Source organism: Oncorhynchus mykiss, chromosome 3 (genome assembly GCF_057628025.1).
Source record: "Oncorhynchus mykiss isolate SJ-2025 chromosome 3, ASM5762802v1, whole genome shotgun sequence".
NCBI classification, from domain to species: Eukaryota; Metazoa; Chordata; class Actinopteri; order Salmoniformes; family Salmonidae; genus Oncorhynchus; species Oncorhynchus mykiss.
The window spans coordinates 21,227,336-21,801,837 of record NC_143024.1 but is presented as its reverse complement, the minus strand read 5'-3'; the positions used below and the strand labels follow the sequence as shown (position 1 = coordinate 21,801,837).

The following is a 574,502-nucleotide window of genomic DNA, read 5'->3' as shown; positions in this document are numbered from 1 at the left end:
GGAAACACACCTCTCAGGGATGGATAACTCTGGAGATCATGTCGATCTCCACTGAGTTAGGTAAATCTGCTTTTAGGTTTTTTGCAATTTTAAGGCTTTCTGAAGTTGGATGATTTGGTGCCTCTAGGTCAATTCCAAAAGCTGATTGAGGACATTTTTACTTTATTTTAAGAATGTGTTTGTTTTCTATGATTGTGTTTTGCATCTCGTGTATTGATGTGAATATTGATGTGTATAGTGATGTGTATTGATGTGTATGCAGGGCTCATCTGTGAAAGAGACCATGGTCTCAGCATAACTCCTTGTTCAAATAAAGGTAAAATAAAAACATTTAAATAAGCAGATAGAGCGCCACCTAGGGGAGAAGACCTGGAGGAAGTGAGAGACAGACAGACCCACTTTTCTGGGTTTTGGGGGGACTGATTAAATCTGAGACGTAGGAGCTGAGAGAGGAACGTCAGAACCCCAAAGTGTTTTTCAAACTGTAAAATCTACGATCTGAACACTAGAGGTGGAGGCTGATGAACCTGTGAAGTTTGTTACATGTTACCTTCCACAAAGATTCACACACACTGACTAACACACACATACAAGTGATGACATCTCTTGATCCAGTAACTCCTTCAGCGTATGTACACACTCTCACACACACTGACTAACACACATACACGAAAGTCCAAGTGATGATGACCTGCCTTCAACAAAATGATACTCTCACACTGACCAATAGCGATGGGGGAAAACATTGATACTAACATGTTGGGATATTCTTTTTGGACGATATATCGTATTGTTTTGACAATAAGTATCGTGATAATATTGTATCATGAGGTCCCTGGCAATTCCCAGCCCTACAGGATAACACATACAAACGCACATACACATACGTCTATTTCTCACAGCCAACGTCCAAGAGGTGATGACTGGCCTTCATGAGGTCAGAGCAGCCAGCAGGAGCAGCCAGCAGGAGATAGAGCTGAGGTGAGATCCACCCTCATCTGTGTCCTCAGGGGCTCCAGGTCTGCCGGTCGTTGAAGGAGCTGTCATGGACTTGACTGGACCGTCCTGCTGTGCATTTCTCACACCCCATCAATGTGATGAGAATTAGCTACTGCTACTGCTACTGCTACTGCTACTGCCACAGTCCCTTTGATAGGGAGGGGACAAGAGGAAACACAAAGATAATGACATGACAGTGTCCTGATCAACACTTTGCATTCAGCCATCATCCTTCCCATTGTCTTTACTCTGCCTTTTCTTCCCCTCCTTTATTCTGCCTGTTCTTCCCCTCCTTTATTCTGCCTGTTCTTCCCTTCCTTTATTCTGCCTGTTCTTCCCCTCCTTTATTCTGCCTGTTCTTCCCATCCTTTATTCTGCCTGTTCTTCCCCTCCTTTATTCTGCCTGTTCTTCCCCTCCTTTATTCTGCCTGTTCTTCCCCTCCTTTATTCTGCCTGTTCTTCCCCTCCTTTATTCTGCCTGTTCTTCCCCTCCTTTATTCTGCCTGTTCTTCCCCTCCTTTACTCTGCCTGTTCTTCCCCTCCTTTACTCTGCCTGTTCTTCCCCTCCTTTATTCTGTCTGTTCTTCCCCTCCTTTATTCTGCCTGTTCTTCCCCTCCTTTATTCTGCCTGTTCTTCCCCTCCTTTATTCTGCCTGTTCTTCACCACCTTTACTCTGCCTGTTCTTCCCCTCCTTTACTCTGCCTGTTCTTCCCCTCCTTTATTCTGCCTGTTCTTCCCCTCCTTTATTCTGCCTGTTCTTCCCCTCCTTTACTCTGCCTGTTCTTCCCCTCCTTTACTCTGCCTGTTCTTCCCCTCCTTTACTCTGCCTGTTCTTCCCCTCCTTTACTCTGCCTGTTCTTCCCCTCCTTTACTCTGCCTGTTCTTCCCCTCCTTTATTCTGCCTGTTCTTCCCCTCCTTTATTCTGCCTGTTCTTCCCCTCCTTTATTCTGCCTGTTCTTCCCCTCCTTTATTCTGCCTGTTCTTCCCCTCCTTTACTCTGCCTGTTCTTCCCCTCCTTTATTCTGCCTGTTCTTCCCCTCCTTTATTCTGCCTGTTCTTCCCCTCCTTTACTCTGCCTGTTCTTCCCCTCCTTTATTCTGCCTGTTCTTCCCCTCCTTTATTCTGCCTGTTCTTCCCCTCCTGTATTCTGCCTGTTCTTCCCCTCCTTTATTCTGCCTGTTCTTCCCCTCCTTTATTCTGCCTGTTCTTCCCATCCTTTATTCTGCCTGTTCTTCCCCTCCTTTATTCTGCCTGTTCTTCCCCTCCTTTACTCTGCCTGTTCTTCTTCCTTTTGTCGTTCATTCACTCTGGAAAAGGAGAAGGTGCTCTTTGTTCTGGGGAAAATAACACTATAGTATGTATGGATTTGGATTATTAAGCATTTGCACCTGTTTGTGACAGAGAGAATTCAACACGGTCGTTAGAACCACGAGGTTCTGAGAAGGACGAGGTCATCAGGGTAAGTGTAAATGAAGATTTGTTGGTGTTTTATCCCCCTTTCAGTCTGGGTTACAAACTTTACAACTGGTTCAAATACTGAGCAAATATTTCCACAAGACTGATAAATGACAGTGACTATTCTCACTGGCCCCTGGTTCTAGCTTCACTGAATCTGAATATGGGGTTGATCACAAAGATTGCTGCCACTCAGTCCACTGCATTTCCATTGTCGAGCCCCGAGGCATGGAGCCAGTAGTGAGGGTTTAGTGAAAGTGGCCAGAGATCCTGGCCCTGGGAGTGTGTCTGAGCTGGAGCAATGACACAGTGGAGGGTGACACACGGCACGGGCTGCAGACACAGGGTAACATCGCTTTTAGAAATGACTCCATTTCCTCTTTTTAATAACCACTTATGCTGTCATTTCCTGCCCCATCCATCATCATGAGAGACCACACCACACTGCTGCAAAACTCTGCACCGCACAAAACATGCAGTCATGTGCAGCCATGCTTGAGGTCAACTCTCAACACCAAAACACACCTGGTGTGTGTGTGTGTGTGTGTGTGTGTGTGTGTGTGTGTGTGTGTGTGTGTGTGTGTGTGCGTGCGTGCGTGCGTGCGTGCGTGCGTGCGTGCGTGCGGGCGTGCGTGTGCGTGTCTATGTACTCTGTTTAGCCTTGTGCGGCTGTGTGCTCTGTCTACACGTCTGTCGGTCTGTATTGTGTATGTGGTGTCCATCCATCCTGGCTCCTTGTTTGTCCTTGCATGTATCTGTCAGTGTGTATGAACCGTGCAGCCAGCCCAACCGTGTACTACAGTACAGTACAATACAGTAGAGTACAGTATAGCCTCCCTCTCCCTGTGTGCTATCCCTGGCCCAGACCTACCACTGTGGGCTAAAGTCAATTAGAATGCTGTTTATCAATAGCGGCCAAGCCAATCCACAAGAGAGCATGGGGAGAGGGGAGTACTGCAATCGCTCCAAAACACCAGTCTCTGATCTCGTTAAAGACTAATTGATGTTCTATGTTAACGAGCTTTACCTTAATTAATGGTATTAAAAAGAACAGGGAGTGGAATGTTGGGTGGTTTGGGTGGGTGGGATTTGGGTTAGTCTCTCTAATATTGTATAAAAGGGATGAATCAAAGGAAAAGAGAAAGAGGGGAAGGTGTGATGTGGGATTAGGAAGAAGAAATGGAAGGGATTGCAGGGAGAAGAAACAGGGGGATTGGATGAAGAAAAGAGAAAGAGGGGAAGGTGTGATGTGGGATTAGGAAGAAGAAATGGAAGGGATTGCAGGGAGAAGAAACAGGGGGATTGGATGAAGAAAAGAGAAAGAGGGGAAGGTGTGATGTGGGGTGAGGAAGAAGAAATGGAAGGGATTGCAGGGAGAAGAAACAGGGGGATTGGAGGAAGAAAAGAGAGACGCAAAGGAAAGGATAGAGAAGAGCTGTAAGGTGTTCTGTGAAAAAGTAGGAGAATCAATGAGGTGAAATTGATGAAGAGCGGAGAGGGAGAAAAAAGCAGACAAATGTTGACTCGATTCCTCTCATCTCTCCTCTCGCCCCCTCCAACTATGTCCCCTCTTGGATATTCATTTCCAGCTGACCCCTCCCCCTCTGACTCTCCTCCTCTACCTTCTCTTCCCCTCTCCCTCTCTCTGTTGTCTTTTCCCATCTTCACCTCCACCTTTATTTACACCTCCTGTCTCTCTCTCTCCTCACTTCACCTCTCTTCCCCAATCCTCTCTCCCTCTCTCCTCCTCCCCCTGTTCCCATATTCACAGCTGATACAGTAGAGCTCTCTGTGGGCAACAGTATGATAGAATGGTAGAGAGGGCGATGTATTGACACTGAAGGCAACGCATTACCACAACACATGCATTCCTCTGCTGCTGCAGTGTGTCTGTGCATGGTTGTGTGTGTGGAGGGGGGATTGGGCTCTTTCCTCTGTGTGTGTGTGTGTGTGTGTGTGTGTGTGTGTGTGTGTGTGTGTGTGTGTGTGTGTGTGTGTGTGTGTGTGTGTGTGTGTGTGTGTGTGTGTGTGTGTGTGTTTGTGTGTTGTGCAGATGAGCATGTACACCAAGTTTAAGTTGCACAAACATAACATAAAGGAATAATGATAACATAGTCCATGGGAATGGATACCAGCTTGACAATCTAAATAAGTGGAAACTGCTCTTATCAGAACCAACATCTAGACTACTACAAATACACACACGTGAATGTAGGCCTATAGTGAAAACGCTGTTTTCCATCAACATAATGCAACACTTGGACAGCGCATCCCAATGAGTTTGAGTTTGATATGGCAACCAGAAACACTGCAGCACATCTGTGATATGCAACACCATCTCTCATACAGGTCAGATACTCTCTCGCCACTCTGGCTACAGAGCTCCAGCTCTAGTTTCCGGTTCTGGCCTTAAATTTGGGCCTTAATTTATGTTTACCTTAGCTATAGTCCATTAATAAAGTCATGCTAGGAACAAAAGTTATTTATGGAGCAAAAAGGATAGAAACACGAGGATGTAAATTTACAAATCTACCAAGACAACAACTGAACTCACACTCAGCTAAAAAACGTAATATTTCCACTGCCGTTGGTAATTTAGTCAAGTAACAGTGTTTGAGTACAAATACATTGGTGAAAATAAGGAGAATGACAGGCGTTGTACCACTACTGTACCTCAACATGCAGTGGTCTTAACGTATTCTCCATCCTAGCGTGTTGTACCTCGACATGCAGTGGTCTTAACGTATTCTCCATCCTAGCGTGCTGTACCTCGGCATGCAGTGGTCTTAACGTATTCTCCATCCTAGCGTGTTGTACCTCGGCATGCAGTGGTCTTAACGTATTCTCCATCCTAGCGTGCTGTACCTCGACATGCAGTGGTCTTAACGTATTCTCCATCCTAGCGTGCTGTACCTCGGTATGCAGCGGTCTTAACGTATTCTCCATCCTAGCGTGCTGTACCTCGACATGCAGTGGTCTTAACGTATTCTCCATCCTAGCGTGCTGTACCTCGGCATGCAGTGGTCTTAACGTATTCCCCATCCTAGCATGCCGTGCAGAGATATAAATAGATTGAGTGAAGATTGATCGACAATCTTACTGAAAGCTGTAGCTAAGATAAAGACGGTGGGTAGACACACACACACACACACACAAAAACAACAAACATACACAGTAGCCTAAGCATACCTTGCAAAATGAACATCAATAGATATGACCACTTCAATTGATGAATCTGCAGGCATTCGTGCAAGTACCAGAAAACTGCTGAACAAGTATGTGTGTGTGCGTGTGTCTGAATGTGGAGGTTTTTCAAAAGGTATCTATATAACCTACGAATATGCAAGATAGACTATGCGTTGAGGGGTATAAGAGCTCGTGAGTGTTCACGCGCAGCAATGACAGAGGGGTCAAAGCTCCGCGTGCCGGCCGTTTCCACCTCTCCATCCATCTTTCCATTATAAGCGGTTCTACAGATGCCGACACCCGCACCCCCTATTCCCGTCTCAATGACGCGTAGCAGGCTTTCGCTTCCCTAACCACAATGAATCTAACTAGGAGAAAAAACTAACAAAATACCTCCGCACGTCGAATTCATAAAAATACATGCACTTACTGTTTTTCATGAGCCTTTCCCCCCTCGCTCCCTTCGTCCCTCCATTCTTTTCACATCCTTCCCTTTTGAGGTATCCGTTTGCGTGTTTCCCCCCTGAAAATATATATCTAAATATATATTCTACATGTATTCAATTTTTAGATCTCTCTCTCTACCTCTCTCCCTCCCTCTCTCCCCTCTCTCTCTTTCTCTCTCTCTCTCTTTCCCTGTTCTTTTGTTAAAATTCAGTATATGCGCCTGGTCACCTAGCAACCATCAACCTCTCTCTCTATCCCTCCCTCACTCTCTCTCTCCATCACTGGCGACACGTGTTGAATGCTAAACTTAGCGGTGTGGAATAATATTAATAAAGGGGTGGTCGCTCTATAACTCTCCCTCTCTGCCTCTCTCTCTTTCACTCTCACGCTTTGGCTATCATAATGCAATATAAATATTTACTAGAACCACTCAACCCTCTTATTGCACCCCCTCCCTCCGCATTTCTCCCCTCCCTCCCCCTCTCTCCCTCTCTCTCCTCCCCTCCGGTCCTGCCATTCTCCTGGCTCCTATCGCTTTCTGCTTCTCCAAGCAAAACGGAGGCGCACCTCGCCACTGTCTGCGAAAGAGCACATGTGAGTGTCATTCTGTTCCGTGGATGGAAAGACCTGACATGAGTGTGTGTGTGTGTGTGTGTGAGAGAGAGAGAGAGAGAGAGAGAGAGAGAGAGGGGGGATGGGGGGAATGTGTGTTTTACTGTGTATGGTTGTATGCAATCTTGCCTAATTTGGACGAATGTGCTGCGTTAGTGCATAGTCTACGTGTGAGATGATAGCATAGCATAGTGAATCAGTTTGCACCCTGGTAGATGGAAACAGTGGAAGCTGCTGAGGCTGGTAATAATGGCTGGAATGGAATAAATGGAATGGCATCAAACACATGGTAAACTTTTGTTTAATGTTGTTAATACCTTTCCACCTATTCAGCTCCAGCCATTCCACAAGCCCATCCTCCCCAATTAAGGTGCCGCCAACCTCATGTGGATGAAAGACCGGGTCAACAAAAATCACTCAAATTAGTATGATATGTTTTGTTTAGTGTGTCCATTATCCATTTTGAATGATATGTTATGAATTACAATTCATAATTTTTGTTCACCTTTATTTAAACCAGGTAGGCTAGTTGAGAACAAGTTCTCATTTGCAACTGCGACCTGGACATAGGATAGGATATGTTATAGGATATGTTATCATAGGATATGTTAGCTAAGTAGGTGGCTAACGCTAATGTTAACTTTAGCTAGGTGGCTAACATTAGCTTGGCTAGGGATTAGGGGTTAGGAGTTAAGGTTAGGGGAAGGGTTAGCTAACATGCTAAGTAGTTGCAAAGTAGTGAAAAAGTAGTAATTAGTTGCAAAGTTGTTAATTAGTTAAAATGCTAAAGTTGTCTGTGATGAGAGTAAAACACGCAGCATTTGGGTTGCTAGACCCATCCACCCTGACCAACCAACCTCCTTTTGTTTTTGCATTTAGTAACCTTCCATCTTATGTACTGTAACCATGCCAAACTAAACATATGCTGTACTAATTTGAGTGTCCCAGATTTTCATCCACTATGTTACGTCTAGTCTAAAATCAAATCAAATCAGATTTTATTGGTCACATGCAGATGTTATTGTGAGTGTAGCAAAATGCTTGTGCTTCTAGTTCCAACAGTGCAGCAATATTAACAAGTAATCGAACAATTCCACAACAACTACCTAATACACACAAATCTAAGCCTAGTGGTTAGAGCGTTTGACTAGTAACCAAAAGGTTGCAAGTTCAAATCCCCGAGCTGACAACGTACAAATCTGTTGTTCTGCCCCTGAACAAGGCAGTTAACCCACTGTTCCTAGGCTGTCATTGAAAATAAGAATTTGTTCTTAACTGACTTGCCGAGTTAAATAAAGGTAAAATAAATAAATAAGAATATGTACATATAAATATATGGATGAGCAATGACCGAGTGGCATTGATGCAAATTATATTATAAAATACAGTATATACATATGAGATGAGTAATGCATATAATGTAAACATCATTATTAAAGTGGCATTAATAAAGTGACTAGTGATCCATTTGTTAGAGTGGCCAATGATGTCAAGTCTGTATGTAGGCAGCAGCCTCTCTGTGTTAGTGATGGCTATTTAACACAGTCTGATTGCCTTGAGATAGAAGCAGTTTTGTAGTCTCTCGGTCCCAGCTTTGATGCACCTGTACTGACCTCACCTTCTGGATGGTAGCGGGGTGAAAAGGCAGTGGCGTGGGTGGTTGTTGTCCTTGATGATCTTTTTGGCCTTCCTGTGGCATCGGGTGCTGTAGGTGTCCTAGATGGCAGGTAGTTTAACCCCAGTGATGCGTTGTGCACACCGCACCACCCTCTGGAGCGCCCTGTGGTTGTGGGCGGTGCAGTTGCCGTACCAGGCGGTGATACAGCCCGACAGGATACTCTCAATTGTGCATATGTAAAGGTTTGTGAGGGTTTTAGATGACAAGCCAAATTTCTTTAGCCTCCTGAGGTTGAAGAGGCGCTGTTGCATCTTTTTCACCACACTGTCAGTTTGTCCATGATGTGTACGCTGAGGAATTTAAAACTTTCCACCTTCTCCACTGCTGTCCCGTGGATGTGGATAGGGGGGTGCTCCCTCTGCTGTTTGCTGAAGTCCACAATCATCTCCTTTGTTTTGTTGACTTTGAGGGAGAGGTTGTTTTCCTGACAAAACACTCTGAGTGCCCTCACCTCCTCTCTATAGGCTGTCTCGTCGTTGTTGGTGATCAAGCCACCTACTGTTGTGTCGTCTGCAAACTTGATGATCGAGTTTGAGGCGTGCTTGGCCACGCAGTCATGGGTGAATAGGGACTACAGGAGGGGGCTGAGCACGCACCCTTGTGGGGCACCAGTGTTGAGGATCAGCGAAGTTGTTTCCTACCTTCACCACCTGGGGCGGCCCGTCAGGAAGTCCAGGACGCAATCGCACAGTGCGGGGTTGAGATTCAGGGCCTCAAGATTAATGGTGAGCTTGGAGGGTACTATGGTGTTGAATGCTGAGCTGTAGTCAATGAACAGCATTCTTACATAGATATTCCTCCTGTCCAGATGGGAAAGAGCAGTGTGCAGTGTGATGGTGATTGCATCGTCTGTAGACCTATTGGGGCGGTATGCAAATTGCAGTGGGTCTAGAGTGGCAGGTAAGGTGGAGATGATATGATCCATGACTAGTCTCTCAAAGCACTTCATGAAGTGAGTTCTTCGGGGCGATAGTCATTCAGGTCAGTTACCTTTGCCTTCTTGGGTACAGGAATAATGGTGGCCATCTTGAAGCAGGTGGGGACAGCAGACTGGGATAGGGAGAGATTGAATATGTCCATAAACACACCAGCCAGCTGGTCTGCGCATGCTCTGAGGACGTGGTTAGGGATGCCGTCTGGGTGGGCAGCATTGTGAGGGTTAACACGTTTAAATGTCTTACGTCGGCCACGGAGAAGGAGAGCCCACAGTCCTTGGTAGCGGGCCCTGTCGTTGGCACTGTATTATCCTCAAAGCAGGCAAAGAAGGTGTTTCGTTTCGAAAGCAAGATGTCGGTGTCCGGGCTGGGGTATCCAGTAGACGACCAATCTGGCCGCTGTCCGGGCTGGGGTAGCCAGTAGAAAGACCAGTCTGGTCGGTGTCCGGGCTGGGTTATCCAGTAGAAAGACCAGTCTGGTCGCTGTCCGGGCTGGGGTATCCAGTAGAAAGACCAGTCTGGTCGTTGTCCGGGCTGGGGTATCCAGTAGAGAGACCAGTCTGGTCATTGTCCGGGCTGGGGTATCCAGTAGAGAGACCAGTCTGGTCATTGTCCGGGCTGAGGTATCCAGTAGAGAGACCAGTCTGGTCGTTATCTGGGCTGAGGTATCCAGTAGAAAGACCAGTCTGGTCATTATCTGGGCTGGGGTATCCAGTAGAAAGACCAGTCTGGTCGTTGTCCGGGCTGGGGTATCCAGTAGAGAGACCAGTCTGGTCATTGTCCGGGCTGAGGTATCCAGTAGAGAGACCAGTCTGGTCATTGTCCGGGCTGGGGTATCCAGTAGAAAGACCAGTCTGGTCATTGTCCGGGCTGGGGTATCCAGTAGAAAGACCAGTCTGGTCTTTGCATCTTTTATCAATTATTCTGGAAATGATCTGTATTGTTTAAAAATACCATTCATACATATTTTTTAAATACATTTTTCAGATTAAATAACAAAAATATTTTCTACATTAGTTCTCTCTCACACACACACACACACACACACACACACACACACACACACACACACACACACACACACACACACACACACAAACTACAAACACACACACACAGCAAAGTGTTAGCTAATGTTTATAATGATGTTTATTTGACTGAGATAGAGGAAGTGGAGTTTGAGATTGGGAGTGTTCCTCTTCTTCTCTTTCACTATCCCTCTCTTCCTCCTTTCCTCCATGCTTATCTTTGTTGGTGTGTAAACTCTGCTCGGCTCTTCTTGAACTGCACTGTTGGTTAAAACCTCTAGTGACTCCCCATCCCGCATGAGGGAGCGTAATCATCGACTGACACTAATTAGCATAACGCAACGAATATAAATATTGCTAGAAAATATTCCTATTCATGAAAATCACAAGTGAAATATATTGAGACACAGCTTAGCCTTTTGTTAATCACCCTGTCATCTCAGATTTTCAAAATATGCTTTACATCCAAAGCTAGACAAGCATTTGTGTAAGTTTATCAATAGCCTAGCATAGCATTTTGTCCAGCTAGCAGCAGGTAACTTGGTCACGGAAATCCGAAAAGCAATCAAATTAAATCGTTTACCTTTGATGAGCTTCGGATGTTTTCACTCACGAGACTCCCAGTTAGATAGCCAATGTTCCTTTTTTCCCAAAATATTATTTTTGTAGGCGAAATAGCTCCGTTTGTTCTTCACGTTTGGCTGAGAAATCGCCCAGAAATTGCAGTCACAAAAATGCTGAAAAATATTCCAAATTAGCTCCATAATATCTACAGAAAGATGGCAAACGTTGTTTATAATCAATCCTCAAGGTGTTTTTCAAATATCTATTCGATAATATATCCACCGGGACAATTGGTTTTTCAGTAGGACGGATTGGAATAATGGCTACCTCTGTATTTTATGCGAGAATCACTCTGGGAGCATCAGGTGACCACATGCCCAATGTAGCCGCTTACGGGTATTCTTCAACATAAATGCATAAAACTACGTCACAATGCTGTAGACCCCTTGGGGAATACGGAGAAAAAGTAATCTGGTTGATAGCCCATTCACTGCTCAATAGGGACTCATTGGAACGCAGCGCTTTCAAAACATGAGGCACTTCCGGATTGGATTTTTCTCAGGCTTTCGCCTGCAATTTCAGTTCTGTTATAGTCACAGACAATATTTTTACAGTTTTGGAAACTTTAGAGTGTTTTCTATCCTAAGCTGTCAATTATATGCATATTCTAGCATCTTGTCCTGACAAAATATCCCGTTTAGTACGGGAACGTTATTTTTCCAAAAATGAAAATACTGCCCCCTAGTCACTTTAGGGCTTGCAAGTAAGCATTTCACTGTAAAGTCTACCCTTGTTGTATTCGGCGCATGTGACAAATAAAGTTTGATTTGATCAATAAATCCATACATGACCATGGATCATTAGTGAGGCCTGCACCACGCTACTATGTAAATTATCATATGATTGGAGTTAACATTGAGGAGCGCTCCAGATTGATTTACATAAAAAACACACACACACACACATACACACCAGCCAGGTCACACCAGATCGACTTCAGTATTCAACGTTGTCCAGGTCCCCAGGATGTTGGGAGATGCCTTCAACACCATCCACTAGGGTCAACGTGAGCGCCTATTAGCATCTAGCTAGCAACTTGCTAGGGTGTTGTGGATGGGGATAGAGGATGGGTTTAAACCGTGTGCTCTGGCTTCGAGGATTGTGGGTTCAATCCCAGTTCTAAGCACTTGTTTTTATTTTTTCTGTTTTAACCCTATCACAAACGTTAACCCTTACCTTAACACTAGAACAGCTGGGCCTCGAGGGACCCCCTTTGAGCTGATGAGCAGTCATTCTGACTGTAACAACAGTGTAATTAATACCTTTCATATATGCTATCGCAAAAATAATGTGGGATTAGGTTACATTAGAATACAAAAAAATATATATTTCAACTAACACAATAGCATTTTCATTAGTTTATGTTACTGTAGGCTATTTGTTAAAAAAAATAAAACACTGAAAACACAAAAATTAAAGTTGTTATGACAACTAGGAAACAGAATGCGGTGACGGATTCTTTTTAGAATGACCAAAAAATCTATATATACCCCAACCACCAAGACGCACGTTCAGCAAGACGCGTGGTCAAATACTGAAAACAACAGTAGCCTAAACATCATAAGCGCAAAGTGTGCTGGATAAATAGTGAAGATCAGCACAAAAACAATAATGGCATTATAAAGAAGATGTGTTAATTAATATGACAGCAGTCAAAAATAGTTGATTATTGTCAGCTCGTGCTTACGTGGTGTGTGTCTTCACACAGTGGTATCAACTGGAGCATGTCCATGTCACATGTGTTGCCGATGTTGGTTCTGCTAGAGATGTAGGGCCCGCTCTCTCAGTGATGACATTTTGGGCTTATAATCGGCCAGTAGCATTGTCACTGGCTTGTTTTATCCAGATGTTGCCTTCCCTTCCTCTCTCCTCTCTTTGTTTCATTTGGTGGCTGCACGGGCACCTGCTCACTGCGCACCGATCTGGCTTTTTTGCGCTTAGGCCTCAGGGATGTAGGTTCAGGCTGAGGCTCAGAATCAGAAGATTCATTTTTTCCACACCATCTGAGTCGTTTCCACTCAGATTTTGTAGCAACGCTAACGTAGCATGTGCATCGATTAGTTTTGGTCTTCTTACAATAGTAAATTACGCACGCTCTCACTGTGTACTAGGTCAGAGAAGACTGATAAGACTGCTTGGATTCGGTGGACTCAAATAGGGTACATACCATTTTGAGATTATAATTAGAGTAGATCAATACAATAGAATGGCCAGTATAGTTTAGGCTCAGTTTCGAAGCAATTATGTGGGGGATTATCAACTGCACGGCACCTTCCACTGTAAGGGAGCAGGCCCGACTGTCGGGACAAGGAGGGGAGCAGGCCCTACTGTCGGGACAAGGAGGGGAGCAGGCCTTACTGTCCGGACAAGGAGGGGAGCATGTCCTACTGTCGGGACAAGGAGGGGAGCAGGCCCTACTGTCGGGACAAGGAGGGGAGCAGGCCCTACTGTCGGGACAAGGAGGGGAGCAGGCCTTACTGTCAGGACAAGGAGGGGAGCATGTCCTACTGTCGGGACAAGGAGGGGAGCAGGCCCTACTGTCGGGACAAGGGGGGGAGCAGGCCCTACTGTCGGGACAAGGAGGGGAGCAGGCCCTACTGTCGGGACAAGGAGGGGAGCAGGCCTTACTGTCAGGACAAGGAGGGGAGCATGTCCTACTGTCGGGACAAGGAGGGGAGCAGGCCCTACTGTCGGGACAAGGGGGGCAGCAGGCCCTACTGTCAGGACAAGGAGGGGAGCATGCCCTACTGTCGGGACGAGGAGGGGAGCAGGCCCTACTGTTGGGACAAGGGGGGCAGCAGGCCCTACTGTCGGAACAAGGAGAGGAGCAGGCCCTACTGTCAGGAGAAGGAGAGGAGCAGGCCCTACTCTCAGGAGAAGGAGAGGAGCAGGCCCTACTCTCAGGAGAAGGAGGGGAGCAGGCCCTACTGCCAGGAGAAAGAGGGGAGCAGGCCTTCCTGTCAGAAGAAGGAGGGGAGCAGGCCCTATGTTCGGGACAATTAGGGGCAATGGGGGGAAACCATTCAAAAAATGACATGCACTCCTAAAACTGGTTATATCTCCAGTTCTGTTTGTGATATTAAGATTCTAACAACAACAGTGTGTTATAAAGACTTATTTAGGAAAAGTCAAGTACGGAGGGGGCAGGACTTTAAAAAACAGAGGAGTAATACTTTTTTTAAAATTGAATAGGAGTCCAAATGACTGTTTGAGCGGTTCTAGTGTTAATCAGCCACAATTAATGCCTAAACTTAGCCGTAAAAATGTGACGTTTATACACACAAGTTTGATGGACATGTAGATGTCTCTGTTCTTTCTCATTTAACATTCATCAATATCTGTGTGTGTGTGTTTGTGTGTGTGTGTGTGTGTGTGTAACCATTTGGGGTGGACACACAGCAGACCTTAGGGCAACTAGTGGAAGTTATTTTTCTCTCCTGTACCAATCCCAGCCATTAGGACTGTAGGAGAAAGTCACCCCTAGACACTGTTCTAAGCTCAGTTGCATTTACCCTCCCTAGTGCCATATGGTTAGGATTTGGAACGGTAACTGATCCTAGATCTGTGCCTACAGGCAGCTCACATCCCAGTCATTAGCAGGACGATGAAGTCACCCCTATACACTGGTATATGGTCAGTCGTACATTTCCTTCCCTAATGGTTAAAGGTTACGATAAGGTTATGGCAAGCTGATCCTAGATATGTGCCTAGAGGCTCTGTGCAGTCATTATTCCCCAGATGGCAGAGACAGATAGACAGTGAGGACCCATTGTTTCTGAGGTATATGATGTGGGATGAGGATCCATATCAGGCTCAGTGGTGTGTTGCGAGACAGTGCTACTATAGTGGTATTAATAATAGACCAGATACATATCAGCCCCTGGTTTCTCTCATACAGTACAGGTGAACCTCCTCAACCAGAGAACTTGTCACATTCCTCCTGTTATCTTATGAACCAGAGAACTTGTCACGTTCCTCCTGTTATCTTATGAACCTACTCAACCAGAGAACTTGTCACATTCCTCCTGTTATCTTATGAACCTCCTCAACCAGAGAACTTGTCACATTCCTCCTGTTATCTTATGAACCTCCTCAACCAGAGAACTTGTCACATTCCTCCTGTTATCTTATGAACCTCCTCAACCAGAGAACTTGTCACATTCCTCCTGTTATCTTATGAACCAGATAACTTGTCACATTCCTCCTGTTATCTTATGAACCTCCTCAACCAGAGAACTTGTCACATTCCTCCTGTTATCTTATGAACCTCCTCAACTAGAGAACTTGTCACGTTCCTCCTGTTATCTTATGAACCAGAGAACTTGTCACATTCCTCCTGTTATCTTATGAACCAGAAAACTTGTCACATTCCTCTTGTTATCTTGTGAACCTCCTCAACCAGAGAACTTGTCACATTCCTCCTGTTATCTTATGAACCTCCTCAACCAGAGAACTTGTCACATTCCTCCTGTTATCTTATGAACCTCCTCAACCAGAGAACTTGTCCCGTTCCTCCTGTTATCTTATGAACCACCTCAACCAGAGAACTTGTCACATTCCTCCTGTTATCTTATGAATCTCCTCAACCAGAGAACTTGTCACATTCCTCCTGTTATCTTATGAACCAGAGAACTTGTCACATTCCTCCTGTTATCTTATGAACCTCCTCAACTAGAGAACTTGTCACGTTCCTCCTGTTATCTTATGAACCAGAGAACTTGTCACATTCCTCCTGTTATCTTATGAACCTCCTCAACCAGAGAACTTGTCACATTCCTCCTGTTATCTTATGAACCTCCTCAACCAGAGAACTTGTCACATTCCTCCTGTTATCTTATGAACCTCCTCAACCAGAGAACTTGTCACATTCCTCCTGTTATCTTATGAACCAGATAACTTGTCACATTCCTCCTGTTATCTTATGAACCTCCTCAACCAGAGAACTTGTCACATTCCTCCTGTTATCTTATGAACCTCCTCAACTAGAGAACTTGTCACGTTCCTCCTGTTATCTTATGAACCAGAGAACTTGTCACATTCCTCCTGTTATCTTATGAACCAGAAAACTTGTCACATTCCTCTTGTTATCTTGTGAACCTCCTCAACCAGAGAACTTGTCACATTCCTCCTGTTATCTTATGAACCTCCTCAACCAGAGAAGTTGTCACATTCCTCCTGTTATCTTATGAACCTCCTCAACCAGAGAACTTGTCCCGTTCCTCCTGTTATCTTATGAACCACCTCAACCAGAGAACTTGTCACATTCCTCCTGTTATCTTATGAACCTCCTCAACTAGAGAACTTGTCACGTTCCTCCTGTTATCTTATGAACCAGAGAACTTGTCACATTCCTCCTGTTATCTTATGAACCAGAAAACTTGTCACATTCCTCTTGTTATCTTGTGAACCTCCTCAACCAGAGAACTTGTCACATTCCTCCTGTTATCTTATGAACCTCCTCAACCAGAGAACCTGTCACATTCCTCCTGTTATCTTATGAACCAGAGAACTTGTCACATTCCTCCTGTTATCTTATGAACCTCCTCAACCAGAGAACTTGTCACGTTCCTCCTGTTATCTTATGAACCTCCTCAACCAGAGAACTTGTCACGTTCCTCCTGTTATCTTATGAACCTTCTCAACCAGAGAACTTGTCACGTTCCTCCTGTTATCTTATGAACCTCCTCAACCAGAGAACCTGTCACATTCCTCCTGTTATCTTATGAACCAGAGAACTTGTCACATTCCTCCTGTTATCTTATGAACCTCCTCAACCAGAGAACTTGTCACGTTCCTCCTGTTATCTTATGAACCTCCTCAACCAGAGAACTTGTCACGTTCCTCCTGTTATCTTATGAACCTCCTCAACCAGAGAACTTGTCACGTTCCTCCTGTTATCTTATGAACCTCCTCAACCAGAGAACTTGTCCCGTTCCTCCTGTTATCTTATGAACCTCCTCAACCAGAGAACTTGTCACGTTCCTCCTGTTATCTTATGAACCTCCTCAACCAGAGAACTTGTCACGTTCCTCCTGTTATCTTATGAACCCCTCTCTCTCTCTTATGCCCTCTGAGATGTTTATGAGGCATGTGGTGGTGTGCATTCTACCATTTATTATTAGTGGCAGCATGTGTAGTATAGCCTTTTGTGTATTGTACAGTATAGGCTATAAGTACCGTATGAATGTTAATCTGGAGAAGTACTATATGTGTTCCTATGCAGGGTTGTGGGTGTGCATTTGTGACAGGATTATGTTTGCATGTGCACATTACACATACTGTACATTATTTTGCTGAGTGTGTGTGTGTGTGTGTGTTTGTGTGTGTGTGTGTGTGTGTGTGTGTGTGTGTGTGTGTGTGTGTGTGTGTGTGTGTGTGTGTGTGTGTGTGTGTGTGTGTGTGTGTGTGTGTGTGTGTGTGTGTGTGTCTGGGAGGGTAGATCTTTGGTGTCTGTCCTAATCTGATGTGACTGGGTTCCCCCCTATCTCTGTTTACGCATCTGTTTAGCTCTGAGCTAATAATCAAACACCAGGCTACACACACACACACACACACACACACACACACACACACACACACACATACACACACCAGATTTGATTCGATTTTGATATAACCAGTTTTTTATTTCTTCTGAAAACAATCATTTAAAAGTCTGTTAATTACATAGCTGTAATAAGAGAGAGAGATGGTTCATAATTTCAGATTTGTCTGCTTGACTGGGTCCTTGCAATGTCAGGAGGGTCTTCCGGAATAGGTTTCTTTACAGTGTGAGAGAAAGACAGACAGACAGACAGAGGGAGACAGAGACGTTGGAGAGAGGGAAATGGATAGTTGGTCCTCAGTGGAGTGGTGTTAAAGACACAAGCCCTCCGGATAATTCTCTGAGCCTGACTAGCCTGTCTGGCATTAACTGAAGTCATGGGGCCCTGGCACAGAGAGAGAGAGAGAGAGAGAGAGAGAGAGAAAGTGGAAGGGTCATAGAGAAAGAGATAAAAAGGAGTGAGTGAGTGAGTGAGTGAGTGAGTGAGTGAGTGAGTGAGTGATCTAAAGAAGACCATCAGGACTTGGCATGGAGAGAGAGGGAGAGAGAGAGGGAAAGAGGGTGAGGAGTGCTGTGATTGAGAGAGAGAGAGCATAGGAAGGGAGAAAAGGAGGGCAATGAGTGGGTGATCTAGAGAGGACCATGGGGATTGGCATGGAGGGAGAGAGAGAGAGAGAGAGGGTGGGTGGGTGGGTGGGTGGGTGGGAGGGAGGGAGGATAGAGGAGGCAAGGGGTGATTGAGAGAGGGAGAGAAGAGGAAGGTGCAGAGGAAGGGGGAAAGAAGGGCAGTGAGTGGGTGATCTGGAGAAGACCATGGGGTCATGGCATGAGGAATGTGAATGTGAGTGAGGGAGGAAGAGAGAGAGAGAGAAGAAAGAGAGAGAGAATGATAGGGCCATGGGGTCTTGGCATAGTTAGACAGAGGGCTAAGGAGAACGTGTGGGAAGCGTATTCAAACCTATCTCCAACCGACGCTGACTTCACACACACACAAACACACATACACGGCAGAGGGAAGAGGCAATTTAATTTCCCTCTATGGAATGTGAAAGAGGAAATATCCTGCTCCTCTGTGCTATAGTGCAATAGCTCCCAATGACCTGCTGTGCTGAAAGGAACTCTAATCCATTTCAGTGGCCCTCCAGTCCTCGTGCTACTGTGTGCAAATCCCCTCCATTGCTCTTCTTGAATAAATTAGATTTTTTTTTTATGGCCGTGGTGAGGCTCAACTTTTATACCCCTGGAGAACCCTGATGAATGTGTGGAACTCAAACACTCGGGAACACACACACACACACACACACACACACACACACACACACACACACACACACACACACACTGGCTCAAGTAGACATTGGCTCAAACAGGAATACAGTAGCCTACAGTCTAGATGTTGATCTCTTTCTCTGTAAAACACACACTACTTTGTGGATGAAAGCCTGAAACATGTTCTGATTAATAATGATATTAAAGAACATTGAACAATTTAAAAGCCCATGTATTATTTATCTGGGAACAGAAGAACAACAATGTAATGAAATGCACTTTATATCATCTTAGCTCATGAATATGTAAAACCTGCAAATGAATAATTCTTTATTATGAGGAAACGAGAGAATCTCAGGACTTGATAATGAGAGAGCGAGAGAGAGAGAGGGAGTGTGTGTGTGTGTACTTGCATGTGTGTGTAGAGTGTGAAGTGCCCATGTAGCATCTGCGCACGTTTGTGTTTGAGTGCATGCCTGCAAACTTGTGTGCGTGTGTGTGTTTAAGATTCCGTTATTCCTGCCTATGTCCTGGGAACCAATCAAAACTGTTCTGTCTCTGCTTGAACCAATCAAGACTGTTCTGTCTCTGCTTGGACCAGTTAAGACTGTTCTGTCTCTGCTTGGACCAATCAAGACTGTTATGTCTCTGCTTGAACCAATCAAAACTGTTCTGTCTCTGCTTGGACCAATCAAGACTGTTATGTCTCTGCTTGGACCAATCAAGACTGTTCTGTCTCTGCTTGGACCAATCAAGACTGTTCTGTCTCTGCTTAGAACCAATCAAGACTGTTCTGTCTCTGCTTGAATCAATCAAGACTGTTATGTCTCTGCTTGGACCAATCAAGACTGTTATGTCTCTGCTTAGAACCAATCAAGACTGTTCTGTCTCTGCTTGGACCAATCAAGACTGTTCTGTCTCTGCTTGAACCAATCAAAACTGTTCTGTCTCTGCTTGGACCAATCAAGACTGTTCTGTCTCTGCTTAGAACCAATCAAGACTGTTATGTCTCTGCTTAGAACCAATCAAGACTGTTATGTCTCTGCTTAGAACCAATCAAGACTGTTCTGTCTCTGCTTGGACCAATCAAGACTGTTATGTCTCTGCTTGGACCAATCAAGACTGTTATGTCTCTGCTTAGAACCAATCAAGACTGTTCTGTCTCTGCTTAGAACCAATCAAGACTGTTATGTCTCTGCTTAGAACCAATCAAGACTGTTCTGTCTCTGCTTGGACCAAATCACAGCTATCATGCTGAATTTGAGTCTAGTAGTCTGGTTTACCTCCTCTGAGTGGCCGGCACAGTCTGCAACGCCATCCAGAGCGCCTAACGATGTCTCACTGGAGAATGTGTCTCCTGAGGGAATACTGCCTGACAACGGGGGATCAGGATTCCATAAGGAGAAGTGAGCGCTCTGTTTCATCCAGCTCACTGGGGAATTCACATCCCCCTAATCACACAAACACATACAGTGACTTGCAAAAGTATTCGGCCCCCTTGAACTTTGCGACCTTTTGCCACATTTCAGGCTTCAAACATAAAGATATAAAACTGTATTTTTTTGTGAAGAATCAACAACAAGTGGGACACAATCATGAAGTGGAACGACATTTATTGGATATTTCAAACTGTTTTAACAAATCAAAAACTGAAAAATTGGGCGTGCAAAATTATTCAGCCCCCTTAAGTTAATACTTTGTAGCGCCACCTTTTGCTGCGATTACAGCTGTAAGTCGCTTGGGGTATGTCTCTATCAGTTTTGCACATCGAGAGACCGACATTTTTTCCCAATCCTCCTTGAAAAACAGCTCGAGCTCAGTGAGGTTGGATGGAGAGCATTTGTGAACAGCAGTTTTCAGTTCTTTCCACAGATTCTCGATTGGATTCAGGTCTGGACTTTGACTTGGCCATTCTAACACCTGGATATGTTTATTTTTGAACCATTCCATTGTAGATTTTGCTTTATGTTTTGGATCATTGTCTTGTTGGAAGACAAATCTCCGTCCCAGTCTCAGGTCTTTTGCAGACTCCATCAGGTTTTCTTCCAGAATAGTCCTGTATTTGGCTCCATCCATCTTCCCATCAATTTTAACCATCTTCCCTGTCCCTGCTGAAGAAAAGCAGGCCCAAACCATGATGCTGCCACCACCATGTTTGACAGTGGGGATGGTGTGGTCAGGGTGATGGGCTGTGTTGCTTTTACGCCAAACATAACGTTTTGCATTGTTGCCAAAAAGTTCAATTTTTGTTTCATCTGACCAGAGCACCTTCTTCCACATGTTTGGTGTGTCTCCCAGGTGGCTTGTGGCAAACTTTAAACAACACTTTTTATGGATATCTTTAAGAAATGGCTTTCTTCTTGCCACTCTTCCATAAAGGCCAGATTTGTGCAATATACGACTGATTGTTGTCCTATGGACAGAGTCTCCCACCTCAGCTGTAGATCTCTGCAGTTCATCCAGAGTGATCATGGGCCTCTTGGCTGCATCTCTGATCAGTCTTCTCCTTGTATGAGCTGAAAGTTTAGAGGGACGGCCAGGTCTTGGTAGATTTGCAGTGGTCTGATACTCCTTCCATTTCAATATTATCGCTTGCACAGTGCTCCTTGGGATGTTTAAAGCTTGGGAAATCTTTTTGTATCCAAATCCGGCTTTAAACTTCTTCACAACAGTATCTCGGACCTGCCTGGTGTGTTCCTTGTTCTTCATGATGCTCTCTGCGCTTTTAACGGACCTCTGAGACTATCACAGTGCAGGTGCATTTATACGGAGACTTGATTACACACAGGTGGATTGTATTTATCATCATTAGTCATTTAGGTCAACATTGGATCATTCAGAGATCCTCACTGAACTTCTGGAGAGAGTTTGCTGCACTAAAAGTAAAGGGGCTGAATCATTTTGCACGCCCAATTTTTCAGTTTTTGATTTGTTAAAAAAGTTTGAAATATCCAATAAATGTCGTTCCACTTCATGATTGTGTCCCACTTGTTGTTGATTCTTCACACAAAAATACAGTTTTATATCTTTATGTTTGAAGCCTGAAATGTGGCAAAAGGTCGCAAAGTTCAAGGGGGCCGAATACTTTCGCAAGGCACTGTATATGTGTAGGTGTATGCATGCATGTATATATATATATATATATTTACCAAATAATGCAGACAATTACATTGATGGAATCAACCTTTCTTTCTGCAATATTAAGCTGATCCAGCCCTAAACAAAATTCAATAAAAAACACACACACAAAGACACCCACATGCAACCACACACATACACTCCCCCTCCCTCCCTTTCTCCCTCCTTCCTGCCACTACACCCCTGACGGCAGTCATCTGGTGGTATCAATAAGAAAGCAGGTCCAATCAATGGCTCAGTGTCTCACCATCCCATCAGTCTGTGATCCTCCCCTACACACCAGATTACACAGCCTAAACCTCCCTCCCATCACAACCCACAGGAGCCTCTCTCCCCGCTTTATTCATAGACAGACACACAGAGACATACATACACCTTGTTGCAGGCTAAATAACCATGTAGCTCTTTATGTATTGCAATGACTTCTGACAGCTGTTGTGCTGCTGTGAGACTGTGAGAGAAATACATCCTTGATGGAGGAGAAAGTTTAAGTCTAAAATCCCTGACTATTACTTTCTGTGTTTTCTCCGAGCTAGGCGGAGGTGTGACCCAAATCCTTCAGGTTTTCTGATGATTGGACTGAACGTTAGATCAGAGGAGTCCAGTGGGGTGGTGGGGGGAGATGGGGAAGGGAAGAGGAGGAGGAGGGTCAACACTATCTATCTGGCCATGGTAGAGAGGACGAAGGGGGTGCTGTGCTTTCAAAACACAAATGCACTTTTCAAACGCAAATCATAATCTTACTGTAACTTTCACCCTAAACTTAACCTGTTAACAAAAATGCCAACCCAAGCCAAACCTTAAAGCAAAAATGTACAATTGCTATATCCATTTTGGTACTTGTAAATGAATGATATATAGCTATTGATTCTTAAAGAATATTACTTGGAAATGCCTCATGTGCTTAGTTTAACTGTAACCACAACAGGACCCGAAAATATAAGCTTGTTTTACTCCACTGTTTGTGAACAATGTCATTGTAAACAAACACGGTATAGCTTCAAAACATGGTAAAAACTAGAGAGTGGGCTAGGATGGGTCCATCATTTACCTCTCTGAGTGGACATTTCCCTGACCTGTGACCCCGGCACATGACATTTAAGAGGTGGTATGATGCTGCTGGCATCCTGTCCACTGTTTAATGATCTAAAACTGCCTTCTCATTTTAATATCCGGCTCACTCCTCTCTACACCTCTTCCACTTGTTTTGTCTCTGTATGCCAGCACTTTGGATTTGAAATGAAACAAAGACTATGAGGCTAAAGTTCCGACTGTCAGATTTAATTAGAGGGTATTTTCATCCATATCGGGTGAACCGTTTTGTACATAGTCCTCCTATTTTAGGGGACCACAAGTATTGGGATAAATTAATTTATGTGTATTAAAGTTGTCAAAAATTTAGTATTTGGTCCCATATTCCTAGCATGCAATGATTACATCAAGCTTGTAACTGTACAAACTTGTTGGATGCATTTGCTGTTTGTTTTGGTTGTGTTTCTGATCATTTTGTGCCCAAATGAAATGAATGCTAAATAATGTATTGTGTCAATTTTGGAGTCACTTTTATTGTAAATAGGAATATAATATGTTTCTAAACAATTATACATTACTGTGGAGGCTACCATGATTATGGATAGTTCTGAATTAGTCTTGAATAATGAGGGAGAAAGTTACAGAGGCATAAACATCATAGCCCTACCAAAAATGCTAACCTCCCATGTTATTGTAATGGTGAGAGGTTAGCATGTCTTGGGGGAATGATATTTGTGCATCTGTATTGTGCATTCTCACTCATCATTATTCATGATTCATTCAGGACTATCCGTAATCATGGTAGCAAGTTGACGTAGATGCATAATGCAAACAGTAGTAGTGGGTGATTTTCCACTACAGCCAGGTGCGTTGAAGGGCAAGGCTAAACTTCACCGCTGTTTTGGTCCTGTAGCTACGAAGATGTAGCAGCATGAAGCCAACCTGTGCACATGCGCAGATACTCTGTGTGACTGTGTGAGAGCAGTCTTGCACCACTCCCATCTCATTGGGTGTGTTTGAATAGTAAGGCTAACGAAGCCGACTGTAGACAAAAGTCAAGGAGTGCAGCCGGAGAAGTGCATCGGCGAAAGCCGACAGTTGGACACTGTAGTGGTTTTTCAACAGCAAGGCTCAGATCAACATGGCAGTGTCAACATACTGTGACTTTGGAAAGTATTCAGACCCCTAGACTTTTTCTACATTTTGTTACGTTAAGAAGTTTGGAGCCACCAAGACCCTTCCTAGAGCTGGCTGCCCAGCCAAACTGAGCAATTGGAGTAGAAGGGCCTTGGTCAGGTAGATGACCAACAACCTGATGGTCACTCTGACAGAGCTCTAGAGTTCCTCTGTGGAGATGGGAGAACCTTCCAGAAGGACAACCATCTCTGCAGCACACCACCAATCAGGCCTTTATGGTAGAGTGGCCAGACGGAAGCCACTCCTCAGTAAAAGGCACATGACAGCCCACTTGGAGTTTGCAAAAAAGGCACTTATAGACTCTCAGACCGTGAGAAACAAGATTATCTGGTCTGATGAAACCAAGATTGAACTCTTTGGCCTGAATGCCAAGCGTCAAGTCTGGAGGAAACTTTGCACCATTCCTACGGTGAAGCATGGTGGTGGCAGCATCATGCTTTGGAGATGTTTTTCAGTGGCAGGGACTGGGAGACTGGTCAGAATACAGAGTACAGCGAGATCCTTGATTGCTCCAGAGTGCTCAGGACCTCAGACTGGGGGCGAAGGTTCACCTTCCAACAGGAGAATGACCCTAAGAGCACAGCCAAGACAACGCAGGAGTGACAAGTCTCTGAATGTCCTTGAGTGACCCAGCCAGAGCCCAGACTTGAACCCGATCGAACATCTCTGGAGAGACCTGATAGAGCTTGAGAGGAGCTGCATAGAAGAAGAAACTCCCCAAATACAGGTGTGCCAAGCTTGTAGCATCATACCCAAGAAAACTCGATGCTGTCATCGCTGCCAAAGGTGCTTCAACAAAGTACAGATTAAAGGGTCTGAATACTTATGTAACATTTCAGTTTTTTAACAGCAAAAATGTCCCAAAATCTTTTTGCTTCGTAATTATGGGGATTGTTTGTACATTGATGAGGGGGAAAAAACCTTTAGAATAAGTCTGTAACAACAAATGTGTAAAAAGTCAAGGGGTCTGAATACTTTCCGAAGGCACTGTAGCTGCTATTGTTTATCAAAGTTTTTCTTTATAAAAGTAAAAATAAACTTTTCTAAGTCCCATATCAAACACAAACTGAAAACATAACGTCTGTACAATGAATTGGTGAGAGAGAGGTCTCAAATATCTCTTTCATTTTGTTCTGCCTGTAGCTTTAGAATCGCTGCAAAGTTGGTTCTGGTTTCAGTCATGTCTTTGGTCACGTTCACGTGGGTCCACCAAAAACACCCTAATGATGGGTTGACAAATAGTGTCTCCCACTAGCCAGGAGTTGGCTGCATGGTGCAGTTGGTGAGAAACAACTGCAGCGACTTGAAGATGACTTCATAAAAAACTCCATGACATTTGATCACATGTAGGCTGCAACATACTTTGAAAGGCGGTGACCATCGTTGATCTTGACTAGACAAAATGTATTCGCTCGAACACGCTCAATATTTGCTGTGCTGCTGTTGGCAATGTCATCTTGCTTGCATTGTTGTTCACCTTTAAAAGTGTGTTGCATTATGAGGATAAACATTTTCCTTCTTGCGCCTACATGTTGACTGCATGAACTTTACAAAAATTATGTGATCAAAGGTTGTGAAAGTTTTACTGCAGTTAATGGAAAGTTTGTGCAGTTGCTCTTCACCAACTTCCTCCAGCAACCATGGCCTGCACTGTGGGAGCCTCTATTGTCAACCAATCATTATTCTTGACATAACTGAAACAGGAACTAACTTTGCTGCTATTCTCCCAACACCCTGTGCACTAGTAGAGATCGGAGAGGATTTGACAGGTGTAAGCAATATGGTAATAGATTCACCTTGTCCTCTGATAGGCTATGTGGAAATTTCACCATTTTGCTTATACCATTCATATCCTCTCAGATCTCCACTAGAGGTTGACATGGGAACAGGACTCCCGGGGGTCTTGCGGAATTCTTGCATGAATGGGAGTCAACTGTGTAGGCCTAATATAGTTTACTTAATAATATATATTTATGTTAATTTCCCCCCTCCCCCTTCTGTTGGCTCACTCTCGCGCCTCCCTCCAGTTGTAGCCACTCCCTACTTTACCTCAGATGAGGTCGGAGACGTACACTGTTACACATGTCCATATCCATGAGTTCATCCAATTCTGGGTAAGTAAGTGCAAGGGCTGCCTTCATTGCCACATCTCGTAATGTGGTTGTTATCAGCTGTGTACAGGCAACTGTCTCGTGAGCTCTGAGCAGCAGCCAAACAGAGCAGTTGCTATGGCTACTCACACGCAGAGCAGGGACAGACAGACGAGCATCTAAACATTTGACAGGACAAGATGAACACTCCCATGTCAATCTGCATAAAGAGTAAGGTTTAGGGGTGCATTTTGGGATTGGCCCTGGATTGTACGATGTGCACACATGATACATGTTGAGTGTGTGATATGGGGGGTTAGAGACAGAGAGAATGGAAAACCGTGTTGATCTGAGCCTTGCTGTTGAAAAACCACATTAGTGTTCAACTTTTGGCTAGCACAGTTGCAACTTGCCCAACTTTACTCCTTGACTTTGAGCCCAATCTCAATGTGACCCACCAGATTCCGAAACTTACACCCCACTAGGAGAAAAATCTTGAAAACCCCTTTAGATTTTTGCCAAACATTTTGATTTTAAAAAACTGAGCGTAACTATTTTTTTAATTTAGTTTGAGAAAGTTAACGGTTTCATTATAGTTTTACTTTTAAAGGTTTGTTAATTTTATTTCCGTTTACACGTTTTTTCATGATTAGTTTTTATTTTAGTTAGTTTACTATAATAACCTTGCATCACAAACACACAAGATACACACGAATAATAATGATTAAATGCTATGCCAAAACAGTAATAAAGAGCATTTTATCATTTAACTTCACTGATCTGAGAGGGTTTGATGGCTGAAACCTGTCTTTTCACCGACCTGGTGAATCCCTCTATCAGTGAAAGATGAGGGAAAGGAGATGAGATGACGGTTTGGAAAGAACTGGGATGCAGAAACAGTATTTGTGACATTTGTTGAATCAATCAATCATTGATCAATAATTGAATTAACTCACGAGTCATCCAACAGTCTCAAATCATTGGAACACAAAGTTTGGAGACAAAAATCCCTGCTGACCAATTAATAATGAATTCAGTAACTTAATCAACCGGTAAACCTTTCCCTCAGTCAGTCAGTCTAAATGATCTCTATTTTAAGTTGCCACTGCTCTGGCCTTCTCTGGAGGAGCTCATATGTATAGATCTGCAAGGAAGGGAGAGATAAATCAACTTTGATCTGGTATAAGCAAGATGGAGAAAACCCAATCCAGTGAGAGGACATAGTGAAGCTATTACCACAATGCTTATCCAATCATTTCAGATCTATGGAGTACTCATGGATACGGGTTAGGGGTCAATGTGGGACTTGGATAAAACTATTCAAACAGGATCAAAAACCCTACGACCCTGTTCCTGGAGAGCTACCCTCTTGTGGGTTTTTGATTCAACCCCAGTTGTAACTAACCTGATTCAGCTTAACAACCAGCTAATTATTAGAATCAGGTGCTCTAGATTAGGGTTGGTGTGAATATCTACAGGACGGTAGCTGTCCAGGAACAGGGCTGGAGAGCCCTGCTCTATAGAGACCTTAGGGAAGCGATATTCATCTCTTACCCAACGAAGTCCGGAGCCTGCTGGTTTCTACCTGGTAATTAATTAGACACACCTGGTGTCCCAGGTCTTAATCAGTCCCTGATTGGAGGGGAACAATTAAAAAATTAAAAAGCAATGGCACTGGCTTCGAGGTCCAGAGTTGAGTTTGAGAGGCTTATGGGATTCTATAGCTTAGACCCAGTATAACAGGGGTGTCAAACTCATTCCATGGAGGGCTGAGTGTTTGCAGGTTTTTGGTTTTATCAATTGAGACCTAGACAACCATGTGTGGATGAGTTCCTTACTAATCAGTGCCTTAAGTCATCAAGTACAAGGGAGGAGTGAAATCCCACATACACTTGGCCCACCGTAGAATGAGTTTGACACATGTGCAGTATAGCTTCGCCCCTGTGTTATGACCCATATAAACGCAAGCATCTGTTCCTCCTTTGTCACGTTTGATAGTGGGGCAACAATACAACTCAAGCTTGGCATTCATCATGACCACCACCAATGTTGTTCACTTCTCTTCCAGGGAAACAAACCCAGAAAGAAACCCAGTACTCAAGGACACACGCAGGCAATAGATACAATTATGACTGCTCACATCTCTGTACTCATTGACTAAACATGGATTCAATTAAACTCAGTTCAAGGTCATGGTAATACAATATAAACGCTGGGGCTGTGCTTAATAGAAGCACTCATGGCTCTCTGCTAATATTTAATCCAACCCACCACTTGACTACTGCTCAGTGCTAGCCATTCATATCAGCTGAGAGCTGTCAAAACGTTGGCTGTGTGTGTGTGTGTGAGAGAGAGAGCAGAAACAGGTACGTAGGTAAAGTAAGGTGGGCGTGAGAAGATGGGGAGGGAGAGAAGGCGGGAGTGAAGGAATTTGTGAGGAACTGAAAGCAGGGGAGGGAGGCGACGGGGAGAGGGAGGAGTGCCGAGCAGAGAGCGAGGTTACACATGAGAGCAGTCCAGAGAACGAAAGTAAGAGAGACAGAGGCGAGAGAGAGAATAGCAGGACAGGTACGATAGTGTGGATTATGGAGTTGAGAAGGTTTCAGTCTTACCTCACAAGTTAATTACCTGTTGCTCACTGGAGGAGAACAAAGAAAAGTGGAGAAAAAAGAAAGAGTAAACAATAAGGGCAACGGAGAAAGAGAGAGAGGCAGAGGGGAAAACCAGGGGTAGAGAGAGGGCGGGAGATAGGGAGAGGGGGGAACAAGGGGTAGAGAGAAAGGGAAGGACAACAGTTGAATGTTGAGGATATTAATCGGGAGATGAACAAAAAGGAGAGGGCAAAAAGAGAAAGTGTATAGAAAAACGAATAGATTCACATTGACAGAGTGGACTGGACTTCAATGAAGCATCAGCAAAATAAAGGGTGAGAGAAAGAGAAAGGTCACTGCAGTAGTTGCTGTGCACTATAGTTCCTTAAGCACGCTTACTATGCAACAGGAGAGTTAGGACACGCAAAGACAGACAGACGTTCACTACACGATTGAACCATGTTGATGAAGGAGTATAGAATATGCATGCCACTAACTGTGGAAGAGGTAAGTGTGTGTTTGTCTGTGAACATGTATGTGTGTGTGTTTGTGGCTGGGGGGGGGGGGGGTCTCTGTGTGATTGAATGTATGTATACTGTAGACCACTGTTGTAAAAATAAGGTGATAGCTTTTAATGTGATCTTGAAAATGTTAAATTTGCTAGCATACAGATGTAGAATATTCATTTGATCGCCCTGTTGCAGGACAGCTTGTCGTGAATTTAAGGGATTAATTTACGATAAATGTATCACCCCCGACAAACATGTCCATTCATTATAATCCTTATAATAATTTAGATTTCCTGTTGCGGGATTATTTTCCTGCTGTAGCAAACTGGCTCAAATGAAGATCCTACATCTGTAACAACATTAAGCACAGGCATCCTGTAGTGTTGTTCATGTGGCTGGCACTCTGTATGGTTCTGCATGTACCTAACCTCAGCTGTTTCTCTCTCTCTCTCTCTCTCTCTCTCTCTCTCTCTCTCTCTCTCTCTCTCTCTCTCTCTCTCTCTCTCTCTCTCTCTCTCTCTCTCTCTCTCTCTCTCTCTCTCTTTCGCTTTATTTATTATGATTATTTTTTACCACAAACAAGTTGGACTGGTTGAGGCTTACAAACGTCAATGAAGGCATTTGGCCTGGAGGTTAAAAACAACAGATTCTGCCAGGGAGTAAGAAGTGGTGGGTGGAAAAGGGTTTGGGGGGAAGGTGCTCTAGAGTGCCCTCAAAGGGAAGGTCCTCATTCCCTCCAACCACCAGAACAAAGCATTTCTCCCCGTCATAGTGTTTAAGTCTGAGCTATCTGTCTGGAACAGTGTTATGTAGTTGGTTATTATTACAACATGCCGTGCCGGAAACTTCCATTGATACTTCACTCTAAAACCAACTTTGGTCGGTTTTGTGGTCTGGAAACATGTGACAAACGTTAGAGTGAACTTTAAGATTACTAATGTTTTAGTGTTTGTAGAAGCTTTAGCTAGAAGGATCACAGGGTTTTTATGGATCAAACTGGGGCTTAGGCGGTGGGCCTGGCCAATGGCCGACCGAAAATGTTTGAGGCCTTCCTGTTGACCGCCGTTTTAAAGTAAATTTCCTGCAGTTCTGCCATGAGGCTGAGAGAGAAATGTGCAGTTTAAAGATCAATTGCTGCCATTCTAAACATGTTGCCATGGCTTATGCTATGTGAATGACTCTCAAATTATAACAAAGTCAATGGAAACTGAATGTATAATCTTTGGAATTTTAGATTGTCCTGGACTTTCTATCTTTTATTTTGGTGACTTTTGGTCCTCAAAGATGATTGTATAAAAATATATAGGTCCGTTATCTTTTCTACATACTTTATATCTGGTTTGAGTCGTTGAGGTTTACACTGACAACGTCTTTCCATCCTTATTATTATTTTTTTTTTTTTTTACTGTTTGGACATATGCAGCTCGAAAAAACACTTCGGAGGCCCGCCCAAGACTTTTCTTTGCCGAAAAAAACCTGGATCAGTGTCTTGTGTGTATCTATCTGAAAATAGTCTGTAAAATCACACAGAAACAAATCCTAAGGTGAGATCCATTCCACGTGTGGAACTCTGACTGGTCTGATGGGGAAGCGCATTAAGATTCCTATGCAGCTTTAGTGGGATCAGCTTATAGTTCCACATTCAAACCATAGCACTGTTTATGCAATGTTTGCACACACACACACATACACACACACACACACACACACACTTCTAATTCTGAGGGGAGTGTAGCTGGTTGTACTAGTAGGTTGGTGGATTAAGACACAGGTATGTGTTAGTTTCGTATTTAGTCAAAAGGTGGGGGACAAATTAATACCGGTATGTGTTAGTTTCGTATTTAGTCAAAAGGTGGGGGACAAATTAAGACCGGTATGTGTTAGTTTCGTATTTAGTCAAAAGGTGGGGGACAAATTAAGACCGGTATGTGTTAGTTTCGTATTTAGTCAAAAGGTGGGGGACAAATTAAGACCGGTATGTGTTAGTTTCGTATTTAGTCAAAAGGTGGGGGACAAATTAAGATGTTTTGTTTTTAGTCAAAGGGTGGAGCACATTCACATAATATAGTTGCTGTCTTACTGCACTGTATGTTTCAGTCTTCATCAGTACAACACATTAACCACAAAACTGTCACAGGGGTCTGAAGTCAAAGAGAAACATAACACTGTGTGGGTTTGTGTTGTTAGTCAAAGGGTGGGTGGCACATTCACATAGAGTGGCCAGACCAGAGACATAGATATCTATTCACATACAGAGTGACCAGACCAGAGACCTGGATAACTATTAACATAGAGAGTGGCCAGACCAGAGACATAGATATCTATTCACATACAGAGTGACCAGACCAGAAACCTGGATATCCATTAACATAGAGAGTGGCCAGACCAGAGACATAGATATCTATTAACATAGAGAGTGGCCAGACCAGAGACCTGGATATCCATTAACATAGAGAGTGGCCAGACCAGAGACATAGATATCTATTCACATAGAGAATGGCCAGACCAGAGACATAGATATCCATTAACATAGAGAGTGGCCAGACCAGAGACATATATATATATATTCACATACAGAGTGACCAGACCAGAAACCTGGATATCCATTAACATAGAGAGTGGCCAGACCAGATACATAGATATCTATTCACATACAGAGTGACCAGACCAGAGACCTGGATAACTATTAACATAGAGAGTGGCCAGACCAGAGACATAGATATCTATTCACATACAGAGTGACCAGACCAGAAACCTGGATATCCATTAACATAGAGAGTGGCCAGACCAGAGACATAGATATCTATTAACATAGAGAGTGGCCAGACCAGAGACCTGGATATCCATTAACATAGAGAGTGGCCAGACCAGAGACATAGATATCTATTCACATAGAGAGTGGCCAGACCAGAGACATAGATATCTATTCACATACAGAGTGACCAGACCAGAAACCTGGATATCCATTAACATAGAGAGTGGCCAGACCAGATACATAGATATCTATTCACATACAGAGTGACCAGACCAGAAACCTGGATATCCATTAACATAGAGAGTGGCCAGACCAGATACATAGATATCTATTCACATACAGAGTGACCAGACCAGAAACCTGGATAGCCATTAACATAGAGAGTGGCCAGACCAGAGACATAGATATCTATTCACATACAGAGTGACCAGACCAGAGACCTGGATATCCATTAACATAGAGAGTGGCCAGACCAGAGACATATATATCCATTCACATAGAGAATGGCCAGAGACATATATATCCATTCACATAGAGAGTGGCCAGACCAGAGACATATATATCCATTCACATAGAGAATGGCCAGACCAGAGACATTGATAGACATTCACATAGAGAATGGCCAGAACAGAGACATAGATATCCATTCACATAGAGAATGGCCAGAACAGAGACATTGATAGACATTCACATAGAGAATGGCCAGAACAGAGACATTGATAGACATTCACATAGAGAATGGCCAGACCAGAGACATTGATAGACATTCACATAGAGAATGGCCAGAACAGAGACATAGATATCCATTCACATAGAGAATGGCCAGAACAGAGACATAGATATCCATTCACATAGAGAATGGCCAGAACAGAGACATAGATATCCATTCACATAGAGAATGGCCAGAACAGAGACATTGATAGACATTCACATAGAGAATGGCCAGAACAGAGACATTGATAGACATTCACATAGAGAATGGCCAGAACAGAGACATTGATATCCATTCACATAGAGAATGGCCAGAACAGAGACATAGATATCCATTCACATAGAGAATGGCCAGAACAGAGACATTGATAGACATTCACATAGAGAATGGCCAGAACAGAGACATTGATAGACATTCGGTACTCCGTGATCTTAACATCTGTCTATAGGACAGGACTAGGTAAACGCTGTCAATGACTGGTTCTGGGTTTCCCAGCCCAAGTCTTATCACTGCCTTAAGGACTTGGGCAAGTAACAGCTAGATACTACTGTTCTAAGGTCAGAGTTCAGGTGGGGTTCCATGCTTCAACAAACAAAGGAAAGGAGCGTGCTTTATAACAATTACAAAAATATTTGAAATACATTTTAAAATGTACATTTAACCTTTATTTAACTAGGCAAGTCAGTTATAAGAACAAATTCTTATTTACAATGAAGTCATACCCCGGCAAAACCCTGGATGACGCTGGGCCAATTGTGCGCCGCCCTATGGGACTCCCAATCATGGCCGGATGTACAGTAATGCAGCCTGGATTTGAACCAGGTACTGCAGTGACACCTCTTGCACTGAGATGCAGTGCCCTCGACCACTGTGCCACTCGGGAGCCCAAATAAAGGGCGTACCAAGGAAAAACTTCCAAAATGACACATTTGAGGCAGAGCATTTGAGGCAGAACATTTGAGGCAGCTCTCAACAAAAACGTCAGAAATGTATTTTTTTTTAGCTTTAATCCATTCAGTATACAGGGGACTGGCGTTTCCACGTCAAGCTGATGGTCAGGGCACACACAGGAAGAAGGCAGCCTTTTCACTGATCTAAGGTTAGTTGTTCATTGTTTTCCTAATGGATAAGGTTAGGGGTTTGGAGGAGGGTGAGCTGACCTTAGATATGTTCCCAAGAAAAGCTCACAGTGAGCAGTCTGCGTCCGGTTTAATGAATGAACTGACTGCTATGTATGTAAATATGTAATGTGTACGATCTACATTAATTGCAAGAAGGATGTGGTATTAAGACAGGACTGTGTGAATTGTCCCCCCCCCCCCCCCCCCCCCCCCCAGTATAAGATTGGCAGCTGTACATGATCAGTAAACACAGTAATGAGCAGAGTGGAGGAGGGGAGGGAGTGGAGGTGGTGAGGAACCAACCAGACACACATCCCCAACATGGCCTGGGACAGCTCACTGAGAAACGCATCTACCTCAATAGGTAACACACCCACATTAACACTGTACCTCAAATCAAACTTTGTCACAAGCGCCGAATCCAAGTGCAGACCTTACAGTGAAATGCTTTACATACAAACCCTTAACAAACAGTGCAGTTCAACAAAGAGTTAAGAAAATATTTAATAATAAACTAAAGTTAAACAATTATAAAAAGTAACACAACAACGAGGCTATATACAGGGGGTACCGGTACCGAGTCAGTGTGCGGGGGTGCAGGTTAGAGGTGACTTGTACATGTAGGTTGGGGTGAAGTGACTATCCATAGATAATAAACAGGCAGTAGCAGCAGTGTACAAAACAAATGGAGGGGGGGGGGGGGTCAATGTAAGTCGTCCTGTGGCCATTTGATGAATTGTTCAGCAGTCTTATGGCTTGGGGGTAGAAGCTGTTAAGGAGACTTTTGGTCCCAGACAGCTTGCCGTGCATTAGCAGAGAAAACAGTCTATGACTTGAGTGACTGGAGTCTCTGACAATTTTTAGGGCCTTCCTCTGACACCGCCTATTATATAGTTCCTGGATTGCAGGAAGCTTGGCTCCAGTGATGTACTGGGCTGTACGCACTACCCTCCGTAGCGCCTTACTGTTAGATGCCGAGAAGTTGCCATACCAGGCGGTGATGCAACCGGTCAGGATGCTCTCGATGATGCAGCTATACCTCACATACACATACATACACACACACACACACACACACTGAACCTCACACACTGTACCTCGCACACACCTAGCACTGCTCAACTAAGAAATGATACCAGCACACGCACACACACACACATATCTACTATCCCACACCCACCCCTATGGCCTAGCCCTAGATCATACTGCACACATACATCTACCTCAGCGACAATAACAGTACATTCCTCCCCTCTGTCTGTCTCTCTCTCTGACAGTAAACTGCCATCCTGGGTGAGTGTGTTTGTCCCCAGGGTCTTCTATGTGACAGAGAAGGCCTGGAACTTCTACCCTTACACCATCACAGGTCTGACAATACTATTCTTTCCACCACATACACAGCCGTTTCACCTGCTACCAACCTGTTCTTCCTATAGGGTCAACATAGAACGTAGGACGTAGGTCTGCACTTAGATTTAAACACAATCTGCTTATCTAGACCCGATTTACTTTAAACATCTTTCGTTCCACATATTTAGAAATATGTGTGTGTGGTGTGTCACTAATGATGTTCCTCTCTATCTGTATGGAACTTCTGCGGTGGTGCTTCAGAGTACTCGGTAAGTATTCACACATCATCTGCATGAGGCATGCAGTAGAGCTCATCCCTCTCAAAATGTCTGTGTACATAACCTCATCTGTCTACTCCTCTCTCTGCCCTCCTTCCTTCTCTCTGCCCTCCTTCCTTTTCTCCCCTTCTCTCCCCCTCCCTCCTTTTCTCCCTCCCCCCCCGCCTCCATCCCTCCTTTTCTCCGTCTCCCTCCGTCTCTTCCTCCTTCTCCTTCTCCTTCTCTCCCTCCTCTCCATTCACATCCATCCGTCATCTACTGTAGGTCTCCTTCCTTCCCAAGTTCAGCATCCGTATTGAGACCAGGTTTGAGAACAACAATGGTGACAACAATAATGTGAGTATGACTGAAGGAGAGAGAGAAGGGGAGGGGATAAGAGACTGGGGGGGGGGGGGTGAGAGACTGAAAGAAGGGTGGGAGAGGGGGAGAGAGAGAAGGGGGGGTGAGAGACTGAAAGAAGGGTGGGAGAGGGAGAGAGAGAGAGAAGGGGGGTGAGAGACTGAAAGAAGGGTGGGAGAGGGAGAGAGAGAGAGAAGGGGGGGTGAGAGACTGAACGAAGGGTGGGAGAGGGAGAGAGAGAGAGAAGGGGGGGTGAGAGACTGAACGAAGGGTGGGAGAGGGAGAGAGAGAGAAGGGGGGGTGAGAGACTGAAAGAAGGGTGGGAGAGGGAGAGAGAGAGAGAAGGGGGGGTGAGAGACTGAAAGAAGGGTGGGAGAGGGAGAGAGAGAGAAGGGGGGGTGAGAGACTGAAAGAAGGGTGGGAGAGGGAGAGAGAGAGAGAAGGGGGGGTGAGAGACTGAAAGAAGGGTGGGAGAGGGAGAGAGAGAGAGAAGGGGGGGATGAGAGACTGAAATAAGGGTGGGAGAGGGGGGAGAGAGAGAGAGAGAGAGAGAGAGAAGGGGGGGTGAGAGACTGAAAGAAGGGTGGGAGAGGGTTTAGAGAGAGAGAGAGAAGGGGGTGAGAGACTGAAGGAAGGGTGGGAGAGGGAGGGAGAGAAGAGGGGGTGAGAGACTGAAGGAAGGGTGGGAGAGGGGGAGAGAGAGAGAGAGAAGGGGGTGAGAGACTGAAGGAAGGGTGGGAGAGGGAGGGAGAGAAGAGGGGGTGAGAGACTGAAAGAAGGGTGGGAGAAGGAGAGAGAGAGAAGGGGGGTGAGAGACTGAAAGAAGGGTGGGAGAGGGGGAGAGAGAGAGAGAGAAGGGGGTGAGAGACTGAAGGAAGGGTGGGAGAGGGAGGGAGAGAAGAGGGGGTGAGAGACTGAAAGAAGGGTGGGAGAAGGAGAGAGAGAGAAGGGGGGTGAGAGACTGAAGGAAGGGTGGGAGAGGGAAGGGAGGGAAATTGCAATCTTCTCTGCAGTGTAAGGAGAATGCTCATCAAATTGATGTGGCCATTATAAGGAAAACAAGCAAAGGCCAGAATACAATAGCGTCAGATCTATTAGCCATCTACTGTGTTTGTGTGAGAGGGAGAAAGAAGGGTACATGCTTGTATTACAGGCTTGTTTCACCACCTTTGCTGGCCTTGTCACAGAATTCTGACACACAAACACAATTCTGAGCTGGTTTGTCCCTACAGCGTGCCCCTGTCATTTTGGGTAGAAACCTGGGAACAAGACTGAACTCATCTGGCTGTTGGCTGTTAGTGTGTGTATCCAGAAATGTGGCGAAGCTTGTTTCAACCTTCTCCCAGCTACAGGTTACATGTGTTCATTTTAGCAGAAATGCACACGCGCACACACACACACACACACACACACACATTAATGCACACATACCACACCGATACACACACCTCTATTACAACACACAATAGAGGACATCTAAAAAGCACAACAGGTTTAAAGGATGAGGTAAAACAATGCTTTTGACATGGAAAAATGGGAACTATGACAAGTGTCAACAGTCAGACAGTCAGACAGATGGACAAGACATACCTTCTATGAGAGAACAGGTTCTTAAACACAAGAGACACAGGGCATAATAGGATCTGAAACACAGCTGATTATCTGGCTGTGGGTTTGTCTCCCTGCTCTGCTCTTTGTTAAATACCAGCAGAGGAATGAACATCTTCAAAAGAGACATTACTCTCTCTTTCGCTTTCTTTCAGGACAAGGGGACAGAACAGAAAGAACTGTGACTTTTATCTCTCTTTCTTTGATAAGTGTCTCATTCTCTCTCTCCTCTTTCACTCCCGCTTGTCCATCCTCGCCTGCTCCCTCTCTGCTTCTCTCTCTCTTTCTCTGTGATTTAGTGTGCTCCCTCTCTCGATCTCCCTTACCCCTTCTCTCTCCCTCTCTCTCTGTCTGTCTGTCTGTGTGTGGTGTTTTGCTGTAGTGTAATGATTTGTTCAAAGCCTGAGGGTGGAGTATTATGATGGGTGATACGTTGTGTGGCCCTAGGCCCTGGCTCCAGTGTGTGTGTGTCAGTCTATTTCCTCATCTACTAGGCCCTGGCTCCAGTGTGTGTGTGTCAGTCTATTTCCTCATCTACTAGGCCCTGGCTCCAGTGTGTGTGTGTCAGTCTATTTCCTCATCTACTAGGCCCTGGCTCCAGTGTGTGTGTGTGTGTGTGTCAGTCTATTTCTGAGTGACCTCCCCCTCTGCTCGGTTGCAGGTATTTGGAGACAGGCCCACCCCTGCAGAGAGCGTGAGCCACCTGGATATCCTCATTGACCCCATCCCTGACAAACACTACAAGGAGACAGAGGTACTAGCGTGTACACACACATTTCCTCCTCCTGACTTCCGCAGTTCCAGTAACTTCAGAAACAAAGGTCAATCAGCAAGACACATAGCTGAAAACACACACACACTCACTATCTCACGCAGAGACAGAGGAAGACGTACTGTAGATAAACACAAACATAAATACAGAGACACTTGTACAATCTATGCATCTTGGGCCCCAGATGCCTATCATGTTGAATCATTCATAGATTATATGTGAGGTATTGAGCAACAGCCTGCTCACACAGGCCTGCACACACACACACACACACTCCCACACCCACACACTCGCCCTCCCTCCTACACACCGGCCAGGGATTTAGCTGTCAGCGGGTAATGTGTACTTTGTCTCTGTAGGACCTGAGTCGCTGGGTGTCTGAGAAGACGGGCCGAGGCCCCCTGGTGGAAGGGTGGCGTAAGGACAGCACCCCCATCATGTGTTCCTATAAGAGGGTGCAGTGCAGTTTCGAAGTCTATGGCTTCCAGGGCAAGACTGAGGACTTCATACACAGGGTGAGAGGAAACTACATTTAACTACATTTACCATCATGCATCAGGTGAGAACCTGATAAAGACCTAAGGGTCAAAATGTTGTTTAAGGAAACACATTTGACAGAATAGATTGCGTGTGGGGGAATATTTTCTTTTGCCTCAACATATACACTGATCTCCAGCAGCACCTGCTGAAAGCCTTTGGGTGTGTTTCTTTGAGGTAAGAAATGTATTTTCTCTGGTGTGTATGATCTGACAGAACATCCAGGACATCCTACTGGTGGGGCACAGACAGGCTGTGGCCTGGACAGACGAATGGCACGGTCAGTAGAGGACATGCTTATAATTCCTTATAACATATAGCACATGATTATAATAGGACATGGTTGTAATGCTTCATGTTATAATGCATCATAAAGTATAGGACATGATTAGAATAGGGCAAGGTTATAATGCTTCATAACATATAGAACATGTTTATGATAGGGCATGGTTATAATGCTTTATAACATATAGAACATTATTATAATAATAGGACATGGTTATAATGCATTATACTACGCTGTAATTAATGCATTTCAATGTGCTGTTGACTGTTGCTGTATGTTTTTGTTCGGACATGCTTATAATGCATTATGATGCACATGTTACATGTTATAATGCATTATGATACACACGTTACATAGATATAATGATGTATTATAATCTCATCCGTCTGTGCTTTTCCCTACAGGGATGAGTTTGGAGGATGTGAGAGAGTATGAGCGACAGATACAGGAACAGACCAACAGCAAACTCAAATCAACCCAGAACAACAACACAGGTAATTATTAGAGCTGGGACCATAAACAGAAAATGACTTATCCAAGGCATTTTGCTGATATCATTCATTATGATAAGTACTCTAGAAAAATGTGAAGTTTGCGTTTGCAAATATGGCCGATTGTTAATTGGATTATTGATGTCTTCAACCACAACTAGTATTTTAAAGGATAATAATAAAAACTGTGCAGTTCACATTAATGTTAGAAACTTATCGTTCTATTTATCATTATCATTTTGTGAAACATGCCTCATTTATACATCACCACAAACTCATTTCAATGATTGCAGTCTCGGACTGAAGTATGTAGCTAACATAGAGCAGAAACGAATGTCCATGAGCAGGGCACAGTTCACACTGTGCAGTTCTATTTATCATTATCGTATCTGTACAGGCAATTTATCGCTATGGGGTTTGTGTCCATATCACCCAGCTGTAGTAACTACTAGTCTACTACTGTACTACTCTATATCGTATTTTAATAGAGGGAGGAGAAAAAGAGGGGGGGGGAGAGAAGGTAAAGTGGAGAAAAAGGAGAGAGTGATAGAAGGAAGAATGGGTGGATGGAAGAGGGGGAGAAGAGGAAGAGGAGAGAGCGTAGGGGAACATGGAGAAAGTGGGTGAGAAGGGGAGGGAGAAAGTGCAAGGATGGGTGGATGGAAGAGGGGGAGAAGAGGAAGAGGAGAGAGCATTGGGGAACATGGAGAAAGTGGGTGAGAAGGGGAGGGAGAAAGTGCAAGGATGGGTGAAAAGTGAGAGAGTGGAAGAAGGGAAGAGCGTGGAGAGAAAGACAGAAAGATAATTGATCAGAGGAGAGTGAGCCCAACATTGTCTGGAGACTCAAACTGAATTCCTCCGCTGCTCTATGTTAGCTACATACTTCAGTCTGAGACTGCAATCATTGAAATTAGTTTGTGGTGATGTATAAATGAGGCATGTTTCACAAAACAGCCCTCATTACAAGTAATCAGCGATGGGATAGTCTCTAACCAATCAGAGTATCAAAGCCAATGACGATTTTTCTAAACGCTGATTTACCCACCTGTGCTCTGGCCCAACCCATTGGTTTCTGGGACCAATCAGAACTTTTAGAATATGTTTGCGCTCTCTAGAAATCGTCGGGTAGGTACTCAGGTCCAGACTCATTGCAGAGAAGAAACTAATGTCCGTGGGCAGGGCATATCATTTGGCTGGAACAAGGAGTTTGGTTAGCTATTGCAGCACTCACTGCATATGTCAGCCCTAGTAGGTGGGGTTGTGTGTGTGTGTGTGTGTGTGTGTGTGTGTGTGTGTGTGTGTGTGTGTGTGTGTGTGTGTGTGTGTGTGTGTGTGTGTGGGGGGCCACTCTGCCCCCTGCTGGTGAGTCATGAGAAGTTTGGCCGGCTGTTGCAGCTGAATGATATCAGAGGCAGCAGCCACAGTATGGCCCGTGGTATGCTGCAACTCGCTGCGCTGTCCTGACCACCTACAGGCCAGAACATGCTACTGCAGGCGCCTAACAGATTTTACACAAAATCATTACATGCCATTCATCTCTTTTCGAAAACAAAAGGTGTATTCGAAATTTTATTATGGGTGTGTGAACTGTGAAGAGATGTGTATTTGAATAATTTAACCCCTCAACTCCTCCCTTCCCCCTTCGTTCCCTTCATTCCCCCTGCCTCTCTTTCTCATCTGCAGCAGCCCCTCGTCCGGCATACTCGCGCTCTATGTCCGTCACAGATGAGCGCTCTCTGAAGAAGATGGGAGTGAAGACTATGGCCATGTCAGACCCCTCCACCTCCACACTGCCTCATAGCACTGTCCGCCTTAACTCCACCCCCGAGTAACACACACACGTTCATACTGATGCATCAATTCCTGCCTGCTTAAACCCCTCCGTGACAGTAACTACACTGCAGCAGTTCCTTTTTGTTTTACGGCCATCCACCACAGACACATTTAACCAATAACGCTACACTGTCCACAGAAGCAGCACTTAGACCACTCAGGTCCTACCCCTTTCTCCAGCTGTAACTATATAACCCAACCCCCTGTCCTACCCCTTTCTCCAGCTGTAACTATATAACCCAACCCCCTGTCCTACCCCTTTCTCCAGCTGTAACTATATAACCCAACCCCCTGTCCTACCCCTTTCTCCAGCTGTAACTATATAACCCAACCCCCTGTCCTACCCCTTTCTCCAGCTGTAACTATATAACCCAACCCCCTGTCCTACCCCTTTCTCCAGCTGTAACTATATAACACAACCCCCAGTCCTACCCCTTTCTCCAGCTGTAACTATATAACCCAACCCCCTGTCCTACCCCTTTCTCCAGCTGTAACTATATAACCCAACCACCTGTCCTACCCCTTTCTCCAGCTGTAACTATATAACCCAACCCCCTGTCCTACCCCTTTCTCCAGCTGTAACTATATAACCCAACCACCTGTCCTACCCCTTTCTCCAGCTGTAACTATATAACCCAACCCCCTGTCCTACCCCTTTCTCCAGCTGTAACTATATAACCCAACCCCCTGTCCTACCCCTTTCTCCAGCTGTAACTATATAACCCAACCCCCTGTCCTACCCCTTTCTCCAGCTGTAACTATATAACCCAACCCCCAGTCCTACCCCTTTCTCCAGCTGTAACTATATAACCCAACCCCCAGTCCTACCCCTTTCTCCAGCTGTAACTATATAACCCAACCCCCAGTCCTACCCCTTTCTCCAGCTGTAACTATATAACCCAACCCCCTGTCCTACCCCTTTCTCCAGCTGTAACTATATAACCCAACCCCCAGTCCTACCCCTTTCTCCAGCTGTAACTATATAACCCAACCCCCTGTCCTACCCCTTTCTCCAGCTGTAACTATATAACCCAACCCCCTGTCCTACCCCTTTCTCCAGCTGTAACTATATAACCCAACCCCCTGTCCTACCCCTTTCTCCAGCTGTAACTATATAACCCAACCCCCTGTCCTACCCCTTTCTCCAGCTGTAACTATATAACCCAACCCCCAGTCCTACCCCTTTCTCCAGCTGTAACTATATAACCCAACCCCCTGTCCTACCCCTTTCTCCAGCTGTAACTATATAACCCAACCCCCTGTCCTACCCCTTTCTCCAGCTGTAACTATATAACCCAACCCCCTGTCCTACCCCTTTCTCCAGCTGTAACTATATAACCCAACCCCCTGTCCTACCCCTTTCTCCAGCTGTAACTATATAACCCAACCCCCTGTCCTACCCCTTTCTCCAGCTGTAACTGAGTTTGCATCCCAATATTACACTTTATATACATCAAAATAGACTGAAATATTTCAAACTGTTTGACATAGAAACACAGAATTTCCGTCAGGTAAAAAAACAATGAAATGATGAATAACATTCCACCCATGAGGCCTCTAGGTAATTTGACTGCAGGAAAGGGCTACTAGAGTGGATATAATGGTAGGGGAGTGCCGTGGATCCACAGAGCCAACCCCCCCAGTGTATCGAGGCGCTGCTGCAAATGGCTGAAACAGGGCTAACCTTCACTGATGAGTCAATAGGATGGCTGTTTTAAACATGATTAACTTCTGATCTATGGTAATAGCTGCAAAATGACCTCTGTACAGGCTGTGGAATAATATGACATAGAGGATGAATATCATTTATAACTAGGTTTATATTGACACATTATACATATACTGTATATTTGGCTTTTTAGTCTATTGTAATGGAAGTCTATTGTCAGCTATGTACCTCTTGTATGAATGAATAAAAGCCTTTTTCTCCTGTATATCTTGTTAAGATCATTAGTCATGATTAAGTGACTGCAGGAGATAAGTGAAACAATAGAGCAACAGAGCTTATTATTCTAGACCATGTTAACCTTGTGTTACCCTGCTAGTGAGAGAGTAATAGTTCACAACTAGTTGACAGGTAATGTGATGTAGGGCTTACTCAGTACACTTCGTAGGGCTTACTCAGTACACTGCGTAGGGCTTACTCAGTGCGCTGCCTAGGGCTTACTCAGTACACTGCGTAGGGCTTACTCAGTGCGCTGCCTAGGGCTTACTCAGTACACTGCGTAGGGCTTACTCAGTACACTTCGTAGGGCTTACTCAGTACACTGCGTAGGGCTTACTCAGTGCACTGCGTAGGGCTTACTCAGTACACTGTGTAGGGCTTACTCAGTACACTGCGTAGGGCTTACTCAGTGCCCTGCGTAGGGCTTACTCAGTACACTGCGTAGGGCTTACTCAGTACACTGCGTAGGGCTTGCTCAGTGCACTGCGTAGGGCTTACTCAGTACACTGCGTAGGGCTTACTCAGTACACTGCGTAGGGCTTACTCAGTGCACTGCGTAGGGCTTACTCAGTGCACTGCGTAGGGCTTACTCAGTACACTGCGTAGGGCTTACTCAGTACACTGCGTAGGGCTTACTCAGTGCACTGCGTAGGGCTTACGCAGTGCACTGCGTAGGGCTTACTCAGTGCACTGCGTAGGGCTTACGCAGTGCACTGCGTAGGGCTTACTCAGTACACTGCGTAGGGCTTACTCAGTGCACTGCGTAGGGCTTACTCAGTACACTGCGTAGGGCTTACTCAGTGCACTGCGTAGGGCTTACTCTGTACACTGTGGGACAGGAGGTTTGATAAATTAGACTGTTGAGAGGGTGTTTGAGCCTGTCATGAGGGAATGTGAATTACCACAGATGACTAGTTGAGACAATGGGACAATGCAGTAGGGGAAGGAGAGATGGAGAGATAAAGGAGAGGGGGGAGAAAGAAAGAAGCAGACACAGCCAGAAGTGTTGACACGTGCTGCAGTGGGACCTGAAGACTGTAGGCTATACTATAAGAACATTCTCTCTCTTCCGCTCTCTCTCCCCTTTTGCTTTACTACCCCTTTCGCTGCCTCCCTCTGTTCCTGCACTTCTTTCCTCAGGAGGGCCTCTGTTCCTGCACTTCTTTCCTCAGGAGGGCCTCTCTGTTCCTGCACTCCTTTCCTCAGGAGCGCCTCTCTCTGTTATGGCATTCCTTTCCTCAGGAGAGTACATCTTCTGTGGAGAGGCCGTGTTCATTATATAGAAATGTTCCCCTGGTAGATGCTAATAGATCCTGACCATGTAGTGCTGAATCTTACTGTTACTGTTCTGTTTTACTGCTGTGTTGAGAGAGAGATTGAAGAGAGATTAAAAACGGAAGAGAAAAAGACTGACATCCTCCCCTTCATCTCTACCTCTTTGGCCTAACCCCACTGATGTACCAGCTTTACTGAACATATCGATACACACCGCTCTGTAATGCAAACGCCCCATTCATGTCTACACACCAGGGTCACAACACTGATTCACGAAGGCCTGTGCATGTGTGTGTGTGTGTAGGTGCGTGTGTGTGCGCTCACCCATCAAATCACATTTATTTATATAGCCCTTCGTACATCAGCTGATATCTCAAAGTGCTGTACAGAAACCCAGCCTAAAACCCCAAACAGCAAGCAATGCAGGTGTAGAAGTACTCTGGCTAGGAAAAAACCTAGGGAGGAACCAGGCTATGAGGGGTGGCCAGTCCTCTTCTGGCTGTGTCGGGTGGAGATTATAACAGAACATGGCCAAGATGTTCAAATGTTCATAAATTACCAGCATGGTCAAATAATAATAATCACAGGCAGAACAGTTGAAACTGGAGCAGCAGCACGGCCAGGTGGGGGACAGCAAGGGGGACACCAAGGAGTCATCATGCCAGGTAGTCCTGAGGCATGGTCCTAGGGCTCAGGTCCTCCGAGAGAAAGAAAGAAAGAGAGAATTAGAGAGAGCATACTTAAATTCACACAGGACACCGGATAAAACAGGAGAAGTACTCCAGATATAACAGACTGACCCTAGCCCCCCGACACATAAACTACTGCAACATAAATACTGGAGGCTGACACAGGACGGGTCAGGAGACACTGTGACCCCATCCGATGATACCCCGGGACAGGGCCAATCAGGAAGGATATAACCCCACCCACTTTGCCAAAGCACAGCCCCCACAACACTAGAGGGATATCTTCAACCACCAACTTACAATCCTGAGACAAGGCCGAGTATAGCCCCCAAAGATCTCCGACCACGGCACAACCCAAGGGGAGGGGGGGCGCCAACCCAGACAGGAAGTTCACATCAGTGACTCAACCCACTCAAGTGACGCACCCCTCCTAGGGACGGCATGGAAGAGCACCAGTAAGCCAATGACTCAGCCCCTGTAATAGGGTTAGAGGCAGAGAATCCCAGTGGAAAGAGGGGAACCGGCCAGGCAGAGACAGCAAGGGCAGTTCGTTGCTCCAGAGCCTTTCCGTTCACCTTCACACTCCTGGGCCAGACTACACTCAATCATATGACCCACTGAAGAGATGAGTCTTCAGTAAAGACTTAAAGGTTGAGACCGAGTTTGCGTCTCTCACATGGGTAGGCAGACCATTCCATAAAAATGGAGCTCTATAGGAGAAAGCCCTGCCTCCAGCCGTTTGCTTAGAAATTCTAGGGACAATTAGGAGGCCTGCATCTTGTGACCATAGTGTACGTGTAGGTATGTACAGCAGGACCAAATCAGAGAGATAGGTAGGAGCAAGCCCATGTAATGCTTTGTAGGTTTGCAGTAAAACCTTGAAATCAGCCCTTGCCTTGACAGGAAGCCAGTGTAGGGAGGCTAGCACTGGAGTAATATGATCAAATGTTTTGGTTCTAGTCAAGATTCTAGCAGCCGTATTTAGCACTAACTAAAGTTTATTTAGTGCTTTATCCGGGTAGCCGGAAAGTAGAGCATTGCAGTAGTCTAACCTAGAAGTAACAAAAGCATGGATTAGTTTTTCTGCATCATTTTTGGACAGAACGTTTCTGATTTTTGCAATGTTACGTAGATGGAAAAAAAGCTGTCCTTGAAACAGTCTTGGTATGTTCCTCAAAAGAGAGATCAGGGTCCAGAGTAACGCCAAGGTCCTTCACAATTTTATTTGAGACGACTGTACAACCATTGAGATTAATTGTCAGATTCAACAGAAGATCTCTTTGTTTCTTGGGACCTAGAACAAGCATCTCTGTTTTGTCCGAGTTTAAAAGTAGAACGTTTGCAGCCATCCACTTCCTTATGTCTGAAACGCAGGCTTCTAGCGAGGGCAATTTTGGGGCTTCACCATGTCATCCGCATAGCAGTAAAAGTTAACATTATGTTTTCGAATGACATCCCCAAGAGGTAAAATATATAGTGAAAACAGTAGTGGTCCTAAAACGGGACCTTGAGGAACACCGACATTTACAGTTGATTTGTCAGAGGACAAACCATTCACAGAGACAAACTGATATCTTTCCGACAGATAATTCTTCCTAGTTTCTGTCTGGGCTATGAGTCAACAGCCAGCCTGCACCCTAAGTATGTTATTCATTCTGGTGTCAGCATTACTGGCATTAGGCCTCTCAATCATGTAAATAGCTCTAAATCCATTGTGAATTAAACTCCACTGTGGGGAACACAATTGTTAACCTCTGCCCAGGAGTAACTGGAGTGGACTTTATCTGTGGACAGGCAGACTTTTACATACATACAGTATCCCTGATAACTAATTGTACCAATTAAGGGGCTGAATATGGCTTGCAATGGGAATCTGCATCCATCCTTCCCCTGTGGAATAGACTTAAAGACTGCTGGCTCTACACATTAATCATTTCTATTGAAAACGGTTGAGGACCGCCTCTCTCTGTACAGTTACCCGCCCGCAGTCAGTTAGCGCGGTATTAATGCCGAACTGTTTAATGCTGTGAAATCCTCAGCAAATGATTCCAGCGAAGCTATTCTGGTAATGCTGGAATTAATTGCTTATGGGTAACAGAAAATTCAAGGATAATTGCTAAATTGTTGTGGTTTTGTGTTAGACACTCTACATAAACACACACACACACACAGAAAAGCAAGAAGAAAAAGGGAAACCCACCCCTCACACACACCCACACATTTCTCTCTCTGGCTCTTTTACACCAATAAACAAACTCAGAGACACAGAGAAAAAGCAAGGGGCCCAGGGTATGGGCAGACATTCATTGAAATTCATGCTTTAAATATCTTAATCAGCAGGCTCATAAAGCCTCCCTGTTTTAATTGCCCCACCATGCCTATTAATTACACAACAACCATAGCAGAGAGCTGCCATATGTTTGTTCATGTGAGAGAATAGATTAGAATAGAGTGTGTGGAATACATTAGAATACAATGGGCTTTGATCTGCAAAATGTGGAATTACATTTCCCGCTGCCACGGCCATAGAAGTGGTGGTATGTACCTCCCTGTAAGGACATACACAGAGAGAGAGGGAGAGAGGACATAGAAGTGGTGGTATGTACCTCCCTGTAAGGACCTACACAGAGAGAGAGAGGACATAGAAGTGGTGGTATTTACCTCCCTGTAAGGACCTACACACAGAGAGGACATAGAAGTGGTGGTATGTACCTCCCTGTAAGGACATACACAGAGAGAGAGAGGACATAGAAGTGGTGGTATTTACCTCCCTGTAAGGACCTACACAGAGAGAGAGAGGACATAGAAGTGGTGGTATGTACCTCCCTGTAAGGACCTACACAGAGAGAGGACATAGAAGTGGTGGTATGTACCTCCCTGTAAGGACCTACACAGAGAGAGAGAGGACATAGAAGTGGTGGTATGTACCTCCCTGTAAGGACCTACACAGAGAGAGAGAGAGGACATATAAGTGGTGGTATGTACCTCCCTGTAAGGACCTACACAGAGAGAGGACATAGAAGTGGTGGTATGTACCTCCCTGTAAGGACATACACAGAGAGAGAGAGAGAGGACATAGAAGTGGTGGTATGTACCTCCCTGTAAGGACCTACACAGAGAGAGAGAGGGGACATAGAAGTGGTGGTATGTACCTCCCTGTAAGGACCTACACAGAGAGAGAGAGAGGACATAGAAGTGGTGGTATGTACCTCCCTGTAAGGACATACACAGAGAGCGAGAGAGAGGACATAGAAGTGGTGGTATGTACCTCCCTGTAAGGACCTACACAGAGAGAGGACATAGAAGTGGTGGTATGTACCTCCCTGTAAGGACCTACACATAGAGAGAGGACATAGAAGTGGTGGTATGTACCTCCCTGTAAGGACCTACACAGAGAGAGGACATAGAAGTGGTGGTATGTACCTCCCTGTAAGGACCTACACAGAGAGAGAGGACATAGAAGTGGTGGTATGTACCTCCCTGTAAGGACCTACACAGAGAGAGGACATAGAAGTGGTGGTATGTACCTCCCTGTAAGGACCTACACAGAGAGAGGACATAGAAGTGGTGGTATGTACCTCCCTGTAAGGACCTACACAGAGAGAGAGAGGGGACATAGAAGTGGCGGTATGTACCTCCCTGTAAGGACCTACACAGAGAGAGGACATAGAAGTGGTGGTATGTACCTCCCTGTAAGGACCTACACAGAGAGAGAGAGGACATAGAAGTGGTGGTATGTACCTCCCTGTAAGGACCTACACAGAGAGAGAGAGAGGACATAGAAGTGGTGGTATGTACCTCCCTGTAAGGACCTACACAGAGAGAGAGAGAGGACATAGAAAGCGTGCAAACACACACACACACACACACACACTGAGAGGGATGCGTCACAGACTGTAGTGTGTATTGTTGGGTAAATACTGTTCAAATGGTAAGGAGGGACAACATACTTCACTGGACAAGGGCAAACACATGATAGGCACAATATAACCACACGTGGTATAAGGAAGACACACAATATTGTTAGAAGAATATATTCAACATATGGTATGAAGGGAGTACACCAAGAGGTTATTCTAAGATGGACATTGAGGTCCGCAGAACAGAGAGGTTATTCTAAGATGGACATTGAGGTCCGCAGAACAGAGAGGTTAGTCTAAGATGGACATTGAGGTCCGCAGAACAGGGAGGTTATTCTAAGATGGACATTAAGGTCCGCAGAACAGAGAGGTTAGTCTAAGATGGACATTGAGGTCCGCAGAACAGAGAGGTTATTCTAAGATGGACATTGAGGTCAGCAGAATAGAGAGGTTATTCTAAAATGGACATTGAGGTCCGCAGAACAGAGAGATTATTCTAAGATGGACATTGAGGTCCGCAGAATAGAGAGGTTATTCTAAGATGGACATTTAGGTCCGCAGAACAGAGAGATTATTGTAAGATGGACATTGAAGTCAGTGGGTGTGTGTATGTTTGTGTGTATGTGTGTGTACCGTATGTGTGTGTGTACTGTATGTGTGTGTACCGTATGTATATCTGTTTGTACTGAATGTGTCTGTATGTGTGTACTGTGTGTGTGTGTGTGTGTGTACTGTATGTGTGTGTATGTGTTTGTACTGAATGTGTGTGTGTATGTGTGTGTACTGTATGTGTGTGTGTATGTATGTGTGTGTACTGTATGTGTGTATGCATGTGTGTGTACTGTATGTGTGTGTATGTGTGTGTACTGTATGTGTGTACTGTGTGTGTGTACTGTATGTGTGTATGTATGTGTGTGTACTGTATGTGTGTGTGTACTGTGTGTGTATTGTATGTGTGTGTGTACTGTGTGTGTGTACTGTATGTGTGTGTGTGTACTGTATGTGTGTATGTGTGTGTACTGTATGTGTGTGTATGTATCTGTTTGTACTGAATGTGTATGTATGTGTGTACTGTATGTGTGTGTATGTGTTTGTACTGAATGTGTGTGTGTGTGTGTGTACTGTATGTGTGTGTGTGTGTGTGTGTGTGTGTGTGTGTGTGTGTGTGTGTGTGTGTGTGTGTGTGTGTATGCATGTGTGTGTGTACTCTGTGTGTATGTGTGCGTACTGTATGTATGTCTGTACTGTATGTGTGTGTACTGTATGGGTGTATGTATGTGTGTGTAATGTCTGTGTGTGTGTACTGTGTATGTGTGTATGTGTGTGTACTGTATGTGTGTGTGTGTCTGTGTACTGTGTGTGTATGTGTGTGTGCTGTATGTGTGTGTGTGTGTGTGTGTGTGTGTACTGTGTGTGTGTGTGTGTACTGTATGTGTGTGTACTGTATGTGTGTACTGTATGTGTGTGTGTGTGTGTGTGTGTGTGTACCGTGTGTATGTGTGTGTGTGAACTGTGTGTGTGTGTACTGTATGTGTGTATGTATGTGTGTGCACTGTGTGTGTGTATGTGTGTGTACTGTATGTGTGTGTCTGTGTACTGTGTGCTGTATGTGTACTGTATGTGTGTATGTGTGTGTGTATGTGTGTGTACTGTATGTGTGTATGTGTGTGTACTGTATGTGTGTGTCTGTGTACTGTGTGCTGTATGTGTACTGTATGTGTACTGTATGTGTGTGTGTGTGTGTGTGTGTGTGTGTGTGTGTGTGTGTACTGTATGTGTGTGTGTGTGTGTGTGTACTGTATGTGTGTGTCCTGTATGTGTGTCCTGTATGTGTGTGTGTGTGTGTGTGTGTGTGTGTGTGTGTGTGTGTGTGTGTGTGTGTGTGCGTGCGTGCGTGCTTGCGTGCGTGCGTGCTTGTGTGTGTGTGTGTGTGTGTGTGTGTGTGTGTGTGTATGCATGTGTGTGTGTACTCTGTGTGTATGTGTGCGTACTGTATGTGTGTATACTGTATGTGTGTATGTCTGTACTGTATGTGTGTGTACTGTATGGGTGTATGTATGTGTGTGTAATGTCTGTGTGTGTGTACTGTGTATGTGTGTATGTGTGTGTACTGTATGTGTGTGTGTGTCTGTGTACTGTGTGTGTATGTGTGTGTGCTGTATGTGTGTGTGTGTGTGTGTGTGTGTACTGTGTGTGTGTGTGTGTACTGTATGTGTGTGTACTGTATGTGTGTACTGTATGTGTGTGTGTGTGTGTGTGTGTGTGTACCGTGTGTATGTGTGTGTGTGAACTGTGTGTGTGCGTACTGTATGTGTGTATGTATGTGTGTGCACTGTGTGTGTGTACTGTATGTGTGTATGTGTGTGTGTATGTGTGTGTACTGTATGTGTGTATGTGTGTGTACTGTATGTGTGTGTCTGTGTACTGTGTGCTGTATGTGTACTGTATGTGTACTGTATGTGTGTGTGTGTGTGTGTGTGTGTGTGTGTGTGTGTGTGTACTGTATGTGTGTGTGTGTGTGTGTGTGTACTGTATGTGTGTGTCCTATATGTGTGTCCTGTATGTGTGTGTGTGTGTGTGTGTGTGTGTGTGTGTGCGTGCGTGCGTGCTTGCGTGCGTGCGTGTGTGTGTGTGTGTGTGTGTGTGTGTGTGCCTATAGAACGTCTACACCCCCTTTAACTTTTTTAGAATGTGCTGTTTTAAAATGATATCTAAAATGGGATTACATATCCCCCGAACAGATCTACACAATCTAGTCCACATTTTAAAGTAAAGGAAAGTTTTTCAGACATTTTTTATTTTTTATTAATCAACATTTTCTCAATTTAAATATCATAATTGGATAAGTCTACACTGAGTTAATACTTGCTGGAAGCATCTTTGGCAGCCATTACAGCTGTGAATAATTTTCAATAAGATTCTACCAACTCTTAGGACAACATATATCCATTAAGTTGCTCAGGCTCAGTAAATTTGTTTGGGGATCATTGACTGACAGCAATATTTCAACCTTGCCTATGAATTTTTAAGCAGAGTTAAGTCAGGACTGAGACTAAACCACTCAGAAACACCCAACACCTCTTGGAAAGCCATTCTGGTGTGTTTTTTGCATTAAAATGTGTGTAATTGTCTTGCTGAAAAATAAAACACGGGTTAGGCATTTAGAAGACTGAGGTGGGTTTTCCACAATACTTGAAAATACAAAGGGATCAACAACATTGCATTCACTCCATATTACTGGCCTATATGACAAAGTGAAAAGAAAGCCGGTGTTAAAAGGCTGTTCAGTAATACTGTAAGACAGCACAGCAAATAAATACACTTTTTGGCCTAAATTAAAAACTACAGGGTTGGGTCAAATCCAATATACATGTAATACAGAGTGAAACCCTCTATTTTCAAATATTGTGGTAACAGGATCATGTTAGGGGTATGCTTGTCATCAGCAGGGATTGGAGAGTTTGTCAGGATCAAAATAAATATGAAAGCAGCAAAGCCCAGGTAAAAGCCAGCCTCAGTCTTCTGAATACTTAAACCTGGGATAGAGTTGTATTTTTCAGCAAGTCAATTACACACATTATAATGCCAAAGACAAACCAGAATGGCTTTCCAAGAGGTATTGCGTGTTCCTGAGTGGTCTAGTCTGTCTTGACTTGATGAAACCAGAGACAAGGTTTGAATATTGCTCTCCATCAATGATTCCCAATCAAATAATTTGCTTGAGCAATTTAGACAAAAACAATGGATATATGTTGCCTTAAGAGCTGTGAAAAATCTTATTCCAAATGATTCTCAGCTGTAACAGCTGTTATGGCTGCCAAAGGCGCCTCCACCAAGTATTAACTCAGGGGGGTGGGGACTGATCCAATTATTCGTTTTTTATCTTAATTAGGAACATTTTCTATAACTTTCTTTCACTTTGAAAATGTGGAGGTTGTGCAGATCTGTAGGTTAAACATCAAATGCAATCCCTATTTAGATTTAATTTTAAGGCAGCAAACAGTTCAAGGGGGTGTAGACATTCTATAGGCATATATGTATGTATATTATATATATGTATGTATGTCTGTATATAATATATATGGATTAAGGATCCATTTGGGAAACAACCAATGTGTGTCCAGATCACAAACAGAGGACTGTATATTGTGTCCCCTTGTGACAGTAAAGCATAACTGAGTATCTCCTCGTTCTATTTTGGATGGTATATTTCAACAATACATTCTGTAGTTCTGCCCGTGCAAATAAGGCCTATCTGAATATCTCCGGTTCTATTTTGAGGAGATGTAAGTAAACCCTGTGATGAATAGTTTAAAAAGACCCTAGCAGGGAGAATGGTAATGACTACACAGTCTTGATTCTGTAAAACAGATCACATTCTTTTCATCCTTCTCCAGCTCAGAGAGCGTCTATTACGACGTCCCATATAGCTCCAGGCCAGTCTTCTCTCTCTCTCTCTCTCTCTCTCTCTCTCTCTCTCTCTCTCTCTCTCTCTCTCTCTCTCTCTCCCCACCTTCCATGTCTCTACCTCTCAGCTCTCTCGCTCTTTCACTCTCCTGACTCTCTCTCTCTCTCTCTCTCTCTCTCTCTCCCCACCTTCCATGTCTCTACCTCTCAGCTCTCTCGCTCTTTCACTCTCCTGACTCTCTCTCTCTCGTCTGCATTCGTTTACACCTTTACCATCTCCCTTTATTTTATTTCCAAATGAAAGTGATGAAATCCGACCACAGAGGTAATTTGCAAGATTGTGGAAATTAAGGAGAGACAAAAAGGAGGAGAGGAGAAAACGACAATACTGTCCTCCCCTACTTGGAAGAGAGAGGGAAGATGAGAAACAGGAGGTGGTAGAGAGAGGCGAGAAAGAGGAGTGAAATTGGGCCGGAGAGGAGAATAGAGGAGAGGAGAGGAGAATAGAGGAGAGGAGAGGAGAGGAGAGGAGAGGAGAGGAGAGGAGAGGAGAGGAGAGGAGAGGAGAGGAGAGAAATGAGAACAGAGGAGAGCAGAGAGCAGAGGAGAAAATATGTATTTATGTGTGTGTACTTTCCTCCTTTCTAGAGAATAACAGATAGGCCCAGCCACACAGCGAAATGCTATAAAAGGTTGGTAATGCATAAGGACATCAGGTGTGCTGGTGTGGTGTGAGCAGCTGCTATCTGGCTGTGTGTACCTGGTACAGCCCTATTATGGAGACATCAGAGGAGCAACACAGCTCTGACAGAGACAAACAGGTCACCTTAACCTGGGCTAGAGGATAAATGATTGCCCCCCTCCGCTCCATCGCAGACCACACCCCTCCTATTCTGCTATCCTCTACATCCCTCCATCCCCCTTTCCCTCTAAACGTCCATTCCTCCATCCCCTCCACTCCCTCTAAACTTCCATCCCCACCCTCTCCCTCCTTCCCCCTCATCTCCCTCTAAACTTCCATCCCCACCCTCTCCCTCCTTCCCCCTAATCTCCCTCTATACTTCCATCCCCACCCTCTCCCTCCTTCCCCCTCATCTCCCTCTAAACGTCCATCCCCACCCTCTCCTCCCTTCCCCTCATCTCCCTATAAACTTCCATCCCCACCCTCTCCCTCCTTCCCCCTCATCTCCCTCTAAACTTCCATCCCCACTCTCTCCCTCATTCCCCCTCATCTCCCTCTAAACTTCCATCCCCACCCTCTCCCTCCTTCCCCCTCACTTCCCTATAAACTTCCATCCCCACTCTCTCCCTCCTTCCCCCTCACCTCCCTCTAAACGTCCATCCCTCCATCCCCTCTCTCTAAACTTCCATCTCCACCCTCTCCCTCCTTCCCACTCCTCTCCTTCTAAACTTCCATCCCTCACCTGTCCCTCTAACCCTCCATCCCTCTCATCTCTCATCCCTACCCCTCCTCTCCCTCCATCCACTGCTGTCCCCATCCCTCTCCCCTCTATACTGTGTGTACTGGTAGGGACTGGGGAGACAAGGTGTTGAGAAGAGAACATAGCATACTGTGACCTTACTTACAGATCTTATAGTGCATGCACGTCCGTGTTCCCACATGCTTGAATTGACACATGCACACACACAGTCACACACACAGATGTGTAGTTTGGCACAAACATACAGTGATAGTACAGCAGCAAAGTGTAGCACTGAACTTGTTGCCGCAGACACAGAAACGTCCAGTATGAAACGACACAGCCTTTTTAACTCGGACTAGACAACGTTTCCAGGCTGACAAGAAGAAGGATATCCTTTCCCCATGGTCTGGTCTGACACATGGTTCTCCCTTAACTATCATAGAGAGGGACAACTGATGTCTGATCTGACACCTTCCTGGTTCTCCCTTAACTGGCATAGAGAGGGACAACTGATGTCTGGTCTGACACCTTCCTGGTTCTCCCTTAACTATCATAAAGAGGGACAACTGATGTCAAACTCTGTTGCCACTGCTTCAAGGCTCCTCGTCACATGTCCTCTGAAAAAGACCCGAAGTATCAGCATTTAATAACATTCAGATGAGACAGGTGTCTTCACACACTCAGCTGTGTGTCATCTCATCAAGCGTCCGCGTTGAGCGTGTGTGTGTGGTGTATGTGTGTGTGTGTGTGTGTGTGTGTGTGTGTGTGTGTGTGTGTGTGTGTGTGTGTGTGTGTGTGTGTGTGTGTGTGTGTGTGTGTGTGTGTGTGTGTGTGTGTGTGTGTGTGTGTGTGTGTGTGTGTGTGCGTGCGTGCGTTTATGTATAAGCATGTGCCATCTCATCCAGTGGAAAGTGTGTGTTATTGTGTGTGTGCTGTGATGGCGTAAATCATTAGAGATGAGTGGAAGGCTGGTGCTGCTCTCTCCATCTGTCTCTGTCTGCGGGGGTGAGGTATTTTACACTGGCGAAGGGTAGAGGGAGGAGGGAGAAAGTGAAGTCATGCCTTTAGCTGCGCGGGACGGGTGGAGGGAGGGAGGGAGGGAGTCTCTGAAAGATGAATGCTGTAGTATCAGTGGGCAGGAGCAGCATACTATTAGTACTAATGAGAACATAGTCTTTACCTCGTAGATTTATCCAGATCTAGATATGCAAATAAACAATGCCCCCTTGGCAACAGGCAGCCCACTCCGCCCCCATCATCTTCCCCCTCCCCTACTATGTAACATTAATGAATATGAATTGGGAGATGTGGTGTGATTTGGGTGGAAGCCAGCAGAGGAAGGAGATGTTTGGGGCCCTCAAGGCTCCATGCAGGAAAAGCTATAACTAACTCCTGTCCTCCAGAGCAGTAGTGTCTGCTGGTTTCAGTTCTCATCTCCAGGCCAGGGACACCAGGTGGGAGCTCCCTCTGAGCAATTAGTGACATTAACAGACCAATTAAGAGCCAGAAGGAGCTGAGAAAACCAGCAGACCCTGCAGCTCCCCAGGACTTCCCTCGTTCCCTAATGCCTTCCCCAGACATGTGATAGGTGATCCATCTCTTCTCTAATTTACCTTCACTTCAAATCAGAGCATGTAATATGTGATTGGACAACCAGCAGAATCAGAAGCAGTGAAATCTGAGGTAAGCTGGTTGCAGCTATAGTCTCAAACAGTAGCCCACCCTGAGACCCACAGTACTGGACTGGACCTCATCCACTACCAATGTGTAGCACCCAGCTAGGTCACTGACACCATTCTGCAGCAGAAAGCAGTTCACCACATCACCATGGAGTGTGAGCAAAGAATCATACCAATTGACAAGCAGGGGAGAATTCCGCAACATTTGCCCCCCCCAAACCACAAAGGCTGAGAAAAACAATTAAAAAGTTGAATCCCGACCCACGTCTTGTTTTCAACAAAGCAATAAGGATTATGGAGTATCTCAGGGACTGAATGGGAATGAAAGAGTCTTCTTTGGTCTGTCTTGCATGGCTTGGTTCTTTGATAAGGTTGCCTTAGCATGGCGACTCTCCACGGAACTATTCCAGAACAGAACTTAGAATGACTGAGGAACAGAGGAACAGAACAGCGGAACGGGTGGGTAGAACCCTGCTAGAAGTCAACATCACAAATATCTTAATGAGCCGGAAAGAGTTACATTTAGCAAATACAAAACATTCCCAATGATCTCGGTACACATCGGGCAACACGGGGAAAAGAGACCGTCGGGACCATGTCATGATACATTATTACTACAAAGGCTCTGTTCAACATCTCCATCTCTCTCGTCTGTGTAGGATCGATGTAGGATGTATTTCCCTGCAGTCTCTCCAGTACAGTGATGTGTAGACAGATTCCTCAGAGCCTCTATCTAATCTGCTTGATCCTAACATCTGAACCTCTCAGCTCAGTCTGCTGTGAAGGCTGTGTGCTTCCTAGGAGGCCAAGCTCTCTAAATATACATGCTGCAGGCATGAAAGAAACATGGCGGCGAGATTATTCCCCTCTCTATCGCTGTGTCTATACTGATGTCTGTACTACGCAGTATGTTCTACTGATGTATAGGAACAGTGATCATAGAGTCATACAATAAGGATGTAAATTAAATGTCCTGTGTCTATATTGATGGATTTACAACCCTATGAGACTCAAGGCCTAAGGTCCGGTTTGCTCCTAGCAGAACTCGGCTACGGGAAGCGAATGTCTGTTCCTGGCAATACTCCCTTAAAAAGCAGGAATATTGCTGTTTGTTCCTCTTGAGATGGGGCGGCAGGTAGCCTAGTGGTTAGAGCGTTGGACTAGTAACCGAAAGGTTGCAAGATCGAATGCCTGAGCTGACACTAAAAATCTGTCATTCTGCCCACAAGGCAGTTAACCCACTGTTCCTAGGCCATCATTGAATGTAAGAATTTGTTCTGAACTTAACTGAATAAAGGTTAAAAAAAATGTTTTGTTTTTTTAATGCCGTAGCAACAACATAGCCAGTATACGTCTTCAAAATAGTCTGAATTAATCTACGATAAATCAAGAAATCTGTAATTGTTTTTGACATTTTCGCTGAGGAGGTCTAACTAAGATGTTTGGTGCAATGTTTCTCAAGTGCATGGGAACTAGTAGTTTCTCGTTGAATGACAACAAACCCTTCATTGAAGAATCCCATCCATATTTCCCATTCCTACTAGGGGTAGTACTGTTGACCAATCACCAATAAAGAGGCGTAGACTTCGGCAGCTGAACTTCAACTTGCCTCAAGAAAATAATCTGCAGAACGACTGCAGAACAACAAAACAAACAAAAGCGGAACAAAATGTGATGATAATATATGTTGGAACTGTTTCGACTAGGAAGCATGCGACAGACACAACACTTTCACCTCATGTACAGTGAGGGAAAAAAGTATTTGATTCCCTGCTGATTTTGTATGTTTGCAAACTGACAAAGAAATGATCAGTCTATAATTTTAATGGTAGGTTTATTTGAACAATGAGAGACAGAATAACAACAAGAAAATCCGAAAAAACGCATGTCAAAAATGTTCTAACTTGATTTGCATTTTAATGAGGGAAATAAGTATTCTTATTAAGACTGTCCCTCTGGTCCCAAGTCCTAGGATATCATGTAACAATACAAATAAACTGTTGATGACTTCAACAAACCATGTCTTTGTTGATTAAAGTAATCAAATGACATAAAGCTGTCTTACTTTCCCTCTGTTCTCTGTCTTCAGCTCCTCCACCTGGCTCTCACTGGCTGTCCATCTGCCATCTAGTGCTAAAATGTAATGTAAAGAAAATGCAAATTAAGTGTTGATGAATTTAAACAAACAGCTTCTTTCTACATCAAAGTAATAAGGCTAGAGGTAACTTCTGGGCTTTACCTGTCTTCTCTCTCCAGTTCCTCCACCTTGTTCTTGGAAGTGCAGTTCAGTCTTAGTGAGTCAGTTCCACTCTCTGGTTCACCACCTTTCTGCAGCTCCTCCACCTCTCCTTTCAGCTCCTTCACCTCTTCTTTCAGCTCCTCCACCTCTCCTTTCAGCTCCTTCACCTCTCCTTTCAGCTCCTTCCCCTCTTCTTTCAGCTCCTCCACCTCTCCTTTCAGCTCCTTCACCTCTTCTTTCAGCTCCTCCACCTCTTCTTTCAGCTCCTCCACCTCTCCTTTCAGCTCCTTCACCTCTTCTTTCAGCTCCTTCACCTGGCTCTCACTGGCGCTCAGTATAGCCCCCATGGCTGATAGTTCAGCTGCGTGGACTGGAATTACAGGAAATGCTCTTTCATGTTCAGATACCAACACTTATATGGACCAGGTGAGAAAAATAAAATACCTTTACGCAGTAATTTAGTACAGCAACCTCACCTGCATACTCTCTCTTCAACCTCTCCATCTCTCCTTTCAATTTGTCCACCTGGCTGTCACTAGCTGTCACTCTGGCAACCATGTTCCTCAGCTCCTCTCTCTGGTCCACCACCATGTTCCTCAGCTCCACTCTCTGTTTCACCACCATGTTCCTCAGCTCCACTCTCTGTTTCACCACCATGTTCCTCAGCTCCACTCTCTGTTTCACCATCATGTTCCTCAGCTCCACTCCCTGGTCCACCACCATGTTCCTCAGCTCCACTCTATGTTCCACCACCATGTTCCTCAGCTCCACTCTCTGTTTCACCACCATGTTCCTCAGCTCCACTCTCTGTTTCACCACCATGTTCCTCAGCTCCACTCTCTGTTTCACCACCATGTTCCTCAGCTCCACTCTCTGTTTCACCATCATGTTCCTCAGCTCCACTCCCTGGTCCACCACCATGTTCCTCAGCTCCACTCTATGTTCCACCACCATGTTCCTCAGCTCCACTCTCTGTTTCACCACCATGTTCCTCAGCTCCACTCTCTGTTTCACCATCAAGTTCCTCAGCTCCACTATCTGTTCCACCACCATGTTCCTCAGCTCCACTCTCTGTTCCACCACCATGTTCCTCAGCTCCTCTCTCTGTCCCACCACCATGTTCCTCAGCTCCACTCTCTGTTTCACCATCATGTTCCTCAGCTCCACTCTCTGTTTCACCATCATGTTCCTCAGCTCCACTCCCTGGTCCACCACCATGTTCCTCAGCTCCACTCTATGTTCCACCACCATGTTCCTCAGCTCCACTCTCTGTTTCACCACCATGTTCCTCAGCTCCACTCTCTGTTCCACCACCATGTTCCTCAGCTCCTCTCTCTGTCCCACCACCATGTTCCTCAGCTCCACTCTCTGTTTCACCATCATGTTCCTCAGCTCCTCTCTCTGTCCCACCACCATGTTCCTCAGCTCCACTCTCTGTTTCACCATTATGTTCCTCAGCTCCACTCCATGGTCCACCACCATGTTCCTCAGCTCCACTCTTTGGTCCACCACCATGTTCCTCAGCTCCACTCTCTGTTCCACCACCATGTTCCTCAGCTCCTCTCTCTGTCCCACCACCATGTTCCTCAGCTCCACTCTCTGTTTCACCATCATGTTCCTCAGCTCCACTCTCTGTTTCACCATCATGTTCCTCAGCTCCACTCCCTGGTCCACCACCATGTTCCTCAGCTCCACTCTATGTTCCACCACCATGTTCCTCAGCTCCACTCTCTGTTTCACCACCATGTTCCTCAGCTCCACTCTCTGTTCCACCACCATGTTCCTCAGCTCCTCTCTCTGTCCCACCACCATGTTCCTCAGCTCCACTCTCTGTTTCACCATCATGTTCCTCAGCTCCTCTCTCTGTCCCACCACCATGTTCCTCAGCTCCACTCTCTGTTTCACCATCATGTTCCTCAGCTCCACTCCATGGTCCACCACCATGTTCCTCAGCTCCACTCTTTGGTCCACCACCATGTTCCTCAGCTCCACTCTCTGTTTCACCATCATGTTCCTCAGCTCCACTCCCTGGTCCACCACCATGTTCCTCAGCTCCACTCCCTGGTCCACCACCATGTTCCTCAGCTCCACTCTATGTTCCACCACCATGTTCCTCAGCTCCACTCTCTGGCCCACCACCATGTTCCTCAGCTCCACTCTTTGGTCCACCACCATGTTCCTCAGCTCCACTCTCTGTTCCACCACCATGTTCCTCAGCTCCTCTCTCTGTTCCACCAGCTCCACTCTCTGGTTCACCACCATGTTCCTCAGCTCCACTCTCTGGTTCACCACCATGTTCCTCAGCTCCACTCTCTGGTTCACCACCATGTTCCTCAGCTCCACTCTCTGGTTCACCACCATGTTCCTCAGCTCCACTCTCTGTTCCACCACCATGTTCCTCAGCTCCTCTCTCTGTTCCACCACCATGTTCCTCAGCTCCACTCTCTGTTCCACCACCATGTTCCTCAGCTCCTCTCTCTGTTCCACCACCATGTTCCTCAGCTCCACTCTCTGTTCCACCACCATGTTCCTCAGCTCCTCTCTCTGTTCCACCACCATGTTCCTCAGCTCCACTCTCTGTTCCACCACCATGTTCCTCAGCTCCTCTCTCTGTTCCACCACCATGTTCCTCAGCTCCACTCTCTGTTCCACCACCATGTTCCTCAGCTCCTCTCTCTGTTCCACCAACATGTTCCTCAGCTCCACTCTCTGTTCCACCACCATGTTCCTCAGCTCCACTCTCTGGTCCACCACCATGTTCCTCAGCTCCACTCTCTGGTCCACCACCATGTTCCTCAGCTCCACTCTGTTACGCCACCATGTTCCTCAGCTCCACTCTCTGGTCCACCACCATGTTCCTCAGCTCCACTCTGTTCCACCACCATGTCTCTCAGCACCTTCAGTTCAGTGCAGATGTCAGGCTAGGTGGTCAACTGTTCAGCATCAGTCTTTCATCCGTCTCTGTGACCCTGTTCAGTGATATCCTTCTCTCTGTCCCCTCTACTCTCTCCATGAGCCCATGTCCCAGACAGACAGTGCAGCAACACCAGCAGAGCTACAACACCCCTCATTCTGAAACAATGTCTCTTCAGATCTAATGTAGTCTACTGGGCTCAGTCCCCTTCTTTATACACACTGGTGTTGTTGAACCAATACATGGAAATTTAACAGGTGTCCTCGTGTAATATTTTGAGAACATAGCCAAGGATTGTGTGATGTAACAGAACAAAGGTAAAAGATTACTCCACGCAAAGCCATTCAAATGAGGCCTGGGGTTGTTTAAGGTGATGGGAGAATCTAACCTGTTACTCAGTTCAATAGTGGGATGGCGGATCCAGCAGCATAGTTCTTTGGGTTTTGGGCACACAGTTGGACAGTAGATGGTTTGATTTACAGTGTTATACTGTATGCCCACAGTGCAACAGTGATGATATTTACAAATGTACAGTCCAGTAATTCAAAGGTAAAGAATAGTTGTACTTCAAAGAGGTTTCTATTGAAAAAACAGCATCACCCAAACACCCCCAAAAATGAAAGACTGGCACAGTTTTGGCTAATACATGAGAGGTTCATGAACAGCACACTGTCTACACACCACCTGGCCTCCTGATTTAGGAGCAAACTTCCTGAAACCGGAAATGGTCCCATACCCTTGACAGGTAGAACTCAATGGGATCCACACATTATACAAAAATAGCCTACACCTTAAAATCAGATACAATACACATTTATTTGAAACTAACACATTTCATGGTAATTGGAAATATTATAATTTAAATTTGAATTAGCACAAAACGTAATATTATGTCACTGGCATTTTAGAATGGATTGTCCCAAACAATGTTTGGGGGGGGGTTAAGCAACATAATGACTCGGTCTAAGAATGAATTTAAAGAAGCACAATTGCTAACACATAGTCCTACAAATGCAAGCTCTCATCTGAGCATGAATAAATAGGCAACTTTAATTACATGCTAAACAAACAATATGCCTGGGCCTACGGGGAAATGCTCACGTCGGCATTCCTCATAACATTTCCTCATAGAAATCTGTCTGTATTGGCTATACTGGATGTAGACTTTTAGTAAGTGGATTGGTTGGTTTACTGTAAGTAATACTGTGTAGGTTATATTTCTCAGTCAGGACAAGAGCCAGCCTACCTCATCAGGTAGCCCACCTCACCACCAACACCCTCACACTAGTAATGAAGTAACCTTGCCTCCAGCTGAATGCTTGATAATAAGGAAAAATAGATGCTGTGTGTGTGTGCGTGTGCGTGCGTGCGTGTGCGTGTGCGTGTGTGTGCGTGTGTGTGTGTGTGCGCGCGCCCCTGGCCCTGCTTCAGCCCTTGAAGTCAGAAGTTTACACACACCTTAGCCAAATACATTTAAACTCAGTTTTTCACAATTCCTGACATTTAATCCAAATAAAAATTCCCTGTCTTAGGTCAGGTAGGATCATCACTTTATTTTAAGAATGTGAAATGTCAGAATAATAGTGGAGATAATGATTTATTTCAGCTTGTATTTCTTTCATCACATTCCCAGTGGGTCAGAAGCTTACATACAATCAATTGGTAGCATTGCCTTTAAATTGTTTAACTTGGGCCAAACGTTTCGGGTAGCCTTCCACAAACTTCCCACAATAGGTTAGGTGAATTTTGGCCCATTCCTCCTGACAGAGCTGGTGTAACGGAGTCAGGTTTGTAGGCCTCCTTGCTCGCACATGCTTTTTCAGTTCTTCCCACAAATTTTATATAGGATTGAGATCAGGGCCTTGTGATGGCCACTCCAATACCTCGACTTCGTTGTCCTTAAGCCATTTTGCCACAACTTTGGAAGTATGCTTGGGGTCATTGTCCATTTGGAAGACCCATTTGTGACCAAGCTCTAACTTCCTGACAATGTCTTGAGAAGTTGCTTCAATATATCCACATATTTTTCCTCTTTAATGATGCCATCTATTTTGTGAAGTGCACCAGTCCCTCCTGCAGCAACGCACCACCACAACATGATGCTGCCGCCCCCCTGCTCCACGGATGGGATGGTGTTCTTCGTCTTGCAAGCGTCCCCCTTTTTCCTCCCAACATAACAATGGCCATTATGGCCAAACAGTTCTAATTTTTTTTTCATTAGACCAGAGGCAATTTCTCCAAAAAGTACAATCTTTGTTCCCATGTGCAGTTGCAAACCGTAGTCCAGCTTTTTAATGGCGGTTTTGGAGCAGTGGCTTCTTCCTTGCTGAGCCTCCTTTCAGGTTATGTCGACATAGGACTTATTTTACTGTGGATATAGATACTTTTGTACCCGTTTCCTCCAACATCTTTACAACGTCCTTTGCTGTTGTTCTGGGATTGATTTGCACTTTTCGCACCAAAGTATGTTCAAATCAAATCAAATGTATTTTATAGCCCTTCTTACATCAGCTGATATCTCAAAGTGCTGTACAGAAACCCAGCCTAAAACCCCAAACAGCAAGCAATGCAGGTGTAGAAGCACGGTGGCTAGGAAAATCTCCCTAGAAAGGCCAAAACTTAGGAAGAAACCTAGAGAGAAACCAGGCTATGAGGGGGGGTCAGTCCTCTTCTGGCTGTGCCGGGTGGAGATTATAACAACATGGCCAAGATGTTCAAATGTTCATAAATGACCAGCATGGTCAAATAATAATAATCACAGTAGTTGTCGAGGGTGCAACAAGTCAGCACCTCAGGAGTAAATGTCAGTTGGCTTTTCATAGCTGATCATTAAGAGTATCTCTACCACTCCTGGTGTCTCTAGAGAGTTGAAAACAGCAGGTCTGGGACAGGTAGCACATCAATTGAAAAGGTCAGGATTCCATAGCCGCAGGCAGAACAGTTGAAACTGGAGCAGCAGCACGGCCAGGTGGACTGGGGACAGCAAGGAGTCATCCTGCCAGGTAGTCCTGAGGCATGGTCCTAGGGCTCAGGTCCTCTGAGAGAAAGAGAGAAAGAGAGAATTAGAGAGAGCATACTTAGTTGCTAATAGTTGAACAGTTTTGAACTATTTTATTTCTTCCAAAATGAAGGAGAAGCAAGAGGGAGAGAGAGAGATTTCATTATTTTTTTTCACTTTGAGTTTCACTTACTTTAACTAGAAAATTTAGCTAGCTAGTTTAGCCTACTTGCTCAAACAGAGAGATGCTATGTTAGCTAGCTGTCTATGACTATCCAACCCAACACTAGAACTCTTCCAAGTCAAGGTAAGCTTTTGGTTTTACAAATGTATTGCCACCGGGGCTCACCGGTGTAAGTGCTAAACTCCTTACTGACTGTACACTGTAACTTTACTGCATGACTGAAGTGGGTTTACTAACGCATTAGCGTTATATTAGCTATGTTGACGATGACATTACTTTGCCTAATATGGTGACAACGATGTAGGCTTTGTGTAGCGGTTATGATATGGTTTGGCTTGGAAAGGTTTTTCGCCTAGTTACATACAGCTGATGTGTTGTGCAATGAAGTCCACAAGCGAAGGGAAAAGGTGAGAGGAGGAGAGCGCATAGATGCGAGAAGGAATACAACGTGGCTGCTATGAAAGTGAACTGTTGTTTCAGGAGTGTATGTATTGTGCCCATTCTGTTGAAAAACGTTTCTTAAACGGAAGCAAACGGAACAAAACGGGGATAAACATACCTGAATTTGTTCAATAGAAACTCTCATTTGCAACTGTTGGACTAGTGACTACACCCTATATCAGTTAGATACAATGCGGTATTGAATGTGTCACTGTCTGTCACCTCAAATGTTCTTGACCTGTGTGCACCTACGTTGTAAACTTTAATTTATAGGCTGGGTTGTAGCAACCTCATGACGGGTATAGGGAACATTTGAGTACCATGTAGTGGCCCAAACCTGTCGCTATTACTTTGAACTGTGGGAATGGAATATGAATGACATACATCCAATATGCTGTAATAGAAATAAGAAAAAAAGTATCTTCCCTCATCTTAAATGGCACTGACTGCAACTACAACTCAACCATACCCTAGAAGCATCTAGAAAAAAGACCTATGGAAAAATACATCAAATTAAACAACACCTAATCTACCCAGGGGTAAAAGTGTGTGTGTGTGTGTGTGTGTGTGCACGTGCACGTGCAAGCGTGTGAGAGTGTGTGTGTATTCACATGGGTAAGACCAAAGCTGTGACCAGGGTGTAATGAAAGATATTGAAGGATCTTGATTATGGCCTCTCTCCTCTTTGCTCTCCCTCTGGGCATCCTGCGATAACCGTTTCCTGTCCTGGGAATTAAAAAGAGAAAGGTGCCTCATATGTAAAGCAGCCAGCGCTGTCGAGATGGGAGATGAACTATGTGGATTCCTTCCCTTACTCTGTCTTCTCTTCTCTCTTCGTTATCTCTTTCCTTCTCTTCGGGGACTGGTAAGATGTGGGCTCAGGCTTTGATCATTGGCGGAAGGCCGCTGCGGTTCGATTTCTGTGGCGCTCCAGCGAGAGGGTTGCTGTGCTATTATAACCCCTGGAGGAGAAGCAGGAGGTAGGCTAATTGCTCAAAGCCACAGTCGTACTAGTCTGTATCTTACAGCCAGCCAACATCAATACTCTTTACTCTATAGGGTAGAGAATGGCAGATCAGTAGCTGAGTAGCCTGTATCATATGGCCTTATGGAATACAAACAGTCCACATCAATACTCTTTAACTCACAGAATGGTGGTTCACTACTACAGTAGCATAAGCATGTGTCTTATGATCTAATGGACCAGATCCTCTCTTGTTGCTATACTATGGCTTCTAGTCCATATGGAACCATTCAAGACTAATATTGATTACTCTTCAGGGCTCCGAATGACGTTCCTGACCCCTAGTTTGTACATGGTACAGGCTTAGACATACTGAAAAACACATACTGTATCATTGTGGTGGTGGTGGTGGGAAACAGCTGTTCTGAGGGGAGAGTTGTCTTTGGAATGTCTGTCTGACCCCTGACCTTCTGCTTGCCCTGACCAGCTGTGGCAGAGGAGGAAAATGCTGAGCTGACTGAAAGAACAGAGACAGAGGTAGCTCACCCTCCCCTGGCTCCAGCTGACTGGGATATCACACTGCAGCGCTGTCCCCTCATTTTAAGAAACGATCCAATGTACCAATTTCACATGCTGTGTAGATAGGTCAATGTAAAAAAGAAGGCTCTAGCCTGTCTGTAAAACAGTCTGTGTATGAGTCTGTGACCAGAGGGCTCCAGGTCTCCAGCTCTGCCCTTGAGTATCTAACTAGCCTCAGGTTATCTATACTTAAACATGAGTTATGTATGAGATACAAGTAGGGCACTCTGTGGGATGCTCTTTGTGTAAATGTGGCAAAGATGCAAAGGCTAATTAGGCTAATTAGCGATGTTCCCTCTAAGCTGCGTGTGTGCGCGGCCGCGCACTTCCTCCAGGACTGCAGCACAGAAGAAATGCCATGCTGCGCAGAGATGCAAGACGTTGAACTTCACTGAGTTCGCCCCATTAGTTTGCACTATATAGATCAACGTTTTTTCTGTGATCGAATCAACATTACATCGGGCCCTTTTCAACGCAACAAAGAAAAACAAATCTAACTTTTTAAGATTGAGGCTGTGATTTTGTTGTAGGCAGAATCAGAGGGCAACTGAGTATAATTCTAGTCTTTCAATCACCAGCGAGTGAATGCGCTTTTCAGATCAGTGCACAGATCCGAGCATGTGCATATTTGTTGATATTCTTGGCTAGTTAGCGAGTTATTAACCCAGTTATAGATAAGTAATGAGTCATGTTATGGGATTTGCTCCATTGGTTTGGTTGGTAGGTCTACATTATGCTCAAATAGCCACACTAGCCTATTGGCTACTGTCTAAAGCTGTAAGGGTACAGCCTCAGTGTTCACTGTAAAATTCTCACAATGTTCAGGTTTCCGCTCACCAGACCTAAAATTTGCTCAGTGCCCCAAAAGGGATCATTGCTAATGAAATATAGATGACTTATTGAGCCATGATACTGTGTGAGATACTGTGTTTTCAGCCACTCTTGGAGGACAATGGAGGTTACATAGAAAATGCCTCTTTGTTATTATAAACCAACGTGTGTCCTTATTGCAGTATATTAGGGTATTTTCTGCTCTGTCATTCAATCTTTATTGAATGAATTCCCATGAACACTGAATAAATAAACTGTTCTGTTGTGTGATTCCGTCAGAGGGAAGACTGTTTGGGTTTGTTCACACACAATCAGCAGGCTAAGTGAAATGGATATCTATGCCTGTATAAATCGCTCACACACACGCATGCACACACGCACACACACACACACACACACACACACACACACACACACACACACACACACACACACACACACACACACACACACACACACACACACACACACACACACACACACACACACACAGGCACACAGGCACACAGGCAGGCAGGAGAGGACACTGCAGTCACAGATCGTATAGAGTGTGTGCTATGAATCTCAATCAGCTGAAGTTGGTACCTATAGGGACAGTAAGGGGTTAAATTGATCAGAATCACATTAGGGGAAAGATGGATCTTCAAGCAATTGAATATGATAAAACTGCCAATTTAAATCGGCATTAGAATCTCAAGCGTATTCGAAGGCCGCTTCAACAACCTGCATCCCAGTTCAACCTAGGTTGTATACATTTACTTCTAATGAAAAGCTGTTAGATTATGTTCATCCCAGTGGACTAGTTTAACAGGAAATCATTATTTGAAAAATGGTTATAAAACACAAGTTAGGCCTACTCAAAAAAAGGTGTCATGATATATCATTTTAAAGTATGCCATAACAAATGTTTGGCAATTTGGATATAAATGTTGGGGAAAATGTAAAGTTTCAGCTTTCTGTAGTTCTAACAGCTGGCCAATCACAAAAATCTGAAGTTTGTCAGTGCCAGAACTCCCCATACTACTGTCTGTGCTATAGCTCCTCTTTCTTTTATCATGTCCCTGAGTGAAACAGAGTCATAGGCTGCTTACTATCCATTTAACAGCCAGAACAAACAAGGAGGAAGGGTGATGAGACATTCATTTCCCCCGAAGGCAAACTTGGCAGGGGACAGCTGCATGTCCAGCGCATGACTTCGGATTGTCCGAATGCTTCAATGCAGCTTGCTACAGGTGATTCTATTCCCCTCGGTTCTCTCCATCTGTCTACCTCTCTGTTAGTTCACAACAGGTGGTTACAGTCTTGGCAGCTCCACTCACACTTACACTCATGTTTAACTCACATTTAGTCACTGTTGTTACAAGAGCCCACGAGTGAAATCACACACCCTACAGACCAACATTTACAGGTTTTTATTGTCAAAGGCCCCTCAGTTGTAGGTGTTGGAGAACAGATGTTCCCTGTGCCTGCATTAAATGGGGTGAAAGGGGGGTCGGACCTTCCTTTCACGGAGTAGCTTACGCCCTACCACAAGGTAAAAACTAAACTCTCTCTTCCCGTTTTACCACTCTGAGTGTCAAAAGACTGACACTCTCAGCCAATCATCATTCCTGACTCACGTGTTACGGGGGATTATCAGCAAGTCTTCCAGGCGCCAGAGTTTATCGGCTATTCAAAATGAGAATATAGTCAAATTGACTGGATTATATTGTTGATATAGTAATTAATGGTATAACGTTTAAACACTACTACTGATAGAGTTCATTCAAGGGTTTCTCTACATCCAACCCTTAATAATGGTGCCCCTCTAATATTAATTTGGATAGGATAACCAAATGAATCAGATCAATTAACCATTCCAGTAATTAATCAATACATTATCTTGAATATTAATTAGCCAAAAGTCACAACATAACTGTGTATTATGGTGTGTGTGTTGTATATAGGCCTACTGTATGTTGTTACTGAATGAGCATCTGTCAGTGGTGGTTTTCATAAGGTTGTCTAAGTTAAACCATAGTGCTACAGAGCGAATGTTACTAAGCTTTACGGCAGAGGAGGCTGGTGGGGGGAGCTATAGGAGGAAGGGCTCCTTGTAATGGCTGAAATGGTACAGTATTAATGGAACGGTAGCAAACACGTCAAACATATGGAAACAACACGACTTTGTTCCATTCATTCCATTCCAGCGTGCCCATCCTCCTCTAGCTGCTCCCAGCAGCCTCCTCTGTATTATGGTAAATAGAAACATTTCAGAGCGTTGTGATCTTGAATGTAGCCCAGGCCTGTGTGTGTGTCATGGTGCAGCTGCTCCCCACAGAGGAACAGAGCTACATCTGAAGGACACAGCTGAGCTCTTACAAATCTACCTCCTTCCTCTCTCTCTCTCTCTCTCTCTCTCTCTCTCTCTTTCTTTCTTTCCATCTTTTTTCTTTTTTTCTCTCTCTTTCTTCAAAAGCGCTAACTCAAAATCTCCTTCCCTCACTTACTCAACACCATTCATCAGATGTGTAGAATTTAAAAAATGTGCAGATCTTTTTCTAAACGAAATTCATCACTGAGAGTAAATGACACAAAAATACTTGTATTTTTTTATACAGAAACAATTAGATCTCAGAGTACCCCATGTCCAGGCATCATTTTGCATCATTACATAGGGAAGACCAATGAAGATGTTGTGTTTTTTTGAGTCATCATGTAATCTGTAAGTAGAGAAGAGGCGCGGTAGACCAAATACACCTCCTCCAGCTCTAAAGTTACTGCACTGGATACAGTGGATGGCTGCAAACTTTCTACTTTTAAACTCAGACAAAACAGAGATGCTTGTTCTAGGTCCCAAGAAACAAAGAGATCTTCTGTTGAATCTGACAATTAATCAGTCGTCTCAAATAAAACTGAAGAACCTCGGCGTTACTCTGGACCCTGATCTCTGTTTTGACGAACATATCAAGACTGTTTCAAGGACAGCTTTTTACCATCTACGTAACATTGCAAAAATCTGAAACTTTCTGTCAGAAAATGATGCAGGAAAATGAATCGATGCTTCCAGGTTGGACTACTGCAATGCTCTACTTTCCGGCTACCCGTATTTAGCACTAAATAAACTTCAGTTAGTGCTAAATACGGCTGCTAGAATCCTGACTAGAACCAAAAAATCTGATCACACTACTCCAGTGCTAGCCTCGGTACACTGGCTTCCTGTCAAGGCAAGGGCTGATTTCAAGGTTTTACTGCAAACCTACAAAGCATTACATGGGCTTGCTCCTACCTATCTTTCCGACTTGGTCCTGTCGTACATACCTACACGTACACTACGGTCACAAGACGCAGGCCTCCTAATTGTCCCTAGAATTTCTAAGCAAACGGCTGGAGGCAGGGCTTTTTCCTATAGAGCTCCATTTTTATGGAATGATCTGCCTACCCATGTGAGAGACGCAGACTCGGTCTCAACCTTTAAGTCTTTGCTGAAGACTAATCTCTTCAGTAGGTCATATGATTGAGTGTAGTCTGGCCCAGGACTGTGAAGGTGAACGGAAAGGCTCTGGAGCAACGAACAGCCCTTGCTGTCTCTGCCTGGCCGGTTCCCCTCTTTCCACTGGGATTCTCTGCCTCTAACCCTATTACAGGGGCTGAGTCATTGGCTTACTGGTGCTCTTCCATGCCGTCCCTAGGAGGGGTGCGTCACTTGAGTGGGTTGAGTCACTGACGTGATCTTCCTGTCTGGGTTGGCGCCCCCCTTGGGTTGTGCCGTGGCAGAGATCTTTGTGAGCTATACTCGGACTTGTCTCAGGATGGTAAGTTGGTGGTTGAAGATATCCCTATAGTGGTGTGGGGACTGTGCTTTGGCAAAGTGGGTGGGGTTATATGGGTGGGGTTATATCCTGCCTGTTTGGCCCTGTCCGGGGGTATCATCGGATGGGGCCACAGTGTCTCCTGACCTCTCCTGTCTCAGCCTCCAGTATTTATACTGCAGTAGTTTGTGTCGGGGGGCTAGGGTCAGTCTGTTATATCTGGAGTATTTCTCCTGTCTTATCCGGTGTCCTGTGTGAATTTAAGTATGCGCTCTCTAATTCTCTCTCTCTCTCTTGGAGGACCGGAGCCCTAGGACCATGCCTCAGGACTACCTGGCATGATGACTCCTTATTGTCCCCAGTCCACCTGGCCGTGCTGCTGCTCCAGGTTCAACTGTTCTGCCTGCGGCTATGGAAACCTGACCTGTTCACTGTGATTACTATTATTTGACCATGCTGGTCATTTATGAACATTTGAACATCTTGGCCATGTTCTGTTATAATCTCCACCCGGCACAGCCAGAAGAGGACTGGCCACCCCTCATAGCCTGGTACCTCTCTAGGTTTCTTCCTAGGTTTTGGCCTTTCTAGGGAGTTTTTCTTAGCCACCGTGCTTCTACACCTTCATTGCTTGCTGTTTGGGGTTTTAGGCAGAGTTTCTGTACATCACTTTGATATATCAGCTGATGTAACAAGGGCTATATAAATACATTTGATTTGATCATCATGGATCAATTTGACAATCTACTGGCAAATCCTCTTTAATCCTTGTCATATGAAGATAAATAATTAGATAAAAAGGTATCGGTACTCATCATAAACATTACACAACAAGTTGGAAATCGCAAATTCAACGAGTGGTTTGGAAGGAATCCGTGACAGTGGCTGTGTGGTCCCAAATATGGGGTTAAGGGTCTCTTTTCCAAGTTTAAAATGATAAACATTCAACATTGACCGTGCTGTCAATGAAAAATGATTTGTGCCACGCACAAAACAACTATTAATTTGACTTCAGTGAGTTCAAAACAACTGGGAAGTCGGGAATAAACGAGCTCCGACTGGGAAAATACGTTTTGAACGGTCATCTAACTCGGAATTGTAAATCCTGCCTCCAGTTGTTGTGAAAGCACCATAAATCTAGAGAGGTGGGTCCAAAAGTGTATTGTATGTGCCAGGGAGATATGTATACTGTAGCCAATACAGTAACAGTAAGTGTATTGTATGTGCCAGGGAGATATGTTTACTGTAGCGAAGACAGTAACAGTAAGTGTATTGTATGTGCCAGGGAGATATGTATACTGTAGCCAAGACAGTAACAGTAAGTGTATTGTATGTGCCAGGGAGATATGTTTACTGTAGCCAAGACAGTAACAGTAAGTGTATTGTATGTGCCAGGGAGATATGTATACTTTAGCCAATACAGTAACAGTAAGTGTATTGTATGTGCCAGGGAGATTTGTTTACTTTAGCCAAGACAGTAACAGTAACTGTATTGTATGTGCCAGGGAGATATGTATACTTTAGCCAATACAGTAACAGTAAGTGTATTGTATGTGCCAGGGAGATATGTTTACTGTAGCCAAGACAGTAACAGTAAGTGTATTGTATGTGCCAGGGAGATATGTATACTGTAGCCAATACAGTAACAGTAAGTGTATTGTATGTGCCAGGGAGATATGTTTACTGTAGCCAAGACAGTAACAGTAAGTGTATTGTATGTGCCAGGGAGATATGTATACTGTAGCCATTACAGTAACAGTAAGTGTATTGTATGTGCTAGGGAGATATGTATACTGTAGCCAATACAGTAACAGTAAGTGTATTGTATGTGCCAGGGAGATATGTTTACTTTAGCCAAGACAGTAACAGTAAGTGTATTGCATGAGCCAGGGAGATACAGTGGGGCAAAAAAGTATTTAGTCAGCCACCAATTACGCAAGTTCTCCCACTTAAAAAGATGAGAGAGGCCTGTAATTTTCATCATAGGTACACTTCAACTATGACAGACAACATTGTCTGGTGGTGTCTCCTGACCCCTCCTGTCTCAGCCTCCAGTATTTATGCTGCAGTAGTTTATGTGTCGGGGGGCTAGGGTCAGTTTGTTATATCTGGAGTACTTCTCCTGTCCTATTTGGTGTCCTGTGTGAATCTAAGTGTGCGTTCTCTAATTCTCTCCTTCTCTCTTTCTCTCTCTCGGAGGACCTGAGCCCTAGGACCATGCCCCAGGACTACCTGACATGATGACTCCTTGCTGTCCCCAGTCCACCTGGCTGTGCTGCTACTCCAGTTTCAACTGTTCTGCCTTATTATTATTCGACCATGCTGGTCATTTATGAACATTTGAACATCTTGGCCATGTTCTGTTATAATCTCCACCCGGCACAGCCAGAAGAGGACTGGCCATGCCACATATGCTCTCTCTAATTCTCTCTTTCTTTCTCTCTCTCGGAGGACCTGAGCCCTAGGACTATGCCCCAGGAATACCTGACATGATGACTCCTTGCTGTCCCCAGTCCACCTGACTGTGCTGCTGCTCCAGTTTCAACTATTCTGCCTTATTATTATTCGACCATGCTGGTCATTTATGAACATTTGAACATCTTGACCATGTTTTGTTATAATCTCCACCTGGCACAGCCAGAAGAGGACTGGCCACCCCACATAGCCTGCCTGGTTCCTCTCTAGGTTTCTTCCTAGGTTTTGGCCTTTCTAGGAAGTTTTTGTTACGGTGCGTGAATGAGGACCCAAAAGCGAATTAACGTAAACAGAGCTTCTTTAATAACAAAACAAACGTAGGCTCAGATGGGCCGGCAGATTCCGACAGGACAGGACAAGGTTGCAGCAAACATGACGATAGTCTGGTTCAGGCATGAATAACACAAACAAGAATCCGACAAAGACAGGAACAAAAACAGAGAGAGATATAGAGGACTAATCAGAGGGAAAAAGGGAACAGGTGGGAAAAGGGGTGACGAGGTAGTTAGGAGGAGACAAGGAACAGCTGGGGGAAAGAGGGGGAGAAAAGGTAACCTAATAACGACCAGCAGAGGGAGACAGGGTGAAGGGAAAGGACAGAAACAAGACACAACATGACAATACATGACAGTACCCCCCCACTCACCGAGCGCCTCCTGGCGCACTCGAGGAGGAAACCTGGCGGCAACGGAGGAAATCATCGATCAGCGCACGGTCCAGCACGTCCCGAGAGGGAACCCAACTCCTCTCCTCAGGACCGTACCCCTCCCAATCTACTAGGTACTGATGACCACGGCCCCGAGGACGCATGTCCAAAATCCTACGGACCCTGTAGATGGGTGCGCCCTCGACAAGGATGGGGGGGGGGGGGGAGACGAGCGGGGGCGCGAAGAACGGGCTTGACACAGGAGACATGGAAGACCGGGTGGACGCGACGAAGATATCGCGGAAGAAGAAGTCGAACTGCGACAGGATTAATGATCTGGGAAATACGGAACGGACCAATGAACCGCGGGGTCAACTTGCGAGAAGCGGTCTTAAGGGGAAGGTTCTGAGTGGAGAGCCAAACTCTCTGACCGCGACAATATCTAGGACTCTTAGTTCTACGCTTATTAGCAGCCCTCACAGTCTGCGCCCTATAACGGCAAAGTGCAGACCTGACCCTCTTCCAGGTGCGCTCGCAACGTTGGACAAAAGCCTGAGCGGAGGGGACGCTGGACTCGGCGAACTGAGATGAGAACAGCGGAGGCTGGTACCCGAGGCTACTCTGAAAAGGAGATAGCCCGGTCGCAGACGAAGGAAGCGAGTTGTGGGCGTATTCTGCCCAGGGGAGCTGTTCTGACCAAGACGCAGGGTTGCGAAAAGAAAGACTGCGTAAGATGCGACCAATAGTCTGATTGGCCCGTTCTGCTTGACCGTTAGACTGGGGGTGAAAGCCGGAAGAGAGACTGACGGAAGCCCCAATCAAACGGCAAAACTCCCTCCAAAATTGAGACGTGAATTGCGGACCTCTGTCCGAAACGACGTCTGACGGAAGGCCATGAATTCTGAAAACATTCTCGATGATGATTTGTGCCGTCTCTTTAGCAGAAGGAAGCTTAGCAAGGGGAATAAAATGAGCCGCCTTAGAGAACCTGTCGACAACCGTAAGAATAACAGTCTTCCCCGCTGACGAAGGCAGTCCGGTGACAAAATCTAAGGCGATGTGAGACCACGGTCGAGAGGGAATGGGAAGCGGCCTGAGACGGCCGGCATGAGGAGAGTTACCGGACTTAGTCTGCGCGCAGACCGAACAAGCAGCCACGAAGCGACGCGTGTCATGCTCCCGGGTGGGCCACCAAAAACGCTGGCGAATGGAAGCAAGCGTACCCCGAACGCCAGGGTGGCCGGCTAACTTGGCAGAGTGAGCCCACTGAAGAACGGCCAGACGAGAAGGAACGGGAACGAAAAGAAGGTTCCTGGGACAAGCGCGCGGCGACGGAGTTTGAGTGAGTGCTTGCTTTACCTGCCTCTCAATTCCCCAGACAGTCAACCCGACAACACGCCCCTCAGGGAGAATCCCCTCGGGGTCAGTGGAGGCTACTGAAGAACTGAAGAGACGAGATAAAGCATCAGGCTTGGTGTTCTTAGAGCCCGGACGATAAGAAATCACGAACTCGAAACGAGCGAAAAACAGCGCCCAGCGCGCCTGACGCGCATTAAGTCGTTTGGCAGAACGGATGTACTCAAGATTCCTATGGTCAGTCCAAACGACAAAAGGAACGGTCGCCCCCTCCAACCACTGTCGCCATTCGCCTAGGGCTAAGCGGATGGCGAGCAGTTCGCGGTTTCCCACATCATAGTTACGTTCCGACGGCGACAGGCGATGAGAAAAATACGCGCAAGGGTGGACCTTGTCGTCAGAGAGGGAGCGCTGAGAAAGAATGGCTCCCACGCCCACCTCTGATGCGTCAACCTCGACAACGAACTGTCTAGAGACGTCAGGTGTAACAAGGATAGGAGCGGATGTAAAACGATTCTTGAGGAGATCAAAAGCTCCCTGGGCGGAAACGGACCACTTAAAGCACGTCTTGACAGAAGTAAGGGCTGTGAGAGGAGCTGCCACCTGACCGAAATTACGGATGAAACGACGATAGAAGTTCGCGAAGCCGAGAAAGCGCTGCAGCTCGACGCGTGACTTAGGGACGGGCCAATCAATGACAGCTTGGACCTTAGCGGGATCCATCTTAATGCCTTCAGCGGAAATAACAGAACCGAGAAATGTGACGGAGGAGGCATGAAAAGTGCACTTCTCAGCCTTCACAAAAAGACAATTCTCTAAAAGGCGCTGGAGGACACGTCGAACGTGCTGAACATGAATCTGGAGTGACGGTGAAAAAAATCAGGATATCGTCAAGGTAAACGAAAACAAAGATGTTCAGCATGTCTCTCAGGACATCATTGACTAATGCCTGAAAGACAGCTGGAGCGTTAGCGAGGCCGAAAGGAAGAACCCGGTATTCAAAGTGCCCTAACGGAGTGTTAAACGCCGTCTTCCACTCGTCCCCCTCCCTGATGCGCACGAGATGGTAAGCGTTACGAAGGTCCAACTTAGTGAAAAACCTGGCTCCCTGCAGGATCTCGAAGGCTGAAGACATAAGAGGAAGCGGATAACGATTCTTCACTGTTATGTCATTCAGCCCTCGATAATCTATGCAGGGGCGCAGGGACCCGTCCTTCTTCTTAACAAAAAAAAACCCCGCTCCGGCGGGAGAGGAGGAGGGGACTATGGTACCGGCGGCAAGAGCTACAGACAAATAATCCTCGAGAGCCTTACGTTCGGGAGCCGACAGAGAGTATAGTCTACCCCGGGGGGGAGTGGTTCCCGGAAGGAGATCAATACTACAATCATACGACCGGTGTGGAGGAAGAGAGGTGGCCCTGGAACGACTGAACACCGTGCGCAGATCGTGATATTCCTCCGGCACCCCTGTCAAATCACCAGGCTCCTCCTGTGAAGAAGAGACAGAGGAAACAGGAGGGATAGCAGACATTAAACATTTCACATGACAAGAGACGTTCCAGGAGAGGATAGAATTACTAGACCAATTAATGGAAGGATTATGACAAACTAGCCAGGGATGGCCCAAAACAACAGGTGTAAAAGGTGAACGAAAAATTAAAAAAGAAATGGTTTCGCTATGATTACCAGAAACAGTGAGGGTTAAAGGTAGCGTCTCACGCTGAATCCTGGGGAGAGGACTACCATCCAAGGCGAACAAGGCCGTGGACTCCCTTAACTGTCTGAGAGGAATGTCATGTTCCCGAGCCCAGGTCTCGTCCATAAAACAGCCCTCCGCCCCAGAGTCTATCAAGGCACTGCAGGAAGCTGACGAACCGGTCCAGCGTAGACCGACAAGGTAGTGCAGGATCTTGAAGGAGAGACAGGAGTAGTAGCTCTCACCAGTAGCCCTCCGCTTACTGATGAGCTCTGGCTTTTACTGGACATGAAGTGACAAAATGACCAGCGGAACCGCAATAGAGACAGAGGCGGTTGGTGATTCTCCGTTCCCTCTCTTTAGTCGAGATGCGGATACCTCCCAGCTGCATAGGCTCAGCACCCGAGCCGGCAGAGGAAGATGGTAGTGATGCGGAGAGGGGGGCAACGGAGAACGCGAGCTCCTTTCCACGAGCTCGGTGACGAAGATCAACCCGTCGCTCAATGCGAATAGCGAGTTCAATCAAGGAATCCACGCTGGAAGGAACCTCCCGGGAGAGAATCTCATCCTTTACCTCTGCGCGGAGACCCTCCAGAAAACGAGCGAGCAAAGCCGGCTCGTTCCAGCCACTGGAGGCAGCAAGAGTGCGAAACTCAATAGAGTAGTCTGTTATGGATTGATTACCTTGACATAGAGAAGACAGGACCCTGGAAGCCTCCTCCCCAAAAACAGATTGATCAAAAACCCGTATCATCTCCTCCTTAAAGTCCTGATACTGGTTAGTACACTCAGCCCTTGCCTCCCAGATTGCCGTGCCCCACTCACGAGCCCGTCCAGTAAGGAGAGATATGACGTAGGCGATACGAGCAGTGCTCCTGGAGTAAGTGTTGGGCTGGAGAGAAAACACAATATCACACTGGGTGAGGAACGAGCGGCATTCAGTGGGCTCCCCAGAGTAACACGGCGGGTTATTGATTCTGGGCTCCGGAGATTCGAAAGCCCTGGAAGTGGCCGGTGGATCGAGGCGGAGATGGTGAACCTGTTCTGTGAGGTTGGAGACTTGGGTGGCCAGGGTCTCAACGGCATGTCGAGCAGCAGACAATTCCTGCTCGTGTCTGCCTAGCATCGCTCCCTGGATCTCGACGGCTGAGTGGAGAGGATCCGAAGTCGCTGGGTCCATTCTTGGTCGTATTCTTCTGTTACGGTGCGTGAATGAGGACCCAAAAGCGAATTAACGTAAACAGAGCTTCTTTAATAACAAAACAAACGTAGGCTCAGATGGGCCGGCAGATTCCGACAGGACAGGACAAGGTTGCAGCAAACATGACGATAGTCTGGTTCAGGCATGAATAACACAAACAAGAATCCGACAAAGACAGGAACAAAAACAGAGAGAGATATAGAGGACTAATCAGAGGGAAAAAGGGAACAGGTGGGAAAAGGGGTGACGAGGTAGTTAGGAGGAGACAAGGAACAGCTGGGGGAAAGAGGGGGAGAAAAGGTAACCTAATAACGACCAGCAGAGGGAGACAGGGTGAAGGGAAAGGACAGAAACAAGACACAACATGACAATACATGACAGTTTTTCCTAGCCACCGTGCTTCAACACCTGCATTGCTTGCTGTTTGGGGTTTTAGGCTGGGTTTCTGTACAGCACTTTGAGATATCAGCTGATGTACGAAGGGCTATATAAATACATTTGATTTGATTTGATTTGATTAGAAAAAAATCCTGAAAATCACATTGTAGGATTTTTTATGAATTTATTTGCAAATTATGGTAGAAAATAAGTATTTGGTCAAGAACAAAAGTTTGCTTGCACATGCTTTTTCAGTTCTGCCCACACATTTTTTATAGGATTGAGGTCAGAGCTTTGTGATGGCCACTCCAATACCTTGACTTTGTTGTCCTTAAGCCATTTTGCCACAACTTTGGAAGTATGCTTGGGGTCATTGTCCATTTGGAAGACACATTTGCAACCAAGCTTTAACTTCCTGACTGAGGTATTGAGATGATGCTTCGATATATCCACATAATTTTCCTTCCTCATGATGCCATTTATTTTGTGAATTGCACCACCAGTCCATCCTGCAGCAAATCACCCCCACAACATGATGCTGCCACCCCTGTGCTTCACGGTTGGAATGGTGTTCTTCGGCTTGCAAGCATCCCTTTTTTTCCCCCAAACATAACGATGGTCATTATGGCCAAACAGTTCTATTTTTTTTCATCAGATCAGAGGACATATCTCCAAAAAGTACGATCTTGTCCCCACGTGCAGTTGCAATCCGTAGTCTGGCTTTATTATGGTTTTGGAGCAGTGGCTTCTTCCTTGCTGAGCGGCCTTTCAGGTCATGTTGATATAGGACTCGTTTTACTGTGGATATAGATACTTTTGTACCTGTTTCCTCTAGCATCTTCACTAGGTCCTTTGCTGGTGTTCTGGGTGTCACACCCTGACCTTAGTTATCTTTGTTTTCTTTATTATTTTGGTTAGGTCAGGGTGTGACGCGAGGGTGATATGTGTTTTTGCCCTGTTTAGGTGTTTTTATGTCTATGGTTGCCTAGATTGGTTCTCAATCAGAGGCAGCTGTTTATCGTTGTCTCTGATTGGGGACCATATTTAGGTAGCCATATGCCTTGGATAGTTTGTGGGTTATTTTCTATGTGTAGTTGCCTGTGTATGCACTCGTTGTGCGTAGCGGCACGGTGGTTTTGTTTAGTGTTCTTCCTTCATTAAAAGAAGAATGTATTCTCATCACGCTGCACTTTGGTCTCCTCTTTACGACGAACGTGACACTGGGATTGATTTGCACTTTTCGCACCAAAGTACGTTCATCTCTAGGAGACAGAACACGTCTCCTTCCTGAGCGGTATGATGGCTGCGTGGTCCCATGGTGTTTATACTTGGGTACTATTGTTTGTATAGATGAACATGGTACCTTCAGGCATTTAGAAATTGCACCCAAGGATGAACCAGACTTGTGGAGGTCTACAATGTTTTTTTCTGGGGTCTTGGCTGATTTCTTTTGATTTTCCAATGATGTCAAGCAAAGAGGCAATGAGTTTGAACGTAGGCCTTGAAATACATCCACCGTACACCTCCAATTGACTCAAATTGTCAATTAGCCTATCAGAAGCTTCTAAAGACATGACATAATTTTCTGGAATTTTCCAAGCTGTTTAAAGGCACAGTCAACTTAGTCTATGTAAACTTCTGACCCACTGGAATTGTGATACAGTGAAATCTGTCTGTAAACAATTGTTGGAAAAATGACTTGTCTTGCACAAAGTAGATGTCCTAACCGACTTGCCAAAAATATAGTTTGTTAACAAGAAATTTGTGGAGTGGTTGAAAAATGACTTTTAATGATTCCAACCTAAGTGTATGTGAACTTCCAACTTCAACTGTACGTTCACATGACTAACTGATGACTGAACATTCTGGATCGCAATCAAGCTGTGTGGAAGTCATACATTTTTCATGGCTTTTTAAATATAATTTATTAGTGGGCCTATCAATAAAACAAAAATAAATCCTCTGTTTGGCTTCAACCTCACGATCAACTCTAAATTTAGATGATCTACTTACCTGGGTGAGTTGTAATCTGAGTTTTGTGTGTGTGTGTGGAAGCTTCATTAAAATGCCCAGAAATATTATTAACTTTGTATTACCAGTCACATTGCGACTAATGGAGAATGAGCAAATGATTACGTTAATATTCCCTTCTCCTGAGCAATGTAGCTTCCATTGGTTACAATTCATGATCCCTTTTTCTTATCAATAATTTGCCATCAATCACCTCCAGTAAGGACATTTACTGGGACATCCTGATCAGACACAAGACAATGAGACAGTGGATGGGAAATCTATTAAGACTTTTCATTTCTTCATGTTTTTTACAATACAATTTGAACACGTATTGATAACATTTTGCCTGAATAAGTTACATATTAATTAAATAAATACAATTAAATACTGATTTATTTTTGCCATTGGGTCATCCCCACACTATCTGGTTACAGTACTAGGATGAGATGAAGAAAGATTAGACAGTGATGTTATCAATCTGAAGATTATTCAGGAAGTTATCAGCATTGGAAGACATATTGAACTCCCAATGAATGGAGCTGACTGAAACAATGGCAACAGTTGTTTCTGATACTTCCTGATCTTGATTATGACAATGTCTCAGTCTCATCCCTCTTTGTCTCATTCTGGTTACAGAAAGCCTCAAGGGGGAAAGAAATACCTTCACAACACAGACAGACAGGAAGGGGGAAGGATCAGGCATTTGCAGCATAGCTTCACCTAGTCTCCTGTTGCTTTTCCTGGAATAACCTAGCATAGACAGTTCTCCCAACCAACCCACCAACCTCTCCAATGATTCTGAAAGTGATACACTCCTAACATAAGTCAGGTGATATCAGCACAGATGTAGGGGAAGAGAATGATTCAGATGAAAACCAGCATACACAGTGGTTGTCCAGGACCAGACAGAGTACAGTAGGCCTAAAGCATCTCCATTCACAAGAGGTAGCATGTTACTCTCCCGCGTTTCTCTCTCTTATCATCCTAAATGCAGCAGACAGAGAACGTGTTTGACCACCGGTTGTCCAGGACCAGACAGAGTACAGTAGGCCTAAAGCATCTCCATTCACAAGAGGTAGCATGTTACTCTCCCGCGTTTCTCTCTCTTATCATCCTAAATGCAGCAGACAGAGAACGTGTTTGACCACCGGTTGTCCAGGACCAGACAGAGTACAGTAGGCCTAAAGCATCTCCATTCACAAGAGGTAGCATGTTACTCTCCCGCGTTTCTCTCTCTCTCGCAGCCGACAGAGAACATGTTTGACCACTGTGATTATCACGGTCGTCAGTCTGTCCGATTGTCACCATTCAACATGGTTTTCTACAGTTCTACGGTGAAAGCTGCTCGTGAAATGCTTCAACATGAAAGCTTGGCAGATGATTGGTAACTCTGCTTAGAAGCACCTGCTGCTAACTTGTTGTTCCCTACAAGTGCTGTTTTGAATTCAAATACATTTGTACCTACACACTGAAGAAGGCTGTGAAGCTGAAACGTCTGTGTATGCTATCCCTGATGCAGTGAAAACCGTCAAATGAACTAAGCTTTATGCAACATCTTGTTGAGTGAGGACCCATTACACCATTTTGTTTAGAGTAACGACAAGACAGAGATATGGGGGCCTGGTATTTCCCAATGGCTGTGCCCTTCACGTACAGCATATTGCACTTAGCGCAGTGGTTATTATGCAGAGACTGGGTGGGGAACATCAGAACCATATATATATAAATAAATGTCTCTGGGGAACATTAGTAAGATCACAGTTTGTTGTTAATGGTCTTTAAGAAGGGTGTCGAGTCAGCTAGGAGGTTAGGAAAGCACACTATGTGTTGTATTCTCCCAATGAACATAACACAGGCCTGGTCCAAAAACAACCCCTAGCCCCTACACCCCTTTGGTTTTCTAATCTACATGAACCAGATAGGCAGAAGAAATATGGCAGAAGTTCCCCTAAGCCCATTGGAAGGCTAGGTGGAGCCGTCACCATACTGCTAACCGAGGCTGTGGGTTGCTCTCAGGCCAGGCCATAATCAGTGCTCACATACTTCACTAATTGACAGGCCATGCAACTAATCTGAATCACAACAGCTGAATTAAGTCTGTCATGACCTCAGAACCATTGGATCTGGTAGAACATCATGTGGAATAGAGAATAATATCTGCTCTGTAAATACTGAACGTTCTGACCCTGAGAATAAGCCCTTGGACTGCCTTGTCAATCACTGATAGCACGGAAACACAGACAACTTCATCATGATCCATGTTAGGGAGAAGTACAGTATTCACCTCCTCAGATCTTTTCTGATGGGACACCCCTGGTGGTCATTTAAAATGAATATGGCCAATCCCATGCGGACCCCTAGCCTCTAGCCCCTCGTACCAGGGCACAACTTCTAGTAGGCTGGATAGCTGTGAGCGATATGGGGAAAGTTCCACATAGCCTATCAGGGGAATGGTAGAGCTATTACCATATTGATTATATCTATCCAGTTCTATCCTCCTCATGTGCCTAGGGGGTAGGGGTTAGAGGTTGATTTGGAACTGGCCAAGAGAGAGATTGTGGTCTCAGGGAACACCTGTGTCATTTCCTGCAATCAGAACAGCCTCCCTTTGGGACAGATTTATTTCCTGATTCTACCTGTTTTTACAGTATGGGATAAAGCACTGAAAAAATCTTAAGCTAAAATCATGAAATTGTTTCATGAAATTAATTGCCATTGTTATCCTGCGCATAACCTTTATTTGACCTTTTTATCTCCATAACAACAGGTGTAAACAGTGACTGTGGCCCTTACAGTGTGTAGAGCACCAAGCTGTTTCCTCCAAACACTGTGGGAGGTCCTCATAAAACAGTGGCCACCTGTTCTCATACGCTGATGAGAACATACACTCTGGTAATATGGTCGTGTTGCAGGCTCTGAAGCCTCTCAGAGTGATTGCTATTTATCTCTTGGCTTAATAGGATGTTTACAGTTTTTTTTTCTCTCTTAAATAAAAAAAAGACTAGCATTGAATTGAACATAGTGGTTCATTAGGTTTTAGTGACCCCCTCACAGTGTTATATATTACAGCAACAGACTAGTGTTGAGACCACAATTAAAATAGGCACGAAATGTGGAAGCGGCTTTGCTCTCTCTCTTCTCTCTCTCGCTCTCTCTCTCTCTCTCTCTCTCTCTCTCGCTCTCTCTCTCTCTCTCTCTCTCTCTCTCTCTCTCTCTCTCTCGCTCTCTCGCTCTCTCTCTCTCTCTCTCTCTCTCTCTCTCTCTCTCTCTCTCTCTCTCTCTCTCTCGCTCTCTCTCTCTCTCTCTCTCGCTCTCTCTCTCTCTCTCTCTCTCTCTCTCTCGCTCTCTCTCTCTCTTCTCTCTCTCTCTCTCGCTCTCTCTCTCTCTCTCTCTCTCTCTCTCTCTCTCTCTCTCTCTCTCTCTCTCTCTCTCTCTCTCTCTCGCTCTCTCTCTCTCTCTCTCGCTCTCTCTCTCTCTCTCTCTCTCTCTCTCTCTCTCTCTCTCTCTCTCTCTCTCTCTCTCTCTCTCTCTCTCTCTCTCTCTCTCTCTCTCTCTCTCTCTCTCTCTCTCTCTCTCTCTCTCTCTCTCTCTCTCTCTCTCTCTCTCTCTCTCTCTCTCTCTCTCTCTCTCTCTCTCTCTCTCTCTCTCTCTCTCTCTCTCTCTCTCTCTCTCTCTCTCTCTCTCTCTCTCTCTCTCTCTCTCTCGCTCTCTCTCTCTCTCTCTCTCTCTCTCTCTTCTCTCTCTCTTCTCTCTCTCTCTCGCTCTCTCTCTCTCTCTCTCTCTCTCTCTCTCTCTCTCTCTCTCTCTCTCTCTCTCTCTCTCTCTCTCTCTCTCTCTCTCTCTCTCTCTCTCTCTCTCTCTCTCTCTCTCTCTCTCTCTCTCTCTCTCTCTCTCTCTCTCTCTCTCTCTCTCTCTCGCTCTCTCTCTCTCTCTCTCTCTCTCTCTCTCTCTCTCTCTCTCTCTCTCTCTCTCTCGCTCTCTCTCTCTCTCTCTCTCTCTCTCTCTCGCTCTCTCTCTCTCTCTCTCTCTCTCTCTCTCTCTCACAGATCAACTGTACAAAATCAACACTCAGAGACATTGCACACTTAGTCTACACAAAGTAGGAGCTCCAAGTATATTTGCAACAATTCAGATAAATATACAATGTGTGTGTGTATTAACACACACACACACATTGTATATTTATCTGAATTGTTGCCAATATACTTGTATTAACACACACACACCTACACAAACAGAAGCAGCCAGGCATGCACATACCACACAACCCTTACAGGGAAGTGTGTCTGCCAGCTCTCTCTCTCCACATGCCGACTGTGTGTCTGGCACTAGGGGAAAGGTCTGGAGACATGTACAAGCTGTGTGCCCTGTCTGTCTGCCCAGTCTGGCTTTAATGGCCTTTATGAATGACTCGGACTCAATGACTGTGGCTGGGGGAACAGTAGGGGCCCTGTTCAACTGGGTTTCTTTGTTTACAGTGGGAAACAATGTGTTGGATTGTGTGTGTGACTCCAAATATGCATTGTTCATTTGTTGTATTTGGCCATTTTTTATTTAACAGGACAACCCAAGGTTTGTGTGTGTGTGATTCCCTCTGCCAGTTATTGTTCCACCAATGCAACTCTATCTTTTTTCATCTCTTCCAATGCAGCAGCATCTGTCTCTCGACATTGCGTGGGGTACAGACCTGCAGTCACCTCTCTCAGACTACTCACTCACAGAGTGGACAGAGGGGATGGATGGATAGACTGATGGATGGACATTCACAAATCTGTTCCCATTGTTTGGGAGGTGTATGTTTAAGTCCGACTAACACACACACACACACACACACATACAAACACACCTAAGACCTTCACCACTGCTCCACCATGAGATCCAACGCTCGGTTGACGTTCAGATCCGAATTGAGGCCAAAGTCGGTCTCAACGAATGGGGCAGATGGAGGACTGAGAGGGCGGAGTCCAGAGGCTAGCGACCCCAACCAATCAGCAGGGTCAAAGGTTGCCTGAACCCGCCTCTTCCGTGAGGTCACAGTGGGAGGCAGGGGAGAAGTACAGATGGGGAGAGGGGGTGGGGCGGCTTGGCGGGGAACCATCGTCGAAGGCGACGGCGGGAGCTCCAGCAATAAGGAGGAGCAGAGAGGAGAGGATAGGAAGTTGTCATCCTTTGAATGACAACGGAAAGGCTGGGACTGGTCTGTTTGGGGAGGAGAGGAGGGGCTGGGGAGGATAGTGACAGGGGATTGGAGGTCTGAGACAGAGGAGGAGTGGGAGTCTAGAAGAAAGGGGTAGGGCAATACAAACAAACAAACAAACAAACAAAAGCTTGTAATTATCCATGACCAGTCTTGGTGACTACAGAACTATACATTGTCATTGAGAGGCCAGAGAGCTATCCACTCACCCACACAGGTGGTAGGTTCCTCCAGAATGTCCTCTATTGACTGACTGGGGTCCATCTAAGGAGGGCAGAACAGAGACAGGGAAATCACCCAAGGGTTTACTTGATAGGGTCACCATTTACAAAACACAATGAATGTCAGCAGTGACTCTGATTCTCACACACACACACACACGCACGCACGCACGCACGCACGCACGCACGCACGCACGCACGCACGCACGCACGCACGCACGCACGCACGCACGCACGCACGCACGCACGCACGCACGCACGCACGCACGCACGCACGCACGCACACACACACACACACACACACACACACACACACACACACACACACACACACACACACACACACACACACACACACACACACACACACACACACACACACACACACACACACACAACTTTGCAGACAGAGTTCAGTGTGTCAAATCGGAGGGCATGTTGTCCGGAGGGCATGTTGCTCTTGCTGCGGGCGATTCCCTGATCTACCTCTACGCCGACGACACCATTCGGTATACTTCTGGCCCTTCCTTGGACACTGTGCTAACTAACCTCCAAACGAGCTTCAATGCCATACAACACTCCTTCCATGGCCTCCAACTGCTCTTAAACGATAGTGAAACCAAATGCATGCTTTTCAACCGTTCGCTACCCACACCCGCTCGCCCGACTAACATCACCACCCTGGACGGTTCCGACCTAAAATATGTGGACAACTATAAATACCTAGGTGTCTGGCTAGACTGTAAACTCTCCTTCCAGACTCATATTAAACATCTCCAATCCAAAATCAAATCTAGAATCGGCTTTATATTTCGCAACAAAGCCTCCTTCACTCACGCCGCCAAACTTACCCTAGTAAAACTGACTATCATACCGATCCTCGACTTCGGCGATGTCATCTACAAAATAGCTTCCAACACTCTACTCAGCAAACTGGATGCAGTCTATCACAGTGCCATCCGTTTTGTTACCAAATCACCTTATACCACCCACCACTGTGACCTGTATGCTCTAGTCGGCTGGCCCTTGCTGCATATTCGTCACCAGACCCACTGGCTCCATTTCATCTACAAGTCTATGCTAGGTAAAGTTCCGCCTTATCTCAGTTCACTGGTCATGATAACAACACCCACCCGTAGCATACGTTCCAGCAGGTATATCTCACTGATTATCCCCAAAGCCAACACCTCATTTGGCCACCTTTCCTTCCAGTTCTCTGCTGCCAGTGACTGGAACGAATTGCAAAAATCGCTGAAGTCTGAGACTTATTTCCCTCACTAACTTTAAACATCAGCTATCTGAGCAGCTAACCGATCGCTGCAGCTGTACATAGTCCATCTGTAAATAGCCCACCCAATCTATCTACCTCATCCCCATACTGTTTTTATTTTATTTACTTTTCTGCTCTTTTGCACACCAGTATCTCTACTTGCACATCATCATCTGCTCATTTATCACTCCAGTGTTAATCTGCTAAATTGTAACTATTCGATCCTATGGACTGTTTATTGCCTACCTCCTCATGCCTTTTGCACACAATGTATATAGACTTTCTTTTGTCTACTGTGTCATTGATTTGTTTATTGTGTTATTGGCTTGTTTATTGTTTACTCCATGTGTAACTCTGTGTTGTTGTCTGTGTCACACTGCTCTGCTTTATCTTGGCCAGGTCGCAGTTGCAAATGAGAACTTGTTCTCAACTAGCCTACCTGGTTAAATAAAAACATAAACACACACATACACACTGACCAGTACTCTGTTAATGGCCTCCTGCAGCTCCTCCTCCAGACTGCGGACGCTGGGTGGGGCTTGAATGGGACTGGCTGTGATCTGCATAGGCAGCTCAAAGTCCTGGCCAATCATGTCCCACGGCTGGCAGCAGAACACCTGATTGGACAGTGGAGGAGGTTAAATTGTACATACTGTATGAAGCTATACAGTATTTAACGGTGAATATTGTAAATGGTAAGATACAATCACAGTGATGTGTTGCACTGTTTCAGCTAAATCTTGTGGATGATATGGTTGTGTACCTGTGTGAAGTTTGTTGGGGAGAGATGAGTCAAGTATAGGAGAGACCATAGTGTATCTGTCTGTCTGAGTCAGGTATAGGAGAGACTATGGTGTATCTGTCTGACGGAGTCAGATACAGGAGAGACTGGTGTATCTGTCTGTCTGTCTGAGTCAGATATAGGAGAGAATATGGTGTATCTGTCTGTCTGATTCAGGTATAGGAGAGACCATGGTGTATCTGTCTGACTGAGTCAGGTATAGGAGAGACTATGGTGTATCTGTCTGACTGAGTCAGGTATAGGAGAGACTATGGTGTATCTGTCTGACTGAGTCAGGTATAGGAGTGACTATGGTGTATCTGTCTGACTGAGTCAGGTATAGGAGTGACTATGGTGTATCTGTCTGACTGAGTCAGGTATATGAGAGACTATGGTGTATCTGTCTGACTGAGTCAGGTATAGGAGTGACTATGGTGTATCTGTCTGACTGAGTCAGGTATAGGAGAGACTATGGTGTATCTGTTTGACTGAGTCAGGTATAGGAGTGACTGATGTGTCTGTCAGGTATAGGAGAGACCATGGTGTATCTGTCTGTCTGTCAGGTATATGAGAGACTATGGTGTATCTGTCTGTCTGAGTCAGGTATAGGAGTGATTGATGTGTCTGTCAGGTATAGGAGTGACTGATGTGTCTGTCAGGTATAGGAGTGACTGATGTGTCTGTCAGGTATAGGAGTGACTGATGTGTCTGTCAGGTATAGGAGTGACTGATGTGTCTGTCAGATATAGGAGAGACCATGGTGTATCTGTCTGTCTGAGTCAGATACAGGAGAGACTGGTGTATCTTTCTGTCTGTCAGGTATAGGAGAGACTAGTCTGTCTGTCTGAGTCAAGTGTGTTAGTTTACCTGTGTGAACAGGATCTCTGTCTGTCCTTCCCTCTCTGGTGTCCCTCTGGGCCATCCTGGATCCTGTTGCAGGAAGGGATGGAGGGAACCCCCACAGGATAGAGACAGAGGAGGAGATAGCCTCTCCCTGGGCCTGCTCCTCATCCTCTCCCTCATCCCCAGCTCCAGGCTCAGCTCCTGCTGCTCCTGCTCCGACCGCCAGGGGGCGCCAGTCGACAGTGGCAAAGAGGAGCATGGGGGGAGACCGGGGCTGGGTGTCGACGATGGGGTTAACGCAGCGGCCAGGAAGCCACACTGCTCCCCCACCACACTGACCCCTATTCCATTAGATTTACCATTCGGAATGCCATTAACAATTCCGTTTGGGACCCCGCTCAGAATTCCAGTGGACTGGATGTAGACCTGAGGGTTAGGGCTGTTGGTGGGGGAGTCAGTTCCAGAGCTGGGGCTGGAGCTGGGGTAGTGGCTGGGGGTGAGCAAGGAGGTGGGGGTAAGGGGTTCCTGGCTGGTACCCAGCTGGCAGAGGGGCACAGGGGTCAAGCACAGGTGGGGCAGCTGGAAAGGGCGGAGCCTCTGGAGAAGGGCGGGCTTGGTGCCGGAGACAGGAAGACCTCGCTCACGCAGCTGCTGTCGCAACTCAGACACCTGGGAGAGAAGGAGGACGAGGTGTGACAGAGGAGAGTGTCAGGGACAGCAAATAGAGAGGGATGAGAGAAAGAGGTCAGAGAATGAAGAGAAGCAAGCAAGGACAAAAGAAGGAAGAGAAGGTACAGATTAATAGGAAGTGAGAAGTGCTATAAACATTCAAATGTTCAAGTGATTGTCCTGCCCATATTACCGTGAGGTCGACCAGGTTAGGTGGGTGGAGCTCAGACTTGTTGGAGGGACTTGTGTCCACAGAGGTGTGGTTTGTTACCATGGATACAGGCTGAGGGTTTTGGTGCATGGCTCCAGAGAACCTCACCATTTGGTTGGTGTCTCCACTTTGATAAAAACAAAACATTCATGCTAGTTGCCAGCGCTCATGTAATGGTTAACCAACTTTAAATGGTCTGATGAACAGTACAACATCTGAATGAAACCACAGTTCTTGTGAGAAGGCCCAGGGGGAGGGAGGTTTGGTGTATGTAGTGCTACCTACCTGGGTGTGACGGTGAGCTGCTGCTGGTCCTGTTGCTGCTGGTTCTGCTGTTGTTGTTGTTGTTTCTGAAGGATCTGCAGCTGGAGGAACACCTGCTGTTGCTGCAGGAGGCTGGAGTAGGCGGGGTCTAAGAGCTGGGCTGGGGTGGGACTCCTCTGACTGGCCCCTCCCCCTGAGCACAATGTTAATAATTATCGACTTCCCTGCTATTTAGTGGACTCATTTTGACAACATTTGTCATGTAAAGCACATTGGGCTGCAAGTATTGTATGAAAGATAATATATACATAAAAGATAATCATGATTTTTAAAGTATAAAGACTATTACCGGCAGTCCCGGCCGTCCCTCTCTGGTCGGGGGGAATGTACTGATGGTATTTGAGTTTCCTCATCTTGGGCTGTGAATCCCGTGGTTTCCGCGGGCGGGGGGGGCGAGAGGAAGTCAGGGAGGGAGTAAGGGAAGAGGAGTCGGAGGGAGGTGTGAGCGACCGGGCTGTCTGAGAAAGGAAGAGGGGGGAGAATGAATCAAAGTAATATTTCTCATATCCCATATTTTTATTAGAAATGTATTATTCAAGCATTGTCAAAATACATAAACAGTATAACCTGAGAGAGGTCAGATCAGTTCTGATTAGTACAGCCAGTTCTAAAATTACTACCATGTTATGAGTTCCTAAGGCAAAGTTAACAGCAGGATGTATACAATATGTCATGTAACATATGTGCTCCTTTCAGGTTGAACAGTCAGTATCCTATAGCTGAATCCTGGCATTAAACGCATGTGTGAAAGCGTGACAACTGACAGTGTGTCCAGTCAGCTGTGACATCTAGCAGGTGTGTGTGTGTGTGTGTGTGTGTGTGGGGGGGGGGGTGCCTAAATCCATAGGGCATAGTTCCGTTGGTAGTGACTGTCGACACTAATAAATGCGTAACACCAGAGTGAGTGTGTACATTATGCTATGTGGTTGAATACCTATCAGACACCGGGAGAAGAAGAGACTGATATACTGTATCTGTCCCTCACAGTCGAACGTCTGTCTCTCTATGCAGACAATGCATTAACATCTGTAATACCGTATATGCATGGGATTATTTTTAATTGACTTTACCACCAATCAATCAATAAATCAATCAATTCATTGTTAATGCTTCAATCAATTCATTCTTAGTTTCTTGAATGCTTTTTACAGATGCATTTACACATTGTTCTGGATGTGTGTTTGGTCTATTTCTGAGTAGCCCTGTTCCAATACCTTTGGCAGCAGGGGCGTGGCATGGGAGGTCAGATACATCCCCTTTGGTCTCCCGGTCATTGCCATGGAGTTGGAGTCGCCCACGGTCATGCTCATTGGCTGGCTGATGCCCTCGGTTGCTGGGAGCAAAGCCAAGATAGACTGGAGGAAAGCAGGACAGAAATATAAACAGGTAATAGCAAAGGATCTGATCCAAACATGACTTGCAGTTCTAAAGTCAGTTTTGTGTTTCCCGTGTTGATGGTTGAGGTTAGGTTTTAGGGAAAGGTAATCTCACTTGATGGTTGAGGTTAGGATTAGGGGAAGGTAATCTCACCTGATGGTTAGGTTTTAGGGGAAGGTAATCTCACCTGATGGTTAGGTTTTAGGGGAAGGTAATCTCACCTGATGGTTAGGTTTTAGGGGAAGGTAATCTCACCTGATGGTTAGGTTTTAGGGGAAGGTAATCTCACCTGATGGTTAGGTTTTAGGGGAAGGTAATCTCACTTGATGGTTGAGGTTAGGTTTTAGGGAAAGGTAATCTCACTTGATGGTTGAGGTTAGGTTTTAGGGGAAGGTAATCTCACCTGATGGTTAGGTTTTAGGGGAAGGTAATCTCACCTGATGGTTAGGTTTTAGGGGAAGGTAATCTCACCTGATGGTTAGGTTTTAGGGGAAGGTAATCTCACCTGATGGTTAGGTTTTAGGGGAAGGTAATCTCACCTGATGGTTAGGTTTTAGGGGAAGGTAATCTCACCTGATGGTTAGGTTTTAGGGGAAGGTAATCTCACCTGATGGTTAGGTTTTAGGGGAAGGTAATCTCACCTGATGGTTAGGATTTAGGGGAAGGTAATCTCACCTGATGGTTAGGTTTTAGGGGAAGGTAATCTCACCTGATGGTTAGGATTTAGGGGAAGGTAATCTCACCTGATGGTTAGGTTTTAGGGGAAGGTAATCTCACCTGATGGTTAGGTTTTAGGGGAAGGTAATCTCACCTGATGGTTAGGATTTAGGGGAAGGTAATCTCACCTGATGGTTAGGATTAGGGGAAGGTAATCTCACCTGATGGTTAGGTTTTAGGGGAAGGTAATCTCACCTGAACATGGACGGGACTGTGGTTAAGGGGCAAGACCCCAGGGGACAGGTCACTCAGCGATTGGTCGTCTAAGAACCCCAGCGATGAGGAGAGGGCTGGTGATTGGAGGACCCCGAGTTGCTCGGGAGACAAGGAGGAAGAGCAGGAAGAGATGTCATCTTGGAAAACATCTGAGGAGAGAGGGAAGGAGACTGGGCCTAAGGGAAGAGGGGGAGGAGGAATAGGTTAATTAGTAATGACATCTGGACTGTTTCATAACATCTATAGTTACTTCATGCGTGTGTGAGTTAACTCACGGTTCTCCGGAGGCAGTATGTGTTTGTGTATTAGGTCCAGAGGTCCGGGCCGATGCTGGACCTTCTCTCCAAGGTTGTTAGCCAGCCGAGCCTTCTTCTGCCTTCCGGTCCCACATACACTCCTGTCTAGAGAGAGAAGCAACACACTCCTGTTTGTTAGAGAGAAAAGCAACACACTCCTGTCTATTAGAGAGAGAAGCGACACACTCCTTTCTGTTAGAGAGACTATAACTGTGTTGACGTGGACACTCAATCCCAGTTCAACCCAGCAGGGTTACCCAAAACTTCTGCCTTAAAGGAACCACATACCCCTGGAGACACATAAATAACAACACAACCAGAAATGCAACAATAATAGTGGTATTTTAATCACAATGGACAATGAGAAGAATAGGGGGAGAGGATAGAGAGTAGAAGAGAGAGGAGGACAGGATAGAGAGTAGAAGAGAAAGGAGGAAAGGATAGAATAAGAGAGACGAGGAGATGATAGAGAGTAGGAGAGGAGAGGATAGAGATAAGAAAAGAGAAGAGAGGATAGAGAGTAGAAGAGAGGTGGAGAAGAGAGAAAAAAAGAGAGGATGAGAAGAGAGAGGAGAAGAGAGAAGCTGACAGGAGAGGAGGAGAGGATAGAGGGTACTAGAGAGAGGAGGAGAGGAGGAGAGTAGAAGAGAGAGGAGGAGAGGAGAAGAGAGAAGGGGCGAGAGGATAGAGAGTAGAAGAGAGAGGAGAAGAGAGAAGAGGATAAAGAAGAGGAGAGGATAAAAAAGAGGAGGAGAAGAGAGATGCTGACAGGAGAAGAGAGAGGAGGAGAAGATAGAGAGTATAAAAGAGAGGAGGAGAGGATAGAGTAGAAGAGAGAAGAAAAGAGAGGATGAGAGGAGAAGAGAGAAGCTGACAGGAGAAGAGAGGGGAGGAGAGCATAGAGAGTAGAAGAGAGAGGAGGAGAGGATACAGATGAGAGGAGAGGATAGAGAGTATAATTAGAGAGGAGGAGAAAGATAGGATGAGAGGATAGAAAGGAGAAGAGGATAGAGAGTAGAAGAGAGAGGAGGAGAGGATAAAGATGAGAAGAGAGGAGGAGAGGATAGAGAGTAGAAGAGAGAGGAGGAGAAAGAGGGGATGAGAGGATAGAAAGGAGAAGAGGATAGAGAGTAGAAGAGAGAGGAGGAGAGGATACAGATGAGAGGAGAGGATAGAGCGTAGAAGAGAGAGGAGGAGAGGATAGAGAGGAGGAGAGGATAGAGAGTAGAAGAGAGAGGAGGAGAGGATAGAGAGTAGAAGAGAGAGGAGGACATGAAAAAAGAGAGGAGGATCTGTCCATCATTGCTTGGCTTGACAGGTTGTATCCAATGAAACCTGCCTGTAATGGAGAGCAACATGGTTCATATATATGTGTGATTGACAGCCAATGGAATACCAATTCCATCATAGGGCTCTGAAATCAATCATTTCCAGGCCCAGGGACATGTACTAGTCTGTGGCGACCTAAATGCCAGAACCGGACAAGAACCTGACACCCTCAGCACACAGGGGGACAAACACCTGCCTGGAGGTGACAGCATTCCCTCCCAAATGTGCCCCCCTAGGCACAACTATGACAACATAACCAACAAAAACGGGTCACAACTCCTGCAGCTCTGTCGCACGCTGGGTATGTACATAGTCAATGGTAGGCTTCGAGGGGACTCCTATGGTAGGTACACATATAGCTCATCTCTTGTACTGTAGACTACTTTATCACTGACCTCAACCCAGAGTCTCTCAGAGCGTTCACAGTCAGCCCACTGACACCCCTATCAGACCACAGCAAAATCACAGTCTACTTAAACAGAGCAATACTCAATCATGAGGCATCAAAGCCAAAGGAACTGAGTAACATTAAGAAATGCTATAGATGGAAGGAATGCAGTTTGGAAACCTACCAAAAAACAATTAGGCAACAACAAATTCAATCCCTTTTAGACAAAAATCTAAGAAAGAAATTGAGAAACCTGTACAACCAAAAACATAGAGACCCGGAAAACCTGAGTCTACGCCTTCACTATGGTGAATCACTAAAACAATACAGAAATACACTACGGAAAAAGAAGGAACAGCATGTCAGAAATCAGCTCAATGTAATTGAAGAATCCATAGACTCTAACCACTTCTGGGAAAATTGGAAAACACTAAACAAACAACAACACGAATAATTATCTATCCAAAATGGAGCTGTGTGGGCAAACCACTTCTCCAATCTTTTTGGCTCTATAACAAAGAATAAAGAGCAAAAATATATGCATGATCAAATACAGATCTTTGAATCAACTATTAAAGACTACCAGAACCCACTGGATTCTCCAATTACATTGAATGAGTTACAGGACAAAATAAAAACCCTCCAACCCAAAAGGCCTGTGGTGTTGATGGTATCCTCAATGAAATGATCAAATATACAGACAACAAATTCCAATTGGCTATACTAAAACTCTTTAACATCATCCTTAGCTCTGGCATCTTCCCCAATATTTGGAACCAAGGACTGATCACCCCAATCCACAAAAGTGGAGACAAATTTGACCCCAATAACTACCGTGGAATATGCGTCAACAGTAACCTTGGGAAAATCCTCTGCATTATCATTAACAGCAGACTCGTACATTTCCTCAATGAAAACAATGTACTGAGCAAATGCCAAATTGGCTTTTTACCAAATTACCGTACAACAGATCATGTATTCACCCTGCACACCCTAATTGACAACCAAACAAACCAAAACAAAGGCAAAGTCTTCTCATTCTTTGTTGATTTCAAAAAAGCCTTTGACTCAATTTGGCATGAGGGTCTGCTATACAAACTGATGGAAATTGGTGTTGGGGGTAAAACATACGACATTATAAAATCCATGTACACAAACAACAAGTGTGCGGTTAAAATTGGCAAAAAACACACACATTTCTTCACACAGGGTTGTGGGGTGAGACAGGGATGCAGCTTAAGCCCCACCCTCTTCAACATATATATCAACGAATTGGTGCGGGCAATAGAAAAGTCTGCAGCACCTGGCCTCACCCTACTAGAATCCGAAGTCAAATGTCTACTGTTTGCGGATGATCTGGTGCTTCTGTCACCAACCAAGAAGGGCCTACAGCAGCACCTAGATCTTATGCACAGATTCTGTCAGACCTGGGCCCTGACAGTAAATCTCAGTAAGACCAAAATAATGGTGTTCCAAAAAAGGTCCAGTCACCAGGACCACAAATACTAATTCCATCTAGACACTGTTGCCCTAGAGTACACAAAAAACTATACATACCTTGGCCTAAACATCAGTGCCACAGGTAACTTCCACAAAGCTGTGAACGATCTGAGAGACAAGGCAAGAAGGGCATTCTATGCCATCAAAAGGAACATAAATTTCAACATACCAATTAGGATTTGGCTAAAAAATACTTGAATCAGTCATAGAGCCCATTGCCCTTTATGGTTGTGAGGTCTGGGGTCCGCTCACCAACCAAGACTTCACAAAATGGGACAAACACCAAATTGAGACTCTGCACGCAGAATTCTGCAAAAATATCCTCTGTGTACAACGTAGAACACCAAATAATGCTTGCAGAGCAGATTAGGCCGATACCCACTAATTATCCAAATCCAGAAAAGAGCCGTTAAATTCCATAACCACCTAAAAGGAAGCGATTCCCAAACCTTCCATAACAAAGCCATCACCTACAGAGAGATGAACCTGGAGAAGAGTCCCCTAAGCAAGCTGGTCCTGGGTCTCTGTTCACAAACACAAACACACCCTACAGAGCCCCAGGACAGCAGCACAATTAGACCCAACCAAATCATGAGAAAACAAAAAGATAATTACTTGACACATTGGAAAGAATTAACAAAAAAACAGAGCAAACTAGAATGCTATTTGGCCCTAAACAGAAAGTACACAGCGGCAGAATACCTGACAACTGTGACTGACCCAAAATTAAGGAAAGCTTTGACTATGTACAGACTCAGTGAGCATAGCCTTGCTATTGAGAAAGGCCGCCGTAGGCAGACATGGCTCTCAAGAGAAGACAGGCTATGTGCTCACTGCCCACAAAATGAGGTGGAAACTGAGCTGCACTTCCTAACCTCCTGCCCAATGTATGGCCATATTAGAGAGATATATTTCCCTCAGATTACACAGATCCACAAAGAATTCGAAAACAAACCCAATTTTGATAAACTCCCATATCTACTGGGTGCCATCACAGCAGCAAGATTTGTGACCTGTTGCCACAAGAAAAGGGCAACCAGTGAAGAACACACACCATTGTAAATACAAACCATATTTATGCTTATTTATTTTATCTCGTGTCCTTTAACCATTTGTACATTAAAACACTGTATATATATAATATGACATTTGTAATGTCTTTATTGTTTTGAAACTTCTGTATGTGTAATGTTTACTGTTAATTTGTATTGTTTATTTCACTTTATATATTCACTTTATATATTATCTACCTCACTTGCTTTGGCAATGTTAACACATGTTTCCCATGCCAATAAAGCCCTTGAATTGAATTGAATTGAATTGAGAGAGAGAGAGAGAGAGAAAATGTACCCAATTGTCATACTTGAGTAGAGGGAGATACCTTAATAGAAAATGACTCAAGTAAAAGTAACCCAGTAAAATACTATTTGAGTAAAAGTATTTGGTTTATTAAATATTCTTACGTATTAAAAGTCAATGACATACATCATTTCAAATTCCTTATTAGACAGCACAGTTTTCTTTTCTTTTTTTACGGATAGCCAGGGGCACAACGCAATGCACTCAGACATCATTTACAAACAAAGCATGTGTTTAGTGAGTCCGCCAGATCAGAGGCAGGGATGATGACCACGTATTTCCTTGGTAAGTGTGGCATTGGACCATTTTCCTGTCCTGCTAAGCACTCAAAATGTAACAAGTTTTGGGTTTCATAGAAAATGTATGATAGTAAAAAGTACTAGAGAGAGAGAGCGAGAGAGAAAGGGGAAGAGAAGACAGAGGTAGGTGATGAGGAGTATTATGCTTTGCTGGGAGCATACTAAATGAGTCAGACAACAGACAGCAGGAATACAGTGGACAGACAGACGGGGCATCATCACCTTGTGCAGTTTTAATGTTCAGACCACACAGGGGCGACTTCTGAGTGGTGCCATCGTCAGTTAGACGCTGCATTGGGAGATAGCAGGTCAAACCAGAAAGCCAGTTTTGGGGTCAGTTTCAATTCATTTAAATGACATGGCCTAAATTATCATTATTTCTTTATGCAAATAGATTTTGATTACATAGGGTTTTCTTTTGTCATTGTAACAATCTGTATTGTTACTATTTGCATTTACTGTAGCCTACGGTAACAGTGGGACAACAAGTCTCTTCTTTAGTTTGAGAGAAACAGTGAGCTACTTACCAAAGCTTTACTCTGGTCTTTCTCTCCTTTGTGAGAGGAACAGGCAGTTTTCAACCCTAGAGAGGGAGAGGGAGAGAGAGAGAGAGGGAGAGTCAGTCTCATTAGAAGGTAGTGTAAAGAAGAGAGAACACCCAACCCTGTCAGTAAACATTAACAGTAACTCCACTCACCAGAGTCGATTTCATTTTGCCTTCGGTTCTGAATCCTCAACTGCAAGACTGAAAGACAAGCAGTAGACAGGTGGTGAGTTAGATGTATGAGAATACCTGGAATAACCTGCAAGGTAACTCTGGGTAAAAGGTACTGTCCTATGTTCTGTAGTACAATATCCTTCTGTAACATGTGACTGAGCAATCTCTGCACAAAGACACCCACTCCATCCACACACCTTCACACTAAGAGGTTAATTGGGGGAGGGGCAAATAGGTTTGGCGATGTTTCCCACAATGCATTCCAGTGCTGAGTTTTGAGATCTGAGAGAAATGGAGGGAGGGATGGGGGGAGGGGACAGCAGTATGAGAAGGGTTTGGGGGGTGGCTGTAACTATTTATCCGTCAGTACGTCTATTTCTGTCACCCCCATCCCCCCTTCAGCTGTCCCTCTCTCTCCAGAACTCTCTACCTCCCTCCCTTCATCACGGTCATGCACGCTAAGTCAATTCTTCTTCCCCTATTTTCTGTCAGCCGACCGCCACTCGAAAAGAGACCCCATTACATTACTTCAGTAAAAACACCACTTACTAGAGTAAACAGCTACCTCTTAGCCTGGAAACACCTACCTCTTAGCCTGGTTACTGCACCTCTTAGCCTGGTTACTGCACCTCTTAGCCTGGAAACACCTACCTCTTAGCCTGGTTCTACAGTAAACAGCTACCTCTTAGCCTGGAAACATCTACCTCTTAGCCTGATTACTGCACCTCTTAGCCTGGTAACAGCTACCTCTTAGCCTGGTAACTGCACCTCTTAGCCTGGAAACACCTACCTCTTAGCCTGATTACTGCACCTCTTAGCCTGGAAACACCTACCTCTTAGCCTGGTTACTGCACCTCTTAGCCTGGAAACACCTACCTCTTAGCCTGGTTCTACAGTAAACAGCTACCCCTTAGCCTGGAAACACCTACCTCTTCACCTGATTCTACAGTAAACAGCTACCTCTTAGCCTGGAAACACCTACCTCTTAGCCTGGTTACTGCACCTCTTAGCCTGGTAACAGCTACCTCTTAGCCTGGTAACTGCACCTCTTAGCCTGGTAACAGCTACCTCTTAGCCTGGTAACAGCTACCTCTTAGCCTGGTAACTGCACCTCTTAGCCTGGTAACACCTACCTCTTAGCCTGGTAACTGCCACCTCTTAGCCTGGTAACTGCACCTCTTAGCCTGGTAACAGCTACCTCTTTGCCTGGTAACAGCTACCTCTTAGCCTGGTAACTGCCACCTCTTAGCCTGGTAACAGCTACCTCTTAGCCTGGTAACTGCACCTCTTAGCCTGGTAACAGCTACCTCTTAGCCTGGTAACAGCTACCTCTTAGCCTGGTAACACATACCTCTTAGCCTGGTAACTGCCACCTCTTAGCCTGGAAACGCCTACCTCTTAGCCTGGAAACACCTACCTCTTAGCCTGGTAACAGCTACCTCTTAGCCTGGAAACACCTACCTCTCAGCCTGGTAACTGCCACCTCTTATCCTGGTAACAGCTACCTCTTAGCCTGGAAACACCTACCTCTTAGCCTGGTAACTGCCACCTCTTGGTAACTGCCACCACCAGCTAACTCTTAGTACCGTATTGGACTGGGTACTCTGACTCACATAGGCCTCCATGCTGACTCGGTCATGGTACTGTATGTGTTATCGGTTGTGAGGTGGAATAATTGATTGGACTCTCAGAGGTGAAATTTGACCAGATTTGTGTACCGGACCCAACTAAAGTTACAGACATAGGCCCTGGCCCGCTCCAGGGAAATAACACATGCAATCATCACTTAAAAGGTACCCAGAAGAGTTGATTGACTACTTATAAACCATTTATAAGCCCTGTACAGATGGTAAGTCAATTTAGTTTACCGTTAACATTTAACCATCTGTAACTGAGTGGAAACAAATGAAGCCAGAATATTGATGACAGATAAGAGCAGGAAGGTGACTGTGTAAACTACTGAAGTTGTGCATGGATTTAGCTCAGTGAGATTATCTTCCCGCTTTGGGCAAGCATTCATGGACAGAGAGAAATAACAGAGATTGGATTGAGGTTATAATCGGCTCCTCAACCGTCTATAATGTGAAGTAAGCTCATAGTGAACCTTATAGGTTATCAATGATCATTGAGTTGTATTCAAGGTTTAAAAAGGCTTCTAAAGTTAGTAATTTTCCCTTTAAAATGTATCAACCCCTACAAAAATGTCACATTTTTACCGTCCAATAGCACACATTTCCTGTTAGTGCAGGATTTTTTTCCTGCCATGAGAAACTGATCTAATAAAATGGTTGGCTATCACCACGACTGTCCACAGGCACAGTACACCTACCGCTTTTCAGCTTTGACCACAGTCATGGTAGCATACTCAGGGTATAGTAGTACATCTTCCTCAATACAAGTTACACAACCCATATTGCCATCCTTCCATCCATAGGCGATTAATTCAACATCAACCAATCAGACAGCATTTACCTATTGACAAAAGTATTGATTGGTCCTTCATAGCCTTCAACTATTTCCTCCATAGCTGAAGAGATAGTGGGCTCGAAGCAGCAGGACAGCTGATACTTAGTTAGCCAGTCTAACTCATTTAAATGTCTCTTCTAATGAATCCAATCTGGAAACCTCAAGACACTTCCTGGTATTTAAATAAATAAATACACTCATCAAATCTAATCTGAACCTCCAGCTGCCCAAGACAGGCCTGGTAATGAACAGCTGTTGGAACAAACAGCAGGAATGTCTCTATGACCTCATTTCCTGTCCCTACCAAGCCTCTTTATGACAGCAGCAGACTGATAACAACAGCGGCGGCCATTTTTAAGGGGCACGTTCCAATTCTAGAACACAACTGCTGCTAGTTAAAGGACAGTAACCTATGGCTGATGGACCTAACACAAAACATAAAGCCCCACTCCAACAGGCCTGGCCCGATGCAGCCCCACCCCAACCGGCCTGGCCCGATGCAGCCCCACCCCAACCGGCCTGGCCCGATGCAGCCCCACCCCAACCGGCCTGGCCCGATGCAGCCCCACCCCAACTGGCCTGGCCCGATGCAGCCCCACCCCAACCGGCCAGGCCCGATGCAGCCCCACCCCAACCGGCCTGGCCCGATGCAGCCCCACTCCAATAAGCCTGGCCCGATTCAGTCCCACCCCAACCGGCCAGGCCCGATGCAGCCCCACCCCAACCGGCCAGGCCCGATGCAGCCCCACCCCAACCGGCCAGGCCCGATGCAGCCCCACTCCAATAAGCCTGGCCCGATTCAGTCCCACCCCAACCGGCCTGGCCTGATGCAGTCCCACCCCAACCGGCCTGATGCAGCCCCACCCCAACCGGCCTGATGCAGCCACACCCCAACCGACCTGATGCAGCCCCACCCCAACCGGCCTGATGCAGCCCCACCCCAACCGGCCTGGCCTGATGCAGCCCCACCCCAACCGGCTTGGCCTGATGCAGCTCCACCCCAACCGGCCTGGCCTGATGCAGCCCCACCCCAACCGGCTTGGCCTGATGCAGCCCCACCCCAACCGGCCTGATGCAGCCCCACCCCAACCGGCCTGATCCAGCCCCACCCCAACCGGCCTGGCCTGATGCAGCTCCACCCCAACCGGCCTGGCCTGATGCAGCCCCACCCCAACCGGCCCAGCCAGATCCTCACCTGAGCGGAATTTGTTCCGGATGAGAAGCGACCTCTCAGAGGCCAGCAACGTCATGATGAAGAGGAGGAGGGGAAGGAGGGATGAGAGGAGGAACAGAAAGAAAGAGTGGAATCCTGTTTTTATTCCCACTTGGGTGGGAATCAGGAGGAATGGACTCTTCTGATTCTGTCTCTCTCTGTGTGGAAAGCAGAGAACAGATAGAGGGAGAGATGGAACAGAGAGAGGGAGGTCAATGCTTTTGTTTATCCCTTGAGAAAAATATATTGACACTGAGTACAAGACACAGACCAGAGCAGTAGACAGAAGAGAGTTATGGAGTGGAAAGAAGTAGAGAGACACACCATCTGACACACACAGGATAGAGTGGACAGTAGTAGAGACACACCATCTGACACACACAGGATAGAGTGGACAGTAGTATAGACACACCATCTGACACACACAGGATAGAGTGGACAGTAGTATAGACACCATCTGACACACACAGGATAGAGTGGACAGTAGAAGAGAGACAACATCGACATTGACTAGACCACGACTCTCACGGCAGACTTCCACAATCACAGAAAGAGAGGAGAGACACACATACCGTAGATAAAACTAGAAAGAAAGAGGAAGAGACAGTAGGAAGCATTTAGAATGACAGAGGAAAAGGAGGAGAGGCGAGGAGAAGAGAGAGACAGGGTGAGTTAGGCCATATGAGTGACCGAGACAGAGGCAGTGACAGATACCCAGATGCCAAACAGTGAGTGCACAGGGGACACTTATTATAATGGACACATAAAAAGCCACACCTATCACAGAGGACACAACTATGCAGAGGAACGTGCTCCGATGGCTGGATGCACAGATTTAAAAGCGAAAGAAAGCGAAAACTGCCACAGAGAAATGTATGCTTTTATCTACACACAGAGAACCATGGGAGAGAGACAGAGGTTATTACCACTAATTCACATATACTTCATTAATGCACACACACCATTTATTGACTATATTGACTATGCCGCTGGCCACCCATAAGACAAATTGGGAAAGCCTGAACAGCATGAAAGTGGACACACACAGAGTGACTGAGATTATTTACACAAGATCACTGATCTGGTGTTCATTAACACACAATCACACACACAGTTATTTACAAACTAGATTAGAGCACTACCCATACAGTAGGGTATTGATGAGTCCTCATATCACACAGTGGGGCACTGAGAGAGAGAGAGAGAGAGAGAGCGAGAGAAAGAGAGAGAGAGAGAGAGAGAGAGAGAGAGAGAGAGAGAGAGAGAGAGAGAGAAAAAAAAAATAAGGTAGAATGAAAGATAATACTTACTGAAATAGAGAGAGAAGTCCCTTGGGGGAACTTGGAGTGGGTTTAAGATTAAATTAGAGAGAGGTGCAAGAAGGAAGAGATAACTTCAAGTGCGTTTAATGACGATTTCTTTCATGTTCCTTTTCTTGTCATATTGTCTCTCTCTCTCTCTCTCTCTCCACACTCGTTAATCCCCTGGAAAAGAGTTCTAAAGGTGGACTTGGGGAGGAAAGGATCTGATGTTCCTTCCTTATCATAGAACTAACCTTATCCTTCTCTCGCTCTTTCTCTCTGGACCTCTCCCTAAAGCGTCCTGGTCACTCCCCCTCTCCCCTGTCTCTCTCTCTACCCCTCTCTCACCCCTCTCCCCCTCCTTCACCCGTCCCAGCAACATACATCTGCTGACTGATTGGCTGATTGATGGAGAGATCGAGTGACGATAAGTGGTTGTGTGTTTGTGTCTTTGTCAAAAGTATTCACAAAATGGATGACTCATGTAAACATGCACTTGACATTGTTACAAACTTTGACCAGATACCCTACACTAGTCTGAGGCCTATACTTTTTCCTCCCTTATCTATTTAAAAGCAAATAATGATTAGGGATACTGGATATTGCGGAGGTGTGAAATGGTGTGGTAGGTATGTGTAGAGTTCCATCTGATAAGGTTCTATATAAATCAAGGAAGCAGCGTCCATGTCTAAATACCTACGTCATCCTCTTACACATGATGTATTCTGTGTGTCCGTGCTTCAGTTTACGTCAGTGTATATATCTGAATATGAGGTGATACTGTACCTGACTGTATCCAATGCATTTTATCAACTGGCACTGCTAGCAGTAAAACTGTGTGTGTGTGTGTGTGTGTGTGTGTGTGTGTGTGTGTGTGTGTGTGTGTGTGTGTGTGTGTGTGTGTGTGTGTGTGTGTGTGTGTGTGTGTGTGTGTGTGTGCGTGTGTGCGTGTGTGCGCGCGTGTGTGCGTGCGTGCGTGCGTGCGTGCGTGTGTGTGTGTGTGTGTGTGTGTGTGTGTGTGTGTGTGTGTGTGTGTGTCAGTAGGCTTAGCAGGGGGAGAGGGGGACATGTGGGACGGGAAGGGTGGTCTTTGCAGGAGCACCTGTTCTGTTAGTTTGACAGACAGGCTGGTGTGTGCTGGTTCAGCAGTGTAGTGCAAGGGGGGGGGGGGGGGGGGGGGGGTAGTGAGAGGGAGCGAGATGGAGTGGTGGGGAGGCAGGGAAGTAATGGGAGAGTGAGGTAGAAGGAGAGAGAGGTAAGGAGTCAGGACTAGAGGAAGAGAGGAATGGAGGAGAGGAGAGGAAGAGAGGAGAGGAAGGGAAGACAGGAAAAGAAGTTACAGCTAATTAATTATGTTCTCTGGAGAGAAGCACATATTGATCCATAGCCTGGTTACACTGAGCACAGCTAGGAGAGACTTACTGCAGCAGACAATCCATTGGTACAGACACCATCCAGATAACCACCAGTCACAGCCACAGTCAGTGCCACTGTATGGTAAATTGTGGTTGTATAGATTTAGATGACAATAAATTATGAGGTTTACTCCTAAATCCAAACTTGGCAGACGTTCTACAGTGGTCTAATGTGAGAGGAGTCCCTTTCCACACCATATGTTGTGTAATGTAGATCCACCTCTAAGCTATATGTCTCACTCCCTTTAATTATTTTATTCATTGGCAAGATTAGCAAATTTAGCCATGACATGCCAGCAACAAATTCTGGACCGACACATACACGCATAACTGACCAAATTATGAGAGACAAGCATTGTCATTTTGAATTCCGTAAAACGAGTGTGGAAGAGGTCATATTTGTATTGTTGTCTATCAACAATGACAAACCACCTAGGACTGACAACTTGGATGGAAAATTACTGAGGATGATAGCGGATGATATTGCCACTCTTATTTGCCATCTCTTCGATCTAAGCCTACTCTAAAGTGTTTGCCCTCAGGCCTGGAGGGAAGAAAAAGTCATTCTGCTACCCAGGAATAGTAAAGCACCTTTTAAAGGCTCAAACAGCTGACAAATCAGCCTGTTACAAACCCTTAGTAAACTTTTGGACCAGATACAATGCTATTTCACAGTAAACAAATGAACAACAGGCTTTCAGCATGCTTATAGGGAAGGGCATTAAACATGCACGGCACTTACACAAAATACTAATGATTGACTGAGAGAAATTGATACTAAAAAGATCGTGGGAGCTGTTTGGTTAGTCTTCAGTGCAGCTTTTAACATTATTGATCATAATGTTTTGCTGAAAAAACATCTGTGTTATTGTCACGTTCTGACCTTTATTTCCGTTGTTTTGTATTTATTTAGTATGGTCAGGGCGTGAGTTGGGTGGGCAGTCTATGTTTGTTTTTCTATGTTTTGGGGCATTTCTATGTTTTCGGCCTAGTATGGTTCTCAATCAGAGGCAGGTGTCATTAGTTGTCTCTGATTGAGAATCATACTTAGGTAGCATGGGTTGCACTGTTTGTTTGTGGGTGATTGTCTATGTTGATGGCTTGTTTCAGCACAGGTCTCATTTTGTAGCTTCACGGTCGAATTTGGTTTATTGTTTTTGTTACTCGTTTGTATAGTGTTCAGTCTTTCTTGATTAAAGATTTGCCATGGACACTTACCACGCCGCGTATTGGTCCTCGGATCCATCTCGTCTCTCCTCTTCAGATGAAGAGGAGGACGGCCGTGACAGAATCACCCACCAACCAAGGACCAAGCGGCGTGGTAGAAAACAGCGACGACAGCAGCAGCAGCAGCAACAACAGCGGCCGGTATCACAGGACTCCTGGACATGGGAGGAGATACTGAACGGAGAGGGACCCTGGGCACAGGCTGGGGAATATCGCCGCCCCAAAGCAGAGCTGGAGGCAGCGAAAGCTGAGCGGCGGCGATATGAGGAGGCAGCACGGCAGTGCGACAGGTACGAGAGACAGCCCCAAATTTTTTTGGGGGGGGGCACACGAGGGGTGGAGCTAAGCCAGGTAGCAGACCTGCGCTCACTCCTCGTGCTTATTATAAGCAGCGAGATACTGGGCAGGCACCGTGTTATGCGGTTAAGCGCACGGTGTCGCCAGTACGTGCCCATAGCCCGGTGCGCTATGGGACAGCCCCCCGAGAGTGTCATGCGAGTGCGGGCATCGAGCCAGGGCGTATGGTGCCTGCTCAGCGGGTCTGGTCGCCGGTACGCAGTTTTGGCCCAGGGTATCCTGCGCCGGCTCTGCGTGCTGTGTCTCCGGGGCGCTGGGAGGGTGCAGTGCGTCCTCTGCCCGCGCTCCGCTCGTGCCGGGCGAATGTGGGAATGGAGCCGAAGGGAGAGGTGCGTGTAGTAAGCACTAGATCTCCCGTGCTTACCCACAGCCCGGTTCAACCTGTGCCTGCACTCTGGACGGTCCGGGCTAGAGTGGTTATCCAGCCTGGGGAAGTGGTGCCAAGGTTGCGCACCAGAGCTCCAGTGCTCCCCCACAGCCCGGTCTTTCAGGTGCCTCCTCTTAACCCCAAGCCTCCTGAAGGTCTTCCCAGCCTGGTGGTTCCTGTGGCAGCCCCACGCACCAGGCTGTCTCTCTGTCTCCTCCCTGCAGGTGGTCCTGTCTGTCCGGCGCCGCTGCCGGAGTCTCCCGCCTGTCCGGCGCCTCTGCCGGAGTCTCCCGCCTGTCCGGCGCCTCTGCCGGAGTCTCCCGCCTGTCCGGCGCCTCTGCCGGAGTCTCCCGCCTGTCCGGCGCCTCTGCCGGAGCCTCCCGCCTGTCCGGCGCCTCTGCCGGAGCCTCCCGCCTGTCCGGCGCCTCTGCCGGAGCCTCCCGCCTGTCCGGCGCCTCTGCCGGAGCCTCCCGCCTGTCCGGCGCCTCTGCCGGAGCCTCCCGCCTGTCCGGCGCCTCTCCCGGAGCCTCCCGCCTGTCCGGCGCCTCTGCCGGAGCCTCCCGCCTGTCCGGCTCTTCTGCCGGAGCCTCCCGCCTGTCCGGCTCTTCTGCCGGAGCCTCCCGCCTGTCCGGCTCTTCTGCCGGAGCCTCCCGCCTGTCCGGCTCTTCTGCCGGAGCCTCCCGCCTGTCCGGCTCTTCTGCCGGAGCCTCCCGCCTGTCCGGCGCCTCTGCCGGAGCCTCCCGCCTGTCCGGCGCCTCTGCCGGAGCCTCCCGCCTGTCCGGCGCCGCTGCCGGAGCCTCCCGCCTGTCCGGCGCCGCTGCCGGAGCCTCCTGCCTGTCCGGCGCCGCTGCCGGAGCCTCCCGCCTGTCCGGCGCCGCTGCCGGAGCCTCCCGCCTGCCCGGCGCCGCTGCCGGAGCCTCCCGCCTGCCCGGCGCCGCTGCCGGAGCCTCCCGCCTGCCCGGCGCCGCTGCCGGAGCCCCCCGCCTGCCCGGCGCCGCTGCCGGAGCCCCCCGCCTGCCCGGCGCCGCTGCCGGGGCCCCCCGCCTGCCCGGCGCCGCTGCCGGAGCCCCCCGCCTGTCCGGCGCCGCTGCCGGAGCCCCTCTGCCCAGAGCAGCTGCCTCTCTGTCCCGAGCAGCTGCCTCTCTGTCCCGAGCAGCTGCCTCTCTGTCCCGAGCAGCTGCCTCTCTGTCCCGAGCAGCTGCCTCTCTGTCCCGAGCAGCTGCCTCTCTGTCCCGAGCAGCTGTCTCTCTGTCCCGAGCAGCTGTCTCTCTGTCCCGAGCAGCTGTCTCTCTGTCCCGAGCAGCTGTCTCTCTGTCCCGAGCAGCTGTCCCTCTGTCCAGTGGGGTCATTGAGAGGGGTGGTCATGCTGAGAAAGCTACGGAGGCGGACAATAAGGCGGACTAAGACAATGATGAGGTGGGGTCCGCGTCCCGCGCCAGAGCCGCCACCGCGGACAGACGCCCACCCAGACCCTCCCCTATAGGTCAAGGTTTTGCGGCCGGAGTCCGCACCTTTGGGGGGGGGTACTGTCACGTTCTGACCTTTATTTCCGTTGTTTTGTATTTATTTAGTATGGTCAGGGCGTGAGTTGGGTGGGCAGTCTATGTTTGTTTTTCTATGTTTTGGGGCATTTCTATGTTTTCGGCCTAGTATGGTTCTTAATCAGAGGCAGGTGTCATTAGTTGTCTCTGATTGAGAATCATACTTAGGTAGCATGGGTTGCACTGTTTGTTTGTGGGTGATTGTCTATGTTGATGGCTTGTTTCAGCACAGGTCTCATTTTGTAGCTTCACGGTCGAATTTGGTTTATTGTTTTTGTTACTCGTTTGTATAGTGTTCAGTCTTTCTTGATTAAAGATTTGCCATGGACACTTACCACGCCGCGTATTGGTCCTCGGATCCATCTCGTCTCTCCTCTTCAGATGAAGAGGAGGACGGCCGTGACAGTTATGGCTTTACACCCCCTGCTATACTGTGGATTAGAGGTACCTGTCTAACAGAACACCGAGGGTGTTCTTTAATGGAAGACTCTCCAACATAATCCAGGTAGAGTCAGGCATTCCCCAGGGCAGCCATCTAGGCCCCTTACTTTTTTCAATCTTTATTAGTGACCTGCCACTGGCTCTGAGTAAAGCCAGTGTGTCTATGTATGCGGATGATTCAACACTATGCATGTCAGCTACTTCAGCGAGTGGAACACACACACTGATGGCATTGGAAGAAAGATGATGTAATCGTTGTTTCTTCTGGTTGCCCCCTCCCCCCGTCTAGGACTCCCTTTCTGATTAGCACCTGTTACCCTCCTCCTTTCTCTCGCTCCCTCTCTCTCTCTCACTCTGAGTGTTAATCCTATACTGTCTGGTGCAGCCTTGGTGCAGGGACGTAACCTTTCTCTGTTACTGGTGAACGGCTTCTCTCACACACACTGACACCACATACTGACACCACATACTGACACCACACACTGACACCGCACACTGACACCACACAGACACCACACAAACACACAGACACACACAGACACCACACAGACACCACACAGACACAATCAGAATCAGACACACTTCCGGCGCCGACAGAGATGGCCGCCTCGCTTCGCGTTCCTAGGAAACTATGCAGTGTTTTGTTTTTTTACGTGTTATTTCTTACATTAGTACCCCAGGTACTAACTCGGTGTGCGAGTTCATTAGAACGTGCGTTGAAGATGTCGTTCCCATAGCAACGATTAAAACATTCCCTAACCAGAAACCGTGGATTGATGGCAGCATTCGCGTGAAACTGAAAGCGTGAACCATTGCTTTTAATCAGGGCAAGGTGACTGGTAACATGACCGAATACAAACAGTGCAGCTATTCCCTCCGCAAGGCTATCAAACAAGCTAAGCGTCAGTACAGAGACAAAGTAGAATCTCAATTCAACGGCTCAGACACAAGAGGTGTGGCACATGTGGCAGGGTCTACAGTCAATCACGGACTACAATAAGAAATCCAGCCCAGTCACGGACCAGGATGTCCTGCTCCCAGGCAGACTAAATAACTTTTTTGCCCGCTTTGAGGACAATACAGTGCCACTGACACGGCCTGCAACGAAAACATGCGGACTCTCCTTCACTGCAGCCGAGGTGAGTAAGACATTTAAACGTGTTAACCCTCGCAAGGCTGCAGGCCCAGACGGCATCCCCAGCCGCGCCCTCAGAGCATGCGCAGACCAGCTGGCCGGTGTGTTTACGGACATATTCAATCAATCCCTATACCAGTCTGCTGTTCCCACATGCTTCAAGAGGGCCACCATTGTTCCTGTTCCCAAGAAAGCTAAGGTAACTGAGCTAAACGACTACCGCCCCGCAGCACTCACTTCCGTCATCATGAAGTGCTTTAAGAGACTAGTCAAGGACCATATGACCTCCACCCTACCCGACACCCTAGACCCACTCCAATTTGCTTACCGCCCAAATAGGTCCACAGACGATGCAATCTCAACCACACTGCACACTGCCCTAACCCATCTGGACAAGAGGAATACCTATGTGAGAATGCTGTTCATCGACTACAGCTCGGTATTCAACACCATAGTACCCTCCAAGCTCGTCATCAAGCTCGAGACCCTGGGTCTCGACCCCGCCCTGTGCAACTGGGTACTGGACTTCCTGACGGGCCGCCCCCAGGTGGTGAGGGTAGGCAACAACATCTCCACCCCGCTGATCCTCAACACTGGGGCCCCACAAGGGTGCGTTCTGAGCCCTCTCCTGTACTCCCTGTTCACCCACGACTGCGTGGCCACGCACGCCTCCAACTCAATCATCAAGTTTGCGGACGACACAACAGTGGTAGGCTTGATTACCAACAACGACGAGACGGCCTACAGGGAGGAGGTGAGGGCCCTCGGAGTGTGGTGTCAGGAAAATAACCTCACACTCAACGTCAACAAAACTAAGGAGATGATTGTGGACTTCAGGAAACAGCAGAGGGAACACCCCCCTATCCACATCGATGGAACAGTAGTGGAGAGGGTAGCAAGTTTTAAGTTCCTCGGCATACACATCACAGACAAACTGAATTGGTCCACTCACACAGACAGCATCGTGAAGAAGGCGCAGCAGCGCCTCTTCAACCTCAGGAGGCTGAAGAAATTTGGTTTGTCACCAAAAGCACTCACAAACTTTTACATATGCACAATCGAGAGCATCCTGGCGGGCTGTATCACCGCCTGGTACGGCAACTGCTCCGCCCACAACCGTAAGGCTCTCCAGAGGGTAGTGAGGTCTGCACAACGCATCACCGGGGGCAAACTACCTGCCCTCCAGGACACCTACACCACCCGATGTTACAGGAAGGCCATAAAGATCATCAAGGACATCAACCACCCGAGCCACTGCCTGTTCACCCCGCTATCATCCAGAAGGCGAGGTCAGTACAGGTGCATCAAAGCTGGGACCGAGAGACTGAAAAACAGCTTCTATCTCAAGGCCATCAGACTGTTAAACAGCCACCACTAACATTGAGTGGCTGCTGCCAACACACTGACACAACTCCAGCCACTTGAATAATGGGAATTGATGGGAAATGATGTAAATTTATCACTAGCCACTTTAAACAATGCTACCTTATATAATGTTACTTACCCTACATTATTCATCTCATATGCATATGTATATACTGTACTCTATATCATCAACTGCATCCTTATGTAATACATGTATCACTAGCCACTTTAACTATGCCACTTTGTTTACATACTCATCTCATGTATATACTGTACTCGATACCATCTACTGTATCCTGCCTATGCTGCTCTGTACCATCACTCATTCACATATCCTTATGTACATATTCTTTATCCCCTTACACTGTGTATAAGACAGTAGTTTTGGAATTGTTAGTTAGATTACTTGTTGGTTATTACTGCATTGTCGGAACTAGAAGCACAAGCATTTCGCTACACTCGCATTAACATCTGCTAACCATGTGTATGTTACAAATAAAATTTGATTTGATTTGATTTGATTTAATCAGACACATACACAAATACATGCATGTGCACACACACATTGCAGACCTAATTGTGCACTGTAGTGACCTTGTTATGCTTCTGCATACAGAAAGGCCTTCACATCTCTTTCTCATTTCTCTTTCTCACATCTCTCTCTCTCTCTCTTTCACACACACACACACACACACACACACACACACACACACACACACACACACACACACACACACACACACACACACACACACACACAAACACACACACATACACACACACTTACACACACACACACACACACACAGTCTGCAGATGTAAACGAATCCTGTCCTGAAGCCCTCGCTGGCCTTAGCAGAGTAATGCATAATGTGGGTACAGCAAAGTGTATTATCAGAATAAGTGTGCCCACAAGTGGCCACAGTCTGCAATGACAGGTTTTAACGATATACTATCACCATGGCAACCTAGACCAATTCTGCAGGCACTGAGTAGAAGAGACTCAGCTAAACCTTGGCCATTCTAACCTCAACCACGTGTGTGTTAGTGGACTTTAATACAAGGTAACAGACAACCTTATATCCTGTGAGTTCTATCCATAGAGCCTGATCTTTCTGTTCACATTTAATGTGGAACAAGATGAAGTAACAGTCAGAGGAGGTTGGTGGGATGAGCTATAGTAGAACAGGCTCATTGTAATGGCTGGAATGGAATAAATGGAACGGAGTCATAAACTTTGATGTGTTTGGTACCATTCCATTCTAGCCATTACAATGAGGCTTCCTCATAGCTCCTCCCACCAGCCCCTTCTGGTAACAGTGTATGTGCTGCTGCTAAATCTTTTAAATGTTATTTTGTTTGAGTTTGTGTGTGGTAACATAAAGAGCTTTAAAATTCAACTCTGTCATTGAAAGTTTATTGGAATCTGTGTGGGTAACTGGACGGTTAGGATGAGGTAATTCAGCAATAAGGTTCCATAGGAATTCAATATGAAGCAGAATGGAGTCATTTAGGATCATAACCATTCATCATAATCATGAGGAGGATAATACATATATATCGATCAGTTATTCAATCTATAATCTCCATCAGTTTGACATCAGAATTTATCAGTTCAGCAAACAATAATTACGTTTCATATTTCATCCTTTCAGGTTTGTCTTCATATGTACATTTAATTACATATTAACCATATATCAATGGCATAATTGGCCTGTGATGATCTGTAGGGCCATGATCATTGTCTACAGTGCCTTGCGAAAGTATTCGGCCCCCTTGAACTTTGCGACCTTTTGCCACATTTCAGGCTTCCAACATGAAGATATAAAACTGTATTTTTTTGTGAAGAATTAACAACAAGTGGGACACAATCATGAAGTGGAACGACATTTATTGGATATTTAAAACTTTTTTAACAAATCAAAAACTGAACAATTGGGCGTGCAAAATTATTCAGCCCCCTTAAGTTAATACTTTGTAGCGCCACCTTTTGCTGCGATTACAGCTGTAAGTCGCTTGGGGTATGTCTCTATCAGTTTTGCACATCGAGAGACTGAAATTTTTTCCCATTCCTACTTGCAAAACAGCTCGAGCTCAGTGAGGTTGGATGGAGAGCATTTGTGAACAGCAGTTTTCAGTTCTTTCCACAGATTCTCGATTGGATTCAGGTCTGGACTTTGACTTGGCCATTCTAACACCTGGATATGTTTATTTTTGAACCATTCCATTGTAGATTTTGCTTTATGTTTTGGATCATTGTCTTGTTGGAAGACAAATCTCCGTCTCAGTCTCAGGTCTTTTGCAGACTCCATCAGGTTTTCTTCCAGAATGGTCCTGTATTTGGCTCCATCCATCTTCCCATCAATTTTAACCATCTTCCCTGTCCCTGCTGAAGAAAAGCAGGCCCAAACCATGATGCTGCCACCACCATGTTTGACAGTGGGGATGGTGTGTTCAGCTGTGTTGCTTTTACGCCAAACATAACTTTTTGCATTGTTGCCAAAAAGTTCAATTTTGGTTTCATCTGACCAGAGCACCTTCTTCCACATGTTTGGTGTGTCTCCCAGGTGGCTTGTGGCAAACTTTAAACGACACTTTTTATGGATATCTTTAAGAAATGGCTTTCTTCTTGCCACTCTTCCATAAAGGCCAGATTTGTGCAATATACGACTGATTGTTGTCCTATGGACAGAGTCTCCCACCTCAGCTGTAGATCTCTGCAGTTCATCCAGAGTGATCATGGGCCTGTTGGCTGCATCTCTGATCAGTCTTCTCCTTGTATGAGCTGAAAGTTTAGAGGGACGGCCAGGTCTTGGTAGATTTGCAGTGGTCTGATACTCCTTCCATTTCAATATTATCGCTTGCACAGTGCTCCTTGGGATGTTTAAAACTTGGGAAATCTTTTTGTATCCAAATCCGGCTTTAAACTTCTTCACAACAGTATCTCGGACCTGCCTGGTGTGTTCCTTGTTCTTCATGATGCTCTCTGCGCTTTTAACGGACCTCTGAGACTATCACAGTGCAGGTGCATTTATACGGAGACTTGATTACACACAGGTGGATTGTATTTATCATCATTAGTCATTTAGGTCAACATTGGATCATTCAGAAATCCTCACTGAACTTCTGGAGAGAGTTTGCTGCACTGAAAGTAAAGGGGCTGAATAATTATTCACGCCCAATTTTTCCGTTTTTGATTTGTTAAAAAAGTTTGAAATATCCAATAAATGTCATTCCACTTCATGATTGTGTCCCACTTGTTGTTGATTCTTCACAAAAAAATACAGTTTTATATCTTTATGTTTGAAGCCTGAAATGTGGCAAAAGGTCGCAAAGTTCAAGGGGGCCGAATACTTTCGCAAGGCACTGTATCGATCGCAACAGAAAGTTCAGATGAAAGGTAACAGATTCGGTTGATTTACGTTGATTCATGGACGCACAGAATGTCTGGATTAGACGGAGTTGAGGAAAGAAAGCAGTGATGTCGAAATGTCGAACATTTCCACCTGACCTAATTAAAGCGCCCTGGGCCCAGCTGAGCAAGTGGCCATGATTCCACCAACTCCATGGGCCTTTCTACAGTCATCCTCCTCTGCTGCCATGTGTATCTCTTCAATCGCTTGGCTTTGAACCCTGGGCCCTTCAGAGGCCACAGCCTGTCACCTCTCTCTCTCTCTCTCTCTCTCTCTCTCTCTCACTCACTCACTCACTCACTCACTCACTCACTCACTCACTCACTCACTCACTCACTCACTCACTCACTCACTCACTCACTCACTCACTCACTCACTCACTCACTCACTCACTCACTCACTCACTCACTCACTCACTCACTCACTCACTCACTCACTCACTCACTCACACACTCACTCACTCACTCACTCACACACACACACACACACACACACACACACACACACACACACACACACACACACACACACACACACACACACACACACACACACACACACACACACACACACACACACACACACACACACACACACACACACACACACACACACACACACACACACACACACACACACACACACACACACACACACACCACAGCTCTCTGTGTCATCTGTCTGTCTATCACTTCTCTTTGAAGCGCCATCCAAACTGGATGAGAACCAGACGCGCACAGACGCACGCACCTGCACACAGCTGTACTGAGGCTTTCACACACCTACACACAGCTGCACTGAGGCTTTCACACACCTACACGAAAAAATGCATCTTCATCATCAGACTTTACAAACTGTCTGATTCATTCACAACAGCCCAGTGGCGTCAACAAAGTGAGAGACTCTTCTGAATTAATTAGTCCTTTTTATGGTAGAGTCACATTGAATTAATGACGACATATGACCTCAGTTTCTGTACCTCACAGAGGCCTAACATCAGAGAAACTGCAGTACAGCGTGTCTCCGAAATGGAGGGTCTGGATGCATCATGGGCTTATACAGGGTCAAGATTTGAAAAAAATTGATTCTGTACTTTATACATTTGGTGAATCACCAGAAAAGTTCAGGTGGATTGTAATAATCTAGAGTAACACAGTATTGGAGAACTACGCTGTAGTGTAATAATCTAGAGTAACACAGTATTGGAGAACAGTGCTGTAGTGTAATAATCTAGACTAACACAGTATTGGAGAACAGTGCTGTACTGTAATAATCTAGACTAACACAGTTTTGGAGAACAGTGCTGTACTGTAATAATCTAGAGTAACACAGTATTGGAGAACAGTGCTGTAGTGTAATAATCTAGACTAACGCAGTATTGGAGAACAGTACTGTAGTGTAATAATCTAGAGTAACACAGTATTGGAGAACAGTGCTGTAGTGTAATAATCTAGAGTAACACAGTATTGGAGAACAGTGCTGCACTGTAATAATCTAGACTAACACAGCATTGGAGAACAGTGCTGTACTGTAATAATCTAGAGTAAAACAGTGTTGGAGAACAGTGCTGTAGTGTAATAATCTAGAGTAAAACAGTGTTGGAGAACAGTGCTGTAGTGTAAAAATCTAGAGTAACACAGTATTGGAGAACAGTGCTGTATTGTAATAATCTACAGTAATACAGTATTGGAGAACAGAGCTGTAGCATAATAATCTAAAGTAACACAGTATTGGAGAACAGTGCTGTATTGCAATAATCTAGAGAAATACAGTATTGGAGAACAGCGCTGCAGTGTAATAATCTAGAGTTACACAGTATTGGTGAACAGCTCTGTAGTGGAATAATCTATCAGTAGCACAGTATTGGAGAACAGTGCTGTATTGTAATAATCTAGATTAACATAGTATTGGAGAACAGTGCTGTAGCATAATAATCTAGAGTAACACAGTATTGGAGAACAGTGATGTATTGCAATAATATAGAGAAATACAGTATTGGAGAACAGCGCTGCAGTGTAATAATCTAGAGTTACACAGTATTGGTGAACAGCTCTGTAGTGGAATAATCTATCAGTAACACAGTATTGGAGAACAGTGCTGTAGTGTAATAATCTAGAGTAACACAGTATTAGAGAACAGTGCTGTAGTGTAATAATCTAGAGCAACACAGTATTGGAGAACAGCGCTGTAGTGTAATAATCTAGAGTAACACAGTATTGGAGAACAGTGCTGTAGTGTAATAATCTAGAGTAACACAGTATTAGAGAACAGTGCTGTAGTGTAATAATCTAGAGTAACACAGTATTGGAGAACAGTGCTGTAGTGTAATAATCTAGAGTAAAACAGTGTTGGAGAACAGTGCTGTAGTGTAAAAATCTAGAGTAACACAGTATTAGACAACAGTGCTGTAGTGAAATAATCTATCAGTAATACAGTATTGGAGAACAGAGCTGTTGTGTAATAATCTAGAGTGAAACAGTATTGGAGAACAGCGCTGTACTGTAATAATCTATCAGTAATACAGTATTGGAGAACAGAGCTGTTGTGTAACAATTTAGAAAAAACAGTATTGGAGAACAGTGATGTAGTGTAATAATCTAGAGTAACACAGTATTGGAGAACAGTGCTGTATTGTAATAATCTAGAGTAACACAGTATTGGAGAACAGTGCTGTAGTGTAATAATCTTGACTAACACAGTATTGGAGAACAGTGCTGTACTGTAATAATCTAGACTAACACAGTTTTGGAGAACAGTGCTGTACTGTAATAATCTAGAGTAACACAGTATTGGAGAACAGTGCTGTAGTGTAATAATCTAGACTAATGCAGTATTGGAGAACAGTGCTGTAGTGTAATAATCTAGAGTAACACAGTATTGGAGAACAGTGCTGTAGTGTAATAATCTAGAGTAACACAGTATTGGAGAACAGTGCTGTACTGTAATAATCTAGTCTAACACAGTATTGGAGAACAGTGCTGTAGCATAATAATCTAGAGTAACACAGTATTGGAGAACAGTGCTGTATTGCAATAATACAGAGAAATACAGCATTGGAGAACAGCGCTGCAGTGTAATAATCTAGAGTTACACAGTATTGGTGAACAGCTCTGTAGTGGAATAATCTATCAGTAACACAGTATTGGAGAACAGTGCTGTAGTGTAATAATCTAGAGTAACACAGTATTAGAGAACAGTGCTGTAGTGTAATAATCTAGAGTAACACAGTATTGGAGAACAGTGCTGTAGTGTAATAATCTAGACTAACACAGTATTGGAGAACAGTGCTGTACTGTAATAATCTAGACTAACACAGTTTTGGAGAACAGTGCTGTACTGTAATAATCTAGAGTAACACAGTATTGGAGAACAGTGCTGTAGTGTAATAATCTAGACTAACGCAGTATTGGAGAACAGTGCTGTAGTGTAATAATCTAGAGTAACACAGTATTGGAGAACAGTGCTGTAGTGTAATAATCTAGAGTAACACAGTATTGGAGAACAGTGCTGTACTGTAATAATCTAGACTAACACAGTATTGGAGAACAGTGCTGTACTGTAATAATCTAGAGTAAAACAGTGTTGGAGAACAGTGCTGTAGTGTAATAATCTAGAGTAAAACAGTGTTGGAGAACAGTGCTGTAGTGTAAGAATCTAGAGTAACACAGTATTGGAGAACAGTGCTGTATTGTAATAATCTACAGTAATACAGTATTGGAGAACAGAGCAGTAGCATAATAATCTAGAGTAACACAGTATTGGAGAACAGTGCTGTATTGCAATAATCTAGAGAAATACAGTATTGGAGAACAGCGCTGCAGTGTAATAATCTAGAGTTACACAGTATTGGTGAACAGCTCTGTAGTGGAATAATCTATCAGTAGCACAGTATTGGAGAACAGTGCTGTATTGTAATAATCTAGATTAACATAGTATTGGAGAACAGTGCTGTAGTGTAATAATCTAGAGTAACATAGTATTGGAGAACAGTGCTGTAGTGTAATAATCTAGAGTAACACAGTATTAGGAGAACAGTGCTGTAGTGTAATAATCTAGAGTAACACAGTATTGGAGAACAGTGCTGTAGTGTAATAATCTAGGGCAACACAGTATTGGAGAACAGCGCTGTAGTGTAATAATCTAGAGTAACACAGTATTGGAGAACAGTGCTGTAGTGTAATAATCTAGAGTAACAAAGTATTGGAGAACAGTAATGTAGTGTAATAATCTAGATTCAGTTGATTCAGTTAATCACGCAATTAGAAACCTTTAATCATTCGATGAGCAACACTCGTCACATTAACTAATACAACGTCACAACAACAGTATGGGAGAACAGCACTGTAGTGTAATAATCTAGAGTAACACAGTATGGGAGAACAGTGCTGTAGTGTAATAATCTAGAGTAACACAGTACTGGAGAACAGTGCTGTAGTGTAATAATCTAGAGTAACACAGTATTGGAGAACAGTGCTGTAGTGTTATAATCTAGACTAACACAGTATTGGAGAACAGTGCTGTACTGTAATAATCTAGACTAACACAGTATTGGAGAACAGTGCTGTACTGTAATAATCTAGACTAACACAGTATTGGAGAACAGTGCTGTAGCATAATAATCTAGAGTAACACAGTATTGGAGAACAGTGATGTATTGCAATAATATAGAGAAATACAGTATTGGAGAACAGCGCTGCAGTGTAATAATCTAGAGTTACACAGTATTGGTGAACAGCTCTGTAGTGGAATAATCTATCAGTAACACAGTATTGGAGAACAGTGCTGTAGTGTAATAATCTAGAGTAACACAGTATTAGAGAACAGTGCTGTAGTGTAATAATCTAGAGCAACACAGTATTGGAGAACAGCGCTGTAGTGTAATAATCTAGAGTAACACAGTATTGGAGAACAGTGCTGTAGTGTAATAATCTAGAGTAACACAGTATTAGAGAACAGTGCTGTAGTGTAATAATCTAGAGTAACACAGTATTGGAGAACAGTGCTGTAGTGTAATAATCTAGAGTAAAACAGTGTTGGAGAACAGTGCTGTAGTGTAAAAATCTAGAGTAACACAGTATTAGACAACAGTGCTGTAGTGAAATAATCTATCAGTAATACAGTATTGGAGAACAGAGCTGTTGTGTAATAATCTAGAGTGAAACAGTATTGGAGAACAGCGCTGTACTGTAATAATCTATCAGTAATACAGTATTGGAGAACAGAGCTGTTGTGTAACAATTTAGAAAAAACAGTATTGGAGAACAGTGATGTAGTGTAATAATCTAGAGTAACACAGTATTGGAGAACAGTGCTGTATTGTAATAATCTAGAGTAACACAGTATTGGAGAACAGTGCTGTAGTGTAATAATCTTGACTAACACAGTATTGGAGAACAGTGCTGTACTGTAATAATCTAGACTAACACAGTTTTGGAGAACAGTGCTGTACTGTAATAATCTAGAGTAACACAGTATTGGAGAACAGTGCTGTAGTGTAATAATCTAGACTAATGCAGTATTGGAGAACAGTGCTGTAGCATAATAATCTAGAGTAACACAGTATTGGAGAACAGTGCTGTATTGTAATAATCTACAGTAATACAGTATTGGAGAACAGAGCAGTAGCATAATAATCTAGAGTAACACAGTATTGGAGAACAGTGCTGTATTGCAATAATCTAGAGAAATACAGTATTGGAGAACAGCGCTGCAGTGTAATAATCTAGAGTTACACAGTATTGGTGAACAGCTCTGTAGTGGAATAATCTATCAGTAGCACAGTATTGGAGAACAGTGCTGTATTGTAATAATCTAGATTAACATAGTATTGGAGAACAGTGCTGTAGTGTAATAATCTAGAGTAACATAGTATTGGAGAACAGTGCTGTAGTGTAATAATCTAGAGTAACACAGTATTAGGAGAACAGTGCTGTAGTGTAATAATCTAGAGTAACACAGTATTGGAGAACAGTGCTGTAGTGTAATAATCTAGGGCAACACAGTATTGGAGAACAGCGCTGTAGTGTAATAATCTAGAGTAACACAGTATTGGAGAACAGTGCTGTAGTGTAATAATCTAGAGTAACAAAGTATTGGAGAACAGTAATGTAGTGTAATAATCTAGATTCAGTTGATTCAGTTAATCACGCAATTAGAAACCTTTAATCATTCGATGAGCAACACTCGTCACATTAACTAATACAACGTCACAACAACAGTATGGGAGAACAGCACTGTAGTGTAATAATCTAGAGTAACACAGTATGGGAGAACAGTGCTGTAGTGTAATAATCTAGAGTAACACAGTACTGGAGAACAGTGCTGTAGTGTAATAATCTAGAGTAACACAGTATTGGAGAACAGTGCTGTAGTGTTATAATCTAGACTAACACAGTATTGGAGAACAGTGCTGTACTGTAATAATCTAGACTAACACAGTATTGGAGAACAGTGCTGTACTGTAATAATCTAGACTAACACAGTATTGGAGAACAGTGCTGTAGCATAATAATCTAGAGTAACACAGTATTGGAGAACAGTGCTGTATTGTAATAATCTAGAGTAACACAGTATTGGAGAACAGTGCTGTAGTGTAATAATCTTGACTAACACAGTATTGGAGAACAGTGCTGTACTGTAATAATCTAGACTAACACAGTTTTGGAGAACAGTGCTGTACTGTAATAATCTAGAGTAACACAGTATTGGAGAACAGTGCTGTAGTGTAATAATCTAGACTAATGCAGTATTGGAGAACAGTGCTGTAGCATAATAATCTAGAGTAACACAGTATTGGAGAACAGTGCTGTATTGTAATAATCTACAGTAATACAGTATTGGAGAACAGAGCAGTAGCATAATAATCTAGAGTAACACAGTATTGGAGAACAGTGCTGTATTGCAATAATCTAGAGAAATACAGTATTGGAGAACAGCGCTGCAGTGTAATAATCTAGAGTTACACAGTATTGGTGAACAGCTCTGTAGTGGAATAATCTATCAGTAGCACAGTATTGGAGAACAGTGCTGTATTGTAATAATCTAGATTAACATAGTATTGGAGAACAGTGCTGTAGTGTAATAATCTAGAGTAACATAGTATTGGAGAACAGTGCTGTAGTGTAATAATCTAGAGTAACACAGTATTAGGAGAACAGTGCTGTAGTGTAATAATCTAGAGTAACACAGTATTGGAGAACAGTGCTGTAGTGTAATAATCTAGGGCAACACAGTATTGGAGAACAGCGCTGTAGTGTAATAATCTAGAGTAACACAGTATTGGAGAACAGTGCTGTAGTGTAATAATCTAGAGTAACAAAGTATTGGAGAACAGTAATGTAGTGTAATAATCTAGATTCAGTTGATTCAGTTAATCACGCAATTAGAAACCTTTAATCATTCGATGAGCAACACTCGTCACATTAACTAATACAACGTCACAACAACAGTATGGGAGAACAGCACTGTAGTGTAATAATCTAGAGTAACACAGTATGGGAGAACAGTGCTGTAGTGTAATAATCTAGAGTAACACAGTACTGGAGAACAGTGCTGTAGTGTAATAATCTAGAGTAACACAGTATTGGAGAACAGTGCTGTAGTGTTATAATCTAGACTAACACAGTATTGGAGAACAGTGCTGTACTGTAATAATCTAGACTAACACAGTATTGGAGAACAGTGCTGTACTGTAATAATCTAGACTAACACAGTATTGGAGAACAGTGCTGTAGCATAATAATCTAGAGTAACACAGTATTGGAGAACAGTGATGTATTGCAATAATATAGAGAAATACAGTATTGGAGAACAGCGCTGCAGTGTAATAATCTAGAGTTACACAGTATTGGTGAACAGCTCTGTAGTGGAATAATCTATCAGTAACACAGTATTGGAGAACAGTGCTGTAGTGTAATAATCTAGAGTAACACAGTATTAGAGAACAGTGCTGTAGTGTAATAATCTAGAGCAACACAGTATTGGAGAACAGCGCTGTAGTGTAATAATCTAGAGTAACACAGTATTGGAGAACAGTGCTGTAGTGTAATAATCTAGAGTAACACAGTATTAGAGAACAGTGCTGTAGTGTAATAATCTAGAGTAACACAGTATTGGAGAACAGTGCTGTAGTGTAATAATCTAGAGTAAAACAGTGTTGGAGAACAGTGCTGTAGTGTAAAAATCTAGAGTAACACAGTATTAGACAACAGTGCTGTAGTGAAATAATCTATCAGTAATACAGTATTGGAGAACAGAGCTGTTGTGTAATAATCTAGAGTGAAACAGTATTGGAGAACAGCGCTGTACTGTAATAATCTATCAGTAATACAGTATTGGAGAACAGAGCTGTTGTGTAACAATTTAGAAAAAACAGTATTGGAGAACAGTGATGTAGTGTAATAATCTAGAGTAACACAGTATTGGAGAACAGTGCTGTATTGTAATAATCTAGAGTAACACAGTATTGGAGAACAGTGCTGTAGTGTAATAATCTTGACTAACACAGTATTGGAGAACAGTGCTGTACTGTAATAATCTAGACTAACACAGTTTTGGAGAACAGTGCTGTACTGTAATAATCTAGAGTAACACAGTATTGGAGAACAGTGCTGTAGTGTAATAATCTAGACTAATGCAGTATTGGAGAACAGTGCTGTAGTGTAATAATCTAGAGTAACACAGTATTGGAGAACAGTGCTGTAGTGTAATAATCTAGAGTAACACAGTATTGGAGAACAGTGCTGTACTGTAATAATCTAGACTAACACAGTATTGGAGAACAGTGCTGTAGCATAATAATCTAGAGTAACACAGTATTGGAGAACAGTGCTGTATTGCAATAATACAGAGAAATACAGCATTGGAGAACAGCGCTGCAGTGTAATAATCTAGAGTTACACAGTATTGGTGAACAGCTCTGTAGTGGAATAATCTATCAGTAACACAGTATTGGAGAACAGTGCTGTAGTGTAATAATCTAGAGTAACACAGTATTAGAGAACAGTGCTGTAGTGTAATAATCTAGAGTAACACAGTATTGGAGAACAGTGCTGTAGTGTAATAATCTAGACTAACACAGTATTGGAGAACAGTGCTGTACTGTAATAATCTAGACTAACACAGTTTTGGAGAACAGTGCTGTACTGTAATAATCTAGAGTAACACAGTATTGGAGGACAGTGCTGTAGTGTAATAATCTAGACTAACGCAGTATTGGAGAACAGTGCTGTAGTGTAATAATCTAGAGTAACACAGTATTGGAGAACAGTGCTGTAGTGTAATAATCTAGAGTAACACAGTATTGGAGAACAGTGCTGTACTGTAATAATCTAGACTAACACAGTATTGGAGAACAGTGCTGTACTGTAATAATCTAGAGTAAAACAGTGTTGGAGAACAGTGCTGTAGTGTAATAATCTAGAGTAAAACAGTGTTGGAGAACAGTGCTGTAGTGTAAGAATCTAGAGTAACACAGTATTGGAGAACAGTGCTGTATTGTAATAATCTACAGTAATACAGTATTGGAGAACAGAGCAGTAGCATAATAATCTAGAGTAACACAGTATTGGAGAACAGTGCTGTATTGCAATAATCTAGAGAAATACAGTATTGGAGAACAGCGCTGCAGTGTAATAATCTAGAGTTACACAGTATTGGTGAACAGCTCTGTAGTGGAATAATCTATCAGTAGCACAGTATTGGAGAACAGTGCTGTATTGTAATAATCTAGATTAACATAGTATTGGAGAACAGTGCTGTAGTGTAATAATCTAGAGTAACATAGTATTGGAGAACAGTGCTGTAGTGTAATAATCTAGAGTAACACAGTATTAGGAGAACAGTGCTGTAGTGTAATAATCTAGAGTAACACAGTATTGGAGAACAGTGCTGTAGTGTAATAATCTAGGGCAACACAGTATTGGAGAACAGCGCTGTAGTGTAATAATCTAGAGTAACACAGTATTGGAGAACAGTGCTGTAGTGTAATAATCTAGAGTAACAAAGTATTGGAGAACAGTAATGTAGTGTAATAATCTAGATTCAGTTGATTCAGTTAATCACGCAATTAGAAACCTTTAATCATTCGATGAGCAACACTCGTCACATTAACTAATACAACGTCACAACAACAGTATGGGAGAACAGCACTGTAGTGTAATAATCTAGAGTAACACAGTATGGGAGAACAGTGCTGTAGTGTAATAATCTAGAGTAACACAGTACTGGAGAACAGTGCTGTAGTGTAATAATCTAGAGTAACACAGTATTGGAGAACAGTGCTGTAGTGTTATAATCTAGACTAACACAGTATTGGAGAACAGTGCTGTACTGTAATAATCTAGACTAACACAGTATTGGAGAACAGTGCTGTACTGTAATAATCTAGACTAACACAGTATTGGAGAACAGTGCTGTAGCATAATAATCTAGAGTAACACAGTATTGGAGAACAGTGATGTATTGCAATAATATAGAGAAATACAGTATTGGAGAACAGCGCTGCAGTGTAATAATCTAGAGTTACACAGTATTGGTGAACAGCTCTGTAGTGGAATAATCTATCAGTAACACAGTATTGGAGAACAGTGCTGTAGTGTAATAATCTAGAGTAACACAGTATTAGAGAACAGTGCTGTAGTGTAATAATCTAGAGCAACACAGTATTGGAGAACAGCGCTGTAGTGTAATAATCTAGAGTAACACAGTATTGGAGAACAGTGCTGTAGTGTAATAATCTAGAGTAACACAGTATTAGAGAACAGTGCTGTAGTGTAATAATCTAGAGTAACACAGTATTGGAGAACAGTGCTGTAGTGTAATAATCTAGAGTAAAACAGTGTTGGAGAACAGTGCTGTAGTGTAAAAATCTAGAGTAACACAGTATTAGACAACAGTGCTGTAGTGAAATAATCTATCAGTAATACAGTATTGGAGAACAGAGCTGTTGTGTAATAATCTAGAGTGAAACAGTATTGGAGAACAGCGCTGTACTGTAATAATCTATCAGTAATACAGTATTGGAGAACAGAGCTGTTGTGTAACAATTTAGAAAAAACAGTATTGGAGAACAGTGATGTAGTGTAATAATCTAGAGTAACACAGTATTGGAGAACAGTGCTGTATTGTAATAATCTAGAGTAACACAGTATTGGAGAACAGTGCTGTAGTGTAATAATCTTGACTAACACAGTATTGGAGAACAGTGCTGTACTGTAATAATCTAGACTAACACAGTTTTGGAGAACAGTGCTGTACTGTAATAATCTAGAGTAACACAGTATTGGAGAACAGTGCTGTAGTGTAATAATCTAGACTAATGCAGTATTGGAGAACAGTGCTGTAGTGTAATAATCTAGAGTAACACAGTATTGGAGAACAGTGCTGTAGTGTAATAATCTAGAGTAACACAGTATTGGAGAACAGTGCTGTACTATAATAATCTAGACTAACACAGTATTGGAGAACAGTGCTGTAGCATAATAATCTAGAGTAACACAGTATTGGAGAACAGTGCTGTATTGCAATAATACAGAGAAATACAGCATTGGAGAACAGCGCTGCAGTGTAATAATCTAGAGTTACACAGTATTGGTGAACAGCTCTGTAGTGGAATAATCTATCAGTAACACAGTATTGGAGAACAGTGCTGTAGTGTAATAATCTAGAGTAACACAGTATTAGAGAACAGTGCTGTAGTGTAATAATCTAGAGTAACACAGTATTGGAGAACAGTGCTGTAGTGTAATAATCTAGACTAACACAGTATTGGAGAACAGTGCTGTACTGTAATAATCTAGACTAACACAGTTTTGGAGAACAGTGCTGTACTGTAATAATCTAGAGTAACACAGTATTGGAGAACAGTGCTGTAGTGTAATAATCTAGACTAACGCAGTATTGGAGAACAGTGCTGTAGTGTAATAATCTAGAGTAACACAGTATTGGAGAACAGTGCTGTAGTGTAATAATCTAGAGTAACACAGTATTGGAGAACAGTGCTGTACTGTAATAATCTAGACTAACACAGTATTGGAGAACAGTGCTGTACTGTAATAATCTAGAGTAAAACAGTGTTGGAGAACAGTGCTGTAGTGTAATAATCTAGAGTAAAACAGTGTTGGAGAACAGTGCTGTAGTGTAAGAATCTAGAGTAACACAGTATTGGAGAACAGTGCTGTATTGTAATAATCTACAGTAATACAGTATTGGAGAACAGAGCAGTAGCATAATAATCTAGAGTAACACAGTATTGGAGAACAGTGCTGTATTGCAATAATCTAGAGAAATACAGTATTGGAGAACAGCGCTGCAGTGTAATAATCTAGAGTTACACAGTATTGGTGAACAGCTCTGTAGTGGAATAATCTATCAGTAGCACAGTATTGGAGAACAGTGCTGTATTGTAATAATCTAGATTAACATAGTATTGGAGAACAGTGCTGTAGTGTAATAATCTAGAGTAACATAGTATTGGAGAACAGTGCTGTAGTGTAATAATCTAGAGTAACACAGTATTAGGAGAACAGTGCTGTAGTGTAATAATCTAGAGTAACACAGTATTGGAGAACAGTGCTGTAGTGTAATAATCTAGGGCAACACAGTATTGGAGAACAGCGCTGTAGTGTAATAATCTAGAGTAACACAGTATTGGAGAACAGTGCTGTACTGTAATAATCTAGAGTAACAAAGTATTGGAGAACAGTAATGTAGTGTAATAATCTAGATTCAGTTGATTCAGTTAATCACGCAATTAGAAACCTTTAATCATTCGATGAGCAACACTCGTCACATTAACTAATACAACGTCACAACAACAGTATGGGAGAACAGCACTGTAGTGTAATAATCTAGAGTAACACAGTATGGGAGAACAGTGCTGTAGTGTAATAATCTAGAGTAACACAGTACTGGAGAACAGTGCTGTAGTGTAATAATCTAGAGTAACACAGTATTGGAGAACAGTGCTGTAGTGTTATAATCTAGACTAACACAGTATTGGAGAACAGTGCTGTACTGTAATAATCTAGACTAACACAGTATTGGAGAACAGTGCTGTACTGTAATAATCTAGACTAACACAGTATTGGAGAACAGTGCTGTAGCATAATAATCTAGAGTAACACAGTATTGGAGAACAGTGATGTATTGCAATAATATAGAGAAATACAGTATTGGAGAACAGCGCTGCAGTGTAATAATCTAGAGTTACACAGTATTGGTGAACAGCTCTGTAGTGGAATAATCTATCAGTAACACAGTATTGGAGAACAGTGCTGTAGTGTAATAATCTAGAGTAACACAGTATTAGAGAACAGTGCTGTAGTGTAATAATATAGAGCAACACAGTATTGGAGAACAGCGCTGTAGTGTAATAATCTAGAGTAACACAGTATTGGAGAACAGTGCTGTAGTGTAATAATCTAGAGTAACACAGTATTAGAGAACAGTGCTGTAGTGTAATAATCTAGAGTAACACAGTATTGGAGAACAGTGCTGTAGTGTAATAATCTAGACTAACACAGTATTGGAGAACAGTGCTGTACTGTAATAATCTAGACTAACACAGTTTTGGAGAACAGTGCTGTACTGTAATAATCTAGAGTAACACAGTATTGGAGAACAGTGCTGTAGTGTAATAATCTAGACTAATGCAGTATTGGAGAACAGTGCTGTAGTGTAATAATCTAGAGTAACACAGTATTGGAGAACAGTGCTGTAGTGTAATAATCTAGAGTAACACAGTATTGGAGAACAGTGCTGTACTGTAATAATCTAGACTAACACAGTATTGGAGAACAGTGCTGTAGCATAATAATCTAGAGTAACACAGTATTGGAGAACAGTGCTGTATTGCAATAATACAGAGAAATACAGCATTGGAGAACAGCGCTGCAGTGTAATAATCTAGAGTTACACAGTATTGGTGAACAGCTCTGTAGTGGAATAATCTATCAGTAACACAGTATTGGAGAACAGTGCTGTAGTGTAATAATCTAGAGTAACACAGTATTAGAGAACAGTGCTGTAGTGTAATAATCTAGAGCAACACAGTATTGGAGAACAGCGCTGTAGTGTAATAATCTAGAGTAACACAGTATTAGAGAACAGTGCTGTAGTGTAATAATCTAGAGTACCACAGTATTGGAGAACAGTGCTGTAGTGTAATAATCTAGACTAACACAGTATTGGGGAACAGTGCTGTACTGTATTAATCTAGACTAACACAGTTTTGGAGAACAGTGCAGTACTGTAATAATCTAGAGTAACACAGTATTGGAGAACAGTGCTGTAGTGTAATAATCTAGACTAACACAGTATTGGAGAACAGTGCTGTAGTGTAATAATCTAGAGTAACACAGTATTGGAGAACAGTGCTGTAGTGTAATAATCTAGAGTAACACAGTATTGGAGAACAGTGCTGTACTGTAATAATCTAGACTAACACAGTATTGGAGAACAGTGCTGTACTGTAATAATCTAGAGTAAAACAGTGTTGGAGAACAGTGCTGTAGTGTAAAAATCTAGAGTAACACAGTATTATACAACAGTGCTGTAATGAAATAATCTATCAGTAATACAGTATTGGAGAACAGAGCTGTAGTGTAATAATCTAGAGTGAAACAGTATTGGAGAACAGCGCTGTAGTGTAATAATCTAGAGTAACACAGTATTGGAGAACAGTGCTGTACTGTAATAATCTAGACTAACACAGTATTGGAGAACAGTGCTGTACTGTAATAATCTAGAGTAAAACAGTGTTGGAGAACAGTGCTGTATTGTAATAATCTAGAGTAACACAGTATTGGACAACAGAGCTGTAGTGGAATAATCTATCAGTAACACAGTATTGGAGAACAGTGCTGTAGTGAAATAATCTAGAGTAACACGGTTTTGGAGAACAGCGCTGTACTGTAAACATCTAGAGTAAAAGAGTGTTGGAGAACAGTGCCTTCATTAAATAATCTAGCAGTAACACAGCATTGGAGAACAGTGCTGTATTGTAATAATCTAGAGAAATACAGTATTGGAGAACAGTGCTGTACTGTAATAATCTAGACTAACACAGTATTGGAGAACAGTGCTGTACTGTAATAATCTAGAGTAACACAGTATTGGAGAACAGTGCTGTAGCATAATAATCTAGAGCAACACATTATTGGAGAACTGTTCAGTAGTGAAAGAAACTAGAGTAATACAATATTGGAGAACAGTGCTGTAGTGTAATAATCTTACAGAAATACAGCACAGGAGAACAGCGCTGTAGTGTAATAATCTAGTAACACAGTATATGAGAACAGTGCTGTAGTGTAATAATCTAGTAACACAGTATTGGAGAACAGAGCTGTACTGTAATAATCTAGTAACACAGTATTGGAGAACAGCGCTGTAGTGTAATAATCTAGTAACACAGTATTGGAGAACAGAGCTGTACTGTAATAATCTAGTAACACAGTATTGGAGAACAGAGCTGTACTGTAATAATCTAGTAACACAGTATTGGAGAACAGAGCTGTACTGTAATAATCTAGTAACACAGTATTGGAGAACAGCGCTGTAGTGTAATAATCTAGTAACACAGTATTAGAGAACAGTGCTGTAGTGTAATAATCTAGACTAACACAGTTTTGGAGAACAGCGCTGTAGTGTAATAATCTAGTAACACAGTATTGGAGAACAGTGCTGTAGTGTAATAATCTAGTAACACAGTATTGGAGAACAGTGCTGTAGTGTAATAATCTAGTAACACAGTATCGGAGAACAGCGCTGTAGTGTAATAATCTAGTAACACAGTATTGGAGAACAGTGCTGTAGTGTAATAATCTAGTAACACAGTATTGGAGAACAGCTCTGTAGTGTAATAATCTAGTAACACAGTATTGGAGAACAGTGCTGTAGTGTAATAATCTAGTAACACAGTATTGGAGAACAGCGCTGTAGTGTAATAATCTAGTAACACAGTATTGGAGAACAGCGCTGTAGTGTAATAATCTTACAGAAATACAGTACAGGAGAACAGTGCTGTCGCGTAAAAATCTATCAGTAATACAGTATTGGAGAACAGCGCTGTAGTGTAAAAATCTATCAGTAGCACAGTATTGGAGAACAGAGCTGTACTGTAATAATATAGAGTAATACAGTATTGGAGAACAAATCAAATCAAATCAAATCAAATTGTATTTGTCACATACACATGGTTAGCAGATGTTAATGTGAGTGAAGCGAAATGCTTGTGCTTCTAGTTCCGACAATGCAGTAATATAACGAGTAATCTAACTAACAATTCCAAAACTACTACCTTATTCACACAAGTGTAAGGGGATAAAGAATATGTACATAAAGATATGTGAATGAGTGATGGTACAGAACGGCATAGGCAAGAGAACAGTGCTGTAGTGTAATAATCTAGAGTAACACAGTATTAGAGAACAGTGCTGTAGTGTAATAATCTAGAGCAACACAGTATTGGAGAACAGTGCTGTAGTGTAATAATCTAGAGTAACACAGTATTAGAGAACAGTGCTGTAGTGTAATAATCTAGAGTACCACAGTATTGGAGAACAGGGCTGTAGTGTAATAATCTAGAGTAACACAGTATTGGAGAACAGTGCTGTACTGTAATAATCTAGACTAACACAGTATTGGAGAACAGTGCTGTACTGTAATAATCTAGAGTAAAACAGTGTTGGAGAACAGTGCTGTAGTGTAATAATCTAGAGTAAAACAGTGTTGGAGAACAGTGCTGTAGTGTAAGAATATAGAGTAATACAGTATTGGAGAACAAATCAAATCAAATCAAATCGAATTGTATTTGTCACATACACATGGTTAGCAGATGTTAATGTGAGTGTAGCGAAATGCTTGTGCTTCTAGTTCCGACAATGCAGTAATATAACGAGTAATCTAACAATTCCAAAACTACTACCTTATAGACACAAGTGTAAGGGGATAAAGAATATGTACATAAAGATATGTGAATGAGTGATGGTACAGAACGGCATAGGCAAGATACAGTAGATGATATCGAGTACAGTATATACATATGAGATGAGTATGTAAACAAAGTGGCATAGTTTAAAGTGGCTAGTGATACATGTATTACATAAAGATGCATTAGATGATATAGAGTACAGTATATACGCAGACATATGAGATGAATAATGTAGGGTATGTAAACATTATATTAGGTAGCATTGTTTAAAGTGGCTAGTGATATATTTTACATCATTTCCCATCAATTCCCATTATTAAAGTGGCTGGAGTTGAGTCAGTGTGTTGGCAGCAGCCACTCAATGTTAGTGGTGGCTGTTTAACAGTCTGATGGCCTTGAGATAGAAGCTGTTTTTCAGTCTCTCGGTCCCAGCTTTGATGCACCTGTACTGACCTCGCCTTCTGGATGATAGCGGGGTGAACAGGCAGTGGCTCGGGTGGTTGTTGTCCTTGATGATCTTTATGGCCTTCCTGTGATTTCGGGTGGTGTAGGTGTCCTGGAGGGCAGGTAGTTTGCCCCCGGTGATGCGTTGTGCGGACCTCACTACCCTCTGGAGAGCCTTACGGTTGTGGGCGGAGCAGTTGCCGTACCAGGCGGTGATACAGCCCGACAGGATGCTCTCGATTGTGCATCTGTAGAAGTTTGTGAGTGCTTTTGGTGACAAGCCAAATTTCTTCAGTCTCCTGAGGTTGAAGAGGCGCTGCTGCGCCTTCTTCACGATGCTGTCTGTGTGGGTGGACCAATTCAGTTTGTCTGTGATGTGTACGCCGAGGAACTTAAAACTTACTACCCTCTCCACTACTGTTCCATCGATGTGGATAGGGGGGTGTTCCCTCTGCTGTTTCCTGAAGTCCACAATCATCTCCTTAGTTTTGTTGACGTTGAGTGTGGGCTGTAGTGTAATAATCTAGAGTAACACAGTATTGGAGAACAGTGCTGCAGTGTAATAATCTAGAATAATACAGTATTGGTATTTAATATTGAACCAGTAGCTAGCACTGGAACTTTTTACCAATGGCATTCACATGGTAGGTTCCATATGCACATACAGGACTCTGGCCTCTGGCCTCTCCTCCTTCTCCCTTCCTTCTCCTGCACAAGAGTGTTAGGGAGATCAGTGAGATCAGCCTAGAGATGAGTGGTGGTGGGCATACCCTGGGCCTTGAAGGCCTCCTTGTGTGAAGGTTTTTGTTCCAGCCAAGCTCTAACTTACATGTTAGTGCTGTGCTGAATCAAAACCCTGCACACTGCAACCCTCCAGGATTGAGATTGCTAGCCCTTGCTACAGAGCAATGCATTATACATCCAGAGCCTGTCAGACTGTCATATGATATCCAGGAACACCGTGGTATGTCTGGTCAGCAGTAATGGTATGGTCTCGGTCAATAGAAATGGTATTGTCCTGTTCAGAAATAATGGTACGGTCCAGGTCAATAGAAATTGTATGGTCCTAGTCAGTAGTAATTGTATGGTCCTGGTCAATTCAAATCGTATGGTCCTGGTCAGTAGTAATGGAATGGTCCTGGTCAGTAGTAATGGTATGGTCCTGGTCAGTAGTAATGGTATGGTCCTGGTCAGTAGTAATGGAATGGTCCTGGTCAGTAGTAATGGTATGGTCCTGGTCAGTAGTAATGGAATGGTCCTGGTCAGTAGTAATGGTATGGTCCTGGTCAGTAGTAATGGTATGGTCCTGGTCAGTAGTAAAAGTATGGTCTCTGTCAGTATGGTCTCTGTCCCCCTAGGAGGGGTGCATCACTTGAGTGGGTTGAGTCACTGATGTGATCTTCCTGTCTGGGTTGGCGCCCCCCCTTCGGTTGTGCCGTGGCGGAGATCTTTGTGGGCTATACTCAGCCTTGTCTCAGGATGGTAAGTTGGTTGGTAAGTTGGTGGTTGAAGATATCCCTCTAGTGGTGTGGGGGCTGTGCTTTGGCAAAGTGGGTGGGGTTATATCCTTCCTGTTTGGCCCTGTCCGGGGGTGTCCTCAGATGGGGCCACAGTGTCTCCTGACCTCTCCTGTCTCAGCCTCCAGTATTTATGCTGCAGTAGTTTATGTGTCGGGGGGCTAGGGTCAGTTTGTTATATCTGGAGTACTTCTCCGGTCCTATCCGGTGTCCTGTGTGAATTTAAGTATGCTCTCTCTAATTCTCTCTTTATTTCTCTCTCTCGGAGGACCTGAGCCCTAGGACCATGCCTCAGGACTACCTGACATGATGACTCCTTGCTGTCCCCAGTCCACCTGGCCGTGCTGCTGCTCCAGTTTCAACTGTCTGCCTGTGATTATTGCTGGTCATTTATGAACATTTGAACATCTTGGCCATGTTCTGTTATAATCTCCACCCGGCACAGCCAGAAGAGGACTGGCCACCCCACATAGCCTGGTTCCTCTCTAGGTTTCTTCCTAGGTTTTTGCCTTTCTAGGGAGTTTTTCCTAACCACCGTGCTTCTACACCTGCATTGCTTGCTGTTTGTGTTACGGTTTTCTTCCTGGGAAGGAGAGGAGGACCAAAATGCAGCGTGGTTAGGGTTGAACATCTTAAATAAAGATGATAACGTGAACAATATACATAAACAAAACAAGAAACCGTGGAAAAACCAAAACAGTCCTAACTGGTGCAAAACACAGAGACAGGAAACAATCACCCACGAAATACTCAAAGAATATGGCTGCCTAAATATGGTTCCCAATCAGAGACAACGATGAACACCTGCCTCTGATTGAGAACCACTCTAGGCAACCATAGACTTACCTAGAATACTACACTGAACACAACCCCATCAATCTACAAAACCCCTAGACAAGACAAACACATAATCACCCATGTCACACCCCGGCCTAACCACAATAATAAAGAAAACACAAAATACTAAGGCCAGGGCGTGACAGTTTGGGGTTTTAGGCTGGGTTTCTGTACAGCACTTTGAGATATCAGCTGATGTACGAAGGGCTATATAAATACATTTGATTTGATTTGATTTTGATTATCAATGGTATGGTCCTGGTCATTAGAAATGGTATATGGTCCTGGTCAGTAGTAGTGGCATGGTCCTGGTTAATTGTAATGGTATGGTCTGGGTCAGCAGTATTGGTGTGGTCCGGGTCAGCAGTAATGGTATGGTCCTGGTCAGCAGTAATGGTATGGTCTTAGTCAGTACTAATGGAATGGTTTTGGTCAATAGTAATGATATTGTCCTGTTCAGTAGTAATGGTATGGTCCTGGCCAGTAGTAGTGGCATGGTCCTGGTTAATTGTAATGGTATGGTCTGGGTCAGCAGTATTGGTGTGGTCCAGGTCAGCAGTAATGGTATGGTCCTGGTCAGCAGTAATGGTATGGTCTTAGTCAGTACTAATGGAATGGTTTTGGTCAATAGTAATGATATTGTCCTGTTCAGTAGTAATGGTATGGTCCTGGCCAGTAGTAATGGTATGGTCCTGGTCAGGAAGAATGGTATGGTCCTGGTTAGTATTAATGGTATTGTCCAGGTCAATAGAAATGGTATGGTCCTGGTCAGTAGTAATGGTATGGTCCTGGTCAGTAGTAATGGTATGGTCCTGGTCAGGAAGAATGGTATGGTCCTGGTTAGTATTAATGGTATTGTCCAGGTCAATAGAAATGGTATGGTCCTGGTCAGTAGTAATGGTATGGTCCTGGTCAGCAGTGATGGAATAGTCCTGGTCGATAGTAATGGTATGGTCAGGGTCCTCAGTAATAATGGTATGGTCCTGGTCAGTTGTAATGGTATGGTCCTGGCCAGTAGTAATGGTATGTTCCTGTTTAGTAGGAATAGTATGGGCCTGGTTAGTATTAATGGTATGGTCCTGGTCAGTAGTAATGTTATGGTTCTGGTCATTATTAACAGTATGGTCCTGTTTAGCATTAATGGAGATAGAGATAGGAGATACCATTTAATGATGTATTGTCAGAGAGGATCTATTAGCCTAAAGAAGGCTTATTGGAACAGAAAAGTGTGGGAAGGAGGAGAAAAAAACAGAATCCTGCCTTACAAACCCAATTAGCCCCTGGAAACATCCCAACTCCACAGGTCACAAACCTAGCACATATATCAGCTACCACAGAGACCAGGACAGAAAGACCTGAGTGAATTTCACTGTGAATGATGTCAACGTCATAAAAAAATAAAATTCATTATCTTAATAGATCGACATTTGGCCCACAATGAAGTTAATCACGTTTTAAACTTGTATTTAACTTGATTCACTTTATGCTCTTGTTTCCATTTCTCCATGACTACTGATCTGACAGGATTTGAAGATTGGTCCTGAAGGAAAGGAAACTTGTGAAGGATGCCAGAAGGATGCCAGGAACACCATGTACAAATCTTGTAATATACAATGTAGGTACAGTGCATTCAGGAAGTATTCACACCCTTTGACTTTTTCCACATTTTGTTGTGTTACAGCCTGAACTTAAAATCGATTAAATTTAGATTTTGTGTCACTGGCCTACACACAATACCCCATAATGTCAAAGTGGAATTGTGTTTTAAATAAAATATTAAAAGCTGAAATATCTTGAGTCAATAAGTATTCAATGCCTTTGTTAAGGCAAGCCTAAATAAGTTCAGGAATGAAACATTTGCTTAGCATAGTCACGTAATAAGTTGCATGGACTTACTCTATGTGCAATAATAGTGTTTAACATGATTTTTGAAGGACTACCTCATCTCTGTACCCCACACATACAATTAACTGTAAGGTCACTGAGACGAGCAGTGAATTTCAAGCACAGATTCAACCACAAAAGACCATGGAGGTTTTCCAATGCCTCGCAAAGGTCTGGGTAAAAAAAACAGACATTGAATATACTTTGAGCATGGTGAAGTTATTAATTACAATTTGGATGGTGTATTAATACACCCTTGTCACTACAAGGATACATGCGTCCTTCCTAACTAATTTGCCTGAGAGGAAGGAAACTGCTCAGGGATTTCGCCATGAGGCCAATGGTGACTTTAAAACAGTTAGAGTTTAATGTCTGTGATAGGAGAAATCTGAGGATGGCTCAATAACCTTATAGTTACTCAGACTGGTCTCATAGACTAGACGTAACATAGTAAGTGTAAATCCGGGATACTCAAATTAGTATGATATGTTACGTTTGTTTTTTATTTTTCATTTTTTATTTATTTTCTTAACCTTTATTTAACCAGGAAGGGCTTTGAGATTAAAATCTATTTTTCAAGAGCGCCCTGGCCAAGATAGGCAGCACCAAGTCATTACAAAAAAATTACATGAAAAATGTCATGTAATCTAGTAAAAACCATTGAATTCACAAGAGTACAAAACAGCAAATTAAAAACATTGACAGGTCAGGGAATCAGCCTCAAAATCCTTCATCAGTGATTTAAAAACACCAATCGGGACAAGTTCTTCCAATTTAAAAGTATTTTGTAAGGTGTTCCAAGACGATGGCGCAGAGTACATAAAAGCCCTTTTACCAAATTCAGTTCGGACATTTGGAACAGTTAGCAGGATGAAGTCCAGTGAACGAAGAGAGTATCCACCACATTTCTGAACAATAAAAATGCACAAATAAAAAGGTAGTAAACCCAAAATAGCTTTGTAAATAAAAGTATACCAGTGACTGAGCCTACGAGTGACTAGAGAAGGCCAGCCAACCCTGGTATACAAAGTGCAGTGGTGCGTAAGAGTTTTGCAGTTTAAAATAAATCTCAAAGTGCCATGGTAAAGAGTGTCAATTGATCTCAAACACTGAGCGGAAGCATTCATATATAAAATATCCCCATAGTCTAGTAAAGGCATAAATGTAGCTGATACTAGCCTCCTGGCTTCAAAAGAAAAACAGGCCTTATTCCTAAAATAAAATCCCAATTTCAGTTTCAATTTTTTTGTAAATTGTTGAATATGCAATTTAAAAGAGAGGCCGTCATCAATTAAAATTCCATATATTTATATGAGGTTACAACCTCAATCTCCTTGCCCTGACAGGTAGGTGAAAGGTTCAGAGGTCTATTTCTTGCATTAGAAAACACCATTAGTTTAGTTTTGTCAGTATTGAGGATAAGCTTCAATTGACACAAGGTATGTTGAACAGTATGAAAAGCAGTTTGCGTGTTCTGGAAAGCTTTTGTAAAAGACGAGGCACAACAGTAAATAACAGTATCATCAGGATAAAAATGAAGTTGTGCATTTTGGACATTTTTGTCTAAATCATTTATTTAAATAGTGAATAAGAGAGGACCAAGTACAGAGCCTTGGGGCACACCATTCAAGACAGACAATTTAACAGACATAAACCCATCAAATTGAGTGCACTGAGTTCCATCAGACAGATAGTTAGCAAACCATGCAACTGCATGCAATCTCTGCCTTGGTATATAATGATCAACTGTATCAAAAGCCTTAGAGAGATAAAAAAAAAGTGAGACACAGTGCTGTTTTTTGTTAATGGCTTCAGTGATATCATTTAAAACCTTCATGGCTGCTGTGATTGTGCTATGCTTCTTTCTGAAGCCCGATTGGTACATTGATAAAATAGAGTTAATAAATAACACCTCTTAGCTGTTCACTTACAAGCTGTTAGCTGTTCACTTACAAGGGTTTCAAGTATTTTCACCAGGGGTGACAGCTTTGAGATTGGCCTATAATTATTTAAAAGAGTTGGATCTCCCCCTTTTAAAAGTGGTAGGACAAATGCTGATTTCCAGATCTTTGTAATTTCATTGCATTCCAAGGTTAGATTGAACAGAGATGTAAGTGGTTCAGCTATGAAATCAGCTGCCAGATTTAAAAAGCAGGGATCCAAAAGATCAGGACCTGCAGGCTTTCTCTGATCTAAGGATTTCAGGGCTTTATGTACCACATGCACTGAGAATGGCAAAAAGCAAAAAGTTTGACCAGCTCTCACTGGTTCATCCACACAGGGTTGTACAGAGACAGAGGACACTGAATCAAACAGCCTACCAGATAATACAAAGTGCTCATTGAAACAATTCAGCATTTCAGTTTTGTCATATATAGCAATAGAGTCCTTCAAAACACATGACGGTAATTCATTAACATTATTCTTACCAGGCATAGACTTGGTTACATAAGACAGAAGGTTACTGAAGGCAAAACCAAAAGGAGAGTGATTGGTCAGGGTGGATGGGTAGGCATACAACGCGAACGTCTAGCAACCCAAACGTTTCGTGTTAAATCTCATCACGGACAACTTTAGCATTTTAGCAACTTTTCAACTACTTAATACTTTTTAGCTACTTTGCAACAACTTAGCATGTTAGCTAACTGTTCTCCTAACCCTAACCCTAACTCTTTAACCTAACTCCTAAACTGAATCCTAACCCTAACCTAACCCCTAGCCTAGCTAATGTTAGCCAGCTAGCTAATGTTAGCATTAGCCCCCTGGCTAACGTTAACCACAACAAATTAGAATTTGTAACATATCATGAGTTTTGCAAATTAGTAACATATTGTACGTTTTGGAAATTCATAACACATTATACAAATTTTCATTCATAACATATCAAACGAAATGGATGATGGACATCCACAAATGTATACATACCATACGAAACGTAACATATGATATTAAATGGAGCATTGCGGATTTACCTACAGAATAATATGAAATGCTCTGAGACCAGGTTGTCTAAATGACAGAGTGAAAAAAAGGAAGCCTGTTTGCAATAAGGCATTTAAAAAAAAGCATTTTAAAAAATGTGGCAAAGAAATTAACTCTATTCCGTTCATTTTTATCCTAAAACACTCCCTAGCCTTTGCCGATGACAAGCATACCCATACCATGATGCAGCCACCACTATGCTTAAAAATATGAAGAGTGGTACTCTGATGTATTGTGTTCGATTTGCCCCAAACATAACACTTTTTTTAGTCAGGACATAAAGTTAAGCACAGGCAAAATCCTAGAGGAAAACCTGGTTCAGTCTGCTTTCCAGTTTTGACTTAAATCGTCTTGAAAATCTATGGCAAGACTTGAAAATGTGTATCTAGTAATGATCAACAACCAACTTGACAAAGCTTAAAGAACTGTAAAAATAATAATGTGCAAATTATGTAGAATCCAGGTGTGCAAAGCTCTTAGAGACCCAGAAAGACTCACAGCTGTAATCACTGCTAAAGGTGATTCCAACATGTATTGACTCAGGTGTGTGAACACTTATGTAAATTAGATATTTATGTTTTTGTCAAAGGAATTCAACAATTTCTATATGTGTTCATTAACCAATTCAATTTAAATCACTCACTGTCTGTTTCTCAGAATTTGTAAGATCCTTATTTGCATAAAATGGACAGAGCCCAGTCTACCAAAATTAGCCAATAGCATTTATTCTCGAGAGCGCTGATCCTAGTAACATGTACATCAGTTTATATATTACATATGACGTCATAGGTTTTAAAATGTCCTTCCTCCTCTCCGACCAGGACAAAGCAGCTTCAAAAGTTCATTCCAACTCACAAGCGCACATACCTGACACACTATATCTGGATTTACTCCTGAAGTCTCACCATAGTTTATTACCACTTAGCAGACAGTTCCAGATAAGGAAAACCTGGAGGGGCTCTCGCTGTCTTATTTTATCACCACAGAGTTATAGCTGAGTCGGTTCAAACATAGGTTAATGATCCTCTTTGCTTACTTTAGACACACACATACATTCCTTCTTCCACAATGGTTATCATTTCCAATACCCCTTGTCCATGCTACATAACCTCTTTCTTATGAACTAACATTATTAATCAGATATAATAAAACAGATATTGTAATTAGTTATAGTTCTATTTTAAATGTACACATTGTTTAGTCATTATTCATAAAATTCCTAACAGTTTTTCATTTTCAATACATTTGCAAACATTTCTCAAAACATGTTTTCACTTTTTCATTATGGGGCATTGTGTGTATGAGAAAGTAATATTTTTAATACATTGTTTTATTCAGGCTGTAACACAACAAAATGTGAAATAACTCAAGGTGTATGAACACTTTCTGAAGGCACTGTACACACACAGGGAGGTTTAACTGAAATAACTTAACATGATTAGCATTTATCATAAGCTTCAATTGCATCAGTGGTGCATTTAGCAACAACAAAAAATTGGTCAGAATTCTGTTCTATGCATTTAACAAAATAGGGCACCTTGTTTTGAAGGCATAGGCAGCAGAAATCACAATGTAAAAAGCATGTCAGAAGGACAAATTGGAGGCTATTGTTCTCAAATTTGAACACAAAATCCAATTTTCAAAAGTGCAAACAACAGTGTCTTTAATAGTAAGAAAGTTTAATAATCTCACTCAATAGTAAGTACAGCTCCCACAAGAGAAGAAAAAAATATAGTAATAAAGAACAATTTTACAATAAAACATTGTGACAGCGCTTTTTACAACATAATTGTTTGTACTTTGGTAGTGCAAATGTATTGTTATAGCAGGATGTCAAAGTGTCACCTTTTTAGAATGTCCATTAACATTTTCTGCCCTATAGTTGTGGAAACAACGAAAATCGAGGGAATACTTGATGGGAAATGATTCATGAGATCAGTGATCATTTTCAGACCCTGTAAGGGAATGGAAATAAAATACATTCAAAAGAAATTAATAAATAAATATAACCAATGTTCTCATTGGAAAGTACCGTTCTGATACTTATCATTCAAAAGTCATTTTCAATCCCTTTCAGTGTCAGAGTTGTCCAAATTGAACACAGTGAAGCTACACCACCTTTGCTCTCCTCCTCCTCCTCCTCCTCCTCCTCCTCCTCCTCCTTCTCCTTCTCCTCCTCCTCCTCCTCCTCCTCCTCCTCCTCCTTTCCTTTATTCAAGAGGATCAGCCTCAGGAAGTGACCTCAGAATCTGGTTCAGAGTCAGAGTTGTCCAAGTTGGACACTGTGAAGCTACACCACCTTTGCTCTCCTCCTCCTCCTCCTCCTCCTCCTCCTCCTCCTCCTCCTCCTCCTTTCCTTTATTCAAGAGGATCAGCCTCAGGAAGTGACCTCAGAATCTGGTTCAGAGTCAGAGTTGTCCAAGTTGGACACTGTGGAACTATACCACTCTTCTGTGCCCTCATCTTCATCCCATCCTTCTCTTCCTCCTCCCCCTGCTCCTCTCTCGGACAGCATCTCCATAGCTGCCTGGTGGTAAGGGTGTTTGCGTCTAGTGTGTCGACGCATGGTGTTGCGCTCTGCGAAGCGTGTGTGGCACAGCGGGCACTGGTAGGGCTTCTCTCCTGTGTGTACCCTCTGATGGCGCTGCAGCTCGCCTGCCTCCCTGAAACGCTTGGAGCAGATGGGGCACACAAAGTTCCTCTCGCCCGTGTGAATGTGCTTGTGTCTCTGTTCAGGGTCAAAGAACAAGGGTCACGTTTGTTAGATAATACTATACATTCATGTTCATATATTATGATATGTTTATACCTACTTATTACATAGCAGTCATTACAAGATGAAATCTGAAATCGGACCTAGTTCCACTTCAAACACAATCAAAACAGGTAACCTGCCTAAATGACTACCAACCCGTAGAACTCACATCTGTAGCTATGAAGTGCTTTGAAAGGCTGGTCATGGCTTTCCCACCTGGACAAAAGGCATACCTATTTGAGAATGCTATTCATTGACTACAGCTCAGCGTTCAACACCATAGTGCCCTCAAGCTCATCACTATGCTAAGGACACTGGGACTAAACACCTCCCTCTGCAACTGGATCCTGGACTTCCTGACGGGCCGCCCCCAGGTGGTAAGAGTAGGTAACAACACAGCCGCCACAATGATCCTCAACACAGGTGCCCCTCAGGGGTGCGTGCTCAGTCCCCTCCTGTACTCCCTGTTCACTCATGACTGCACGGCCAGGCACAACTCCAACACCATCATTAAGTTTGATGATGACACAACAGTGGTAGGCCTGATCACCAACAACGACGAGACAGCCTATAGGGAGGAGGTCAGAGACCTGGCCGTGTGGTGCCAAGACAATAACCTCTCCCTCAACGTGATCAAGTCAAAGGAGCCTAGCGTCGTCCGACACATTGGTGCGGCTGGCTTCCGGGTTGGATGCGCGCTGTGTTAAGAAGCAGTGTGGCTTGGTTGGGTTGTGTATCGGAGGATGCATGACTTTCAACCTTCGTCTCTCCCGTTGTAGCTAAAACAATTGGATACCACAAAATTGGGGAGAAAAAGGGGTACAACTCAAAAACAAACAAAAAAAACTATCATGGTACAAACACCAAGACAGTCGTGAAGAGGGCACGACAATGCTTATTCTCCCTCAGGAAACTGAAAAGATTTGGCATGGGTCCTCAGATCCTCAAAAGGTTCTACAGCTGCACCATTGAGAGCATCCTGACTGGTTGCATCACTGCCTATGGTATGCAAGGCGTCGGAGCGTTCAGCTCAGTACATCACTGGGGCCAAGCTTCCTGCCATCCAGGACCTCTATACGGGGCAGTGTCAAAATTGTCAAAGACTCCAGCCACCCTAATCATAGACTGTTCTCTCTGCTACCACATGGCAAGCGGTACTGGAGCACCAAGTCTAGGTCCAAGAGAAAGTGGGAGAGCGCCCTGCGGGCTCAAACAACCAATCACAAACTAAACAGTTTTTACCCCCAAGCCTGAACATCTAATCACATGGCTACCCAGACGATTTGCATTGCTGCTACTCTCTGTTATTATCTATGCATAGTCACTTTACTTTCTTCCTACATGAACATATTACCTCAGTTACCTCTGTACCGGTACCCCCTTATTTTACTGCTGGTCTTTAATTTAATTATTTGTTACTTTTACTTCTTATTTGTATTATATTTTTAAACTGCATTGTTGGTTAGGGGCTTGTAAGTAAGCATTTCACTGTAAGGTCCTGTTGTATTCAGTGCATGTGACAAATAACATTTGATTTGATTTGAAAACAATATGTCATCATGAGCCCACCAAATCTCCACACCACAATTCAAACATTTATGAACAACTAAGCTCACCTGCAAATGGCTGGAGCGTTTGAAGGCCTTGCCACACTGCAGGCAGACATGGGGTTTGTTCTGAGAGTGGGTGATGGAATGACGCTCCAGGTCAGACAGGTAGTAGAAGATCCTGGGGCAGAGAGGGCAGTAGAGGACCCTTCGTGGCCCAGAGGAGGGAGAGGAGGCTGGGGACAGGGGGTCCAGAGGGTCCAGGGGGTTCAGGTTCCTGGGTTCGCTGGAGGGGAAGATGGGGGCAAGGGGAGGGGAGGGAGGAGCGGTGGCAGAGGAGAAGTAGAGATGGTCGTCCCATGGGAGGGAGGTGTGCTTTGACTCTGGGGCTTTTGATTGGTCGGATGCCTCCAAACTGAAGTCAAAGGACAGAGAAGGGGATTGCGGATGTGTAAAGGGAGGGGCTTTAGTAGGGGATGACCCATTTGGGACAGACTCCATTTGGGTTTCTTCAGTAGATAGTGACTGATGATCGGTGTTGGGGTCACAACAGTTTGGTTCAGTGTGTTTGTGAGGAGGTGAGCTGAGTAGAACTGCTTTAGAACTGCCATCAGCACTGGGCTGCTTGGAGGGAGGGGAGGAGACCACAGAGGGGGAGGTCAGGGGGGCGGGAAGGTTAACGCTGGAACTCTCTCTTGGTAGGATGGTAGGGGAGTTGTTGGGTGTCGTTCTAATAACTGGGTGAGAGGGATTGGCCGGGAGGGATGACACTGATGTGGCGAGCTGACCAGAAGAGAGAGAGAGAGAAAGAGGGGATGAAGAGGAGGCAGTGATTTGGGAGAGCTGACCGGTGGAGGGGTCAATGAGAGCAATGGGGGTGGAGGTAGAGAAAGACTGACCGGAGGAAGAGGTGGTGGAGGAGGAGAGGAGAAGGAACATAGAGGTAGAGGCACTGGGAGTGTTCTGGGTGAGGGAGAGGGGGAGAGAGAAGGCCAGGAGGCCTGGGTTGGCATCAGTCTTGGTTAAGGGAATGGAGGAGAGCTGGGGGGAGGAGGGGAAGAGGAGGATGGGGGTGTTGGAGGAGGGGTTAGTCAGGATCTGGATGGGCTGAGGGGGTTGGAGGTGTACAGCAGAACCAGAGGGTTGGGAAACAGCAGCACTAGCCTCACTAACAGATTTCACATCTGAATCTAGAACCTTAGGGGGTTCCGCATTCTGTGAGAGTTCTGGGTTCTTTGAGTGTTCTGTATTTTTTAGAAGTTCTGACTTTTGTGAGGGTTTCATAGACGTAACAGGAGTGGGACATGTGTTTTCCTTGTGTGTGTGTGGAGTTTTTACTAAACCTCGGCTGAGGTAAGTGACCCATGCTGTGGTTATATGAGACGACCTGTCATCCTCTACCTCCAATGAGCTGGACTGCACCTTTGGCTGGCTTGGGGGGGGGTTGTCTGGCCTGGAAGAGTCCATTTGGGGCACTTTGTGCCCCTCAGGGGTGAGTGTGTATGGAATACCCTGGTCATCTATCAGGAGAAGACCTTCACTTTCAGAGTCTATGGAAGAGAGGGAGGTGAAAACGGAGGTAGAGAAGAACAAGGGAGACAAGAGAGGTGCCCCCAAAATGTCAGCTCCATCCATTCTCAATATAGAATCCTCTTCATCATCGCCATCATCTTCCTCTACTATGTCCCTATCTCCATCCCCCTCTACCTCATCTACCTCCATAAGCAGTGAGCTCTCATGCCAAAGGCTCCTCTCCTTAATCTCTCTCTTTTTAGGGAAGCTCAGATCCAATACTTCTCCCTCCTCTTCCTCTCTTCTCCCCCAAACTCCTTTCCCTGCCTCTGCTCTCTCTCCTCTATCCTCTCCTGGTCTCTCTTTTCCACCATGGCATCGACTAGGGGGTAGGAAAAGAGGGATCACTCTCTCATCCTCTCTATCTTTCCTTTCTTTCTCCCCCCTTATCCCTCCATCCCTCTCTGCCTTGGCTGTGTCGGAGATGAGAGGCGTTTCAGGGACAATGGGACTACCGTTCCTGTCTTGTGTAACATCCTTCTCTCTATCTCTCCTCTCATCCCTCTCTTCTGTCTCCATCCTGTAGAGAGGCTCCTCAGTGTGTTCTATCTCTTCAACACACACATCCTCCATCTGACCCGTAGCAGTCACAGTAGTGGAGGTCAGGGCATTTCAACTGGTCCCAGACCAAACAGCTCTGGCTTCTAAACCTACTCCCTTTAGAATCAGAGGGAGGCACGTCTTTGGTAGAGCTGAGAGCTGCAGAGTCTGTTGCATAATCCAGGAACGTCTGATTTGACTCTGATTGGTTGATCGCACACACCAGGAAGTCCAGTCTTGACTGTGATTGGTTGTTTGAGCCCGCAGGGCGCTCTCTCAGCCCCTCCTCGTTTGGCCTAAAAAGGTTTTGATTGGACACCTGTACTGGAGTACACCTGTATAAGGGAGAACTATTGGAGGTTACCTGGTGGGTAGGATAAGATCAAGGAGTCCACTGACTCCTCATGGATCTCTGGCACAGTCCCCGATCTCTTCAAGGATTGGCAGACACTCCTGTTATCTGAGCCACCATTGGTCAGAACCCCTGTCTGTTGAGAATCCATTTTGGAACATGCCTAAATCTGTAAAATGGGGATTCAATATTTTATCATCTTAACAAGATATGAATTAATACAATCAAATAATAAAAGGACTTGTCAATCAAATGACTATAGGCTTCATTGATAAGGAAGATGTCCTGAGGTGGCCAGGTGTCTTTATGCTGTTTCACAGGATATCAGAGCAGCAAAATGAGGAAGTTGATTAAATGAGTATCATGTTGTTAGAATATCTTACATGTTCTTTCATTGTGCATACTGAAATATGCCTAGACTCAAACTATTCACATAGACTAAATAGGCTATTATGAATTTCTTAAACTCCTATTCTTGTTTTACTACAGGGCCTTCAGAAAGTATTCACACCCTTTGACTTTTTCCACATTTTGTTGTGTTAAAACCTGAATTGAAAATGGGTTAAATGTAGATATTTTTGTCACCGGCCTACCACACAATACCCCATAATGTCCAAGTGGAATTATCTATTTCAGTTTTACAAATTCATTAAAAATGAAAAGCTGAAATGTCTTGAGTCAATAAGTATTCAATCCCTTGGTTATGGCAAGTCTAAATAAGTCCAGGAGTAAAACATTGCTTAACAGGTCACATAAAAAATTGCAATAATAGTTTTTAACATGAATGATTACCTCATCTCTGTGCCCCAATTATCTCTAAGGTCCCTCAGTCGAGCAGTGAATTTCAAACACAGATTTAACCACAAATACCAGGGAAGTTTTCCAATGCCTCGCAAAGAAGGGCATCTATTGGTAAATGGGTAAAAAAAAGTCAATTTGAGCATGGTGAAGTTATTAATTACACTTTGGATGGTGTATCAATACACCCAGTCACTACAAAGATACAGGCGTCCTTCCTAACTCAGTTGCCAGAGTTTTCACCATGAGGCCAATGGTGACTTTAAAACAGTTACAGGGTTGAATGGTTGTGATAGGAGAAAAGTGAGGATGGATCAACAACATTGTAGCTACTCAACAATCCTAACCTAAATGACAGAGTGAAAAGAAGGAAGCCTGTCCAGAATACAAATATTCCAAAACATGAATCCTGTTTGCAACAAGGCACTAAGGTAATACTGCAAAAAATGTGCAATTCACTTTTTGTCTTGGATACCAAGTGTTTTGTTTGGGGCAAATCCAATACAACACACATTACTGAGTACCACTCTCCATATTTTCAAGCATAGTGGTGGCTGCATCATGTTATGGGTATGCTTGTAATCGTTAAGGACTGCTGAGTTTTTCAGGATAAAAAAGCTACGGAATAGAACTAAGACAAAATACTAGAGGAAAACCTGGTTCAGTCTGCTTTCCACCAGACACTGGGAATTGAATTCACCTTTCAACAGGACAATAACCTAAAACACAAGGCCAAATCTACACGGGAGTTGCTTACCAAGAAGACAGTGAATGTTCCTGAGTGTCCGAGTTACAGTGTTGACTTAAATATGCTTGAAAATCTATGGCAAGCTCTGAAAATGGTTCTCTAGCAATGATCAACAACCAATTTGACAGAGTTAAAAGAATTTTGAAAAGAATAATGGGAAAATGTTGCACAATCCAGGTGTGGAAAGCTCTTAAGAGATGTACCCAGAAAGTCTCACAGCTGTAATTGCTGCCAAAGGTGATTTTAACAAAGGTGATTTTGACTCAGGGGGTTGAATACTTTTTAATTGAGATATTTTAGTGTTTTATTTTTCATTAATTTGTTTAAAAATATATTTAAAAACATGTTTGAATTTTTCTTCCACTTTGACATTACAGAGTATTTTGTGTAGATTGTTGGGGGGGAAACTGGCAATTAAAACCATCTTAATCGCACTTTGTAACACAACAAAATGTGTCAAAAGTCCAGGGGTGTGAATACTTTCTGAAGGTACTTTAGGTTAAATCATCCCCATCACCTAGATAACATCCCCACCACCACCTTCCACCTCATCATCGTTGTCATCACCATTACATTGTCATCATCATCAATGATCTTCATCATCATCATCAATAACATTATCATCATTCAAACCGGTTCCAATTCCTGCTATTATCTCAATAACTTGAGGCGATTTTTGTTTTAAAGGCTACAGCGTGTGGTCTCATGTTCTACAATAATTGATTACCTTATATGCTTAATTGCTATGATTGTCAATCTTAAAAATGTAACGCAACATGCGTAAATTACGCACATGTTTGCATTACATTTGCTGTTATTATGGACTTCACTGGTTTTATATAATTTGCTTAACCGGGCTCTAAACAAAGTCGCCAATATACTACATAGCATGAACGCGACAGTCTGCAGTGGAGGGTTCAAGAGAGCATGATGTCAGCGAAATCATACTATCCGGGGGTAAAGCCCATTTTTTCTTTCGATTTCAGAATTTCATTTGTCTGCCATAGTCTATTACAAAATAAGACATTCGTTAAATATCTGGCAACGGGTTTGGGTCGACATCATATTTGTTTTCCTCCATTCGAACCCTTATCCATCCTTGTACTGTATTTATGTTGGAATAAAAAGTGTCGCTGTTCATGGGAGACGCCATTGCGCGCAGTCCGAGGTCCGAATAGCCAAACCCTGTTTCATATCTGTGGATGTACTGCGCATCAATGGACACGACACTCGAACCTGGGACAATGTTTGCTAACTGCATTTAATGTAATATATTCTGATCACTTATTTTAAATGACGCCGCGGTATTTGTCTAAATTATGTTGATATTTTTGCCGTAATTAACTGCCCTTGCTGTCTATGCACCCACAACCAGCCATTTTACAAGTCGAGGGTTCGAGCCCTGTAGGGAGCGCAGCCCGACAGCTGGCAGAAAGGGCGATGTAGGAAACTTTACCGGCATATTGTAATTTATTTCACTAACTTAATTGTCTGGACATACACTTGTCAATATAACAGGTGTGGGATGCGCCCGGTATACTGCCCATACATTTAAAACTGGATAATAAACTACATACTCCACCCATAAGTCACTCTCTGCATAGACACTGGCTTACCCGAGCTGTGGATACTTCCGGAAGACCAAATATGAATGAGAGGCGGACTAGTTAGGAGTGGAGATTCTGCGCGCTGCCTGCTCCGGGAGCAGAGAGAGGTGGGAGCTCATGGCGTCGCAGCATTCGGCTTCGGTTAATTCTATCTGGGATCCTTGGGCCGTCCTAACTTTAACCCCTACCCATACCTTAATTAACCCTTAACCAAATGTAAACTTTAATGGGGTAGAGACGTCCCAAGGATCCCAGATAGCAAGGACCATTCTGGGTCCGACTAGACTCAATCCATGTTGAGTAAACAGTGGGCAGCTACTGCATATGGTACGAGATCAGATCATATCACCATTTAATCCAAGGGCATGTAACCTTAGAAAATGCAAAAGATGGATCTCCGTGTGTGTGTGTGTGTGTGTGTGTGTGTGTGTGTGTGTGTGTGTGTGTGTGTGTGTGTGTGTGTGTGTGTGTGTGTGTGTGTGTGCATGCTCGTGTGGGAGCGAGAGAGAGAGTTATCAGGGTGTCCTAATTGTTGTGAGAATCAAGTGTTCATCTCTATACAAATAAAGAAGAAAGGTCAATATTCTACCTACACTCTCTCTGTCTCTCCCACACACACACACACACACACACACACACACACACACACACACACACACACACACACACACACACACACACAGTGGGCCCTGGGTGTATCAGTTAGGACTCACCTCTTCAGTAGGTCACTGCACTCCAGGTGCTGTTGGGCTGGCAGGTGACCCGGTTGGGTCCATCCAGCAGGTGGTTCTTCTTACAGAGGTAATAGATGGCATCACCCACATCGTACTCAGTCCTCTGTACCGCCACCAGGTACCCCTGGTTCACCTCCTGGGGGGGGCGGGCACCACACCCCTGGAACAGGAGAGAGAGGGTCACTGTATATCAATTGGCAAGAGATGTTATTCTCTGTTTAGGCCAAAAGGTGGCAGTAAAGCACTATGAAACATAACAACCGACATTACAGTCTCTCTCACACATAAAAAGACACACACACACAAAGTAGAACGATTTCAAGTGCAGAGTACAATAACCTCCTCCGCAAAATACACAAATACACACACTCACACTCAAAAGGCCCAATCCATCCACCCACACGCCAACCATCAAATTCCATGGCTCTGATGCTCTCCCTCTGCTTGCTCTCTCTCTATCAAACACTATATATTATAAAACACACACACGTACTTTGACAGATGGGGTGAGGGTACTGCCAGGTCTGATCAATATTACAGAGATTCTCACTGTTTCCCACCAGCTCCCTGGGGAGAAAATGGGGGGAGGGGGAGCGGGAGAGAGACAGAGTGAGAGGGGGTGGTTATTATTTGCCAGCAGCATACCACCCTGCACACCACTGCTGGCTTGCTTCTGAAGCTAAGCAGGGTTGGTCCTGGTCAGTTCCTGGATGGGAGACCAGATGCTGCTGGAAGTGGTGTTGGAGGGCCAGTAGCAGGCACTCTTTCCTCTGGTCTAAAAAAATATCCCAATGCCCCAGGGCAGTGATACTGTCCTGTGTAGGGTGCCGTCTTTCGGGTGGGAAGTTAAACTGCTGTGTCCTGACTCTCTGAGGTCATTAAAGATCCCATGGCACTTATCGTTAAGAGTAGGGGTGTCAACCCCAGTGTCCTGGCTAAATTTCCAATCTGGTCACCTAATAATCCCCAGTTTACAATTGCCTCATTCATGCCCTGTAACTATTCCCCAGGTTGTTGCTGCAAATGAGAACATGTTCTCAGTCAACTTACCTGGTAAAGTAACAGATTAAAAATAGATATGTCTAATTGACTGGTAATACACTAAGCGGTGAAGCAGGGGTTAAATGTTTCAGAAAGTGTGTATTTTGCATACAATACATGATTCCAACTGACATATGCATTGGGATGTGATACATTATTAGATGTGAGTCAGTAAAAAGCATATTAATGGCCTAGTTAACAACAGTAATGCAGACAGCCCAGTCTCTACATAATGAAGTTACTCCACTTCCACCCCTTACCATCCATCTCTCTCTATCCTTTGTCTGCCATCCTGTCTCTCGCTCTCCCACCCTGCCTCTTCTAACCTCTCTAGCTTGCATCCCTAACTTCTCCCTCTCTCACCCTCCCTCCCTCTCTCTCTCTCTCTCTCTCTCTCTCTCTCACCCTCTCTCTCCCTCTCTCTCCCTCCCTCCCTCCCTCCCTCTCTCTCTCTCTCTCTCTCTCTCTCTCTCTCTCTCTCTCTCTCTCTCTCTCTCTCTCTCTCTCTCTCTCCCTCCCTCCCTCTCTCTCTCTCTCTCTCTCTCTCTCCCTCCCTCTCTTACCCTCCCTCCCCCTCCCTCTCCCTCTCTCTCTCTCTCTCTCCCTCCCACTCTCTCCCTCCCTCTCTCACCCAGACAGACAGGTGTAGCGAATGGTTGTTCCAGCGACTGTGGATCCATCGATGCTGAAGGTGTTGGTCAACTCCTCAGGTAAAGGACATGAGACCTGGGGGAGGTGGGGGCTACAGAGGGGGCAGACGTAGACGCACTTGAGGGAGGGAGGAGGGAAGAGAAGGGTGGAAGAGCGAGGGAGTAGAGAGGGACAGAGAGAGGGAGGAGGGAGAGGGTGAGGGAAAGGGAGAGTGAGAAGCACATCTGTAACAAAAGACATTTGTACATTCTGTTCAACTGATTCACACACACACACACACACACACACACACACACACACACACACACACACACAGGGTGCTGATGATATTTTGCAGTGCCTTCAGAAAGTATTCACACTCCTTGACTTATTCCATATGTTGTTGTGTTACAACCTGAAATTAAAATGGATTCAATTTAGATTTTGTGTCATTGATCTACACACAATTTCCCATCATGTGGAATTATGTTTTTATACATTTTTGCTAATTAATGAAAAATTCAAAGCTGAAAGGTCTTAAGTCAATAAGTATTCAACCCCTTTGTTATAGCAAGCCTAAATAAGTTCAGGAGTAAACATTTGCTTAACAAGTCACATAATAAGTTGCATGGAATAACTCTGTGTGGAATAATGGTGATAATTAACATGATTTTTGAAGGACTACCTCATCTCTGTACCCCACACATACAATTATCTATAAGGTCCCTCAGTCGAGCAGTGAATTTCAAACACAGATTCAACCACAAAAACCATTGAGGTTTTCCAATGCCTTGCAAGGGTCTGGGTAAAAAAAAAGCAGATATTGAATATCCCTTTGAGCATGGTGAAGTTATTAACTACACTTCAGATGGCGTATAAACACAATCAGTCACTAAAAAGATTCAGGCGTCATTCCTCAGTTGCCAGAGAGGAAGGAAACCGCTCAGGGATGTCAACATGATGCCAATGGTGACTTTAAAACAGTTTGTCACACCCTGATCAGCTTCACCTGTCCTCTTTATTGTCTCCACCCCCTCCAGGTGTCGCTTGTTTTCCCTAGTGTATTTATCCCTGTGTTTCCTGTCTCTCTGTACCAGTGTATTTATCCCTGTGTTTCCTGTCTCTCTGTACCAGTGTATTTATCCCTGTGTTTCCTGTCTCTCTGTACCAGTGTATTTATCCCTGTGTTTCCTGTCTCTCTGTACCAGTGTATTTATCCCTGTGTTTCCTGTCTCTCTGTACCAGTGTATTTATCCCTGTGTTTCCTGTCTCTCTGTGCCAGTGTATTTATCCCTGTGTTTCCTGTCTCTCTGTGCCAGTGTATTTATCCCTGTGTTTCCTGTCTCTCTGTGCCAGTGTATTTATCCCTGTGTTTCCTGTCTCTCTGTGCCAGTGTATTTATCCCTGTGTTTCCTGTCTCTTTGTGCCAGTGTATTTATCCCTGTGTTTCCTGTCTCTCTGTACCAGTGTATTTATCCCTGTGTTTCCTGTCTCTCTGTGCCAGTGTATTTATCCCTGTGTTTCCTGTCTCTCTGTACCAGTGTATTTATCCCTGTGTTTCCTGTCTCTCTGTGCCAGTGTATTTATCCCTGTGTTTCCTGTCTCTCTGTGCCAGTGTATTTATCCCTGTGTTTCCTGTCTCTCTGTGCCAGTGTATTTATCCCTGTGTTTCCTGTCTCTCTGTGCCAGTGTATTTATCCCTGTGTTTCCTGTCTCTCTGTGCCAGTGTATTTATCCCTGTGTTTCCTGTCTCTCTGTACCAGTGTATTTATCCCTGTGTTTCCTGTCTCTCTGTACCAGTGTATTTATCCCTGTGTTTCCTGTCTCTCTGTACCAGTGTATTTATCCCTGTGTTTCCTGTCTCTCTGTGCCAGTGTATTTATCCCTGTGTTTCCTGTCTCTCTGTACCAGTGTATTTATCCCTGTGTTTCCTGTCTCTCTGTGCCAGGGTATTTATCCCTGTGTTTCCTGTCTCTCTGTACCAGTGTATTTATCCCTGTGTTTCCTGTCTCTCTGTACCAGTGTATTTATCCCTGTGTTTCCTGTCTCTCTGTACCAGTGTATTTATCCCTGTGTTTCCTGTCTCTCTGTGCCAGTGTATTTATCCCTGTGTTTCCTGTCTCTCTGTGCCAGTGTATTTATCCCTGTGTTTCCTGTCTCTCTGTACCAGTGTATTTATCCCTGTGTTTCCTGTCTCTCTGTACCAGTGTATTTATCCCTGTGTTTCCTGTCTCTCTGTACCAGTGTATTTATCCCTGTGTTTCCTGTCTCTCTGTGCCAGTGTATTTATCCCTGTGTTTCCTGTCTCTCTGTGCCAGTGTATTTATCCCTGTGTTTCCTGTCTCTCTGTGCCAGTTCGTCTTGTATGTTCCAAGTCAACCAGCGGTTTTCCCGTACTCCTGCCTTTTCTATTCTCTTTTTCTAGTCCTCCCGGTTTTGACCCTTGCCTGTTCTGGACTCTGTACCCGCCTGCCTGACCATTCTGCCTGCCTTGACCACGAACCTGTCTGCCACTCTGTACCTCCTGGACTCTGATCTGGTTTTGACCTTTTGCCTGTCTACAACCATTCTCTTGCCTACTCCTTTTGTATTATTAAACATTGTATGACTCCCACCATCTGCCTCCTGTGTCAGCATCTGGGTCTCACCTTGTGTCATGATACAGTTAGAGTGTAATGGCTGTGATAGGAGCAAACTGAGGATGGATCAACAACATTGTAGTTACTCGACAAAACTAATCTAAATGACAGAGTGAAACAAAGGAAGTCTGTACAGGATGAAAATATTCCAAACATGCACCCTGTTTGCAATAAGACACTGAATTAATACTGTATTATATGTTTGGGGCAAATCCAACACAAACACATCACTGAGCACCAGTCTTCATATTTTCAAGCATAGTGGTGGCTGCATCATGTTATGAGTATACTTGTCATCGGCAAAGACTAGGGAGGTTTTTTGAATAAAAAGAAAATGAATAGAGCTAATCACAGGCAAAGTAAAAAGAGAACCTGTTTCAGTCTGCTTTCCAACAGATACTGGGAGACAAATCGCCTTTCAGCAGGACAATAAACTAAACTGCAAGGCCACTGGAGTTACTTACTAAGATAAGATGACGTTGAATCTAAGTAACCTAGTTACAGTTTTGACTTAAATCGGCTTGAAAAATGTCTAGCAATGATCAACAATGAACTTGACAAAGCTTGAAGAATTTAAAAAAGAATAATCGGCAAATATTGTACAATCAAGGTTTGCAAAGCTATTAGTCTCACAGCTCACAGCTGTAGTTGCTGCCAAAGGTGATCTAACATGTATTGACTATATTTCTCTAATCAAAATATAGTATTTTTCATTAATAAAAAAAAAACATGTTTCTTCCACTGAGACATTACTCTGTGTAGTATTTTGTGTAGATTGTTGGCAAAAAAAATCTATTAAATCTATTTTAATCCCGCTTTGTAACACAACAAAATGTGGAAAAAGACAAGGGGTGTGTGAACTTTCTGAAGGCCCTGTATGTCATTCACTGGTGGTGCCTATGTGCTGTTGAGCATAATACCATTCATAGCCTACACACATACAGAAACACACATTGTTGAAAGACACACATATCAGCATGTAACTAATGTGCATGATAGGGTTCATAGAAAATACAGGAACACAACATGCAAATACACACACAGACAAACACACACACAGAGCAGTGTTTAGCTAATGTGAATAATGGGATTGAGAGAAAGTTAACAGCTGGAGTGCATTCGGAAAGTACTCAGATGCCTTTCTCCACATTTTGTTACATTAGTTTTATTTTAAAATATATATATTTTAAATGTGTTCCTCATCAATCTACACCCATAATGACAAAATGAAAACAGGTTTTTAGACATTTTAGATATTTTATTAAAAGTAAAAAACAGAAATACCTTATTTACATAAGTATTCAAACCCTTTGCTATGAGACTCGAACTTTAGCTCAGGTGCATCCTGTTTCCATTAATCATCCTTGAGATGTTTCTACAACTTCACTGGAGGCCACCTGTGGTAAATTCAATTGATTGGACATTATTAGGAAAGGCACACACCTGTCTATATAAGGTTCCACAGTTGACAGTGCATGTCAGAGCATAAACCAAACCATGAGGTCAAAGGAATTGTCCATAGAGCTCTGAGACAGGATTATGTCGAGGCACAGATCTGGGAAGGGTACCAAAACATTTATTTAGCATTGAAGGTCCTCAAGAACCCAGTGGTGTAAGAAGTTTGGAACCACCAAGACTCTTCCTAGAGCTGGCCGCCAAGCCAAACTGAACAATGGGGGGGAGAAGGGCCATGGTCAGGGAGGTGACCAAGAACACGAGGGTCACACTGACAGAGCTCCAGAGTTCCTCTGTGGAGATGGGAGGACCTTCCAGAAGGACAACCATCTCTGCAACACTCCACCAATCATGCATTTATGATAGAGTGGCCAGACAGGAGTCACTCCTCAGTAAAAGGTACATGACAGCCGACTTGGAGTTTGACAAAAGGCACATGAATACTCTCAGACCATGAGAAACAAGATTCTCTGGTCTGATGAAACCAAGATTGAACTCTTTGGCCTGAATGCCAGGAGTCACATCTGGAGGAAACCTGGCACCAACCCTACGGTGAAGCATGGTGGTGGCAGCATCATGCTATGGAGATGTTTTTCAGAGGCAGGGACTGAGAGACTAGTCAGGATCGAGGCAAAGATGAACGGAGCAAAGTACAGTGAGATCCTTGATGAAAACCTGCTCTAGAGCTCTCAGGACCTCAGACTGAGGAGAATGTTCACCTTCCAACAGGACAACAACCCTAAGCACACAGCCAAGACAACGCAGGAGTGGCTTCGGGACAAGTGACGGAAGGACCTTGAGTGGCCCGGCAAGAGCCCGGAATTTAACCCAATCAAACATCTCTGGAGAGACCTGAAAATAGCTGTGCAGCAACACTCCCCATCCAACCTGACAGAGCTTGAGAGGATATGCAGAGAAGAATGGGAGAAACTCCCCAAATACAGGTGTGCCAAGCTTGTTGCGTCATACCCAAGAAGAGTTGAGGCTGTAATCGTGCTTCATCAAAGTACTGAGTAAAGGGTCTGAATACTTACGGAAATGTCATATTTCAGTGGGGGGGGGTTCTAAATTTGCCTAAACGTCTAAAAAAACTTTTTTTGCTTTGTCATTATGGGGTATTGTGTGTAGACTGATGAAGGGGAAAAAAACAATGTAATCCATTTTAGAATAAGCCTGTAACCTAACAAAATGTGTAAAACGTTAAGGGGTCTAAATACTTTCTGAATGTACTGTAGGTGTGAGATGACAAAGCAGACAGGGAGAAGTGGAATGGGGGGGACTCCTCTTCAGGATACATAGCGGTCAACACCTCGCATGTCCCTATAACTGGCCAGGTGACTCATATAACAATAACCTTTGTAGGTTAAAGGTGTTGCAGGTAGTCATAGCTATGAGTCAGGAAAATGAATATCCTCTGTGAAAACAGGAATCTGAAAATAGATTATGGTAACTAGCTGATAAGCATGCATACTGCTGCAGAGAGAGAGAGAGTGACAGAGTGACAGCGAGAGAGAGTGACAGAGTGACAGAGAGAGAGCAAGAGTGTTATAGAGTGACAGAGTGACAGAGAGAGAGAGACAGTAGCAGAGAGAGAGAGAGAGATTGACAGAGTGAGAGAGAGATTCACTTTATATATTATCTACCTTACTTGCTTTGGCAATGTTAACACATGTTTCCCATGCCAATAAAGCCCTTGAATTGAGAATTGAGAATTGAGAGACTGAGAAAGAGAGAAAGAGATGCGGCATTAGTTGTGTAATCGCATGGATGGCTCATTCCTGGAAGTATGAGAGCCTCTCGTTCGTGGAAATATAAATATCAAGAGAGGCTCTTTGTAGGGGAGTTGAAGTGGCCTCAGATTTATAGGGAGGGATGTTCGATGGGTATTGTGATATGCAGAGTAACGACAGCAGGTAGAGAGAAGCTCTCTTCTGTGTAAAACTCTCCCATAGACACACATAAGCAACATCAAAAGGGGTCAGTTCACTGAGTGTCTTTGAAATATATCTAATCCTATACGTAGCTATATAAATTCAGAATGGGCAGGGTGAGTGAGTTGAGTGTGTGGCTGTATGGGGAGTGAGTGTGAGTGCCTGGAGCTGGGTTGATTCAGTGTTCTAACTGTGGCCCTCCTCTCTCTGTGTGCTCTCCAGCCTCCCTCCCTCCCTGCCTGCCTCCCACACAGCCAGGGCCCAGTGTGAAACTACTGTTGGCTGACAGGTAGCTCTGTCTTAAAGGAGTGATAGTGAAAGCAGAGAGATGTCCATAGATGACCAGGTGGTCAAAGCTGTGCACCTCTTTCTCGGTCAAGTCCACCCCATGCGCGCACACACACACACACACACACACACACACACACACACACACACACACACACACACACACACACACACACACACACACACACACACACACACACACACACACACACACAGCCCAGTTCTGCTTCAACAAACAAACACACTAAATAGCCCAGAGCTGCTTGCTTGTCCTTGGCTCTGTCTGGGGGGAGAGACCTTATCAGGGGCCTCTCAGATGGAAAGGAATGAGAGGAGAAGAGGATGAGAGTAAGAGAGGATGAGAGAGGAGAGGAGAAGAGGGAACAGCATGGCCCAAAGCTGCATGAGCAAGAGAGCTCTCTGACTGTGATCCGTCGCCCACACACACACACACACACACACACACACAGCTCTTTGACACTTTATCTGTGATCCACCTCCCACACACATTCAATATATACACAAAATCTCTTCCTTTCTCTCGCCCCCCTCTCTCTTCCCCCCTCTCTCGCTCTCTCTCTCTCTCTCTCTCTCCCCCCTCTCCCCCCTCTCTCTCGCCCCCCCTCTCTCTCCTCACCCTTTCTCTCCCCCCCCCCCACTCTCTGTCTCTCTCTCTTTCTTAAACTCACACACATACACACATCTATTTGACACCCTGACAGTGATCTACCGCCCACTGCCTCTCAATAAGCACGATGTAGCACAGCTCGAATACACACAGGAAGACACTCAGCCAACCTACTGCCTGTCTCTGTGAAGGAGCTCTGTGAGACTGGGACATGGACACACACACACACACATGCACACACACATACACACATACACACACACACAAACATATCACACTATGAGTACACACACACACAAACACAAACATATAACACTATGAGTACACACACACACACAAAAATGCACAGAGGACACGAATGCATGCAGACCTTCATACTCTTAAAATACACACTTGACTCACACACTGAAACACACAACAGTTAAATAAAGGTTAAAAGAACCCAGCCAGGAGGAGATGAAGACTAGAACATGCTCGTTCACCCTATCTGGCACAGACACTGTGAACTAATCAAGCCCTGCCTCTCTCTGGACTGCAGTCCTAGTATCAACAGCTGATAGTTCCGTTGCTAAGGCAATTTAGAGAATGGGCCCTGGTTACACAATGTCTCAGTCTATGCAAACAGACAAACTGCCAACAAAATAACACCATCACAGAGGGCCTCATTCCTGAGGTACACACACACACACACACACACACACACACACACACACACACACACACACACACACACACACACACACACACACAGAGAGAGAGTGAGAGACACCTAGAACCTAAAAGGGTTCTCCTATGGGGGCAGCTGAAGAACCCTGGAGAAAATAACCCTTTTTGAAAAACTACTTCTGGGAAAAAAGATAAATAGAATAGAATATGATGTAACACATAGAAATGGACTGAATAGACCAGAGGGAGTGAATTATGTTTTATTCCATTCACTGTGCAGTATTTGCTTTCCATTCCATTCTTTGGGTGCGGCAGGTAGCCTAGCGGTTAAGAGTGTTGAGCCAGTAACTCCCTTGAGCAAGGCAGATAATCCCCCAACAACACCTGCTCCCCGGGTGCCAATGACATGGCACCCTGATTCAGAGTGGTTGGGTTAAATGAGGAAGACACATTTCAGTTGAATTCATTCAGTTATGTTACTAACTAGGTACCCCCTTCCTTTCCCCTTCCCTATTTCCAGGGTACTTCTAATGAGCAGATATAATGTTATCTAAATTGCATCCAGAACATATCTGCCTCTCTGCTCTGTTCTTGTACCCACCTGTGCAGTTGGGATCATCACTGCTCCATTGTCGGTCGCCTTGGCAACGACGGATGGCTGCATCCAAGCCATTGGGCAACATGTAGCCTGTGTCACAACGCACCTTGAGGAGGGCAGAGAAGGAGGGAGTGGGAGAGAGGAGGGAAGCAACAAACTGAAAAGGCACTTCCAGATGGGGCATCACTGGTAATGATGTAAAGCCATGTTGAGTGCCCTCATTTCCTCATTTGGAACACACATGAATATGTGCAATGGTTAAAATAATTATCCCTCGCAGCTAAGGCTCAACTGACAAACCAGAACACACACGTACCTGGAGCCACACAGCTGAGGTCCAACAGACAAACCAGAACACACACACGTACCTGGAGCCACACAGCTGAGGTCCAACAGACAAACCAGAACACACACACGTACCTGGAGCCACACAGCTGAGGCCACACTGACAAACCAGAACACACACACGTACCTGGAGCCACACAGCTGAGGCCACACTGACAAACCAGAACACACACACGTACCTGGAGCCACACAGCTGAGGACACACTGACAAACCAGAACACACACACGTACCTTGAGCCACACAGCTGAGGCCACACTGGCCGTCACAGACACTGGCGCTTGTTGCCACAGTCCTTGTCCTGTGTACAGGGTTTTGGACACGTCCTTCTCCGCTCGTTACCCAGCAGCCTCTCTGGACACGCATCAGATGCCTGGACTAGGAGAGAGACAGAGGTGGAGAGATGTGGCCCTCTAGCTCAGTTGGTAGAGCATGGTGAATGCAACGTAAGCATGGTGGGTTTGATATCCGGAACCACCCAAATGAGAAAACGTTTTTTATGTCTGCAAGTCACTTTGGATAGAAGTGTCTACTAAATGGCATATATTATTATATTATGTCAGAGGTCGTCAACCTTTTCTTGCCCAGGGACCCCCTCCCAGGCAAACCGGCCCCCCAGGGACCCCCTCCCAGGCAAACCGGACACCCAGGGAACCCCTCCCAGGCAAACCGGCCACCCAGGGAACCCCTCCCAGGTAAACCGGCCACCCAGGGACCCCCTCCCAGGCAAACCGGCCACCCAGGGACCCCCTCCCAGGCAAACCGGCCACCCAGGGACCCCCTCCCAGGCAAACCGGCCACCCAGGGACCCCCTCCCAGGCAAACCGGCCACCTAGGGACCCCCTCCCAGGCAAACCAGCCACCCAGGGAACCCCTCCCAGGCAAACTGGCCACACAGGACCCCCTCCCAGGTAAACCGGCCACCCAGGGACCCCTCCCAGGCAAACCGGCCACCCAGGGAACCCCTCCCAGGCAAACCGGCCACCCAGGGAACCCCTCCCAGGCAAACTGGCCCCCCAGGGAACCCCTCCCAGGCAAACTGACCACCCAGGGAACCCCTCCCAGGCAAACTGGCCACACAGGACCCCCTCCCAGGTAAACCGTCCACCCAGGGTCCCCCTCCCAGGCAAACCGTCCACCCAGGGACCCCCATCATACGTTAGCCCCCCAAATAAATTGCATGTCTTGTCTTATCATCAGGTGAATGACAATGGCAAGGAGAAGTAATCAGTATTTTAAAATTAATAGATCTGATAGACTGTTTTTCATTATGTTGACCTCTCCACATTGTAACGGGAAGAGGAAGTGTAAACTCTATCATAGCCTTTTAGCTAGAAAGGTCACTCCAAACACATTTTCACTAATAGCTGCTGTTTAGCTGGTTATACAAAGTTTAGCCCTGTGTTGGGAGAAATGTATGTCCAAGACAAGTCAAGAAAGCTTACTTTCTTAATTGGCTCCAATAAGTGTAATTTTCTCAATATTAGGAGTTGAGAAATAAAGTTGGCATCATTAGATAGAAGATATTCTCCTATTTTCTACTGTTGATATGTAATTCAAAATTCCTACCAGAAAACCTACCAGCATTTTTACACTTGCTCCTGTCTGTTCTAGTTCTAGCCTGCCCTAACCCTGAGCCTGCCTACCATTCTGTACCTTGTCACACCATACTGTATTATTGACTCCTGCCTGCTCTGACCCTGAGCCTGCCTGCCGTTCTGGGCCTTTCACACCCTATCTGGATTACTGACCTCTGCCTGCCCTTGACCTGTCGTTTTGCCTGTCCCTGTCCTAGTAATAAACTTTTGTTACATCGACACTGTCTGCATCTGGGTCTTACCTGAAACGTGCCATGTACAGAATATAAATATTCCCAAAATGCATCCTGTTTGCAACAAGGCACTAAAGTAAAACTGCAAAACAATCGGCAAACTAATTCACTTTTTCCTGAATACAAAGCGTATTTTGGGGCGTGGTGCAGTGGTCTAAGACACTACATCTCAGTGCAAGAGCCGTCAATGCAGTACCTGTTTCGAATCCAGGCTGCATCACATCCGGCCGTGATTGGGCGGCGCACAATTGGCCCAGCGCCGCCCAGATTAGGCTGGGGTAGGCTGTCATTGTAAATAACAATTTGTTCTTAACTGGCTTGCCTAGTTAAATAAAAATAAATTGTACAATCCAGGTGTGCAAAGCTCTTAGAGACTTACCCAGAAAGATCCACAGCTATAAGGTGATTTGAATGTATTAACTCAGGGGTGTGAATACTTAAGTAAATTAGATATTTCATTTTCAATAAATTTGCATTTTCAACATTTCTAGAAAAGTGTAATAGTCCAGGAGTATGAATACCCACTGGAGGCACTGTAGATAGATGAATCAAACCTGGAATGGAGTACCTTGCCCAGGAGAGTGAAATGGAGAGGTCGGAACATGAAATCATGGTTGAAATGTGAACTGAAGTTGAAGTTGGAATCAGATGGGGCCTTTTTTCTATCAAACCTGGTACCCAGGTTTTCAAAGAGGACAATTTTCTTCTAGAACATTTGTAGGGATTCATGTACTCAGGTAAGCAAAGGTTACTGTGATGTGTAGAATGTAAACCTGGTTATAGTTTGATAGAATAGGGGCCTAAATCTGATTCCAATTGGGCATCTAGTTCTGTGATTTCATCTCTTCCTAGGAATCCATTGTATTTTTCTTCCATGTGTTTAACATAAAACACATCATTAATTCATATCCGCAAAACAGCATGGACTGTAGCCCAGCACGCACACACACACAAACACACACACAGAGAGAGACACGCCCTTAATGTACAGCACATCTGGAACAGAAAAAGAGGGGTCCCCCAACTCGTGTTCTCTCATGCTGACAACTGCACATGTGTGACCAATTAACAACATATATTCATATACTGTACACACAGGTGGACACAGGGGGACACACATACTACATACACACAACTGTGCAAACACACATACACAGACATTGTCTCTCATACAGCTGCAGTACACTGCCCTACCATAGCTGCAAGTAGGGGTGCTGAGGGTGCTGCAGTACACTGCCCTACCATAGCTGCAAGTAGGGGTGCTGAGGGTGCTGCAGTACACTGCCCTACCATAGCTGCAAGTAGGGGTGCTGAGGGTGCTGCAGTACACTACCCTACCATAGCCGCAAGTAGGGGTGCTGAGGGTGCTGCAGTACACTGCCCTACCATAGCTGCAAGTAGGGGTGCTGAGGGTGCTGCAGTACACTGCCCTACCATAGCTGCAAGTAGGGGTGCTGAGGGTGCTGCAGTACACTACCCTACCATAGCTGCAAGTAGGGGTGCTGAGGGTGCTGCAGTACACTGCCCTACCATAGCTGCAAGTAGGGGTGCTGAGGGTGCTGCAGTACACTGCCCTACCATAGCTGCAAGTAGGGGTGCTGAGGGTGCTGCAGCACCCCCTGAAAAATATAAATGTAAAAAATAAATGCAAAATTGGTGAACTGGGCCTTTATTACTCCTGTATAAGTGGGGAAATTCACTTACAAATGCAAATGCATTCAATAAGTTTGCAGTCAGGAGTGTATCCGCATGCCCCAACCATAACACACAACCAAAACCACAGCCTATGTCAATACAACAAAGACAGGAACAAATATTCAATATACTCGTCTCCATATCTCTATGGTCACCCCCAAAACCAATTCTTCCTTTGGCCGCCTCTACTTCCAGTTCTCTTCTGCCAATGACTGGAACCAACTACAAAAATCTCTGAAACTGGAAACACTTATCTCACTCACTAGTTTTAAGCACCAGCTGTCAGAGCAGCTCACATATTACTGCACCTGCACATAGCCTATCTATAATTTAGCCCAAACAACTGCCTCGTTCCCTACTGTACTTATTTATTTTGCTACTTTGCACCCCATTATTTCTATCTCTACTTTGCACATTCTTCCACTGTAAATCTACCATTCCAGTGTTTTACTTGCTATATTGTATTTACTTCGCCACCATGGCCTTTTTTGCCATGGTCCCTTATCTCACCTCATTTGCTCACATTGTATATAGACTTATTTTTCTACTGTATTATTGACTGTGTTTGTTTTACTCCATGTGTAACTCTGTGTTGTTGTATGTGTTGAACTCCTTTGCTTTATCTTGGCCAGGTCGCAGTTGTAAATGAGAACTTGTTCTAAACTTGCCTACCTGGTTAAATAAAGGTGAAATAAAAAATCAAATAAATCGCAGCGCTAGCTGTGACACCAGAGATTCTGGGTTCGAGCCCAAGCTCTATCGTAGCCATGGGGCGACACACAAATGGCCCAGCGTTGTCCGGGTTAGGGAGGGTTTGGCCGGCAGGGATGTCCTTGTCTCATCGTACAGTGAAAGTATTTCCTAACAGTGCAGTAATATCATTAATAATAATATTGTAAAAAAACACAAGAAGTAAGTTGAAACACGAGAATGCAAATATATATATATACACAGTCAGTGCAAGCACCTTATTCAGTGTGCAGGGGTACTGTTGAGGTGGGTTTAAACTTAAAAAGTGACTGCTAGCAGGATATACATGTAAACATGGCTGAAAAGTGGCTGCTAGCAGGATATACATGTAAACATGGCTGAAAAGTGACTGGTAGCAGGATATACATGTAAACAGCGCTGAAAAGTGACTGGTAGCAGGATATACATGTAAACAGCGCTGAAAAGTGACTGGTAGCAGAATATACATGTTAACAGGGCTGAAAAGTGACTGGTAGCAGGATATACATGTAAACAGGGCTGAAAAGTGACTGGTAGCAGGATATACATGTAAACAGGGCTGAAAAGTGACTGGTAGCAGGATATACATGTTAACAGGGCTGAAAAGTGACTGGTAGCAGGATATACATGTTAACAGGGCTGAAAAGTGACTGGTAGCAGGATATACATGTTAACAGGGCTGAAAAGTGACTGGTAGCAGGATATACATGTAAACAGGGCTGAAAAGTGACTGGTAGCAGGATATACATGTAAACAGGGCTGAAAAGTGACTGGTAGCAGGATATACATGTAAACATGGCTGAAAAGTGACTGGTAGCAGGATATACATGTAAACAGGGCTGAAAAGTGACTGCTAGCAGGATATACATGTAAACAGGGCTGAAAAGTGACTGGTAGCAGGATATACATGTAAACAGGGCTGAAAAGTGACTGGTAGCAGGATATACATGTAAACATGGCTGAAAAGTGACTGGTAGCAGGATATACATGTAAACAGGGTTGAAAAGTGACTGGTAGCAGGATATACATGTAAACAGGGCTGAAAAGTGACTGGTAGCAGGATATACATGTTAACAGGGCTGAAAAGTGACTGGTAGCAGGATATACATGTAAACAGGGCTGAAAAGTGACTGGTAGCAGGATATACATGTAAACATGGTTGAAAAGTGACTGGTAGCAGGATATACATGTAAACATGGCTGAAAAGTGACTGGTAGCAGGATATACATGTAAACAGGGCTGAAAAGTGACTGCTAGCAGGATATACATGTAAACAGGGCTGAAAAGTGACTGGTAGCAGGATATACATGTAAACAGGGCTGAAAAGTGACTGGTAGCAGGATATACATGTAAACATGGCTGAAAAGTGACTGGTAGCAGGATATACATGTAAACAGGGTTGAAAAGTGACTGGCAGCAGGATATACATGTAAACAGGGCTGAAAAGTGACTTGTAGCAGGATATACATGTAAACAGGGCTGAAAAGTGACTGGTAGCAGGATATACATGTAAACAGGGCTGAAAAGTGACTGGTAGCAGGATATACATGTTAACAGGGCTGAAAAGTGACTGGTAGCAGGATATACATGTAAACAGGGCTGAAAAGTGACTGGTAGCAGGATATACATGTAAACAGGGCTGAAAAGTGACTGGTAGCAGGATATACATGTTAACAGGGCTGAAAAGTGACTGGTAGCAGGATATACATGTTAACAGGGCTGAATGTGACTGGTAGCAGGATATACATGTAAACAGGGCTGGAAAGTGACCGGTAGCAGGATATACATGTAAACAGGGCTGAAAAGTGACTGGTAGCAGGATATACATGTAAACAGGGCTGAAAAGTGACTGGTAGCAGGATATACATGTTAACAGGGCTGAAAAGTGACTGGTAGCAGGATATACATGTAAACAGGGCTGAAAAGTGACTGCTAGCAGGATATACATGTAAACAGGGTTGAAAAGTGACTGGTAGCAGGATATACATGTAAACAGGGCTGAAAAGTGACTGGTAGCAGGATATACATGTAAACAGGGCTGAAAAGTGACTGGTAGCAGAATATACATGTAAACAGGGCTGAAAAGTGACTGGTAGCAGGATATACATGTAAACAGGGCTGAAAAGTGACTGGTAGCAGGATATACATGTAAACAGGGCTGAAAAGTGACTGGTAGCAGGATATACATGTAAACAGGGCTGAAAAGTGACTGGTAGCAGGATATACATGTTAACAGGGCTGAAAAGTGACTGGTAGCAGGATATACATGTAAACAGGGCTGAAAAGTGACTGGTAGCAGGATATACATGTAAACAGGGCTGAAAAGTGACTGGTAGCAGGATATACATGTAAACAGGGCTGAAAAGTGACTGGTAGCAGGATATACATGTTAACAGGGCTGAAAAGTGACTGGTAGCAGGATATACATGTAAACAGGGCTGAAAAGTGACTGGTAGCAGGATATACATGTTAACAGGGCTGAAAAGTGACTGGTAGCAGGATATACATGTAAACAGGGCTGAAAAGTGACTGGTAGCAGGATATACATGTAAACAGGGCTGAAAAGTGACTGGTAGCAGGATATACATGTTAACAGGGCTGAAAAGTGACTGGTAGCAGGATATACATGTAAACAGGGCTGAAAAGTGACTGGTAGCAGGATATACATGTTAACAGGGCTGAAAAGTGACTGGTAGCAGGATATACATGTAAACAGGGCTGAAAAGTGACTGGTAGCAGGATATACATGTAAACAGGGCTGAAAAGTGACTGGTAGCAGGATATACATGTTAACAGGGCTGAAAAGTGACTGGTAGCAGGATATACATGTAAACAGGGCTGAAAAGTGACTGGTAGCAGAATATACATGTAAACAGGGCTGAAAAGTGACTGGTAGCAGGATATACATGTAAACAGGGCTGAAAAGTGACTGGTAGCAGGATATACATGTAAACAGGGCTGAAAAGTGACTGGTAGCAGGATATACATGTTAACAGGGCTGAAAATGACTGGTAGCAGAATAAATAGATAAATACTAATGTTAATGGCAATCAATAACCAATGAACAGCAGTGTAAGGGTGGTAATACATCTAATCAATAATCATTTTAGCAGCAGTGTAGGTGTGTAGTTGTTAGCCATTTAACAGTCTCATGGCCAGGGGGTAGAAGCTGTTTAGGAGTCTGTTGGTCTGGGCCTTGATGCACTGGTACCGTCTGCCAGACGTGAGCATGGAGAACAGCCCATGTCTCGGGTGGCTGGAGTCTTATACCATTTTTGGGGATTTTCTCAGACAGATAGTGTAATTCCTGGATGGCTGGGAGTTCGCCCCCAGTTACGTGTTGGGCCGTCTGCACCACCTTCTGTAGGGCCTTCCGGTTGAGGGCGGTGTAGTTGCCATACCAGACGGTTCTACAACCAGTTAGAATGCTCTCGATTGTGCAGCTGTAAAAGTTCCTTGTGATCTGAGGGGCCATGCCAAATCCTTCTTCACAACTGTGCTGGTGTGAAGGGAGCATGTTAAGTCCTCAGTGATGTGGACAAAGGAACGTGAAGCTCTTGACCCTGTCCACTACAGCCCTGTTGATGTGGGTGGCCCCCCTGTTTCCTATAGTCCACGAACAACTCCTTGGTCTTGCTGATGTTGAGGGAGAGGTTGTGTCTTGCCTAGTGTAACGGCCGTTGTTGGTGGAAGAAGGTGAGGACCAAGGTGCAGCGTGGTATGTGTCCATATTTATTAAAATGAACACAGAAATAACAAAAAATACCAAAGAGAAACGACCGAAAACAGTTCTGGCTGGTGTAGACACACAACAGAAAACAGTCACCCACGAAACACAATAGAAAACAGGCTCCCTAAATATGGTTCTCAATCAGGGACAACGATTGACAGCTGCCTCTGGTTGAGAACCATACCAGGCCGAACACAGAAATAGCAAATCATATAAAAACTAACATAGACAACCCACCCAACTCACGCCCTGACCATAATAAAACAAAGACATAACAAAAGAACTAAGGTCAGAACGTGACACCTAGTTAAAAAAAAGGTTCAATAAATAAATACAAAAATAGTGCACAGGGGCAGGAAAGGGCCTTCCCCAAACTGTTGCCACAAAGTTGGAAGTCTAGAATGTCATAGTATGCTGTAGCGTTAAGACTTCCCTTCAATGGAACTAAGGGGTCTAGCCCGAAACATGAAAAACAGCCCAGACCATTTTTCCTCCAAACCCAGATTTGTCCGTCGGACTGCCAGATGGTGAAGCGCGATTCATCACTCCAGAGAAGACGTTTCCACTGCTCCAGAGTCCAATGGCGGTGAGCTTTACACCACTCCAACCGATGCTTGGCATTGTGCATGGTGATCTTAGGTTTGTGTGCGGCTGCTCTGCCTTGGAAACCCATTGAAGCTCCTGGCGAAGTTGTTGCGCTGAAATAGCTTCCAGAGGCAGTTTGGAACTCGGTAGTGTGTTGCAAACGAGGACAGACAATTTTTACGTGTTACATGCTTCAGCACTTGGCAGTCCCATTCTGTGAGCTTGTGCAGCCTCGGCCTACCACTTTGCGGCTGAGCTGTTGTTGCTCCTAGACGTTTCCACTTCACAGCAACAGCACTTACAGTTGACCGTGGCAGCTCTAGCAGGGCAGAAATTTGATGAACTGACTTGTTGGACGGTGCCACGTTGAAAGTCACTGAGCTCTTCAGTAACGCCATTCTACTGCCAGTGTTTGTCTATGGAGATTTCATGGCTGTGTGCTTAATTTTATACACCTGTCAGCAACGGTGTGGCTGAAATAGCCAAATCCACTCATTTGAATGGATGTCCACATACTTTTGTATATATAGTTTATCTTAGATGAATAAGAGCGTCTGCTAAATAACAAAAATGTAAATGTAAAACGTGAGTAAATATAAAGAAAACAGAGAAGCAGTAAGTAAGAACAATCTTTTATTTGTGTTTTCGGGAAAGTTCAACGACATCCCCATTGCCAGCACTGAGTGGGCTGGAACAGTGGACACCACCGGTGCAGATGGGTAGCTGTAGTTCAAGAAAAGTCACTATAAGAGTTATCATCATCCACGTCAGGGAGACCAGGAACAACATCCAGTTGGGAGAGCATACATACAGTCACTGAGGTGAAAATAGGCTGCAGAAAACCAAGAGGAAAACTGTGGCTAGCGTGCATAGTCCATACACAACTAGAGAACTGAACAGACGTGTACAGTCAGAAGTGCATGGGATTCCACCGCTGTCGTTCTCCAGGTATGAGATGAGCCAGCGAGATTGTGGAATCCATGATCAACAGAGAAACCAAGATGGCCGCCATCCTCTGGGAACTGTATTTCAGAGAAGTCCGGATATAAACTGTCCATAGGGGTTATGAACAAACCAGCGGCCCTCGAGGGACCAAAACAGGATGTACATGGTGCAGGGCAGGAAGTGACATAAAAACAAGGATGCATGTCTGAATAGTCTCTCTGTGAGGATAGCTTGAGATCAAAGATGCTTCAACACGAAACAAATCATGTTCATCCAAAGAAATAAAATCATTCAATTATATATAACAGCAACAATAAAGGGGGGTAACAATCATCATAATCATAATAATAGTAATGGTAGTTATTTATAACATGGTCGTTGAGGAAAAGAAGCACTATGACTGGGTTGACTGGGCCCTTTCTCTCCCCTGGGTTTAGTGAGTCGGTAGGGAAACACGACACTATGTGGATACTAAGACGATGCTCAACAACACAGAAATGCCGGAGAACTGACAGAAAGTATCAACAACCTTAATAAATCAACATTTTACATTTTGGCTTTTTTATTAGTCCCAGAAATCTGAGAATTTAACACCATTCCGATCGATGGGGAGAGTAATAATAGCATCATCTCGAATGATAACCTATTCCCTGGGTATATGGGAGAATAGGGTCACATTTGTTTGATAAGACACCCTACCACAAACCCCATCTCCTGGAATATAATTTGCATATACGCAGTCATACACGCATCTTATCTCTGCAACATTCACACTTAGCATATACCTATGTAAAATACACAAACTGGTATATTCAATATAGACAATATTTATCTTCTACCAATAATAAGAATGCTAGCTAAAATTATTAATATTGTACAGTAACACAAGTGTGCTTTTTCCTGGGTAGTTGGTGGACTATTTAGGAGGGTGTGAAGACATTGTGGTATTATGTATACAATCTAGAACCACAGAGACCGGTTGTTAGGATTGGTTAAAGGTAAAAATAGCCTTTTCGTGATTGGTTGTAAGCGACATTAACCGTGTTGGGATTGGATCAATTCGATATCAAAAACATAGGAAGGAAAAAAACATCACAATGCAGAGAGAAGATCAAAACGGTCCACTGTAACCAGAACAACTCAAAAATCCTACCAACCCAGCTTGGGCAAGATATTCTATATCAGTTAGAACTGACAGCAATCTAAAAGGACAGAAATTGACAGAAAGAGAGCGAGAGAGAGAGATGGCCAAGGGCTCATCAATATGAGTTCATAGTATACATAATAAAAACTAACAGTCGCCCCATCCATTAGCTGTAGTGTGATTGAATGCCCTGCTAGTCTTGGGGTCACATAATACAATTCTCTATATGACAGAGGAGATAGTGCAGCTATAATCAAATGTAAGAGCTGTAAGAGCTGCACCAAAGCCCAGACATCTAGACAACTACTAAACAGTCCAAACTGTTAAAGGTTGCAAAAGTTGTAACAATATGAAGGACTTGTTATTTACAAACACTGTGCAAGTGCTGAAGATTGTGCTGGGTTAATAGTGTTTCTCCCATTTCTCTCTCGCTCTCTCTCTCTTTCACTTTCCTACCATTTCAGCCCAAACCCCATCAGTTAGAAACACAACAAAGAAAACAAATTAAGTGCTTGAGTAAAATCCACAAAGAAATGTTGAACTGTACAATTTTAAAATCATTTTGCTCGCTATTTTACAGTTTAAAATGGCTGCCTTGCCTCCTAGTCCCGGACTCTGAATCCTGTCTAAAAATCCCTGTCTAACACCTCTAAAATAGCATCTCCTTTATCAATCTACTGTAAAAAGATATTTTGTCATAGCCCTCCATCTCTCTATATCTTACATCTTTCCCATTCATATAGAAAATATACAAAAATTATTTCCAAAATTTGCTCCCCCTCTAGTCTTAATATAAAAATATACAATTCTCCGATATCAAAATCCTCAAAGTGACGTTTTCTTCTTTCATCTAAAGGGGCAACAGTCCTCCAGGTTATGTAATCTCTCTGTCCCTAACCTTTAACCCTGTCCACTCTGACATCATCAAAACGTGACACCTGAGCTTCTTTATATCACCCTTCTCATCGTCTCATACATTCATCATCATCATCGTTATCATCATCATGTCACCCCATTCCACCCATCAGTTCCATCTCTTTCTCCTCCTCTTGTCTCACTGGTCTCCATGGCGATTCTCATATTTGTTGAGAATGTTGCGGCAGCGACCGAGCTCCTTCCTCATGTCAGCCACTTCCTGTCTGAGTGCCTGGTTCTCTCTCTCCAGGAAGGCGGCGCGGACCGAGATCTGGTTTTCCTTCAAGCGCCGCGCGTCACGAGAACGCTTGGCTGCCTCGTTGTTCTTACACCGCCGGGACCAGTACTTATCATCCTGAAAGAGGGAGACACCGTTAGATACAGAGCTACTGACATTACCTTGTAGAAAATCATCTGACCCTGGACCAGAGGTTAGGGACAACTTCTACCAACTCTTAATACTTCTACCTACTCTCTGACTACCAACCTTGAGGTCTGCTGGCACCAGCATCTTGCGGGCCTTCTTGATCATGGGCTGTGGTTTGAGTTCGTCCTCGCTGAAGCGGTGTCTGCGGGGGTCGAAGGCGTCCTGGCCGGGCACACTGGACAGAGCCACGTCGGCCGCGTCGGGTTCAAAGCCACCCATCACGTCTGGACCGTTGGATGTGGGCGTCATGAGAGGAGTGCAGGACGAAGAGGAGACAGAGGAACCAGGCGAGCCGCAGTCGTCGTTCATGCTCGATTGACTGCCTCCTGAAAGAGAGAGAATCGGTTGTTATTTTCTTATTAAACCTTTATATGAACCAAGAGATTCAATGTAGATACATTATGACTCACTGACCCCTCAGGTCCATCAGAAAGCAATAACACACAGCATTTATCTGCAAGTCAAAATCTGTAAAGTAAAAGAGCTGTAGAGCTGATAGGCTGCAGTTACAGACCATGTCCACCAGGTGGTGGAAGGGAGCTACTTTCTGCTCTGAGAAACTAATAAACAGGAACGTTTTTCTCCCTGCTTTCAAGTGTGATTTCTACAGCCCAACGTCTTTCCAACTATCGTGAACGTGCGTTTCACTTCAATATGAATCAATTATCATGGAGAAATGTAACTCAAATGGGAACTTCACATGTGCAAGAGCACTTTTCTCAACTTATCTTGTGTATAAAAATTAAATATCACCCTTTTAGTCAGAGTATATATTTCAATCCTGGTTTAATATTATTATCAACATGCCCAGACTGACTACCTATAAGGCTGGTTTTAACAGTTTTCTTGAAATGTTTCTAAAACTGTTATACAACCGTCATCCCACCCCTTGAAATCAGTTCCCTATGTTCTATAAAGCTCACTCACCCCCTTTAGGGCCTAATGCACATAACACCTTGACATTCCTATCATAAAGACTCCAACCAGCCTTTTCCTTTTCCTATTCCTCCTTTACGAGAACACAATCAGAACACAGCCTACACTACACCCACCTCCAGTTAAGTCAATGGTCAGGTGTCTGAATGAAAACTCAAATCAGATCATTACAAATACGTTCTCCTGTCTTGCCTCATAATTTGTGTTACATTGTAACGACTATGTAGCAAACACATCATCCAACCCGCAATATCACATTCGGCTTCATCAATGCTTCTTTTACATTAATATCCGATTTGTCTTGTAAATGTGAAAGTGTGGTATTTAACTCTAATGTCTAAACTGTCTAAAGTGTATTATTGTGACATGTGACATTGGAATACAACTGAAATGCAGCTAAAAAACAACCAGTTTATGAAGGGTTAAATACAATGGCTACTGACATTCCCCATCTACTGTACAGCACCACATCTTAATCATTACTATCTCTGTAAATCTCTCTCTTCTGCATTCAAACATTCCATTTGAACTTCAGTATCAGCAGGCAATGGGAACCTCTTCCTCCCCCCTCCCTCCCTCGCTCTCCCTCCCACCCTCGTGCCTCTCCGCTCCTCCCAGTCCTCCGGTTGGCCCTGCCTCTCGTTCTCCTGCTCCAGTGCTCACAGCCTCTGCACGTGAAGGGACGCTGCACGTGCACATTGCTGTAGCGTGTGAGGTGAGGAGAGATTTAAAGACACGCGATCACAAACACTCACTACACACACCTACTTCCTCTCCCTCCCCTCCTTATCTCTGTCTTGATCTCCCTATGTACAGTAAGACCTTAGTGTTCAGTAAATGGCTGTTTGGACCTGAATTGAACATAAAACCGACCAAACCAAACCCCTTTGTCAGCGCTGTGAGATTCATTTGTTAAATGTCTCCTCTGTCTCTTTCTCTCAGGCAGCCTAAATGGTAAACCTAGCTCAGTGTGAAGGGTAGTTCGTAGCCTACAGGAAATTCCTGTCGTTGCTTTCTCCACCCCTCCTTGTTGTTCCCTCTCTGTCAAGTTAACTCAGCGTTAAGGGATTCCATTTGGCTTCACAGAAAATGATGCTTGGTCACCATAGGAGAGGAGTTCAATATGAGTACTGAGGACAACTTAAAGAGCTGAATCACATGAAGACTTTGTGCAGACTTTACTACAGCCTTCTCTCTAAGGACATAACCATCCTGTATACAGGGTCACCATGGTAACTGCCATGTCACTGATCCTCCATTTTAGTCCTTCATCTAGTTGCCACTTCACAAGGCCAAAACAACATGGCACCATAATCCTTGCTTCATTTGGCCAAACTGGACCACTGAATACATTGTCGATACCATGTCAACTACGATACATTCACCAATCACCCACCACCCCTACAATCCCTTTCCATAGAATCAGCATTAACCATCTCATCTCCACCCCTCTCCCCATGTTCCTACTGAAGATGTGTACAATAAACAGATGTACACTGTTCCGTATTGTATCCATGGGATAAAATCATCATAGAAATCCCTGTATGTTGCCCTCCCCTCCTCCGACAACCGGTTCGGGTTACTCACCATAGTCAAGTCCTCCCTGCATGTTGGACTGGGCCACCTCCAGGCCGATGAGCGACGGGGAAGATGAGGATGACGAGGAGGAGGCTGAAGAGCAGGGTGGAGGCGATGAGGGGGGACACTGGGAACTCTGATTGGGCACCGCCGACTGGGAACTCTGGGATGGGATCTGGGCTGTACTGGAACTGTTCTGGCCGTGGACTCCGCCCATGCCGTTCTCTGTGAGGAATTCCTCCAGGTCCATGTACTGCAGCTGGAAGAGGCCTCCTTCCACTGGCAGGGTCCTCTCCCACAGGAGGGGTCCCAGGAACGCAGACTGGTTAAATCCTCCAGCTCCTCCTCCGCTGGCGTTACTGTTGCTGCTGCTCACCCCGCTGCTGCCGCTACGCATGTTGCAGCCGCCGTTCCCGCCACCCAAGGAGTCCTCATCCATGTCTGTGATGGTTCTGTCTTTGTCTGGGATGGTGGGAGAGAGACAAAATGGAGGTTATTGGTTAGTAAAGGATGGACAGGGGTTGGAACTCTCAAGAGTTGTTGTCACATCAAATGTTTGACCCTTGGTGCTGTCAGAGGTGATTTGGGGATTATAAAAAAAGAAATAAAAAGTGTCATGGTATCCCACTATATACACTCCCTCAAGTCTGGTTCCTCACAAGGTTTCTTCCATATACACTCTTTGCTTTTCAGTTTTGGGGGGGGAACTACTTAGGGTCATATGACAGGATATCTTATGTCCAAAGCTGTAGGTGTTCTTGTAAACCTATTCAATTTAGTTCAATGAGACAAGAGGGTGCTATGGCCCAGGCCTCATAGCTGTTGAGGTCCAGAGGCACAATTATCCTATAGATGTGTCAACTCTACAGATACTGAGAGATAGATGATATCTGTGGAATGGTGTGACCGTTGGATGCATCAGCTGCACTGCTCTGCGCACAAACACCACTGAATGCTTCAGTCAGACCGTAACAGATGGTCATACAAGAAACTGCACAAGAATCCAAATCAGAATGCTGGATGAAAAGCAATATGATTTTTACTACATGTCTGCATGTCTATGTCTATACTTGGTGAGACAAATGAATGTGGTAATATAGGCATCCATACCACAGGCCTCGCTGGTACTGTTTAGCAAGGCAGATAATATACCAGAAGATGTGGTCTTAATCTGCATGCTAATCTAAAACTATGCCAGGGGATTGGAGGGGCGGAGATTATAATCCATATGAGAACATCATGCTCAGCTCACAGCAGAGTGCAACATGGGATGGCACCATCATTCTACTGGACATTTGGGGGTCATAATTGGACAGTGAGTGACCTTTGTGTTTGGATAAAAGTGTTTGTTATGCCTAATGACCATGTAATAACGTGTTACAGGGATAATGGCATATTGGTTTCCTTACCCTGTAAACTGTCTATGGATAAGGTATGACAGTAGTTTCTGGCACGGTTTCCACATGCTAACGTTTTAGCATTTGTGGCACAAATCCTATTCAAGTCATGGGACCGATATTAGCATGTCCAAATCATCCAAAAGTATCTCAAGTTGACTGTGAAGCTCAACAAAGTCACTTATAGATGATTTGAACATGATTACTATCCCATAATATGCTTTCTGGTTTACTGCTCTATACTATAGGAGTGGTTGGATTCGATTAACATTTTCCAACAAGCATTTGATCCTACACTCTTAGAAGCAAGGGTTCCAAAAAGGTTATTTGGCTGTCCCCGTAGGAGAACCCATTTTGGTTCCAGGTAGATCCCTTGTTGGTTGCAGGTAGAACCATTTTGGGTTCCATGCAGAACCCTCTACATTGAACCCAAAAGGGTTCTACCTGGAACCAAAAATAGTTATTCAAAGGGTTCTCCTATGGGGACAGCCGAGGTACCCTTTTAGGGTCTAGATAGCACCTTTTTTTCAAGAGTATAAGTTCTATTCTGATACAAAGTTTCCCTATTCTGGTCCTGACCTGTATTATCAGTAGTAAAAATACAAACTGACCATGAATCAGTTCTAAAGGACAACTTCCACCACCATGTATATACTATGGTGTGTGTTGGTTGCAGAATGTCAATCATGAATCATCATTCAGAGCTGAGCTCTGTACTGAAGAACCACACCAGTATACCTTATCTGTTTTGTTTCCAAACAACAAGTCTGACTGTGGTGCATGTGTCATGTCATGTGCATGTGTGACAATGGCAGGGCCAGATATTAAGTTATGCTGGTGAGCACAGCTGTCTTCACTGTACTGTACTCAATTGAGTCAGGCAGACAATGGAGACTGGTAGATATGATTTCATTGAATGTCAGTTACAAAATATGCTAAATAACAGAAAAACAACATAAGCTAACAGACACTGCATGCCTAAGTGCAGAAAACTCCATCAGCAACATTGTTGCAGTGTAGAGCTGCATGATAACAATGTAACAATCAAATTAAATCAAAGTTATCTTCTCACCTTTAACGTCGCAGCAGTCTTTGAGAATTGCACGGTCTCCCTTCATCGGATGCTGCAGGAGGGATTTCAAACTAGCCATGGAGTTGAGGTGTCCACCGCTGATGGAGCCACCAGACTGGTTGCAATTCCCGAACTGCGGGCTAGCGCCGGCTGGGAGGTCCGGGGTCAGGAGCTGGGTGAGCTGCCTGGACATAGTTGGCCGGACCTGGTTGTTGATTAGGATCCTGGAGCGCAGGCGGAGTCGAAATGACTGGCAGATTGATCACCGCTATTCAATTAACGAGAATATTGAATTAACATGTATTATAGTTAGAATTGGGTGCAATGAACCAGGTGCAATGAATAGTCTATTTGAGATGACATTACAAACTTGTTGAAGTAATATAAAACGCATATGTGAGTGCATATCTCGACAAGATATGAGAACATGTAAGTTTGACTCCCAGGCTCAGTATACCAGTGTAGCCTAATAATAACAAGCAATAGTTGCAAAACGTGTCCCTTTGATTTGTTTAGAATGTCAATAAACATGTTCTTACCTTTCCCTCTATTTAGGCTATGAAGTGTTCTTATATCCACTGTTGTATCATTATAATAGACAGTATTCCAGTAGATATGGTGCAACACTATATTATTTTAAATCCCCGGTGCAGATCAAGATGTTATTCTCCAATAGAGACTAGTTGTAAAACGTCAAACTAATGACTGGTGCCCATGGTCAATTCAAAGGTGGACAAAATAAAATCCGAGCTGGAAAATAATAAGTTGTTGTCGAAAAATATCCTGAGTTGATCAACACCCCAAACAAATGACGATTAAAAAATGATCAAAAATGAAACTCGAAGCAAGGAAAAATAATGTCCTACTCCACAATGCCAAATGAACAAATAATGAAGAGCGAAAAGCGGAGAAGGCTCTGAGTACGCGCGCTATTTGTCGGTGACAAGCTGTATTACTTTTTTCTTTAAGCTTTCCTGTCGCTCTATCGTTCTTTCGGGAGGGGGGGTTCTTCTTTTCCCCCGCGTACTTTGTGTAGCCAATGTACTGAAGCACGGGCTTGGATTTGGGCTGCGCGACGGCTGTCCTCTCAGCTGGAACGAACACGGGCAGTTCACGTGACGTCACAACTCATAGGGCAAGGCGCGAGAGAAGGCATGATTGGCTTATTTGTTCAATATGCATGACAAACACACAACCCCCCTCGTGCCACACCTCGAGGGGGCACGCCAAGCACTTGTTGTTTGTATGCTCATGGACAGACGGACGAAAACAAATGGACAGTTAGCAATCACCCGTCACCGTTATCATTATGACTTTGAATTAACGTCTTTAAATGACACTAGCAACTGAGGGGACCTTGATACATATCCTCTATAGAACGTTCATCTAGGCATACAGATTATTGCCCAAATAGATTGCCAACATGATTATGTCATTATACTAGCAATGGGCCCTGCACCATTCTATGAGCAAGCAACTGTGTAGTGTAGACTACAGTTTTCCCAGTCCGCTTGTAATCCAGAGAAAACGTGAGTGGCTGCCGGGTTTTCAGGCGAAAGGAACACAGCAGCACGTTGCTTCCTAAAAGCAGAATAGCTGTAATATAGCGCACATGGCCCAGTCACGAGGAGGTGCAACCCTTATGCATGTTGCTCTAGTTTCGATTGGTTGGAGAAAATAATGTCTCCTCCCCTAGTGAGCGCTTATTGGAAAGAACTAGGCCACCCGCCCCGCCCTACGGATTCCCCCCATGCTACGGCCGCGTGAGACCGATTCAAAGCAGAACAGCGCGAGGTGTCTGCAGTACTGTATTTTAACCCACAGTCAAAGAGCCACAGGAAATTGTTTCCTTTTTGTTGACTGCTAGTCGGACATGGAAAAACAATATTTAGACAGATCCCAGGAACAATATACATCCTTCTGAGGATATTACTGTGTGTACCAGACACTTGTTTTCTTTACAAATAGACATATGCCAACAGCATGAGTATAATTAATGGGGAAACAATTGATACATTGATTGATGATAAACTATCCTACATGTGTGTTTACTGCAGAAGTTTACTGCAAAACGAACATTGCATGCCTTTATGATAATTCATCTGTTAGAACAATTTGAGAAGGTTTGAGAGAGTATAGAACAGGACTACAGAGGTAGTTAGAATATAGAAAAGACTGACAATGACCTTAAATTACATTCACATTGTCTAAAAATTGTTTTCTATTTTAAATCATAATCAATTTTGCTTTAAGCTATAGTAGGCTATATATTTTGTCTGTATACTCGTTATTGTGGCAGCACCATCTCACCAGGTCAAATTCCTGTTACATGTAAATGTACTTAGCGAACAAAGGTGACTCTGATTTGATAGGTAGGCTATAATATGCTTCTTCGGCTGTAGTCCTACATGACATGTGGAGAATGCACTAACACACGAACAGACCATGGTATCTAGAAATTAAAATGATAGTTAGCATTTCATGTTTCTTTTTGTATTTAGACATGAATTAGTGATGTTTAGTAGTATTTGGTGTTGAAACAGCGGGAATAAGCATAATGAAGCTAAATGTGCATATCCCTCTATAGCAGTTAGTGTGACAGTGCTGCTGCCACCTAAAAAATACTTAAGTCAAACCAGAACAACAGACCACAGCTGTCATATTTCATTAAGGTGAACTCTAATACTGTAGTCTACATTACAATAGCCTATATTCACACAAACTAACAGAACTAGGTCAGTAGGGCAGCCATTACTGCCTTGCAATTCTGTATGAAGACTATGTATGTATGCATTTATGTTGATGTTCTATCTGTGTCGTACACAAATAGATTTATCTCACACTCGCATGCAAGCATGAGTCTGCAAACACACACACACATTTGTACACACTCGGTCACTCAGTCACTCACATGCACGCACGGCTCAGACGTGCGCACTCACTGACACACACAGCTCAGACATGGACACTGCACGTTCCGACTCTTGAATCCACCCCCTATCGGTGTAAAATCCATGTGACTGCCACACTCTAAAACACAGGGGCCAGAGTACAGTGAGCAGAAATGAGTTGCCTAATGCCATCTAGTGGATTTAACATAATACTGTAGGCTGTAGATGTCCATTATTTATTTATTTTGGGTGGTTGTGAGTTGTGGCCATTTCAAATTGGGGTCATAGAAAGCAAAGCAAAAAAAATAAGCATTTCTGGTTGAGTATACAACATTAATTGAATTGACCTGCCAATAAGTTGGATAACCATAGTTGTGCTAAGTTGAAATGCATTTGTATTTCCATGATGACATCCTGAAATCCATCAGGCCCACAGCTATTTAACTATATCTGGGACAAAACTATTATACTGATTTTGGTATTTGTAAAATTGTTCTCATTATAGAGTCAATACCCAGATGATTAGTTATCAGTAACTATGCCGTTCTTCATTATTAGCCTTACATGATACATGGAGAAAAAGCACAGCAGAGAACACTTATGTTTTATTCAATGCTGAAGTATAATCAACAACTATCTTTGTTTTAAGTAAATAAAGTGATAGAAATGTACTTAGAACTATTCTTTTTCTTTAGAAGATAAAACAAGGCCTGACAGGGTTATGAACATGATTGCAACTCAGCAAAAAATAAGAGAAGAGGACAGGATAGAATCCAGGTTTGGCAGGTAGACAGATAGAGTTAAACACACATTAATACATGTAATCATAACTGCTTTTGCTACTATGAAGGAACAGTGAAAGCTAAATAAAGTACTTTGTGAAAAGAGAAAAACAGCAGTGATAAGATATTAACACAATATACGTTACAGTGAGCTGTGTTCATCCTGTCTTGATCTCAATATCTTGGTATAAAAGCTACAATTGTTTCCACAGGCATGAAAATTAAATCAAGTCATGATTAGCAAGGCTTTTTGTAAGATACACTTTTTTTTGTCTGGAAGTGGTATTCACTTCAATCTATTAAGATTCTCAAATGTATTTTTAAAGACGTGATTAAATCACTGGGGACATTTTTCAGGACTTTGTTAACTTACGGTTAAAACACGTCCTTTTTAATCGTCACATAGTGAGTTCACAACCTCCGCAACAAACTGACCAAAAAACACACATGCACCGACAAACAGACTGCCTCTCTACCAACCAGAAGTCTGTGTCCCACCCTCTCCCTACTCCTACTAAATGCACTTTTTACATTAAAAAATCCCCAAAGGGGCTCTAGGTGAACATCAACAAGACATAGTACACAGCAGAGACAGAGTTATCATACAGCTAGGGGTATAGAAGGGATGCTAGTAAGGCTGAGGGGGTAGAGTTAAATTAGCAGGTCAAATCACCTAAACATGTCTAATAACTGCACAGTGTCAGCCAAGCATAGTGTCAATGCACTTAAGGGTTAATGATCATATGAAAACAGTCATGTCTTTCAACATCCTCCCATACAGTTGGATGGAAGAATTCAGGGTGATCCTTGGTTGATCTACAGTAGTTCATGTTGTTAAAACACTTGTTCTAACAGTCAGTGAGTTGAGTTGATGAGGTCCAGACAGACACCAGACCAATTCAATCGCCCCCCCCAAAGGCTTTTGTTTTTTAAAGTCCATCTTCTTCTATGTATAGTCCAAAACTGATAACCTCTCCCTTTCCTATCAATGACAATCTAAACCACTACCTTAGAAGTCAGCAAGCTCAGTATCTGTACAATGTAAGCAGGGAGTGCGACATCTCCCCCTGCTCCTCTCTGCTCTTCCTCTCCCCCGCCCTCTTGGACAACTTCAGGTGGATAGCGCCACCTCGTGGAAGTCCCTTGGCCCGATGTCGGCAGGTCACCTTGTGCCTGCGGAGGAGGGGGGCGTTCCAGAAGCGAGCAGAGCAGCGTCTGCAGGAGAAGGACCCTCGGGCGCGATGAGTCGCCCGGTGGATGAATGCTTCCAGGAGCCTGTGAGACTGCTTCCCACACACACCGCAGCACAGACGCTCCTGGGGGGACAGGACTCTCTGGGTGTGTTTAGCTGCCCTGTGGGCTAGCAGGCCGGCCTGGCGGGCGAACATGGCGTGGGGACAGATGGAGCAGGCAAAACGTTTCACTGGGACTTTGAGAGATGACAGGATTTGTATCTTCATCCCTCTTGTTGTGACCAGCTCATATCCTCCCCCTCCTGCTTCCCCCCCTCGTCTAATCTTCAACAGAAGCTTTTTCTTCCTCAGCTGTTTTTGCAAAACAGACCTCCTCTTCCTCTGGTCTTTCCTCTCCTCGTCTCTGACGAAGCCTGAGGACTCCCCCCACATGTCCCCCCTTCCCTCCCTCCTGTCGGACTTTCTCTTCTTCTTGTGCCTCCTTATGTCATCGTGTGATTGGATGTTCCTGTGATGTGGTTGCTGGGACTGTGGCTCTGAACGGTGGTGGTGATGTGAAGAATGGTGGTGGTGGTGGTTGTGGTGGTGATGGTGGTCGGATGGTAGCTCCGTGAGGGGCTGGAATGGAGCTGTGGTGTGAAGGGTGTGACTACTAGACCCAGCTGGGTAAATGTGCTCCCCTTTCACCCTTGCTGGGGAATGCTGGTGCTGAGGGGGCATGATTGTGGAGTTGGGTGGCAGGGGCTGAGAGTAGGGAGGGACGCTGGAGGCTGAGGAGTGGGCCGTACCAGCATCATAGAAAAGGGGGGAGTAGCCAGCTGGGGGCTGAGGTGGCTGTTGTTGATGACTGTGGGTGACAACACTGTGACTCTGCTGCCCCCCGTGGCCCTCAGTGGAAGGTGCCATCTGAAGAAGGGCGTTGGTGGCTGCCTCGCTCTCTGACGCAGTCCCACTCACTCCACCACCAGCTGCACTGTTTACCCCTGAACCACTGCCGTCCCCTTGTGCGTTGTCAGGGCCGGTGCGGGCCAGGCCGTGCTGCGACAGCCTGTGTCGAGTGAGGCTGTTGGAGTAGGCAAAGGCCTTCCCACACACCTCGCAGCTGAACAGCTTCTCACCTCCGTTCTCATGGACCGTCTGGTGATGAGCCGTCAGGTGGAAGTGATGACGGAAAGACTTCCAGCATATGGCACAGGTGTAGAGCCTGGGCGGGGGCTGGCTGTTGGAGCCTTGAGGCTTGACATCTTGGGGGTATGAATAATAGGAGGAGGAGCTGTTTCCTTGGTTCTGTTCCCTGTCTTGGCCCATCCCACATGACGGGTTTGTGTTGAAGTTGTTGAGGTTCTCCCCTCCTGGTGTTGTGGGGACCTCTTCCACCTCCCCTTTCTGATGGAGTTTCCCGTGCCTCTTGAGGCTCTGGGAGTAACCAAACTCTTTCCCACACAGGCTGCACTTGTAGTTCTTCTCCCCAGAGTGAACGGTGTGGTGCTTGGTGAGGTGGAAGGCCTCTCTGAAGTGCTTCCCACATGTACTGCAGCGGTGGGGCTTCTCCCCAGTATGGACACGGTCGTGCCTACGCAGGGTCTCGCGGCGTGCAAACCCCCTGCCGCAAACACTGCACAGATATGGCCGCGGGATGTTGCTCAACTCTCTGGGAGCTCTGGGGGTGTACTGCCTGCGTTTGGGGGGAGCGTTGGGGTCTTTGGGCTTTCTGGGTTTACGGGGACGTTTTGGTTTGGCAGCAGGGTTCTGTGGATCATTCCCCTGCTGTTGGTTGTGGTTCATATTACCACTCATACCATCCTGGTTCCCTGCTCCTCTATAGGTCTTATCCATCCCAGATGTTGATGAAGGGGACCCCAAGGGGCCTAAGTCCAGCCCACCCAACAGTCCTCCGATGATATCTCTCCTATCGTCGCCTCTGTTCCCACTGTTCATATCACAGTTGGCGGCAGCTGCAGCGGCAATGGCTGAGATGGCGTTGTTGACAGAGCTGGTGACGTCGTCTTCAGAGTCATCCAGGAGAGAGGACAGGGGGAGGTGCTGCTGGTGGTGATGTTGGGTTTGACTCTGAGGGTGGGGGTGCAGCGTCGGGGCCAATGGTGCCTTCCTCAGCGCCGGGCCCGCCATCCCACTGCCACAGGGGGAGGCTCCAGAGTAACACGGAGACGGGTTACCTTGAGAACGGTGGTCGTCATGGTAGCCTGTGTAACGATTCCGAGAGTAATCAGTGGGGTATTTACCATCTGGCCTGTCCCTGCTGTTAGCATTCCCTCCCCTCTCTGACTGAAACAGACCACCATCACACCCTAGCCTTGACTTCTGACCTCCCTCACCTCCCAAGATCACACCCTCTTCATCTTCCTCAGTTTTCCCATAAATCACCCCTCTACTACCCTGGTAATCCCCACCTCCTCCACCTTCTCCTCCGCCCCCTCCTCCCATTCTGCCCTCCCCTACAGCTCCTTCCTTGCTGCTGCCCTGTGGTTTTGATGCCCTACCTGGCTTGCCGCATGTGCCAGAGGCAGCATGGTTGAGTAGAGAGGTACTCTCACGGAAGCATCGACCGCAGGCTGGACAGCGGAAGGGCTTGTCCTGGTGAATCTTCTCGTGTCGCGTCAGCGACTCACGGCGGTTGAAAGCCCGGGAGCAGATGCTGCAGCCATACGGGCGAGCCTCTGAGTGGATGACGCCATGCTGGAGGAGGTGCCCCTTTTTCTTGAAGTGCTTGCCACAATCTGAGCAATTGAAGGTCTTGTCAGGGCTGGGGCAGGAAGATGAGGCCTGGACTGAGTTGGAGGATTGTTGGGAGGACAGCGAGTTAGATTGAGAGTTCAGATCCTGGGTGGAGTGTTCCTGGGTGGAGTGTGGGAGAGTGGGGTCAGTTAGTGGTTGGATATGAGTCGGGTTTGGGTTAATGCTGACATTATTGCTAGTACCTGCTGCCGTAGACTCATGCATACGCAGGTGCCTGCGAAGGCTGGAGAGGTGAGTGAAGGTTTTGCCACACTCACCACAGTTATAGAGGGGCTCAGTGTCAGCCTGTGTAGATGCAGATGGCATGGAGCCCATGTTATCAGGTTTGGATAGGTGAGAACCATTAGTAACCAGAACTGATGCTGCAGTGGAGGGGCCAGAGGAAGAGGAGGATGAGACAACTGATGATGATGATGATGATGATGATGAAGAGGCAAGGAGGGATGGATCTCCTCCCAAACCTGACATGCCAACCCCTCCGCCCCCCCCCCCAACCAGCCCTGGGGAGGGGTCGTGGCCCAGCCCCCCTGCAATGCTGCTAGCATTGGGGTTCCCACTGCTGTGGCCGCTGCTGCTGTTACTGCCGCCATCTGACTTCCTCTGTGGCAGGTAGCCAGCCATCGCTTTCTTCCTTCTACTGCTGCTGCTTCCGCCCCCACTGCTGTCCCCCTTGCCGTCATCCTTGGAGAGGGACAGATGAAGAGGCAGGGGGAGCGGCAGGCCTGCTTCCTGCTGCATCAGAGAGGCCAGCTGGTTGGAGGAGAGCACTGGGATGCCCTGGAAGTCAAAACCACCCAGGGAAGAGGGCTGGGAGCCTGGGTGTAGGGGGTGGTGAGGGTGGGAGTGCGAGTGGGGGTGGGACAGGGTATGGGGAGGCAGCTGCTGCTGCTGTGGAGGCTGCTGCTGTGGCTGAGCGGTAGAGAGGCCATGCGAATGAGAGGAATGCAGAGCTGGAGGCGGAGCAAGGCCTGAGCTAGATCCCTCACTCTGAGCTAAACCTATCCCCAGGTGGTTGTGGGTTCCCTGTTGAACCAGAAACTGCTCTAAGCTAGCGTTAGCAGGCACCCCAGAGAGAAAGTACTGATTAGCAGCTAGCATGCAACTGAACTGCTGATGAAGGCTCCGTGCATCAGACTGGGCCCCAACCAGCTGGTGTCCCAGAGAGGTGACTGCACTGCTACTAGGGGGATTGTTAGTTACCACTGAACTGGAGGGGGAGGGGGAAGAGGATGAAGGGCCAGGTGATGCTTGGGGGACAGAGAGGCCTGGATGCAGAGGGGGTGGTGGAGGGGGGGCAAGTCCCAACCCCCCAGCACCCCCACCACTGCTACCCCCAGAAAAGTGCTCGAAGCGGCTGACCCCAGAATGCAGTTGCTCCTGTGCCAGAGCTGCCTCTGTCGGGTGGAAGGAACGCAGGAACTGTGGGTAGCCCGACACATGGCTTGAGCTGCTGCTACTCATCTTGCTTGACTTGGATCTTGAGCTATGTGAGGACGAAGAAGGTTGTTGTTGTAGAGGGGGAGGAGGAGGGGCGCTCATTTTTGCGAAAATAGAGGCAGAATCGGAAAAGGCGTTGCTTCTGGCCCCTTGGAGGGACCCAAGGCCTAGCCCAGACAGGAGAGCTCCTGAGGTCTCGGCCTGCTGTTGTTGTTGCTGCTGGAGCTGGTGCTGGTGAAGCTGCACCTGCTGCTGATGCTGTAGCTGTCGTTCTAACCCAAGGCCTTTGAACTGATGGGCCTGGTGTCCGCTTAACATCTCTATTATGTCCAAATTGTATTTTCCAAATTGGAACATCTCCCACTCACTGGCACATGGGGGTGCAGGAGCCACACCTCCAGCACCAGGAGCAGCGACAATGATCCCACCACTGCCGCCAATGGAAGAGCTTCGGCCGAGGGATCCTGCAGTGCCACTATTTGACCTGGAACTGCCTGAGTCGCCTCGGCTCGATCCCGAACTCCGCCCGATAACACTGCCGGTCCCCCCTGTTCGCGCACTTCGGCTGCTGCTACTTCCGCCCGATCGCCCACTGCCCCCACTCTCCATCCAACAGGAGAGGGAGCAAGTGTGTGGGGAATGGGGTTATTTAGTGTAAAGGGTATTTTTTCTCAAATGCGAACAGTTCTCACAGTTCTTTTCAACGTGGATACCGTATTCTCTTTTTATCTTAATGGGTTGGTGCCATTTTATTTAGTCTTAAACACTTTGTACTGTTTCATGGGGAGAAAAGGCCTTGTTTTGGTGTGCAATTGTTGTTGGTCTGTTGTTGGTTGTTCGGTCTCTTGGTGTTTTATGGCACAGAACAATCTTTATTAGAGAGCAGTTCAGTCAACAGCTGTTGGTTGGCTGTTTCAGTTACAGTGTTTTCATCCATATCATCGTTTCCCTTCATCCACGTCAGTTTATTCACTCATTCTCTGGGAAGAGACTATGTTTTCTTCTCCTCACTGAAAAACAGAAACTACATTAGTCAAAATTCATATTTCTGTTTGATAAAAACTGTTAAATTGAACAGCTGACATTTGTAAATACACCAACATTTGTACCATTATGATACACCACAGTATGTATGATAAAATAACATTTTCTTTAGCTTAAAATAAATCACACACAACAAAAAAAGGTATATAATATATACACACGTATATATATTTTTTTAAATCATGTAATTTTTTAATTATTGAAAAGGGATAAAGTAGGTGATGAAAATGCAATCACGAACCCCAAACATCACATTCATCGATGCAACAAAACAAATTACACATGGTTTTGATAACAATGTGTATATTTATGTTGTATTATCCAGGGCGCAATTGAAAAAGAGACCTAGGTCTCAATATGTCGTCCCTGTTAAAATAAAGCTTAAATAAAATAAAACTTAGTAATGATATATTTTTTAAAACGTCAGTCTTACTACAATTAATAGTTTTCCAAATGTAAGTATAGTATGCCGAATGACTATTTTATTACTACTGTTATTAGAATGTATTTATTGTTTATTACTAGGGTATTACTACTGCATATAGTTTCGTATGAACTGAGCACTGTGTCACACTATTTAAGTCCCCCTAACTGTAAATAAAACAATAATTATTATGAATTATTATTGCATGTTTATAAGACGTCGGCGAAATATTGATCACGTTATGGAAAATCTTACCTTTGAATTTTGACAGATGTCAATGAGTCAAAATATGTGTTTGCCCGACAGCGGAGGGAGATGGATTTTATTTCCCAATCGCATCTTTTTGATTGCCTTTCACATTAGTAGTGTAGATGACCAATCCTGTGTGGAGGACAGAAATTCAGAATCAGCAACTGTTATTCAGCCACTGCAAAAATTGCATAACTGCACAATACTAGCTACGGGAACTACTAACTTTGGGTTGCACATTGCTTTGACAAACATTGGGGGTTTTGCAAAGAAGCGCTTACATGCAAATCTGACAGCTTTTGGTATAACATTCTGCTATTTAGCTAGCAGATATCGCATGCAACCCATTCAAATACACAACACACACGGCTTGCTATCTATAGCATAAAAAAATATGCATTCAAAAGTCAATGAATGCCTCTTGGCAGAATGAAATGCGAAATTGCTTATTTACCTACACATCCAAGTATAAGTTCAGGATGCGGCCTGTCACGCCTTCCTACCATCTAGCTATCATTCGCTTAGCTCTCCATTTCTGCGTACTGTTTTCGACTCGTTAGCCATAGCCATGTTCACTGATGCTGAGCTAGGTGAATGCTCGGCTCCCTTTCACTTTTAAATACTCAGTATTTGAGTCTGCAACCTTTTCCTCGCCATTTGACAGCATCAATCCCCATTGGTAATGATGAGTTGGTGATGTTTTTGTCGGCTTAAATGTTTTGGACGGTCGGTTATTAAAAAAAAAAAAATTGGGGGGGGGTAAAAGGGAATGACGTGTGCTCACTTAACATTGGTCCTTTCCGGCCCGTGAAATATTTCCGGGTAGCATAACCTGTGGTTCAGTAGTTGTTTTGGATAGCAAGCATGCTATCTATAGCTAACTGATATTTTGCATTGGATTATTCTTATTTCCATTTGATAAAGATTTTTATGGTATATTATGTCAAGTCGTCACCCGTGTAGGTATCCGAATGACAAATAATGTGATAAAGATACGTCAGAAATAGATTCAGACTCTGCGGGAGGTTGAAGCCATTTTAACTGGCTTCATGCTGCAGCTGGGCATAGCATTCACCAACCAGACTTGTTAAAATGGCTGCCGTGTATTTGCTAACTTGCATTTCATTGTCATTCATATAAAACTTTTAAAATGGCTAGATGTTTGGACAAAAAAAAGTAAGCTTGTCATTCTGGCACGTGCGGGGTGACAGACTTTGTCATGCAAATGTTGTGTTTCATTGAAATGGTAATGTCACCTGGATCAGGGGTAACTCCTGAAGGCTATTGGTGCAGGCTTTTGCTCCAAACCCGTGGTAACATACCTGATTCAGTTAATTAAGGTTCTGGAGAACAGTTATAATTTCGTTGAAATTAAAGCTTGCAGGACAAGTAGCTCTCCAGGGGGGTGGTTGCCCTATTAGCTAGTGATTTAGTTGTAGCCTACTGTAGATTTAGGAACAACTTCCCACAGAATGTGTAACATTTATTCAATCTTACCTGTCAGTAAAGTCACTTCATATGAGAATAGTTGAGTAGGATGGCTAGTTATCACTCCTAATATCATACAATTTCATCAGTACTTGAGTAAGACCCTGATGAAAGAAGCAAGTCTGACAACCTTTTCCACCAACTTTATTTTACAAATGTAGTGTTTGATCACTGCTGCATCCAAGGGGATCAAAATGCATTGGAGAAATTAAAAGTAGGCCTTTATATATTAAAATTAATAATAGTCATGAAAACATTCATGAAGTTCACTTGTAAATATCATCCCATACAAATCTATATAATCTCATACAAATCTAGATTTAGATTTATCCTTCGTCGTTCTACATAGGTTTAAATTAATTAATGATGGTGTCGAAACATACACCTATTCATTCATCTCTTTGTGTCTTATTTTATTCACCATCTATTTTACATGTGTTATGTGTCATTACTCATCAAAAATATCCCTGTTGCCACATAATAGGCTATATAGAAATATGTTAAATGTTAAGCATTTGGGTGGTCACTGTACATTCCACTAAATACTCACATATAATTTGTTGAAGCCTCAAATGAATGTGTTATAGAAGAGAGCCACAACCCATTAGAATATTCTGATTGTACTAGCTATACAAAATACAATATACTTACACAAAAAAAGGTTTACCATGTACAAAATAATGGCAGAAGTGTATGTAATGACTGTTTCAATGGTTATGGCTTGTGGCGATAGTACAGACATTGCTACAGACTTTCTGTGACTTAAATACAAATCTAAAACTAGGTTAGCTGTCCTAATTCCCTGAAAAAAGACACTGTTACTGAACATTCAGGTTGTTACTGTTATACCCTTTTTACCTACCTGTGTTTAAGACATTAATGTAAACACATACATTGTGACATCATGTGTTAACCCTTTGGATTTTATTAGGTTAGGCTGTGGTGTTAGCAAGTGTTTCAATTTGGTCCCAGACCCAGAACTTTCCCCTCCCTAGTCCCTATCAATATTGTCTGACCTTGTGAACGGTGAGTGTAATGATTCCACCCCAACACGTGGAACCAACACAACTTTTGCTAATACCTATGCAATATTTTCAAATAGTCTAGATAGAAGGCTCCATCTAGGGAAAGGGACTAGGGAGAGGTTTGTAATTGGGCCTTTGTCTTCAAACATACTGTAATAAAGCCCTGTATTCAGGCATGTTGTCAATGCATTACCAAGCCATGGAGTTGACATGCATCAAGATTAGACAGTGTTAGTTTGAATCCCCATTTTGTGTTCAGATGTAACAAAAACAAACAAAATGTCATGAGAAAGATAGGTATCTAAAAACATGTAAACACTTCAAATCTCACTAAGAAAAATAACACCAACATCATTACTATAAGATAACCATTAATTATAACAACAATTATAATAATCATTAATAATAACACTTGTTGTAATCATGACAATAACCGACACGGACTACCCAGTGAACACCGTCTGACGCCGACGTCCATGGACGTCTAAAAGATGCCATTTTGCTCACTGGGTAAGTTACCATTGTGTATAGGAAGATTGTCAAAAGAAAATCTGTATCAACATGTCAGTCATTTTATCTCCTGAATTATGTCAGATTTTTTTCTTCTGTCCATTTGTTAGTTATATGAGACACTTTGTATACTGTAGATTATATATATATATATATATATATATATATATATATATATATATATATACAGTTATACTTCTCTCTTAGTCGAATACAAGTCTGTTCATTTTCTTAAGTCCCTTAAGTTTATCAAACACAGCCCCGCGCATCACCAGTGACTTGAGTGTCCTTTTTTGCTGAATGTAAACCACTAAGACGTGATACAAAATATGTCTGTCTTTATCTGGTGCAAATATCAGGGGATTGTGCAAAAACGTTTCTGTCTTAGTGTTTCCCTCTTTGAGCTGGTCTGGAAAAAAACTGCTCATGTTTATTTTTACAAGTTTGACTCCAGGCATCTACAGGACATTAGTACTCACACGTCAGTGACAATATCAACACCACAAATTAAGTGAAAGCATTAATATGCTGTATTATATGGTCCAAAGCCACACATGTAGGATAGGATAGCCCTTAATATTAAGCATTATTATTGATATTATGACATTTCTACCTAATAGAGAACGGTTGGAGTGTGTTACTACGAACGAGCAAGGTCCTCTTCTGATAAAGGGCATGCTAGCCAACCAAGTCTCTTCTGAGTCTCACCCTCATATCTGACTGCTTCATCATTGGAGTCGTCCTACAGTATGCATTATAGTCCACTGCCTTGTTACAGTCAATTCCCTAGACACATACACTTTGGCTTGCTCTGAAGCCAATCATTTGTATTGTCCTGTAGAAATGTTGGCTTGAGTCAGTTCTCCTCTGGTTTAGATTAATAAAATAGTGATTGTCAGACGTGCTTTCTCTGGTATTTTATTTGTATCCCAATGCATGGCTTTGAAGGTCAGTCATATTATGAAGTGCAACACCTGCATCATACTGTACTTGTTGTGCTCTATGAAAGAAAATACCCTGTAGTTGCAGTAGCTAATCCTCCTATTGGTAGGCTGACCAACTCAGAAGTTCCTCGTCAAACATAGTGACTCATGGCTCAATCAGATTTGGTTGTCCTGATGAAGACAGGTGGGTCACAGGGGAGCTCCAGGTAGAAGTTGCACTTAGGCACAGATTTAGGATCAGCTCAACCTCCCCAAATGCTGAGCATAACTATTAGGCGGTGGTGGGATGCAAAACTGACCTCAGATCAGTTAATGGGGGCAACTAGAGAATGTATGGAAGCAATTTTCTCAAGGTCACTCATTCTTTCACACAAGAAGCAACAATCGACAGCTCTGTTTTCCTGCGTCAGAATGAGGCGGGCTCACTTGTATACCACTCCCTGGATTCAAAACCCTACATCATCCGACATTCCACATCATAGGTCATGAAGATCATCAGTTCAATGCTCCATGAGGAAAATAGCATCCTTTGATACAAGTGAAACCTGTTTTTCTATGTAACACTGAAGTACACAGTCTGGCCGAACACCACTCTTCTCTCTCTCATACTTAGATGTATTATCTTGGTCCCTCCTTTCTAATATGGCTCAAAAGTTTCTTTATTCTGTTAAACATTTGATATAAAACACAAGGTTATGCATGAACAAACCAGTTCCTTAACTAAGTCCTAGCTATCTAATTTCTCCCACGTTTTTTTTCAGTTATTCATGGATTCAGTGTATGGTAATATGGCACATTAGATATGAAATATGGCTGATGTATCACATATATAAAAATGGCAGGATAATTCTGTTCCTCTACCATTTTGACCTCTAAGCAAGTCCTCCATCTCCCTATATGTACAGATTGATTCACCATATTTCCTTCTCTACCCTTCCTATTCTCGTATGTCTACTCTCTTCATGAAGACCACACACACAGTAGGTAGAATTTGCCCTAACCACTGATACAGAGTCAGATATTTGTTCATCCCCCTTATGGTTAAGGGTGGGTTTAGGGGTGAGATAATCTGATCCTAGATTTGCAGTTGATGGCAATTTCTACCTGGTGCCCCTCACACTGTCACCTCATTCTTACTGCCTGTCCTGATGCCCTGACTGCCTCCCCCTCCTCCTCCACTTCCTCCTCCTCTACTTCCTCCTCCCGCTCCTCCGTCGCCCCCTCCTGGTATAAAGTGTAACTGCTCAATAGTGTTCTGCCTCTTGGCAGCAAAAGCCATCCTCTTGGCGCTGTGGCCCCCTAGCGTTCCTGTTCCCATGACAACCCCCGCCCCGGGCATCTCGCTACCACCCCAGCCCCCCATGCCTCCCCCCATGCCTCCACTCATATGCCCCGTCATGCCCTGGCTTCTCTCCTGCTCCCTCCCTGAGGTGGGGTGAGAGTTCATCTTGATCATGTGGTGGCGGTCCAGGGAGGGCGTGGCACATACATTCTGCTGGGACTGGGCTTTCTGCTGAGGGGTGAGACCACCCCGGGGGAGAGTGGGGACCATGCCTCCCCCGCCTCCATGGGCGTATGGATCCTGCACACCCACTCCCATCCCTCCGACCCCTCTACCCATGCTCTCCTCCAGGTGATCTGGGGACATGAGTAGGCGATCCTGGGGACGCTCCTGCGCCCAATCCTTGGGCTTCCTCGTCAGGGTCTGGTTGTTGGACTGAGGCCGTTCCTGGGGTCGATCCTTGGGCTTCCGTGTCAGGGTCTGGGTGTTGGACTGAGGCCGCTCCTGGGGTCGATCCTGGGGCTTCCTTGTCAGGGTCTGGGTGTTGGACTGAGGCCGCTCCTGGGGTCGATCCTGGGGCTTCCTTGTCAGGGTCTGGGTGTTGGAGTTCTTAGTAGCAGCAGCCATGGCTTTGTAGTACTGGTGCTGCTGGTTCTTGGACATCCTGGAGAGGGTCCCAGTGTTCCCGGGGACGTCCCCCATGTTAAGCAGCTGGTCCTGTGACATGACCTTCCTGGCAGGCTTGGACAGGGTGTCGTAGTTGGGATTGTAGTGCTGCTCGATTGGGTCCAAGGGGTAGGGGTTGACCGTGGGGGAGACGGGGGGTAGGCCGGTGGGTTGAATCCAGGGGCGGGGGGCGTGGCGAGGGAGGGTGCCCCTCCCACCCATGGTGTTGTAGTCTCCTCCACAGGGGATGTGGTGACTGGAGGACTGGAGAGCGGGCTGGGCCGTGTGGGGACGCCTCTTGGTGGTGCAGTAGCCCGATGAATATTCATCAAGACCACTCTTCTCTGGAATCAAAAGAGGAATAGTGAAACACATAAGTCACAGAGCTATTGTTTTCTGTGTAACGGGGTCTATCTCTATGTTGCTACGTGGTACACTACTCACCCAGGCGTTTGAGCGAGGAGTATCTGTTGAGCTCTGGCTTGGTGGCGTTCTCGTAGGATGGGGGGAGCTGTGCCAGGTTGTGGAGGGAGTGGTGGAAGGAGGGCTGCTCTTTAGTATTGTTGTGTTTGCTGGACAGAAGAGTGCCTCCTGCCGCCAGCTGGGTGTTGTTCATACGAGGGGCGTGTTCTGAGGGGTCAAAAGACAGCTATGTTATGGTGTGTTTGTTTCTTAATTGTTGTTTTTTGGACAACCTTTATCTAACCAGGTTGGTATCATTGACATCTAAGACATTATTGTGAAAAACTGTAAAACATGGAAGGGCACCAGATGCATACATTACAGTATGTCACTGGAACCATCCATTTACACCACCAGTTGACTTACCGATGGTAGCAGTGTGATTGGGACTGGTTCCTGAATGGATAAAATTGTGTTGAATATTCCCCACTGCAAAACAAACAAACAGTCATCAGCTGTGGAGCAACAGTGTATACATAATGTATACTGTATGTGAGTGAGACAGCAGAACACTGTATGATGTGCTCAATTGTGGATGTTATCAGGTGATTTCTAGCTTCATGGTTTATTAACCATATTAAGATCAAGGCATCCATCCTCTTTTACATTACCTGGGCCAATTCCCCTTTACACGCTCACTCACTTATCATTTATTGAGCCTGTGGGAATCGACCAGGATATTGCACTTTGTTTCACATAACTGTCCCTCTTCAAGAACTTACAAGTTCCTCGACGTAGACATATCTGATGAGATGAAATGGTCAAACCACAGGGACACCGTAGTAAAGAAGGCACAGCAGCGACTCTTCTACCTCAGGAGGCTGAATAAATTTGTCCTGTCTCCGAGGGCCCTCACAGTGTTTTACAGGAGCACCATTGAGAGACTACTGTCGGTCTACATTGCATCCTGGTACGGCAACTCCAACGCCGCTGACTGCAAGGCTCTACAGAGGGTGGTACGCTCAGCCAAACGAGCCATTAGGTGCTCACTGCCTGCCCTCCAGGACACCTACAACACCAGGCGTCGCAGGAAGGCCAAGAAGATCATCAGGGACCTCATGGCACCCAAGCCATCATGGCCTGTTCTCCCTGCTTCCATCGCTCAGACACTGGCAGTATAGGAGTATCATGGCAAAAACTGTCAGACTGGCCAATATGTTCTACCACCAACCATCAGGCTGCTGAATAGCCACTAGGGAGCTACCTACTCCCTCCCCCTTGCTTTTCCCCCTATGGATATTCTAACCCCTCCCAATAACACTTACCCTGCCCCTCCCCCCAATAGACATTATCATTGCTACAGTTGTAATATTATTTTTATTATTGTCTCATTCACTTGTCTTTTTTTGACCTGCGCTGTTGGAGCTCGGATCATAAGTATTTCACTGAGCCCTGCGATTACATCTGCAACACTGTGCATGTGACTAATAACCTCATCTAATCTAATCCATTTTACTCCTTCCCCTTTCTTACAAGACAGTTTGAAATAAGCCTAAAGCCCAACAACAGAACAGAACAGGAGAAACGACTTTGAAACAGAAGTGTACTATTAGAGCTTGTCCTCATTTCCCCTTTTCATTTAAAAAACATGTTTCCCGTTTGTTCCAACTGAATGCTCCCCTGGCCACTCACGTCTGTTGTCCTTGCTGGGCAGGCCAGGGGCATAGAGGTTTTTGGGAGGTCTGCCCAGCGTACCCTGTCCCTCCCCTGAACCACACAGAGCCACGCTGTTGTTCCTCTCATCCTGCTGCACTGGACTGGACTGGTGACGCAACATGTCCACCAGCGCTCTGAGAGGAGAAACCAAAAAGACAATGTCAAAAATGTAAACGTACAAGTAATTAGGTGTAAAATGTGTTTTATTGCCTGGAGTAATAACAGTCCCCCCCCCCCCCCCCCCCCCGGCATTAACAATTTCATATCTTGTCTAATCTTATGAATGAAACATGCTATAAACATGTTATAACAACATTATGAAATGATTAAAGAATCTGTGTTTGTCTGTCTGACTGTCCATCTGTCTATCTGTCTGTGTGACTGTCTGTCTGTCTTACTCTCTGTCTGTTCATCTGTCTGGTCTGTGACTGATTGACCCCTCCCCTCACCTGGGCATGTTGATCTCTCCGTTGTTGGCCTGCTGCGACACCTTGTTGAACATTATCTTAATCCCCACGGCAACCGCTACCATAAACACAATGACACCTCCAATCACAAAGCCTGTGTTGTGGCTCAGAGGCTGCAGAGGGTCCAGTTCCGGCTCATCATCATCCAGGAGTATGGCGTTTGGTGGCGGGGTCTTGGCCCAATCCGGGGAGTCGTAGTTGGTACAGCTGCTCTGCTCCAAACGACGGGTGGGGTCGGGGCAGCAGAAGCGGTAGTGGCAGCTGCCACAGCAGTAGATGAAGCTGTCCTTGGAACAATTGAAGGTGCTGTCCAACTGGCCCATGACATCATAGTAACCATGGCACACGTCCACGTCCACCAGTCTGTGGGGAGGAGGAGCTACCTGGGCCGCGCGCAACGGAGGAGCCAGGGCTCCCGCTGCAGCAGACGTCACGTTCTTGGGGAACATGATTTGGGCCAGGGGTCGGGGAGGGGTCTCCCCAGGGGATTCTGGAAGTTTCTCTGGAGCTTTGGGCCTGCCCCGGAGGGCAGAGGGGCGGTTGGCATGGATGGTCAGGAGGAGGAGAGGGGGGCTGGGGGCGGACTGAGGGGGGTCGGTGGAGCCCCCCTGGCGAGGCCGGGGGTCGGTACGTAGGGGAGAGAGAGTGGGAGAGGGGGAGCTGTCCTCAGCTGTGGTAAGTGGGGCAGCAAGGAGAGAGAGGAGGGAGACGGCGAAGACTTGGAGATTGGTGGTGGGCGTCATCTTTACATGACTAAGAGCTCTATTTTCTGTTGTCGACTCAACGCTGTTACAAGGCTGTCCTTTTTTCAGAATTAAACCACTAAAAAACTATTTGAAACATTTAGGTAGCAGGTATGAGTTGTTTGGTACTCATAGTTTCAAAATATCTTAATTTAATAATGAATATGTCTGATGAACTTTGTGAATTAATTCTAGATATGCTTTAAGAGATGGAAGTCATGAGTGTCAACCAGTTGTAAGTGTCAACCATTGGTGACAGAGGTATTTACATGGCTTTCATTCTGTTACTATTATCTTCAACATCTTCTGCGGTAATATTCTGCATCCCATTACAGTAAAATCAGACCTGTATAAGCCTCACAGAGTAAACGAGGGTAAATTGATCAAACCCAGATCGTCTATTCCTTCTTCTAGTTCTAGAATCTATCTACCATACAAAACCTAGCTATGAATCATGTGAAGTTAGTTTGAGGTTATAACATTCACATGCAAAAATACAAAAATAGATGGAATCTCCTTGGATGAAAGGTCAAACAGAGGGTTTTTACCTTCACCATGACGTATTCCTGAACACGTTGAGCTTTGTTTAGCTGAAGACAAGAAGTAAGCTTCCTCAATGAGTTATGGCAATTTTATACATTTCCTTTCGGTTATGGCACTTGTAAAATAATATGTCAGAAAATGACACATAGGCCTGTGTTTTAAGGGCAACAGTCCTCTGTAAACATTAATCCTAAAATGTAAACAGTTAATGATTCAATCATGTCGTTTTGGCGCTGGATACATTCCAAGTTTGCACTTAGACTCAACCTGTAAACTAATATTCTCTGAAAAAGTAGAAAAATCTCTACATATAAATGTGTAAATGTTTCAATATTATGCTAAATAAAAGATGTGTACTAAATAAATCTCATGCTAAATAAATCTAAATCATTTGTGTTCCTGTGCTTTTAGATGTTGCGGACCATTTGGAGAGGTTGTGGTTCTTGACGGGTCAGGGCACTGATTGGCTGTGGCGTAGTGTAAACATACTGTGTGACTGTAAAGCAGGACATTGCGCTTCCAGGCATATAAACATCACAGGTCACTAACTACATAATGCATTGGCCACTTATTTACTTAAATGTTTTATGGTCTTATCTAAAATGCATAGGCACTTACTGTTCCTCTGATTGGGCTGAGGGCTACAGAGCCAGCGCCCTACATTAAGGACAGAGGACAGTGAATACCACAAATGAGGAGAAAGTATAAAACGGTACGACAAATCGTATTATATCAAATAGACAGCTAGTGGCTGGATGGGTACCTCTGTTTTTAGATGTACAAACTTAGTATGTATGGTCTAGTATAGAATATACAAGGAAAAGAGGTTTAGATGTAACTCTACAGATTGAATTCAGTTGTGTCTCATTATGATGGTTGAGGACTGAATAGCACGTTGTAGTTCACATGTGCCATTCCTTCAATAACTCTGATTATTCCTGATTTGGTCCTAAAACTGAAAGAAAAGCATTTTTGGAGAGAAATATGTAAATGTGTGGAGTTATTGTGTCTGAGGTTACAGGTGATAATAGACAGAGACAGCTCCGTCTCCCACACAAATTATAATTACATACAATTATCAAAACAGTTCTTATCTGTTGCTGAGCATGTAGGCATGGATAGGGGAGGCAGGGGGGCTGCTGAAATCACTGATGGCTCTACTTGTTTCAATAAATGTGAATAAAAAACAATGGCGAATACAACCAGCAGTTCTCACTGTTGTTCCAAGTTTTTATAAAGAACTCTTCTATTCCCTGAAAGTTCTGCTTGATTTCCTGTATCGTCTTCAGATTTGGAAAAAGGGGATCAGGCCTGGAATGTCTTCACAGATTTGTGGATCCTGTATGGAACACAGAAAGAATCGATTAGGAGAGTGGACATCAAGCCCCCCCCCCCACACACACACACACACACAAACTCCCTCCCTCGTATTCTAACACACACACCACAGCAACACACAGACAACACACTCTGTAACACTCAGACAACACACTCATGAATTGCTATGAATTTCTAGCTATAAATTGGAATAGAACTTGTCAAGAAGTGTGCACCATGCATACTGTATGCACCGGAATTTGATTTGTGTGCTGTGTGTGTGTGTGTGTGTGTGTGTGTGTGTAGGGCAGCCAGCCATATGCACCTGAATTTGTGTGCTGTTATGTGTGTGTGAGATAGCCGGCCCTCACATTGATGAGACAGAGATAGTGATATCGTAATAAATAGTGTAGTTTTATTAAAAACTTGCAGACATCCCAGCAGTCCCACTCACACACAGAACACCATCCTCCATTTAAACAAACTGAAGTGCTTCAGGCAGGAGGCCACAGGTGTGTGCAAGTGCAATCAGCTAATTAACAAAGCTTGAACGCAGTCAGCTCACACAATTAAAGGGGCATGTCACTCATTCTAACGTTCAAACCAACAGGTAAAGGTTGAGCTGATGAATAAAGATCAATTAACTGGAAGGATGTGATAATTCATTGACAGTTATGGATCCTATATAAATAAATACACAATAAATCCATGCATACAAAGCTACTAGGTATGCTAGGTGTGTCTGTGTGTTAGTGTGTCTGCCTTTTGCAGGAGCATCAGCTCCTGAAAAGCAGATGAGAGAGGGAGAGAAAGTGAAACAGAGAGAGAGAGCAGGGGGATAAATGAAGGGTCGGGATTTAAATGAGCAGAGAGAGTTGGTGGGGAGCGGGAAGAGCCAGAGGTATAGACGCAGAGACGGTCGTGAGTGGGAGGGCGGTGTGTGGGTGGCACAGAATCAAGTACATTTCTCCCAGCACTTACCAATATAACACCGCACATCACAGTTAGACAGACCCACAAATGCACAGCCCAAACAACATAACAAGATAGGGTGACACAACAAGCATGAACTATGATGGAAGAGAGTGATTTGGATGTCCTTTCACTTGCATCTGCAAGATCTGATATCTGCACAATGAACACTGTTAATGCTGTTGTTGAAGTGGCAGCATGTATGTCAGTCAGAGAGATTGTGTGTGTGTGTGTGTGTGTGTGTGTGTGTGTGTGTGTGTGTGTGTGTGTGTGTGTGTGTGTGTGTGTGTGTGTGTGTGTGTGTGTGTGTGTGTGTGTGTGTGACTGCAGTATACTCTACAGGCAGAGTCTCTCCCTCTCGCCTTTCATTCCTCTCGCTCTCTCCTGTCTCCCATCTCCCTCGTTCTCCCTTCCTCTCTCTTTCTCAGATTTGGTGCGTGGGTTGAGGCAGCTAACTCTCTTAGAATAGCACTGCAGCTCTGTCTGTGTGTAAGAGAGAGAGATAGATGGAGAGAGAGCGAGCGAGCGAGCGAGAGAAAAATAGGTATTGTCCAATCTACACCTATTAGCCAATTCTGAAACTTCTACCTCCATCATCACTGGTAGTCCATGATACCATAATATCTTCCATTTCATCCTCTATCTATACTTTGTTCTATCTCCATCACCACATTCCTTATCACTTCCACTAACAACATCTATTATCATGAAAAGGCATCCCAACCTGCATTTTCCAGCAGAAAAAAATAATCCAAAAGACTTGTCACGACTAAAGACGCAAATTAGAGTGAAACATCATGCAGTTATAATTCCTGTAATGTATCACCAGTATCCTAACACACCTACAAGTAAAAATGTAAAAATTACATATGCTGTAACATAAGAAATGAGATATCTCTATAGTTCTATATCTATAGTTACCACTATATACTGTAAGATAGTCTCTATAGTTATATCTCTATAGTTCTATATCTATAATTACCACTATATACTGTAAGATAGTCTCTATAGTTATATCTCTATAGTTATATATCTATAGTTACCACTATATACTGTAAGGTAGTCTCTATAGTTATATCTCTATAGTTCTATATCTATAGTTACCACCGTATACTGTAAGGTAGTCTCTATAGTTATATCTCTATAGTTATATCTCTATAGTTACCACTATATACTGTAAGGTAGTCTCTATAGTTATATCTCTATAGTTATATCTCTATAGTTCTATATCTATAGTTACCACTATATACTGTAAGGTAGTCTCTATAGTTATATCTCTATAGTTATATCTCTATAGTTCCCACTATATACTGTAAGGTAGTCTCTATAGTTATATCTCTATAGTTCTATATCTATAGTTCCCACTATATACTGTAAGGTAGTCTCTATAGTTATATCTCTATAGTTATATCTCTATAGTTCCCACTATATACTGTAAGGTAGTCTCTATAGTTATATCTCTATAGTTATATCTCTATAGTTATATCTCTATAGTTACCATTATATACTGAAAGTTAGTCTCTATAGTTACCACTATATGCTGTAACATAGTAAATTAGACATCTCTATAGTCATATCTCTATAGTTATATCTCTATAGTTAAATCTCTATAGTTCCCACTATATACTGTAACATCGTAGGTTAGACGTCTGCATAGGTTTATCTCTATAGATAACACTATATACTGTAAGTTAGTTTCTATAGTTATATCTCTATAGTTATATCTTCATAGTTACCACTATATACTGTAAGTTAGATATCTCTATAGTTATATCTCTATAGTTACCACTATATGGGGCGGCAGGGTAGCCTAGTGGTTAGAGCGTTGGACTAGTAACCGTAAGGTTGCAAGTTCAAACAAGGTACAAATCTGTCGTTCTGACTTGCCTAGTTAAATAAAGGTCAAATAAAAAAATATATATATATACTGTAAGATAGTCTCTATAGTTATATCTCTATACTTACCACTATATCCTGTAACATCAGAAGTTAGATATCTCTATAGGTATATCTCTATACTTACCACTATATACTGTAACATCAGAAGTTGGATATCTCTATAGTTATATCTATATACTTACCACTATATCCTGTAACATCAGAAGTTAGATATCTCTATAGGTATATCTCTATACTTACCACTATATACTGTAACATCAGAAGTTGGATATCTCTATAGTTATATCTCTATACTTACCACTATATACTGTAACATCAGAAGTTAGATATCTCTATAGTTATATCTCTATACTTACCACTATATACTGTAACATCAGAAGTTGGATATCTCTATAGTTATATCTCTATACTTACCACTATATACTGTAACATCAGAAGTTGGATATCTCTATAGTTATATCTCTATACTTACCACTATATACTGTAACATCAGAAGTTAGATATCTCTATAGTTATATCTCTATACTTACCACTATATACTGTAACATCAGAAGTTGGATATCTCTATAGTTATATCTCTATACTTACCACTATATACTGTAACATCAGAAGTTGGATATCTCTATAGTTATATCTCTATACTTACCACTATATACTGTAACATCAGAAGTTAGATATCTCTATAGTTATATCTCTATACTTACCACTATATACTGTAACATCAGAAGTTGGATATCTCTATAGTTATATCTCTATACTTACCACTATATACTGTAACATCAGAAGTTGGATATCTCTATAGTTATATCTCTATACTTACCACTATATACTGTAACATCAGAAGTTGGATATCTCTATAGTTATATCTCTATACTTACCACTATATACTGTAACATCAGAAGTTAGATATCTCTATAGGTATATCTCTATACTTACCACTATATACTGTAACATCAGAAGTTGGATATCTCTATAGGTATATCTCTATAGTTACCACTATATACTGTAACATCAGAAGTTGGATATCTCTATAGTTATATCTCTATACTTACCACTATATACTGTAACATCAGAAGGTGGATATCTCTATAGTTATATCTCTATACTTACCACTATATACTGTAACATCAGAAGTTAGACATCTCTATAGGTATATCTCTATACTTACCACTATATACTGTAACATCAGAAGTTGGATATCTCTATAGTTATATCTCTATACTTACCACTATATACTGTAACATCAGAAGTTGGTTATCTCTATAGTTATATCTCTATACTTACCACTATATACTGTAACATCAGAAGTTGGATATCTCTATAGTTATATCTCTATAGTTATATCTCTATAGTTACCACTATATCCTGTAACATCAGAAGTTAGATATCTCTATAGTTATATCTCTATACTTACCACTATATACTGTAACATCAGAAGTTGAATATCTCTATAGTTATATCTCTATACTTACCACTATATACTGTAACATCAGAAGTTGGATATCTCTATAGTTATATCTCTATACTTACCACTATATACTGTAACATCAGAAGTTGGATATCTCTATAGTTATATCTCTATACTTACCACTATATACTGTAACATCAGAAGTTGGATATCTCTATAGTTATATCTCTATACTTACCACTATATACTGTAACATCAGAAGTTGGATATCTCTATAGTTATATCTCTATACTTACCACTATATATTGTAACATCAGAAGTTGGATATCTCTATAGTTATATCTCTATACTTACCACTATATACTGTAACATCAGAAGTTGGATATCTCTATAGTTATATCTCTATACTTACCACTATATACTGTAACATCAGAAGTTGGATATCTCTATAGTTATATCTCTATACTTACCACTATATACTGTAACATCAGAAGTTAGATGTCTCTATAGTCATATCTCTATAGTTACTATATACTATATCACTATATACTGTAAGTTAGTCTCTATAGTTATATATCTAGTTACCACTATATACTGTAACATCAGAAGTTAGATGTCTCTATAGTCATATCTCTATAGTTACCACTATATACTGTAAGATAGTCTCTATAGTTATATCTCTATAGTTATATCTCTATAGTTACCACTATATACTGTAACATTGTCAGTTAGATATATCTATAGTTATATCTCTATAGTTACCACTATATACTGTAACATCAGAGGTTAGATGTCTCTATAGTCATATCTCCATAGTTACCACTATATACTGTAACATTGTAAGTTAGATATCTCTAAAGTTATATCTCTATAGTTATATCTCTATAGTTACCACTATAGACTGTAACATCAGAAGTTAGATATCTCTATAGTTATATCTCTATAGTTACCACTATATACTGTAACATCAGAAGTTAGATGTCTCTATAGTTATATCTCTATAGTTACCACTATATACTGTAAGATAGTCTCTATAGTTACAATGGGGAGAACAAGTATTTGATACACTGCCGATTTTGCAGGTTTTCCTACTTACAAAGCATGTAGAGGTCTGTAATTTTTTAATCATAGGTACACTTCAAATGTGAGAGATGGAATCTAAAACAAAAATCCAGAAAATCACATTGTATGATTTTTAAGTAATTAATTTGCATTTTATTGCATGAAATAAGTATTTGATCACCTACCAACCTGTATAAACTGCACCTGTTTCAACTCGTTACCTGTATAAAAGACACCTGTCCACACACTCAATCAAACAGACTCCAACCTCTCCACAATGACCAAGACCAGAGAGCTGTGTAAGGACATCAGAGATAAAATTGTAGACCTGCACAAGGCTGGGATGGGCTACAGGACAATAGGCAAGCAGCTTGGTGAGAAGGCAACAACTGTTGGCGCAATTATTAGAAAATGGAAGAAGTTCAAGATGACGGTCAATCACCCTCGGTCTGGGGCTCCATGCAAGATCTCACCTCGTGGGGCATCAATGATCATGAGGAAGGTGAGGGATCAGCCCAGAACTACACGACAGGACCTGGTCAATGACCTGAAGAGAGCTGGGACCACAGTCTCAAAGAAAACCAATAATAACACACTACGCCGTCATGGATTAAAATCCTGCAGCACACGCAAGGTCCCCCTGCTCAAGCCAACGCATGTCCAGGCCCGTCTGAAATTTGCCAATGACCATCTGGATGATCCAGAGGAGGAATGGGAGAAGGTCATGTGGTCTGATGAGACAAAAATAGAGCTTTTTGGTATAAACTCCACTCGCCGTGTTTGGAGGAAGAAGAAGGATGAGTACAACCTCAAGAACACCATCCCAACCGTGAAGCATGGAGGTGGAAGCATCATTCTTTGGGGATGCTTTTCTGCAAAGGGGACAGGACGACTGCACCATATTGAGGGGAGGATGGATGGGGCCATGTATTGCGAGATCTTGGCCAACAACCTCCTTCCCTCAGTAAGAGCATTGAAGATGGGTCGTGGCTGGGTCTTTCAGCATGACAACGACCCGAAACACACAGCCAGGGCAACTAAGGAGTGGCTCCATAAGAAGCATCTCAAGGTCCTGGAGTGGCCTAGCTAGTCTCCAGTCCTTAACCCAGTAGAAAATCTTTGGAGGGAGCTGAACGTCCATATTGCCCAGCGACAGCCCCGAAACCTGAAGGATCTGGAGAAGGTCTGTATGGAGGAGTGGGCCAAAATCCCTGCTGCAGTGTGTGCAAACCTGGTCAAGAACTACAGGAAATGTATGATCTCTGTAATTGCAAAAAAAGGTTTCTGTACCAAATATTAAGTTATGCTTTTCTGATGTATCAAATACTTATGTCATGCAATAAAATGCTAATTAATTACTTAAAAATCATACAATGTGATTTTCTAGATTTTTGTTTTAGATTCCATCTCTCACAGTTGAAGTGTACCTATGATAAAAATGACAGACCTTTACATGCTTTGTAAGTAGGAACATTTTCAAAATCGGCAGTGTATCAAATACTTGTTCTCCCCACTGTATATCTCTATAGTTACCACTATATGCTGTAACATATTAAATTAGACATCTCTATAGTCATATCTCTATAGTTACCACTATATACTGTAACATCAGAAGTTAGGTATCTCTATAGTTATATCTCTATAGTTACCACTATATACTGTAACATCAGAAGTTAGATGTCTCTATAGTCATATCGCTATAGTTACCACTATATCCTGTAACATCAGAAGTTAGATATCTCTATAGGTATATCTCTATAGTTACCACTATATCCTGTAACATCAGAAGTTAGATATCTCTATAGGTATATCTCTATAGTTACCACTATATCCTGTAACATCAGAAGTTAGATATCTCTATAGGTATATCTCTATAGTTACCACTATATCCTGTAACATCAGAAGTTCGATATCTCTATAGGTATATCTCTATAGTTACCACTATATCCTGTAACATCAGAAGTTAGATGTCTCTATTTTATTTTTATTTTTATTTCACCTTTATTTAACCAGGTAGGCTAGTTGAGAACAAGTTCTCATTTGCAACTGCGACCTGGCCAAGATAAAGCATAGCAGTGTGAACAGACAACACAGAGTTACACATGGAGTAAACAATAAACAATAAACAAGTCAATAACATAGTAGAAAAAAAGAATCTATATACATTGTGTGCAAAAGGCATGAGGAGGTAGGCAATAAATAGGCCATAGGAGTGAATAATTACAATTTAGCAGATTAACACTGGAGTGATAAATGATCAGAGGAACATGTGCAGGTAGAGAAACTGGTGTGCAAAAGAGCAGAAAAGTAAATAAATAAAAACAGTACGGGGATGAGGTAGGTAAATTGGGTGGGCTATTTACAGATGGACTATGTACAGCTGCAGCGATCGGTTAGCTGCTCAGATAGCAGATGTTTAAAGTTGGTGAGGGAGATAAAAGTCTCCAACTTCAGGGATTTTTGCAATTCGTTCCAGTCACAGGCAGCAGAGAACTGGAAGGAAAGGCGGCCAAATGAGGTTTTGGCTTTAGGGATGATCAGTGAGATACACCTGCTGGAGCGCGTGCTACGGGTGGGTGTTGCCATCGTGACCAGTGAACTGAGATAAGGTGGAGCTTTACCTAGCATAGACTTGTAGATGACCTGGAGCCAGTGGGTCTGGCGATGAACATGTAGCGAGGGCCAGCCGACTAGAGCATACAGGTCGCAGTGGTGGGTGGTATAAGGTGCTTTAGTAACAAAACGGATGGCACTGTGATAAACTGCATCCAGTTTGCTGAGTAGAGTATTGGAAGCTATTTTGTAGATGACATCGCCGAAGTCGAGGATTGGTAGGATAGTCAGTTTTACTAGGTGAAGGAGGCTTTATTGCGAAATAGAAAGCCGACTCTAGATTTGATTTTGTATTGGAGATGTTTGATATGAGTCTGGAAGGAGAGTGCAGTCTAGCCAGACACCTGGGTACTTATAGATGTCCACACATTCTAGGTCAGAACCATCCAGGGTGGTGATGCTAGTCGGGCGTGCGGGTGCAGGCAGCGAACGGTTGAAAAGCATGCATTTGGTTTTACTAGCGTTTAAGAGCAGTTGGAGGCCACGGAAGGAGTGTTGTATGGCATTGAAGCTCGTTTGGAGGTTAGATAGCACAGTGGGAAGGGCCAGAAGTATACAGAATGGTGTCGTCTGCGTAGAGGTGGATCAGGGAATCGCCCGCAGCAAGAGCAACATCATTGATATATACAGAGAAAAGAGTCAGCCCGAGAATTGAACCCTGTGGTACCCCCATAGAGACTGCCAGAGGACAGGACAACATGCCCTCCGATTTGACACACTGAACTCTGTCTGCAAAGTAGTTGGTGATCCAGGCTAGGCAAAACTGAGGCTACTGAGTCTGCCGATAAGAATACAGATGACAGAGTCGAAAGCCATGGCCAGGCTTGATGAAGACGGCTGCACAGTACTGTCTTTTATCGATGGAGGTTATGATATCGTTTAGTACCTTGAGCGTGGCTGAGGTGCACCCGTGACCGGTTCGGAAACCGGATTGCACAGTCTCTATAGTCATATCTCTATAGATGTCTCTAAAGTTATATCTCTATAGTTACCACTATATACTGTAAGATAGTCTCTATAGTTATATCTGTATAATTACTACTATACAATCAGTGGCCAGTTTACAAAAATAGTTTGCCACTACAGATTGAATCACATGGTAGTGGCGTGCTATATAAAGCAAGCATCGAGGCATTCAGATACTGTTCGATTGAACGCTAGAATGGGCAAAATGAGCGACTTAAGCATGGTATGATCGTCAGTGCCAGGCGTGCGGTTTCGAGTGTCTCAGAAACAGCTGGCCTCCTGGGCTATTCACTCACGACAGTCTAGGGTTTACCGAGAATGTTGCGACAAACAAAAAGCATCCAGTAAGTGACAATCCTGTGGGCGAAAACAGCTTGCTGATTAGAGGTCGAAGAAGAATGGCAAGAATCATGCAACAGGCAGGCCACAAACAGGCAAATAATGACGCAGTACAACAATGGTGTGCAGAATGGCATCTTGGAATGCACAACTCGTTGTTCCTTGTCACAGATTGGCTATTGCAGCAGACGACCACACCGGGTTCCACTCCTATCAGCAAAAAAACAAGAAGAAGAAGAAGCGGCTCCAGTGGGCACGTGATCAACAGCACTGGACAAAACTTTGGCTGGTCGAATGAATCCCAGTTCCTGTTGCGTCATGCTGATGGCAGAGTCAGGATTTGGCGTAAGCAGCAAGAGTCCATGGCCCCATCCTGCATGGACAGGCTGGTAGCGGTGGTGTAATGGTGTGGGGAATGATTTCCTGGGACACGTTAGGTCCCTTGATACCAATTGAGCAACGTGTCCATGCCCCAAAGAATTCAGGCTGTTCTGGTGGCAAAGAAGGTCTGACACGGTACTAGATGGGTGTACCTTAAACTGGCCACTGAGTTTATACTGTAACATTGTAAGTTAGATTCCTCTCTATAAATGTCTCTCTATAGATGTCTCTATAGTTATGTCTCTTCCTGACTAGAAGCACTGCAGTTGCATGAGGAGTGGGGGCAGAGGCAAGGCTGTCTCACATACATTGTTGCATGCTAAAGGACGGGAGGAAAGGAGGGAGGGAGTGAGAGAATACATGGGAACAAAAAGTGAAGGACAAAACACTCAGTGCTGTGCAGATCAGAATGATGTATCCATGAGTTCCATGTCCACTGAAGGAAGGACATCATGACATGACACTAAACTTATTCAGAACAAACACACAGGACTAATCCTGCATGCCATTGTATCACAGCAACAGCATCTTGCTTATTGATTTACGATACTATAGTGTGAAGAAGATGTTAACAAAACTTGTCCATCATGACTCATTGGTTTCCGATTGCTTTGATCCAATCTGGGTGTGGAGAGGGAAATATCTCCACACCCTGTGAAGAGCAAAATGTTAAATGCTCACATTTGAACAACATTCCTTTCATATTCCATATTGAAAAACAATAGAGTCTAATATGCACCCTGCACAAAAAAAATGGGTTTAGTTCTGATAAAAGGCTAGCAAAGAAGAAGTAGCCTAGTACAAACAGACGTAAATCTGAAATGCCCATAGTGAGTTTAACTGCGCAATGAACCTGCTGCTGCTTGTGTACCCATATCTGGCTGTAACCGGTCTGTGTATGAATGGACTTCGGCACATCTATATCTTTTACAGGTTAACAACTTGTAGCTCAGCCACTGCACGCATACATTATTGCATGTAGGTTACGGAGATATTACTTGCATGTATCATTAAGCGTGCGTGGGTGTATAAGAACCCGAGTGTGTATACACTGACTGGCTGCGTGTGTGTAGTCTAATCACATATGAAGTATCAATGTATAAAAACTGTGTCAATGTGTATCAGCTGCGTCTTACAAGCGTGTGTATGTGATAACTCGATTTCTGTGGCGCAGCTTTCAAATCAATATGTTTTGTTACTGTCTCCTATATTTATCCACATTGATAGAAAATCACTTTGTGCCATATGTGGAACCCGAGGTAACGAGAAACACGAAGACAATTTAAACTATTACTGAGCATTTGTTTCATGATGTTCCTGTATCAAAAAAGGTTAATATATTGCCATGTCTTACCTGCGCGTTCTGCCGGATAACAGCCGGGGAGACCGTGCGCACTGGATTGCTGCGATACATTCGCTCTGGTCAGACAATAACGACTGTCTTATAAACTGTTGAAGGAAGACTATTGTGACAAATCATCCTCATTTTGTAGTCGATAAACTGCTGCCCAATGTTGTGTACCAGCATATCCGTCGACAATATGACATATCTGCACTATTTATTTTTACTAGCCTTAGCTAAACTCTTTTAGTTGACTCTATCGATGGAATAAACTATTATTAGAATAACCTACAAACTGTGCAATGGCAAGTTTATGGAAATATTGTCTAACTTTTCCTGTTGAAATACATTTTGTAACTAAACGATGTGCATAAATTCCATGTGTTGCACATATAATTGTCTGGTAAAAAAAAAATCCGTAGAAGAACACGCCAATCTGGCTATCCTACGAAACTCACTATAGCAAGCAAGTGCAGCACAATAGGCATATCACACCGTCAAAAGGAAGGTCGCCAGATTTTTGTCTTCCTGAATTAAACTACACATTTTATTCTCTGCAAATTTACGTTGCATTTATTCCAAGCTGATATAAAGAGTTCCGTCAGAAATTCCGACCGACCCCGATCATACAATGCCTATGGGATTGTGCGACTGGTCTCACTAAGGTCCGCAAAGCTCAAGTGCGCTCCCATTGGTCGCTCGAACTGGTGTTGATGAGAGTTCTCTCCAGGGCTTTCGGATGCTGAGTTCCATCCCATCAATGATGGTCTGTAATTGGTTTAAGGAAGTGATTATGGTTCCAATACGATTGGTTCCAATACCAGAAGACTGTATACAGAAGACATGAGCTATCCTTCTCAATAATTCTCAATAATGCACTGCAACTGCTATGCAGAGCCGGATTGTGGACCATTATGGACCGCAAACGTGCCACGGCCCCCGAACACGTCATAAGCAATGGCAAAGTTGCAGGAAATCAGCTTTAAAACTGCAGTTTACTCTCAGCCTCATGGTCAAATGTGAAGAATAGCATGAGATAAACTATAAACAGCACATTTTTTTTTACTTTGCCTCATGGCAAAATGTGTATAATTGCATGAAATTAGCTTTAAAACTGCAACATTTTCTCTCAGCCTCATGACAAAACCCCCTGGAGGTAGGGGCCCCGGGGTCCAAAATGAGGTAGTCCAGCCCTGCTGTTCTACAGTGTCACAGGTGTTAGAAGAAAAACATGACAGCCATCAGTCATCATAATGCTGCTGGTCATCAGATGATCATGTGTAAAAATACATCAAAATGGGGGCCTTTGATATTTTTCTGCCTTGATACAGTCTCTCACTATCTTTTTTGTGTATGTCGGTATTAAAAGAGAGAGCGAGAGAGAGAGAAAGAGAGAGAGAGAGGGGTGCACCAACGGTTGCCACAGCAACTGTGTGATTATGTTGGTGGCAATTATGAAAGGGATGAAAACGGGGTGGGGGAAGAGGACAGGAGCAATCCAAAGCCAGAACACTGATGATGCGCGTGAGTGAATCTGTCAACCATGACGGATAGGCCTACAATTTCAAATGTGATAAGACGCTGATGTCTTCAAAGAAGTGAGAGAAGTTTGAATCCCTATTTCCATGTAGTGTGCATAAAACATAAACATATTTTTTTGTATGTGTTTCATTAGATTTCATAGAATAATGACTATGTTCATTTATTTTTGACAAAGCACATCATACTCCCAGATTACAATACTAGCTCTTGTAGCCTCTCAGCCAACAGTAAAGCATGGGGCTTATTCATGGTGTTAAACCTCACAGATAATAAGACAAAACAATAATAGCCCTGTATGACATATGTATGTTCTATACCTCTATGAACAGCCTGAAATGTTTTCCCAAATGAATAAACCCATGCTGTGCAAATCCCAGAAAGAGAGAACAGTATTAGGTTGTGGGTAAAAAGGGCTGGCAGAAGCCAGCATAGTGGAGAGAATACAGACATTGTCCCCAAACACTGAAACAGCAGGGTCAGATATTGGGCTCGTTTGAGTGGTAAGGCGAAAGCAACCGACTGTAGACGAAGGTTGAGGAGTGAAGTTGGGGGAGGTGCATCTGCGACAGCCATAAGTCAGACACTGATGTGGTTTTCCTACAGCAAGGCTCAGTGTAACATGGCAGTGTTGCCATTGATTAGAAAAGTTGTTCTTTACAATGTCAAAATAAACATGTCTCCAGCCCCCATATCACACACTCACAAACTGAAAATATACAGTGGCAAGAAGAAGTATGTGAACCCTTTGGAATTACCTGGATTTCTGCATAAATTAGTCATAACATTTAATCTGATCTTCATCTTAGTCACAATAGACAAAACACAGTCTACTTAAAATAATAACACACAAAGTATTGTATTTTTCTTGTCTATATTGAATACATAATTTAAACATTCACAGTGTAGGTTGGAAAACTATGTGAACCCCTAGGCTAATGACTTCTCCAAAAGCTAATTGGAGTCAGGAATCAGCTAACCTGGAGTCCAATCAATGAGACAAGATTGGAGATGTTGGTTAGAGCTGTCCTGCCCTATAAAAAACAACTCACAAAATGTGAGTTTGCTATTCACAAGAAGCATTGCCTGGTGTGAACAATGCCTCGAACAAAAGAGATGTCAGAATTGTTGACTTGCATAAAGCTGGAAAGGGTTACAAAAGTATCTCTAAAAGCCTTGATGTTCATCTGTCCATGGTAAGACATATTGTCTATAAATGGAGAAAGTTCAGCACTGAAGAATCCTAGAGTGTCAGCTAAAGCCTTAAAGAAATCTCTGGAACATGCTAACATCTCTGTTGACGAGTCTACGATACGTAAAACAGAAAACAAGAATGGTGTTCATGGGAGGACACCACGGAAGAAGACGCTGCTGTCCAAAAAAAACCTTGCTGCACATCTGAAGTTCGCAAAAGAGCATCTGGATGTTTCACAGCACTTCTGGCAAAATATTCTGTGGATAGATTAAACTGAAGTTGAGTTGTTTGGAAGGAACACACAACACTGTGTGTGGAGAAAAAAAGGCACAGCACACCAACAGTATGGTGGAGGGAGCATCATGTTTTGGGGCTGCTTGGCTGCCTCAGGGCCTGGACAGCTTGCTATCATCGACGGAAAAATGAATTCCCAAGTTTGTCAAGACATTTTGCAGGTGAATGTAAGGCTATCTGTACGCCAATTGAAGCTCAACAGAAGTTGGGTGATGCAACAAGACAACAACCCAAAACACAGAAGTAAATCAACAACAGAATGGCTTCAACAGAAGAAAATACGCCTTCTGGAGTGGTCCTGACCTCAACCCGATTGAAAATGCTGTGGCATGACCTTGAGAGCGGTTCACACCAAACATCATATTGCTAAAATGAAACAGTTTTGTAAAGAGGAATGGTCCAAAATTCGTCCTGACCATTGTGCAGGTCTGATCCGCAACAACAGAAAATGTTTGAGTTTATTACTGCCAAAGGAGGGTCAACCAGTTATTAAATCCAAAGGTTCACATACTTTTCCCACCCTGCACTGTGAATGTTTACACGGTGTGTTCAATAAAGACATGAAAACGTATAATTGTTTGTGTGTTATTAGTTTAAGCAGACTGTGTTTGTTTATTGTTGTGACTTAGATGAAGATTAGATACAATTTTATGACCAATTTATGCAGAAATTCAGGTAATTCCAAAGGGTTCACATACTTTTTTCTTGCCACTATGTGTGTACATTTTACTATCAATTGGCAAAGGAGAGCCTCAAATATCACATTAATGTGTACATATCCACTTTATACATGAATTGCGGCAAAGTTGGTTCCTGTTTCAGTCATGTCTTTGGTCACATCGGTGTGGGTCATATAAAATAACCTAATGATTGGTTGACAATAGAGCCTCCCACAATGCAGGTGATGGCTGCAGGATGGAGTTGGTGAAGAGCACCTGCAGAAACGTACTGTCGACTGCAGTCAAACCTTCATGACCTTTGATCACATGATTTATGTAAAGTTGGGCGCGTTCAAGTGGATCACTTTTGCCAAATCGTGACCATTGTTGGTCACTACCATTTAAAGTATGTTGCATTATAGTTATACAAATTGACCACCTTGCACATGTCGACTGCATGAACCTTACAAAAATCATGTGATCAAAGGTCATGCAGTTTCTGAAGTCGCCGCCGCAGTTGCTTCTCAACACCTGCGATATGAGACGTTCTAATCATTTAAATGTACACACATGAAGTTTTCAGCTTGTGAGTGTGTGATAAACTTTTACATTTATTCTGAAGAACTTTTGCAAACAGCAGCTATGTTGACACTGCCATGTGATCTGAGCCTTGCTGTTGGAAAACCACTAGTGTCCAACTTTCGGCTGTTGCAGATGCACCTCCCCAGACTTCACCTGAAGACTTTGTTCTAGTCGGCTTCGTTACGCTTACTGCCCGAACACACCCATTTTCTAGGCAGTGGTTGTCAATAAGACTTTTCTGGACCTCTCTTCCCGACAGTTAAAGGTCCCGAAGCTTTTGTGCATGTGCAAGAATCTGTACTTTACAGTCTCTGATCTACTCCTAGAGAATATCCCTTCACATTTCTATCAATTGTGAATGATAACTTAAGTATTACCGGTGAAACATCCATGAAGCATCTGCATACCAAACATATGGTCTGTTTCAGGGGGATATGCATATTTAGATCTTAATGAGTTAGTGTAGTCACGAATTACCGTACAGTGCAGTCACAAAGTACTCAACAGTGCAGTTAGGAAGTACCCTACAATGTTATGAAGTATCCTACAGTGTTGTTATGAAGTACCCTACAGTGTTATGAAGTATCCTACAGTGTTGTTATGAAGTACCCTACAGTGTTATGAAGTACCCTACAGTGTTATGAAGTATCCTACAGTGTTATGAAGTATCCTACAGTGTTGTTATGAAGTATCCTACAGTGTTATGTAGTATCCTACAGTGTTGTTATGAAGTACCCTACAGTGTTATGAAGTATCCTACAGTGTTGTTATGAAGTACCCTACAGTGTTATGAAGTATCCTACAGTGTTATGAAGTATCCTACAGTGTTGTTATGAAGTATCCTACAGTGTTGTTATGAAGTATCCTACAGTGTTGTTATGAAGTACCCTACAGTGTTATGAAGTATCCTACAGTGTTATGAAGTATCCTACAGTGTTGTTATATTATGTAGTGAGCGAACGTGTTACCAAGCAGACGGAGTTAACAAACTGTAGCATAGCCTAGCTGTGCTTAGTTCAAAATCAAATATTTTGCCTAATGGAGCACGATGTTGTGTTGGAGAAAAATGTGACCATTTGTACAATCATCCTAAAATCTCAGAAGAAATTACACAGTAACATAGTATGATACTCTTTTTGGTTCTGTTATGTAGACCAGTATCAGTGTTTTTGCAGACATTGTTTCAGCTTTGATCTAACTAAATGAGCGCCAGTCGCAACAGTAGCCTGTTCTTTATGAGTAAAGCCAAGGCTGTGTGTAAAGTAGAGAATTTCACACAAGCAAAAGCTCCGGGACCTTTAGCTGTTGGGAAGATGGGGCCAGAAACGTTGGATCCGCAGCCACTCCATACGTTTTATCCCCATAATCGTCAAGGTGGTAGGGTACTCCGATAGACAGTTGAATCAACCTTTCCACTGATGGGGACTAGAAGGTGAAAAACCTTTCTATGGGGGGGGGTTTCCTGGCATCACCTCCAGCCCAACACCCAGGTGTCTGGGGGCAACTACCAGGATCAGGCAGATATTTCCACCCAGATGGGTAGCTGGTTGCTCTGCATGCTGCTCACTGCAGCCAAGCCAGAGGAAGGAGCCTTTCATTACATACGTCAACTGACAGCCTGCTTGCTGGGGGCACATTCCACTAGACTAAACATGTGTGTATGGAATTCATGACAATGGGTGGAGCTCAACAGTGTAGTGGCTCCCTCCTTCGACTCGTCTCCCCTGTTGCTTTTTCACCCATCCCGTGTACTCAGACCTTTACAGATGAAGAGGAAATGAATCCTGTATTTTACTATGAAATATGCCCCAGATAGACAACTTACATTCAGGGCTCTCGAAAAATCTGATATCTCCCTTCCGTCATTATACTACTGTACCACAGAAAGAAATTCACACCATAATATGTTCAATATCTTACCAACACTGAAGAAACAACTAAATTATACACTTTTTCCCAAATTTTTCTAATTTATTAATTTAAATAACTTAAAACGGACACAAAAATACCCACCCGTTAAGTTTCGCAAGCACCTTCTCCCACCGAAGTAAAAGACAACTGTTGATTGTTTCCCTGGGAAATGTAGGCGCCAACGTGCATTTAGAACGGAGGGAGAAAACATGCCCAGGAAACCCAGCCAGAGGAGATCATCGACTGGGAGTTCCTTTCTATCAAATCTGTTGAGGCTTCCCTATCGACAAATACATCGTTTTTTTCCAAATCTGGCCCATATGGGAACAGGATAGGAGCTGGATAGTGCATACGACCGGAGCAGGTTTTTGATCCATACAAATCAAATGAAAAACGTTTAACAATAAAGGTTCACAAGTACACTATTGGCAAATTAGTACTAAAGACCAGATGTGCAGCTATGACCATATAAATAAATATCCATAATTATACATGGGATATAATTAATAATCAATGATATGCACAATCCTGCACCCTAACCTAATCCTGTATGGACAATAACCTACTTCATACACGCACCAAGACATCTGAATATAGGCATGTCACTTTAAAACCACTCTTCAAATACTGGACAGTGAATAAACAATGACAATTTTGTAAAAATGCAAAAACAGAATAGTCATACATGGGGATAAACATTTACAAAAAAATAAGGGCAAAATCATTTTTTAAAGTAATAATCAGACCAAATGTTGCTCCCTTCGTGTCCATCTCATTTCAACCACGACTAGACAAACATTTTCTAGGAAAACTGCTCATTGCTGCTTCCTCATTTGACTACCCAATGAATGACAATCTCATCATGTTTTGTTGCACTCTATGAATCAAAAAATATTGCATAATCGAATAAGTCCTCAACCCTTACTCCCTTCCAACAACCTGATCTCGTATAAGGTAACTCAACTCAGACATGACAAAACATCCCCAGTTTCCCAACACGAGGCTAGCTGGGCAGTACACAGTACCATTTCAGCAACAGGAGCCATGTCAAGAAGGGAGTGGGGAAAGAAAGAGGCATTTTCTGTTTCTGAAAAATATCCAAGACATTTTGTTTAGTGAACACTGAACAGAAAGCAGCCTAATTTCAGATAGGGGAGATGAGTCAGACTGAAGCTCAAACAGTCTAGCTACTGTATGACACACACAATCACTAGTGCTGTGTATGAAACACAAAGCCTTTCTCAGATCATGACAGCGAGGAACCATGGAGAGAACTAACACACACAGCGGTAAACCCATTTGAATTCAGTCACTTTTTCACAACATCCCTTTTGTTTTAAACAAAACGTTAAAGACATGTTTTACCATGGAAGAAGTGGTCAGAAAGTGGCGTTTTGGACCTAAATGCCAAAACATTCAGGAGATAAAGGTTCTCAAAGTTGACCTATTTTGCATACCCCACCCTACCAAGAAAGAGTCTGACAACCCTGTTTGCAAGCTTTTAAAATATATCAAATCTCAACCGTTTATATTTTCCAGTGATGTAGACATGGATGTCTCATTGTGTGGTTCGCAAAAGGGGTCAAATTTGAGCACCTTTATCTTTTGTGTTTTGACATTGAGGTCCAAAAACTCACTTTCTGAGCACTTCTACAACATAAAAATATTTATGGAAGGTTTCATTCAAATCAAAAAGGGGTGCTGTCAAAAAGTCATTGAATGTATATGGATTTATCCACAGAGGATTGGGAGAATATATGGCAACAAGGAATGAACAGGGATACAAGATGCAATGAGTACAAAAGGGACAGTAGAGTCAGGGGGATAGAAAGAGTCTGGGAGAGGGGGGCAATATTCAGTATACACACACACACACACACACACACACACAGAGAAGACTCCAAGCAGCATTAGAGTCGCCTCAACGCTCGCTTTTTATCAGTTTTCTTCTTCCCTACAACATTACTATTGCTACTACTACTGCTGGAGGTAGTACTGCTTCCATTGGCTCCGTTACCCAGAGCAGCAGAGGGGGCAACCCCTGGCCCCATTGCCCTCTTGGTAGGGTCCCCTGCGTGTTTTTTGGGCTGGGGGCCATCGGCGGGGTCCTGGGGCACCCCCGATGTCCCCCCGTGCCCCCCCATGGCATGGATCTCAGTCAGAAGGCGAGCACGGGATGCATACTCTGTATAGTCCTCCAAGAGCAGACGCCCCGCCTCCTCGTTGAGAGCCGACTCAGGGTTGGGATGGATCATAAGGCACTTGATAGTCTGAGGAGAGAGAGAGAATGAACACCATTGAGTCATCAGGGTATATTTCAAGGTTTTCCTTGAACCAAGCAGAGATGACTATACAAAATGTTAAGAATAAAAATGTAAAAAATATATATATATATTTATTTTCTTTCACCCATTGCTATTTTGGATTATTAAGAAGCATCCATAGAGATGCTTAAAATGTTTCTTACCAGTAATACATGTCTGAGTCCCAGCTCTGCCCTCCAGTCCCTCTTCAGGACGTTGACACAGATCTCTCCCTTGTGGCCCACATTAGGGTGGAAGATCTTGGTTAGGAAGTAGCCTTTCGGTGGTGCAGCAGGGAAGTCCTTCCCCAGGACCAGGCGCATCCGGAAAACACCCCCGGCAAACGGGGTTCCTTCTATTGAAGCACAATAAATAAACCACGTCAAGCAGGGGTTGACATTACTGGTTGTCCAGGGCAGGTAAACTGAACAGTCGGTAAGGTGGAATCTGCCTTTTGTCCTGAAGACTAGCGTTCATTCACGTTGACTCGTGTTCCATTTGTTCATGTGCATAAGCGACTCAACAAAAAAATTAATCAAGCCAAGTGATCACACAGTTTTCCCTACATTCTCTTTCACCTCCGTTACTCATCTCACTCCATTCAGATCCGAACGCTCCCTCTACACAAACGAGTTGCGCACCCAAGTGCCCATTAAGACTATAGAAATTACTGCCTATAAAAATGCATCTAACAGATGGCATACACAAACAAAACTGTAGACAAGCTACATTCCTTGCCAAATCACGACAGCTTTATCACAAATTCAAAATGGACTGGTTGATTAAAGTAGGGAAATGTGTTCCAACTACGAGCAGCAGATTTGAAAAAAATTAATGCATCTGGTCCATTTAGCGAACTGCTAGTCTGTCATTTAGAATAGGTTACGGATGGACATATGTAACAAAAACATTGTTTTGATGAAGACAAATAGCCAATAATAAGCTCATTACACCCTGTTAAAACAGGAGTAGGCTAAACGTGCAGTGATTATTGATGAGAAAGACGCACCTGTTTCAGTAGCAAATGTCAGTGCTCAAATGGCGGTAGGAGTCCATCATTTAACAAATGACCTTGCAACTCAAGTAGGCCTAAGTGTTTTCCAGTTCAGACAGTGAAGATTGGACAACTAAATAAAATGTTTAGGCCTTTGTGCCAACTGCCTCTAGTAGTGTGTTAGCTAGCCAGTGTGTAATCTCAGCATAGTTGAGGTCTAACCTGAATTAGCCATGAAAACTAAAGTTTGAGAACGACTTTTCTGGAAGCTGTGCTGCAACTTTTCCCCTACATTTTACCCCACGTGGACCAGCCCCTAGCAATTAGTTTCAGCCAATGGGCTTCAACTACTCGCCATTTGAGTAACAGTCAACAAGATACACACAGCAGTACCACTTTTGGCTGCTGAGCTTTACTTTCAGAACCTTTGTTTAAAAAGTACACAAAAGTACCGGAGACTTACATTTCATGCCTCTACGGAGTATCTTTACATGTGTGATCATTACTTCATACTTTAACACACACTTTAACCCTTTTCATCAGAAGTCTGTCAGAGTAAAGGCGTCTGTATGCTTCCCACCCGAAACAGTTCGGAAGAGTTTGTGCATATATTAAGACAATATTTTGTGCCGTTTTTGTTAGTTTTGGACTTTGTTAAGTTTTTTTGTTGTTGTTTGGGCGTACACTTTTTCTTGCGGCAAGCCAAAGTTGGTAGCCAGAGTCAGTAGCCGAAGTCTACACCCCTTTGTCAGTGATTGGCCAACAGTAGGGATTCTTCAGTAAAGTCGGTTGTCATTCAACGAGAGACGACTAATTTTCATGAAAATGTTTCATTGCGAAATACTGCAAACATCCTTGTCAGAAACATCAAAACTATTGACAGATTTCTTGAGTTATCTTAGATTAATTCTGACTATGTTGAGGAAGGAAATACTGGCTAAGGCATTTAACAATGGACAAACAATACTATTTCTGCTTTTTACTTGTTTTTCCAAGCGAAGGTCTTTTAAGGGAGTATGCGAGCACACTCGCTTGGTTCGCCTAGCAGACTTCGGCTAACTGCCAGCCGAACTGAAGCATGCTGACACCTTAAGGGAACTTTTTTACAGATTTAGCATGAAACTTATGAAAAAGGGGTTTGAATAGTGTCATAAGTGTGCTGACTCATTCAAACAATGTTCAAATGAAAGGTACTTTATTTTTTTATTTGTACATGTAGAAGACCATTTTCGTTTTTTGCCTGTACTTGCCCGATGGACAAGTACCTTTGAGAGCTTAATGTCAACCCCAGCATTAAGCATGTTCTACATTACAGCTTCCCTAGGCAGACAAAACATTTCCCATGACACAGAGGTATGCGTTACCTGGTCCCTCGATGGCTGTATGGAGTTCTGTGATGTCTTCTTCGCTGGGGTAGATCTTGATGCCCTCAGGGGGATCTGCAGCTAGTGCAGACACCTCTTTGTACACCAGGCGCAGAACCTGGGGCGGCAAGTTCTCTACATTGGAGTTCTATAAATGGGGCACACACACACATTACTATTCTGTCCCACTACCCACAGAAAGGTGCAAATATGGTAAATACTATAGATATGGGACCCACACTTCCCATGATCACAAACACATTAATAACAGGAAAATCGCAGTCAGGGACAATTTCAGTAAAGCTGTCACCAAAATGGTTGCTCAGAATCAATGTAGCTATCTACTGTCTGATAAGCCTTAGGCCTGTAGCCGATTAAACTCAACACGATTTATGATGGAGATGAGCTGCGATCAGTGTGAACAGACTTGAGCTCCTTAGTCACAAAATCTATTTGAATAAAAAACTACTGATTTCAACACCCAAAGAATAGCCCACACACATTTCTGCGTAATTGCGGGGGATTCTTTGGATGCTATAATCAGTCGTTTTTGATAAAAACGATATTGTATGGGACTAAGTAACTCCAGTTTACCCACACTAGTCGCTGCTCAACTCCATCGTAAATCGTATAGTTGAGTCGACTACAGTACAGGCCAGGTGGTGATTCACGTTAATATCATCATGAGAGTGCAGTGGATAAGCTGTGTGTCACAACTGACAACTGCGATTTCAGCCAATGTCTGGCAGTTTACTTCATCGATAAATGTACAAACCGGTCAAAGTTAAGATATTGTATTTTCTAGCCATACAAAACGGACATCAAGTAAGCCATTCTGTCTTTGTCAAATAAAGCTAGGTTGTAGCTAGCTAGCGAATTAACAGTTAGCCGAAAGCTAGCTAATGGTAGCATTGCTGCCTAAAATTACTGACTAGTTCACATCATTGTCAAATCAAATAGCTAATGTATCATTAAATCTCCAAACCGTTTAACATATTGATGTAGTTCTTATTACAACTCATCAATTTAGCTAAAAGAGAGGAAATAAGATATCTAACTAGCAAGCTAACATTAGGTAGCTAGCCAGCCAAATCATCATCATTAGGTAGCTAGCTACCTTGCTAACTTGCATAGGTAGCCACATACGCCAACTTTGGGGTGTGCTAACGTTATGATAGTTAATTTGCTGACAATCGTGTAGATGAAGTTAGTTAGTGATTCATCTTTATGTTGGACAGTTTTCCATTTAAATTGTGTTCGGGAGAAGTGTCAACACTGAACTGTCCTGCAAAAGAAAATCGTAGCCAACGTTATATCAGCTAACGCCAGTTAGTTAACTATAGCAAGCAAATAACCAACTAACGTTAGCTACCCAACTTAACTAGTTAGCTAAGTTAGGTCTCGGCTAAGTAACGTTACTGTAGTTAGCTAGTTAACGTTAGCTAAACAGCTGGCAAACAATTATACTTGCTTTGTTAGCTAGCTAAATAACCAATAATTGTATCCATTTATGAAAGTGTTTGTAAACAATTTTTACTTACCATGTCTTCCGAAGAATATTAGTATTCAGGTGACTGGGGCTAGCTAACTCTATGATCCTCGTCTAAATAGCAACGGTAGCTAGCAACTAATAAATGCTTGTAGCTTATGCTTGATCGATGAGAAAGTGGTCCACGACACCTCAAATAAATGCAGTTATCGCCGACTATTTAGATCTCGAATGCCAAGCAAGCGATCAAGTTATGCTAACGCGTTAGCCAGCTGCAGCTTGCTAGCTGAAATTATTCTCCTCAAAAGTTCAGATACACTGATAGCACGTAAACTCCAATTCGTTATTCTGCTAAAAACAGCATGCTTTTGGGGGTAAATAATGTATACAGTAAAGGGAAGCGAGTAACTGGAAGAAAGTTTTTTTTTTAGCCAAAGTTATGTGGTGGCCAAGTGCTAGAGTAGCTAGCCAGCTACTATTTTCGTTGACACGGAACACAACTACGTCTTCCAAATGAAATTGTGTTGTCTTGACCAATCGGCATTTTAGCCATACAACACGTGTACAAACAACGTAACCAACAAGACCAATCACATATCGTAGGTGCTCTGTCGTCATCATACTTGACATTTCCACCAGCCATCCAAAGTCGAGAATGTCAAAAATGATTCCAAGCCATAGGTGCGTTTGAAAAACTCATACCCACCCAGAGGGTAGGCCTTCATCTTGACAGACAGCCGCACACAAAATAAACTTTTTTTCTAAACTTCAATATAACCTAACCCCAGTGAACCTAACTCTACCATACAATATACCAAGAGACGGCAGTGTCGGAGGAAGGCTTAATAACTGGCCGTGATTGGGAGTCCCATAAGGCGGTGCACAATTGGCCCAGCGTCGTTAGTATGGCTGGGTAGGCCGTCATTGTAAATAAGAATTTGTTCTTAACTGACTTGCCTAGTTAAAATAAATAAGACTTCTAAACAATATTGAGAAATAGCTAACCAAATTTCAACCCTGACTACCTGCATTGGCCCATTTTTGCACTGACTCTATGCACACTCACATATACTTACACTGACACCCCAACACACATGCATATGGACTGCACACACTCACCACATACACTGCTGCTACTGTCTATTATCTATCCTGTTGCCTATTCTCTTTAACCCTGCCTATATGTACAATACATAGCTACCTCAATTACGCTGTACCCCTTCACATTGACTCTGTACTCGTACTCCCTCGTTATTCACTGCATATTTATTCCTTGTGTTACTATTTCTATTTTATTTGATCTTTAACTATGCATTGTTGGAAAAGGACCCGTAAGTAAGCATTTCACTGTGAGTCTACACCTGTTGTCTATGAAGCATGTGACAAATACAATTTGATTTGATTTTAATTGAATACTAGTCGAGGTAGATACTAGTCTTTTTAGCTAACATTCAACTCCTTGCCTCTCCTGTCATTGGCTTTGGCAAGGAGTGGAATGTAATAGCTGAGCAGAGACACAGAGATGGCCACCAGGCTAGAATGCAACATATCAGAGAGAATTTAGAACGTTCGATGCTATCAGAAGCATGAACTATTAGTCAAAATGTTAGATATGCTTGGGAATTACTACAATAGCAACTTTGTGAATCAATATGGTCATCATTCTAATGTTCACAAATAACGCCATCCATTCCAAAGCATTACAACAAATGTAGCTATTTCTCAAACCTGTCCACATAATTCTTTAGGATCTTCCACAAATCAACTTTTCACTCTTCATGACTTTTGGTGAGCAGCACAATAAAACCTGGGTACGTAACCCCTTGTTGCATGAGGTAAAACATTAATTTGCTCATGGTTAAGGTACCAAACCATCAAGCACTGGCATCCAACATTATAATAAGGGGATAAATATCTGTACCTGTAAGACTCTTATCACATGTATTACTTGCATGGAGGAAACTTTTACAGCTCACAGCAAATCAGTGTAAGTGTTGCTTCTGGACAAACAAAAAACAGAAAACATCACAGCCTGCCAACCCCAGTCTACTGACATCAATGTGTGACTGTGGGGACATGAGCTCAGATTGAATTTGAAAGCCCCTGGCCCTGACCAACTGTCCTGAGAACTATGGTCACAAATGCCAGAGTGGGAAAGTGCCTACCATGTGCCAGACACAGAATATTGCCTGTTATTTAAAAGTAAATGAATGTAGATGAGTGATTATTAATGCCATCCTCAAGATACATTGATACACTCGAGATTTGAAAAGGTACATTCCAAGTAACATTACATTTAAATTATTCCTAGAATCCATAATTTATGGAAGGGGACATTTTGCCTTTTAACCCCCACTGAGACTTTTTCCTGCAGTATTTCTATTGAACACTAGAGTGCGCCTCATCACTACATTGTCTGCGTGTTTTTATTTTTGGATTCTGGTTCTGGATATTTTCTTCGAATTATTTGTCGGAAAAGAGTGCACAGAGATTTTCCCTTGTGGCCCTCTCTGCAATCAGAAAATGTTTTTCGATTAATGACATGATTGTTTGCGTCATATGCAAATACATTTAGTCAAATGTGATTTTTATGGCTGTTAATTGCGATGTAAAAAATACAATAAAATACAATAAAGTCATTCAATCATTTTTATTTACATTAAACCCCCAAACCAGTTTATACTAAGGCACTAACTTGTAATGCTCATTTGGACAGGATGTTTGTGGCTTTTCCCATAGAGATAGATAGAGGACTTTAGTTCCCAAATGTCTATTTTAGAATGGGCAGTGCCATTGAGCACTTTCACTATTTTGAAGTAGTCACTGGGTGGGACTTCCTATGGGTTAAGGAAGGATCACATAATTCCAACCAGGTCACCAGGAGGGATCAGCCAATGCATTATACTTGTGAACAAACATTCCATAACTGCAGGTGGCAGTACATCGGCAAGCTTTATACCTGTTCAAACAACGCACTCCAGGTGGCAGTATGCACCAAGTGGCCAGGGTTCCGGTCTAGAAGAATGGTTTTGACTGCTCCCACAGTTTTGCTTCTTAATCTTAAGGACCGGAACCTTTTTTTCAATTTTCAACTAAAATGACATACCCAAATCTAACTGCCTGTAGCTCAGCATTTGAAGCAAGGATATGCATATTCTTGATACCATTTGAAAGGAAACACTGAAGTTTGTGGAAATTAGAAATTAATGTAGGAGAATATAACACATTAGATCTGGTAAAAGATAATACAAAGAAAAAAAACATGCTTTTCTTTTTTTGTACCATCATCTTTGAAATACAAGAGAAAGGCCATAATCTATTATTCCAGCCCAGGCGCAATTTAGATTTTAGCCACTAGATGGCAGCAGTATATGTGCAAAGTTTTAGACAGAGCCAATGAACCATTGCATATTTGTTGAAAATGTTGTATCAAGACTGCCCAAATGTGCCTAATTGGTTTATTAATAGATTTTCAAGTTCATAATTGTGCACTCTCCTCAAACAATAGCAATAGCATTATTTCACTGTAATAGCTACTGTAAATTGGACAGTGCAGCTAGATTAACAAGAATTTAAGCTTTCTGCCCATATCAGATATGTGTATGTCCAGGGAATTTATTTTGTAACTTACAACCTCATGCTAATCACATTAGCCTACATTAGTTCAACCGTCCCCTACGCCCGGCCCAAAAAGACAATTTCCATACACTGTCACATTTAGAAGTCAGATTAGAAAATTCTTAATAAGACACTTAGTCATCTCCTTTGTGAACAAAACATCCAATGAATTTTTCAATAATTGTTGCTGAGGCCGTTTTTTTCCCATCACTCATAGCCGAAGATATTTACATTTATATTCATCAAATGTCTGCTCTGTTTTTGGATGGTGTGATGACGTCATCACTGCGTGCGCTGCTCCTTGTGCGGTTGCATCCCAGATATAAACGGTCCATGAAATTAATCAACGTATGCGAAAGTGAGTAGATTACCTTGAAAACAACAGACGGACATTTTGGATGTAGTCTTCAGTTCTTATTATATCTCAGTGGTATGCACACATTCAGTTTGTTTACCAAATCATAGAAAATGGACTACTTCAAAATGGAGATGTCCTCAATTGCGCTGCCCCTGCTCTCACAAACGCCATGGTACATATATGCGATGTCTATCTACATCTATGGGCATTTCCAGGCGCGCCATCTTTGCTGGCACCACGCATAGTTCCTGGCTTTCAGCGCGCACTAATCTCTGATTGGATAGCCTGATGCGCGTTGCAGAGAAATTCAGCGAGGACAAAAACAACGCTCAATTTACTGGGCGTGACAGTTGAACAACAACAATCAAGCTTCCGGTTTTTTCCCATTCTTACTAGAGAGTTCACTAGCATGTTCTTGTGAGCGTAAAATCGCACAATCAGCAAGTTTATGTATAATAGATTTACGTGTACACTAGGTACATTTTATTATTTTGTTTGTCGTGGAATAAGAGCACCGAAAGAGCTATTACTGACTTTGATACACCGCTTTATTTGGCCATTACACTGCGGACAACTTCCAATACGGTAAAGACTGATCTAGTTAGTTAGCTAATAATTGAATGAAATTAATCATTCTATTGGACTTCGAATGCACGTGTTTTTTTCTGGAGTATTACAGAGGGGATAGCTATTGTTTTGTTCCCTTGGAAAGTGTTTCATTCATTCCCTTTTCACTGTTTTGTTGAAAGTTCATATATTCAACAATGTATTGGACAGCTGCAGTCAACATGCTTATGTTTTATGTATTTTGTCTATCAACAGGGTTATTATGAGCGAAGGAGAGGTATTCCATGAGAAGCAGCGACTGGAGTTGTGCGCCATTCATGCTCTGAACAACGTTCTGCAAGAACAAGTGTTCACCAAGGAGACGGCAGATGACATCTGCAAGCGGTGAGGTCACTTAGGTCAGGCGATGTGTGTGTAATGTCATCTTTAGGGGGCGTGTTTTGGCTAAACAGAGTTCTTTGTGTTAATGATAACACACAGGCTCTTCAATATGCAATCTCTGCATGTAAATCATCAAGTACTGCTATAAGCTTGTGATCCAAAGAGCACCCACCACACACTTTCTCCATGAGTTCCAAGAGCATGTGAATCTGTTTTTACCATGTTCCCCTCGTTCCCCTTCCTCCCCAGGCTAGCTCCACAATGTGTAGTGAACCCTCACCGCTCTATGCTGGGCACAGGCAACTATGACGTCAACGTCATCATGGCTGCCCTACAGAGCAGAGAGTTGGCTGCAGTATGGTGGGACAAACGCAGGTCAGTCTTCAATACCTCAGGGCCAGACAGATTCGGAAGAGATGATTGGCAATGAAATACACCTGTGTAATAAATTAAAATCCAACCAAGTACCGCTACAGGTCACAAAGAGCTACAGTTTTATTGACCAAATAAAATATACTGATAAGGAAACTTCGCCACAGATTCTGTCTACTCCTACTGTTCATCCCCTTCACCACCACTGTGGCTCTGTTGATTTTAAACCAAAATCTATTTTCCTATTTCTCCCTCAGAACAGTACAGAGTCTCTGTGTTGACAAGGTCCAGGGGTTCATCCTGAACGTTCCGTCACGTGTCTCTCTTGGAATTGTGTCCCTCCCCGTCAAGCGGCGGCACTGGCTTGCAGTGCGCCAGGTTAATGGACACTACTACAACCTCGACTCCAAACTAAAGAGTCCTGTCTGCATCGGGAACGAAGCAGATCTCCGGTGAGTGATGGGAGGGACGACGACTATGCAGACATGTATTGTACAACTCCTAATCAAAGGCACAGTATCTCAAACTTTACGCTCAACTTCTCATGCTTGTTGTTTACAAACAGAAATGTCCCTCTGTAAAAAAATGTTTTACATAGTAATCCTGTCAGGAACTTTTGAATGCAGCCCACAATTTGACTGTGGTAGACTACTCGTCAGTTAGAGTTCGATCTGATCCTGTTAGAGGAGTGGTCACATGGGGCTTACCACAGTGTCTGTTTGTTACAGTTTGTACTTTGCACTCTTGTAAACCAGTCTCTATCGCTCTCTCTCCCTCACCACACTCCGCTTCTCTCTCAGTACATTTCTCAGTGAACAGCTGTCTCCGGACGTGGCAGAGATGCTCCTGGTTGTGAGGAGGGACGTGGAGGAGTACGGAACTTGGCTGAACTCTGATGACCTCAGGAAGTGATTCCTCTGGCCTGGGCATTCCATTCATTCAACATGGGACTCAAACTCCTGCTCTACTCTGGAAAAACAAATAACATTTTAGAAAACAAGAGACTCTTAACAAAAAGTACATATTTCAGGAAATGCATTACCGGTTGCTGAGGAGTGTGGGCACTGTTACACAAAGTTCCAAAGATAATTTAAGATGACGAGGGATTTCTGTCCCAAATGGCTTGTTTGTAAGTTGACTGGCCTTTGTTTGGATTTCTACACTACAGCAGCATCTATATCCTCTTTCCTTCTCTCTCTTCCTTCCTTCTCTTCTCTTCCTATGCACTGCACTGTCAAGGTAGACCAGTTAGAACTGGTTTGTCTTTTAGTTATTCTATGCACTGAGAAGGTACAGAGGAGGCACTGGATGTCATGTTGACAACTGACTGTGTGAAAATAACGCTTCTATGTTTGTGTTCTGTCTGCGTTTACATCTAACTGCATATCCAAGTGAATGGGAGTACTGTCTTTGTTACATGAGCTCAAACTACACACACACTGAGGATATAAAGAAAATGTTATTTATATGTAACGATGTGTCTCATTGTCTTTGTGTGCATACAATCTTTGAGGTTCAGCAGTACCGTTGAGTGATTTAAATAAGGCCAAACTTTATTCATTGTTATTATTTTATTTATATTAGACTCTGGAGTGAAAAAGGATGCCATTCAAAAGGAGCATTGATTATACCATACAAACGCAATTCAAGGGTTAACAAGGTCAGTAGGCAGGGAGGGTGTTCAATGAAATCTGACATCACATATGTACATAACATCCTATAGAGACCTCAGAAACCCACTGCTATATAGTTATTATTGCTATTTACGGTAGAGCTACTGCAGCACCAGTGGCAGGAGTTTTATTGCTATGTGCCTGCTGTCATTGCATGGGATTTGTAGTTCTCTAATGGTCTCGAGGTTGGATGGGAGATGTAGTTCTCCATTCAGCCTACAGAGAGGAAGTACTGAAGCCCTCTCTTGAATGTTCTTTTTAAGAGCAAAGTTTCATGAGGGGATGGGCAACTCCAGTCCTTGGGGACTTGGTGTCCCTTCTGCACCGGACTCCAATAATCGCCTAATCATGATCTTCAGTTTAGAATGCAATTAGTTTATTCACCACTCTGGCCCCAAGGACAGGAGTTGCCCATCCCTGATTTAGATAATGTCATCAACAGTGAAATGTACAGTATAGTATCAGAAGGTAATACAAGGGAGGTACAGAATTTTCACCTATAAAAAGTAACTCAAATAAAAATTGCACGTTGAATACCAAGTGAGGAGACTGCATATTCATTCACCCAAAAATGTGTCTTGTTTCTATGTGTCAGTGTTTCTCTACAACAAGATATAGATATAAAAACGTGAAAATAAATTGGTGCTACATTTAAAAAACATAGAACTACAATGTCATAACGTCAATACCATTCTGGCTCGCCTCGCAACTGTTGACACTGGACAGACAAGGGGGATTGTAAGGGGTGACTTTGACCGAGTGAACCTGGTTCAGACGTCTTCATAATCATGCTACCTACTGTATCTATCTGACATTAGCTTACTGTGAGGTTCTACAGCAGGCCATTCAACCTTCTTGGTACTGATGTTACGCACCTTTAATTTACATCTAAAGCTCCATTTTTGGGGATTAGTTATTTATTCTTCATCTCAGTAAAGTGTCCATTCATAAAAAAACGGGAAAAAAATCGGTACTTTTTTAAACAAAAAAAATTAGCGTGAATACAGGTTCCTTGAATGGGCGGAGTTGGGGTGTGTTTGACTACTCCCGTAACCAGTCAGCATGCTGGGAGAGTACTGTACTTTCAGAAACAGCGTTTTGATTCGATATGGGGGAGCCGCCATTGAAGATCCACAGAGGAGGGTGTGCAGAGAGAAGGAAGACAAGAAAACAAGAAATCTCCATTATTCAAATTTGTTTCAAAATCATCTCATTTATGAAGATGAGCACTCACGTGGTCACATTATTCCCCTAACAACAGGGGTAGAGGAGGTAGAAGTTATCCACAACCACTGATCCAGGGTCTTTACCTCCAAATGGTTAAGGTTAGGAATGGGTGTCAGGTAATCTGATCCCAGATCAGAGGTGGATGGAGGCAACTTCTACCACAAGCACCAGGGACTGTTGTAAAAGTTAGGACTGGGATGGTAATGCTAGAAAGGACAAAGGTAGGGTAATGGTTAGGGTTAGGTCTCAGGTTTGTGGTCAGAAAGCACTGTATTTACATCCTTTCTAGCATGTCCAATGTCAGAGAGGTGACAACCGACGGAGTAAGTTGTTAGGGGCAGAAAGTGAGCTTTCCCATTCAAGCGATAGTACACATACTTTAGGTTAGTTGAATAAAAAAAAGAATGCCAGTTTACAGCAGGTGCGTAGACAGAATTTAGTTGGTAGATGGGCCTGCAGAAATTTGGATGGGCCAACGCTACCCAGGCCCACCCATGCCTACACTCCTGGCCTATAGGGCCCTGTGAGGTTGGAGCCACACCACCATCACAACCATCATCACCACTACCATCACCACCATCCCCAATACCATCACAACCATCATCACCACTACCATCACAACCATTACCACCATCCCCACTACCATCACCACCATCCCCACTATCACAACTATCATCGCCACCATCACAACTATTATCATCACAACGATTATCACCACCATCTCCACTACCATCACCACCATCCCCACTACCATCACAACCATCACCACCATTACCATCACCACCATCCCCAATACCATCACAACCATCATCACCACTACCATCACAACCATTACCACCATCCCCACTACCATCACCACCATCCCCACTATCACAACTATCATCGCCACCATCACAACTATTATCATCACAACGATTATCACCACCATCTCCACTACCATCACCACCATCCCCACTACCATCACAACCATCACCACCACTACCATCACCACCATCCCCAATACCATCACAACCATCATCACCACTACCATCACAAACATTACCACCATCCCCACTACCATCACCACCATCCCCACTATCACAACTATCATCGCCACCATCACAACTATTATCATCACAACGATTATCACCACCATCTCCACTACCATCACCACCACCACCATCCCCACTACCATCACCACCATCCCCACTACCATCACAACCACTACCATCACCACCATCCCCAATACCATCACAACCATCATCACCACTACCATCACAACCATTACCACCATCCCCACTACCATCACCACCATCCCCACTATCACAACTATCATCGCCACCATCACAACTATTATCATCACAACGATTATCACCACCATCTCCACTACCATCACCACCATCCCCACTACCATCACAACCATCACCACCATTACCATCACCACCATCCCCAATACCATCACAACCATCATCACCACTACCATCACAACCATTACCACCATCCCCACTACCATCACCACCATCCCCACTATCACAACTATCATCGCCACCATCACAACTATTATCATCACAACGATTATCACCACCATCTCCACTACCATCACCACCATCCCCACTACCATCACAACCATCACCACCACTACCATCACCACCATCCCCAATACCATCACAACCATCATCACCACTACCATCACAAACATTACCACCATCCCCACTACCATCACCACCATCCCCACTATCACAACTATCATCGCCACCATCACAACTATTATCATCACAACGATTATCACCACCATCTCCACTACCATCACCACCACCACCATCCCCACTACCATCACCACCATCCCCACTACCATCACAACCACTACCATCACCACCATCCCCAATACCATCACAACCATCATCACCACTACCATCACAACCATTACCACCATCCCCACTACCATCACCACCATCCCCACTATCACAACTATCATCGCCACCATCACAACTATTATCATCACAACGATTATCACCACCATCTCCACTACCATCACCACCACCACCATCTCCACTACCATCACCACCACCACCATCCCCACTACCACCACCACCATCCCCACTACCATCACCACCATCCCCACTACCATCACCATCATCCCCACTACCATCACCACCATCCCCACTACCATCACAACCATCATCCCAACTACCATCACCACCATCATCACTACTACCATCACCACCACAACCTTAACCACATTGACCACCATCACCACTCCCATCACCACCTTGACCATCACCACCATGACCACCATCACCACTCCCATCACCACCTTGACCGTCACCACCATGACCACCACCATCACCAGTTAGTTATATCCAGAATGTTTATTATCGACTAACAACAAACGTACAGGCAAAAAACACCTCGAGGGACGATTTACATGCATAGTGATGATAAATGCCACAGATTAGGATGTCACGAATACAAAGGAACTCACAGAGGGGGGTGGGGACTGCCTGTCAGTCAGGGGTAGGCTCTCATAGCCAGGGTTGCCATTGGAGGAAACGTTTGGAGTCCTGTGTAGAGACAGAAAGAGAGAGGAAACGAAAGGAAAAGCAGGAAGGCAGAAGAGGAGGAAGAGGAGCAGGAGTGGAAAATGAGTGAGAGAGAGGGGAAAAAGGGATGAGACACATTGAGAAAGACGAAAAGAGGGAGGTGGACCAAAGGAGGGAACCGAGGTGGGGTAAGAAGAGAAAGGGAGGAAGAGCGATTAGAGAAATGGTGATGTAGAAACGGACCTCCTTATAACTGGTGGCATTAGTGTTATTAGGGCACTATATCTACGTAGGCAGGGGGATAGCTGGAGGTTTCAGCATGGGGGACACAGATATTATACACACAGTGCACTCCTGATAAGTCCACTTTGGGAAATGCAAAGTCATGTACAATGATGAAATGCACATTTGTGTACAACGTGTACGTGCATGGCAATTTAAAACTTCACCAGTCCCAATTCAAAATACATTCATTTTTAATTGCTCTGGATATCCACATGCTCCACTTTAGTGTGTGCTTTCTAGTCGGCCCCAAACCAGAGCATTTATCAGGAGTCCACTGCATTCTTATTGTTTCTTGGGTACCTGGAATCGGAGTTACTTTACTCTGGGCAGTTTGGTCATGATACTGTTACTATTAGATCTAGGCTAGGGCCACTGACGATCACAGTGTTTACAGCGCCTGAATACACCAACTGGACTTGGCATTTAGTTATGTTCTACATGCTAAGACATAAGGTAGGAAAGTACACTTCTTAGGGCATTAACTGGACTGGCATAGTATAGAAAGAGAGTGAAAGAGAGGAAGAGACATTGAGAGGAAGTGACAGTGAGATGAAGTGACAGTGAGAGGTAGTGAAAGACAGAGAGAGAGTGAGAGAGTGAAAGAGAGGAAGAGACAGTGAGAGGGAGTGAAAGACCGAGAGAGAGTGAGAGAGAGGAAGAGACAGTGAGAGGGAGTGAAAGACCGAGAGAGAGTGAGAGAGAGGAAGTGACAGTGAGAGGGAGTGACAGTGAGAGGGAGTGAAAGACCGAGAGAGAGTGAGAGAGAGGAAGTGACAGTGAGAAGGAGTAAAAGACAGAGAGAGAGTGAGAGAGAGGAAGTGACAGTGAGAGGGAGTGACAGTGAGAGGGAGTGAAAGACTGAGAGAGAGTGAGAGAGAGGAAGAGACAGTGAGAGGGGGTGAAAGAGAGGAAGTGACAGTGAGAGAGAGTGAAAGAGAGAAAGTGACAGTGAGAGAGAGTGAAAGAGAGGAAGTGACAGTGAGAGGGAGTGAAAGAGAGGAAGTGACAGTGAGAGAGAGTGAGAGAGAGGAAGAGACAGTGAGAGGGAGTGAAAGACCGAGAGAGAGTGAGAGAGTGATAAAGAAATAATAAAGGACAGAGACAGAAAGAGAGAGAGGTGAGAGTAATTTGAGAGACTTGATAACATGAGACTTGGACACCACAGTGTGGATGGTGGGTGGGAGTGATGGGGTTTACCTAGGTCAACCTGAGCCTCATATCTCCGCAGTATTAAGGCCTGTGTCTAAAATGACACCATATTCCCCATATAGTGCACTACTTTTGGACACTGGGCCCCAAGTAGTGCACTATATGGTGAATAGGGTGTCATTTGAAACACACTCAAGATCTGTGAGTGATCGATCGGACCGGTCTATGTCTGTCTTGGAAGGTGCGACAGACCGATAGACAGACACACAGAAAGACAGACTTCTGGAGTTGTGTCTGTTTCTCTGCCTACCCTGCAGTCCACAGTAGCCCTATCTGTGTGTCTGTTTCTCTGCCTACCCTACGGTCCACAGTAGCCCTGTCTGTGTGTCTGTTTCTCTGCAGTCCACAGTAGACCTGTCTGTGGGTCTGTTTCTCTGCCTACCCTGCAGTCCACAGTAGATCTGTCTGTGGGTCTGTTTCTCTGCCTACCCTGCAGTCCACAGTAGCCCTATCTGTGTGTCTGTTTCTCTGCCTACCCTATGGTCCACAGTAGCCTTGCCTGTGTCTGTTTCTCTGCCTACCCTGCAGTCCACAGCAGACCTATCTGTGTGTATGTTTCTCTGCCTACCCTGCAGTCCACAGCAGACCTATCTGTGTGTCTGTTTCTCTGCCTACCCTATGGTCCACAGTAGCCTTGCCTGTGTCTATTTCTCTGCCTACCCTGCAGTCCACAGTAGATCTGTCTGTGTGTTTGTTTCTCTGCCTACCCTGCAGTCCACAGCAGACCTATCTGTGTGTCTGTTTCTCTGCCTACCCTATGGTCCACAGTAGCCTTGCCTGTGTCTGTTTCTCTGCCTACCCTGCAGTCCACAGTAGCCCTGTCTGTGTGTCTGTTTCTCTGCCTACCCTGCAGTCCACAGCAGACCTATCTGTGTGTCTGTTTCTCTGCCTACCCTGCAGTCCACAGCAGACCTATCTGTGTGTCTGTTTCTCTGCCTACCCTGCAGTCCACAGCAGACCTATCTGTGTGTCTGTTTCTCTGCCTACCCTGCAGTCCACAGCAGACCTATCTGTGTGTCTGTTTCTCTGCCTACCCTGCAGTCCACAGCAGACCTATCTGTGTGTCTGTTTCTCTGCCTACCCTGCAGTCCACAGCAGACCTATCTGTGTGTCTGTTTCTCTGCCTACCCTGCAGTCCACAGCAGACCTATCTGTGTGTCTGTTTCTCTGCTTACCCTGCAGTCCACAGTAGACCTATCTGTGTGTATGTTTCTCTGCCTACCCTGCAGTCCACAGTAGACCTGTCTATGTGTCTGTTTCTCTGCCTACCCTGCGGGCCACGGCAGACCTATCTGTGGGTCTGTTTCTCTATCTGTGTGTCTGTTTCTCTGCCTACCCTGCAGTCCACAGTAGACCTATCTGTGGGTCTATTTCTCTATCTGTGTGTCTGTTTCTCTGCCTACCTTGCAGTCCACAGCAGACCTATCTGTGTGTCTGTCTGCGTTGCGTGTGTTTGCTTCCCCTGACAAAGTGATCCGTATGTGTCTATATGGAGGCAGAGTGGTTCTGACTACTCCATCACTGTACATGTCTGGGTGGGTGTGAGGTAGAACTATATCCAATGTATTTCCAATGTCAAATGTTTGCCATGTGTTCATGTATGCTAACATTACAGGGTGTGGTGAAGTAAATATGTGTGTCTTTTCAAGCTGTGCATCTAAAACCTCTGTGTGTCTCTGTTTTGTACCTCTCCTTTACTTTTGCTCATTAACATAGCAGACTTAGTCAGTAGGTCTGTGTGTGTTCATGCACGCTCCACTACTCTATACTGGGCCTATATGAGTGTCCTGATCTTGTTGGCTTCAGTTGGGAGCTTTGAGTTGAAGTTACACCAAGGCACAGATCTAGGATCAGCTTAACCTCCCCCAAGTCTTCATCCTCAACCACTATTGTAAAAAAAAAACTGACCTTGGCTCAGTGACTGGGGGAAACTTCATCTTATTCCCGGGGGGTCTCTCTGAGGCAACTCTGTCTGTCTGTCTGTCTGTGTGTGTGTCTGTGTGTCTGTGTTACTCACGGGAGGGGTGGCGCGCTAGAAAAGGGAGGAGTCCACCCGCCTCCCTGGTAATTATAGAAGGGGGGCAAGGCCCCTCGCTGAGACCCCGCGACCGGCTGTCTACGTGCCTGATGGGAAGTGAAGGGGTCCTCGCTCTCGCTGTCCGAATCTTCATACTCCTCGGAATCACTGTCGCCCGTCAGAGAGAGGGGAGAGGAGAACTCATGAGAACAACAATTAGGGGTTTTGGTAACACTTTGTATGAACCTGTGAAATCCTATGGAACAGATACGGAACACACTCTTCATGTGTGGAAGACAGCCACAACATCTGTGTACTTTTACCTTACTGTACAAGAAAACAAACAAAAAAAAAAATTAAAATAGTAATACTGTGTAAAAGTTTTAGGCAGGTGTGAGAAAATGCTGTAAAGTAAGAATGCTTTCAAAAATAGACATGTTAATAGATTATATTTATCAATAAACAAAATGCAAAGTGAGTGAACAGAAGAAAAATCTAAATCAAATCCATATTTGGTGTGCTTTGCCTTCAAAACAGCATCAATTATTGTAGGTACACTTGCACAAAGTCAGGGATTTTGTAGGTATATAGTCAGGTGTATGATTAAACAATTATACCAAACAGGTGCTAATTATCATCAATTCATTTCTGCAAATGTTGGGGATTTGGTCAGAATTAATGGTCTCCTCAATACTGAGAAGTACAGGCAGATATTTATCCATTATGCAATACCATCTGGGAAGCATCTGATTGGCCCCAAATTTAATCTGCAGCATGACAACAACCCCAAACATACAGCGAAAGTCATTAAGAACTATCTTCAGCGTTAAGAAGAACAGGGAGTCCTGGAAGTGATGGTATGGCCCCCACAGAGCCCTGATCTCAACATCATCGAGTCTGGCTGGGATTACATGAAGAGAGAGAAGCACCTGAGGCTGCCTAAATCCACAGAAGAACTGTGGTTAGTTCTCCAAGATGTTTGAGCCAACCTACCTGCCGAGTTCCTTCAAAAACTGTAAATGTACAGTTTAGAAGAATTTATGCTGTTTTGAAGGCAAAGGGTGGTCACACCAAATATTGATTTGATGTAGATTTTTCTTCTATTCGCTCACTTTGCATTTTGTTAATTGATAAATATAAAAACTATTAACATGTCTATTTATTTTAAAGCATTCTTACTTTACAGCATTTTTTCACACCTGCCAAAAACCTTTGCACAATACTGTATATATATTTTTTTATCTGTTCAATTAATGTGTTTGTGATGGTGCATTCAGCAATGTCCTTTGGAATACAGACCTCCTGTTAATTTTACATCGATATTCACAAATAGAAAAAATTAATCCCCTTGTTGATCCCTGAATCTGTTTTTCCCTTCATGGCTGTGACACAGTTGGAAGCTGTTTACTACAGACAGACACACAGACAGAAGCTCTGACAGACCTGGAGGTACAGTAGTGAGTTACATGCCCATCCAGTACGTCAACCCACACCTAAAGATACACCTCTATATACAGTGGGGCAAAAAAAGTATTTAGTCAGCCACCAATTGTGCAAGTTCTCCCACTTAAAAAGATGAGTGAGGCCTGTAATTTTCATAATATGTACACTTCAACTATGACAGACAAAATGAGAAAAAAAAATCCAGAAAATCACATTGTAGGATTTTTAATGAATGTATTTGCAAATTATGGTGGAATATAAGTATTTGGTCAATAACAAAAGTTTTTCAATACTTTGTTATATACCCTTTGTTGGCAATGACAGAGGTCAAACGTTTTCTGTAAGTCTTCACAAGGTTTTCACACACTGTTGCTGGTATTTTGGCCCATTTCTCCATGCAGATATCCTCTAGAGCAGTGATGTTTTGGGGCTGTTGCTGGGCAACACGGACTTTCAACTCCCTCCAAAGATTTTCTATGGGGTTGAGATCTGGAGACTGGCTAGGCCACTCCAGGACCTTGAAATGCTTCTTACGAAGCCACTCCTTCGTTGCCCGGAGGAGTGTTTGGGATCATTGTCATGCTGAAAGACCCAGCCACGTTTCATCTTCAATGCCCTTGCTGATGGAAGGAGGTTTTCACTCAAAATCTCACGATATATGGCCCCATTCATTCTTTCCTTTACACAGACCAGTCGTCCTGGTCCCTTTGCAGAAAAACAGCCCCAAAGCATGATGTTTCCACCCCCATGCTTCACAGTAGGTATGGTGTTCTTTGGATGCAACTCAGCATTCTTTGTCCTCCAAACACGACGAGTTGAGTTTTTACCAAAAAGTTATATTTTGGTTTCATCTGACCATATGACATTCTCCCAATCTTCTTCTGGATCATCCAAATGCTCTCTAAATCAAATCAAATCAAATCACATTTATATATATAGCCCTTCGTACATCAGCTGATATCTCAAAGTGCTGTACAGAAACCCAGCCTAAAACCCCAAACAGCAAGCAATGCAGGTGTAGAAGCACGGTGGCTAGGAAAAACTACCTAGAAAGGCCAAAACCTAGGAAGAAACCTAGAGAGGAACCAGGCTATGTGGGGTGGCCAGTCCTCTTCTGGCTGTGCCGGGTGGAGATTATAACAGCAAACTTCAGACGGGCCTGGACATGTACTGGCTTAAGCAGGGGGACACATCTGGCACTGCAGGATTTGAGTCCCTGGCGGCGTAGTGTGTTACTGATGGTAGGCTTTGTTACTTTGGTCCCAGCTCTCTGCAGGTCATTCACTAGGTCCCCCCATGTGGTTCTGGAATTTTTGCTCACCGTTCTTGTGATCATTTTGACCCCACGGGGTGAGATCTTGCGTGGAGCCCCAGATCGAGGGAGATTATCAGTGGTCTTGTATGTCTTCCATTTCCTAATAATTGCTCCCACAGTTGATTTCTTCAAACCAAGCTGCTTACCTATTGCAGATTCAATCTTCCCAGCGTGGTGCAAGTCTACAATTTTGTTTCTGGTGTCCTTTGACAGCTCTTTGGTCTTGGCCATAGTGGAGTTTGGAGTGTGACTGTTTGAGGTTGTGGACAGGTGTCTTTTATACTGATAACAAGTTCAAACAGGTGCCATTAATACAGGTAACGAGTGGAGGACAGAGGAGCCTCTTAAAGAAGAGGTTACAGGTCTGTGAGAGCCAGAAATCTTGCTTGTTTGTAGGTGACCAAATACTTATTTTCCACCATAATTTCCAAATAAATTCATTAAAAATCCTACAATGTGATTTTCTGGATTATTTTTCTCGTTGTCTGTCACAGTTGAAGTGTACCTATGATGAAAATTACAGGCGGGAGAACTTGCACAATTGGTGGCTGACTAAATATTTTTTTGCCCCACTGTAGTACAACCTTACCTTACTGCTGAGCATGTTCAGAGGAAATGTTAAACTATGATGTAGAAGATTTCAGCAACAACATTATGACATCAATAACATATCTCGTTCTCTATCTCTCTCTCATACACACACAGACACACACACCTGGGGAAGCTTCTCCAGGCGCCGGGCAGGGAACAGAGGATGGCAGTGAAGGCCAGAGCCGAAAGGAAAGAGTAGAGAGAGAGGTAGAGCAATCCCTCCATCCCATCAGAGCACAGGCCTTTCAAAGAGTCAATATAATCCTAAGAAACAGAGACAGAAAGAGCAAAAAGACTTGAGAAAACAGCAAGAACACACCAGAGACCATTACACCCCATGTTAAACACCAGGCCTACCTTGTTGAGACCTTGACAGTGGAGTAGCGCCACCAGCTGGTGAAAGTTGCCCTCTGTGGCATTGAGAATCTGCTGAACCTCCCTGAGTGACTTCTACAACAACAATAGGTAAGGATAATTTCACACTTAGTTTCATGAACTGTGTTTTATGTATTTGGCAGCCATTTTGTGTCATGGGTTGCACCCTGGCCCTGTGTGACGTACCTCTGCCTTGGGGACCTGTGGGAGAGCATTCCGGTCCAGGCTGGATAGGTGTGTGTGGATGCTGGAAAGGGACCTCTGTGACTGGGTCAGCAGCTGCAGACAACAGGTAATTGAAAATATTGCTTAGCATCATCATGCTAACACGGTATAATCTATAAACATCCTGATCAGTACCTATCAGATAATACAAGTTTACTTACTGTCCTATAATCAGTGCCACCAGGGTTGGAATTACAGAGCTGCCCAGAAATAATCCAAACCACCATTTATTTACATTGGTCCAGCCCACTAATTTCAGGGCACTCAGAAGAGTCCATGTGTTATTGAAACCCTGATCCCCTAACACCACTACGTGAGACACAGCATCTACGGAGAACAGTTACTACCTGCTGGAAAGGGCTGTTCATACGTCTGCTGCAGGTCAGGTAATAATCCAACACGTCTGGATAGGACAGAGGACAGCAGCAGACCATCAATAGGCAATGAATGAAGTGTGTCAGGGCATTTCAGCATCAAAATGAACGGCTATATGAATGAAATGATCAGAGACTCTTAGTTAGTGTGCAGCGATGCACTACTGTACCTGAGCTGGTCCCAGAGTTGAAGTGGGTGGAGTTGAGCACAAAGGTGTTAGGATCTGTACAGAAGTCACTGACAGACTGGAGATGCAGAGAGAGGTAGTGGAGGAAGAGAGGTAGAGAGGGATATAGAAAGAAATACATAGAAAGAGAGAGAGGTAGAGAGGTGAAGGGGGAGAGAAATTGAGGGAGAGATCACAAGGGAAAAGTTAACAGAGACACACATCCCTCCTCAGATATCTGACAGCAGCACTTGACCCACTGCCTGTTCTATTGATTTACTGAGTGAATCACATGTTGAATAGATCTACTGTACCTTTACATGCTGCATAGACCTACTGTCCCTCTCCATACTGTATAGACCTACTGTCCCTCTCCATACTGTATAGATCTACTGTCCCTCTCCATACTGTATAGATCAACTGTACCTTTACATGTTGAATAGATCTACTGTCCCTCTCCATACTGTATAGACCTACTGTCCCTCTCCATACTGTATAGATCTACTGTCCCTCTCCATACTGTATAGACCTACTGTCCCTCTCCATACTGTATAGACCTACTGTCCCTCTCCATACTGTATAGATCTACTGTCCCTCTCCATAATGTATAGATCTACTGTACCTTTACATGCTGCATAGACCTACTGTCCCTCTCCATACTGTATAGACCTACTGTCCCTCTCCATACTGTATAGATCTACTGTCCCTCTCCATACTGTATAGACCTACTGTCCCTCTCCATACTGTATAGACCTACTGTCCCTCTCCATACTGTATAGATCTACTGTACCTTTACATGTTGAATAGATCTACTGTCCCTCTCCATACTGTATAGACCTACTGTCCCTCTCCATACTGTATAGACCTACTGTCCCTCTCCATACTGTATAGATCTACTGTACCTTTACATGTTGAATAGATCTACTGTCCCTCTCCATACTGTATAGATCTACTGTCCCTTTACATGTTGAATAGATCTACTGTCCCTCTCCATGTTGTATAGACCTACTGTCCCTCTCCATACTGTATAGACCTACTGTCCCTCTCCATACTGTATAGATCTACTGTACCTTTACATGTTGAATAGATCTACTGTACCTTTACATACTGTATAGACCTACTGTCCCTCTCCATACTGTATAGACCTACTGTCCCTCTCCATACTGTATAGATCTACTGTACCTTTACATGTTGAATAGATCTACTGTACCTCTCCATACTGTATAGACCTACTGTCCCTCTCCATACTGTATAGATCTACTGTCCCTCTCCATACTGTATAGACCTACTGTCCCTCTCCATACTGTATAGACCTACTGTCCCTCTCCATACTGTATAGATCTACTGTCCCTCTCCATAATGTATAGATCTACTGTACCTTTACATGCTGCATAGACCTACTGTCCCTCTCCATACTGTATAGACCTACTGTCCCTCTCCATACTGTATAGATCTACTGTCCCTCTCCATACTGTATAGACCTACTGTCCCTCTCCATACTGTATAGACCTACTGTCCCTCTCCATACTGTATAGATCTACTGTACCTTTACATGTTGAATAGATCTACTGTCCCTCTCCATACTGTATAGACCTACTGTCCCTCTCCATACTGTATAGACCTACTGTCCCTCTCCATACTGTATAGATCTACTGTACCTTTACATGTTGAATAGATCTACTGTCCCTCTCCATACTGTATAGATCTACTGTCCCTTTACATGTTGAATAGATCTACTGTCCCTCTCCATACTGTATAGACCTACTGTCCCTCTCCATACTGTATAGACCTACTGTCCCTCTCCATACTGTATAGATCTACTGTACCTTTACATGTTGAATAGATCTACTGTCCCTCTCCATACTGTATAGACCTACTGTCCCTCTCCATACTGTATAGACCTACTGTCCCTCTCCATACTGTATAGATCTACTGTACCTTTACATGTTGAATAGATCTACTGTCCCTCTCCATACTGTATAGACCTACTGTCCCTCTCCATACTGTATAGACCTACTGTCCCTCTCCATACTGTATAGATCTACTGTACCTTTACATGTTGAATAGATCTACTGTCCCTCTCCATACTGTATAGATCTACTGTCCCTTTACATGTTGAATAGATCTACTGTCCCTCTCCATACTGTATAGACCTACTGTCCCTCTCCATACTGTATAGACCTACTGTCCCTCTCCATACTGTATAGATCTACTGTACCTTTACATGTTGAATAGATCTACTGTCCCTCTCCATACTGTATAGACCTACTGTCCCTCTCCATACTGTATAGACCTACTGTCCCTCTCCATACTGTATAGATCTACTGTACCTTTACATGTTGAATAGATCTACTGTCCCTCTCCATACTGTATAGATCTACTGTCCCTTTACATGTTGAATAGATCTACTGTCCCTCTCCATACTGTATAGACCTACTGTCCCTCTCCATACTGTATAGATCTACTGTACCTTTACATGTTGAATAGATCTACTGTCCCTCTCCATACTGTATAGACCTACTGTCCCTCTCCATACTGTATAGATCTACTGTACCTTTACATGTTGAATAGATCTACTGTCCCTCTCCATACTGTATAGATCTACTGTACCTTTACATGTTGAATAGATCTACTGTCCCTCTCCATACTGTATAGATCTACTGTACCTTTACATGTTGAATAGATCTACTGTCCCTCTCCATACTGTATAGATCTACTGTACCTTTACATGTTGAATAGATCTACTGTCCCTCTCCATACTGTATAGATCTACTGTACCTTTACATGTTGAATAGATCTACTGTCCCTCTCCATACTGTATAGACCTACTGTCCCTCTCCATACTGTATAGATCTACTGTACCTTTACATGTTGAATAGACCTACTGTCCCTCTCCATACTGTATAGATCTACTGTACCTTTACATGTTGAATAGATCTACTGTCCCTCTCCATACTGTATAGACCTACTGTCCCTCTCCATACTGTATAGATCTACTGTACCTTTACATGTTGAATAGATCTACTGTCCCTCTCCATACTGTATAGAGCTACTGTACCTTTACATGTTGAATAGATCTACTGTCCCTCTCCATACTGTATAGACCTACTGTCCCTCTCCATACTGTATAGATCTACTGTACCTTTACATGTTGAATAGATCTACTGTCCCTCTCCATACTGTATAGATCTACTGTACCTTTACATGTTGAATAGATCTACTGTCCCTCTCCATACTGTATAGACCTACTGTCCCTCTCCATACTGTATAGATCTACTGTACCTTTACATGTTGAATAGACCTACTGTCCCTCTCCATACTGTATAGATCTACTGTACCTTTACATGTTGAATAGATCTACTGTCCCTCTCCATACTGTATAGATCTACTGTCCCTTTACATGTTGAATAGATCTACTGTCCCTCTCCATACTGTATAGATCTACTGTCCCTCTCCATACTGTATAGATCTACTGTCCCTTTACATGTTGAATAGATCTACTGTCCCTCTCCATACTGTATAGAACTACTGTCCCTCTCCATACTGTATAGATCTACTGTACCTTTACATGCTGCATAGACCTACTGTCCCTCTCCATACTGTATGGATCTACTGTACCTTTACATGTTGAATAGATCTACTGTCCCTCTCCATACTGTATAGACCTACTGTCCCTCTCCATACTGTATAGACCTACTGTCCCTCTCCATACTGTATAGATCTACTGTACCTTTACATGTTGAATAGACCTACTGTCCCTCTCCATACTGTATAGATCTACTGTACCTTTACATGTTGAATAGATCTACTGTCCCTCTCCATACTGTATAGATCTACTGTCCCTCTCCATACTGTATGGATCTACTGTCCCTTTACATGCTGCATAGACCTACTGTCCCTCTCCATACTGTATAGATCTACTGTACCTTTACATGTTGAATAGATCTACTGTCCCTCTCCATACTGTATAGATCTACTGTCCCTTTACATGTTGAATAGATCTACTGTCCCTCTCCATACTGTATAGATCTACTGTCCCTCTCCATACTGTATAGATCTACTGTACCTTTACATGCTGCATAGACCTACTGTCCCTCTCCATACTGTATGGATCTACTGTACCTTTACATGTTGAATAGATCTACTGTCCCTCTCCATACTGTATAGATCTACTGTCCCTCTCCATACTGTATAGACCTACTGTCCCTCTCCATACTGTATAGATCTACTGTACCTTTACATGTTGAATAGATCTACTGTCCCTCTCCATACTGTATAGATCTACTGTCCCTTTACATGTTGAATAGATCTACTGTCCCTCTCCATACTGTATAGATCTACTGTCCCTCTCCATACTGTATAGATCTACTGTCCCTCTCCATACTGTATAGATCTACTGTACCTCTCCATACTGTATAGATCTACTGTCCCTCTCCATAATGTATAGATCTACTGTCCCTCTCCATACTGTATAGATCTACTGTCCCTCTCCATACTGTATAGATCTACTGTCCCTCTCCATACTGTATAGACCTACTGTCCCTTTACATGTTGAATAGATCTACTGTCCCTCTCCATACTGTATAGACCTACTGTCCCTTTACATGTTGAATAGATCTACTGTCCCTCTCCATACTGTATAGATCTACTGTCCCTCTCCATACTGTATAGATCTACTGTACCTTTACATGTTGAATAGATCTACTGTCCCTCTCCATACTGTATAGATCTACTGTCCCTTTACATGTTGAATAGATCTACTGTCCCTCTCTATACTGTATAGATCTACTGTCCCTCTCCATACTGTATAGATCTAATGTCCCTCTCCATACTGTATAGATCTACTGTACCTTTACATGTTGAATAGATCTACTGTCCCTCTCCATACTGTATAGATCTACTGTCCCTTTACATGTTGAATAGATCTACTGTCCCTCTCCATACTGTATAGATCTACTGTACCTTTACATGTTGAATAGATCTACTGTCCCTCTCCATACTGTATAGATCTACTGTCCCTTTACATGTTGAATAGATCTACTGTCCCTCTCCATACTGTATAGATCTACTGTCCCTTTACATGTTGAATAGATCTACTGTCCCTCTCCATACTGTATAGATCTACTGTCCCTTTACATGTTGAATAGATCTACTGTCCCTCTCCATACTGTATAGATCTACTGTCCCTTTACATGTTGAATAGATCTACTGTCCCTCTCCATACTGTATAGATCTACTGTCCCTCTCCATACTGTATAGATCTACTGTCCCTCTCCATACTGTATAGATCTACTGTACCTCTCCATACTGTATAGATCTACTGTCCCTCTCCATAATGTATAGATCTACTGTCCCTCTCCATACTGTATAGATCTACTGTCCCTCTCCATACTGTATAGATCTACTGTCCCTCTCCATACTGTATAGACCTACTGTCCCTTTACATGTTGAATAGATCTACTGTCCCTCTCCATACTGTATAGACCTACTGTCCCTTTACATGTTGAATAGATCTACTGTCCCTCTCCATACTGTATAGATCTACTGTCCCTCTCCATACTGTATAGATCTACTGTACCTTTACATGTTGAATAGATCTACTGTCCCTCTCCATACTGTATAGATCTACTGTCCCTTTACATGTTGAATAGATCTACTGTCCCTCTCTATACTGTATAGATCTACTGTCCCTCTCCATACTGTATAGACCTACTGTCCCTCTCCATACTGTATAGATCTACTGTACCTTTACATGTTGAATAGATCTACTGTCCCTCTCCATACTGTATAGACCTACTGTCCCTCTCCATACTGTATAGATCTACTGTACCTTTACATGTTGAATAGATCTACTGTCCCTCTCCATACTGTATAGAGCTACTGTACCTTTACATGTTGAATAGATCTACTGTCCCTCTCCATACTGTATAGACCTACTGTCCCTCTCCATACTGTATAGATCTACTGTACCTTTACATGTTGAATAGATCTACTGTCCCTCTCCATACTGTATAGATCTACTGTACCTTTACATGTTGAATAGATCTACTGTCCCTCTCCATACTGTATAGACCTACTGTCCCTCTCCATACTGTATAGATCTACTGTACCTTTACATGTTGAATAGACCTACTGTCCCTCTCCATACTGTATAGATCTACTGTACCTTTACATGTTGAATAGATCTACTGTCCCTCTCCATACTGTATAGATCTACTGTCCCTTTACATGTTGAATAGATCTACTGTCCCTCTCCATACTGTATAGATCTACTGTCCCTCTCCATACTGTATAGATCTACTGTCCCTTTACATGTTGAATAGATCTACTGTCCCTCTCCATACTGTATAGATCTACTGTCCCTCTCCATACTGTATAGATCTACTGTACCTTTACATGCTGCATAGACCTACTGTCCCTCTCCATACTGTATGGATCTACTGTACCTTTACATGTTGAATAGATCTACTGTCCCTCTCCATACTGTATAGACCTACTGTCCCTCTCCATACTGTATAGACCTACTGTCCCTCTCCATACTGTATAGATCTACTGTACCTTTACATGTTGAATAGACCTACTGTCCCTCTCCATACTGTATAGATCTACTGTACCTTTACATGTTGAATAGATCTACTGTCCCTCTCCATACTGTATAGATCTACTGTCCCTCTCCATACTGTATGGATCTACTGTCCCTTTACATGCTGCATAGACCTACTGTCCCTCTCCATACTGTATAGATCTACTGTACCTTTACATGTTGAATAGATCTACTGTCCCTCTCCATACTGTATAGATCTACTGTCCCTTTACATGTTGAATAGATCTACTGTCCCTCTCCATACTGTATAGATCTACTGTCCCTCTCCATACTGTATAGATCTACTGTACCTTTACATGCTGCATAGACCTACTGTCCCTCTCCATACTGTATGGATCTACTGTACCTTTACATGTTGAATAGATCTACTGTCCCTCTCCATACTGTATAGATCTACTGTCCCTCTCCATACTGTATAGACCTACTGTCCCTCTCCATACTGTATAGATCTACTGTACCTTTACATGTTGAATAGATCTACTGTCCCTCTCCATACTGTATAGATCTACTGTCCCTTTACATGTTGAATAGATCTACTGTCCCTCTCCATACTGTATAGATCTACTGTCCCTCTCCATACTGTATAGATCTACTGTCCCTCTCCATACTGTATAGATCTACTGTACCTCTCCATACTGTATAGATCTACTGTCCCTCTCCATAATGTATAGATCTACTGTCCCTCTCCATACTGTATAGATCTACTGTCCCTCTCCATACTGTATAGATCTACTGTCCCTCTCCATACTGTATAGACCTACTGTCCCTTTACATGTTGAATAGATCTACTGTCCCTCTCCATACTGTATAGACCTACTGTCCCTTTACATGTTGAATAGATCTACTGTCCCTCTCCATACTGTATAGATCTACTGTCCCTCTCCATACTGTATAGATCTACTGTACCTTTACATGTTGAATAGATCTACTGTCCCTCTCCATACTGTATAGATCTACTGTCCCTTTACATGTTGAATAGATCTACTGTCCCTCTCTATACTGTATAGATCTACTGTCCCTCTCCATACTGTATAGATCTAATGTCCCTCTCCATACTGTATAGATCTACTGTACCTTTACATGTTGAATAGATCTACTGTCCCTCTCCATACTGTATAGATCTACTGTCCCTTTACATGTTGAATAGATCTACTGTCCCTCTCCATACTGTATAGATCTACTGTACCTTTACATGTTGAATAGATCTACTGTCCCTCTCCATACTGTATAGATCTACTGTCCCTTTACATGTTGAATAGATCTACTGTCCCTCTCCATACTGTATAGATCTACTGTCCCTTTACATGTTGAATAGATCTACTGTCCCTCTCCATACTGTATAGATCTACTGTCCCTTTACATGTTGAATAGATCTACTGTCCCTCTCCATACTGTATAGATCTACTGTCCCTTTACATGTTGAATAGATCTACTGTCCCTCTCCATACTGTATAGATCTACTGTCCCTCTCCATACTGTATAGATCTACTGTCCCTCTCCATACTGTATAGATCTACTGTACCTCTCCATACTGTATAGATCTACTGTCCCTCTCCATAATGTATAGATCTACTGTCCCTCTCCATACTGTATAGATCTACTGTCCCTCTCCATACTGTATAGATCTACTGTCCCTCTCCATACTGTATAGACCTACTGTCCCTTTACATGTTGAATAGATCTACTGTCCCTCTCCATACTGTATAGACCTACTGTCCCTTTACATGTTGAATAGATCTACTGTCCCTCTCCATACTGTATAGATCTACTGTCCCTCTCCATACTGTATAGATCTACTGTACCTTTACATGTTGAATAGATCTACTGTCCCTCTCCATACTGTATAGATCTACTGTCCCTTTACATGTTGAATAGATCTACTGTCCCTCTCTATACTGTATAGATCTACTGTCCCTCTCCATACTGTATAGACCTACTGTCCCTCTCCATACTGTATAGATCTACTGTACCTTTACATGTTGAATAGATCTACTGTCCCTCTCCATACTGTATAGATCTACTGTCCCTTTACATGTTGAATAGATCTACTGTCCCTCTCCATACTGTATAGATCTACTGTACCTTTACATGTTGAATAGATCTACTGTCCCTCTCCATACTGTATAGATCTACTGTCCCTTTACATGTTGAATAGATCTACTGTCCCTCTCCATACTGTATAGATCTACTGTCCCTTTACATGTTGAATAGATCTACTGTCCCTCTCCATACTGTATAGATCTACTGTACCTTTACATGTTGAATAGATCTACTGTCCCTCTCCATACTGTATAGACCTACTGTCCCTCTCCATACTGTATAGATCTACTGTACCTTTACATGTTGAATAGATCTACTGTCCCTCTCCATACTGTATAGATCTACTGTCCCTCTCCATACTGTATAGACCTACTGTCCCTCTCCATACTGTATAGATCTACTGTACCTTTACATGTTGAATAGATCTACCGTCCCTCTCCATACTGTATAGATCTACTGTCCCTTTACATGTTGAATAGATCTACTGTCCCTCTCCATACTGTATAGATCTACTGTCCCTCTCCATACTGTATGGATATACTGTACCTCTCCATACTGCATAGACCTACTGTCCCTCTCCATACTGTATGGATCTACTGTACCTTTACATGCTGCATAGACCTACTGTCCCTCTCCATACTGTATAGATCTACTGTCCCTCTCCATACTGTATAGATCTACTGTACCTTTACATGCTGCATAGACCTACTGTCCCTCTCCATACTGTATGGATCTACTGTACCTTTACATGTTGAATAGATCTACTGTCCCTCTCCATACTGTATAGATCTACTGTCCCTTTACATGTTGAATAGACCTACTGTCCCTCTCCATACTGTATAGATCTACTGTACCTTTACATGTTGAATAGATCTACTGTCCCTCTCCATACTGTATGGATCTACTGTCCCTCTCCATACTGTATAGATCTACTGTCCCTCTCCATACTGTATAGATCTACTGTCCCTCTCCATACTGTATAGATCTACTGTACCTTTACATGCTGCATAGACCTACTGTCCCTCTCCATACTGTATGGATCTACTGTACCTTTACATGTTGAATAGATCTACTGTCCCTCTCCATACTGTATAGATCTACTGTCCCTTTACATGTTGAATAGATCTACTGTCCCTCTCCATACTGTATAGATCTACTGTCCCTTTACATGTTGAATAGATCTACTGTCCCTCTCCATACTGTATAGATCTACTGTCCCTTTACATGTTGAATAGATCTACTGTCCCTCTCCATACTGTATAGATCTACTGTCCCTCTCCATACTGTATAGATCTACTGTCCCTTTACATGTTGAATAGATCTACTGTCCCTCTCCATACTGTATAGATCTACTGTCCCTCTCCATACTGTATAGATCTACTGTACCTCTCCATACTGTATAGATCTACTGTCCCTCTCCATAATGTATAGATCTACTGTCCCTCTCCATACTGTATAGATCTACTGTCCCTCTCCATACTGTATAGATCTACTGTCCCTCTCCATACTGTATAGATCTACTGTACCTTTACATGCTGAATAGATCTACTGTCCCTCTCCATACTGTATAGACCTACTGTCCCTTTACATGTTGAATAGATCTACTGTCCCTCTCCATACTGTATAGATCTACTGTCCCTCTCCATACTGTATAGATCTACTGTACCTTTACATGTTGAATAGATCTACTGTCCCTCTCCATACTGTATAGATCTACTGTCCCTTTACATGTTGAATAGATCTACTGTCCCTCTCTATACTGTATAGATCTACTGTCCCTCTCCATACTGTATAGACCTACTGTCCCTCTCCATACTGTATAGATCTACTGTACCTTTACATGCTGAATAGATCTACTGTCCCTCTCCATACTGTATAGATCTACTGTCCCTTTACATGTTGAATAGATCTACTGTCCCTCTCCATACTGTATAGATCTACTGTCCCTCTCCATACTGTATAGATCTACTGTACCTCTCCATACTGTATAGATCTACTGTCCCTCTCCATAATGTATAGATCTACTGTCCCTCTCCATACTGTATAGATCTACTGTCCCTCTCCATACTGTATAGATCTACTGTCCCTCTCCATACTGTATAGACCTACTGTCCCTTTACATGTTGAATAGATCTACTGTCCCTCTCCATACTGTATAGACCTACTGTCCCTTTACATGTTGAATAGATCTACTGTCCCTCTCCATACTGTATAGATCTACTGTCCCTCTCCATACTGTATAGATCTACTGTACCTTTACATGTTGAATAGATCTACTGTCCCTCTCCATACTGTATAGATCTACTGTCCCTTTACATGTTGAATAGATCTACTGTCCCTCTCTATACTGTATAGATCTACTGTCCCTCTCCATACTGTATAGACCTACTGTCCCTCTCCATACTGTATAGATCTACTGTACCTTTACATGTTGAATAGATCTACTGTCCCTCTCCATACTGTATAGATCTACTGTCCCTTTACATGTTGAATAGATCTACTGTCCCTCTCCATACTGTATAGATCTACTGTACCTTTACATGTTGAATAGATCTACTGTCCCTCTCCATACTGTATAGATCTACTGTCCCTTTACATGTTGAATAGATCTACTGTCCCTCTCCATACTGTATAGATCTACTGTCCCTTTACATGTTGAATAGATCTACTGTCCCTCTCCATACTGTATAGATCTACTGTACCTTTACATGTTGAATAGATCTACTGTCCCTCTCCATACTGTATAGACCTACTGTCCCTCTCCATACTGTATAGATCTACTGTACCTTTACATGTTGAATAGATCTACTGTCCCTCTCCATACTGTATAGATCTACTGTCCCTCTCCATACTGTATAGACCTACTGTCCCTCTCCATACTGTATAGATCTACTGTACCTTTACATGTTGAATAGATCTACTGTCCCTCTCCATACTGTATAGATCTACTGTCCCTTTACATGTTGAATAGATCTACTGTCCCTCTCCATACTGTATAGATCTACTGTCCCTCTCCATACTGTATGGATCTACTGTCCCTTTACATGCTGCATAGACCTACTGTCCCTCTCCATACTGTATGGATCTACTGTCCCTTTACATGCTGCATAGACCTACTGTCCCTCTCCATACTGTATAGATCTACTGTCCCTCTCCATACTGTATAGATCTACTGTACCTTTACATGCTGCATAGACCTACTGTCCCTCTCCATACTGTATGGATCTACTGTACCTTTACATGTTGAATAGATCTACTGTCCCTCTCCATACTGTATGGATCTACTGTCCCTCTCCATACTGTATAGATCTACTGTCCCTCTCCATACTGTATAGATCTACTGTCCCTCTCCATACTGTATAGATCTACTGTACCTTTACATGCTGCATAGACCTACTGTCCCTCTCCATACTATATAGATCTACTGTACCTTTACATGTTGAATAGATCTACTGTCCCTCTCCATACTGTATAGATCTACTGTCCCTTTACATGTTGAATAGATCTACTGTCCCTCTCCATACTGTATAGATCTACTGTCCCTTTACATGTTGAATAGATCTACTGTCCCTCTCCATACTGTATAGATCTACTGTACCTTTACATGTTGAATAGATCTACTGTCCCTCTCCATACTGTATAGACCTACTGTCCCTCTCCATACTGTATAGATCTACTGTACCTTTACATGTTGAATAGATCTACTGTCCCTCTCCATACTGTATAGATCTACTGTCCCTCTCCATACTGTATAGATCTACTGTCCCTTTACATGTTGAATAGATCTACTGTCCCTCTCCATACTGTATAGATCTACTGTCCCTCTCCATACTGTATAGATCTACTGTCCCTTTACATGTTGAATAGATCTACTGTCCCTCTCCATACTGTATAGACCTACTGTCCCTCTCCATAATGTATAGATCTACTGTCCCTCTCCATACTGTATAGACCTACTGTCCCTCTCCATACTGTATAGACCTGCTCTGGGTTTCTCTTTCCATCTCGCTTTTCTCCTCTCTCAACTGTTCCCTCCCTTTCTCTATCATCCTCTCTCTCTTTTCATTTACATCGATCCCTTCCTTTTTCCTCCCTCCTGACTGCCACATTGTAAAAAGATCTGCAGGCACACAGACACAGAACAAGGGGCAGTCTGGCCAGGAGAGGGAGTGAGAGACCCAGACACACACAGAGAGAGAGACAGAGAGAGACAGAGAGACAGAGAGACAGAGAGACAGAGAGACAGAGAGACAGAGAGACAGAGAGACAGAGAGAGAGAGAGAGAGAGAGTGTCCAGGGCAGTTTAGACCCACAGCTGGGTCATTGTTTTGTCTGTCAGTGGCCAGGGACAGAAGGGCTCTGTGTGGACCGCTGGATGGGCTCTGAGACATCTCCAGCCAGCTCCACATGACACTGGTCTGCTTGAAGCACTCTCCCTCCAGGCCGTTCAACCTTCTTTCATAGACACAGGGGCGCGCACAGGGGGGCGCACACACACACAAATGTCTCCCATTTGTCTCTCCTGACAAACTTCCAAGGCATGGATTTGGAATGGGACAGTTGCAAGAAAGAACACTCCTTGGCAGTTCTCAGCAAATGTCAGTTCTATATTCTTGGCTCGCTGCCAATTATTTTTTATTTATAATTTTTTTATTTTACCCCCTTTTTCTCCCCAATTTCGTGGTATCCAATTGTTTTTAGTAGCTACTATCTTGTCTCATCGCTACAACTCCCGTACGGGCTCGGGAGAGACGAAGGTTGAAAGTCATGCATCCTCCGATACACAACCCAACCCAGTCTCTGACGGCACAGCTGGCGCTGCAGTACAGCGCCCTTAACCACTGCGCCACCCGGGAGGCCCCCGCTGCCAATTCTTTATCAAAGCAATATTGAATAAAGATCTCTATGTTCTCGATTCCCTCCAAATGTTTATATTATTTTTTATTTAACCTTAATTGAAATGCCATAATAATTTGTTGCTTTGCTGTAATGATGTGTTGTGGTCTGTGGTGTTGTGGTATGTGGTGTTGTGGTCTGTGGTGTTGTGGTCTGTGGTGTTGTGGTCTGTGGTGTTGTGGTAGGCATCAATCAATAGAATGGCCAAGATCGTGTCATAGCATAGAATCAAATGGTGCTTTTACTGTCACTGGCTGTCCCACTAGTCCCATTTCTACACCACCCTAAACAAACACCTTCTCCAACTCCCTCTCTTTCTCTCTGTGGGTTCTGGTGAGTCTTTGGAGAAGTTCTCCCTCCCTCCCTCTCAACTCTCCCTCTCTCTGGGACTCACTCTCTCCATGGATTAACATGTACTACTTACATACACACGCGCCCACACACACATGCTCCCACACACACACACACACACACACATGCTCCCACACACACACACACACACACCACACACACTCCCACACACACACACACGCCCATAACACACGTGCTCACACACTGCTCACAAACACACAGAAAATACACAGAACACACCTACACACTAATTTCTGCCCCATTTTCCCTCCTTCTTGGTCCCCTGCCATGACTGCAGTGTTCCCTAGGAGGCCAGTCTTTTCACAGTTTCACAGTTTAGCACAAGGGGCACAGAGACACACTGAATGCAATACAGAAACACATACACAAATATGCAGACAGACACCAACAGAAGTACACAGCCATTCTGTTCTGCTCTGGCCGGGACTTCTTTAAGACATTCCTGAGATACTCTCTAGCCAGCCATGAACGATCAACTCCTTCCCTTCCCCTCAACAACACACACCACCCCTCCACCTCTCCTCCCTTTATCAGTCAGTACTCACCACCACAGTGGCAGTCTCCAGGCCCAGGGATCCCCAGCTCAGGAACAGAGCCAGCCAGGCCAGCACCGTCATCCTGGGAGGAGAAAAAACACACACACATAGGGGTCAGGGAAGAACCAAACACACCTCCTAGAAACCATCATATATTACACAGCCTACATGACACAGAGTCACAGAGCATTACAAACTCAGTGTTGTTCGATGCAATACAACACACAGGGTTTAACTGTCGGTCTGTGTGTCTGTGTGTCTGTGTGTGTGTGTGTGTGTGCTTACAGGATGAGGAGCCAGCGAGCCTGTTTGGCTAGCCCCAGCAGGATGAACAGACACACTAGGAGGTCCAACAGCAACAGCAGCACGTAGGACAGCCATCTACAGCCCAGGAGATAACAGCCATCTCAGCAATAGGACACCATAGAACCACACAATGCAGGGAGTACACTTCCAAATACATTTCTATGGTGCTGAACGCAAAACTCAATCTTTCAGCAAACCACAAGGGAGTGATATACTGGCACACGCTATGTGTGTTCTTAACACCCAATTTAAAACATTGGAGAAGAAGACACTCCCACTCCCTTCCCTCACCTGTAGTCCTCGTTGACCATCAGTGTGTTGGCTGCCCAGCCAGGGGAGAAGGGGCTTGGCATGACCCCTCCGACTGGTGCCACTGTGGGGGCCATGGAGGGAGGCACAGGGGTGAGGGCTGCTATGGGAGGATCTCCGCTATTGTTACTGCTGTTCCAGGCACCCCCGTCAGAGGAGCGAGCCATGGTCAGAGAGGTGAGCAGGGACACCACGTTCTCTGACAGTCTCCTACAGTTCCGGGTGGACACCAAATAAGGCTTACTGCCTGTAAACAGCTCCTCCATAGTGGTCAGGGGCCCAGCGATGGACTGCTGTAGCCTAGAGATTGTGTCTGAAACCTGGGGAGGCGGAGAGGGAGGGGTGGGGCAGGACAGAGAGGTGGAGGTTATAAGTCATACAATCAATCTCATGGTTGATTGTATGACTTATAACCTCCACCTCTCTGTGGAAAAAAACATGTACAAAGAGGGCATCCATCACCCAGACAGATAAACCACTGAGTGACAGCGTGGGGACAGACATATTAACCACTGAGTGACCGTGTGGGGACAGACAGATAAACCACTGAGTGACCGCATGGGGACAGACATATTAACCACTGAGTGACAGCGTGGGGACAGACAGATAAACCACTGAGTGACCGTGTGGGGACAGACAGATAAACCACTGAGTGACCGCATGGGGACAGACAGATAAACCACTGAGTGACCGCATGGGGACAGACATATTAACCACTGAGTGACCGTGTGGGGACAGACAGATAAACCACTGAGTGACCGCATGGGGACAGACAGATAAACCACTGAGTGACCGTGTGGGGACAGACAGATAAACCACTGAGTGACCGCATGGGGACAGACATATTAACCACTGAGTGACAGCGTGGGGACAGACAGATAAACCACTGAGTGACCGTGTGGGGACAGACAGATAAACCACTGAGTGACCGCATGGGGACAGACATATTAACCACTGAGTGACAGCGTGGGGACAGACAGATAAACCACTGAGTGACCGTGTGGGGACAGACAGATAAACCACTGAGTGACCGCATGGGGACAGACAGATAAACCACTGAGTGACCGTGTGGGGACAGACAGATAAACCACTGAGTGACCGTGTGGGGACAGACAGATAAACCACTGAGTGACCGCATGGGGACAGACAGATAAACCACTGAGTGAGCGCATGGGGACAGACATATTAACCACTGAGTGACCGCGTGGGGACAGACATATAAACCACTGAGTGACCACATGGGGACAGACAGATAAACCACTGAGTGACCGTGTGGGGACAGACAGATAAACCACTGAGTGACCGTGTGGGGACAGACAGATAAACCACTGAGTGACCGCATGGGGACAGACATATTAACCACTGAGTGACAGCGTGGGGACAGACAGATAAACCACTGAGTGACAGCGTGGGGACAGACAGATAAACCACTGAGTGACCACATGGGGACAGACATATTAACCACTGAGTGACCGTGTGGGGACAGACAGATAAACCACTGAGTGACCACATGGGGACAGACATATTAACCACTGAGTGACCGTGTGGGGACAGACAGATAAACCACTGAGTGACCGCATGGGGACAGACATATTAACCACTGAGTGACAGTGTGGGGACAGACAGATAAACCACTGAGTGACAGCGTGGGGACAGACAGATAAACCACTGAGTGACCGCATGGGGACAGACATATTAACCACTGAGTGACAGTGTGGGGACAGACAGATAAACCACTGAGTGACAGCGTGGGGACAGACAGATAAACCACTGAGTGACCACGTGGTGATCCATATCCATATCACACCTGACAAGTTTACACCCCACTTTCTCTCCCTCTCCACCAATATATCTAACACACACACACACACACACACATTGTGCATGTCTGAAATTTGCTGGGAGGGAGGAGCTGGAGTACTCACCAGCAGATCGATGGAAGCCAGTGTGTAATTGGCTGTGAGAAGAGATGAGGTCAACTGATATATCCCATCATTAGCCTCACTGTTGCCATAGAAACCAACGCCTATGGCAACACTGCGAAAAGGGGAACAGGGATTGAGGGAGAGAGATTCATATTTCATTCAGTTTGTACTGTATGTACATATTAAATTAATTTGACACAACAAGATGGAACTGGTGAGAGTGATGTGAAATGTGAGAAATGGATGAATGAACGAACGAACGACGGACCACAGGAAAACATTCAGATAGCTTTGAAGAGTCTTAGCAGTGTCTGCATCTGCAGTCTTCAGTTGGCGTGATATTAGAAACATAAAAAATAATCACATATATATCTCTCTGTTATTCAAATATTCAGATTAAAGCTTAGGCCAGATGTTCACCAAATCCCCTCGCACCCAAGAGCAATGGTATGACCCAATCTCCCACAAAGTATGTGACCCAGATTAGAAAGCGGCGGAAAAAGAGGAGTGTTGTGTTTCATACAGTCAAACGTGTATGTTTTCTCTGACAGCATCATGTGTCATATATGTGCTCTGATGCACAACTTGAAGAATAGGGTGTAATTTGAGATTTTCCCACAATGCATTTCTAAAACTAAGATGTCTACTACCATGTCTCCCCTTTTTCATCTAAACAGCAAGGTATCAGAGAGAGAGATGACATCATCATGGCCGCAGGGGGGAACATTACCACCATAACACAAACACCTGCATAATGATGACATCACTGAAGCGGAAATCAACTCAGGCTGACAATGCAATCCGATAACATATGACATCGTAGGGTCAGATTTGAATACCTGCTGCAATATCCTCATGCAAACTTAAAATTAACATCCTGTCACAATGTGACTAAACGCCCTCATGACAGTGGATGACAGCATAGTCACCAGAGAGAGAACAGAGGAGAGAGGATTCAATACACTGAGATGGAACTTCTGAAATCATCGTCACGGTGATAGGAAACCACGAATCAATTTCCAAACCACAAACATGCTGTCACAAGCCCAAACACCTAACCTCAGTGGCCTGGTCCCTATGGTCAAACGAAAACTTGACCACGGTCAGTTAGGTCAACTGTCTGTGTCAGATATTGCCGTGAGCAAAATACTAACCCATTGTAAGGCAGGGACTGGACACTACTTTCTACAGTGCTCTGAAAATAACTTACATCAAAACTCACACAGGGTTATTGGACCATTGGGAAATAATGAAAGTTAGAAGATGGTACTTCTGTATTATAAAAATGATTTCCTTTCCTCTATCCTTGTGACAAATGGTCATATGGTTTGGTCACAGTTCATGAATACAACACTCATGACACTGATGTCACAAAGACGACAGGACATCACAACATCCCAATGGCCTGCATAAAGAGGTCACAATGACCCTCATAATGACATCACATTGACCCTGGCAGTGACCTCACAATAACCTCTCTTACTCACCAGCACAGTGTGACAGCCGCCACCGACACCCAGGTGACGCAGCAGATACCCCGCCCTTTCTTGCCTCTATAGCCGTGGCCCGTGCTGCCCTCTTCATCCTCCTCCTCTTCCTCAGATCCCTCGCTCCGGTCACCACGGTGACAGCAGCAGTAGTGTATAAGGAAGGAGATAATGACGAGGAGGGAGAGAACGAGAGCAATGGCCGAGAGACTAGAGAGGACCAGTAGAGTCTGAGAGAGTAAATCAAATTAAACACAGCACATTACAGACTGATGAGCAACACTGTCATTGTACTTGATTGCATAATGGAAAATGCATTTCTAAGTAACATTATCCCTCTGGGCAAAAACCTGACATAATGTAAAATCAATGTCCATATTCGGTTGATATTTAATTGCATTGCTAATGTGAATAAATCAACCCTTGAAATTCTGTTGTTGATTTACGGTGGAAATCTGGTTCAAATTTGTGTACGTTTCATTTCTTCATTTTCAAAAAACAAACAATTAACCTAAAATTGTTGACAGATGACATTGATAAAATGTTGGTTCAACATATTTTTGCAGGCGGGATAGAATTGTATTTCAGAAACTCCCATGAGCCTCCTCCACACCATTTGAGAGTCAAATATTGAGGCCAGACTGTAGCAGCTAGGGCTGGGTAAATGTATCAATATACTGTGTTATGGATAACAACAGGGATTCAGAGCAGCTGGGAGGTGCATGTGTTAGTCATGAGGACTTTAGTGTATTCCCAGCCTTCAATATTCTGCAAGAATCCCTACAGTGTATTTATGCAAAATAGCTAAATAACAGGTTGATATTGTGACACCTAAAATCACAACTTTTATTCAAAGCAACTTACAGTCATGCGTGCATACATTTTACGTATGGGTGGTCCCGGGAATCAAACCCATTACCCTGGCATTACAAGCACAATGCTCTACCAACTGAGCTACAAAGGACCACAACATTCTTTGGTCCTATAATTCCACTGTGACAAATGGCGTACAGTCCTACCTAGCCAAGCAGTGGAAGTGAAAGGTGATTAGAAAATAAAGTTTTCCAGGGGACATCAACTAAAAAGCTGGAGGCTTTTTTCCACACACACACACACACACACACACACACACACACAAATCTGTATGACTCCATTCAGAAGAGCATACCTACTGCATTCATTAACCAGTAATTGAATGTAATAATATCATTCCTGACTGTTTAACATACATACTGAACATGATTAAGGGTTAAAAGCTACCTTGTATCGTCACACTACTACCTCAGCTGCAAGCTGTAGTGAACATTAAGTTACAAACCCCTGTCACATCTCTCCTGCATCTCATCTTCAGCCTGCACTCTGACATACTAACATCTATCATACTCAACTTTACTGGAGAGTGCATTTAGCCAGAACGCATATCTACAGCATTATCCCTCTCCATCTGCCTGTCTCCCTCCCTTTCCTCTCCTCCACCTTATCTCTTATCCCTTTCTTATCCCTCTCTCCTGCTCTCTATAGCCCCCCCCCCCACCCATCCATGTTCCCCCTCCTCCCTTGCCTACTTTCTTTCTCCTCCACTCCCTCTCTCTCACTCCCTCTCCTCCCCCTCTCTCCCCCCTCCCCCGCTTTCTTCCCCCCTCCCTCTCCCCCCTCTCTCTCTGCCTTTCCTCTTTCTCTCCCCCCCACCCTCCCCCCTCTCTCCCCATTTCCCCTCCCTCTCCCCCCCACCCCTCTCCCCATTTCCCCTCCCTCTCCCCCCCACCCTCCCCCCTCTCTCCCCATTTCCCCTCCCTCTCTCCCCCTCCCCTCTCCCTCTCTCTTTCTATCCACGCCACTGCAACTCTATTAATAATCTGTGACCTACTTAAATACATTCACTGCCACCCTCACTTTCTCTATCCCTTTTTACTCTCTCTTTCTGTCCTGTCTTCTGTTCCCCACGACCTCCTCACGTTACTCATCCTCTCCTTTTTACTCTCTCTTTCTGTCCTGTCTTCTGTTCCCCACGTTACTCATCCTCTCCTTTTTACTATCTCTTTTTGTCCTGTCTTCTGTTCCCCACGACCTCCTCACGTTACTCATCCTCTCCTTTTTACTCTCTCTTTCTGTCCTGTCTTCTGTTCCCCACGACCTCCTCACGTTACTCATCCTCTCCTTTTTACTCTCTCTTTCTGTCCTGTCTTCTGTTCCCCACGACCTCCTCACGTTACTCATCCTCTCCTTTTTACTCTCTCTTTCTGTCCTGTCTTCTGTTCCCCACGACCTCCTCACGTTACTCATCCTCTCCTTTTTACTCTCTCTTTTTGTCCTGTCTTCTGTTCCCCACGACCTCCTCACGTTACTCATCCTCTCCTTTTTACTCTCTCTTTCTGTCCTGTCTTCTGTTCCCCACGACCTCCTCACGTTACTCATCCTCTCCTTTTTACTCTCTCTTTCTGTCCTGTCTTCTGTTCCCCACGACCTCCTCACGTTACTCATCCTCTCCTTTTTACTCTCTCTTTCTGTCCTGTCTTCTGTTCCCCACGACCTCCTCACGTTACTCATCCTCTCCTTTTTACTCCCTCTTTCTGTCCTGTCTTCTGTTACCCACGTTACTCATCCTCTCCTTTTTACTCTCTCTTTCTGTCCTGTCTTCTGTTCCCCACGACCTCCTCACGTTACTCATCCTCTCTCCAAGTGCTTTCCATTTCTTTTGTCTTTCTCTACTGGCGGATCATTTGAGAATCTCTCTCTAGGTACCATAGACATGTTGTAAACATTCCAATGTGTGTGACATAGGGAGTAGGGACGTAGAGCCACTGGAAGGGAATGGTGAAACCTAGAAATGAACAACAACACAACAAACATTTTGACAATACAACATTTTGCTGCTACTACTACAGTGTCTCCAGATTAAAACACTCAAACCAAATCCTACTCAAACCGTACTGTGGAACTTTTACAATTGCATGCCGATGATGAGAATGAATGTGAAATAAGATGGAGTCTGTAGTGGAGCTGAGGGATGTAAACTGAACTGCGGTGGAGATGGGAACAGAACAGTGTAATTAAGTGCTAACAGTTTTGAGGAGAGACAGCCAGGTGGTGTAATATTTCTGATGAGTTGAAATCCAGGTCAAGATTCTTCTGAGTGGTCTGGGCTCGTTTCCCTGTCAATAACTAGGCTACTTCCACCACTAGCATGAATAAGCTGTTTAAATGCTCTAATAATATCAGTAGGATTCTGCAGATGCCGCTGTGCAAAACAGAGAGGGATCTTTATGGGGCAGTATTTAACATGAGGGGTGGGGGGATTCTGGATCAGACTTGGTTCTCATTCTTACCAAGTGCAATACATATTTTCCATTGAATCTCATTTATTGTCGATCTTGTTGTTTGAACCAAGAGAAAACTTGAGATAAACATGAATCAATCAGTTGGTTGGCCAGTTGTAGTTTGCGATGGATGTGATTGGCTGTGGGCGTTTTCTGTTACCTGTTGGTACTCCCAGCTGTCGGGGATGAAGAGGTTGTCTCTCATCGTCATGGTGAGGTCCAGCCGGGGGAGGGCGTGGCACATCCTCACCCATAGCGAAGGGGTGTAGCTGGGCACGGTCGCCATGGCAGCCATAGTCTATCACCTAACCCCCCCTCCTCCACCCTGTTGAAAGGAACTAAGTGAAGAGAAGGGTTAAAATATCAAAGGTGTGTAAGTGATAGACATATTCCACATTTCCACACCAGTGGCGGACCAATGATAAATACTATGAGTAAACAAAGCCTTATGCTGTATGTGGTGCTGGGTGATGGCTATTGCAACTGAAATGTTGTCCGTCTACCACTCCTTCTTACACACTGGAAGCCAGGGAAGAAAGATAAGATGTTTCAGAACAACCCTGCTGAGGAGGCAGGGAGGGAGGGAGAAAGGGAGGGAGAGAGTGAGGGAACATCACCTCACCAACCCCCCCCCCCCCCCCCCCCCCCCCCCCCCTCCAGTCTGTGGGAGAGCCAGCCAATGGTTGAACAGTTGTCAGACATGCTCATGTTCACTGAAACTTCCTATTTCATCAATCAGTGTACTTACTGTAGGTGGTTCAGGACAATGTGAAGTTTATCCTAGACTCTGATCTAAGGTGATGTTTACATTGTCTTCTCCTAGACTCTGATCTAAGGTGATGTTTACATTGTCTTCTCCTAGACTCTGATCTAAGGTGATGTTTACATTGTCTTCTCCTAGACTCTGATCAAAGGTGATGTTTACATTGTCTTCTCCTAGACTCTGATCTAAGGTGATGTTTACATTGTCTTCTCCTAGACTCTGATCTAAGGTGATGTTTACATTGTCTTCTCCTAGACCACATCAAACTCATTCCACAGAGTTCTGAGTGTCTGTGGGTTTTCGCTCCTCCCTTGTACTTGATTGATGAATTAAGGTCAATAATTAGTAAGGAACTCCCCTCACCCTGTTGTCTAGGTCTTAATTGAAAGGAAATAACAAAAACCTTCAGAAACTAGGCTGTCTGTGGAATGAGTTTGACACGCCTGTCCTAGACTCTGATCTAAAGGTGAGGTTTTGTGTAAGGAATTGTGAAAGTCAAGGTAATCTAATCCTAGATCAGAGCTATGCCTAAGGGCTTGTACCTGGAGCGAGGAGGTATGCAGGGTGAAACCCTGTGGAGCAGAAACCACAGAGCAAGAGCAGACATTGCTAATTATTTTTGCTCAGCTTCTAATCTACATTTGGATCACGGTTGTGGTCAATTCCATTCCAATTCAACTAAACCAACTACCCTGTCGTCTCTACTAACATCCTACTTCATCATACTCCTCAACCTATGGGAGCAGAGTAGGGGAGATAGTGGGAGGTCCAGTGGCAATCTCAGCCACACCACACAACCAGCACTATATAACAGAGGCAGAGTTGGGTCAATACAAGAGGGAGATTCAACCGCCATCAGACCAACTATCAACACAACACCCCTCAACCATCCCGGAAATTAGAAGATACTATAAGAGATAGTATGTCTACAACAATGATGCACAGTAGCAGACTTCACACAACCACCCTCCAAAGGGAAGGAGAGAGGGGAAACAAGGGAGGACAGGTCAGTCTTTGTAGCCAAACTCCACCACCACACCCTGCTGAGAGACTCTGCTCCCCCTCCCTTCCTCAAGCCCAGCCAAGAGGGAGAAAGTAGGGGAAATACAAAGGGAAATCCGGTTATCCCAGATAGACACCGCAATCTACATTACAATCACAGAGCTATGAAGAGGGGATGAGGGGGATGGTAAAGGGGGCCACGACACTGATTGTGCAGATTAAGAGAATACCAGGGTTTTACAGTTGAAGACAAGAGGGTTTCAAGAGAGCCTATGAGATGAGATCAGCACAGACTAGACCATTGACAGGAGTTGTACTGAGGAGTAGAGACAGGGGGTTGTACAGTACTGCTCTACATACAGTGAGACACAGAGGAACGTTGAGGAAAGACAATAGTGTATTTGATAGCGTCTATCAGGGAGGGATTCTTAGATTTGGATTCTGCACCAGGCTCCTATCTTGGTTTTGCTGTCTTTGAATGTTTAGAACATTCAGCATTGTATCACATGAATTCTCATCCTTTTTAATGATCCATCTGTATGAGCACACGACACTACATTTGAATAGAAGCACTACACAATACTAAATATGATCAAGAATGTATGATCAAGAATGTATGATCAAGAATCACATTTGACCTATAACTATAACAGAAATATCAACCCAGTCTTTTTACTGTAGCAGCCATTTCAAATCAATGACGTCTCAATGGACATAATAAGTCCAGGTGTTGGGGTCATTGTTTGGGATGTGTGTGTGTGGTGTGTGGTGTGTGTGCATGTGGATTTGGGGCATCCCAGGCCCAGAGAGGGTTAAACAGACAACCCAGACAGTCAATCCCAAGCTCATTAGAATAAGCCTGTTCCCCTTAATGGCTCCAAACCCCCAACTGTCACTATCAAAATCAATGCCAACACTCTGTTTCACTTGTGAACAGTGGGAGCAGAATGGTTTCACACACTGCCGTCCATCCCCTCACACTGAGGCTGTCAACAGACTGGTGTTATTGTTGTAGTCTCACATTGTTATGGCCAGACTCTGATGGTATTTCAACAAACAGGATTTTTCATGTTATAGTCTTAAATTATTCGGCTGTGAGGGTGGTAGAGGATGTTGTCACATTAGGTGAATTATAGGAATGTTGTTGTGTGGTTAGACTGAGGTGTGAATTGAAATTCAATAACAACATTAACAATTTTTGGCAATTATCATTGTTACGGCTACAGGTATCCTGTGTGTATCCTGTGTGTATTTTCTTTCCTTCTCCCTTATTCACAGGTGTCGCCAATCAGTCACCAATCAGTCGGCAATCAGGAGACACCTGCTCCTTTTCCCTTACCCAATCACATCCCCTTTCCCTTGGTTTAAAAGTATCCCAATCAGTTCTCTCTTTTGTTTTTGCAACTACATGTTACTTTATCCATTATACACTACACGTAGGTAAATATTGTCTAAAGAACACTAGTTAGAACTGGGTGGACTACCCACTGTATTTTATTGGTTAGTGAGCTATCTGTTGTTGAAGCAGGTAGTCTAGCTTAGGGGTGTTTTTGGATAATGTTGTTTCTTTCCTTGGGTCCAGCTCAGACCCTTTTCACGCCCCCCTTTACCGTGTGTTTAAAAATAAACCATGAGTGTTTGACGGTAGACTTAAGTTGTCTGTGGTTTTTGTTCTCACTGTTCCTTTTCACTGTTATAATTTGCAAGAGTTAAGTTGCGGGTCTCGTTTCCATCCCCCCTAGACTGCAGGGCCAAAGGGATTCGTAACAATCATAAATCTGTCTGTCCTCAACCAGATGTGGTGTCAACAATGGGAACTAGTGCTAACATGAACCCAGAAAGGGATTGAGGGGGCACCAGGGAGGGAGCAGCCTGAGTTGAGCAGTGGTCCAGCAGTAGTTGTCGTCAGAGGGAGGCAGGCTCAAGTTGACGTGATGCTTCCTGCCAGCTTGTTGCCATTGCATAACTGAAGGAAAATAATGGGGAGTTCGCACTCACGTGATAGGGGGAGCAAGGAGAGAAGGGGAGAGGAGAGGGAGACGGAAGAAGGAAACTTCTGTGCCTTGCACTCGCTGCTTCAAAACCAACAAGAGACTCTCAGGAACAACAAAGCCGAGGAGAAATGGATAGAATACAGTAGAATAGACGTCAACTATCTGTCACTGTACTGAACCAAGCTGACTGACTCAACCCTGAGAATGGCTCTGTTATGAAACAGTCACTGAGCTATTTGTATTGAGGGAGCCTCCAGAATATGTTTCTCCACGAGGGCATTTTGTAAGGCGGTTAATTAGGAAGACTGAGGATGTGCAGCTGGGAAGAAAATCATCTTTGGACAGTAAAGCCACCTTCTCCTTTATCCTGTATTGCACCACATATTCTTATTACTACACATCACAAACAACAGCTTTCCTCTGGGCCACTGGGTATGAATAATGACATGCAACAGAAATCATGCCGCACGTTAAGACCCAATGGTCTCCCTAACGACCACTTAAGGACACTCTTAATGATTGCCATTTATGAGACAGTTATATGGCCCTGTGATACACACCACAGCCCAGTTATCATCAGTCAGTGGGGACATGAACGGCCCATTCAGTGTGAGGACTGTAATGTATCTACACTACCGTTTAAAACTTTGGGGTCACTTAGAAATGTCCTTGTTTTGAAAGAAAAGCACATTTTTTGGTCCATTAAAATAACAATTGTCAGAAATACACTGTAGAGATGGTTAATGTTGTAAATGACTATTGTAGCTGGAAACGGCAGATTTTATGGAATATCTACATAGGCGTACAGAGGCCCATTATCAGCAACCATCACTCCTGTGTTCCAATGGCACATTGTGTTATCTAATCCAAGTTTATTTTAAAAGGCTAATTGATCATTAGAAAACCCTTTTGCAATTATGTTAGCATAGCTGAAAACTGTTCTGATTAAAGAAGCAATAAAACTGTCCTTTAGACTCGTTGAGTATCTGGTGCATCAGCATTTGTGGGTTCGATTACATGCTCAAAATGGCCAGAAACAAATAACATTTCTTCTGAAACTCATCAGTCTATTTTTGTTCTGAGAAATTAAGGCTATTCCATGCGAGAAATTGCCAAGAAACTGAAGATCTCGTACAATGCTGTGTACTACTCCCTTCACAGAACAGCGCAAACTGGCTTTAACCAGAATAGAAAGAGGAGTGGGAGGCCCTGGTGCACAACTGAGCAAGAGGACAAGTACATTCGTGTCTAGTTTGAGAAACAGACGCCTCACAAGTCCTCAACTGGCAGCTTCGTTAAATTGTACCCGCAAAACACCAGTCTCCACATCAACAGTGAAGAGGCGACTCCGGGATGCTGGCCTTCTAGGCAGAGTTGCAAAGAAAAAGCCATATCTCAGAATAGCCAATACAAATAAAAGATAAAGATGGGCAAAAGAACACAGAACCTGGACAGAGGAACTCTGCCTAGACGGCCAGCATCCCGGAGTCGCCTCTTCACTGTTGACGTTGAGACTGGTACTTGGCGGGTACTATTTAATGAGTCATTTACAACATTAACAGTGTCTACACTGTATTTCTGATCGATTTGATGTTATTTTAATGGACAAAAAAATTTTTCAAGCTTTTTTCAAAAACAAGGACATTTTTCAGTGACCCCAAATTTTTTAACGGTAGTGTATAAATAAATACACATTTCCTTTTCATAACCACAGACTCTAATAGAGGTTGAATTGTTTCTTATTAAATTAATATTTAAGTTTCAGTTGAAATTCATGTTTGTGTAAAAAAAAAAATGTCCCACCAGGATCACGCACATTTGTTTTACTATCCTTGTGGGTAACAAAGAAAAAATACATTTAAAATGCTATTTTCCCTAACCCTTAACCCTAACCTTAACCCTAACCCTTATCCTAATTGTAACCCTAAGCCTAAAATAGCCTTTTTACTTGTGGGGACCAGCAAAATGTACACATTTGTCCAAATTTTGGATACAAGGATAGTTAAATCAAACCATACCATACACACACACATTTCCCCAAATCAATGAAAGATTGAGTGCATTCAGCTGCAGGCTACTCGGTGCTTGTAGAATCAATAAATCCAACATGGAGCTTTGGAGTGTACAAGAGTATAACATACAGTACCAAGAGGATGGACAAATGCTCCCACACTAACAATCTCATTTAGAAGCTTGCACAAAGTCAACTGTAGCTTTTGAGAGAGGTTTGCTGAAGATGAAGCTAAGCAAACTATTCAGTGACATACAATGTGATATTTTAAAATATCACTTATCAACTAAAATATATTTGATCAACTATGATAAAGTAGAGATTGACAAAACAATCCAAAACAGAATGAATCAAACTAACATGGTTCAACCTCAATGTTTTATAAATCATTTCCTAATTTCAACATCAGCCAATGCACAGACATTGCGTAAAAATCCAAACATTTGATGTAAAACCCAGGCTTCTCTCCCCTTTCCATCATTGAACATAAACTGCAATGGTCTAACAGTGCATGATGAATCTATTTCACTTGACTGCCCATTCATCTTGTAGAATACACAGACAATTCACCCATGGTGAATGAGTGATTGAAGAGTGATCCGTTTCTTACCTTTGACTGTAGCGTTGGGAGAGTGTTCTGCTATCTCTTGCTCTTCTCTGGTGTTCTGTCAAATATCTACACACTCACTGAGGTATACCGTTGTTCTGTCAAATATCTACACACTCACTGAGGTATACCGTTGCCAACCATCAACGCTGGATCCTCTTGGGAAAAAAACTCATCCTGAAATATATAGGTTTAGGGGACATGAACCCCAAAAATACGTCAAATGTAAATAAATAACAGGGTCTGTTTTTGAAAATATTAAACAGCCTGTGATTGGATGGTTGTCTGGTAACAGTGGAGAGGTGCTTGTGTTGATGGATAAGAGAGTAGCCCTCAGCGCAAGAGAGAGAGGAGAGAGAGGGATTAGGATTGAGAAGACACCCCAGAGGGACCCTTATCGTCATGTCAGAACCCCATTCAGGCAGCAGATCGCTCAGCCAGGCGACTTCACAACAAGGCAGCGACACGATTGTGCCCAGCGATAATGAATCTGTTAACGGGGATTAGGACTCCGTCCACTCTCAGCTCACACAAATGGTGATGCTGCTGGGCGATACAGACACAGCTCTTACTGAAACCTCCATCAACACTCAGTCACACACACAACATACCAATCTCTACATTCTCAGATTAGGAGGCAAAAATCTGACCAATCAATAAATCATCACAAAAAAAATCTCCGATTGTCTAAATGCAAAAATACAAAACGAGAAAAGGTCCAATTATTCGAGTTTGAGTTACATTTCAGATTTCTGCACAAAAAATCCACAAAATATTTGTTGAAGAAATCTCCTGTGTAGTTAGGCAGGGCAGTGTTTGGCTGTGTTGTGCAGAGAGGAAGAGGTAGAGATGCACATATATTTAGGCAGAAGCAAATAAGCACACCACTCTTGCTCTCAGATGGATACTGAGAGCAAGAGAGGAGGGAGGGCAGGATGGAGGGTGCAACAAAGATATTGTGAATAGGAAAAAAGATGGGTTGTCAACTGGACAGTGAGTGAGCGTGAGAGAAAGAGGGAGGGATGGAGAGAGGGAGGGAGGGTGAGCGATGAATAGAGGGAGAGGGGAGTTGCAAAACCAGTTTCGAGTAGAGACTGCAAAATAGTGTCAACACCATGATTCAACAACAACGAGAAAAAGCAGAGATGGAGAGAATGAGAGATGATATTCCATGACCGTGGGTGATTTGACTGAAAAAGAGGGGGATTACAAATAAACAATAAAAACAAAGTGAGAGCGGGTGGAATGAGAGACCAGGGTGTTTGTGCCATTGGAGGACGGGGGAGAACGAGAGAGCGAGAGCGAGGGGTGGCATTCGTTTTTCTGTGTCACTGAAAGGGAGTGGGGGAAGGGAGTCAGAGAGATAATGCGAGCAAGGGAGCGTACGGGAGTGAGAGAGAGAGAGACACAGAGAGAGAGAGAGAGAGAACACACTAGTGTGCGTGTATCTAGGAGGAAAAGAGAGAAAATTGTATTACGTATGCAAGAGTTACTCAGAGTTAACCGTGCCTCCATGGCTCTCACTTAGACCCAGCACTATACTGTAGCAGCCATCCTCTCTCCTCATCTTATCCTCCCTTCATCCCTCTTTCTCCTTTATCATACGTCCCTCTTCACTCTCCATCCCCCTCTCTCCATCTATTTCTCCTCTCCATCCCTCTCTCTCCTTTTTCATCCCTCCCGCTCCTCTCCATCCCTCCCTCTACCCTATCCCTCTCTCTCCTTTGTCCATCCCTCTGCTGTTACACAGAAATATCACCACTCAGACATTCACAAAAATTACAAGTTCAATATTTAATGTCCTTGGCAATTCAAATCCAAAGGTCATAATTCTTTGTAAAAGCAGACATTTTACATGATCAACGTAGCAGCGATCAGTGGGTTTCTGTTGGATTATATTAAAATATTCATATTAAATTCATCTTATTAATTATAAAATAATCTATGTAGACGCAAAGTAAGAAAAGATTGGTTGAGATGCAGTTACCCTGATGGAAGTAAAAGACACAACAAATCATTTGTGTCTTTTACTTCCGGTTTTGTACACCAGCTTCAAAAAGCTGAAAATACAATATTTTGGTTATTGAAAATATATTTTACAGTGGTTTAGATGGTACAATTATTCTCTACACAAAACCAGGAATGATTGCTTGTTTGCCTAATTTCAGTTTGTGAACAAACTATTTGAATTTCAGCAACCAGGAAATGGCGGAGCGATTTCTGCATATTGCACCTTTAAATGTAAAACTATGGAGACAGGTGTGGAAATGTGGGTTCTGTGCTTTGTAAAATAGCACCTCCATACCTAAACAAACACACACCTACATCTCACCGGAGATTGACCAAACACAGTGTCTCATAAAACCCATCCCCAGTCATCCCCATGCTACACAGGTGTAGCCTATTTATAGGCAGTCGCCCAAAATTCACCCCCTTACCCACCTTCAGCTCCCCCACCCCCTCAAACACCCTCGCCTCCTCCTGGTCCTTCACCTTGGCCAGGGTGAGATGGTAGCGTGGGTTGAAGGAGTCCCTGTGCAGCCAGCCCTGCTCTCTGAAGGCCTCCTGTAGGCCAGCATTTAGCTGCTGGAGGTGGGGCTGAGGCTGGGGGCTCAGGTAGAGAACCTTCCCACCAAAGTGCTTCAGTTTCAGGGGGAAGGAGACGGCCACAGGGGGGTTGCGGTCCAGGTAGGCGAAGCGTTGGAGCATCTCCCCGGCGGCAATGACCTCGGCTGGGCCGGGGAGGACCAGGTGACAGAGGGTGACGTGGAGGGAGGAGGGGGGCAACCAATGAGGGGCGGATGAGGGGAGGAGGGAGGTGAGCTCCTCCTGAAGGTGCTGGAAGGAGGAGAGGATGGCGGGAGTGTTGGCCCGGAAGGTGATGAAGTGGGTGGGCTTACGTTTGGAAGGCCGGCCTCCACCCCTCTCTGTTCTCTGCTCCACAGGTACAGACGGACACTGGGCTAGGTCTGGGCCTTTCTCTCCATCCCAGTAATCTTTCCATTCTTCCTCCTTCTCACCTTCCTCCCCCCTGCTCTCGCTTTCACTCTGGGATAGAGACATCTGGTCTGCTATGACGACTAAAACTGAATCTTTCCCAACTTCCTCTTCCAAGGGTTCTGATTCTCTTCTTGCTTCCTGTTGGTTCAGTGGAGTACTTCCTGTGCCTGGTCTGGTCGACTCAGGCACCTGAATACTTGTCTTGCTCTGATTTCTTTCCTCCAAGTGTCCGTTTTCAACATCCTGTTTTATCAGGGACTCTTCACCCTCCTCTGTAGTGATGATGCCATCTTGTTCTTCTCTTGATTCACGGTGGTCGTTTTTTGGGTCTTGTTGTTCTTGTGTCCCTGTCCCTGCCAACAAGCAGATTTTGAAGGTTAACCAAACATTATGACAAAAACATGTTATAAACTAACAAAGTGAAGTAGAACAATATGTTAATCCAGGTTCTAGAGCTGTGGAAATTCCTCCCTCCCTCCCTACCTTCCTCCCTCCCTCCCTCCCTCTCTCCCTTCCTACATACCTACCTTCCTCCCTCCCTCTCTCCCTACCTTCCTCCCTCCCTCTCTCCCTACCTTCCTCGCCCTCTCTCCCTACCTTCCTCACCCTCCCTCCCTACCTACCTTCCTAGCCCTCCCTCCCTCCTCCCTCGCATTCTCTCCTTCCTTCCCTCACCCTCTCTCCCACCCTCCCTCGACCTCTCTCCCTACCTTCCTCCCACCCTCGCCCACCCTCCCTCGCCCTCTCCCACCCTCCCTCGCCCTCTCTCCTTACCTTCCTCCCACCCTCGCCCACCCTCCCTCGCCCTCTCCCACCCTCCCTCGCCCTCTCTCCTTACCTTCCTCCCTCGCCCTCTCGCCTTCCTTTCCCTCGCCCTCTCTCCCGACCTTCCGCCCTCTCTCCCTACCTTCCGCCCTCTCTCCCTACCTTCCTCCCTCCCTCCCTCCCTCCCTCCCTCGCCCTCTCGCCTTCCTTTCCCTCTCCCTCTCTCCCGACCTTCCACCCTCCCTCACCCTTGCTTCCTCCTCGCCCTCTCTTACCCTGCTCTTGCTCCTCCTCCTGCCCAAAGGGGGCTGCCAGACACTGTCCAGTGGATCCAAACACCCTGTCAGTCCTGTTGTTGCGGTCCCAGACTCTACGCCCTATATGGGTGAAGTACTGAATCCTGTGTCTGGGCAGGGCTAGCTCAGAGGAGTAGTCACAATCGCAGGGGTCGGTGTCCCAGTTGAACTCAGAGAAGGGCCGCTCCAGCACCCCAAGGAAGCGGTCCACGTACCCCACCACAAAGTCCGCCGGCTCCACCGACGGGTCCCACAGGATCCGAGAGATGACGTCATCGGCTGTACGCATGCGGGGCTTCTTGGTTGATCCTGAGGGGAGAAACTCTTTGTTAGTTAGTTATACTTAGTTTGCAGTAAACAGGTATTTTAGTGGATTCTCATATACTCAGTTAGATTTAATGGAGGAAATTGTACCTTTTCCCTCTGTGTCTTTTGGCTGGTTTGTTTTATTCCCTATTGCTTTCTTCTTGAGTTGTCCCTCTTTTTCTCCCTCCTTCCTGTTTTCCTGGTCTATAGCAGCCTCTGGGTCATCTAATGTTGGAGTGCTGAGAAAGAAGGAAGGAGAAAGAGGGATTGTATTTATCACTCTGGTCAATGTAAGAGCTAACCTGTTAGGTCTTCCTCATACTGATAGGACAGTGACCTTCAGATGGATGTATTTTAAGAAGTTTATCTAGATGTCTAAACAGATACATTCATTTAACTCTGCTATTCTACCTCTTCACTTTCTTATCCTATGGAGTTAACTACCTATCTATTATATTTCTACTGTGCTACATGACTTGATTACCACTTGGTTCAGAGGCTCTGTTTGCTGTGAGGGCAGACAGAGCCAATACCACAGATGCTGCTTCTCACAGGAGGAAAAACAATGTCTTCCTCTGAAGATTCCACTGTCGCCAGGCAGAAGGATTAGTGATGAGAGGGAGGACTCAGAGATTCTGAGGGCCATCTGTTTAGGGCTGGCAGCTATATGCTTTGAAGATTTCTGTCTTTCAGTCTTATTTAGTTGTTCAAGTGGTTAGAAGTCTGAAATATACTGAACATTGAGTAAATATTAGCCCCTAGCCCCTGGGCATTTTCAGTTGTTCAAGGGCTGCACAAACATTATGCATCATACAATTTAATTCATTTTTGTTAATAAATTGCATGAATGTTAAAGGCATGTTTAGACATCACAGTTTTATTTTATTTTTATTTCACCTTTATTTAACTAGGTAGGCTAGTTGAGAACAAGTTCTCATTTACAACTGTGACCTGGCCAAGATAAAGCAGAGCAAACAACAACACAGAGTTACACATGGAATAAACAAGTGTACAGTCAATAACACAGTAGAAAAAAAGTCTATATATGGTGTGTGCAAATGGCGTGAGGAGGTAGGCAATAAATAGGCCATAGTAGCGAAGTAATTACAATTTAGCAGATTAACACTGGAGTGATAAATGAGCAGATGATGATGTGCAAGTAGAGATACTGGTGTGCAAAAGAGCAGAAAAGTAAATAAAAACAATATGGGGATTAGGTAGGCAGATTGGGTGGGCTATTTACAGAGGGTGGGCTATTTACAGATGGACTATGTACAGCTGCAGCGATTGGTTAGCTGCTCAGATAGCTGATGTTTAACGTTAGTGAGGGAAATAGAAGTCTCCAACATGGCACCATCAAAAGTCGAAATGCAATGTTACTTAGCCATTGCCCTGTCATAGTTTCTGGTATATAACAATTTTTTTACAGGTCGGTGGTGATCGTGTTAGCTACAGACCTGTGAGATCGACGACACCTGTTTCCAAAACGACACTTTCCCAAAAGGAAGAACTGACAGACACCTGCTCCCTCCTCCTGGCCTGGAACATCAGAGAGAGAGGAGAGATGAGGGGGCAGTTATTTTGCAGCCCGTCTCACCCAAAGTCAGTACAAAACAACATAATATCTGTATGGCCTTATATAATATATGTATGGCCTTATATAATATCTGTATGGCCTTATATAATATCTGTATGGTAGGTTGTGCTTCCCAGTGTTCTCTGTGTTATCAGTGTCCTTGGATTTACCTAGTTTTACATTGAGAACACATTTTAAATTCCCATGTATTGGTCAACCAAGACCAGTGTGTACATACTGAAAAGAAGGGGGGGGGGGGGGTCGCTGAGCCCAGTAGACTAGATTAGTTCATGGGTTCATGGAGAGATTGGAGCAGTCAGGGAGAATGACTTCACTCAACAAGGTCATGATGACCCCGAAATGAGCCCCAGACACGCAACTTGCCAGACCAGCCAACCTGACCAAGTCTTTACTGAACTGAAGGAGCTGAGAGAGATGGTGGTGGAACAGAGAGTGGAGCTGAGGAACATGGTGGTGGAACAGAGAATGGAGCTGAGGAACATGGTGGTGGAACAGAGAGTGGAGCTGAGGAACATGGTGGTGGAACAGAGAATGGAGCTGAAGAACATGGTGGTGGAACAGAGTGGAGCTGAGGAACATGGTGGTGGAAGAGAGAGAGGAGCTGAGGAACATGGTGGTGGAACAGAGAGAGGAGCTGAGGAACATGGTGGTGGAACCAAGAGTGGAGCTGAGGAACATGGTGGTGGAACAGAGAGTGGAGCTGAGTATCACTAAGACTGAACTGCAGTTCAAAAAAGGAGGCCAGACTGAGTGCCAGTGAGAGAGGTGGAGGAGCTGAAGAAGGAGAATGCAGGTTAGAAAACACACAAATGTAATCACTGCGCGACATTGACATTTTCTTAACAGGTGTAGGATTACTGTGTATACTATATCATACAATGTGAAATAAGATACAGTGGGGAGAACAAGTATTTGATACACTGCCGATTTTGCAGGTTTTCCTACTAAAGCATGTCTGTAATTTTTATCATAGGTACACTTCAACTGTGAGATACTGAATCTAAAACAAAAATCCAGAAAATCACATTGTATGATTTTTAAATAATTAATTTGCATTTTATTGCATGACTTAAGTATTTGATACATCAGAAAAGCAGAACTTAATATTTGGTACAGAAACCTTTGTTTGCAATTACAGAGATCATACGTTTCCTGTAGTTCTTGACCAGGTTTGCAGCAGGGATTTTGGCCCACTCCTCCATACAGACCTTCTCCAGATCCTTCAGGTTTCGGGGCTGTCGCTGGGCAATACGGACTTTCAGCTCCCTCCAAAGATTTTCTATTGGGTTCAGGACTGGAGACTGGCTAGGCCACTCCGAGACCTTGAGATGCTTCTTATGGAGCCACTCCTTAGTTGCCCTAGCTGTGTGTTTCGGGTCGTTGTCATGCTGGAAGACCCAGCCACGACCCATCTTCAATGCTCTTACTGAGGGAAGGAGGTTGTTGGCCAAGATCTCGCAATACATGGCCCCATCCATCCTCCCCTCAATACGGTACAGTCGTCCTGTCCCCTTTGCAGAAAAGCATCCCCAAAGAATGATGTTTCCACCTCCATGCTTCCCGGTTAGGATGGTGTTCTTGGGGTTGTACTCATCCTTCTTCTTCCTCCAAACACGGCGAGTGGGGTTTAGACCAAAAAGCTCTATTTTTGTCTTATCAGACCACATGACCATCTCCCATTCCTCCTCTGGATCATCGGCAAACTTCAGACGGGTCTGGACATGCGCTGGCTTGAGCAGGGGGACCTTGCGTGCGCTGCAGGATTTTAATCCATGACGGCGTAGTGTGTTACTAATGGTTTTCTTTGAGACTGTGGTCCCAGCTCTCTTCAGGTCATTGACCAGGTCCTGTCGTGTAGTTCTGGGCTGATCCCTTACCTTCCTCATGATCATTGATGCCCCACGAGGTGAGATCTTGCATGGAGCCCCAGACAGAGGGTGATTGACCGTCATCTTGAACTTCTTCCATATTCTAATAATTGCTCCAACAGTTGTTGCTTTCTCACCAAGCTGCTTGCCTATTGTCCTGTAGCCCATCCCAGCCTTGTGCAGGTCTACAATTTTATCCCCGATGTCCTTACACCGCTGACTAGTCTTGGCCACTGTGGAGAGGTTGGAGTCTGTTTGATTGAGTGTGTGGACAGGTGTCTTTTATACAGGTAACGAGTTCAAAAAGGTGCAGTTAATACAGGTAATGAGTGGAGAACAGGAGGGCTTCTTAAAGAAAAACTAACAGGTCTGTGAGGAATTCTTACTGGTTGGTAGGTGATCAAATACTTATGTCATGCAATAAAATGCAAATGAATTACTTAAAAATCATACAATGTGATTTTCTGGATTTTTGTTTTAGATTCAGTCTCTCACAGTTGAAGTGTACCTATGATAAAAATTACAGACCTCTACATGCTTTGTAAGTAGGAAAACCTGCCGATTTTGCCGGTTATCAAATACTTGTTCTCCCCACTGTAAGTGATAAAAGTTGACTAAATCAGATTCACTGCCAGTGATGCCCCTAGCCCAGGAGACATTGGTGTTTACATGTACAAGAATGACATGTACAAGAATGACAAGAGAATCATGTTTAATTATGCACACAGTCCTGGTGGAAATGGTAGATTTGTGGTAAATGCAATGACTCTAGAGCATTGAATGATGTCATAGTTGAGGATTTAATGAGCCTGTTGTTGTGCAACTTCTGATTAGGACAACCAGGACTCATTATGTCAAGGGTGTCAAACTCATTCCATGGAGGACCTAGTGTCTGCTGGTTCTTGGTTTTTCCTTTCAATTAATACCTAGACAACAGGGTTGTTAATTCATCAACAAGGGAGGAGTGAAAACCTGCACTCGTTCCTCCGTGGAACAGGTTTGACAAGTGCATTATTGCCTTTCCATTCATAAATCTCCCAACGTATTAGCTGTCACTGATTTCCCAACATGAATGTTACACCGTATATGACACACATCTGCAGTATTACTTGTGTGTAAAGGCACATATTTTGTCCTTAGGAGGGGTTTCCCATAAGAAGTATGATAGTGCATAAAACATTGCACGTGTAATTCCATCTGTTCTTGGCACCTAATGCCAAAGAACCTACTCCTAATGACACTAGAGGGGGTACACAGACAGTTTGGTTGGTTTCTCCCTTTCCCAAAAGTAGGAGTAGGAAGAACTCAGCCCTAGACACTGACCTAGGTTAGTTCTGTGTTTTCCTTAGAAGTTAGAGACAGTGAGCTGATACTCGATCTGTGCTTCAGAACAACTTCTACCAGGAGCTTTCAGAGAGAGTGGGGGAGTAACAAGTGGGAAAAACACTGCTTTCTCCCAAATATCAAATCCAATGTTATTAGTCCCGTGCTTGGTAAACAACAGGTGTAGACGAACAGTGAAATGTTTACTTATGGGCCCTTCCCAACAATGCAGAGAAAAAGAAAATAGAGAGATAATAGAAAAGTAATAACAGGTAATAAATAATACAAGCAGATCTCAGAGAGATCATACTGTCTGATGAATACACTGTTAGATTCTGGGTTAAACTTGGAACACTGTTATACTCAGAAGTATAGTATCTGAGGAGTGATAGAGACTGGTTTTTACATCAGAAGTTAATGGTTATCTGTAGGAGCCAGATGGCTTTGGAATGTGTTGGGTGGACAGGAGGAAGTCACAGGATTGCTATAGCGGATACGGGTGGAGATCTTTGGATTAGGCATCAAGGGGGCTGAGGTCAGATCAGATCCCCTTAAGAGAGAAACAATGGTTTATTACCCTATCACTTCGTCTTCCTGTCGAACCATAAAAGATGTAACGATTAGAGAGAAGGAGGAGTGCCTAAATTGGAGAATATATACTTGTGTTGGTAGAATCATGTTTTGTCTAATGCAGCTGTATTGATCCTCTGGGAAGAAATAAACTTGGTTAAGCTTTCATGGTGTCCGATGAGTTATTTACTCTGAGAATTAGAACCTAACAACACAAATCAAATCGTATTGGTCACATGCAGATGTTATTGCGAGTGTAGCTTAAGGTACAAACAGTGTGGAATTTCTGTGGAACAGGCAAACCCAGACTTCCTTCAGAGAAGATGAGGATGGGGTGAACACCAGTGGAGATTGGTGGGAGGAGCTATAGGAGGATGGTCACATTGAAAAGGCTGGAACGATATCAAGCACATCGTACATATGAAAACCACGTTTGACTCCGTTCCATGTATTCCATTCAAGCCATTACAATGAGCCCGTCCTCATATAGTTCCTCCCATCAGCCTCGACTGGTGAACACCCAACTTCCTCGGTACCTCGATATTAAAAACGGTCCTTCATAATTTGATCATACCTAGATAAACTTCAGTGTTGTGTAATTATCAAAATATGAACGTTCTCTTTCACCGTAATTTCTGCTCTGCCTCTAAAGAAGCGTATATGCCCTAGTTAGGCATACATCTCATATGTCTACACCTACCAGCAGTGCACACAGAATCCAACTGAATGACAAAAAATTACCTGCTATCACCTGAGGTCTATCTTGGCTGGGACTGGCTGGGACCTCTGTCTTTGGCCCCTCTGTAGCTCTATGCTCCTGTGCTCTCCTGTCCTCCAAAGGCACACCTGTCTCCTCTGACGCCATAGTCAATCAACCTGTGGGTGTAAACGATTATTATACAAAAGTGTTAACTTTGTTTTTCACTGTTAACATAGCAATACAAGGACAACCAGTTAATAAATCAATCAATTAAGCAATGATTTTGTAAATATAGTAGCTATATATTTAGAGGTAAGTTGTGCAATGTAGCTATAGTAGCTACCTAAACTAAGGAGAACTGAGAGGTAGCCTGCCCTAATGAGGATGTAGCTACAACACACCCAAGAGTCAAGATAACAAGTTATACAATGCCACCAAAATGTTAAACATTAATAAAACGATAATGTAGTACTGTATAAAATATGCATTATGAGACATTATTGTTGTTAGTTACCTGAATGTACACCCTCTGACTTATAAACAGATATACGAAAGATTCTGTCTGAAACTACCGTATATGTGCACTTTGACCTTTGGTATGTTTGTACTGAGGGGACTTGTGGGAAATGTAGGTCTATGTACCGCAGTGACGAGAACAGGCTTTCTTCTCTTCGTTTAAATAATCATTCAAATCCTCAAAATAATTGATACTATAATATTTTCTATACTAGGCCATTTATAAATTGACGATAGTTTGTTATAATTTCCTCCCGAAGAGAGTATAGCAAAACTGTGAGTCATCTGTGCTGTCCTCCTGGATCCAAAGCGCGTGACTCCCCTCATCACATGACGACTACCACTAACCTAGAGAGCGAGCGTATCAGAGCAGTGAAAAAGTATAAACAAAGGCTAATACAGCAACAAGACTACTTTTGTGAATTAATTAGAAATTAGAACTTGCGTGTGCATTGGCGACTTATTTCCCATGCTTTTAAGAAAAATGATCATGATCTATTTTCGAGACATTGGTTCGTGCTGTGCTAGGGGTTAGCTTGTCAGTAATGTCCTTTTGTGATGTTTTGATGCAATCTGAATACCTGTAATTTGTTGCAGTGATTGTTCACGCTGCTTAAATCAAGGTAAGTGTGCTTGACTTATAGGTTTCCATTTAGAAACGTTGTAGGAAACTTTCCCCAGCAATTCATTTTGAGATGCATCATCAATGTTTACACTGAATCCAAAGACAAAGCATTGACAATAACACACCTCTGATCACCAGTCATCTCTTCCCGGGTCAGGTGTTGGCCGTTCTCTCCCGGGCCAGGTGCTGGCCGTTCTCTCCCGGGCCAGGTGCTGGCCGTTCTGCAGCTATAGGCCAGGCAAAGCAAATTGTCGACCTATACCTCGCCAAACTAGAATGGTCCCAGTAAACAAAATTACGTTAAAAAGCCATCTAACATATTTATTTTCCTGTCGTTTAAGTTAGGTTTATTTTAGGTTAGGAATGAAAAGTCGTCTTCGGTGGAGTACATACTGTACTGTGTTATTGTACTGTACTGAACTATATTTTCCTATACTGTGCTCTGCTGTATTGTACTGTACTTTTTTTTTACTGACCAAACTTGTGAAACATAGATGTCTATGATTGGTACAGATTTAGTCTGGTAAAATGTTTGGGTCCGGACCGGATCTAATCTCAACCAATTGTAGACGTTTATGTTCGGGCCAAATATAGGCTGGTCTGGACCATATGTCTGTGGAGGTTGAAATCAAGCCTGGACCGGACCAAATATAGATGTCTATGTTTGGTTCAGATTTGTTTTGGTCCATGGATGTTGAAATCAAGGCTGGTCCTAAAAAAAATGTTTTTTAAAGATGCCGGTCTGAACAGCACCCAAAGAAGACATTCAAAAGATATTGGCCCGTGCTTACTGAGGTGTGGCCTACAGTTTAGGCCCCCATTCCATTTTAAGAATGCCCATCCATGTGGTAGGCCTACCTTTTGTAAAACAGGCAATTGCATTGGCTTTATTAATTCTGATTCTGATTCCTGTGACTTATACTTTTGTTTCCTTAAGCTCTGAATATCAACTACCCAACTTTATCAGAAGTTGTCCTGATCCTATATGAAATGAGAATCAATGTGTTTACACAGCGGGAAATGCAGAAGTATTTTATTTTTCGCTATGATCATCTCGTTAAAAATGTATGGATACAAACATGAAGCCATTGATTCTCATGACAATTTAGCTCAATGGGTGAAACTCCTAGACAGTAAGTAGGCTTGGGCGGTATCCAGACTGTCACAACTTCGTATGATCCCGTTTGGCTCAGTTGGTAGAGCATGGTACTTGCAACGCCAGGGTTGTGATTTTGATTCCCACTGGGGACCAGTATGAACAAATATGAAAATATATGCACTCACTACTGCAAGTTGCTCTAGACTTATTTTATTATTTAACTAGGCAAGTCGGTTAAGAAAAAATTCTAATTTACAATGACGTTTTTTTTTTTAAATACCAACCTTGTGCCATTCCAGGAAATTCGGTAATAGCGGCAAGGGACACGGGGTGTTTTTTTCAAACCCCACTAATACACTGAACTCCGAAGGCTAGCGTGTTGTTGGTACTTCTTGGTCAGTTTAGCTTGGAAAATGCCACCCTCGTCAATCTGCAACTGAAGGCTGCCGCCTGATCCTGCCTAACGGGTGTGCCGGCCCTGTTCTCTCCCCCTTCAGATGAATGCTCTGGTAGCTCTCTGTCATTTCTGTGAGCTCCATGGCCCCCGGACCCTGTTCTGCACCGAGGCTCTGCACCCCCCGTCCCCCACACCCTCCCAGGCTGGCGCCCCCATACCCGGGGACAGAGAGTCGGACAGAGAGGGAGAGGGACTCACCATGAGGGCAAACAGCTCAGCTACACAGAGAGGAGACATGTGCGAGGTGAGTGGGAGATGTGTGGGAGATGTGAGTGGGAGATGTGTGCGAGATGAGTGGGAGATGTGTGCGAGGTGAGTGGAAGATGTGAGTGGGAGATGTGTGCGAGATGAGTGGGAGATGTATGCGAGGTGAGTGGGAGATGTGTGCGAGGTGAGTGGGAGATGTGTGTGAGATGAGTGAAGGGCTGAACGGACAGAATAGAAAGGACATTGACTCATTTGTTTTGTCTAATAACTATTCTTTCTGGCCATCTCGTTTTCTCTCCCTCTTCCCCTCTCTCTCACTCACTCTCTCTTACTCACTCACTCTCTCTCTCATTCACTCCCTGTCTCTCTCCATCTCTTTGTCAGGGCTGCCGGTCTCTCCCAGCGTCTCACCCTGGCTTCGTCAGCGTGGACAGTGAGACAGGCATCCGGTTCCTCAGCCACCAACACCCCAGACAACCCCAGCTCTTCAGTGTGGTCCGCCAGGCCTGCGTACGGAGCCTCAGCTGTGAGGTAACCACCTGTGTGTTCATGTGTATTTGTGAGCGTGCGTGTTGCCATTTGTCTTGCATTAAGACTCATGACTGTTTGTCAATACACAAGCCTTTAGTTAAGGGCGGCAGGTAACCTAGCGGTTAGAGCATTAGGGCTGTAACGAAAAGGTTGCTGGTTCCAATACCCAAGCCGACAAGGTAAAAAATCTGTCAATGTGCCCTTGAGCAAGGCATTTAACCCTAATTTTCTCCAGAGGTGCTGTACTATGGTTGACCCTATAAAACAAGACATTTCACTGCAGCAATCCGGTGTATGTGACAATATATATCAGGGGTCTCCAACCTTTTCTAGCGTGAGAGCTACTGTAAAAAAAAAATGTAAATGTTTTTTTCAAGCTTTCAAATAGGCACATTCTTCTTCTCTCCCCTGCAACTCTTCCCCGGGTCCTTAGTGCACTACTTTCTATTGTACACTATGTTTTCTGGTAAAATAATGGTTAAACAACTCTAAGGGGGGCCCTATAAAATATTTTATATACAGTTGAAGTCGGAAGTTTACATACACTTATGTTGGAGTCATTAAAACTCGTTTTTCAACGACTCCACAAATTTCTTGTTTAAAAACTATAGTTTTGGCAAGTCAGTTAGGACATCTACTTTGTGCATGACACAAGTCATTTTTCCAACAATTGTTTACAGACAGATTATTTCACTTATAATTCACTATATCACAAATCCAGTGGGTCAGAAGTTTACATACACTAAGTTGACTGTGCCTTTTTAAACAGCTTGGAAAATTTCAGAAAATGATGTCATGGCTTTAGAAGCTTCTGATAGGCTAATTGACATAATTTGCTCCAAAACTGTTTGGCCATAATATCCATTGTTATGTTTGGAGGAAAAAGGGGGAGGCTTGCAAGCCAAAGAACACCATCCTAACTGTGAAGCACGGGGGTGGCAGCATCATGTTGTGGGGGTGCTTTGCTGCAGGAGGGACTGGTGTAATTCACATAATTGATGGCATCATGAGGTAGGAAAATGATGTGGAAATGTTGAAGCAACATCTCAAGACTTCAGTCAGGAAGTTGAAAGCTTGGTCGCAGGTGGGTCTTCCAAATGGACAATGACCCCAAGCATACTTCCAAAGTTGTAGCGAAATGGCTTAAGGACAACAAAGTCAAGATATTGGAGTGGCCATCACAAAGCCCTGACCTCAATCCCATAGAAAATTTGCGGGCAGAACTGAAAAAGCGTGTGCGAACAAGGAGGCCTACAAACCTGACTCAGTTACACCAGCTCTGTCAGGAGGAATGGGACAAAATTCACCAAACTTATTGTGGGACGCTAGGAAGGCTACCCGAAACGTTTGACCCAAGTTAGTCTATTTAAAGGCAATGCTACCAAATATTAATTAAGTGTATGTAAACTTCTGACCCACTGGGAATGTGATGAAAGAAATCAAATCTGAAATAAATCATTCTCTACTATTATTCTGACATTTCACATTCTTAAAATAAAGTGGTGATCCTAACTGACCTAAGACACCGAATTTTTACTAGGATTAAATGTCAGGAATTGTGAAAAACTGAGTTTAAATGTATTTGGCTAAGGAGCATGTAAACTTCCAACTTCAACTGTATATTCCCAAATTATGTTTTCAGTTTGAATTTTCACTCTGAAAATTACAATTGTTCATTGAGAAACAATGAAATTGGATGTGCTGAGTCCATGTCAATGCTTAAATCACAGCAGAAGACACTTTTTTGGGGGGTCTGGAAGAAAACAAAAAACAAATTATTTTGAAGTATAGTTCCACCTTGCGCCTAGGGAGTGAGGAATGTGCCGGTCTAGCGATGGTTCTGCGCTGCTGCTGCTCATTTCATGGCAAAGTTTGCAAATAACCAACTAATAGATACAAATGATATACTTACTCATGATATACTTCTGCCAGGTAAGCCTACTTTGCAGTTAACATTTAATTGAGAAGGTTTTGGGGGAAGTATCTATCAACCCACGAGATGGTTATCACATCAACTGGCTACACACGGAGTGATGAACAAATGTGTGCACCACACAGACAAACAGGTGCAATATTGCTGGAAATTAATTGGCAGCTATTGGGTGTGGCTTTTTAAGACAACATGGCATAACATTTACTTTTTAAGCCAACAGGGCATAACATTTACTTTTTAAGCCAACAGGGCATAACATTTACTTTTTAAGCCAACAGGGCATAACATTTACTTTTTAAGCCAACAGGGCATAACATTTACTTTTTAAGCGATACAGGGCATAACATTTACTTTTTAAGCCAACAGGGCATAACATTTACTTTTTAAGCCAACAGGGCATAGCATTTACTTTTTGGGCCAACAGGGCATAACATTTACTTTTTAAGCCAACAGGGCATAGCATTTACTTTTTGGGCCAACAGGGCATAACATTTACTTTTTGGGCCACCAGGGCATAACATTTACTTTTTAAGCCAACAGGGCATAGCATTTACTTTTTGGGCCAACAGGGCATAACATTTACTTTTTAAGCCAACAGGGCATAGCATTTACTTTTTGGGCCAACAGGGCAGGGCATAACATTTACTTTTTGGGCCACCAGGGCATAACATTTACTTTTTAAGCCAACAGGGCATAGCATTTACTTTTTGGGCCAACAGGGCATAACATTTACTTTTTGGGCCACCAGGGCATAACATTTACTTTTTAAGCCAACAGGGCATAACATTTACTTTTTGGGCCAACAGGGCATAACATTTACTTTTTAAGCCAACAGGGCATAACATTTACTTTTTAAGCCAACAGGGCATAACATTTACTTTTTAAGCCAACAGGGCATAACATTTACTTTTTAAGCCAACAGGGCATAGCATTTACTTTTTGGGCCACCAGGGCATAACATTTACTTTTTAAGCCAACAGGGCATAACATTTACTTTTTAAACCAACAGGGCATAACATTTACTTTTTAAGCCAACAGGGCATAACATTTACTTTTTAAGCCAACAGGGCATAACATTTACTTTTTGGGCCAACATGTCATAACATTTACTTTTTAAGCCAACAGGGCATAACATTTACTTTTTAAGCCAACAGGGCATAACATTTACTTTTTAAGCCAACAGGGCATAGCATTTACTTTTTGGGCCAACAGGGCATAGCATTTACTTTTTGGGCCACCAGCCACTGTGGCAGGTAGATAAAAAAAATCTACCAGCCACTCAGAATTTTTACCAGACAAAATATTTCCCCCCCGCTAAAATTACACTCAAAAAGAGAGCGTGCGACAGGACACTGTACTGTCTACACTCGGTTTGTTGTTTACATTAAAACTTTTTCGTTAAATGGATATTAATCTGACCTAACGTTTTGTTACTAAGGATTCCACAACGTGGTTAGCCTTTACGGCTGGGACTGCAAGTTTGTGTTGCTTTTTCTGTTGCGGGGATTCCGCGAGTGCTAACTGGCTGTATTACAGACACCTGTCGTCGTCGTGGGAAAGACTCATTATCTTTTCGTAAAACAACTGTTTTCAGTATAGAGCCAATCTGGATACCAAGCAGATCCTGAGGGAAATCGACGAGTACCAACAGCTTTACGCTATGAAGGAACAACATACCCCTTCGTGGAAAGATCCGACCACCTCTTTTTAATGTTTGTAAAACAATAAATGTATTACTAGTAAATTGTTTAATTTAATTATTTTAACCAAAATTAAAAAAATAACCAAAACCAAAACCAAATTTTATTATTTTAACCAAAATATCACAGATGAGACAAAAATGTTCACCTGCACCTTTAGGGTAACGTGACTTTAGGCCCTAGTGACTAACCAGCGGTGGAATAATGTCAATGTTGCGTTGATTAGATGGTAGCTGGGAGCTTGCCGTGTCTGAGTCTACTTGTGAGATTTGTTTGCGGTGGAACACGTGAAAATTGCATGTACTTTCAGAATTGTTTGGGGTGCTACTCATTGGTGGGCTGCGAGCTACTGCGTGATCTACCTGTTGGAGACCCCTGATAGATAGATAGATATCACAGGAGGTTGGTGGCACCTTAATTGGGGAGAACGGGCTTGTGGTAATGACGGGAGCGGAATCAGTGGAATGGTATCAAATACATCAAACATGATTTCCAGGTGTTTGATGCCATTCCATTTGCTCTGTTCCTAATGTCTGTTCTCTCCTCAGTACCCTCCCTCTCTCATCTGCCTCTCTCCCTCCCTGCCTCTCTAGGTGTGTCCAGGTCGTGAGGGTCCTATCTTCTTTGGGGATGAGCAGCATGGTTTTGTGTTCTCTCACACGTTCTTCATCAAGGACAGCCTGGCCCGGGGCTTTCAGCGGTGGTACAGTATCGTCATGGTAGCCATGGACAGGATCTACCTCATCAACTCCTGGCCCTTCCTGCTGCGCCACCTCAGACTCACTATACAGAGTCTACAGAGCACAGCACTGAAGGTAAGGACACACACAAACTAACACACAATGTTAAATGAATGGGACATAGATATATACACACACATTAAAACACACTTACTATTCATAACGTGAACATTAAACATAAGACAAATAAACATGAACACAAACTCTTACTACCAGACAGAATGTTTGACTTCTCTCCCTCTTATTTCTCCCCCCTCCCCCTATCCTCTACAGGTGTTTGACAGTGAGCAGTGTGTGTGTCCTCAGAGGGCGGTGAGGATGAACAGCGTGTTCTCTCCTGCTGTCTTCCCCCACCAGAGGAGTGGTAACGCGGCCCGCTCCCTGCCCTCCCTCACCCAGCACACCAACCTCTGGGCTAGCCTACACTCCTCCTTCAGCTGGTGAGACGGCTAACTGTCGCTAACGATCACTAAGATTACTCATCTAAACAATGGCAGACATAGAGTCAACATTAGAGGTGGTCGGGCAGTGTTCTACAGTGCCTTGCGAAAGTATTCGGCCCCCTTGAACTTTGCGACCTTTTGCCACATTTCAGGCTTCAAACATAAAGATATAAAACTGTATTTTTTTGTGAAGAATCAACAACAAGTGGGACACAATCATGAAGTGGAACGACATTTTTTGGATATTTCTAACTTTTTTAACAAATCAAAAACTGAAAAATTGGGCGTGCAAAATTATTCAGCCCCTTTACTTTCACTGCAGCAAACTCTCTCCAGAAGTTCAGTGAGGATCTCTGAATGATCCAATGTTGACCTAAATGACTAATGATGATAAATACAATCCCACCTGTGTGTAATCAAGTCTCCGTATAAATGCATCTGCACTGTGATAGTCTCAGAGGTCCGTTAAAAGCGCAGAGAGCATCATGAAGAACAAGGAACACACCTGGCAGGTCCGAGATACTGTTGTGAAGAAGTTTAAAGCCGGATTTGGATACAAAAAGATTTCCCAAGCTTTAAACATCCCAAGGAGCACTGTGCAAGCGATAATATTGAAATGGAAGGAGTATCAGACCACTGCAAATCTACCAAGACCTGGCCGTCCCTCTAAACTTTCAGCTCATACAAGGAGAAGACTGATCAGAGATGCAGCCAAGAGGCCCATGATCACTCTGGAGGAACTGCAGAGATCTACAGCTGAGGTGGGAGACTCTGTCCATAGGAAAACAATCAGTCGTATATTGCACAAATCTGGCCTTTATGGAAGAGTGGTAAGAAGAAAGCCATTTCTTAAAGATATCCATAAAAAGTGTTGTTTAAAGTTTGCCACAAGCCACCTGGGAGACACACCAAACATGTGGAAGAAGGTGCTCTGGTCAGATGAAACCAAAATTGAACTTTTTGGCAACAATGCAAAACGTTATGTTTGGCGTAAAAGCAACACAGCTGAACACACCATCCCCACTGTCAAACATGGTGGTGGCAGCATCATGGTTTGGGCCTGCTTTTCTTCAGCAGGGACAGGGAAGATGGTTAAAATTGATGGGAAGATGGATGGAGCCAAATACAGGGCCATTCTGGAAGAAAACCTGATGGAGTCTGCAAAAGACCTGAGACTGGGACGGAGATTTGTCTTCCAACAAGACAATGATCCAAAACATAAAGCAAAATCTACAATGGAATGGTTCAAAAATAAACATATCCAGGTGTTAGAATGGCCAAGTCAAAGTCCAGACCTGAATTCAATCGAGAATCTGTGGAAAGAACTGAAAATTGCTGTTCACAAATGCTCTCCATCCAACCTCACTGAGCTCGAGCTGTTTTGCAAGGAGGAATGGGAAAAAATGTCAGTCTCTCGATGTGCAAAACTGATAGAGACATACCCCAAGCGACTTACAGCTGTAATCGCAGCAAAAGGTGGCGCTACAAAGTATTAACTTAAGGGGGCTGAATAATTTTGCACGCCCAATTTTTCAGTTTTTAATTTGTTAAAAAAGTTTGAAATATCCAATAAATGTCGTTCCACTTCATGATTGTGTCTCACTTGTTGTTGATTCTTCACAAAAAAATACAGTTTTATATATTTATGTTTGAAGCCTGAAATGTGGCAAAAGGTCGCAAAGTTCAAGGGGGCCGAATACTTTCGCAAGGCACTGTATCTGTCTATCCCAGTTGTTTGATACACTCTCTTGTGTTTTCTCCTCTACTGCAGGTTACTGAAGGCCTGTGGTAGTCGTCTGACAGAGAAGCTGCTGGAGGGAGCTCCCACAGAGGACACACTGGTTCTTATAGAGAGACAGACAGGTACGCACTGGTGCTCATAGAGAGACCGAGAGGTATGCGCTGGTGCTCATAGAGAGACAGACCGGTACGCATTGGTGCTCATAGAGAGACAGACAGGTACGCACTGGTGCTCATAGAGATACAGACAGGTACGCACTGGTGCTCATAGAGAGACAGACATGATAACTCTAGAGGTGGAAGACACCGTGAGACCAGTTTAACACTAGTCAGAGAGACATATTACCCCATATGGCTCAAGTTAAAAGAAGTGAATAAAAAGGGTGTGATCTGATATCAGGGTAAAGCATTATCATGAGAAGTCATGTGTTTGCCCAGAGTGGAACAGGAGTCCGTGTCTACAGTAAACGTGTGTTTAACACGGTTAGACCACGAGGACAGAGAGCTACGATGTGACTCACTCAACCATATCACACAAATTCCATTCTGATGACCATTCTTGGGCCAAAAATGTTTCCATTGCTCCCCCGTGTTCAGCTCTGATATTGCAAGTCACTATGACACTTGAAAACTTCCAATCAGGAAAGTAGTTGCAATTGTTACTTTGTTCACTATCCTGGCTAAATCAATTTAAATAAAATAACAGTATATATCTTGGAATAAGTCCCGATATTGGGTGATTTGTATGTCTTTTTAACAATGTCCTGTTGTCTTCTCAGAGCAAGAGGAGGAAATGAGTTGCTGGGAAGGAGCAGAAGGGGGCGGGTCTAGACCCCAGTGCCACCAATCGGAGAGCGAGCTGTACAGAGACTTCTTGTTTGACGAGGGGAAAGCAGAGGGGTATCCTGGTCCAAAGTTCAGGTCCTTGAGACATTTAAGACAGGTAAACATTGGTGTGCCTTTCTCCCTACCACATCATGAACACTTTCATTTCTAACACATCATACATCATACTTAATTCTGTTAACCACTTGGTTTCAAAATAAACAACTTTGTGAACCAATTGGTTATAGAGGGAAACCAATATCCTCTTATTTTGTGAATGCATTTCTTGTCTGTTTCCTTGTGATGATATCTGTTATCTGATTGGTACACAGGTGCTCGGGACCACTGATTTCCGCCAGCTAGCATGGCACGTGCTCATGGGAAATCAGGTCATATTGAGAGGGGCTGACCCAGGGCTCATCCATTCAGCATTCACCATGTTGAAGGTCATCCAATCAAAAGTTTACTCATTGTATCCCCCTTTAAAGAATATTCCTCCTAACATTCTTTGCTAATCACATGGTTTGGTATATATCCCATCAGGCCTTGCTCCCGGTGGGCTGTGTCCGCTCTGTGACGTACAGCGCCCAGTATGAGGAAGCATACCGATGTAACTTCCTGGGCCTCAGCCCTGACGTGCCCATCCCCACACACGTCAGCTCCTCAGGTACACAAACCCAGAATACATCACTGTGGTTACTGCTTTATTTGGAGGTCTGCTTATAATCACTATTACATATGATAGTAATATGCTAATAATAAAATACTGTATGATAATGATATTAGTTATAAGTGCGAACAGAACAAACAACAAATAAAAGGTTTCGAATCCTAAAATACCCATAAAATATGATCATCTTGCTGTGTCCCTTCCCAGAGTTCTCAGTGTTGGTGGATGTGGTCAGTCTGGAGAGGGGCTCTCTGTACTCTGCTGCTTGTGGTGAAGACATCCTCTCACTCTATCAGTTCAACATCAGCAGTACCAACTCACAGCCTACAGATAAAGGTGAGGATAGACCCCATCTGGACAATATACTATATACATCGTCAACATGAAGGTATACATTATACATGTCTTCTTCAAGGCACCTCTAGTTGCTAACAATCATGGCAAAGGTCAAAGAGATGCAATTAGTCATGTGAAATTTCACCCATATCACTCCCCCTCCCTTGCTCTCTATCCTTCCCTCCCGTCCTCTCTCTCTCTCTCTTCCCCCCACCCCCCTCTAAGGTCCCACGTTGTTGAATAAGATGGAGGTGGCGTTGTCCAATGAGAACCTGTCAGTGGACGTGGTCTCTCACTGTCTGCTGTGTCTGAAGGAGGAGTGGATGAAGTGAGTAACAACAACCCCTCTGATAAGCAGGGAATTTCCCTCAACTTTGAAGTTTCATTTCTTTGGCTTTTTCTAAACAGAGGTATGTAGGTATGCAACTGTAGATAGTGGGGCATTAAAGAGTCAAACAAGTCCCCCTATGAAACCCCCCAAAGCCCCAGCCTGGTTACATTGGCTGTGCAGTACAGGATGATGTGGAATGCTTAATGTAGTCCAGAATTATTGGGAAATTCCAATAACTCTTCTCCCTCCCACTTCTATCCATACCCATCCTCCCCTTAACCCCCCCCCCCCCCCTACCCTTTCAATTCCTTAGTAAAGTGAAGGTGCTGTTTAAGTTCTCCAAGGTAGATGGGCGTGGGAGGGAGGACACCCAGAAGGTGTTGGCCCTGCTGGGTGCCACGGGGCCTGGGGAGGAGGACAACGTCAGGCTGCTCAAGTTCTGGATGACGGGACTCAGCAAGACCTACAAGAGCCATCTGATGACCGCTGTCAGAGGAGGGGAGAGGCCCCTTAGCCAGTGAGAGAGCAGTGGAGGAGAATATGAGCGGTAGCGGGAGAGACCATACAGCTGGAGTGAAATATACTGTATCTCAGTATAGGAGGCTGGTGGGAGGAGGTATAGGGGGGTGGGCTCATTATAATGGCTGGAATTGAATAAATGGAATGGAATCAAACGTGATTTCCATATGTTTGATGTATTTGACACCATTCCATTTATAACTTTCCAGCCATGACAATGAGCCCGTCCTATAGCTCCTCCCACCAGCCTCCTCTGCATGCACCTACTACTGTATTTGGACAGACAGAGAGAAAGGGAAAGAAAACGAGTGTGAATGAGTGAGTAATGACAGATAGACTGAGGGATATGTTTGTGTCCAGGTGCTGACTTGATTCAAATCCATCCTTCACAATAAAGAACAAAAAGCCACTTCATGGGTCAGTTTTAAATTAATTTATTCAGATACTAATTACTTATTATGTTTTACATAATGTATCTGGGCTTTTTTATAAATCAAATGGGAATTATTATAGGAACACTGTCCACAATTTTATGTCTAAATTATTATACAAGTTTCAATAGTTTTGTTAACACATTGTACAGAGATATTCAAATAAAATAACTGCTTGAGCTGAAACTGAAATATTGGTGTGGCATTCATCCTTTTTCCCAACTGGCACCATCTTGTGGAGAATCATTAAATCTAAGAAAGAAGGGAGAAGGAAAAAGAGTGGAGGGGAAAAAAACGTGTGTCCTTTGCCAGTTCCCTCTCACATGCTTTTTTTACAATGAGTGGCTGTCAGCCAAGAGACCTCAAGTGGTGTAAAACAACAGTTCTCGGTCTTCGGGTGACACGCAAAACCCTTGCATAACGAGCTCTCAGTCCCTCAACATATCATTGTGTTGTACACTACCACATCAGCAGGGGGCTTCTTCACTAACGAGCTAGTAACTCATTATTAAAACTAAATAGTTGTTTTTGTAGTTATTTGATCCCTTTCAGAAGACTTGTAAAATCCACTGGCACGAGGCTTCGTTTTTATTATTTTTACCTCGTATGTACAGTACCACTCAAACGTTTGGACACACCTACTCATTCAAGGGTTTTTCTTTATTATGACAAATGATGAAATATAGATTTTAGATTCTTCAAAGTGGCCACCCTTTGCCTTGACAACATATATGCACACTCTTGGTATTCTCTCAAACAGCTTCACCTGGAATGCTTTTCCAACAGCCTTGAAGGAGTTCCCACATATGGTGAGCACTTGTTGGCTGATTTTCCTTCACTCTGTGGTCCAACTCATCCCAAATCATCTCAATTGGGTTGAGGTCGGGTGATTGTGGAGCCGAGGTCATGTGATGCAGTACTCCATCACTTTCCTCCTTGGTCAAATAACTTACACAGGCTGGAGGTGTGTTGGGTCATCGTCCTGTTGAAAAACAAATGATAGTCCCACTAAGCGCAAACCAGATGGAATGGTGTATCGCTGCTGAATGCTGTGGTAGCCATGCTGGTTAAGTTTGCCTTAAATTCTTACAAAGACATGGCGGTTGGAAACAAAAATCTAAAATCTGGACTCATCAGACCAAAGGACAGATTTCCACCAGTCTAATGTCCATTGCTCGGGTTTCTTGGTCCAAGCAAGTCTCTTCTTATTGGTGTCCTTTAGTAGTGGTTTCGTTCCAGTAATTTGACCATGAAGGCCTGATTCACGCAGTCTCCTCTGAACAGATGATGTTGAGATGTGTCTGTTACTTGAACTGTGAGGTGCAATCTGAGGTGAAGTTAGTTGCCAATGAGAGCCATAGCGCTTGATCGTTTTTGCGACTGCACTTGAAGAAACTTTCAAAGTTATTGACATTTTCCGGATTGACTGACCTTCATGTTTTAAAGTAATGATGGACTGTCATTTCTCTTTGCTTATTTGAGTTGTTCTTGCCATAATATGGACTTGGTATTTTACCAAGTACCACCCCTAACATGTCACACAACACAACTGATTGGCTCAAACGCATTAAGAAGGAAAGAAATTCCATAAATTAACTTTTAACAAGGCACACCTGTTAATTGAAATGCATTCCAGGTGACAAACTCAAGAAGCCAGTTGAGAGAATGCCAAGAGTATGTGTGCAAAGCTGCCATTAAAGCAAAGGTTGGCTACTTTGAAGAATCTCAAATATAAAATATATTTTGATTTGTTTAACACTTTTTGGTTACTACATGATTCCATACGTGTTATTTCATATTTTTGATGTCTTCAGTGTTATTTGACAATGTAGAAAATAGTAAAAATAAAGAAAAACACTGAAATTAGTAGGTGTCCAAACTTTTGACAAGTACTGTATATAATGATTGTGCAAATTACTGCATATTATAACATACATTTTCGTGTGTATTTCTACTTATATTATAGTTCTTAAAAATAGTGGGAGAAATTTGAGAGCTTGTTTTTTATTTATTTTTTATAAATGGTATGTACCAGTGAATCAAACTTACTTAAATGGTGTTTCCAACACAGAACAAAGGAATACAGTTGGTTACACATGACCATTGATTTGATATTGTAAACTGTAGGACAGCCCGCTGGTGGAACGTTAGGTCTTATAATATAGTAGGGTAGACAATGAAACAAAGTTACAGACGCAGAAATATCAAACCCCCAGGACATGCTTACCTCTCACCATTACAATAACATGGGAGGTTAGCATTTTATATCATACCCCCAAGAGATGCTAACCTCTCACCATTACAATAACATGGGAGGTTAGCATTTTATATCATACCCCCAGTAGATGCTAACCTCTCACCATTACAATAACATGGGAGGTTAGCATTTTATATCATAACCCCAAGAGATGCTAACCTCTCACCAGTACAATAACATGGGAGGTTAGTATTTTTGGGGGGTATGATATTTTTGAGTCTAACTTTGTCCATCATTATTTACGATTAATTCAGGACTATCCGTAATCATGGTAGCATCCACATTAACATAGAAGTGTTTAGAAACATGTTATATTCTTATTTACAATAAAAGTGACTCCAAGTCACAAGCTTGATGTAATCATTGCGTGCTAGGAATATGGGGCCAAATACAACACTTTTGACTACTTTAATACACATATAAGTGAATTTGTCCCAATACTTTTGGTCCCCTAAAATGAAGGGACTATGTACAAAAAGTACTGTAATTTCTAAACTGTTCACCCAATATGGAGGAAAATACCTTCAAATTAAAGCTGCCAGTCTGCAGTTTAACCTCATAGTCATTGTATCATTTCAAATCCAAAGTGCTGGAGTACAGAACCAAAATCATTTTAAAAATGTTTCGCTGTCTCAATAATTACAGAGGGCACTGTATATACACTCTGGGTAGAAGCTCTTAGACACAGATCCCGGACCATCTTATCCTTCCCACTTCTGAACCATAAAGGAAGAATATACTAAACTGACCTGAGATCAAGGATCATCCTACTGCCCTATGCAGAGGACCAAGGTGAAAAGAGTTAGGACTGATGGTGCCTCTGGGAGGCTGAAGAATGTTGGTCTGTTGGACTGCAGAACTCTGTCTTCCTTTTCCCTTTGGACCTCTAGAACATTCACTGTTTCTCTTGGCCCATGTTCAAAATGGAAGTGACACAAGAAGTAGTACTACAACAATGACTTCGTAAAACCTGAACATGACAATGTACTAATTCATCTACTTCTGATCCCCACTCACTTTCTCAATAGTAGTTTGTCATAACAAAAATATCTGAGTAGCACTTTAAATAATAAACGAGTGTACCACAAACTAAAGTGCTATCAAAATGTGAGGAAGTATCTAAGCCTCCAAACTAGGATATTCAACTTTTCCACTTCAAATCAACTGTCATTTTTTGTTATTCATTTATTTTTTAGTTTTGAGAAGGAACATCAGCTTCACTGTCATGATTATTATTGACTTTGCACACTTGAATGACTTGCAGCGTAAGTCAGTCAGTGTTGCAATCTTTTTAGCCTAAAAAAAATACAAGATAATTGTTGATTTATGAGATTCCCTCTGTGTGGTGACTCAACAGGATGAGTATTACTAACTGGCTCACTGGAGACAAGGAGGCATGCACACAAGCTCATGGGTGTGGGAGGTGGATTGAAAACATATGGCATGACTTAAGCCTTCTGAGGCCTCGTTTGGATTGGGGGTGGGGGGGCAGAGAGAGGGAGAGAGAAAGTGAGAGAGAGGAACTTTTGTGAGTGTAATGTTTACTGTTTATTTTGTATTTTTTATTTCACTTTTGTTTATCTATATCACTTGCTTTGACAATGTAAACATTTGTTTCCCATGCCAATAAAGCCCATTGAATTTAATGTCATTGAATTAAGAGGGAGAGGGGGCTTGGTCAGTCAATAGGGAGGTGAAATGACTGGTGGTGGGAGGGGCTGAGAGATTTACAGGGAGCAGATATCAAGCACTTTCACTTTCAGGCTAGCCTCTGTCTGAGCTCACACAGACAGACTGCCCAGAGGGCGAGAGAGAGATAGCGGGTCTGTTTCCCCCACTCTGTCCATTAGCCATTTAAAGGGTGAGCAGAGAGTGAGGTCTGTAATATACTGGGTCAACAGGGAAAGAGAAGGAAAGGGAAAGGCTGCAGTTTGACAGGCTGAGAGGTCGGAAAATCCAAAGTGAGAGCGCAGTGCAGATTGCGTGAGAGAGAGAAGGGGGTGAAAATATTTGGAAAGTACCCGGGAGACAAAAATAGGAATTCTAAAAGACAGGTCAACTAAGCTGGAGTCTCAACAGTAGAGGAAAAAGAAAAGACTCAGAGCTCTCTCTCTCTCTGTGTGTGTGTGTCACACACTTGAAGGAACCGCTGAGGAAACTTTGCCTAGTCAGACCAAAGGACTTATTTGATCTGCGTATTGCATGCTTTCAACCACAGAAATGGAGAAGTGGCCTTTCTCATGAAGATAAAAGGATGTCACGATCAGGTAAGAGGAATTCAGTAATTACATCAATTCAGAGTATGCAAAAGTTAATTGATTGATTCGTGGATTTGTATTTGTTTGATTAATTTGACCACATTACCATTGTACTGTAATTCATAAAGTGGTTCTGTAATTTAGGTTTGTTGTTAATTTTCGCAAGTTAACATGAAGTCATGATGTTTCTCATTAAGCATGTGGCTGGAACCACATGGGCAGGACACAGAAATGTTCCATCCATTAACCTGCTGCATCTCTCTCTCTCTCTCTCTCTCTCTCTCTCTCTCTCTCTCTCTCTCTCTCTCTCTCTCTCTGTCTCTGTCTCTCTCTCTCTCTCTCTCTCTCTCTCTGTCTCTCTCTCTCTCTCTCTCTCTCTGTCTCTCTCTCTCTCTCTCTCTCTCTCTCTCTCTCTCTCTCTCTCTCTCTCTCTCTCTCTCTCTCTCTGTCTCTCTGTCTCTCTGTCTCTCTCTCTCTCTCTCTCTCTCTCTCTCTCTCTCTCTCTCTCTCTCTCTCTCTCTCTCTCTCTCTACTTCGATCTCTCTCACACAGTTTTACTGTTGCTATCAATATTGACAGTCCAAGGTAGTGGATGTGATGACTTTTTGAGGGAGGTTGTCAAGAATCTTCAAACCACCCTTAACTCAGACCACGCTGGATTTGTGAGTTGAACGTTGTTGCTATCCTTTTGTACCTGCATGCACCCTGAGTAATGACAGTAGTTTAAACAAATATGCGTTCACTTCCTAGTGGTTACATTTTTTTATCAATTTGATGTTTTGTCTATTGGCATAGATACTCTTGTGAATACTGTGATTCCTGAACCAGTTTTTTCCTCCAAGCGTAAGGTGTTCCCTAAAGACTATTGGATTTCCCACCACTACAATGTCAACCTGCTGTGCAACACTGATCCGGTGAGGCACCATCTATTGATTAAATGACACCATTTTAGTAAATGATTTATTCTCGTGTTTTATACAAACATCACACTTAGTGTATCTGCTATGTCTATCATTAAATCCTTCATTATGATTCTCTGTTGAGCAATGTGGAAGGACCGGGATGGTATCAAATATACAGTATCAAACACTGCAATGCCATTCGCTCCCTTCCAAACATTACTATGAACTATCCTCCCCTCGGCAGCCTCCACTGGTTCCAGTACTCTAAAGTCTAAATTTGTGTTGTTGTCAGCGTTTACTGGGCAGGATAATCAATAACCTCTGATTAGCACAATGATGATCAGCTCTGTGTTGTGCTCCGTTTATTCAAATCATCAGCGTAACCTCTGTGTCTAAAATCCTGCTTCTGCCTCGGCTGTCCTTCCAGTGTTGTGTGTTCCGAGCTGCGACTGTTCTCTCTGACTCCTGGCTCCAGCTCCGCAGCCAGCTGTGGCCAGAGCACCATAGCTTCGAATTCATCTCCAACCTTATACAAGCCCTGGATGACAGGGGTATGACAAAAGGGGTGGGTATAACTTTTAAAATGTCGTGGACATACTCTAGTCATTGTCGCGGGAAGTATGGGTGCTGCAGCACCCCCCTACTAAAGTAATGCATTGGTCCTTTACTAGTCAAGTATTAGCAAAACAATATAGCTGTCTGTATTGCCGGCAAAACTGTCTTCCCCAAACTACTTCCCGAGGCTATGACTCTAGTAGTCTATATGAACTGTTTTGGATAGAGAGTGTACTGTAGGTTGCCAGTGGGGGTGAACAAGTAGCAGCATGTACTCAAAAGAGACAGACACAGCAGCCTTAAACATTTTGGACTAAGTACTGTAAAAAGAACTGTGCCCCTGCAAATGCAACAAAACACTATAAAGATGCCTTGTTGTTATAGTAAAACAATGACATAAAAGGGCTAAAAACAGGGGAGAATAACGTTTTTTTTCCTGACCATGTGGCTTGACTATGCTGTAACCAGTGCATAGTTTTCCTGTTCAGGTCACCTATAATGTACGCAATGTATATCACAGAGGTTAACTCCCCAGAGAACCGGCTATCAATCAATGACAGTGCTTGCTCTGTATGTTTGTTTAATAACAACTCCTCTCCTCCCTTATCCCCCTTTCCTCTCCTCCCTTATCACATCCCTCTCTCACAGAGATTTGAGGATCCTGACCCTTCAGTTCTTCCCTCTGTCTCCTCCTCTCCAGAGAAACTTCTCAACTTCACTTCATCTGTTTTCTCCAAATGGCTGGAGCTGGGGTGCTCGACCCCGGTGGACACTTGTCCCTTCCCCACTCTGGCCTCTCCGGCTGGGGAGGAAGAAAGGGTAGCTTTGGAAAGTAAAAAAGTGAGGTTATTAACCACACGAGCAGTTCACATGCAACACAGGGAGAATGAAGGGGAAACAGAGATGAGGTTAAACACACCTCCACCAACCAATAGGAGCCCAACATCCAAAGGTGGGCTCCTATTAGTTCTTTCTGGGTCTTTGTTTTTTTTAATCTTTATTTAACTAGGCAAGTCAATTAAGAACAAATTCTTATTTACAATGACAGCTTACATTGGAGCCTCCTGTTATGTGGACTGCCCTGGATGCTACTGTAGAGTGGTTGCTATAGTTACTGAAGTGGATCTCTTCAATGGCGCACACAAAATGCAAGAAATAAAATAAATAAGATTCCCTGTTTCTGAAAGAATACATCCTTTTCATTTTGCAATGTGTTTTGGAGCACTGGTTGGCTTTTTCTTCTCAATCTGTCCATTCTAGCAGTTCTAATACAGTAAGCTTTGTCAATCAAGTGACTGACATGCACATGTAATTGTTGCACTGAAAGTACAACTGCAGTCAAGATTATGTATAGAATAACAACCTTTTAATTTACTGTCTGCACACCAGAGTTCTATTATTATAATTATAAGAAACCGTTACAACATAGCCATATGTATAAAAAGCCATATTCTATGCAAGCTAACTAAACACTAACAAGTGTTTTATATTGAGCAAGCTACAGCACATAAATTATTGTCCAATATTTCTGATCAAATTCATATGATGTTTACAATGCAGTGGAATGTGAATATTTGTTTGTTTGTTGGTCTTCAATGAATGTTGTTTTTTTCTATGAACTTTTGTACATACTGCATCTTGTAAATAAAAACCATGCAGCCGTTATGAGTTTCTCTGATGTAGTCTTGTGTAGAGATCCCCGAGTGCTGACTGTTACCATCCCCAGTGTGGGGAGTATTTTGTAATTGCTGCAGAGCTGCACTGCTGTCTGATTCTCAACAGCTATCCTTTTTCTTTCTGTCTCCTACAGGAAGACTTCTGTCATAAGTAAGTTGTAGTTCAATAGAATATTTATGTCTGCAGTTACTGGGTAGGGCTACAACTGAGCCAAATCACTCATATTAATCACACACATCAGGTTGAAGTCGGAAGTTTACATACATTTAGGTTGCAGTCATTAAAACTTGTTTTTCAACCCCTTCTCAAATTTCTTGTTAATAAACTATAGTTTTGGCAAGTCAGTTATGATATCTACTTTGTGCATGACACAAGTAATTTTTCCAACAATTGTTTACAGACAGATTATTTCACTTATAATTACTGTATCACAATTCCAGTGGGTCAGACGTTTACATTAACTAAGTTGACTGTTCCTTTAAACATCTTGGAAAATTCCAGAAAATGATGGCATGGCTTTAGAAGCTTCTGATAGGCTAATTGACATCATTTGAATCAATTGGAGGTGTACCTGTGGATGTATTTCAAGGCCTACATTCAAACTCAGTGCCTCTTTGCTTGACATCATGGGAAAATCAAAAGAAATCAAGTCTCCTGAAGTCTCCTGAAAATCAATCCCAGAACAATAGCAAAGGACCTTGTGAAGATGCTGGAGGAAACAAGTAGAAAGTATCTATATCCACAGTAAAACAAGTCCTATATCAACATAACCTGAAAGGCCGCTCAGCAAGGAAGAAGCCACTGCTCAAAAACCGCCATAAAAAAGCCAGACTACAGTTTGCAACAGCACATGGGGACAAAGATCGTACTTTTTGGAAAAATGTTCTCTGGTGTGATTAAACAAAAATAGAACTGTTTGGCCATAATGACCATCATTATGTTTGGAGGAAAAGGGGGGAGGTGTCACGACTCCTACCGAAGGTGGCTCCCCTTCCTGTTCGGGTGGCGCTCGGCGGTCGTCGTCACTGGCCTACTAGCTGCCACTGATCCTTTTTCCTCCCCCTTGTCTGTTTATTAGTTACACGTTTAGTTAGGTTAATTGGTTGGGCTTTATTATCCAGCCGACCCGCCTGCTGTGTGTGCGGGATTGTTTTATGTGTACTCTTGTGCACGCCTGTAAGTCACGGTATTGCGTGTACGTTGTTCGGGACTGTTTAGTTCCCCTGTGTTTTGGGGCATTTGTTTGAGTGGCGTCGTTCTCACCTATGTGGTGAATAAAGAAGAATCGCTACTCTGAACTCTCTGTTTCCTGCGTCTGACTTCTTCCTCCACTACACCCCGGGCATTACAGGAGGCTTGCAAGCCCGAAGAACACCATCACAACCGTGAAGCACGGGTGTGGCAGCATCATGTTGTGGGGGTGCTTTGCTGCATTATGGTCTGGTGCACTTCACAAAATAGATGGCATCATGAGGATGGAAAATTATGTGGAAATATTGAAGCAAAATCTCAAGACATCCATCAGGAAGCTAAAGCTTGGCCGCAAATGGGTCTTTCAAATGGACAATGACCCCAAGCATACTTCCGAAGTTGTGGCAAAATGGCTTAAGGACAGCAAAGTCAAGGTATTGGAGTGGCCATCACAAAGCCCTGACCTCAATCCAATAGAAAATTTGTGGGCAGAACTGAGAAAGTGTGCGCGAGCAATGAGGCCTACAAATGAGGACGGTGACTCAGCTCTGTCAGGTGGAATGGGCCAAAATTCACCCAACTTATTGTGGGAAGCTTGTGGAATGCTACCCGAAACATTTGACCCAAGTTATACAATTTAAAGGCATTGCTACCAAATACTAATTGAGTGTATGCAAACTTCTGACCCACTGGGAATGTGGAAATAAAAAGAAATAAATAAATAAAGAAGAAATAAAAATCTGAATTCTCTCTACTATTATTCTGACATTTCACATTCTTAAAATAAAGTGGTGATCCTAACTGACCTAAGACAGGGAATTTTTACTAGGATTAAATATCAGGAATTGTAAAACACTGAGTTTAAATGTATATGGCTAAGGTGTATGTAAACTTCTGACTTCAACTGTATGTATGCCAATAAATGCACACACCCTGACACATCCATGCATGCACAAGCACACACACACTTTAGACAGAACACTTGCAAAATCTTTGATACAAAAAGAAGGAGCCCCTTTTTTCCTGCTGTTTAAGACAGAACTTCCATTAAACTCAGCCAGGTGCTTTCTTTAATGCACACAAACTTTAAAAAGCAAGGCTCAGAGACCAACAACAATACCCCAAGGCATGTCTCACTTCCTTTTGTAAATGTAGAGGCAGCAAAATGAGCATCAGCCTTTCTGAGAAACTATGATAAACCTCTGCAGACACAGCTGAGAGAGAGACACAGTTGAGAGAGAGAGACACAGTTGAGAGAGAGAGAGACAGTTGAGAGAGAGAGAGACACAGTTGAGAGAGACAGTTGAGAGAGAGACAGTTGAGAGAGACAGTTGAGAGAGAGAGACAGTTGAGAGACAGTTGAGAGAGAGAGAGAATGTTGCACAACATCAAAACAGACAGTGAGATTCAAACAAACAGATGCACACAGATAATGTTTGCTGTTCTATTGTGAGGAGAGGACAACCACAGAGAGGTCAGAGAGAGAGCTTTCAGTTATTCGTTCTGTTTTAATTAACTGCTTCATAGCCCCGGGTGTTGGGAAATAACATAAGACAGCAAAAAATGTTCTTCTTCATGGTTGACTTATCCCTCCTGATGATCTGGTTGAACATGACTCCAACAGGGTCACCAGGTGGGATCAGCAAGTGAAGTTGGAAGTCCCACCCAGTTGACTACATTAGAGAGAGATAGGGGGCAGCAGGTAGCCTAGTGGTTAGAGCATTGGGCCAGTAACCGAAAGGTTGCTAGATCGAATCACCGAGCTGACATGGTAAAAATCTGTCTATCTACCCTTGAACAAGGAAGTTAACCCCTAGGCTGTCATTGTAAATAGGAATTTGTTCTTAACTGACTTGCCTAGTTAAATAATAGTAATGTGTCTTCTTGTAGGCATTAACTCTGCCATGGTTAGTTGGACAAAGCCTATAGGAAAATGAATGGAGTTTTTGGAGGATTTTTGTATAAATAAGGTCTGTGGTTTTGAGGTAATCTTCATCAGCTAACGGCACTTTTTTTAAATTTTGAAGCATTTATGTAATCGAAAACACACTTAAAGCACATAAAAGGCATCGTAATTCATAAAGGTCATGTTAACTGACTGATATTATCTCATAGAACAAAAAGTATAAGATCTCTGATCTTCAAAGCTTGTGTTAACCTTATTTTCGGGATTTATTACAAAACCTTATCCTTTCCCCATTCATTTTCCCAATAGAAATGGCTCAAGGAACCTGAGGTAACTCATTTCTGTTTTTGAGGACTACAAGGTGGCGAGCTCCATAGCGCTGCCTATGTTAATAATATGACCTTTTGGCCACTAGAAGCCTCAATCATTCTCCATGGTAAATACCCATCACCATTACACCAGAAGTAAACATGATGATATGTAGTATAGTATTGATATTGCATGACTGAAATTGCAATGATAATGCTCAGGCTCAGCAATGCAAGTGGCTGGAGTTTGGACAGTAGGCTCAGTGGCGATTTTAGCATGTAAATCTTGGTGTGGCAAACTGCCCAAAAATATTTTTGATGCATGCCAGCAAAGCCACTACACAACACAAGACAACATAAAAATTACATTAATTCCACTATAATGGTTAACAAACGGTGCCACAAAAACTATTAAGGGCCTACATGAAGCTGTTCCAATAGCAGAGCCTTCCTTTCAGGAACATGGAGTGAATCCTTACCACCGCTACACCTGGCTATCAGCTATGCCTTGTCTGGCAGCGAAACAGTTAATTCAGCCTAATTTACTGCCTTTAAAAAAAACATAGCTGATATGGCTGACTTGTTTAAACAAATGTGGTTTCTACTGACAATTGATGTGTACAAACTATGGCATAAGGGAACGATAAGCGGATAAGAGTCCATCCTTAATATCGATTAAGACATTAATGAGTGAGCTAAGACGGATGTAATCAACATAACTATTTGTTCAGCACTTTTGAAATGTAGAGCCAAAGAATTCAGAACATGGGCCGTTCTTACAGTATTCTCCCTGTACACCAAGTCAGAACCGTAAGATAAAAAATAAAAAAAACTTTATTTAACCAGGTAAGCTAGTTGAGAACAAGTTCTCATTTACAACTGTGACCTGGCCAAGATAAAGCAAAGCAGTGCGACAGAAACAACAACACAGAGTTACATGGAATAAACAAGCGCACAGTCAGTGTGTGCAAATGGCATGATGAGGTATGGCAATAAATGGCCATAGTAGCAAAGTAATTACAATTTAGCAGATTAACACTGGAGTGATAGATGAGCAGATGATGGTGTGTAAGTAGTGATATTGGTGTGCAAAAGAGCAGCAAAGTAAATAAAAACAATATGGGGATGAGGTAAGTAGATTGGGTGGGCTCTTTACAGATGAACTATGTACAGCTGCAGCGATCAGTTAGCTGCTCAGATTGCTGATGTTTAAAGTTAGTGAGGGAAATGTAAGTCTCCAGCTTCAGCGATTTTTACAATTCGTTCCAGTCACTGGCAGCAGAGAACTGGAAGGAAAGGCGGCCAAAGGAGGTGTTGGCTTTGGGGATGACCAGTGAGATATACCTGCTGGAGCGCGTGCTACAGGTGGGTGTTGTTATCATGACCAGTGAACTGAGATAAGGCGGAGCTTTACCTAGCATAGACTTGTAGATGACCTGGAGCTAGTGGGTCTGGCGACGAACATGTAGCGAGGGCCAGCCGACTAGAGCATACAGGTCGCAGTGGTGGGTGGTATAAGGCGCTTTGGTAACATAACGGATGGCACTGTGATAGACTGCATCCAATTTGCTGAGTAGAGTATTTGAAGCTATTTTGTAGATGACATCGCCGAAGTCGAGGATCGGTATGATAGTCAGTTTTACTAGGGTAAGTTTGGCGGCGTGAGTGAAGGAGGCTTTGTTGCGAAATAGAAAGCCGATTCTAGATTTGATTTTGGATTGGAGATGTTTGATATGAGTCTGGAAGGAGAGTTTACAGTCTAGCCAGACACCGAGGTATTTGTAGTTGTCCACATATTGTAGGTCAGAACTCTCCAGAGTAGTGATGCTAGTTGGGCAGGCGGGTGCGGGCAGCGAACGGTTGAAAAGCATGCATTTGGTTTTGCTAGCGTTTAAGAGCAGTTGGAGGCCACGGAAGGAGTGTTGTATGGCATTGAAGCTCTTTTGGAGGTTAGTTAACACAGTGTCCAAAAAAGGGTCAGATGTATACAGAATGGTGTCGTCTGCGTAGAGGTGGATCAGGGAATCACCCGCAGCAAGAGCGATATCGTTGATATATACAGAGAAAAGAGTCGGCCCGAGAATTGAACCCTGTGGTACCTCCATAGAGACTGCCAGAGGTTCCGGACAAAAGGCCCTCCGATTTTACACACTGAACTCTATCTGCGAAGTAGTTGGTGAACCAGGTGAGGCAGTCATTTGAGAAACCAAGGCGATCTTGTCTGCCAATAAGAATATGGTGATTGACAGAGTCGAAAGCCTTGGCCAGGTCGAGAAAGACAGCTGCACAGTACTGTCTTTTATCAATGGCGGTTATGATATCGTTTAGTACCTTGAGCGTGGCTGAGGTGCACCCGTGACCAGTTCGGAAACCGGATTGCACAGCAGAGAAGTTACGGTGGGATTCAAAATGGTCAGTGATCTGTTTATTAACTTGGCTTTCAAAGACTTTAGAAAGGCAGGGCAGGATAGATATAGATCTGTAACAGTTTGGATCTAGAGTGTCACCCCCTTTGAAGAGGGGGATGACCACGGCAGCTTTCCAATCTTTAGGGATCTCGGACGAAATGAAAGAGAGACAGACTGGTAATAGGGGTTGCAACAATGACGGCGGATAATTTTAGAAAAAGAGGGTCCATGTTGTCTAGCCCAGCTGATTTGTATGGGTCCAGGTTTTGCAGCTCTTTCAGAACATCTGCAATCTGGATTTGGGTGAAGGAGAAGCTGGGGAGGCTCGGGCAAGTAGCTGCGAGGGGTGCGGAGCTGTTGGCCGGGGTTGGGGTAGCCAGGAGGAAAGCATGGCCAGCCGTAGAGAAATGCTTATTGAAATGTTAGATTATCATGGATTTATCGGTGGTGACCGTGTCGCCTAGCCTCAGTGCAGTGGGCAGCTGGGAGGAGGTGGGAGGAGGTGCTCTTGTTCTCCATGGACTCTTGTTCTCCCAAAACTTTTTGGAGTTAGAGCTACAGGATGCAAATTTCTGTTGGATAAAGCTAGCCTTTGCACACTGACTGTGTGTATTGGTTCCTGACTTCCCTGAACAGTTGCATATTGTGGGGACTATTCAATGCTATTGCAGTCCGACACAGGATGTTTTTGTGCTGGTCGAGGGCAGTCAGGTCTGGAGTAAACCAAGGGCTATTTCTGTTCTTAGTTCTACATTTTTTGAAAGGGGCATGCTTATTTAAGATCGTGAGGAAATAACTTTTTTTTTTTTTTTTTTTTTTGAATTTTACCCCTTTTTCTCCCCAATTTCGTAGTATCCAATTGTGTAGTAGCTACTATCTTGTCTCATCGCTACAACTCCCGTACGGGCTCGGGAGAGACAAAGGTTGAAAGTCATGCGTCCTCCGATACACAACCAACCAAGCCGCTGCTTCTTTAACACAGCGCACATCCAACCCGGAAGCCAGCCGCACCAATGCGCCGGAGGAAACACCGTGCACCTGGCCACCTTGGCTAGCGTACACTGCGCCCAGCCCGCCACAGGAGTCGCTGGTGCGCGATGAGACAAGGACACCCCTACCGACCAAGCCCTCCCTAACCCGGGCGACGCTAGGCCAATTGTGCGTCGCCCCACGGACCTCCCGGTCGCGGCCGGTTACGACAGAGCCTGGGCGCGAACCCAGGACTCTGATGGCACAGCTGGCGCTGCAGTACAGCGCCCTTAACCACTGCGCCACCCGGGAGGCCCAGGAAATTACTTTTAAAGAACATCCGGGCATCCTCTACTGACGGGATGAGGTCAATATCCTTCCAGGAAACCTGGGCCAGGTCAATTAGAAAGGCCTGCTCGCAGAAGTGTTTTAAGGAGCATTTGACAGTGATGAGGGGTGGTCATTTGACCGCGGACCCATAGCGGATGCAGGCAATGAGGCAGTGATCGCTAAGATCCTGATTGAAAACAGCAGAGGTGTATTTGGAGGGCAATTTTGTCAGGATAATATCTATGAGGGTGCATACTGTATAAGCAGACAATGAAAGTTCTTAAAATATTAAATGATTACATCTCTCTAAAACAGGCTATATGCTACATGTGCACCACCAAGTCAGAACAGTAGGCCAAGTAATGAGGGGGAAAGGGACCGAGTTATTAGTGTGATGCACATGGGCTGCTAACAGCTTACTTACTACACAACATACTCTTAGTATTACTTTCTTAGATACAGTATTCATATCTCCCTGGCATATTACATAATTTATGCAGCAGCATTCAAGACATTTTTGGACATTTTTGGACCTGTTCAAGTTCTGTGCTCACTTGAACAGGAAGGTGGCACGGGGAACCTTCTTGTGGGAAAATTTTGTCTGGCATTCTCTGGATTTATGGTACTTTCAAGACAACTGGGAACTCAGAAAAAAACAAGGTTTTTTATTTTTTATTTTACCTTTATTTAACCAGGCAAGTCAGTTAAGAACAAATTCTTATTTTCAATGACGGCCTGGGAACAGTTGAATCATGATGTCAGTGATCTTCAGGTCGGAACTCCCGGAACTCCCGACTTGGAATTCCGAGTTGGATGACCATTCAAAACATATTTTCCCAGTCTGAGCTTGTTTTTTTTCCAAGTTCCCTGTTGCCTTGAACTCACTAAAGTCTGAGATTTCCCTGTTCCGAGTTTCCAGTTGTTTTGAACTCGGCAGAAGTCATTCTGGATCGACAGCATGGACAATGTATTCAACCTTTTCTTGCATATTGTGTTGCGTGTGAATGTTCATCCGTTTAAGCTTGAAAAAAAGACTCTAAACCCAGACTTGGACCACACAACCTCTCCACCGAATAGAAAGCTAGTGATTGCTTTGCAACACTTGCAGTTAACCACTGATTCCTTCCAAACCACTCATTGTTGAATTTGAAATTTCCAACTTTCTGTGTAATGTTTATGTCCAATGGCCGATGAGCACCGATATGTTTTTTCTATAATTTCTCTTCATATGACAAGAATTGAAAAGGATTTGCCAGTAGATTGTCGACTTGATTCAAGATGATGACTGCTTGTCTAGCTTGCTGGCTCAGATTTTTAAAGTGTGATGTTGATTTTTATCAGTCCAATCAAAGCTACGGTAGATATAACGTGATTTTACGTCATTTTATCTGTGGCCAATGACCTTGAGCCTTCTTGGATGTGCACTTTTAATGTAAATTTATGGCAGCACCCAAGGGGCTTGAACTTTCTAGCTCTCCCTGTAGATTTTGCGGTGACGTAGTGTCCCCATGAGTGACAGAACACTGAGCAAATCATGGCACAACTAGAGAAGATTACCAACTCCTACGCTCTGTATTTTTCGCTGGCTGCCCCTCCACCACACAAAGCACTGAGCTATGCTGAAAATACTGCATTTCTGATCTGCCTTACTCAAGAAAGCAAAAAGGAGACCATGTTTGTATTCGGCTTTATTAACCCAATATTTTTTTTTACATTGTTTGCAAACTGATATGTGACACGTTTAATGCCAAAATAACATGCGAAACAGGGGAAATAATATTTTAGCTAAATAGGTGGGGCTCAAAACCCCACTTGCCTTGAATGGGTGGCCACAATCAGCTATTTTCAAATCTTGTTCACTTTACATTTTGTAATACTTTTTGTTTATCCATAAGATTACAGTAATTCCTTCCTTGGTTAGATGTTTATATAATTCGTGGACTTTACTGGCAGTAGCAAGGGTCAGGCAAAATTCCAGACTGTCTGCCAAAGAGGCCAGTCAGGAACAGAGGAAGAACATCAGCTGAATTATCGTAAACGAGCGAGACAGAGCCAGCGAGAGACAAACCACGTGATCAATCCACCGGAAGTAAGCAAAGCCTGGCCCCTCTCAAAATGTCGGCGCCCAGGGGAGACATGCTTCCGAACGAAGATGGAGAGGTGGATGAAATGGAAGGGGGTGGCAGCGACGAAGACGAAATGGAAGAAGAGGGAAAGGATGGAGAACAGGAAACTCAAGTTTATGTCCCCGGAAAACAGCCTCTCCAACCCGGAGAGGAGCTCGAGATGGACCGCTCGGCTTACCGCATGTACCACGAGTGTCAGACAGGTTGGTCCAACAGTTAACTAGCTAATAGAGTGATTTTATTGCCCAACAAACAAATTAATTTGAATGTTTTAAACTGACAGGTGCTCCTTGCCTGAGCTTCGACGTGTTGAGAGATGCGAATGGAGACGGCAGGGAACAGTATCCCCTCTCTATGCTGCTCTGTGCAGGCACACAGGCTGACGCTGCCCTCAGCAACAGGTAGCTGTCACACCCACCAATCCATTACAATGACACTCAGCATACCCTCAGACTGCCTTCCTATTGTGAGGCTGATGTGAAGGGATCCCCAAATACTCACATTGAATATACTTTTTGCACACCCCGCTATTGGTAGTGCTTTATTGCCCAGGCCTCATTGATTTATCCTACCATACCTTTTCTCCTCCTTCCTCTAAGACTGCTTCTCATACGCATGCACAACCTCCACGGTACTACAGAGAAAGTGAAGGAGGGGGATGAGAGCAGTGATGGAGAGAGTGATGAAGAGGATGATGATGAAGATAAGAAGCCACAGATGGAGTTGGCCATGATGCCTCACTACGGAGGGATCAACAGAGTCCGAGTGAGTTTAACTGTTCTCATTTTCTGAGAGTATCTGAATATCTCTTGCACCCTCAGTTTGTTATTCTGTACATGCACCCTGATTGGACTGTGTGTGTTGTGAGGCAGCAGTATACTGTGGTTTGAAAGGCTCAACATTAACGTTGTCTATTTTCCCACCAGGTGACACATCGTGGAGATCAGTCATTGGCTGCTGTCTGGTCAGAGAAAGGTCAGGTGGAGATATTTGACCTCAGATCCCAGATGGAAGCCGTCTACAGTTCAGCTGCCATGTCAACCTTCGTCAAACAGCAGAAGGAAGCCACGCCCCTCTTCAGTTTCTCGGGTCACATGACTGAGGGCTTTGCCATTGATTGGTCGCCCAAAGTACCCGGTGAGTCGGTCTATTGCCACGTCTGATGTTTTGGTACGTCTAAAGCAGAGTGCATATTCCTCACCATCCGCTGTGTAGATACTGTTCTATGTATAAGGGGACGTCTACTATGTTGGCTTCCATCCCAAATTAATGAGAATGACTGGCTCAATCTAATTACCTTGATGATAAATTCAATTTTTTTGTACAGGACTAGTCTTAATGTGGTTCTGGGAAACTGTCCCTAAATAAATGTGAATACATGAGTAGAATAATAAGCTCATTTATTAGTATGTTTTGTCTAAAAGGTCGGCTGGTCAGTGGCGACTGCAAAAAGAACATCCACGTGTGGGAACCACAGGAGGGAGGGACTTCCTGGCAGATCGACCAACGGCCTTTCAGTTCTCACACCAAGTCTGTGGAGGACCTGCAGTGGTCACCCACAGAAGCCACGGTATGATGGGAGAAGCAGTGGGATGTTAGGCTGAGTGACAATATCAATAGATGAAAATAAACTTTAGGCTATTTTTGTCAGTTGAAGCAGACATGAAATGTCAGTTGTAGAATTATAGCTAAAACTGCAACTTTCTGTCTCATTGTCCTCTTTCTTCCTCCTCCCTCTTTCATCATACCCCCAAGGTTTTTGCGTCCTGCTCTGTGGATCAGTCCATCCGGATCTGGGACACCAGAGCCCCGCCCGACTCCATGCTCTGTGCCAAGGAGGCACACTCCTCAGATGTCAACGTCATCAGTTGGAACAGGACTGAACCATTCCTCCTGTCTGGCGGGGATGACGGACTTCTGAAAGTTTGGGACTTGAGGCAGTTCCAGGTAAGAACTGCAGTAGGGTTAATTTGCCCTTAGACTTAGACATTAGTCTAAGGTTGGGATTTAGGGAGGGTCATCTGATCCTATGGTACGAACCAGGGCAAGTTTATTTTGGGAAACTGAAGGCTAAGTTAATCGTTAGAACCTTCGTAGGAGCATCATTTAATCTCAGAGCTGTTTCCCAAAACCATCATTGCTGAAGTTGCACTTGAAAACATTTGTTATTTAGCATTTAAAGGCAGAGACCGTACAGGTGCATTAAAGCTGGGACTGAGATACTGGAAAAATAGCTGCTCCCCCTCTAGGCCATCAGACTGTTTAAATAGTCACCACTAGGGTTGCACATTTTAGGGAATATTCAGAGGTGGAAACTTTCCGTGGGAATATATTAATATTACTTACTGTTAATTCCCATATCATTTAAATGTACATGTTTTTGCATTGGATATACACTACACTTGAAAAGTTTGGGGTCACTTAGAAATGTCCTTGTTGATGCTGACCTTCTAGGCAGAGTTGCAAATAAAAATCCATATCTCAGACTGGCTAATAAAAAGATTAAGATGGGCGAAAGAACACAGACACTGAACAGAGGAACTCCGCCTAGAAGGCCAGACTCCCAGAGTCGCCTTTTCACTGAAGCTGACAATTGGCCTCAATTCCATTAAAAATCATGTTTCCAGCTACAATAGTCATTTACAACATTAACAATGTGTACACTGTATTTCTGATCAATTTAATGTTATTTTAATGGACAAACAAATTGCTTTTCTTTAAAAAACGAGGACATTTCTAAGTGACCCCAAACTTTTGAACAGTAGTGTATTTTCCATATCATATGGAGACAAACATATACCTTTTACCTTATCATAAGTAGACAGAATTGCAAATTATTAAATACTTCCAATAGAAATTTAAAAACTGATTTAGTTATGAATTGAACTTTTAATTACATGAGTTGACTCTTAACACGGAATGATTTCACTGAACAACAAAAGAAAAGGAATATTTAGTGGTCCCCAATGATCCATTGCAACCCAAAATGTTTTCAACATACATCTGTAAAATGATATTCTAGAAACATGCGTGCTTTGGTGTGTGTGTTCCCAAACAAGGACCAGTTGTGCTCTGAGGAGGCTGATGATGGTGGGATATGGAGCATGATGGAGGCAACCGGGGAAAGAGCCTCAGATCCACAAAGTCCCTTCCACCAGGTGGCTGATGAGATATGTTGGCACTACTGCCATATTGCATCTCCATCCCAAAGCCCTTGCTTGGAAGTGTACTTCGCCAGACTGCCAAGAACCTTGCCCTCATCCAGGCCAATGTGGCGAGACATAGTAGTGATGATACCGTAGGCCTTGTTGATCTCTGCACCGGACAGGATGCTCTTGCCAGCATACTTTGGGTCCAACATGTACGCTGAGGCAAGTATGGGCTTCAGGCAGAAGTCTTCACGCTTTTTGATGTATTTCAGAACTGCAGTTTCCTCTGCTTGGAACAACAATGAAGGGGGCCGTATGGATTTCTTCTCTTACATCTGCTAGTATAATGAAACAGCAGGGAGCAGGTCTCGAACCCTCGACCTTTGAGCCCGAGGTCCGGCGCGCTATCGACGGTACCACAAAAACAATGCTCGTGCGGTAGAGTCGATTTCCGCGCTTATAAACCCAGGGTCGTTACACTAGCAGAGTCTGAACATCAGACAGGATGGCATTGTCTCCCTCAATCCGTGCAATGGCTTCTGCTATAGGTTTCAGGAGTTTCAAGCTGTTACCAACCTCTCCCAAAATACATAATCCAGAAGGATCCTCTTGATGGGGTTGTCCATATCGGTAGGCTGTGATGTGGCCATTTCTTGGAGCGACTCCTTCCCCTCCAGGAGTCTGTCAAACATGATGACAACACCAACCCAACGGGTGTTGCTGGGCAGCTTCAATGTGGTGCTCTTATTCTTATCACTTTGCTTGGTGAGGTAGATTTCTGCTATAACTTGACCCTTCACATACCTAACCATTTCCTTGGCTCTCTTGTAGAGTGTATCTATTGTTTTCAGTGCCATGATGTCATTGAGGAGCAGATTAGATGCATGAGCAGCACAGCCAATGGGTGTGATGTGAGGTTAGGACTCCTCCACTTTAGACCAAGCAGCCTTCATGTTCACAGCATTGTCTGTCACCAGTGCAAATACCTTCTGTGGTCCAAGGTCATTGGCTGCCTTCAGCTCATCTGCAATGTAGAGACCGGTGTGTCTATTGTCCCGTGTCTGTGCTTTTAGAATACTGATTGAGGGGTGGAGATGATGTAGTTAATTGTTCCTTGCCCACGAACATTCAACCACCCACCAGAGATGATTGCAATACAGTCTGCTTTCTCTATGATTTGCTTGACCTTCACTTGAACTCTGTTGAGCTCTGCTTCCAGCAAATTAATAGATAAAGCATGTCTGGTTGGAGGGGTGTATGCTGGGCAAAGAACATTCAGAAATCTCTTCCAATACACATTGCCTGTGAGCATCAGAGGGGAACCAGTTTTATACACAGCTCGAGCAAGACATTCATCAGCATTTCTCTGACTACGTTCCTCCATTGACTCAAAAAAACATGATTCCAGGAGGACCATGAGCTGTTGCTATCGGTAAGGTGTCTGATTCATAATTTTCACCTCGAACAGAAGTAGAGGGACTTTTGTCAACGGTTGCTTGTTGTGAGTGCTGAGGGAATTTTATGCACTTAGCCAGATGATTCTGCATCTTTGTTGCATTCTTCACATATGATTTTGCACAGTATTTGCAAATGTACACAGCTTTTTCTTCTACATTAGCTGCAACTTTTTAAATAGCATTTCCGGGTTAAACAGGAATACCAGGATGGTTGCAATTTTCTCAAAGGTATTTTTTAAAAGATTTTCTGTAAAATATTAAACCCATAAAAAGGAATGGAAGCAATGCAAATGCTGTAAATGTCATCTTTGCATGATTATTGCACCATCTGGGTTGGTTTGTTTGGGTTTAAAATGGCTGCAGTCCCAACACTCTTAACAGATTAATCCTCACTGCACGCCACTGCTGCTGAACAATCACACACTGCCATCAATCTCTACCTGTGTTTTCTGTGCATCGGACAATAATCAAATACAATTTGATTAGTCACATACACATGGTTAGCAGGCGTTAATGCGAGGGTAGCGAAATGCTTGTGCGTCTAGTTCTGAACTTGCAGTAATATCTAACAATTTCCCAACTACTTTATACACACACAAGTGTAAAGGAATGAATAAGAATATGTACATATAAATATATGGATGAGCGATGGCCGTGCGGCATAGGCAAGATGCAGTAGATGGTATAGAGTACAGTATATACATATGAGATGAGTAATGCAGGTTATGTAAAGATTATATAAAGTGGCATTGTTTAAAGTGACTAGTGATACATTTATTACATCGAATTTTTTATTATAAAAGTGGCTAGAGATTTGAGTCAGTATGTTGGCAGCAGCCACTCAATGTTAGTGATGGCTATTTAACAGTCTGATGGCCTTGAGATAGAAGCTGTTTTTCAGTCTCTCGGTCCCAGCTTTGATGCACCTGTACTGACCTCGCCTTCTGGATGATAGCGGGGTGAACAGGCAGTGGCTCAGGTGGTTGTTGTCCTTGATGATCGTTTTGGCCTTCCTGTGACATCGGGTGCTGTAGGTGTCCTGGAGGGCAGGTAGTTTGCCCCCGGTGATGCGTTGTGCGATAAATCATCTTGTCTCCCCCACACCTTCTCCTATACACCCACAGTAATCATGTCCTATCCTGTATGATGGCATTTCAAGATCTAGGTGGAATGTAGAGGAAAAGTTGGCTCCCACACACACTGACCCTCTTTTTAGCTTCGAGGTTTATAGAGATTTGATATTTCTCTGAAGTGCTGGAGGAGCACCAAATCAACAGTGGTTACATGTTCTGACTAGTATTGCGCTTTAGAACCCTTGGGAGGTCGCCCATGGGACTGGTCTGGGGTCAGTGTGTGTTTGACAAGGCAGATCTTAGAGATGGTTATGCAGTTATTCTAAACCAGAATGCTCACAACAGAAGTGAGGAGAGATGATGCTAAACCGTAATATTATCTACCTGTGCTTTCAGTCGGGCCGGCCGGTGGCTAACTTCAAGCAGCACAGCGCGCCAGTGACATCAGTAGAATGGAACCCTGTGGACTCCAGCGTGTTCGCCGCCTCTGGAGCGGACGACGTGGTCAGCCAATGGGACCTATCAGTAGAGTCAAGTGATGTGGGTGCGAGGGAGGAGGGGGTGAAGGACCTGCCCCCCCAGCTGCTGTTCCTGCACCAGGGTCAGACAGAGGTCAAGGAAATCCATTGGCACCCGCAGATACCCGGGGTGATGGTCTCTACTGCTCTGTCAGGCTTCAACGTGTTCAGGACCATCTCTGTATAGTTGTGTGTGTGAGGGTCTAAGTGTGTGTGCCTGTGTTTTTTACTTCTCAGTCCCCTCTGCTCTGTTGGCATGCATTTACCATGTACTGTGCATGTATGTTATTCCTTCTGGCCTTCACAAGTAGCATGTGTACCAACATGTTCAAAATAAAACACTTTACCAAATTACTGTTTTGGTGTGTATTTTTTCTCAACCCAACAAAATGCCTGTTGGTTGACATGAAGCAATGAGATCATGAGCTATTAATTTCCATTGATTTACGCCCCCCTATGTCTTTTTCTAGAGTGATGCTAATATTTTGCTTTTAGACCAAAGGGTTTAGTACAGTGTCACCTTTTATTTCAGGGTATTTTTATATACAGCTGTGGAAAAAATGAAGAGACCACTGCAAAATGATCAGTTTCTCTGGTTTTACTATTTATGGGTATGTGTTTGGGTAAAATGAAATTTTTTGTTTTGTTCTGTAGTCTACTAACAACATTTCTCCCAAATAAAAATATTGTCATTTAGAGCATTTATTTGCAGAAAATGACAACTGGTCAAAATAACAAAAGATGCAGTGTTGTCAGACCTCGAGTAATGCAAAGAAAACAAGTTCATATTCATTTTTAAACAACACAATACTAATGTTTTAACTTAGGAAGAGTTCACATATCAATATTTAGAGGAATAACCCTGATTTTCAATCACAGCTTTCATGAGTCTTGGCATGCTCTCCACCAGTCATCTTTATGCCATTGCTGGCGCAAAGATTCAAGCAGCTTGGCTTTATTTGATGGCTTGTGACCATCCATCTTCCTCATGATCACATTCTTGATCTGGTGGTCCTCCAGCCACACCTTGATTGACCTGGCTGTGTGGCATGGAGCATCGTCCTGCTGGAAAAACCAATCCTTGCATCAACGATCCTCCACCTAATTTCACAGTGGGTACGAGACACTGGCTTGTAGGCCTCTCCAGGTCTCGCACCCGCTGTGATATTTGGTGGAGGATCAGCGATGATCTGGGGGTGCTTCAGCAAGGCTTGAATCGGGCAGATTTGTCTTTGTGAAGGACACATGAATCAAGCCACGTACAAGGTTGTCCTGGAAGAAAACTTGCTTCCTTCTGCTCTGACAATGTTCCCCAACTCTGAGGATTGGTTTTTCCAGCAGGACAATGCTCCATGCCACACAGCCAGGTCAATCAAGGTGTGGATGGAGGACCAATTTGGGAGAAATGTTGTCAGTTTATAGAATAAAACAAAAATGTTAATTTTACCCAAAAACATAGCTATAAATCGTGAAACTGATAATTTTGCAGTGGTCTCTTAATTTTTTCCAGAGCTGTAATATGCACACAGTGGTCTTCTCTAAATACCCATACCAGCGTACTACATACTTAAACTCCATGCTATTCCCTCACCTTCACATTCTATTTTGCATGTACCATTTAGTAAAAAGTATGCAGTATGCCACAGCTGCAACTCAGTAGCGGCTCCTGATTGGCTGAGTAGGTGGGGCGGGGCAGAGTATGGGTGGATTTTTTCCAAATTCAACAGACATGCATTACATTAACCAGCTGATAATAGTTCCATTTCCAATTTGATTATTTTCTCTAAACTCTGAATAAAATAGGAATGGAGTTATAGGCCTACTCAGGCTGGTTATAGGAAGACTATCACATTAGACCTACACCGTAGTAGACCAGATAGCTCATCTATCCTATTTAAGGACTGAAGACAAACTAATTTGGTTTCATTTCAACAAAGTGCTGTAACATATAGTAATGAAACCAAACAGCCTAGTAGTACACACAAACATTAAAACTGTTCAAATCAAAGGACTATTGCACATAAAACGTGGACAGTTGGGTGCATGCAAATTCAGAACTGCTGGACAGCACCATAATAAACTAAAGTACTGATCATTGGGAACGAGATCAGAATGAATCCTGAGACTTGGTCCATTAATTAAATAGATAGCCACGCCTACAACACTAAAACAATCCACATGTTCAAATCAAAAGGCCTGATTAATATGACATCAATAACGCAGCCACATCACAAATCAAAAGATGGTTTAGTATTTAGTTTAAAAGCGCTGACTAAGGCCAAGAGAACAAGAAACACTTTAAATGAGAACATAAATCCACGTAGTTTTTAAGGAGAAAAAAAGACTAGTCTACGATGCGATACTCGTGATCATTGTAAGAACAAAAACGGCATTTGAACACCGCAAACAACCTGGTCTCAGAGCATTTTGTAGTATTCTGTATTTAAAGCAGAGACACTCAATTTAAAACGATGTTACGTTTCGTATTGTATGTATTCATTTTTGGATGTCCATTACCCATTACATAATTTACGAATTTGCCAAACGTATGATATGTTACGAATTCTAGCTTGGTGGCTAACATTAGCTAGTCTGGGCGTTCGGGTTAACGGAAGGGTTAACTAACATGCAAAGTAGTTGCAATGTAGCTCAAAAGTAGTTGAAAATTGCTTTGGGTTGCTAGACGTTCACGTTATACGCCAACCCATCCTATCCACACGACCAACCACCCTCCTTTTGTTTTTGACTAAAGTAACCATCTGTCTTATGTAACCATACCAGACGTAACATATACTAAATGGATTGTCCCGGATTTACATACAGAGTCATATGAAATGTTCTAAGACCAGGTTGCCGCAGAAGCTTGCTATTAGCTATCTTCCCAATTAATGATAGCCTAGTTTTGTTGGAAGAGAACTAGGGGCTTATCCCTCGCAGCCCACCTCTTCCAATGCATTGTGGAAAAGTGTGCATCGAATTCTACAAATATGAAGAGCCAAAACTAGCATAACATCCTGGCATTTAAACCATACACGATTTAAGAAAATTCACATAATATAAAACGTTCTATTTTCGCATACTGAGAATGCGTCATGCTGGACTGCATGGTTTCGCATTATTGAATAATTTCGGTAGCACATCCCTATTGATTATCAGCTGTTGTCAAAGCCGAAATGAGTGTGACATCTGCACATTTAAAGTATTTTTGAAACGTAACATACTATAAAATTGTATCTTTTTTTGGCATACTCAAACGGCCTATTAGCAGTTGTGGAAAAAGTACCCAATAGTCATACTTGAGTAAAAGTAAAGATTCCCTAATAGAAAAGGACTCAAGTAAAAGTGAGTCACCCAGTAAAATACTACTTGAGTAAAAGTCTAAAAGTATTTGGTTTTAAATATACTTAAGTATCAAAAGTAAATGTAATTGCTAAAATATACTTCAAAAATAAAAGTATAAATAATTTCACATTTCTTATATTAAGAAAACCAGATGGCACCATTGATTTTTTATATTTGCTGATAGTCAAGGGCACACTCCAACACTCAACAGACATAATTTACAAACCAAGCATTTGCATTTATTGAGTCTGCCAGATCAGAGGTACCAGGATGACCAGAGATGTTCTCTTGATAAGTTTTTGAATTGGATAATTTTCTTGTCCTGCCAAGCATTCAAAATGTAACTTATGGGTGTCAGGGAAAATGTATGGAGTAAAAAGTTAATTATTTGCAATAGGAATGTAATACAGTAAAAGTTGTCAAAAATATAAATAGTAAAGTAAAGTACAGATACCCCAAAAAACTACTTTAGTACTTTAGACCACTGCCTATTAGGACACAAGTATGGGTATTCTGACATGACCACTAACTACATCAAGCTTGTGGCTACAAACATCTTGGATGCATAGACCCTTTTCCAGTAAACGACACACTGACGTCATGCACAGATGCGCACTACTCTTGGCGGCAATAAGAAAGCCATCGCCGTCTGCCCATTCGACATACCCTAGATTTACGTTTTTATTACTTATAAACAAAATAACTTTTTGGGGTTCTCATACGCTTACAATTACGTTTTGATTCTTGCTTGAACAGTCGTTAAGGTTATATTTGGGTTGGGATCATTGCAAAATAACTAATTTTGGATGCAGCAGTTGTTAGCTAGATTTTTTTGCTGGTGTTCTATGAGAACTCCCCCTTGGTCTGCCACCAATTTGCACAGCTTGCGCACAGCGCCCTCATGCGGCATATATTATATATTATAACAAGATCTATAAAGTGCTTTCATTTCTAAACAGTAAAATACCATCAAATAAGAAGGGGACATTCTGTCCTGTCACTTCATATGAAACATTATCTCAAATCCGAAATGCTGGAGAATATAGCCACATTTTAAAGGTTGGCATCCCTGTCCAAATACAGACGTAGGGGAGTGTATTCTCGCATTCATATTCCTGCCATCTTTCCACATAAGTTAAAGAGTACACTGACACAAGGAAACACTTTGCTGAAACATTACGCTGTAAGGAAATATGTTTATTGAAGTAACCAGCATATCCAAGAGGATCCATCACGAGATAAAGAACATGTCCAGAGACAATTCTTTCCAGACCCCCTCCTCTTCTCCCTACAGCATTACTTGTAAGGGGAAAGTAGTCAGTTGTGCACCTGAATGGATATAACTGAAATGTGTCTTACGCATTTAACCCAACCCCCTTGTACAATGTTGGTCCAAAAGAAGCATTAAATATAAGGTCATACATGCTTTGCAACTGAAATTCAAAACATGAGATTTCAGAGATTGTCAGTGGTTGTTAAAATCAAAACTAAGAACTTCTGTAATTGACTGCACAGGCTAAATGCATTCAAATAAAAATAGGCCTACATTGGATGTAATTTAGGTCAGAAAAATTCTGACGTGAGAAATTAAAATATTGGAATGTGAACAGTTCACAGTTTAAAAAAAATAGGAATGACAGATTTATTTCATGAAAACACCATAGATATTAAAGCTCTAAATAAGAGGAAATTCTTAAAATGAGGTATCCATAAACAGAGTAGGGTTGTTCCATGAAATTAGTTGCTTTTGTATCCTTTGATATTTTAAGTAGAAATTGTGCACCAATATTGGATTTTTAAAGCCTGTTATATTAAACGAAGTAGACCACATGGAAAATTCTATAAATCAGATTTTTTTTATATGAATAAAATTCAGCATTGACATGTCCCTCTTTGCACTGACCTCTCAGAAGATTTTTAGTGCAAACGCAGGTGAGCTGGTTCTACTCTTTTTGGACATTTTCTGGTGTTGTGGTGGAAAACTGAGTGGGTTGAGTGGGTTGCGCTTTAACTCGTCAACCCTGCTACAGGCTAATAATGTTTAATGTAATAAAATGTTGTGAACCTGGCATTCAATTGCCCCTCCCTGTTGCACGCAACAAGCTTCCATTCCCCCTGTCACAAGGGGATTTATGGCTGATTTAAGATGAAATCATTAACCCTGTTACAGTCAACCCTGTTACTTTATTTGGCAGTTATAGTATTTTAATTTATTTATTTAACCTCGAAATGGGAAAACATGTTTTATTAAGTTGAAAATGTGCTAAAATATCTATATATATATTTTTAACCAAGCTACACAACCTAAAAAGGACTATTTTGTGGAATAACCCAGTGGCATTTAACAATAAAATCGCTCAGAAAAAAAACTTTCCATTAATTAGGTGGAGAAACAGGTGGCAAATAATTCTATATTTGTCATAAAAGGCTGGTTCATTTAGTTTGTTTGTAAAGAGCATTAAGATGCAATGCAAAACGGACAACAAAGCAATTTGCTCTGAGCAAGACATGATATGAAAATACAACATAAAGAAGGAAGACATTGCTATGATGAGTTAAAGCACAGGGATATGAACAATAACTCCCTTTAAGGCACCTTCAGCATAAGATACTAGTCTTTCTGTATCATATGCACTTTCTCTTAAGAAACACCTTTGACCTGGTAAAAACTAAAACATGTTAGTTAAAACATTTCAATTTGCCTTAATCATTGTCATTTAAAAACTGTCATTATCTTTTACTGAGCACTGATTTAACAGTAAAGCTTCCAGTTTCTTGAAATTAATTAAAGTGCTGCAAACTAGGCTATTTATTCACTGAAAACCTGCTTGGCCTAAAACAATACTAGGCTATTCTTTGTATTTTCAATTGAGACATAATAAATTGAAGTACAGTGTCTGTTAAAAATGTAGCATTTCAAATCTGATGTCAATACATCGGATATTTCAAAAGGTCCAATATTTTCTGTCCATTAATTGGAGCTTATAAGATTGATTCAATGAAACGGATTCCTGTAGTAACTGTTTACTAACTGCATGTCTATGACTGAGGATCCAAAGGAGCAATTTGGTCCCAAAAACATTTCAACAGAGACTCTTCAAATATCCAGTTGTTGTTCTGAAATACTTAGCTTTGCTTAAACCTCCGTTTTGAATGATAATTTGCAGAATGCATAGAGGAAGTAAACTGTACATAGTTCACAACCAACGAGGAACCATTTTATCCTCTGATTGATTGACGTAAGGTGCCCTGTAGCACTCTTATAGGCCAATTTCATCATCAAACTCATCTTCAAATGTGTAGCCCCGTCCATTGTCTCCCCCTTCCTCTTCCTCGGAATCAGTCTCTGAGTGACAGTTGTCAACCCTCCTCCTGTCCAATGGGGTGACACCCTCATACTCTGAGCTGTGTGAGGAGGCGGGACTGGAAGGTGAATCCACCTTGTGATTGGTGGGCTGTACCTCTATTCCCGCGATTGACACGCTGATGATGTTGTTCCCTCTCTCTCGATCTTCCTCGGTGGGACTCACACACTCTTCCTCAACATCTAACCCCTGACCTTCCTCCTCTGACGCTTGGCGAATGATCTCCTCTCGTTTGTCGCTGAATCTCACCTTCGGCCTCTGGCCTTTGGCCTTGATCCCTCCAGTCCCCTCTATTATCCTTCCATCTCCCACCTCATCTCCCTCGATCCCTAAAAGCTTCTTCTCATTCAGCTCGTTCCTTATGCTGACAGACTGATCCTCCGCCGCCATTTTAAAATTCTCCACTTCAACGACAAGACTTTTGCTTGGACTGAAGACGTCTTCCTCATTAGCGCGAGTCCTAGTCCAGTCTGAGTTCAGCCCCAGTCCATCCATCACCCCCAGCACATCACCCATGATGGATGGGCCCAGATCGAAATCCATATCGAGTGTAAAAGACGACACCGACTCAGAATGCTGAAGCTCACTGTTCAGTGTGCTTCCGAAGTCATCCGTGACATCATCAGTGTGGTTAAGTGGCGTCTCGGAATCAACGGGCGCCATTGAGTCGTTTGTTGCCGTGGCACCCTGAGACCCAGGGTCAGAGCTGGGGCCAACAGTAGCCAGGAAGGAGGTGTCACCGAAAGCATCTCCGCCCCTCCCGATGTGCATGGTGTGGCGGAAGTCCCCCAGCGGAGCTGAGATCATGGTGGGGTCCAGGCGAGGCGCCTTGTGGGAAGACTTGTGGAGTGGCATGACAGCTGAGAGAGGGAGAAAGAATTATGGAGAAAGGAGGCAAGAGGGAAAGAGAAGATGGGGTACAGAGGGAGAGAAAAAGTGGTGTAGAGAAGAGAGGGTGAGAAAAAATGAAAGAGTGACAGAAAGAAAGAAAGAGGCCAGAGACAGGGAGAAAAGAAAACCAGTTGGGTGAGACAACACATCAAGCAGAAACACTTCTATGCATCAGAAAACACACTGGCAGGCTAAATGAAACTAACAAACTACCTTGATGTTCTTACTTTGACGTAATCTATTTATGCGGACACTGAGCCAAGTTCAGTCAGTGTGAGACAAATATCAACTCAATAAACCTATTTAGAAGACACATAACAGAAATAAAATACCTTCACAAAAAGGTATTTTGCCAGTATATAAACCTACAGTGAACAGAGAAGTCCATTCTAGACTGTCAACATAGATAACAGAGAGAAAGTGAATGTGAGGGGCCCTGATCCAAGCTGTCACTGAGGGGCCATTTCCCTTGATTAGTGTCACTGTACAGGGCAGACTTCTATGGTCTTATATACAGTGACCTGTCATGACAGGCCTACATGAAAACATCGCTGTTGTGCAAGAGTGTGAGAAACCAACTAGTCGTTTGGCATTGATATTTATGCCAAGGCCATGCTGGGACTTGCAAGTGAAACATACTTCTGCCTGGATTCCTTCCCTCGGGGTAGGGGACTTTAAAGCCATAGACAAACACTATCTAGGGAAATACTAAAAGCAATTACAATGATTCCCTATTCCATTGAATTGAAAACTATATTGAAAATGGGCACAAACCGGTGCTACTGAGCTTTTAAAGACAATGAGGTAGCCTACATTTAAAAAGCAGTCTGACATTACTGTCATTTGTTTACTATTTACCAATAACTTCCATCAGAGGATGAAACAGTAAGCGGTTGAAAGTTAATTAGTCCCCTTGTTCTTGCAAGTGATATTGCCTCATCAAAGCTAAATCCTAAACTCCTCATAAAACTGATCGCTTTTATGCGGCAAGGCAGACTGCATTATGTCAAACTTACTGCCAGCCAATAGCTCAGGACCCCATTTCAACAAATAGCAAATGTCTGCGAATTGAACTCTAAAACGTATCATATAGATTGCCTAGCAGTACTAGTCTATAGGTATGTAAGGCCATAATGAGTGATGTCAATGCGGAGGGAAAAGGGCAAAACTTGCGCTCCGCCGATCAAGTTTCTGAGTGGAATGTTTCCAAAGCAGAAAAAGTATGGAAAACTTACTTTGATTACGCTCGTGTTTCGCTTCCTCCCGCCTCACTATCCCTCTTTTCATCGGGCTTTTCTTCTTTATCCTTTATTCTGGCTTCTTCTCGCTCTTTCCCAGCGTCGTTCGGCCCTTTCTAATATTTCTTTTTCTAAGGGATTGGCAAGGAAGTGACGCGATATTTTATTAGGGAGTGTTTTACGGGAGGGAGAATGACGGGGTCTCGAGTCCACATCAAGTGCACACATAATCAAACAATCAATAACTAAATGTTTTTGATACAAGGTTTTTGTTACAAGTGTGCAGCGGTCCAATGTACTGCATCCCACTGCATCCCAGAGGCAGTAACCTGGTTCACTACAGTGACCTGGTTCAAATCCAGGCTGTATCACATCCGGCCGTGATTGAGTGGCGCACAATTGGCCAAAGCGTCGTCCAGGGCAGGCCGTCATTGTAAATAACAATTTGTTCTTAACTGACTTGCCTAGTTAAATAAATAAAATACAAATAATTAGGCTGCATTAATGAGAAATCTTCTCTCTCCCTCAGCCAGCCAGTCAGGTTGGTGTCATTCCTGTACATTACTATGGGTGTAGGAAATTGGCTATAATTCCTCCCTTTTCGGGAATGCTGTCAGGCAAGTCAGTCACTCTCTAGGACATGCTTTGACCTAGAGAGCACTGCTTGTGGGGTCTAACACTCAGTTCCTCTTGCTAATTTGGATCAGTCCGCTATTATCCTTCTTGAAAGGGGACTTTGAGGAAATCCTGGATCTAGGTAATCAGAATTCTGCCCGCTGCTGTAGGAAGACCTTTTGTTTGTTGTGGGACAGGAGAAACTATCTCTCATCTTCCTCCCCATTCAACCCCATATCACTCATACTTCAGGGAATCACACAATGATGAGGCATGGAAGTGACTCACTGTTTTGTGGCATATCCTCAGCCAAGGTTTACATAGCTGTGGGAGGATGTGTCCAAAGGTTCAATTGAATGGCACACCGTGGGGATTTAATTCAATCAGGTAAAAGTAAAGTGTCTTCTACTACCCATCAAGTCCCAAATACAACCCCTGGATGAACCAGTAGACTAACAGGAACCAGTGGAGGTGCTTGTGGTCACACTGATGAGTGCCTATGGGAATGTTTAAAACATTTTTATTGAACATTTATTTAACTTTATTTAAATATTGATAAAGGATATTGCATCTGAGTCCTTGCTCTCTATCTCTATCTCTCTGTGTCACACACACATTATACAATAATAAGATATCCTCCTTTGCCGACCATTTGTGTGTGTGTGTGTGTGTGTGTGTGTGTGTGTGTGTGTGTGTTTTGCGAAGACACTGTGCCTAGGGTTGTGAGTATGAAAAGACCTACACATCCTGCAGCAGTCGAGGTGCAGGGCAGGAAATAGAGGGAACAGCAGGGGGGAGGAGGAAAAGGGGAAATTAGGTACAAACGTACGTGTGTTTATTACGCCATATTACTCACCTCTCCTGTGCTCTATTCTGTTTGCCAAACATCACCTCATAAATAGAATAGAGCCCGTTGGGAAATCAGAATTTGCTCAGTAATACAAATTATATAATTATTTGCTCTTATCTGGCAGAAGTTGGACTTCTGTCTCGGGTGACATGACCTAGCCATTAACCCCATAATGTTTCAAATGAAAGCCATGGGATTAGTGGCCTTATAGACTTTTTTTTTTTTTAAATCGTGTCTACTGTTCAGTTCAATGCCACATGTGGACGCTATTAATCTTTAATACTGCTTGATTCCACCCGATTGTATTTTCTACTATCACTGTAAATCAACTATTAAGGTTCATGAGTCAATGCATTTAAGACACTACAACATAGTATCAATGTGTCTGATAAAACAGTGTCAGTTACGCATCAGTCATAATTTTTCTGTCTGTCCTTACATTGTTCATGTGTGGCTCCGTAGACGGGCTCATCGCTATTAAGACATCGACGTCTTACTCCCAGACAAATTAAACAACTTCTTTGCTCGCTTTGAGGACAATACAGTGCCACTGACACGGCCCGCTACCAAAACAGCCAACATGAGTAAAACATTTAAAGGTGTTAAACCTCGCAGGGCTGCTGGCCCAGATGGCATCCCTAGCCGCGTCCTCAGAGCATGCGCAGACCAGCTGGTTGGTGTGTTTACGGACATATTCAATCAATCACTATCCCAGTCTGCTGTTCCCACATGCTTCAATAGGGCCACCATTGTTCCTGTTTCCAAGAAAGCTAAGGTAACTGAGCTAAATGACTATTGTCCCGTGGGCCTCCCGGGTGGCGCAGTGGTGCCACCAGAGTCTCTGGGTTCGTGCCCAGGCTCTGTTGTAACCGGCCGCACCCGGGAGGTCCGTGGGGGTGACGCACAATACAACACATTTTCCAAAAAGTAGTCACGTAAACACAGAAATAAACAAATGGCACATTGGATTCCTAATTTTAAAAATAAGTGGTGCTTTTCTTACCGAGGAGACAAAGTAGCGTCATCCGGGTTAGGGAGGGTTTGGCTGGTAGGGAAATCCTTGTCTCATCGCGCACCAGCGACTCCTGTGGCGGGCCGGGTGCAGTGCGTGCTAACCAAGGTTGCCAGGTGCACGGTGTTTCCTCCGACACATTGGTGCGGCTGGCTTCCGGGTTGGATGGTGCTCTGTTAAGAAGCAGTGTGGCTTGGTTGGGTTGTGTATCGGAGGACGCATGACTTTCAACCTTCGTCTCTCCCGAGCCCGTACGGGAGTTGTAGCGATGAGACAAGATAGTAGCTTACACCATAGTGTAACACCAAACTCGTCATTAAGGGTGGAGACCCATAGTATCCTGGGTCTCGACCCCCACCCTGTGCAACTGGGTCCTGGACTTACTGACAGGCTGCCCCAAGGTGAGGAGGGTAGGAAACAACATCTCCACCCCGCTGATCCGCAACACTGGGTGCATTCTCAGCCCCTCAGTTACCCCACATTACACTACCTCAAGTTTTTGAATTACACAGTGTTTCAACATGGGATTTCAGCAACAATGTTGGGAAGACAAACAATCAGAGTGCTAATTATGGGAGGCCCAGGGTGGTTTCCTGAATGAAACATAACCCAGCTAGCACATACTATATGTTTCTTAGAGCTTGGTGAGAGTATGGTTGTCCTACGGTTATTTTGCATACAACCTTCCTACAACCTTCTAGCAATGGTGCATGATTATTATAATTTTTTATTTAACTAGTTTTATTTAATTAGGCAAGTCAGTTAAGAACAAATTCTTATTTACAAGGATGGCCTACCCCAGCCAAACGACGCTGGGCCAATTGTGCGCCTCCCCATGGGACTCCCAAACATGGCCAGATGTGATACAGTCTGGATTTAAACCAGGGACTGTAGTGATGCCTCTTGCACTGAGATGTAGTGCCTTAGACCACCTTAGACCACTGCGCCAGAACGCTCAGAGAACATTAAGAAACAACGTTCTTCTGTGGGAATTTCAGTACTTCAGTATAACGTTTTCTGCAGGTTTCCTTATATTTCTATTTGAAATCCAATGAAATCCAATTTTATTGGTCACATACACATATTTCGCAGATGTTATTACGGGTGTAGTGAAATGCTTGTGTTCCAAGCTCCAATAGTGCAGTAGTGTCTAACAATTCCCAACAATACACACAAATCTAAAAGTAAAATAATGGAATTAAGAAATACATAATTCCATTCCATTCTAAAACCTTTTAGAAGTAGGGTCCCTTGTTTAGGGATCTGCATGGTTCTGGTACCGGTTCGGACCGACATTTTCACTTATAAATCTGTGGACACCTTAGATCGAAATGGAATGCATTGAGTGGCAAATAGCCCTGGTTCCCACAGACACAGTAGTGTTTTTTCTGAGCCTGTGTGACATAGATGTGAAATCTGAAACCACTTGAAGCTGGGATGTCCCTCCTACCATTTCATTCGCTCTTCTGACATTTAATTCGCTCTTCCCACTGTCCATCAACTTTTGTCTGAACCCCACATCATAGCCACTGACAAAGCAAATGCCTGCAATCATTACATCGTAGCGCAGCAGGAGATAGTGGTTTATTCATGGTAGCACATTCAGAGATTGATTAATAGCTATTAATCTAAAATAATTTAGAGATTTTAAACAAAACACACTCTCTGTGTGTCAATGACGGACAAGATTAATATGAAATGAAAGGCGAGTTCCTAACGAGTTTAGGAAGCTAAGCTAGAGCTCTGTGATACATTCACAGTGATGGAGGAAGACGTTAAGATCAAGAGAGACCTTTAGAAAATATGCACATTTTCTCTAACACTAAACATACAAATATGCATTTCACAGTTACAAGGAAGGTGGAATCTTATAGTTAGTAGTTTTATTTTAAGCCTTCTTCATACAGTTTTGTTGAATAGGAAATACATCACATAAAATATGTAATATTTTTTTTATCATATTTGTACTGTGTACTTGAGCTTGTGTCCTCAAAAGTGACTACATCTCAGCAATTTACAGCTATTTTAACCAGAAAGGTGAGATTAAAATCTTTCTTCTAGTTATTTTTATGGCCCTCTCATGATAAATAATTACTTTTGGGGCTTACATAACTTTTTCTGATTGATTTAGTTACATTGAACTGGTTAAAGACGTGTTTTCAAAACGTTCGGAGAACATAAAGAAACAACGATCTTCTGTGGGAATTTCTGTACGTCAGCATAAGGCTTTGTGCAGGCTTCCTCATGTTTTTAGAACATTAAGAAAACGTTCCATAAAAACCACAAGAAAACATTAGTAATGTTCAAAGAAAATTCTAAGAATGTTATTTAAAAAGAACAGAAGTTAACATTTTGTCTGTTCTGGGAACTTACATTTTTAGTTTGCAAGGAGGCTCTGAGAGCGTTTTACTATGGTTCCCTTTAAGTTTTCGTAGGAGGTTTTATTAACGTTCTGAGAATGTAAATTATAGGCTATTTGGAGGTTTTTGAACAAAGTCCTTAAAACTTTCACAGATTTGTTTTTTATTGCATAGGGCAACCAACCCATCATCAGCATCTGGCTCCGAGGCACATTCCTCTGAGACAAGGCCATACCTCAAACTATTCAATAAAATTGACATCTATGCCCAGTACGGGTTGTCATCTCCGGACAGTTCTGTATCTCAGACCCTTTTCAGGTGTCCCAACTTTTCTTTTGACAAAAAATGTATTAATTCAGGCTACAAGAGCATAGACCCAAAGACAATCGCTGAATGTCATTACACTTTTTGGTGTTTTGTAACAGATTCATCCAATTGCGTGAGTGCACAGTGCATTGTTTCGATGCTTGAGTGGATGAACATGCACAGGTAGCCTACTTTTTTAAGTGATTTGTTTGACAATAAGATGAAAACATCATGACTGGTTGTGTTCATGCTAAATAAAAAACAGACAGTTAAATATCATGTCTTTACTATTAGGCCCATACATTTTTTGGGGTGTGCACACATTGGAGGTCCCATGAAATAAATAGAGACCCCCGAATGTCACAGTATAATTGGCACACTGCAAACAATGCTGCTATGACCCAAATCAAATATTCAAATTGAACTGGCTGTAGACCAGAGTTTAGACCAGGGATGGGCAACTGGCCCAGTGTAGGCCCATGTATCCAGAACCAGGAAAGGCCCAGTGGACTTCTATTAGACTCCAACCACCCAAGCCATAGACTATTTTTTCTGCTGCAGCACGGCAAGTAGTACCAGTGCATCAAGTCTGACTCCAACAGGCTCTTGAACAGCTTCTATCCCCAAGCAATATGATTGATAAATAGCTAACAAACTTGCTTCATAGACTATCTGAGTAAACCTTATTGACTTTACTGTCTCTATGCACATTCACAGGACCCTACACACTAACACATTTTTTTAACCTTTATTTAACTAGGCAAGTCAGTTAAGAACAAATTCTTATTTTCAATGATGTCCTAGGAACAGTGGGTTAACTGCCTGTTCAGGGGCAGAGCAACAAATCTGTACCTTGTCAGCTTGGGGATTTGAACTTACAACCTTTCGGTTACTCGTCCAACACTCTAACCACTAGGCTACCCTGCCGCATACATAATATGCACAGACATTTATACAGACTCCACACCCACTCACATACAAGCTGCTGCTACTCTGTTTATCTTATATCCTGTTTCCTAGTCACCTTAACCTTTTACATATCTACCTCCATCACTCCAGTATCCCTGCACATTGTAAATAGGTTATTGGAACTGACTTTTACAAATATTCCCTGTATATAGTATGCTTACTTACTTATTTTATTGTCAATTTCATATTTCTTATTCTTATTTCTTGTGTGTTCAAAAAAAATACTAATACATTATTATTGATTATTGCATTGTTGGGTTTTGAGTTTGCATGAAAGGCATTTTACAATACTTGTGGATGTGACATTAAAACATATAACTTTAGTGAGAATTTTTTTATATTAATATTTTTTACTTTCAGATTTTTCAGGGGGCACCCTCAGCATACCTACTTCCTACAGCTATACGAGGATCCATTTCCTAAAACGTAATAATAATTATTTATTTTTAATTCAGGAACTCTGTCAGGGTCTCGAATTACTGTTTAGAGTTAGAATAGTAGAGTCACTACACAGTCACTCAATTAGCTCATGTCAGATAACATTTTTTTAGATTGGTAAATTAGTCGAGCCAGCTATCTAAACTTGTAGTAATCATGGTCGAATTGCCGACTGGGGGGCCAGCCACTCTCACTTAGGGCCCCCAAAAGGCTATGGCCGGCTCTGACTGCACGTGTGGGTATGGATTTGGGTACAAAGACTAGCGAGCTACTGCGGCCCCTCATGATGAGTTCAGATATCAAAGTTGCCCATCCCTGGTCGAGACTATCTTATCACATTCACCTTGCTTGACAGTTGTGTGGTGGAGGATGAAGAGTCTTATAACAGCTTTTCACCAGTAGAATCAAAAAAACGTTTATTCAATATTATTCTGCAACACCAAGGGTTACGGTGTTTAACAACAATAATTGTATTACGCAAGTAGTAGCAGTTGTGATAATGAGAAGGCAAAACTTTGAAATCTAGGAACAAAGTAGGTAAGTACTTTCCTCCAATGAGAGGAGGCGAGGCAAAGGAAACGGAAGGCGAGGCATACGTTCCATATCTAATGCAACTGCCATTTTGTTTTTCAGTTGAAGATCCATTGCCGCTATGGTTGTTCTTGTGAAAATGGCATTATTCGACGTTTAGATATTGCCTTATAGTGTGTTTTTTTTCTTAAATTTAAAGACTGTCTTGTTGAGAAGTAGTGGATGGTAGTGTAAAAGACCAACTTTCCTTGAATATTGTGATTTAATCGTTCTTGTATACGTTAGGGTCTTCTGGCCGACGACGTTCTATTAGATTGGTACTGTAGCTAGCTAGTTATCTCGGTGGCAAAATGGCGGCGAATACGACCCAGACAGCTCCAGCTGCTAACTGGTAAGATCTAAAATTATCAAGTGAATCATCGAGCTTTCGAATATGTTCTCACTTTATTTTGACCTGTATTATAGCTAGACATTGACATTTAATAACGTCCGAAGAAAGCCTGCGATTCGCAGAGTTCTTCTCGTTCCGTTAACGTAACTAACGTTACCTAGCAAACGCTAATTAGCCAGTAAGTTAACGTTAGCTAACTCCTACTTTCCTGCAACTTCGTATCGGCTAGGCTTCTGTACTAGCAAATACCACCAACTATGTAGTACGTAGTTGTGATTGACAAGGTAATTAGCTATCTGGGTCACAGTCCAGTAACCTAGTAACATCAATCCAAGACTCTCACTAAGTTAACGTTATCTTCCAGGCCGGGTCACAACAACTTCTAGTATCAACACGATTTTCATGTCTATGATGGTTCATCATGAACTGGTGTAATAGGGCTAATGGGTTGATTCCGGACCGGGCAGTTGAGCTACTCTCCCAAGGCTTGGGCAGTATTGTCTAACTTGTCATTGAATCACTTATATACAATTTGGAAATGGTCTAGCTAGTTGTCAGAAAAGTTACTGTCTCTTAAATATAGGCAGGGCAAGGCGATGACTGTTTTATTCTGTACTAGCAGGGGTTCTTGCTATTCTTCATGTGTTAGCAAAGCACTCTTATTTTGAGCTTCGCTCAACATACCTCTGTTAACAGAGACACATTTATATCCCATCAATGAGAATGTCCCATTTTATTTAGGGGCCACAGAAATAGCAGGCTTTGAATTGTGTGTGTGTGACAGGGCCATGCTCAAGCAACTGAGGTGCTCATTCAACAGGTTACCTTACTAAAATGTATTCATATACACTGAGCAAAAATATGAACGCAACATGTAAAGTATTGGTTTCATGAGCTAAAATAAAAGATTCCATAAATGTTCCATGTGCGCATAAAGCTTATTTATCTAGAATCTTGTGCAAAAGTTACATCTGTTTGTCATCATTTTGCCTTTCCAAGATAATCCATCCACCTGACAGGTGTGGCATATCGAGAAGCTGATTAAACAGCATGATCATTGCACAGGTGCACCTGGGGACAATAAAAGGCCGCTATAAAATGTGCAGTTTTGTCACAACACAATGCCACAGATGTCACGTTTTAAGGGAATGTCCACCAGAGCTGTTTCCATGGAATTTGTTTATTTCTTTACCAAAAGCCACCTCCAATGTCGTTTTAGAGAATTTGGCATTAAGTCCAACGGCCTCACAAACGCACACCACGTGTAACCACTAGAGGTTGACCGATTAGGATTTTTCAACGCCGATACCAATCATTGGAGGCCCCAAAAAAAGCCAATACCGATTAATCGGCCGATTTAATAAATACATATTTTTTAAATAAATAAAAACAATTATTTGTAATAATGAGAATTACAACAATACTGAATTAACACATATTTTAACTTAATATAATACATCAATAATCTATTTAGCCTCAAATAAATAATGAAAAATGTTCAATTTGGTTTAAATAATGCAAAAACAAAGTGTTGGAGAAGAAAGTAAAAGTGCAATATGTGCCATGTAAAAAAGCTAATGTTTAAGTTCCTTGCTCAGAACATATAAAAGCTGGTGGTTCCTTTTAACATGAGACTTCAATATTCCAAGGTAAGAGGTTTTAGGTTGGAGTTTACCTCTTAGAGCTCCCCCCTACTTTGTGCAATTTCCGCCTGAAGACATACCCAAATCTAACAGCCTGTAGCTCAGGCACAGAACCAAGAATATGAAGTTTGTGTGAATGTGAATTGAATGTAGGAGAATATAACACAATAGATCTGGTTTAGATAAAAATATGGGGGAAAAAAATTATTGATAAAAAAAACATGAAAAAAAAATAATATATATACACACATTTACAAAATAACATGGGTAACTATTTACACACCTTCAATATTTGGAAGATCCTCTTATCAAATCAAATCTATTTATATAGCCCCAGCCTAAAACCCCAAACAGCAAGCAATGCAGGTGTAGAAGCACGGTGGCTAGGAAAAACTCCCTAGAAAGGCAAAAACCTAAGAAGAAACCTATAGGAACCAGGCTATGAGGGGTGGCCAGTCCTCTTCTGGCTGTGCCGGGTGGAGATCACAGTGGTTGGACAGGACAGGACAACACCTCGAGTAAAAATGAACAGTTTAGGGTTCCATAGCCGCAGGCAGAACAGTTGAAACTGGAACAGCAGCCAGGCCGGGTGGACTGGGGACAGCAAGGAGTCATCATGGCAGGTAGTCCTGAAGCATGGTCCAAGGGCTCAAGTCCTCAGAGAGAAAGAGAGAGCGGACTTAAATTCACACGACACCGGATAAGACAGGAAAAGTACTCCAGATATAACATACTGACCCTAGCCCCCACCCACTTTGCCATATAACCCCACCAACTTTACCAAAACTCTAGACAATATTCTGCTGCTGATGCCAGATGCCATAGCAGTCTCTTTCTGATGTAAAGCAGAGGATCACTGAGCATGTGGTGCATGTGATGGGAGACTTCATCATGCAAACAACACAGCAACGCTTCCATGCTGTGCCCTTTTGGTCCTTAGGCACATCCATGCCTGCACAAATATATTTGGGCAGATGAACACTTGTGGCAGGAGCAGAAGGGACAGGGCTTGGTGCAGTGGAGCTGTAGCCAGCAAGCTCTTTAATGCTCCCTCTAATGTAGACTGATTGGAGGAAGCATGCTGGTTGTGTTGATATGTATGGGTTTGCATTCTACACAATACCATTTTATATATATATATATATATATATATATATACACACACATACATACACACACACATACACATACACATACACACACACACACACAGACATAGGCTATGGTCGTTCTCATACAAACAGACACTCACTCACAATGACTAGCTAACGTGTACTTTACCCATTTCATTACATCTTTATATATTGCAACATTTTTTAAAAACAATCACAAATAATATTTTATATTAATATCAAACAACGGCATTAGCATGAGAGCAACTTACCAGTCCAAAACAATGTCCTCTCCGTTCAAAAAATATGCCTCAGTTTCAGAGTCTCCAAAATGGAGTCGTCAAAAAGCAGATCTGGCTCACTTTCACGATGAATTTCCTCCAACATTGTTTCTACATTCGTATATCTAGTCTTAGAATTAGCTTTCCTTGACTTATTCGCCATGATGTTGGATAAATAAACAGCTGAAGATGCAAGTCACCGAAATACTGCTGTGCGTAATAAGCTTTGCTCCTTCACGGTTGAATTGGCAATGGCGAAAGAACGGTCCTTACGCCAGCGTTCAATGGAAAGGTTTGTCTTAAAACAAAGAATCATGGGATATTGCCGTTTACCTCTGCTCATTGGCTATCTACCCAGCTAGATTTCAAGACGATCAGTGGTCGTTGGGTTAAAAGACAGTCAATCAACGAGACAGTGGTCATATAATTGGGGCACAATGGGCTCGTCACTTGTTGTCTTCCAATCGGTTTGTCCGGGTCAATACGTCCCGCAAAATGACCCATCAGGTTTGGTTGTGTTACAAACAGTTGATTGCAAGGAAACCAAACATGACTGGATAAATTCGGGGAAAGTCTGTCTATTTTACGTTGGATGTTACGTCAAATTGAATGACACGAAATTCAACAAGATAAGCGTTCACAAAATGTTTTGTGTTAGTCTATAAAAAATGGATTTAACCAAAAAAAGACCATTCATTGTGTAACAATGAGCCTTGGGATTGCAACCAGAGCAAGATCTTCAAAGGTAAATTATTTATTTCAATGCAATCTGTGATTTTGTTTCGCAAGTGCTGGCTGAATAAGTAGTTTGATATGGGGGTCTGTGCTCAGATAATCGCAGCGTATTCTTTCGCAATAAATCATTTTAAAAATCTGACAACGCAGTTGGATTAGCAAGATTCTAGGCTTTCGAACCATGTGAGACACTTGTGTTTAATATGACTATTTATGGAGCGAACACCGTATGTTGTCGATTTTAATCCCGCTAACAGGTTCGGTACGCAGTGAGGTTAATATAGTATTTATAGGACTATTTATCTCTATACCATTTGTATTCCACATACCTTTGACCATTGGATGTTCTTATAGGCACTTTAGTATTGCCAGTGTAACAGTATAGCTTCTGCTTGAAAAAGCTAACCTTGGCTTTTCTAACTAAAATAACCAGGCATCCTCTACTGACGGGATGAGATCAATATCCTTCCAGGATACCCCGGCCAGATAGATTAGAAATGCTTGCTCGCTGAAGTGTTTCAGGGAGCGTTTGCCAGTGATGAGTAGAGGTCGTTTGACCGCTGACCCATTACGGATGCAGGCAATGAGGCAGTGATTGCTGAGATCTTGGTTGAAGACAGCAGAGGTGTATTTAGAGGGCAAGTTGGTTAGGATCAAATCAAATGTATTTATATAGCCCTTCGTACATCAGCTGATATCTCAAAGTGCTGTACAGAAACCCAGCCTGAAACCCAGCCTAAAACTCCAAACGGCAAGCAATGCAGGTGTAGAAGCACGGTGGCTAGGAAAAACTCCCTAGAAAGGCCAAAACCTAGGAAGAAACCGAGAGAGGAACCAGGCTATGTGGGTGGCCAGTCCTCTTCTGGCTGTGCCGGGTGGAGATCATAACAGAACATGGCCAAGATGTTCAAATGTTCATAAATGACCAGCATGGTCAAATAATAATAATCACAGGCAGAACAGTTGAAACTGGAGCAGCAGCACGGCCAGGTAGACTGGGGACAGCAAGGAGTCATCATGTCAGGTAGTCCTGAGGCATGGTCCTAGGGCTCAGGTCCTCCGAGATAATTAAAAAGAGCATACTTAAATTCACACAGGACACCGGATAGGACAGGAGAAGTACTCCAGAAATAACAAACTGACCCTAGCCCCACGACACATTAACTACTGCAGCATAAATACTGGAGGCTGAGACAGGAGGGGTCAGGAGACACTGTGGCCCCATCCGATGACACCCCCGGACAGGGCCAATCAGGAAGGATATAATCCCACCCACTTTGCCAAAGCACAGCCCCCACACCACTAGAGGGATATCTTCAACCACCAACTTACCATCCTGAGACAAGGCCGAGTATAGCCCACAAAGATCTCCGCCACGGCACAACCCAAGGGGGGACGCCAACCCAGACAGGAAGATCACATCAGTGACTCAACCCACTCAAGTGACACACCCCTCCTAGGGACGGTATGAAAGAGCCCTAGTAAAGCCAGTCACTCAGCCCCTGTAATAGGGTTAGAGGCAGAGAATCCCAGTGGAAAGAGGGGAACCGGCCAGGCAGAGACAGCAAGGGCGGTTCGTTGCTCCAGAGCCTTTCCGTTCACCTTCACACTCCTGGGCCAGACTACACTCAATCATATGACCCACTGAAGAGATGAGTCTTCAGTAAAGACTTAAAGGTTGAGACCGAGTTTGCGTCTCTCACATGGGTAGGCAGACCATTCCATAAAAATGGAGCTCTATAGGAGAAAGCCCTGCCTCCAGCTGTTTGCTTAGAAATTCTAGGGACAATTAGGAGGCCTGCGTCTTGTGACCGTTGCGTACATGTAGGTATGTACGGCAGGACCAAATCAGAAAGATAGGTAGGGGTAAGCCCATGTAATGCTTTGTAGGTTAGCAGTAAAACCTTGAAATCAGCCCTTGCCTTGACAGGAAGCCAGTGTAAGGAGGCTAACACTGGAGTAATATGATCAACATTTTTGGTTCTAGTCAGTATTCTAGCAGCCGTATTTAGCACTAACTGAAGTTTATTTAGTGTTTTAGCCGGAAAGTAGAGCATTGCAGTAGTCTAACCTAGAAGTGACAAAAGCATGGAATCATTTTTCTGCATCATTTTTGGACAGAAAGTTTCAGATTTTTGCAAGGTTACGTAGATGGAATAAAGCTGTCCTTGAAATGGTCTTGATATGTTCTTCAAAAGAGAGATAAGGGTCCAGAGTAACGCCGAGGTCTCAAATAAAACTGAAGGACGACTGTACAACCATTAAGATTGATTGTCAGATTCAACAGAAGATCTCTTTGTTTCTTGGGACCTAGAACAAGCATCTCTGTTTTGTCCGAGTTTAAAAGTAGAACGTTTGCAGCCATCCACTTCCTTATGTCTGAAACACATGCTTCTAGCGAGGGCAATTTTGGGGCTTCACCATGTTTCATTGAAATGTACAGCTGTGTGTCATCCGCATAGCAGTGAAAGTTAACATGTTTTTGAATGACATCCCCAAGAGGTAAAATATATAGTGAAAACAATAGTGGTCCTAAAACGGAACCTTGAGGAACACTGAAATTTACAGTTGATTTGTCAGAGGACAAACCATTCACAGAGACAAACTGATATCTTTCCGACAGATAAGATCTAAACCAGGCCAGAACTTGTCCGTGTAGACCAATTTGGGTTTCCAATCTCTCCAAAAGAATGTGGTGATCGATGGTATCAAAAGCAGCACTAAGGTCTAGGAGGACCGATGCAGAGCCTCGGTCTGATGCCATTAAAAGGTCATTTACCACCTTCACAAGTGCAGTCTCAGTGCTATGATGGGGTCTAAAACCAGACTGGAGCATTCCGTATACATTGTTTGTCTTCAGGAAGGCAGTGAGTTGTTGCGCAACAGCCTTTACTAATATTTTTGAGAAGAATGGAAGATTCCATATAGGCCGATAGTTTTTTATATTTTCTGGGTCAAGGTTTGGCTTTTTCAAGAGAGGCTTTGTTACTGCCACTTTAGTGAGTTTGGTACACATCTGATGGATAGAGAGCCGTTTATTATGTTCAACATAGGAGGGCCAAGCACCATAGGGCCAAGCACAGGAAGCAGCTCTTTCAGTAGTTTAGTTGGAATAGGGTCCAGTATGCAGCTTGAAGGTTTAGAGGCCATGATTCTTTTCATCATTGTGTCAAGAGATATAGTACTAAAACACTTGAGCGTCTCTCTTGATCCTAGGTCCTGGCAGAGTTGTGCAGACTCAGGACAATTGAGCTTTGAAGGAGTACGCAGATTTAAAGAGGAGTCCGTAATTTGCATTCTAATAATCATGATCTTTTCCTCAAAGAAGTTCATGAATTTATTACTGCTGAAGTGAAAGCCATCCTCTCTTGGGGAATGCTGCTTTTTAGTTAGCTTTGCGACAGTATCAAAGAGAAATTTCGGATTGTTATTATTTTCCTCAATTAAGTTGGAAAAATAGGATGATCTAGCAGCAGTAAGGGCCCTTCGATACTGCACGGTACTATCTTTCCAAGCTAGTCGGAAGACATCCAGTTTGGTGTGGCGCCATTTCCGTTCCAATTTTCTGGAAGCTTGCTTCAGAGCTCGGGTATTTTCTGTATACCAGGGAGCTAGTTTCTTATGAGAAATGTTTTTAGGTTTTAGGGGTGCAACTGCATCTAGGGTATTGTGCAAGGTTAAATTGAGTTCCTCAGTTAGGTGGTTAACTGATTTTTGTCCTCTGGCGTCCTTGGGTAGACAGAGGGAGTCTGGAAGGACATCAAGGAATCTTTGTGTTGTCTGTGAATTTGTAGCACGACTTTTGATGTTCCTTGGTTGGGGTCTGAGCAGATTATTTGTTGCAATTGCAAATGTAATAAAATGGTGGTCCGATAGTCCAGGATTATGAGGAAAAACATTAAGATCCACAACATTTATTCCATGGGACAAAACTAGGTCCAGAGTATGACTGTGACAGTGAGTAGGTCCAGAGACATGTTGGACAAAACCCACTGAGTCGATGATGGCTCCAAAATACTTTTGGAGTGGGTCTGTGGACTTTTCCATGTGAATATTAAAGTCACCAAAGATTAGAATATTATCTGCTATGACTACAAGGTCCGATAGGAATTCAGGGAACTCAATGAGGAACGCTGTATATGGCCCAGGAGGCCTGTAAACAGTAGCTATAAAAAGTGATTGAGCAGGCTGCATAGATTTCATGACTAGAAGCTCAAAAGACGAAAACTTCTTTTTTTGGGGGGTAAATTGAAACTGGCTATCGTAAATGTTAGCAACACCTCCGCCTTTGCGGGATGCACGGGGGATATTGTCACTAGTGTAGCCAGGAGGTGAGACCTCATTTAACACAGTAAATTCATCAGGCTTAAACCATGTTTCAGTCTGGCCAATCACATCAAGATTATGATCAGTGATTAGTTCATTGACTATAATTGCCTTTGAAGTAAGGGATCTAACATTAAGTAGCCCTATTATGAGATGTGAGGTATCATGATCTCTTTCAATAATGACAGGAATGGAGGTCTTTATCCTAGTGAGATTGCTAAGGCGAACACCGCCATGTAGTTTTGCCCAACCTAGGTTGAGGCACAGACACGGTCTCAATGGGGATATCTATGAGGGTGCCCGTGTTTACGGCTTTGGGGAGGTACCTGGTAGGTTCATTGATCATTTGTGTGAGATTGAGGGCATCAAGCTTAGATTGTTGGATGGCTGGGGTGTTAATCATGTTCCAGTTTAGGTCGCCTAGCAGCACGAGCTCTGAAGATAGATGGGGGGCAATCAGTTCACATATGGTGTCCAGAGCGCAGCTGGGGGCAGAGGGTGGTCTATAGCAGGCGGCAACGGTGAGAGACTTGTTTTTAGAGAGGTGGATTTTTAAAAGTAGAAGTTAAAATTGTTTGGGTACAGACCTGGATAGTAGAACAGAACTCTGCAGGCTATCTTTGCAGTAGATTGCAACACCGCCCCCATTGGCAGTTCTATCTTGTCTGAAAATGTTGTAGTTAGGAATTAAAATTTCTGAATTTTTGGTGGTCTTCCTAAGCCAGGATTCAGACACAGCTAAAACATCTGGGTTGGCAGAGTGTGCTAATGCAGTGAATAAAACAAACTTAGGGAGGAGGCTTCTAATGTTAACATGCATGAAACCAAGGCTATTACAGTTACAGAAGTCATCAAAAGAGAGCGTCTGGGGAATAGGAGTGGAGCTAGGCACTGCAGGGCCTCTACATCACCAGAGGAAAATAGGAGGAGTCTAGAACGTCTGGAACAGAGAGTAAAGGGAGGTTTCTGGGGGCGATGAAATAGCTTCAAGGTATAATGTACAGATAAAGGTGCGGTAGGATGTGAATACAGTGGCGGTAAACCTAGGTATTGAGTGATAATGAGAGAGATATTGTCTCTAGAAACATCATTGTAACCAGGAGATGTCATCGCATGTGTGGGTGGTGGAACTATTAGGTTGGATAAGGTATAGTGAGCAGGACTAGAGGCTCTACAGTGAAATAAGCCAATAAACACTAACCAGAACAGCAATGGACAAGGCATATTGACATTAAGGAGAGGCATGCTTAGTCGAGTGATCAAAAGGGTCCAGTGAGTAGTGAGGTTGGTTGGGGTCACGGCGATTCAGACAGCTAGCCGGGCCATCGGTAACAAGCTAGCATAGGATGGAGGTCTGTTATTAGCCACCTTGTGCGTTTCCGTCGGTGCGATTAGTGGGGTTCCAATTCGCAAAAAAAATAGATATAGTTATAGTGGCCCAAGAAAAAAATTGTCCGATAGATCTATTCAGATAGCAGCCGATAAGACGGCTAACGATTAGCAGGCCGCAGATGGGTGTTCAGGCAACGTCGCGACGGAGATGCCAGCTGGATAACTCCCTCAGGCAGATAACGTCGGTAGACCAGTTGTGAGGCCCGGTGGGGCTCCGCGTTGGCAGTAAAATGGGTCTGGATAGTTGATTGTAGCCCAGGAGTGGCTGATGGAACAGCTGCGAGATCCAGGTATAAATGTCCAGAGCTTGTGGTTGAAATCCGGGGACATGGAGAGAAAAATAGGTCCGGTATGTTCCGGTCTGAGCCGCGCTGTACAAAACTGCCGATAGATTTTCGAGTTAAAGGATAGCTGATGACCACAATCCGTGGTTAGCTGAATACTAACGATTAGCCAGTAAAGAAGCTAACTAGCTTCTGGCTAGCTTCTGATTAGCTTCAGGCTAGCTTCTATGGAGGATTACAGATTTTAGGTAAATAATAAATAAATTGGTGAGGTGGGTTGCAGGAGCGTTTTGAAGTTCAGTTTATGGAAAATAAAAAAATACATAAAAAGGTATGCGAAGAAAGTTGTAAATATATATATATATATATATATATATATATATATATATATATATATATATATATACGGGACAAGACGAGGACAAAAGACGTCTGACTGCTATGCCATCTTGGTGACACAGTGTAAAGGTGTATAAATAAAGGTGTATAAAAAAATCGGCCAAATCCGTGTCCAAAAATACCGATTTCCGATTGTTATGAAAACTTGAAATCGGCCCTAATTAATCGGCCATTCCGATTTATTAAATTATTTTTTATTTCACCTTTATTTAACCAGGTAGGCTAGTTGAGAACAAGTTCTCATTTACAACTGCGACCTGGCCAAGATAAAGCATAGCAGTGTGAACAGACAACACAGAGTTACACATGGAGTAAACAATTAACAAGTCAATAACACAGTAGAAAAAAATAAGTCTATATATTCATTGTGTGCAAAAGGCATGAGGAGGTAGGCGAATAATTACAATTTTGCAGAGTGATAAATGATCAGATGTGAACAGAGTGCCCCATGGTAGCGGTGGAGTTGTGGTATGGGCAGGCATAAGCTATGGACAACGAACACAATTGCTTTTTATTGATGACTGTTTCGATGCACAGAGATACCATGACGACATCCTGAGGCCCATTGTCGTGCTATTCATCAGCCACCATCACCTCATGTTTCAGCATGATAATGCACGGTCCCATGTCGCAAGGATCTATACACAATTCCTGGAAGCTGAAAATTTCCATGTTCTTCCATTGCCTGTATACTCACCAGACATGTCACCCTTTGAGCATATTTGGGATGCTCTGGGTCGACGTGTATTTCCGCGTGTTCCGTTTCCAGCCAATATACAGCAACTTCGCACAGCCATTGAAGAGGAGTGGGACAACAGGCCACAGTCAACAGCCTGATCAACTCTGCAAAGGAGATGTGTTGCGCTGCATGAGGCAAATACTGTGCACATCAGATACTTACTGGTTTTCTGATCCATGCCTTTTTTAAGGTGTCTGTGACCCAATAGATGCATATCTGTATTCCCAGTCATGTGAAATCCATAGATTAGGACCTAATACATTTATTTCATTTTAGCTGCTGGGTTCCGTTTTAGCTCGTGGTGTTCTCAATTTTTATTAATCATCTGGGAAATGGGATGCAACCAGAAAAGTTGCATCTATATGCAGGTAGTCATACAGTTCCAGTCAAAAGTTTGGACACACCTACACATTCAAGGGTTTTTCTTTATTTTTACTATTTTCTACAGTGATGAATAATAGTGAATACATCAACTGTGAAATAACACACATGAAATCATGTCGTAACCAAAAACGTGTTAAACAAATCAAAATGTATTTTATATTAGAGTTTCTTCGAAGTTGCGACCCTTTGCCTTGATGACGGCTTTGCACACTTGACATTCTCTTAACCAGTGGTTTCCATACCCGGCCTGCTAGGTGGTTGCTACTTAAAGTCCCCAGGACATTTACACTATTTGGCAAGACTGCCTTCTCGTCTTTTGCACCAGAGGCATGAAATAGGCATGAAATAAAAATCACCACACACACTTACCCACACAATACATGAGAAAAATTGTCCACTGCTCTCCACCTTTGCAACACTGAGTCTGACAGCTTAGCATGTGGTCCTTCTAGTCGAGTGTCATTTCAACCAGGTAAACACTGTTCCAACAGTCTCCTACTAGTTAATACACACAAGGCAAAATGTCAGTGAGCATGAGACGGTACCAGGCATGAAATAGTCTACAATCCATACTTCATAAGTTAGTGCCACTGAATGAATTTTACATTTTGATGGGAGACTGTTCCAGAGGAGTGTAAATGCATTTGAAGGCTGGATCATGTTGTATTGTTTTATGTTTTAATTCTGTAATGTATTGATTGCTGCTGCCTTCCTGGCCAGGTCTCCCGTGAAAAAGAGACTCTGGGTCTCAATGGGCTTTTCCTGGTTAAATAAAAAATGTTTCCTTTATGAACTGTAACTCAGTAAAAGCTTTGAAATTGTTGTTTTTATATTTTTTGTTCAGTGTAGTTACACATTTCCAAAAATTATCAATCTAATCTCTTGATTAAAGAATTGGTGTACTGTAAATATTGCTGTTTTGGTGGTAGTATCTTCCAAGTTAACACACCTGAAACTTGGTCATGTTATTAAATGTATCAGACATTTGTTTGGTTTCCATACTGACTGACTGACAGTCACATGTCTCCTGTCGGTTGTAGGTCGTATGACGCAGCAGCAGGTCCAGAGGGCCAGACAGTCTCGGAAAACCCAGAGTGGGAGAAGGCCAGACAGGCACTGGCCTCCATTAGCAAGACCCAGAGCGCCACCAAGACCGCTCAGGCCAACCGGACCACAGCACAGGTGTGTGCTTGCATATTTGTCTGTGTTTTGCTTCTTGGATGCGTTTGTTCACTTACTGTAAGGCACGTTACCTACGATAATGAAGTGAAGTTCTGCTTAGGAAGGGGTTTTGTATCTGGCAGATGGCAGTTCTATTCGTCGAATTCAGGGGTTTCTGAACTGTTTTGGCCCGTGACACATTTTGATATATATAAAAATGCCACCCAACCATGTAAGAAACGTTATGTCATCAACGACAAATGTTCACTTTTTAATTGGGGCTATGACAGTTTATTACAAATCAGTCCGACAGTACTTTTGACTAGGGATGCACGATATATTGGTGAACATATCGGAATCGGATGTTATTAGCTAAAAATGGCAACATCGGTATCGGCCCAATGTCTAGTTTAACTACGATGTGCAAAACCGATATCAAAGCTGATGCGCATACCTATATAACGTAGGTACATGACGTAATGACGCCACCTTAAAATTTTGCGCTACACGTGCAACACAGCATTCCTAACCTAGCCCACAATGTCTGCTGGTGTGGTTCGAGCAGTCAACAAGTCCATCAGTCATTTGAAAGAGTAAGAACATTTCAGAGAGAGAACTCAAAGGCGAAATCCATTTACGCCAAGATAATGTAATTCATTGCCCTTGACAATCAACTGTTCTCTGTCGTGGGTGATGTTGACTTTCGCGGACTGCTCGGGCACCGGTACACGTTGCCCTACCGGAGTTACACAGTAATAGCGTCACTGCTATTATCTTCACGACGTACTATTGGAACATTGTTTGGGTCTTTGCGTGTCAATAAAGATGCGCGTCAAATAATACTATTTGACGAGTCAAATGAGCTTTTAATTAGTGATGCACCGATATGACATTTTTGGCCGATACTGATATCTGATATTTTCCTTGCCAAAAAAAACGATACTGATAACCGATGTTTAACATTTTTGCTGCCTTTTAAGCATTCTAGTACAGTTAACTATTTAACACACACACACATGGACACAGCGGTCTAAGGCACTGCATCTCAGTGCAAGAGGCGTCACTACAGTCCCTGGTTCGAATCCAGGCTGTATCACATCCGGCCGTAATTGGGAGTCCCATAGGGCGGCGCACAATTGGCCCAGTGTCGTCCGGGGTAGGCTGTCATTGTAAATAAGAATTTGTTTTTAACTGACTTGCCTAGTTAAATAAAGGTTACACACACACACACACATATATATTTTCTTGGCATTTACCTACCTATGTCCCCGTTACCAGTAAAACATAATCAAAACCTATTTCTTTCACTTGCTGTGCTGCTTCGCTGTTCAGTCGTTTCGTTTGGGTCTTTGAGTGTCTAACACTATTTGATGTGTCAAATAAGCTTGTTGGCCAATCATAGGTTGACAACTTGGAGTCACGCAATGATATGGTGTGTGGTCCGCCCACTACAACTCGGGAAACCATGCAGTTTATTAGGCTACAGATTAAGTAAATTATGAAAGTGCACGCTATGAGCTTGATGCTCCTTTACAGTAAATATCGAGGGTCTTATTCTGGTGACATGATCGATGCTTGACTGCTGTTTGACAAATACAAATATCCATAATAATGTGGACTATCCTACCTGCACAGCCTACCTGCACTGTATCTGTAAGCTGTTGGCTAGAGTGCATGTGCCAAGACCAGAATAGGAAAATGTGCTATTTAACAAAACAGTTTGTGACAAAACTATCGGTAGAGTTGAAGATGCAATGAAAACACACTGAACGTTTAATTTTTTATTAGATATATGAAAACTTAAGTGAAAAATTTCATTTTGTGTGCACTGTCATAAAGCACAGATTTCTCCAACAAGTCCGTTTGGTGGAAACACACCACTGGAGGGAAAATTAGCATATTTTCTTTGTGGATTTTAGAATATTCGCATTCAAATCTGTTGCCAATTGGATGGAAATCTAACTAGTGATGTTCTTTTTCCCCCAGTCTGATTTAGTGCCTGTTGGTCCATTCTGTTCTAATGAGTTCTGCGTGACTTGTGGGCATTGTAGAGTGAAACAGAATACACATAGAAACCTCAGGAACATATATTTCAGTCATGGGGCCATAATATTTTGTAGCTTAAACCATTCCAAAAGAGAGCCATATTTATAGTCAAAAAACCGAAGCCGCTCGGTTTATTACAACCCCATCTAGCAGCTACTGAATGTTGCTGACGTAACCCCGGTTCTATGAACCAAGCACTTTTTTTTTCTTGAGAGTTTCTCCCGTGACGCCATTTTTAAATGAAATGCTGGTCTAATTGTTGCAATTACTGGCATAGTAACAGTGCCTTTAAAATTTTTTTAAAAAAAGCGACTTTCAAAATCCTAACATCGCCTAACATCTAACATTAAATGACTGTCTTTCCTGTGTTTTTTTTGTCTTGCCAACGTAGTGTTGCGCACACTAAACGATGTGGCACAGACGGGGTCACACACTACAAGATTGTTGACCTGGTCGTGAGGATTCTCCTTACCATGCTGTCTTGCCAAAATAACAATGAAGTGATTACATTTAACATAGCTATGAACTGAGGCTCAAAGCAGCCTGAAAAACGTTTTGTCATTCACGCTTCCCATACAAATTTGAAATATCTAGCTTACGTTTTTTATTAAATAACATTGCTTGTGAGCTTCAGAGCTTTAACAATTTGACGCTTTGGTTAAAGGCAAGTACAAACACATATTAGTAGTAGTCATCGCTCCTGCTCGATAGTCATCTGACTGGCTTCTCTGGCGGGCTCTCATTGGCTATTGCTGATCATCGTTCTCAACTTGTTGTTGCATATCTCACACTACAAGAACATTGCAGATTTGGTTCCGATAAAATCAAACATGTTGGAAAATATCGGGACGTCTGGGGTTTCTCAAAGACGAGAACAGTTGGCTACTGAGATCAGTAGGCTACTGATCTCGTCTTTGAGCAATCCCAGACGTCCCGATATTTTCCAGTTTGAGTCTCTGACCCACTCACATTAAACGACTGCGACGGCCACGGGCCCCATGTAGGCAATGACATGGAGATTTTATCTCCAATCTCAAAAACTTGTTTGGGACAGCTAAATCGGAGCCAAAATAGTGTAGTGTAGACATGGCTTTAATCTCACAGGCGCTTGTTATTGGGTATAATACACTGCTCAAAAAAATAAAGGGAACACTTAATCAACACAATGTAACTCCAAGTCAATCACACTTCTGTGAAATCAAACTGTCCACTTAGGAAGCAACACTGATTGACAATAAATTTCACATGCTGTTGTGCAAATGGAATAGACAACAGGTGGAAATTATAGGCAATTGGCAAGACACCCCCAATAAAGGAGTGGTTCTGCAGGTGGTGACCACAGACCACTTCTCAGTTCCTATGCTTCCTGGCTGATGTTTTGGTCACTTTTGAATGCTGGCGGTGCTTTCACTCTAGTGGTAGCATGAGACGGAGTCTACACCCCACACAAGTGGCTCAGGTAGTCCAGCTCATCCAGGATGGCACATCAATGCGAGCTGTGGCAAGAAGGTTTGCTGTGTCTGTCAGCGTAGTGTCCAGAGCATGGAGGCGCTACTAGGAGACAGGCCAGTACATCAGGAGACGTGGAGGAGGCCGTAGGAGGGCAACAACCCAGCAGCAGGACCGCTACCTCCGCCTTTGTGCAAGGAGGAGCAGGAGAAGCACTGCCAGAGCCCTGCAAAATGTCCTCCAGCAGGCCACAAATGTGCATGTGTCTGCTCAAATGGTCAGAAACAGACTCCATGAGGGTGGTATGAGGGCCCGACGTCCACAGGTGGGGGTTGTGCTTACAGCCCAACACCTTGCAGGACGTTTGGCATTTGCCAGAGAACACCAAGATTGGCAAATTCGCCACTGGCGTCCTGTGCTCTTCACAGATGAAAGCAGGTTCACACTGAGCACGTGACAGACGTGACAGAGTTTGGAGACGCCATGGAGAACGTTCTGCTGCCTGCAACATCCTCCGGCATGACCGGTTTGGCGGTGGGTCAGTCATGGTATGGGGTGGCATTTCTTTGGTTTCCTCCATGTGCTCGCCAGAGGTAGCCTGACTGCCATTAGGTACCGAGATGATAACCTCAGACCCCTTGTGAGACCATATGCTGGTGCGGTTGGCCCTGGGTTCCTCCTAATGCAAGACAATGCTAGACCTCATGTGGCTGGAGTGTGTCAGCAGTTCCTGCAAGAGGAAGGCATTGATGCTATGGACTGGCCCGCCCGTTCCCCAGACCTGAATCCAATTGAGCACATCTGGGACATCATGTCTCGCTGGGTTGCACCACAGACTCATCAGGAGCATGCCTAGGCGTTGTAGGGAGGTCATACAGGCACGTGGAGGCCACACACACTACTGAGCCTCATTTTGACTTGTTTTAAGGACATTACATCAAAGTTGGATCAGCCTGTAGTGTGGTTTTCCACTTTAATTTTGAGTGTGACTCCAAATCCAGACCTCCATGGGTTGATAAATTTGATTTCCACTGATAATTTTTGTGATTTTTTTGTCAGCACATTCAACTATGTAAAGAAAAAAGTATTTAATAGGAATATTTAATTCATTCAGATCTAGGATGTGTTATTTTAGTGTTCCCTTTATTTTTTTGAGCAGTGTATATTACCTCGACAGTTATCTTAACTTGGCGAGCTGAACAGCATGGACCATTTTTTTCTTTCACACACAACCATCTGATCTGGTATCCACAAAGTGTCTCAAAGTAAGTGTGCTGATCTAGGATCAGGTCTCAACCTCTGTATGTAGTCTTATTGATTAGGATTCTAAAAGGCTAAACTGATCCTAGATCAGCACTCCTACTCTGAGGCTTTGTGGAAACTGGCCCAGGTCTTCCTGTCTTTATACCCGAATATGATTCAAATGGACGAGTAGGCTTTCATTCTGATTTAATCTCTCATCACTTAGTAGTTGTCTGTTTGTGTTTCCAGGCTGGTCAGTTTCAGCCTGCAGTTACTGAGTCCACAGCCATACAGCAGCAGCAACAGCAGCAGTACTACCAGCAGTGGTACCAACAGAACCAGCAGCAACCGTATCCTGGATACACCTACCCCTACAATTACTACTACCCCATGGCGCCGGGCCCCGTATGTGTACATATCCTCCACACCCTCCACATTTTAGATGAACTGTTATGATAATAGTCCTTGGTAATGATTTCCCCGACACTGATGCCGGCTTTATGCACTATAGCATCACTATAGCATTTAGATAAGGAATTGGAATTGTTAGATTTAGCCTACACATTACAAAACCTGCACTTTGTGACTAAAACGATGAACTGTTAACACATGATGAACCGACAGAACAAGCCAAGCCAGTACCATATTTGAAGTACGTTTTCCTCTGATTCTCCAGTATGGTGGTGGTGGCTATCCTCCTCAGGGCCAGTATGGTGTACCTCCAGGACCTTACCCTTCTCCCACCACTCCAACTGGACAGGTAACCATCAGAAAACTGCTACTTAAATCAATCAAATTTTCAGTTTACTTCACTATTCCTCTGTTGCAGTTTATGAATCATTAATTAAATGATTCCCCAATGCCAGGCATTTGTGTAAAAATGACTTTCTGTTTCCGGACAGAAATGCGCCAGGAATCAAACGTATGAATTAAGATGTTATTGATGACTGGCATTTGAATAATGTTCTATTTCTACCCTGCCAGGCGTCCCTAATTATCTCACACTGTCAGGTACAACCCTACACTGTTGATTGGTCAATGCGTCATGCTGCCTTGTTGACAAAATTACTGAGTGGCACAGATTACTGTTCGTTTTGTGAAGGGGCACAGATTACTGTTCGTTTTGTGAAGGGGCACAGATTACTGTTCGTTTTGTGAAGGGGGACAGATTACTGTTCGTTTTGTGAAGGGGCACAGATTACTGTTCGTTTTGTGAAGGGGCACAGATTACTGTTCGTTTTGCGAAGGGGCACAGATTACTGTTCGTTTTGCGAAGGACGCTCCTCCCGCCCCGCTTTCGACCGATGACGTAGCGGGCCTTTACCCGGTGCCTCGCGGCTCAGCATAATGTAATCCTCCCACTAAGAATCTGTCTGGAGCTGAAGTCTGTTGCATTTAGAATGTTTTGCTCTGCAGTTCTCCTTTCATATTGAGATATTCTCAGTTTGAAGTTTTGGCATCTGCAGTTTATTACCTTTCTTTCACAAGTTTATTTTCCACCATCTATTATTTGTCCCTACCTTCCCAGCCTCCATCCCTGCCCGTGATGGATGACCAGTCCTCCAGCTACCCCTCTCAGCCCCAACCCCCTCCTCCTGCTGCCCCTCAACCACCCCCCCAGAGCCCCACCAGCTCTGAGCAGCCCCCACCCCCCCCTCCCCCAGCCATCCCTCCTCCTCCCAACTCCCAGTACCCCCTTCCTCCAGGGCAGAACTCCTACAACCCCATGCCCTACCCCAACAACGATCCCAATCAGATGAGAGGTTACAACCAGGGCAGGCCCAGCTATGGGCAGAGCTACCAGACTCCGAACTCATACCAGCAGCAGCAGAATAACAACCAACACCAGCAACAAGGACAGGGTCAGTATGGACCAGGAGCTGGGAGAGGAGAGGCCAACAAAAACAAGAACCATCAACAACAACTGCCACAGCAACAGCAGCTCTGGCACCGCATGAAACGTAAGTGTGTGAGGGTATCTCAATCATGTTTTTTTCTGTCAGCTTATCATTGTATTTGTTTCCCATCACTTGGTGTTATTTTCTTTGTTTCAATGCCTTCTTTATTGTCTTCCACAGAGGCACCTGGAGCAGGTGCGATGAAGTTCAACATTCCCAAGCGACCCTACGTCATGACCAATCAGAGTTTCCCTCCTGGGGAACAACCCACTGGATTGGCTGCTACTCCTTCCTCCCCAGCTGCTGCTCCTGCTGCACCTGGCGGTGCCCAGACACGGTGAGGAGACAGATACTAATTACATCAATATATCTGTCTTTACTGTCCTTAATACCTACTGGGTAATAATTATGTATCTCTACTCATGATCAGAACATGAGAGTTTAAAATCTGCATCCAATAGATTTCAGAAGTACCATGTCCCGCTTTCTCAAACTAATAATTAGTCACTTCAAATTGACCTAGTACTCCCAAACCAGTTTCCTTTCCCCCTGATTTACTGTTGCAGTGCTGATTATAAAAATGATTCCCTCAGGCCCCAGGACTGGCCCCAGGCGATGAAGGAGTATGTTCAGCGCTGCTTCACAGCCTGTGAGAATGAGGAGGACAAGGACCGCACCGAAAAGGGGCTGAAGGAGGTCCTACAGAAAAGACTACAGGATGGGTCTGCCTACACCATCGACTGGGACCGCGAGCCTCTGCCTGAGTGAGTGGAGCAGTTCTTGAAAAAGGCTGATGTGTCACTGTCTAGGAACATAGCCTGATGTTTCACTGTCTAGGAACTTAGCCTGATGTTTCACTGTCTAGGAACTTAGCCTGATGTTTCACTGTCTAGGAACTTAGCCTTGGGTTTCACTGTCTAGGAACTTAGCCTGATGTTTCACTGTCTAGGAACATAGCCTGATGTTTCACTGTCTAGGAACTTAGCCTGATGTTTCACTGTCTAGGAACTTAGCCTTGGGTTTCACTGTCTAGGAACTTAGCCTGATGTTTCAATCTCTAGGAACTTAGCCTGATGTTTCACTGTCTAGGAACTTAGCCTGATGTTTCACCGTCTAGGAACTTAGCCTGATGTTTCACTGTCTAGGAACTTAGCCTGATGTTTCACCGTCTAGGAACTTAGCCTGATGTTTCACTGTCTAGGAACTTAGCCTGGGGTTTCACCGTCTAGGAACTTAGCCTGGGGTTTCACTGTCTAGGCACCTAGCCTGATGTTTCACTGTCTAGGAACTTAGCCTGATGTTTCACTGTCTAGGAACTTAGCCTGATGTTTCACTGTCTAGGAACTTAGCCTGATGTTTCACTGTCTAGGAACTTAGCCTGATGTTTCACTGTCTAGGAACTTAGCCTGATGTTTCACTGTCTAGGAACTTAGCCTGATGTTTCACTGTCTAGGAACTTAGCCTGATGTTTCACCGTCTAGCTGATGTTTCTCCGTCTATCTCCGTCTAGCTGATGTTTCACCGTCTAGCTGATGTTTCACCGTCTAGCTGATGTTTCACCGTCTAGCTGATGTTTCACCGTCTAGCTGATGTTTCACCGTCTAGCTGATGTTTCACCGTCTAGCTGATGTTTCACCGTCTAGCTGATGTTTCACCGGATGTTTCACCGTCTAGCTGATGTTTCACCGTCTAGCTGATGTTTCACCGTCTAGCTGATGCTTCACCGTCTAGCTGATGCTTCACCGTCTAGCTGATGCTTCACCGTCTGCCGAACTTGGCCCGATGTTTCACCGAACTTGGAAAGCCCGAATCCCCTTTTGGAGACTAAATGCCTAATTTATGCCTAAACTCTATCAAGAGGTGCTAGTCATCCTAATCCCTTCTCTCCTCTCTCTTCGTTCAGACTGAAGGCCAAGCAGTCTCGCTGGGAGGCTGTACCCACCCAGAGGACTCTGGAGAGTTCTGTGGGTCGTGGTGGGGCTACGCGTGGAAGGGGTGGTGGGGCCAGGCTGGGGCACTACAGGAACGTCTTCTCCCAGAGAAGCCCCTCATCCAGCTCCTCAGGCTCCTCCTCTCGCTCCCCCTCTCCCTCCCACAGCCGACACAGGGACCGCAATGGCCAGAGACATAGACGCAGGTGAGAGACTGTGTGTGTGTGTTTTGAGTTAGTCCAGTGATTAGTTTTTTTCCCTTCATAATTGGCTACGTGTATTATTTGTCCCAACCTGCTTTGTTATAGGTGAAATATTCCCCTTTAATATAGTATAATGATAGCCACTCTAAAAAGAGAAAGTATGCTGTGTAGTTTTATGTTGTAATATCCTCCTCTTCCAGTGACTCTGAGTCCCAGTCGGACAGCAGCATGTCCAGTGACCTCCGAACCCAGCTTCCCCGGCGCAACCAGAAAGGAGGGCGTGGCCGTGGGGGCGACAGGGACCGAGGCAGAGGGGGTGGAGAGAGGGGACGAGGAAGGGGCGGAAGAGGCAACAGAGGACGGAGGTAAATAAGCATGTTTTGGCCTAAAGAAAAATTCCAGCCTAAGTGTTTTGCGTGTCAGCAATCAAGTTTTCAAGATATACAACTTTCAAAATACAGAAATATAGCCGGAATTATGCATTTTGTATCGAATTATGCCAAACTGCAAAATGCGTCATACCGGCTGTATTTTGAAAGTGGTACATCTTGAAAACTTGATTGCCGACACGCAAAACATTCTGGGACTATATCAACAACGGACTAATGAAACAAATACCAAAAGCTAGTTTTGGGTGAAATCTTCTTTCAAGTCATTGGCCTTGACCCTCCCACAAACTAATATTCACCTTTCCCTGATTCTCATTGTGCTGATCACATTTCGGCTTCTCTTCCCAGAAACATGGATGACGCTAACTCCACCGTCCTGGGCAAGAAGAGGAAAGGTGGGAACGCCGGCCTGGACTTCCACGACCCCCACCGGGAGGCCAAGAAACAAAGCCGAGCGGCACGCTTCCACAACACCAAGATGCGCTCAGAGCCCCTGGTGCTGTCCATCAACAATCTGGAGCTGCCCAAGGAGGACCTGAGCTGGGACGACTGCCCCATCGTGGGCACCTGCCAAGAGATCACCAAGATCTACCTGAGACTCACCTGTGCCCCCGACCCTGCCACCGTGCGTCCCGTATCTGTGAGTATCGCCTGTCACGTGGAATGAGAGGATCCTTATTTGAGGCCTCCCTTCAGATTGTGTTATGCTTGTCTCCTAATCCCCTGTCTCTGGCCAGGTGCTGAGGAAGTCTCTGTTGGCTGTGAAGGCCCACTGGAAGACCCGTCAGGACTACCCCTACGCTTGTGAACAGATGAAGTCCATACGACAGGACCTCACGGTATGTTTACATGTCCTTTTTAGTTTTGTCGAACAGGCACTTTGTCCTATCACGGTATTTGAGTCCTATTGTATGAGGATATGAAAACAGGAGGTGTCTCTTCTCATTTCAGGTTCAAGGAGTTCGTACAGAGTTTACAGTGGAAGTATACGAGTGCCATGCACGCATCGCTCTGGAAAAGGTGAGAGGTCCTCTCCATACACTGTCCCCCTTCGCTACCTCGTATTTGATGTCGGGCGCCGTTTTTGAGTTTAAAGGTGCGGTGTCGTACTAGATGTGCATTCTTCTCTAAATGTTTGCATTGTTACCAGGGCGACCACGCAGAGTTCAACCAGTGCCAGATGCAGCTGAAGGCCCTGTATAAGGACAACCCATCAGAGAACATAGGGGAGTTCACTGCTTACAGACTACTCTACTATATCTTCACTAAAAACTCTGGAGGTAACTTACCACCTGCCTGATGTTCCTCATCAATCATTACATTTCTGCATTGGATTTTGGCTCGCATAGAATTGAGCTTAATGTCCTGATTTTCTTGGTTGCGTGTTTGCCCCCCACACACAGACATCACGACTGAGCTGGTGTACCTGACTGCGGCGCTGCGGGCGGATGAGTGTGTGTCCCACGCGCTCTCCCTCCGCGCCGCCTGGGCTCTGGGAAACTTCCACCGGTTTTTCCAGCTCTACCGGAGAGCCCCACGCATGGCATCCTACCTCATAGACAAGTTTGTAGAGAGGGAGAGGATGATCGCTCTCAGGGCCTTATTCAAAACGTACGCCAGAGGCCTTTCCTACAAACTCCATGGTTCCTAACAATTCATCATTTTATGTAATTGTATGTAGGATAGAAATGGTCCAACTTTAAATTGCCTCTCCCCCTCTGTTTTCCCAGATTCAGACCAGACTTGCCGGTGGAGTATGTGCAGTCCAGTCTGGGCTTCCTTTGTTTAGACTCTTGCATGGCCTTCCTCACAGGCCTGGGGGTCACCTTCTTCCCCTCTGACCCCAGCAAGATAGACTGCAAGACCAGCTCAGCCAGTCTGGCAGCCTCCTGAGGGGGTGGGGGGTTTACCGGGGAGGGGGGAAAGCACACTAAAGGGAGATAGACAGGGTCAGGAATGTACCCTACAGTTATACTGCACTACACTTCAGGAGGGAGACTAGTAGTTAGACTGAAACTACAATTTAGTCCTGTAGAAAGAGGGAGATATGCACTAGGACCCACTAAATCACTTAGGGCTGAAAATTCAGTGAGGATCCCACCCACAGATGCAATGTGCTCACAGATATGGACTGTATAACAAGAGTGGGGGAGATTATCTGCATACATGCTGCACATCAAATACATTTAGAATAGCTTAGTCCCACACATCTCTGATCAGCTCAAGATATTAATTATACCTTCGACTTAGAACATTTTAATGACGAACAGATGATGTTAGGCATTAGTTCAATGTAAGACCCGAAGATCAAGCACCAACTCACACAGATCAGGGAACAGCGTAGCCTCAAGGTCTCCCATCCACTATCGCTCTCAGAAGTTTTAAGCTAACAGTGTTCTGTTATGTTTTTCCTTCCCTCAAGTCAACAGCCTCAAACTCATGTGAAGACGAGCCTTGAGAACCCAAGAGGGAGATGAAAACGAAATGAGCTAAAGTCATCCCTCAAGCCCTCATCCAACAGGCTGCTCATCCACTCCAAAACCAAACCATCAACCAGAGAAGAGGTTTGTCTGTTCAGGTGTTCGGCTCTAGAGACTGTGCTAGCCCTTTGCTGCCTTCAGGAAGCCTTCATGATCCAGCGTCCAATCCGGGAGAGGAGGAGATGGTGGTTTGTATGTCCTGCCCCCCCTTTCCCCAAGCTGTCTACGATTGGCGATCTAGTGAGGAAAGTTACCCCCACTTCCTGTTCCTGCCCAGCCCTGCACACTTGTCACCCCTGAAAGGTATTGACTGAGAAATCTAAAGGTTCTGATTGGCTCCTTGCCCAGGTTGGCCACAGCCATCCTTACCCCACAGTTGTCCGCTACCCACAGTCCCCTGCTTCACCCTTCAACAGTCGTCACCCAGAGTTCACCAAAGTTTGACCACAAAGTTTACATCCCAGTTATATCTGCTCTAATATAGTAGAGCTCCAAGCCTGGTGTCTAGTCCTTTCTGGTAGGCATTGACTTATAAAGTGTGATGGTGGATACAGTCCCCTAATATTTACCAAGAATGGCCTCTGCAATCCCTCGGTATGTGTCCAGGAGGCAGGATATCCACCTATAGTCCATCTATCCCTGAGAGCAGACAAGGAGGCAGTCTCCCACCCCTTAAGAGTACCAAATAACCAAGTTGAGGCCCTGAGCGAGCCTGTGGTGTTTCCTGAGTTACCCGATCAACAGCCCCCTCAGCAGCATGGAATAGCAGTCGTCAAGCACTCCCATCACACAGGAAGAAGTCAGCTCCATCAAGATGGTGGTAAAGTCTTCACCTTCAAATATGGTGGCTGGATCAGTCCCGCCACACAACAGATGGAGATGAGATCGCTGTCTGTGCAGATGGCAGCAACGTCTGGGTTTGTATGCTCCACACTCCGTTCAATAAGGCTGAGTATGTATGGCTGGTAAGAAAAAGGACTCTTGGTGTGCTGGAAGGAGGTGGAGGACAGCACGGAAAAGATCACCTGGTATTCACTATTGGCTCATTCACAAACACTAACCATTGGTTTGGGTTAAGGTGTATGATATCAAGTCTGTGGTAATTGCTTAAATTCCATCCATGTGATGATAGTGTCTGAAATTGTGATATAAAATGAAGGGTGCCAGTATTAACCCTTGGAGAACACCCCTCATTTGCAAGACCATGATGAAGCCAAACTGTCAAATTATGCAGGTGCAGATACCTTTTTAAACCTGAATTTGTGTAACTGTCTCCTCAATTGAAAATTCACATTCTGCCACAAAACATTAATTTAGGACATTAATGTTGGCGGCTGAAGCATAAGACTCTGCTTATCAAATGTTTGTCTGTAATCAAATAATCTGCTTATATATTTAAAGCTAAGAAATCACCATGTGATATTTTTAAAACCCCATTGCAGACATTTTGGTTTTCAGTAAAGGCAGGTGAGAGTGAAGGATTGTAGAGTAGTTATTTTGGGGTCCTATCCAGCAGTTATACATTAGGCTACATCCCTGTGTATACTCTTGATAAGATCTGAAGCGAGGAGACTAGTGTGGAGAGTTAATTGTAAATCAACATAATTGTCAATACATAAATAGAACCTAGAAATGGAACATGAGTTGGTGATATCAGTTGATCTAATATCAGCATATATACCCCTTGTTTTCAAGCATGACCTTGAAGAGTATTAACTTGATTCACATCAAAGCTCGGGGTATTTTAGTGAGTTCAGTTCCATTGCGGAGATATCAAATGTATTTGTCACATGCACTGAATACAACCGGTTCAGACTGAAATGCTTACCTACGAGCCCTTTCCCAACAATGCAGAGTTAAAAAGTAAGAAAAATGATATAAATACAAAAAGGATTTGGTAACACGATAAAATAACTAACGAGGCTATACACAAGATAGGACTCAACTTTCAGGATGACCAGAAGTCTGTGCTGTAACAAATGTCCTGTGTGCTCATCTATAGAGTAGATGTGTCAGTATCTAATGTACATTGTTATGGATTCAGTTGGCCTTTATTCGTTGGTCATTTTGACATGTTTTATGTTTACCAGGGCAAGTGTAATTTTGACACATATATGGTGAATGAGAAGCCGAAGCATTTTAGATATGGGTAATAAACAATTATTTAAGACAATTGATGTTGATATGTAAATTGTAATTACAAATCTAAGAAGTTGGATGATTTGGAATACATTGCCTGTTTTTGATATTGCCGTGGATTTAAATGGGGAATTGATAGTAACTGCTTTTTGTAGTGCAAACACTTGCGTGGTTTCTACACTATATTTTTGACTGCTTATTCAATAAGTGTGCAGGACAGAAGGTGTATATTTTGGGCTTTTACAGGGATTGAAAATGGGATATTTGCTGTATAAACCAAATATTTTTCTTGCCAGATATGCACACTTGGTTGACCACTTTATTTCTTACTCATTTTTTAAATGCTCATCTTCTGTAAACCCATTTTTCTTTTTAGATTTTATTTAATGCATTTCTGTCATCTCAACCTTTCTGGCTCTCTGTACTCATGAACCCCTTAGAGCAGTGGTATTCAAAGTCAGCATCTCAACCCATGAGGGAACTGCAGTGGGGTCGCTAAAATGCGAAAACATTCATTCGTCATTGTATGGGACAATATAGAAACGTTTTTGAGAAAGATCATTTGAAAAATCTATTTTTGAGTAAATGTGTTTATTTTTATTTCGATGAGATGAACATGAATTGAAGGTCAGTAGGTTTGGAAATTCTTCTGGCCAGACATTTTTTTTACCCAGAAATTCTGGGGAAAAAAATGGTGTCCCCACTGAAAAAGTTTGAATATCACTGCCTTAGAGATAAGTAATGTACTAAAACCCCCACACAACATCCTGATGGCAAGAGAAAGGTTTGGTTGAAGGCACTGCACTCCCATCAGCCAAGAAACAAACTGTTACTGTTTGTGTTGCTCAAGTCTCCCGTTTGTCAATTTCTTTGGAAGTAGTTTGTCAAGGAGCAAACTCAGACCTGTTTCAGATTAACAGTGGTTTGGCTGGTGTGAGTCAGTGTTTTGATATGGGAACATATCAATATGGTACCGTCATTATGTTATTAATATTCTTAATGATTGGATTGAGAGCCTGTGAGAGAGAGAGAGATGTCATATATATATATGACATGACTGCAGGATCAGTTTCAATATGAATGTCTGGATGAGTGATCAGTCTTCTCAGCAACCCTTCTACCCATTTATAGATCCCTTTGTGTCATTTGACTGGCACTATTTTGTGTGAAATGTGCTCTTGTTTCGGTCACTTCGGTCATTATTCAGAAGTTGTACTCATGACTCAACTTGTCCCTTCTTTCTTCATCTTCCTATCCTCTGTCCAACTTTACTTTTCCCCACTCCCTTCACCAGTTCCTTTCTCTTATTTTTCTTCTTGCAGTACTGCATTACAGGAGCAAAAGGAATGTGAAAAGAGAGCACCACCTCCCAGCCTCCAGAAGCAAGCTGGAGAGAGGGAAAAGTGTGAGAAATGCAAGACTTGATACTGCCAACTCAAGTTCAAGCCATTTTGTCAATATGACCTGAAATGTTGCTGTGTCTTATCCATGGGAGCCTGACTTCAATTGTTTTAGTCAAGTCTTTTGAATGTATTTTATTTGACTATTCTTAACTTGAATCAAGAAAACATTCAATGGCACCTTTTTTTCCACTCTAGTTTACCAGAAACAATCTATAGTTAGTAAGGTTTGCCAGAAATCTATGTCTATAGTTATGATGGTTTAGAGGTATCGGCCTTCCTATGTGTTAATGTATACTGTTTGTCCAGAAACATTTGCATGCATTCTTGTTTTTCATCACCATGGTGTTCTCTAGAAATTGATTTGTCATTGTCAACATCTCAAGTACAGATCAATATTTGGTAAGGCAACCTTTTTTGGTCAGTTAATATTTGGCATCTCTGTAACCTCAATGTATTTTGTCAGATGCCTCGTGGTCTACCTGTAAATTAATTTGCCTGCATTTGGTATTTGTCGTAATACATTGGGAGTTATTTTAACTTGGAAACACATTAATAAGTATCTCTAGCATTTTTGGGATTTGAAATGGATCTGGACATACAGCATACAATTCATTCTAGATATTTAAAAAATCTTATCTGCTTATATTTGGCCAAATTCCTGTCAGTTTTGATTAGTCCGGTAGTAGTTGGCTCCCATATCAGAATGTTGCTCTGTCTTGCTCTGTACCTTTCCTAAACAGGATGCTTCTCTGTCTTGTCTCTGTTGATTTCAGACACCTCTTCAACAGTGAAGTCAAGTTCATGTAGCGTGCTATCTCCTGGTCAGATGTTTAACATTGCAGAACCTCTCATCTCACATTGATGCTTTAGTTCTGATACATTCATATTTTTTGTTCAATGACAGTTTATAACTGTACATTTCCATTTAACTAACAATGCTTCTCCTTTTTAAAATGTGCTGCTCCTCTTACTCTCTCAACTGTTCCTTCTGACACTTGTGGGTTTGTTTTTTCCTCTTGAACTTCTTGAAGCCCATCACTGTGTAACTCCTGCCTCCATTTGTCCTATTAGACTGCACTTGAACAATTCCCTTTTCTTACTTCAGCCTGATGCATCGGTTCATTTTTAATTCTTCACTGTCTTTAGTGGATTTGTTCTGTTGCTCCTTGTCTCGCCTCACTCTTCTTACCTGCATGTGTCCCCTCCCTCTTCCCTTCTATCAGAATATCTCCTTTCTCCACCCTCTTCATGTTGAGTATCTGTTTGCTAGTGACTATTGTTGCTGAGTAACTATCCATTCTCGGTAGTAAGTATTGCTTCTATGCTGCTCAGGTGGTTTCTGTTGCAGCTAGCTGAAACTAAAGGATATACTTGCAAAATATCCCTCCTCCCCAGTCTCAACCCTCCCTGGATTGTATTTGAAATGAAATACTCCTGTTTTGTAAATACTGTGTACATATGTATTTTTTTCTTGAACCTAATAAAATACATTTAGAAATAAGTATTGTTTGTCTTGAGTTATAGAAATGACATGTTGCACTTCTACTTAATCAATGTAAAAATTGCATCAAACCCAGAAGACTATGCAAACTGAACATTGTTTAAGGCATTTATTTTAATACAAATCTGAACTGAGACAGCAATGGACAATCAATCATATTACAGGGACAGTTCAGTGAGTTGATAGATTGACATCAAAAGTCCTGCAATTCTGGCTATCATGTCACTGATCAACATGATTGCACTGTTTCTAGGGATTGGCACAATATTAAATGTCAAAAGAATGGCTCACAGTATGACCAGAGAGCAGTTGGGAAAAGGCATGCAAAATGAGGAAATTGAGTAGGCTGAAGAAGCACTAAAGCTACAAGCCACAGAATAGCAATAGAAATCCTCATTAGCATGTCGTGGAGAGAAAATTCTACAAGATTAATCTCTTCTGTGTAAATTCATAATGAAGGAAAATAAGTTATAGGAAGAGAAAAGCACACAGGAATAAGAGGTGACAGACAGCAGGTACAAGAGAAAAATTAAAGCAAGGGGCATAGAACATGAGGAGGAAATATTCTGACTAGACTACTGAAAGATGAAAGCAGTTTTTCACAGGAGCTCAGAAGACAGGAAAGCATTCAGAACAGGTGAATGGAGAAGAAAAACAGCATAAAGAACTAAATACAAAGCTGAAAGAGGAGGACCTAAAGAGGGACAGAGTGGAGCTGAGGAAGACCTAATTAGGGTCAGAGAGGAGCAGAGGGAAAGAGGAAGACCTAAAGTGTGTCAGAGAGGAGCAGAGGGAAAGAGAGAAAGAGGAGGACCTGAAGAGGGAAAGAGGAGGACCTAGAGGGACAGATCGGAGCAGAGGAAGAGCAGAGGGAAAGAGGAGGACCTAAAGAGGGACAGAGAGAAGCAGAGGGAAAGAGGAGGACCTAAAGAGGGACAGATCGGAGCAGAGGAGGACCTAGAGAGGAGCAGAGGGAAAGAGGAGGACCTGATGAGGGACAGATCGGAGCTCAGGAGGACCTAGAGAGGATCAGAGGGAAAGAGGAGGACCTAGAGAGGAGCAGAGGGAAAGAGGAGGACCTAAAGAGGGACAGAGATGAGCAGAGGGAAAGAGGAGGACCTGCAGAGGGAAAGAGGAGCAGATGGAAAGAGGGGAGCAGAGGATGACCTGAAGAGGGACAGAGCAGAGGAAAAGAAGAGGACCTGAAGAGGGTCAGAGGAGCAGAGGGAAAGAGGAGGACCCTAAAGAGGAGCAGAGGGAAAGAGGAGGACCTGAAGAGGGTCAGAGGAGCAGATGGAAAGAGGAGGACCTGAAGAGGGTCAGAGGAGCAGAGGGAAAGAGGAGGACCTAAAGATGGTCAGAGGAGCAGAGGGAAAGAGGAGGACCTGAAGAGGGTCAGAGGAGCAAAGGGAAAGAGGAGGTCCTAAAGAGGAGCAGAGGGAAAGAGGAGGACCTGAAGAGGGTCAGAGGAGCAGAGGGAAAGAGGAGGTCCTAAAGAGGAGCAGAGGGAAAGAGGAGGACCTGAAGAGGGTCAGAGGAGCAGAGGGAAAGAGGAGGACCTAAAGAGGGTCAGAGGAGCAGAGGGAAAGAGGATGACCTGAAGAGGAGCAGAGGGAAAGAGGATGATCTGAAGAGGGTCAGAGGAGCAGAGGGAAAGAGGATGACCTGAAGAGGGACAGAGGAGCAGAGGGAAAGAAGAAGTAATAGAGAAACAAAAAATAGAAGACAGCACAGTAGAGTGAAGGAAAGCAATGACAGCTGAGAAATAAAAGAAGATGGACAGAACATTTAGAAAACTTTAAAATAGGAAAGCAAAATAAATGACAGAAAACAGAAAAAGAAGAAATTGGAAATGAGTTCTAGCTTAAAGCAAACAGAAAGATAGAACTCACAAGTCAGGTAAAAGAATCAGGAGGTTGTAATGTTAGTATTAGGAAATAGTTCATGTTAATAGAGAACGTATATACCAAAGTGTAGAGCGAAGCAGAACTACAGAAATGATCAAAGACAAGAAATGTAAAAGTGGCACAGCTAGATGACTACAAGACAGCGAAGAGAACAGTGTGTAAAAGTGGCACAGCTAGATGACTACAAGACAGCGAAGAGGACAGTATGTAAAAGTGGCACAGCTAGATGACTACAAGACAGCGAAGAGAACAGTGTTTAAAAGTGGCACAGCTAGATGACTACAAGACAGCTAAGAGAACAGTGTGTAAAAGTGGCACAGCTAGATGACTACAAGACAGCGAAGAGAACAGTGTTTAAAAGTGGCACAGCTAGATGACTACAAGACAGCTAAGAGGACAGTGTGTAAAAGTGGCACAGCTAGATGACTACAAGACAGCGAAGAGAACAGTGTGTAAAAGTGGCACAGCTAGATGACTACAAGACAGCTAAGAGAACAGTGTGTAAAAGTGGCACAGCTAGATGACTACAAGACAGCTAAGAGAACAGTGTGTAAAAGTGGCACAGCTAGATGACTACAAGACAGCTAAGAGAACAGTGTGTAAAAGTGGCACAGCTAGATGACTACAAGACAGCTAAGAGAACAGTGTGTAAAAGTGGCACAGCTAGATGACTACAAGACAGCGAAGAGAACAGTGTGTAAAAGTGGCACAGCTAGATGACTACAAGACAGCTAAGAGAACAGTGTGTAAAAGTGGCACAGCTAGATGACTACAAGACAGCTAAGAGAACAGTGTGTAAAAGTGGCACAGCTAGATGACTACAAGACAGCTAAGAGAACAGTGTGTAAAAGTGGCACAGCTAGATGACTACAAGACAGCTAAGAGAACAGTGTGTAAAAGTGGCACAGCTAGATGACTACAAGACAGCTAAGAGAACAGTGTGTAAAAGTGGCACAGCTAGATGACTACAAGACAGCTAAGAGAACAGTGTGTAAAAGTGGCACAGCTAGATGACTACAAGACAGCTAAGAGGACAGTGTGTAAAAGTGGCACAGCTAGATGACTACAAGACAGCGAAGAGGACAGTGTGTAAAAGTGGCACAGCTAGATGACTACAAGACAGCTAAGAGAACAGTGTGTAAAAGTGGCACAGCTAGATGACTACAAGACAGCTAAGAGGACAGTGTGTAAAAAGCAAAAGGAGAGTTTAGAAAGAAAGAGTCAATCTGAAACAAAGAGGAAAGAATTGCAGAATATCAGTAGCAGAGGAAAAGTGGAATAAAATTCAGAAACAGAAGTTGGGAAAAGAAAAAGCAAGATTGTGTAAATGGCAGACTGCAAGAGGAAAGATTAACCTAGAAAAAGGACCATTTAGGGGAAAATAAAGAGAAATGCAGTTGGGAAAATAGAGAAGAGGACAGCAGAAGTAAGAGGCGAGGAAGGTAACATTACAGTGAAAGAAACTAGCAAATGTACAATTTAGAGAAATACATGATAAGATACAGAGTCAAGATGCTGAGGAAATGATTTGAAAGCGTCAAAGCAGAGAAATAAAGTTTAGAAAATGAAGACAAATGTGTCAGTAAAGAAGAAGACAAAGGGTGAAGAAAGAAAGCCATAAGATGAATACAGAAAAGGTGAAACGGATAAAGAGTGAAGAAACACGAGAAGAAATGAAGCTAAATAAGTTTAAAATTGCCATTAGATTGAAAGAAAGGGAAATTATAAATCTGAAAGCCATGCATAAAGAAAATAGAAAAATAACAGACTTGAAAGCAGAGGAGTTTGAAAGAGAGAGAGACAGCAGAGTAGAAGTAAAAAGGCATATTATTCCATATTATACATTTTTACTAGATGTCAAAATACCCTGATGAAGGCATCACAGTCAAACCGTTGTTGAAAGTGAATAATACCATGATAAAGTGTGACTTTAGTTTCTATTTCAAATTGATATTGTAGGCATGGTTATCTAACCCTCAATTATATCTCGTAGGGTTAAGGTTAGGGTTAAGCTCCCCTTAGAAATAGTGAGAAAAAACAGAACAACAACAGTAAAGCTTGGAAAGAGTCTTTTTCCACTTCCTAGAAGATAGGAAAACAAAGCAGTAAAGAAAGAGGGGAAATTAGTATACAAAAACTAAAGCTGAACTTTGCATAAAGAAGAGGTTTAGCCCATAGGTTGAAACACACACAGTAAGACCACACACTACAGCAAGGCAGGTACAGGGCTGGGTGTCTAGGGTAAAATACTGTTGCCCCCCTAGAACTCAAATATGAAGTTATATGCGCTGATTTTAAGTTAAGATTCAGTCCATACAGTACAAAGGTACTGAACCAGAAACAGTTGCATAAACATATGCAGACAGTCATTTCTGTAAAACACTCACAACCTTCTTGCACTGGTATCAGTCAGCCTCAAAACGTACAGTTATGTTGAGAAAAGGAACACTGAGAATATAAGTTTGAGCAGAAGAGTGAAGGACTGCAAAAATAGGCATTGAAAAAGAGAAAGGAAAATGACATGAATCAAAGAGAGGAGAGGAAAGGGAAACAGAAACAATGTTTTATTGAGAGGTCAACAGCAAATAAACAACAGTGAAGCTCGAGTACAGGATGGAGAAGGAGAGATGACCCATAGAACTAGAACTCATCTGATTATTTCTATGGATGGAACACAGATCCTCAAACAGAATGGAGAGAAGCAGGCGAGAGAACAGGAAGAGGAAACCAGACAACGTCATAGAGTTTAACAGGACAGAAGAAATAAGGGAAAGCGCATTAGAGGTTACGAGCCTGTCAGGCAGAGCGAAGTAAAACCCAGAATAAGGCTGCCATAGAAAAATGATAAAGTGGGGTGAGCATTATGCAAAGCAGAGAGAAGATGGATAGAAGCTCAACAATGAAAATAAGAAAAAATGTTTTGTTACAGTTAATTAGTTGAGAGAAGTAATGGCTCCTGAATGCTTTTTTGACAAGTGAAACTTTTTCAGAATCAGAGGTAGATTGTTAGGAAAGCAAAAACATACGTACATTTTATGCAAATTATAGTTTTCTGGTTCTAGAAGCATTTCAAAAAAGATTACTGTGCACATTAACAATACCAGTGCCATTGCTGTCTCTCATAGCTTGTGCTTTGAGTATTGATGTCGTCACATACTCCAACACACAAGCACACACACACACACACTTCAACGTCCTCAAACAGTGCGCTACATCATTGACAAAACTCATCAAAATAAGTTATTTAACTGTATAAAATGTCATTGTACTCTACAATTTGACTCTTGAAAAGTCAAAAGCTCAGACGTTGATCAAAAACGTTTTTTACAAAGGTCACCATGTAGAGAAACCAGTATTGTTGTGCCACTTGAGTTGCAGTATTTCACCATGAAGTCCAGCCAATGAAAAATAAAATGGCTCACATTCAACTCTCTCTGTTAGAATAGTGAAAGAGTAGCTTATAACCCAGGTACGGAGGCAGAAATCTTTACATTCTGAAACCCTGGAACAAATCTGTGGCACAAACAATACAGATTAAGTGTAAAATAAAGATTTTAAATAACTGTCTATACATTAGATCAGGCTCTTTATCCTATATGTATTCTCTGATAGAATAAATAGTGAATAACTACTACAGTATTTACACGTCCAGTCGGTTGGATCGGTCTCCACGTGGAGGGAGTCAGACAGGAGGTAACACAGAGCTCAGTGATGTCATAACCTGTCCTGAGTTATTGTCCTGGGACTGGCCAATCCCGGATGAGGTGGCGGGGTCACAGAACGGCTTCCAGGCTCCCATTGGGCAGCTCAGTAAGGGGTGAAGCGGTTGTATCCCCCTCTGTACAGACTGGCCTAGAAATAAGTAGAAGATATGATATATGATGGTGAATCGGTGCCCACTGGCGGGTTGAGACGGATTCCTTTTTGAGGCTCGATTAAAGTCTGGCTCGTGGCTAGAAACAATGGTCTGGACTTAGTGGGTAACATGAACACTTTAAACGTTGGAGAGGTACTGCTTATGTGTTTTAAAGAGGCTCACCATTGTTCCGACGCCGTATGTTGCCGTGGGTCCCACTGAATGGTGGTAGGGATCCGTTGCAGCAGCATAAACTCTGCCATATCTGATGGACAGACAAAACCAAACCCCAAATGAGAAAACATACTAAACCAGCATGGTCTCATTGACTAGACGTAACATAGTAAACACAAATCCGGGACACTCAAATTAGTATGATATGTTACGTTTGGTACGGTTATATAAGACAGAAGGTTACTTAAGGCAAAAAGGAAAGGAGGTGGTTCTGAGTGGCTGGGTGGGCGGTTCTGAGTGGCTGGGTGGGCGGTTCTGAGTGGCTGGGTGGGCGGTTCTGAGTGGCTGGGTGGGCGGTTCTGAGTGGCTGGGTGGGTGGTTCAGAGTGGCTGGGTGGGTGGTTCAGAGTGGCTGGGTGGGCGGTTCTGAGTGGCTGGGTGGGTGGTGCAGAGTGGCTGGGTGGGTGGTTCTGAGTGGCTGGGTGGGTGGTTCTGAGTGGCTGGGTGGGTGGTTCAGAGTGGCTGGGTGGGTGGTTCAGAGTGGCTGGGTGGGTGGTTCAGAGTGGCTGGGTGGGTGGTTCAGAGTGGCTGGGTGGGTGGTTCTGAGTGGCTGGGTGGGCGGTTCAGAGTGGCTGGGTGGGCGGTTCTGAGTGGCTGGGTGGGTGGTGCAGAGTGGCTGGGTGGGTGGTTCAGAGTGGCTGGGTGGGTGGTTCTGAGTGGCTGGGTGGGCGGTTCTGAGTGGCTGGGTGGGCGGTTCAGAGTGGCTGGGTGGGCGGTTCTGAGTGGCTGGGTGGGCGGTTCTGAGTGGCTGGGTGGGCGTTTAACGCAAACGTCATGTTCGAATTTCGTTAAGGACAACTTTGGCATTTTAGCTAGAAACTTTGCAACTACTTACTACTTTGTAACTACTTTGTAACTACTTTGCATGTTAGCTAACTCTTCCCCTAACCCTTTAACATAACTCCTAAACCCTAACCTTAACCCTAGCCTTAACCCCTAGCCAATGTTAGCGACCTAGGTAACGTTAGCCACAACAAATTGGAATTCGTATCATACGTATTGCATATTGTACGAATTGTTGCCATTCGTAACATATCATACGAAATGGATGATGAACATCCATAAATGAATACATATAGTGGGGCAAAAAAGTATTTAGTCAGCCACCAATTGTGCAAGTTCTCCCACTTAAAAAGATGAGAGAGGCCTGTAATTTTCATCATAGGTGCACTTCAAAAAAAATCCAGAAAATCACATTGTAGGATTTTTAATTAATTTAATTGCAAATTATGGTGGAAAATAAGTATTTGGTCACCTACAAACAAGCAAGATTTCTGGCTCTCACAGACCTGTAAGAGGCTCTTTAAGAGGCTCCTCTGTCCTCCACTCATTACCTGTATTAATGGCACCTGTTTGAACTTGTTATCAGTATAAAAGACACCTGTCCACAACCTCAAACAGTCACACTCCAAACTCCACTATGGCCAAGACCAAAGAGCTGTCAAAGGACACCAGAAACAAAATTGTAGACCTGCACCAGGCTGGGAAGACTGAATCTGCAATAGGTAAGCAGCTTGGTTTGAAGAAATCAACTGTGGGAGCAATTATTAGGAACTGAAAGACATACAAGACCACTGATAATCTCCCTCAATCTGGGGCTCAACGCAAGATCTCACCCCGTGGGGTCAAAATGATCACAAAAATCCCAGAACCACACAGGGGGACCTAGTGAATGACCTGCAGAGAGCTGGGACCAAAGTAACAAAGCCTACCATCAGTAACACACTACGCCACCAGGGACTCAAATCCTGCAGTGCCAGACGTGTCCCCCTGCTTAAGCCAGTACATGTCCAGGCCCGTCTGAAGTTTGCTAGAGAGCATTTGGATGATCCAGAAGAAGATTGGGAGAATGTCATATGGTCAGATGAAACCAAAATATAACTTTTTGGTAAAAACTCAACTCGTCGTGTTTGGAGGACAAAGAATGCTGAGTTGCATCCAAAGAACACCATACCTACTGTGAAGCATGGGGGTGGAAACATCATGCTTTGGGGCTGTTTTTCTGCAAAGGGACCAGAACGACTGATCCGTGTAAAGGAAAGAATGAATGGGGCCATGTATCGTGAGATTTTGAGTGAAAACCTCCTTCCATCAGCAAGGGCATTGAAGATGAAACGTGGCTGAGTCTTTCAGCATGACAATGATCCCAAACACACCGCCCGGGCAACGAAGGAGTGGCTTCGAAAGAAGCATTTCAAGGTCCTGGAGTGGCCCAGCCAATCTCCAGATCTCAACCCCATAGAAAATCTTTGGAGGGAGTTGAAAGTCCGTGTTTCCCAGCAACAGCCCCAAAACATCACTGCTCTAGAGGAAATCTGCATGGAGGAATGGGTCAAAATACCAGCAACAGTGTGTGAAAACCTTGTGAAGACTTACAGAAAATGTTTGACCTCTGTCATTGCCAACAAAGGGTATATAACAAAGTATTGAGATAAACTTTTGTTATTGACCAAATACTTATTTTACACCATCATTTGCAAATAAATTCATTAAAAATCCTACAATGTGATTTTCTGGGGAAAAAAAATCTCATTTTGTCTGTCATATGATGAAAATTACAGGCCTCTATCATCTTTTTAAGTGGGAGAACTTGCACAATTGGTGGCTGACTAACTACTTTTTTGCCCCACTGTACCATACCAAACGTATCATTCTAATTTGAGTGTCTTGGATTTTCGTTCACTATGTCCGTCCAGGTTACTAAACAGGTGTGCTAGTACTGTGTTAGAACAAAAAGTGAGGCTCCATAGACCAGACTTGAAGACCACAGAACCTCAACATTAGAGTGCTGCTTATCTCATGTTCTAAGTCCCCATTTGAAGGAAAAAGTCCTTGAAATCCTCATACAAACAGAGTCACATTGTCAGTCATTGGGCGCTGCTGCTCACCCATCACTGTATGTTGCTGTGGCAGCGGATGGTGATTGGGCAACTCTGTACGCTGCAGGATACCCGCCCTGATAGGAAAAAAGACATTCAGAGACAAGATAAACTTTTAGCTAAACACAAGGTAGACTGCCTGAAATAAGCTGAAATCAGAAGAAAAATGTCCACTTACATAGACTTCAGCTCCATATAATCCATCTTGGTACAGCACACTGAAAGGAGACATTCTATCATTCACACATTAAACAGTGAAAATTAAATCATTTACTTACACAATGGAAATGGTTATTCATTTTTAAAATAGATTTATTGAAGATAGAAATGATCTTACCCAGGGTAGGCGGGCATGGCAGTGGGTCCGGCTGCAGCAGCTGAGCGAATTGTGTTGTAGACAGCCCGGCCCCGCCCACGCAGTGGTGAGCCCCGATAGGCCAGGGTGGGAGCAGCTACGGGGTAGGGGAAACTGGCAACTGAGGAGAGAGAGAAAGAGAGAGAGAGCTTACAGTACCCACTAGGATATGTACTGTAGCCACCCTGCCTTTAGAAGCAGGTTTATTGACTCCCCCAAGGGACCATGCTTTCTTGGAGCCATCGATAAGAGAGGTTGAGTATCACAGGTGGGATCTGAACCCGGGTCTCCTGCTCGGGAAACCCACGTCTTAACCATTAGACCTAAATAGTATTCCTCCTTGGTGATGAGGTAGCAAGGCCTCATCACAAGAGTCTGACTGACCTCCGCTACAAGGGGTCATGAATTCCGATTGGGTTTGATAGGGATACAGTACTAGAACATATATGACAAGGACAAACTAATATTGAAATAATCAAACTCACCCGAAAACTCACATTGAAACTCACCGGTGTAGAGTTCAGGTGCATACATCGCTCCCATGACAGGGTTGATCTTCCATCCGGGGGCTACGAAGAGAGAGAGAGAGAGAGAGCCAGAGAGTGAGAGCAAGAGAGAAGTTAAGAGAGAGAAAGAGAGAGAGAGAGAGAGAGAGAGAGAGAGAGAGAGAGAAAGAGAGAAAGGGAGAGAGATGTTGAGAGAAGGAGAAAGAGGTTAAACAACAAGTAAAGGAAGAAAGAGACAGTGGAGATCATGGAGAATAAAGGGAAAACACAGACACCGTTCAGAAGTACAGAGTGCATGTCCACATCTCCCACATGCCACGGAAAGAGGTATCTTACCTGAAACCTCACCATTCACAAGTGGTGTTTGGGGTTTCTTGGTGACTATTCTGGCTGTAGCATTGTTCACCTGCACAGACAGAGGGTACAATTTCTTAGAAAGACAGACAGATAAACAGATATTCAAGATAGACATACTATAGATAGTTATTCCTCACCTCAACCTTCCTCCCCTCAACGATCGTTCCGTTCAGTTTTTCCCTCGCTCGGTCTGCCTCCATTGCGCTCTCAAAGGTCACGAACCCAAAACCCTGAGAGACGGAAGGAGAAACATTTCTGATTGTCCAACTTGTCATTGTCTTGGTAAGGCAAAAAACAATAGGGCAACCAGGTTTCATTTGTTCAGTTTGTCATTTCTGATATTGAGTGGTCTCTCACCTTTGACCCTCTCTCATTAAAGATAATCTCCACATCCAGGATCTTGCCAAATTGCTGAAAGACAAAACCAGATCACAATCTTGTCCACAGGTTATCATTGAGGTTATAAGAGATGACAATGTTTCGTAGGATGACTTCATGTCTTGTGGATAATAAACCTGGACATAACCATTGGTTGTGTCTCTCACCCCAAACATCTGTCTGAGGTCCGGGTCTCTGAAGCGGAAGGGGATGTTGGAAACGTGGAGACGCTTGGGCTGGGCCTTGCCTGACCCCTCCTCATCGCTACCACTTCCTGCTCCGCCCCCTGATGACACTGACACGCTCAGAGCCTGGGAGTCAGAGGTCACCGGAACCAGGGCATCGTCCTGGGTGAGAGAAGAGGAGGAGGAGAGGAAGAGAGGAAGAAGAAAAGGACAAAAAGAAAGAATAGAGGAGATGAGGAGGAAAGAAAGGAAGTAAAGGAAAGAGAGGAGTGAAGGAAGAAGAGGAGAAAGAGAATAGACAGAGGAAGAGCAGGAGACAAAGAAAAAGAAGGTGGAAAGGATGGGGAGAGGAGGAGGATAGAAGGACAGAGAGCAGGAGAAGAAGAAAAAGGAGGAAAGGATGAGGAGAGGAGGAGGATAGAAGGACAGAGAGCAGGAGAAGAAGAAAAAGGAGGAAAGGATGAGGAGAGGAGGAGGATAGAAGGACAGAGAGCAGGAGAAGAAGGAAAGGATGAGGAGAGGAGGAGGATAGAAGGACAGAGAGCAGGAGAAGAAGGAAAAGAAGGAGGAAAGGATGAGGAGAGGAGGAGGATAGAAGGACAGAGAGCAGGAGAAGAAGGAAAGGATGAGGAGAGGAGGAGGATAGAAGGACAGAGAGCAGGAGAAGAAGAAAAATAAGGAGGAAAGGATGAGGAGAGGAGGACAGAGAGCAGGAGAAGAATGAAAGGATGAGGAGAGGAGGAGGATAGAAGGACAGAGAGCAGGAGAAGAAGGAAAGGATGAGGAGAGGAGGAGGATAGAAGGACAGAGAGCAGGAGAAGAAGGAAAAGAAGGAGGAAAGGATGAGGAGAGGAGGAGGATAGAAGGACAGAGAGCAGGAGAAGAAGGAAAAGAAGGAGGAAAGGATGAGGAGAGGAGGAGGATAGAAGGACAGAGAGCAGGAGAAGGATATAAAAAAGGTTTCAAGGGAAAGGCAGAGAAAGAAGGGGGGAGATTACAGAGGAAACTAAGGACATGTTGCCAATTGGTCCATGCACTTGTACACCTCTGAATAGACAACTAATTTACAATTTAGTAAAAGGATTCTGAGATAAAAACAGATTTTTTCCACAAAATGTTTCTTTAAAATCTATCAAAACAGTTCACATGTTCTGGTATAGTGTCCCATTACAGAGGCATCGCATTGGATTGGAAAAATGGTGATAATTTTAATTTAATCAAGTGATCACAACTCAGTCCAAATAAGCATTCAGCACCCAGTGATCCTTCTCAGGCAGGAGTGAGGAGGCGTGAACAGTACCTAATTTTAGTGAGGCGTTTAAATACATGCCCGTTAGAAAATTAAAAAAAATATGTAGAGCAGAGGAGGCTGGTGGAAGGAGCTATAGAAGGATGGGCTCAATGTAATGGCTGGAATGGAATGCATGGAACGGAGTCAAATAAGTTGTTTCCATGTGTTTGATGTGTTTGGTACCATTTCATCAATTCCAGTCCAGCCATTACAATGAGCCCGTCCTCCTATAGCTGCTGCCACCAGCCTCCTCTGCTGTACACTAACTAAATATTAGGCTACATAGTCATGTTGATTCAGTTATAACAACCAGCCACTACTGAAAGTAACAGCTTCCCCAACAGAAATACTTTGGAGGAACTGTAACTAAATACAATATCATACTGAACATAATTGTGATGAATTATACTTAGAAATTCATAATAACTAGGTAGTTCAGGTGACATAGATTATATAGACACATAAACAGTAAGCCTGCAGGAATACATTTTCATAATATAATCTCATTAAAATGCCCCCATGCAAAACCATACAGGATATAGTAATGTGCTTCAAAACCAAAACATCCACTATCCCAAAATGCACCACGATGCCAGTGTCTGTCTGTTGGTCCTCCAAAAACCAAGGGATTATATGAGTCCAAACAAGAAAATTAAGATGAAAAAAAATATAACACCAAAAAAATGAGTGAGCGAGAGCAGTGGGGGAGATAGGAGAGAGGGAGATAGCAGTGGGGGAGAGAGGGAGATAGCAGTGGGGGAGATAGGAGAGAGGGAGATAGCAGTGGGGGAGATAGGAGAGAGGGAGATAGCAGTGGGGGAGATAGGAGAGAGGGAGATAGCAGTGGGGGAGATAGGAGAGAGGGAGAGAGCAGTGGGTGAGATAGGAGAGAGGGAGAGAGCAGTGGGTGAGATAGGAGAGAGGGAGAGAGCAGTGGGTGAGATAGGAGAGAGGGAGAGAGCAGTGGGGGAGATAGGAGAGAGGGAGAGAGCAGTGGGGGAGATAGGAGAGAGGGAGATAGCAGTGGGGGAGATAGGAGAGAGGGAGAGAGCAGTGGGGGAGATAGGAGAGAGGGAGATAGCAGTGGGTGAGATAGGAGAGAGGGAGAGAGCAGTGGGGGAGATAGGAGAGAGGGAGAGAGCAGTGGGGGAGATAGGAGAGAGGGAGATAGCAGTGGGGGAGATAGGAGAGAGGGAGATAGCAGTGGGGGAGATAGGAGAGAGGGAGATAGCAGTGGGGGAGATAGGAGAGAGGGAGATAGCAGTGAGGGAGATAGGAGAGAGGGAGATAGCAGTGGGGGAGAGAGGGAGATAGCAGTGGGGGAGATAGGAGAGAGGGAGATAGCAGTGGGGAGATAGGAGAGAGGGAGATAGCAGTGGGGGAGATAGGAGAGAGGGAGATAGCAGTGGGGAGATAGGAGAGAGGGAGATAGCAGTGGGGGAGATAGGAGAGAGGGAGAGAGCAGTGGGGGAGATAGGAGAGAGGGAGAGAGCAGTGGGGGAGATAGGAGAGAGGGAGAGAGCAGTGGGTGAGATAGGAGAGAGGGAGATAGCAGTGGGGAGATAGGAGAGAGGGAGATAGCAGTGGGGGAGATAGGAGAGAGGGAGAGAGCAGTGGGGGAGATAGGAGAGAGGGAGAGAGCAGTGGGGGAGATAGGAGAGAGGGAGATAGCAGTGGGGGAGATAGGAGAGAGGGAGATAGCAGTGGGGGAGAGAGGGAGATAGCAGTGGGGGAGATAGGAGAGAGGGAGATAGCAGTGGGGAGATAGGAGAGAGGGAGATAGCAGTGGGGGAGATAGGAGAGAGGGAGATAGCAGTGGGGAGATAGGAGAGAGGGAGATAGCAGTGGGGGAGATAGGAGAGAGGGAGAGAGCAGTGGGGGAGATAGGAGAGAGGGAGAGAGCAGTGGGTGAGATAGGAGAGAGGGAGAGAGCAGTGGGTGAGATAGGAGAGAGGGAGAGAGCAGTGGGTGAGATAGGAGAGAGGGAGAGAGCAGTGGGGGAGATAGGAGAGAGGGAGAGAGCAGTGGGGGAGATAGGAGAGAGGGAGAGAGCAGTGGGGGAGATAGGAGAGAGGGAGAGAGCAGTGGGGGAGATAGGAGAGAGGGAGAGAGCAGTGGGGGAGATAGGAGAGAGGGAGATAGCAGTGGGGGAGATAGGAGAGAGGGAGATAGCAGTGGGTGAGATAGGAGAGAGGGAGAGAGCAGTGGGTGAGATAGGAGAGAGGGAGAGAGCAGTGGGTGAGATAGGAGAGAGGGAGAGAGCAGTGGGGGAGATAGGAGAGAGGGAGAGAGCAGTGGGGGAGATAGGAGAGAGGGAGAGAGCAGTGGGGGAGATAGGAGAGAGGGAGAGAGCAGTGGGGGAGATAGGAGAGAGGGAGAGAGCAGTGGGGGAGATAGGAGAGAGGGAGATAGCAGTGGGGGAGATAGGAGAGAGGGAGATAGCAGTGGGGGAGATAGGAGAGAGGGAGAGAGCAGTGGGGGAGATAGGAGAGAGGGAGATAGCAGTGGGGGAGATAGGAGAGAGGGAGCAGAGTGCAATGTGAAAGGAAGAATAAAATAGCAAAGAAAACAATGGCAAAAGTGAAAAATATCTTTAAATTGAAAATCAAGGTGAATGCAGGCTTGAAAGAAGTCAGATAAATATTAATGCAAATCAAAATACAGATCCTAATATGCAGAAATGAAAACACAGATATTATTAGCATTATAATATAGGAAGGCTGATAGAAAGAGATGTGCACAATGTCCTCAGAGCAACGATAAATAATAAATTAAACAAAAAGATAAAGTGAACAAGGCAGGAACTTGCGCAAAAAGCTTGGGGTTGGGGTGAGGAGTGGGAGCTGGGAGGCATAGTGCCGGGCAGGGTCAAAGTTGAATGTTCTAAATGTCAGTTTGGGGTCACGGTGCTGCTTTTTTCTGCCAAAGGTTAAAGATCATTACTCAAGATTCCGAGGGGGCATGTATTAATAAGTGGGGTAGAAACGGAGGGAGAGGGATAGAGAGACACATTCAGGCAGAGAGAGAGAGAGAGAGAGAGAGAGAGAGAGAGAGAGAGAGAGAGAGAGAGAGAGAGAGAGAGAGAGAGAGAGAGAGAGAGAGAGAGAGAGAGAGAGAGAGAGAGAGAGAGAGAGAGAGAGAGAGAGAGAGAGAGAGAGAGAGAGAGAAAGATTCACACAAACACATACAGTACATACAGGCTACTGCTATGTTGTTATATACTGGCTTCCCATGGCAGCATGGTTCACACAAACACCACCTCCTCATCATCCTCACACACACACCAGAAACATGGGAAGTGGGACAGTGAAGAGAGGGGAGGGGGGAGTGGAAGAAAGGGGTGGGTGGGTTGGGTTGGATGTTGGTGTCATGTCACGATGCAAAATTGATTTCTGAACCTGGACGATATTTCGGAGGGGGAGGGGTCACCCGTTCGGCCTCCCCTGTTGACCCCACCTCCATGATGTATGGCGGCGTCTCAACTTTCCCCGAAAATCAGGACGGACCTTGTAAGTCAGGGGCTCTAGTGATGGAATATATAAATGTGGCCATAAAAGTCAGTTATGACATCAGAAAGAGCTGCTGAGGCAGGGAAAAGGACTTCACAGTCACAATGCATTGACCTTGATTCACCATTCACCTCTGTCTTTGTCTACAGTAATAACCTACAGTATATAAAGCCTACCAGGACACTGGACATAAACATACATGTACATGTTTTCCTCATTATAAGTTCAGAAACTAGGCCTTGTTCCTAATGAAATTACATAAGATCCCATCAAATACATGTCATTTTGTGCTGTAGACTATATGAAAATAAATAGTAGGAAATATTACATTGAACCCTGATAACTTACCTAATAACATGCCATACAATATACCAAAATACATTTAAATTATAATCCTACATTTAAATACTGTGTTGTTCCATTCTCCAGTGTTTTTAACTTCTCCTTTCTCAACTTTCTTTACCCCGACCCCCTACCAGTAACCCGGTGCATGATCTTACACAGACATACTGCATGTTAACGGCTTCGGGGTTACCTGCTCTATTTCCAGATAAATGGGAGAGGGAAAGAGAGAGAGAGAGATGGGGGGGATTCACTTTCAAAAATGAATCTCCTCTCAGCTGCCCCTATCTGCTCTGCTGGGTGCCAGAGGAGATTCCCCTACATGGGCACAGGAGTGGAGTTGGGGAGCTAAACATAGAAGTAGCAGGGTCCTCTGTGTGTGTGTGTTCCATGTTACTGACAAAGAATTTCCTCAAACTTTGTATGACATGTTGATTAGAATAAAATCCCCTCATAGAAATAGGTTACAAACAACATGTGATTCCCCCATATACACATACAGTAGCTACATATCTTGATTACAAAGTATCTCTGTCTCTCTATCTTTCCTGGACACTACTTCTATAGTCCCACACCTCCAGTCTATCATGTTGTTCTTACCGTGCTAATGGCTGCCAGAGTGTCAGCCCCTTCGTGTTGCGGGCCCTGATAGACTCTGAGCTGGTGATGCTCCTGGTACTCTGAGTTGGGGTGGGCGGAACTATAGTCTAGAGGAGGAAGTCTGCCTGCAGGTGTGGGAGGAGCTTGTCCTGGTGGAGGGTATGAGGGAGGCTGGGCATAGACCTGGGGGAGGGTGGGGTCACCACTGCCGGGGCAGGCCTCCTGCCCAGGGCCTCCCTGGGATTGAATGAGAGAAGAGAATCAGTCAATAATCAATCAAAATAACATTGTCATAGTATCTATCCAACCTAGCTGTAGGATAAACCATATTGAAATTGTAATAGTGAGTGTGACTCTTGTTATAAGAAAAAAATATATATAATACTATCACCACATATTCATTAATTACATTAAAAATAGATAGATTCACAGCATACATTCATTGACAATGTGTGACTGCCCATAGAATCATCTCTAATGTAAGCACAAAGACATCAGGCTTCATAAAAGTCATTTTCTCTGAGTTTTTGAGTCTAAAATATCACCTGGGAAATGTCTAATGGTTGAGTGGTGCTGGGCAGTTTAGATATGCACAGCTGGTACAAAACTAGAGGACCTTAAGAAAGATCCACACTACAGACTCATACCTGCAGTACAGCTCACTATGATATGTATACTATTCCTTTTGAGTATTCATTCAGGATTCAGCCTCCTTTGGAAAAGAGTATCTGGCAAATATCCAATACTTTACCACTTATGCCGAAACAGTGCACCTGCAAACACTTAATTGTAATGAAATATCAACTCCGCACGAAACTGATCCCAGACTAATACCTTCAACATCATCATCATCATCTAATCAATGTACCAAATCCATTCCAATCCATTGTTTCTTCAATGTACCAAAAATAAACAGCAAGAAAGCAGAGTTCACACAGTGACGTGACCAATTGTCACACAATGAAAAGTGATAGTGGTGACACAGACACAACAGGAGAATAGATGATTGTCTTACCCCGTCACTGCATATCTGATTCTCTGGTACATTGTCCAACAACTGCCACATGTTTTAATGACGGCTTCCACCCGCCCACTACACCATAAGTTCTACTTAACCACCAATCACATGACAGGAGTTCTGGGAGCAGGGGGAGCTGGAGTGGCTATGCCAGCTGTGGTCATTTGTACCTGTCAATAACTTTTAACCGCCTCCCCCTCCTCACAGAAACACACTAAAAACTTAGGAGAGCTACACAAAAATGTGTAATTTCTACATTAAAAGCTAATACTGTAGCCGTACTTCAACTTGCCCACTAAAAGGCCACCTCTAAGAATACTATCCTTATTATTACCCTGTAATTGCTGATGTATTGGCTTTTAAATATTCCTATGCCTTGTAAATATTCATATCATTCCAATACCTTCTATTTGACCAGACTCTTTGAAGAGACAAAAGCAGGCAGGAAACATTTGGGTAGTTTTATATCTTTCACATTAAAGCACATTAATAAACCCTTATATCTCTACTCTGAAACTGACCAGAGGTCAACCAGAAGATTGGCAGCGCCATTAGTAGATTTTTATGTTGTCCTTTACAGTTGTAAACATAGTAAGTGTCACAAGGTCTAAAGGCCTATATGTCAGACTGGCTGTAATTTAATACAAATTCATGTTGTTCTCTCCAACCTCTTCTCCTCCTCCTCCCCCTCTCTCTCTATCTGTCCATCAGCTGTTGCACTCATCGGATGGGGTGAGATAGGACTGATGGTGAAATTGAAGAGGGCGAAGTGGAGGAAGGTATGAAAGCTGATCTGATCATTTAAACCTTGTACGATCAGCTGATTCTGATACGCAGGGAGAGTGTCCTACATTCTCATAGGTCTAAGAAGACAGTGTGGCTACTGCAGGTAAAACCACAGCATCAAAGGTCTTACTATACTAAGATATGAACTAACACTCACACTTGTCTTTTCCTACTAGCACTGACTTTGCTGATAACTTCATTTATTGAGGATCAACGTAGTTGCTATGACAGTGATGTGCGGTTGTCCCACCTTGCTATCTTAAGATGAATGAACTCACTAAGTCACTCTGGATAAGAGCATCTGCTAAATGACTAACATGTAAATGTAATGTTAAATATAAGATATACTATCTTAGTTCACTAGGAGTGGAAAAGGAACACCTTGTCTGTGTAGGTCTCAGATTCTTCCTATCAAACATCAGGGGTTTCAGTACAAAGTACACGATTTCTCTTGACAGACCACACAGGTGTTCCTCCTATACCTCTGAATTCTTACTTTAGAAATTCCACCGGGAGATGGTCAGGAGTGAGACTGATACCATCTTGAATGTATTAGGTCTCTAGAATAGATTTACAGGCATATCATTTACAAGGTTAGTCATTTAGCACATCATCTTACATATAGTGCTTTCAAATGGGCCAAAACAACAACCATGTAAAAAATCAGAGTAAAACCTTTAAAGATAACATGTTTTTACATGTACTACTCTGCATCCTGTCTAGTGATATTGGAAGGCATGTGTGTTGTATATCTGGGTTTATTCCAGGGTTGACGCATAATCATTCAGAAACTGTCCTTTCAGCTTTCACATGGCAGATCCTGGCAATCAGTACACACAGTAACTATGTTAGAGGACATGTCAACACCGACACACATGCCTGTATTGTGTCCCCCCCCTGCCCCACCTCACCCCCCAATATCTGACCTTCCCAAGCTCACACCATACATGGAGAGTGTCTGACAGGGGGAGATAATAGAATCTATTTGATACTAACACTGGCCACCTTCACACACTCTCTCTCTCTCTCTCTTTGTCTCCCACTCCCAGTACAGTATTACATTGTCAGCAAACAAACATTATACACAGCCATGTGTCTCAACTTTATTTTTGATTGCCATTTGTTCCCCTCTGTCCTTCCTCCCCCTATTCAGCTGTCAGGTCTTAGGGTCAAAGGTCACCGGCTCTGAGACAGGTGGTTGCTGGGACAGCTGCTGGAGGATTTACACTCCGGAGATGACAGGAAACTGCTGATGTGCCCTTTAAAAGGGCTCATAAAGCAGGGGATACAAACGCACAGACAAAAACACTCACACACCCTATGGTCTACTCTATTCAGTATGTTTACACTGAGTGTACAAAACATCTTTCCATGACACAGACTGACCAGGTGAATCCAGGCGAAAGCTATGCTACCTTATTGATGTCACCTGTTAAAACCACTTAAGTCAGTGTAAATGAAGGGGAGAAGACAGATTAAAGAAGGATTTGTAAGCCTTGGGACAACTGAGACATGGATTGTGTCAGTGTGCCATTCAGAGGGTAAATGACAAGACAAAATATTTAATAACGGGGTATGGTAGTAGGTGCCAGGCGCACAGGTTTGAGTGGGTCAAGAACCGCAAGGCTGCTGGATTTCACGCTCAACAGTTTCCCATGTGTATCAGGAATGGTCGACCACCCAAAACACATCCAGTCAATTTGGCACAACTGTGGGAAGCACTGGAGACAACATGGGCCAACATCCCTGTGGAATGCTTTTGACACCTTGTAGAGTCCATGCCCCAACAAATTGAGGTTGTTCTGAGGGCAAAATGGGTGCAACTCAATATTAGGAAGGTGTTACTAATGATTTGTACACTTAGTGTATATTACATACAGTACAGTAATATGGAACAGGTAATATGATTATAAACACAGATCGTCAGACATTTTACTCCGCTGGTATGTTCTGATCATAGCACAGTACACTGGTCCTCATCCCCTACTTAGGCTACACACTATCAGGATATCAGTGTCCCCCTTATCTGCATGACATGGGAGCCTTCTCTCTCTGTGTTAATCTACTTTTCAAGGAACAGGCTAAAAATACAGGGGCTGTGACACAGAGAGACAAGGAAGACAGATTCCAGACACACATCATATCTGTGCTGGCATTCACCAACGGGTCATCAGGGACTCACTGGACACACACACACACACACACACACACACACACACACACACACAATAACAAAACCACCTGCTGGCACCACTGAGACCTGCAGATTAAATATAACTGCCAGTGTGTCATTGCAATTAAAACAAATGGGTTTGGCCCTATCAACAGTATTTAGGCCTAGATGCAGCTGTTTGCAATCTCATGACACAAATCTACACTGGCAACCAGTTGCTGTGAACTACTCTGAACTAAACATTTTGAAATCTAGTTCAATAAACCACTGCTATCATCATCATCATCATGACAAACACAAACAGTATCATTTATAATGTGTAATACTGGGCCTGAATACATTTAATCTGAATGTGATTCAGCATATCCAGTGACTCAAAACCAAACTATCTCAATGACGCTTGAGATGAGAGCCATGTATACAGAATTCAATGGGGACCCATGTTCACACCAACAGCTATGCAGGATAGTTTGCTGATCTCTGTATGTGGCTCTGGGTCTACTGACAGAGTACCAAGAAAGACATCCAATGCTACACACCCGGCCTAAAACATGGTAGGAACAAGGAGAGAGACAGAGGTAGATTACCTGTACTAGGCTGGGGTAACATTGGGCACCCTGGGGATAGACGGGCAGTCCGTAAGGCTGAAGAATCATTGTAGGAGAAGAGAGCATGGTGCATAGCCCGAAAACCACCAGGACAGAGGGAACGGTGGGGAGATGGGAGGACAAGAGAGGGTGAAGGGGGAAAGGGAGAGAATGGTATGCTCAGAGGAGATGAAAAAAACAAGGTAGGAAAATCTAAGAAGAGAGAGTAGAATCCAAGTGATGAAAACACAGAAGGTCCAAGTGAATGAGAGGAAGAGCTGTAAAGTCAGAAGGATAACTGTCTACAGTCAACCTCTCAGCTTTAAAAAATAAAAACAAACTCCCTAAACTAAGAAACAGTCAACCTGTCTAGGTAGGAAGACAGGATATGGCAGAGAAGTTAGAAAGAACACTGCTGTGTGTCTGTCAGCCTGTCAGTTGGTCGGCCTGACAGACAGAAACACATGTAAAGGGTCCCGTTTCAGGGTATTATAAATAGTCCCTGTCTCTCTTTCTCTCTCTCTCTCTCTCTCTCTCTCTCTCTCTCTCTCTGCCACCTCCACCCGCTCTCTCTCAATCGGTCAATTAGCTACTACTAGGTACCATATGCACGCTCTTCTGTTGTGAGTGCACATGCAACATGTCGTTTGAGTGGGTGTGGTGGTTAGTAGGCTATCACTTTTCTAAAAGCATTAGCTACCCTTACAAAAAAAATGAATGAATCAACACACACTCTGGTCCATTTGTTGTGTGTACATCTCTGCTCTCTGTCTCCCAGTAGCACTGACACACACACATACACACACACACACAGCCCCGACATAGGATGCCGGGCTAATACACATAACGTTACACATTTTTAAAGATATTTTCTAAACTATGTTCAATAACCGAAGAGGCCTACACAACAGCTCACAAAATAATACATGGCATACCTAGGTGATCCAACGTTCATTATGTGTAGTACACTAGACTAGATAGTTGTTTGAAAAGTTAGTTGTTCTTGTTCAGCAAGTAAACATAATCGGTTTTAGTTTGACGAACAGAGTTGAACAACAGATGGAGGTATTTCACCAATTGCTGCTTTGAAGTGGTGTCGTCACATATTTTTGGGAAATGTAGTTCGCGGGATCCATATAAATAATGGAGAGATCCAATTTGACTTCCTCTTTATCGTACTGGCCTGTGGAAGACAGGTAATAACGTATTATGCGCTTTAGTCTGTCTTGTTTTTCCATAGAAGTAGGGTCGCAATGTTGAGAAGTAAGGTATTTATACGTTTAGTTGTGCATTTCGGTTACACCGACCAACATATTTTGTATATGTTTGGCTCAACTTCTGCCTTATTCGGTCATGTCAGTCGTCCACGCACTGTACAACGTGGTTAGCACGCTAACGTTAGCTAGCTAGCAAGAGTGACATATCGCCGGTGAGGCCTTTACGTTACTGTGCTGTAGATGTCTCTGCGTCCTCTCAAACGCTTTACACTTTATCAAACTACATTAACAATTTGCAGCTGTATAGGTGGGGGGGGGGGATCCTTAATATAAATTGTCGATTTATATGAATCCGTTGACGCTAGTTAAATAGCTAACAAGTTCCCACTTTCGCCAGCCAAGTTACGAAGTACCACTGTCGGAGCCTGTCAGTAAACTAACCCTGATCCATAGAATTAAATGTACTTATATTTTGCTAATAGCATAATTGCCTTATTAAAAATGCTTATATTTTGCTAATAGCATAATTGCCTTATTAATAAACATGTTAAGTATTAATGTGACTTAAGATGGTCTGCAGAATAATTAACATGGGTTGAAATTCAGTATAATCACTTGTGTAATCGCAATGTTGGAACTGAACAGCCATATCAATTCTTATTCCTCAGGCACTTTGATCCACCATGCCCGTTGCCAGGAGTTGGGTTTGTCGCAAGACATACGTCACCCCCCGCCGCCCCTTCGAGAAGTCTCGTCTTGACCAGGAGCTTAAACTTATCGGTTTGTGCAAATAGCAGGTTTTGAATTATATTGAATCTGCTGGTCTCTAAATACCATGTATTTTTTTAAGTAAGTTAATTTTAATCTCTCAGGGGAGTATGGTCTGAGGAACAAGCGTGAGGTGTGGAGGGTGAAGTTCACCCTGGCCAAGATTCGCAAGGCTGCCAGAGAGCTGCTCACTCTGGATGAGAAGGACCCCAAGCGTCTTTTTGAAGGTACACCACAGCTAGATGGTTCTGTGAGCTATATTTTGACTGTTCGTAAAAGTCCTTTGAGCTGTTAGCTAGTGAGATATCGGCCAATGATTTAAATATTCGATATTCAGATTGTCTGTGGTGTCAGGAATTCCTCGTGAATGAGGCCGTCAGTCAGATTTCCAGATGCCTTAAATGGGGGATATTCAGATTTTACCCAGGAGGTCCAGATTACTGCTGGTTCTGTTCTACCTGAATTAATTGCACCCACCTGGGGTTCCAGGTCTCCAACAGTCCCTGATTAGGGCCCTATGTTGTGATCAGTGACTGAAAATTGCTGAATCCTGTCTCCTAGGTAACGCCCTGCTCAGGCGTCTGGTGAGAATCGGTGTGCTGGATGAGGGCAAGATGAAGCTCGATTACATCCTGGGCCTGAAGGTGGAGGACTTCTTGGAGAGGAGGCTCCAGACGCAGGTCTTCAAGCTGGGCCTTGCTAAGAGCATCCACCACGCCCGCGTTCTCATCCGCCAGAGGCACATCCGGTAAGCTGTTGGAGATGGTCACTAGATGGCCATGCTAGAAAGGACAAGTCGGTAGTGCATTACACTGGTCTGTTATTTTAAATAGGCTCTATGATGAACTTGTGACTGGTTGTGAAACCATTTGTAACATGTACATTTCTAAACTTCTCACATGCCTACACTAACTGTTCAGTTAACTTATGAGTTGAAACTGCACAACTCACAAGTTACTTTCTCAATCCTTAGAGGGCCTCACAAACGATAGCTCATCCCTGAGCGTGGTTTAACATTTCAGCAAGGTCAATTCGGTAACAAACCGTATACCTTGTCTATGACTGCCCAGAGCCAATCCTGCCCATCAAGAGTGGGCAAACAGTTTCAGCAAGGTCAATGCAGTAACAGACTGTATACCTTGTTTATAAGACTGCCCAGAACCAAGCGAGAGGCAGACTGCTACTGTCTTATTTGCTGACAGGTAATGTATGGAGGATTGCACCTCGGGCAGATACATGTGCTAATGGTCACGGCAAACTATCAAGTGTATTTGACTTGTAAGGCAATCGCATGGTCTTCAATTTAGTTTGGTAAGAGTACTATACCTCATCAGGCAGGCCGATGATTAAAATTCATATTCAGACTTCCTGTGGTGTCAAGAATTCCTCGTGAATGAGGCCTGTCATTGATGCCAAACTATTCCCATCTAGATGGTTATTTGTCTATGATATTAAGTGGGGAGGAATAAAACCACTCATTGAGGTCTCCTTTCGCTCTCCAGTGTGCGCAAGCAGGTGGTCAACATCCCCTCCTTCGTGGTGCGCCTGGACAGCCAGAAGCACATTGACTTCTCCCTGCGTTCACCATACGGTGGCGGACGCCCCGGCCGAGTCAAGAGAAAGAATGCCAAGAAGGGCCAGGGTGGTGCTGGGGGAGCTGATGAGGAAGAGGAGGATTAAAATGGAGGCTGACTGGGTGTGTTCGTGTCTGGCACTTCCTGTTTTTCAATAATAAAAACATTATTTGACCACAAATTTTTGTGAATTTTTACTTGATATGTGGTGGAAACTGACTGGTTAAGGCCTCTGCACAATAATTGACTACACATAATGGCTACATTAGGGTTATAGATGTGTCATTGCGAGACATTTTATAGGGATACTATAATTCTGACTTCCTCGGTTGGCTGTTGGAAGTGACAACTAATCAAATGTTTCACATGCTTTGTAAACAGGTGTAGACTAACTGAACTGCTTATGTGCTGTTCTCAACAGTGGAGAGAAAGAACTGACTAACCATAACCTGGCCAGAGACATGGTACCAGGTTGATGTGCAGGGGTATTAAGGAATTGAAGTAGATAAGTGACTAGTCAATGGACTGAATGGTGACATGTCAAGAGGGCAAAAAAAGGTGAATGCAGATCTAGCTATTGGTTAACTAATTAGCAGTTGGACAGCTTGTGGGTAGGAGCTGTACAGTATCTTGTTGGTTCCAGACTTGGTGCATTAGTGTTCCCTGTTATCAGAACTGGGACTTGGGAGTCTTAACAATTTTTAGGGCCTTCTGACACCGCCTGGGTTAGAGGTCCTGGATGGCAGGGAGACCAGCTCAAGTTATGTATTTGGCCATAAGCACTACTCTTTAGCGCCTTGCGGTTGGATGCTGAGCAGTTGCCATACCGAGTGGTGATGCAGCCAGTCAAGATGCTCTCAATGGTGTAGCTGTAGAGCTTCAGGATCTGAAGGCCAATGCCAAATCTCTTCAACTTGAAGAGGTGCCCTTTTCAACATGTGTGGACCATGATAGTTTACTGATGTGGACACCAAGGAACTTGAAGCTCTCGACCTGCTCCACAACATTCCCAGTAATGCATGGGGGTGTGCTCGGCCCTCTTGTTTCCTGTAGTCCACGATCAGCTCCTTTGTCTTGCTGAGGTTGTCCCGGCACCACACTGCCAGGTCTGACCTCCCTGTAGGCTGTCTCAAGAATAAGAACAAATGGCACAGGTTAAGTGCTTTGTCTACCATAACACTCCCATAGGATTGTGGATTCATGGGGAATAACTAGGTAAAATGCACGTTTTATCTAACAGCCGAGTTAGACTGATATTCATAAATTTGGCACTTGAAATTTAAGCCAATCCGCGGTTGAAATGATAAAGCAGCCATCCCTCCACTCAGTCATGGTGCTCGGGAAATGTAAACCCATTCATAGACGGCTATGGGTGCAAGGAACAAATATCCATAATATGAAATGATATTAACCATGTTTAACAATGGCATAAAACAAGCTTATTTCAGGGTCCTGATGGGGTATATACACTGAACACAATGAATGGCACAACAATGGGCCTCGTCGTGGTGTATCTGTGCACTCAGATTGCCAATAATAAAATGCAATTGCATTCGTTTCTCCGTAGTTTATGCCTGCCCATACCATAACCCCACTGCCATCATGGGGCACTCGGCTCACACCTTGACATCAGCAAACTGGGACATCAGGTCTCGTTCCATTTACCAACGCCACGTTGCACCACAGACTGTCCAGGAGTTGGCGGATACTTTAGTCCAGGTCTGGGAGGAGATCCCTCAGGAGACCATCCGCCACCTCATCAGGAGCATGCCCAGGCATTGTAGGGAGGTCATACAGGCACGTGGAGGCCACACACACTACTAAGCCTCATTTTGACTTGTTTTAAGGACATTATATCAAAGTTGGATCAGCCTGTAGTGTGGTTTTCCACTTTAATTTTGAGTGTGACTCCAAATCCAGACCTCCATGGGTTGATACATTTGATTTCCATTGATAATTGTCAGCACATTCAACTATGTAAAGAAAAAAGTATTTAATAAGAATATTTAATTCATTCAGATCTAGGATGTGTTATTTTAGTGTTCCCTTTATTTTTTTGAGCAGTGTATTTTTGTTCAGTGTATCATTGGGTATGACAGTTGAACAAAGCTTATGCGACATTAAGTAATATTTCTCAAGAATCAATGGGTTCGCTATATTAATGTAAAATTCCAAACCATTTCAGGCAGAATGATTTATTCTTTTTGAAACGTACTGCCTTTATTTATGGACTGGGCAGTGTCCGTGGGCGGGGTTTTGGTTGTGATTGACACGTTGTTGCGGTAGTAGGAAGTGGGATTTACCAAATCATCACTGTGCTTGAATATTTGTTCCAGGGATTGTTAACTATATTGAATGTTGGCCTGATTTTAAACGTGAGTACGTTTACTCTAGAAGTTTAGCTACAGAGATGTACATCTACATGGAATACAATCATTGAGCTAAGAGCTAACGTTGGCTGCTACTGTAGCAAGTTAGCTTGTTGTGGTCCTGGGGGATAGCTAGCCAAATTTTTTGCGTTTCTAGAATGAGTAATTTATCGCCTATAGATGATCCTCTAGAACAAATATTTCTCCTGTCACTGCGGTACTTCCACCGATGTCACGCAAGGCTGCAGTAGCTAACTAGCTTAGCGTGTGCTAACATTTGTAACGCGTATGTTGCAATTCTGTGATTACTCCATCCATGGCATGATCAGGCGAGTTCTGATTCAGCCCACACACTAACTCACGTCAGTGGTGTAACATTTTGATCATGACGATGTGATGTTGAGTCATGTGCATGTTATAAACACTTTCTAATACTACTGAACATGCATAGCAACTTCGAATAGAACAGACATTAAGTTGTCAATCACAGGCTTTATCACTGTCATAAGGATGCTATATGCAAACTGCAGTCAAATTTCTCATAGCATTTTTCCATGCAGCACAGAGGACCTTAAGTTACCATGATCATACTGTATACTGTGTGTGTGTGTTGTGTACCTGTGTGCAGAGAGATGTCTCCTGATGAGCTGGTCTACTTGGGAATTCTCGCTGCTTCCATCCCTATCGGGTTCCTATTCCGGTACCCGAGTGAGTATTCTATCTAGCCGTCAAATAAATTCACCTAACCTATATGGTGTCTCCTAGAATATATGAACACTGAAAAACACAATTCTTTATTTTCAATACATTCTGGTAACACGCAGGACAGAAGAATGAAAAGGTGGTTGCAATCACGATAACATGTTTAAAAAGCTGTTAACACATGATGTATAATAGGCCTGCCTATCTGCTCTGCTCTGAAGGTTCATTGTAAGTGAAATGTGTGTGGGTGTTATTGTTGCTGTAGGTCCTCCAGTGAAGCAGGGGGCAGCGTTGCTCTTGGGCCTCTCGATCACCATAGCAACCTGTCAGGTCCATGCCCTCCACTCGCTTGTGACAGTGCTTGGAACATGGATCATCATCAAGAGCAGCTGGCGGTGAGGCATTAGTGATGGGAGGGAAGAAATCCATGCAGTTACATACCGAGATATTATTTTTGAAGATATGTTGTATCGTTTTGACAATATCGCAATATAATTTATTGTGCTAGTTGGCTGTACCTGCAACAAAACTCCAGTATTTTTCCTTCATAACTTGTTCTCCATCTTCTTTTTAAACCCGGAGCCAATTTGTTTTCAGCACTTATTTCCATTACTGATCACAAGTTGTGTTTCCATGGTTCTCTCTTGTCCCTTTGCAGCAGACATATGGTGAGCAGTATGTTTGGAACATCGAATCGCAAAAAAATCACATTATCGAATCGCAATACATATTGTATCAGCTCCAAAGTATCGATATATTATCTTATCGTGAGGTCCCTGGCAATTCCCAGCCCTAAGAGACATTATTCAAAATAAACTAATTATATACAATTGAAGTCGGAAGTTTACATCCACTTAGGTTGGCGTCATTAAAACTCATTTTTTTACCACTCCACACATTTCTTGTTAACAAACTATAGTTTTGGCAAGTCGGTTAGGACATCTGCTTTGTGCATGACACAAGTCATTTTTCCAACAATTGTTTACAGACAGATTATTTCACTTATAATTCACTATCACAATTCCAGTGGGTCAGAGGTTTACATACACTAAGTTGACTGTGCCTTTAAACAGCTTGGAAAATTCCAGAAAATGATGGCATGGCTTTAGAAGCTTCTGATAGGCTAATTGACATAATTTGAGTCAATTTGAGGTGTACCTGCGGATGTATTTCGAGGCCTACGTTCAAACTCAGTGCCTCTTTGCTTAACATCATGGGAAAATCAAAAGATATCAGCCAAGACCTCAGAAAAAACATTGTAGACATCCACAAGTCTGGTTCATCCTTGGGAGTAATTTCCAAACGCCTAAAGGTACCACATTCATCTGTACAAACAATAGTACGCAAGTATTAACACCATGGGACCATGCAGCCGTCATACCGCTCAGGAAGGAGACGCGTTCTGTCTCCTAGAGATGAACATACTTGGTGCGAAAAGTGGATATCAATCCCAGAACAAGAGCAAAGGACCCTGTGAAGATGATGGAGGAAACAGGTACAAAATTATCTATATCCACAGTAAAATGAGTCTTATATTGACATAACCTGAAAGGCCGCTCAGCAAGGAAGAGGCCACTGCTCCACAACCGCCATAAAAAAGCCAGACTACGGTTTGCAACTGCATATGGGGAAAAATATCTTACTTTTTGGAAAAATGTCCTCTGGTCTGATGAAACAAAAATAGAACTGTTTGGCCATAATGACCATCATTATGTTTGGAGGAAAAAGGGGGAGGCTTGCAAGCCGAAGGACACCATCCCAACCGAGAAGCACGGGGGTGGCAGCATCATGTTGTGGAGGTGCTTTGCTGCAGGAGGGACTGGTGCACTTCACAAAATAGATGGCATCATGAGGATGGAAAATTGTGTGTATATATTGAAGCAACATCTCAAGACATCAGTCAGGAAGGTAAAGCTTGGTCACATATGGGTCTTTCCAAACCCCAAGCTTACTTCCAAAGTTGTGGCAAAATGGCTTAAGGACAACAAAGTCAAGGTATTGGAGTGGCCATCACAAAGCTCTGACCTCAATCCCATAGAAAATGTGTGGGCAGAACTGAAAAAGCGTGTGCGAGCAAGGAGGCCTACAAACCTGACTCAGTTACACCAGCTCTGTCAAGAGGAATGGGCCAATATTCACCCAACTTATTATGGGAAGCTTGTGGAAGGCTACCTGAAATGTTTGACCCAAGTTAAACCATTTGTTGGCAATGCTACCAAATACTAATTGAGTGTATATAAACTTCTGACCCACTGGGAATGTGATGAAAGAAATAAAAGCTGAAAGAAATAATTCTCTACAATTATTCTGACATTTCACATTCTTAAAATAAAGTGGTGATCCTAACTGACCTATTACGGGGACTTTTTACTAGGATTAAATGTCAGGAATTGTGAACCTGAGTTGAAATGTATTTGGCTAAGGTGTATGTGAACTTCTGACTTCAACTGTATCAACAGACACTGTAGAACACTCCTGTGTCGTAATGGTGTGCCACTATTTAGTGACAGTCAGGAACTTCTCTCTCTCACCCATTCCCCTGTTTACCTTCTTCAGGAGTGCCCCAGCTCTCTCTCTGGCCTGGACCTTCCTCTACCTCCTCTTCTTCAGACTGGTCACATGGTTCGGCCTGCCGCCGCCAACACCCTTTGCCAACGCCATCCAGCTACTCCTCACTCTGAAGGTACATCTACAGGAAGAGATGGAGGACATACACGATTACTGAAATGCAAGGGCATAATGCATCATGATGTTGTTTACAGTAACAACCCACTTGTTTTCATTCAGATGGTCAGTCTGGCCAATGAGGTGCAGAGTTTTCACCTGGAGAAGAAACAGGAAGTGAGCTCATTTTCTAAGTCTCCTGTGGTTGGTGGACTGTCCCAAGAGCCTTCCCTCTATGATATGATAGCCTATAGCTACTGCTATGTGGGTATAATGACAGGTAAGGCTGTCTAGCCCCATTCCCTAGTTTGTTTTATCATACAGGGCTACTGTCAACATATCCATATTTCTCTGGACCTCTTTTTGATATGGTGACAGGTGAATGGCTTCAGTGTGTATGTGTGTGGTGTAAATGTATCTAGTATGATTTGCCACTAATTTGCTTTTGCACCCATTTGAACTGTTTCTCTCTGTCTTTCTATCTGCCACTAGTGAAATATTGTGTGAGCCTGCTTACATTTTCTCTTCCACTACATGACCTTCCTGTAACTCACCCTCCTTTTTTTACTCACTCCTTCGTCCATCACCCATTAACACTCCTCCTTGCAATCTATCCTTTTTTTGTCCTCCAATGATCCCTCTCTCTCCTTGTCTTTTCTAACTTGTACTATTCACCTTGTCTATCCTACCACTTCTCCCTCAATGCTCTCTCTTCATCCCTTCATTTATCCCTACATCTCCCTAAAAGGCCCGTTCTTCCGGTTCCAAACCTATGTGGACTGGCTGAGGCAGCCCAGCTCCTTGGACCTTCCTGGCTGGGTACCCTGCATGCTGAGGCTGAGGTTGGTGCCTGTCTACGGAGCTCTGTTCCTGACCGCCAACATGTACTTCCCCCTGGCATACGTCCGCACTGAAGAGTTCCTGGAACATCACTTTTTCTTCAGGTAGCAAAACAGCACTCTTGATTTTGTAAAAATGTTGTTAAAAAATTGCTTGTATCAAAAAAAGGTATACTTCCATTCAAAGGTTTGAGGGCACTTAGAAATGGTAGTTTTTTAAAGAAAAGCACATTTTATTTGTCCATTGAAATAACATCAAATTGATCAGAAATACAGTGTAGACACTGTTAATGTTGTAAATGACTATTGTAGCTGGAAACGGCAGATAAAAAAAAATAAAAAATGAATATCTACATAGGTGTACAGAGGCCCATTATCAGCAACCATCACTCCTGTTCCAATGGCACGTTGTGTTAGCTAATCCAAGTTTATCATTTTAAAAGGCTAATTGATCATTAGAAAACCCTTTTGCAATTATGTTAGCACAGCTGGAAACTTTTGTACTGATTAAAGAAGCAATAAAACTGGCCTTCTTTAGACTAGTTGAGTATCTGGAGCATCAGCATGTGGGTTCGATTACAGGCTCAAAATGGCCAGAAACAAAGACCTTTCTTCTGAAACTCGTCAGTCTATTCTTGTTCTGAGAAATGAAGGCTATTCCATGTGATAAATTGCCAAGAAACTGAAGATCTCGTACAACACTGTTTGCTACTCCCTAACCAGAATAGAAAGAGGAGTGGGAGGCCCTGGTGCACAACTGAGCCAGAGGACAAGTACATTAGCGTGTGAAGTTTAAGATACAGACACAAGACCTCAATTGGCAGCTTCATTAAATAGTACCTGCAAAACACCAGTCTTAACGTCAACAGTGAAGAGGCGACTCTGGAACGCTGGCCTTCTAGGCTGAGTTGCAAAGAAAAAGCCATATCTCAGACTGGCCAATAAAAAGAAAAGATTAAGATGGGCAAAGGAACACAGACACTGGAAGATTGGAAAAAAGTGTTATGGACAGACAAATCTAAGTTTGAGGTGTTCGGATAACAAAGAAGGATATTGGTGAGACGCAGAGAAAACTAACAGATGCTGGAGGAGTGCTTGGCACCATCTGTCAAGCATGGTGGAGGCAATGTGATGGTCTGGGGGTGCTTTGGTGGTGGTAAAGTGGGAGATTTGTACAGGGTAAAAGGGATCTTGAAGAAGGAAGGCTATCACTCCATTTTGCAACGCCATGCCATACCCTGTGGCAGCACTTAATTGGAGCCATTTTCCTCCTACAACAGGACAATGACCCAAAGCACAGCTCCAAACTATGCAATAACTATTTAGGGAAGAAGCAGTCAGCTGGTATTCTGTCTATAATGGAGTGGCCAGCATAGTCACCGGATCTCAACCCTATTGAGCTGTTGTGGGAGTAGCTTAACCGTACGTAAGAGTACGTAAGAGGTGCCCATCAAACCAACTTGTGGGAGGTGCTTCAGAAAGCATGGGGTGAAATCTCTTCAGATTACCTCAACAAATTGACAACTAGAATGCCAAAGGTCTGCAAGGCTGTAATTGCTGCAAATGGAGGATTCTTTTACAAAAGCAAAGTTTGAAGGACACAATTATAATTTCAATGAAAAATCATTATTTATAACCTTGTCAACATCTTGACTATTTCCTATTCATTTTGCAACTCATTTCATGTATGCTTTCATGGAAAACAAGGACATTTCTAAGTGACCCCAAAGTTTTGACCGGTATGTTTTTATTTCTATATTTATTGAGTTGGCATAACAGAATTGTGAGTTCATTCACCGCTGTTTCTCTCTCTCCAGAGAGCTACGGGAAATGTAACCATTAAATAATAAAGGGCTAAATGGATGGATTTCCCAGATGACTGAAAACAATTGAAGGACAAGCACCAATTCCAGTGAAACAGAATTGAGACAGAACTCTTGTCTATTTAGTATTCCAGACCATTGTTGCTCTTCACTCGTAGTTATACTGATGAGGTCATTATTAATGAGGTCTCTCTCTATCCCCCCCTCCAGGTTGTTCTACATGACGGTGGTGTTCTTTGTGTTCCGGATGCGGTTCTACGCTGCATGGTGTGGGGCAGAGGCTGGCTGCATCAGCGCAGGACTGGGCTGTTACCCAGAGGGGGCGCTCTCCAAGCCGGGAGGGGGTCCCACTGTCAACTACAGGCAAGTCTCACACAGGATATTCAGTCCAGTTGGGGAAAACAGTAAAGTACATTAATTCATAATTATGTAAGTGTTTAATCTTGGTTTTGATTCTTCGGTCTCTCCAGCCCTGACCCTGAAAGTCCGGTTGTGTACGACTTCAAAACCATCCAGAACATTGACCCATACAACACTGACTTCTGTGTGAAGGTCCGACACGGGATGCGCTACTGGAACATGACTGTGCAGTGGTGGCTGCATCACTACATCTACCCCAACTCCCCCTTCAAGGCTTACGCACTCAAGTAAGGGCCCTATGCAGGTTCACTAGAGAAGGCATGTGTGTTGTGTCTAAAATAAACTGTCTCATAGTCTGTTAAACTACAAAACTACAGTCAACTTTCAATATATTTGTAAGTGCCAGATAAGATGTCCCCTGAATGTCATTTGATTTATACGTTTCACAATTCTGTCCCAGGGCTGGATGGACCATGTTCATCAGTGCATACTGGCACGGGCTTCACGCTGGCTACTACCTGTCATTCCTCACCATTCCTCTGTGTATTGCGGCTGAGTCGGCCATGGAGGCGTCGGTCAGGGCCAAGCTGGGGCCCCGGGGTCAGAGTGCCTTCGACTGGGTCCACTGGTTCCTCAAGATGAGGGCCTATGACTACATGTGTATGGGCTTCGTCCTGCTGAAGGCCAGCGACACCGTCCACTACTGGACCTCCATCTACTTCATCATCCACATCATCGCCCTGGCCTGCATTCTGTTCGGGAGGCTGATGAAGGGAGGAAAGAGGGAGAGAAAGAAGAGTGAAAAGGAGGAGAAAATTGAGGGGGAGAAGAAAGAGGTGAAGCAAGAGGACGTGAGAGAGAAGACAGAGTGAGAATGGATTGATGGATGGGAGGATGTACTGTATGGGGAGGATAGGTTTACTAAAGAACTACTATTCCCACAATGCGCTGTCTGTCACTGATCTGTATGGGTCACTTTTGTCCGTTAGGTCCAGTGATGTCTCCCCTGGTAGAGAAGAGTTATGTTCAATCCCAAACTGGCCCCTAGACCCTACTAGGGTTGGATTTGCAGTTGGTAGGTAGAATAGATGAAGTTGTAGGATTTCCCTAACCAGGAGACATCATTGGACTTCTAGCTGAATACAGTGAATCCTTATGAACATTGTTGTAACCCAGTAACAGTTGCCATGGTGATATTTCATTACAAACCACGTGTACATACAGGTATAATTGGGTGAAAGAATGTTTGCTTAATGAATGTTATTTGATGTGTGAGTGGCAAAAAAGTTCAGGGGGATTGAGATTATTCAGCTACTTCACTTGTGCGTATGTGTGTGATTATTTCAAATCACAGTCAATTTTCATACAAATATACTTCAATTAGTTTAGAGGACACAAAATTGTATGTTCAAGATGCTGCCTTGAAACAGAGTATAAAGTACTGTATAACCACAGCGGCACATCCCTTGAATCCATTCATAGAGCAAGGACTCAATTTGAACTGGGATGTAAGTATGTTACTCAGTCTGTATTTTTGGCTAAATCTCTAATCCCATTGACATCAAAGCATGATTTACTCAAAGTTAAATACAAGTCACAGGCATTTATCTCAAGCCATAACCAGATCAACAATTTCATTTTCCCGGGGCAACAAGATTTTCTGCTTCTTTATATTTTCGAGTTTTCATTGATCAGACCGTTCCTATGATCAGTTATAGAATAGTGCAGAAAAGTGAACTTTGGATAGCCATGAGTACATACTGAGTTATACTTGGCTAGTTTTAAAACGCATATAGAGGATCCAGTCATAATGAATGTGGCAGTTGTATACGTTCTCTTTCCTCAACATTCTTATTAGGTTTTATATTATGATAAGAAGATGATCATTTATCCCTTATCTCCAAGTTGAAAGAACACAAATTCTGTCATTATTAAGTGGAGCCATCCTCAGTGATTTGTTCTCAGAGTAAAGACCAAGAAACTTGAAATAACTTTCACTGTGTCAAGAGGGGCTACTGGAACCAAAAAGACCCGTGCAAATTTCAGAATGGAATCTGTGGTTTAGAAAAATACATAAATTGCTTAAGGTATTTGCTATGTTGATTTTAATCTGAATTTATTTTACTGCATTATTTAAAACGTAGTTTTGGGTGATCTTTTGATTTGACTTGGCCTGTAAATGAGCATTTTACTCATATCTCTTCTTTACAAAAATGATCTGTCCTGCATTCCGTAGTTATTTGATTAGTAATCTCTTGTGGACAGATGCACATAACATAAATAGAGCATCTGCTGCAATTACGCCAGAATGGAGTTCTGGGTGTCAGATTATTTGATTAGAGATGTAATTATATACTGTATGGTGAATATTTATTTATTGTTCTTTGTTGTTGTTTGTGTGTCACTGGCTACATCTCAAATGACACCCGGCTGTTCCCCAGACAATGCACTACTTTTGGTCAGACCTGGGCCAAAAGTAGTGCATTCTATTAGGAAATAAGTTGCCTCAGTCAGAACATTTTGGCAGTGACTGAGGACTGACTGACTGCTACGGTAAGGACCTACCTTACCAGTCAGTCCTCAGCCACTGCCAAAATGTTTGACTGCCATCTTATTACAAATGTAATGGTATTTCAAATATATATATATTGTGCTGACAGTAGAATACAAAAAGTGATTTGGAATTATATTTCTTGTAATTTAATTGACTAGATAGCATGGAAGCATTGTATTATTATTGTTTACCACAATCTGATATAGCCAAACCCTCCCTCCTTTTCCTTGTGCCAAAACCCGAGCCCCGAAGAAACGACTCCCTTGTGTTTTTTTTATCAGCCAACTCATTTCAGTACATGACCAGTATAGAAAACATTCCTTGATGGTTGCTTCTCCATCTTTCTCTCTGTCACATGTAATATTTCTTGTGTATTTTTGTTTGTTTCTGAATGGTTTCACCTTGATGATTGTAACTCTCCCTGCCTTGTAACAGTTCAGTGTTACCAACGGAATACATGTCTCAGATATTCAACACGTCTAAAGTCTTGTTCCTTATTGGTGTTTTGTTCATGGATGTTGGCTGTAGTTTTATTAGTGCACATTTCTCTTGCAATTTCTGATCTGACATGGTTCATTCTATGGTTTTTTACTTACTATAGGAGTTGTCAGACCTGAAAATGATCAACGTTCCCCTATCCCCTTGCACATACTCACAGTCACAAACACACACATCCCACCCAGGCTTGCCTCTATGGTTACCTAACAACATGTCACATCAGTGTAAAGAAAGATTTATGAACTGAAGTACAGACAGTAAACACTCCTACATGATTACGTTATGGGTCTAACCTGTAACTAGTCATCAAATGTCTTGTAACACCCCAGCTTGTTGATACTGCATTAGTTACTAACGTCCATGTTCTGTTGGATGTAAGCGGAGTGGAGTGTAACCTAACAGTCTACCAGGAGTGAATGGGTTAAACGTACAAGGAAGTATCTGTGGCGGAGAGGATTAATTGCATGGAGCAAAGTCTGAGGGGGAGTGATTCCTGGATTCTACCTTGTAAAAGAGCCCTGTATGCTGGATTAACTATGTATTAGCATTGAATTAGCAGTGAGATACAGAGGACTGGTTGTTTGATTGTAGTGTTTCTGAAGTGTTGGTGGAATCCTCTCTGTCTCATGGAGTTCAGTGAGCTACAAAGACCGAGCTCCACTATAGGTAAGCTGTGCGACAACTGTTTTGTAGGTGTGGTATGTTCTGTCTCCGGTACAGGTGTGCCTTTGTGTTCAGTGATTTGCTTCCTGGTCACTTAGGATAACTTGTTTTGTACTATACAAAAATATGCTATGACATGGTAAAGGGAGATTTTCCAAGAATGTATACTTTAAAACATGCTTGAATTATGTGTACCACACAAGTATAATGCACCAACAGACTGCAACTCTTCCAAAACTACAACCAATCAACTACACTGACTCTGGGCTTACTCAGGACATCACTCATAGTTTTTCTCTGTATATATATCTTTGTCCTCCTCTGCCCTCTCCAAGCCCAGCAGTTGGTGAGGTTACGGAGTAAGTCTGTAGTGTCCAATCAGAATGGCCCTCAGTTCAACTGGGGTTCTCCCCCCTCGGAGGGGGGAGAGGAGGGTGACTCGGGGCCCCCTAAGGACCTCAGAGAGCGGCCTATGACCATGCGCCTGAAGAGAGCGATACGGTATGGGACCTCAGTGGTCATAGTAGTTACTAGCGTCTCTGCCTCTGTGCAATTCCTTTGTTGTTGTCCTGAAGGTAGCAAACATACTATGCTCTCTCACTTCTCTCCTCTCCCAAAAAAACATACTCTTTCTCTTCCTCCCCCCTACTCTCCCTTCCAGGGAGGTGCAACAGATGCGTGTGCCTGTGGTGACTCGCTGGCAGTCGTGGAAAAGGAGCAAGGCCAAGTCCCTGAGCAGGTTCAGAACAGATGCAGGGGGAGTCATGTCCTACGTAGCTCTGTGGAGAAAAGCTCTGCATAAGATAGGAGGTGACAGATTCAATCACACTGTATCACTCAATCAAATCAGGCAATGGTTAATCAAATATCAACTACATACACATCTATATCCTGGGCTGTATGTACAGTTGATTTCGGAAGTTTACATACACTTAGGCTGAAGTCATTAAAACTCATTTTTCAACCACTCCACAAATTTCTTGTTAAACTATAGTTTTGGCAAGTCAGTTAGGACATCTACTTTGTGCATGACATAAGTAATTCTTACAACAATTGTTTACAGGCAGATTATTTCACTATCACAATTCCAGTGGGTCAGAGGTTTACATACACTAAGTTGACTGTGCCTTTAAACAGCTTGGAAAATTCCAGAAAATGATGGCATGGCTTTAGAAGCTTCTGATAGGCTAAATAACTTAATTTAAGTCAATTGGAGGTGTACCTGTGGATGTAGTTCAAGGCCTACCTTTGAACTCAGTGCCTCTGCTTGACATCATGGGAAAACCAAAAGAAATCAGCCAAGAACTCAGAAAGAAAATTGTAGACCTCCACAAGTCTGGTTTATCCTTGGGAGTAATTTCCAAACGCCTGAAGGTACCACGTTCATCTGTACAAACAATAGTACGCAAGTATAAACACCATGGGACCACGCAGCCGTCATACCGTTCAGGAAGGAGACGTGTTCTGTCTCCTAGAGATTAACGTACTTTGGTGCGAAAAGTGCAAATCAATCCCAGAACAAAAGCAAAGGACCTTGTGAAGATGTTGGAGGAAACAGGTACAAGGAAGAAGCCACTGCTCCAAAATCGCCATAAAAAAGCCAGACTACGGTTTGCAACTGCACATGTGGACCACGTCGTACTTTTTGGAGAAATGTCCTCTGGTCTGATGAAACAAAAATAAGACTGTTTGGCCATAATGACCATCGTTATGTTTGGAGGAAAAAGGGGGAGGCTTGCAAGCCGAAGAACACCATCCCAACCGAGAAGCACGGGGGTGGCAGCATCATGTTGTGGGGGTGCTTTGCTGCAGGAGGGTCTGGTGCACTTCACAAAATAGATGGCATCATGAGGTAGGAAAATGATGTGTATATATTGAAGCAACATCTTAAGACATCAGTCAGGAAGTTAAAGCTTGGCCGCAAAATGGGTCTTCCAAATGGACAATGACCCCAAGCATACTTCCAAAGTTTTGGCAAAATGGCTTAAGGACAACAAAGTAAATGTATTGGAGTGGCCATCACAAAGCCCTGACCTCAATCCCATAGAAAATGTGTGGGCAGAACTGAAAAAGCATGTGCGAGCAAGGAAGCCTACAAACCTGACTCAGTTACACCAGCTCTGTCAGGAGGAATGGGTCAAAATTCACCCAACCTATTGTGGGAAGCTTGTGGAAGGCTACCTGAAACGTTTGACCCAAGTTATACACTTTAAAGGCAATGCTATCAAATATTCATTGAGTGTATGTAAACTTCTGACCCACTGGGAATGTGATGAAAGAAATTAAATCTGAAATAAATCATTCTCTCTACTATTATTCTGACATTTCACTTTCTTAAAATAAAGTGATGATCCTACCTGACCTAAGACAGGGAATTTTTACTGGGATTAAAATGTCAGGAATTGTGAAAAACTAAGTTGAAATATATTTGGCTAAGGTGTATGTAAACTTCTGATTTCAACTGTATGTGACATATACAGAACTTAACTATATGCATTTGCACGCACAACAACCACACATATCGATGAAGTTTTCCCGAGGCTTTCAGCAATATCTAAAAGGCCTCAGTTCCACACATTTCTACTGCATTAGGCTAAATCAGGGTCACATAGTGTTTCTTGGTCGTCTTAAACAAACCTCTTTTGAAACTAAAATAGACACCTCATACACATGGTTATGGGCTTAAAACAAAGAAGACACCTGTACCATGTCACGTAGGAGTTGAAATGTATTACATTCTGACATTGCATCCCAATATATGTTATTTTTAATAAAAAAAAAAATAATAATAATAATAATAACATTCCAGGGCTACTGTTGTACTTTATTACGTTGCCTTCACATTCACAACATGGCCCTGTGACCCCTGTCTTTGCAGGACACTTTGGCGGTGGTGTCCAGTCCTACTTCATGTTCCTGCGCTTCCTGGTGGTGCTCAACTTCCTGTCGTTCTTGCTGATTGCTGGGTTCATCCTCATCCCCAGTATCGTGTTCAGATCCACCAGCACCAGAAACATGACAGTGGACAGCACTGGTAAGGCCAGCACTGGAGGATGCATTTTCAAACCAGGCCTATGATTGGTTAAAGGGTGATGGCATTAGAGTGACATTCACTATCTCTATTCCAGTCCAGTCTATTAACCTTATTCTGTGTGTCTCCAATATAAAACAATATCTTCTCACTGTTCCCTGTAGCAGTATCATAGCAACAGATCTGCCTTAGAGGATGGGCTTTTAATTCAATTGAGGGATTGAAACTGCAAATATTGCAGCAGTTGTTACTGGTATTCTCTCACGGGTTTGAGAATGGAGTCCCTAACAAAGTAGCAGATCATGGAACTGAGGTATTCGGTGGGAAACATGATCAAATGTGACCTTGGCTTATCTTCAAACAGCTGAGAATGTGTGTGTGTGTGTGTGTGTGTGTCTCAGGTCCAGAGGTGTGTAAGGTCTATGATCCAAATCTTCAAGGTCTGGTGGTGTTTTACCAGTACTTCCTGGACTTACTCTCTGGAACGGTGAGAAAACACAACATGTGTAATCTAGTCCTGTGTACCACTGGTTATAGATATACTGAATACAGCACAGAGAACAACACTTCTCTGAAGTTCAGTATGCAAAACCATGCAGCTCTGTTTTAAGAGGCCTTGGCCTTTCACACACTTTTGTCTGTCTGCACGTTCGTCTGTCTTTCTGCCTGTGTATGCTGGTGATTCTCTGATCCACCTCTACTAGACGACACCATTCTGTATACATCTGGCCCTTCTTTGGACAATGTGTTAACAAACCTTCAAACAAGCTTCAAAACCATACAACACTCCTTCCGTGGCCTCCAACTGCTTTTAAATGCTAGTAAAACTAAGTGCATGCTCTTCAACCGATTACTGCCCGCACCTGCCCGCCCGACTAGCATCGCTACTCTGGACGGTTCTGACCTAGAATATGTGGACAACTACAAATACCTAGGTGTCTGGTTAGACTGTAAACTCTCCTTCCAGACTCACATTAAGCAGCTCCAATCCTAAATTAAATCTAGAATCAGCTTCCTATTTCGCAACAAACGCCTCCTTCATTCATGCCGCCAAACATACCATCGTAAAACTGACTATCCTATCGATCCTTGACTTCGGCGATGTCATTTACAAAATAGCCTCCAACATTCTACTCAGCAAACTGGATGTAGTCTATCACAGTGCCATCTGTTTTATCACCAAAGCCCCATTTACTACCCACCACTGTGACCTGTATGCTCTTGTTGGCTGGCCCTCACTACATATCTGTCACCAAACCCACTGGCTCCTGGTCATCTATAAGTCTTTTCTAGGTAAAGCCCCGCCTTATCTCAGCTCACTGGTAACTCTGTGTTGTTGTTTTTGTCGCACTGCTTTGCTTTATCTTGGCCACAGTTCACAGTTGTAAATGAGAACTTGTTCTCAACTGGCCTATCTGTTTTAATAAAGGTGAAATAAAAAAAATAACGTACAGTCTGTCTGCTTGTGGGTTTGTGTCATTTTGTGAGTTTATGTCAAGTCTGGTACACTTCTAGTCTAGTAGGCTCCACTCTCACCACTTTCCACCCTCCACCTATCTCTCTCTCCCAGGGTTTCATGGAGTACTCCTACATGTTCTATGGTTACTATAACAACACCGTGGCAGAGAGCAGTGGCTTCCACTACAACCTGCCCCTGGCCTACCTCCTCACCTCCGTCTTCTACTTCGCCTTCTGTCTCATCTGCATCATCGCACGGTACCTTCTGGAATGCCCTACACTTCCATCTGCATAGAAATAAAATGGATAGAATGTACATTAAACCTAATGACTTACTTACCCCACCCCCCTCCGATTGGTCCCTTATACAGCATGGGGAGCGCACTTCGCGTTGCTGTGGCAACAGGCAGCGGTGCTGCCGGCAGTTATAGCAAGATGGTGTTCACTGGCTGGGACTACGGTTGCCAGGGAGACCGGGCCACCAAACTCAAACAGAAAAGCATCCACTACCAGCTACAGGTAGGAGCTCTGCCTCTTACTGCAGGGTACCTGAAGATGCACTCCTCTTTCCTCCCCTCTAATTTCTCTGTATGATCTCTCCCCTCTATTCCTCCCATCTCCACTCTCTCTCCCCTCCTCTATCTGTCTCCTCCCTCTGTCAGGTGGACCTGGAGGAGGAGAGGCTACAGAAAAAGGCTTTGTCTCTAACCTTAGGTCAGACAGTGGGTCTGTGTTCTCTACGCATCTTCCTCATGCTCATCTCCCTCGCCCTCATAGGAGGAGCTTTCTTTGGCATCTTCAAGGCTACTGTCTTCAGCCAGGTCAGTCAAAAACACAAGAAACAAAACAAAGTATTGATTGGATGTTTGGCCTTTCATCCTCTCCATGTCATATTGAGTCAATACAGGGAGGTGGATATCCTGGGGCTGTTTTAACCTTTTCTGGTTGACCTTTGCAACCCTTTCCCTGTGGTTCCTAGGTGCAGGTTGGAGCAGAGGGCATTCTGGGCCTGTTCTGGGTTTACCTTCCTTCCATCGTCATCACAACAGGAAACTTTGTTGTGCCCTTCATGTGTGACCAGATAGCCTTGTTTGAGAGATATTCTCCTAGTACCACCATCATCGTGGCACTGTTCAGGTGTGTGTGTGTGTGTGTGTGTGTGCAGCCTCTGCCGAATCCCTAGTTTGACATTTATTTTACGCCTGCTACGTTAGGTTAGTGTGTGGCCTGCTACGTTAGGTTAGTGTGTGGCCTGCTGCGTTAGGTTAGTGTGTGGCCTGCTACGTTAGGTTAGTGTGTGGCCTGCTACGTTAGGTTAGTGTGTGGCCTGCTACGTTAGGTTAGTGTGTGGCCTGCTACGTTAGGTTAGTGTGTGTGTGTGACCTTATCGCTTTGCTAGATCTTCACTCAACCAGTGTGTGTGCATGCATGTGTGTGTGCATGTCTCTGTGTGTGTGTGTGAATATTGCCTGTGTCCCTCCCTCCTGTGTTCAGGTCAGTGTTTCTGCGTATGATAAGTCTGGGAGTGCTGCTGTTTACTCTGTGGAGTCAGATCACCTGCTTTAAAGACAGTCCAAAATGTGAGCTCTGCCAGTACAACAACAAGGAATATCCGGTAACCACTCTCTTAATACAGCATGGTATCCTGGGTAGCAGTCAGGGTCTAATTTAGCAGATTGGTCTAGAAAAGGCTGAAAAGATGATATCTCCATCCAATTCTACCTACAGTACAGAACTGGTATCAACCATGTTGCATCATCTTCTATTTTCTTTACCACCCATGCTATGTCTGTCTGTCTTGCTGCTGCCACCCAGTGCTGGGAGACGCGTGTGGGACAGGAGATGTACAAACTGGCCTTGTTTGACTTCCTCATTACCATCGCCATGCTTATCCTGGTGGAGTTTCCACGCAGGTAGTGTACACTGTACACCCTACTGTGGTGTAACTCAATCTATGAGCTAGTCATCCTCTATCACATTTATTGATAATCTCTTCTTCCATACTGTGGCAGGTTGTTTGTGGACCACTACTCCTGTGTACTGACCCGGTGGGTAGGTCGTCAGGAGTTCTTGGTGCCTCCCAATGTGCTGGGTCTGGTCTACGGTCAGACAGTGGTGTGGACTGGAGCTCTGTTCTGCCCTCTGCTGCCTCTCATCAACACACTCAAGTTCTTCATCCTCTTCTACTGCAAGAAGGTCAGGCTGCTCTCCATACTGTACCAATAATGGAAATGTAATCAATTCATTTTCTGAAAGGTTTCTCAAGTTAACGTTTGGCCCCAGATCCGTTTCACTTCACTACACAATCACAATAACGCCCCCCCTCCTCCAGGTCACTCTGTTTTCTAACTGTCGCCCGGCGGTGAAGACGTTCCGCTCCACCACCTCCACCATCTTCTTCCTGGTGGTGTTGCTGTTCGGCTGGGGCCTCGCCCTCGTCGCCATGATCTACAGCCTGGCCCAGTGAGTGACTCTGCCTACGTCTGAAATGACACCCTATTCACTATATAGTGTACTACTTTTGACCATGGCCTATAGTCAAAAGTAGTGCCCTATATAGAGAATAGGGTGCCACTTCGGACGCAGCCTCTATCTCTACTGCAGCAGGAAGGAAGCCTGTTATACAGTGCAGGGATAGTAGTGGCAGATGGACCAGGTGTAGTAGTGGTGGTAGTTGGTGAGGGTGTTGATATGTCATCCTCAGGATCCATCCCTCTATGAGCTGTGGTCCATTCCGCTCTCTCACTATGATGTGGAGTATTGTTCCCAACACCTTCTACACTCTCTCCCTGACAACACAGGACTTCATCTTCTACATGGGCTCCCAGGCCTTCTCCATCCCTCTCTTCATCTTCTCCTGGTGAGTCACCTTGTCTTACTGATCTCTTCATTTTCTCCTGGGGAGTGATTTAGTCTTACAAGGAACCCAAACCGGCTGCGCGCGTGCACCATCGTGCACAAATGTATTTTGTCCCCCCACACCAAACGCGATCACGACACGCAGGTTAAAATATCAAAACAAACTCTGAACCAATTACATTCATTTGGGGACAGGTCGAAAAGCATTAAATATGTATGGCAATTTAGCTAGCTTGCACATGCTAGCTAATTTGTCCTATTTAGCTAGCTTGCTGTACATATTGTTATTTTACCTGAAATGGACAAGGTCCTCTACTCCGACAATTAATCCACACACAACGGTCAACTGAATCGCTTCTAGTCATCTCTCCTCCTTCCAGGCTTTTTCATCTTTGAACTTATATGGTGATTGGCATCTACACTTTCGTAGTATTACCACGACAACCGGCAAAACAGTTCGTCTTTCAATCACCCACGTGGGTATAACCAATGAGGAGATGGCACATGGGTACCTGCTTCTACAAACCAATGAGGAGATGGGAGAGACAGGAGGAGTTGCGATTGCAGCGCGATCTGCGTCAGAAATAGAAAGGACTTCTATTTTAGCCCTTGGCATCGCAGATGCTCGTTGGCGTGTGCAATAATTGAATAACATGGATTTCTACATTTATTTTGCAACGCAAGCAACATGTCCGGTCTGGTCAGCATGTTACTGATCCGATTGTCCATTGCAGGTACATGGGTCAGTGTGTTACTGTCTACCTTGTGTTTGATGATGTAATATTGTTTTGTAACTCAACAAATGGGAGGCCCATATCTGCATAGACTCATTTGGTCAGCATGGGTTATTTCCATGTGTTCAGATTCCTGTACATAACATTCTGACTGTGTTTGTGCTCTCCTCTGTCCTGATAGTGTGGTGCTGTGTTACGTAGCAGCTCTAGCCACAGTCTATGGGAAGAGTGTTGATCTGCTAAAGGCCCAGCTTAAACTGGTAAGTGATGGATGGGGAGAAGTCCTACATGATACAAAAACATATATGTTTGAAACAAAACCATGTCTATGGCCCATACTCAAGCTTAACCTTGTATAACAGTGTGTTTAACTCTAACAGGAGGGACGTGATAAGCAGTTCCTGGTCAAGCAGATTGAAGAGCTGAGTAGAGAGATGGGGGTTCCAACAAGGGACCAATTGGACACATTTGACACTGGTGCCGCAAACTGACTCAGACACCAGGCTCAAACCCACGGCCCATATCCCAGCCCAAGGCACTTTTTGTAGATTTTAAAGGCTTAGATAGGTTTTGCATGTGGCAATAGCACAAAGCAAATATCTACACCTTCACAAATCACTTTACAATTGTCACTCTCTAGTGTACAGATAGCTACGTTTGAGGCAAAGTTTTACTTATGATTGAGTGGTGGTTGTCTCACCTAGCTACGGTATCTTAAGATGAATGAACCAACTGTAAGTCAATGGATAAGAGCTTCTGCTAAATGACTTCCATGGGGCTAAGGGTTAATATATTAAAGATGTAGTTTGTTACCCCATTTCTCTCTCATATCTGTAACAGCAATTGCCGTGTATATTGCCTTTGCATTATCTTACTCACCTCTTGCCTAAATATCAGACTGTTACCGTGTTTATCCCATGGTTATTCAGTGTGAAAGAAGTCGCCCTAAAAAAGACGCAAGAGTCTCCAAGCCAGAATGTTGAATACAATTATATTTACACGTACCGGTTGTCCGTGCTGTTGGTCCTTTTGACAGTAGGAAGTGGAGATAAAATATCCACAGTAAAGTATTTTTTTACCTGACTTTTTGCGGCGACGGTAGATTCTGTCGCTTGTATTTTCAATCTCCCGAGACATTGTTGCACATTATGTAAACATTTGTCTACCGAAGCACGTTCCCTCGCAGTCCGCTGGGTATAATTTGTGGAACGTTCCAACAGGAATCTGTTACAAAAAGTTCGTAAATATCAAGGTTGCCAGCAAACAACGGATACAAAATTGTATAGTGGCAGAATAAAATACCGGGTAGGGAGTGGGCTATGTTTGTCCTCACTCTGGTAGCCTATGGACAAACATTAAGAATAAGCTACGTGGTGAGTTGATGCCTATTCGCCAGCTAGTTAAATAGGTGAATTTATCATGTTAGTTTGTATACAACATTATACTTAACGAAGTTTTTGGAACAGATTCCTGTTGGAACGTTCCACAAATTATACCCACCCATCAGCTAGAAGTGCTTGTGAAATTTGCCAGTTTATTGTGTGGGACAACGTTCGGTCTGTGATTCAGTTCAACTCGGCCGTTACTTACATATTGTGCACGTGTTTGTCATGTGAGAATTGTGTCAGTATTGAAAATACAAACGAATATACAGACCAGTTCAGTGTATTGAAAGTCAGGTTAACACTTCCCTGATGATATGTTGTTTGTTACTTCCCGACACAATCAGCGGACAACAGGTAAAGCAAGTTGAAATAAAGATTATTCAACATTGTGACTTGTAATGGGACTGTTCGGGAATGCTGAACCTACATGTTAGATACAAGAGTGTAAGTCTTTCACTCTCGGATTCCAAAATAGGCTACCTCTACCCCACCTTTACAACATTAAATGTTTATTTTTTTTAATTGATTTAAATATTGTTTACATATATTTTTTATGTTCTTCAGTTTAAAAAAATATCTATCTATCTATCTATCTATATCTATTAATATCTTGTGTATGTAGATGCTATTATTTCTGTCGTGCTACGTGCGCCCCCTGCTGACCCGTGAGAGAACTTCTACAAAATCGTTTTGTTACGTAGACGTAATGACGTAGAAATATTTTCGGGTGTATATATCCGGTTGTGGTTGAATAGCTTTTTGGTTGCTTGTTTACCTATCAGATGTGTTGAATATATTTTCTTTGGTTTTATGCAAATATTTTATTCATTCGATAACAGCTGTACAAAACCCAATGTCAGAATTACATCTCTGTGATTGAAATAGCTGTAAAAAAATATATATATAAATATATATATATTACAGGAAATAGGTTATTACGACTAGCTAACGTTAGCTAGCTAGCGAACTGACTGAATTGCAAACAACAGAAGTCAGGGCATGTTACGTTTTTGACACATTTTTGTTTAACTGTGCAAGCCCTGGTCAAAACAAACACTCGACTTCAGGAGAAAAATGAATATTCTACCTAAAAAGAGCTGGCATGTTCGCAACAAGGACAACGTCGCGCGCGTGCGCCGGGACGAGGCACAAGCCGCAGAGGAGGAGCGAGAGGTCCAACGCCGTGTGGAGCGAGCAGAGCAGGAGGTAACCATAGGAACGTTGCCCTCCCATCCCCAAATTGCAAATTGATACATTCCTCAAAGTTGATTTAGCATGGTCTGAAGTGACAACCAAACTTTGTTTGACACAGGAATGTTACGATGTATGACAGGCGCGATTTTGTTAAGAGAAGCGATGTATAAGAGGCATTGTTAAAATAGTATCAAGTCATAAAAGTGCATATAAATGTGTATATGTACTTCATTGTTGCCGTTGAATGTTATGTAGGTAAGTAACCTCTTTGCTGTAGGCACGAACAGAGCACCTGAGACAGAAGTCACGAGCTGCACTTCAACAGTCTGGAGGATGGAAGGATGAAGGAGGGGAGGGGAGTGGAGGAGTGGTGGAACACATCAATCTATTTCCTCTGGAGGAGTCGTCTGAGAAGAAAGGAAACGCAGAGTACCTCAAAGACCAGAAAGATGAAAAGGTGACCTTCCTGTCATTCTGTTATGCTTTTCAACCTTCACCTGTGTTGAAATCAAGTTTCTTTGTGCACATGGCTACTGGTTTTTGCATCCTGCTCTAGTAACAATGTTTACATTCTTGGGCTTGTTTCTCTCCACTTCAAAGCTTTTCTCTAGTGGATCTAGCCAGCCAATGACAGTGCCTGGTTTATTTAGTCCTGAGCCATTTCTAAACAGAGATCGGCCAATTCAGTTTAAGATTTTGAATGCAAATGGGTACCATTTTGGAAATTGAGAATGCATATCGGAATTTAAATATGCAGTGTTCGGTGCTAATATGGAAGATTTTTGAACAGATTTAATGGCCTGATGCTTTTCACATCAATGGAAGGATCAGAGAATGAGGTATTGAACTTTCCAAATAGTAATAGCTGGTCCTGATTCCTCCCATCACAGATCATTACTTTGAATGAGAATATTCTATTATTCTAATTTTATGGTGATTCTGTTGTTGTAGGAGCGTGAGGAGCGTGCTATTGGTCTGCTAGTGTCCCTAGGCCCCCAACCTGGGACAGAGGTAACTCCATGGTACATGAAAACAGGCCAGGAAGAAGAGAAAGGCGAAGAAAAGGAGAAAGAGAAAGACAACAAAGGAAAGAGACTGCCACTCAGTCAAGAGGAGAAGGAGAAGAGAGACAGACGACTGAAAGACATGCTGGACCCCTTGAAAGAGATGAAGAAAGCACTGGCGGTGAAGGATAGAAAAGAACATAAGAAGAAGAAGAAGGAGAAGAGGGATAGAGGGGAGAGGAGAAGCAGTGGTGGAGAAAGGTGAGAAGTTTGAATCTTTATCAAGACTAGGTGTCTTGTCTGTATGTCTGGGGGTGTTTTGTGTTTCTTTGATCAATCATAAGACCAATTAGCTTTGACCTAAAGGGGCAATAAGCAGTTGCTACATACATTTTTGGAATTCTAAATTAATGATGTGTACCAATTCATTCTTGACGAATATACAGTTGAAGTCGGAAGTTTACATACACTTAGGTTGGAGTCGTTAAAACTAGTTTTTTCAACCACTCCACAAATTTCTTGTTAACGAACTATAGTTTTGGCAAGTAATTTAGGAGAGCTAAGTAATTTTTCCAACAATTGTTTACAGACAGATTATTTCACTTATAATTCACTGTATTCCAGTGGGTCAAAAGTTTACATACACTAAGTTGACTGTGCCTTTAAACAGCTTGGAAAATTCCAGAAAATGACGGCATGGCTTTAGAAGCTTCTGATAGGCTAATTGACATAATTTGAGTCAATTGGAGGTGTACCTGTGGATGTATTTCAAGGCCTACCTTCAAACTCAGTGCCTCTTTGCTTGATAACAAGTGAACATTTTTAAAAATCAGCCAAGACCTCATTAAAAAAAAGTGTAGACCTCCACAAGTCTGGTTCATCCTTATCCACAGTAAAAAATGAGTCCTATATCGTCATAACCTGAAAGGCCGCTCAGTAAGGAAGATGCCACTGCTCCAAAACCGCCATAAAAAAGCCAGACTATGGTTAGCAACTGCACATGGGGACAAAGATCGTACTTTTTAGAGAAATATCCTCTGGTCTGTTGAAACAAAAATAGAACTGTTTGGCCATAATGACTATCGTTATGTTTGGAGGGGAAAAGGGGAGGATTGCAAGCCGAAGAACACCCATCCCAACTGTGAAGCACGGGGGTGGCAGCATCATGTTGTGGGGGTGCTTTTCTGCAGGAGAGACTGGTGCACTTCACAAATAGATGGCGTCATGAGGATGGAAAATTATGTGGATATATTGAAGCAACATCAAGACATCAGTCAGCAAATTAAAGCTTGGTCGCAAATGGGTCTTCCAAATGGAAAATGACCCCAAGCATACTTCCAAAGTTGTGGCAAAATGGCTTTAGGACAACAAAGTCAAGGTTTTGGAGTGGCCATCACAAAGCCCTGACCTCAATCGCATAGAACATTTGTGGGCAGAACTGAAAAAGCGTGTGCGAACAAGGAGGCCTACAAACCTGACTCAGTTACACCAGCTCTGTTAGGAGGAATGGGCCAAAATTCACCAAACTTATTTTGGGAAGTTTGTGGAAGGCTACCTGAAACTTTGGACCCAAGTTCAACAATTTAAAGGCAATGCTACCACATACTAATTGAGTGTATGTAAACTTCTGACCCACTGGGAATGTGATGAAAGAAATAAAAGCTGAAATAAATTATTCTCTCTACTATTATTCTGACATTTCACATTCTTAAAATAAAGTGGTGATCCTAACTGACCTAAGACAGGGAATTTTTACTAGGATTACATGTCAGGAATTGTGAAAAACTGAGTTTAAATGTATTTGGCTAAGGAGTATGTAAACTTCTGACTTCAACTGTAAGCTATAAATGCCTCATTAGCTTAGTTTAACTGTCATCCCGCATCAGAACTCTTTTACTCTGTTTATAAACCAACTATATGTGAACAAATACTATATTGCCCCAACTTTGTTAGAACTGTAATTTTGTGGATGGTCAGTCCTTGCATCCATAGCTCTATGAATTTTAGTGGTTACATTGCTTCAGCTTTTTACCGAAGCGGGTGGGGTGGCACTTTGTTATTGTTTCAACTCCACTTGGATGCATAACCAAGATACCAAGTACACTGAGCCAAGTGGATAAGTGCACAACCAAGTGTACTGAGCCTCTGGATAAACATGCATGGTTTATGGTAACCACCTCTTCTCTCTTTTCTAGCTCTATTGAAAGGTTGCGAGCGGAGCGACTGCAGAGAGAGGCAGAGGAGAAGAGGAGAACCCAGGCTCTGCTGGACCAGAAGAATGGAACAGGGAAAGAGAAGGAGCGACCAAGGGAGACAGAGGAGAGGGAAATGCCGTACAACAGTGCTTATTTCCCAGAGCTGGCCCGCAAGAGGCAGAGGAAAGACCGCAATGCCTGGAGAGATGGCATCTTTTGAAGTCATACATCATGCAGTCTCATTGTTTGGGCAACGGACAGAGCACACTGAGGCATTCAATATACATTTATTAGTATGTGAAAGACGCCGAAGACTTCGACAAGGACTAGAGTGCCTGGAAGGTTATTCAGTTGTATTGTTGTGAAATGTGAGGCAGTGCTTTTAGCTTATTCTTGCAGTAACATGGAGGAGTTATGCATGTAGGCATATACTGTAGGTGTTGAACTAGTGAACATGTGTACAAATATAGCTCAAAATGCTACATTGTTTACTTATAACATCTAGGCTATCCTGAGTATCCTAAGCAGACTTATTGATGATTGTTGTCATTGTCATTATTTCTAATGAGGTAGAAAAAGAAAGGAAACCAATCAAGAGATTTGGGACAGCTGAGTGTAGTGTTGGAGTCTGTCTGGCACCCTGCTCAAGTGTGAGACAATACAGAGATCATTTTGCTCCACAACACAAGACCACTGTTCAAGTTGGAGTGTGTTGGATGTTTTACTATTGATGGCAACATTGTGTCAATTCAAGTCTGTCAAGTCTATTTTGTTTCTGATAATAGCATGTGCCAATTTAGGAGGTGTGTGTGTGTACATGCATCTGTTCTATTTCACTATCTGATGTAGACAGAGTTTAGGGTGGTTGGCTCAACTATTATTGCACATTTTCCATTTCAATTAATTCAATAAAACTGTTAGGCCTGCCAAATAACAAAATCATGTGTTCTCCGTTATTTAGCTTATTTTATACATACCCCATATCCATGCACCACCCACATGATTAACCTAAAACATTTGAATATAGCAATTCCAATAGATTGTGCTACAAAACAGAGTTGCGGCAGTATAATACATTCATTTGTCTAGCAGGTGCATACAGACGCACAGCACCGCGAAATAAAACGGGCCCGAGACAGCAGAGTGTAGAAGCGAGACAGACGCACTCGCATGAAACCACGGGCGAACCATGATAATGCAAGCTCACTTTTGTCTGACGTAGCCGACGTTCAACGGGAGATAAATACTACAGTCTACCTCGTACTGGTGTCGGAGGGGAAAGAGCCGAAACGGGAAAAATAGCGGATGGTTTGACCTCATTGGGGTTATTTGTTGTTTTCTTCGCCGTTTTTGTGGAGACCACTGATGTAACGGTTCTGGATTTGATGGGTTGGGTTGGCAGGACGGGATGCACAAAAGAGCGTATCTTACACCGTGTTTAGTTGCGGATTAGGAGAGGGGGATCAAACGGAGGAGGGGAAGAGGGGAACACAACAACAAGGAGACGTTCTTTATTAGCGGGGGAAGACAGCGCCAGACCAGGATACGGTAGCGGAAAGAAGGAGAAGACCGAAAGCGTCGCTCGAATGATTGTGCCGTGGTGGATCCCGCGACGATGCGACGACACTGCTGGGTGATAGTGCTGGCGGGGATGTTGTCGTACTTCAACCCAGAGAGAGCCCTTGGAGCCCCGCAGAGAGAAGGTGAGTGGTGTCGGTGAGCTGGAATGATATTGACGCTGGGAGAAAGAAGAGGGGGAGGTGGGAGAGGGGATAGATTAGAGGGTTATGAATAGGTACTCGGAAATATTACGGCCAAAACACACAGAGACAGCCTCAACAATAATACGATATATTTTATCTTTCTTGGCTGATATGATTAGGCTATGGTAGGCAAAATGCCTTTATAACACGGGATGAAATCAAAAAGACAATGGCCACATTATTATCATCAAGTAGCCAGGAGAATTCGGTAGGATCTGCGACCCTATTTCGGTGATATTTATCAATAGCATTGATGGCATGTCAAAACGGAAATTCGCCCAATGAATTTTAAATGAATCGCCACTGTATCATTCATGTGTATATCAAACCTATATTATCCCACTTGGGTTTAATGATAAAAATCTTTGAATTTCCATTTAAAATCAACTAAATCCGTTTTATTTTGTCCTCTTTTTATTAGGCATCGCAGTGTTTTGTGTGTGTATTGTCGTTTGCAGTCATGGTGTTCTGGTGTATTGTTTTGATAAGAGCCGTAAACTGGAGCTGGTGGAATAGGCCCATGCTATGTGTACCTATTTATATGCAGTGTATGTCTGGACAGCTGTCTAGGGATAGAATAATAGAATTGCCCAGGAATTGTGCATCTATACTGCCGATGGATAGGCTACATAAAATATTATTGTATTCTACATAGACTTATGTGAAAGAGTTTGAATTTCATATAGGCTGACATGTTTTTTCTATTTTATCAGTTTCCAATGTAATTCTACTGCCAGGCCATAGGCTTGCATAGGCTGCAGTCCAGTCCTGTACATAAATCAACGAAATTATTACACATTTATGATGAGTCAATAATTCATGTATCTTTCTCATATTCATACTCATGATTTTTAGTAGCTTTTCTTACTTAGAATTTACCCGTCACTCTTGAATGTGTTAGAATAACATGGACCGTTATGTTTTTAGGCCTTCGTAGAGGTTTGAGTGTTTTTCTCATCAAACAGTTATTGGAGGATGGAATCATACAACATATGAGCTCAAAACATCCTTAATGCTAATTACAATGTTCGATGTTCAATGATGTTATTTATATATTTTAAAGCAGTGCTCAAAGTGCTTCATAAATATATTTTTACAGGTAACTTGCATTTTCCACTCATGAACGATCTCATGAAAATATTCCATTGATCAGAAAAGCCTATTTGTGATTGGATTCCCTTTCAGTGTGTTATTGGACGTCTCTGTAAGATTTGTGTCTAGAGGGAGAGGCAGAGGAGAGGATGTGCCAAAATGGTTCATCACAGTTAAGCTTACACATTGATCTACCAATAGGGTAAACATCAATTAAAGCCTTTTGTTTGGACCATTATTGGACTGTTGATGCATCTTCACGCCATGCTTTCAGTAATCAATGAGCTCATGAAATGGATGGGGAAACGTACAGTTGGTTTTGCATTATCCATTACTGTGTCGTAATAGTGAGTCAATATCTAGAAGTAGTGATGAATACAGGGCATGATGGAATAGGATGAGCAGGGGAGAACAGAGTAGCTCTAGTACTTGTGTTTTCTGGTTCCAATGACACTGAAAATGCTCACACTGTGGTTGATATTCATAAGTACTGTACTGAATTGGTACTTGACCTGCAAGTGTATTGACAAGTATGTGCACTCAGAGGTTCACCTTCTGGAGTTTTGTAAAATTGTATATGGGGAAAAACAAATAATATTGACAACAAGTTCATCTAGAAATATGCATTTTTAATTGTGGCGATGCTGGTTTTGATTTGAGGGTTTAATATTTAAAGATACAACAAACAAGTAGTAGCCTACTGTTGTGAAGGGTTTTTAACCACCCTGCACTCCCCCTTCTCTTTTTCACAGATGGTTCGCTCCTCACAAACGGCCAAGTTGAGGTACAAATATATAAAAAAACGCCCCAAACTCCTCCTTCTCACCTAGGTAGCCAACCTCCCTGATTTGAGTGATTCTTTTCCAATTTTCCAACCCTCCCCCGATAGCAATTTCCCCAAAATGACAACGCCACCCCTCCCTGCTTTTCAACTGTGTTTCCTGGAAGGAATGTTTTTTTTTTGGTACCCCCCTCCCTCCTCCCCCTCTTTCCTAACTGGAATGGTAGACTTCCCTGATTTTAACTTTAATTCCGATCTCTCCTCTCTTTTATTGATTCTGAAGATGGTTTCCTGACTTTCCTCCAAAGTTTATTTCCTTTTCCTGCTTCTCCCAAAACTCCAATGACAGTTGTTCATTGGGGATCCTCCGCTTTGTCTGAAACGTACCTCTATTGAAACAATTCCAACGGTTTTCCTCCTCAATCTCAATATGTAACAATGACTTTGACCCTTTTCAACCCAATTCTCTGAAGCCTCTCTTTCCCCCACTCACTCATCCACTCCCCAACACTCCAACCTAACAACTGTGTGTTTCCTTCAGGAAGTACTACCTGGCCGATTAACGGTATTAACCTTTTCCTCTCCTCCTTTTCTCTCCCGCCATATCTCAGTCTCTCAATCCAGGGCTGCATCTCTCTCTTCTCCGCCCTACGTCGTCATTCTCATCTCTTGCTCGGGGCTCGTCTCCTTTGTTTTACTGCTCTTCACCTGTCTGTGCTGTAAGAAGGGAGGAGTGGGATTCAATGTAAGTCTCCATCATGTAAGAGACTTATTCACACGTCTTGTCTATTGTGTTGCACTGTCTGCATGCATGTTGTGTAGATCAATAGATATAGGCATCATATTACACATTGGCCCTTAGGGAAACTCTAAACATTGAGGGCTGTAACAATGTTAAAGCATATGGGAATGTCCTGATTTGTCATGGAAGGGCCCAGCACCACAGGGGCGGTGGGCATCCACATAATTCAAACCCTCTATGAATCTATTGTCTTTGAATCTGTGATCTTTGGGATGGTTCATTGTTTCTTTGGCTGCATGTGCAGCACCACATTTTACCAGAAGTATTACAGATGTTGCATGAGCCAGAAAGCTTAGGGTCTGTTTACATTTAATAGATTTCCTCATATTAAATCCAGATCGGTCTTTCTTTGTGACATTTCAGCCAGCACACTGGATGCATCTCAATTATCTAAAGTGGCTCCCCTCCTTCATCTTAACTAATGTGAAAACACAGGCAACAAGGGGAAAGTAATATGGTGTCTGCCCACCAGTTATTTGTTTACGCTTGCCCAATTTCTTTAGAAACGTAAACCACTTTAGGCTATTGACACATCCACTAGAAAAGCAGTCACCAACCCTCATCCTGGAGAGCTTCGGGTGTGTAGGGTTTTGTTCCAGGACAGGCCAGAACTAACACAACGGATTCAACTAATCAACTACGGTAATAAACAAGAGTTTAATAAACTGAATCAGGTGTGTTGGTGCTGGGCTGGAACAAAAACCTGCAAACCCTGTATCTCCCGGGACCAGGCTTGGTGATCACTGCTTTTCAAACTTACAATATCTCTAATTCTTCTACGCTTCCTCTGTTCTTTCCTGTCAAATCAGGAGTTTGACAATGCAGAGGGGGAGGAGTGTTCTGGGGGTTCTAGCCCCGCCCAGGAGGACAGTCTGTCCTCTTGCCCCTCCCTCCCGGAGGTCTACACCCTCCCACTCAGGGACAGGGCTAACTGCCCCGCCCTGCAGGATGGCTCAGGTAACTAAGGCAGACTCTCTGTAGCTGGAGCTGATGGCAGTATATAGCACATGAATATTAGCAAGCTTGATGGATATCAGAAAACCACAAATCATGTGTCTTTCTCTTTTCATCTCCTCTATTCTGTCTCTAAAGACTCTAAGTCGAAGTACTTCCGTAGGCACACTCTCAACTACCTTCAGGAAATAGGAAATGGCTGGTTTGGAAAGGTGAGATCACCAACTCATACCTCCACCCTCAGTTGTGACGTCATCATGTAATGGTGGTAGCTGGATCTGGCAGTTCTTCCAAATGTCTCTCAACCCCATGTTTCCTCTAAAAGACACATCCTTTTAACAGCTTCTCAGTAAATCTAATATTGGCTTCCTACCAGCTCTCATGAGTTATGTCTTCTTCCTACACCACTATATCTCTGATCTCTCTCTCTCTTTCTCTCTCTCTCTCTCTCTTTCCCTCTCTTCTCTCCCGCTCCCTCTCTCTCTCCTTCCTTCTCCTCTCTTCCCATCCTCTTCCCCTCTGTCCCACATCTCTCTTTCTCCTTCCACCTCTCTCCTGCTCCTTTCCTCTCCTCTCTCTCCCTCCTCTCTATCTCTCTCCTGTCTGTCCCACATCTCTCTTTCTCCTTCCACCTCTCTCCCGCTCCTTTCCTCTCCTCTCTCTCCCTCCTCTCTATCTCTCTCCTGTCTGTCCCACATCTCTCTTTCTCCTTCCACCTCTCTCCTGCTCCTTTCCTCTCCTCTCTATCTCTCTCCTGTCTGTCCCACATCTCTCTTTCTCCTTCCACCTCTCTCCCGCTCCTTTCCTCTCCTCTCTCTCCCTCCTCTATCTCTCTCCTGTGTCCCACATCTCTCTTTCTCCTTACCTCCTTCTCCCCCTCTCTCTCACTCTCTCCCCTCTTCTCCCTCCTCTCTATCTCTCTCCTGTCTGTCCCACATCTCTCTTTCTCCCTACCTTCTTTTCCCTCTCTCTCTCCTCTTCTCCCTCTCTCTCTCTCTCTCTCTTTCTCTCTCTCTCTCTCTCTCTCTCTCTCTCTCTCTCTCTCTCTCTCTCTGTCTCTTTCTCTCACTCTCTCTCTCTCCTCCCTCCTCTCTGTCTCTCTCCTGTCTGTCCCACATCTCTCTTTCTCCTTACCTCCTTCTCCCCCTCTCTCTCACTCTCTCCCCTCTTCTCCCTCCTCTCTATCTCTCTCCTGTCTGTCCCACATCTCTCTTTCTCCCTACCTTCTTTTCCCTCTCTCTCTCCTCTTCTCCCTCTCTCTCTCTCTTTCTCTCTCTCTCTCTCTCTCTCTCTCTCTCTCTCTGTCTCTTTCTCTCACTCTCTCCTCCCTCCTCTCTATCTCTCTCCTGTCTGTCCCACATCTCTCTTTCTCCTTACCTCCTTGTCCCTCTCTCTCTCCTCTTCTCTCTCTCTCTCCCTCCTTCCCTCTCTCTCTCGCCCTCCTCTCTATCTCTCTCCTGTCTGTCCCACATCTCTCTTTCTCCTTACCTCCTTCTCCCTCCCTCTCTCTTGCTCTCTCCCTCCCTCAGGTGATCCTAGCGGAGGTGCTGTGTGACTGCAGCTCCTCCCAGGCCGTGGTGAAGGAGTTGCGGGTCAGTGCCAGCCCTCTGGAGCAGAGGAAGTTCTTGGCTGAGTCTGAGCCATACAGGTCAGAGAAACTGACATTTTGTGTCATCAGACACTTTAATTTAAGTTATTTGTTTTTGTGGTTTCCTGAGTGTACAAAACATTAGGAACACCTACCTAATATTGAGTTGCACCCTCTTTTTCCCTCAGAACAGCCTCAAGTCAGGGCATGGACTCTATAAGGTGTCAAAAGCTGTCACGATCGTCATAATAAATGGACCAAAGCGCAGCGTGATCTGGGTTCCACATCTTTTTATTACTAAGTGAAACTCACAGCAAAACAAAACAATACATCTCAAATGAAACGTGAAGCTAACAATAGTGCTAACAGGCACTATCCATAGTCAAGATCCCACAAAGCACAAAGGGGAAATGGCTGCCTAAATATGATCCCCAATCAGAGACAACGACAAACAGCTGCCTCTGATTGTGAACCATACCTGGCCAACATAGAAACATAATCCCCTAGATGACCCACTAGTCACACCCCGACCTAACCAACATAGAGAATAAAAAGATTTCTATGGTCAGGGTGTGACAAAAGCGTTCCACAGGGATGCTGTCCCATGTTGACTCCAATGCTTCCCACAGTTGTGTCAAGTTGGCTGGATGTCCTTTGGGTGGGGGACCATTCTTGATACACATGGGAAATTATTGAGTGTGAAAAACCAAGCAGCTTTGCAGTTCTTGACACACTCAAACCAGTGTGCCTGACACCTACTACCATACTTCGTTCAAAGGCACTTAAATCTTGTGTCTTGCCCACTCACCCTCTGAATGGCACACATACACAATCCATGTCTCGATTGTCTCAAGGTTTAAAAATCCTTATTTAACCTCTCCTCCCCTTCATCTACACTGATTGAAGTGGATTTAATAAGTGACATCAATAAAGGATCATAGCTTTCACCTGGATTCACCTGGTCTGTCTATGTCATGTTACGAGCAGGTGTTCCTAATGTTTTGTACATTCAGTGTATTATAAATCACAGTTATTGGGATTAACTTCACAGTTAACTCCCAACCTTTATTTCACTCTGGTTGATTTGGTGCTGTTTGAAAAAGATCTACATGGACCAAGTCACATCAGTAGGTGGTTTTAATTATTGTGTGTCATATTGAGATGCTGGTAGTTAGAGACTGCATGCAGCATACAAGTGGTGCAGTGTTAGAACTGTAACATGGAGTGACAGATGACTACTGGTCTGACCTATTTATTATGCTCAACTTAGATTAAAATGACACTTGGCCCGCCATCTCTCTATCTCTCGCTCTCTCTCATACACACTTACAGTAACAAATTATGATAGTTAAGCTCGGGAAATGTTGCAATGAGGTCAGAAAGAAATTGAGCGTCATCCCAATAGGACCATAGAGGTTAGCCAGTATAACATGTGTGCTAAACAATTTCCCCATCACTAGTTGCCTCTTTCTCTGTCACATATAGAAACACATGTTTCTCTGTCATCTCTCTCGCTCCCCCTCTCTCTAGTTCTGTCTGTTTTCTATCATCCTCTCCCCCTCTCTCTAGTTCTGTCTGTTTTCTATCATCCTCTCCCCCTCTCTCTAGTTCTGTCTGTTTTCTATCATCCTCTCTCCCTCTCTCTAGTTCTGTCTGTTTTCTATCATCCTCTCCCCCTCTCCCTAGTTCTGTCTGTTTTCTATCATCCTCTCTCCCTCTCTCCCTCTCTCTAGTTCTGTCTGTTTTCTATCGTCCTTTCCCCCTCTCTCTAGTTCTGTCTGTTTTCTATCATCCTCCCCCTCTCTCTAGTTCTGTCTGTTTTCTATCGTCCTCTCCCCCTCTCTCTAGTTCTGTCTGTTTTCAATCATCCTCTCTCCCTCTCTCCCTCTCTCTAGATCTGTCTGTTTTCTATCATCCTCTACCCCTCTAGTTCTGTCTGTTTTCTATCGTCCTCTCCCCTCTCTCTAGTTCTGTCTGTTTTCTGTCATCCTCTCCACCTCTCTCTAGTTCTGTCTGTTTTCTATCATCCTCTCCCCCTCTCTCTAGTTCTGTCTGTTTTCTATCATCCTCTCTCCCTCTCTCTAGTTCTGTCTGTTTTCTATCGTCCTCTCCCCCTCTCTCTAGTTCTGTCTGTTTTCTATCGTCCTCTCCCCCTCTCTAGTTCTGTCTGTTTTCTATCATCCTCTCTCCCTCTCTCCCTCTCTCTAGTTCTGTCTGTTTTCTATCATCCTCTCCCCCTCTCTCTAGTTCTGTCTGTTTTCTATCGTCCACTCCCCCCCTCTCTAGTTCTGTCTGTTTTCTATCGTCCTCTCCCCTCTCTCTAGTTCTGTCTGTTTTCTATCGTCTTCTCCCCCTCTCTCTAGTTCTGTCTGTTTTCTATCGTCCTCTCCCCTCTCTCTAGTTCTGTCTGTTTTCTATCGTCTTCTCCCCCTCTCTCTAGTTCTGTCTGTTTTCTATCATCCTCTCCCCCTCTCTCTAGTTCTATCTGTTTTCTATCATCCACTCCCCCTCTCTCTAGTTCTGTCTGTTTTCTATCGTCTTCTCCCCCTCTCTCTAGCTCTGTCTATTTTCTTTCGTCCTCTCCACTTTCTCACTAACAAACCCACCTAAGTAAACCTACACAAACAAATGTGCCCAGATGTTATCCCCCTCTCTCCTCTTCCCTCGCTCACTTTAACTGCATATCCTCTGCTGCATTGCCTCTCTCGTTTCATCATCTTTCTCTCTCCCCCCTCTCTCTCCCCCTCTCTCTCCCCTCTCTCTCTCCCCCCTCTCTCTCCCCTCTCTCTCTCCCCCTCTCTCTCCCCCCTCTCTCTCCCCTCTCTCCCCCTTCTCTCTCCCCCCTCTCTCTCCCCTCTCTCTCTCTCCCCTCTCTCTCTCCCCTCTCTCTCTCCCCCCTCTCTCCCCCCTCTCTCTCTCCCCCCTCTCTCTCTCCCTCTCTCTCTCCCCTCTCTCTCCCCTCTCTCTCTCCCCTCTCTCTCCCTCTCTCCCCTCTCTCTCTCCCCTCTCTCTCCCCTCTCTCTCTCCCCTCTCTCTCCCCTCTCTCTCTCTCCCCTCTCTCTCCCCCCTCTCTCTCCCCCCTCTCTCTCGCCCCTCTCTTTCCCCCCCCCTCTCCCTCTCTATTTTCTTGCCTTCAGGAGTCTCCAACATCCCAACATCCTTCAGTGTTTGGGCCAATGCAGCGAGAGCATTCCCTTCCTGCTGGTCATGGAGTTCTGTCAGTTGGTGAGGGCCATGCTGTTTTTACTACTATTATGGGATGGAGAAGAAGAGGAGGGCACATTGTAGAGGAGATCCAAAGAGAGGCCATTTTGTTTTGGAAAGGATACATTTACTCCATTCCTCTAGGATTGTTTTCTCTCATCATTGTGTTTCTATCAGAGACTGATTGATACTTGAGCAACCAGCTGATTGGACAATAAATTATTCAAATGGATCAATTAAGTGACAAACACCAGACTATAGCTCCCGTACATGGAAACATACTTTTTAAAATGTATTTGACCTTTATTTAACTAGGCAAGTCAGGTTGCAAGTTCAAACCCCCGAGCTGACAAGGTACAAATCTGTCGTTCTGCCCTTGAACAGGCAGTCAACCCACTGTTCCTAGGCCGTCATTGAAAATAATAATTTGTTCTTAACTGACTTGCCTAGATAAATAAATACAATTCTCCTGTCCTACCACCAGTACAACCTCTCTCTCTCTAGTGATATTAACTCATTACCAATTCCCCTTCTGCTTTTGAGGACCTTCAGGTTCAGGAAAACTCTTAGGAGAGGGTATTTCTCCAGCATAAATGTACAAATGTACTTGATATATAGCTCAATATGTCTGGTCAAAGTTATAAACTATGTTAATTGTTCTTCTGATTGTTTTAAGTATCACATACTGTACATGATATTGGTAACACTCATTGATGGTGTAATAAATTAATTATATTTGTGATATGTTACCAGGGCGACCTGAAGAGGTACCTGAGAGCCCAGAGGAAGTCAGATGGGATGACCCCTGACCTTCTGACCCGGGAAATGCTGACCCTGCAGAGGATGGCGTTTGAAATCACCTCTGGCCTGCTGCACCTCCACGAGAATAACTACATCCACAGGTCTGTGAGGTCATATCCTGGCTCTCTCTGGCTCCAGTGGGGTTCCAATAGCTCCAGTGATTGATTGGTTGGTAATTGAGTGATTGACAGTAAAGGAAGTATGATTGTTTTCTCTCCAGTGATCTGGCTTTGAGGAACTGTCTCCTTACCTCTGACCTCACTGTCAGAATCGGAGACTATGGGCTGTCTCACAACCACTACAAGGTATGTTTGAGTGTGTGTGGGGGCGTGTGCGCTTACCCATGTACTTTGCTTGAACCACCACAACCTGGAGACAAGTTATACCACTTTATACCATGGCATTGTTGAATAATCGTTTCTGATAGGCTTGTAGGGCATTCTAGAGAGGGCATTCTTTCCCTATAATCCACAGTATATCTGCACGATAGAATTCCATGGGTATAGTTATTACATGTTCTATGCTTGAGCTGCATTTGAAAGCAAAAGTTGAAAACATTCTTGGCATTGTTGAATTCGATTTTCATAATAGCAAGCTAGGACTCAAATTTGGTTAAAAACTAGCAAGTCTGTTTGTTTGGTTACCATGGCAACCACTGTCTCTATATTGTAAACTTGGTACTTCAGTGGATACTTCAGTGGATGTTGAACACATTTTCTACCTGCAAATGAACACATTTCTAGCTACAAATGTTTAAAATTATAACCATGGTATAAAAGGGATAATCAACTCGGGGCTCTATGCGTTCTCTGCAAAATAATAATAATGATAACTCTGTGGAAGGTCAGTTCCGCTCCTTCAGCGTGTCATGGAACACACCTTCCAGGTGGTTGATTATCTTCCAGAAAACACATAGCCCCTTGTTGATTATCCATAACGTATTGGATGTCCCTAATGGCTTATCTTCAAGTCCATGCATCCCTCTGTGTGTTTATCTGTGTAGGATGACTATTACCTAACATCAGACAAGCTGTGGATTCCCCTGAGATGGATAGCGCCAGAGCTTCTGGAGGAGTACAGAGGATCTCTGATCGTCACTGACCAGACCAAGACCAGCAATCTGTGGTACGTACCATAACACAACCTGCCTCTAAAATGGACAAATAAACAACTGAATATTTCAATAAGCTGTATTCTGTATTTCTTAACTAATTTAATTATTTCTCTATCCTCCAACTCTCTCTCCCATCTCTTTCCCCTCTTTATCCCACATCTCTCCCCTCTCTTTCCCATCTTTATCCCACATCTCTCCCCTCTCTTTCCCATCTTTATCCCACATCTCTCCCCTCTCTTTCCCCCTCTTTATCCCACATCTCTCCCATCTCTTTCCCCTCTTTATCCCACATCTCTCCCCTCTCTTTCCCCCTCTTTATCCCACATCTCTCCCATCTCTTTCCCCTCTTTATCCCACATCTCTCCCCTCTCTTTCCCCCTCTTTATCCCACATCTCTCCCATCTCTTTCCCATCTTTATCCCACATCTCTCCCCTCTCTTTCCCCCTCTTTATCCCACATCTCTCCCATCTCTTTCCCCTCTTTATCCCACATCTCTCCCCTCTCTTTCCCCCTCTTTATCCCACATCTCTCCCATCTCTTTCCCCTCTTTATCCCACATCTCTCCCCTCTCTTTCCCCCTCTTTATCCCACATCTCTCCCATCTCTTTCCCATCTTTATCCCACATCTCTCCCCTCTCTTTCCCCCTCTTTATCCCACATCTCTCCCCTCTCTTTCCCCTCTTTATCCCACGTCTCTCCACTCTCTCTCCCCTCTCTCTCCCACTTCTCTCCCCCCTCGCTCCCCTCTCTCTCCCACTTCCCTCTCCTCTCTCTCCCACCCCCCCACTCTCTAATTTCTCTCCAACTTCCCTCTCCTCTCTCTCTCTCCCATTTCTCTCCTCTCTCTCCCACTTCTCTCCCCTCTCTCTCCCCTCTCGCTTCCTTTTCTCCCAGGTCTCTTGGGGTGGTGATCTGGGAGCTGTTTGAGTTTGGTTCTCAGCCTCACAGGCACCTGAGTGATGAGGAAGTGTTGACCTTCGTCATCAGAGAGAGACAGATCACCCTGGCCCAGCCACGGCTCAAACTCTCCCACGCTGACTACTGGTCAGTGGGCCATTTCTGGACTTTTGGTTCTCTGATGATATCTGCATTTGATGAAGAAAGTAGTCGATTACAGATGTGTTACTTTAAAGGCCTACTTTGTCAATAGATCATTAAGGTCTAAGCTAATATATGCAATCCCCTCAAACCTCTCTTTTGGGGTGGAGGTAGATCAGCTTTAATACTGCAGATAGATTGTAGCTTCCATCAATGTAATTGTCTGCGTCCTTTCCAATCCCCTTTATCTTTGTGTTTGTCTTTCCTGTCTTTCCTCTTCCAGGTATGAGATCATGCAGTCCTGCTGGCTCCCTCCTTCCCAACGCCCCTCCATCGCTGAGGTATTCCTCCTCCTCTCCTCCCTTCTGGCTGCTGAGCGAGGGATGTCCCGAAGGAGTGTGGGAGAGGACGAGGAGGATGAGGACGGGGAGTATGAGGAAGGGAGAGGAAGAAGAGGAGAGAGCGATGAATCATTTGAAAGACGGTGGGATTCTCTCCGTCCTCCGGCCTTCCAGGCTGCAGCGAGTGAACGACAGAGAGAGAGGGAGTATGGGAGGGATGACAGGGGGAACTCCTACCCTCTACTGGAAGCCGTGGGGAACTGCATCACCCCATCCTCCACAGAACTCGATGACATCCTGACAGTCACGGAGACCAGTAAAGGGTTAAATTTTGAGTACTTCTGGGAGAAGGCCCATGCGAGGTGGGGCTACCAACCACCTCCTCCTCCCCAGCCAATCCCGATGGTCAACCCCTCCCACAGACAATCACTGGACACACCCACTGTTGTCCCTGTGATAAGTGCACGTAGCCCCTCCCTCGCCAGTGAGTACTTCATCCGATTGGAGGAGCACACCCCTCAGGATAAGTCCCCATCTCTTAAAGGGAAAGCGCATGCTTTCCGTTCTGACTCGTTGTGTCCTGGAGATCTGGAGCTAGTGGAGATACGCAGCGGAATGCTGGGCAAAGAACGCACGCCGTACAGTTCTGATGAGGAGTACACTGGGCGAGGAGGGAAATCCATCCAGACCATCCGATCCAGCGAGGTCCAGATAAGGGTCCACAACACTGGGGTGGCAGAGTTCAAAGACACCTCCAGTAGGGTGACTGACTTCTCTGTGGTGGATTTAGGAGATGATGAGGAGGAGGAGGGGGGTGAAGGAGACAGTAGGTCATCCACTGGTTCTCAGGCCCCTGTCCTGCCTCCCAAGCCACGTTCTATGTCAACCTCATCGGGCAACCACCTCCACTCGCGCCCCCTCCCTGCGCCTCCGTTGGGCTACCACCGAGTAGGACTTGGGCTGGGTCACTATTCCATGAGTGGTAAGATAGAAACGATGGACCCTCTGACGGGCAGCTGCCTGCCATCATCATATGATCACTTAGGGTTCCACCGTCCTCGTCAGACCATGCCCCCCTCCCCGTCACTGTCCCCCTCCCTACCCCAGTCCAGCCACCCCATCTACCCCACTCCCCAAACATGTCCTCCCCCTCTCCCACCCCACTACAAGCCCCAAAGGGGCCTGTATCACAGCTATGGTGTAGGTAGCTACTCCAGATACAGTAAGCCCCAGATGTACTCTCAAAGAGAGCCACTATCCTGTGACGACTCAGACCGACAAGGTGGTGTACGGCGCACAGCATCCTTGCACAACACAAAGGGAACATCCAATTTCCGCTCAAAAGACTTTGACTCTCCCGTACGACGCCAGAACGTATTTCGCCCTGTTTACCGCAACATCTCCCACTCCGAGTCCGGGGGCCCCAGAATTGAGAGGCACTCGTCCTCCAGTCCCACCTATTCAGATGAGGATGACTCCCCCTTTATGTCCCCTGAGAAACCCAGTGGGGGAGCGACAACCGTCCCGACTTCTAGTTTGTCAGAGGATGCGGATCCGGCCACAGCCGAGCTCTTCTCCAGGGGTATGAAGAGGACCCAGTCGCGCCTCGCCACCATCCTGCCTGCCATCTGGAGGGAGGACGCGGAACTGCAGGCAGATAGCGTAACCGACGCCAAGATATCCCCCATGCACCTGTTTCTGACTGAGATCTCTAGTGTGTCAGAGTCAAATGATGCCAAGTCCAAGGAGGGGAGGACCTCATGGGAGGGAGAGACAGAGCGGGAGAAGAAAAGGGATGGGGAGAGGTCAGGGAACTTCCTCCAGCCCTTGAGAGGGGGGATGCGTCGGTCCCGGTCGCTGGTCACAGAGCTGGGCTCTGCAGAACAGACATTGGGGCCAGACAGAAACACACAGATAGTGACAGAGGTGGAGAGGGTAAGGAAAGGCTCCATCCAGAGAGATCTATTCCTCACTGAGATCTCAAACACAGGAAGGATGGATGCAGGCATGGAGAGAGATCCGGTGAAGTTCCTCCACCCTCCTGGCTCCCGATCGCGTCCCTACACCTACACCTGCGCCCCCGGCCTCCCGTCCTACGCTGAGGCCGAGGAGGCATACTCCAGGGGCATGAGGAGATCCCGATCCCTCCTCTCCGAATTCACAGTGGGGAGGCAGGAGTCGGAGTCACAGGAGACAGAGAAGGAGACAGAGAAGGGACAGATGACCAGAGAGGAGTTCCTGAAGGAGATCCAATCAGCAGAGACCTTTTTGACAGAGATCATATCCAGACAAAACGTGACCACCTCCAACAAGCATTGCGAGGACTTGTCTCAGTCACCCACTCCAATGTCACCAGAATACGAGTCAATATGCATAGATCCTGACTCCTCTCAGACCATCCGTTTCCAATCAGAGAGTTCCATACGTACATCAAACAGAGGCAAAGACGATGTAGCACCGGAGGCCATTTACGCCCAAGTGACTAAACGGGCAAAAAAGAGTGAGATGAAGGTCACTATACGGCCTGAGATCCCAGTACTGCAAATAGGATCAAATAAACAGTTTGTCAAACAGGAAGAGGAATGTCCCACACACACGACCTGCCTCAGGGACTCACCCAGCTCACTCACAGATCCCACCGCTGACACCAACTCTCACCCAGACTCTCAGCCCCAGCCGGGTGACTTTGTGTTCTCAGCGATAATGCCAAAAAATGGCCTCCTCCTTTACCAAACATTCCCCAGTACAAAAACAGAGGAGGACGTTTCAGAAGGTCCAGCCTTACCTGTAAGAGAAACACAGAGAGTCAGAGAAAGGGTTGAGCTCTCAAGACAAGCTCAACTTCAGTCTTTATCTCAAGACAGTGTTACTGGAGGAGTGGAAGACTCTGAAAAGAAACCCTGTGATGATGAGTCACCTATTTATGTAGATGAGAAAGAGAGCAGGGGTCAGAATAATGTTGGGGAAAGGAGTTGTGAGAGAATGAAAGGTGATGCTGAGGTCAGAGACACAGGGCAAGGATGTCAGAAACAGGAAGTTGTTGATGACATTTTACATGACTTAACAACAGAGACATCTGAAACAGATGGAGCATGTCAAATTGAATCTAAAGATTACAAGGAAGAAGGGTCAGAGAGTTCAAAAGGTTGTGACAGTCAAATGAAGAACAACACATCACATTGTTCTACTGCTCAGTCACATGACCCAAATGTTGAAAGCTATTTACAAATCAACAAACAGAATTCACAGATCAACCAAGAAGGAAGGTCAGACCCAAGTCAAAAGAGCCCTGCAGCCGTTCCCACCACCCCAGACTGGGACCCATCCTCTGACCTCTCTCTCTCCACCATGACCCCCTCAGACTCATTCATTTCATCTTTGACCCCCAGTTCAGCTGACTGTCTGACCCCAGGTGACCCGTGTGTTGGAGGTGAAGGACCAGGTGGTTGGAGGCTGCTGGGGACAGAAACCCCCCACAGAGACTCAGCCTACTTCTCTGACAATGACTGGGAAGGGGAGGGGCTTAGCAGGAAGAGCAGTGATGGACTGAGCGTGACCAGACCCGGCAGTGGACGAGGCGGAGAGAGGGGGACGCTGACAGGAATAGAAGAGAAGACAGAATTAGAGGATGAGGGAGAAACCGGGGGAAAGAGTCCCTTGAAGAGGATTTCAAATAAGGGAATTGACATTGAGAGGGAAAAGGAGACAGTTCTTGAACAGAATGCTCATGTGCAGGATATCTCTCAAAACAGTGATGATGGATATAAAGACATGTCAAGTATTCAGGAGAACGATCTCAGTCTGAAAGAAGTAGAACATAAAACAGGGTTAGAATCAGAACAGAGAGAAGACTCTGGAATGTTCCACAATGAGAGTGGAGAGTCAGATGAAAAGGGACTCCATCCGGGACTCCTGTCTGATAACTCACAGACCAAGGAGAACAATGAGTTTATAGCTAAGCTGTTCTCTAATTTAGATGATGCACCTCTCAAAGGGTTCTCTTACAATGATGGAACTCAAATTTGTAATCATTACACAGAAGGTGTGATTTCTCATGTGGAGTCGGATGATTTTAGATTCCATGACTCCACAGACAAAGACTTGACATTGCCTTCTAATAGTACCACTAAGACAGATTGTTTGAAATTAATATCTGCCATTCAGACAAAGGATAACAAACTTGAGAATGAAGAACTTCCAGGTATTGAAGATAGAGAAAATGATAATTCCATGAAAGACACTACGGAACCAGTGACAGCGTTACATGGCGACCATGATAACAGAGAATCCAGGCTATCTAGGTTCTACGGTATTCAAACCAGCGAGGTCAAACTCAGTGACGATATTCCAGTAGTACTGGATCCCAACGACGGAGAGAGCACCAATGACGAAGAGAGCAAACTGTCCTCTTCTTTCTGGGCCGAGGGGGTCACTGAGGTGTCTGAAAGAGAAGACGGACAAGATCTGGAGATTCAACACACCGACGCCAATGAGCTTGGCCTGAGAAACTTGTGTTACTCAGAGGAAAGCGAAGACGAGAGGGCCAAGGCCAAATCAGAGACAGAGAAACAGCTTGCCGCTGGAGAGCTGTGTAACGCCATGAAGGAGAAATCTCCTCAGAGAGGACCAGTGATGGGGAGCCAGAATGGGTCTTTGAGCAGGGATGGATCTGCTGAGACTGTGGACAGGGAGTCATCTAAGGATCTGGAGATGAAGGCTAAAGAGCTGTGGAACACTCTGGAGGAGGGGGAGGGGAGAGGGGAAGGAGTGGTGAGGGGCGAGTTTGACTGTCACCGTTTCCAGCAGGGAGACCTGCACCTGTGGCCATCAGAGAACGACCAGTGGGCCTCGCCGGAGAACAGAAGCCAGGAAGCTGAACTCGGATTGGAATTCTTCTCAGCGTTCGGAAATACCTGGGAGGAGAGGGAGCAGCTGGTGGTAGGCCGGGAATTCTGGGAGGCTGAGGAGAACGATGAACTGGCGGGGAGTGAGCCTCATCCAGCCGTCCTCCAAGATAGTGAAGATACTTCTAATGACGAGAGGCAGGGACGGGTAGCCTACCTGGAAATAAAGGGAGAGTTGTCCCAGAAACAGGCTCTCTCCAGTAGCATTGACAGTCAGCTATCCCAGGCACTGGATGTACAGCAAGAGGAAAATATAGAAAATCCAGATAGGTTTGACGATAATGATGTTGAAGGTGATCAAAATGTTGAAGGTGTTCAGCTAGTGGTTGAGGTGGAAAACCGAGAAATCCCAGAGCATGAGACCAATGCAAGAGGGAGGGAGCAGTTCAGGTCACTCACTGAGATGGGTGGAGACAGTGAGGGTCAAACTGCATCTCTTCTAAACGACTTGGATGGAAACATTGCTCAAGATGAGGGAAATCAGAACTTCAACAGGTTGAATCATCTCAGTGAAGTCCAAATGGAAGAAGGGGCAATGGCAGAAAATAACATAGAAAAAGAACAGGACTTTGAATTAGACAACCATCTTGCTCCCACAGTAAAGAGTATATATATGGGTGTATCTATCTGCCTTACTGGAGTACCACAGGTAGATTTGTCAGGATTAAAACATATTGAGCCAAGCATACGCATTGAAGAAGCTGACTCTACTCACCAGCTTGTGGGGGAGGACAGAGAAGGGGGAGTAGACATTGTAACCACAGGTGAGGATTTGAGAGACATATCTCTTCTATGTGACCCGGTGTCTTATCCCAATGATAATGACTTGGAGGATATAGCCTCTTGTACAGATCGGTCTGGTTCACAAGGAGACAACTTTCAGTTCAGTTCTGTAGACTTTCCCAGCCCTCCTCCTAGCATGGATCTTGATATGCAAGAAGACAGGTTGCAGAGTTTAGATGATTATTTTCCTAGTCCCCCACCTTCTGTCATAGAAATAGACGACGATCAGGGTCTTATAAACCTTGATTATTTGGGCTCAGATTTCATTACCAGTGCTGAGAGAGACCCAACAATGCCCCCCACTCCTCACACTGATATCCCAGAGCCGCCCCCCTTACCTCCCACCACAACCCACAGCAGAGGGATCTCTGCAAACCTCAACCTTTCACCTCTACATCCAACACTTCCATTATTCTCAGGTGAAAGCCAGAACCAGAGCCGCCTCACATCAAACATGTCCGAGGATGACAGAAATAACCTGTCCCAGAAAAACACAACCACCACTTCCACCACACTTCCCTCATTGCCCCAGAGTAACTTCAACACCATCCCAGAGCTGTTGATCTCTGAGTGGAAGGATTTGGACGAGGAGCCTCTTGAAGACTTTGAGAAACTGGAGCAGCTGTGTTGCATATCTGGGGATGAGGAGGACACCCTGGGTGACCTCTTCCTGGGGAATCTGGAGCTGTTGGAGTCTATGAAGAAGACGCCTGAGCAGAAAGCTAAGGGTTCTGGAGAGAGCGATAAAGGTGAAGAGACCTGTGGGACCTCCATGCCTGAGGGGAAGAGGAGAGTGGAACTGAAAGAGGAAGTTGACGGAATCTCTGAGAGCGCTGACTGGCTGGCCAGGTCGGTTCCATCGGCGGTCCAGGACGTCCCAACTGGGGCTAAACTTTCACCTCAGGAGAAGAGGCGTGAACTACAGTTCCCATCAGCCCTTTCACCATGTCATTCTCCGGACTCCAAGGACCAGAGGTCACTTTCCAAGATGCCCACTAAAAATGGCCTAATGATGCAGGTGAGCATTAGCCTTGCATTTTAACCCCAAGTTGCACAACTTTGTAGATGTATGAAAGTATAAGCCTACACAATTTACAATATCCATTTTCCTGATACCCCTATTATCTTCTTCTGTTTCCCTTTCTTCAGGTGTGTGAGGAGAGACTGCAGTTCTCTCTCTGTGAGAACGTTAAAACAAACGTCCTCCGGGGGGCGACAGTGAGCGACAGCGTCATTCTCCGCCCATGGGGAGACCAGCCCTTAGATGGGGGAGGAGACACAATCAGTGTGAAGGATGTAGGAAGGTATGCTCTCTCTATCACAGGAGGTTGGTGGCACCTTAATTTGTGAGGAGGGGCTCGTGGTAAGGGATGGAACAGAATCGGTGGAATGTCATCAAATACATCAAACACATGGTTTGACGCCAATCCATTGGCTCCGTTTCATCCATTATCATGGGTTGTCCTCCCCTCAGTAACCTCCACTGCCCTCTATGTATTTTGAGATTTATCAAACTGTTGTGTTGAATGATGGCAGGCAGACAGATAATAAAAGAAGATATCTTTTTTTCTGTTCTTAGCGAAGAGGAGCCGGACACCGAACCCAATTCTGAACCCCAGAGTGAGTCTGATGTGACTGACAGTGAACCACTGACTGTGATCCAGCAGCCAGAAGTTACACCCCCTCAGCCTGTGGCAAACCAAGCAATGAAAGGTACCTCCAGACTTTTTTCTTTGTGACAATGTGCATGAATTGGATGCAGCATTGTTGACATTCACCCACTCTGCAGGTGTGTAAATGACATGTTCTAATGGATAGATTGGTGCTTTCTGACACCATCTTTAATGTCTGACTTTATCTATTCCTCTCTTTTCTTTCACAGCCAAACTGGCTCGCCTGTCCCTCTCCCTCTCCCTCCCTCCTCTCCCTCTTGCTCTCCCTCTCTCCTCCAGTCCCAAGGGAGGGTTCAGGGAGGGTGGGCTACACAGAGACAGGAGTGGGAGACGGAGGGGTGCGTCCCCAGGAAGTGACCCCGATGAGGATGAGGAAGAAGAGCAGGAAGACGAAGGCTCCAGGAGGGTGATTGTTGTCACGGAAACAGACGTTGGCAAAAGGGTGGGGCTCAGGAGTCTGCTGAAGTCGCCAAGGGAACCGATAGACAAAGAGAAAGACAGAGGGAGAAACGTGTCCTTTTTTGATGATGTCACTGTCTATCTCTTTGATCAGGTATTTGTTTAGTCCCCCCCCCTCATATATTGAGTCCCATGTTACACTTGGATGTACATGTACTGTCTCTGCTCCTTTTCAGTCCCTGACCCCTCTTCTCTGTTTCTGAAACAGGAAACTCCAACCAGTGAGCTGAGTAGTTCCACATGCACCAGTCCAGCTCCAGCTCCTAACAAAAACACTAAATTTGATTTACATGGTACGTACTACGTATGCATGCATGTTGCTATTAGAAACCATATAACGATCCTGTACATCATTCCCTTCTTAGAGCCAATAGAAAGCGTTTGATAAAATCACTACAATAACAAGCACCCATTGGACAGCTCCCATCTGATCCCCACTCACTGAAGTTGAGAACCCCTCACACCAACCCCTTTTCAAAATATGTATCCCCAAAATGTATCTCTTGTAATTATCCCCCACACGCTGTGACATGGGGAATGGAGTGGGGACATAAATCTGGTGCTCAACAATGCACGTCTAAGATGTGTTTTCCACCCTGTCTCCAGAAGCCTTCCACTCTCAGTCTCTCCCACTGATCGCTTCATTTCACAGAATAATGAGAGTTTTGGCTGATCCCCTCTGGGTGTTTTGAATAGACTGTATATAGAAAAGCATCAACACCAAAATAATCTACTTTCATGATCTCTGTCAGCCTGCAGAGTTAAACAGTTGAAAGCTTTGCTAGGAGAGAAAGTTTATTTTTAACTTGGGAGTGTGGGCCTTTTTGTGCTTCGGTTCTACAAGAGGATGTTTGTACACACGTATAGAGTATATTAACTAATGATATACCATTTGTGTAATGTTTTTATCGTACATATATTTTTTTAATAACATTTACAGTTGTATGCTTTTGTTTATGTCTTGTGCCGCATGGGTCAATTTGATTTCATGAAATGTGTTAGAATGTATCCCCTGAATTCAAATAGTATTTACTCCAACCCTAGTACAGTGTGTTTGTGTATGGCATAGTTGTAGTGTAGTAATTCCTTAATTCCCTTACTTACACCATGCTCCTGTCTTTCTACCAGGAGCAAACAGCAAAGGCAAAGACTCCAAAAGAAAAGGGGACTTGTCAGTCAAACCGAGGTCGCTCGTGGGGGCCAACCCAGTGACATCCTCGCGTTTTACCGTCAGCCCAGCCGATGACCCCCACTTGGTGTGAGGCAGGGTTCCGGAATCCTCTGAGTTGTTCTGTAACCCTCAGAACAGGGACCTTCTGAGAGTGGCCAGTGGATTCCCCTCCAACCATAACCATTCTCAGAGGCTATTTTTTTATCGATCAGGCAACGGAAAGAAAAGACCCCCGTTCTAAAAGCTGGACACATTCCAGGTTTAACCAGCTACCAGTCCTTGTACGAGAAAGGTTGTTGATATAATAACTCCTCCCTTTGCCACTGTAACCTAGGGTCGATTTATAGACACTGGCTGGAAGTGGTTGATGGCAAAGGCAGTTTGTCCTAGGCGAAGAACAGTCTGGAGCTTTGTCAAATCTGAAACGGATTGACGGCTATGCAATGGGAGTCATTGTGTACCAGCTTACCTTCTCTTTACCTGCTTCTTTCGGTTGTCTTTACCCAGTATGTACTGGGGGATGCACTTTCTTTTAGTCATGTATATCTGTCTATGTGGAAGCTTGGATTGAAATCTTAAATTTGTAAAAACGATTTTCATTGCAGTCAGTCATACTTGTAGGCAGCAGTTGGGGCCAGAAAACAATCTTAACTCCTGTATTTGAGAGTACTCATTCAACATTTGTGTACAAAGATAGTGATACAAGTGTATACAATATAATTTTAGAGCTGTTTAATTTAGATGTATTCTTAGACTGCACGAAAAGATGAAAACAAGCTATGTTTCTATATACTTTTATTCTAAAAGTCTATGTCTAGCTATTATTTATTTAATGTATTCATTATTTATTTAAACATTATTTCCATGCTTTGTAAATATTGTTTATTTATTTTGGTGCAATTAATTTATCTCTCAGAATTGTTTGGGACAAAATGCATCTAAGTAATAGCTTCTCGATTTAATTATTCTTCATAACAAATAAAGCAAGATATTTTCCCCAACCCCCAAAAATATTGAGTATAATTTCATGTCTTTATAACTGCCATCCTGTGCTTAACTTATGTCCTCAACTTGTAGGGTTTCCCAAACTGGGTCCTGGGGCCCCCACGGGTGCATGTTTTGGTTTTGTCCCAGCACTACACAGCTGATTCAAATAACCAACTCAACATCAAGCTATCAAGCTTTGATGATTTTAAACAGCTGTGTAGTGCTACGGAAAAGGGGGGGGGGGGGGGGCAGGACTGAGTTCGGAAAACCCTGCTCTAATATATATATAACATGTTTCATTATTTTCTAATATGATTCAATGTATAGTTGTCTTCTCATAATTTTACTTTGTTTGAGGACAATTGATGTATCTTAGCATGATAAAACGGAAGCTTCTCATCAGTAAATATCTCCAAAAGTTTATGTATTTGTTGATTTACATTCATTTTCTACTAATAGCAACCCATCATGCAGTCAAGCTCCAACTAGTCCCTTTGTTTAGTCTGTTTCAACATCTGTTTAAAACCTGTATTGTTTAAAGAATGGGTTTCATGGGATGCTGTATAAAACCAGGGGAAATAAAAACAACATAAAAACTGTGAAACATTTATTGAACTGTTTGATGAAAATAAATTGTACTGTCTTATATTCTTAAGTCAGAGTATTCCTTTTGGTGTCAAAAGAGACTGGACTGGTGTTCAAACAGAAGGTCTTCTCTAGATGCTTTATTCAATTTGTTTCTGGAAGAAAGGATCAAACTACTGTATTATGTAGCTAACAATGGATGGCTCAAGGGAAGTTGCATAACAATAGCTAATCTTATTTCCCATCCCCCATCTCTGGTTTTGGGGGAATGATGCTTATTATGAAATTGGGACAAAGGATGGTCAAGGATAGGGTGAATAACTAATTTCCAAAATACTCTACCCAAAGTAAAACACGGAATGACTAGCCATTGAATATAGAAAGCATTAAGGCTGGAAATATGAGTGAGATAAAGACCATTCACGTTTATCCAGGTCTGATACTGGCATATACTACGGATAAAAACAGCAGTTCCCATAAAGCCTTACTCAAGGCTCAACGTTACAAACATCTGACCACCCATTGGATTATTTATGGTGATGCCTTTCGTCTGCGACTCCCTATAGAGGCGACGTTGATAGCATAAGCAAACATTTTTAACGTCTAACACATTTCGAAAGTTGTTGGATTTGTAGGGTTTCTTTTGACGGTAGGAGTTTGGAACTCCGAAGGTAAGTTCTCATAAGTTTGTGCCGTATAATTTCAGCTAACTTGCGAACGTTTCCCTGTTATTTAACTAGCTAGACATAGCTAGCTAACTGCTGTTATAGCCACGGTTATCCAACGAGGCCAGCTTTTATTTTTGGGGGATTCAACCTTTATTTAACTAGGCAAGTCAGTTAAGAACAAATTATAATTTACAATGACGGCCTAACCCGGACGACGCTGGGCCAATTGTGCGCCACCTTATGGGACTCCCAATCACGGCTAGTTGTGATACAGCCTGGAATCGAACCAGGGTCTGTAGTGACGCCTCTAGCACTGAGTTGCAGTGTCTTAGACCACTGCGCCAAAGCTAACGTTAGCTCGCTATAAATTAACCATAACCAATTGTTTTTATGGTAAAGATTCTAGATTCTCACATTTAGCCTTTGCACACATTTTTACTCTAGGTAATTTACGTGTGAGTGTGTGTGTGGGCTAGCTAGTAATTGACATAATCCCTCCCCATGTCACACAGCCTTGTCCCACATTGTTGTTCTTTTCCTGCAGATGTCTCTGGCGGATGAGCTCCTGGCTGATCTGGAGGAGGCGGGGGATGAGGGGGAGGATGGGCTGTACCCGGGGGAAGAGGGGGAGAGTGATGGGGAGGCAGGGGAGGGACATGTAGAGGGAGGTTTGGAGGACATTCCAGAGGAGATGGAGGTGGACTACAGCGGAGCTGAGAGTGTCTCGTCCATCGCTAAACTACGCAACAGCAAACAGGTCAGGGCAGTGTGTGTGGAGCAGCGTGCAGTCAATATACTAGAACAGGGTTTCCCAAACGGAGTCCTGGAGCCCCCCGTGGGAGCATGTTTTAGTTGCCCTAGCACTGATTCAAATAACCAACTCAGCAAGCTTTGATGATTTAATCAGCTCTGTAGTTCTAAGGTAAAAACCAAAACGTGCTCCCAGGGGGGGCCCAGGACTGGGAAACCCTGTTCTAGAATATATAAGCTATTTCCAAGGTTTCTTTTGAAAACCCACAATTTGTTTGTTTACAGTTCTCAGAGATCATGGACAAAATTGCAATCTATGTCGAGAAGCAGCGCAAGAACTCTGAAGGTGATTGTTGACTGTTTCTATGTTTTTGTTGTCACATACACCGGATAGGGTTGTTTTACTGGGTCAGTTACTTGCCAATGCTCTAACCTCTAGGCTACATGGCGCCCTATTGAAGACACAGCACTTCTATAATTGGCTGTTTGGATGTCTCGTTCTGTGGTTTATGTTCCACTCTGAATACAATGGATACTGATTCTACTTCAATGGTTTCTGAACCTCCATCTTATGGTTTTACTGACTCTCCTCTCTTCCCTTTCTCTTCAGTCTCCGGTCCGGTGGAGGCAGACCCAGAATACAAGCTCATCGTTGCTGCCAATAACCTCACAGTAGAAATTGAGAACGAACTGAGTGAGTCCACTATGTTCATAAGTGATTGTGTCAATATGCTGCTGTAATTTGCTTGCATTGCGTTATGTCTAACGGTGTCTTTGTTTGTCTTTGTCAGACATCATTCACAAGTTTGTACGTGACAAGTATTCTAAGAGGTTCCCTGAGTTGGAGTCCCTGGTGCCCAACTCTCTGGATTACGTCCGCACTGTCAAGGTGAGCTGATGTTAGAGGAGAATTCTCTTCCACATCAAAATGTGTCTACATTGTTTTAAACTGTTGTCTACTATTCATGTCCCTGCTGTTGGGCTGAACACTGTGTGTAGGAGCTGGGGAACAACCTGGACAAGTGTAAGAACAACGAGAATCTGCAGCAGATCCTGACCAACGCCACCATCATGGTGGTCAGCGTCACAGCCTCCACCACACAGGGGTAAGAGCAGGGACACGTCACAGCCTCCACCACACAGGGGTAAGAGCAGGGACGCGTCACAGCCTCCGCCACACAGGGGTAGGAGCAGGGACGCGTCACAGCCTCCGCCACACAGGGGTAAGAGCAGGGACGCGTCACAGCCTCCGCCACACAGGGGTAAGAGCAGGGACGCGTCACAGCCTCCGCCACACAGGGGTAAGAGCAGGGACGCGTCACAGCCTCCGCCACGCAGGGGTAAGAGCAGGGACGCGTCACAGCCTCCGCCACACAGGGGTAAGAGCAGGGACGCGTCACAGCCTCCGCCACGCAGGGGTAAGAGCAGGGACGCGTCACAGCCTCCGCCACGCAGGGGTAAGAGCAGGGACGCGTCACAGCCTCCGCCACGCAGGGGTAAGAGCAGGGACGCGTCACAGCCTCCGCCACGCAGGGGTAAGAGCAGGGACGCGTCACAGCCTCCGCCACGCAGGGGTAAGAGCAGGGACGCGTCACAGCCTCCGCCACGCAGGGGTAAGAGCAGGGACGCGTCACAGCCTCTGCCACACAGGAGTAAGAGCAGGGACACCTGGGTTGATTGAGTTGGAGAGGTCCACCAATGGGACTGAGAACTTATTTGGTGGAGCAGACATTTACAGAATGTTCAGATAGAAATATGATCAATAGACCTTACATTATCTACACAACAGGGAACTGCAACATCCATTTGATGTTGTAATATCAACATGACTTGTTTCCAGGACGATGCTGGGTGAGGATGAACTGAAGAGGTTGGAGGAGGCCTGTGACATGGCGCTAGAGCTGAACCAATCAAAACACAGGATCTATGAATATGTGGAGTCCAGGATGTCGTTCATTGCTCCTAATCTGTCAGTCATCGTTGGAGCCTCGACCGCAGCCAAGATCATGGGTCAGTGATTATAAGGATTTAGTTTTTTTATATAATTTACAGGATTCTCCCAATCATACGGTCATCTTCCTCCCTATGGTGGTAGGTATTGCTGGGGGCCTGACCAACCTGTCTAAGATGCCAGCCTGTAACCTGATGCTACTGGGAACCCAGAAGAGGACCCTGTCAGGGTTCAGCAGCACCGCTGTGCTCCCACACACCGGCTACATCTACCACTGTGATGTGGTCCAGACTCTACCCCCGGTCAGTGCACCACACTTGGCGCTGTGTTCCCAAGAGCTTTGTTTGACTGTGGCTTTACCTAAGCTAACAAGAGTTATCCCTGTGTTGTAGGACCTGAGGAGAAAGGCAGCACGCCTGGTTTCAGCTAAGTGCACCCTGGCATCCCGAGTGGACAGCTTCCACGAGAGTGCAGACGGCAAGGTGAGAACTGGAAGAGGGAAGAAAGGGATAAATAAACGTCTGTTACATATTAACTCTGGTCTTATTCTCTCTGTGCAGGTGGGCTATGACCTGAAAGAGGAGATTGAGAAGAAGTTTGATAAATGGCAGGAGCCTCCACCAGTGAAGACTGTCAAACCCCTGCCAGCACCGTTGGACGGACAGAGGAAGAAGAGAGGAGGGCGGAGGTATTTACTTTAGGGATGTGTAGATAACTGGTCCTGAGGTGTCATTTTTTTTCAAAGTGCAATGTTAAACAGTATTGATGGTCTCATGTTTTGTCTGTCCTTGTCCAGGTATCGTAAGATGAAGGAGCGTCTGGGTCTGACAGAGATCAGGAAACATGCCAACAGGATGACCTTCGCAGAGGTCAGAACAGCTAATCTGTCTTTCAGGACAGCTGTTACTCTATGTGTAATTACAATAAATATTTTTAACCAACCACCCTCTGTCTCTGTTTCTCTCAGATTGAGGATGATGCGTACCAGGAGGACCTGGGTTTCAGTCTGGGCCAGCTGGGGAAGTCTGGCAGCGGACGCGTCAGACAGGCTCAGGTCAACGAGGCCACCAAGGCCCGGATATCCAAGTCCCTACAGAGGAAGCTGCAGAAGCAGAACATGACATACGGCGGCAGGTCCACAGTTGGCGGCAGGTCCACAGTTGGCAGCAGGTCCACAGTCGGTGGGAGGTCCACAGTTGGCGGGAGGTCCTCGGTCAGAGACAACTCCTCAGGAACAAGTTCCAGCGTAGCCTTCACTCCACTACAGGTAGGACAAATTGGTTTTGTTTTCACATGAAAAAAAAGCTACACATATTTTATAATTTCAACAAATGAAGCACTTCATCACCAGTAACGTTAGCGTTTACCAGCAGGGGTGGCTGCCTCGTTTCTGTTTGTTGTGGAATTGTACTTGAACTGAACTCTGTTCCTCAGGGACTGGAGATCGTGAACCCGCATGCAGCAGAGAAGAAGGTGGCTGAGGCCAACCAGAAATACTTCTCCAACATGGCAGAGTTCCTCAAGGTCAAGAAGGAGGGAGAGGGAAAGTGAGGAGTACACATACAATTTATCATACACATCCACACATAGACTTACACACAGGAGAGACTGATATACAGACATACCAACTTGTATTTCAAAATGAATGCAGATGGAGTGAAATGCATTCACACTGACTGATTGATCAGGTGTCATTGCATAACCATGGGGAGAAGATCGACCATGACAGTGAAGAACATATATTTAGATTGTATATTTGTTTTAGAGCATGTTGTGCTTTTTTTCTTACGTTTTGACTCCATTTTGTTCCATTTTAATAAAATTAAACTAATACTTCCTTGTCTCATTACTGAAAAGTGATTTCGGAAAGTATTTAGACCCCTTGACTTTTTCAACATTTTGTTACGTTACTTATTCTAAAATTGTTTTCCCCCTCAATTTAATCAATCTACACTCTACCCCATAATGACAAAGCAGAAATGGGTTTTTAGAAATGTTTGCAGATGTGTGTCTGTGTGTATGCACACACAGCGTACCAGCCAAGTTTGGACACCTAATCATTCAAGGGTTTTTATTTTGATGATTTTCTACATTGTTGAATAATAGTGAAGACCTCAACTATGAATTTAACACATGGAATCTTATAGTAAACATAGTGTTTAACAAATCAAAGTATATTTTAGATTTGAGATTCTTCAAAGTAGCCACCCTTTGCCTTGGCTACTTTTAAGTAAATAAAATATTTTGATTTGTTTAATACTTTTTTGGTTTCTACATGATTCCATATGTGTTATTTCATAGTTTTGATGTCTTCACTATTATTCTACAATGTAGAAAACAGTACAAATAAAAACCCTTGAAGGAGTAGGTGTCAACTTTTGACTGGTACTAATATTTCAAAAAGCTGTTTTTGTTTTGTCATGAGATGTTGTGATGAGAATTTGTATTTAATCCATTTTAGAATAAGGCTGTAATGTAACAACGTGGAGAAGGGGAGGGGTCTGAATGCACTGTTCCATGGATTGCTTTGTTTAAAAATAAAATGTATTTAACCTTTAACTAGGCAAGTCAATTAACACATTCTTATTTACAATGATGGCCTACCCCATGTTGCCTTGAGCAACATAGAAGTGTTTTTAGGAGTGTGCTATTTATGAAATAGGTTTATGGATCTAATACAAAATAATTGTTACACATGACATTTATAGTCGTCACAATTCCAGAAAAGTGTTTTATTGAAATTTTACAATCATGTTTTACCCCCACATGACATCTCCCATGCAGAAACGTGACAACTTCATTTGATAAAACAGCCAGTAAATAGTTTATTTTTTTTGAGAAATTCACATTTCAGCCTTCCCTTTCTCAAAAGCCCAAAAATTGAATTTATAAAAGGTAAAACTCAACTTCTCTCGATTCCTTTTCCAAAAATCTCTTTCAGGAAAGAACTGAAGTGTATGTTCTCAGGGACAACCTCTACATTAACTAAATCACTGGAGACCGCTCATGATAGTTTAATTATACACGATTCATCCATCTAACCAAGTTAAATTCACCAACAGCTTTTCAGAACATTCTAGGTTGAATGGTTGAAGCATGCTTCATATTCTATGAAAACAGTAAATAATTTAACTTGGTATAAACGAGTAGTAAATTTAATGCAGTGAATGAAGATCTATTCAATCTACCGCTGAAGTGTTACAAATTGCGCAATAAAGACGTAAAAGTAATTCCGATTGATGCGACGTGCAGCATTTTACCGTGAATGCAGTCTCTGCGAACGCGGGAATATTGCCTTAACATTTTTATTACACTAGCGCTGAACTTCTGAGATACGGATTGAACAGAGCCCTGAATGGCGGAATCAGGGTTTTTTGGAAACGATTTAAAATAACAGGATAAAAATGAGTTGAACAGATTACTACATGCAAGGCTGAGAACTGTTGACACCCTTTTGAGTAAGTATACACCGACTCAAAGGGAATAATCCTATTTCTACTGTTCTCATCCTTCCACTAGTAGTTATACTTTGAAGGGCAATAGTGGCTGGTGCTTCATGGTATAGAAACCATGAACATCATCAGGCAGACTTCATGTCAACACAACTGCTTCTTTCAGGTACAAATCCTTTATTAGCTAATCTCACAAACATAATGCCCCAATGAAGATGCGTTTCCTTTCACAGTTAAACTTTAAAATATTTTATTTGTAAAGAGAGAGGGAGGCAGAGACCAGTTCAATTGCATAGCAATTTAATCCAATGTCCAATAATGCCTCTCTATCCCCATCAAAAGGAAGAGGCCATGTGGTCATTCTCAATCAGAGCTTTTTATCGACCAAGACAACATCAATAAAACTATTGATAATCACTCACTATCTCTAATAGTGAACTTAATCAACAGGCATCATAACATCTTAAAAGGAGCCCTGTCTGCTGGCTAGCTAGACAACTGTGTGTCTCCATTCTAAACCACTAATTACAGTCAATTCAAGCAAGATGGGCTTTTTTCACATGTAGCCAAATCAAATGTATGTTTGCTTGTTGTTTAGTCCAAGGCTTCTATACTCCAGTTGGGGGCAGTACAGAGTTTGTTGTTGTTGAAACAAAGAAAAACAAAAACAACATGGAACATGCATGGAGCTTCCCAATGTAATGCCACATACTGAGTGTTCAGACAGGCACAGATCTGTGACGACTCCCTACTCCCCCCTAGTACAGTACTTCTGACCAGAGCCCGTTATAGGTAGGGGGTTCTATTCCCCACTACTAGGGCTTTGGGCCGGAGTAGTACACTGTGGGAGTAGGGTGCCATTAGACGCTGCCTATACAGACAACATCCTCCATTTTAGGAGCAGGGTTCTACTACACATCACAATCTCTATCCACAGCATGGAGTTAGGTCAGTCTCGGAATGTCAACAGCAGCACGTTTCTCCTCCCTCTGTCACTGCAGGTCTCGGTCTTCCAGGTACCTGTACTCAAAGGTGAACCCCTCCTTCTTCCTCTGACCCCACTTCTCATAGTCAAAGTAGATGTAAGTGCCCTGAGGGAGGAAGACAGTATTAATCACTCACTCTTTATGTTGGCTCATCATTGGCTCATTGTTCTATAAAGACCCATGGTGCCTCCAACAATAACAGCACAGGAGGTACCAAGGTTCTACTGTACCTGTTCAAACTCATCAGTGATAGTCTTGGGTTCTTCGTGCCTCTGGAACCACATCATGTACTTGGTGTGGAACCTCCACGACTGCTTCTTCAGAGCCTTGGCTGACAGGTACTGAGCTTTAGTGCCCTGAGAGAGAGTAAACGAGAAACACAGAAAGGGGAGACTGAGCAATTGGACCCTACAGTGACAAGACAAGAGTGGACAGATAGGGGATGGTGTGTGTGTTACCTCCAGGTAGTAGAAGATGAAGAAGAGCGTCTCTGTGGACAGTCTCTGGTAGAACTCTATAGAGTCTGAGTGGTGGGGGGGCATCTGATGATGGAATGGCAGGGTGGGGCATGGGTTCCTCATCAGGTATTGCCTACAGGAGAGAGTAGCACAGACGTGCATGTTAATATCTCCTCAGAGAAAGCCCAGTGTCTACACCCCAGTATTCCAGCGGACAGCGTTGTTACCTGATCCTCTCGGAGTCTGAGGGGTGCGGCATGTGTGTCCAAGCAGACTCCTGCATGGTCTGTTGGTACACCTGGTCCTTGGAGAGCGGAGTGGGACCCAGGGGACACACCCCCAGGGAAGGGGGGATGCTCACCTCCGACAGGGAGGGCTGGGGGGCTGCGGGCGTGCCGGGGGCAGCTGACGAACCAGAGAAGATGTCTGAGGAGAGACAGGAGGGGATTGGTTGAGTTACAGTTGGTGGGGATATCATCAACAGACAGACAATTAGAAATTATGTCACCTGCAACTGGCATGTGCTTTGTCAAATTGCATGAATGTTTATTTGTGTAATGCCTTAAAGATGTGATTTGGAACTTGTTAATTGAGTTGATTCTGACCTCTGTCTGTGAGGTGCAGGTTGGGGATCTCTCCATCCAGACCTGATCCTAATGCTGCTCTCTCAGCCATTGCCTTCAGAGAACTCAGAGGCTCCGGGGCCTGAGAGAGAGGAGGGTGGAGGGAAAAGGAGAGATGGATGGAACACAGAGAGAGAGAGTGGGGTGAGGGAGAGTTTGGAAGAGCAAGGGGCAAAGATAAAAACTGTGAATTTATGAAAACCAATACACAATTCAACAGTTCTTCCACCATGAGATACTAGTAGAAGCCTGGTACCAGTCCACCATCCATTCCCTGTATGGTGTGAAGCAACACACTCCTAGCTGCAACTAGAACCTCCACGGCCAGCCACAGTGACTGCACCAACAATGACCAAATAAACCTGCCAATTCAAGATCCTATGGAGTCCTTACTAATTCAACACTATGCACAATCTTTACAAATACAGGCTCTTCAATCATATATCTTGTATGTTCTTGGTGTGTGGTGGAGGAACTAATCCAGCCACTTGGCAATGTCAATTTCCCTGTGACACAGATGTTTTTTTGGCTAGAACTGATATCTGACTACCTCAACCTTCTTTCTATATGTTTGGTGTGTAAGCGTGTCTGTGTCAGAGATTGTGTGTATTTAAATCTGTGTCACCTTTCTGTTTCCTGTGTTAGTGGCTTTGTGGATGTGTTTAGGAGTGAGTGTGTGTAAGTTGAGTATGAATGTGTATATTTCCGTGTGTGTGTGGGTCTCTACCTGACACTGCTTTCTCTTTCGTGTGTTAGTGGCTGTAGCCATGGCCCCTGGCGGCTCTGGGGCCTGCGCTGACATTCTGGTCTCCATCAGTATCTGACGGAGGTCTGTAGGAAGCTGGGGACAGAGGGCAGTCTCTACAGGTTATTCTAACCTTATTACAATGCTATTATACATGTTAATTAACTAAGAAATAGCAGAAACAAGGTCATTTAGGAGATGCTTCATCATTGGAAATCTCCCCAATAGCTGACAAAATTTGGTGTGAATGTTGTGGGAGTTTTGTGAATTTATTTTTCTTATGCTGAGAAAGTTTTGAAAATTGTGTTAATTTCCAAACTATCAGTATTTTTGTGAGTTTGTTTCCAAGTTGTATTCGTATTATAGACAACCACAATTGGGTCAAAATAGCTGCCGTGGAGGTTCTAGTGTTCACCAAACACTGTGTTCTCATACTGTTAAATGGCCAACTGTCTCCATCCCTCTGTTGAACTGTATAAAACCTCTCAGAGCCAAAGGGAAAACAGTGGTAGGAGAGGAGGCCATTTAAGAACATCAGGACAAAGTGCTCATCTCTTAGCCTCACATCTGTCTGTCCTTCCCCTCCATCTCCCCTCACCTTGAGGCCCTCAGAGGCCTGTGTGTAGGAGTGGGGTCCGTTGAGGAGACTCCCACCACCGGGGATACTGTCGGAAAACGAGGGGGACGGAGAGCTGGGGGGCAAGGTGATGGAGTTGATGAGGCTGGGACCGTTGTCCATACTGAGGGAGAGAGAAGACATAAGGATATTTTTATCATAAAAAATTAACAGATTGTGGTCTTGGATGAATTTGACATCACTTACGGCTGACTGGCTGAGGAGGTCAGCGAGGAAGGCTGGCTGCTCTGTGATTGGCTGGGTGTGCTGAAGGCGGACTCTGCTGTGCTCTCTGCCACCACAGCACTGTAACCTATGCCATGGGAAAGACGGTGGAAACATTACTACTAATGCTCAATCCCACATCCAGAAAAGGTGCATAAAGAAACAGACAAACCCAGACAGCCACACAGACAGTGAACATACTTGTGCTTCCGTTCTGCTTCAGTCCACTGGGCGGTCTGGCAGGGGCTGCGTTCGACCCAACTACTCCTCCGATTGGCCCCATGCTTCCTCCGTTTCCTCCCATCATCCCCACTGCCCCCCCAGGGGCAGCACCAACAGGGCTGAGAGGGATCAGAGGGGGCCCAGGGATCACACTCTGCCCAGGCACCAGGCCCAGGATCCCCCCAGTCAGGGAGCCGTGTGCTGGGCTGGACCCCAGCAGGCCCAGGCCTGTCCCAGCCCCGTTGGTGGTCACTCCACTGGAGCAAGAGGTGGGGATGGAGGAGCTCTCCAGTGAGACACTGGACTGGGTAGTGGTACTCAGACCCAGGCCTCCCAACGCGGCTGCCTGGGCGTAAGGGGCATGGGTGGACCCAGAGAGCAGGCCTGCCATGGTGTTCAGAGAGGCAGACATCCCAGTCAGGCCCAGACCAGACATTGAGTTGGCACTGCTTGTCCCCGTCATGCCAACTTTACCCAGGCCCAACCCAAGGCCTAGGCTGGAGTTGAGGATATGACCAGGCGAGACCTGGGGCAGGGAGTTTGGGGAGGCTGAGATGGGTGTGGTGGGTGTGGGGAGAGAGGGGGCGGTGGAGAGAAGGGGGTGGCTGGGTGGGCTGGGGGTGCAAGGTTTTGTTTGGGGTTGTTGTGGTTGTTGCAGTGGCTGCAGGACTGGTTGCTGTGGAGGTTGAGGCTGATGTTGTTGTACGGCGCTGCTGAAGCTTCCTATTAGACTGTTGCTTGTGGGAACCCCAGGGTTGCCTCCGACAACGGCGGCCATGGAGACAAGAGAGGAGGAAGAAGAGGACCCGGAATTGGCGGACGAGGAAAAGGACAACAACAAGGAGGAAGTGCCGTTCTTCGCAGGAGACTGAAAATGACAGAGCATCAGTTTAGTACAAACAGAACAGGGAAACTACATTTCTGAAGAAATCCAGTTCTCTATTGAGCTATAAATATATATTGTAGAAGCTCTGTCTTACCTGACTAACGTCCCTGTCTGTCGACCGCCCTCTCTTCTTATCGTCCTCAGAGTTCTCCTGCAGAACCCATGCAGGCACAAACAGTGCATGTGTAAGTATCAATGTACTTTTATGACACTGATCAAGAAAATGATTGTAGTTTCTATACAAACAACCAATCAGTGAAGGCAGATGTGCTTACAGCAGTGCAGGTGGCCGGGGATGGAGGGATGGGGGAAGAGGAGGTGGTGGAGGTGGGAGTGCTGCTCGAGTGGAGGAACATCTCATCCTCTATGTTCCCCATGCCCGTTGGAGAGGTGGCCACCAGTGCTGCAGCTAGAGGGGGAGAGAGAGGGAGAGAAAGAGTGAAGGGCATAAATCAGGGAGAAAAGGCTACTGGTTTATTTCAATGATAAGATTTTCAGGGGAAATCTAATATATAAATGTTGTTTTTAACAATCATCAACATCCAGAGCCACAGAAACACCACAGATCAAGCTCTTCTAAACCGACAGTCAACCCAGCTAACAGATGTTGATTAGAGAACATCCATCCACCCAGACCCAACAGACGTTCATGAGGGACCATTCATCCAGACCCACAGCTGATAGCATGAGCATCATCATCATGATCATCCCAGGACTCGTCATCGAGCTCCTGGCTGTCCATGGGCGACTCACGGATGTCCTCCAGATCCAGGTCGTCGTAAATGAACTCGTTCTCCTCAAAGTCTGGGTCCTGTGACGACTCCATGTAGTACTCCACGTCGTCCTTGATCTTCTGGATGGAGTCCACCTGCACCGAGTCGTTGTCTAGCATGCGCAGGATGGTCTCCAGCATGCGAATGTGGTACCTATGCCTTTCTATAAACCTCTTTAGCTCCTCAATGCGATCCTGCTTCTACGAGACAGCCAGAGAAACAGGCACACGTGGTTATAAACTGTTCAGGTGACTTTTGTAATGCAGGTAGAAGTCTTTCTTAGGCACAGATGTCAGATCAACTTGCCTTCCCCAAATCCTTTTAGGGGGAAATGCAAGACTGGCCTTAGATCAGAGACTAGGAGCAACATCATCCAACCCAATATCTGATTCATTATTATAAACTGGGTGGTTTGAGCCCTGAATACTGATGGGCTGAGAGCTGTGGTATATCAGACTGTATACCGCATTTGTGACAAAACATGTATTTTTACTGTTCTAATTACGTTGGTTACCAGTTTATAATAGCAATAAGGCACCCCGGGGGTTTGTGGTATATGGCCAGTATACCACGGCTAAGGGCTGTATCCAGGCACTCCGTGTTGCGTCATGGATAAGAACAGCCCTTAGCCATGGTATATTGCCCATATACCACACCCCGGGCCTTATTGCTTAATTAGACTACATACACAGCAATAGTTAATGTATAGGAAATGAGATGGAAGGAGACTGACCTCTTTCTCTCCTTTCTTCTTCCTGGTTTGAATGAAGAGGGATTCCACCTCACTCTCAAACTGGTCCACCTGCATATTTAGAGTGTCTATCGTATTCTGGGGGAGAAAAAGAGAGAATGGGGGAAAAGAAGAACAGATCACCACCCAGAAAACAAGGCAGAGCCAGTGTGAACCATCCACCCGACCCATCGTTCAGGAGACACTACCACTATTATGCATGAGTCAAAATACCAACGGCCCAGAGGCTGTTACCGTTAGCCAGTTTCCCGTCTCTTCTTTCTCCCTCTGAGCTGGGTCCACTTTCAGGGCGAGCCCCAGGCCTTCTTTAGAGTAGGCCTTCGTCTTTGTCTCCCGCTCTACCACCTTAAACCGCTCCATTTGCTAAGGAGAGAATGTCAGATGTTATGTCAGACAGGATCGCATACCCTCTCCATGAGCACTGAGATGAGTTGAAAGTAGGGCTGTGATGATACCAAAATTGATACCAATTTTTTCCATGGCAAATATTTTTTTTAAATAAGCAGACGAAACCCTTTGGTCAAATAAAAATTTATTTGTCACATGCACTGAATACAACGGGAGTAGACTTTTCGTAAAATGCTTGCTTACGGGCCCTTGAAAAATAATAATAAAAATAGTAACACAGGAGGAATAAAATACACAAGAATGAAGCTACAGTACATGACCAGAAGTATGTGTATGTGAACACCTACTCATTGAACGTCTCATTCCAAAACCATGGGCATTAATAAGGAGTTGGTCCCCCCTTTGCTGCTATAACAGCCTCTACTCTTCTGGGAAGGCTTCTCACTAGTGTTGGAACATTGCTGCAGGGACTTGCTTCCATTCGGCCACAAGAGCATTAGCGAAGTTTGGCACTGACGTTGGGCGATTAGGCCTGGATCGCAGTCGGCATTCCAATTCATCCCATGGGGTTGAGGTTAGGGCTGTGCAGGCCAGTCAAGTTCTTCCACACCGATCTCGACAAATCATTTCTGTATGGACGTTACTTTGTGCACGGGGGCATTATCTTGCTGAAACAGGAAAGGGCCTTCCCCAAACTGTTGCCACAAAGTTGGAAGCACAGAATCGTCTATATCATTGTATGCTGTAGCGTTAAGATTTCAATTTACTGGAACTAAGGGGCCTAGCCCGAACCATAAAAACAGACCCAAACCAATATTCCTCCACCATCAAACTTTACAGTTTGCACTATGCATTGGGGCAGGTAGCGTTCTCCTGCCATCCGCCAAACCCAGATTAGTCTGTCAGACTGCCAAATGGTGAAGCATGATTCATCACTCCAGAGAACGTGTTTCCACTGCTCCAGAGTCCAATGACGGCAAGCTTTACACCACTCCAGCGGACGCTTAGCATTGCACATAGTGATCTTAGGCTTGTGTGCGGCTGCTCGGCCATGGACATTTTTTTCAAGAAGCTCCAGACGAACAGTTCTTGTGCTGACGTTGCTTCCAGAGGTAGTTTGGAACTCGATAGTTAGTGTTGCAACCAATGACAGACGATTTTTATGAGCTACGCGCTTGAGCAATTGGCGGTCCCGTTCTGTGAGCTTGTGTGGCCTACCACTTCGCGGCTGAGCCATTGTTGCTCCTAGACGTTTCCACTTCACAATAACATCACTTACAGTTGTCCGGGGCAGCTCTAGCAGGTCAGAAATGTGACGAACTGAGCTCTTCAGTTAGGCCATTCTACTGACAATATTTGTCTATGGAGATTGCATGACTGTGTGCTCGACTTTATACACCTGTCAGCTGCTGGTGTGGCTGAAATAGCTGAATCCATTCATTTCAATGGGTTCCACATACTTTTGTATATATAGTGTATATACAGGGAGTACCAGTACCAGATCAATGTGCAGGGGTACAGAACAAGGTACTTGAGATAGATGTGTACAGAAAACACAACGTGACTAGGCATCAGAATAGATAATAGTAAGAATAAGAATAATGAACAGAGTAGCAGCAACAAATGATGAGTGTGAAAGTGTGTTGGTATGCGTTCGCATGTAGTGTATGTGAATGTGTGTGGGCTGTGTGAGTGTCAGTGTAGTATATGTGTATATAGACTGAGTGTACAAAACATTAGGAACACCTGCTCTTTTCATGACAGACCAGGTGAATGCTATGATCCCTTATTGATGTCACCTGTTAAATCCCCTTGAAATCAGTGTCGATGAAGGGAAGGAGACAGGTTAAAGAAAGATTTTTAAGCCTTGAGACGGATTGTGTATGTGTGCCATTCAGAGGGACAGCGGGCAAGACAAAAGCTTTAAGTGCCTTTGAACAGGGTATGGTAGTAAGTGCCAGATGCACCGGTTTGAGTGTGTCAAGAACTGCAACACTTCTGGGTTTTCCACGCTAAAAGGTTTCCTGTGTGTATCAAGAACGGTCCCCCACCCAAAGAACATCCAGCCAACTTGACAACTGTGGGAAGCATTGGAGTCAACATTGGCCAGCATCCCTGTGAAACCCTTGACACCTTGTAGAGTCCATGCCTGACAAATTTAGGCTGTTCTGAGGGCAAAAGGGGGTACAACTCAATATTAGGAAGGAGTTCCTAATGTTTTGTACACTCAGTGTATAGTGCGTATATATAGTCTTGTGAGTGTGCATAGTCAGTGCAAGATAATAATAGTTAACCAATAGCTACCCGGACTATCTGCATTGATCCCTTTTGCACTAACTCTTTCGACCCAACACCTACGCTGCTGTTACTGTTTATTATATATCCTGTTGCCTAGTCATTCAACAATTTAAAATATTTCACTGAGCTACAGTTCATATAAGGAAATAAATAATAATAATAAATAAATTCATTAGGCCCTAATCTATGGATTTCACGACTGGGTAGGGGTGCAGCCATGCGTGTGCCTGGGAGGGTATCTGCCTAATCTACGGATTTCACATGACTGGGCAGTGGTGCAGCCATGGCTGGGCATAGGCCCACCCATTTGGCAGCCAGGCCCACCTATTTGGCAGCCTGGCCCACCCACTGAGGAGCCAGGACCAGCCAATCAAAATAAGTTTTTCCCCATAAAAGGGCTTCATTAGTGACAGATATACTCCCCCCCCCCCCCACCCAAATTCTCTAAAACAACTTTGGAGGCAGTTTATGGTAGAGAAATTAACAAATTATCTGGCAACAGCACTGGTGGACATTCCTGCAGTCAGCATGCCAATTGCACGCTCCCACAAAACTTGACATCTGTGGCATTGTGTTGCCTTTTATTGAACCCAGCACAAGGCGCAACTGTGTAATCATCATGCTGTTTAATCTGCTTCTTGATATGCCACACCTGTCAGGTGGATGGATTATCTTAGCAAATTAGAAAAGCTCACTAACAGGGATATAAACAAATTTGTGCTCAAAATTTGAAAGAAATAAGCTTTATGTGCGTATTGAAGATTTCTGGGATCTTTTATTTCAGCTCATGAAACATGGGACCAACACTTTACATGTTGAGTTCATATTTTTGTTCAGTGTATACGGTTGTACACATCTACCTCAATTAGCTCGTACCCCTACACATACTCAGTACTGGTACCCTGTATATATAGCCAAGTTATTGTTACCTATTGTGTATTTATTCCTCATGTTATTATTTTTCTATACTTTTCTCTGCACTGTTAGTCTACACCGATTGTTTACAAAACATGTGCCAAATAGAATTGGGATTTGAGGTAGGGTTAATGCAGATAGTCCATAGAAACATTTAATTAACTATTTAGCAGTCTTATGGCTATGGTCCTTTAAAACCCTGCTGTACGTAAAATATTGTGTGCTATAGCTTGGAAAATAAATAAATGTCCCTCTGGCCAACATAATGATAAAAAAAATGTTTATCTGCTTCGTGTTTTGTTTCCTTGCCACGGTACTAACGAGTATCGCAACACTGGTATCGTCCTGGCCCTAGTTGAAAGGTAAACACAATATGGTGGAGACATATCCGCTCTTTTCTCCTATCAGTGTTAAACAAAGAAGCTATTTTGGAGAGTATTACCGTCTCTATGACCTTGCGATTCTCCACTAGCTGCCTTTTGTCTTTGATCTCATTTGATGCCACCCATGTTTTTATCTGATCCCTCAATCGCTGCAGGAGAGATGACAAGAAAACAACAATTAGAACTTAAGTAAAGACCCATAGCTTTATGAGTGAGCAGACAACATGGGATATTAAGACAGCTTCATATATTTCTTACTATTAGTAGGCAATTAGTCTTACCTGTAGCTTTTTAATCTCTTTTTTAAGGTCTGCCTCATATTTTTCCTTTTGGTTGGCATTGGCTGCATTGTGAAGCTGTGAAACAAAGTGACAAAGATCAGTTTGTTTGATAGGAGACAAATCATTGTTTCATGCACAGTGAATATGCAATGCATAGTGTTAAGGAGTCCTCACCTTCTGCCAAATGTCTTCAAACTGTTCTACGCCTTCAGCTACCTTTTTCAAACATCTGTCAATTTCACCTGGGGAGGAAAGAAAGAGGTCATTATGAAAATATGCCAATCTATTTTACTGGACTAACATATTACATTGAATCTCAAAGATTAATCAAATAATTTAAATAACTGATAATCGAAAGTGTGAGGTCAGTGTCCAGTCCATTACGTCCATCATCGCTCTATGCTAGTTACCTTGAAGTTTTCTCTTATCAGCCATGGCTTCACTACGACAATGTCCTCATACCGTCTTTCATTGATAGAAGGAGATAACATATTAACGTTAACTAAAAGCATAATGCAAACAGACACAATGAACATTGATTGCATTGTATCTAAGTCCCTAGCTAGCTTCCTAGCACCAACTAGCTACAGATAATACAAACACTTGCAACGAAATGTACCTTGGTTTAGCAAATAATTAACATGCTTATAATTTTTGCGTACATCACTATTTTCATCAATCGTAAAACAGGTCAATAGATGTCTCGCTGGAAATGTCAGCAACATTAGCCAGCTAGCTAACGTAGCCAATTCACATGCTGTTTTGCAGGTTTCGACAACTAATTCCAATGCAATTGCTATTCGATGCATTATTATGCATGAAGTGTATATATATTGCGATTATATTTTGGGCACATTTGACGTTATGTTGGTAATTGTTATAATGCTAGCAAATGTAGCTAGCTACTGCAATCACAATGCTAGCTAGCTAGCTGGTAATTTATGAAAATTAGGGAAACTGTGTCAACCAGCTAAATTCACATTTGTTTTAGACATTTACCTAGGGTTTGGGCTTTTCGTTTGTCTCTTTCAATTAGAACTAAAACTATTTCCCCAGTCTTCTTTACTTCCAAATTTTGTTTTCTTTTCGTCAATCTGCCTGTACAGTACACTAAAGATGGACGGTAGCTAAATCCCACCCACAAAATGTGGATTCCGCCCTAAACCCTACCTCCAAGCTATGATAGGACCAAATTCTCCACCGTCGTTGGACAACTTCCGCAGGTATACATTCCTGTGATTGGTTTATCAGATTATTGATGGGTCAATGGTAAAATATATAAAAAAACTGAATCCTGAAGTTCTGAATAAACATTTTATACGGAACATTTAGTAAGCATCAAGTCAACAAACAATCATAAAACATGTCCAGAGTATCCTGATAAAAGGTTCACATCAATAAATGTACTGTCAATGTAACTTCCGCAAGGACCGGACCATCCATTCTCTACTCGATCAGAATGGGTGGATTACCATGGTCAAGACCTTCAGCCATTTCCACAGATCATAGTCGTGCTTAAATGATAATCATATCCACTACGTTTTTCATTTCTATCTGCAAGGTTCTGTAGACAGCATCCGCATAGAACCTTAGATCAGGTGTAGCTTCATCCTATTCCATCATTTCAGCACTCAAGCTCAATACAACTTTCAGAACATCCCCAAGAGCCCTGGCTGTATGTGTTTCAGTGACATCACATCTGGGGAAGTGGGAGTCCAAGCAACAGAATGCTGCCTCATTTCTCCTCCCACTAGCAGCCGGCCATTCCCCTGGTCAGTGAGACAAAGCGGTTGGGCTGGGAAAGTCACTGAACTGCGTCTCTGCCAACACGGAGAGGTCTGCTTCAGTCTGTGGAGAGGAGTGAAGATGGTGTTAACAACAGAACCACTGTAGGGAAACAGACTGACAGAATTGTCATCTGCCAGATTGGAGAACGCTGCAGTGCAATCTGTTCCATATGCACAGAATAGAACACGCAAGGCACTGTCAGTGTAAAGGAGAAGCCGTCACCTTTCTCTGCACAGTCGCACAAACATTTCACCACTAGTCTTTGTTCATTCATTTAGTTTGGGAGTGCACGTTAATTTCACACTCAAGGTTTATGAGTGCGTCTCACACCTGTGGGTCTTTCTCCTGTTTTAGAACTCGATGCCTCTTCTTCTTGGATCCCACTGTGGATTGGAAAGGGACAGAGGGGGAGGAGCTAGGAAGGTCATTCAGCCTATCATCTTCTGCTCCAGGGCCAATGTCTAAATGGGCACCAGACTCTTCCTGAAACAACAACAGTGTTGCTTTTAGTATAAAAATGTAGTATGTGGGGGGAAAACTCAGTTTCAGAAGAGTTCTCCAGTTTCATGCCAACAGAAAACCTTCCCAGTTGACATCTTCTGCATCACCATCAAAGTTAATGGTGAAAGCTTGAATAATGAATCATTATTCAATTTCAATATACTATAACTGTATATCATGAAACTGCTGGTTTATTATTAAAGAAACACTTACTTTTTTAATATCTCATTCTCACCTCAAGCGATATGGTGAGCTGTGCATTTCTATAGTCATCTCCATGGGCATCGAGGGTCTTCATTAGGAACCTACAGTAGGGAAGTTCAGTTGCTGTTGTAGTTGAGCTAGCCTGTATTTACAATGGACAGGCCAATAGACCAGACTGAAAAAGACATGAACCAATGAAAGGACAGAAAGAGCTTCAGTCCTTTTTTACCTTCTCTCTTTCTTCATGTGACGTGTTAGTCTTTGTACCTGGTGAAGGCGACCAAGGATCTTCTCATTCACCTGCAGAGAAAATGGTAAAAGGATTGTGGTTGCAAAATTCCTGGAACGGTCAATAAATGCTCTGGTGTGCCCAAAATCCTGGTTGGAGGATTCCCAGAATCAGGAGGGAATAACCAGGATTTCTGGAAAACCAGAAAATGTATTGAACATTTTGCAACCCTAGAAAGGATTCATTACCATGCATTTCTTTATGCCACATGTGTGCACTGGCATTACCAACAGCAAACTATATGTTCACAGATGCTCATCCATATAACTTGGTTCTTAAATAGAGCACTACCTGAAGATACGATAGTAAAGTCGCAATAAAATTCCACACTTGGCAGGGTCGTACAATCACACACACAAATGATTCCCCACAGTCACTCACCTGTTCGATCTCCTTACACCTCTTGATCAAAGCCAGGTACTTCCTCTTCTCCAATTCTCTCCTCTCCTCCTGCTGCTGCTCTGGCCTTGCTCCTGACCCTTGACCTCTACCCTCTAGCAACTCGCTGACCCCAGGTCCAAGCTCTACCTAATGATAAAAACTGTCATTTAGCACACACCATTTTTTGTTTCTTTCATCATTCCCCTCTAAGCAGGGACTGATTTAGACCTGGGACACCTGGGGTGTGCAATTCATTATCAAGTAGAACAGAAAACCAGCAGGTTCTGGACCTCGTTGAGTAAGAGTTGAATACCCCGGTTCTAGCACCATATTCCATTTCCAACCAACCGAGCCACTGGATTCATAATAGTCTGACTCAGAACTCTTACTTACCTCCCCTGGGCCCAGTTCCACCCCACCTGGCTCCAGCTCTGCTTCCAGGATGTGGCCCCCAAAGAGAGGCGGCAGGGCCAGGCCGGAGAAATCCTCCATCATCTGAGTGAGGGGTGGAAGGAGGAATAAGATCGTTCACCCCCTCATAAATCACGTCCTAGATGGTGTCACGAATCTACACTTCATTTGACAAACAGGTAGGGTTAATTCCTTGACTCAACCTGACAGCATATTTTCTTTAGCCCTACACTAAAGGACGCCTCGTCCTATGTGGGGCTAATCTTTAGGAATGTTATAGCTAGTTACCATAATAACTATTTGCTTGCAGACAGCGTTAACTAATAAGCTACACCTTCCTCAACCCCAAATAAAACTACATTTATGTGACTTAACTTTGATTTGGTTAACGAAATCACAACTCGTTAACATGAGCTTCTCTTGAAAACGATTAAACCGAGATGACAACACATTCGACTAGCTAATGTTAGCCTAACTTGCTAACGGCGTTACTGAAAAGCATCTAACATGCGCAGCATTTTTGAAGATTTACGACTAACTACTGTATCTGGATGGTCTGACTGACACTTTAAACATATTTTACCCGATCCATTGACTGCAGCGCTCAATGCATCACCGCAGGTTTCACGCTGTCAAACAACCTTTTTGTATTGTTGTAACTGGCGCAATAATTATACGACATTATGTAGACTACAGTTCCCATGTTCCCCAGCCCGGCAAAACTACAAAGAGCAACATGGCTGGTGGGTGAACTTTGCATTTAGCGAGCTAGCTGTTTCGTGTTATGCTTGAGTCCTCTGTCAAGCAAACACTGGTGTTCTGATAATGCTAGTGTATGATTAATTGTAAGTAAATATTGTATTCAACTCTAATTTTGTATGCATATTTTAATTTACCATGCCAATCGAATAATGTGACCTTGGACCAACATAGTGTTAGCCGATTTGTTTTAGCTGCATGTCGCGTCTCCACTTCATTCTTTACCTAACCTTTTTTAGGTCAAAGCTCAAATCAAAATGTAGTAGTTTGATCATTAAATATCTCCAATCTTAATCGCTTGCATTCCACAGTCCACTGCTCTCTTCTGACTGAGCTGAGTGTAAACCTGGGCCACGTTCAGTTGTCGAACTTTGCAGATAGAAATCCCATTAATTAGAGCTGATGTGATTCTTATTCTACATGTCAGAGAGGCATGTTTGTTGTACATAGCGTATTTCTATCTGAATGTTCCCAAACGTTGTGTCCTGCGTACACTGGTGTAACTAGAGCAGTTGGATAGGGTTGATCTTCTAGCTTCATCTTCAGTATTTATCTGCCCAATGCTGTCATGTTTACAATACTGTATAGACTCAAACTAATGGGCATATGACATGTAGTTTCAAGTCATATTAGCCAGGCTAGCTATTTGTACCTAGCTATATCCTTAATACATTCATCAATCACTGGATCATAGATCATGCATAACACAGTGCATTTGTGCCACTGTAACTTAAATGTCTGTTTGCTTCTCCTGCCAGGAATTGGAGCCTTCCTGAAGAATGCGTGGAATAAGGAGCCAGTGGTATTGGCCGCCTGCGCAATTGGACTTCTCGGTCAGTACATCTTTCAAATTATACATCACAGGTTGTAATGCTCATATCTTACAATATGCTAAATTCAACTGTAGTTACACCTTATGGATTCTGACATTACAAGATACACATAAAATAAACTTGTGTGCACTGCCCTTCAGCCCTCCCTGAATTGAGTTGTGTGTTCACTTTGTGTAACATATTGATATTTCATGTATTTCTTCCCAGCTGTTACTGTTCCATTAGTGAGTCCCTTAACGAAGTACTCAGGCATGATGAATGCAGCTGTGCCATACAACTACCCAGGTAAGCCATTAAACCATAATGAGCAAATCATTAAGTCTGGCCCTAGACAGTTGATGGCATAAACAAAACCTTTTTCCTCTCTCCCCCAGTCCCTGTGCGAAACAATGGCAAGATGGGCGATGTCCCCAGCCACCCTTGTGACCCCAAAGGACCAAACCTGGACTGGATTAAAAGCCTGTAACCGTCCACATTCCCTTCCCTGTACAGACCACAGCCCGTTGTTCTTGTCTCTCTGTGTCTGCTTCTCAGTAGATGGCCCTCAATAAAGATCATCTATTTAATACCACCAACTTTGCTCTTGGATTCTGTTGGGATGTTGTTTGATGTCAATATGATTTGGCCATTTTTATGAATATTGTATCTTGAAACACAACACATTTCCCTATTAATAAAATGACTTATTCAAAAGGTATTCACAACCTCATTGGATTAATACACCCTTGATTCAATTCAGAAATTAATGTTAGGAAACCTACTAATATACAATGTATACTGCATTAACCTATTATGTACTTTTATACAATAGGCAACAGACTTTAGAACTACAAGCTATTAGCCCTGCACACACACAAGAAATGTCTGGCAGTCAAGTGGATGTGAGATGATGGATGACCACAAAAAAAGGTGTGGGAAAATATAATTTTAAATGTGGCTTTGACGTCCAGAAAATGTATTTAAAAAAATTTAAAAATCAGATTACAAAGCCCTCTATCATCCCCCGTTTGTGAAGTATTGGTTAATTATGGCACCTTTTGTCTGGTTTGTGTCCATAAAGCTCACTGCTCTCTTTTATCTATGGGACTCCTGCGGGTGTCTCTGTCTGTGTTCATGTTACACCTCTTCCTCACAGGGCTGAGGACCCCTTTTTAAACCAACCTCAGGTCACTGAGGAACTCACATAACTCTTGGCAACACAGAGAGAGCTTGAAATTAACACCTGCTCCAAATCTAGAATCTCCAATCGCTTGTTCTCTTTTCTCCTGGGATATGATGTGGAAAGCAGTGGTACTAGCGTGTATCTGCTGGTGGCTGGGCTGCAGGCGATAGACAGAAAAACATAGAGTGTCGCTGTGTGGTTGAGTTAATTCGAGTGGTCATCTTCACCTGTGGAGGAAGACGGTCACTCAGTGCAGATGAGGCATGCTGCTGGCTGGAGAAGCTTTATCTCAGCTGGCTTGTGTTTCTGAGTGTTGCACATTTTATTCTAGCCCAGCACTAGTACACCAGATTCAGCTAATCAGTGGCTGTACATGTTTAGTTGAGTAGCTGAATCAGGTGTGTTGGGCTGGAACAGAAGTGGTGCAACTCTGGTGCCTGGAACTGGAATACAGTATCTGACTGTACCTATTAGTGGAACTGGAATACTGAAATACAGTATCTGACTGTACCTATTAGTGGAACTGGAATACTGGAATACAGTATCTGACTGTACCTATTAGTGGAACTGGAATACTGGAATACAGTATCTGACTGTACCTATTAGTGGAACTGGAATACTGGAATACAGTATCTGACTGTACCTATTAGTGGAACTGGAATACTGGAATACAGTATCTGACTGTACCTATTAGTGGAACTGAAATACTGGAATACAGTATCTGACTGTACCTATTAGTGGAACTGGAATACTGGAATACAGTATCTGACTGTACCTATTAGTGGAACTGGAATACTGGAATACAGTATCTGACTGTACCTATTAGTGGAACTGAAATACTGGAATACAGTATCTGACTGTACCTATTAGTGGAACTGGAATACTGGAATACAGTATCTGACTGTACCTATTAGTGGAACTGGAATACTGGAATACAGTATCTGACTGTACCTATTAGTGGAACTGAAATACTGGAATACAGTATCTGACTACCTATTAGTGGAACTGGAATACTGGAATACAGTATCTGACTGTACCTATAAGTTAACTGGTGTGATGAAAGAAGTTTGAATCCCGATCCAGATAGTTTTTTAGTTACGGAATTACAGCAATCTTTGAATTTTGAGCAGCATGAGAAACAGTCAAGATGCTACACTGTATTTCAGGAGACTTCCCTAAAGACCCCTTCCGCTCCCATGACGAGGACTCATATGAAGGCTGGAACCCAGACTCGGCCCCACAGGGTCCCTTCCAGCAGGCCACCTCCTTGGGGGCCCCTGGCTGGTCCAGAGAGTTCCAGGAGGCTGGGATGTTCAGCAGTCCAGCCCGCACCCTTATCTCAGAGGAGGTGCTGGAGGCTCTTCGTACATCTGACTTTCTATGTTTCCCCACCAGCCACATATACGACCACACGTATTAAGAATTACATCTGTTTATAAAATACATTAAATAGATTACATTAGAAACATGTTATTGTCCATGCAATGTGGAAATGTGCTTTTACACATAAAAACAATCAGGGCATCGGAATGCTTTATCATCAAGAACATAGACTACTGGGGCCTCCCGAGTGGCGCAGTGGTCTAGCTACCTAGCTGTGCCACTAGAGATCCTGGTTCGAGTCCAGGCTCTGTCGCAGCCGGTTGTGACCGGGAGACCCATGGGGTGGTGCACAATTGGCCCAGCTTCGTCCGGGTTAGGGGAGGGTTTGGCCGGCAGAGATGTTCTTGTCCCATTGCGCTCTAGCGACTCCTGTGGCAGGTCGGGCACAAAGTGTGGTGCAGTATTACCTCCAACACATTGGTGCGGCTGGTTAAGCGGGCAATTGTGTCAAAAACAGTGCGGCTGGGTTGTGTTTCAGAGTCCATACAGGAGTTGCAGCGATGGGACAAGACTAACTACCAATTGGATACCGTAAAATCAAAAAAAGACTACTGAAACTATTGCCTACAGTAAAATTTTACTAATTATGTGCATAGGGTCTTATGGGATTAAGGCATTTGTGACCACTGAAGCCGAGGAGATTTTAAATCAAATACCAGCAAAATGGTTTGGTTGTTCAATGCGAAGATGAACACTGGGTATAGTGATTAACATGTTTATTGAAGTATTCATTTGAAAGAAATACAATAACAGTGGTATCAGGAATGTGTGTGTATTTGTAAGGTTTTATACTGTGACCATGATTGTTGTGTGTCTCGGAAAGGCAATGCTGTTTTAAAGAGAAAAAAGCTACAGATGAAGTAACAAAATAATGATATAACAAAACAAATTAAAAGACGGAAATAAAAGTAGGGGCAGAGGCAATTGTAGTAGTAGTTAAGACAATCCTACTAACAGAGGCATCCTAAATATAAGATCCTGAATAGTCACCACAGCATCACCTTTATTTTGCCTTTTACAACTGGATCCCAATCTCATATTGTCATGTACTGTCATGTTGTGTCTTGTTTCTGTCCTTTCCCTTCACCCTGTCTCCCTCTGCTGGTCGTTGTTAGGTTACCTTTTCTCCCCCTCTTTTCCCCAGCTGTGCCTTGTCTCCTCCTAACTACCTCGTCACCCCTTTTCCCACCTGTTCCCTTTTTCCCTCTGATTAGTCCTCTATATCTCTCTCTGTTTCTGCTCCTGTCTTTGTCGGATTCTTGTTTGTGTTGTTCATGCCTGAACCAGACTATCGTCATGTTTGCTGCAACCTTGTCCTGTCGGAACCTGCCGGTCCATCTGAGCCTACGTTTTGTTTTGTTATTAAAGAAGCTCTGTTTACGTTAATTCGCTTTTGGGTCCTCATTCACGCACCGTAACAGAAGAATCCGACCAAGAATGGACCCAGCGACTTCGGATCCTCTCCACTCAGCCGTCGAGATCCAGGGAGCGATGCTAGGCAGACACAAGCAGGAATTGTCTGCTGCTCGGCATGCCGTTGAGACCCTGGCCACCCAAGTCTCCAACCTCACAGAACAGGTTCACCATCTCCGCCTCGATCCACCGGCCACTTCCAGGGCTTTCGAATCTCCGGAGCCCAGAATCAATAACCCGCCGTGTTACTCTGGGGAGCCCACTGAATGCCGCTCGTTCCTCACCCAGTGTGATATTGTGTTTTCTCTCCAGCCCAACACTTACTCCAGGAGCACTGCTCGTGTCGCACTCTTGCTGCCTCCAGTGGCTGGAACGAGCCGGCTTTGCTCGCTCGTTTTCTGGAGGGTCTCCGCGCAGAGGTAAAGGATGAGATTCTCTCCCGGGAGGTTCCTTCCAGCGTGGATTCCTTGATTGAACTCGCTATTCGCATTGAGCGACGGGTTGATCTTCGTCACCGAGCTCGTGGAAAGGAGCTCGCGTTCTCCGTTGCCCCCCTCTCCGCATCACTACCATCTTCCTCTGCCGGCTCGGGTGCTGAGCCAATGCAGCTGGGAGGTATCCGCATCTCGACTAAGGAGAGGGAACGGAGAATCACCAACCGCCTCTGTCTCTATTGCGGTTCTGCTGGTCATTTTGTCACTTCATGTCCAGTAAAAGCCAGAGCTCATCAGTAAGCGGAGGGCTACTGGTGAGCGCTACTACTCCTGTCTCTCCTTCAAGATCCTGCACTACCTTGTCGGTCCATCTACGCTGGACCGGTTTGTCAGCTTCCTGCAGTGCCTTAATAGACTCTGGGGCGGAGGGCTGTTTTATGGACGAGACCTGGGCTCGGGAACATGACATTCCTCTCAGACAGTTAAGGGAGTCCACGGCCTTGTTCGCCCTGGATGGTAGTCCTCTCCCCAGGATTCAGCGTGAGACGCTACCTTTAACCTTCACTGTTTCTGGTAATCATAGCGAAACCATTTCTTTTTTAATTTTTCGTTCACCTTTTACACCTGTTGTTTTGGGCCATCCCTGGCTAGTTTGTCATAATCCTTCCATTAATTGGTCTAGTAATTCTATCCTCTCCTGGAACGTCTCTTGTCATGTGAAATGTTTAATGTCTGCTATCCCTCCTGTTTCCTCTGTCTCTTCTTCACAGGAGGAGCCTGGTGATTTGACAGGGGTGCCGGAGGAATATCACGATCTGCGCACGGTGTTCAGTCGGTCCAGGGCCACCTCTCTTCCTCCACACCGGTCGTATGATTGTAGTATTGATCTCCTTCCGGGAACCACTCCCCCCCGGGGTAGACTATACTCTCTGTCGGCTCCCGAACGTAAGGCTCTCGAAGATTATTTGTCTGTAGCTCTTGCCGCCGGTACCATAGTCCCCTCCTCCTCTCCCGCCGGAGCGGGGTTTTTTTTTTGTTAAGAAGAAGGACGGGTCCCTGCGCCCCTGCATAGATTATCGAGGGCTGAATGACATAACAGTGAAGAATCGTTATCCGCTTCCTCTTATGTCTTCAGCCTTCGAGATCCTGCAGGGAGCCAGGTTTTTCACTAAGTTGGACCTTCGTAACGCTTACCATCTCGTGCGCATCAGGGAGGGGGACGAGTGGAAGACGGCGTTTAACACTCCGTTAGGGCACTTTGAATACCGGGTTCTTCCTTTCGGCCTCGCTAACGCTCCAGCTGTCTTTCAGGCATTAGTCAATGATGTCCTGAGAGACATGCTGAACATCTTTGTTTTCGTTTACCTTGACGATATCCTGATTTTTTCACCGTCACTCCAGATTCATGTTCAGCACGTTCGACGTGTCCTCCAGCGCCTTTTAGAGAATTGTCTTTTTGTGAAGGCTGAGAAGTGCTCTTTTCATGCCTCCTCCGTCACATTTCTCGGTTCTGTTATTTCCGCTGAAGGCATTAAGATGGATCCCGCTAAGGTCCAAGCTGTCATTGATTGGCCCGTCCCTAAGTCACGCGTCGAGTTGCAGCGCTTTCTCGGCTTCGCGAACTTCTATCGTCGTTTCATCCGTAATTTCGGTCAGGTGGCAGCCCCTCTCACAGCCCTTACTTCTGTCAAGACGTGCTTTAAGTGGTCCGTTTCCGCCCAGGGAGCTTTTGATCTCCTCAAGAATCGTTTTACATCCGCACCTATCCTTGTTACACCTGACGTCTCTAGACAGTTCATTGTCGAGGTTGACGCGTCAGAGGTGGGCGTGGGAGCCGTTCTTTCTCAGCGCTCCTTCTCTGACGACAAGGTCCACCCTTGCGCGTATTTTTCTCATCGCCTGTCGCCGTCGGAACGTAACTATGATGTGGGAAACCGCGAACTGCTCGCCATCCGCTTAGCCCTAGGCGAATGGCGACAGTGGTTGGAGGGGGCGACCGTTCCTTTTGTCGTTTGGACTGACCATAGGAACCTTGAGTACATCCGTTCTGCCAAACGACTTAATGCGCGTCAGGCGCGCTGGGCGCTGTTTTTCGCTCGTTTCGAGTTCGTGATTTCTTATCGTCCGGGCTCTAAGAACACCAAGCCTGATGCTTTATCTCGTCTCTTCAGTTCTTCAGTAGCCTCCACTGACCCCGAGGGGATTCTCCCTGAGGGGCGTGTTGTCGGGTTGACTGTCTGGGGAATTGAGAGGCAGGTAAAGCAAGCACTCACTCAAACTCCGTCGCCGCGCGCTTGTCCCAGGAACCTTCTTTTCGTTCCCGTTCCTACTCGTCTGGCCGTTCTTCAGTGGGCTCACTCTGCCAAGTTAGCCGGCCACCCTGGCGTTCGGGGTACGCTTGCTTCCATTCGCCAGCGCTTTTGGTGGCCCACCCGGGAGCATGACACGCGTCGCTTCGTGGCTGCTTGTTCGGTCTGCGCGCAGACTAAGTCCGGTAACTCTCCTCCTGCCGGCCGTCTCAGGCCGCTTCCCATTCCCTCTCGACCGTGGTCTCACATCGCCTTAGATTTTGTCACCGGACTGCCTTCGTCAGCGGGGAAGACTGTTATTCTTACGGTTGTCGACAGGTTCTCTAAGGCGGCTCATTTTATTCCCCTTGCTAAGCTTCCTTCTGCTAAAGAGACGGCACAAATCATCATCGAGAATGTTTTCAGAATTCATGGCCTTCCGTCAGACGTCGTTTCGGACAGAGGTCCGCAATTCACGTCTCAATTTTGGAGGGAGTTTTGCCGTTTGATTGGGGCTTCCGTCAGTCTCTCTTCCGGCTTTCACCCCCAGTCTAACGGTCAAGCAGAACGGGCCAATCAGACTATTGGTCGCATCTTACGCAGTCTTTCTTTTCGCAACCCTGCGTCTTGGTCAGAACAGCTCCCCTGGGCAGAATACGCCCACAACTTGCTTCCTTCGTCTGCGACCGGGCTATCTCCTTTTCAGAGTAGCCTCGGGTACCAGCCTCCGCTGTTCTCATCTCAGTTCGCCGAGTCCAGCGTCCCCTCCGCTCAGGCTTTTGTCCAACGTTGCAAGCGCACCTGGAAGAGGGTCAGGTCTGCACTTTGCCGTTATAGGGCGCAGACTGTGAGGGCTGCTAATAAGCGTAGAACTAAGAGTCCTAGATATTGTCGCGGTCAGAGAGTTTGGCTCTCCACTCAGAACCTTCCCCTTAAGACCACTTCTCGCAAGTTGACCCCGCGGTTCATTGGTCCGTTCCGTATTTCTCAGGTCATTAATCCTGTCGCAGTTCGACTTCTTCTTCCGCGATACCTTCGTCGCGTCCACCCGGTCTTCCATGTCTCCTGTATCAAGCCCGTTCTTCGCGCCCCCGCTCGTCTTCCCCCCCCCCCCCCCCCCCCCCATCCTTGTCGAGGGCGCACCCATCTACAGGGTCCGTAGGATTTTGGACATGCGTCCTCGGGGCCGTGGTCATCAGTACCTAGTAGATTGGGAGGGGTACGGTCCTGAGGAGAGGAGTTGGGTTCCCTCTCGGGACGTGCTGGACCGTGCGCTGATCGATGATTTCCTCCGTTGCCGCCAGGTTTCCTCCTCGAGTGCGCCAGGAGGCGCTCGGTGAGTGGGGGGGTACTGTCATGTACTGTCATGTTGTGTCTTGTTTCTGTCCTTTCCCTTCACCCTGTCTCCCTCTGCTGGTCGTTGTTAGGTTACCTTTTCTCCCCCTCTTTTCCCCAGCTGTGCCTTGTCTCCTCCTAACTACCTCGTCACCCCTTTTCCCACCTGTTCCCTTTTTCCCTCTGATTAGTCCTCTATATCTCTCTCTGTTTCTGCTCCTGTCTTTGTCGGATTCTTGTTTGTGTTGTTCATGCCTGAACCAGACTATCGTCATGTTTGCTGCAACCTTGTCCTGTCCTGTCGGAACCTGCCGGTCCATCTGAGCCTACGTTTTGTTTTGTTATTAAAGAAGCTCTGTTTACGTTAATTCGCTTTTGGGTCCTCATTCACGCACCGTAACACATATAGCTAGATTGACATTGGAAGGTCATATTTTGAAGACGGTTAGGACGGTGAAAAGGTGCAAGGTTAAGGAATAACAAAGTTAAACAAGATCAAAAACGTATTTTTTTTTTTTTTGCAATTTGTACAAACATAAGTAAACTTCAACTATGTAATTCCACTATACTCAGTATTTAAATCAACATCAATGTTTTTATTGTGTGTTAGAATTACCATAGCAAGAAAGTCAATCATTTCACAGGCTAGGTTAGAGATGCAAGTTAATACGATACAGAAACATGCGGAGAGAAGGAACTATACACTGTAAGGGCCGGAAATCAGAATAAAGATCATAAAGAGAAACTCCATTTTCCCAGCCACAGATTTCCACCCTGAATCTCTCAACTGCAGTTTTCTAGATGACAGAGACACCAGCGAGATACCAGATGACAGTCTAAAGAGACACCAGACATGGAGAAAGTGAGAGAAAAATACTACTTTCTACACTAGTTTACCATTGACACTTGCTCACACACTGTTCCACTTTCCAAATACTTTCCTCAACACTTTCAAAGTTAGACTTCATAAACACAATCAGTCTTCGCCCTTTAAATAAGGTTCTGTACGGTTTGCAATTGGTAAACGTGCAGCTAAAATCTGCTAGATGTGAACAATCTGTTGGAGTCGAATTCGAAATCAATCGAGAAGACACTAGTAAAAACAAACGAGCTGAATCCATCTCTTTTCTTACACTTTTATCCCTCAACACATTGCCAATTTCTCAAACCTACTGTCCAGGAAAACCCATCCTCCAAACCCTCCACTGTTTCTTTCCTCTTCTACCTGTCCAATACAAATGGAAGTACAGTTCACCCCACAGGGATGCATTGTTACAGATGTAAGATCTTCATTTTAGCCAGTTGTAGGAAAATAATCCTGCAGCAACAAGAAATGTAAATTAATCTACATTTTTGTAGGGGTTGATAGACACACTTTAGAAGCCTTTTAAAAACTAAAATACACTACAAGTTTGCATTTCCTGCTATGCAGGAACATTCTCACCAACAAATGAGTGATCAAATAAAGATCCTACATCTGTACGGTTGCTCCTTCTTACTTCTATTAATAAGTTTCTGTCGATAACAGAGACTCTTGAAGGTAAACGTTCAATACAATCTACACATCCCAAACAACAGCAATAGCTTTGCAATGCAACATATTTCTGTGTATAACATATCATATCAATTGCCTTTGTAAATTGATCAGTTGATCTTAAAAATGTAATTCCTTATACAAAAACTACCGTACATTAAAACAAATTATTATTTAAAAAAATATTGGTGTTGAACTATTTCCTACCCATTGTGCTGATGACATCAGTAAGCAACATCAATACACTTTTCTTTAAATCTCCATACAGAGAACATGTAAATTAAGTTGTACAAAGTGATTGGTAGGTCTGCATCTATCGTGGAACTACATCTGCCTAGCTAACAATGTGTTTAAACATACTCTAATTGAATCCCAACAATGAAAAAAATAAAAAAGACAATTCTTCAACATGTTTGGATTTTCCTGGATCACACACACATATCTCTGCATTACTCTTCTCAAAAATCCTCCTCGATGAAAATACTGATAAAACAGGAGCCTGTCCGTTAAGACAATTCCTAATGGTACAAGTAAAGTATGCTATAATTCACTAAACTATTACCCAACTACAGGCTGCTACCAGGAACCAGTCCCTGAAAGGGTACAGACAAAAAAACACAAAACATCTTCTACCAAGATTACTTCTAGAAAAGTGTAAAATGAAAAGAACATTATAAAATGATCAGTAATGCCCAGGGCTCAAATGTTAATGTTGGACATGCCGAAAAAATGGCCGTCATCTGTTTGTGTTTTTACTAACATCACAGAGCTTTTCAAATTCCAACTCCCACACTCATCTTTTTACTCTATAATTCTCAAATACTATGGTGGATTTTTATTCAAGATCTCATTTTGTCCAAAGGGTCTTTGACAATCACTGTTATGTCACTCAAATTACAGCTTTGATTCTTCTATCTTCAAAATAACACAACATAAGTGTCTGTATTTTGACTTAGGCCTGATTAATACACATCTAATAAGCACTTGTAAATAACCAACATCAACAGAAAGGTTTACCTAACTAGTTACAAGTTAGCTAGCTAAACTGATACTTGCTGGGAGAATCTCCTCCCCAAAACAAACCAAAACCATCGACTGTTAAGGCTTTCTCTTAAGACTGAACAGTTGAGAACTCAACCAACACAGTTACTGGACTCTGAAAACAAATTCAATACACATGAATGTTTCCTATTAACACCTCTCCATTGGATGCCTGTTCAAGGAGACCATGTCCTATTCGATGATGGGTGCAGAGCGATCGTTGGTCACCGTCTTTCTGAGCCGGACATGGGCAAATGGGTTGGTCCTGCCAGGGAGACAATGTGCATATCAGGCATGACAGGAGCTTAGACACGTTTATCGACAGTCTAAAGTCTAAAGTGGACCAGAGTTGGTGACTACTGCAATGCAGTATGTCTACTGTATAAATAATATAAATAATGCATTTACCAGGTTGGGGAGGGTGGAGGAGAGGCGAAGTCTGAGGAGAGCTGTAGTAAAAGCGATGAAGATCCTAGTGTTATTAACCCATTACATATCATATCTACATTATATTCTGTCATTATAAGCCATCTATACCTCTTGCATCAGCATTGACAGAGCCGGTCGGTCAGGGGGCCCTGCCCACTCTACCCCTTCGCCTCTGACCTTCGGCCTCAGGCTGACCTGGTTGGAGTCGGCCATGCTGTATGGGCGCGGGCGGAAGGTGCTGACCCTCTGAGGGGGGAATGAGCGCTCCTCCTCGGACTCAGGGGTCAGGGCAGGCAGGCCAGGGGAGACCAGCTTATCTAACTGACCCGTACTGGTACTGTTGACCTTAGAGAGGAGCGGGGAGCTGGAGAGAAACCAGTGGTAAATGGTTCATTTACCAAGTGTCAATATCCTTAATGACAATCGCAGGCATATTGTTCTGGCATTTCAGACTGAGGATAAATGGAGGAAAGTGGTCATGCTAACTCATCAACTGTACTGTTGATCTTGGAGAGCAAAGGGGACCTATGAGGTGCGAGAAGATTAGGACAGAGCTTAGGTGCATGGAAAGAATGAGGGTCATTCATTCTCTAAAGGCCCGGTCTCTTTGCTTGGCATGGACACATCAAAACGACAATGACACTTAGAGAAAAGAACAGCACATGTGTGTCAAAGTGTCAGTGATCTTTCTCAGCTTCCTGTGAATAAGCCAAAGTCATCACTGCCAGTTTGTAGACATCGCTATCGTACTGACAGACAATGTTGTTGACAACGTTGCAGCTAGGCTGTTAGATCAGTCAATACAGGGAAGGGTGGAGAGCATAGCGGAAGGATTTCTAGAGTTACAGTGTCAAGATTGAATCATAACCCTACAAGTTAACTTCCATTTAAGACAATAACATTTTGAGGAATGAAATGACAATATCATAACAGTTTGTTTCTATGGTAATGGACCTGCTGTCGAGGGGATCCAAGGTGTTTGGGTAGGGTTGAGTGTAGGAGAAAGGGAACCAGCCTTTCCTGTAAGGGAGAGAGGGAGGAATTGTTTGGTATTATCCGTATATAACCTAGAAAACCCATAGATTGCCTGAAGATGTAATTTCAGAACAGTCCTCAGTTGGTGTTTGAAGAATTGTAGGGTTTTGTACAGCTGAATGGTGGGTTCTAACTCTTACCGTCCCGTCCGTTCGTTCTGACCATAGTGCCACCCGTCTCTGGGCTCAGAGATGAGGAGGCTGAGAGCGTCGCCTGGCAGGAAGTGAAGTAAGCAGGCCCCGCCCACTCCACTGCCCTCTGAACCCCCAGGAGCGTGGGCAAATATGGCTTCCACACGAGACGGGCTGGAGAGAGGGAGAACTCTGTCTCTGGGCAGAGTGGAACCTGGAAGATAGAGAGGGAATGTGAAATGAATTAAATAGACATCACATTGGGAAAGAAATGGACAAGAAGTGAAGGGGAGGTATTAAAACCTACCCATAAACCCTCCCACCCGTGCCTCGCTGACTGGTCTCCTAGGCAACGGCAGCGTAGACGTTCCATACATCTCCGCTGCCTTCATCAGCATGGGATTATGGGACAGCAATGGTGTGTTCCCTCCTCCTAGCACTCCCTGGTGGTGCAGCGAGGGGGTTATGGCTCTGGAGAGAGGTGCACTGTGGGGTAGTGGAGGACTGTGAGGGGCACTGAGGGACAACGGCAGGGCCAGGCCCTGTAGGGAGTAGGATGGGGAACCCTGGCTGAGAGAAAGCACAGTGGAGGGAATCAGACTAGGAGAAAGGCTGGAGGTGCTGGTGGCCAGGAGAAGAGAGGTCTGCTGGGCTTGGCTGGAGCCAACCGTGGAGGAGGTGGATGAAGTGGTGGGAGTGTTAGCACTAGTGATAGCATTAGCACTTGTGTTGTTGTTAGCATTGGGGCTAGCTGAGGCACTAATAGGTGTGCTGGTCTGCTGAGGGGAGCCTGCCCCACTCCCTCCAATAGCCCCTCCAGTGGCAGCGAGGGAGCGGAAGGTCTGGGGTCCGGGGGAATGTTGGGGAGGGGGGATGTCACTCTGGGAAGAAGAGGGGATGGGTCTCTGCTGCTGGGAGCCACCATTCAACAAGGGAGGCACCTCCTGTACTGACAGCCTCTGAAAGAGAGAAATGGTAAGAGAGAGAGAGATAAGACAGAGAGATGAGAAGAAACAATGGAATTTTGCTAAATGACTGAAAACCATCTGAATGCTGTCTAAATAACAGAATACCCTAATCTTATAATAACTTCACTTTATCTTCTGAAGTACATGTAATTCAGACATTTGTCTGTGAATTCCTACTAATGAACTGAAACTGAAACCCCTTGTCCTCACCTGTTCTGGCTGTGCAGCGCCCAGCTTGGCATGTCGGAGGAGCTCAGCTATCCCAGATGCCCCAGAGCCCTGAGGGGCGGTGTGACGCAGCAGGTTGAGCGCCCGTTCAGGTAGTCTGGTTGGCTGGGAGCATGACTGTTGCCATGAGGACAGCTTCTGTGACAGGAGCTCTCTCACCTGGACACAGGGAGGAAGGAGAGGCAGGTTGGATGGGGGTCAGGGACTGTGTGTGTGTGTGTGTGTGTGTGTGTGTGTGTGTGTGTGTGTGTGTGTGTGTGTGTGTACCTTGCAGTGATAGTTGATGAGCAGCTTGGTGACTGAACACTGGCGGTCCACCAGGAAGCAGTATCGTCTCCTCTCCTCCGTCAGCGCCGAGCGGTAACCCACAGCAACCAGCGTGTCCAGCTCAGCCTGACGACGACTCATTAGCTCCACATACTGACAGAGGTTAGTAAACACACACATAGAAACGAATGCAGAATAACAGAAGCAGCGAAGTAGGAGATATGTGACCTTTATAATACACTGTAGGGAGAGAGGCCCATCAGAGGGACCAAAAGGAAGAAGTGACATCATATCCTGTCTGCTGAGCAGCGATAAACTAAATCCTAATCACAAAATATTATCCCTCACCTTCCTTAACCTTTTCTTCCATTGTCCACCCCTTCTTATTTCCTGTGTTCTCATTCCTAAGATTTCTCCTCTTTCTCTTCCCTATCCCCCACTTTTACTTCAGTAAGGACTGGAAGCCAAATCAGATGAGCCAGATTGCTGTTTAATCTCATCCATACGTCTGCACACACAGACTGTACAAACACACACACACAAACACTTGACTGTGCCTTGTAATGCTGAGTAAGATGATTTAGTCTGGTGGTGTTTCCAAGAAAAGCCCACAAATCTCAAGTGTCAACACACCACTGTAAGTGTTTCACCAATACACAAATGCATCATTGAAACCTTACACTCAAAGCACTACTGACACAAAATGGCGTTGTTGGATGCTAGTTACCTGCATCTCCCTATCTCCGTACTTGTTGGGGTGGCGACTGCCCTGGCTCTTCCTGCGCAGCTTCTTGAGCTGTGATTGGCAGCGCTCGATAGATTCCGACTTCGACTTGCGCTCACTTTGATATTTCTTCAACGTGGCCTGAGATCGAGAGAGAACGGGAGCGAGAAAACCCGATTGAGAGAGAGAGAGAGCAACAGATAGAAAAATAGTTAGTCAGAAAAGTGGTTGCGCTGTAGAGAGAAGGAAATATGTTAAAGGAAAATGAAATAGATAAACTCACGGTAAGATATTTAATGTCCAACTCCAGCTTTTGCTCCAACTGGGACAGCAGCTCAGAATGGAACAGCTTCAACTGTAGATCATATTCCACCATCATTCATACAGCATCACAATAGTTAACAATCATATCACCACACACACACACACACGGTAAACACTCACCACGTCCTCCAGTTGAACCTGAATCTGCCTGTGCACCTCGGCCATCTGGAATAACGTGTCTCCTGGAATCCCCAAGAAGACACAGGGATACAGAGAATACGTCATCAACACAGGATACAGAGAATACGTTATCAACACAGGATACAGAGAATACGTTATCAACACAGGGATACAGAGAATACGTCATCAACACAGGATACAGAGAATACGTCATCAACACAGGATACAGAGAATACGGCATCAATACAGGGATACAGAGAATACGTCATCATCACAGGATACAGAAAATACGTCATCAACACAGGATACAGAGAATACGTCATCAACACAGGGATACAGAGAATACGTCATCAACACAGGGATACAGAGAATACGTCATCAACACAGGATACGTCATCAACACAGGATACAGAGAATACGTCATCAACACAGGATACAGAGAATACGTCATCAACACAGGATACAGAGAATACGTCATCAACACAGGGATACAGAGAATACGTCATCAACACAGGATACAGAGAATACGTCATCAACACAGGGATACAGAGAATACGTCATCAACACAGGGATACAGAGAATACGTCATCAACACAGGATACAGAGAATACGTCATCAACACAGGATACAGAGAATACGTCATCAACACAGGGATACAGAGAATACGTCATCAATACAGGGATACAGAGAATACGTCATCAACACAGGATACAGAGAATACGTCATCAACACAGGATACAGAGAATACGTCATCAACACAGGGATACAGAGAATACGTCATCAACATAGGATACAGAGAATACGTCATCAACACAGGGATACAGAGAATACGTCATCAACACAGGATACAGAGAATACGTCATCAACACAGGGATACAGAGAATACGTCATCAACACAGGGATACAGAGAATACGTCATCAACACAGGATACGTCATCAACACAGGATACAGAGAATACGTCATCAACACAGGATACGTTATCAACACAGGATACAGAGAATACGTCATCAACACAGGATACGTTATCAACACAGGACACAGAGAATACGTCATCAACACAGGATACGTCATCAACACAGGATACAGAGAATACGTCATCAACATAGGATACGTCATCAACACAGGATACAGAGAATACGTCATCAACACAGGGATACAGAGAATACGTCATCAACACAGGGATACAGAGAATACGTCATCAACACAGGGATACAGAGAATACGTCATCAACACAGGATACAGAGAATACGTCATCAACACAGGATACAGAGAATACGTCATCAACACAGGGATACAGAGAATACGTCATCAACACAGGGATACAGAGAATACGTCATCAACACAGGGATACAGAGAATACGTTATCAACACAGGATACAGAGAATACGTCATCAACACAGGGATACAGAGAATACGTCATCAACACAGGATACAGAGAATACGTCATCAACACAGGATACAGAGAATACGTCATCAACACAGGATACAGAGAATACGTTATCAACACAGGATACAGAGTATACATCATCAACACAGGATACAGAGAATACGTCATCAACACAGGATACGTCATCAACACAGGATACAGAGAATACGTCATCAACACAGGATACAGAGAATACGTCATCAACACAGGATACAGAGAATACGTCATCAACACAGGATACAGAGAATACGTCATCAACACAGGATACAGAGAATACGTCATCAACACAGGATACAGAGAATACGTCATCAACACAGGAATACAGAGAATACGTCATCAACACAGGATACAGAGAATACGTCATCAACACAGGGATACAGAGAATACGTCATCAACACAGGGATACAGAGAATACGTCATCAACACAGGATACGTCTTCAACACAGGATACAGAGAATACGTTATCAACACAGGATACGTTATCAACACAGGATACAGAGAATACGTCATCAACACAGGATACGTTATCAACACAGGACACATAGAATACGTCATCAACACAGGATACGTCATCAACACAGGATACAGAGAATACGTCATCAACATAGGATACGTCATCAACACAGGATACAGAGAATACGTCATCAACACAGGGATACAGAGAATACGTCATCAACACAGGGATACAGAGAATACGTCATCAACACAGGATACAGAGAATACGTCATCAACACAGGATACAGAGAATACGTCATCAACACAGGGATACAGAGAATACGTCATCAACACAGGGATACAGAGAATACGTCATCAACACAGGGATACAGAGAATACGTCATCAACACAGGATACAGAGAATACGTCATCAACACAGGATACAGAGAATACGTCATCAACACAGGATACAGAGAATACGTCATCAACACAGGATACAGAGAATACGTCATCAACACAGGATACAGAGAATACGTCATCAACACAGGATACAGAGAATACGTTATCAACACAGGATACAGAGAATACATCATCAACACAGGATACAGAGAATACGTCATCAACACAGGATACGTCATCAACACAGGATACAGAGAATACGTCATCAACACAGGATACAGAGAATACGTCATCAACACAGGATACAGAGAATACGTCATCAACACAGGATACAGAGAATACATTATCAACACAGGATACAGAGAATACGTCATCAACACAGGATACAGAGAATACGTCATCAACACAGGAATACAGAGAATACGTCATCAACACAGGATACAGAGAATACGTCATCAACACAGGGATACAGAGAATACGTCATCAACTCAGGGATACAGAGAATACGTCATCAACACAGGATACGTCTTCAACACAGGATACAGAGAATACGTCATCAACACAGGATACGTTATCAACACAGGATACAGAGAATACGTCATCAACACAGGATACGTTATCAACACAGGATACAGAGAATACGTCATCAACACAGGATACGTTATCAACACAGGACACATAGAATACGTCATCAACACAGGATACGTCATCAACACAGGATACAGAGAATACGTCATCAACATAGGATACGTCATCAACACAGCATACAGAGAATACGTCATCAACACAGGGATACAGAGAATACGTCATCAACACAGGGATACAGAGAATACGTCATCAATACAGGGATACAGAGAATACGTCATCAACACAGGATACAGAGAATACGTCATCAACACAGGATACAGAGAATACGTCATCAACACAGGGATACAGAGAATACGTCATCAACATAGGATACAGAGAATACGTCATCAACACAGGGATACAGAGAATACGTCATCAACACAGGATACAGAGAATACGTCATCAACACAGGGATACAGAGAATACGTCATCAACACAGGGATACAGAGAATACGTCATCAACACAGGATACGTCATCAACACAGGATACAGAGAATACGTCATCAACACAGGATACGTTATCAACACAGGATACAGAGAATACGTCATCAACACAGGATACGTTATCAACACAGGACACAGAGAATACGTCATCAACACAGGATACGTCATCAACACAGGATACAGAGAATACGTCATCAACATAGGATACGTCATCAACACAGGATACAGAGAATACGTCATCAACACAGGGATACAGAGAATACGTCATCAACACAGGGATACAGAGAATACGTCATCAACACAGGGATACAGAGAATACGTCATCAACACAGGATACAGAGAATACGTCATCAACACAGGATACAGAGAATACGTCATCAACACAGGGATACAGAGAATACGTCATCAACACAGGGATACAGAGAATACGTCATCAACACAGGGATACAGAGAATACGTTATCAACACAGGATACAGAGAATACGTCATCAACACAGGATACAGAGAATACGTCATCAACACAGGATACAGAGAATACGTCATCAACACAGGATACAGAGAATACGTCATCAACACAGGGATACAGAGAATACGTCATCAACACAGGATACAGAGAATACATCATCAACACAGGATACAGAGAATACGTCATCAACACAGGATACAGAGAATACGTCATCAACACAGGATACAGAGAATACGTTATCAACACAGGATACAGAGTATACATCATCAACACAGGATACAGAGAATACGTCATCAACACAGGATACGTCATCAACACAGGATACAGAGAATACGTCATCAACACAGGATACAGAGAATACGTCATCAACACAGGATACAGAGAATACGTCATCAACACAGGATACAGAGAATACGTCATCAACACAGGATACAGAGAATACGTCATCAACACAGGATACAGAGAATACGTCATCAACACAGGAATACAGAGAATACGTCATCAACACAGGATACAGAGAATACGTCATCAACACAGGGATACAGAGAATACGTCATCAACACAGGGATACAGAGAATACGTCATCAACACAGGATACGTCTTCAACACAGGATACAGAGAATACGTTATCAACACAGGATACGTTATCAACACAGGATACAGAGAATACGTCATCAACACAGGATACGTTATCAACACAGGACACATAGAATACGTCATCAACACAGGATACGTCATCAACACAGGATACAGAGAATACGTCATCAACATAGGATACGTCATCAACACAGGATACAGAGAATACGTCATCAACACAGGGATACAGAGAATACGTCATCAACACAGGGATACAGAGAATACGTCATCAACACAGGATACAGAGAATACGTCATCAACACAGGATACAGAGAATACGTCATCAACACAGGGATACAGAGAATACGTCATCAACACAGGGATACAGAGAATACGTCATCAACACAGGGATACAGAGAATACGTCATCAACACAGGATACAGAGAATACGTCATCAACACAGGATACAGAGAATACGTCATCAACACAGGATACAGAGAATACGTCATCAACACAGGATACAGAGAATACGTCATCAACACAGGATACAGAGAATACGTCATCAACACAGGATACAGAGAATACGTTATCAACACAGGATACAGAGAATACATCATCAACACAGGATACAGAGAATACGTCATCAACACAGGATACGTCATCAACACAGGATACAGAGAATACGTCATCAACACAGGATACAGAGAATACGTCATCAACACAGGATACAGAGAATACGTCATCAACACAGGATACAGAGAATACATTATCAACACAGGATACAGAGAATACGTCATCAACACAGGATACAGAGAATACGTCATCAACACAGGAATACAGAGAATACGTCATCAACACAGGATACAGAGAATACGTCATCAACACAGGGATACAGAGAATACGTCATCAACTCAGGGATACAGAGAATACGTCATCAACACAGGATACGTCTTCAACACAGGATACAGAGAATACGTCATCAACACAGGATACGTTATCAACACAGGATACAGAGAATACGTCATCAACACAGGATACGTTATCAACACAGGACACATAGAATACGTCATCAACACAGGATACGTCATCAACACAGGATACAGAGAATACGTCATCAACATAGGATACGTCATCAACACAGCATACAGAGAATACGTCATCAACACAGGGATACAGAGAATACGTCATCAACACAGGGATACAGAGAATACGTCATCAACACAGGGATACAGAGAATACGTCATCAACACAGGATACAGAGAATACGTCATCAACACAGGATACAGAGAATACGTCATCAACACAGGGATACAGAGAATACGTCATCAACACAGGGATACAGAGAATACGTCATCAACACAGGGATACAGAGAATACGTCATCAACACAGGATACAGAGAATACGTCATCAACACAGGATACAGAGAATACGTCATCAACACAGGATACAGAGAATACGTCATCAACACAGGATACAGAGAATACGTCATCAACACAGGGATACAGAGAATACGTCATCAACACAGGATACAGAGAATACATCATCAACACAGGATACAGAGAATACGTCATCAACACAGGATACAGAGAATACGTCATCAACACAGGATACAGAGAATACGTTATCAACACAGGATACAGAGAATACATCATCAACACAGGATACAGAGAATACGTCATCAACACAGGATACGTCATCAACACAGGATACAGAGAATACGTCATCAACACAGGATACAGAGAATACGTCATCAACACAGGATACAGAGAATACGTCATCAACACAGGATACAGAGAATACATTATCAACACAGGATACAGAGAATACGTCATCAACACAGGATACAGAGAATACGTCATCAACACAGGATACAGAGAATACGTCATCAACACAGGAATACAGAGAATACGTCATCAACACAGGATACAGAGAATACGTTATCAACACAGGATACGTCATCAACACAGGATACAGAGAATACGTCATCAACACAGGATACAGAGAATACGTCATCAACACAGGATACAGAGAATACGTCATCAACACAGGATACAGAGAATGCGTTATCAACACAGGATGCAGAGAATACGTTATCAACACAGGATACGTCATCAACACAGGATACAGAGAATACGTCATCAACACAGGATACAGAGAATACGTCATCAACACAGGATACAGAGAATACGTCATCAACACAGGATACAGAGAATACGTCATCAACACAGGGATACAGAGAATACGTCATCAACACAGGGATACAGAGTATACATTATCAACACAGGATACAGAGAATACGTCATCAACACAGGATACAGAAAATACGTCATCAACACAGGATACAGAGAATACGTCATCAACACAGGATACAGAGCGGGATAAAAGGGCTGGGGAAAAAATACTTGTTGTGACTTCACATTGTCTGTATGTGCAATATTGTGTCTGAGGTGTCGGATCAATAAAGTAGTATCTTATCTCACATGGAGCTGTTAACTGACTGAATGATTGCATCTCTCAACTTCTCAGCCTATGATGTCAGCTGTGAGTCTGCCAATGAGGTAAAGAATGTGTGTGTCTCTCTCCCACAGCACAGTAGTTTGTGGTGTCTGGCATTTCTCCCTCCCTCCCCCTTCCTGACTGTTTGCAGCATTACAATGAGATCATGTGGTGTTGTTAATCTCTCAACAATCAACCCACTCTCCCCCTCTCGCTCAGTTCCCTCATGCTCGCTCTCTCTCTCAGCTCCCTCCCTCACTCACTCCCTACTTTCTCTTGTTCCTCCACTCTCTAGCTCGCTTCTTCTCCCATAGTCCCTTAGTGTTTCTCACCCCACCCCCCCCGGTCTCTCTCTCTCATACACCCACCCACCCAGTCACTCTCCCAGTCACCCACCCAGTAACTCACCCAGTCACTCACCCAGTCACCCACCCAGTCACTCACCCAGTCACCCACAGTCACTCACCCAGTCACCCACCCAGTCACTCAGCCAGTCACTCAGCCAGTCACCCAGCCAGTCACTCACCCAGTCACTCACCCAGTCACTCACCCACCCAGTCACTCACCCAGTCACTCACCCAGTCACTCAGCCAGTCACTCACCCAGTCACTCACCCAGTCACCCACCCACCCAGCCACTCACCCAGTAACTCACCCAGTCACTCACCCAGTCACCCAACCAGTCACTCACCCAGTTCTTTGGACCCTTGGCTGTCGCTGGCCAGTTCTCCCAGTTTGACCAGACCATCGAAGTATCCCTTGGCTGCTACCGTCACTCCTGAGAGGAAAACACCTTTCAGTGAGGGGCACCATGTAACAAAGACCCTCTAAATGGGCTTCAGGATTGGGCCTGGGTGGAATGCAGCTTCTATGCCAGAAAGCAGAGAGCCATCATTAAAATGTCCAAACAAACATGGCCTACCAACTTGCCCACCCAACGCCACTAGATATGCTATAGCACACATTATACAGTATACTGTGTGCACACCACTCTCTCTCACCTGTCAGGGCTTTCTCATAGTGTTTCCCCATGGTCACAAAGTTCTTCAGACTGGGGTTGAACTGGTCCAGAATCCCCTAGAAAACACATGACAACAAGAGACAATATTCATGTCTCCTCTTCAACTTACCACTTAGTCACAGTCTGTGATCATTGCTGCTAGCAGACTGAGTTTCAACAAAAGTGTTATGTAGAGCACTCGCCTGACTACATCTAAAGACTAATTCATTGCTCTTGGAGGCAACAAACCTACACACACTGTACCTTATACACGTTTTCTGTCATCTTGTTGACCTCGTCTGAACGAGACATGGTGTTTCAGAATGTTTATGTATTGTAGTCTCCTCCCCTGTATCTGAGGGTATTAGGCTTTACAACAGCAGACTGAAGTCCCCTGGAAACACAAAGATGGAGAAAAACAAGTGTTGTCAGGTAGCCTAGCGGTTAAGTGTTGGGTCAGTAACCAAAAGGTTTCTGGTTCAAATCCCAGAACAGACTAGGTGAAGAATCTGTTGATGTGCCCTTGAGCAAGGCACTTATCCATAGGAACATACAGGAGCAATTAGGGTTAAGAGTGTCTGTTAAAGGAGTGAAAGGTACAATTAATTCAAGTATAAAGAACTTCTATGAGAGGTCTAACCAGACACCCAAGAGAGTTATTCAGGCTGAGGTGTTTGGAGGTGACCTGGCAAATCACACTCACCCATACAGAGTGAGATGGAGGGTTTCATCAGTGGTCTATGATCCATACAGGAGGCAATGACCAGACAGCTTATCCCTAAACTACCACCCAACATGCTTGTGCTGTGACCCATCTTTTAGAGTTGTTTGGGACTGTGTAAAGACTATTCCCAAGACTTCTAGCAGTCCTATGCCGTGACCCAAGGGGAATAAAACACAGCCCACCAGTGGGTCCCAGTCTTTGGGAACCCCGGCTGCTCCTCATCAAGAGGGTGACCTTCCAGAGCTAACGACTGGAAATGTTGACTTTATGTCCTGCTCCATTATCTGATATGGGTCAACATTTTTCATGTAATCTCTGTAGGATAACAAAGGAGGGCTGTAAGGGGAAAAGCGGAGTTGAGCGTGACTTTAGCCATTTAATCCAGGGGGGAATTCTGTCACCGAACAGCTTGGTCAGTTCAGCAACGGTTCTCTCTCTGTGGTCCAATGTTGATTCAGTGCCATGACACTTGTGCCTGGTGTTGGAAAAGTCCATTGTTCTTATCTGAGGGGTTATGACTGGTCTGAAACAAACTGATAGCAGAAACATTTGGGTTGCCCTAATGTAGGGTAGTGATAAAATAATTGGTCTCAATCGCAAAAGTTAAGAAGTGTTGTGTTATTCACATCCTTATGGAAGCAGGAAATACAACCTCAGGGCCTGGAATCAAAGGAGGGTCTGACTGCTGTTTTAAGACTAAATTATTACCAAAACGTATCTTTTATGGGGGGGGGGGTTGCGTTTTTTTAACTTCATAACTCAGACGCAGAAGTGATAACAGATGTATCACAGATCACATGACCTAAGCAAAATACACCAGGGTATCCCTGTATAATACATGGTGTCTGCAGTGGTGGAGCACCTACTGGAAAAAACAGCATTTCTTACTCTAACATATAATCCAATCAAATCAAAGTATTTGTCACATGCACAGGATACAGCACGTTTAAACGGTACAGTGAAATGCTTACTTGCAAGCGACAGCACACTGAGTAACAGGCCATTCAAACGCTTCCACTATAATGCCTAACTTATTACATGACACAATCAGGAGATTGGTAATATAGACCACTTTAGGCAATACTTGTGTCATGCTTATGACACTTCATTACATGGGTTGGTGGAAATAGAGTGGGCAGAATAGACATAGTTCTGATACGGTATTATAGAACGTCTCAGAAATAATTCTAGTCATTCCAGTTCTATTCTGTAAACCTACAGTACTCTAGCCATGATGAATGTACAGTGGCTCTCACACAAGCCTCTTCTCTCTAGTGTAGTGTGTACAGCACGGTGGTCCTCGTGTGGGACAACACACACACATCTGACCTCACTCTACACTAAGGCTCACACATGCTCCTTTCAGACAACATCCTGTGTGTGTGGCATTCTGCAGCATGTCATGCATTGGCTCACTTGTTGATGCCAGTGGATGGTCATTGGGCAGACAGACATGTGTTGGATAACACTGACTGGTCAGGCTGCTGTTGAATAGACCCGATGATATCATTTGATTCCACAGATGTATGGGTTACACCTCTGTACAGTACAACTGACCTCCTGTGGACTTTTTGCAAGTACAACTATTGTTACCTATGTTCAAGGAGGCCCTGAGCTTATGTTAAAGACGTCCTCTAGCAATTTGACGTTTTCCTGTTGAATATCCCAAGTATAAATACAGTAATGTACACACACTTGAGGGTCATTTTTTTAGACCCAACTGCAAACGTCAAGGAGTTATTACCTTTACAGAAAAAAAACACGTGTAAAATCTTGATTTCAAGTGAAATTTCACATATGAAATCATGTGAAAATGTGTTTTAGGAACACTTCAAATGTGATCACGTTTTCACATGTATAGTTTCATGTTATCACATATTGCTTTCCATGTTGTCACACGTTATCGCATTAACTTCCCAATTCAAATGTGATCACGTTTTCACATGTATAGTTTCATGTTATCACATATTGCTTTCCATGTTGTCACACGTTATCGCATTAACTTCCCAATTCACATGTGATCACGTGAAATTCATGTGGTTTTTCCTGTAAGGGTTGGTCTGATGGTCTGAAGGTCTGAGGTGATGTCATTGGCCTCCCCCCTTGTTTGAGGAGCAATAGAGAACCAAAGAGGAAAGGCCCACACCCCACTTGTGTCATGTTATACCTGGACCACCTATTGAGATGTGCCTTTTGGTAAGTAAATCAGGTGTGTGAGGGGAAAAGGAGACTGGAGTAAGACTAATTGGGTAAGCAGAAGTGCACAAAGAACTTATCAATATCTGAAGAAATCCAATGAAGAATTTCCTTGATCAATATCCTATCGTTGACCGGGCAGAAACACATTTTTTGGGGTGTCAAGTAGCCTAGTGGTTGGAGCATTGGGCCAGTAACCGAAAGTGTTGCAGGATCGAATCCTGAGCTGACAAGGTAAAAATCGGTCTTTCTGCCACTGAACAAGGCAGTTATTAACCCACTGTTCCCTGGTAGGCTGTCATTGTAAATAAGAATTTGTTCTTAACTGACTTGCCTAGTTAAATAAAGGCTAGATTAAAAACCCAGGACTTCTTTCTAGCCAACTCAACACACTACCTCTGGTTCCCCATAAACGCTGATCTACAATCAGTTATGCTTGTTATGTCCTGACGGTTAGGATTGGGGTTTGGTAAACTGACCGTTAATCTGCAAATTGGGGTTTGGTAAACTGACCGTTAATCTGCAGATTGGGGTTTGGTAAACTGACCATTAATCTGCAGATTGGGGTTTGGTAAACTGACTGTTAATCTGCAGATTGGGGTTTGGTAAATTGACCGTTAATCTGCAGATTGGGGTTGGGAAACTGACCGTTAATCTGCAGATTGGGGTTTGGTAAACTGACCGTTAATCTGCAGATTGGGGTCTGGTAAACTGACCGTTAATCTGCAGATTGGGGTTTGGTAAACTGACCGTTAATCTGCAGATTGGGGTTTGGTAAACTGACCGTTAATCTGCAGATTGGGGTTTGGTAAATTGACCGTTAATCTGCAGATTGGAGTTTGGTAAATTGACCGTTAATCTGCAGATTGGGGTTTGGTAAACTGACCGTTAATCTGCAGATTGGGGTTTGGTAAATTGACCGTTAATCTGCAGATTGGGGTTTGGTAAACTGACCGTTAATCTGCAGATTGGGGTTTGGTAAACTGACTGTTAATCTGCAGATTGGGGTTTGGTAAATTGACCGTTAATCTGCAGATTGGGGTTTGGTAAATTGACCGTTAATCTGCAGATTGGGGTTTGGTAAATTGACCGTTAATCTGCAGATTGGGGTTTGGTAAATTGACCGTTAATCTGCAGATTGGGGTTTGGTAAACTGACCGTTAATCTGCAGATTGGGGTTTGGTAAATTGACCGTTAATCTGCAGATTGGGGTTTGGTAAATTGACCGTTAATCTGCAGATTGGGGCACATCCTCAAGGTCCAATTTAAGAGGTTAATTCATTTCTTGTTATTCAAACCAGGTTGGTCAATTGGGAACCAATTTTCATGCGCAATGACAACATAGAGTCTATGTCATAGACAAATATAGAATGACACAGCAAATCTATAATCAATGTACTAAAACACAAATGATCTGAAACGGCTTTTGTAATGTAGGTATTGAAAAACAATTTTTACATTTTGTTGCCAAGGATGTTTCAGAAACAGCTACTAGGCCTACATAACGTCAACAACTGAAAACTGTTCAAGCTTTGCAGGAGTTTTCAAGCGATTACACTGGTTTTGGCAACAATTACAAATGTGACAGAGATGTAACATCATAGGTGAAAAATATAATAAACAAATGTCTGTGAAACAGGAACGTTATAAACAGATTGGAGGATTTGAGGTTGTGTTTATCACTTCGACTCTTATTGGCATACATAACTAAAATCAGAAACATCTTCTCTAAACCAAGTTAAACGAATTATCGAGATGTGAAAGTGGACGAAATGAGAGACATTACTCTCTCAGCAAATCAGTATCACCAGTCTATAGCCCCATTCAGCAACACCTGTTGATCTCCAGGCCGACATATAAAACCCAGCGCAATTCATTCAAAGTTAGATAAGCAGCAAAATAGTTGATACAAATTGGAATTGTACCTTTTCTGAGCTCATTGTTGAAAAAACAGATGACCGAAACGCCGTTTGCCTTTTGTATTTATTTTCTTCTATTGCTTTCCCCTTCGTTAGTGGGGGGTTGTTTCACCCAGCAGTGCACTAAATCTCAATCCCCCCCCGCCTTCGTTCTCTGTCTCTCACGCTCTTCTTTTTTACTCACACAAATCGGCGTCAGACTTTTGGTGCCGTTCTGTACCTCTACTCACTGTTGAGCCGATTAGCAACATGCCTTCACGCACCACCCCGGACAGAACATTCACCGCGAATAAACCCCGACCGCTGCATCAAACTCCCTACCGTTAGAAGCCTCAGTTCTCTTCCGTTCTCTGTCTCTCTTTACCACTCTCCTTTTCTCTCACAATGTCCTCACTCCCGTTCACTCTCTCGCTCACTATCCCTCTCTTTCTCTCTTTCTCTCTTTCTCCCTCTCTCATTCACTCACTCACTCGGGCAGAATAACAATGAGCAAACGGGACCCGGGATGAATAGCGGTAGAGAGAATAATGACTTGAAACTTTTTAAAGCAAGGATGGCAGACCCCGCAGTCACGTATCATTGGCCTACATCCGCCACCCCCTTCTCACATTCCCTCCATTCATTCTCTTAAGTGGGCAGTAGCCCTTTGGTTTATTATTCACATAATATGAAATATGTTGCCTATAGCCTATTACTTTAAACATGTTTTTTTGGGTGAGAGTGATAAATCAATAGGAGTAAAAAATATTTGGATAAAACGTTATAAAATGAAAAAATATATTTTTTAAAACATTCAAAACTTTTCAGGTGATTCATCTGTTTGGTATGTCAAGGGGTTGAGCCAGGGTTGAAGATCGGTCTAAAGAAAAGGTTAGTGTTAGGGTTATGCCAAGATTATGGTTAGAGTTAGGGTTACAAGGCTATGGGAGGGATCCCATTTCCCTGTGCTGCCCTCGGGAGGTAATTTCTTGAGTGAAATCCATGGTTAAAAAAAAGTGAATCATTATGCCAAGATTAGGGTTATGGTTATGCCAAAATGGGTTAGGATTAGGGTTAGTGTTAGGAGTGTTAGGGTTGTGGTTGAGGCTAGGGTTGGGGTTAAACATATAGCTTTGGGTCAGTTTAATTGGGTTGTAGTAGCTACCACTGACCAACAGATGGCAGTTGTGTGACGCTAATCAGTGCAGTGCAACAAGCAGAACAGAAGCTGCTGATGAATTGGTCCATTTGGTAACTACAGTGGGAAAAGATGTGAAACTGGGTTTGTGGTTCTGTGTCATTAGGTCTAGCTCTATGGAGGTTTTGGCCTGCTAGTAAAGGTGGTTGATTGTCTGGTCTCGTGAGCCGGTGCCCTTGTATGTTCACTTCCTCAGTGTCATGTACTGTCATGTTGTGTCTTGTCTCTGTCCTTTCCCTTCACCCTGTCTCCCTCTGCTGGTCGTTGTTAGGTTACCTTTTCTCCCCCGCTTTCCCCCAGCTGGTCCTTGTCTCCTCTAACTACCCATTCACCCCGTTTCCCACCTGTTCCCTTTTTCCCTCTGATTAGGTCCCTATATCTCTCTCTGTTTCTGTTCCTGTCCTTGTCGGATTCTTGTTTGTTGTGTTTCATGCCTGAGCCAGACTATCGTCATGTTTGCTGTAACCTTGTCCTGTCCTGTCGGAATCTGCCGGTCTATCTGAGCCTACCTATGTTTGGTTATTAAAGAAGCTCTGTTTAAGTTAGTTCGCTTTTGGTCCTCATTCACTCACCATAACAGAAGAATCCGACCAAGAATGGACCCAGCGACTTCGGATCCTCTCCACTCAGCCGTCGAGATCCAGGGAGCGATGCTAGGCAGACACGAGCAGGAATTGTCTGCTGCTCGACATGCCGTTGAGACCCTGGCCACCCAAGTCTCCAACCTCACAGAACAGGTTCACCATCTCCGCCTCGATCCACCGGCCACTTCCAGGGCTTTCGAATCTCCGGAGCCCAGAATCAATAACCCGCCGTGTTACTCTGGGGAGCCCACTGAATGCCGCTCGTTCCTCACCCAGTGTGATATTGTGTTTTCTCTCCAGCCCAACACTTACTCCAGGAGCACTGCTCGTGTCGCCTACGTCATATCTCTCCTTATTGGACGGGCTCGTGAGTGGGGCACGGCAATCTGGGAGGCAAGGGCTGAGTGTACTAACCAGTATCAGGACTTTAAGGAGGAGATGATACGGGTTTTTGATCGATCTGTTTTTGGGGAGGAGGCTTCCAGGGCCCTGTCTTCCCTATGTCAAGGCAATCGATCCATAACAGACTACTCTATTGAGTTTCGCACTCTTGCTGTCTCCAGTGGCTGGAACGAGCCGGCCTTGCTCGCTCGTCTTCTGGAGGGTCTCCGCGCAGAGGTAAAGGATGAGATTCTCTCCCGGGAGGTTCCTTCCAGCGTGGATTCCTTGATTGAACTCGCTATTCGCATTGAGCGACGGGTTGATCTTCGTCACCGAGCTCGTGGAAAGGAGCTCGCGCTCTCCGTCGCCCCCCTCTCCGCATCACTACCATCTTCCTCTGCCGGCTCGGGTGCTGAGCCCATGCAGCTGGGAGGTATCCGCATCTCGACTAAGGAGAGGGAACGGAGAATCACCAACCGCCTCTGTCTCTATTGCGGTTCCGCTGGTCATTTTGTCACTTCATGTCCAGTAAAAGGCCAGAGCTCGTCAGTAAGCGGAGGGCTACTGGTGAGCGCTACTACTCCTGTCTCTCCTTCAAGATCCTGCACTACCTTGTCGGTCCATCTACGCTGGACCGGTTCGTCAGCTTCCTGCAGTGCCTTAATAGACTCTGGGGCGGAGGGCTGTTTTATGGACGAGACCTGGGCTCGGGAACATGACATTCCTCTCAGACAGTTAAAGGAGCCCACGGCCTTGTTCGCCCTGGATGGTAGTCCTCTCCCCAGGATTCAGCGTGAGACGCTACCTTTAACCCTCACTGTTTCTGGTAATCATAGTGAAACCATTTCTTTTTTAATTTTTCGTTCACCTTTTACACCTGTTGTTTTGGGCCATCCCTGGCTAGTTTGTCATAATCCTTCCATTAATTGGTCTAGTAATTCTATCCTCTCCTGGAACGTCTCTTGTCATGTGAAATGTTTAATGTCTGCTATCCCTCCTGTTTCCTCTGTCTCTTCTTCACAGGAGGAGCCTGGTGATTTGACAGGGGTGCCGGAGGAATATCACGATCGGCTCTCGAAGATTATTTGTCTGTAGCTCTTGACGCCGGTACCATAGTCCCCTCCTCCTCTCCCGCCGGAGCGGGGTTTTTTTTTGTCAAGAAGAAGGACGGGTCTCTGCGCCCCTGCATAGATTATCGAGGGCTGAATGACATAACAGTGAAGAATCGTTATCCGCTTCCTCTTATGTCTTCAGCCTTCGAGATCCTGCAGGGAGCCAGGTTTTTCACTAAGTTGGACCTTCGTAACGCTTACCATCTCGTGCACATCAGGGAGGGGGACGAGTGGAAGACGGCGTTTAACACTCCGTTAGGGCACTTTGAATACCGGGTTCTTCCTTTCGGCCTCGCTAACGCTCCAGCTGTCTTTCAGGCATTAGTCAATGATGTCCTGAGAGACATGCTGAACATCTTTGTTTTCGTTTACCTTGACGATATCCTGATTTTTTTCACCGTCACTCCAGATTCATGTTCAGCACGTTCGACGTGTCCTCCAGCGCCTTTTAGAGAATTGTCTTTTTGTGAAGGCTGAGAAGTGCACTTTTCATGCCTCTTCCGTCACATTTCTCGGTTCTGTTATTTCCGCTGAAGGCATTAAGATGGATCCCGCTAAGGTCCAAGCTGTCATTGATTGGCCCGTCCCTAAGTCACGCGTCGAGCTGCAGCGCTTTCTTGGCTTCGCGAACTTCTATCGTCGTTTCATCCGTAATTTCGGTCAGGTGGCAGCTCCTCTCACAGCCCTTACTTCTGTCAAGACGTGCTTTAAGTGGTCCGTTTCCGCCCAGGGAGCTTTTGATCTCCTCAAGAATCGTTTTACATCCGCTCCTATCCTTGTTACACCTGACGTCTCTAGACAGTTCGTTGTCGAGGTTGACGCGTCAGAGGTGGGCGTGGGAGCCATCCTTTCTCAGCGCTCCCTCTCTGACGACAAGGTCCACCCATGCGCTCTCATCGCCTGTCGCCGTCGGAACGTAACTATGATGTGGGTAACCGCGAACTGCTCGCCATCCGGTTAGCCCTAGGCGAATGGCGACAGTGGTTGGAGGGGGCGACCGTTCCTTTTGTCGTTTGGACTGACCATAGGAACCTTGAGTACATCCGTTCTGCCAAACGACTTAATGCGCGTCAGGCGCGTTGGGCGCTGTTTTTCGCTCGTTTCGAGTTCGTGATTTCTTATCGTCCGGGCTCTAAGAACACCAAGCCTGATGCTTTGTCTCGTCTCTTCAGTTCTTCAGTAGCCTCCACTGACCCCGAGGGGATTCTCCCTGAGGGGCGTGTTGTCGGGTTGACTGTCTGGGGAATTGAGAGGCAGGTAAAACAAGCGCTCACTCACACTCTGTCGCCGCGCGCTTGTCCTAGGAACCTTCTTTTCGTTCCCGTTCCTACTCGTCTGGCCGTTCTTCAGTGGGCTCACTCTGCCAAGTTAGCCGGCCACCCTGGCGTTCGGGGTACGCTTGCTTCCATTCGCCAGCGTTTTTGGTGGCCCACCCGGGAGCATGACACGCGTCGTTTCGTGGCTGCTTGTTCGGTCTGCGCGCAGACTAAGTCCGGTAACTCTCCTCCTGCCGGCCGTCTCAGGCCGCTTCCTATTCCCTCTCGACCGTGGTCTCACATCGCCTTAGATTTTGTCACCGGACTGCCTTCGTCAGCGGGGAAGACTGTTATTCTTACGGTTGTCGATAGGTTCTCTAAGGCGGCTCATTTCATTCCCCTTGCTAAGCTTCCTTCTGCTAAAGAGACGGCACAAATCATCATCGAGAATGTTTTCAGAATTCATGGCCTTCCGTCAGACGTCGTTTCGGACAGAGGTCCGCAATTCACGTCTCAATTTTGGAGGGAGTTTTGCCGTTTGATTGGGGCTTCCGTCAGTCTCTCTTCCGGCTTTCACCCCCAGTCTAACGGTCAAGCAGAACGGGCCAATCAGACTATTGGTCGCATCTTACGCAGTCTTTCTTTTCGTAACCCTGCGTCTTGGTCAGAACAGCTCCCCTGGGCAGAATACGCCCACAACTCGCTTCCTTCGTCTGCGACCGGGCTATCTCCTTTTCAGAGTAGCCTCGGGTACCAGCCTCCGCTGTTCTCATCTCAGTTCGCCGAGTCCAGCGTCCCCTCCGCTCAGGCTTTTGTCCAACGTTGCGAGCGCACCTGGAAGAGGGTCAGGTCTGCACTTTGCCGTTATAGGACGCAGACTGTGAGGGCTGCTAATAAGCGTAGAACTAAGAGTCCTAGATATTGTCGCGGTCAGAGAGTTTGGCTCTCCACTCAGAACCTTCCCCTTAAGACGGCTTCTCGCAAGTTGACCCCGCGGTTCATTGGTCCGTTCCGTATTTCTCGGGTCATTAATCCTGTCGCAGTTCGACTTCTTCTTCCGCGATACCTTCGTCGCGTCCACCCGGTCTTCCATGTCTCCTGCATCAAGCCCGTCCTTCGCGCCCCCGCTCGTCTTCCCCCCCCCCCCCATCCTTGTCGAGGGCGCACCCATCTACAGGGTCCGTAGAATTTTGGACATGCGTCCTCGGGGCCGTGGTCACCAGTACCTCGTAGATTGGGAGGGGTACGGTCCTGAGGAGAGGAGTTGGGTTCCCTCTCGGGACGTGCTGGACCGTGCGCTGATCGAGGATTTCCTCCGTTGCCGCCAGGTTTCCTCCTCGAGTGCGCCAGGAGGCGCTCGGTGAGTGGGGGGGTACTGTCATGTACTGTCATGTTGTGTCTTGTCTCTGTCCTTTCCCTTCACCCTGTCTCCCTCTGCTGGTCGTTGTTAGGTTACCTTTTCTCCCCCGCTTTCCCCCAGCTGGTCCTTGTCTCCTCTAACTACCCATTCACCCCGTTTCCCACCTGTTCCCTTTTTCCCTCTGATTAGGTCCCTATATCTCTCTCTGTTTCTGTTCCTGTCCTTGTCGGATTCTTGTTTGTTGTGTTTCATGCCTGAGCCAGACTATCGTCATGTTTGCTGTAACCTTGTCCTGTCCTGTCGGAATCTGCCGGTCTATCTGAGCCTACCTATGTTTGGTTATTAAAGAAGCTCTGTTTAAGTTAGTTCGCTTTTGGGTCCTCATTCACTCACCATAACACTCAGGCCTACTTTAAGACTGACTGACGCACAACATATTGACAGACGGCGGCACTACTGGCCTAATAAACACCAGAATAACTCATCTCTCTTTCTCTCAAGGTCCCTCACAATCTCTTTCTCTCTGTCCTTTTCTTGATCTGTCTCATTCTGTATGTTTCTTAGTCAATTCAGTTCAAAGGGCTTTATTGGCACGGGAAACACATACTTACATTGCCAAAGCAAGTGAAGTAGATAATAAACAAAAGAGAAATAAACAATATAAAATTAACAGTAAATATTACACTCACAAAGGTTCCAAAGGAATAGAGACATTTCAAATGTCATATTATGGCTATATACAGTACAGTGTTGTAAAGATGTGCAAATAGTTAAAGTACAAAAGGGAAAATAAATATTGTATTTACAATGGTATTTGTTCTTCATTGGTTGCCCTTTTCTTGTGCCAACAGGTCACAAATCTTGCTGCTGTGATGGCACACTGTGGTATTTCACCCAGTAGATATGGGAGTTTATCAAAATTGGATTTGTTTTTGAATTCTTTGTGGGTCTGAGTATGTCTCTCTCTCTATCTAGCTCTTACTAGCTTGTAATTATTAAGGCGCCCTCTGTCCCTCTCTCGGTCACATCCTGATCGGTCACATCCTGATCGGTCACATCCTGATCGGTCACATCCTGATCGGTCACATCCTGATCGGTCACATCCTGATCGGTCACATCCTGATCGGTCACATCCGCTGCATCAGTGTCACGTTCTACTGAGGCTGACTTCTTTCTTGGAACTTGAAGAAAGTCTACCGTGTGTGGCGCTAGATGTGGGTCACCTAGAGCTGTTTTCCTGGACAATGTCCCAGTGTGTCAAATGTGCACCTAAGGCCAATCTCAGGTATCTTGGATCAAACAGTCAATTATTATAAAGCCACATTTAGAGGGTGTGGGGTCAATGTTCAAACCAAAGCAGGGGGGGACTCCACACGATTATTGCATTTCCATGCTGGGTTTCTAACGGTATTTTGTGTTTACATTCAACAGCAGCAAGGCATCACATGATCATGTATAGTGTTGACGTCAGACAGAAGGACCAAGGACACAGATGGTAAGCACATGATCCTGCCAGTGTCTGTCGGTGCTGTTGAGTATCTTCAACTAAAATGTTAGACTCAACGTTCCTATTTGTTGATAATATTGGCATCAGACTGCTGAAGGCACATGGACACATGGCACATGGACAGCAATGGTTGCTGTTATCGTTTCCTTTAACTTCCTGGTGTTTACAGAACACTGGTGCTGTGAGATCAGATACCAGGGCCGGCTTAGAGAAGAAGTTGTAGCAGTGGTACTTCTATCCTTGAGCTGTTCTTGTCTATTAAAGTCCTGTATTATGTCATGTTTCATGTTTTGTGTGGACCCCAGGAAGAGTAGCTGCTGCTTTAGCAGGTGATCCTAATACAAAAATACTAAATACTCATTATATCACACAATCACCAGTATGTCTGACCCGGGGTGAGAGTTGTATCGAAGGACATGTTATAAGGTGGAGGGTAAAGAAGACCAAAACAAACACAGGGCCAAATGGAGCACCTCAGCAACTATAAATACCACACAGGCCTCAGATTGTGAATTTGACTTACAGGTCAATGTCACCTACTGTCTCAAATAAAATAAAATACAATTTTATTGGTCACATACACATGGTTAGCAGATGTTAATGTGAGTGTAGCGAAATGCTTGTGCTTCTAGTTCTGACCATGCAGTAATATCTAACAAGTAATCTAACAATGTCCCAACAACTACCGTTTACACACAAGTGTAAAGGAATGAATAAGAATATGTACATATAAATATATGGATGAGCGATGGCCGAACGGCATAGGCAAGATGTAGTAGATGGGACACAGTACAGTATATACATACGGGGCGGCAGGGTAGCCTAGTGGTTAGAGTGTTGGACTAGTAACCGGAAGGTTGCAAGTTCAAATCCCTGAGCTGACGTGGGATTTGTCGTTCTGGAACTGCCTGTTCAGGGGCACTGTTCCTAGGCCGTCAATGAAAATAAGAATGTGTTCTTAACTGACTTGCCTAGTAAAATAAAGTTTAAAAAGAGAGAGACGTTGTTATTGTTGTGCCTAGTTAAATAAAGGTAAAAAAAATATGAGATGAGTATTATATAAAGTGGCATTGTTTAAAGTGAATAGTGCTACATTTATTACATCCAATTTTTAATTATTAAAGTGCCTAGAGATTTGAGTCAGTATGTTGGCAGCAGCCACTCAATGTTGGCTGTTTAACAGTCTGATGGCCATGAGATAGAAGCTGTTTTTCAGTCTCTGGGAACCAGCTTCGATGCACCTGTACTGGCCTCGCCTTCTGGATGATAGCGGGGTGAACAGGCAGTGGCTCGGGTGGTTGTTGTCCTTGATGATCTTTTTGGCCTTCCTGTGACATCGGGTGGTGTAGGTGTCCTGGAGGGCAGGTAGTTTGCCACCGGTGATGCGTTGTGCAGACCTCACTACCCTCTTGAGGTTGTGGGCAGAGCAGTTGCCGTACCAGGCGGCGATACAGCCCGACAGGATGCTCTCGATTGTGCATCTGTAAAAGTTTGTGAGTGTTTTTGGTGACAAGCCAAATTTCTTCAGCCTCCTGAGGTTGAAGAGGTTGTCGTTTCTTTGGCTATGCCGGATTAAGTGATATGACATGCTATTCTATAAAATAATTTCTCCATAATTAATATTACCTGATTGAGCTAATCATGTAAATGTAATTAACTAGAGAGTCGGGCACCACAAAATAATATTTATAGAGCTGTTATCTTCCGAATAAACTCTTAAAGACCTAGTAATATTTTACATCAATAGCAGTCAATATAAATCATCATCTTAATCCAGTCTCATCTGAAAGTTGTAAATTCTTGGTTATCTGCACGAACCCTGGCTAACAATTTGAATCAGCAATACAAAATTGGGTTTAATTATTTATTTGCTAAATACCTAACTAATCACACAGAATTACACATACACATAATTCAATCATAACTTGATTACAAATTACGTCATAAAGGAAAATGTCCCTAGCGGGCGGAACAGATATGACAGCTTGTTACACAAAAGAAAAGGGGCTGCGTTTGAGTGAAAGAGCGGGAAGACTGAGGAACACAGGGAGAAGCTGTGCTATCGTAAATACAGTATCTGATGCATTCTAAATTACTGCCCATTTGGAAAAGGGAAATGCAATAAATATTTACTCTGAGCTGCGCTTCAGTAGGTTGGTGGTAGATGGAAGGCCGTGTTGCCCAACCGAGTCCTTCGTCCTTTGAAGAATGTCTCTGCTGGTAAATTGAATACGTTGTAGTAACGTCGTTGTGTGGTAGACGGGATACTCTGTCTGTTCCTTCCTAACCTGCGTTTGCAGCTGCTGTTGCTAACTCAACGGCTAGGAGGTATCACTTCTGTAGTGAATAAGAGTTCAAAGTTCATACCATTCGCAACCAAAGCTCACGCTGATGTTGGCTTCGTTCTGTAGTTATTATCTGAACCATTCTGACATCGGACCGTCGTCCTCACATCCTCGGAATAGGAGGTTACATTGTCGTCAAGGCTTTATATAGGAAGGGAGAGGAGGGCGTGTTTGAAAAGTTTTATAGCCCATGTCCCTTCACAGGGGCGGGCCACTGATTGAGCAGAGACCTACCTACCTTATGAAAACCCAAATCTCACATTTTAGAAGCTAAAATCACATTTCATCGCATCACGAATAATTTCATATTCAAACATTTAAATTGAACAACAATTCCGTGTGAATATGATAACTCTGATGTGTAGACTTTCCACTGTAGAGTTTATGTAATCTTATCATTGATGAGAATGTCTCTGATGACAACCGAACGGACATCATATTCATTAAGTACCACCGCATATGTTCAATTGTTCGGATTACCAGAATATAGTTAATTTCTCCCCACCTTCTGATGTTCCCAGAATCTCCATGTTAACCAAGGGTTTGCAAATGTAACATCAGTAGGGTAGAGAGAGGAAAAGGGGTGGAAGAGGTATTTATGACTGTCATAAACCTACCCCCAGGCCAACGTCATGACAAGGCGCTGTTGCGCCTTCTTCACCACGCTGTCTGTGTAGGTGGACCATTTCAGTTTGTCCGTGATGTGTACGCCGAGGAACTTAAAACTTTCCACCTTCTCCGTCGATGTGGATAGGGGGATGCTCCCTCTGCTGTTTCCCACAGTCCACAATCATCTCCTTTGTTTTGTTGACGTTGAGTATCTGTAAGTATGTAACCAGATATTCATCTCTCATTATGTAAGGAGATCAGAGTGACTTATCACTTCACACTGGGACTGACTCATTGGGTTATATGTACGAAGTTCTATGACAGAATTCCACCAGTGATATTTTATGGCATTTTATGTTGTTCCAGAATTCTCATGATGTTCTATGGCAGAATTGTCATGTTGTTCCAGAATTCTCCTGATGTTATTTGGCAGAATTCTCATGATGTTCTATGGCAGAATTGTCATGGTGTTCCAGAATTCTCATGATGTTCTCTGGCACAATTGATATCATGTGTGTCTCTCTTTTTCGGTAACAGTCCTATGAGACAGTGAAGTGTTGTGTGTGTCTGTGTAACAGTGCAGTGTGTGTGTGTCTGTGTATGTCTTTGTCTGTCTGTGACAGTGCAGAGTGTGAAGTATTTCCTGAACAGTCACCCTGAGTGTGCCATGTGTTGGAGGATAATAAAAGTTAACCAGGTTGTTCACCACCTCTCAGAGAGGGATTCTGCTTCAATCTGCCTAATCTGATCAAATGGGATATGATTAAGTGTGAGCGCTGGCACGGTGTCTCAACGCCAGCTGGCCTGACCAGATGGCATCTTATATAATAAGGCATCTACAGAATTCTACTTTCATGTGGCTCAAACTCTGTAATTATTAGATACAAATCAACCTGGGTCTCTATTGGAAATGTGAAATGTGAATTCAGCTTGATTAAAGCACCTCTCCAATTCTATGATTAATTATCATTATGACGTTTGCATCATTATAGTTCTACTCCATTATCTATTCCAGTGAATGACAACAGTCGTGGCAGTCAGGACGTCAATGTAACGGCTTTCTTCCGCTGAAGGAGAGGAGGACAAATGCAGCGTGGTTAGTGTTCAACATCTTTAATATAGACGATCAACGAGAACACTACAAAATACAAAACAATAAATGTGAAAACCGAAACAGTCCTATCTGGTGCAATGACACAAAGACAGAAGACAATCACCCACAAAATACCCAAAGAACATGGCTGCCTAAATGTGGTTCCCAATCAGAGACAACGATAAACACCTGCCTCTAATTGAGAACCTATCTAGTTAACCATAGACTTCCATAAACACCTAGACTAGAAAACACCCCATAAACATACAAACCCCCTAGGCCAGACAAAACACATAAATCCCCCATGTCACACCCTGACCTAACCAAAATAATAAAGAAAACAAAGATAACTAAGGCCAGGGCGTGACAGTCAACATCCTCATCAGTTAGAACTCTAATAAATGTTTACTTGTTGAAGACTAATCTTGGTTAACCCAGAGCTAAAATCTTGCGTAATTTGGTCAGATGCACAGTTTGTGTTTAGTCTGTCCACAAGAGATTCGTTGAAGGCCAAGAGTTTAACATGGCCAGGGTGCTAGTTGAGTGTATAGACTCTCATATTTAACTACAGTGCATTTGGAAAGTATTCAGAACCCTTGACATTTTCCACATTTTGTTATATTACAGCCTTATTCTAAAATGTATTAATTTATTTTTTTCCCTCATCAATCTACACACAATGCCCATAGCGAAAAAATAAAAAACAGAAATTCCTTATTTACATAAGTATTCAGATCTTTTACTATGAAACTCCATTCCATTGATCATCCTTGAGACGTTTCTACAACTTGATTGGAGTCCATCTATGGTACATTTAATTGATTGGACATGATTTGAAAGCACACACCTGTCTATATAAGGACTCACAATTGACAGTGTATGTCAGAGCAAAAACCAAGACATGAGGATTAAGGAATTGTCCGTAGAGCTCCGAGACAGGATTGTGTCGAGGCACAGATCTGGGGAAGGGTACCAAAAAATGTCTGCAGCATTGAAGATCCCCAAGAACACAGTGGCCTCCATCATTATTAAAATGGAAGAAGTTGGGATCCACCAAGACTCTTCCTAGAGCTGGTAGCCTGGCCAAATTAAGCAATCGAGTGAAAGGACCTTGGTCAGGGAGGTGACCAAGAACCTGATGGTCACTCTGACAGAGCTCCAGAGTTCCTCTGTGGAGATGGGAGAACCTTAGAGAAGGACAACCATCTCTGCAGCACTCCATCAATCAGGCCTTTATGGTAGAGTGGCCAGACGGAAGCTACTCCTCAGTAAAAGGCACATGACAGCCTGCTTGGAGTTTGCCAAAAGGCACCTAAAGAACTCTTAGACCATGAGAAACAAGATTCTCTGGTCTGATGAAACCAAGATTGAACTCTTTGGCCTAGATGCCAAGCGTCACATCTGGAGGAAACCTGGCACCATCCCTACGGTGAAGCATGGTGGTGGCAGCATCATGCTGTGGGGATGTTTTTCAGCAGCAGGGACAGTGAGATTGGTCCGGAACGAGGGAAAGATTAACGGAGCAAAGTACAGAGAGATCCTTGATGAAAACCTGCTCTAATATATATATATATATATATATATATATATATATGTATTTTTTGTACTATTTTATACATTGTAGAAAAACAGTGAAGACATCAAACTATGAAATAACACATATGGAATCATGTAGTAACCCCAAAAGTGTTAAACAAATCATTTTTCTTCAAATAGCCACCATTTGCCTTGATGACAGATTTGCACAATCTTGGCATTCTCTCAACATGCTTCACCTGGAATGCTTTTCTAACAGTCTTGAAGGACTTCCCACAAATGCTGAGGCCGGGTCATCTTCTGCAGCACTCCATAACTCTCCTTCTTTGTCAAATAGTCCTACACAGCCTGGAGGTGTGTTGGGTCACTGTCCTGTTGAAAAACAAATGATAGTCCCACTAAGCCCAAACCAGATGGGATGGCGTATCGCTACAGAATGCTGTGGTAGCCATGCTGGTTAAGTGATGGAGTGCTGCATCAGATGACCTGGCCTCCACAATCACCTGACATCAACCCAATTGAGATGGTTTGGTATGAGTTGGACCACAGAGTGAAGGAAAAGCAGCCAACAAGTGCTCAGCATATGTGGGAACTCCTTCAAGACTGTTGGAAAAGCATTCCAGGTGGATCTGGTTGAGAGAATGTCAAGAGTGGGCAAAGCTGTCATTAGGGCAAAGAATCTCAAATCTAAAATATATTTTGATTTGTTAACACTTTTTTGGTTACTACATGATTCCACATCTGTTATTTCATAGTTTTTATGTCTTCACTATTATTCTACAGTTTAGAAAATAGTAAAATGAAGAAAAACCCTTTTGACTGGTACTGTAAGTAGTACTTTAAAGTATTTTTACTTATGTACTTTACACCACTGGATTTTATTTGGTTTGAGTGTATATCTGGCCTTTGCCTGAGTCTTGTTTGTGTGTGCTGAGCGTGTTCCTCTAATTGACCTGAATACGAGCAGCCATCTGTTGGTCTGAAGGCTCTGTGCTGGACAGGGCTGGGCTATAGGCTATAGGTTGCCAGTCAGACTGTCTGGAGTATACAGGCAGATTAATCAGGCAAATTATCCTGTTAAGATGTAGGTGAACCAACGCGTGTGGCAGTGAAGATAGTAGAGTGTGTGTATGTGTTTGTGGATGAGTACATGGTCAATTTCAAGGATTGACAATCTGTAAAGTTGACAGCGAGAAATGAGAAATGCAGCAGGTGTCGTCTGAGCATAATGCAACGTATCACCAGTGTTGTTGGGGTTAAAATCCATATTGATTAATTAAATTAAATTGCCTTTTCAATTCCTGATATGAACTTTCCAGAATTGACAGAATCTAAATGGAATTGATCCCAACCCTGCAGCATGTAGTATAGCCTACAGAGAAAGAGACTGGAAAGGTTGGGGTGAGCTGAGAGAGAGAGAGAGAGAGAGAGAGAGAGAGAGATGTGTTAACACACTCCCCTGGAGTAAATCTCCCAATCTGATCAGTGTACGTGGTGAGGTGGATTTACTAACTGACCAACAGAACAGAAGCAGGACACACAGGTTCTCAGGTAAGGACACTTTCTTTCTGTTCAACAATGTGTAGATTATGACCATTCACGTTGGATTTATTGACTTTCATTCCAAGATGAATTAGATTATTTCAAGTTCAGTTTGATGTTAGATACAGGTGTATTTCTCTCCAAGGTGATGCTTTCTATCCATTACTACAAGCGTATCTATGGGTCTCTGTCATTACATTCTGACTGACCGAGGTGAACCTGTCTAGTGAAATTCAACTCAATTGATATTACTTTTACCCATTTATCAGATATACTCTGGTTGTGCTGTGTAGAGGCCAGGATTGGGGTCAATTGTTCTTCAATCTAGGAGATGACTGAAATCCACATTTGTTTTTAAATCCTCAATTAGATTGTAATTGACAACCCATCCCTGGAAATTATATTGTCATGCTTCGGTGGTCTCCTTCTGGCTTTGGTAAACTCTACTTAATTGCAAACGTAGCCACCATATGAGCACATATTAGGTTTTTGTTGGTCAGCACTTTTCTAGTTAGTGTTAAATGTGCCCGTCAGCTTTAAATGTATCAGTAATCACTGACTTCAATGCCCACTTAAACCATATGGTGCTCGTAGGCCTACTATAAAGTAAAGCCCCCCCCCCCCCCACACACACACACACACACACAGCAGAGGAAAACGTTCTTGTCTCTCGACTCTTTCAGGCTAATAGGTATTTGTAATTAGGTTAATTGGAAGATCTGTGAAAGATTGGGTGAAACAATCTGGCTCTCCTCTAAGCCAGTGTTTCCCAAACTCGGTCCTGGGGCCGCCCCTGGGTACATGTTTTGGTTTTTGCCCTAGCACTACACAGCTGATTCAAGTCACAAACTCATCTTCAAGCTTATATTATATTAGATATTATCTCTCTCTTTATGGCCATATGAATGACTGTCAGCTGAACTCTGCAGTTGAACTGAGTCAAACAATGTCTGGATTGGGAGCGACAGGTGGCCGTCACGGTTTTAGCTGTCACCCCACGTGCCCACACATCTTTATTTACGGTACCGTAAAAATCCATCCAATGGTGATTAGATGTGATTAGGAGTGTCTGATTGCTATGGTAGACCGTAACACCACAATAGAAAACAATAAGAGCAGCAGATGCTTTAACTTACACGACAAGGTGTGAGTGATCATAAAGAGATGTCTTAAGCAGCCAGTAAAAACAACATTATCATTTCAGAACATACTCTATTCTTAATAATGTGAAGGCTTAGATGCTCACTTTATTTCTTACTGATTTACTTATTTTTTTGTGTTTTTGTTATAATGATCTGGTGTGTGTGCTATCGGTACTCTGTGATTTTGTTATAATGATCTGGTGTGTGTGCTATCGGTACTCTGTGTTTTTGTTATAATGATCTGGTGTGTGTGCTATCGGTACTCTGTGATTTTGTTATAATGATCTGGTGTGTGTGCTATCGGTACTCTGTGTTTTTGTTATAATGATCTGGTGTGTGTGCTATCGGTACTCTGTGATTTTGTTATAATGATCTGGTGTGTGTGCTATCGGTACTCTGTGATTTTGTTATAATGATCTGGTGTGTGTGCTATCAGTACTCTGTGTTTTTGTTATAATGATCTGGTGTGTGTGCTATCGGTACTCTGTGATTTTGTTATAATGATCTGGTGTGTGTGCTATCAGTACTCTGTGTTTTTGTTATAATGATCTGGTGTGTGTGCTATCAGTACTCTGTGTTTTTGTTATAATGATCTGGTGTGTGTGCTATCGGTACTCTGTGTTTTTGTTATAATGATCTGGTGTGTGTGCTATCAGTACTCTGTGTTTTTGTTATAATGATCTGGTGTGTGTGCTATCAGTACTCTGTGTTTTTGTTATAATGATCTGGTGTGTGTGCTATCAGTACTCTGTGTTTTTGTTATAATGATCTGGTGTGTGTGCTATCAGTACTCTGTGTTTTTGTTATAATGATCTGGTGTGTGTGCTATCAGTACTCTGTGATTTTGTTATAATGATCTGGTGTGTGTGCTATTGGTACTCTGTGATTTTGTTATAATGATCTGGTGTGTGTGCTATCGGTACTCTGTGTTTTTGTTTTATTCCAGGCCAATCCCTTGATTAATCTCTCAAAAGCCAATGAATGCATCAACCCTGCAGATGGAATACTGCACTACAGTCAGGCACATGCGTGTAAAAAACAAACAAACAATGACTCTTTATTTCATTTAGTCTATTCTCTCTCTTGTAACTTCAAATGCAACGAATTGCCTATCGGTTTACAATGAGTACCGCCAGTAGTAGGTTAGTAGCACGTGTTGCCTCACGGTCAGGGACAGGGACAGGGACAGGGACAGGGACAGGGACAGGGACAGGGACAGGGACAGGGACAGGGACGACTGCAGTTTGATTGTTTGTTAGCAGAACAAATTCAAGTAAAGACTAGCTTGTTTTGACAGCATAGCCTAGCTAACTAGCTGATCCATCTAGTCTACATCAGCGATTATCAGATACTGATAGACCGCGGTAGTGGTTCTAGCAAGATAATAAACTAACTTTCTTTCATCTTTGAGCTGGCTTAGTCTACAATGTATGATGAGTGAGTGTGTTGTGGTAGAAAAGTAAAGCCTATGTTTAAACAAATCATGGAGAATTTGGCTACAGGAGCAGTAAAAAAATATAAATGGAATGACGGTCATTTTGGAAGGGGGCACCCTTTTTCTCACTTTGAGACCACCAAAGATCTGTGTAAGGCCATGCCTAGAGTACAGCTTCCATTCCTACAACTGCAGCCTTGTAGTCTTCCAAACAGCATCCACAGCAATAGAAGGGGAACTACCGGTCCCTGCTACTTCGTGTGCTGTCCTAGACCAAAAGTTACTCAGCTGCATTCTAAACCTCATACTTTTCTTGCAGGTGCTTTCCACAACAGCTCTGGTTCTCCCACACCATAAAATAAGAAACTTTCAGAGGTATCAGACCACAGAGCTATTGGAAAATAGCTTTTCTGGGACATGCTGCTTTTAATTCAAAAGAGTTAAACTTACTCACATCAGAAAGGTTGAAGTCTATTTCTTCAACCTCAAAGCATACTCAAAGAGTGCTGAAAATGGGACACAAGTGCATCGTTAAACCCTCGTCGTTACAAACACTCATCCTCTCCACCATCCTCCTCTTCATCTCCCCTACCTCTGCCATGCCAGGGCCTGACTATGGAGGCCACCCGCGATTCATCTGCATTCCCGTCCCTGCCGATACCGACCCTGCCTGCTTCCCCTCTGGGGGGCCAGTCATGGGGCCTAGCGGGGCAGGACACCACACGCCTCCTGTAGGGCCCCCGAACAATAATGACTGGTGGGGAATGACAGAGGAGGCTAAAACCAGTATTTTACACCTGAGAGAGAGCCTGGTGCAGCAAAAAGAGACCATCCTGGATATGAGAGAGACCATCAGGGAGCTGACCGCCAAGCTCACCCTGTGTGAGGGCTCTGGGCCGGGCATCGTAGCTCACAACGACCACCATGAACCTCCATCTCATCACGGAGGGGCTGTCAGCCATCTCCATGCTTTGGATGCAGCCGGACGCTACCCTGGGAATGGGGGGCACCGTTCGGACAGTGGGCATAACAACAGGGGGAAGGATAAACACGCAACATCAGAGGATATGATATCATCAAAATCGCCGGAAGAACTGGGCAGGATGCTGCAGGCCCTTAAAGAGAGAATGGATAACCTGCAGGTGAGAGAAAGTTCAGTTTAGTACAGAAAAGAGATAATGGAGATAGGATGGGGTCATGAGGAAAGAGATAAAAGAATGACAGAGGGATGAGAGACAGAGACTAAAATCAGGATTAAGGGATTACTTTAAATTGTAAAAAGCGTCTGCTAAATGGCAGATTACTATATAATAATGCGCGGGAGAGAGAAAAGAAGTGGGGTGTAATGTGTTTCCATGTGTCACTTCCTTGTCTTGTCTCAGGTCAGGTGATGCACATGTCATTGGATTGTTTGGTCAAATAAACAAATCAAGCTGAATAAGAGCTCGGGATAATTCAATCTGTTAATCAGTTAATCACATGAAAGTACCACCCTGCCATGCGAGACACCATCTGCCACAGGCAGACAGAGTTCTACATCTTGTTTCCTGGCATCAAAATCCTTTATTTGTAAAAACAATCAAGGATCACCATTGTCCCTTTCCTCTGCTACACTGCCAGCCCTGTCTGACTGTCTGGAGCAGAACAGTCTTGGCACAGAGAGAGACTGGCATCCCTGGCATAACCGGTCCTGGTCTGACATTGAAGTGGCTTTAAGGGTTGGATGATCACCCTGTCTAAGTCAAAATGGGCACACTAGACAAGGTTATTGAGCACTGACGGTTTACATGGATTCTGCTTGAGTACGCTTGGTAGGGTTTGGTATGATTGGGTGGGTGGGTTTGAGATGAGCAGGGGAGAGCTAGCTGGGTGAGTTTAAGATTGGTAGAGAGAGTTAGGTTAGCTTGGTAGTGGAGCTGGATGGAGCTGGGCAGGGCACATCATTCCTACCTGTTTTCTCTCTCTTGCTTTCTCTCGTAATTCAGGCTTTGTCGTCCAGGTTTGTGGCCTGATTATGAGGCTGTAAGTGGAGATCATGATAATTGACACTGATCTCTGATCTGTACCCTCTGCTACCCGTGCTATCTGTCTATCGTCACTGTCCCACAGAGAGACCACAAGTCAACGATGTAGAAACTCACATATCTCTCAATCTGTTTCTCAATCTCAACCATAATTAAAAAAAGAATGTACGTACTATAGTCAACAGTAAATAAGGGTAGTGTTTGTGTCTCCCTCCCCAGCAGTCAAGGAACACCTCCACCACCTACTCCAGCTCTCTGAAGGAGCTCCTCCAGAGGAAGATCAGTGCTCTGGAGCAGCAGATGCACCACACCGCTGCTGCCCTCAGCAGCAGCCCCAATCACCATGACGACAGCGATCACCACGATGACGGGCACCATGAAGACCACGACGATGACGGGCATCACGACGACAGTCACCATGACGACCACCCCGATAATCACCATGACGATGGGCAACACGACAACGAGGCAGACAGCCATGGTTACCTGCAAAGAACGGGTTATCACATACCAGGGCCCAGAGCTGGCCTGCACTCCAACAACAAATTGGACTCTCTACTGAATAACCTGCACCACACAGGTACCAACAGCAGGAAGAAGACCAAGAACCCTGATGCCTTCCAGATCGGTTTCCCCATGAGAACCAACTACATGTACGGGAAGGTGAAGACGACCCTCCTCCACGAGATCTTTGCCCTCACCCTGTGTCTGTGGATAAAGGGGGGCGCAGGCCCCGGGCTGGGGACCCCCTTCTCCTACTCTGTACCGGGACAGGCCAACGAACTGGTGCTGATCGAGTGGGGCAACAACCCCATGGAGCTGTTGGTGGATGACAAGGTGAGATGGGGAGAGAGAGGGTTGAGTAGAGAGTGGCCATGTCTGAATACCCATCCTAGTGTATTACATACCTAAACTGCATACTTATTTCGGTGTTTGGTCTAGTGGAATTCACTCGTCTTTTCATCTTTTCCAATGTGTTTGACAACAGCTGATAATCAGAGAAATTGACTTCCTGTACCAAAATTAACGAATTGTGGGAGTCTATTTTTGAAATGTCAATTTATAAAACTATTTTTTTCTGCATACTATTTACACTGAACAAAAATATAAACACAACGTGTAAAGTGTTGGTCCCATGTTTCATGAGCTGACATAAAAGATACCCATACATTTTCCTTACTCACAAAAAGCTTATTTCTCTCAACTTTTGTGCAGAAATTTGTTTACATCCGTTAGTGAGAATTTTTCCTTTGCCAAGATCATCCATCCATGTAGCATAACAAGAAGCTGATTAAACAGCATGATCATTACACAGGTGCACCTTGTGCTAGGGAAAATAAAAGGCCACTCTAAAATGTGCAGTTTTGTCACACATCACAATGCCACAGATGTCTCCAGTTTAGAGGGAGCATGCAATTGACTGCAGGATAGTTCACCTGAGCTGTTGCCAGATAATTGAATGTTAATTTCTCTACCATAAGCCGCCTCCAACATTGTTTTAAAGAATTTGGCAGTACCTCTAACCGGCCTCACAACCACACACCACATGTATGGCATTGTGTGGGCGAGCGGTTTGCTGATGTCAACGTTGTGAACAGAGTACCCCATGGTGGTGGTGGGGTCATGGTATGGGCAGGCAGAAGCTACAGACAACAAACAAACACACAACAGCGTGTTCCAGTTCCTGACAATATTCAACAACTTTGCACAGCCATTGAAGAGGAGTGGGACAACATTCCACAAGGCCACAATCAACTGTCTGATCAACTCTATGCGAAGGAGATGTGTCGACATGGATGAGGCTAATGAGGTTCACACCAGATACTGACTGGTTTTCTGATCCAAGCCCCTACCTTTATTTTAAGGTATCTGTGACCAACAGATGCATATCTGTATTCCCAATCATGTGAAATCCATAGATTAGGGCTGAATGAATTCATTTCAATTGACTGATTTCCTTACATGAACTGTAACTCAGTAAAATATTTGAAATTGTTGCATGTTGTGTTTATATTTTTGTTCAGTATAGTACGCTAGAATGGGTATTCGGACATGGGCAGAGTGGATGCTATATAACTCTCTTGGCTTTAACACTTCAGCTGTGAGGATAAAAGCCACGTAAGCCACGTTTCTGTAGCCAAGCCCAGAAGGCCTGTTGGACTCAGTAGCTCAGAAGCTCAGTATATAATAACTAGGCTACACTGAAGATCATTGTAACTCCAAAGGTAAACCGAATGGACTTTCTGACACCAGTGATCCGTCTTAATGGCGTGACAATGACGTCAGAGAGCAGCTTACTTAGACAGCAGGTGGAGAGAGTCTCAGCCAGATGGTGAATTACACCATTATTTTTGTGGGTCTCTATCGATTTCTATTTTTTTATGGGACTAATAATAAAGACATAATTTAAACTGTAAAAAATGTATTACCTTTTAATGTGACATTAACACAACCGGTCATGATATTTTGGCGCTAGCCAAGGTTGCCAGGTGCACGGCGTTTCCTCCGACACACAGCGCACATCCAGCCGGGTTGGAGCAGTGCGGCTAGGTTGGGTTGTGTATCTCACGACCTTCGTCTCTCCCGAGCCCGTACGGGAGTTGTAGCTATGAGACAAGATAGTAGCTACTACAACAATTGGACATCATGAAATTGAGGAGAAAAAGGGGTAAAAAATTCAAAATAAAAATAATTCCAGCTTCCAAACTGCTTTGAAGTCAAAAGTTTACATACACCTTAGCCAAATGCATTTAAATTAAGTTTTTCACAATTCCTAACATTTAATCCTAAAAATTCAGTCAGTCAGTTAGACAGACTTGGGTCAAACGTTTTGGGTAGCCTTCCACAAGCTTCCCACATTAAGTTGGGTGAATTTTGGCCCATTCCTCCTGACAGAGCTGGTGTAGGGTAGCCTAGTGGTTAGAGCATTGGACTAGTAACCGAAAGGTTGCAAGTTCAAATCCCCGAGCTGACAAGGCACAAAATCTTTCGTTCTGCCCCTGAACAGGCAGTTAACCCACTGTTCCTAGGCCATCATTGGAAATAAGAATGTGTTCTTAACTGACTTGCCTAGTAAAATAAAGGTAAAAAAAATTAATAAATAAAAAAACAGAGCTGGTGTAACGGAGTTAGGTTTGTAGGCCTCCTTGCTCGCCCACGCGTTTTCAGTAATGCCAATACATTTTCTATGGGATTGAGGTTAAGGCTTTATGATGGCCACTCCAATACCTTGACTTTGTTGTCCTTAAGCTATTTTTCCACAACTTCGGAAGTATGCTTGGGGTCATTGTCCATTTGGAAGACCCATTTGCGACTAAGCTTTAACTTCCTGACTGATGTCTTGAGATGTTGCTTCAATAATATATCCACATAATTTCCCTTTCTCATGATGCCATCTATTTTGTGAAGTGCACCAGTCCCTCCTGCAGCAAAGCACCCCCACAACATGATGCTGCCACCCCTGTGCTTCACAGTTGGAATTGTGTTCTTCAGCTTGCAAGCATCCAATTTTTTCCTCCAAACATAACAATGGTCATTATGGCCAAACAGTTATATTTTTGTTTCATCAGACCAGAGGACATTTCCCCCCCCCCCCCCAAAAAAAATGTTGATGTTCTAACTGACTTGCCAAAAGTATAGTTTGTTAACAAGAAATTTGTCGAGTGGTTGAAAACCACATTTTAATGACTAAACTTCAGATTTCAACCGTATACTTGTGCCATTTGATGAATGGAAATAGACATGTGTTACAAAACACCAAGAAGTGTGCCTATTGAAATTCAGCCATTGCCATTGATTAGGCCTACATTAATTGATGCTTCTTGCTGACAAATGGACCTTTTTTGTAGCTTGAAAAGTCTGGACACCTGATAAACAGGATGGTCTGGTCATCCTAACACACAGTGAACTTACCAGACTAGGCTACAACGTGTAAGCCTATTACCATGAACTTCAAATAGATCTACCGGTAGACAGTTATGTAGTGTGTTTTATCTTTATTGCCGGTCACAAAAAAAAAAAAAGTAATGCTCCCTATACATTCAGTTGTTTTTACCTTCCAGTAGGCTTACATCACTTCTGTTAGCCTACCTTTTACCTTCCGGTAGGCTTACATGACTTCTGTTAGCCTACCTTTTACCTTCCGGTAGGCTTACATCACTTCTGTTAGCCTACCTTTTACCTTCCAGTAGGCTTACATCATTTCTGTTAGCCTAACTTTTACCTTCCGGTAGGCTTACATCACTTCTGTTAGCCTACCTTTTACCTTCCGGTAGGCTTACATCACTTCTGTTAGCCTACCTTTTACCTTCCGGTAGGCTTACATCACTTCTGTTAGCCTACCTTTTACCTTCCGGTAGGCTTACATCACTTCTGTTAGCCTACCTTTTACCTTCCGGTAGGCTTACATCACTTCTGTTAGCCTACCTTTTACCTTCCAGTAGGCTTACATCACTTCTGTTAGCCTACCTTTTACCTTCCGGTAGGCTTACATGACTTCTGTTAGCCTACCTTTTACCTTCCGGTAGGCTTACATCACTTCTGTTAGCCTACCTTTTACCTTCCAGTAGGCTTACATCATTTCTGTTAGCCTAACTTTTACCTTCCGGTAGGCTTACATCACTTCTGTTAGCCTACCTTTTACCTTCCGGTAGGCTTACATCACTTCTGTTAGCCTACCTTTTACCTTCCGGTAGGCTTACATCACTTCTGTTAGCCTACCTTTTACCTTCCGGTAGGCTTACATCACTTCTGTTAGCCTACCTTTTACCTTCCAGTAGGCTTACATCACTTCTGTTAGCCTACCTTTTACCTTCCAGTAGGCTTACATCACTTCTGTTAGCCTACCTTTTACCTTCCGGTAGGCTTACATCACTTCTGTTAGCCTACCTTTTACCTTCCAGTAGGCTTACATCACTTCTGTTAGCCTACCTTTTACCTTCCAGTAGGCTTACATCACTTCTGTTAGCCTAACTTTTACCTTCCAGTAGGCTTACATCACTACTGTTAGCCTACCCTCTCAGCAGAGGCAATTTTACACACATGAACACACACAGAACCGGTAGCCTACATCCAATATAATACATGAGTTAAATAAATCAAAACATGTTTTACACCCTTGTTCATGAGTTAGTCCATAGTTAATGCTTGGAGTCTTCACAGATCATGTGACATAAAACACTTCCTTTCTGTCCTTACATTGATGAAAATGATGACAGTGTTATTTATCATTATTAAGCATTTAACAATTGAATTAGAACATTGAACGTTAATCATTTATCTTCTTCTAACCAAAGAGTCACCTTGTAGGCCTACTGTCATTAACGTATAGCCTACTTGTTGGATGGATTGGATGCACATTGGTGTCTAGCTGGAGACTAGTTGTCTAGTGATATTGTCTACCATCATCAGCTGATCCAGGAAAGAAAACAAATATTAATAGAAAATAATAAAGCAAAATAAATGGTCTACTACTTTTGGCCACGGATGGCACAGAGAAACCGAGGTCAAGACAGTTGGATATTCAATGGATGTTCACGCTTTCAAACCTCAATAGCTTTCAAACCACTTGAGCCACAGACTCCAAATAAGTATCATGATGTTGGAAAAATTGCGTACAATATTGCACGTCTTATTTTCACGATTTGGATATTAATTCACTTTCCAAAGCTCATAAACATGGAGATGTGAGCAGCATTTTGAATTCCTAGTTGAATTAGTTAGGGAGCGTAAACAAAGTACAAACTTCTTTCAGAATCTACATTCAGTGGTCCTACACATTGCACACCCTTTAGTTTGTCCATTTTCATCTTGCTCGAGAGGGTGTAAATCTCGTGCTGGGCCGTACCCATATCAGTAGCAGGTCTCCAATGTGAACAGCCTCTGGCATGTTAAAACAATGTAGGTAAGGGAAGTGGGCAAGTCAGATTCATAACTTATAAGGATTGGATAAGGATTGGCTCTAAGGGCTAGGTTGGTCGGGCTGGGGTGCGAAGTGGGGCTCAAGCCGCGGCTGGGGGAGCAGTCGCTCCGTCGCCCTCCTCTCGCCACCGTTGGAAGTTCGTTGTGTGGCCCATCTCGCGGTCTCTCGTGTGTGGTCTCGCAAGGGGCTGCGTGCGGGGCTTCATCAGGTGGTGTCCATCGGCGTAGCAAAGGCGGACCGGTTGGGGGATTGGGTCCGGCTGTTGGTGGCGGCGACTCTGGGCGCGTCCTGAGCTCTTCTCGCGGATCTCCCCAGCTATGGCGCTCGCTGGCCCTGTTCGCGCTGGGTCTTCGGCAGGTCGTATAGGCCGGCGCCTAGCAGCTGACTTAGAACTGGTGCGGACCAGGGGAATCCAACTGTTGAATTAAAACAAAGCATTGTGAAGGCCCGAGGTGGGTGTTGATGTGATGTGATTTCTGCCCAGTGCTCTGAATGTCAAAGTGAAGAAATTCAATGAAGCGTGAGTAAACGGAGGGAGTAACAAGGATTGTCTTAAAGAGTCCTTAGCCTTAGTAAGGAAGATAACGAGGATGCCTTCTAGCAGGACTTTTCCAATCCCTCCCTGTATGTCACCTGTTTTCAGGTGTCGCTAACGATGCAAACCAAACGGGAGTTACCTCGGTACTAGTCCATACACAAAGAGAGTCCTGCAGATGGTGACGGCTATTGATCATTAACGGAAGGCGGCAGTCGGTCCTGGAATATGGGGCTTTCGGTCAAGCATGAAAATGTGAGGGCGGATCCACCAAACTCAATGATTTACTGCGGGACTCTTGTAAACAAATTCTGACCTTGACAGGAAGCCAATCAGAGAATGATGGCTCTAACGCATCCCTGGCTTTGGCTGGGAGGGGGGAGTTATGTCCTGGGAGAAGGCTGATGAAAGTGTACCACTCGCATCAGTCTGATCACAGAGCGGCTATGGTGAAACATTTAAACAAACGTCCCCCGTATACTTCGCTAGCTGTAAACTGAAAAGGTTTGAATCGAACACTGGCTTCGGCTGGACCCGCTAACAGTGGAGCACTAAATAGAGATGGAATGTGCTTAGCCATTATGGACACTACCAGGTCTCAGGTCTGCCTGGGTGCGGGACTCTACACATTCTATGTGGGAGCTCTCTTCTATGCTCCTTGGAGCATGGAGGACAGCATGTGGAGCATGTGGAGATAGCATGTGCCTTACCATTAGCTGACACTACCAGGCCTCAAGCTTGCCTGAGTGCGGGACACCCGACATTGTAGATGGGGAGGTCTCACCTACGCTCACTAAACTCCGAAGTGGAGACTAAATCCATTGGTCCTGCAGTGATCGGGCATTACATGGATCTGGATCTTGCCCTATGAAGTGGGGAAAGGTATCTCCAGCTTGTCTGGGGAGGGAGGCCTACATCGGATGTGGGTAGTACCATCCACGCCCATTGATTTGTTGCGGACCCATAAAATGAACAGAAGAAACCTAGGTTCCCACTGGGTATGATCACTGAATGTCAACTACCCACCTGTCGCGGTCGCACCCAATTCACCAAAGCACATGAAGCTACCATCTGTGGGATTATGACTAAATCAGAATCCCCCCTAAAAGTAACGATACCGTAGCACCTCAGATCTTAGGATGGCCCAGGATAGCCTGCCTCTTTTGGCAGGTGAGTAGAGCTGTTCGTGACGAGGTTGGAGTGTGGCCGGATGAGTTGCCACCCTTCTCCTGATGTGCACGGCATTTTGTGGGGAACCTGGTGCTAAATCACTCATAGACAACCTGATTCTGGGTCAGGGTTTCATACGTAGCAGAGCAGCTCACTCGCTGCGATCTATTGAAAGAGCCCTCGATCCAAGCTTTTGTCGGGGACGGAAGGCGTCTTCCTCCACCATACTCCTTCTTTACTTACAGGTTACCAGGTGCACTCAGAAGGGCCAGGGGCCAGAGGCCAGACATGGAGTGTGAGAGAGCCCAGGCAGGCAGGTAGAAGGTGTAAGACATCGACATGGGGCTCTGGATAGGTAGGGGGCTAGGTGATGGTCGCCCATCCGGCCGGGCTTGTCCTCTGGTGGGACTGTGAGTCAGGTTGGGTCTCGCTGTGGAAGTCAAAGGGTTACCAGGTGCATGAGGAGGCCTCCATCAAGGCGGGGGGCACTCAGAGTCCGAGCAGGGGCAGCCGGACTCGGGGGCCATGGAGGTTGGATTGGGGACTTAGTCTCTGAGTGGAAAAAAGCGGGCGGGTCACCAGGTGCACAGAGCCTATTTCAGGTTACCAGGTGCACATGGTCCCTGACAGCGGGAATATAGACGTCTTAGTGTCTGGGGAGGGGTGCTTAAGTGTGGGTGTCCCGGTTCGCCTGGTGGGCAAGGTTATGGAGATGCTGAGCCCCTGCCGGGACGAGGTGATGGGTGATGCCCAGTGACAGGGGTGTTGACCGGGTAGTGAGAGTAGGTATGGAGCCCTGGAGATCTGTGGTTCCAGGGAGTAAGCTCTACTTGATTACTATTGACAAGCCTGTGTAGTAAAGCTGTAGTGTTTTAACGACTTATTTAATCCCAAGTCATCAAGTCATCAAGAAGTACAAATCTTTACCTGTTTACTACTGGAAACACACGTTATCTCCTTGTGCTGTCAACTTGGTGGTACTCAATCCCTACTCTCCTCCCTTCCCCCCAGGCAGTGACTCTGCCCCTTTCTATCAGCGATGGAAAGTGGCACCATGTGTGTGTGACGTGGTCGACGAGGGACGGTGAGTGGGAGGCGTACCAGGACGGGGTGAAGAGGGGCTCTGGGGAGAACCTGTCCGCATGGCATCCCATCAAACCTGGAGGGGTCTTCATCCTCGGACAGGAACAGGTAATCTTCAAATTCTTTCAGTTGGTTATTGAGTGTCTACAAAAAGCTTCTGCATTACACAAGACAAGAAAAGTGCACACTAAGCCATTTTCCCTGCGACCTCACTCATTAACCCCTTGAGCAAGGCAGTTAACCCCCAACAACAAACTGCTCCCCGGGCGCCTATGCAGTGGACGCCAATTAAGGCAGCCCACCGAGCTTCTCTGATTCAGAGAGGTTATGTGGAAGCCACATTTCTGTTGAATGTGTTGTGTCTTTTGCATCATTAAACTAAAGACTTATTTTGATCAAATAAATTCTCTGTAATTATTATTACGTGATTAAACTAACTTAATCATGTAAATGTAATTAACTAGGAAATCGGGGCACCAAGGAAAATATTCGGATTACAAAGTTATATTTTTCCTAATATAACTTTCAGATATTTTAATATCTGATCAATTAGTATTCTAATTAAGGAATTATTCTTTACCTCACGTTAGTCTCATTCCAAACGTCGTAAATTGTTGGCTATCTGCACGAACCCAGTCTTCACTATGAGTCATCCATACATCAAGTGTCTCAATCATTTATTTATTAACTAACTAAATAATCAAAGAAATGCATACACAAACAAACAAGTATATATGGTTACAAGGAAATGATAGGGAATGTGACCTAGTGGGCTAAACCGGTATCGCGGTTTGGTGGACAAAAGGGAAGTGGGGGTCAACTGAGATAAAAGACACTACAAAGTTGATAATTATAACAATTGAAATGCCAATCCTTTGCACATGAACGCTCTCATTCGGGAATAATTGCAATCAATATATATATTTACACTCAGTGTGTCGTCGTGATCTCTGTTGGAAAGTTTGTCCGCCCTCTCTCTCTCTGCCGTGGTTAGAATGGATTGTTCAGAGTAACATTCAGCAATGTTGTGATGGATAGATGTTTCTGCGGTTGTCGGTCCTCGCATTCACGGGTACATAATTTCTAGCTGCTGACTACTAATTAGTATCGAAGAGTAACTCTTATTCTGCCGGATCGATAGTCTCAGAGTTTAACCACATGGTATGGTTAAAAGATTCAGCAATCTACTCAAACCTGAACTCCCTCTGTGATGAGGTACTAGTCTGGGCTCAAATCTTAGCCTGCTCATAATTGAGGTAAGCTTGGTCTGAAGATGATTCTCCAGGTGGGGGTTATATTCGGAAGAGCAGAAAAAGGCTGTCCCATGACACCAGATCAATGTCTGTGCTCATGGGGCGGGCCAATGTCTTAGTTAACTTTAAAGGGAATTGGGTTCCCTTTCATTTAACAGTTTAAAATCACATTACACAATTTCACAAATAGTTTCATCTTTACTCATTCATTTTATACAACAATTAGATGCAAGCCTCATAACTGAGACTCTTGTATAAACAGAGTTATGGTAATGTGGCTGTATTGTCTCTCATGAGTTTCACAAACATTAAACAAAATGGACCGGTCATAGCTGGATTCTTCCCCAACCGCATAGCTGGATTCTTCCCCAACCGCGTACACCTTCTCCAAAACATGTACATTGTTCAGTTCTCAAGTTCTATGCTGGAGAAGAGGTTCCTTTGTTCTCCTGTGAAAACTCACTCTCTCTTATACTCTGGCCATGAGGAGAGAACTCCTCAAGGAATTTATGACCTGCCTAACAGAGCCTGTTGGTAGGGGGTGAGGGAGAGAGGGGGATGGTGCAGAGAGAGGGGGATGGTACTCGCTATCCCCAAGAGGGCAACATCATGGCAAATGCATTCGGTTGTGCAACTGACTTGGTATCCCCTTTCCCTTCCTTCCTTCCCTCCTCAGCCCTTATCCTAGTATAGCCTCCCTTTATGTATCAAGCCACGGCTGTCTAGAATGCTATGTTTACACAGTCACACAATTCTGATCTTCTTATTTTTTACCACTAATTGTTTTTTTCACAATAATTGGGCAAAAGATCAGAATTGGGCCACCAGTGTAAACGCAGCCCAAGCAGAAGGACTGTTGTGCGTGCGCTCTTAACCAACCACAAAAGCAGTCACTTCACTAGCATGGGCTTTCTCTCAGAAACAGTGATCGTGTTTGCGGTGAATGGTCAGAGTCATTACTGTGTAATCCTTGCCTCTGACCTCTGAACCCTGACCTTGTCTCATTTAGAGCAGCAGATAGGTTTTGTCATATAATGAATGCTGACTACCACCTACCATACATGCAGGAGGTTGGGGAGGACAGGCTCATGGTAATGGCTGGAGTGGAATAGGTAAAAGGGTATCAAATACATCAAACACATGGTTTTCATTCGATGCCATTCCATTCGCTCCGTTCCGGACATTATTATGAGTTGTCCTTCCCTCAGCAGCATCCTGTGATCCAAAGCTAGCCACAAACAAACCCCATTGTTTAGTTTAAATGCATTTATGGCTCCTTTCTTAAGTACAAATCCTAACTTTAGAATGAGCCTAACATGACCTTATCTCTCTCCTCCAGGACACTCTGGGAGGTCGTTTCGATGCCACGCAGGCGTTTATGGGGGACATCTCTGACCTCCAGATGTGGGCTAATGTCCTCACGGCCCATGACATCTACAGCCTGGCCTCCTGTAACAGCCACCTCAGTGGGGACGTCATCACCTGGTCCGAGAACCTGGTGGAGCTCCACGGAGGGGTCACCAAGTACCCCTTTGACCCCTGTCACTAAGGGCAACCAACTATTATGACATTACCAATGGATCCATATCACACACATACTTAAAAGTACTCCTATCGAAGAAGGATTTTTTTCCGATCCAGAGGGGGTATGAGATCAGAGGGGGTATGAGACCACTTAATATTACCACCTGACTAAAACTATGCCTTCCTTTGAGTCTGAAAGACGGTAGACCCCCATTCCCAGAAACTGTGTTATGACTATTATGGAATTAAATGTTTTGATAATGAAATGGACTATACTGTATATACAGTGCCTTCAGAAAGTATTCATACCCCTTGACTTATTCCATGTTTTGTTGTGTTACAGCCTGAATTCTAAATTTATTAAATTATAACAAATGTTCATCCATCTACACATAATACCCCATAATGACAAAGTGAAAACATGTTTTTAGAAATGTTTGCAAATGTATTGAAAATAAAATACAGAAATAACCATTTACACAAGTATTTGCACCCCTTAGTTAATTCTTTGTAGAAGCAACTTTGGCAATGATTACAGCTATGAGTCTTTCTGGGTAAGTCTCTAAGAGCTTTCCAGACCTGGATTGTGCAATATTTTACAATTCTTCAAGCTCTGTCAAATTGGTTGTTGATTATAGGCAACCATTTTCAGGTCTTACCATACATTTTCAAGTAGAGTTAAGTCAAAACCATAACTTGACCAGTCAGGAACATTCACATCTGGTTGGTAAGCAACTCCAATGTAGATTTAGTCTTGTGTTTTAGGTTATTGTCCTGCTGAAATGTGAATTAATCTCCCAGTGTCTGTTGGAAAGAAGACTGAAACAAGTTTTCCTCTAGGGTTTTGCCTGTGCTTAGATCTATTCCATTTATTTTTTATCCTGAAAAACTACCCAGTCCTGAACGATTACAAGCATACCCATAACATGATGCAGCCACCACTATGCTTGAAAATATGGAGAGTGGTACTCAGTAATGTGCTGTATTGGATTTGCTCCAAACATAACACTTTATATTTAGGACAAAAAGTTAATTGCTTTGCCACATTTTTTGCAGTATTACTTTAGTGCCTTGTTCCAAAGAGGATTCATGTTTTGGAATATTTTTATTCTGTACAGGCTTCCTTCTTTTCACTCTGTCAATTAGATTTGCATTGTGGTGTAACTACAATGTTGTTGATCCATCCTCAATTTTCTCCTGTCACAGCCAAATTCACTGCTTGACTGTGAGGGACCTTACAGATAATTGTATGTGTCGGGAACAAAGATGAGGTAGTCATTAAAAAATCATGTTAAGCACTAATATTGCACACAATAAAGTCCATGCAACTTATGTGACTTTTTAAGCAAAATTGTACTCCTGAACTTATTTTAACTTGCCATAACAAAGGGGTTGACTATTTATTGACTTAAGACATTTCATTTTTTATTAATTTGACATTATTGGGTATTGTGTGTAGGCCAGTGACCAAACATCTAACTGTAATAAATGTTTTATTCAGGCTGTAACACAACAAATGTAGAATAAGTCAAGTGGTGTGAATAATTTCTGAAGGCTCTGTATATGTATCTATTTTTCTAGCTTCTAGTTGACCCTTTATTAGTGTTTTAACTGCTGTTTTAATGTCACAACAAGGATAATATGATATATTGTCATATAGTTAATGAAGATCAATAGATATTGTTGTTACGGTACACAGCATCCTTATAGTGGGCCCGTATAATTGACTTTGAAAGTGGTTACATAGGTAGAAGGAGAGAGTGAGGTTGACCAATGGATTCTCTTTGAAAGAAGATTCCTTGAAACATACAGCTACTATACCAAAGAAACCAAAGAAAAGTTAGACTAATTCATTTATTTAGTCTTTTTTTTTTTGTTTTTCCTGTTTTCCTGTGATATAAATACATTGAGTACATTTCCTTAAAGCCGGAGTCCTTAGTTGTTACATTCATTTTTGGACTTATAAATTAATGATATATACAAAATGATTCTTGAAGAATACAGTGCCTTGCGAAAGTATTCAGCCCCCTTGAACTTTGCGACCTTTTGCCACATTTCAGGCTTCAAACATAAAGATATAAAACTGTATTTTTTTGTGAAGAATCAACAACAAGTGGGACACAATCATGAAGTGGAACGACATTTTTTGGATATTTCAAACTTTTTTAACAAATCAAAAACTGAAAAATTGGGCGTGCAAAATTATTCAGCCCCTTTACTTTCACTGCAGCAAACTCTCTCCAGAAGTTCAGTGAGGATCTCTGAATGATCCAATGTTGACCTAAATGACTAATGATGATAAATACAATCCACCTGTGTGTAATCAAGTCTCCGTATAAATGCACCTGCACTGTGATAGTCTCAGAGGTCCGTTAAAAGCGCAGAGAGCATCATGAAGAACAAGGAACACACCAGGCAGGTCCGAGATACTGTTGTGAAGAAGTTTAAAGCCGGATTTGGATACAAAAATATTTCCCAAGCTTTAAACATCCCAAGGAGCACTGTGCAAGCGATAATATTGAAATGGAAGGAGTATTAGACCACTGCAAATCTACCAAGACCTGGCCGTCCCTCTAAACTTTCAGCTCATACAAGGAGAAGACTGATCAGAGATGCAGCCAAGAGGCCCATGATCACTCTGGATGAACTGCAGAGATCTACAGCTGAGGTGGGAGACTCTGTCCATAGGACAACAATCAGTCGTATATTGCACAAATCTGGCCTTTATGGAAGAGTGGCAAGAAGAAAGCCATTTCTTAAAGATATCCATAAAAAGTGTTGTTTAAAGTTTGCCACAAGCCACCTGGGAGACACACCAAACATGTGGAAGAAGGTGCTCTGGTCAGATGAAACCAAAATTGAACTTTTTGGCAACAATGCAAAATGTTATGTTTGGCGTAAAAGCAACACAGCTCATCACCTTGAACACACCATCCCCACTGTCAAACATGGTGGTGGCAGCATCATGGTTTGGGCCTGCTTTTCTTCAGCAGGGACAGGGAAGATGGTTAAAATTGATGGGAAGATGGATGGAGCCAAATACAGGACCATTCTGGAAGAAAACCTGATGGAGTCTGCAAAAGACCTGAGACTGGGACGGAGATTTGTCTTCCAACAAGACAATGATGCAAAACATAAAGCAAAATCTACAATGGAATGGTTCAAAAATAAACATATCCAGGTGTTAGAATGGCCAAGTCAAAGTCCAGACCTGAATCCAATCGAGAATCTGTGGAAAGAACTGAAAACTGCTGTTCACAAATGCTCTCCATCCAACCTAACTGAGCTCGAGCTGTTTTGCAAGGAGGAATGGGAAAACATTTCAGTCTCTCAATGTGCAAAACTGATAGAGACATACCCCAAGCGACTTACAGCTGTAATCGCAGCAAAAGGTGGCGCTACAAAGTATTAACTTAAGGGGGCTGAATAATTTTGCACGCCCAATTTTTCAGTTTTTGATTTGTTAAAAAAGTTTGAAATATTCAATAAATGTCGTTCCACTTCATGATTGTGTCCCACTTGTTGTTGATTCTTCACAAAAAAATACAGTTTTATATCTTTATGTTTGAAGCCTGAAATGTGGCAAAAGGTCGCAAAGTTCAAGGGGGCCAAATACTTTCGCAAGGCACTGTATAACTTAGAAATGAATCATGAGCTTAGTTCAAATGTCATACCATATCAGAACCCAAAATATAAGCTTGTTTTACTCCAATATTTGTAAACAATGTAAATGTAAACAAACACTGTATAGCCTCCAAACATGGTTAAAACTGATCATGTTGATATCATGGGTGGTCAGTCTTTGCATCCACAGCTCTGTCTATGAATTTAAGAGTGGTTACATTTCTCCAGGCCCATATCTCAGCTTTATACCCAACCAGAGGTGGGGTGTCCTCTTCGTTATGGTTTCAATTCAGGATTCTAGCTTTGTGTCATTGTTTTGATTTCAGAAAAATGTTTCAATGATTTACCTGAAACATGAATTCCCAGCAAAGAAATGTGCTTTATGAGCCTTTATATGTATACTGAACAAAAATATAAATGCAACATGCAACAATTTCAAAGATTTTACTGAGTTACAGTGTATATAAGGAAATCAGTCAATTGAAAGAAATTAATTACGCCCTAATCTATGGATTTCACATGACTGAGCAGGGGCGCAGCCATGGGTGAGCCTAGGAGGGCATAGGCCCACCCACTTGGGAGTCAGGTCCACCCACTGGGGAGCCAAGCACAGACAATCAGAATTCGTTTTTTTTCCCACAAAAGGGCTTTATTACGGACAGAAATACTCCTCAGGCCTCAGCGGCTTATGGTAGAGAAACTAACATTCAATTCTCTGGCAACAGCTCTGTTGGACATTCATGCAGTCAGCATGCCAATTGCATGCTCCCTCAAAACTTGAGACATCTGTGGCATTGTGTTGTGACAAAACTGTACATTTTAGAGTGGCCTTCTTTTGTCCCCAGCACAAGCTGCACCTGTGTAAGGATCATGCTGTTTAATCAGCTTCTTGATATGCCACACCTGTCAGGTGGATAGATTATCTTGGCAAAGGAGAAAAGCTCACTAACAGGGATGTAAAAAAATGTGTGTACAAAATTTGAGAGAAATAAGCTTTTTTTGTGGGTATCGAACATTTCTGGGATCTTTTATTTCAGCTCATGAAACATGGGACCATGCTTAGGGAATGTGACTTTGGGAAAGAGGTAATCTTAATGTAAGATTTTAACATTAATTATGAAGACAAGTTTAGTAGGAAAACCCTCAAACGGATCACCAATACCTTGACCTTCCTTACACAGCTAGTTAAAGGGCCAACCAGGGTGACTTGTTGCTCTAAAACACAGATTGATTTGGTGTTCAGTAATAAACCAGAGAGTGACTAAATCATTCAATATGGTTACTGGGCTATCTGATCATAATCTGACACTTATAGCCAGAAAGCTGTCTAAGAGCAGGTTTAACCTCTCTACTGTTAGAAAGCCGGATCAACTAAGAATACCTAAGAGTGTTTTAAGCTATTTTGAAAACGCAATTAAGGGAATTAACTGGAATGATCGCTTGTCCTATACAGACGTGGAAGCTGATAGTCAAGTTTTTCTATCCACAATCCAGACTACAATAAATTGTTTCCTAAAGAAAATCAAATCCAAACCTGGCCAAAAGAGCACTCTTCCTTGGCTAAATGGAGAAATCTGGAAAATGATGAAAGAACGAGATTATGCTCTAAAAATAGCCCTAAGATCCAAATTAGAGCATGACAGACGTAGGTTTACCATGTTGAGAAATAAGGTGATGAAAGAAATCAGACAGGCCAAGGCAAACTTTTTTATTAACATAATTTGTGAAGCAAAGGGCAATTCTAAACTGATCTGGGAGAATCTAAAAAAGTTAACAGGGAAAGACCATAGTAACACTGCAAAAAGACTAGAAATCATGGTGAATAACAATCTAACACAGGATGCAGTCAAAATAGCAATAGCCTTCAATTCGTACTTTATTGACTCTGTCAGGGTACTGACACAGAACTCCTCCACTGGTTTCTTGGGCTCAGTGCTAGTAAATGATGCTCAACCTGTCTTCATCATAAGGGAGGTTTCTGAGTCAAAGGTGAACAAGGTGATTAGCTCACTAAAGAACTCTAAAACCAAAGATGTGTTTGGGCTGGACTCTACCTTTCTTAAAAACTACAAAGAGTCACTCATTGGCCCCATTACTAAGGTCACCAACACATCTATTGGTCTCGGGGTGTTTCCAAGGGTATGTAAGTCAGCCATAATAACGTCCATCTTTAAATCAGGCGACCCTGCTGACGTGAGTAACTATAGGCCCATTAGTATACTACCTGTGGTGTCAACAACTGATTGCCCACCTCAACAACAGCACCTTCATATTACACTCCATGCAGTTTGGCTTCAGAGCGAAACACTCCACAGAAACAGCCAACTGCTTTCTTCTGGAAAATGTGAAGTCCAAGATGGACAAAGGGGGCGTTGTTGGGGCTGTGTTTCTGGACCTAAGGAAGGCTTTTGATACTGTTAACTATGAGATTCTCATCACAAAATTGTCCAAGTTCAACTTTTCCCCTGATGCCTTGAGATGGATGAAATCATACCTTGAAGGCAGAACTCAGTGTGTCAGAGTGAGCAATGAGCTGTCGCCCACTTTTAGCTATGATGTGGGCGTGCCCCAAGGGTCAATACTGGGGCCCCTCCTGTTCAGCCTGTACATTAATGATCTGCCTTCTGTCTGTACTGGGTCTGAAGTTAAAATTTATGCAGATGATACAGTAATATATGTGCATGTAAAGAGCAAACAACAAGCTGCACAAGAACTCACTACTGTAATGGTCCAGGTTACAAAGTGGCTCAGTGACTCGTGTTTGCATCTCAATGTGAAAAAACTGTGGGCCTAACAAAGAGGGCAACAGATGTTACTGAGCCAGATGTCTATGTGTCAGGGGGTAAGCTCCAGGTGGTATCTGATTTTAAGTACCTTTGCATCATACTCTCTTTTAAAATGCATGTGAAAAAGGTCATTCAAATAACCAAATTCAACCTAGCTAATTTCCGATTTATATGAAATTGTTTGACTACAGAGGAAGTTTGCCTGTACTTCAAATCTATGATACTCCTCCACTTAACATACTGCTTGACTAGTTGGGCCCAAGCTTGCTGTACAACATTAAGACCTATTCAGTCAGTCTATAAACAGGCTCTCAAAGTGCTTGATAGGAAGCCCAATAGCCATCATCACTGTTACATCCTCAGAAAGCATGAGCTCCTGAGTTGGGAAAATCTTGTGCAATACACCGACGCATGTCTTGTATTCAAGATCCTAAATGGCCTGGCTCCCCCTCCACTCAGTACTTTTGTTACACAGAAAACCCAAACATATGGCAGCAAATCCACAAGGTCTGCCATGAGAGGTGACTGTATAGTTCCCTTAAGGAAAAGCACCTTTAGTAAATCTGTTTTCTCTGTGAGAGCTTCCCATGTCTGGAATGCACTGCCATCAGACACACATAATTGCACCACATATCACACTTTCACAAAATGGTTGAAGGCATGGCTAAAGGTCAATCAGATTTGTGAACATGGTCCCTAGCTGTGTGTTGCCGCTTTCCATGTTGTCTGTAGCTTGTGAGGTGTGGAAACACTTTGTTGCTTTTATGAATTTTGTCTTGCTGCTTTTTGTTCTATGTTGCTATGTCTGTATGCTACGTCTTGCTTGTCCTATGTTGCTCAGTCTGTATGCTATGTCTTGCTTGTCCTATGTTGCTCAGTCTGTATGCTATGTCTTGCTTGTCCTATGTCTCTATTGTCTATACTGTAATTGTTTTTAATAACCTGCCCAGGGACTGCGGTTGAAAATTAGCCAGCTGGCTAAAACCGGCACTTTTACTGAAACGTTGATTAATGTCCCCTGTCCCTGTAAAAATAAAATAAACTCAAACTCAAACACTTTACATGTTGAGTTCATATTTTTGTTAGTATACATACAACTCATTTTAAAGCTTGATTTAATGTATTATGAATTATGCCACGTAGGGGAGTGAAAATGTAAGGGAGTTACCCCACATTTCTCTTTATCTCTCTTTTTAATGTAAGAGTCAAGTTTCACCCCTAAACCAAGAACAGATTTACGATTTTATTCACAATGCACTTTGTATTTAGCAGGTAAGAAAGTTCCATTGAAATTGAGTTCTTGTTATTTAGCGATATTGAACAGAAGTGTGTGTTCATTTATACTACTTTATTTGTATGGTTTGAAAAGGTATGTATGTACCTTTTTATTTGAAATTGTGTTGTTGTTTCATGGCCAAATTTATAAAACATTTCTCAAATTCCTTTTTTATCCAAATGTTATATTAGGCTAATGTAACATTTGCTGTAATAACATTGTGGCTTTGGAAGTGTTTGATCTGGCTGTGTTTCTATCAGTAGACGTTGTCTGTGAATACTGCACACGGATCAGAAACGATTTGATACTATTTGTAAATAAAAACCTTGATGTGGCTGTTTGAATGTTTGTTAACTAATCAATTTATGTTCTTGAATCCCATTCTAACCTCAGACTGCACCTGACGTCTTGTTTGACCTGTCTGCTTCCCTCACTGCTGATAGCCTGCTACTAACACCCAGCACACACAATCAATCTCTCAGCAACCCAATGTGGCCACACTACAGTACCCACAGGTCACCACATCAGGGCAGGCGGCGCTAGAGATTGGGTGGCCTATACCAGTGGAGGGCTGCTGAGGGGAGGTTGGCTCATATAATGGCTAGAACGGAGCGAATGGAATGGTATCAAACTATGTGTTTGATATATTTGATACTAGTCTACTCATTCCGCTCCAGCCATTACCACGAGTCCATCCTCCCAAATTAAGGTGCCACCAACCTCTTGTGTCCTATAACGTGGAGATTTGCTTGATTGACCCCATTTGACCTTGTTATCCATGCAGGCACTCACAGCTCAGGTGTGAACTTAGACCTAAAAGTCTAATAATAATCACTCAAACACACAGGAGTATTGTCTCAGTTCACTTTTTATTGTTTCACAACAGTTGACTGGCACCCGTGTACCATGGTTTTGTTTTTGCTACATATAGCACAGATGACCTATCCATCTTTACATTGCTGTAAAACAAAAATAAATAATAAATCAAACACTATCCCAGGAAGTAGTGGTGGTGGGGTCTGGGGGACAGAAGTAGTGGTGGTGGGGTCTGGGGGACAGAAGTAGTGGTGGTGGGGTCTGGGGGACAGAAGTAGTGGTGGTGGGGTCTGGGGGACAGAAGTAGTGGTGGTGGGGTCTGGGTGACAGAAGTAGTGGTGGTGGGGTCTGGGTGACAGAAGTAGTGATGGTGGGGTCTGGGGGACAGAAGTAGTGATGGTGGGGTCTGGGGGACAGAAGTAGTGGTGGTGGGGTCTGGGGGACAGAAGTAGTGATGGTGGGGTCTGGGGGACAGAAGTAGTGGTGGTGGGGTCTGGGGGACAGAAGTAGTGGTGGTGGGGTCTGGGGGACAGAAGTAGTGATGGTGGGGTCTGGGGGACAGAAGTAGTGGTGGTGGGGTCTGGGGGACAGAAGTAGTGATGGTGGGGTCTGGGGGACAGAAGTAGTGATGGTGGGGTCTGGGGGACAGAAGTAGTGGTGGTGGGGTCTGGGGGACAGAAGTAGTGGTGGTGGGGTCTGGGGGACAGAAGTAGTGGTGGTGGGGTCTGGGGGACAGAAGTAGTGATGGTGGGGTCTGGGGGACAGAAGTAGTGATGTTGGGGTCTGGGGGACAGAAGTAGTGGTGGTGGGGTCTGGGGGACAGAAGTAGTGATGTTGGGGTCTGGGGGACAGAAGTAGTGATGGTGGGGTCTGGGGGACAGAAGTAGTGGTGGTGGGGTCTGGGGGACAGAAGTAGTGATGGTGGGGTCTGGGGGACAGAAGTAGTGATGGTGGGGTCTGGGGGACAGAAGTAGTGGTGGTGGGGTCTGGGGGACAGAAGTAGTGGTGGTGGGGTCTGGGGGACAGAAGTAGTGGTGGTGGGGTCTGGGGGACAGAAGTAGTGGTGGTGGGGTCTGGGGGACAGAAGTAGTGATGGTGGGGTCTGGGGGACAGAAGTAGTGGTGGTGGGGTCTGGGGGACAGAAGTAGTGGTGGTGGGGTCTGGGGGACATAAGTATTCATTAGTGTCCTTACTCACAAAAGTCTGTCTCAGTGTGACGTCCCAACTCCATTTTGGCAACTTTGCACTTCAAGAATACCCAGATAGGTCTACTGTGTTTCAGTATCGTGTAGTGTACAGCAGCCCTGCCTGTAGGTTGGCTCGCTGCTGTGTGTCTGTCACACCAAACACTCAGAGAATAACTAGAGAAGACTAAGAGATCATTTTTTTTGCACCTAGACTTTCCTATGTAAACAACATTTAGAGTAAAACTTCTGTAGTTTTGTTATCAGAGCTGGAAGTGATCAAAATATGGATTTGTAAAGCCTTCATCACAACCAGTGAGGATGATGCAGGACAGCCCGGCCACCACTGGAGTCTACTACAGATAGTTAGTATTGCCAATCTAAAAGTTACAGCTCTTTAAAGCCTGTATAATGCTTAAATATTGATAAAGTGCAGCAGACAATCCTAATTCTGCATTTTCCATATTCAGTCTAATGAAATGTTAATCCAATGAAACACAACTAATGCAAATATCTACGAGTCAATTCGGGCTTAATGTATCATTAGACATGTATCCTTAACATTGTTATTCATTTAATACATTTTAATATTTCAGCAATTACATAATATTGAAAGATATATTAGTGCTCCATGTTTGTTGTCCTTTTCAATTCAATCACATTAAGAGGAATCTGATGCCTTTTCCTGGCTTGACTGATGATTAAACTTCAGAACCATCATTTCAGATTTCAGTTCTCATATTAGACAGGTCGTTTCAGACTTATCATAGGGTGATGTCCCAATAACCACCCATAGCTTGCTTTTCTTTTAAGTCACAGATCTGACAGGATTGGATGGGCATCAGTATTATGAAGGACACCTATCCAGCCCTTTCATATATCCATGATGGTTATGGTGGAAAGAAAGCCATTACAGGCGTCTGGGACACGTTTGTGCTTCAGTGAGCCTCATTCATTCAGGCTCTTAGAGGGTAATAGAGGTTCCTTCAGGACGGTGCAACATTATCAACAGTACCGATAGAAATAGAATGTATAGAACTGACAGGATTCCCTGTTCCATACCACATAGAACCATGCCTGTTCTATATTAGACATTTCTATCCTAAATGTTCTGTGATGTCATCACTCTCCTGTCCTGAATAATCTAAATGTTCCAATTGGAGGTTGATTCTATTGTGTCAACAGGGAACACTAACACTCTTTCTCAAATGCACCCAACACTAACACGAGTCTGGTCCATCTGTGTGTATGAAGGATTAACCCTCATCTCCACATGCAGTTCTACAGTAGCTCTTACAAAACAAAAGATGTAACAAACAAAAATAAACAATAAATTAAATCTATGTATGTTGTAAACAATATTCTAACAAGTATTCACAAAAAAATGAAGTATACATTGTAATAAGCTGCCGTTGTAACTTCTTAAAAACCCAATTCTATAATACGCTACAGTGGGTTAACAGTTTACGTGTCTGTATGAGGGAGTTTATTAACAGTCTTGTGAAGGAAACGCCAGTGGTCATTGACAAGAGTCGTCGTCTTTTAGTGTTCACTGCTCAATTGTTGCCTTATTGGTCAGTTCTTCTGGGAACATTTCCCATAGATCGTTGATCATAACAAATTTAACATGAGAATGACATTTTTATGGTCTAAGCAGTAAGGACCAGCGTCATCTCCTTCACAGAGGCTACAGTATTAAAGTGGCACTTTGATAATGCTGATATAGACATGCTAACCTGGAGCCAAGATGTTAGAGTAAAGCACAGCAGACCACTAGGGCTGCATCTTAACAGGTTAAAGTGGCTTCCTCAGCCGCCGGGCATTCTGTCCTTCACACAGTGACCGGTTAGAACTGGACCGTTGCCCCAATGTTAGATCAGTTACAGATGGAGAGGAAGTCACTTCAGACTGATGAGTTGCAGCCTGTTTGTGATGGACGGTTCAGTGGTCCTGCTTGCTACCCTGAATAAAATACATATTTATTTCACAGTTCACTTCAACTTCACGGAAAAGAAGGAAGGAGAGATGTAGTGACGAGAAGGAGGCTTTGAGTGAGTGAACTAACTGTAGTATATAGGGTAGTAGTGGACACTTTGTAGTGTGGTAGCGTACAGAGCAGCCGCTAGCAGCAGCAGACAGTAGCGGATGAGTGGTGAACTCCTGAACTGCCGGTTTGTGCTGGCCAGTCTCTTAAACAGGATAGCAACAAGTCCTCCTCATAAAGAAAGAAAGAGGGGGAAAAAAAGTGAGGAATTAAATTAATCTAGGGAGGAGAGAAAGGCTTGTGTCCCAAGTTGGAATGAGAGATGAAGAGGAGAGAGGAAGAAGGGAATGTTCTACGGTTGTTCCTCCTTCTTTAACGATATGCGTTTCTTCCTGGCAGCCAGCATCTCATAGAAGGGGTCCACGCTGACCGCAGAGCTGGAGAGAGGGATGGAAGAAACAGAAACAGAAGAAAGTTAGTCTGATGCATTTCTAAATATATCCATCCATACACCCTACTCTCCCTTCATGCCTGCCTGCCTCCCTCCCTACGTACTTGATGTGGTGGATCCATTCGTCTTTCTCCTCAGGTGTGGGAGCAGAGATGCGGTACACGTTGTGGTTCCCCTCCACCACTCTGCCGTCTGCCTCCGTCTTACAGGCCTTGATCAGCTGACCACGGTTGTTGGGGATGTACAGCTCAAAGCAGTTCTGGGAGGGAAGAGCAGGAGTCAGGAGAAATGGTGCAGTGATCATGTCCTATGTTGACATTCTAAATGTATTGATAACAAACTCACAGGTTTCCTGGGGTCTTCAACCTCCCGGATACTCAGGTTCTCTAGGGGAATGATACCTCTGGGCTCCTTATCCTGAACACACACATTATACACACTGTAGTACAGAACACTGATCCACGTTACAATGTTCTGTTACATAGCTCTTTACTCTCTCTGTAATGGATTACATTTCCATCACATTGCTCTACAGTGGCACTTTGGCAGCTTCAATGTTGACTTACTGTAGTATACTCAAAGTAGTAAAGGCAGTTGTCTGTGAGAATGAACCATCTTCTTTTCCAGGTCTTCACCCGTCCTCCTGAAATACGAACAGACCAATAGAGGCATGAGACAGGGTGGTATCTGGAGGTCAGCAGAATACCAACTGGACTGGAGAAACTCATTCCACTTGACTGCTCCACATACTGAAGTAAATACTCCATTACTACACATCACCTTCAGGATATTACAGTTATTCAGACAGCTTGTATAGCCTTACATGTCCAATGTTACTGTGCCTTTGTATGTCAATTCATCTCACATGGTAATATCTGACATCTGATGTCTGTCAAAAGGCATATGTGGACAATAACTTTTCTTCTATATGCCTGTTGGCCATTTTGGTTCCATAAGAATGATAGTGTTTCTCATGGACCCATTCTCCCAGTACATACCTCCTGAGAAACAAGCGGCAGCAGCAGAGTGTGGAAATCACAGGGAGAAGCAGAGACAACAGGGACCAGAGGTTTTGGGGGAGGGAGGGAGAAGACGGCAGAGATATTAGTGACAAACAGATCACAGACCCCACCATGCGAGAGGAGACGGTTCAGACTGCCATGATGCAAGAGAGTGAGGTACTGAGGGAAGCTCCATGTAGAAGTCGCTCATAGACACATATCTAGCATCAGTTTACTGTGGCCCAATCCTAATCTTAACATAGCGGAGAAAACACAAACTGATCTTATATGAGAATCCAAGGGCAGCTCCCTCAGTATGGACAATTGTGTCTATTTACCCATCATGCAATGGCAGTCTTGAGATCATAATACATGGACGATGTTTTAGGCAACATTGCTGGACAACAAGTCTGGCAATATTGCCTCAGAACATTGGCGGTGTATCATTATCTTTAGTGTAAACTTGAGAGAGAAGGAAGCAGGCACATAACAGCACAAAGCCTTAGGAGAGAGAGCACACAAGTTTACGCTCACTATCCAAAAACCCTGGGGCTGATCAGGACCGTTACAGACATTACAGAATGTTAATATGTTTTTAAGCCATCCAAATAATCCATATTTGGTTTTGAAACCACCTTGAGGTGATCAGCAGAGAGAAGCCGCAGTACCCCCTCCCGCCACCCGGCATCGCCACGGCCAGCTCACCTAGTTTGAGGAGCCAGCCCTCTCTGTCGGGGTTGAAGAAGGTGTGTGTCAGGTCGTTCCCATCATCCTCAGGGATCTTGAAGGGCTCGTTCTTGATGCTGTCATAAAGATTCTGTGGTAGACAGAGACAAGAGACATTCAGAGGGGTTGGGTTAAATGCGAAAGACAGATTTCAGTTGAATGCATTCCGTTGTACAACTGGTATCCCCCTTTCCTTTCCATTGAGGAGAGACTAACAGCAGGGAGATTCACTATAACACACTGATATATTCATCCAAACTGATGAAAAAAGATGAACAATCACTCAGTCAAGAGCCAACGACACCTCACTTCCACAGAAACTCCCCTAGCCCCTCCCCATAGCTCCTATGTTCCCCTCCCTCACTCACTCTGAGCAGGTCCTCTGGCAGGTCTCCACCCTCGTTGATGCCTCTGTTCATGGAGATGAAGCGGTCCAATCCAGGCTTGTCTCTCACGTTGGGGTTGTGGAGGCTGGTGTTCAGCATGATGATAGCAAACGACAGCACATAGCACGTATCTGAGGAGAGAGCGGAACCATAGGATGAGAAGTGGCTAGTAGACCTCTGTGTTGTAACAACGGTAAGTGTGTGTACCAGTGCTCTGGAAGACCCCAGGGTTGCAGTGACAGTATCTCTGGGCAAAGGCCTCCATCATCCTGTCAATCTTCTGAGCCTCGCCAGGCAGACGGAAACTCCACAGGAACTGCCTGCAGGGTTCACACAAAGGTCAGAGGTCAAAAGGTCAGCGAGAGCTCTGGCTGTCATGGTAACAAAGATGCCGATGTAGTGTTTTTATCCTCTACAATTTGAAATTGATGTAGTGTTTTTATTAAATGTCAGAGCTTATCATAGAGGACACCCCAGCTTACCTGAGAGCCTGGACCAGGTTGAGATCAGTGAACTCGTGAAGGTCAACAAACGCCTGCAGAACCTTGAGATTAAAGTCCTCCCTAAAGGAGAGAAGAGGAACGTAGACTTCTGATGCTGTTCAGCCCAACAATAACAAAGACAATAGCAAGGTAGAGAGGGGGAATGGTTACCTCTCTCCCAGGTAGTCTCCTATCGCAGTCTTGTTGAGTCCCTCTCCTTTGTACAGGAACTGGGCAACATCCTCTTGAGTGTGTCTGAGCAACTCATTCTCCACCAGGAACACAATACCCTACACAGACAGACACACAGACAGAGAAACTACAATCAAAAGAGAGTAAACGCTTCAAGAGATTGATGAGAAGACAGACAGGAGAGGGGTTGTGGTGAAAGAGAGGGGTTGTGGTGGGAGGGGGTTGTAGAGTAAAGCTGATCAGATTTATGTATCCATTCCATGTCCCCTTTTCACCTTTTTGGGGTCCATGTTAAACTTCTTCCTTCCCATGGCCACATGCCTGTTCTTCTGTAGAGTTTTACTGCAGGGAGGAAAGACAAGGAGTAGATCTCATTCAACACAATACCTCTCCATCAATTATACAATTATACATACAGTTAGGGGGTAATGTAGAGGACAGAGTGGGGAAGTCACACTAAAATAGCTCTTAGAAATGCTACATTGACTGAAAACACATTTGCAGCTATGACCTGGGGAAGTTGCCGGGGAGAGGAGAATAGTCGAAGAAGCCAATAGGAAGCTATAATTTTTTACATAAACTTAAAAGTGAAGTTGCCATAGATGCAATATTGAGTAAATGCAGAGGTAACCTGAATGCATAGGAAGTTATTTTGGGAAACACGGCTGTCACATGGGCTCTCTCTAATCATCCCATTATAATTCAACTTCAGATACACCAGGGAAGAGGGACTGTGCTACACACTGAATAATGGAACTGAAATATTCAGGGGACCATCTGTGTTTTTCTCACCTGCCCTCTGTGCTGGTCTCCAGTCCTTCCACCTCTATGATGGCCTCTCTGAGCTCGTCTCTGAGCCTCTGGATCTCCTGCAGCAGAGCTCCCTTCCTACGACGGATGTCCTCCAGCTCAGAGCGCTCCTCTGGACTCAGGTCTACCGGGACTGTAGGGAAGGAGGGAGAAGAGGGGTGAGAGAATAAAAAGATGGATGGGGATAGAAAAACAGGGAGCATGGAAATGGGAGAGAATGGGAAAATGGTGGGGACAGAGAGAACTAAGTTAAAATTGACCTGAAATAGGACAGTATTCAAAGTCTGTTTGCTACTGTGCATTTCTTACTGAAAACAATAAGAAGTTTGAGTAAAAGCCGTGTTTTACAAAACACAACTAGTCATATCCAATCCCATTTTCCAAACAGTTATTCAATTTCCCCTCTCTATTCTTGCTAGTTTCTCCACTCACTGACCTGTACCTAATTCCTCCATTTTGGTTGTCTAGTCAAATGGAAATGTGTGGAAAATCAGGCGGTTGATGACGTGCGTCTCATTGCAGCCTTGATATACTGGAGCACTCAACCTTACAGCCTATTCATTGATAAAGAACAGTTCACAGAGCTCAGAAAACCAACTAGTATTGCACAGAAGTAGCCTATCAACACAGAACAGAAGTACTGTAGATAAGAGGAAAAACAAAGTTTAAAATCAAATAAGCCAAAACACTGGCTGCAGGGCTTTCACTCTGAAACATTCCATGGAATCCTGACAATCTCTAATGTGACAGCGGGAGTGGTTAGACATGACAAATACTAGTTGGGGACAGAGATAAGATCTACATAAAAAAATTAGTTTACACGTCCTCCCTTTCGGCATATGTGAACTATGCAGGACAATTTGCACAAAAAAAGTATTAATTCCAAATGACACTTCTCTCTAGCTACTGTCAATCCTCAGATGTTTTCAACTAAAGTAACTAAATGGATTAGGCGTGTTATCAGTGCTGCACTGATTTTTGTAGCTTCTTCGCTCAGAGGATAGATTATTTTTTCTAACACAGCACTAACACACCTGTTTAGACTAATTATGAAGCCACTATCTAATTAGTTGTATCAGGTCAGGTGTGTTAGTGCTGGAACAACGATGTGCAGCCCTCTGGGTCCCCAGCCTAGACTGGAGTTTAAAAAAATAGAGGCGACAGTATCGCTGCAAACCGCAGTACTACCTCGGTAGAGTGACCAGCCACTATAGTGCCACAATGGGGTTCATGTGTTTAGGATGCTAAATGACATCTGTAAGTCAACAACCCCGCCCCTCAGAATGAGGTGAATAACGAGCTAGCTAAGTTATTCAATGTTTTGATTCTTGACGGACAGTGGGTAAGTTTAACGTGAAATAGTAACCAATACTGTAATGAATAATGTTAGCTAGCTATTTGGATGAGTGGTCAAACTACAATAAGTAGTTGGCTACAACTAGTTACCCAGTAAGCCTAAAGAGTTAGCTAGCTTGCTAACTAGCGAGTTAACGTTAGCCAGTACTGTATTATTAGCTTACGTCGACTGCGGTTATATGGGACTCTCATATGAGAAACATGCAGTACATTATAATATATACAACATTAATATTGTTTAGTGACAACTGTGCTCTAATTGTGTAGTGAAATGCCTGCTGTTACAACTACCTGGCTAGCTAAGTGTTATTATAAGCGAAGCGTTAGCGTAGTGATACTTACTGTAGTCCAGGTCATCCATTTTTGGCGCTTTGCTTTTAGGCATAAATATTTCAGAGTCGACTGTCATTCAATAAATTAAAAAGTAATGGATATATATGAAAATATATCCTCCAAATAAAAAGGAAATAAATAAATAACCAGCCTTGCGTACCGAAACCTGGGGCACAGACAAAGGAGGTGGTGGTACAGGAAGTGACGCTAACTTTTTGTTTTAAATAAACACGTCCTCCCTTTCGACCATTTTTGTAAGGAACTTCTGAACCCAGAAAGAAGCCACACAACCAAAGACACTGATAACAAGCCACTTTCATATGTGACACAAACATCTGAGGTTGTTTTGGCCAATATAGTATAACTTGGTTTATTTTCCAATAACTGCCTGGAAAATGGGTCACTGTATGTTTTTTATTTTTTTTTATTAAAGGTTCAATGCAGCCGTTTTAAAAAATCTCAATATCAAATCATTCCTGGGTAATAATTTAAGTAAAATCCAATTTTATTGGTCACATACACATTTGTAGCAGATTTTATTGCGGGTGTAGCGAAATGCTTGTGTCCCTAGCTCCAACAGTGCAGTTGTATCTAACAATTCACAACAATACACACATCTTAAAGTAAAATAATGAAATTAAGAAATACATATTTGATCGAGCAATGTCGGAGTGGCATTGACTAAAATATAGTAGAATAGAATACAGTATATACATATGAGATTAGTATATTAAGTACCTTACTGTGATTATTTTTGTTCATTTTAATTGAAAACAAACTAAAATAACTTTTTTAGCAAAGAGTAATTTCACAAACACATTTTGCTTGGACTGAGTGGGGAGGATAAAAAAAAAACTTGCTGTTATTGGCAAAATAGTTTAACTCTCTTGTTAAGATTGAATCCTTCTACATCGGCTCTGACGCTCGTCGGATGTGGCAGGACTTGAAAACTATTACAGACTACAAAGGTAAACCCAGACGCGAGCTGCCCAGTGACGCAAGACTACCAGACGAGCTAAATGCCCTTTATGCTTGCTTCGAGGCAAGCAACACTGAAGCAAGCACGAGAGCACCTGCTGTTCTGGACGACTGTATGATAACGCTCTCGATAGCCGATGTGAGCAAGACCTTTAAACAGGTCAACATTCACAAAGCCACGGGGCCAGACGGATTACTAGGACGTGTACTCAAAGCATGCGCAGACCAACTGGCAAGTGTCTTCACTGACATTTTCAACCTCTCCCTGACCGAGTCTGTAATACCTACATGTTTCAAGCAGACCACCAAAGTCCCTGTGCCCAGGAAGCGAAGGTAACCTGCCTAAATGATTACCACCCCGTAGCACCCACATTTGTAGCCATGAAGTGCTTTTAAAGGCTGGTCATAGCTCACATCAACAGCATCCTCCCGGATACCCAAGACCACCTCCAATTCGCATACCGCCCCAATTGCACTCCACACTGCCCTTTCCCACCTGGACAAAAGGAACACCTATTTGAGAATGCTGTTCATTGACTACAGTGTTCAACACCATAGTGCCCACTAAGCTAAGGACCCTGGGACTAAACATCTCCCTCTGCCACATTGATCCTCAACACTGGGGCCCCTCAGGGGTGTGTACTTAGTCCCCTCCTGTACTCCCTGTTCACCCACAACTGCGTGGCCAAGCACGACTCCAACACCATTAAGTTTGCTGACGACACAACAGTAGTAGGCCTGATCACCGACAACGATGAGACAGCCCATAAGGAAGTCAGAGACCTGGCAGTGTGGTGCCAGGACAACAGCCTCTCCCTCAATGTGAGCAAGACAAAGGAGCTGATCGTGGACTACAGGAAAAGGCGGGCCGAATAGGCCCCCATTTAACATCGACGGGGCTGTAGTGGAGCGGGTCGAGAGTTTCAAGTTCCTTGGTGTCCACATCACCAACAAACTATCATGGTCCAAACACACCAAGACAGTTGTGAAGAGGGCACGACAACACCTTTTCCCCCTTACGAGACGGAAAAGATTTGGCATGGGTCTCCAGATCCTCAAAGTTCTGACCCCCTCCAATTGGTTTGTACACTGTTGCTTCTCGCTGTTTATTATCAATGCATAGTCACTTCACCCCTCCCTACATGTACAAAATACCTCAACTAACCTGTACCCCCGCACATAGACTCGGTACCAGGACACCCTGTATATAGCCTTGTTGTTATTTTGTGTTATTTTTATTTTGTAGTTTATTTGGTAAATATTTTCTTAATTCTTTCTTGAACTCTCATCTGATCTACCAACATAGACAGGGCTCTAACTCCTCTAGCTCCACAATGAAATAGGGTGCAGGCCAGGCAGCAGGCTGTTAGCCAGCTAGCTAGCTTAGTGGAGTCTGTCACTAGCACAGTCAGTGTAGTCAGCTCAGCTATCCCCATTGAGACCATGTCTGTGCCTCGACCTAGGTTGGGCAAAACTAAACATGGCGGTGTTCGCCTTAGCAATCTCACTAGGATAAAGACCTCCTCCATTCCTGCCATTATTGAAAGAGATCATGATACCTCACATCTCAAAATAGCTTCTAGTCATGAAATCAGTTAACCACCAAACTGAGGAACTCAATTTAACCTTGCAGTTGCACCCCAAAAAACTAAAAACATTTGTCATAAACTAGCTCCCTGGTATATAGAAAATACCCGAGCTCTGAAGCAAGCTTCCAGAAAATTGGAACGGAAATGGTGACACACCAAACTGGATGTCTTCCGACTAGCTTGGAAAGACAGTACCGTGCAGTATCGAAGAGCCCTCACTGCTGCTCGATTACCATATTTTTCCAACTTAATTGAGGAAAATAAGAACAATCTGAAATTTCTCTTTGATACTGTCGCAAAGCTAACTAAAAAGCAGCATTCCCCAAGTGAGGATGGCTTTCACTTCAGCAGTAATCAATTCATAAAGTTCTTTGAGGAAAAATTAATGATCATTAGAAAGCAAATTACGGACTCCTCTTTAAATCTGCGTATTCCTCCAAAGCTCAGTTGTCCTGAGTCTGCACAACTCTGCCAGGACCTAGGATCAAGGGAGCCACTCAAGTGTTTTAGTACTATATCTCTTGACACAATAATGAAAATAATCATGGCCTCTAAATCTTCAAGCTGCATACTGGACCCTATTCCAACTAAACTACTGAAAGAGCTGCTTCCTGTGCTTGGGCCTCCTATGTTGAACATAATAAACGGCTCTCTATCCACCGGATGTGTACCAAACTCACTAAAAGTGGCAGTAATAAAGCCTCTTGAAAAAGCCAAACCATGACCCAGAAAATATAAAAAACTAATCGGCCTATATCGAATCTTACATTCCTCTCAAAAATTTTGGAAAAAGCTGTTGCGCGGCAACTCACTGCCTTCCTGAAGACAAACAATGTATACGAAATGCTTCAGTCTGGTTTTAGACCCCATCATAGCACTGAGACTGCACTTGTGAAGGTGGTAAATTACCTTTTAATGGTGTCAGACCGAGGCTCTGCATCTGTCCTCGTGCTCCTAGACATTAGTGCTGCTTTTGATACCATCGATCAGCACATTATTTTGGAGAGATTGGAAACCCAAATTGGTCTACACGGACAAGTTCTGGCCTGGTTTAGATCTTATCTGTCGGAAAGATATCAGTTTGTCTCTGTGAATGGTTTGTCCTCTGACAAACCAACTGTAAATTTCAGTGTTCCTCAAGGTTCCGTTTTAGGGACACTATTGTTTTCACTATATATTTTACCTCTTGGGGATGTCATTCGAAAACATAATGTTAACTTTCACTGCTATGCGGATGACACACAGCTGTACATTTCAATGAAACATGGTGAAGCCCCAAAATTGCCCTCGCTAGAAGCCTGTATTTCAGACATAAGGAAGTGGATGGCTGCAAACTTTCTACTTTTAAACTCGGACAAAACGGAGATGCTTGTTCTAGGTCCCAAGAAACAAAGAGAGCTTCTGTTGAATTAATCTTGATGGTTGTACAGTTGTCTCAAATAAAACTTTGAAAGACCTCAGCGTTACTCTGGACCCTGATCTCTCTTTTGACGAACATATCAAGACTGTTTCAAGGACAGCTTTTTCCCGTCTACGTAACATTGCAAAAATCTGGGCCTCCCGGGTGGCGCAGTGGTTAAGGGCGCTGTACTGCAGCGCCAGCTGTGCCATCAGAGTCCCTGGGTTCGCACCCAGGCTCTGTCGTAACCGGCCGCGACCGGGAGGTCCATGGGGCGACGCACAATTGGCCTAGCGTCGCCCGGGTTAGGGAAGGCTTAGTCGGTAGGGGTGTCCTTGTCTCATCGCGCACCAGCGACTCCTGTGGCGGGCTGGGCGCAGTGTGCGCTAACCAGGTGCACGGTGTTTCCTCCGGCGCATTGGTGCGGCTGGATTCCGGGTTGGATGCGTGCTGTGTTAAGAAGCAGTGCGGCTTGGTTGGGTTGTGTATCGGAGGACGCATGACTTTCAACCTTCGTCTCTCCCGAGCCCGTACGGGAGTTGTAGCGATGAGACAAGATAGTAGCTACTACAACAATTGGATACCACGAAATTGGGGAGAAAAAGGGGTAAAATTCAAAAAAAAAAAAAAAAAAAAACATTGCAAAAATCTGAAAATTTCTGTCCAAAAATGATGCAGAAAATGTAATCCATGCTTTTGTTACTTCTAGGTTAGACTACTGCAATGCTCTACTTTCCGGCTACCCGGATAAAGCACTAAATAAACTTCAGTTAGTGTTAAATACGGCTGCTAGAATCCCGACTACAACCAAAAAATGTGATTATTACTCCAGTGCTAGCCTCCCTACACTGGCTTCCTGTTAAGGCAAGGGCAGGCCTCCTAATTGTCCCTAGAATTTCTAAGCAAACAGCTGGAGGCAGGGCTTTCTCCTATATAGCTCCATTTTATGGAATGCCTACCCATGTGAGAGACGCAGACTCGGTCTCAACCTTTAAGTCTTTACTAAAGACTCATCTCTTCAGTGGGTCATGTGATTGAGTGTAGTCTGGCCCAGGAGTGTGAAGGTGAACGGAAAGGCTCTGGAGCAACGAACCGCCCTTGCTGTCTCTGCCTGGCCGGTTCCCCTCTCTCCACTGGGATTCTCTGCCTCTAACCCTATTACAGGGGCTGAGTCACTGGCTTACTGGTGCTCTTTCATGCCGTCTCTAGGAAGGGTGCGTCACTTGAGTGGGTCGAGTCACTGACGTGATCTTCCTGTCTGGGTTGGCGCCCCGGCGGAGATCTTTGTGGGCTATACTTGGCCTTGTCTCAGGATGGTAAGTTGGTGGTTGAAGATATCCCTCTAGTGGTGTGGGGGCTGTGCTTTGGCAAATTGGGGCCACAGTGTCTCCTGTCTCAGCCTTCAATATTTATTCTGCAGTAGTTTGTGTCGGGGGCTAGGGTTAGTTTGTTATATCTGGAGTACTTCTCCTGTCTTGTCCTGTGTGAATTTAAGAATGCTCTCTCTATTTCTCTCTTTCTTTCTCTCTCTCGGAGGACCTGAGCCGTAGCACCATGCCTCAGGACTACCTGGCATGATAACTCCTTGCTGTCCCCAATCCAGCTGGCCGTGCTGCTGCTCCGGTTTCAACTGTTCTGCCTGCGGCTATGGAACCTTGACCTGTTCACCGGATGTGCTACCTGTCCCAGACCTGCTGTTTTCAACTCTCTAGACAGCAGGAGCGGTAGAAATACTCTTAATGATTGGCTATGAAAAGCCAACTGACATTTACTCCTGAGGTGCTGACTTGTTGCACCCTCGACAACTACTGTGATTATTATTATTTGACCATGCGGGTCAATAATGAACATTTTAACATCTTGGCCATGTTCTGTTATAATCTCCAACCGGCACAGCCAGAAGAGGACTGGCCACCCCTCATAGCCTGGTTCCTCTCTAGGTTTCTTCCTGAGTTTTGGCCTTTCTAGGGAGTTTTTCCTAGCCACCGTGCTTCTACACCTGCATTGCTTGCTGTTTGGGGTTTTAGGCTGGGTTTCTGTACAGCAGTTTGAGATATCAGCTGATGTAAATCAATTTGATTTGACTGTTGGTTAAGGGCTTGTAAGTAAGCATTTCACAGTAAGGTTTACAATTGTTGTATTCGGTGCATGTGACAAATAATGTTAGCTTTTGATTTGTCTATTAACTAATTTACCACATGGTGACATCACCATGGAAAGGCCAAAGCTCCATTCCACCAAAACAGGCTGAATTTTTGTTGCAGTATTTTCAAACAGCTCTTTCACTAAAAGGGGGGCATTATCCACATTTTGACAGTATTATTCCAACTTCAGTGTGGAAATATATGTAAAACACAAAAAAAAAAAGTTGACTGCCTTTAATGATTAGGTGAGGGACAATGTTCAGCACTTACTTCCTTATCATCACTGAGAAAAGGTCAGCTGTGACCTCTCCCAGGGCAGACCTGCAAATCATATGGGCAGCTACATGATTATGTAATGTACTCTGGAGTGTCAAATAACTCCAAATTCTAATAGAATTTGGACCTAGGGAAAACATATGCCAATATAGTTTTTTGCCCGACAAATGTCCAACACAAAAGGATGAGACATTGGTCTTTATAAAGACCCCCACCATAGATGAGTGTCAAGGAAGGGAAAATGCATCCTTTCTCCTGCTGATCCAGAAATGATCGTATTGTGAGAAGGCAAGGTTCCCTCCCTGTCACGTGTTTGCAATCCAACCTTGTCAATTCAGTGATTACCTAAGGAAGGTAGCATTTCAATGTATTTGATCAGGCTCTCTGAGATACAACAAAGACAGACATGAGTTTCAGGCTGGTTCAGAGATCAGATATCAAAAGGAAGGAGAGCCTACTTCAAAGAGAGGAAGGAGGGAGGCCATGGGAAGAGGAGCCAGGGGGTGGCAATAACAAGACACTGTGGCAGGGGTAGATTAGTCAGAGGAGAGGGGGATGGAGGAAAAGGTTCTGAGGCATCAGCTTCCTTGTTTATCAGCGGACTGAGACTTACTAAATCAGCGGACAGGCACTAGGGCTGGACTTTGTTATTAAGTCACGTTTCAAACAATTGTCTTCCAGATAAATATGCTAAGAATGTTGTCGGCAGGGTTATTTTTCCTCCGTTAAAGCAAATCAATGCCACGTGGACTAAACAGATACGCAGTCTTTCCATAAACAACAAAAACATGTTGGGTACTCCTGAGGGGTGGGGGGGTTGATGCAAGGAAAATAACATTTTGTAGAGGTAGACAAGTTTACAAGATAAAATAATAAATGTAAGGAAAAAACATTTTAAAAACAATATATAACTATGAACTGTACATTATGTATATATTTTCATTGTAGTAATAATTACAAGTTTATTACAGGCCAATCCATCAATAGACAATACATCTTACTGGCATTAGCAAGGGGTCACACCTCGGGTTGCAAAATTCAGTTAACCAGGGAATTTATTGAAAGTTTTCCCGAATTCCCGGTTGTAGGACCCTGGTCACAGACACATCAAGTTTAAATTGTCACAGCGAGTCTCTTAAAATTGAGAGTGAATATTTTGTAATTACTTGTCATAATGCACTGACACCAGCCCGAGAACCACCTTCCAGTCTTGTGAAATGTTTTATCCTCAGGCCATAGAAGGAAGCTTGGTGTATATCCTGTCAACTTACTTTGCATGACCAAGGATGGACAGCTTTGGTCTAGGGACCAAGGCCCCGTTTGAAATGAAATATTTCCCTTCCTTAAAGTAATCACTGAAACTAACTGATTAGCGACACTGCATCAGCAAGGATATCACATAGCCTTCACCTATCAAGTCTTGTGATATCAGGGATTATTCAGAGGAAGGAGTAAAGGTTAAATAAAAAAAATAAGAGAGGAAGGGCTGCATCTGAAAGTATTTGAACAGGGCCTAAAATTAGCAGGCAAGAGAACAGAGGCCTTGAATTACTCAGACATGACTAATCCATACCAAGCAGTGGGGGTACTGTGGACCAAACAGCCCCGAGCAGTCAAACATGGCATAACTGATTGATACATGCTCATGAGATTACATTCCTGACATATTACATTTGTTCCGGTCACAATTACATAAGGATCATATGTTTTTAAGGTTTACCAAAACACCCGTTCAACATAGACATACTAGGTACAGCTGAAGCTGAAATTCCCTGTTTTAGGTCAGATAGGATCACCACTTTATTTTAAGAATGTGAAATGTCAGAATAATAGTAGAAAAAAATATTTATTTCAGCTTTTATTTCTTTCATCACATTCCCAGTGGGTCAGAAGTTTACATACACTTAATTAGTATTTGATAGCATTGCCTTTAAATTGTTTAACTTGGGTCAAACGTTTTGGGTAGTCCTCCACAAGCTTCCCACAATAAGTGGGAAGAGCTGGTGTAACTGAGTCAGGTTTGTAGGCCTCCTTGCTCACACACGTTTCTTCAGTTCTGCCCACACATTTTCTATGGAATTGAGGTCAGGGCTTTGTGATGGCCACTTCAAAACCTTGACTTTGTTGTCTTTAAGACATTTTGCTACAACTTTGGAAGTATGCTTGGGGTCATTGTCCATTTGGAAGACCCATTTGCGATCAAGCTTAAACTTCCTGACTGAAGTCTTGAGATGTTGCTTCAATATATCCACAATTTTCCATCCTCATGATCAAATCAAATGTATTTATATAGACCTTCTTACATCAGCTGATATATCAAAGTGCTGTACAGAAACCCAGCCTAAAACCCCAAACAGCAAGCAAATGCAGGTGTAGAAGCACGGTGGCTTGGAAAAACTCCCTAGAAAGGCCAAAACCTAGGAAGAAACCTAGAGAGGAACCAGGCTATGAGGGGTGGCCAGTCCTCTTCTGGGTGTGCCGGGTGGAGATTATAACAGAACATGGCCAAGAAGTTAAAATGTTCATAAATGACCAGCATAGTCAAATAATAATAATCACAGTAGTTGTCGAGGGTGCAACAAGTCAGCACCTCAGGAGTAAATGTCAGCTGGCTTTTCATAGCCAATCTTTGAGAGTATCTCTACCGCTCCTGCTGTCTAGAGAGTTGAAAACAGCAGATGAAGCATGATGCCATCTATTTTGTGAAGTTTACCAGTCCCTCCTGCAGCAAAGCACCCCAAACATCATGATGCTGCCACCCCATGCTTTACGGTTGGGATGGTGTTCTTCGGCTTGCAAGCCTCCAAACAGAACGATGGTCATTATGGCCAAACAGTTCTATTTTTGTTTCATCAGACCAGAGGACATTTCTCCAAAAAATACAATCTTTGTCCCCATGTGCAGTTGCAAACTGTAGTCTGGCTTTTTTATGGCGGTTTTGGAGCAGTGGCTTATTCCTTTCTGAGCGGCCTTTCAAGTTATGTCGATATAGGACTTGTTTTACTGTGGATATAGATACTTTTGTACCCGTTTCCTCCAGCATCTACACAAGGTCCTTTGCTGCTGTTCTGGGATTGATTTGCACTTTTCGCACCTTCCTGAGCGGTATGACGCTTGCGTGGTCCCATGGTGTTTATACTTGCATACTATTGTTTGTACAGATGAACGTGGTACCTTCAGGCATTTGGAAATTGCTCTCAATGAGGAACCAGACTTGTGGAGGTCTACCATTTTTTTTCTGAGGTCTTGGCTGATTTATTTTGATTTTCCCATGATGTCCAGCAAAGAGGCACTGAGTTTGAAGGTAGGCCTTGAAATACATCCACAGGTACACCTCCAATTGACGTCAATTAGCCTATCAGAAGCTTCGAAAGTCATGACATCATTTTCTGGAATTTTCCAAGCTGTTTAAAGGCACAGTCAACTTAGTTTATGTAAACTTCTGACCCACTGGAATTGTGATACAGTGAATTAATTATAAGTGATATAATCTGTCTGTAAACAATTGTTGGAAAAATTACTTGTGTCTTGCACAAAGTAGATGTCCTAACTGACTTGCCAAAACTATAGTTTGTTAACAAGAAATTTGTGGAGTGGTTGAAAAACTAGTTTTAATGGCTCCAACCTAAGTGCATGTAAACTTTTGACTTCAACTGTATAGGCTACATTCCATTGAGAAAACCATTTCTGAAATGTAGGCTATGATTTGATTTGGGAGGCACAGTCTTGTCTGTGACTAGCTAAATCCTCAAGATGGTAATCAATCATTTACTGAGTTTATGTTGTCTGTTTAAGATTATAACTGTCTCCTATGGAAACGATCTGCTTGTCATGTGGTAAATAACACCAGCAAGACAAGTACATCTTGTTCCTTTCAACAGCAATCTTTATCTAAGAGATAGAATACAATCGAGTGTTGATTTTCTGCAGCTGCATAACACTTCAGAATCTACTCACAATTATATCAATTAAAACGGACTACAACAGAGGTATGTAAAAAGGCAGTTTAAACATGTGGAACTAGTGACTATTTGCTGAAAACAACCAGCATTCTGGGTCTTTGTGAGACTTTGAGGATTCCGTGACAACATACATGAAACTTGATCAAGCAACAGTCTCGTGTTCACTCTGTTGCAACTTCATAATCTAGCATCATCATCATGCACCCTTTTTTCTAAGAAAAACAGGCAAATGCACTATAACCCATGATGGCTACTGTTCAACAGTCTCATCTATCCTATTGTGGAATACCCGTGTAAAAGGACTCAATGAGATTTATATTTATTTCAGTGTTGATCTATCTTTACTGGTTTATTCTAGGAGTAATCGTCTCCATGGGATTGCTAATTAACTTCCTTTGTGCACAGATATTACATACACACCAATACAAACTTAACACCACAGTATGCTCATTAGCTTTGCTTTGTTTTTCCTGTAGTGGACGGTCCCTTCTGATATACCTGGATGGCAGAGGAGGCTGGTGGGGGGACCTATATGAGGACAGGCTCATTGTCATGGCTGGAATGGAATAAATAGAACAGAGTCAAACATGGGGTTTTGTATGGGTTTGATACCGTTCCATTAATTCCATTTCAGTCTTTACAATGAGCCCGTCCTCCTATAGCTCCTCCCACCAGCCTCTGGTGAATGGAGATTTGCGTTGTCGCAGGTTTAGGCTTCTTATATAAGACTGAAAGGGCAAAGTCACAGGAGTTGTACTTTAAGGCATTACAGGGAAGGACAGTGGTTCCAATACGGAAGGGGATCTACATTTGCATGAGGGTGTGGCTCCCTCTGAAATAGTTCTAGAACTGTTCTAGGACAGCTTTGATAGAGAACAAAGACATCTGAACTCTGTAAGGCAAGGTCAGGAAATATGCATCTCTGCATGCCATTTGTGCATACTAGAATGTATACACCACACACATGCACCGAATACACACTCCCCCATACACATTCAACTTGTTCCCCCCCCCTATTTTGTTCCCATGGCTATGCAGGTACAGGCTTCTCAGGATAAACGGAGTGTAATCCAACAGCTGTGCAACAAAGCTCGTTTTCATCCGTTTTTAAAATTCTCTATTAATCCCTCGGCTTGCGTCCTGCACCGCCGCTCTGCTCAGCAGGTGATCCCTTCCATTAAACCCCAGAAATTATTTTGGCTATTTTCAGTCTCTGAGGCTTTTTTCTCCCCTTTCTCTGTGAACATAGATGGCAACAGAGATTATATAGTTGGAGAGAGCGCCGTATCAGCTGATCTGGTCAGCCAATCCCTTGTCAGAATCGGGTGATCTTCACTCCAGAGTCGCCGACAATGAGCCGGGACATGGAGGGATGGATCTGAGGGAGACAAACCGATAGAGTGATTAGTAGAATACTTTAGAGAAGGGAACTAAAGATAGGTATTAGAAGTGTATAATGTGGTTATTAATATACCAGAGAAAAGTCTAACAGCTTTTGTTGCACTGAAGTGATAGGCCATCATCAAGGGTTTAATATAATACAGGCAGAATACAGAGGGTAACATCATACCGAAGACAATACACCAGTTCAGTACTATAGATGTGGAGTGGATTTACATGCACTTACGAGCTGGGATTGTTAGTAAAAATATTTATTTTAATAAAGCTTTCGAAATCAGTTTTAAAATCTTAGCAACTGCCCACTCCACTTTCTCACTCCATCGCTCTCTCTACCTGTGCCTGCAGCGGGCCGTATGGCACCAGTTCCCCGTCCACAGTGAGTGTTCCTCGTGGGGAGAGGGGCTGCAGCCTGAAGGCCCTGGCTGGGACGTGGCTCACATAGGGGGAGCTGAGAGACAGGTGTGCCCCCCTCTCCATGGCCAGGAACAGACGGAGCAGGGTGGCTCTGGAGATCCCTGCCCGCACAAATGTCAGGTGGATCAGCCCATCGTCAAACCTGGCTTGGGGGGCGGCGTGGAGGTCTGCCCCGAGATGGGACTGGTAGATGGCCAGCACAAGCACAAAGTCCCCCTCGATGGTCACCCAGTCCCGGGTCGGCAGGGCCTGGTCCAAGGGGGGCAGGAGGTCATCCCTGGGGGGATTGAAAGGGAGTGAGACGGGGGGGCGGTTCTTGAGGGGTCCAGCAGGCTCTGCAATGTCAAAGGTAAAGGAGGGGGACTGGAGAGACGGGGAAGGGGAAGTAGAGTTGGGTGTGTTGGGGCGCGGAACGAGGTAGGAAGAGGAGTGAGGGGAGGCGCAGGACGGGGAGGAAGGGGGCGTGGGAGAGAGGGAGAGGGACAGGGAGGGGAGTTTAGGGGGTAGGGAGTTGGAGTGGGGGTGGTGGAGGAGGGATAGGGGTCTGGGGCGGGATGCGTTCTGGTCCAGAGATTTGGGCTTGAAGGAGAAAGGAGAGTGTCTGAAGGGAGAGGATATGGTGAGGGCTCTCTCCCGGGCGATGTCCAGTGGGTAAGCTTCTTTCTGGAAGTATGTTTCGTTCAGATCCATCTCTTCTGCCCTGTACGAGGCTCCAGACATGGGGTCAGCCTCCTGGCTGAGGGGCTGGCTAAAGAAGGCGTTAGCTATCTGGCTGGAAGGGGCAGAGTTCTTCCTTAGAGCCAGTCTGGTCTGCTGGAGGTTGTCAGGGTACGAGTAACACCCCTCTGGGTCCTCGTTGGGCTCTCGCCCCATGTCCCCCCCGTACTCCTCTCCAACCTCCTTCGCTTCCATCACTCCATCCATTGAGCCGCTGCTACCTTCCCCATTCCTCACTCTCTCCTCTATATCCTCTATCACCCCTGAGTCCTGCTCCATCGTTCCGTCTTCTCTTTCCTCATCTGGCGTTTCTTCCATGTTCCTCGTCATCCCATCCTCCCTTCCCATCCTGTAATCTTCCCTTTCGTTCGACTCCGAACTCGTCCCAGATCTCTCCGAACTTGTCCCTGACCTCCCCGCCTCACCCTCCATCTCTCTCTCTCTATCCTCTGCCAAGCTACTCGCCCTGACCACCCCTGTTCCCCCTCCCCTGGCCCTCTCCCTCCTCCTCTCCCTCTCTCTTTGCCTCTCCATCTCTCTCTCCCTCTCCCTCTCCGTGTCTACCTTCCTCAGACTCCTCTGTTCGCTGAGGCCCATGTCAGAGCTAGTGCGTTGGATGGGGGTGTGGCAGAAGCCCTCCAGGCCCTCAGTGATGCTGCGGGACAGGGGTCTGCGCAGGGGCGGAGGGATGGCGTCTGGGGATGTGGCGACTATGGAGGGGGGCAGGTAGGACAGACGGCCCTTATAGGAGCGCAGGGAGGCCAGGCGGACCAGAGTGCCCAGGGTGAACCGTGCCGACCCCAGACCCCGGTACCTGCAACATCACACCATTACAGCATTTAGTTACCGGGGCAACAACAGAGAACATAACACATTACTTATTCATTAGGAATAAAAGTGATCAAGGAGGTACAGTGAAAGATTGCATGTACTTAATTTATGGATGAGTGACCGTCACCCTGGAAGCCTCTTCCCCAGAGTTAAAGAACCGAATCACGTTCTGCCCATGTGTTAGTTTACACACATCCACCTCCCTTCACATTTCTCACTTTACTCAGCCTCTTCTGAACCCTTCCTATCAACCTTTTTGATAGACATGGTAGAGCCTGCATCTCTGCCTCAAATTGATATAAAACCTGCAGCTATTTGAACCAAAATTACAAAATATATATATATATGTTAGTATATTAGTATGCTAATGTAGGCTACAACTTTGTCTCTTGTAACTAAGGATATTGCAGTAGCACATGTAGGAAACTGTCTACACATTGTACTGGGGCAAAAACAATCTGCATTTAAACCACAAATCACATACAACTGTAATTTTGCTTCTCAATGATCATGCAAGTAGTGCACGATTTGACAATGACTGAAATTTGCCTGAGTAGCTTTGACTGCCTCCTGCTTAGCCAATGTTTGCAATGATGATGGAAAAAACTGCCCTTCAGTGTACTGCTTGTGTTTGATAAGCTGTGTCTGCAGAGGGAGCAGTAAAATAGAGAATCCCGCACAAGTGCAGAAGCTAGCTATCGGGACTCTAGAGAACTCGGCACCGCAGCCACGCCATTAACTTTAACACACACACCTCTCACTCTCGATGTCCACGTCAGACACAAAGCCCCAGGCCACAGACAGAAAGGAGAACATCCTTCTGGGAAGACCCGGGCGGCCATTTTGAGAAGGGGCGGGGCTGGTTGTCACAGAGACCAAATCCATGGGCTTGACTCCACCACGGCAGAGCTGAAAACAGCAGTTGAGGAGGAGAGGCTCCCGAAGGCACATGTCATAACTAGGATGAAGAGAAAAGTAAGAGGGAAACAGTGGATGGAAGAGAATGGAGAAAGGGTGAGAATGTGGAGAGGGAGAGGAATGGAAAATACAGAGAGGAAAGGTGAGAGGAGAGAGGAAATTAATACTGTGTAATATAAGTAAACAATGTTTATGACACACACAATCAGTGAATGTTACGTAGGTGGCCAAACAAACCATCGTAAAGACAACACAAGAGATAAGAAGGAGAGAGATGAAAGAACAGACTGAACTATATTGACTGGACTCATTTATTGACGTGTCTTCCAGAGATAAAGGAGAGAACTCAAGAAATAACAGGACATAGAGGGAGGGAATAGTGGGGGTAGGAGAAAGAGGGAGGGAGGGAATAGTGGGGGTAAGAGAAAGGGAGGGAGGGAGTGGGGAGCAGGAGAGAAAGGGAGGGAAGAGAGAATATCTCTATCAGTCTCGATGATTCGTTGAAACAGCTGATAAAACAATATGAGAGGCATAAGAATTAGTTGAAGATGCTAAAGTCTACAGTACTTTAATAAGGCCAATGGGCTGTACATCAAGAAACTGAAGCCTACTACTGCAATGTAATAGGGCCAATGGGCTGTTCATCAAGAAACTAAAGTCTAAAGGTTGACCGTGATTAGAATTAAGGTTGGGTGATATTTGGGGAGACCTCTTCTACGATATGCTACTCCAAATATTGTGATATCCGATATGATCGTTTGGGGACTTTATTACTTTATTTCCTCTTTTTTATTTAACCTTTAACTTTTGGGGCAGCAGGAATCCTAGTGAATAGAGTGTTGGGCCATTGCTGGATCGAATCCCCGAGCTGACAAGGTAAAAGTCTGTCGTTCTGCCCCTGAACAGGCAGTTAACCCACTGTTCCCTGGTAGGCCGTCATTGTAAATAAGAATGTGTTCTTAACTGACTTGCCTAGTTAAATAAAGGTTCAATAAAAAATGAGTCAAGTCAGTTAAGAACAAATTCTTATTTAGAATGACGGTCTACCCCAGACAAATCCTCCCAACCCGGACGACACTGGGCTATTGTGCACCGCCCTATGGGACTTCCGATCACAGCCGGTTGTGATACAGCCTGGAATCGAACCAGCCACCAATTTTGACTAAATAATTCCAGACTTTGCAAGTTTTGTCCTTATATATGATTTTCTAGTCACATTCTCATGAAATAATCATAGTAAGGCAAAAAAATGTCTTCATTTATTTAGACTTCATTTTCAACATATCGTTGCAGCCGAACTTATAAGACTGCACCGTTCGATTTTTAAAGTTCAAATACAGAAGTCTTGCACATCCCGATATAGCTACCATCTTGGACTTCACGATATAGCTACCATCTTGGACTTCACGATATAGCTACCATCTTGGACTTCACGATATAGCTACCATCTTGGACTTCACGATATAGCTACCATCTTGGACTTCACGATATAGCTACCATCTTGGACTTCACGATATAGCTACCATCTTGGACTTCACGATATAGCTACCATCTTGGACTTCACGATATAGCTACCATCTTGGACTTCACGATATAGCTACCATCTTGGACTTCACGATATAGCTACCATCTTGGACTTCACGATATAGCTACCATCTTGGACTTCACGATATAGCTACCATCTTGGACTTCACGATATAGCTACCATCTTGGACTTTACGATATAGCTACCATCTTGGACTTCACGATATAGCTACCATCTTGGACTTCACGATATAGCTACCATCTTGGACTTCACAATATAGCTACCATCTTGGACTTCACAATATAGCTACCATCTTGGACTTCACATATTAGGCAATGTCAAACATCCTGATATTCGATAGAATCATATATCGTCCCAATGCTAATTAGACTGCACACCTTTTATTTCCAATGAAAACTACTGTGGGTGTGTATGTGACTGTAAAGGTGCGTGTTTATTTTCATCAGCATTGAGAAATGTATCAAGTGGTAGAGGAATGAATTTGAGGCTGAGGGAAATTATTAATTCAATCCAGACACACCATGGGACCAGAACTCTGAACTGGAATAACCTATTCATTCATTTCAATGCTTCTAGTCTCTCCAGCATTCTCACCATTGATCGAACAAGACATTCTAAATTATTGCATGTTTATGTTTGAATCAGTCTCATATCTCTGGTCAAGTCATCACGTGTCACATAGCTGGTTGGATGTGTGTGTGTGACCCACCCCGCATGGTGGTTGATGGAGCCAGCCAGGGCATTTCCAGAGCCACAGGGAAGGATACCTACAGGTGTCTTTATTGCTAGTTCCCAGTCTGGACGCTCCATCAAACCATTGATCACCTGGAGAGAGAAAAGCAGAGCAGAGTCAGACACACACACACACACACACACACACACACACACACACCCCCACCCACCTCGTGCAGCAGGCCATCTCCAGAGACGATGATGATGCCGTCCCACTGAGGCAGGGAGATCTCTTTGATCAACTCTCTGGCATGGTTCTGTCGCTCTGAGAACAAAAGGAGATGTGTTGTTAGGAGGTTGTACCCATGTGTGTGATACCGGTTAACGACTGAGGTTGCAGAGCTGATGTTACGGTGTGTGTTACCTGTCAGTATCAGGTTGTAGCTGATGTTACGGTGTGTGATACCGGTTAACGACTGAGGTTGCAGAGCTGATGTTACGGTGTGTGTTACCTGTCAGTATCAGGTTGTAGCTGATGTTACGGTGTGTGATACCGGTTAACGACTGAGGTTGCAGAGCTGATGTTACGGTGTGTGTTACCTGTCAGTATCAGGTTGTAGCTGATGTTACGGTGTGTGATACCGGTTAACGGCTGAGGTTGCAGAGCTGATGTTAAGGTGTGTGTTACCTGTCTGTATCAGGTTGTAGAGCTAACATTACGGTGTGTGTTACCTGTCTGTATCAGGTTGCAGAGCTGATGTTACGGTGTGTGTTACCTGTCTGTATCAGGTTGTAGCTGATGTTACGGTTTGTGTTACCTGTCTGTATCAGGTTGTAGAGTTAACATTACGGTGTGTGTTACCTGTCTATCAGGTTGCAGAGCTGATGTTACGGTGTGTGTTACCTGTCTGTATCAGGTTGCAGAGCTGACGTTACGGTGTGTGTTACCTGTCTGTATCAGGTTGCAGAGCTGACGTTACGGTGTGTGCTACCTGTGTGTATCAGGTTGCAGAGCTGACGTTACGGTGTGTGTTACCTGTCTGTATTAGGTTGTAGCTGACATTACAGTGTGCTACCTGTCTGTATCAGGTTGTAGCTGACGTTACGGTGTGTGTCACCTGTCTGTATCAGGTTGTAGCTGACGTTACGGTGTGTGTTACCTGTCTGTATTAGGTTGTAGCTGACATTAGTGTGTTACCTGTCTGTATCAGGTTGTAGCTGACGTTACGGTGTGTGCTACCTGTCTGTATCAGGTTGTAGCTGACGTTACGGTGTGTGCTACCTGTCTGTATCAGGTTGTAGCTGACGTTACGGTGTGTGTTACCTGTCTGTATCAGGGTGTAGCTGACGTTACGGTGTGTGCTACCTGTCTGTATCAGGTTGCAGAGCTGATGTTACAGTGTGTGTTACCTGTCTGTATCAGGTTGTAGAGCTGACGTTACAGTGTGTGTTACCTGTCTGTATCAGGTTGCAGAGCTGACGTTAAGGTGTGTGTTACCTGTCTGTATCAGGTTGCAGAGCTGATGTTACAGTGTGTGTTACCTGTCTGTATCAGGTTGTAGCTGATGTTCCAGTGTGTGTTACCTGTCTGTATCAGGTTGTGGCTGATGTTACGGTGTGTGTTACCTGTCTGTATCAGGTTGTAGAGCTGATGTTACGGTGTGTGTTACCTGTCTGTATCAGGTTGTAGAGCTGACGTTACAGTGTGTGTTACCTGTCTGTATCAGGTTGTAGCTGACGTTAAAGTGTGTGTTACCTGTCTGTATCAGTTTGCAGAGCTGATGTTACGGTGTGTGTTACCTGTCTGTATCAGGTAGTAGCTGATGTTACGGTGTGTGCTACCTGTCTGTATCAGGTTGTAGCTGATGTTACGGTGTGTGCTACCTGTCTGTATCAGGTTGCAGAGCTGACGTTACGGTGTGTGTTACCTGTCTGTATCAGGTTGTAGCCGACATTACGGTGTGTTACCTGTCTGTATCAGGTTGTAGTTGGCATTACGGTGTGTGTTACCTGTCTGTATCAGGTTGTAGCTGGCATTACGGTGTGTGTTACCTGTCTGTATCAGGTTGTAGCTGATGTTAGCCTCTCTGATCATTGGCAGGATGTGTGTCTGACACCACTGCATAGCCTGGCCTCTCCCACTGAAGGGGTTCACCAATAGCAGCAGCCTTCGGGGACGGGGCAGTAGACGTTTGACAATTTCTGAGGGAAAGCAGCCAATCATTAGAAACAAATTGATTGATTGTTCTATCAAAAATACAAGGCTTCGTCCTCACAGTGTACAAGAGAACAACAAACGTACGTGATGCCATAAAGCTGGGTTTCCCAAACTCAGTCCTGGGACCCCCACCCCCCCGGGTGCATGTTTTAGTTTTGTCCCAGCACTACACAGCTGATTCAAATAACCAACATCAAGCTTTGATTATTTGGGGATGACCGAGTTTGGGAAACCCTGCCATAAAGCACAGTGTTTCCCACCCTTAGACCTTGAGTGTATCTGTGACAAGGCAAACCTCTTTCAGCTCATCTGAAAGGGACTATCTCTGACCAGATAAGTAATAATGATTCCATTTGACTAATGGCTCTATATAATTACATCTTGTAGAATGAAAAGGCCCTCAAGGCCCAGGACAGGAAACAAGGTACTAACTGAACACTTCAGTGTTTAGTCTTCCACAAAACACCTGGTAATAACAAGCAGAGCCCTATCTACACAGCAGCACCTACTGTATAGGGTTGAAGTGGACCAAATACTAACGGCACACATCTCTGACTAAAGCCATTATAGAAGCAGAACCAGCAGCTAGGAGGTTGTCTAATTCACACTGCAGGGGAGAGCAACAGACTAGACAGAGTACAAGGAGTTAGAGAGATAAGGAGAGAGAGATAAGAGAGGAGATAGAGTTACAAACAGTGGAGATAGTTAGACAGTGTGTGATGAATAGAGCAGGGGAGAGAGAGAGAGAGAGAGAGAGAGAGAGAGAGGGGTAGTAACTGGGAAAGGAGAAAGAGGGAGGACATTGAAAGAGGAAGATAAAGAAATGCAGACAGCAGGAAGGAAGGAGGTACAAAACAATAGAGGACAGAGGGCAGATATATGGATTAGAGGAGACAGGAGGAGGAGAGGAGACTAAAAAATGTGTAAAGACAGCAAGGATGAAAGACTATGGGGGGAGGATGCACAGACAGACACTGAGGGTGTAGACTAATGCACAGAGACTGAGAAAATAAGAGTGTTTGGGATAGAGGAAGGAGACAAGAGAGAGAGATATAATGAGTGAGGGAGAGTCAAAACAAATGGAAGAAAAGGGAATGTTGAAATGTTGAAATGGATAATAGATGTTGGTGAGTGAGGGGTGGGAGTTAGTGGGAAGGGAGGGAGGTAGTGTTGGTGAGGGGTGGGAGTTAGTGGGAAGGGAGGGAGGCAGTGTTGGTGAGGGGTGGGAGTTAGTGGGAAGGGAGGGAGGCAGTGTTGGTGAGGGGTGGGAGTTAGTGGGAAGGGAGGGAGGTAGTGTTGGTGAGGGGTGGGAGTTAGTGGGAAGGGAGGGAGGCAGTGTTGATGAGGGGTGGGAGTTAGTGGGAAGGGAGGGAGGCAGTGTTGGTGAGGGGTGGGTGTTAGTGGGAAGGGAGGAAGGCAGTGTTGGTGAGGGGTGGGAGTTAGTGGGAATGGAGGGAGGCAGTGTTGGTGAGGGGTGGGTGTTAGTGGGAAGGGAGGGAGGCAGTGTTGGTGAGGGGTGGGAGTTAGTGGGAAGGGAGGGAGGCATTGTTGGTGAGGGGTGGGAGTTAGTGGGAAGGGAGGGAGGCTGTCTTGGTGAGGGGTGGGAGTTAGTTGGAAGGGAGGGAGGCAGTGTTGGTGAGGGGTGGGAGTTAGTGGGAAGGGAGGCTGTCTTGGTGAGGGGTGGGAGTTAGTTGGAAGGAAGGGAGGCTGTCTTGGTGAGGGGTGGGAGTTAGTTGGAAGGGAGGGAGGCTGTCTTGGTGAGGGGTGGGAGTTAGTTGGAAGGGAGGGAGCTCGTCTTGGTGAGGGGTGGGAGTTAGTTGGAAGGGAGGGAGAGATGCTGTGTTGGTTAGACGCTGAATGATACAGACCGTGTGTGCAGGACAGATAAGAGCAGAGACAGAGAAAGTAGAGGAAATTAAGTGTTAAAGGGATAACCTAGCCCACACACGCCCACACACACACACACACACACACACACACACAGCCAAGAAAGATTAAATAACATGTTTGTTCACATACATGAATGAACCCTTAAACAATACTTTAGCCTTTTAATAGTCAGGTCTCCTGACTGAACATAGCATGCTTTATGTATGTATGTACATACAGTACAATAGCATTGGCCTATATCCATTCATTCCTTATCACATGGCCATTATACAGTTTCCTACAGCCATTATGCAGTAGCCTATATCTAGCATGGTCAGAAATTAGCTGAACTAGCCTGTATCTGTTAGAACATGCAATGCATTCATACAGTAGCCTAAGCCTATATTCCCTTGTATCCTCTGGCCTCCTACATCAAAAGGACCTCAGATCACCCAGTATGACTCCAGTTAACAATAACTAACATAAACACTCCCAGTAATGGAAACAAACTTTATGGAGTGAATGGTGCTCATAAAGTTAATAAAAGGCACAGTTACAGTCTGTACACAGGATAGGAAGTAGTCGACGCCAAACGCCATAACGAGTGCTGATTTGGCTTCATTCTCTCTCACGGTGACTCTCTCACAGTGACACTGTGCCAGTCTTTATGATGGACATTAGAATAACAGACTGATTCCAACAACTGGGATGTTACAATAACCTCAGACCCTACACATAGTGTGCCTGGACTGTAACATAGCATACAAACAGACAAGATAACTGATTGTAGCTGTGTTAGTGGAACACACACTCACCCGTGTCAGCAGTGATGGCGACTCCCCTGAGCAGACATTGTATAGCAGTGGACCACCTCTCAGCCTCCACCCTGGCCTCAGCCAGGTACACCCTCACCTGTCTCCTCCTGGACACCCCCTTCCTCCGCCTCCCCGGGGGATACCAGTATAGGACCAGCAAAGGGGGAGCAGGGGCGCGGGGACAGCTGCACCCTGCCAGCTCTGACAGGGGTAGTATTAGACGTGCCTCTTTACCAGTGCGGGGGGCCAGACGCTGGACGTGGATGTGGGAAGGGGTGAGGGTCAAGGCATAGCTGGAGGCAGCAGAGGGGCTGGGGGAGGGAGAAGGGGATGACAGACCCCCAGGACCTCCAGGGCTGTTGGGGCAGCTGTTGTTGCAGCTGCTGCCCGTTGCCCAGCCCCCGAACTGGCAGTGGAGTAGGGCCTCAGCTGGGGATGGGATGGGGGGCTCTGGGGAACGCATCCTTAGTGTGGGGGGCTTGACGGGAGCGGATTTCCAACCCTCAGGTTTAGGGTAGGTAAGGTCTGTTTCCTGACAGGTGGACGGTGTGTGAGTGTTTCATGCAGTTGGAAGTTTGTTGGATGGAATAAGTCTGTTTAAATTCAGGTAGTGATACACATGTCAGTTCAGTTCGGCGACTGATGGCCACCTTAAAGGAGAATCAAATAGAAGCACCTCTCCTTAGGATCTGCTGGGAAGACCAAAATATAACTATAGACCTGTCAGTCTGTCTTAAAAACTAAAACACAAGTTATTTATCCCTGAAACCTCCTTAAAATCATTCTTCCACTTCAGTGCTTGAATTCCAAAGGCAACGCCACAAAAGCACCTCTGAGTTTGACATGTGAAATCCATCTGCACTCAAAGAAGTATTGTACGATCCCACTGGCTTTCAAATGGAGATTGTTCTCTTTAGTGTGTCAACAGAGGAACAGATAAAAACAATGGAAAACACCAGCCTTCACAATGCAAATGCCGAAGACAAGGATCGATCTTAGATCTGTCAATTCCAGATTATGTCTGCCTTGTCCTTAAATGCTATCAGATTCTAGATTTGTCCATTTCGGAATGATAGACATGAGGCTTGTAAACAAAAACGATATGCTTTTCCAGTTTAAAACTAAAACAGAATATATATACCCCTAAAGATTAAAAAAATATACAAAACTCAAAGATATGCTTAAATTACAGTTTGAAATTATCTTGATATTTATCAATAAAGTGCAGCTTAGAAATGACAGCTACATGTCAAACAAGAGTTTAAATAACATAAAATACAACAAATCTTAACTATGAACCAGACAAAAATGAACACACCTTGGTCTTGCAAGGAGGCTACAGCAATTTAATTAGCACTAGATTGCAGTGGAATATTGTGTGTTAAGTGCTGACGTCAAGCGTCCCGGTCTTCCACAGAAATGAGAGATATGTGGAGGCAGGAGAAAGGTGTGTCAAGGTAGAATTTAAATAGTACTCTTCAAGAGACAATCAGGCTTTACAGTAGTGAGATAGCAACGGGGTCCATGTCCAATTCTAAGTGTCATCTGAATGAAAAATGCCACATAATCAGTTGTTTTCCATCAAAGACAGAGATGGAAAACCAAACAAAACAGATAAAAACTCAAACATTTTACTAGATTGTGCGGGGGGGGGGGGTTGTCATTTCTTGAGTTCAAGGGTCCATGTTCCTTCACATAGATAAGTATACCTAGAGGGAAACACTGGTATTAGTAATCCATTAGCTTCCAATGTGTTCCAGCAGAAAGTACTCAGTCTATATATTCAAGTGCTGAAGAAGCACAAAGGAAGTGACTAGTATCAATAAAAATGTCCCTTTAAAACTAGTACTACTAGTTTGATGGTTGTAGCCATCAATTGTCCCATTAACAATCACCCATATTAGCAAACTTATTTCAATTTAAACTCCACTTTTCTCTAGTATAGGCTAGTACTAATCATAATGAACAATATCAGTAAAATGCCTGCAATAAGTGATTGGTGACGATAATTTTCAGTTTATCTTCCCAGTTCTAGTATCAATGTCACTCCACCCAAAAGTACCTTCATGTTTCGTTGACAAAAACATGTGCAGTAGCACCTTGTAAGGCAGTCATTATGAAAACAATAGAACAGTAGAAAACAAAGAGGAAATGACTTTCAAATCAACTTTTCCAACAATCCAGCCGAGTGACCGAGACAGGCTCCCTCACCATGTCCTGCTTCTACGTTTAGAGTGGTGCGTATGCGTGTTTCACAGTCCGATACAGGTTTATATTGTTCCAAAAGGTGAGTGACTCTTTGGCCAGTTGCAGAAGTGAAAGCAGGGCAGCAAACTCGTGAGAGATTGTGGTTCAAACTGGATTAGGCAATCTGTGTGCATGCTTTATCCCCATGTCCAGGATTCCTTGAAGTCATGCCATGATGGCTAAACCACGCTGATTTAGAATCACACGTTCCTGACATCTGTGCTCACTGATGCGACGACCTAATTTGGGTAAATGAGCACTGGTTTATTACCACGTATGCCTAATGAAATTAACCGAGTTTGGTGGACACATTGACGGATGGCGTTTGTCCAGACAGTCTCTTTCACAATTTGTAACCAGTGGAAGTATGATTCATTGACGGATTAGCCTACTAGACAGATTCTTGCCCAGGACTGACTTCGGCAGGCATAACTCGTAGCGACCTTCAAATATTGTTTACTCAGTCATCACCAATTGGTTCTTTACATTGTTACTAGTGAAATACTATGGACTGAAAACACAATGTGTTGGTTAACATGAAGCCTGGAAAACCTTGAATTAAGTGTCTATCATTCAGATTCAGTCATCATAGACTACATAACAAAACTGACCCATAAGAGGCTTCCCTTTAAGTATTAATTGTTATGTTCAGTCTATAACTTATCTAAGGTGCTGACAATCAAGACTTGGCAGATATGCAGCCTCTGATTAAAGAAAAAAATACTTGGTGCATTTGCTCGTGCGGGTACCTTGGTGCATTTGCTCGTGCGGGTACCTTGGTGCATTTGCAGGGTGGCTGGTATCGCCGCTCTAATTTGGTTTTACCAAGACCGTGCTCGGAACATTTAGGATCCATTTGGCAGTCTTGCACACAACATTGTTTAGAAATGTGTGATCTGTTCTCAAGTGGCTAGCTAGTAGGATAGAGCGACTGACAAATAACGTTGGCTTAGAATGAAGCCATCGAGCTACTAGTGTCGTAGCGATCTAACGTTAGCAAATGACAAGCGTTAACTACAGTTAATACTCATAGCGTAACTATTGCAAGCTAGCTGATAAGTTAGCTAGCTACTTCTGACGTTTGAAATTGTTACAGTTACCCATGTTGTGTTGACTGGTAGCTACAGTAGCCATCGCCAGGGAATACAGTATACAAAGCAGTTACCGTTCAATTGGGGTTAGCAGCAAGCTAGGCAATATAAGATATCCCAACTTGTTACAGTGGATAGCATGCTAGTCAAAAATGCTGTGTTGAATCATGTATTGGCTAGCTATAACGTTATAAACGCAACTGGTTGTTTATCCTGGCTAAAAACTCGGTCTAGCCACAATATCTAACGTTAGCAGCAAGGCGCTATCCGGCTGGCCATCATTTTGTCATTAGCTAGCTAAACAATGTCATTTCACTAACGTCAGCTAGCAACAATATGCTGACTAGCTAGCTTGGAGATAGCTACTTAATACTCAATTGGTAAAATAACCGTGTAAATATTAATCCAACTGTATAGACTGAACTCAAATTACCTCATTCTACCTCCCCGGCTTGCTTGCTCCGTAGGACGGCTGTGGTTATCCTCCAGGAAGCGTGTATGAAACACGGGAGGACTGGATAGTTTGAGCGGCGGGGAGGAAGTCCAATCCTGATAAGGAAAGACATTCCGGACCTACCGACATTCTCCAATAGTTAACGGCGCCAGTGCACCGCATTGTGGAGGCCACAGATAGTGAGTGTCATGATCGACAGTAACTTTCAGAGTCCAGTCTTGTCCTCAATCAGTCTAGTCTAGACTGTGTCCATGCTTCCAATGCACTCATCACCTATCTAAATAAAAGTATTACACAAGGCATTGAAAAACAATTATATTAATAGTACTAAATGTTATAAAACAGGTCCTAGGAGTGAATAGTTATAGTAGCTTGATTCAAGTTGTCCATCAGGTTTGCACAAGAAAATGTCTAGAGTGAAGTACTATGCAAGCGCAACAAAGCTCTGAAAAAAAAACAAATAGACAGAGACATCGATTCATTTTATATCGCTATCTTTATTTGTATCAGATTCCAGGGAAAACAAAAAAGACTTTAGGCCTTGTATCCACGGCTGGATCTGCGCCCACGAGCACGCTCAAACTTCCTGCCCTTGGAGCGAATGTAGGGCCTGAGGGAGAGAAGGATATGCCATTAATTCAGTGTTTCAAACCACTTCCTAGATTCTGCAGATAATGCAAATCTGCCAGTCTATCAACTTAATGTAAACCAAAGCTATAGTCTGGGGACAAAACTAGCAAAATACAGCTAGGCCTGATGCATTTAAATTATGCATTTTTCCTTCTCCGTTCCTTCAAGTAATCACCGATATGATATAACTGGGTTGGAGAAAGTGAATCTAGTGGATCTCAGGCGCATACATTTTTCATATTTTGTAAATAAACATTGAGTTCAACAAATTGTTCTACACCAAAAACGTTTTATTTTGATCAGAATGATCCAGATTCTGGAATCCTCCGTTTTGCAATTCAAGATCAATCTGGACGTAAACATTTAAAAAAAAAAATAAAAATAAAAAAGATGAATCATTCTGATCAAGAGGCCACAACATCAAGATCACTGAATCCAGATGTCCAGTGCTTTGAACAGGCCTACCTACACCTCGCCATCTACTGGACAGGTTATGGCACTACCGCTAAACTGTCATAGGGAACCCGAGAGGAGTAAACTAATGTATATAGTGGTATTTGTATTTATATCATAAGATTTTCACTGTACCCTGCAATTACACCTGCAACCCCTGTAGGTGACGACATTTTTGTTACTCTCGATGTTCAACGATGTAAAGTTGCACGCGTGACTGTGCTCCTTTTCCCTTTATGGCAGTCTCTCTCAGTCTACCTGACTGCAAAGCCTAGTCAGACTGGCCTGTGCTCTTGTTCTTACAAGCGAAATGAAAAGATTCATTAATCCAACATAATAGAAGGACAATCACTGTCTGCACACCGCTCTCACCATCACTGCTAACATGTACACCCCCCCCCAATTTAGTTCAGATCTACATGATTCACGTGGATGACCTATTTTGAAATCATACCTGTATTTGACACTTCTCAATACAAACAAATTGCCACATTCAGTACCTATACTGCAGTCAAATTAATTCAGATGTAAGAGTATTTTAAACCTCCTCACCTTAGTTATATTGCCTTTCACCTTTATAAACCTACCCGGACGGGGCGGCAGGGTAGCCTAGTGGTTAGAGTGTTGGACTAGTAACCGGAAGGTTGCGAGTTCAAACCCCCGAGCTGACAAGGTACAAATCTGTCGTTCTGCCCCTGAACAGGCAGTTAACCCACTGTTCCCAGGCCGTCATTGAAAATAAGAATTTGTTCTTAACTGACTTGCCTGGTTAAATAAAGGTAAAATACATTTTAAAAAAATACCCTGAATGCACCCTTCCGGTGGGATCAGGATTATCGCCATCTAAAAACAACCCTAATCACTGCCGTTTGAGTTTTGAAAAACGCAAAAACAAATCTTCCCTATACAGAGGACCCAACTCTCATTTACCAGTTTTGAAATAATAAATTCTAACAATGAATTCAATTGCCGTTTTTTTAACACTGGGCTCAGGGGATAATTCAGTGAGGTGCAACATATAGATTAGAACATTTCAGACAAACTGACAATTGTTTCTACATGACAAGAGAAACATGGTTGTCCTTCTCTACACAATGCACATCTAGTATCCTCTTTCTAAAGTAGGGCTCTCCACAACAAGCCCCCGTACTAACAAAACATCTTATCGAAGTTCTCAATATTCAGAAAGTGTCCTCCGTTTAAAAACATTTGTGATTTTCATTGAAAACCAAACTGGAACGAACTTGTCAAACAATTTGGAAAACATTCTATAAGTTGATAGATATTGAATGAAACCCTAGGAGAGCAGCAATCTCAAGAAAGGGGTACAATACTCACTTGGTGTGGCTGTGGGGGGTTCCACAGGCTTTTCCAAAATGCCTGTACACCTCTCTGCCCTTACGGGGTCCTGAAAGAAGGAAAACAAGTGAGTTTCCGACCAGAGTAACAGGGCTGTCACTACTTAATAGCCACAAAGCCAAAATTGCCTATGATGTAAAAATGAATGAACACAAAATTAGCTTTTTGGCCGTAATTTAGGTTAGCAGTGTGGTTAAGGTTAGGTTTAAGAGAAATTTTAGAAACAGGCAGGGTTTAGCCATAATCCGACTGTGGCGGTGATAACAGTAACAGGACTGTAGAGCAAAGGTACAATAGAATATTCCCAGCATAACTTTAAACTTGAACATCGTTCAAACTAGCAGTGTTCTTACCTGACAGCAGCACGGTGCCCTGTCCTTTGGGGGCAGCCAGAGCTAGCTGGTCAAAGGTCATGACCTGACCTCCGGCCTTCAGGATCCTGCGGCGAGCGCCGTCAGTTACCTTCAGAGCGCACACCTAAGGGAAGGGCGAACAGAGCACGTTTAGCAACTCATGATAACACTTAATTCATTTTCAGTGAAGTAGTCTAACACTAGTCCAGAAGAGCTACCTAGTTACAGGGTGTGAAGGCTTTTGTTGTAGCCCAACACCAGATAAAAATTGCCAGGGGTGTATTTACTCTGCCGATTGTTGTAAAACGTTTCTTAAAACGGAAGCAAAGGCAACGGAGGGACCTACCTGAATTTGTCCAATAGAAATGCTAGTTTTGCTCTTAAACAGTTTCCTCAATAAATACACCCCAGGTTAAACCAGGTGTGTTAGTGCTGGAGCAAAAGCCTGACCCAAACAGGCATCCAGTAAGTTAAAACAATCTTTACCTTGAGCTTGGGGATATCCTGAATTCTGACATCATCAGTGACGGTTCCCACGACAACTGCGGTTCGGTTCTCACGACCAGGCAGTTTCATCTTACGGATCTGAAGAGGACGTCAAATAGTTCAGACGAGGGACAACCGCCACAGGGTAAAGATAAATACTAAGATGCTTTCACTTTTCTATGTATTCATATCAATAAACCTGGAAGGACATTGTCCCGGTTTCTCAATAGCAATGGAACTTAGGCTAACAAGGGTTAATTGATGCATCGTTCCTACAAACTGGCGAATATGTAACACGAGTATCCCAAAAACACAACACTGCGAGAACGTTCACAAGTGCGTGGTTGGAGCTGCCTCAATACTGATCGGAACGAAAGAAAGGCAGCGCAGCTATCAGATCAACTTTCTCCATTCAAATCATACTGACGACAGATCAGACCCTAGAGGGATATTACCACCGTTGACTACAAATATTTAGGCAGTTTTGTCTAATCCAATAATAATGCACCAAATAAGATTTGTCATCATTGCACGTTACACATGAAATATTGAGGCAAAAACCTACAATTATAAAAATATAACTAATTGAACATCAAATCAATTTAGATGACTGAAATAGGCATGCATATATATATATATATATATATTTTACCTTTATTTAACTAGGCAAGTCAGTTAAGAACAAATTCTTATTTACAATGACGGCCTAGGAACAGTGGGTTAACTGCAGGGGCAGAACGACAGATTTGTACCTTGTCAGCTCGGGGGTTAGAACTTGCAACCTTTCGGTTACTAGTCCAACGCTCTAACCACTAGGCTACGTTATGTAGCCTGTGTTTTATCCTATCCTGTGTGACCTGGCTGGACTCAAGCCTGGGGGGGGGGGGGGTGGTGGTGGTGTACAGTTCAAACACATACAGAGTATTAATATATTAGGCAAGGCTCTTTGATTTACATATAAATGTCCCAGAGACCCGCTAGAGTCTAGACTGTTATCATAGTCCTGGAGGGCCGATGACTCTTTCCATAGTCAACAAATCCATGACTTCCATGCTGAAGCACTGTGGTTTACACTCTCTCCAATTCAGAAGTATTGTTGGTTTGACTGATAGGAAAGCCAGTACAGTGATATGTTGCGTGGTTCTAGGTTGGATATTGTCCACCCTACTTCCTAGCAGGCACACTAAAGTACAGACAACATATCTACCTCAGTCCAAAATCTTTTGACGTCTGGACATTTCCATAAAATATGCATTTGTGTACCAACCTCGCCGCAGCCATGCCAATACAATTCTGAAAGGCTTTGATAAAAAAAAAATTAAACCTGTGAGGTGTAATATAAGCCTATGTAAGACCATTTGAATAATTTTATACCTTACAGTTAGTTGGATATCAATGTTTTTCCATATTGCATCCCATTGTACAGTGGAGTGAGAGATACACCCAAGTCCTGTTCCCAATGTAACGGAGTAGGGATGTTGCTGTTTGGGGAGGAGAGACCAACCAGCTTGTATAAGGTGGAAACCGTTCCTTTCCCATTAGCAGCACCCCTTAGTTTGTTGTCCATCACGTTTAGATCCCACATCAACACCATGAGGAAATAGATTATTGATTTAAGTTGCAAATAAGGTAGAAATGCCATATTATTTAAGCCAAACTCTGCTATCAACTCTTTAAAATGGTTTGACATCACCATCCCTTATGACCTGCCCCACCTGACTGATGTTTTGGCATAGCCAGGTAATATTAGCCAATGTCTTTCTCCCTGTAGTAAACAAGGGGTTGTTCCATATTGGACATGAGGGATGCTTCATAGATAACCTTTATGAAGTATCTTTGCCACGTCACATGAAAACTCAAGTGGCTTATCTTACAGTGGCACTTGGGGTAATACCATAATGATGATATAGAGATCAAATTACTGTCACAAGACAAGTAATACAAATAAACAGGAACAGCTAATCCACCCTTGCTTCTTGACATGGACAGTGTATGGTTAATTATTGGTTTCTTATCTTTCCACAATAAGCCAGAAAATAGACTACACATCTCTTTAAACCAGTACTGAGAGAATTGAAGGGGTACAGAGGACATAAGGAACGGTAGCCTAGGGAGTATGTTCTTTAACACCTCTGATCGTCCCTATAGTGCTAAAAGGTAGAAGGTAGAACTGTCATCCCTAATGAGCTGTAGGACCCTTGGTATCGTACAGCTGGGATTTGACAGTGTTAGTATGATAGAGTATAAGTTGGTTTTGAAGTCATGACCACTCAGTGATACCACTTATATCCCCCTTAGACTGTTTTAATGCGGTTATCTCGGTTTCCATTGCAAGATTATTTTTTTTATTATTATCCTTTGCTAATTTGGAACAATAAAGACATTTGCAACTTCGTATTTGTAGTCAACTTTGTTCTAAAGTTATCTGCGGTCAGAAACATCTTGATTCCATGTTTAGCAGAGATCTTGTGTATAAAGTGACGCAGATGGGAAAAAAAAGCATCCAACGACAAACACTCAGTAAATAATGAGCGGTTTCAAGTCCAATTTTAGTAACGATGGTTTTGGGAAACCGCTGAGCTTGCACAAAGCTCCAACAATGAACTTAGTCTTAAGATGCATTTGGGAAACTGGGCCATTACATTTAAGTAATTTAGCAGACACAGGAGCAATAAGGGCATGACAGACTTTTCACCTAATGGGTTTGGAACCAGCAACCTTTTGGTTACTGGCCCAATGCTCTAAAATCGCTAGGCTACCTGCCACCCCAAATGGGACATGTTCAAGAAGTCACACGAGAGGTGGAAAGATCTCCAGCTCACTCAAAGATACCAAATCATCAGAAGGTATATTAACAACGACATAGGAGTCAAAGGTTAAAAGAGAATCATAACTAGAATGTTTGAGCAAGGAAGTGTCAAAAGGCCAATAAAGCATTGTAGCGCAACAGGCATAAGCAGGAGTACCAGCTGAAGTTGTCCTCTCACTTGTACTGTTGCCCTCTTAAGTCTTTGAATCTGTGAACGTTACTGCCATTCAATTTAGTTGATTGTAGCAATTTGATTCTGTAGCAGGTTAAAAACACAGCAAAGGGACAGATTGATGTAACTCACCATGCGAGACACTGATATCGGAGGCCTGTGGGTCCTGCTCATGAAGAGCCTCCTGAGGACCACCTTGTTGAAGGGAGCAGTGGAGCGACGGGCCAAGAATCTGTACAGCTTTGGGGAAGAGAACAAACATTTATTAAGTAGAAAGTATTGACTACTCAATGTAAAATGTTAACAAGGGTTACTCTGAGCTATGTGCTGCATAGATTTTACAATTAACCAAAAAAAGTATAACATTAAGATGGTAAAATCAACAACTTAGTTGTCGGACTACTTGTTTACATGACAATGCCTTAATGTTAACTTGAATCAATGTATAAAGGTTGTGACACTTACCTTGACCAGGAGCCTCAGGTAGATATCCTGACTCTTGGGCTCCTTTCGGTGCACCTTACGGTCCTTGTTGTGTCGGATGTCAACTCCCTGTGAATAGATGGTGCAGGTAAATACATGCAAACTTGCCATTCGCGCACTGATCAATTGAAAACCAAATCATTAGTTACACATTGTTAATGACACTTCTGATCACTGTGCCAGGAAAAGTACCGTTGCATGCTTCTGAACCCTATGCTTTATGGCTAGGCCTCAAACGACTGTAACGTTAGTAGACGTGGTCTGTGTAACTCACACCTAAACAGCACACAAATCATTCATACCCAACTTGAATTTGGCGGCATACCGTTTAGCATAACGTTGCAGTCTCATACACAGCGGCTAACTAGTGAGACAGTGGAGTAACATAGTTCACCAACACTGGTCAAATAGCACGTTTTCATTTAGGGCCATCAACCTAGACAGATATCCGATACGACTTGGAAAAGCCTCAAAACGAAGATACAAAAGTTACCGACATTCCTCGAACAGCAGTACCATTATCTTGTGTCTAAATTACACGGAGTCTTTCAGTAATTAGTGAAAATACCAGGTAGCAAGCTAGCTACTGTGACGCTAACCCCAGGTAGTGAAGGACTGAACCGTATCGCTAAAACGCCAAATAGTATGTCAATACCATTCGGAATTCAAACCAAAGACATCAAGGCAAATATTTACATGGAAATGGTTGAGTTGTGCTACTGTAAAAGTGAGGATGGACTTAGATTATCAAGTCGGAGCATTAACGATGTTTTCAGAATCTGTACCTACCATCTTAGACCCAGAGTGGAAAGGAAAAAGGAAGGGTCGCTGTCTCGCGATAAACACATCTCCGCGATTACGGAGGTCACACGCGTTTTCGTTGGCTGTTTTGCTATTACTTCCTGTGTGATCATCACGTCGTCCAAAAGTCATTATATTTATATTTTATGTTATTCTATTCGTTAATTAATTTAATCCATTCATCATTTGTGTATAGGCTAGTGTGAAGTGACTTTCTAACCAATAAAACCACTATGTGAAAAACAAATTACATTTCAAAATACAGTAGTCTATTATATTTTACCATGTGATTTACATACAATTAATAGCCAATTTTATTAACAGAACAGAACATTTAACTAGCTTCTCTTCTTGTAATTTGTCAGGCTCTTTATTTTTTTACTTTATAAAATATTTAAATATGTATGTTTTTGTGTCAGAATTCATAGTTCCAGCTTTGAGAGAGAAAAAAATGCATTTCTCATATATACAGTACCAGTCAAAAGTTTGGACACACCTACTCATTCAAGGGTTTTTCTTTATTTGTACTATTTTCTATATTGTAGAATAATAGCGAAGACCTCAAAACTATGAAAAAATGCATATGGAATGATGTAGTAAGCCAAAAAAGTGTTGAACAAATCAAAATATATTTTATATTTGAGATTCTTCAAAGTAGCCACCCTTTGCCTTGATGACAACTTTGCACACTCTTGGCATTCTCTCAACCAGCTTCATGAGGTAGTCTAGTCACCTGGAATACATTTAAATGAACAGGTGTGACGTGTTTTTATTTTTAGTAATTTATTTATTTAACCTTTAATTAACTATGTTAAAAGTTCATTTCTGGAATTTCTGTCCTTCTTAATGTGATTGAGCCAATCAGTTGTGTTGTGACAAGGTATGGGGTGGTATACAGAAGTTAGCCCTATTTGGTACAAGACAAGGTCCATATTATGGCAAGAACAGCTCAAATAAGCAAAGCGAAATGACAGTCAATCATTACTTTAAGACGTGAAGGTCAGTCAATGCGGAACATTTCAAGAACTTTGAAAGTTTCTTCAAGTGCAGTCGCAAAAACCATAAACTATGATGAAACTGGTTCTCATGAGGACCACCACAGGATAGGAAGACCCAGAGTTACCTCTGCTGCAGACGAAAAGTTCATTACAATTATTTGCACTTCAGATTGCAGCCCAAATAAATCCTTCACAGAGTTCAAGTAGCAGATGCATCTCAACATCAACTGTTCAGAGGACACTGCGTGATCAGGCCTTCATGGTCGAATTGGTGCAAAGAAACCACTACTAAAGGACACCAATAAGAAGAAGAGACTTGTTTGGGCAAGAAACACGAGTACAAGCAAGTCTCGTGGAAATTTGTCCTTGGGTCTGAGTTTTGGTTCCAACCGCCGTGTCTTTGTGAGATGCAGAGTAGGTGAACGGATGATCTCCGCATGTGTGGTTCCCACCGTGAAGCATGGAGGAGGAGGTGGGGTGGTGTAGGGGTGCTTTGCTGTTGACACTTTCAGGGATTTATTTAGAATTCAAGGCACACTTAACCAGCAAGCCTACCACAGCATTCTGCAGCGATACGCTATCCCATCTGGTTTTCCCTTAGTGGGACTATCATTTGTTTTTCAACAGGACAATGACCCAAAACACACCTCCAGGAATGTAAGGGAGAGAGTGATGGAGTGCTGCATCAGATGACCGGGGTTCCACAATCAGCCAACCTCAACCCAATTGAGATGGTTTGGGATGAGTTGGACCACAGAGTGAAGGAAAAGCAGCTAACAAGTGCTCAGCATATGTGGGAACTCCTTCAAGCTGGTTGGCTGTTGGAAAAGCATTCCAGGTGAAGCTGGTTAAGAGAATGCTAAGAGTGTGCAAAGCAGTCATCAAGGCGAAGGGTGGTTACTTTGAAGAATCTAAAATCTAAAATCTATTTTGATTGGTTCAACACTTTTTTGGTTACTAGATGATTCCGTATGTGTTATTTCATAGTTTTGAGGTCTTCACTATTTTCTACAATGTAAAAAAATAGTACTATTAAAGAAAAAACCTTGAATGAGAAGGTGTGTCCAAACTTTTGACTGGTACTGTACATATACAGTGGGGAGAACAAGTATTTGATACACTGCCGATTTTGAAGGTTTTCCTACTTACAAAGCATGTAGAGGTCTGTAATGTTTATCATAGGTACACTTCAACTGTGAGAGACAGAATCTAAAACAAAATCCAGAAAATCATATTGTATAATTTTTAAGTAATTAATTAGCATTTTATTGCATGACATAAGTATTTGATCACCTACCAACCAGTAAGAATTCCGGCTCTCACAGACCTGTTAGTTTTTCTTTAAGAAGCCCCCCTGTTCTCCACTCATTACCTGTATTAACTACACCTGTTTGAACTCGTATAAAAGACACCTGTCCACACACTCACCCAAACAGACTCCAACCTCTCCACAATGGCCAAGACCAGAGAGCTGTGTGATAAAATTGTAGACCTGCACAAGGCTGGGATGGGCTACAGGACAATAGGCAAGCAGCTTGGTGAGAAGGCAACAACTGTTGGCGCAATTATTAGAAAATGGAAGAAGTTCAAGATGATGGTCAATCACCCTCGGTCTGGGGTTCCATGCAAGATCTCACCTCATGGGGCATCAATGATCATGAGGAAGGTGAGGGATCAGCCCAGAACTACATGGCAGGACCTGGTCAATGACCTGAAGAGAGTTGGGACCACAGTCTCAAAGAAAACCATTAGTAACACACTACGCCGTCATGGATTAAAATCCTGCAGCGCACGCAAGGTCCCCCTGCTCAAGCCAGCGCATGTCCAGGCCCGTATGAAGTTTGCCAATGACCATCTGGATGATCCAGAGGAGGAATGGGAGAAGGTAATGTGGTTTGATGAGACAAAAATAGAGCTTTTTGGTCTAAACTCCACTCGCCGTGTTTGGAGGAAGAAGAAGGATGAGTACAACCCCAAGAACACCATCCCAACCGTGAAGCATGGAGGTAGAAACATCATTCGTGGGGATGCTTTTCTGCAAAGGGGACAGGACGACTGCACCGTATTGAGGGGAGGATGGATGGGGCCATGTATCGCAAGATCTTGGCCAACAACCTCCTTCCCTCAGTAAGAGCATTGAAGATGGGTCGTGGCTGGGTCTTCCAGCATGACAATGACCCGAAACACACAGCCAGGGCAACTAAGAAGTGGCTCCGTAAGAAGCATCTCAAGGTCCTTGAGTGACCAAGCCAGTCTCCAGACCTGAATCCAATAGAAAATCTTTGGAGGAAGCTGAAAGTCCCTATTGCCCAGTGACAGCCCCGAAACCTGAAGGATCTGGAGAAGGTCTGTATGGAGGAGTGGGCCAAAATCCCTGCTGCAGTGTGTGCAAACCTGGTCAAGAACTACAGGAAACGTATGATCTCTGTAATTGCAAACAAAAGTTTCTGTAACAAATATTAAGTTCTGCTTTTCTGATGTATCAAATACTTATGTCATGCAATAAAATGCTAATTAATTACTTAAAAATCATACAATGTGATTTTCTGGATTTTTGTTTTAGATTCCATCTCTCTCAGTTGAAGTGTACCTATGATCAAAAATTACAGACCTCTACATGCTTTGTAAGTAGGAAAACCTGCAAAATAGGCAGTGTATCAAATACTTGTTGTCCCCACTGTATATATATATATATATATATACACTGCTCAAAAAAATAAAGGGAACACCAAAATAACACATCCTAGATCAATGGAAATCAAATTTATCAACCCATGGAGGTCTGGATTTGGAGTCACACTCAAAATTAAAGTGGAAAACAACACTACAGGCTGATCCAACTTTGATGTAATGTCCTTAAAACAAGTCAAAATGAGGCTCAGTAGTGTGTGTGGCCTCCACGTGCCTGTATGACCTCCCTACAACGCGTGGGCATGCACCTGATGAGGTGGCGGATGGTCTCCTGAGGGATATCCTCCCAGACCTGGGCTAAAGCATCTGCCAACTCCTGGACAGTCTGTGGTGCAACGTGGCGTTGGTGGATGGAGCGAGACATGATGTCCCAGATGTGCTCAATTGGATTCAGGTCTGGGGAACGGGCGGGCCAGTCCATAGCATCAATGCCTTCCTCTTGCAGGAACTGCTGACACACTCCAGCCACATGAGGTCTAGCATTGTCTTGCATTAGGAGGAACCCAGGGCCAACCGCACCAGCATATGGTCTCACAAGAGGTCTGAGGATCTCATCTCGGTACCTAATGGCAGTCAGGCTACCTCTGGCGAGCACATGGAGGGCTGTGCGGCCCCCCAAAGAAATACCACCCCACACCATGACTGACCCACCGTCAAACCGGTCATGCTGGAGGATGTTGCAGGCAGCAGAACGTTCTCCACGGCGTCTCCAGACTCTGTCACGTCTGTCACATGTGCTCAGTGTGAACCTGCTTTCATCTGTGAAGAGCACAGGGCGCCAGTGGCGAATTTGCCAATCTTGATGTTCTCTGTGTTGGGCTGTAAGCACAACCCCCACCTGTGGACGTCGGGCCCTCATACCACCCTCATGGAGTCTGTTTCTGACCGTTTGAGCAGACACATGCACATTTGTGGCCTGCTGGAGGTCATTTTGCAGGGCTCTGGCAGTGCTCCTCCTGCTCCTCCTTGCACAAAGGCGGAGGTAGCGGTCCTGCTGCTGGGTTGTTGCCCTCCTACGGCCTCCTCCACGTCTCCTGATGTACTGGCCTGTCTCCTGGTAGCGCCTCCATGCTCTGGACACTACGCTGACAGACACAACAAACCTTCTTGCCACAGCTCGCATTGATGTGCCATCCTGGATGAGCTGCACTACCTGAGCCACTTGTGTGGGTTGTAGACTCCGTCTCATGCTACCACTAGAGTGAAAGCACCGCCAGCATTCAAAAGTGACCAAAACATCAGCCAGGAAGCATTGGAACTGAGAAGCGGTCTGTGGTCACCACCTGCAGAACCACTCCTTTATTGGGGGTGTCTTGCTAATTGCCTATAATTTCCACCTGTTGTCTATTCCATTTGCACAACCATATGTGAAATTTATTGTCAATCAGTGTTGCTTCCTAAGTTTGATTTCACAGAAGTGTGATTGACTTGGAGTTTCATTGTGTTGTTTAAGTGTTCCCTTATTTTTTGAGCAGTATATATATATATATATATATATATGCTTTCATTTAGCAGATGCTCTTATCCAGAGCGACTTACAGGAGCAATTAGGGTTAAGTGCCTTGCTCAAGGGTATATCAACAGATATATCACCTCGTAGGCTCGGGGATTCGCACCAGCGACCTTCCAGTTAGTGGCCCAACGCTCTTAACTGCTAGGCTGCCTGCCATCATGCAAAGATGAAAAACACATTCTTTAAAATAACTACTTTAATCAAGTTATAAGCGTGCAGCACATAAAAGCTATTCAATGAAATAGTTGTCACAATTTTGTCATCACACAGCTCATCCAATAACATCCATATCAGTGAGAGGGGGGTTTGTTTTGTGTATCATCTTTCTGCTGTCTGAAATGGCACAGGAATACTGTCCACACCAGCGTGATGCCACCCACAAACACTGTACGAGCAACTGGGGGAACCAGGGAGAAATTCAATGCCTGAGAGAGAGAGAGAGAGAGAGAGAGAGAAATTCAATGCCTGAGAGAGAGAGAGAGAGAGAGAGAGAGAGAGAGAGAGAGAAAATCAGTGAGTGTGTGTGTATGCATATTATGTGTTATTGTTTCTACCTGCATTGTTGACCAGTAGACCACTCCAGTCTGTCATACCCAACAAAATGAGAGGGAGACAGAGAGACCATTAATGTGGTTGTGGTGACCTAGACTTTCCTCTCTTCCTTCAGCAACTAATTCATGCTCTGCATCCTTACCTTGTATGAAGTCCAGAATTTCTCCCTCCAGTTTTCCAATGGGTCCTCTTTGTTTTTTAATACGCTAAGACCTTAAAAAGAGTAACTCATATTATAGAACAATGTTTAAGCCTTACACATTGAAAGTTATATCACACCAACACACGTGTAGCACTTGGGGATGTGTGAAACTTACTACTCAGCCACACACACACACACACACACACACACAAACACACACACACCTACCTACCTATGAAGAAGGCACTGATAGTAGCGGGGGCAGCAACCAGTTGATCCAGCACTACCTTCCCTGACACCCTTTTGGCCCCTCCCCCTGGCAACATCCTCTCCAGCCCCTTCAGCCAATGGTAGTTGAAATTGGCATGGAAACAGAACCCAACAAAGGCCACTCGAGCGGTCTGGGCCCAGTCAATATCAGCCCATGTTGTGACACTTTTAGTACCAGTGGAAATATTGGTTCCCTCCATGTTAAGCTTGGCCCCCTCTGAGTCATGGATGGTGTGTGTTCCCTTGTCTGTGTTTAATCCTCCACTCTGTTTCCCTCCAAGCATGCTTTGCTGTATGAGGTCCGCGGATGCGAACAGGGTTGTGTATCCGACCACATTGCTGATGTAGGGGTGGGCCTTAAACAAGCATGGTTACTGGTGAATTCAGGGGAGAAA

At 43.8% G+C, this 574,502-nt stretch overlaps 31 protein-coding genes, 1 long non-coding RNA gene and 1 pseudogene across 92 annotated transcripts in view; 14 read left to right on the top strand and 19 right to left on the bottom strand.

Annotated features, from left to right (window-relative positions):
• The first annotated feature begins 28,708 nt into the window (after positions 1-28,708).
• On the top strand, positions 28,709-43,344 carry LOC110508909 (phosphatidylinositol transfer protein cytoplasmic 1b). Its single transcript, XM_090224924.1, is given in 10 exon segments — positions 28,709-29,338; positions 33,323-33,333; positions 34,155-34,288; positions 35,202-35,385; positions 35,817-35,888; positions 38,161-38,253; positions 38,631-38,786; positions 39,025-39,088; positions 39,499-39,588; positions 41,269-43,344. Coding segments are annotated over 10 exon segments (1,005 nt in total). The 5' UTR covers positions 28,709-29,286; the 3' UTR covers positions 41,418-43,344.
• Positions 43,345-85,932: 42,588 nt separating this feature from the next.
• LOC110508924 (uncharacterized) lies at positions 85,933-104,455 on the bottom strand. Of its 2 annotated transcripts, none has more exons than XM_036968518.2 (15): positions 104,108-104,455; positions 102,780-102,955; positions 99,098-99,145; positions 98,928-98,983; positions 98,623-98,689; positions 93,505-93,630; positions 93,209-93,405; positions 92,134-92,274; positions 91,209-91,377; positions 90,881-91,052; positions 90,578-90,722; positions 89,740-90,384; positions 88,571-88,708; positions 86,810-86,864; positions 85,933-86,680 (listed from the first exon to the last, which is right to left on the bottom strand). In XM_036968518.2, the coding sequence occupies exons 2-15, from the start codon at positions 102,832-102,834 to the stop codon at positions 86,259-86,261; spliced, it is 2,436 nt and encodes an 811-aa protein (XP_036824413.2). In that variant the 5' UTR covers positions 102,835-102,955; positions 104,108-104,455; the 3' UTR covers positions 85,933-86,258. The 2 variants fall into 2 exon arrangements, with proteins under 2 accessions (XP_036824413.2, XP_036824423.2); XM_036968528.2 differs by having other exon boundaries at positions 93,209-93,399; positions 104,108-104,437.
• A 37,773-nt stretch (positions 104,456-142,228) lies between these two features.
• Positions 142,229-146,889, bottom strand: LOC110508886 (uncharacterized). The gene is made up of 2 exons (XM_021589775.3): positions 144,325-146,889; positions 142,229-142,681 (listed from the first exon to the last, which is right to left on the bottom strand). The coding sequence occupies exons 1-2, from the start codon at positions 146,398-146,400 to the stop codon at positions 142,331-142,333; spliced, it is 2,427 nt and encodes an 808-aa protein (XP_021445450.3). The 5' UTR covers positions 146,401-146,889; the 3' UTR covers positions 142,229-142,330.
• A 3,639-nt stretch (positions 146,890-150,528) lies between these two features.
• LOC110520828 (uncharacterized) lies at positions 150,529-168,597 on the bottom strand (annotated as a pseudogene).
• A 1,418-nt stretch (positions 168,598-170,015) lies between these two features.
• LOC110508875 (transcription factor HLF) lies at positions 170,016-179,423 on the bottom strand. 2 transcript variants are annotated; one of them, XM_021589761.3, is made up of 5 exons: positions 178,349-179,423; positions 177,810-178,077; positions 175,350-175,802; positions 172,887-173,152; positions 170,016-172,754 (listed from the first exon to the last, which is right to left on the bottom strand). In XM_021589761.3, exons 2-5 carry the CDS (start codon positions 178,000-178,002, stop codon positions 172,539-172,541), a joined length of 1,128 nt encoding a protein of 375 aa, XP_021445436.1. In that variant the 5' UTR covers positions 178,003-178,077; positions 178,349-179,423; the 3' UTR covers positions 170,016-172,538. The 2 variants fall into 2 exon arrangements, with proteins under 2 accessions (XP_021445436.1, XP_021445427.1); XM_021589752.3 differs by having other exon boundaries at positions 172,872-173,152; positions 178,349-179,367.
• A 1,501-nt stretch (positions 179,424-180,924) lies between these two features.
• LOC110508845 (uncharacterized) lies at positions 180,925-189,410 on the bottom strand. Of its 5 annotated transcripts, XM_090224860.1 has the most exons (5): positions 189,041-189,395; positions 188,593-188,718; positions 185,690-187,879; positions 185,177-185,531; positions 180,925-184,879 (listed from the first exon to the last, which is right to left on the bottom strand). In XM_090224860.1, exons 3-5 carry the CDS (start codon positions 186,110-186,112, stop codon positions 182,508-182,510), a joined length of 3,150 nt encoding a protein of 1,049 aa, XP_090080986.1. In that variant the 5' UTR covers positions 186,113-187,879; positions 188,593-188,718; positions 189,041-189,395; the 3' UTR covers positions 180,925-182,507. The 5 variants fall into 5 exon arrangements, with proteins under 5 accessions (XP_090080986.1, XP_021445394.2, XP_090080979.1 ...); XM_021589719.3 differs by having other exon boundaries at positions 185,177-187,879; positions 189,041-189,410; XM_090224853.1 differs by having other exon boundaries at positions 180,925-185,531.
• A 792-nt stretch (positions 189,411-190,202) lies between these two features.
• LOC110508861 (uncharacterized) lies at positions 190,203-211,553 on the bottom strand. The gene is made up of 6 exons (XM_021589732.3): positions 210,684-211,553; positions 197,069-199,711; positions 196,596-196,753; positions 195,330-195,392; positions 194,946-195,131; positions 190,203-194,845 (listed from the first exon to the last, which is right to left on the bottom strand). Exons 2-6 carry the CDS (start codon positions 197,827-197,829, stop codon positions 193,668-193,670), a joined length of 2,346 nt encoding a protein of 781 aa, XP_021445407.1. The 5' UTR covers positions 197,830-199,711; positions 210,684-211,553; the 3' UTR covers positions 190,203-193,667.
• Positions 211,554-216,890: 5,337 nt separating this feature from the next.
• LOC110508838 (ubiquitin-conjugating enzyme E2 S) lies at positions 216,891-223,536 on the bottom strand. The gene is made up of 4 exons (XM_021589689.3): positions 223,054-223,536; positions 221,513-221,660; positions 219,319-219,509; positions 216,891-219,121 (listed from the first exon to the last, which is right to left on the bottom strand). Exons 1-4 carry the CDS (start codon positions 223,054-223,056, stop codon positions 218,762-218,764), a joined length of 702 nt encoding a protein of 233 aa, XP_021445364.1. The 5' UTR covers positions 223,057-223,536; the 3' UTR covers positions 216,891-218,761.
• On the top strand, positions 222,174-229,770 carry LOC110508823 (josephin-2). Of its 2 annotated transcripts, none has more exons than XM_090224829.1 (5): positions 222,174-222,337; positions 227,800-227,928; positions 228,175-228,300; positions 228,555-228,749; positions 229,098-229,770. In XM_090224829.1, the coding sequence occupies exons 2-5, from the start codon at positions 227,807-227,809 to the stop codon at positions 229,207-229,209; spliced, it is 555 nt and encodes a 184-aa protein (XP_090080955.1). In that variant the 5' UTR covers positions 222,174-222,337; positions 227,800-227,806; the 3' UTR covers positions 229,210-229,770. The 2 variants fall into 2 exon arrangements, with proteins under 2 accessions (XP_090080955.1, XP_021445339.1); XM_021589664.3 differs by lacking the exon at positions 222,174-222,337 and adding an exon at positions 227,352-227,562.
• A 79-nt stretch (positions 229,771-229,849) lies between these two features.
• On the bottom strand, positions 229,850-270,795 carry LOC110508830 (protein tweety homolog 1). 10 transcript variants are annotated; one of them, XM_036968391.2, is made up of 15 exons: positions 269,890-270,795; positions 263,670-263,847; positions 260,193-260,422; positions 258,706-258,817; positions 256,763-257,100; positions 256,451-256,546; positions 256,175-256,247; positions 241,721-241,796; positions 241,524-241,579; positions 241,138-241,230; positions 240,934-241,026; positions 240,701-240,840; positions 237,228-237,395; positions 233,659-233,737; positions 229,850-231,051 (listed from the first exon to the last, which is right to left on the bottom strand). In XM_036968391.2, the coding sequence occupies exons 2-15, from the start codon at positions 263,802-263,804 to the stop codon at positions 231,028-231,030; spliced, it is 1,713 nt and encodes a 570-aa protein (XP_036824286.2). In that variant the 5' UTR covers positions 263,805-263,847; positions 269,890-270,795; the 3' UTR covers positions 229,850-231,027. The 10 variants fall into 10 exon arrangements, with proteins under 10 accessions (XP_036824286.2, XP_090080881.1, XP_036824299.2 ...); XM_090224755.1 differs by having other exon boundaries at positions 229,850-231,046; XM_036968404.2 differs by having other exon boundaries at positions 237,335-237,395.
• An 866-nt stretch (positions 270,796-271,661) lies between these two features.
• LOC149984452 (leukocyte receptor cluster member 9-like) lies at positions 271,662-281,133 on the bottom strand. The gene is made up of 6 exons (XM_090224802.1): positions 280,826-281,133; positions 280,353-280,487; positions 275,711-275,792; positions 274,362-274,492; positions 273,927-274,256; positions 271,662-273,239 (listed from the first exon to the last, which is right to left on the bottom strand). The coding sequence occupies exons 2-6, from the start codon at positions 280,474-280,476 to the stop codon at positions 272,215-272,217; spliced, it is 1,692 nt and encodes a 563-aa protein (XP_090080928.1). The 5' UTR covers positions 280,477-280,487; positions 280,826-281,133; the 3' UTR covers positions 271,662-272,214.
• On the top strand, positions 281,134-293,606 carry flcn (folliculin). The gene is made up of 12 exons (XM_021589640.3): positions 281,134-281,450; positions 283,049-283,252; positions 283,600-283,746; positions 287,973-288,194; positions 288,393-288,559; positions 290,334-290,425; positions 291,082-291,245; positions 291,460-291,573; positions 291,671-291,794; positions 292,005-292,133; positions 292,359-292,461; positions 292,778-293,606. Exons 2-12 carry the CDS (start codon positions 283,049-283,051, stop codon positions 292,983-292,985), a joined length of 1,674 nt encoding a protein of 557 aa, XP_021445315.1. The 5' UTR covers positions 281,134-281,450; the 3' UTR covers positions 292,986-293,606.
• Positions 293,607-297,082: 3,476 nt separating this feature from the next.
• LOC110508798 (uncharacterized) lies at positions 297,083-301,051 on the top strand. 2 transcript variants are annotated; one of them, XM_090224750.1, is made up of 5 exons: positions 297,083-297,938; positions 298,482-298,591; positions 298,772-298,843; positions 299,259-299,382; positions 300,035-301,051. In XM_090224750.1, the coding sequence occupies exons 1-5, from the start codon at positions 297,926-297,928 to the stop codon at positions 300,040-300,042; spliced, it is 327 nt and encodes a 108-aa protein (XP_090080876.1). In that variant the 5' UTR covers positions 297,083-297,925; the 3' UTR covers positions 300,043-301,051. The 2 variants fall into 2 exon arrangements, with proteins under 2 accessions (XP_090080876.1, XP_021445305.1); XM_021589630.3 differs by having other exon boundaries at positions 299,259-299,396.
• A 6,829-nt stretch (positions 301,052-307,880) lies between these two features.
• On the top strand, positions 307,881-316,849 carry LOC110508790 (glutamate-rich WD repeat-containing protein 1). Its single transcript, XM_021589618.3, has 7 exons — positions 307,881-310,504; positions 310,585-310,702; positions 310,901-311,066; positions 311,228-311,438; positions 311,726-311,871; positions 312,057-312,248; positions 316,377-316,849. The coding sequence occupies exons 1-7, from the start codon at positions 310,291-310,293 to the stop codon at positions 316,683-316,685; spliced, it is 1,356 nt and encodes a 451-aa protein (XP_021445293.2). The 5' UTR covers positions 307,881-310,290; the 3' UTR covers positions 316,686-316,849.
• Positions 316,850-321,020: 4,171 nt separating this feature from the next.
• Positions 321,021-325,489, bottom strand: LOC110508782 (uncharacterized). The gene is made up of 2 exons (XM_021589601.3): positions 325,332-325,489; positions 321,021-324,065 (listed from the first exon to the last, which is right to left on the bottom strand). The coding sequence occupies exons 1-2, from the start codon at positions 325,381-325,383 to the stop codon at positions 323,101-323,103; spliced, it is 1,017 nt and encodes a 338-aa protein (XP_021445276.1). The 5' UTR covers positions 325,384-325,489; the 3' UTR covers positions 321,021-323,100.
• A 6,978-nt stretch (positions 325,490-332,467) lies between these two features.
• LOC110520825 (leukocyte receptor cluster member 8 homolog) lies at positions 332,468-361,943 on the top strand. 2 transcript variants are annotated; one of them, XM_036968382.2, is made up of 15 exons: positions 332,468-332,806; positions 345,142-345,283; positions 350,249-350,404; positions 350,676-350,759; positions 351,528-351,960; positions 352,078-352,234; positions 352,491-352,661; positions 353,801-354,034; positions 354,232-354,396; positions 354,769-355,060; positions 355,158-355,259; positions 355,372-355,440; positions 355,571-355,700; positions 355,824-356,031; positions 356,151-361,943. In XM_036968382.2, the coding sequence occupies exons 1-15, from the start codon at positions 332,766-332,768 to the stop codon at positions 356,311-356,313; spliced, it is 2,547 nt and encodes an 848-aa protein (XP_036824277.1). In that variant the 5' UTR covers positions 332,468-332,765; the 3' UTR covers positions 356,314-361,943. The 2 variants fall into 2 exon arrangements, with proteins under 2 accessions (XP_036824277.1, XP_036824276.1); XM_036968381.2 differs by having other exon boundaries at positions 332,498-332,806; positions 345,118-345,283.
• Positions 361,944-366,402: 4,459 nt separating this feature from the next.
• LOC110508764 (RNA binding protein fox-1 homolog 1-like) lies at positions 366,403-383,554 on the bottom strand. 20 transcript variants are annotated; one of them, XM_090224734.1, is made up of 13 exons: positions 382,906-383,554; positions 378,342-378,578; positions 377,289-377,413; positions 372,582-372,761; positions 372,394-372,447; positions 372,174-372,266; positions 372,016-372,085; positions 371,671-371,742; positions 371,156-371,294; positions 370,997-371,036; positions 370,828-370,895; positions 367,890-367,971; positions 366,403-367,702 (listed from the first exon to the last, which is right to left on the bottom strand). In XM_090224734.1, the coding sequence occupies exons 4-13, from the start codon at positions 372,588-372,590 to the stop codon at positions 367,658-367,660; spliced, it is 672 nt and encodes a 223-aa protein (XP_090080860.1). In that variant the 5' UTR covers positions 372,591-372,761; positions 377,289-377,413; positions 378,342-378,578; positions 382,906-383,554; the 3' UTR covers positions 366,403-367,657. The 20 variants fall into 20 exon arrangements, with proteins under 20 accessions (XP_090080860.1, XP_090080862.1, XP_090080842.1 ...); XM_090224736.1 differs by having other exon boundaries at positions 371,683-371,742; positions 382,906-383,511; XM_090224716.1 differs by having other exon boundaries at positions 370,997-371,051; positions 382,906-383,373.
• A 1,236-nt stretch (positions 383,555-384,790) lies between these two features.
• On the top strand, positions 384,791-386,645 carry rps9 (ribosomal protein S9). 2 transcript variants are annotated; one of them, XR_016492709.1, is made up of 5 exons: positions 384,791-384,902; positions 384,995-385,117; positions 385,452-385,638; positions 385,864-386,092; positions 386,393-386,645. XR_016492709.1 is itself a non-coding variant. In XM_021589539.3 (4 exons), exons 1-4 carry the CDS (start codon positions 384,806-384,808, stop codon positions 386,568-386,570), a joined length of 585 nt encoding a protein of 194 aa, XP_021445214.1. In that variant the 5' UTR covers positions 384,791-384,805; the 3' UTR covers positions 386,571-386,645. The 2 variants fall into 2 exon arrangements, 1 of the variants encoding a protein (XP_021445214.1); XM_021589539.3 differs by lacking the exon at positions 385,864-386,092.
• A 2,051-nt stretch (positions 386,646-388,696) lies between these two features.
• mboat7 (membrane bound O-acyltransferase domain containing 7) lies at positions 388,697-398,249 on the top strand. 2 transcript variants are annotated; one of them, XM_021589487.3, is made up of 9 exons: positions 388,697-388,839; positions 389,462-389,541; positions 389,801-389,930; positions 392,092-392,218; positions 392,323-392,479; positions 392,948-393,143; positions 395,072-395,224; positions 395,332-395,508; positions 395,682-398,249. In XM_021589487.3, the coding sequence occupies exons 2-9, from the start codon at positions 389,466-389,468 to the stop codon at positions 396,091-396,093; spliced, it is 1,428 nt and encodes a 475-aa protein (XP_021445162.2). In that variant the 5' UTR covers positions 388,697-388,839; positions 389,462-389,465; the 3' UTR covers positions 396,094-398,249. The 2 variants fall into 2 exon arrangements, with proteins under 2 accessions (XP_021445162.2, XP_021445171.2); XM_021589496.3 differs by having other exon boundaries at positions 388,774-388,839; positions 389,455-389,541.
• An 862-nt stretch (positions 398,250-399,111) lies between these two features.
• On the top strand, positions 399,112-407,835 carry tmc4 (transmembrane channel-like 4). Its single transcript, XM_021589457.3, has 15 exons — positions 399,112-399,437; positions 399,598-399,746; positions 401,815-401,970; positions 402,369-402,454; positions 403,538-403,683; positions 403,797-403,944; positions 404,088-404,246; positions 404,405-404,562; positions 404,920-405,040; positions 405,241-405,338; positions 405,438-405,621; positions 405,758-405,888; positions 406,130-406,285; positions 407,200-407,278; positions 407,399-407,835. Exons 1-15 carry the CDS (start codon positions 399,409-399,411, stop codon positions 407,507-407,509), a joined length of 1,911 nt encoding a protein of 636 aa, XP_021445132.3. The 5' UTR covers positions 399,112-399,408; the 3' UTR covers positions 407,510-407,835.
• A 137-nt stretch (positions 407,836-407,972) lies between these two features.
• On the top strand, positions 407,973-413,735 carry LOC110508742 (leukocyte receptor cluster member 1 homolog). Of its 2 annotated transcripts, none has more exons than XM_021589511.3 (5): positions 407,973-408,391; positions 409,442-409,609; positions 409,875-410,054; positions 410,549-410,862; positions 412,797-413,735. In XM_021589511.3, the coding sequence occupies exons 1-5, from the start codon at positions 408,338-408,340 to the stop codon at positions 413,014-413,016; spliced, it is 936 nt and encodes a 311-aa protein (XP_021445186.2). In that variant the 5' UTR covers positions 407,973-408,337; the 3' UTR covers positions 413,017-413,735. The 2 variants fall into 2 exon arrangements, with proteins under 2 accessions (XP_021445186.2, XP_021445193.2); XM_021589518.3 differs by having other exon boundaries at positions 408,100-408,757.
• Positions 413,736-413,873: 138 nt separating this feature from the next.
• Positions 413,874-436,900, top strand: lmtk3 (lemur tail kinase 3). Of its 4 annotated transcripts, XM_090224622.1 has the most exons (17): positions 414,262-414,499; positions 416,404-416,435; positions 417,044-417,177; positions 418,044-418,191; positions 418,327-418,400; positions 419,718-419,836; positions 422,914-423,001; positions 423,734-423,882; positions 424,002-424,086; positions 424,785-424,906; positions 425,791-425,940; positions 426,218-432,980; positions 433,112-433,266; positions 433,542-433,675; positions 433,845-434,188; positions 434,303-434,387; positions 435,223-436,900. In XM_090224622.1, the coding sequence occupies exons 7-17, from the start codon at positions 422,984-422,986 to the stop codon at positions 435,354-435,356; spliced, it is 8,139 nt and encodes a 2,712-aa protein (XP_090080748.1). In that variant the 5' UTR covers positions 414,262-414,499; positions 416,404-416,435; positions 417,044-417,177; positions 418,044-418,191; positions 418,327-418,400; positions 419,718-419,836; positions 422,914-422,983; the 3' UTR covers positions 435,357-436,900. The 4 variants fall into 4 exon arrangements, with proteins under 4 accessions (XP_036824273.1, XP_036824275.1, XP_036824272.1 ...); XM_036968378.2 differs by lacking the exon at positions 416,404-416,435 and having other exon boundaries at positions 413,874-414,499; XM_036968380.2 differs by lacking the exon at positions 416,404-416,435 and having other exon boundaries at positions 414,015-414,499; positions 417,044-417,192; positions 435,233-436,900.
• Positions 436,901-437,323: 423 nt separating this feature from the next.
• prpf31 (PRP31 pre-mRNA processing factor 31 homolog (yeast)) lies at positions 437,324-442,039 on the top strand. The gene is made up of 13 exons (XM_036968375.2): positions 437,324-437,508; positions 438,050-438,262; positions 438,541-438,601; positions 438,866-438,949; positions 439,047-439,144; positions 439,255-439,361; positions 440,096-440,265; positions 440,351-440,508; positions 440,599-440,688; positions 440,767-440,894; positions 441,003-441,075; positions 441,174-441,473; positions 441,641-442,039. The coding sequence occupies exons 2-13, from the start codon at positions 438,050-438,052 to the stop codon at positions 441,755-441,757; spliced, it is 1,599 nt and encodes a 532-aa protein (XP_036824270.1). The 5' UTR covers positions 437,324-437,508; the 3' UTR covers positions 441,758-442,039.
• A 1,852-nt stretch (positions 442,040-443,891) lies between these two features.
• cnot3a (CCR4-NOT transcription complex, subunit 3a) lies at positions 443,892-455,436 on the bottom strand. Of its 9 annotated transcripts, none has more exons than XM_036968369.2 (19): positions 455,339-455,436; positions 454,579-454,633; positions 454,343-454,410; positions 454,169-454,243; positions 453,947-454,036; positions 450,178-450,306; positions 449,926-450,021; positions 449,095-449,392; positions 448,695-448,828; positions 448,514-448,570; positions 447,513-448,401; positions 447,294-447,399; positions 447,069-447,210; positions 446,453-446,566; positions 445,708-445,807; positions 445,330-445,528; positions 445,103-445,235; positions 444,875-445,000; positions 443,892-444,749 (listed from the first exon to the last, which is right to left on the bottom strand). In XM_036968369.2, the coding sequence occupies exons 2-19, from the start codon at positions 454,601-454,603 to the stop codon at positions 444,651-444,653; spliced, it is 2,880 nt and encodes a 959-aa protein (XP_036824264.1). In that variant the 5' UTR covers positions 454,604-454,633; positions 455,339-455,436; the 3' UTR covers positions 443,892-444,650. The 9 variants fall into 9 exon arrangements, with proteins under 9 accessions (XP_036824264.1, XP_036824265.1, XP_090080651.1 ...); XM_036968370.2 differs by lacking the exon at positions 455,339-455,436 and adding an exon at positions 455,168-455,336 and having other exon boundaries at positions 449,095-449,386; XM_090224525.1 differs by lacking the exon at positions 455,339-455,436 and adding an exon at positions 455,168-455,336 and having other exon boundaries at positions 449,173-449,386.
• A 32-nt stretch (positions 455,437-455,468) lies between these two features.
• On the bottom strand, positions 455,469-458,460 carry LOC110508688 (TCF3 fusion partner homolog). 2 transcript variants are annotated; one of them, XR_016492666.1, is made up of 7 exons: positions 458,326-458,452; positions 457,725-457,826; positions 457,332-457,478; positions 456,891-456,961; positions 456,671-456,762; positions 456,287-456,439; positions 455,469-456,016 (listed from the first exon to the last, which is right to left on the bottom strand). XR_016492666.1 is itself a non-coding variant. In XM_021589410.3 (7 exons), the coding sequence occupies exons 1-7, from the start codon at positions 458,332-458,334 to the stop codon at positions 455,942-455,944; spliced, it is 627 nt and encodes a 208-aa protein (XP_021445085.1). In that variant the 5' UTR covers positions 458,335-458,460; the 3' UTR covers positions 455,469-455,941. The 2 variants fall into 2 exon arrangements, 1 of the variants encoding a protein (XP_021445085.1); XM_021589410.3 differs by having other exon boundaries at positions 456,693-456,762; positions 458,326-458,460.
• Positions 458,335-459,905, top strand: LOC110508696 (NADH dehydrogenase [ubiquinone] 1 alpha subcomplex subunit 3). The gene is made up of 4 exons (XM_021589422.3): positions 458,335-458,485; positions 459,260-459,334; positions 459,542-459,619; positions 459,709-459,905. The coding sequence occupies exons 1-4, from the start codon at positions 458,350-458,352 to the stop codon at positions 459,798-459,800; spliced, it is 381 nt and encodes a 126-aa protein (XP_021445097.2). The 5' UTR covers positions 458,335-458,349; the 3' UTR covers positions 459,801-459,905.
• An 8,019-nt stretch (positions 459,906-467,924) lies between these two features.
• Positions 467,925-487,473, bottom strand: LOC110508650 (BAR/IMD domain-containing adapter protein 2). Of its 3 annotated transcripts, none has more exons than XM_021589336.3 (15): positions 486,866-487,473; positions 482,285-482,414; positions 482,022-482,097; positions 481,712-481,798; positions 474,151-474,212; positions 473,990-474,061; positions 473,710-473,847; positions 472,983-473,135; positions 472,698-472,874; positions 471,827-472,478; positions 471,529-471,733; positions 471,308-471,373; positions 470,462-470,717; positions 470,333-470,373; positions 467,925-470,189 (listed from the first exon to the last, which is right to left on the bottom strand). In XM_021589336.3, exons 2-15 carry the CDS (start codon positions 482,330-482,332, stop codon positions 470,117-470,119), a joined length of 2,106 nt encoding a protein of 701 aa, XP_021445011.2. In that variant the 5' UTR covers positions 482,333-482,414; positions 486,866-487,473; the 3' UTR covers positions 467,925-470,116. The 3 variants fall into 3 exon arrangements, with proteins under 3 accessions (XP_021445011.2, XP_036824261.1, XP_036824262.1); XM_036968366.2 differs by having other exon boundaries at positions 487,044-487,437; XM_036968367.2 differs by having other exon boundaries at positions 487,181-487,305.
• A 13,821-nt stretch (positions 487,474-501,294) lies between these two features.
• On the top strand, positions 501,295-519,372 carry LOC110508630 (neuronal pentraxin-2-like). 2 transcript variants are annotated; one of them, XM_036968352.2, is made up of 5 exons: positions 501,295-501,370; positions 504,258-505,080; positions 506,182-506,799; positions 514,599-514,778; positions 517,263-519,372. In XM_036968352.2, the coding sequence occupies exons 2-5, from the start codon at positions 504,451-504,453 to the stop codon at positions 517,470-517,472; spliced, it is 1,638 nt and encodes a 545-aa protein (XP_036824247.1). In that variant the 5' UTR covers positions 501,295-501,370; positions 504,258-504,450; the 3' UTR covers positions 517,473-519,372. The 2 variants fall into 2 exon arrangements, with proteins under 2 accessions (XP_036824247.1, XP_036824255.1); XM_036968360.2 differs by having other exon boundaries at positions 506,185-506,799; positions 517,263-517,931.
• An 8,315-nt stretch (positions 519,373-527,687) lies between these two features.
• Positions 527,688-535,071, bottom strand: LOC110508641 (cytohesin-2). 3 transcript variants are annotated; one of them, XM_021589316.3, is made up of 12 exons: positions 534,864-535,071; positions 533,148-533,298; positions 532,631-532,697; positions 532,335-532,453; positions 532,164-532,244; positions 531,889-532,001; positions 531,664-531,812; positions 531,275-531,386; positions 530,135-530,211; positions 529,914-529,985; positions 529,673-529,827; positions 527,688-529,554 (listed from the first exon to the last, which is right to left on the bottom strand). In XM_021589316.3, exons 1-12 carry the CDS (start codon positions 534,928-534,930, stop codon positions 529,470-529,472), a joined length of 1,248 nt encoding a protein of 415 aa, XP_021444991.1. In that variant the 5' UTR covers positions 534,931-535,071; the 3' UTR covers positions 527,688-529,469. The 3 variants fall into 3 exon arrangements, with proteins under 3 accessions (XP_021444991.1, XP_090080620.1, XP_090080625.1); XM_090224494.1 differs by lacking the exon at positions 534,864-535,071 and adding an exon at positions 533,602-533,714; XM_090224499.1 differs by lacking the exons at positions 527,688-529,554; positions 529,673-529,827; positions 529,914-529,985; positions 530,135-530,211; positions 531,275-531,386 and having other exon boundaries at positions 531,700-532,001; positions 534,864-535,058.
• A 189-nt stretch (positions 535,072-535,260) lies between these two features.
• LOC149984451 (uncharacterized) lies at positions 535,261-540,198 on the bottom strand. Its single transcript, XR_016492656.1, has 2 exons — positions 538,402-540,198; positions 535,261-538,069 (listed from the first exon to the last, which is right to left on the bottom strand). It is a non-coding gene; the product is annotated as an uncharacterized LOC149984451 (long non-coding RNA).
• A 1,974-nt stretch (positions 540,199-542,172) lies between these two features.
• On the bottom strand, positions 542,173-560,532 carry sphk2 (sphingosine kinase 2). The gene is made up of 8 exons (XM_036968317.2): positions 560,375-560,532; positions 556,604-558,312; positions 553,754-553,903; positions 551,932-552,026; positions 551,739-551,854; positions 549,320-549,523; positions 546,937-548,548; positions 542,173-546,580 (listed from the first exon to the last, which is right to left on the bottom strand). Exons 2-8 carry the CDS (start codon positions 557,064-557,066, stop codon positions 546,518-546,520), a joined length of 2,703 nt encoding a protein of 900 aa, XP_036824212.1. The 5' UTR covers positions 557,067-558,312; positions 560,375-560,532; the 3' UTR covers positions 542,173-546,517.
• A 340-nt stretch (positions 560,533-560,872) lies between these two features.
• LOC110508611 (large ribosomal subunit protein eL18) lies at positions 560,873-568,088 on the bottom strand. Its single transcript, XM_021589267.2, has 7 exons — positions 567,930-568,088; positions 567,123-567,209; positions 566,790-566,897; positions 563,677-563,775; positions 563,191-563,314; positions 562,817-562,886; positions 560,873-561,005 (listed from the first exon to the last, which is right to left on the bottom strand). The coding sequence occupies exons 1-7, from the start codon at positions 568,071-568,073 to the stop codon at positions 560,930-560,932; spliced, it is 708 nt and encodes a 235-aa protein (XP_021444942.2). The 5' UTR covers positions 568,074-568,088; the 3' UTR covers positions 560,873-560,929.
• Positions 568,089-573,324: 5,236 nt separating this feature from the next.
• Positions 573,325-574,502, bottom strand: part of LOC110520822 (mpv17-like protein) — a 3,256-nt gene continuing 2,078 nt past the window's right edge. For 3 of the 4 annotated variants that reach the window (XM_036963801.2, XM_090224482.1, XM_090224480.1), the window contains exons 3-6: positions 574,070-574,481; positions 573,838-573,908; positions 573,698-573,727; positions 573,325-573,568 (exon numbers count right to left, since the gene is read on the bottom strand). In XM_036963801.2, coding sequence (XP_036819696.2) covers positions 573,434-573,568; positions 573,698-573,727; positions 573,838-573,908; positions 574,070-574,391 — 558 coding nt within the window. In that variant the 5' untranslated portion in view covers positions 574,392-574,481 and the 3' untranslated portion in view covers positions 573,325-573,433. The remainder of the gene's footprint in view (positions 573,569-573,697; positions 573,728-573,837; positions 573,909-574,069; positions 574,482-574,502) is intronic. The other variant, XR_016492654.1, reaches the window with a different exon arrangement.

Coding starts and splice junctions, on each gene's coding strand:
- LOC110508924 (XM_036968518.2), bottom strand. CDS start 102,834: ATGACGTTGCTGGCCTCTGAGAGGTCGCTTCTCATCCGGAACAAATTC. Junction 98,984..99,097: donor GCAAAATGAAATCGACTCTG/GTGAGTGGAGTT, acceptor CTCCCTCTCTAG/GGTTGAAAACTGCCTGTTCC. Junction 93,406..93,504: donor CATACTGCCTCCGGAGAACC/GTGAGTTAACTC, acceptor CTCTTCCCTTAG/GCCCAGTCTCCTTCCCTCTC.
- LOC110508886 (XM_021589775.3), bottom strand. CDS start 146,400: ATGGAGGATGTGTGTGTTGAAGAGATAGAACACACTGAGGAGCCTCTC. Junction 142,682..144,324: donor AACGCTCCAGCCATTTGCAG/GTGAGCTTAGTT, acceptor GACCCTGAACAG/AGACACAAGCACATTCACAC.
- LOC110508875 (XM_021589752.3), bottom strand. CDS start 178,002: ATGTCCAGGCAGCTCACCCAGCTCCTGACCCCGGACCTCCCAGCCGGC. Junction 173,153..175,349: donor GCAGGGAGGACTTGACTATG/GTGAGTAACCCG, acceptor TCTCTCTTTCAG/GAGGCAGTCAATCGAGCATG. Junction 172,755..172,871: donor TCAAGGTTGGTAGTCAGAGA/GTAGGTAGAAGT, acceptor TCCCTCTTTCAG/GATGATAAGTACTGGTCCCG.
- LOC110508845 (XM_021589701.3), bottom strand. CDS start 187,478: ATGGAGAGTGGGGGCAGTGGGCGATCGGGCGGAAGTAGCAGCAGCCGA.
- LOC110508861 (XM_021589732.3), bottom strand. CDS start 197,829: ATGACGCCCACCACCAATCTCCAAGTCTTCGCCGTCTCCCTCCTCTCT. Junction 196,754..197,068: donor GGAGAGATCAACATGCCCAG/GTGAGGGGAGGG, acceptor TTCTCCTCTCAG/AGCGCTGGTGGACATGTTGC. Junction 195,393..196,595: donor GCCCAGCAAGGACAACAGAC/GTGAGTGGCCAG, acceptor TTTGTTTTGCAG/TGGGGAATATTCAACACAAT.
- LOC110508838 (XM_021589689.3), bottom strand. Junction 219,510..221,512: donor TACAGCCATCGAGGGACCAG/GTAACGCATACC, acceptor GTGCTTCAATAG/AAGGAACCCCGTTTGCCGGG. Junction 219,122..219,318: donor GACTCAGACATGTATTACTG/GTAAGAAACATT, acceptor CTCTCTCCTCAG/ACTATCAAGTGCCTTATGAT.
- LOC110508823 (XM_021589664.3), top strand. CDS start 227,426: ATGTATAATAGATTTACGTGTACACTAGGTACATTTTATTATTTTGTT. Junction 228,301..228,554: donor GTATGGTGGGACAAACGCAG/GTCAGTCTTCAA, acceptor TTTCTCCCTCAG/AACAGTACAGAGTCTCTGTG. Junction 228,750..229,097: donor GGGAACGAAGCAGATCTCCG/GTGAGTGATGGG, acceptor CTTCTCTCTCAG/TACATTTCTCAGTGAACAGC.
- LOC110508830 (XM_090224755.1), bottom strand. CDS start 263,804: ATGGCTGCCATGGCGACCGTGCCCAGCTACACCCCTTCGCTATGGGTG. Junction 256,248..256,450: donor GCTCGCTGGCTCCTCATCCT/GTAAGCACACAC, acceptor TTCTCCTCCCAG/GATGACGGTGCTGGCCTGGC. Junction 237,396..240,700: donor GCCTGGAGAAGCTTCCCCAG/GTGTGTGTGTCT, acceptor GACGGGCGACAG/TGATTCCGAGGAGTATGAAG.
- LOC149984452 (XM_090224802.1), bottom strand. CDS start 280,476: ATGGCGTCAGAGGAGACAGGTGTGCCTTTGGAGGACAGGAGAGCACAG. Junction 275,793..280,352: donor TAGACCTCAGGTGATAGCAG/GTAATTTTTTGT, acceptor CTGATGTTCCAG/GCCAGGAGGAGGGAGCAGGT. Junction 274,493..275,710: donor AGGTGTCGTCGATCTCACAG/GTCTGTAGCTAA, acceptor CTTCTTTCTCAG/CACTCCAACATTAGATGACC.
- flcn (XM_021589640.3), top strand. CDS start 283,049: ATGAATGCTCTGGTAGCTCTCTGTCATTTCTGTGAGCTCCATGGCCCC. Junction 291,795..292,004: donor CACACACGTCAGCTCCTCAG/GTACACAAACCC, acceptor GTCCCTTCCCAG/AGTTCTCAGTGTTGGTGGAT. Junction 292,462..292,777: donor CTGAAGGAGGAGTGGATGAA/GTGAGTAACAAC, acceptor TCAATTCCTTAG/TAAAGTGAAGGTGCTGTTTA.
- LOC110508798 (XM_021589630.3), top strand. Junction 298,592..298,771: donor ACTCAGACCACGCTGGATTT/GTGAGTTGAACG, acceptor TTTTCCTCCAAG/CGTAAGGTGTTCCCTAAAGA. Junction 298,844..299,258: donor TGCTGTGCAACACTGATCCG/GTGAGGCACCAT, acceptor CTGTCCTTCCAG/TGTTGTGTGTTCCGAGCTGC.
- LOC110508790 (XM_021589618.3), top strand. CDS start 310,291: ATGTCGGCGCCCAGGGGAGACATGCTTCCGAACGAAGATGGAGAGGTG. Junction 310,505..310,584: donor GTACCACGAGTGTCAGACAG/GTTGGTCCAACA, acceptor TTAAACTGACAG/GTGCTCCTTGCCTGAGCTTC. Junction 311,067..311,227: donor GAGGGATCAACAGAGTCCGA/GTGAGTTTAACT, acceptor TTTTCCCACCAG/GTGACACATCGTGGAGATCA.
- LOC110508782 (XM_021589601.3), bottom strand. CDS start 325,383: ATGAAAAGAGGGATAGTGAGGCGGGAGGAAGCGAAACACGAGCGTAAT. Junction 324,066..325,331: donor GAAACACGAGCGTAATCAAA/GTAAGTTTTCCA, acceptor TCCCTCTCTCAG/CTGTCATGCCACTCCACAAG.
- LOC110520825 (XM_036968381.2), top strand. CDS start 332,766: ATGGCGGCGAATACGACCCAGACAGCTCCAGCTGCTAACTG. Junction 352,662..353,800: donor GACCGCGAGCCTCTGCCTGA/GTGAGTGGAGCA, acceptor CTCTTCGTTCAG/ACTGAAGGCCAAGCAGTCTC. Junction 354,397..354,768: donor AGAGGCAACAGAGGACGGAG/GTAAATAAGCAT, acceptor TTCTCTTCCCAG/AAACATGGATGACGCTAACT.
- LOC110508764 (XM_036968384.2), bottom strand. CDS start 382,992: ATGCTCTCTTCTCCTACAATGATTCTTCAGCCTTACGGACTGCCCGTC. Junction 371,052..371,155: donor GCCATGCCCGCCTACCCTGG/GTAAGATCATTT, acceptor TGTGAATGATAG/AATGTCTCCTTTCAGTGTGC. Junction 367,703..367,889: donor CATACGGCGTCGGAACAATG/GTGAGCCTCTTT, acceptor ACTTATTTCTAG/GCCAGTCTGTACAGAGGGGG.
- rps9 (XM_021589539.3), top strand. CDS start 384,806: ATGCCCGTTGCCAGGAGTTGGGTTTGTCGCAAGACATACGTCACCCCC. Junction 384,903..384,994: donor CCAGGAGCTTAAACTTATCG/GTTTGTGCAAAT, acceptor TTAATCTCTCAG/GGGAGTATGGTCTGAGGAAC. Junction 385,118..385,451: donor CCCCAAGCGTCTTTTTGAAG/GTACACCACAGC, acceptor CCTGTCTCCTAG/GTAACGCCCTGCTCAGGCGT.
- mboat7 (XM_021589487.3), top strand. CDS start 389,466: ATGTCTCCTGATGAGCTGGTCTACTTGGGAATTCTCGCTGCTTCCATC. Junction 392,219..392,322: donor AGCTACTCCTCACTCTGAAG/GTACATCTACAG, acceptor GTTTTCATTCAG/ATGGTCAGTCTGGCCAATGA. Junction 393,144..395,071: donor GAACATCACTTTTTCTTCAG/GTAGCAAAACAG, acceptor CCCCCCCTCCAG/GTTGTTCTACATGACGGTGG.
- tmc4 (XM_021589457.3), top strand. CDS start 399,409: ATGACCATGCGCCTGAAGAGAGCGATACG. Junction 404,563..404,919: donor ATCATCGTGGCACTGTTCAG/GTGTGTGTGTGT, acceptor TCCTGTGTTCAG/GTCAGTGTTTCTGCGTATGA. Junction 405,339..405,437: donor CTGGTGGAGTTTCCACGCAG/GTAGTGTACACT, acceptor ATACTGTGGCAG/GTTGTTTGTGGACCACTACT.
- LOC110508742 (XM_021589511.3), top strand. CDS start 408,338: ATGTTTGTCCTCACTCTGGTAGCCTATGGACAAACATTAAGAATAAGC. Junction 408,392..409,441: donor CATTAAGAATAAGCTACGTG/GTGAGTTGATGC, acceptor TAACTGTGCAAG/CCCTGGTCAAAACAAACACT. Junction 410,055..410,548: donor AAGACCAGAAAGATGAAAAG/GTGACCTTCCTG, acceptor CTGTTGTTGTAG/GAGCGTGAGGAGCGTGCTAT.
- lmtk3 (XM_036968377.2), top strand. CDS start 414,412: ATGCGACGACACTGCTGGGTGATAGTGCTGGCGGGGATGTTGTCGTAC. Junction 423,883..424,001: donor GAGAATAACTACATCCACAG/GTCTGTGAGGTC, acceptor TTTTCTCTCCAG/TGATCTGGCTTTGAGGAACT. Junction 433,267..433,541: donor AGTGTGAAGGATGTAGGAAG/GTATGCTCTCTC, acceptor TTCTGTTCTTAG/CGAAGAGGAGCCGGACACCG.
- prpf31 (XM_036968375.2), top strand. CDS start 438,050: ATGTCTCTGGCGGATGAGCTCCTGGCTGATCTGGAGGAGGCGGGGGAT. Junction 438,602..438,865: donor GCAGCGCAAGAACTCTGAAG/GTGATTGTTGAC, acceptor CTTTCTCTTCAG/TCTCCGGTCCGGTGGAGGCA. Junction 441,474..441,640: donor TAGCCTTCACTCCACTACAG/GTAGGACAAATT, acceptor TCTGTTCCTCAG/GGACTGGAGATCGTGAACCC.
- cnot3a (XM_036968369.2), bottom strand. CDS start 454,603: ATGGCTGATAAGAGAAAACTTCAAG. Junction 454,244..454,342: donor TTGAAGACATTTGGCAGAAG/GTGAGGACTCCT, acceptor TTTGTTTCACAG/CTTCACAATGCAGCCAATGC. Junction 445,808..446,452: donor GAAAGAGAAAGCAGTGTCAG/GTAGAGACCCAC, acceptor CCTCTCTCTCAG/GCCCCGGAGCCTCTGAGTTC.
- LOC110508688 (XM_021589410.3), bottom strand. Junction 457,479..457,724: donor TGGAACTGGGCCCAGGGGAG/GTAAGTAAGAGT, acceptor TTTTATCATTAG/GTAGAGCTTGGACCTGGGGT. Junction 456,962..457,331: donor GGTGTAAGGAGATCGAACAG/GTGAGTGACTGT, acceptor TTTTCTCTGCAG/GTGAATGAGAAGATCCTTGG.
- LOC110508696 (XM_021589422.3), top strand. CDS start 458,350: ATGCATCACCGCAGGTTTCACGCTGTCAAACAACCTTTTTGTATTGTT. Junction 458,486..459,259: donor TACAAAGAGCAACATGGCTG/GTGGGTGAACTT, acceptor TTCTCCTGCCAG/GAATTGGAGCCTTCCTGAAG. Junction 459,620..459,708: donor TGTGCCATACAACTACCCAG/GTAAGCCATTAA, acceptor TCTCTCCCCCAG/TCCCTGTGCGAAACAATGGC.
- LOC110508650 (XM_021589336.3), bottom strand. CDS start 482,332: ATGTCTCGTTCAGACGAGGTCAACAAGATGACAGAAAACGTGTATAAG. Junction 482,098..482,284: donor TGACAGAAAACGTGTATAAG/GTACAGTGTGTG, acceptor TGTGTTTTCTAG/GGGATTCTGGACCAGTTCAA. Junction 470,190..470,332: donor CCTCCACCCTCCCCAACCTG/GTAAATGCATTA, acceptor TCTCCCTGGCAG/GACCAACCCATTTGCCCATG.
- LOC110508630 (XM_036968352.2), top strand. CDS start 504,451: ATGGGACACAAGTGCATCGTTAAACCCTCGTCGTTACAAACACTCATC. Junction 505,081..506,181: donor AGAGAATGGATAACCTGCAG/GTGAGAGAAAGT, acceptor CTCCCTCCCCAG/CAGTCAAGGAACACCTCCAC. Junction 514,779..517,262: donor TCATCCTCGGACAGGAACAG/GTAATCTTCAAA, acceptor TCTCTCCTCCAG/GACACTCTGGGAGGTCGTTT.
- LOC110508641 (XM_021589316.3), bottom strand. CDS start 534,930: ATGACAGTCGACTCTGAAATATTTATGCCTAAAAGCAAAGCGCCAAAA. Junction 533,299..534,863: donor AATGGATGACCTGGACTACA/GTAAGTATCACT, acceptor CCTTCCCTACAG/TCCCGGTAGACCTGAGTCCA. Junction 532,454..532,630: donor TTAACATGGACCCCAAAAAG/GTGAAAAGGGGA, acceptor CTGTCTGTGTAG/GGTATTGTGTTCCTGGTGGA.
- sphk2 (XM_036968317.2), bottom strand. CDS start 557,066: ATGCGTTCCCCAGAGCCCCCCATCCCATCCCCAGCTGAGGCCCTACTC. Junction 549,524..551,738: donor TCCATCAACCACCATGCGGG/GTGGGTCACACA, acceptor TCTTCATCCTAG/TTATGACATGTGCCTTCGGG. Junction 548,549..549,319: donor GTGGACATCGAGAGTGAGAG/GTGTGTGTGTTA, acceptor GTGATGTTGCAG/GTACCGGGGTCTGGGGTCGG.
- LOC110508611 (XM_021589267.2), bottom strand. CDS start 568,073: ATGACTTTTGGACGACGTGATGATCACACAGGAAGTAATAGCAAAACA. Junction 563,315..563,676: donor AGGATATCCCCAAGCTCAAG/GTAAAGATTGTT, acceptor CCCTTCCCTTAG/GTGTGCGCTCTGAAGGTAAC. Junction 561,006..562,816: donor ACCCCCCACAGCCACACCAA/GTGAGTATTGTA, acceptor TCTCTCCCTCAG/GCCCTACATTCGCTCCAAGG.